At 45.8% G+C, this 551,062-nt stretch overlaps 1 protein-coding gene and 2 pseudogenes across 3 annotated transcripts; all 3 read left to right on the plus strand.

Annotated features, from left to right (window-relative positions):
• The first annotated feature begins 156,114 nt into the window (after positions 1-156,114).
• Positions 156,115-157,758, plus strand: LOC148481790 (uncharacterized; annotated as a pseudogene).
• A 1,850-nt stretch (positions 157,759-159,608) lies between these two features.
• Positions 159,609-161,252, plus strand: LOC148481791 (uncharacterized; annotated as a pseudogene).
• Positions 161,253-166,285: 5,033 nt separating this feature from the next.
• Positions 166,286-487,374, plus strand: RAB27B (RAB27B, member RAS oncogene family). Of its 3 annotated transcripts, none has more exons than XM_088452999.1 (7): positions 166,286-166,372; positions 342,324-342,418; positions 469,808-469,979; positions 475,014-475,099; positions 476,186-476,289; positions 478,910-479,033; positions 483,995-487,374. In XM_088452999.1, the coding sequence occupies exons 3-7, from the start codon at positions 469,827-469,829 to the stop codon at positions 484,182-484,184; spliced, it is 657 nt and encodes a 218-aa protein (XP_088309125.1). In that variant the 5' UTR covers positions 166,286-166,372; positions 342,324-342,418; positions 469,808-469,826; the 3' UTR covers positions 484,185-487,374. The 3 variants fall into 3 exon arrangements, with proteins under 3 accessions (XP_088309125.1, XP_088309123.1, XP_088309124.1); XM_088452997.1 differs by lacking the exon at positions 166,286-166,372 and adding an exon at positions 167,406-167,758; XM_088452998.1 differs by lacking the exons at positions 166,286-166,372; positions 342,324-342,418 and adding an exon at positions 374,656-374,807.
• The last annotated feature ends 63,688 nt before the right edge of the window (positions 487,375-551,062 follow it).

Consider the following 551,062-nt stretch of genomic DNA (forward strand, 5'->3'; position numbering starts at 1 on the left):
AACTTGTAATATTTTGGCTAATTTGCTTTGTATATTGTCATGGTTATTGAATATTATGGCATGATATTGTGCTTATATATTTGTATTTCCAAATCTTCAATAAAATTTACTTGCAAAAAAATTAAACATTCTGCAGCAATTAAAAGTCTACTGAATCCTACATTACTATTAACAGGACAGTTATTTATAGAACAGAATTTATTCTGCACATTGAATTAATGAATAAGCATTGCAAAGAGTATAGGAGTATTATTAGTTTATCTACCTGTCCTTACTATAACTAACACATCATTTCAGTTTTAATTTCATTGAATTAAAGTGACATTAATGCAGCAATACACTTCACTCTAGTCCATCCTTTCTGCATTCATGCATACAGATAAAACTACATTCCACAATCAACAAACCTTACACTCCCTGCTTCATCTTATGTGGAGAATGAGAAAATGTCACAGAGCAAGTTATTCTGCCAACGACATAAACCCATTGAGCTGAGGCAACACGAGTGACAGATTCTATTGTACAATAAGTATCACCAACGGCCAATCAGAAAACTTAAACAAGTGACCGATGAACAGACAGGACTGCAAATAAAATGAAACATTGGCCCTCATTCAGAGCCACTCGCTAGCGGCAGTACGCTCGTTCCGAGCGATGTTCGCACATCTGCGCATGCGTACGGATCGTTATACGCATGCGCGAACCAGTCAGTGCGGCCGAAATTCATGTGCTCGCAATATAGCGAATGCCTGCTATTTTGAGTGACAGAATGAGGCGTATGTGGGTGGTAACAGGGGAAGGTGCTTGAAAATGGGGAGTGGAGATCCGAACGCAGGCGTGCTTAAAGGTCAAAACGGGCGTTTTATGGGTGTGCATAATTAATACAGCAGCGTCAATTGTTGCACTGTCAGAGCGCGATAGGCATTTCTGCACGTACTCAGGAGGGTACGAGCAGAAATGTGTGAAAAAACCCCTGGTTAGGGCGCGCTAACCGCAGTTAGCGCGACCTAACCAGAATTTTAGACGGGTTTAGCCGTTTTACACGGCTAAACCTGGTCTCATAGGGGGCGAAGAGGGCGATAATTAATGAGCGCCCAGAACAATTGAATAGCGAAACCGGGCGCTCATTAATTATCACGGCTTAAAAAACAATTGAATCGCCCTCTAAGTTAGAGTTACTTATGTGACACATTATAATTGCAATTGAATACGATATATGTGGGTATATTTGACATATAAGTACCAACAATTTTTATTAGACTACAGTACAGAGATAGAAATTAGGACTGTCAGAGATCTTTGATACATTTATTTACATGATTACCTAGAAATGATGCATCAGCAATTATTGAATACCTTGAGAAACAAGCAAATATCATTGTTTACCATCATGTGATCTGTATGTCGGAGATCTGCTAAGATAAAGAGCACAACTTTATAGTACATGTGTTTGGTATAGATTACCTTAATTATAATGCATTAGCATGATATTTCTGGAAGCTAATTACAAATGTTTTGTTCATTCTGCTCTAATTATATTGCAATAGCACTTTATTTGGAATGCAATAACTGCACACACTGCATAAAAATTGTGCTTATGATTAGTAATAAAGGATAATCGGAAATATATGTATACTAGTATACTATCAATATTAAATATTCTCCATAGACAATCAAAGCAATCACTTCTCAGGCACAGACTATTACCCCTTTTCCACCAAATTTCCGGGTCTGACCCGGAGTTGGAACAGGGTTCCTATCCGGATCAGACCCGGAATTTAGCCAGCGCAGACTCGGGATATTCCCGAGTCACACCGCAGTCGGGTCTGCATAGACCCAGCTTTTCCGGCGTGAAAGTGGACGCTTGGAGATGACGTCATCTCCAAGCGCCACTGAAGCCGGACCAATCGGCTGGCTTGCGGCGCACTGCAGGTCATCAAGACCCTGGATTGCGCCGTACACACACCAGGGTTTCAGGGCTTACTCCCGTGTTAAACCCTGCTATTTACCTGGGTAGGATTACCGGGTCACTCGACCCGGCGATCCAACCCTCACCCCTTTTACACCAAGGAGCTGCCTGGGTTAACCCTGCAATTACCCGGGTTTTAGCTCCGGTGTGAAAGGGGTATTACTGATTGATGTGCATAAAGCACACTTGTAACTTTACTGTATTTTCCCCAGTCAGTAAAATATCAGTAGAGTAATATTCTCTGGGTTCAATGCTAGGGTATAACACACGACAGTGGGAATGAAAACTGATTTTTTTGCTGATACTCTGTGGTTTCCAGGAGCAATCTGTTTCTAGGTAATCTCTCACTCCTCATTCAATGTTTATGTGGGCTCTATTTACTACAATCCGCATTTTGAATGCAGATTGTAGTGTGATATTACTGACTCATTGCGAATTCAGGCAATATCACAGGGATTTACCACAAATCCCTTACAGGGACAGAGCTTGCGAGAAAGCTAAGTCCCTGCGAATCCCCTCCGCACACTTATCATGGTATTTTCGGAAAAAATACCATGACAAGTGTCCGGGCATGCGCTGACCGGCCGTAGCTAAGCCCCACCCCCCACCGCTAAGCCCTGCACCCCACGATCGCAACCGCCCCTCCCTTAATTACACTTACCTCCGGTGATCGGTGATGACCGGGCCCCAGTGCAGGATGGGAGACCAGCTGACCGGAGGGAGGACATCACCGGAGCACCGATCTCCGGTCCCTGGACTGAGGTAAGTTTTTTTTTTTTACAATTTTTTGTTTTTGTTTTTTTTGGCAGTGAACAGCGTGCGGTCTGTTTAGACCACACAGCTGATCACTGTGGCTGGCTCCGGGCTCTGCTCTCCCCATTAGAACAGAGCAGGAGTCCGGTAACCAGGGGAGACCCTGGATAACGCCACCTCCAGGTGGCGTTATTATCACAGGGCTTCCCCCGGTATGTTTTCACAATTTATTTTTAGTTTCTTTGGCCAGATAACATTTCCAATTACAATCATGGGAAATGCGATCTGCTTACTAAAAATAAGTGATAATTAGAGCTTGGAGTAGAATTTTACGAATTCTACTCCAATTGCCCTGTAATAACTACAGGTGATACTAAAATAATGTGAAAAGGGTGTGAAAAATCCCTTTTTCACTTTATTTTAGTAAAAATAATGTTAATAAATAGAGCCCACTATGAGAAGCAGCAGAATTCAGGGGATACAGGTTTGTTTGCTCTGTCTACTTCTTCCTTCTGTCACATTGAGATGTGACAATAGAGAAAGAGACTTAAGCTTGCCACACATCTAAAGATTATCTGTCCAACCATCCCACTAGTTGATTGGTTGGAATGAAAATCTGGTAAGGTATGAAAGCAAATGACAATCAGCAATTTGCTCCCAAATGCCGGAAAATGGCCAAAAACTGTTGTTTGAACAAATTATTTAGATCAAACATTTAACAAACTTGTCTGACGACCATTAATATCTGTTTTCTGGCATTTAGGAGCAAATTGCTGATCATCAGTTACTCCCATACGTTACCAGATTTTCATTCCAACCAATCAACTAGTTGGCTGGTTGGACAGTTAATCTTTAGATGTGTGTCCAGCTTTAGGTCCACGCGATGTATATTACTTTGTGGAGATAGCGAGTAACAAATGCACAAACAACTGTATGATAATCATGCTGACAAAAGTGAGAGGTACAGTTATATGGTACATATGTTTGATAACTGCCTGAAATTCACTGCATTAGCACGTTGCCTAGTAGGTACTCCATGGTGTACATAGTACATAGATATTTCATATGTGATTTATTACTTTATGGAATAAATACAGGGTAAACACATGTACAAATGTAAAGATATTTTAGATCTTCACTATACTTTCCACAGTCAGTCAAAGATCAGCAGAGTAACCCTCTCATCGTGTGTTCAATACACAGGAACAACACACGAAAGTAGAAGTGAAAACTGATCATTGTACTGATACTCTGTTGTTTCCAGGAGTATCTGTTTCTAAGTAATCTCTCACTCGTCATTCAATGTCCATTGATATAATGAGGGGCAGCAGAATTCAGGAGATACAGATCTGATTACTTTGACTGTTAGTTTTTTCCATTACTAAAATATAACTTGGTGTTTTTATTTATTTATATTTGTTATTTTTCACTATTGTATTTAAGTATGAATTACTAATATTTCGCCTTCTACAGCAAGAAGAATATGTTTAAGGATATCTCCTTTCTGCACTAAATTGCACTAGCACTTTATGTCTTATTAATGTACATTGTTTAACTTTCACTCACCTGTATATTCTTTATGTAATGTGAGTTGATTTTAGATATTATTACTTTAATAAAGGTTATGTTTTAAGTACAATTAACAGGATGCGACAAGAGTGCTCCATAATAGAGTTTCTTTCCTCTTCTCTTTTTGCCATTCAGACTAGATTAGTTGTTTCAAATTAATTGGTATAAAGTCGCAGATTAAGCATAATGATACATAGCGCAGGTCACTCTGGGGACCATTCAGACCCGGACGCTAAGCTGTGCTCTCTCGCTGCCAAAAAGGGGCCGGGTATGCAAATTCTGAGATCTCACTGTCTAGTGAAAGGATGTCCTCTATGTCACGCCGGTGCACGCCGGTATAAAGATGCCCACTTTTCTTTCTTAACACACATCATCTCCAGGAAGTGTGTGATTAATCGGTAACATCGAGAGCCATCGTAGCTGCCTGCAGCTCTTGAGGTAGACCCTACTCCACCGCAAGCACTGCGATCACTGCAGGCTGAAATACAACAAAGTGACGTGTACAATGATGCCTCCATGCTAATTATAATTTTTATAAAACCTAAGGGGGCGTGGCCACCCCTCCCTGATTAGGCCACGCCCCTTTTTACAGGGGTGCGGCTCTTGGCGGGCCTGATGACAGAAGGGAGACACTCAGAACACCAGCAATCTGAATTGTGGCTATCCTTTTCCCCTCTCAACACCAGCTCTCCGCTTTCCAGTGCAGCTGCCATCATCAGTATTTGCACCATTCTCATCCTTGGCATAGGAGATTGGACGGATCTCAGAATAGGAAGTGACTATACCCATGACACACCCACAAAAATGTATTCTACATGCGAACGCCCTGTTACCACCTCCATTGGTAGACAGTAACGCCCATCGAGCTGCAAGTGAGAAGCAACCGAGAAGCGCATAACTCAAACTCTCACAAGCTATTGCCAAGTGGAACATGAACATTTCACCTGGAAGCCCCTTTAGAATTTATGTTAAAAAATTTTTTTTAAAAAGTACATTTGCGGCGAATGGGCCCATATATAAGGTGGCTGCTTCCCTGATTCCCCAACCGACCAGAGCCGCCGATCGAAAATGCCGTTCGGCGGTCACCAATGACCACCAATCTGTTGGGGACTTGGTGAAATTCTTCATGTTAAAAATTCCAGATTTATGGATTACGAACATATTTTGATCGTGATTGGCAAATCAGGGAAACCCAACATGTTGGATTTCACTGATGCCCTGAACCCGGCATCTGTAGATCGGGAAATTGGCCCAATTAATCGCTGATGTATGTGGACCTTATAGCAGAGGAGGCCAGCCGGCGGTACAAATAATACGCAGTAGATAGCTTCACCTGGGATGTTATGGCAGGAAATGGAAAACTGCCTTTTTTGCAAGGATTTAGGAATCCTCTCCTTTTAATAAATAGTCTTCAATATTTAAACTCCCTATACAACCATACAGTGTCTGTAAATTCAATGCTAGCAGCAAATATTATTTTGTTAAAGAGAAATGATGGCAGAACAGTAATGCTTGGCTTTGGTGGTATCAGATGTATCAAATCTTTTAAAGAGGAGAAGTAGAAAGGTTGCAACCAATCAGCTTCTAGCTGTCATTTATCAAGTACATTCTATAAAATCATAGCCAGACGTTGACTGGTTGCTATGAGTAACTTCTCCACTTGCCCTCTTCAGAAAGTTTGATACATCTCCCCTATGGCTCTGAAATTGTATATAGCTGTCTCTCTCTTTTACTTTTTCTTTGCTTCTTTATGGGCAGTTTTATTATTAATATTTTTACTAAAATATAGTGAATACAGGTGTTTTCACACCCTTTTCACATTAGTTTCACCTAAATGTACTAAAAGGCTATTATAGGAGAATTTCGAAAATTCTCCTCCAAGACCTAATTATCTTTCTTTTAGTATTCAGATCACATTTCCCATCACTGTATTGGGAAACACGATCTGCTCAGATCTACTAAATTTGAATTGTAAAAACATAACGGGGGAAGCCTTGTGGTAAATATGCCACCCGGAGATGACGATATTAGGGCTTTCCCTGCTCTGGGCTGCGGGCCAATCAGAGATGGCGGTGGGGCTTCGTGGTTGACAATGGTTGTCAAAACCATCAATGGTTTCCCCGTCAATGGTTTCATACCATAGAGGTTAACAGCCAATTGTACCATCATTGGTGAACATCGATGGATAACCCACGGGTATAGAAGTCACTAGCCGCTGCACTGCAAAAGCTGTGCAAGGTGAACATCGGGCAAGTGTTCACTGAATCTCCGCCTACCTCCTGTCCATCATTCTGTGGATCAATCCAGATTGGCTCCGGCATCTATATCCTGCTGACGCTGCTCTGATGCCGGTGATAGAATTCCCGTGTTTCCAGTTCTGGCTTTGTCTCCTGTCTCCAGTTCAGCTCCAGTTTTCCTGCCTTCTATATTGTTGTTCTGCCGTTTGTGTCATCCAGGCGGCATGGATAGTATCCTCTGTACAGCGTTAGCTGCTTGTGTCAACCCGGCGGCACAGGCCGCACTACTGCGTCAGCTGCTTGTGTCAACCCGACGGCACAGGCCGCACTACAGCGTCAGCTGCTTGTGTCTACTCGGCGGCATAGGTCACACTCCAGTGACTTTTCTGCACAGTCCTGCGCATTTAACACCAGTGACTTTGTTACAGCTATACCCGGCTACTGCCACATGTTGCCAAGTTATTCCAGCCCTCAAGGATGCCACACAGCCCAAAGGCCGCTTCATGCTCTACGCGGCCTTCCGGCCCACCTAGCCAAGTGTCTACCAGCTGACAAAGCTGTTGCACGGCCGCATCCAGCCAAGAGTTCCAGCCCTCAAGGCTGTTGCAGGAATTTACTCAAAAGAGTCATACGCATCCTAACAATAGGAAATGGACAGTTTCTATCCTTGCCACAGCAGAGAACTAAAACTTCCGCCAATGCCTACAGCTTTATCTACAGGGGAAAAAATAATATTACAGTAAAAACAGCAGGGATCATAAACTTGCACCATTATATCAAACAAAATGAGCAATTGTTATGAACTACATTATTTACAGTACGTCTTGTAAATTATTTTTGTTTTTATTTTCTTCTACTGTAGGTCGAAAGGCATCATGAACCGCGCAACGAAGAGACCCCTCGCCACGTAATGTTACCCCTATGTTCTGCCGCGTACTTAATGCTGTATAATTATGCAATTTATTCATCAGATATGCTGTTCCATAAAATAATATTTGTGTTGCGGGATTTTATGTGGCTTCTATGAATTGTTAATGAAATTGATTGCAGAGCTAAACTCAGCAGAGTTCCGTAGTCTAATGCGAGATAGTCCTCTCAGACCTAGGGGTAAATTTGCTGAGCATCAGTTTTGCCTTCACTTCAAAACCGACGGGCATCAACGGTGGTTTAGTGTCAAAAGTATCAGTATTTACTAAGCATCTGTTTTGACTGTCAATTAAAATCCGATTGTGATGCCCATCAATTTTGAATCCCCTATATTGCCACAAACCCGCTGTAAATCTGCTGAGAATCCAACGCCAATTAGTGGTGGAGTTCGAACACTGCACAGATCTAAAAGATCTATGCAAGCTTTGATATATAAAAAATAGAATAACTGGATAGTTGAAAAAAATACTTGAGTCTTCCCCCTAATAATGTTAAATTGCATAATTTTGTGACTAAATGAGAAATACATTTTTAATACTTAAGATGATGGGCCTATTTTTATGTGAGGCCTGTAGCTGTAGCTACATCTGACCCATTGTTAATCTCGCCCTGGCCAGTAAGAGGAGACTGCTGCAGAAGTAGTCTCTGCTCTCTCACTGCCCAATGTGCTGCTATACAGACACGGCTACAATTAGTGAGCAGAGCAAGGGGGGCAAGCGCTGACCCAGGCTCCCGCCGGGCTCCTCCAACCGGTCCAGGCCCAAGTAAGTAGAACCTGCCCCTCCTTTCCGGCCCTACCTCTCCTTCCCAAAGTCACACTCTCCTTTTGTGTGAAAGCTGAATTACCCAACCTATTCTGCAAACTGGGCGTTCATGTGCCCTCGGGCCACTAGAGCCCTCAGTTATCTTTTTATAAAAAGTTAGGACTAGGTAATAGTAATTTATCAGAGCAATACAACAATAAGCAAATCCATTAGTAAAGCCTAAAGTACTGGGATGTGGGTGTGTGTTAATCTTAAAATACAGCATGTTTTTGTCTTCGTCTCTTCGTGTTGTTGGTGGTGTGTTGAGCTGTTTGTGTGTGAGAACTTATGACAGTATTTAGCAGGTAGAGATGTTTTGTTAGTCAGCTGAATAAATCCGTGTGTCATCGTTGCAGAGGGATGACCACTGGAGGAGATGGAAGATCTTCCTGATTGGTGTCACAGCCTCTACCATCGCCACCGCTGCTGGAGTCCTGGTCATAGCTTTTGTTTTTATTGCACGATACCCATCGAGCAGCAATGGTGGAAATAATGGAAACCCAACCAGCCAGCCCACCACCATGAAATCAACCACACCAGGAACTGCTGTAAATAACGATGATGTTTTTATGTATTATCTTCACCTTTCCAATATTAAGGTGGGTGTATTAGTGTTACTAAATTACTTTCGATTATTTACTTTAAGGGCTTTATCATTGAGTTGAGAAAATCACATTATCCTGTGTTTTCATCGCTGAAAGGGGATGCAGTTGAAATACCAGCGTGTGGGATGCCCGCGCTCAAAATGCCGAGGCCGGAATACCGACACCAGTCAGAATCCCGGCGCCAGCATCCCGATGGCAAATTGTGGGGTTGGGGAGAGGGTTAGGGGTTAGGGTTAGGCACTAAGGGGAGGGTTAGGGTTAGACACTATGGGAGGTTAGGTTTAGGGTGTTGGAATTATTGAGGGGAGGGTTAGGATACTTAACTGCAGGTGTCAGTATCCTAACCCTGTCGGGATGCTGGCGTTGGGATTCTGACCGCCAGGATCCCGAGAATTGGCATCCCATACCCAGCCCGCTGAAAGGGCTTTTCTCAACTTATACAAATTTATTTATAGGTTAACACTGGAGAAATCAGATGTTTCACCAGTGCTCACATATAGGAAGAGAGGCTTAGTGCCATTTACTAAGTGATGGCGCAAGATGCTCCTCCACAGCGCCCCCACACACACACCGCCCCCCCCCACGCACACACTTAAATGTAAATGTATGGCAAAAATAGGTGTGGCCACATACCGGAAGGGGTGTGGCCACTCAAAATAGCTGTGCCAAGATTACATGACACCCATTTCTCGTCACTCTGGGAACATTCCTTTCCATATGCACCTTACCTATATGGTGGTTTCTTACACTGTGGAACCTATGGAGAATGTATCCTCCTTGGAAAGACGGCATCTTCAGTAGGCCTACACCACCATCAAGGATCCCTCTGTCTGTCACACCTGACTTCCACACTTCCGGGTACAGCAGACGTCGTTACCATGGTGCCTAACAACGTGCGCTCCACGGACATCACAGCCTGCATTCCACAGAGGCGGTTAGGCAGTGCTTCGGCACAGATAAACCTATAGGTGGGAGGAGAGAGGCAACATCAAGAAAGAACAACTACATATTGCCCAATAAATACAGATAACAATAATATGCAACATTCAAGATACAGCTGTATAAAGGAATTATTTTAAACGGAGCCAGAGTAAAAGTACACTAAACGGTACTACAGATAAGTTAATAAACACATAATTAAAAGAGGCTATTCCATATAAGCTTTTCATTCAGCCCACTGGGTGAGATGGTACCTAACCTCATAATTCATCTGGATTCTTTTATAAGAAGCATGTTCGCCCTATCCCCACGTCTCATGGAAATCGGCACATGATCGATGATAAAGTAGCATAATGACACCAAACTATGGCCAAAATCCTTAAAGTGGTTGCCCACTGGTTGGTCCACTTGTCTCCCAGCTAATGCTAATCTAATAGCTGATCTATGTGCGCCCATCCTTTCATTAATTTACGGGTAGTTTGGCCTACGTAATGTAGACTGCAGGGGTACACGATCACATACATGATTTAATCGGTAGAACAAGTCAATACAAATCTAATGTCAAAAACTTTTTCCCTATGCAGGTGTTTAAATGATTTGCAGACTGTCAAGTATGAACATATAGTACAGTTGCTATATTTGTAGCATCCTGGAGGTCTTTTATAGACATTAGCAATAGGTGGAATGGCTCTACCTGTGATATCAGCTCGTGCCAATCAATCTCATAAATTTCTACCTCTCTTGAAAGCTGCTATGGGCCTGATATTACTGAAGGGGAGGTGTTTATCAGTGGACACAATTGGCCAAAGGGCCTGTGTGGCTCGCATAATAAGGACTAGCAGTGGTGAAGTCACTGGTCCACGGGATTAAGTTTTTAGAGTCCCTCTTGGAAGGGCTTAATAACTCCACTCTAGTACTTTAAATTTCTGCTCCTCTGATAATTGAGGGTCATAACCTCTAATAATAAATTTCACAATTAAAATATCAAATTCAGCTGAAATCTTACTTGGATCACTTGTGATCCTTGCTATTCACAGAATTTGCGATAATGGTAGACCCTTTATGAGGGGATCTGGATGGTGGCTAGATGCCACTAAAATTGTTTCTATCCGTGTTTTTTTAAAAACCTCGGTCGTAAACGACTGACCCATAATTTTCACTTTAACATCCAGAAAGTGGACTTCCGAAAAATTATAAACCAAGGTAAATTTAATGGGTGACTCCAATTTGTTCACACCCTCAATGATTTCACACAGAAGAAAAATATCATCTATGTACCAGGTATACAACAGAATGTGTTATCTCATATCAACATTCTGAAAAAACATTTTGTGCTCCTGTTCAAACATGAATACATTAGCATACGAGGGTGCCATGGATGAACCCATTGCGCATCCTTGTAGCTGTAAATAAAACTCCCCATCTTAAAGAAAATAATTTCTATAAAAGGTATTGTGACGATTAATCGCAAGAATAATAACCAGAAATTATATTTTGTGAACTATGCATATGTATATCCCTCACAGTGTGAGGTCATGTATGAACAACTAGCCCTCTCCCTTTTTTTGACCCCTGAAGTCAGTGTCCTGGATCGAAAGTCCTAAAAACCAGACCTATTTTACTTTAGTGTTACTTTTAAAGATTCATGTTATGCTATAGAGGCTGAGATAAGGATCCTGGTATTTACTAGGTCTGGAAGGGGGAAGTTGAAGAGTGAGTTATATCATCACTTATCTTTAAAGCAGGGACCCTGTTAGTTTGGCAAGGTAACCCTGTATTGGAAATCTATTAATCTCAAACCCTGCTGACCTGATTGGGAGACCCTATTAAGTTTGAACAAAGAATTAGGGATGTATAAAAAAGCAATACCATCCAGCATTCAATGTTCACTCATTGGGGAACAGATGAACATTCTGGGAGTGCACCAGGATTCTTGTGGGTGAAATCCCCCATCCCATCAGCAGTGCTAAGAACTTTATTGTGAGTTGTCTTAGGGACTCTGAATTATTTCTCTCTTTTATTTTTTAAGAAAATATTTGCATTATAATCTGTTTGTCATTTTATTAATATTTTTGTAACTAAACCTTGAAAATATTTTTTGGATTAAACACATTTAATCTAGCATATTCTCCGTGATTCTTGTTGAACTTGTGTGCCTGGATGGGCCCATGCAACATATTTGTGTGTAATTTGAATGTGATTTATTATTAATCTTTTGGGAGATCGCAGACCTCCGGAGAACAGTCTGCGTGGTGGCAGAAGAACTGTGTATTTTGGTAAGTGACCACGGTGCGCCGGCGTCACAACCAACTGAACCAGATTGTTGTATCTGCGAGTCAGCCCAGGTTCGTGACAGGTATGTTCAAGGAGCCTAAGGAACAGATCATGGTCAAAAACAGCATTAATCAAGAGGGGGAGGGGGACCTGCGCTCAATTAATATGGGCTAGAGTATGTGGTGGGTGCCTGCTGCTGACCTTTATGGGATTACCCAACCCATATAATGGATATAACAACAAATAGTGGAGGTCAGCGCTACACCTGATGAATAATGAACTAGAAGGAATCAATTGATTTATAACTCTATTTATTAGAATATACATATAAAGGGTCACATTGCCCCTGTAAACCAATAAGAGGAAATGGGGTGAATGGGTGAAAATGGGGATGCCTATTAAAGTATAAATGTCAATACTGGTTGCAAATAGGTGCTGGCAGGGTAAAAAATAAGGAATGATTTAAAAATGGGAGTGAACAAAGTAGCCAGCACTGTAGTGCTATTAGGTCTCTTGATGTGTTATGTCAATGGTACACAGTGGTGTGGTGATGGCAAGTTAGATTACGTGGGGTGTATAAGTTGTGCCTGTCTTAGCTGTAAGCCATTTTAAATCCACTGAGCCCAGTGGTTCAAATGACGGCCCTTGGAGAGCCATAAGGACCACAGTCAAGTCCCAAGGAGCCACAGTTGGAACAAAGGGAGGCTGTATGCGAAGTACACCTTGCATAAAAGTGCGGACATCAGGAAGTGTAGCAATCCTATGATGAAACCACACTGACAGGGCAGAAACCTGCACCTGCCCGTATAAGGCCTGGTATATATATTTTAGACTTAGACTCCGCCTCCTTAGTACGGGGGGCTTCTGGTCTGAAAAGTAAAAAATCTCCCCGTCATCAGACATCATGTCATCCTCATCATACTGAGCCGTCTGAGACACTAAATGCCGCTTAGCAGGCCGCAATGATGACTCCCCCTGCAAAATGTTCGTTAGGTGCTGTACCATATTGGACAGTGAATTCACCCACGCAGGCTCTTAGAGTTCCTATCCGGATCAGACCTGGAATTTAGCCAGCGCCGACTCGGGATATTCCCGAGTTAGCGCCGCTCACACCATAGACCCAGCTTTTCCGGTGTGAAAGTGGACGCTTGGAGATGACGTCATCTCCAAGCACCACTGAAGCCGGACCAATCGGCCAGCTTGCAGTGCACTCCAGGTCATCGTGACCCGGAGTGCGCTGTTCTCACAGCAGGGTTTCACGGGCTACGCCCATTTTAAACCCTGCTAGTTACCTCGGTTGGATTGCCGGGTCACTCGACCCGGCGATCCAACCCTCTACCCTTTTACATCAGGGAGCTGCCCGGGTTAACCCTGCAATAACCCGGGTTTTAGCTCCGTTGTAAAAGGGGTATAACAGAGCTGTATGTGACTCCCCTCACAGACAAATATTTTTACTGTGAGGCAATGAACACCCTGCAAGACCGCACCACAAGGGCTTTAGCAGAAAAAGAACAAGGATAGTAAAATGGCTGACAGAAGTGAAAACACAGGCAGACAGTGCTAGAATTAAGTCACATACAATGAAGAAACAAGCCCTGCACTATTAGCACTGTGATCAACTACTCAGACACAGAGCCTGTTAGGAAACAGTGCTGCATACTCTGACCTTATAGGAGGAGAGGTATGTGGGGGGGACCCGGACCACTAAGCCACCTGTATCCAGCATCCAGCAGCGTTTGTCACTTCCTATGAAGAAAATGGCCGCCGAGGAGCAGAGAGGAGGCGGGCCCAGGGAGGAGCACTGACACAGCCCGTCAAACCACTGTGGAGAGGCACTGTGCAGCGCGGGAGGTGCCAGCTGTGAACAGGGAAGGCGCGCTCCCCTGGCATGCAGTTAACCCCAGGGACGCTGGAGCCTGTCCCCTCTGCTGCAGCCCGCTGTCCCTGTGGCCTGTGGAAGTGCAGGTTAGTACCTGGCTCCACGCACAGCCAGTTCCCAGGGAGCCCCCTGCCTGGGGACTTAGAACTGTGAATTCCGGCAGGCACCTCAGCGGTACCCGCCGCTTACCTGTCCCCTTGGATCCGGCCACAGTCCGGGTGGTCTGGGGTCACCGCTAGCCAGACCATTACCAGCATCCGCGGATCAGTACCGGCGTTCTGGTCCGGCGGGGTGAAAGAGCAACAGCATGGATATCTGTACAGACTGTCCATGCTGTACTGCTCTAGCGTGCAGCTACAGCTGCCTTTAAAATCTTCAGGGGCTGTTAACAGCCCCACTCTGTAGAAGGTGAACTGACTCCTGACCGGGCACCGACGAAACTAATTGCCTTGGCTAGGGGGCGGGGTATAGGAGAGGGACCCCAGTGCATCCTGGGAGGCTGAAAATTAACTCTGTGGTCATCACCAATACCCCAAGGTATCCTGTGGATACCCTATGGACCCTGAAGTAGAAAGACATCAACTGCCGTAAGTTCAGTGGGTGAAGCTTCAGTTTGGAAGCGTTCTTTGACCCTAAGCTTCCTTGCAAATTTGTGTGCATCATACCTCCAATTGAACTATTATATCTGTTCGTACTGTAGGTACGAAGCTAAGCCCTTTATTCAAGATCCTGATCTCCAATGCACTTAGGGTGCTTCTTGACACATTGAGGATTAGATTTTCTTATTCATGGTGGGTCTGCCTCTTCCTCTTGTTCTGCCCACCCCTGCGGGTGTCAGATTCGAGATGGATTCCACTGGTCCAATAGGGACCTGTCCTAAAGGGACATCTTGTGATCTGCTCAAATCATCAAGTTCTGACACTCGAAAGTCACTATTGCTGTTAATTGGTGGTGTGATTCACACAAATTTGCAAGGAAGCTTAGGCTCAAAGAACGCTTCCAAACTGAAGCTTTGCCCACTGAACTTACGGCAGTTGATGTCTGAGAAAAAGCTCATGGTCAAATTATGATCCTGTATCAACCAATCCATCATTGCGGACCTTTGGTAGATTGCTCAATGAAGGTGTTACTAAGTTTGTTTCTGCGCCGGGCAAGATACATTTTAATTTATCTAAGGCTGAGACCAAAGCGTTACAAAATCTGGAAACTTATGAGGACATTGTGATCAAGCCTGCCGACAAAGACGGTGCCATTGTGATTCAAAATATTGAGGACTATAGGGCTGAAATTGAATCGCAACTTGCAGATGTTGCGGTATATAAGAAACTACAATGTGATCCCACCATTGAATACCAACGGGAATTGGAGAATATATTGGTGGAGGTAAAAGATCAATTAAAGATTAACCAGCACACTTTTAAAGCTTTTTGTGTAAAATTTCCTAGGGTCCCAGTATTATACACACTGCCAAAACTACATAAAAACAGCAGTAAGCCACAGGGACGTCCAATAATCTCGGCCAGGGATTCTCTCCTACAGCCAGTGTCATTAATTAGTAGACAAGAAACCTTCCTTAAGGACACTACTACCTTTTAGCAAAAATTATCAGATTTTCAAGACCTTCCATCTAATACTCTGATGGTTTGTCTTGGCATTTGTATCTTATATACAGTACATCTATCCCTCATCATGAGGGGATGTTAGCTATGAGGAAGTTCTTGGAAGTAAACTTGTCTACTGTTTTTGACCACGATTTGTTCCTTAGGCTCCTTGAACTTACCTTATATAGAAATTATTTTCTTTATGATGGGGAGTTTTATTTACAGCTCCATGGGTCCATACGTGGCACCCTCATATGCTAATGTATTCATGTTTGAACAGGAGTATGAAATGTTTTTTCAGAATGTTGATGTGAGACAACACATTCTGTGGTATACCCGGTACATAGACGATATTTTTCTGCTGTGGACCGGGGGTACAGACAGGTTATGTGAAATCACTGAGGGTGTGAACAAATTGGTGTCACCCATTAAATGTACCTTGGTTTATAGTTTTTCGAAAGTCCACTATCTGGGTGTTAAGGATTGAAACACTTTTTTGGTGGTTATGACCCTCATTTATTAGAGGAGCAGAAACTTAAAGTACTGAGTATCCCTAGAGTGGAGTTATTAAGCCCTTCCAAGAGGGACTCTAAAAACTTAATCCCGTGGACCAGTGACTTCACCACTGCTAGTCCTTATTATGCGAGCCATACATGCCCTTTGGCCAATTGTGTCCACTGATAAAGACCTCCCCCTCAGTAATATCAGGCCCATAGCAGCTTTCAAGAGAGGTAGAAATTTATGAGATTGATTGGCACGAGCTGATATCACAGGTAGAGCCATTCCACCTATTGCTAATGTCTATAAAAAACCTCCAGGATGCTACAAATATAGCAACTGTACTATATGTTCATACTTGACAGTCTGCAAATCATTTAAACACCTGCATAGGGAAAAAGATTTTGACATTAGATTTGTATTGACTTGTTCTACCGATTAAATCATGTATGTGATCGTGTACCCCTGCAGTCTACATTACGTAGGCCAAACTACCCGTAAAGTTTATGAAAGGATGGGCGCACATAGATCAGCTATTAGATTAGCATTAGCTGGGAGACAAGTGGACCAACCAGTGGCCAAACACTTTAAGGATTTTGGCCATAGTTTGGCATCATTACGCTACTTTATCATCGATCATGTGCCGATTTCCATGAGACGTGGGGATAGGGCGAAAATGCTTCTTATAAAAGAATCCAGATGAATTATGAGGTTAGGTACCATCTCACCCAATAGGCTGAATGAAAAGCTTATATGGAATAGCCTCATTTAATTATGTGTTTATTAACTTATCTGTAGTACCGTTTAGTGTACTTTTACTCTGGCTCCGTTTAAAATAATTCCTTTATACAGCTGTATCTTGTATGTTGCATATTATTGTTATCTGTATTATTGGGCAATATGTTGCCTCTCTCCTCTCACCTATAGGTTTATCTGTGCCGAATCACTGCCTAACCACCTCTGTGGAATGCAGGCTTTACTTTTTGGATATGCTATGTATAAAAATATATATATATTTGCTTCTTATTTATAATATCAATAGATTGATACGTTTGAAGGAGGAGGGATCCGCTGCGCCCGATACCGAAGGAATGATGCGGATTATACAAGTACAGAAGACAGAATGTTTGGCACAACTATTAACAGACACAAATCCAAAATATCCATCTGCATTCTATATATTCTGCCTGGCGGCTTACGTCTCCCTCACTGGAACTTACAGGCGAACGTTCACGGCTTTGTGGCTCAGGTATGATTTACATCAAATCTAAATATGGCTGCAGAAGATGTAACATTTGGCCTATAGTCACCATTTCCTTTCATAAAGCCATTAACCCCCTTCCCCCATATCTGTGGATCCTCGTCTAGATGTAACATCAGACAATGTTAGCACAGTGCACAAGTGGCACAGTAATCTACTTTTTATAGTGGATATATAATAACCTTTGTATTAGCGTTTAACGAAATGGGGAAAGTAAAAGCAGTGAACGGGTGATGCGATGTCTAGGTTTTGCCCAATAGCAGCACAGTGCCAGCACGCAGGAAATCATTTCTTGTTCAGTTTATTAGCAAAAACACACACAGCACCAGTGGCATTGTGAAGCAGCAATGCAAATGGTGGTCGCAGGGTGGGGACTGCAGTGCTGTCCAAAACTGCCAGAGAGGGTCCCATTCCACCCGGCTCCAAACACCGCTGCCGGGGATTGTTAAACACACCAGGGATCCGCTGAGTCTCTGTGTGTATGACAGGCGCACCGGATTAGCCCGCCCTTATAATCCTGTGTCACCTACGGTAGCTCCCATTGGCTAGTTTAAAGATCCCCGGCAGCAGCATTTTGAAGTCAGGTAGACCCTCTGGCTGTGCTGCAACCGCCACTGGTTACAGCATTAGAAAAATTTAGGGCAGCAATGATAAGATTGCTGCCTCGCAGCACTGAGGTGTTGGGTTCCCACCGAGGCCCTATTTGTATGGAGTTTGTATATCCTGCCCATATTTGTGTGCTCCAGTTTCTTCCCACATTACTAAAACATGCTGGTAGGTTAATTTGATTCTGACAATAAATGAACCCTAGTGTATATGTTTGTCCATGTGGTAGGGAATATAGACAGTAAGCTCCATTGGGGCAGGAACTGATGTGAATAACTGAAATATACTCTGTAAGATACTCTGTAAGACACTGCAGAATATGTGTGCACTCTATAAATAACTTGGAATAAATAGATAGACTTTAGCCTCAGTACTGTATATCAGTGTCATACGGTGAGGTCAATGGCTGGGGAGGCACACATGGAGATTGGTCTGAGTGCTGGGAGCCTGTCTTTCCCCTACTCACTGTAACTCTTCCCTCACTACACTAAGCTTCAGTGTCCTTTAATTCTCCTACCTGCATCACTGTGTCTTCTCTTGCTGCTGTTGACTGAGATTCGATCTCTAAACACTGCAGTGCACTTCCTGGTCACATGACACATCCAAGGTGTCCATAAGTGCTCAAGGCACACCCCCCATACTCAGAGGCATGCCTCTATTAGTGCTCTTTCTGTGCAGCTTACTGCCCATGGGGTGGCCCCGCTCACAGCTCTGCAAGCAGTGTCTGACTGTACAGAAACGAGGCTGAGCTGTTGCTGCCTCATCTCTCATCTTCCAGCAGTCCCAGGGAGCTCCACAAAGCTGGTGAGTGTTAACTATAGAAATGATTACAATAAACAAAGAAGCTGTAAATAAACAAAGAAGATGTTTATAAGTTCTAAATATCTTCTTTGTATTATTCTAAGCATTTTTATATTAAATCTCTGCAGTATGAAAGTGGAGGCTCCACCTTCCCTGCCTACCCTGACTGCACGTCCCTGCTGTATATATGTAAAATTGCTTAAGTGAACGTATACATATGAAAACTCTAGCATTTTTTTCCTTCTTATCTCAGGGCACAGTTTTGGTTGGTATAATAGGTGAAGTCGGCAGGACGCCCGTCACATATACGGTGACCTGTGGTGAAATTTTCTTTATACCCAGGAACAATATTCAATGGATGAAGAACATTGGGGACATCAACTCGACGCTGGTTCTCTTTATATCAACACACGAGGAATTTGTCACATCGGAGGTTGATATGACATTCTCAGCCACAGATGAAAATATACTGACAAGAACTCTACGAGTAAGTTAGCAAATCTACTGTACACACACAAATGTATTTTTATAGCTTTGGATCCAGGCCTTACCTAGAGGGCAGTGCAGGATAGACACCAGCAGGTTCACTAACGAATACTCACAACAGTCACCCCAAGGCCACCTCTTTGAGGCAAAATATAGTGCATCAAAAATAAAAAGAACATATTATACAATATAAAAATGTATTTAATTGTTTATTGTCCTCTACTGAAAAAAAAGCCAATATGAACTAACACAGGGGTAGGCAACCGGTGGCAGCTGTTGTGGAACTACACATCCCAGCATGCCCTGCCACCGATTTACAATGCCTTAACAGCTGTGGCAGGGCATGTTGGGATATGTAGTTCCACAGCAGCTGGAGTGGACTATAGGTGCCAGCAAGCCTTCCCATGGCATACCAGCACTTGTGGAACATAAGCGCCAGCGTGCCCGGACATTAAAGGCTTGCTGCTCCTTGTAGTCCACCTGTAAACTAAATATTAAAATAAACACAGTACACACAAACCGAATGTGGTAGTATTTTAATAAAAAAATAAAAAAACCTGCACATCCCAAATACATTAATAAAATGCTTACCAAATCCATGGATGGCCTCCTTTTCTTTCCATGTAGGCATGCAATCATCTTCTGAAAATAACAAACCGAAAACACGAACCTACAAGACACGCGCTGTTGCCATTACTATGATCTATTCTGAATACATAAACCCTACACCCATCACCACCAGGCTTGCGGGAAATAGCCCCGGCCTTTCAGCTCAGGGCTGGTTGATCCTCAGGAGGGAGGACCCCATTTTTGGGGGGTCCCAACTTTATGAGGAAATCAATCCCTGGGTTGACCAGTTTGAGGGTGGTTTATGTTATGGCAGGTGGACTGAAAGCTGTGTGTCTCCCTGCTATGGCATTAGCCCCCATCTGGTTCAGCCCGGTACTGGCTATAGGAAATTAGGGGAAACCCCACAGTATTTTTCTCCCTTATGTTACATACCAACCAACGCTGAGAAATTCAGGGGCTGGTTTGGGATTTTTTTTGGGGGGGCGTCTACTGTTTGGGCGGGTTTCCAGTCATTTTGCGGTCGGCTTTTGCCCATTTTTAAAACCGACCATTAGTAAATCTGCGAATCCAATTCTTGTCTATGTAAAAAGATTGATTACTGGTCCAAAGTTCTAAAGTGTTCAAAAAGTCAGCTTTTTGGTCAGTTTTTCTACATTTTTGCCTTTAGTAAATGGTCAGTTTGGAAAATCGCTCAAAAAGCCAAAACCAACCTTTAGTAAATTTGCCCCTAAATCTCTTCAGGAGCTGCAAGTAGACAGGCATAAAGATCCTTTACCATGTGCATAAGGACTTCAAGTTGAACATGTATGCAGGATTTGTTTCCATGGAAAAGGTCTGAGACAATTTGATGCCAGATACAGAATTCCCAGAATAAACTTCTAGAATCAGACTACCTGTGTTCTTCGCTTTTATGGAGCCCATTTTCCCTCAGAGTTGGGTTTGCTTTATGGTACTCGGAGGAAGGGAGTCATCTATTTAGTGGAACGTGTATGCACTCTTTATTTTTTTGCATACTTACCAACATGTACAGTAATATTATATAATATAGAATCATATTTTTTATGTTTTTTTTTTTATTTAGCCCTTAGGTGGAATTGATTTTATCCAAAGTTTCAGACATCATAATAAAGGACAAGTAATAAATCTGTCTCCGAACATTGTGCGCATCAGAAGCACAGAATATTATCCGTCTGAAGTCAGAGAGGTCTGGAAGTATTTTTATGACCTTGAAGGTACAATACACATAATACTTTTGGGAAGAGACATGCTTTCCAATTCCATAACTGACATACTAATATGTTTTATGATACCCAGAATATACCCAGTGAACTTTAATACACCAACTACGTGGTCTTAAATGTTCTGTGCTAAATCCTCCTACCCCACCTCAAAGCACCTCTACTTATAATATCTGCAAAATGTACAAATATAACGCAGGTTGGATAATGGGTCCATGAAGATTGCATTGGCGAGGTGGCCTGTACCTCTGCAAAATACAATTTGTATTTTTTAAAGTGTGTTCTTTTTTCCATAATTATCCTTTAGTAGCTCAATGTTATTGGTTTAATTTTTTTTACTGTTTATGTACTTTGGGATTAGGTTTTGACTCTTTAGCAACCTTTTCTTAAGCTTCAATCTTTAGTGATCTGATTTATTTTTTTACATATTATCCTTCATTCTTTATATTTCCATGTTGGATTTTTCTTTTATGCTTTTTCACTCCCAATACTGTCTTCTGTCTACAATGGTTATTTTTTAATCCTAGAAATGTGTTGCCATGAAGTAACATACTATATTTATTTTAAATACATTTTGAAAATTTTCCATTGTTGTAATTTATTTAAGAGTGTATTTTCCAAGATTCATCGCTTCTATGAGCTGAATAATATTGGTCCTCTAAAATGTATAGTTTTTATAGGTCTCTTTTTTAATGAAACTCAAGTTAAATGTTACCATTTTGTGATAACTATCGCCTAAATATCCCCTCAGTTGTACATCAGATATTATTATAAAATTATAATTATTAGGTACCAGCAGATAACCCCTTCTAGTCAGGGGCAGAACTATGGGAGACAATGGAGGCGCCTGCCGCCGGGCTCCAGCTCTGAAGGGGCACCTCCTCCATTGTCCACAAAATATTCACCCCACTTAGGGCTGTAACTATGGGCCTGATTCAGACCCGGACGCTATTTGCGGCCGCTCGCTGGCTAAAAGGGGCCGGCTATTTAAATCATGTGCTCGCACTGCGTCGCGTAAAGCTGCCCACTAAGTAATAGCGAGCGGCCGCACTATGTGCTCGCACCTGTATAAAGATGCCCCTTTGCCACTCGCAACACACGTCATCTCCGGCAGTTGTAGGATTAATCGGGAACATCGAGAGCCATCGGAGCTGCTCGCAGCGCTTGTGGTAGCCTTTTCCCACCACAACATTGCGAGCAGTTCAGGCTAAAATACAACCCAGTCACGTGTGTAATACCGTTCTGACGGTTGGGCACGCCTGCGTTCGCACATCCACACCCCCGTTTACAAGCACCTTTCCCTGTTACCACCCACAAACGGCACTATCTGTCACTCAAAATAGCGGCCCGACTGCGGGCTACGGGCGAGCACTTTCCCATCGCAATGACTGGTTCGCACACGGCATTGCGACTGATACGCATGCGCAGATTGCGTAAAATCGCTTAATGCGAGCGAGCGCAGCATAGCGTCCGGGTCTGAATCAGGCCCTATGTACCCGGAGTGTACCGTCACAGCCGCCCAATACATGCCACCTCTTCCCGGCACCTGAGGAGCCACCTTACACTAGCGGAGAGCTCCATGTCAGACCATCAGCTGGTGCCTTCATCTATCTATAGCTTGTCTGCATGCAAATTGCTACATTACAGTGTCAGTGGCTGTGACAGGGGGGAGGCACCAAATTATAACTTGCCTCCGGGCGTCTGGGATGAACTTACGCCACTGCTTCTAGTTTGTGCTACACAGGGACATGCTCAAATAAATCTGTTTAAAATTTGATTGAATTTGTCCAGTTGAAATTTGAATTTGGTATCAGCTGATTTGATATGGTTTGAAAGCTCTCGAATGGCAAAATTTTACATCCGTTTATGGTAGGTAGTTCACATTTGTAGCTTAAATACTAAAATAGGCTATATAATGTTGGATTTTCAAGATGGAATGGCTACATTTCATAATCTCTATTAAAATTTTTGTTTTTAATTTTGAAAGTGAACATTTCTAGTTTGAGTCGAAAGTTTGCATGGAAAACTGTATAAATTACTGTAAAATTAAGCCATTAGGCTTTAACATGCTGCAAATCTTTGGATATGGTTCCCCTTAATTTGGAAGTCCCAAGGATTCCATATCACAGGTCCCATGTTTGTGGTACTTTGGGCCTGATTCAGCATGGATCGCACACCTGCGTTCCACCGTCCACCCCCCTCTCCACCCCTAAACGGTCACTTCATGTCAATCACTATGCTATTGGACTGCGTGCTCACTGCGATCGCTTCCCGATAGCATCGACCGGTTTGCGCATGCGCAGAGCACAAACATCCGACCGGCTGCGTGTGAACGCAGCCGCGCAATATAACCTGAATAAGGCCCTTTATGTTTATATGAACAACTGTAATAATTAATGTTACTTTATTGATTTTTAGATGCAACAAAATTGGTTTATAATGGAATAGAGGCAACGTGGGCTCGTTTCTATAACGATACTACAGGACTCACTGAAAAGGATATCCTTTACGGCAATTCAATATTCTCGGTAATGCAGAGAATTTTAAATATATAAGGAAAAAGTCGTTTATTTTAGGAAATCTAAATTGTTTCTCTTTACACAATTCACATTTAGAGACATTTATGAAAATTGGTGAGGAAGTAACCAGGTAGCATTTTCCAAAGTGACCAATCAAATGTTTTCTTTTAGCACGTGGAGTGATTGTAAATAATCTAATTTACGGCGTTGGGGAAGACCAGCTTTTATCTTTGCATTAATGTTTATAAATGTTCCCATTTTGTGTAAACAAGTTGAAATAGAAAGGCAGCCATAGCTAATAACTATGAGACTACTATAAATTCCTAAGAATACAGCAGACTGAAATTTTTGTTTGCTGTGTATCTTTTTCTTTTTTTTTTTAATATGAGGCTCAATGTAAATACCTGACTTAATAGCTTTTACATTTGATTTTACTGTGGAATGTGTCTGAAAGTTCATTATTATGTTTCATTTATTCTAAATATATTAGGCCAAATGTAATTGGGTGAGATATTAGAAAATGTGAGATTTTAGCAGCAAACTCTCACACTTTTTAAACTCGGCCAATGTAATAAAGTCCGAGAACATAAGAAATGTTTTTAGACTCAAAAAACTCTCACGATTTAAACTCTCATTCAGATGTTTTCCCATTTTGGAGATAAAACTCGACCAATGTTACAGTTTACTGCTAAACTCTCAACATTTACTAAACTCTCACCCTATTACATTTAGCCCATGAACTTTAATGAACATAAATGAAATAAAATATAATGGCAATAAGGAGAATTTTGAGATTAACATAAATCTATATAATAAAATTGACTGCCAATAAAAAATTATGTCATCACGTTATCATGTGATGAAAATTGTTTTGAATACTGACTCCTCCCTCTAGTGTGAGAGAAGCACAAGAGAGAGTGAAGGGCCGGTGATACAGAGAGACCCGGTATGGGGGAGCAATAAGGAGAGGTTGGAAAAAAGTGTTGGGGCGAGAAAGAGAGAGAAAAGAGGCAAAGAAGTGCGGAGAAAGTGTAGATGGAGATAAAAAAAGGGGGGGGATCTAGAGAAAGTGGACGAAGTGGTAAAGACAGAAAAAATAATCAGGCAACTCTGGGCATTTGTGCAGTTTGATTCAAAATGAAAAGAAAATTGTTTCTCCTTTAAATATTTGTCAATAAAAATGAAATCAAACCATGATTATGTATCTGAATGAATAAGAGTATGTTACTCTATGACATTTGAAGTCATTAAAGCAATAATAGCATGATACGTTGCGCTTTTTACAGAACATAAGTTTAGTGTTTGGAAACCTATATAAATCCATTATTACATTCCACGATTTCAGCATCCAGATACTCTGAGCCTAGGAGTGCTGACGTTAAAACCATACGCTCTTTTGGATCCACATTTTCATTTAAATGCACATGAGATGGCTTATGTACTCCGAGGCTGTGCCAAGGTAAGCACATTTTATATCAGCATTCTGACTCAAATATGAGTAACATTCCAGCTGCCGGTTATTTTTGCATGTAACAAACAAGTTTACTATAGTATTAAATTGCACCAATATATTATTTTTTATTGGCTATTTTGTTATAATAACTGACTCATGCATATGCCGTGATTATTGCTTTCCTCAACCGGGAAAATCATATACAATCCATCTGTATGTGAAGCAAATACATTGTTGGTTAATATATTTCTTTATTATGTCCAGGTTGGAATCACTGGTGCACAAGCCATTGAATTTGACATTGGCGCTGGAGATGTGGTCTATTTTCCAATTGGGGTCCAGCATTACTTAAAAAATACATGTGAAGATGATTTTATTATGATCCGAGCTTTCAGCACGCCTGACCAGGTAAGATCTGAGAAGTACGTCTATTTGTGGACTTTGTATTGGAACCATAGACACTGTAATACTGCCCGTTACTGTCAGAAGCCATGCAAATAAATGAATGACCACCAAAAATAGGTCTGATATACATATATATACATACATACATTATATCGATGTTAGAGTAGCACTCACTTAGTGAAACATGCAACAGCTGGGGTGCCAATTACTTCAGGCCTAGTCCAAAGGACCCAGTCCATAATATCCAAATAAGAAGAAGTGCACTCACTAGACTTGATTCAAAAAAGCGAACAAATACTTAGCACTTTATTCTTTCATAAATATAACCGGAGGTTGTCTCTGGTCGACGTTTCAGTCCAAACAAGCATCTTTCTCAAGATCAACAATCTGCCACAAGCTCAGCCATAATGTAGACAAAACCCACACCAGGCACCTGTGCACTCTTATATAGCAAACACGTGTGACGCGACCGGAAGTCACGTCATCAACCAAAACTAATTTATGAAATGCCTTTCCATTATCATACATAAACATATTACTTCCACTGTAGATATACCACAATCAGTGGGTCACCCTAGATAATCGTCTGCAGACCGCGTCATTCTTTGCGGTCTCCGCCGTTAGAAACCAGAAATGCCGCACCACGAGCAACATCCGGTGGTCTGGACAGTGTTGGAATGCAAATTCAAGCAACCCAGTGCAGGTTTGCGTTCCACACCACCTGGAAACACATAAGTCCAAATGTAAATACAGCACATTTGAGGCGGAAATACCGTGTGTTACACATATATTGAGTGAGCAGATGCCTGATGATACACACAACCACAGTGTTACTTAAAATAGACACAAAGTAGCGCTTATCATGCGCTAACATTGTGCATACATAAAACATACATATCAATACAAAAAACAACATACATGTTGTTATTATTACAACAAATGAAAACATCAAAAAATCAAAAAGACAAAAAATCAATACATCAAGTAAGCCCGATTGCCATCACACCCAGATCCAGTAATACCAAAAAATATGAAAACAACAAAATATTAGTTTCAGAGTGCCGAACACATAATACTATGGGCACGATTCTATTCTATGCGATGTGAATAGCGCCCGGGAGTGAGCTCCCGAAGCTATTCAATACACTGCGCTGCCAAGTCCGACTAGGACTTCTTCACGCATCCCCCCGGGGATGAGAGCAGAAATCCGACAAAAGTACCGGCGCGAGGCTGTTTTCTGCCCTTAGCGCCGGGAAAACAGCATCGCGCCGGGAAGTTAGGTCGGGGAATGCCCGTTATCACGCCTTAAACAGGGTGTTTAGTCGCGAGAACGGGCATTCTCCGACTAAACACCACGCACAATTGAATAGCTCCGGGAGCTATCTCCCGGCGCTATTCACATCGCATAGAATAGAATCATGCCCAATGAGTCCAAACTGAGTAGCCCGATATTATAGAAAAATCGAAAGTGGGCTCATCTCGTTCAGCCCTTTAGGGGCCACAGTATCCACCATGCCTCTTTTTTCAACAATTTTAAGCCACGATCACCTCCCCTTGATAATGGAGGTGTTCTATCAATAATCATACACCGTAATGTTGATATCTGATGTCTCATTATATATATATATATATATATATAGCAGACAAAAAGGTGAGGCACTCGTGGCTTTACAAATGACAAACAGCGGTGTTCGTATATCAACGTTTCAGTTTCATTCAGGAAACTTTTTTCAAGACAATACAAAATACAAAAGAGCATACCTTTTATACACCACGAGTGAAGCCATTCCCCCGGAGCTGGGACTGCACACCTGCCCGGCGGCGCTGAAGGATGACGTCATCCCGCTACCCACGTAGACAAGGACGTTCAATCCAGGGAAAACCATCACCATAGCAACTAACAACAACTCCTAAAATTAAAACAATAATGCTGTAACAAATGCATACTAAAGTATTGAGCTGTATATAAGAGTGTAGGCAGAAATTTTACTGCCTGCATTAATACAACATAATCGATTTCTTTACAGATATATTTTTTTGTATATACACCCAAAGCTTAGAACCATATATCCGAATATTAATGAATCCGGGAAAAGAACCCCCTATAGATCTTATTTAAATTGTTTAAATGAAACTACTATATGAAATGCTCTCATTAAGGCCTTTTGGATCAATCACATTTAATCTAGAAATCCAGCGAGCCTCACATTGTAACAGTTTTAATCCCCTGTTACCTCCTCGCAAAGAGAGTGGGATATGATCAATCATGCGGTAGCGTATGCTGGCTAGTGGATGTTTAAACAAAGCAAAGTGGCGTGCTACTGGTTGTTCACTAGTCCCTGATTCTATAGCCTGGCGGATAGAAGAGCGATGTGCCGCTTGCGGACTTGCCTATATAGGCAAGACCGAAAGAAAATTTAAAGAACGCATGGCATCAACATACGTAATATTCAATTGAGATTCCAAGTATAAATTTCGAATGAACAATCCAAAGACATCAAGGAACATCACCATCAAAATTTTAAATTTTGCACAATTTTAAGTCATATGCTTCTTTTTTTGGGGGGGGGGGGAGAAATTGCCTTTGAAAAGCTTCAGTCTGTGACACTGAAAGGTAAACTTTTTGTTCTAAACTAAATGTTTTTGTTTGTTTATTTATTTTATTTTTAAATATCACAATTCTAACTTGAGAAAATTCATTTTTTGTATGCTCACGAATGCCGGAATTTGTGGATTTCTGACATTTTCAAACCCTTTTAATCAAAAGCTGAATGAGCTAAAAATGTAGAATTCAACATTTGCAGTCAACTTTGATGGTCCCCATGAAATTGGGAATGTAAGATAAAAAAAAAGCCATGAAAAATTGAATCAGTTGATGTGAAATTGCCCTATTGCTTTTAATGTACCATTAATGTAGTTGTGCAGTTCTCTATGCCGAAAACTGAATGTAACAATTTCTCTTTCAGGTCTACACTTTGTTTCAGGGTTACTATTTTCTTGCCATACCAGTAAATATATTGTCCCAACTTTTCCAGAAAAAGGAGAGTGATTTTAGACAAGTTATTGGCAAAAATTATAACTTCACCTTTGTGTCAACTTATGGAAACATATGTAGAACACCACAGGATGATCCAAGGACAACATCAGCAAGTACAACATCAATGACTCCGACAACTTTAGTAACAACAATACCTCTCTCAACAACGGGAAAAATGACAACTCCAACAACTACCACATTAGTAACTACAACAACACCCACTACCTCCATAATATCTCCCTCAACATTAGAAAGTACAACAGCACGTTTTGCTACTACAACAGCACCTACAACAATTTTATCAACTGCAGCAACACCCCCTGCCTCCACAACAGTCCCCTCCACTACTCTATCAACTACAGAATCAATAAATACTACAGAAACATCTGCCTTAACCACATCAGCAACTACAAAACCCATTATATCCACAATAACTCCCTCTACAACTTTAGAAATTACAACACCACAATCTACTACAACAGCGCCTTTAACAACTTTATCAACTACAACACCCACTACCCCCACAACACTCCCCTCCACAACTCTGGCAACTACAGGATCATTAACTACTACAGCAACATCTCCATTAACCACATTAGCAACTAAATCACACATTATCTCCACAAAAAATCTATCTACAACTTTAGAAATTACAAAACCAAAATCACATTTAACAACTTTATCATCTACAGCAACACATACTACCCCCAAGACACTCCCCTCCACTACTCTAACAACTATAGAATCATTAAATACTACAGCAACATCTCCCTTAACCACATTAGCAACTACAACACCCATTATCTCCACAGCAACTCCCTCTACAACTTTAGAAATTACAAAACCACAATCTACTACTACAACAGCACCTTCAACAACTTTATCAAATACAGCAACACCCACTACCCTCACAACACTCCACTCCCCTACTCTATCAACTACAGAATTATTGACTAGTAAAGCAAAACTAACTACCCCCACAACACTCCCCTCCCCTACTCTATCATCTACAGAATCATTGACTACTACAGCAACATCTACCTTAACAACATTAGCAACTACAACATCCATTATCTCCACAATAACTCCATCTACAACTTTAGAAATTACAATACCACAATCTACTACTACAACATCACCTTCAACAACTTTATCAACTACAGCAACACCCACTACCCCCACAACACTCCCCTCCACAACTCTATCAACTACAGAATCATTGACTACTACAGCAACAACTCCATTAACCACATTAGCAACTACAACACCCACTGTCTCCACAACAACTCCCTCTACAACTTTAGAAATTAAAAAAACACAATCTACAACTAGAACAGTGCCTTCAACAACTTTATCAACTACAGCAACACCCACTGCCCCTGCAACAATCCCCTCCACAACTCTAGCAACTACAGAATCAATGACTACAAAAGCAACTCCTCCCTTAACCACATTAGCAACTACAACACCCATTGTCTCCACAATAACTCCATCTACAACTTTAGAATTTACAACACCACAATCCACTACTACAACACTACCTTCAACAACTCTATCATCTACAGCAACACCCACTACCCTCACAACACTCCCCTCCACAACTCCAGAATCATTGACTACAACAGCAACATCTCCCTTAACAACATTAGCAACTACAACACCAAGTTTCTCCACAATAACTCCCTCTACAACTTTAGAAATTACAACACCACAATCCACTACTACAACAGCACCTTCAACAACTTTATCATCTACAGCAACACCCACTACCACCACAATACTACCATCCACAACTCTATTAACTACAGAATCATTAACTTCTACAGCTCTCTTAACAACATTAGCAACAAAAACACCCAATATCCCCACAACACTCCCCTCCACAACTCTGTCAACTACAGAATCATTAACTACTACAGCAACATCTCCTTTAACAACATTAGCAACTACAACACCAAGTATCTCCACAACAATTCCCTCTACAACTTTAGAAACTACAACACCACAATCTACTACTACACCAGCACCTTCAACAACTTTATCAACTACAACACCCACTATCCCCACAGCACTCCCCTCCACAACTCTGTCAATTAAAGAATCATTAAATACTACAGCAACATCTCCCTTAACAACATTAGCAACTACAACATCCATTATCTCCACAGCAACTCCCTCTACAACTTTAGAAATTACAATACCACAATCTACTACTACAACATCACCTTCAACAACTTTATCAACTACAGCAACACCCACTACCCCCACAACACTCCCCTCCACAACTCTGTCAACTACAGAATCATTAACTACTACAGCAACATCTCCTTTAACAACATTAGCAACTACAACACCAAGTATCTCCACAACAATTCCCTCTACAACTTTAGAAACTACAACACCACAATCTACTACTACACCAGCACCTTCAACAACTTTATCAACTACAACACCCACTATCCCCACAGCACTCCCCTCCACAACTCTGTCAATTAAAGAATCATTAAATACTACAGCAACATCTCCCTTAACAACATTAGCAACTACAACATCCATTATCTCCACAGCAACTCCCTCTACAACTTTAGAAATTACAATACCACAATCTACTACTACAACATCACCTTCAACAACTTTATCAACTACAGCAACACCCACTCCCCTGACAACACTCCCCTCCACAACTCTATCAACTACAGAATCATTGACTACTACAGCAACAACTCCATTAACCGCATTAGCAACTACAACACCCACTGTCTCCACAACAACTCCCTCTACAACTTTAGAAATTAAAAAAACACAATCTACTACTAGAACAGTGCCTTCAACAACTTTATCAACTACAGCAACAACCACTACCCTCACAACACTCCCCTCCACAACTCCAGCAACTACAGAATCATTGACTACAACAGCAACATCTCCCTTAACAACATTAGCAACTACAACACCAAGTTTCTCCACAATAACTCCCTCTACAACTTCAGAAATTAAAATACCACAAACTACTACTACAACAGTGCCTTCAACAACTTTATCATCTACAGCAACACCCACTACCATCACAACACTCCCCTCCACTACTCTATCAACTACAGAATCATTGACTACAACAGCAACATCTTCCTTAACCACATTAACAGATACAACACCTATTATCTCCACAATAACTCCACCTACAACTTTAGACATTACAACACCGCAATCTACTACTACAACAGCACGTTCAACAACTTTATCAACTACAGCACCCACTACCCTCACAATACTCCCTTCCACTACTCTGTCAACTACAGAATCATTAACTACTACAGAAACATCTCCCTTTACCACATTATCAACTACAATACCCATTATCTCCACAACTCCCTCTACAACTTTAGAAATTACAACAATACAACAATCTACTACTATAACAGAACCTTCAACAATTTTATCTTCTACAACACTCACTGCCCCCACAATTCTCCCCTCCACAGCTCTATCAACTACAGAATCATTTACTACTATAGCAACATCTCCCTTAACAACACTAGCAACTACAACACCCATTCTCTCTACAACAACATCCTCTGCAACTTTAGAAATTACAACACCACAATCTACTACTACAACAGGACCTTCAACAACTATATCTTCTAGAACACTCACTACCCCCACAACTCTCCCCTCCACTACTCTGTCAACTACAGAATCATTAACTACTACAGCAACATCTACCTTAACAACAATAGCAACTACAACACCCATTATCTCCACAATAACTCCTTCTATAACTTTAGAAATTACAACACCACAATCTACTACTACAACAGCTTCTTCCACAAGTTCAACATCTACAACACTCACTACCCCCACAACTCTTCCCTCCACAACTATATCAACTACAGAATCATTAACTACTACAGCGACATCTCCCTTAACAACATTAGCAATTACAACACCCATTATCTCCACAACAAATCCCTCTACAACTTTAGAAATTACAACTCCACCATTTATTACTACGACAGCACCTTCAAAAATTTTATCAACTACAGCAACAACTACTATCCCCACAACACTCCGCTCCACAACTCTGTCAACTAAAGAATCATTAACTACTACAGCAACATCTCCCTTATCAACATTGGCAACTACAACACCCATTATCTCCACAACAACTCCATCTACAACTTTAGAAATTACAATATCACAATCTACTACTACAAAAGTGCCTTCAACAACTTTATCAACTACAGCAACACCCACTAACATCACAAAACTCCTCTCCACTACTCTATCAACTACAGAATCATTAACAACTAAAGCGACTTCTCCCTTAACCACATTAGAAACTACAACACCCATTATCGCCACAACAACTCCCTCTACAACTTTAGAAATTACAACACCACAATCTACTACTACAATAGCACCTTCAACAACTTTATCAACTACAACAACCAATATCCCCACAACACTCCACTCCACATCTCTATCAACTACAGAATCATTAACTACTACAGCAACATCTCCCTTATCAACATTAGCAACTACAAAACCCATTATCTCCACAACAACTCCGTATACAACTTTAGAAATTACAACACCACAATCTACTACTACAAAAGCACCTTCAACAACTTTATCAACTACATCAACACCCACTACCCTCACAACACTCCCCTCCACAACTCTGTCAACTACACAATCACTAACGATAACAGCAACATCTCCCTTAACAAAATTAGCAACTACAACACCCAGTATCTCCACAACAACTTCCTTTACAACTTTAGAAATTATAACACCACAATCTACTACTACAACAGCACCTTCAACAACTTCAACATCTGCAACACACACTACCCCAACAATACTCCCCTCCACAACTATATCAACTACTACAGCGAAATCTCCCTTAACCACATTAGCAACTACAACACTCATTATCTCCACAACAAATCCCTCTACAACTTTAGAAATTACAACTCCGCCATTTATTACTACAATAGCACCTTCAACAAATTTATCAACTACAGCAACACCTACTATCCCCACAACACTCCCCTCCACAACTCCGTCAACTACAGAACCATTAACTATTACAGCAACATCTCCCTTATCAACATTAGCAACTACAACACCCATTATCTCCACAATAACTCCCTCTACAACTTTAGAAATTAAAACACCGCAGTCTATTACTACAACAGCACCTTCAACAACTTTATCAACTACAGCACCCACTACCCTCACAACACTTCCCTCCACTATTCTATCAACTAAAGAATCATTAACTACTACAGAAATATCTCCCTTAACCACATTAGCAACTACAATACCCATTATCTCCACAACTCCCTCTACAACTTTAGAAATTACAACACTACATTCTACTACTACAACAGCACCTTCAACAATTTTATCTTCTACAACACTTACTACCCCCAGAACTCTCCCCTCCACAGCCCTATCAACTACTGAATCATTAACTAATATAGCAACATCTCCCTTAACAACACTAGCAACTACAACACCCATTCTCTCCACAACAACTTCCTCTGCAACTTTAGAAATTACAATACCACAAGCTACTACTACAACAGGACATTCAACAACTATATCTACTAGAACACTCACTACCCCCACAACTCTCCCCTCCAGTACTCTGTCAACTACAGAATCATTAACTACTACAGCAACATCTACCTTAACAACAATAGCAACTACAACACCGATTATCTCCACAACTCCCTCTACAACTTTAGAAATTACAACACCACAATTTACTACTACAACAGGACCTTCAAAAACTATATCTTCTAGAACAAACACTACCCGCACAACTCTCCCCACCACTACTCTGTCAACTACAGAATCATTAACTACTACAGCAACATCTCCCTTAACCACATTAGCAACTACAATACCCATTATCTCCACAACTCCCTCTACAACTTTAGAAATTACAACACCACAATCTACTAGTACAACAGCACCTTCAACAATTTTATCTTCTACAACACTCACTACCCCCACAACTCTCCCCTCCACAGCTCTATCAACTACAGAATCATTAACTACTATAGCAACATCTCCCTTAACAACACTAGCAACTACAACACCCATTACCTCCACAACAACTCCCTCTACAACTTTAGAAATTACAACACCACAATCTACTACTACAATAGCACCTTCAACAACTTTATCAACTACAACACCCAATATCCCCACAACACTCCCCCCCAAAACTCTGTCAACTACAGAATCATTAACTACTACAGCAACATCTCCCTTAACAACATTAGCAACTACAACACCCAGTATCTCCACAACAACTTCCTCTACAACTTTAGAAATTACAACACCACAATCTTCTACTACAACAGCACCTTCAACAACTTCAACATCTGCAACACGCACTACCCCCACAACACTCCCCTCCACAACTATATCAACTACAGAATCATTAACTACCACAGCAAAATCTCCCTTAACCACATTAGCAACTACAACACCCATTATCTCCACAACAAATCCCTCTACAACTTTAGAAATTACAACTCCACCATTTATTACTACAATAGCACCTTCAACAAATTTATCAACTACAGCAACACCTACTATCCCCACAACACTCCCCTCCACAACTCTGTCAACGACAGAACCATTAACTATTACAGCAACATCTCCCTTATCAACATTAGCAACTACAACACCCATTATCTCCACAACAACTCCCTCTACAACCTTAGAAATTACAACAACAGAATCTACTACAACAGTGCCTTCAACAACTTTTTCATCTGTAGCAACACCCACTACCCCCATAACAATTCTCTCCACAACTCTATCAACTACAAAGTCAATGACTACTATAGCAACATCTCCCTTAACCAAATTAGCAACTACAGCACCAATTATCTCCACAATAACTCCCTCTACAACTTTAGAAATTACAACATCACAATCTACTACTACAACAGCACTTTTAACAACTTTATCAACTACAGCAACACCCACTACCATCACAACACTCCCCTTCACAACTCTATCAACTACAGAATCATTGACTACAACAGCATCTCCCTTAACCACATTAGCAACTACAACACCCATTATCTCCACAATAACTCCCTCTACAACTTTAGAAATCACAACACCACAATCTACTACTACAACAGCACCTTCAACAACTTTATCAACTACATTAACACCCACTACCCTCACAACACTCCCCTCCACAACTCTATCAACTACAGAATCATTGACTACAACAGCATCTCCCTTAACCACATTAGCAACTACAACACCCATTATCTCCACAATAACTCCCTCTACAACTTTAGAAATTACAACATCACAATCTACTACTACAAAAGTGCCTTCAACAACTTTATCAACTACAGCACACAGTACCCTCACAACACTCCCCTCCACTACTCTATCAATTACAGAATCATTAACTACTACAGGGACATCTCCCTTAACCACATTAGAAACTACAACACCCATTATCTCCACAACTCCCTCTACAACTGTAGAAATTACAACACCACAATCTACTACTACAACAGCACCTTCAACAACTTTATCAACTACAACACCGAATATCCCCACAACACTCCCCTCCACAACTCTGTCGACTACAGAATCATTAACTACTACAGAAACATCTCCCTTAACCACATTAGCAACTACAACACCTATTATCTCCACAATAATTCCCTCTACAACTTCAGAAATCACAACACCACAATCTACTACAACAGCACCTTCAACAACTTTATCAACTACATTAACACCCACTACCCTCACAACACTCCCCTCCACAACTCTATCAACTACAGAATCATTGACTACAACAGCATCTCCCTTAACCACATTAGCAACTACAACACCCATTATCTCCACAATAACTCCCTCTACAACTTTAGAAATGACAACATCACAATCTACTGCCATAAAAGTGCCTTCAACAACTTTATCAACTACAGCACACACTACCCTCACAACACTCCCCTCTACTACTCTATCAACTACAGAATCATTAACTACTACAGCGACATCTCCCTTAACCACATTAGAAACTACAACACCCATTATCTCCACAACTCCCTCTACAACTGTAGAAATTACAACACCACAATCTACTACTACAACAGCACCTTCAACAACTTTATCAACTGCAACATTGAATATCCCCACAACACTCCCCTCCACAACTCTGTCAACTACAGAATCATTAACTACTATAACAACATCTCCCTTAACCACATTATCAACTACAACACCCATTATCTCCACAAAAGCTCCCTCTACAACTTTAGAAATTACAATACCACAATCTACTACTACAACAGCACCTTCAACAACTTCAACATCTACAACACGCACTACCCCCACAACACTCCCCTCCACTACTCTGTCAACTACAGAATCATTATCTACTACATCAACATCTCCCTTAACCACATTAGCAATTACAACACCCACTATCTCCACAACAACTTCTTCTACAACTTTAGAAATTACAACACAATCTACTACTACAACAGTGCCTTCAACAACTTTATCAACTACAACACAGAATATCCCCACAACACTCCCCTCCACAACTCTGTCAACTACAGAATCATTAACTACTACAGAGACATCTCCCTTAACCATATTAGCAACTACAACACCTATTATCTCCACAATCACTCCCTCTACAACTTTAGAAATTACAACACCACTATCAACTACTGCAACAGCACCTTCAACAACTTTATCAACTACAGCAACACTCACTACCCTCACAACACTCCCCTCCACTACTCTATCAACTACAGAATCATTATCTACTACAACAACATCTCCCTTAACAAAATTAGCAACAACACCCACTATCTCCACAACAACTCCATCTACAACTTTAGAAATTACAACACCACAATCTACTACTACAACAGCATTTTTAACAACTTTATCAACTACAGCACCCACTACCCTCACAACACTACCCTCCACTACTCTATCAACTACAGAATCCTTAACTACTACAGAAACATCTCCCTTAACTACATTAGCAACAACAATAACGGTTATCTCCACAACTCCCTCTACAACTTTAGAAATTACAACACCACAATCTACTACTACAACAGTACCTTCAACAACTTTATCAACTACATTAACACCCACTACCCTCACAACACTCCCCTCCACAACTCTATCAACTACAGAATCATTGACTACAACAGCATCTCCCTTAAGCACATTAGCAACTACAACACCCATTATCTCCACAATGACTCCCTCTACAACTTTAGAAATTACAACATCACAATCTACTACTACAAAAGTGCCTTCAACAACTTTATCAACTACAGCACACACAACCCTCATAACACTCCCCTCCACTACTCTATCAACTACAGAATCAATGACTACTACAGCGACATCTCCCTTAACCACATTAGAAACTACAACACCCATTATCTCCGCAACTCCCTCTACAACTGTAGAAATTACAACACCACAATCTACTACTACAACAGCACCTTCAACAACTTTATCAACTACATCAACACCAACTACCCTCACAACACTACCCTCCACAACTCTGTCAACTACAGAATCATTGACTACAACAGCATCTCCCTTAACCACATTAGCAACTACAACACCCATTATCTCCACAATAACTCCATCTACAACTTTAGAAATCACAACACCACAATCTACTACTACAACAGAACCTTCAACAACTTTATCAACTACATTAACACCCACTACCCTCACAACACTCCCCTCCACAACTCTATCAACTACAGAATCACTGACTACAACAGCATCTCCCTTAACCACATTAGCAACTACAACACCCATTATCTCCACAATAATTACCTCTACAACTTTAGAAATTACAACATCACAATCTACTACTACAAAAGTGCCTTCAACAACTTTATCAACTACAGCACATACTACCCTCACAACACTCCCCTCCACTACTCTATCAACTACAGAATCATTAACTACTACAGCGACACCTCCCTTAACCACATTAGAAACTACAACACCCATTATCTCCACAACTCCCTCTACAACTGTAGAAATTACAACACCACAATCTACTACTACAACAGCACCTTCAACAACTTTATCAACTGCAACATTGAATATCCCCACAACACTCCCCTCCACAACTCTGTCAACTACAGAATCATTAACTACTATAACAACATCTCCCTTAACCACATTATCGACTACAACACCCATTATCTCCATAAAAGCTCCCTCTACAACTTTAGAAATTACACCACAATCTACTACTACAACAGCACCTTCAACAACTTCAACATCTACAACACGCACTACCCCCACAACACTCCCCTCCACTACTCTGTCAACTACAGAATCATTATCTACTACAGCAACATCTCCCTTAACAACATTAGCAACTACAACACCCACTATCTCCACAACAACTCCTTCTACAACTTTAGAAATTACAACACAATCTACTACTACAACAGTGCCTTCAACAACTTTATCAACTACTTCACAGAATATCCCCACAACACTCCCCTCCACAACTCTGTCAACTACAGAATCATTAACTACTACAGAAACATCTCCCTTAACCATATTAGCAACTACAACACCTATTATCTCCACAACAACTCCCTCTACAACTTTAGAAATTACAACACCACAATCTACTACTACAACAGCACTTTTAACAACTTTATCAACTACAGCACCCACTACCCTCACAACACTACCCTCCACTACTCTATCAACTACAGAATCCTTAACTACTACAGAAACATCTCCCTTAACTACATTAGCAACAACAATACCGGTTATCTCCACAACTCCCTCTACAACTTTAGAAATTACAACACCACAATCTACTACTACAATAGTACCTTCAACAACTTTATCAACTACATTAACACCCACTACCCTCACAACACTCCCCTCCACAACTCTATCAACTACAGAATCATTGACTACAACTGCATCTCCCTTAACCACATTAGCAACTACAACACCCATTATCTCCACAATAACTCCCTCTACAACTTTAGAAATTACAACATCACAATCTACTACTACAAAAGTGCCTTCAACAACTTTATCAACTACAGCACACACAACCCTCACAACACTCCCCTCCACTACTCTATCAACTACAGAATCATTAACTACTACAGCGACATCTCCCTTAACCACATTAGAAACTACAACACCCATTATCTCCACAACTCCCTCTACAACTGTAGAAATTACAACACCACAATCTACTACTTCAACAGCACCTTCAACAACTGTATCAACTACAACACAGAATATCCCCACAACACTCCCCTCCACAACTCTGTCAACTACGGAATCATTAACTACTACAGAAACATCTACCTTAACCATATTAGCAACTACAACACCTATTATCTCCACAATAATTCCCTCTACAACTTCAGAAATCACAACACCACAATCTACTACTACAACAGCACCTTCAACAACTTCAACATCTACAACACGCACTACCCCCACAACACTCCCCTCCACTACTCTGTCAACTACAGAATCATTATCTACAACAGCAACATCTCCCTTAACAACATTAGCAACTACAACACCCACTATCTCCACAACAACTCCTTCTACAACTTTAGAAATTACAACACAATTTACAACTACAACAGTGCCTTCAACAACTTTATCAACTACAACACAGAATATCCCCACAACACTCCCCTCCACAACTCTGTCAACTACAGAATCATTAACTACTACAGAAACATCTCCCTTAACCACATTAGCAACTACAACACCCATTATCTCCACAACAACTCCCTCTACAACTTTAGAAATTACGACACCACAATCAACTACTGCAACAGCACCTTTAACAACTTTATCAACTACAGCAACACTCACTACTCTCACAACACTCCCATCCACAACTCTATCAACTACAGAATCATTAACTACTACAGCAACACTCACTACCCTCACAACACTCCCCTCCACTACTCTATCAACTACAGAATTATTAACTACTATAACAACATCTCCCTTAACCACATTATCAACTACAACACCCATTATCTCCACAACAGCTCCCTCTACAACTTTAGAAATTACAACACCACAATCTACTACTACAACAGCACCTTCAACAACTTCAACATCTACAACACGCACTACCCCCAGAACACTCCCCTCCACTACTCTGTCAACTACAGAATCATTATCTACTATAACAACATCTCCCTTAACAACATTTGCAACAACAACACCCACTATCTCCACAACAACTCCCTCTACAACTTTAGAAATTACAACACCACAATCTACTACTGCAATAGTGCCATCAACAACTTTATCAACTACAGCAACACCCACTATCCCCACAACAATTCCCTCCACAACTCTATCAACTACAGAATCAATGACTACTACAGCAACAACTCCCTTAACCAGATTAGCAACTACAACACCCATTATCTCCACAACAACTCCCTCTACAACTTTAAAAATTACAACACCACAATCTTCTACTACAACATCGCCATCAACAACTGTTTCATCTACAACACTCACTACCCCCACAACAGTCCCCTCTACAACTCTATCAACTACAGAATCATTAACTACTACAGCAACATCTCCCTTAACAACATTAGCAACTACAACACCCATTATCTCCACAATAACTCCTTCTACAACTTTAGAAATTACAACACCACAATCTACTACAACAGCGCCTTCAACAACTTTGTCAACTACAACACTCACTACCCCCACAACACTCCCCTCCACAACATTGGCAACTACAGGATCATTGACTACTACAGTAACATCTCCTTTAACAAGTAGAGCAACTACTACAACTGCCACTACTACATTAACAACTTTAGCAACTACAAGACCCACTACATCTGCATCATCAACAACTCTGACAACTGTAGCAGCTACAACACCCACTACTACAGTAGATTTACTTCTAACACAAATAGAGATAGAGGTTAGTATCCTGGATAATGAAGACTAGTATGTATTCCATAATAATAAATCTGTCCATGTGCTGTATGCGTCATATAAATAATATCTGCAGACCATAATAACAATGTAGAGTAGAGCATCAAAAACATGATGTATAATAACCGGAATATTAACAACAGTTACATCAACCTGTGTCACCATTCTCATCAGCTACATATATTACAGAATCACTGCAGTGTACAGCAGCTTGTGTCACCATTCTCATCAGACTCATATATTACAGAATCACTGCAGTGTACAGCAGCTTGTGTCACCATTCTCATACGCTACACATATTACAGAATCACTGCAATGTACAGCAGCTTGTGTAACCATTCTCATCAGCCTTATATATTACAGAATCACTGCAGTGTACAGCAGCTTGTGTCACCATTCTCATCAGCCCCATATATTACAGAATCACTGCAGTGTACAGCAGCTTGTGTCACCATTCTCATCAGCTACATATATTACAGAATCACTGCAGTATAAAGCAGCTTGTGTCACCATTCTCATCAGCCTCATATATTACAGAATCACTGCAGTGTACAGCAGCTTGTGTCACCATTCTCATCAGCTACATATATTACAGAATCACTGCAGTGTACAGCAGCTTGTGTCACTATTCTCATCAGCTACATATATTACAGAATTACTGCAGTGTACAGCAGCTTGTGTCACCATTCTCATCAGCTACATATATTACAGAATCACTGCAGTGTACAGCAGCTTCTGTCACCATTCTCATACGCTACACATATTACAGAATCACTGCAGTGTACAGCAGCTTGTGTCACCATAATCATCAGCTACATATATTATAGAATCACTGCAGTGTACTACAGCTTGTGTCACCATTCTCATCAGCTACATATATTACAGAATTACTGCAGTGTACAGCAGCTTGTGTCACCATTCTCATCAGCTACATATATTACAGAATCACTGCAGTGTACAGCAGCTTGTGTCACCATTCTCATCAGGTATACATATTACAGAATCACTGCAGTGTGCAGCAGCTTGTGTCACCATTCTCATTAGCTACATAAATTACAGAATCACTGCAGTAAACAGCAGCTTGTGTCACCATTCTCATCAGGTATACATATTACAGAATCACTGCAGTGTGCAGCAGCTTGTGTCACCATTCTCATCAGCTACACTTATTACAGAATCACTGCAATGTACAGCAGCTTGTGTCACTATTCTCATCAGTTTCATATATTACAGAATTACTGCAGTGTACAGCAGCTTGTGTCACCATTCTCATCAGCTACATATATTACAGAATCGCTGCAGTAAACAGCAGCTTGTGTCACCATTCTCATCAGGTATACATATTACAGAATCACTGCAGTGTGCAGCAGCTTGTGTCACCATTCTCATCAGCTACACTTATTACAGAATCACTGCAATGTACAGCAGCTTGTGTCACTATTCTCATCAGTTTCATATATTACAGAATCACTGCAGTGTACAGCAGCTTGTGTCTCCATTCTCATCAGCTACACATATTACAGAATCACTGCACTAAGTGTACAGCAGCTTGTGTCACCATTCTCATCAGCTACATATACTACAGAATCACTGTAGTGTACAGCAGCTTGGGTCACCATTCTCATCAGCTACATATATTACAGAATCACTGCAGTGTACAGCAGCTTGTGTCACCATTCTCATCAGCTACATATATTACAGAATCACTGCAGTGTACAGCAGCTTGTGTCACCATTCTCATCAGCTACATATACTACAGAATCACTGCAGTGTACAGCAGTTTGTGTCACCATTCTCATACGCTACACATATTACAGAATCACTGCAGTGTACAGCAGCTTGAGTCACCATTCTCATCAGCTACATATATTACAGAATCACTGCAGTGTACAGCAGCTTGTGTCACCAATCTCATCAGCTACATATATTACAGAATCACTGCAGTGTACAGCAGCTTGTGTCACCATTCTCATTAGCTATATAAATTACAGAATCACTGCAGTGTACAGCAGCTTGTGTCACCATTCTCATCAGCTACACATATTACAGAATCAATGCAGTGTACAGCAGCTTGTGTCAACATTCTCATCAGCTACATATATTACAGAATCACTGCAGTGTGCAGCAGCTTGTGTCACCATTCTCATCAGGTACACATATTACAGAATCACTGCAGTGTGCAGCACCTTGTGTCACCATTCTCATCAGCTACACATATAACAGAATCACTACAGTGTACAGCAGCTTGTGTCACCATTCTCATAAGCCTCATATATTACAGAATCACTGCAGTGTACAGCAGCTTGTGTCACCATTCTCATCAGCTACATATATTACAGAATCACTGCAGTGTACAGCAGCTTGTGTCACCATTCTCATCAGCTACATATGTTACAGAATCACTGCAGTGTACAGCAGCTTGTGTAACCATTCTCATCAGCCTTATATATTACAGAATCACTGCAGTGTACAGCAGCTTGTGTAACCATTCTCATCAGCCTTATATATTACAGAATCACTGCAGTGTACAGCAGCTTGTGTCACCATTCTCATCAGCTACACTTATTACAAAATCACTGCAGTGTACAGCAGCTTGTGTCACCATTCTCATACGCTACACATATTACAGAATCACTGCAATGTACAGCAGCTTGTGTCACCATTCTCATCAGCTACACATATTACAGAATCACTGCAGTCTATAGCAGCTTGTGTCACCATTCTCATCAGCTACATATATTACAGAAACACTGCAGTGTACAGCAGCTTGTGTCACTATTCTCATCAGCTACATATATTACAGAATTACTGCAGTGTACAGCAGCTTGTGTCACCATTCTCATCATCTACATATATTACAGAATCACTGCAGTGTACAGCAGCTTGTGTCACCATTCTCATTAGCTACATAAATTACAGAATCACTGCAGTGTACAGCAGCTTGTGTCACCATTCTCATCAGCTACACATATTACAGAATCACTGCAGTGTACAGCAGCTTGTGTCACCATTCTCATCAGGTATACATATTACAGAATCACTGCAGTGTGCAGCAGCTTGTGTCACCATTCTCATCAGCTACACTTATTACAGAATCACTGCAATGTACAGCAGCTTGTGTCACTATTCTCATCAGTTTCATATATTACAGAATCACTGCAGTGTACAGCAGCTTGTGTCACCATTCTCATCATCTACATATATTACAGAATCACTGCAGTGTACAGCAGCTTGTGTCACCATTCTCATTAGCTACATAAATTACAGAATCACTGCAGTGTACAGCAGCTTGTGTCACCATTCTCATCAGCTACACATATTACAGAATCACTGCAGTGTACAGCAGCTTGTGTCTCCATTCTCATCAGCTACATATATTACAGAATTACTGCAGTGTACAGCAGCTTGTGTCACCATTCTCATCAGCTACATATATTACAAAATCACTGCAGTGTACAGCAGCTTGTGTCACCATTCTCATACGCTACATATATTACAGAATTACTGCAGTCTATAGCAGCTTGTATCACCATTCTCATCAGCTACATATATTACAGAATCACTGCAGTATAAAGCAGCTTGTGTCACCATTCTCATCAGCTACATATATTATAGAATCACTGCAGTGTACAGCAGCTTGTGTCACTATTCTCATCAGCTACATATATTACACAATTACTGCAGTGTACAGCAGCTTGTGTCAACATTCTCATTAGCTACATAAATTACAGAATCACTGCAGTGTACAGCAGCTTGTGTCACCATTCTCTTCAGCTACACATATAACAGAATCACTGCAGTGTACAGCAGCTTGTGTCACCATTCTCATCAGCTACATATATTACAGAATCACTGCAGTGTACAGCAGCTTGTGTCACCATTCTCATCAGGTATACATATTACAGAATCACTGCAGTGTGCAGCAGCTTGTGTCACCATTCTCATCAGCTACACTTATTACAGAATCACTGCAATGTTCAGCAGCTTGTGTCACTATTCTCATCAGTTTCATATATTACAGAATCACTGCAGTGTACAGCAGCTTGTGTCTCCATTCTCATCAGCTACACATATTCCAGAATCACTGCACTAAGTGTACAGCAGCTTGTGTCACCATTCTCATCAGCTACATATACTACAGAATCACTGCAGTGTACAGCAGCTTGTGTCACCGTTCTCATCAGCTAGACATATTACAGAATCACTGCAGTGTACAGCAGCTTGTGTCACCATTCTCATCAGCTACATATATTACAGAATCACTGCAGTGTACAGCAGCTTGTGTCACCATTCTCATCAGCTACATATACTATAGAATCACTGCAGTGTACAGCAGCCTGTGTCACCATTCTCATCAGCTACGCATATTACAGAATCACTGTAGTGTACAGCAGCTTGTGTCACCATTCTCATCAGCTACATATATTACAGAATCACTGCAGTGTACAGCAGTTTGAGTCACCATTCTCATACGCTACACATATTACAGAATCACTGCAGTGTACAGCAGCTTGAGTCACCATTCTCATCAGCTACATATATTACAGAATCACTGCAGTGTACAGCAGTTTGTGTCACCATTCTCATCAGCCTCATATATTACAGAATCACTGCAGTGTACAGCAGCTTGTGTCACCCTTCTCATCAGCTACATATATTACAGAATCACTGCAATGTACAGCAGCTTGTGTCACCATTCTCATCAGCCTCATATATTACAGAATCACTACAGTGTACAGCAGCTTGTGTCACCATTCTCATCAGCTACATATATTACAGAATCACTGCAGTGTACAGCAGCTTGTGTCACCATTCTCATCAGCTACGCATATTACATAATCACTGCAGTGTACAGCAGCTTGTGTCACCATTCTCATCAGCTACACATATTACAGAATCACTGCAGTGTACAGCAGCCTGTGTCTCCATTCTCATCAGCTACACATATTACAGAATCACTGCATTGTACAGCAGCTTGTGTCACCATTCTCATCATCTACATATATTACAGAATCACTGCAGTGTGCAGCAGCTTGTATCACCATTCTCATCATCTACACATATTACAGAATCACTGCAATGTACAGCAGCTTGTGTCACCATTCTCATCATCTACATATATTACAGAATCACTGCAGTGTACTACAGCTTGTGTCACCATTCTCATTAGCTACATAAATTACAGAATCACTGCAGTGTACAGCAGCTTGTGTCACCATTCTCATCAGCTACACATATTACAGAATCAATGCAGTTTACAGCAGCTTGTGTTACTATTCTCATCAGCTACATATACTACAGAATCACTGCAGTGTACAGCAGCTTGTGTCACCATTCTCATCAGTTACATATACTACAGAATCACTGCAGTGTACAGCAGCTTGTGTCACCATTCTCATCAGCTACATATATTACAGAATCACTGCAGTGTACAGCAGCTTGTGTCACCATTCTCATCAGACTCATATATTACAGAATCACTGCAGTGTTCAGCAGCTTGTGTCACCATTCTCATCAGCTACATATACTACAGAATCACTATATTGTACAGCAGCTTGTGTCACCATTCTCATCAGCTACATATATTACAGAATCACTGCAGTGTACAGCAGCTTGTGTCACCATTCTCATCAGGTACACATATTACAGAATCACTGCAGTGTACAGCAGCTTGTGTCACCAGCTACACATATTACAGAATCACTGCAGTGTACAGCAGCTTGTGTCACCATTCTCATCAGCTACATATATTACAGAATCACTGCAGTGTACAGCAGCTTGTGTCACCATTCTCATCAGCTACATATATTACAGAATCACTGCAGTGTACAGCAGCTTGTGTCACCATTCTCATCAGCTACATATATTACAGAATCACTGCAGTGTACAGCAGCTTGTGTCACCATTCTCATCAGCTACATATATTACAGAATCACTGCAGTGTACAGCAGCGTGTGTCACCATTCTCATCAGCTACACATATTACAGAATCACTGCAGTGTACAGCAGCTTGTGTCACCATTCTCATCAGCTACATATATTACAGAATCACTGCAGTGTACAGCAGCTTGTGTCACCATTCTCATCAGCTACATATATTACAAAATCACTGCAATGTACAGCAGCTTGTGTCACCATTCTCATCAGCTACATATGTTACAGATTCACTGCAGTGTACAGCAGCTTGTGTAACCATTCTCATCAGCCTTATATATTACAGAATCACTGCAGTGTACAGCAGCTTGTGTAACCATTCTCATCAGCCTTATATATTACAGAATCACTGCAGTGTACAGCAGCTTGTGTCACCATTCTCATCAGCTACACTTATTACAAAATCACTGCAGTGTACAGCAGATTGTGTCACCATTCTCATACGCTACACATATTACAGAATCACTGCAATGTACAGCAGCTTGTGTCACCATTCTCATCAGCTACACATATTACAGAATCACTGCAGTCTATAGCAGCTTGTGTCACCATTCTCATCAGCTACATATATTACAGAAACACTGCAGTGTACAGCAGCTTGTGTCACTATTCTCATCAGCTACATATATTACAGAATTACTGCAGTGTACAGCAGCTTGTGTCACCATTCTCATCATCTACATATATTACAGAATCACTGCAGTGTACAGCAGCTTGTGTCACCATTCTCATTAGCTACATAAATTACAGAATCACTGCAGTGTACAGCAGCTTGTGTCACCATTCTCATCAGCTACACATATTACAGAATCACTGCAGTGTACAGCAGCTTGTGTCACCATTCTCATCAGGTATACATATTACAGAATCACTGCAGTGTGCAGCAGCTTGTGTCACCATTCTCATCAGCTACACTTATTACAGAATCACTGCAATGTACAGCAGCTTGTGTCACTATTCTCATCAGTTTCATATATTACAGAATCACTGCAGTGTAAAGCAGCTTGTGTCACCATTCTCATCATCTACATATATTACAGAATCACTGCAGTGTACAGCAGCTTGTGTCACCATTCTCATTAGCTACATAAATTACAGAATCACTGCAGTGTACAGCAGCTTGTGTCACCATTCTCATCAGCTACACATATTACAGAATCACTGCAGTGTACAGCAGCTTGTGTCTCCATTCTCATCAGCTACATATATTACAGAATTACTGCAGTGTACAGCAGCTTGTGTCACCATTCTCATCAGCTACATATATTACAAAATCACTGCAGTGTACAGCAGCTTGTGTCACCATTCTCATACGCTACATATATTACAGAATTACTGCAGTCTATAGCAGCTTGTATCACCATTCTCATCAGCTACATATATTACAGAATCACTGCAGTATAAAGCAGCTTGTGTCACCATTCTCATCAGCTACATATATTATAGAATCACTGCAGTGTACAGCAGCTTGTGTCACTATTCTCATCAGCTACATATATTACACAATTACTGCAGTGTACAGCAGCTTGTGTCAACATTCTCATTAGCTACATAAATTACAGAATCACTGCAGTGTACAGCAGCTTGTGTCACCATTCTCTTCAGCTACACATATAACAGAATCACTGCAGTGTACAGCAGCTTGTGTCACCATTCTCATCAGCTACATATATTACAGAATCACTGCAGTGTACAGCAGCTTGTGTCACCATTCTCATCAGGTATACATATTACAGAATCACTGCAGTGTGCAGCAGCTTGTGTCACCATTCTCATCAGCTACACTTATTACAGAATCACTGCAATGTTCAGCAGCTTGTGTCACTATTCTCATCAGTTTCATATATTACAGAATCACTGCAGTGTACAGCAGCTTGTGTCTCCATTCTCATCAGCTACACATATTCCAGAATCACTGCACTAAGTGTACAGCAGCTTGTGTCACCATTCTCATCAGCTACATATACTACAGAATCACTGCAGTGTACAGCAGCTTGTGTCACCATTCTCATCAGCTAGACATATTACAGAATCACTGCAGTGTACAGCAGCTTGTGTCACCATTCTCATCAGCTACATATATTACAGAATCACTGCAGTGTACAGCAGCTTGTGTCAACATTCTCATCAGCTACATATACTATAGAATCACTGCAGTGTACAGCAGCCTGTGTCACCATTCTCATCAGCTACGCATATTACAGAATCACTGTAGTGTACAGCAGCTTGTGTCACCATTCTCATCAGCTACATATATTACAGAATCACTGCAGTGTACAGCAGTTTGAGTCACCATTCTCATACGCTACACATATTACAGAATCACTGCAGTGTACAGCAGCTTGAGTCACCATTCTCATCAGCTACATATATTACAGAATCACTGCAGTGTACAGCAGTTTGTGTCACCATTCTCATCAGCCTCATATATTACAGAATCACTGCAGTGTACAGCAGCTTGTGTCACCCTTCTCATCAGCTACATATATTACAGAATCACTGCAATGTACAGCAGCTTGTGTCACCATTCTCATCAGCCTCATATATTACAGAATCACTGCAGTGTACAGCAGCTTGTGTCACCATTCTCATCAGCTACATATATTACAGAATCACTGCAGTGTACAGCAGCTTGTGTCACCATTCTCATCAGCTACGCATATTACATAATCACTGCAGTGTACAGCAGCTTGTGTCACCATTCTCATCAGCTACACATATTACAGAATCACTGCAGTGTACAGCAGCCTGTGTCTCCATTGTCATCAGCTACACATATTACAGAATCACTGCATTGTACAGCAGCTTGTGTCACCATTCTCATCATCTACATATATTACAGAATCACTGCAGTGTGCAGCAGCTTGTGTCACCATTCTCATCATCTACACATATTACAGAATCACTGCAATGTACAGCAGCTTGTGTCACCATTCTCATCATCTACATATATTACAGAATCACTGCAGTGTACTACAGCTTGTGTCACCATTCTCATTAGCTACATAAATTACAGAATCACTGCAGTGTACAGCAGCTTGTGTCACCATTCTCATCAGCTACACATATTACAGAATCAATGCAGTTTACAGCAGCTTGTGTTACTATTCTCATCAGCTACATATACTACAGAATCACTGCAGTGTACAGCAGCTTGTGTCACCATTCTCATCAGTTACATATACTACAGAATCACTGCAGTGTACAGCAGCTTGTGTCACCATTCTCATCAGCTACATATATTACAGAATCACTGCAGTGTACAGCAGCTTGTGTCACCATTCTCATCAGACTCATATATTACAGAATCACTGCAATGTTCAGCAGCTTGTGTCACCATTCTCATCAGCTACATATACTACAGAATCACTATATTGTACAGCAGCTTGTGTCACCATTCTCATCAGCTACATATATTACAGAATCACTGCAGTGTACAGCAGCTTGTGTCACCATTCTCATCAGGTACACATATTACAGAATCACTGCAGTGTACAGCAGCTTGTGTCACCAGCTACACATATTACAGAATCACTGCAGTGTACAGCAGCTTGTGTCACCATTCTCATCAGCTACATATATTACAGAATCACTGCAGTGTACAGCAGCTTGTGTCACCATTCTCATCAGCTACATATATTACAGAATCACTGCAGTGTACAGCAGCTTGTGTCACCATTCTCATCAGCTACATATATTACAGAATCACTGCAGTGTACAGCAGCTTGTGTCACCATTCTCATCAGCTACATATATTACAGAATCACTGCAGTGTACAGCAGCGTGTGTCACCATTCTCATCAGCTACACATATTACAGAATCACTGCAGTGTACAGCAGCTTGTGTCACCATTCTCATCAGCTACATATATTACAGAATCACTGCAGTGTACAGCAGCTTGTGTCACCATTCTCATCAGCTACATATATTACAAAATCACTGCAGTGTACAGCAGCTTGTGTCACCATTCCCATTAGCTACAAATATTACAGAATCACTGCAGTGTACAGCAGCTTGTGTCACCATTCTCATCATCTACATATATTACAGAATCACTGCAGTGTACAGCAGCTTGTGTCACCATTCTCATCAGCTACATATATTACAGAATCACTGCAGTGTACAGCAGCTTGTGTCACCATTCTCATAAGCCTCATATATTACAGAATCACTGCAGTGTACAGCAGCTTGTGTCACCATTCTCATCAGCTACATATATTACAGAATCACTGCAGTGTATAGCAGCTTGTGTCACCATTCTCATCAGCTACATATATTACAGAATCACTGCAGTGTACAGCAGCTTGTGTCACCATTCTCATCAGCTTCGCATATACTACAGAATAACTGCAGTGTACAGCAGCTTGTGTCACCATTCTCATCAGCTTCGCATATATTACATAATCACTGCAGTGTACAGCAGCCTATGGCCCTCATTCAGAGCCGTACGCTCTGAGCAGAGCGTACGCTCTGAATGAGGGCCGGCCTCCATGAAAATGGAGCGTCCTTCTGGACGCTCGTATAGCTGTGGGTCACCACCCACAGGCTATACGAGCGTGCATTTTGATGGCCGCGATGGTCGAGACCATCGCGACCAACAAAATTGCGAGCCGGAGCCTGCGGTTGAGGTTTTCAATCGCAAACTCCGGAGTGATTTTGGCTCTATCAGAGCCAAAATCACTCCCACTGACATCACTAGTGATGTCAGTGGGCCGGCTTCTGACGGGAGGCGTTCCCGTGGGAACGCCCCCATCAGGGAGGCACGCCACCGGCACGCCTACCAAAGGGGGCGTGCTGTCAATCAACTTCGACAGCACACCCCCTTTGATCAGACACAACGAGCGAAGGACTTTCCTTCGCTCGTCGCGTCTGGCGCATGCGCACGACGGAGCTCCCTCCGTCGTGCGCATGCTCAGTCCATAACATCGACCCACTTGCGAGCGGACAGCCACTCGCGAGTGGGTCTGAATCAGGCCCAATGTCACCATTCTCATCAGCTACATATATTACAGAATCACTGCAGTGTACAGCAGCTTGTGTCACCATTCTCATATGCTACATATATTACATAATCACTGAAGTGTACAGCAGCTTGTGTCACCATTCTCATCAGCTACATATATTACAGAATCACTGCAGTGTACAGGAGCTTGTGTCACCATTCTCATCAGCCTCATATATTACAGAATCACTGCAGTGTACAGCAGCTTGTGTCACCATTCTCATCAGCTACATATATTACAGAATCACTGCAGAGTACAGCAGCTTGTGTCACCAATCTCATTAGCTACACATATTACAGAATCACTGCAGTGTACAGCAGCTTGTGTCACCATTCTCATCAGCCTCATATATTTCAGAATCACTGCAGTGTACAGCAGCTTGTGTCACCATTCTCATCAGCTACATATATTACAGAATCACTGCAGTGTACAGCAGCCTGTGTCACCATTCTCATCAGCCTCATATATTACAGAATCACTGCAGTGTACAGCAGCTTGTGTCACCATTCTCATCAGCTACACTTATTACAGAATCACTGCAATGTACAGCAGCTTGTGTCACTATTCTCATCAGTTTCATATATTACAGAATCACTGCAGTGTACAGCAGCTTGTGTCACCATTCTCTTCAGCTACATATACTACAGAATCACTCCAGTGTACATCAGCTTGTGTCACCATTCTCATCAGCTACAAATATTACAGACTCACTGTAGTCTACAGCAGCTTGTGTCACCATTCTCATCAGCTACATATATTACAGAATCACTGTAGTGTACAGCAGCTTGTGTCACCATTCTCATCAGCCTCATATATTACAGAATCACTGCAGTGTGCAGCAGCTTGTGTCACCATTCTCATCAGCTACATATATTACAGAATCACTGCAGTGTGCAGCAGCTTGTGTCACCATTCTCAACAGCTACAAATATTACAGAATCACTGCAAAGTACAGCAGCTTGTGTCACCATTCTAATCAGCTACACATATTACAGAATCACTGCAGTGTACAGCAGCTTGTGTCACCATTCCCATCAGCTACATATATTACAGAATCACTGCAGTGTACAGCAGCTTGTGTCACCTTTCTCATCAGCCTCATATATTACAGAATCATTGCAGTGTGCAGCAGCTTGTGTCACCATTCTCATCATCTACACATATTACAGAATCACTGCAGTGTACAGCAGCTTGTGTCACCATTCTCATCATCTACACATATTACAGAATCACTGCGGTGTACAGCAGCTTGTGTCACCATTCTCATCAACTAGACATATTACAGAATCACTGTAGGGAACAGCAGCCTGTGTCACCATTCTCATCAGCCTCATATATTACAGAATCACTGCAGTGTGCAGCAGCTTGTGTCACCATTCTCATCAGGTACACATATTACAGAATCACTGCACTAAGTGTACAGCAGCTTGTGTCATCATTCTCATCAGCTACATATATTACAGAATCACTGCAGTGTACAGCAGCTTGTGTCACCATTCTCATCAGCTAGATATATTACAGAATCACTGCAGTGTACAGCAGCTTGTGTCACCATTCTCATTAGCTACATATATTACAGAATGACTGCAGTGTACAGCAGCTTGTGTCACCATTCTCATCAGCTACATATATTACAGAATCACTGTAGGGAACAGCAGCCTGTGTCACCATTCTCATCAGCCTCATGTATTACAGAATCACTGCAGTGTGCAGCAGCTTGTGTCACCATTCTCATCAGGTACACATATTACAGAATCACTGCAGTGTACAGCAGCTTGTGTCACCATTCTCATCAGCTAGATATACTACAGAATCACTGCATTGTACAGCAGCCTGTGTCACCATTCTCATCAGCTACACATATTACAGAATCACTGCAGTGTACAGCAGCTTGTGTCACCTTTCTCATCAGCCCCATATATTACAGAATCACTGCAGTGTACAGCAGCTTGTGTCATCATTCTCATCAGCTACATATACTATAGAATCACTGCAGTGTACAGCAGCTTGTGTCACCATTCTCATCAGCCTCATGTACTACAGAATCACTGCAGTATACAGCAGCTTGTGTCACCATTCTCATCAGCCTCATGTACTACAGAATCACTGCAGTATACAGCAGCTTGTGTCACCATTCTCATCAGCTACACATATTACAGAATCACTGCAGTGTACAGCAGCTTGTGTCACCATTCTCATCAGCTACATATATTACAGAATCACTGCAGAGTACAGCAGCTTGTGTCACCAATCTCATTAGCTACACATATTACAGAATCACTGCAGTGTACAGCAGCTTGTGTCACCATTCTCATCAGCCTCATATATTTCAGAATCACTGCAGTGTACAGCAGCTTGTGTCACCATTCTCATCAGCTACATATATTACAGAATCACTGCAGTGTACAGCAGCCTGTGTCACCATTCTCATCAGCCTCATATATTACAGAATCACTGCAGTGTACAGCAGCTTGTGTCACCATTCTCATCAGCTACACTTATTACAGAATCACTGCAATGTACAGCAGCTTGTGTCACTATTCTCATCAGTTTCATATATTACAGAATCACTGCAGTGTACAGCAGCTTGTGTCACCATTCTCTTCAGCTACATATACTACAGAATCACTCCAGTGTACATCAGCTTGTGTCACCATTCTCATCAGCTACAAATATTACAGAATCACTGTAGTCTACAGCAGCTTGTGTCACCATTCTCATCAGCTACATATATTACAAAATCACTGTAGTGTACAGCAGCTTGTGTCACCATTCTCATCAGCCTCATATATTACAGAATCACTGCAGTGTGCAGCAGCTTGTGTCACCATTCTCATCAGCTACATATATTACAGAATCACTGCAGTGTGCAGCAGCTTGTGTCACCATTCTCAACAGCTACAAATATTACAGAATCACTGCAAAGTACAGCAGCTTGTGTCACCATTCTAATCAGCTACACATATTACAGAATCACTGCAGTGTACAGCAGCTTGTGTCACCATTCCCATCAGCTACATATATTACAGAATCACTGCAGTGTACAGCAGCTTGTGTCACCTTTCTCATCAGCCTCATATATTACAGAATCATTGCAGTGTGCAGCAGCTTGTGTCACCATTCTCATCATCTACACATATTACAGAATCACTGCAGTGTACAGCAGCTTGTGTCACCATTCTCATCATCTACACATATTACAGAATCACTGCGGTGTACAGCAGCTTGTGTCACCATTCTCATCAACTAGACATATTACAGAATCACTGTAGGGAACAGCAGCCTGTGTCACCATTCTCATCAGCCTCATATATTACAGAATCACTGCAGTGTGCAGAAGCTTGTGTCACCATTCTCATCAGGTACACATATTACAGAATCACTGCACTAAGTGTACAGCAGCTTGTGTCATCATTCTCATCAGCTACATATATTACAGAATCACTGCAGTGTACAGCAGCTTGTGTCACCATTCTCATCAGCTAGATATATTACAGAATCACTGCAGTGTACAGCAGCTTGTGTCACCATTCTCATTAGCTACATATATTACAGAATGACTGCAGTGTACAGCAGCTTGTGTCACTATTCTCATCAGCTACATATATTACAGAATCACTGTAGGGAACAGCAGCCTGTGTCACCATTCTCATCGGCCTCATGTATTACAGAATCACTGCAGTGTGCAGCAGCTTGTGTCACCATTCTCATCAGGTACACATATTACAGAATCACTGCAGTGTACAGCAGCTTGTGTCACCATTCTCATCAGCTACATATACTACAGAATCACTGCATTGTACAGCAGCCTGTGTCACCATTCTCATCAGCTACACATATTACAGAATCACTGCAGTGTACAGCAGCTTGTGTCACCTTTCTCATCAGCCCCATATATTACAGAATCACTGCAGTGTACAGCAGCTTGTGTCATCATTCTCATCAGCTACATATACTATAGAATCACTGCAGTGTACAGCAGCTTGTGTCACCATTCTCATCAGCCTCATGTACTACAGAATCACTGCAGTATACAGCAGCTTGTGTCACCATTCTCATCAGCCTCATGTACTACAGAATCACTGCAGTATACAGCAGCTTGTGTCACCATTCTCATCAGCTACACATATTACAGAATCACTGCAGTGTACAGCAGCTTGTGTCACCATTCTCATCAGCCCCATATATTACAGAATCACTACAGTGTACATCAGCTTGTGTCATCATTCTCATCAGCTACATATATTACATAATCACTGCAGTGTACATCAGCTTGTGTCATCATTCTCATCAGCTACATATATTACATAATCACTGCAGAGTGCAGCAGCCTGTGTCACCATTCTCATCAGCTACATATATTACATAATCACTGCAGTGTACAGCAGCTTGTGTCACCATTCTCATCAGCTACATATATTACAGAATCACTGCAGTGTGCAGCAGCTTGTGTCAACATTCTCATCAGCTACACTTATTACAGAATCACTGCAATGTACAGCAGCTTGTGTCACTATTCTCATCAGTTTCATATATTACAGAATCACTGCAGTGTACAGCAGCTTGTGTCTCCATTCTCATCAGCTACACATATTACAGAATCACTGCACTAAGTGTACAGCAGCTTGTGTCACCTTTCTCATCAGCTACATATACTACAGAATCACTGCAGTGTACAGCAGCTTGTGTCACCATTCTCATCAGCTAGACATATTACAGAATCACTGCAGTGTACAGCAGCTTGTGTCACCATTCTCATCAGCTACATATATTACAGAATCACTGCAGTGTACAGCAGCTTGTGTCACCATTCTCATCAGCTACATATACTACAGAATCACTGCAGTGTACAGCAGCTTGTGTCACCATTCTCATCAGCTACATATACTACAGAATCACTGCAGTGTACAGCAGCTTGTGTCACCATTATCATCAGCTACATATATTACAGAATCACTGCAGTGTATAGCAGCTTGTGTCACCATTCTCATCAGCTACATATATTACAGAATCACTGCAGTGTACAGCAGCTTGTGTCACCATTCTCATCAGCCTCATATATTACAGAATCACTGCAGTGTACAGCAGCTTGTGTCACCATTCTCATCAGCTACATATATTACAGAATCACTGCAGTGTACAGCAGCTTGTGTCACCATTCTCATCAGCCTCATATATTACAGAATCACTGCAGTGTACAGCAGCTTGTGTCACCATTCTCATCAGCTACATATATTACAGAATCACTGCAGTGTACAGCAGCTTGTGTCACCATTCTCATCAGCCTCATATATTACAGAATCACTGCAGTGTACAGCAGCTTGTGTCACCAATCTCATCATCTACATATACTACAGAATCACAGCAATGTACAGCAGCTTGTGTCACCATTCTCATCAGCTACATATATTACAGAATCACTGCAGTGTACAGCAGCTTGTGTCACCATTCTCATCAGCTACATATATTACAAAATCACTGCAGTGTACAGCAGCTTGTGTCACCATTCTCATTAGCTACACATATTACAGAATCACTGCAGTGTACAGCAGCTTGTGTCACTATTCTCATCAGCCTCATATGTTTCAGAATCACTGCAGTGTACAGCAGCTTGTGTCACCATTCTCATCAGCTACATATATTACAGAATCACTGCAGTGTACAGCAGCTTGTGTCACCATTCTCATCAGCTACATATATTACAGAATCACCGCAGTGTACAGAAGCTTGTGTCACCATTCTCATCAGCTACATATATTACAGAATCACTGCAGTGTACAGCAGCTTGTGTTATCATTCTCATCAGCTACATATACGACACAATCACTGCAGTGTACAGCAGCCTGTGTCACCATTCTCATCAGCCTCATATATTACAGAATCATTGCAGTGTACAGCAGCTTGTGTCACCATTCTCATCAGCTACACTTATTACAGAATCACTGCAATGTACAGCAGCTTGTGTCACTATTCTCATCAGTTTCATATATTAGAGAATCACTGCAGTGTACAGCAGCTTGTGTCTCCATTCTCATCAGCTACACATATTACAGAATCACTGCACTAAGTGTACAGCAGCTTGTGTCACCATTCTCATCAGCTACATATATTACAGAATCACTGCACTAAGTGTACAGCAGCTTGTGTCACCATTCTCATCATCTACATATACTCCAGAATAACAGCAATGTACAGCAGTTTGTGTCACTATTCTCATCAGTTTCATATATTACAGAATCACTGCAGTGTACAGCAGCTTGTGTCTCCATTCTCATCAGCTACATATACTACAGAATCACTGCAGTGTACAGCAGCTTGTGTCACCATTCTCATCAGCTACATATATTACAGAATCACTGCAGTGTACAGCAGCTTGTGTCAAAATTCTCATCAGCCTCTTATATTACACAATCACTGCAGTGTACAGCAGCATGTGTCACCATTATCATCAGCTACGCATATTACAGAATCACTGCAGTGTACAGCAACTTGTGTCACCATTCTCATCAGGTACACATATTACAGAATCACTGCAGTGCACAGCAGCTTGTGTCACCATTCTCATCAGGTACACATATTACAGAATCACTGCAGTGTACAGCAGCTTGTGTCACCATTCTCATCATCTACACATATTACAGAATCACTGCGGTGTACAGCAGCTTGTGTCACCATTCTCATCAACTAGACATATTACAGAATCACTGTAGGGAACAGCAGCCTGTGTCACCATTCTCATCAGCCTCATATATTACAGAATCACTGCAGTGTGCAGCAGCTTGTGTCACCATTCTCATCAGGTACACATATTACAGAATCACTGCACTAAGTGTACAGCAGCTTGTGTCATCATTCTCATCAGCTACATATACTACAGAATCACTGCAGTGTACAGCAGCTTGTGTCACCATTCTCATCAGCTAGATATATTACAGAATCACTGCAGTGTACAGCAGCTTGTGTCACCATTCTCATTAGCTACATATATTACAGAATGACTGCAGTGTACAGCAGCTTGTGTCACCATTCTCATCAGCTACATATATTACAGAATCACTGTAGGGAACAGCAGCCTGTGTCACCATTCTCATCAGCCTCATGTATTACAGAATCACTGCAGTGTGCAGCAGCTTGTGTCACCATTCTCATCAGGTACACATATTACAGAATCACTGCAGTGTACAGCAGCTTGTGTCACCATTCTCATCAGCTACACATATTACAGAATCACGGCAGTGTACAGCAGCTTGTGTCACCATTCTCATCAGCCCCATATATTACAGAATCACGGCAGTGTACAGCAGCTTGTGTCACCATTCTCATCATCTACATAAACTACAGAATCACTGCAGTGTACAGCAGCTTGTGTCACCATTCTCATCAGCTACATATACTACAGAATCACTGCAGTGTACAGCAGCTTGTGTCACCATTCTCATCAGCTACACATATTACAGAATCACTGCAGAGTACAGCAGCTTGTGTCACCATTCTCATCATCTACATATACTACAGAATCACTGCAGTGTACAGCAGCTTGTGTCACCATTCTCATCATCTACATATACTACAGAATCACTGCATTGTACAGCAGCCTGTGTCACCATTCTCATCAGCTACACATATTACAGAATCACTGCAGTGTACAGCAGCTTGTGTCACCATTCTCATCAGCTACATATACTACAGAATCACTGCATTGTACAGCAGCCTGTGTCACCATTCTCATCAGCTACACATATTACAGAATCACTGCAGTGTACAGCAGCTTGTGTCACCTTTCTCATCAGCCCCATATATTACAGAATCACTGCAGTGTACAGCAGCTTGTGTCATCATTCTCATCAGCTACATATACTATAGAATCACTGCAGTGTACAGCAGCTTGTGTCACCATTCTCATCAGCCTCATGTACTACAGAATCACTGCAGTATACAGCAGCTTGTGTCACCATTCTCATCAGCCTCATGTACTACAGAATCACTGCAGTATACAGCAGCTTGTGTCACCATTCTCATCAGCTACACATATTACAGAATCACTGCAGTGTACAGCAGCTTGTGTCACCATTCTCATCAGCCCCATATATTACAGAATCACTACAGTGTACATCAGCTTGTGTCATCATTCTCATCAGCTACATATATTACATAATCACTGCAGTGTACATCAGCTTGTGTCATCATTCTCATCAGCTACATATATTACATAATCACTGCAGAGTGCAGCAGCCTGTGTCACCATTCTCATCAGCTACATATATTACATAATCACTGCAGTGTACAGCAGCTTGTGTCACCATTCTCATCAGCTACATATATTACAGAATCACTGCAGTGTGCAGCAGCTTGTGTCAACATTCTCATCAGCTACACTTATTACAGAATCACTGCAATGTACAGCAGCTTGTGTCACTATTCTCATCAGTTTCATATATTACAGAATCACTGCAGTGTACAGCAGCTTGTGTCTCCATTCTCATCAGCTACACATATTACAGAATCACTGCACTAAGTGTACAGCAGCTTGTGTCACCTTTCTCATCAGCTACATATACTACAGAATCACTGCAGTGTACAGCAGCTTGTGTCACCATTCTCATCAGCTAGACATATTACAGAATCACTGCAGTGTACAGCAGCTTGTGTCACCATTCTCATCAGCTACATATATTACAGAATCACTGCAGTGTACAGCAGCTTGTGTCACCATTCTCATCAGCTACATATACTACTGAATCACTGCAGTGTACAGCAGCTTGTGTCACCATTCTCATCAGCTACATATACTACAGAATCACTGCAGTGTACAGCAGCTTGTGTCACCATTATCATCAGCTACATATATTACAGAATCACTGCAGTGTATAGCAGCTTGTGTCACCATTCTCATCAGCTACATATATTACAGAATCACTGCAGTGTACAGCAGCTTGTGTCACCATTCTCATCAGCCTCATATATTACAGAATCACTGCAGTGTACAGCAGCTTGTGTCACCATTCTCATCAGCCTCATATATTACAGAATCACTGCAGTGTACAGCAGCTTGTGTCACCATTCTCATCAGCTACATATATTACAGAATCACTGCAGTGTACAGCAGCTTGTGTCACCATTCTCATCAGCCTCATATATTACAGAATCACTGCAGTGTACAGCAGCTTGTGTCACCAATCTCATCATCTACATATACTACAGAATCACAGCAATGTACAGCAGCTTGTGTCACCATTCTCATCAGCTACATATATTACAGAATCACTGCAGTGTACAGCAGCTTGTGTCACCATTCTCATCAGCTACATATATTACAAAATCACTGCAGTGTACAGCAGCTTGTGTCACCATTCTCATTAGCTACACATATTACAGAATCACTGCAGTGTACAGCAGCTTGTGTCACCATTCTCATCAGCCTCATATGTTTCAGAATCACTGCAGTGTACAGCAGCTTGTGTCACCATTCTCATCAGCTACATATATTACAGAATCACTGCAGTGTACAGCAGCTTGTGTCACCATTCTCATCAGCTACATATATTACAGAATCACCGCAGTGTACAGAAGCTTGTGTCACCATTCTCATCAGCTACATATATTACAGAATCACTGCAGTGTACAGCAGCTTGTGTTATCATTCTCATCAGCTACATATACGACACAATCACTGCAGTGTACAGCAGCCTGTGTCACCATTCTCATCAGCCTCATATATTACAGAATCACTGCAGTGTACAGCAGCTTGTGTCACCATTCTCATCAGCTACACTTATTACAGAATCACTGCAATGTACAGCAGCTTGTGTCACTATTCTCATCAGTTTCATATATTAGAGAATCACTGCAGTGTACAGCAGCTTGTGTCTCCATTCTCATCAGCTACACATATTACAGAATCACTGCACTAAGTGTACAGCAGCTTGTGTCACCATTCTCATCAGCTACATATATTACAGAATCACTGCACTAAGTGTACAGCAGCTTGTGTCACCATTCTCATCATCTACATATACTCCAGAATAACAGCAATGTACAGCAGTTTGTGTCACTATTCTCATCAGTTTCATATATTACAGAATCACTGCAGTGTACAGCAGCTTGTGTCTCCATTCTCATCAGCTACATATACTACAGAATCACTGCAGTGTACAGCAGCTTGTGTCACCATTCTCATCAGCTACATATATTACAGAATCACTGCAGTGTACAGCAGCTTGTGTCACCATTCTCATCAGCCTCTTATATTACACAATCACTGCAGTGTACAGCAGCATGTGTCACCATTATCATCAGCTACGCATATTACAGAATCACTGCAGTGTACAGCGACTTGTGTCACCATTCTCATCAGGTACACATATTACAGAATCACTGCAGTGCACAGCAGCTTGTGTCACCATTCTCATCAGGTACACATATTACAGAATCACTGCAGTGTACAGCAGCTTGTGTCACCATTCTCATCAGGTACACATATTACAGAATCACTACAGTGTACAGCAGCTTGTGTCACCATTCTCATCAGCTACATATATTACAGAATCACTGCAGTGTACAGCAGCTTGTGTCACCATTCTCATCAGCTACATATATTACAGAATCACTGTAGTGTACAGCAGCTTGTGTCACCATTCTCATCAGCCTCATATATTACAGAATCACTGCAGTGTGCAGCAGCTTGTGTCACCATTCTCATCAGCTACATATATTACAGAATCACTGCAGTGTGCAGCAGCTTGTGTCACCATTCTCATCAGCTACAAATATTACAGAATCACTGCAGTGTACAGCAGCTTGTGTCCCCATTCTAATCAGCTACACATATTACAGAATCACTGCAGTGTACAGCAGCTTGTGTCACCTTTCTCATCAGCCTCATATATTACAGAATCATTGCAGTGTGCAGCAGCTTGTGTCACCATTCTCATCATCTACACATATTACAGAATCACTGCAGTGTACAGCAGCTTGTGTCACCATTCTCATCAGCTACATATATTACAGAATCACTGCAGTGTACAGCAGCTTGTGTCACCATTCTCATCAGCCTCATATATTACAGAATCACTGCAGTGTACAGCAGCTTGTGTCACCATTCTCATCAGCTACATATATTACAGAATCACTGCAGTGTACAGCAGCTTGTGTCACCATTCTCATCAGCCTCATATATTACAGAATCACTGCAGTGTACAGCAGCTTGTGTCACCAATCTCATCATCTACATATACTACAGAAACACAGCAATGTACAGCAGCTTGTGTCACCATTCTCATCAGCTACATATATTACAGAATCACTGCAGTGTACAGCAGCTTGTGTCACCATTCTCATCAGCTACATATATTACAAAATCACTGCAGTGTACAGCAGCTTGTGTCACCATTCTCATTAGCTACACATATTACAGAATCACTGCAGTGTACAGCAGCTTGTGTCACCATTCTCATCAGCCTCATATGTTTCAGAATCACTGCAGTGTACAGCAGCTTGTGTCACCATTCTCATCAGCTACATATATTACAGAATCACTGCAGTGTACAGCAGCTTGTGTCACCATTCTCATCAGCTACATATATTACAGAATCACCGCAGTGTACAGAAGCTTGTGTCACCATTCTCATCAGCTACATATATTACAGAATCACTGCAGTGTACAGCAGCTTGTGTTATCATTCTCATCAGCTACATATACGACACAATCACTGCAGTGTACAGCAGCCTGTGTCACCATTCTCATCAGCCTCATATATTACAGAATCATTGCAGTGTACAGCAGCTTGTGTCACCATTCTCATCAGCTACACTTATTACAGAATCACTGCAATGTACAGCAGCTTGTGTCACTATTCTCATCAGTTTCATATATTAGAGAATCACTGCAGTGTACAGCAGCTTGTGTCTCCATTCTCATCAGCTACACATATTACAGAATCACTGCACTAAGTGTACAGCAGCTTGTGTCACCATTCTCATCAGCTACATATATTACAGAATCACTGCACTAAGTGTACAGCAGCTTGTGTCACCATTCTCATCATCTACATATACTCCAGAATAACAGCAATGTACAGCAGTTTGTGTCACTATTCTCATCAGTTTCATATATTACAGAATCACTGCAGTGTACAGCAGCTTGTGTCTCCATTCTCATCAGCTACATATACTACAGAATCACTGCAGTGTACAGCAGCTTGTGTCACCATTCTCATCAGCTACATATATTACAGAATCACTGCAGTGTACAGCAGCTTGTGTCACCATTCTCATCAGCCTCTTATATTACACAATCACTGCAGTGTACAGCAGCATGTGTCACCATTATCATCAGCTACGCATATTACAGAATCACTGCAGTGTACAGCAACTTGTGTCACCATTCTCATCAGGTACACATATTACAGAATCACTGCAGTGCACAGCAGCTTGTGTCACCATTCTCATCAGGTACACATATTACAGAATCACTGCAGTGTACAGCAGCTTGTGTCACCATTCTCATCATCTACACATATTACAGAATCACTGCGGTGTACAGCAGCTTGTGTCACCATTCTCATCAACTAGACATATTACAGAATCACTGTAGGGAACAGCAGCCTGTGTCACCATTCTCATCAGCCTCATATATTACAGAATCACTGCAGTGTGCAGCAGCTTGTGTCACCATTCTCATCAGGTACACATATTACAGAATCACTGCACTAAGTGTACAGCAGCTTGTGTCATCATTCTCATCAGCTACATATACTACAGAATCACTGCAGTGTACAGCAGCTTGTGTCACCATTCTCATCAGCTAGATATATTACAGAATCACTGCAGTGTACAGCAGCTTGTGTCACCATTCTCATTAGCTACATATATTACAGAATGACTGCAGTGTACAGCAGCTTGTGTCACCATTCTCATCAGCCTCATGTATTACAGAATCACTGCAGTGTGCAGCAGCTTGTGTCACCATTCTCATCAGGTACACATATTAAAGAATCACTGCAGTGTACAGCAGCTTGTGTCACCATTCTCATCAGCTACACATATTACAGAATCACGGCAGTGTACAGCAGCTTGTGTCACCATTCTCATCAGCCCCATATATTACAGAATCACGGCAGTGTACAGCAGCTTGTGTCACCATTCTCATCATCTACATAAACTACAGAATCACTGCAGTGTACAGCAGCTTGTGTCACCATTCTCATCAGCTACATATACTACAGAATCACTGCAGTGTACAGCAGCTTGTGTCACCATTCTCATCAGCTACACATATTACAGAATCACTGCAGAGTACAGCAGCTTGTGTCACCATTCTCATCATCTACATATACTACAGAATCACTGCAGTGTACAGCAGCTTGTGTCACCATTCTCATCATCTACATATACTACAGAATCACTGCATTGTACAGCAGCCTGTGTCACCATTCTCATCAGCTACACATATTACAGAATCACTGCAGTGTACAGCAGCTTGTGTCACCATTCTCATCAGCTACATATACTACAGAATCACTGCATTGTACAGCAGCCTGTGTCACCATTCTCATCAGCTACACATATTACAGAATCACTGCAGTGTACAGCAGCTTGTGTCACCTTTCTCATCAGCCCCATATATTACAGAATCACTGCAGTGTACAGCAGCTTGTGTCATCATTCTCATCAGCTACATATACTATAGAATCACTGCAGTGTACAGCAGCTTGTGTCACCATTCTCATCAGCCTCATGTACTACAGAATCACTGCAGTATACAGCAGCTTGTGTCACCATTCTCATCAGCCTCATGTACTACAGAATCACTGCAGTATACAGCAGCTTGTGTCACCATTCTCATCAGCTACACATATTACAGAATCACTGCAGTGTACAGCAGCTTGTGTCACCATTCTCATCAGCCCCATATATTACAGAATCACTACAGTGTACATCAGCTTGTGTCATCATTCTCATCAGCTACATATATTACATAATCACTGCAGTGTACATCAGCTTGTGTCATCATTCTCATCAGCTACATATATTACATAATCACTGCAGAGTGCAGCAGCCTGTGTCACCATTCTCATCAGCTACATATATTACATAATCACTGCAGTGTACAGCAGCTTGTGTCACCATTCTCATCAGCTACATATATTACAGAATCACTGCAGTGTGCAGCAGCTTGTGTCAACATTCTCATCAGCTACACTTATTACAGAATCACTGCAATGTACAGCAGCTTGTGTCACTATTCTCATCAGTTTCATATATTACAGAATCACTGCAGTGTACAGCAGCTTGTGTCTCCATTCTCATCAGCTACACATATTACAGAATCACTGCACTAAGTGTACAGCAGCTTGTGTCACCTTTCTCATCAGCTACATATACTACAGAATCACTGCAGTGTACAGCAGCTTGTGTCACCATTCTCATCAGCTAGACATATTACAGAATCACTGCAGTGTACAGCAGCTTGTGTCACCATTCTCATCAGCTACATATATTACAGAATCACTGCAGTGTACAGCAGCTTGTGTCACCATTCTCATCAGCTACATATACTACTGAATCACTGCAGTGTACAGCAGCTTGTGTCACCATTCTCATCAGCTACATATACTACAGAATCACTGCAGTGTACAGCAGCTTGTGTCACCATTATCATCAGCTACATATATTACAGAATCACTGCAGTGTATAGCAGCTTGTGTCACCATTCTCATCAGCTACATATATTACAGAATCACTGCAGTGTACAGCAGCTTGTGTCACCATTCTCATCAGCCTCATATATTACAGAATCACTGCAGTGTACAGCAGCTTGTGTCACCATTCTCATCAGCCTCATATATTACAGAATCACTGCAGTGTACAGCAGCTTGTGTCACCATTCTCATCAGCTACATATATTACAGAATCACTGCAGTGTACAGCAGCTTGTGTCACCATTCTCATCAGCCTCATATATTACAGAATCACTGCAGTGTACAGCAGCTTGTGTCACCAATCTCATCATCTACATATACTACAGAATCACAGCAATGTACAGCAGCTTGTGTCACCATTCTCATCAGCTACATATATTACAGAATCACTGCAGTGTACAGCAGCTTGTGTCACCATTCTCATCAGCTACATATATTACAAAATCACTGCAGTGTACAGCAGCTTGTGTCACCATTCTCATTAGCTACACATATTACAGAATCACTGCAGTGTACAGCAGCTTGTGTCACCATTCTCATCAGCCTCATATGTTTCAGAATCACTGCAGTGTACAGCAGCTTGTGTCACCATTCTCATCAGCTACATATATTACAGAATCACTGCAGTGTACAGCAGCTTGTGTCACCATTCTCATCAGCTACATATATTACAGAATCACCGCAGTGTACAGAAGCTTGTGTCACCATTCTCATCAGCTACATATATTACAGAATCACTGCAGTGTACAGCAGCTTGTGTTATCATTCTCATCAGCTACATATACGACACAATCACTGCAGTGTACAGCAGCCTGTGTCACCATTCTCATCAGCCTCATATATTACAGAATCACTGCAGTGTACAGCAGCTTGTGTCACCATTCTCATCAGCTACACTTATTACAGAATCACTGCAATGTACAGCAGCTTGTGTCACTATTCTCATCAGTTTCATATATTAGAGAATCACTGCAGTGTACAGCAGCTTGTGTCTCCATTCTCATCAGCTACACATATTACAGAATCACTGCACTAAGTGTACAGCAGCTTGTGTCACCATTCTCATCAGCTACATATATTACAGAATCACTGCACTAAGTGTACAGCAGCTTGTGTCACCATTCTCATCATCTACATATACTCCAGAATAACAGCAATGTACAGCAGTTTGTGTCACTATTCTCATCAGTTTCATATATTACAGAATCACTGCAGTGTACAGCAGCTTGTGTCTCCATTCTCATCAGCTACATATACTACAGAATCACTGCAGTGTACAGCAGCTTGTGTCACCATTCTCATCAGCTACATATATTACAGAATCACTGCAGTGTACAGCAGCTTGTGTCACCATTCTCATCAGCCTCTTATATTACACAATCACTGCAGTGTACAGCAGCATGTGTCACCATTATCATCAGCTACGCATATTACAGAATCACTGCAGTGTACAGCGACTTGTGTCACCATTCTCATCAGGTACACATATTACAGAATCACTGCAGTGCACAGCAGCTTGTGTCACCATTCTCATCAGGTACACATATTACAGAATCACTGCAGTGTACAGCAGCTTGTGTCACCATTCTCATCAGGTACACATATTACAGAATCACTACAGTGTACAGCAGCTTGTGTCACCATTCTCATCAGCTACATATATTACAGAATCACTGCAGTGTACAGCAGCTTGTGTCACCATTCTCATCAGCTACATATATTACAGAATCACTGTAGTGTACAGCAGCTTGTGTCACCATTCTCATCAGCCTCATATATTACAGAATCACTGCAGTGTGCAGCAGCTTGTGTCACCATTCTCATCAGCTACATATATTACAGAATCACTGCAGTGTGCAGCAGCTTGTGTCACCATTCTCATCAGCTACAAATATTACAGAATCACTGCAGTGTACAGCAGCTTGTGTCCCCATTCTAATCAGCTACAAATATTACAGAATCACTGCAGTGTACAGCAGCTTGTGTCACCTTTCTCATCAGCCTCATATATTACAGAATCATTGCAGTGTGCAGCAGCTTGTGTCACCATTCTCATCATCTACACATATTACAGAATCACTGCAGTGTACAGCAGCTTGTGTCACCATTCTCATCAGCTACATATATTACAGAATCACTGCAGTGTACAGCAGCTTGTGTCACCATTCTCATCAGCCTCATATATTACAGAATCACTGCAGTGTACAGCAGCTTGTGTCACCATTCTCATCAGCTACATATATTACAGAATCACTGCAGTGTACAGCAGCTTGTGTCACCATTCTCATCAGCCTCATATATTACAGAATCACTGCAGTGTACAGCAGCTTGTGTCACCAATCTCATCATCTACATATACTACAGAATCACAGCAATGTACAGCAGCTTGTGTCACCATTCTCATCAGCTACATATATTACAGAATCACTGCAGTGTACAGCAGCTTGTGTCACCATTCTCATCAGCTACATATATTACAAAATCACTGCAGTGTACAGCAGCTTGTGTCACCATTCTCATTAGCTACACATATTACAGAATCACTGCAGTGTACAGCAGCTTGTGTCACCATTCTCATCAGCCTCATATGTTTCAGAATCACTGCAGTGTACAGCAGCTTGTGTCACCATTCTCATCAGCTACATATATTACAGAATCACTGCAGTGTACAGCAGCTTGTGTCACCATTCTCATCAGCTACATATATTACAGAATCACCGCAGTGTACAGAAGCTTGTGTCACCATTCTCATCAGCTACATATATTACAGAATCACTGCAGTGTACAGCAGCTTGTGTTATCATTCTCATCAGCTACATATACGACACAATCACTGCAGTGTACAGCAGCCTGTGTCACCATTCTCATCAGCCTCATATATTACAGAATCATTGCAGTGTACAGCAGCTTGTGTCACCATTCTCATCAGCTACACTTATTACAGAATCACTGCAATGTACAGCAGCTTGTGTCACTATTCTCATCAGTTTCATATATTAGAGAATCACTGCAGTGTACAGCAGCTTGTGTCTCCATTCTCATCAGCTACACATATTACAGAATCACTGCACTAAGTGTACAGCAGCTTGTGTCACCATTCTCATCAGCTACATATATTACAGAATCACTGCACTAAGTGTACAGCAGCTTGTGTCACCATTCTCATCATCTACATATACTCCAGAATAACAGCAATGTACAGCAGTTTGTGTCACTATTCTCATCAGTTTCATATATTACAGAATCACTGCAGTGTACAGCAGCTTGTGTCTCCATTCTCATCAGCTACATATACTACAGAATCACTGCAGTGTACAGCAGCTTGTGTCACCATTCTCATCAGCTACATATATTACAGAATCACTGCAGTGTACAGCAGCTTGTGTCACCATTCTCATCAGCCTCTTATATTACACAATCACTGCAGTGTACAGCAGCATGTGTCACCATTATCATCAGCTACGCATATTACAGAATCACTGCAGTGTACAGCAACTTGTGTCACCATTCTCATCAGGTACACATATTACAGAATCACTGCAGTGCACAGCAGCTTGTGTCACCATTCTCATCAGGTACACATATTACAGAATCACTGCAGTGTACAGCAGCTTGTGTCACCATTCTCATCATCTACACATATTACAGAATCACTGCGGTGTACAGCAGCTTGTGTCACCATTCTCATCAACTAGACATATTACAGAATCACTGTAGGGAACAGCAGCCTGTGTCACCATTCTCATCAGCCTCATATATTACAGAATCACTGCAGTGTGCAGCAGCTTGTGTCACCATTCTCATCAGGTACACATATTACAGAATCACTGCACTAAGTGTACAGCAGCTTGTGTCATCATTCTCATCAGCTACATATACTACAGAATCACTGCAGTGTACAGCAGCTTGTGTCACCATTCTCATCAGCTAGATATATTACAGAATCACTGCAGTGTACAGCAGCTTGTGTCACCATTCTCATTAGCTACATATATTACAGAATGACTGCAGTGTACAGCAGCTTGTGTCACCATTCTCATCAGCTACATATATTACAGAATCACTGTAGGGAACAGCAGCCTGTGTCACCATTCTCATCAGCCTCATGTATTACAGAATCACTGCAGTGTGCAGCAGCTTGTGTCACCATTCTCATCAGGTACACATATTACAGAATCACTGCAGTGTACAGCAGCTTGTGTCACCATTCTCATCAGCTACACATATTACAGAATCACGGCAGTGTACAGCAGCTTGTGTCACCATTCTCATCAGCCCCATATATTACAGAATCACGGCAGTGTACAGCAGCTTGTGTCACCATTCTCATCATCTACATAAACTACAGAATCACTGCAGTGTACAGCAGCTTGTGTCACCATTCTCATCAGCTACATATACTACAGAATCACTGCAGTGTACAGCAGCTTGTGTCACCATTCTCATCAGCTACACATATTACAGAATCACTGCAGAGTACAGCAGCTTGTGTCACCATTCTCATCATCTACATATACTACAGAATCACTGCAGTGTACAGCAGCTTGTGTCACCATTCTCATCATCTACATATACTACAGAATCACTGCATTGTACAGCAGCCTGTGTCACCATTCTCATCAGCTACACATATTACAGAATCACTGCAGTGTACAGCAGCTTGTGTCACCATTCTCATCAGCTACATATACTACAGAATCACTGCATTGTACAGCAGCCTGTGTCACCATTCTCATCAGCTACACATATTACAGAATCACTGCAGTGTACAGCAGCTTGTGTCACCTTTCTCATCAGCCCCATATATTACAGAATCACTGCAGTGTACAGCAGCTTGTGTCATCATTCTCATCAGCTACATATACTATAGAATCACTGCAGTGTACAGCAGCTTGTGTCACCATTCTCATCAGCCTCATGTACTACAGAATCACTGCAGTATACAGCAGCTTGTGTCACCATTCTCATCAGCCTCATGTACTACAGAATCACTGCAGTATACAGCAGCTTGTGTCACCATTCTCATCAGCTACACATATTACAGAATCACTGCAGTGTACAGCAGCTTGTGTCACCATTCTCATCAGCCCCATATATTACAGAATCACTACAGTGTACATCAGCTTGTGTCATCATTCTCATCAGCTACATATATTACATAATCACTGCAGTGTACAGCAGCTTGTGTTATCATTCTCATCAGCTACATATACGACACAATCACTGCAGTGTACAGCAGCCTGTGTCACCATTCTCATCAGCCTCATATATTACAGAATCACTGCAGTGTACAGCAGCTTGTGTCACCATTCTCATCAGCTACACTTATTACAGAATCACTGCAATGTACAGCAGCTTGTGTCACTATTCTCATCAGTTTCATATATTAGAGAATCACTGCAGTGTACAGCAGCTTGTGTCTCCATTCTCATCAGCTACACATATTACAGAATCACTGCACTAAGTGTACAGCAGCTTGTGTCACCATTCTCATCAGCTACATATATTACAGAATCACTGCACTAAGTGTACAGCAGCTTGTGTCACCATTCTCATCATCTACATATACTCCAGAATAACAGCAATGTACAGCAGTTTGTGTCACTATTCTCATCAGTTTCATATATTACAGAATCACTGCAGTGTACAGCAGCTTGTGTCTCCATTCTCATCAGCTACATATACTACAGAATCACTGCAGTGTACAGCAGCTTGTGTCACCATTCTCATCAGCTACATATATTACAGAATCACTGCAGTGTACAGCAGCTTGTGTCACCATTCTCATCAGCCTCTTATATTACACAATCACTGCAGTGTACAGCAGCATGTGTCACCATTATCATCAGCTACGCATATTACAGAATCACTGCAGTGTACAGCGACTTGTGTCACCATTCTCATCAGGTACACATATTACAGAATCACTGCAGTGCACAGCAGCTTGTGTCACCATTCTCATCAGGTACACATATTACAGAATCACTGCAGTGTACAGCAGCTTGTGTCACCATTCTCATCAGGTACACATATTACAGAATCACTACAGTGTACAGCAGCTTGTGTCACCATTCTCATCAGCCTCATATATTACAGAATCACTGCAGTGTGCAGCAGCTTGTGTCACCATTCTCATCAGCTACATATATTACAGAATCACTGCAGTGTGCAGCAGCTTGTGTCACCATTCTCATCAGCTACAAATATTACAGAATCACTGCAGTGTACAGCAGCTTGTGTCCCCATTCTAATCAGCTACACATATTACAGAATCACTGCAGTGTACAGCAGCTTGTGTCACCTTTCTCATCAGCCTCATATATTACAGAATCATTGCAGTGTGCAGCAGCTTGTGTCACCATTCTCATCATCTACACATATTACAGAATCACTGCAGTGTACAGCAGCTTGTGTCACCATTCTCATCATCTACACATATTACAAAATCACTGCGGTGTACAGCAGCTTGTGTCACCATTCTCATCAGCTAGACATATTACAGAATCACCGTAGGGAACAGCAGCCTGTGTCACCATTCACATCAGCCTCATATATTACAGAATCACTGCAGTGTGCAGCAGCTTGTGTCACCATTCTCATCAGGTACACATATTACAGAATCACTGCACTAAGTGTACAGCAGCTTGTGTCATCATTCTCATCAGCTACATATACTACAGAATCACTGCAGTGTACAGCAGCTTGTGTCACCATTCTCATCAGCTAGATATATTACAGAATCACTGCAGTGTACAGCAGCTTGTGTCACCATTCTCATTAGCTACATATATTACAGAATGACTGCAGTGTACAGCAGCTTGTGTCACCATTCTCATCATCTACTTATATTACAGAATCACTGTAGGGAACAGCAGCCTGTGTTACCATTCTCATCAGCCTCATGTATTACAGAATCACTGCAGTGTGCAGCAGCTTGTGTCACCATTCTCATCAGGTACACATATTACAGAATCACTGCACTAAGTGTACAGCAGCTTGTGTCACCTTTCTCATCAGCTACATATACTACAGAATCACTGCAGTGTACAGCAGCTTGTGTCACCATTCTCATCAGCTAGACATATTACAGAATCACTGCAGTGTACAGCAGCTTGTGTCACCATTCTCATCAGCTACATATATTACAGAATCACTGCAGTGTACAACTGCTTGTGTCACCATTCTCATCAGCCTCATATATTACAGAATCACTGCAGTGTACAGCAGCATGTGTCACCATTATCATCAGCTACGCATATTTCAGAATCACTGCAGTGTACAGCAGCTTGTGTCACCATTCTCATCAGGTACACATATTACAGAATCACTGCAGTGTACAGCACCTTGTGTCACCATTCTCATCAGCTACACATATTACAGAATCACTGCAGTGTACAGCAGCTTGTGTCACCATTCTCATCAGCTACATATATTACAGAATCACTGCAGTGTACAGCAAATTGTGTCACCATTCTCATCAGCTACACATATTACAGAATCACTGCAGTGTACAGCAGCTTGTGTCACCATTCTCATCAGCTACATATATTACAGAATCACTGCAGTGTACAGCAGCTTGTGTCACCTTTCTCATCAGCCTCATATATTACAGAATCACTGCAGTGTGCAGCAGCTTGTGTCACCATTCTCATCAGCTACTTATATTACAGAATCACTACAGTGTACAGCAGCTTGTGTCACCATTCTCATCATCTACACATATTACAGAATCACTGCAGTGTACAGCAGCTTGTGTTACCATTCTCATCATCTACACATATTACAGAATTACTGCAGTGTACAGCAGCTTGTGTCACCATTCTCATCAGCTACACATATTACAGAATCACAGCACTAAGTGTACAGCAGCTTGTGTCACCATTCTCATCAGCTACATATACTACAGAATCACTGCAGTGTACAGCAGCTTGTGTCACCCTTCTCATCAGCTACATATATTACAGAATCACTGTAGGGAACAGCAGCCTGTGTCACCATTCTCATCAGCCTCATATATTATAGAATCACTGCAGTGTGCTGCAGCTTGTGTCACCATTCTCATCAGGTACACATATTACAGAATCACTGCAGTGTACAGCAGCTTGTGTCACCATTCTCATCAGCTACACATATTATAGAATCACTGCAGTGTACAGCAGCTTGTGTCACCATTCTCATCAGCCCCATATATTACAGAATCACTGTAGTGTACAGCAGCTTGTGTCACCATTCTCATCAGCGACACATATTACAGAATCACTGCAGTGTACAGCAGCTTGTGTCACCATTCTCATCAGCTACACATATTACAGAATCACTGCAGTGTACAGCAGCTTGTGTCAGCATTCTCATCAGCCTCATATATTACAGAATCACTGCAGTGTACAGCAGCTTGTGTCACCATTCTCATCAGCTACATATACTACAGAATCACTGCAGTGTACAGCAGCTTGTGTCACCATTCTCATCAGCTACAAATATTACAGAATCACTGCAGTGTACAGCAGCTTGTGTCACCATTCTCATCAGTCTCATATATTACAGAATCACTGCAGTGTTCAGCAGCTTGTGTCACCATTCTCATCAGCTACACATATTACAGAATCACTGCAGTGTACAGCAGCTTGTGTCACCATTCTCATCAGTCTCATATATTAGAGAATCACTGCAGTGTTCAGCAGCTTGTGTCACCATTCTCATCAGCTACACATATTACAGAATCACTGCAGAGTACAGCAGCTTGTGTCACCATTCTCATCATCTACAAATACTACAGAATCACTGTATTGTACAGCAGCTTGTGTCACCATTCCCATCAGTCTCATATACTATAGAATCACTACAGTGTACAGCAGCTTGTGTCACCATTCTCATCAGCTTCATATACTACAGAATCACTGCAGTGTACAGCAGCTTGTGTCACCATTCTCATCAGCCTCATATATTACAGAATCACTGCAGTGTACAGCAGCTTGTGTCACCAGTCTCATCAGCTAGACATATTACAGAATCACTGCAGTGTACAGCAGCTTGTGTCACCATTCTCATCAGCTACATATATTACAGAATCACTGCAGTGTACTGCAGCTTGTGTCACCATTCTCATCAGCCTCATATATTACAGAATCACTGCAGTGTACAGCAGCTTGTGTCACCATTATCATCAGCTACGCATATTACAGAATCACTGCAGTGTGCAGCAGCTTGTGTCACCATTCTCATCAGCCTCATATATTACAGAATCACTGCAGTGTGCAGCAGCTTGTGTCACCATTCTCATCAGCTACATATATTACAGAATCACTGCAGTGTACAGCAGCTTGTGTCACCATTCTCATCAGCAACATATATTACAGAATCACTGCAGTGTACAGCAGCTTGTGTCACCATTCTCATCATCTACACATATTACAGAATCACTGCAGTGTACAGCAGCTTGTGTCACCATTCTCATCAGCTACACATATTACAGAATCACTGCAGTGTACAGCATCTTGTGTCACCATTCTCATCATCTACACATATTACAGAATCACTGCAGTGTATAGCAGCTTGTGTCACCATTATCATCAGCTACACATATTACAGAATCACTGCAGTGTACAGCAGCTTGTGTCACCATTCTCATCAGCTACACATATTACAGAATCACTGCAGTGTACAGCAGCTTGTATCACCATTCTCATCAGCTACATATTTTACAGAATCACTGCAGTGTGCAGCAGCTTGTGTCACCATTCTCATCAGCTACATATATTACAGAATCACTGCAGTGTGCAGCAGCTTGTGTCACCGTTCTCATCAGCCTCATATATTACAGAATCACTGCAGTGTGCAGCAGCTTGTGTCACCATTCTCATCAGCTACATATATTACAGAATCACTGCAGTGTGCAGCAGCTTGTGTCACCATTCTCATCAGCTACATATATTACAGAATCACTGCAGTGTACAGCAGCTTGTGTCACCATTCTCATCAGCTACACATATTACAGAATCACTGCAGTGTACAGCAGCTTGTGTCACCATTCTCATCATCTACACATATTACAGAATCTCTGCAGTGTACAGCAGCTTGTGTCACCATTCTCATCATCTACACATATTACAGAATCACTGCGGTGTACAGCAGCTTGTGTCACCATTCTCATCAGCTAGACATATTACAGAATCACTGTAGGGAACAGCAGCCTGTGTCACCATTCTCATCAGCCTCATATATTACAGAATCACTGCAGTGTGCAGCAGCTTGTGTCACCATTATCATCAGCTACGCATATTACAGAATCACTGCAGTGTGCAGCAGCTTGTGTCACCATTCTCATCAGCCTCATATATTACAGAATCACTGCAGTGTGCAGCAGCTTGTGTCACCATTCTCATCAGCCCCATATATTACAGAATCACTGTAGTGTACAGCAGCTTGTGTCACCATTCTCATCAGCTACACATATTACAAAATCACTGCAGTGTACAGCAGCTTGTGTCACCATTCTCATCAGCTACACATATTACAGAATCACTGCAGTGTACAGCAGCTTGTGTCACCATTCTCATCAGCCTCATATATTACAGAATCACTGCAGTGTACAGCAGCTTGTGTCAGCATTCTCATCAGCCTCATATATTACAGAATCACTGCAGTGTACAGCAGCTTGTGTCACCATTCTCATCAGCTACATATACTACAGAATCACTGCAGTGTACAGCAGCTTGTGTCACCATTCTCATCAGCTACAAATATTACAGAATCACTGCAGTGTACAGCAGCTTGTGTCACCATTCTCATCAGCTACATATATTACAGAATCACTGTAGTGTACAGCAGCTTGTGTCACCATTCTCATCAGCCTCATATATTACAGAATCACTGCAGTGTGCAGCAGCTTGTGTCACCATTCTCATCAGCTACATATATTACAGAATCACTGCAGTGTGCAGCAGCTTGTGTCACCATTCTCATCAGCTACAAATATTACAGAATCACTGCAAAGTACAGCAGCTTGTGTCACCATTCTAATCAGCTACACATATTACAGATTCACTGCAGTGTACAGCAGCTTGTGTCACCATTCCCATCAGCTACATATATTACAGAATCACTGCAGTGTACAGCAGCTTGTGTCACCTTTCTCATCAGCCTCATATATTACAGAATCATTGCAGTGTGCAGCAGCTTGTGTCACCATTCTCATCATCTACACATATTACAGAATCACTGCAGTGTACAGCAGCTTGTGTCACCATTCTCATCATCTACACATATTACAGAATCACTGCGGTGTACAGCAGCTTGTGTCACCATTCTCATCAGCTAGACATATTACAGAATCACTGTAAGGAACAGCAGCCTGTGTCACCATTCTCATCAGCCTCATATATTACAGAATCACTGCATTGTGCAGCAGCTTGTGTCACCATTCTCATCAGGTACACATATTACAGAATCACTGCACTAAGTGTACAGCAGCTTGTGTCATCATTCTCATCAGCTACACATACTACAGAATCACTGCAGTGTACAGCAGCTTGTGTCACCATTCTCATCAGCTAGATATATTACAGAATCACTGCAGTGTACAGCAGCTTGTGTCACCATTCTCATCAGCTACACATATTACAGAATCACTGCAGAGTACAGCAGCTTGTGTCACCATTCTCATCATCTACAAATACTACAGAATCACTGTATTGTACAGCAGCTTGTGTCACCATTCCCATCAGTCTCATATACTATAGAATCACTACAGTGTACAGCAGCTTGTGTCACCATTCTCATCAGCTTCATATACTACAGAATCACTGCAGTGTACAGCAGCTTGTGTCACCATTCTCATCAGCCTCATATATTACAGAATCACTGCAGTGTACAGCAGCTTGTGTCACCATTCTCATCAGCCTCATATATTACAGAATCACTGCAGTGTACAGCAGCTTGTGTCACCATTCTCATCAGCTAGACATATTACAGAATCACTGCAGTGTACAGCAGCTTGTGTCACCATTCTCATCAGCTACATATATTACAGAATCACTGCAGTGTACAGCAGCTTGTGTCACCATTCTCATCAGCCTCATATATTACAGAATCACTGCAGTGTACAGCAGCTTGTGTCACCATTATCATCAGCTACGCATATTACAGAATCACTGCAGTGTGCAGCAGCTTGTGTCACCATTCTCATCAGCCTCATATATTACAGAATCACTGCAGTGTGCAGCAGCTTGTGTCACCATTCTCATCAGCTACATATATTACAGAATCACTGCAGTGTACAGCAGCTTGTGTCACCATTCTCATCAGCTACATATATTACAGAATCACTGCAGTGTACAGCAGCTTGTGTCACCATTCTCATCATCTACACATATTACAGAATCACTGCAGTGTACAGCAGCTTGTGTCACCATTCTCATCAGCTACACATATTACAGAATCACTGCAGTGTACAGCAGCTTGTGTCACCATTCTCATCATCTACACATATTACAGAATCACTGCAGTGTATAGCAGCTTGTGTCACCATTATCATCAGCTACACATATTACAGAATCACTGCAGTGTACAGCAGCTTGTGTCACCATTCTCATCAGCTACACATATTACAGAATCACTGCAGTGTACAGCAGCTTGTGTCACCATTCTCATCAGCTACACATTTTACAGAATCACTGCAGTGTACAGCAGCTTGTGTCACCATTCTCATCAGCTACATATATTACAGAATCACTGCAGTGTGCAGCAGCTTGTGTCACCATTCTCATCAGCTACATATATTACAGAATCACGGCAGTGTGCAGCAGCTTGTGTCACCATTCTCATCAGCTACATATATTACAGAATCACTGCAGTGTACAGCAGCTTGTGTCACCATTCTCATCAGCTACACATATTACAGAATCACTGCAGTGTACAGCAGCTTGTGTCACCATTCTCATCATCTACACATATTACAGAATCTCTGCGGTGTACAGCAGCTTGTGTCACCATTCTCATCATCTACACATATTACAGAATCACTGCGGTGTACAGCAGCTTGTGTCACCATTCTCATCAGCTAGACATATTACAGAATCACTGTAGGGAACAGCAGCCTGTGTCACCATTCTCATCAGCCTCATATATTACAGAATCACTGCAGTGTGCAGCAGCTTGTGTCACCATTATCATCAGCTACGCATATTACAGAATCACTGCAGTGTGCAGCAGCTTGTGTCACCATTCTCATCAGCCTCATATATTACAGAATCACTGCAGTGTGCAGCAGCTTGTGTCACCATTCTCATCAGCCCCATATATTACAGAATCACTGTAGTGTACAGCAGCTTGTGTCACCATTCTCATCAGCTACACATATTACAGAATCACTGCAGTGTACAGCAGCTTGTGTCACCATTCTCATCAGCTACACATTTTACAGAATCACTGCAGTGTACAGCAGCTTGTGTCACCATTCTCTTCAGCCTCATATATTACAGAATCACTGCAGTGTACAGCAGCTTGTGTCAGCATTCTCATCAGCCTCATATATTACAGAATCACTGCAGTGTACAGCAGCTTGAGTCACCATTCTCATCAGCTACATATACTACAGAATCACTGCAGTGTACAGCAGCTTGTGTCACCATTCTCATCAGCTACAAATATTACAGAATCACTGCAGTGTACAGCAGCTTGTGTCACCATTCTCATCAGTCTCATATATTACAGAATCACTGTAGTGTTCAGCAGCTTGTGTCACCATTCTCATCAGCTACACATATTACAGAATCACTGCAGTGTACAGCAGCTTGTGTCACCATTCTCATAAGTCTCATATATTACAGAATCACTGCAGTGTTCAGCAGCTTGTGTCACCATTCTCATCAGCTACACATATTACAGAATCACTGCAGAGTACAGCAGCTTGTGTCACCATTCTCATCATCTACAAATACTACAGAATCACTGTATTGTACAGCAGCTTGTGTCACCATTCCCATCAGTCTCATATACTATAGAATCACTACAGTGTACAGCTGCTTGTGTCACCATTCTCATCAGCTTCATATACTACAGAATCACTGCAGTGTACAGCAGCTTGTGTCACCATTCTCATCAGCCTCATATATTACAGAATCACTGCAGTGTACAGCAGCTTGTGTCACCATTCTCATCAGCTAGACATATTACAGAATCACTGCAGTGTACAGCAGCTTGTGTCACCATTATCATCAGCTACGCATATTACAGAATCACTGCAGTGTGCAGCAGCTTGTGTCACCATTCTCATCAGCCTCATATATTACAGAATCACTGCAGTGTGCAGCAGCTTGTGTCACCATTCTCATCAGCTACATATATTACAGAATCACTGCAGTGTACAGCAGCTTGTGTCACCATTCTCATCAGCTACATATATTACAGAATCACTGCAGTGTACAGCAGCTTGTGTCACCATTCTCATCATCTACACATATTACAGAATCACTGCAGTGTACAGCAGCTTGTGTCACCATTCTCATCAGCTACACATATTACAGAATCACTGCAGTGTACAGCAGCTTGTGTCACCATTCTCATCATCTACACATATTACAGAATCACTGCAGTGTATAGCAGCTTGTGTCACCATTCTCATCAGCTACACATATTACAGAATCACTGCAGTGTACAGCAGCTTGTGTCACCATTCTCATCAGCTACACATATTACAGAATCACTGCAGTGTACAGCAGCTTGTATCACCATTCTCATCAGCTACATATTTTACAGAATCACTGCAGTGTACAGCAGCTTGTGTCACCATTCTCATCAGCTACATATATTACAGAATCACTGCAGTGTGCAGCAGCTTGTGTCACCATTCTCATCAGCCTCATATATTACAGAATCACTGCAGTGTGCAGCAGCTTGTGTCACCATTCTCATCAGCTACATATATTACAGAATCACTGCAGTGTACAGCAGCTTGTGTCACCATTCTCATCAGCTACACATATTACAGAATCACTGCAGTGTACAGCAGCTTGTGTCACCATTCTCATCATCTACACATATTACAGAATCACTGCAGTGTACAGCAGCTTGTGTCACCATTCTCATCAGCTTCACATATTACAGAATCACTGCACTAAGTGTACAGCAGCTTGTGTCACCATTCTCATCAGCTAGACATATTACAGAATCACTGCAGTGTACAGCAGCTTGTGTCACCATTCTCATCAGCCTCATATATTACAGAATCACTGCAGTGTACAGCAGCTTGTGTCACCATTCTCATCAGCTACATATATTACACAATCACTGCAGTGTACAGCAGCTTGTGTCACCATTCTCATCAGCTACATATATTACAGAATCACTGCAGTGTACAGCAGCTTGTGTCACCATTCTCATCAGCTACATATACTACAGAATCACTGCAGTGTACAGCAGCTTGTGTCACCATTCTCATCAGCTACATATATTACAGCATCACTGCAGTGTACAGCAGCTTGTGTCACCATTCTCATCAGCTACATATATTACAGAATCACTGCAGTGTACAGCAGCTTGTGTCACCATTCTCATCAGCTACATATATTACAGAATCACTGCAGTGTACAGCAGCTTGTGTCACCATTCTCATCAGCTACATATATTATAGAATCACTGCAGTGTACAGCAGCTTGTGTCACCATTCTCATCAGCTACACATATTACAGAATCACTGCAGTGTACAGCAGCTTGTGTCACCATTCTCATCAGCTACACATATTACAGAATCACTGCAGTGTACAGCAGCTTGTGTCACCATTCTCATCAGCTACATATACTACAGAATCACTGCAGTGTACAGCAGCTTGTGTCACCATTCTCATCAGCTACATATATTACAGAATCACTGCAGTGTACAGCAGCTTGTGTCACCATTCTCATCAGCTTCGCATATACTACAGAACCACTTCAGTGTACAGCAGCTTGTGTCACCATTCTCATCATCTACATATACTACAGAATCACTGCAGTGTACAGCAGCTTGTGTCACCATTCTCATCAGCCTCATATATTACAGAATCACTGCAGTGTACAGCAGCTTGTGTCACCATTCTCATCAGCCTCATATATTACAGAATCACTGCAGTGTACAGCAGCTTGTGTCACCATTCTCATCAGCCTCATATATTACAGAATCACTGCAGTGTACAGCAGCTTGTGTCACCATTCTCATCAGCTACATATATTACAGAATCACTGCAGTGTACAGCAGCCTGTGTGACCATTCTCATCAGCTACATATACTACAGAATCACTGCAGTGTACAGCAGCTTGTGTCACCATTCTCATCAGCTACATATATTACAGAATCACTGCAGTATACAGCAGCTTGTGTCACCATTCTCATCAGCTACACAGATTATAGAATCACTGCAGTGTACAGCAGCTTGTGTCACCATTCTCATCAGCCTCATATATTACAGAATCACTGCAGTATACAGCTGCTTGTGTCACCATTCTCATCAGCTACACAGATTATAGAATCACTGCAGTGTACAGCAGCTTGTGTCACCATTCTCATCAGCTACATATATTACAGAGTCACTGCAGTGTACAGCAGCTTGTGTCACCATTCTCATCAGCTACATATATTGCAGAGTCACTGTAGTGTACAGCAGCTTGTGTCACCATTCTCATCAGCTACATATATTACAGAATCACTGCAGTGTACAGCAGCTTGTGTCACCATTCTCATCAGCTACATATATTACAGAATCACTGCAGTGTACAGAAGCTTGTATCACCATTCTCATCAGCAACATATATTACAGAGTCACTGCAGTGTACAGCAGCTTGTGTCACCATTCTCATCAGCCTCATATATTACAGAATCACTGCAGTGTACAGCAGCTTGTGTCACCATTCTCATCAGCTACATATATTACAGAATCACTGCAGTGTACAACAGCTTGTGTCACCATTCTCATCAGCTACACATATTGCAGAATCACTGCAGTGTACAGCAGCTTGTGTCACCATTATCTTCAGCTACACATATTACAGAATCACTGCAGTGTACAGCAGCTTGTGTCACCATTCTCATCAGCCTCATATATTACAGAATCACTGCAGTGTACAGCAGCTTGTGTCACCATTCTCATCAGCTACATATATTACAGAATCACTGCAGTGTACAGCAGCTTGTGTCACCATTCTCATCAGCTACATATACTACAGAATCACTGCAGTGTACAGCAGCTTGTGTCACCATTCTCATCAGCTACATATATTATAGAATCACTGCAGTGTACAGCAGCTTGTGTCACCATTCTCATCAGCTACATATACTACAGTATCACTGCAGTGTACAGCAGCTTGTGTCACCATTCTCACCAGGTACACATATTACAGAATCACTGCAGTGTACAGCAGCTTGTGTCACCATTCTCATCAGCTACACATATTACAGAATCACTGCAGTGTACAGCAGCTTGTGTCACCATTCTCATCAGCTACATATATTACAGAATCACTGCAGTGTACAGCAGCTTGTGTCACCATTCTCTTCCGCCTCATATTCTACAGAATCACTGCAGTGTACAGCAGCTTGTGTCACCAGCTACACATATTACAGAATCACTGCAGTGTACAGCAGCCTGTGTCACCATTCTCATCAGCTACACATATTACAGAATCACTGCAGTGTACAGCAGCTTGTGTCACCATTCTCATCAGCCCCATATATTACAGAATCACTGCAGTGTACAGCAGCTTGTGTCACCATTCTCATCAGCCTCATATATTACAGAATCACTGCAGTGTACAGCAGCTTGTGTCACCATTCTCATCAGCTACATATACTACAGAATCACTGCAGTGTACAGCAGCTTGTGTCACCATTCTCATCAGCTACATATATTACAGAATCACTGCAGTGTACAGCAGCTTGTGTCACCATTCTCATCAGCTACATATATTACAGAATCACTGCAGTGTACAGCAGCTTGTGTCACCATTCTCATCAGCTACACATATTACAGAATCACTGCAGTGTACAGCAGCTTGTGTCACCATTCTCATCAGCTTCACATATTACAGAATCACTGCACTAAGTGTACAGCAGCTTGTGTCACCATTCTCATCAGCTAGACATATTACAGAATCACTGCAGTGTACAGCAGCTTGTGTCACCATTCTCATCAGCCTCATATATTACAGAATCACTGCAGTGTACAGCAGCTTGTATCACCATTCTCATCAGCCTCATATATTACAGAATCACTGCAGTGTATAGCAGCTTGTGTCACCATTCTCATCAGCTACATATATTACACAATCACTGCAGTGTACAGCAGCTTGTGTCACCATTCTCATCAGCTACATATATTACAGAATCACTGCAGTGTACAGCAGCTTGTGTCACCATTCTCATCAGCTACATATACTACAGAATCACTGCAGTGTACAGCAGCTTGTGTCACCATTCTCATCAGCTACATATATTACAGCATGACTGCAGTGTACAGCAGCTTGTGTCACCATTCTCATCAGCTACATATATTACAGAATCACTGCAGTGTACAGCAGCTTGTGTCACCATTCTCATCAGCTACATATATTATAGAATCACTGCAGTGTACAGCAGCTTGTGTCACCATTCTCATCAGCTACACATATTACAGAATCACTGCAGTGTACAGCAGCTTGTGTCACCATTCTCATCAGCTACACATATTACAGAATCACTGCAGTGTACAGCAGCTTGTGTCACCATTCTCATCAGCTACATATACTACAGAATCACTGCAGTGTACAGCAGCTTGTGTCACCATTCTCATCAGCTACATATATTACAGAATCACTGCAGTGTACAGCAGCTTGTGTCACCATTCTCATCAGCTACATATACTACAGAATCACTGCAGTGTACAGCAGCTTGTGTCACCATTCTCATCAGCTACATATATTACAGCATCACTGCAGTGAACAGCAGCTTGTGTCACCATTCTCATCAGCTACATATATTACAGAATCACTGCAGTGTACAGCAGCTTGTGTCACCATTCTCATCAGCCCCATATATTACAGAATCACTGCAGTGTACAGCAGCTTATGTCACCATTCTCATTAGCCTCATATATTACAGAATCACTGCAGTGTACAGCAGCTTGTGTCACCATTCTCATCAGCTACATATATTACAGAATCACTGCAGTGTACAGCAGCTTGTGTCACCATTCTCATCAGCTTCGCATATACTACAGAACCACTTCAGTGTACAGCAGCTTGTGTCACCATTCTCATCATCTACATATACTACAGAATCACTGCAGTGTACAGCAGCTTGTGTCACCATTCTCATCAGCCTCATATATTACAGAATCACTGCAGTGTACAGCAGCTTGTGTCACCATTCTCATCAGCCTCATATATTACAGAATCACTGCAGTGTACAGCAGCTTGTGTCACCATTCTCATCAGCCTCATATATTACAGAATCACTGCAGTGTACAGCAGCTTGTGTCACCATTCTCATCAGCTACATATATTACAGAATCACTGCAGTGTACAGCAGCCTGTGTGACCATTCTCATCAGCTACATATACTACAGAATCACTGCAGTGTACAGCAGCTTGTGTCAGCATTCTCATCAGCTACATATATTACAGAATCACTGCAGTATACAGCAGCTTGTGTCACCATTCTCATCAGCCCCATATATTACAGAATCACTGCAGTGTACAGCAGCCTGTGTGACCATTCTCATCAGCTACATATACAACAGAATCACTGCAGTGTACAGCAGCTTGTGTCACCATTCTCATCAGCTACATATATTACAGAATCACTGCAGTATACAGCAGCTTGTGTCACCATTCTCATCAGCTACACAGATTATAGAATCACTGCAGTGTACAGCAGCTTGTGTCCCCATTCTCATCAGCCTCATATATTACAGAATCACTGCAGTATACAGCTGCTTGTGTCACCATTCTCATCAGCTACACAGATTATAGAATCACTGCAGTGTACAGCAGCTTGTGTCACCATTCTCATCAGCTACATATATTGCAGAGTCACTGCAGTGTACAGCAGCTTGTGTCACCATTCTCATCAGCTACATATATTACAGAATCACTGCAGTGTACAGCAGCTTGTGTCACCATTCTCATCAGCTACATATATTACAGAATCACTGCAGTGTACAGCAGCTTGTATCACCATTCTCATCAGCAACATATATTACAGAGTCACTGCAGTGTACAGCAGCTTGTGTCACCATTCTCATCAGCCTCATATATTACAGAATCACTGCAGTGTACAGCAGCTTGTGTCACCATTCTCATCAGCTACATATACTACAGAATCACTGCAGTGTACAGCAGCTTGTGTCACCATTCTCATCAGCTACAAATAATACAGAATCACTGCAGTGTACAGCAGCTTGTGTCACCATTCTCATCAGTCTCATATATTACAGAATCACTGCAGTGTTCAGCAGCTTGTGTCACCATTCTCATCAGCTACACATATTACAGAATCACTGCAGTGTACAGCAGCTTGTGTCACCATTCTCATCAGTCTCATATATTACAGAATCACTGCAGTGTTCAGCAGCTTGTGTCACCATTCTCATCAGCTACACATATTACAGAATCACTGCAGAGTACAGCAGCTTGTGTCACCATTCTCATCATCTACAAATACTACAGAATCACTGTATTGTACAGCAGCTTGTGTCACCATTCCCATCAGTCTCATATACTATAGAATCACTACAGTGTACAGCAGCTTGTGTCACCATTCTCATCAGCTTCATATACTACAGATTCACTGCAGTGTACAGCAGCTTGTGTCACCATTCTCATCAGCCTCATATATTACAGAATCACTGCAGTGTACAGCAGCTTGTGTCACCATTCTCATCAGCTAGACATATTACAGAGTCACTGCAGTGTACAGCAGCTTGTGTCACCATTATCATCAGCTACGCATATTACAGAATCACTGCAGTGTGCAGCAGCTTGTGTCACCATTCTCATCAGCCTCATATATTACAGAATCACTGCAGTGTGCAGCAGCTTGTGTCACCATTCTCATCAGCTACATATATTACAGAATCACTGCAGTGTACAGCAGCTTGTGTCACCATTCTCATCAGCTACATATATTACAGAATCACTGCAGTGTACAGCAGCTTGTGTCACCATTCTCATCATCTACACATATTACAGAATCACTGCAGTGTACAGCAGCTTGTGTCACCATTCTCATCAGCTACACATATTACAGAATCACTGCAGTGTACAGCAGCTTGTGTCACCATTCTCATCATCTACACATATTACAGAATCACTGCAGTGTATAGCAGCTTGTGTCACCATTCTCATCAGCTACACATATTACAGAATCACTGCAGTGTACAGCAGCTTGTGTCACCATTCTCATCAGCTACACATATTACAGAATCACTGCAGTGTACAGCAGCTTGTATCACCATTCTCATCAGCTACATATTTTACAGAATCACTGCAGTGTACAGCAGCTTGTGTCACCATTCTCATCAGCTACATATATTACAGAATCACTGCAGTGTGCAGCAGCTTTTGTCACCATTCTCATCAGCCTCATATATTACAGAATCACTGCAGTGTGCAGCAGCTTGTGTCACCATTCTCATCAGCTACATATATTACAGAATCACTGCAGTGTACAGCAGCTTGTGTCAACATTCTCATCAGCTACACATATTACAGAATCACTGCAGTGTACAGCAGCTTGTGTCACCATTCTCATCATCTACACATATTACAGAATCACTGCAGTGTACAGCAGCTTGTGTCACCATTCTCATCAGCTTCACATATTACAGAATCACTGCACTAAGTGTACAGCAGCTTGTGTCACCATTCTCATCAGCTAGACATATTACAGAATCACTGCAGTGTACAGCAGCTTGTGTCACCATTCTCATCAGCCTCATATATTACAGAATCACTGCAGTGTACAGCAGCTTGTGTCACCATTCTCATCAGTCTCATATATTACAGAATCACTGCAGTGTACAGCAGCTTGTATCACCATTCTCATCAGCCTCATATATTACAGAATCACTGCAGTGTACAGCAGCTTGTGTCACCATTCTCATCAGCTACATATATTACACAACACTGCAGTGTACAGCAGCTTGTGTCACCATTCTCATCAGCTACATATATTACAGAATCACTGCAGTGTACAGCAGCTTGTGTCACCATTCTCATCAGCTACATATACTACAGAATCACTGCAGTGTACAGCAGCTTGTGTCACCATTCTCATCAGCTACATATATTACAGCATCACTGCAGTGTACAGCAGCTTGTGTCACCATTCTCATCAGCTACATATATTACAGAATCACTGCAGTGTACAGCAGCTTGTGTCACCATTCTCATCAGCTACATATATTATAGAATCACTGCAGTGTACAGCAGCTTGTGTCACCATTCTCATCAGCTACACATATTACAGAATCACTGCAGTGTACAGCAGCTTGTGTCACCATTCTCATCAGCTACACATATTACAGAATCACTGCAGTGTACAGCAGCTTGTGTCACCATTGTCATCAGCTACATATACTATAGAATCACTGCAGTGTACAGCAGCTTGTGTCACCATTCTCATCAGCTACATATATTACAGAATCACTGCAGTGTACAGCAGATGTGTCACCATTCTCATCAGCTACATATACTACAGAATCACTGCAGTGTACAGCAGCTTGTGTCACCATTCTCATCAGCTACATATATTACAGCATCACTGCAGTGAACAGCAGCTTGTGTCACCATTCTCATCAGCTACATATATTACAGAATCACTGCAGTGTACAGCAGCTTGTGTCACCATTCTCATCAGCCCCATATATTACAGAATCACTGCAGTGTACAGCAGCTTATGTCACCATTCTCATCAGCCTCATATATTACAGAATCACTGCAGTGTACAGCAGCTTGTGTCACCATTCTCATCAGCTACATATATTACAGAATCACTGCAGTGTACAGCAGCTTGTGTCACCATTCTCATCAGCTGCGCATATACTACAGAACCACTTCAGTGTACAGCAGCTTGTGTCACCATTCTCATCATCTACATATACTACAGAATCACTGCAGTGTACAGCAGCTTGTGTCACCATTCTCATCAGCCTCATATATTACAGAATCACTGCAGTGTACAGCAGCTTGTGTCACCATTCTCATCAGCCTCATATATTACAGAATCACTGCAGTGTACAGCAGCTTGTGTCACCATTCTCATCAGCCTCATATATTACAGAATCACTGCAGTGTACAGCAGCTTGTGTCACCATTCTCATCAGCTACATATATTACAGAATCACTGCAGTGTACAGCAGCCTGTGTGACCATTCTCATCAGCTACATATACTACAGAATCACTGCAGTGTACAGCAGCTTGTGTCACCATTCTCATCAGCTACATATATTACAGAATCACTGCAGTATACAGCAGCTTGTGTCACCATTCTCATCAGCCCCATATATTACAGAATCACTGCAGTGTACAGCAGCCTGTGTGACCATTCTCATCAGCTACATATACTACAGAATCACTGCAGTGTACAGCAGCTTGTGTCACCATTCTCATCAGCTACATATATTACAGAATCACTGCAGTATACAGCAGCTTGTGTCACCATTCTCATCAGCCACACAGATTATAGAATCACTGCAGTGTACAGCAGCTTGTGTCACCATTCTCATCAGCCTCATATATTACAGAATCACTGCAGTATACAGCTGCTTGTGTCACCATTCTCATCAGCTACACAGATTATAGAATCACTGCAGTGTACAGCAGCTTGTGTCACCATTCTCATCAGCTACATATATTACAGAGTCACTGCAGTGTACAGCAGCTTGTGTCACCATTCTCATCAGCTACATATATTACAGAATCACTGCAGTGTACAGCAGCTTGTATCACCATTCTCATCAGCAACATATATTACAGAGTCACTGCAGTGTACAGCAGCTTGTGTCACCATTCTCATCAGCCTCATATATTACAGAATCACTGCAGTGTACAGCAGCTTGTGTCACCATTCTCATCAGCTACATATATTACAGAATCACTGCAGTGTACAGCAGCTTGTGTCACCATTCTCATCAGCTACACATATTGCAGAATCACTGCAGTGTACAGCAGCTTGTGTCACCATTATCTTCAGCTACACATATTACAGAATCACTGCAGTGTACAGCAGCTTGTGTCACCATTCTCATCAGCCTCATATATTACAGAATCACTGCAGTGTACAGCAGCTTGTGTCACCATTCTAATCAGCTACATATATTACACAATCACTGCAGTGTACAGCAGCTTGTGTCACCATTCTCATCAGCTACATATACTACAGAATCACTGCTGTGTACAGCAGCTTGTGTCACCATTCTCATCAGCTACATATATTATAGAATCACTGCAGTGTACAGCAGCTTGTGTCACCATTCTCATCAGCTACATATACTACAGAATCACTGCAGTGTACAGCAGCTTGTGTCACCATTCTCACCAGGTACACATATTACAGAATCACTGCAGTGTACAGCAGCTTGTGTCACCATTCTCATCAGCTACACATATTACAGAATCACTGCAGTGTACAGCAGCTTGTGTCACCATTCTCATCAGCTACATATATTACAGAATCACTGCAGTGTACAGCAGCTTGTGTCACCAGCTACACATATTACAGAATCACTGCAGTGTACAGCAGCCTGTGTCACCATTCTCATCAGCTACACATATTACAGAATCACTGCAGTGTACAGGAGCTTGTGTCACCATTCTCATCAGCCCCATATATTACAGAATCACTGCAGTGTACAGCAGCTTGTTTCACCATTCTCATCAGCCTCATATATTACAGAATCACTGCAGTGTACAGCAGCTTGTGTCACCATTCTCATCAGCTACATATACTACAGAATCACTGCAGTGTACAGCAGCTTGTGTCACCATTCTCATCAGCTACATATATTACAGAATCACTGCAGTGTACAGCAGCTTGTGTCACCATTCTCATCAGCTACATATATTACAGAATCACTGCAGTGTACAGCAGCTTGTGTCACCATTCTCATCAGCTACACATATTACAGAATCACTGCAGTGTACAGCAGCTTGTGTCACCATTCTCATCAGCTTCACATATTACAGAATCACTGCACTAAGTGTACAGCAGCTTGTGTCACCATTCTCATCAGCTAGACATATTACAGAATCACTGCAGTGTACAGCAGCTTGTGTCACCATTCTCATCAGCCTCATATATTACAGAATCACTGCAGTGTACAGCAGCTTGTGTCACCATTCTCATCAGTCTCATATATTACAGAATCACTGCAGTGTACAGCAGCTTGTATCACCATTCTCATCAGCCTCATATATTACAGAATCACTGCAGTGTACAGCAGCTTGTGTCACCATTCTCATCAGCTACATATATTACACAATCACTGCAGTGTACAGCAGCTTGTGTCACCATTCTCATCAGCTACATATACTACAGAATCACTGCAGTGTACAGCAGCTTGTGTCACCATTCTCATCAGCTACATATATTACAGCATCACTGCAGTGTACAGCAGCTTGTGTCACCATTCTCATCAGCTACATATATTACAGAATCACTGCAGTGTACAGCAGCTTGTGTCACCATTCTCATCAGCTACATATATTATAGAATCACTGCAGTGTACAGCAGCTTGTGTCACCATTCTCATCAGCTACACATATTACAGAATCACTGCAGTGTACAGCAGCTTGTGTCACCATTCTCATCAGCTACACATATTACAGAATCACTGCAGTGTACAGCAGCTTGTGTCACCATTCTCATCAGCTACATATACTACAGAATCACTGCAGTGTACAGCAGCTTGTGTCACCATTCTCATCAGCTACATATATTACAGAATCACTGCAGTGTACAGCAGCTTGTGTCACCATTCTCATCAGCTACATATACTACAGAATCACTGCAGTGTACAGCAGCTTGTGTCACCATTCTCATCAGCTACATATATTACAGCATCACTGCAGTGAACAGCAGCTTGTGTCACCATTCTCATCAGCTACATATGTTACAGAATCACTGCAGTGTACAGCAGCTTGTGTCACCATTCTCATCAGCCCCATATATTACAGAATCACTGCCGTGTACAGCAGCTTATGTCACCATTCTCATCAGCCTCATATATTACAGAATCACTGCAGTGTACAGCAGCTTGTGTCACCATTCTCATCAGCCTCATATATTACAGAATCACTGCAGTGTACAGCAGCTTGTGTCACCATTCTCATCAGCCTCATATATTACAGAATCACTGCAGTGTACAGCAGCTTGTGTCACCATTCTCATCAGCTACATATATTACAGAATCACTGCAGTATACAGCAGCTTGTGTCACCATTCTCATCAGCCCCATATATTACAGAATCACTGCAGTGTACAGCAGCCTGTGTGACCATTCTCATCAGCTACATATACTACAGAATCACTGCAGTGTACAGCAGCTTGTGTCACCATTCTCATCAGCTACATATATTACAGAATCACTGCAGTATACAGCAGCTTGTGTCACCATTCTCATCAGCTACACAGATTATAGAATCACTGCAGTGTACAGCAGCTTGTGTCACCATTCTCATCAGCTACATATATTACAGAATCACTGCAGTGTACAGCAGCTTGTGTCACCATTCTCATCAGCTACATATATTGCAGAGTCACTGCAGTGTACAGCAGCTTGTGTCACCATTCTCATCAGCTACATATATTACAGAATCACTGCAGTGTACAGCAGCTTGTGTCACCATTCTCATCAGCTACATATATTACAGAATCACTGCAGTGTACAGCAGCTTGTATCACCATTCTCATCAGCAACATATATTACAGAGTCACTGCAGTGTACAGCAGCTTGTGTCACCATTCTCATCAGCCTCATATATTACAGAATCACTGCAGTGTACAGCAGCTTGTGTCACCATTCTCATCAGCTACATATATTACAGAATCACTGCAGTGTACAACAGCTTGTGTCACCATTCTCATCAGCTACACATATTGCAGAATCACTGCAGTGTACAGCAGCTTGTGTCACCATTATCTTCAGCTACACATATTACAGAATCACTGCAGTGTACAGCAGCTTGTGTCACCATTCTCATCAGCCTCATATATTACAGAATCACTGCAGTGTACAGCAGCTTGTGTCACCATTCTCATCAGCTACATATATTACAGAATCACTGCAGTGTACAGCAGCTTGTGTCACCATTCTCATCAGCTACATATACTACAGAATCACTGCAGTGTACAGCAGCTTGTGTCACCATTCTCATCAGCTACATATATTATAGAATCACTGCAGTGTACAGCAGCTTGTGTCACCATTCTCATCAGCTACATATACTACAGAATCACTGCAGTGTACAGCAGCTTGTGTCACCATTCTCACCAGGTACACATATTACAGAATCACTGCAGTGTACAGCAGCTTGTGTCACCATTCTCATCAGCTACACATATTACAGAATCACTGCAGTGTACAGCAGCTTGTGTCACCATTCTCATCAGCTACATATATTACAGAATCACTGCAGTGTACAGCAGCTTGTGTCACCATTCTCTTCCGCCTCATATTCTACAGAATCACTGCAGTGTACAGCAGCTTGTGTCACCAGCTACACATATTACAGAATCACTGCAGTGTACAGCAGCCTGTGTCACCATTCTCATCAGCTACACATATTACAGAATCACTGCAGTGTACAGCAACTTGTGTCACCATTCTCATCAGCCCCATATATTACAGAATCACTGCAGTGTACAGCAGCTTGTGTCACCATTCTCATCAGCCTCATATATTACAGAATCACTGCAGTGTACAGCAGCTTGTGTCACCATTCTCATCAGCTACATATACTACAGAATCACTGCAGTGTACAGCAGCTTGTGTCACCATTCTCATCAGCTACATATATTACAGAATCACTGCAGTGTACAGCAGCTTGTGTCACCATTCTCATCAGCTACATATATTACAGAATCACTGCAGTGTACAGCAGCTTGTGTCACCATTCTCATCAGCTACACATATTACAGAATCACTGCAGTGTACAGCAGCTTGTGTCATCATTCTCACCAGCTACACATATTACAGAATCACTGCAGTGTACAGCAGCCTGTGTCACCATTCTCATCAGCTACACATATTACAGAATCACTGCAGTGTACAGCAGCTTGTGTCACCATTCTCATCAGACTCATATATTACAGAATCACTGCAGTGTACAGCAGCTTGAGTCACCATTCTCATCAGCTACATATATTACAGAATCACTGCAGTGTACAGCAGCTTGTGTCATCATTCTCACCAGCTACACATATTACAGAATCACTGCAGTGTACAGCAGCCTGTGTCACCATTCTCATCAGCTACACATATTACAGAATCACTGCAGTGTACAGCAGCTTGTGTCACCATTCTCATCAGACTCATATATTACAGAATCACTGCAGTGTACAGCAGCTTGAGTCACCATTCTCATCAGCTACATATATTACAGAATCACTGCAGTGTACAGCAGCTTGAGTCACCATTCTCATCAGCTACATATATTACAGAATCACTGCAGTGTACAGCAGCTTGTATCACCATTCTCATCAGCTACATATATTACAGAGTCACTGCAGTGTACAGCAGCTTGTGTCACCATTCTCATCATCTACATATATTACAGAATCACTGCAGTGTACAGCAGCTTGTGTCACCATTCTCATCAGCTTAATATATTACAGAATCACTGCAGTGTACAGCAGCTTGTGTCACCATTCTCATCAGCTACATATATTACAGAGTCACTGCAGTGTACAACAACAAGCTAATAAAGTGTCACAATTATTTAAACACTAGAATCTAAAGGCACTGGGCACTAGTATGGACACTTCAGATTTAAAATAACATCTCTATCATTATTATCATTTGAATCGCCAACAGTATCGCTGTCATACTGTATAACAGACCTTTCCTCATGATTCCTTCCATGGGGTACAAATTGCTGTTTTGAAAACTTCCAACTCATCTGCCCATTATAGTACACTACAAATATTCTCAGTAAACAATAATGAATTAGGACTTCCTAGCCATATCTAGTCTCCCCCTTAATGCACCAAGCGATCCCATAATTGGTGCAGCCATGCATTAACCAATAAAATGTACCTAACCTGTAGACTCCGCTTCCTCTCCAGCATGCTGGCATTCCGATAGGGTTAAGATACTGACACTTGTCTGTCGATATCCTAATCCTCCCCCTCTCACTACGCCTAACTGTCCCTTCCCAGTACCTAAACCTACTCTCCCCCCTAGTGTCTACACCTAACCTCCCTCTCCCCGCACCCTAAACCTAACCCCCCACCTAGTGCCTAACCCTAACCCACCGCTTATGGCCTAACCCAAACCCCTAAACCTAACCCTAAATCCGCTACTTACCTTTGGGATTCTGGAAGTCAAGATGCTGGTGCCAAGATTCTAATAGGTGTTGGGATTCTGGCACCAGCATTCTGACCGCAGGAATCTCATGTACCCCACCTCCTAAGCTACTTCAATTCTAGAAACATATACTAGTACAGTCTCTCCTTCAGCAACTCTAGCAACAACACCAACCTCTATATCTGCAACATATCTCTCAGTAACTCTACCAACTGCCCCACCCTCTACATTTGTAACATCTCCCTCAGCAACTCTAGCAACTGCACCACCCTCTACATCTGCATCATCTCCCCCAGCAATGCTAGCAACTGCACCACCCTCTACATCTGCAAAATATCCCTCAGCAACTGTAGCAACTGCACCACCCTCTACATCTGCATCATATCCCTCAGCAACTCTAGCAACTGCACCACCCTCTACATCTGCATCATATCCCTCAGCAACTCTAGCAACTGCACCACCCTCTATACCTGCAAAATCTCCCTCAGAAGCTCTAGCAACTGCACCACCCTCTACATCTGCAACATCTCCCTAAGCAATGCTAGCAACTGCACCACCCTCTACATCTGCATCATATCCCTCAGCAACTCTAGAAACTGCACCACCCTCTACATCTGCAAAATCTCCCTCAGCAGCTCTAGCAACTGCACCACCCTCTACACCTGCAACATCTCCCTCAGCAGCTCTAGCAACTGCACCACCCTCTACATCTGCAACATCTCCCTCAGCAGCTCTAGCAACTACCCCACCCTCTACATCTGCAAGATCTCCCTCAGCAGCTCTACCAACTGCACCACCCTCTACACCTGCAACATCTCCCTCATCAACTCTAGCAACTGCACCACCCTCAATACCTGCAACATCTCCCTCAGAAACTCTAGCAACTGCACCATCCTCTACATCTGCATCATCTCCCCCAACAATGCTAACAACTGCACCACCATCTACACCTGCAACATATCCCTCAGAAACTATATCAACTACACCACCCTCTTCATCTGCAACATCTCCCTCAGCATCTCTAGCAACTGCACTGCCCTCTACATCTGCAACATCTCCCTCAGCAACTCTAGCAACTGCACCACCCTCAATACCTGCAACATCTCCCTCAGAAACTCTAGCAACTGCACCATCCTCTACATCTGCATCATCTCCCCCAACAATGCTAACAACTGCACCACCATCTACACCTGCAACATATCCCTCAGCAACTATAGCAACTACACATACCCTCTACATCTGCATCATCTCCCTCAGCAACTCTAGCAGCTACACCACCCTCTACATCTGCAACATCTCCCTCAGCAACTCTAGCAACTGCCACACCCTCTACATCTGCAACATCTCCCTCAGAAAATCTAGCAACTACCCCACCCTCTACATCTGCAACATCTCCCTCAGAAACTCTAGCAACTATACCACCCTCTACATCTGCAACATATCCCTCAGCAGCTATAGCAACTGCACCACCCTCTACACATGCAACATCTCCCTCAGCAACTCTAGCAACTGCACCATCCTCTACACATGCAACATCTTCCTCAGCAACTCTAGCAACTGCACCACCCTCTACACATGCAACATCTCCCCCAACAATGCTAGCAACTGCACCACCCTCTACACCTGCAACATCTCCCTCAGCAACTCTAGAAACTGCACCACCCTCTACATCTGCAACATCTCCCTCAGCAACTCTAGCAACTACACCACCCTCTACATCTGCAACATCTCCCTCAGCAGCTCTAGCAACTACACCACACTCTACATCTGCAACATCTCCCTCAGCGACTCTAGCAACTACACCTCCCTCTACATCTGCAAAATATCCCTCAGCAACTATAGCAACTGCCCCACCCGCTACATCTGCAACATCTCCCTCAACAACTTTAGCAACTACCCCACCCTCTACATCTGCAACATCTCCCTCAGAAACTCTAGCAACTGCACCACCCTCTACATCTCCAACATCTCCCTTAGCAACTCTAGCAACTACACCTCCCTCTACATCTGCAACATCTCCCTCAGAAACTCTAGCAACTACACCACCCTCTACATCTGCAACATCTCCCTCAGCAACTCTAGCAACTGCACCACCCACTACACAGGCAACATCTCTCTCAGCAACTCTAGCAACTGCACCACCCTCTACATCTGCATCATCTCCCTCAGCAACTCTAGCAACTACACCACCCTCTACATCTGCAACATCTCCCTCAGTAACTCTAGCAACTACACCTCCCTCTGCATCTGCAACATCTCCCTCAGCAACTCTAGCAACTACCCCACCCTCTACATCTGCAACATCTCCTTCGGCAACTCTAACAACTATACCACCCTCTACATCTGCAACATCTCCCTCAGTAACTCTAGCAACTACACCACCCTCTACATCTGCAACATCTCCCTCAGTAACTCTAGCAACTACACCTCCCTCTACATTGGCGACATCTCCCTCAGCAACTCTAGCAACTACCCCACCCTCTACATCTGCAACATCTCCCTCGGCAACTCTAGCAACTTTACCACCCTCTACATCTGCAACATCTCCCTCAGCAACTCTAGCAACTACCCCACCCTCTACATCTGCAACATCTCCCTCGGCAACTCTAGTAACTATACCACCGTCTACATCTGCAACATATCCCTCAGCAACTCTAGCAACTGCACCACCCCCATTACTCCACAGCGTGGGGCCAGGTCCCAGGCGACTCGGCCATGTCAAACATCTCTCTTACTCCAACTGGGCATCTTATTCATATAAACAAAACAACTAATAGCGACAAAACTACTTTGCTAGATTGCACTGATCAATTTGGCATGCAACTTTTTTGTATTGTTGTGAGACTGAGGATCTGATTCGGAGGTGGATGCAGGTAAGAATTGATGCCTCCTCAACAGCGATTTCCAGCAGAAGTAAAGAAGTAAGCTTATCATTCTACTGATCTGTGAAAGCACTTACGATCATGCTCAGCCATGTCCAGTCCCCCAACCTTAAGTGCATGTGTGCGTATTTAAGCACAACTCCAAAAACATTTGCACATGCAATCATTTGCACTCTCAAAATGCATCCCAATGATTCTGATTGTTTGCTATCTAGAGTAATGTACGCAATGGCTATTTTTGCTATTGTGCATTTGTCAAAGTCACACTGCACACGCGCAGCGATTGTTTTCCGATTGCGCACACAGAGGGCCTGATTCAGACCCGCTCGCGAGCGCACAGTGCTAACAAGCGGATCGATGGTCCCCCACTGCGCAACCATCACCTGGCAACATCGCGACCATCACCTGGCCGCTCGTAAAAGCTGTGGGTGGTCACCCACAGCTTAGCGAGCGGCCAGGAGGCTGGCTCCAATTTACAAAAAAAACACACCCTGATTCAGAGCGAGTGCTCTGTAAGAGCATCCGCTCTGAATCAGGGCCAGAGAACCCAATTGCAAATTGGGTGACAGCTAGTCAGCGTTTTAGGGGAGGTAACGGGGTGGTTAGAGAAACGCAGGTGTGTCTTACCGTTTAAACACCGTTACATGGGCGTGCATAAATTAGCCATTTGATATCATAACCAGCATAAGAGTTCTCTGTGTGTCAGGAGAGCCGCTGTATTAGAGACAGGTCAGACCTGTCGCAAGGTCTGCATGGCCGGTCCCTGTGTGTCAAGGTTACCAATATTTACGCTGGTGCGCAACATCGGATGCAGATGAGAAGACAGCAGTGGTCATCCCTATGATCTGGTAAACTTTGGAGCTATTAGCATATGTCCGCAGCGGCAGTGTGTGCGAAATCGCAGCTGCGATCGCATTACCGTCCATCTCTGAATTAGACCCTATATTGGTAGGTCCTGTGTTTAGCAAAGTTTGCTTTGTTGTATTTAATATTAGATTTAACCAATTAAGCTACGTAATATATCAAGCACAGCAATCAGTGCACAGACAATAATGGTTTCCACCATAACTGTGACTGAAATAATGAGATTCCATAATAAACAGCTGTCACTACATATTATTTAGTACAACAAAACTATGTCTGTATACTTAATATTTCTAAATTGAACAAATATAATTTACGTTATTTTTTAAGTGTTATTGTTTGCTTAGTAAAAGTTTATTATTTTGGGGGGTATTTTGGCCCTCATTCAGAGCCGTTCGCTATTTGTGGTCGCTCGTTTAAAAACAAGGGGTGGCTATTCAAATGATCCGTACGCACATTGCAGTCTGTTCACACCTCTAAGTCTGAACGAGCGAGCAAAACATACGCTCGTTTATTTGTTAAAAACGCCCCCTGGCCGCTCGCATCCTACGTCATGTCCGCTATTTATTAGATTAATCGAGTACATCGACCAGCGTATGAACTGCTCGCTATTCTTGTGGTTGGTGTTTGCTACCACAAATTTGCGAGCAGTTCTGGCTATAAAATAACCCAGTGACGTGGTCACTGACGCTGCTGTTTTAAATATGCACACCCATAAAACGCCCGTTTTGACCTTTAAGCACGCCTGCGTTCGGATCTCCACTCCCCATTTTCAAGCACCTTCCCCTGTTACCACCCACATACGCCTCATTCTGTCAATCAAAATAGCAGGCACTCGCTATATTGCGTACCAACGATTTTCGGCCGCACTGACTGGTTCGCGCATGCGTACTAAAAACCGTACGCATGCGCAGATGTGCAAACATCGCTCGGAACGAGCGTACTGCCGCTAACGAGCGGCTCTGAATGAGGGCCTTTGTTCTCATCTAAGTTAACACATTTTTAATGCTTATGATAGCTAAGCAGATGTAACTTTTTGAATTCATGTTTTGTTTTTGTGTTGTGTATAATAGAGATTCTTTACAAGCACTTTATATTGACATATACTGTACATGTTATATTCACAAACACGGGTGTGGATTAAAAGATCTGCAGTAAAAGGACGACAGTGTCTAGGTAGACACCAACTGGTAGACAAGTAATAGGTCGACAGGTACAAAAGGTCGACATGGGTGAAGATTGACAGGTATAAAGGGTCAACAGGGTCAGAAGAACAACTTTGGAATGGTCGACACTAGGGGTGAGCGGGTTCGGATTTCTGAAATCCGAACCCCCCCGAGCCCCCCCGATCCGAGTCCGATCCGAGTCAGGCTCGACTTTTCCCGCCTGACTCGGATCTGAAATCGAGGCAAAACGTCATCTTCCCGCCTTCCGAGTCTCGCGGGTTTTGGATCCTATATAAGGTACACACGTCGGCGCCATTTTCTCACTCGGCTGTGGACAGTGAAGAGGGAGGGTGGGAGTTAGGGCTGTGTAGTGTAGTGTAGTGTAGTGCTGCTGTTGTCCACTACTTCAAAGTCCATAGGGGCTGGCTGTGTTGTGCTGTGCTGCTGTTGTTAATAGGGGCTGTGTCCACTACTTCAAAGTCCATAGGGGCTGGCTGGACTGTGTTGTGCAGTCAGTTCTCCATAGGGGCTGTGTCCACTCCAAAGTCCTGTGCAGTGTCCCAGTCCTAAAGGAGTGCTGTAGTGTTGTCCAGGGGGTGCTCTGTCCATCAGGGGTGCTCCCCCCAAGTGCTAAAAAAATAATATATTTTCTGTGTTTGTGAATTGTGTGCGCAGTAGCCGCACGTGCATCAACAAAGTAGTGCCAAGCGTGCGCCTGTGTCATAAGTAAAGGGCCGGCTGGCTTGACCGTTAAGGGTGCTGTAACCCCCGAAAGTACACTCCAGTCCAAACCAAAAAAAAAATTATTTTCTGTGTTTGTGAATTGTGTGCGCAGTAGCCGCACGTGCATCAACAAAGTAGTGCCAAGCGTGCGCCTGTGTCATAAGTAAAGGGCCGGCTGGCTTGACCGTTAAGGGTGCTGTAACCCCCGAAAGTACACTCCAGTCCAAACCAAAAAAAAAATTATTTTCTGTATTTGTGAATTGTGTGCGCAGTAGCCGCACGTGCATCAACAAAGTAGTGCCAAGCGTGCGCCTGTGTCATAAGTAAAGGGCCGGCTGGCTTGACCGTTAAAGGGTGCTGTAACCCCCAAAGTACACTCCAGTCCAAACCAAAAAAAAAATTATTTTCTGTGTTTGTGAATTGTGTGCGCAGTAGCCGCATGTGCATCAACAAAGTAGTGCCAAGCGTGCGCCTGTGTCATAAGTAAAGGGCCGGCTGGCTTGACCGTTAATGGGTGCTGTAACCCCCAAAGTACACTCCAGTCCAAACCAAAAAAAAAAATATTTTCTGTGTTTGTGAATTGTGTGCGTAGTAGCCGCACGTGCATCAACAAAGTAGTGCCAAGTGTGCGCCTGTGTCATAAGTAAAGGGCCGGCTGTCTTGACCGTTAAAGGGTGCTGTAACCCCCAAAGTACACTCCAGTCCAAACCAAAAAAAAAATTATTTTCTGTGTTTGTGAATTGTGTGCGCAGTAGCCGCATGTGCATCAACAAAGTAGTGCCAAGCGTGCGCCTGTGTCATAAGTAAAGGGCCGGCTGGCTTGACCGTTAATGGGTGCTGTAACCCCCAAAGTACACTCCAGTCCAAACCAAAAAAAAAAATATTTTCTGTGTTTGTGAATTGTGTGCGCAGTAGCCGCACGTGCATCAACAAAGTAGTGCCAAGTGTGCGCCTGTGTCATAAGTAAAGGGCCGGCTGGCTTGACCGTTAAAGGGTGCTGTAACCCCCGAAAGTACAGTCCAGTCCAAACCAAAAAAAAAATTATTTTCTGTGTTTGTGAATTGTGTGCGCAGTAGCCGCACGTGCATCAACAAAGTAGTGCCAAGCGTGCGCCTGTGTCATAAGTAAAGGGCTGGCTGGCTTGACCGTTAAAGGGTGCTGTAACCCCCAAAGTACACTCCAGTCCAAACCAAAAAAAAAATTATTTTCTGTGTTTGTGAATTGTGTGCGCAGTAGCCGCATGTGCATCAACAAAGTAGTGCCAAGCGTGCGCCTGTGTCATAAGTAAAGGGCCGGCTGGCTTGACCGTTAATGGGTGCTGTAACCCCCAAAGTACACTCCAGTCCAAACCAAAAAAAAAAATATTTTCTGTGTTTGTGAATTGTGTGCGCAGTAGCCGCAAGTGCATCAACAAAGTAGTGCCAAGTGTGCGCCTGTGTCATAAGTAAAGGGCCGGCTGGCTTGACCGTTAAAGGGTGCTGTAACCCCCGAAAGTACAGTCCAGTCCAAACCAAAAAAAAAATTATTTTCTGTGTTTGTGAATTGTGTGCGCAGTAGCCGCACGTGCATCAACAAAGAAGTGCAAGCGTGCGCCTGTGTCATAAGTAAAGGGCTGGCTGGCTTGACCGTTAAAGGGTGCTGTAACCCCCAAAGTACACTCCAGTCCAAACCAAAAAAAAAATTATTTTCTGTGTTTGTGAATTGTGTGCGCAGTAGCCGCACGTGCATCAACAAAGTAGTGCCAAGCGTGCGCCTGTGTCATAAGTAAAGGGCCGGCTGGCTTGACCATTAAAGGGTGCTGTAACCCCCAAAGTACACTCCAGTCCAAACCAAAAAAAAAATTATTTTCTGTGTTTGTGAATTGTGTGCGCAGTAGCCGCACGTGCATCAACAAAGTAGTGCCAAGCGTGCGCCTGTGTCATAAGTAAAGGGCCGGCTGGCTTGACCGTTAATGGGTGCTGTAACCCCCAAAGTACACTCCAGTCCAAACCAAAAAAAAAAATATTTTCTGTGTTTGTGAATTGTGTGCGTAGTAGCCGCACGTGCATCAACAAAGTAGTGCCAAGTGTGCGCCTGTGTCATAAGTAAAGGGCCGGCTGTCTTGACCGTTAAAGGGTGCTGTAACCCCCAAAGTACACTCCAGTCCAAACCAAAAAAAAAATTATTTTCTGTGTTTGTGAATTGTGTGCGCAGTAGCCGCACGTGCATCAACAAAGTAGTGCCAAGTGTGCGCCTGTGTCATAAGTAAAGGGCCGGCTGGCTTGACCGTTAAAGGGTGCTGTAACCCTCAAAGTACACTCCAGTCCAAACCAAAAAAAAAATTATTTTCTGTGTTTGTGAATTGTGTGCGCAGTAGCCGCATGTGCATCAACAAAGTAGTGCCAAGCGTGCGCCTGTGTCATAAGTAAAGGGCCGGCTGGCTTGACCGTTAATGGGTGCTGTAACCCCCAAAGTACACTCCAGTCCAAACCAAAAAAAAAAATATTTTCTGTGTTTGTGAATTGTGTGCGCAGTAGCCGCACGTGCATCAACAAAGTAGTGCCAAGTGTGCGCCTGTGTCATAAGTAAAGGGCCGGCTGGCTTGACCGTTAAAGGGTGCTGTAACCCCCAAAGTACAGTCCAGTCCAAACCAAAAAAAAAATTATTTTCTGTGTTTGTGAATTGTGTGCGCAGTAGCCGCACGTGCATCAACAAAGTAGTGCCAAGCGTGCGCCTGTGTCATAAGTAAAGGGCTGGCTGGCTTGACCGTTAAAGGGTGCTGTAACCCCCAAAGTACACTCCAGTCCAAACCAAAAAAAAAATTATTTTCTGTGTTTGTGAATTGTGTGCGCAGTAGCCGCATGTGCATCAACAAAGTAGTGCCAAGCGTGCGCCTGTGTCATAAGTAAAGGGCCGGCTGGCTTGACCGTTAATGGGTGCTGTAACCCCCAAAGTACACTCCAGTCCAAACCAAAAAAAAAAATATTTTCTGTGTTTGTGAATTGTGTGCGCAGTAGCCGCAAGTGCATCAACAAAGTAGTGCCAAGTGTGCGCCTGTGTCATAAGTAAAGGGCCGGCTGGCTTGACCGTTAAAGGGTGCTGTAACCCCCGAAAGTACAGTCCAGTCCAAACCAAAAAAAAAATTATTTTCTGTGTTTGTGAATTGTGTGCGCAGTAGCCGCACGTGCATCAACAAAGAAGTGCAAGCGTGCGCCTGTGTCATAAGTAAAGGGCTGGCTGGCTTGACCGTTAAAGGGTGCTGTAACCCCCAAAGTACACTCCAGTCCAAACCAAAAAAAAAATTATTTTCTGTGTTTGTGAATTGTGTGCGCAGTAGCCGCACGTGCATCAACAAAGTAGTGCCAAGCGTGCGCCTGTGTCATAAGTAAAGGGCCGGCTGGCTTGACCATTAAAGGGTGCTGTAACCCCCAAAGTACACTCCAGTCCAAACCAAAAAAAAAATTATTTTCTGTGTTTGTGAATTGTGTGCGCAGTAGCCGCACGTGCATCAACAAAGTAGTGCCAAGCGTGCGCCTGTGTCATAAGTAAAGGGCCGGCTGGCTAGACCATTAAAGGGTGCTGTAACCCCCGAAAGTACACTCCAGTCCAAACCAAAAAAAAAATTATTTTCTGTGTTTGTGAATTGTGTGCGCAGCAGCTGCACGTGCATCAACAAAGTAGTGCCAAGCGTGCGCCTGTGTCTTAAGTAAAGGGCCGGCTGGCTTGACCGTTAAAGGGTTCTGTAACCCCCAAAGTACACTCCAAACCATTAAAATATATATTTTCTGTGTTTGTGACTTGTGTGCACTGTGGCTGCACGTGCATCAACAAAGGAGCAGCGCCAAGCGTGCGCCTGTGTCCCATAAGTAAAGAGCCGGCTAGCTCATTTCTTAAAGGGTGGTGTAACCCACAAAGTGCACTACTCTCCAGCAAAAATAAAAAAATATTTTCTGTGTTTGTGTGCGCTTTAGCCGCACGTATATATATCAATATAACATAAATGGAGGACCAAACTTTCTCCGATAAAAATAAAATAGGGAAAGATCAAGAACCACTTCCTCCTAGTGCTGTTGCTGCTGCTGGGAGTTGTTCATCATCCCAGAGAGGAAGTAGGAACATCACTACTTTTACTAAACAATTGACCCTCCAACAGTCCCTAGCGATGAGGATGAAGTACGACAGCAGTCATCCTGAAGCAAAACGTATAACTGAGGCCTTGACTGCTATGTTGGTGTTAGACGTGCGTCCGGTATCCGACATTAGTGCAGTGGGATTTAGACAATTGATGGAGGTAGTGTGTCCTCGGTTCCAAATCCCGTCTAGATTCCACCTGCATCCTCAAAGCAGCAGCGACAAGCGTGCGTCTGTCTGTTAAAGGGTGGTGACACCCTCAAAGTGTGCTACACAAACAATTAAAATATTGCTCTTTTTTTTTCTGTCTTTGTGAAATGTGTGGGCTGTAGCCGCACCTGCATCCTTAAAGCAGCAGCGACAAGCGTGCGTCTGTCTGTTAAAGGGTGGTGACACCCTCAAAGTGTGCTACACAAACAATTAAAATATTGTTCTTTTTTTTTCTGTCTTTGTGAATTGTGTGGGCTGTAGCCGCACTTGCATCCTCAAAGCAGCAGCGACAAGCGTGCGTCTGTCTGTTAAAGGGTGTTGTAACTCTCAAAGTGCTCCAAAAAAATCAAAATTTTTTTTTTAATGTGTTTGTGACTTGTGTGCGATGTAGCCACACTTGCATCCTCAAAGCAGCAGCGACAAGCGTGCGTCTGTCTGTTAAAGGGTGGTGACACCCTCAAAGTGTGCTACACAAACAATTAAAATATTGTTCTTTTTTTTTCTGTCTTTGTGAAATGTGTGGGCTGTAGCCGCACCTGCATCCTTAAAGCAGCAGCGACAAGCGTGCGTCTGTCTGTTAAAGGGTGGTGACACCCTCAAAGTGTGCTACACAAACAATAAAAATATTCTTCTTTTTTCTGTCTTTGTGAATTGTGTGGGCTGTAGCCGCACTTGCATCCTCAAAGCAGCAGCGACAAGCGTGCGTCTGTCTGTTAAAAGGTGTTGTAACTCTCAAAGTGCTCCAAAAAATCAAAATTTTTTTTTTAATGTGTTTGTGACTTGTGTGCGATGTAGCCACACTTGCATCCTCAAAGCAGCAGCGACAAGCGTGCGTCTGTCTGTTAAAGGGTGGTGACACCCTCAAAGTGTGCTACACAAACAATAAAAATATTCTTCTTCTTTTTTCTGTCTTTGTGAATTGTGTGGGCTGTAGCCGCACCTGCATCCTTAAAGCAGCAGCGACAAGCGTGCGTCTGTCTGTTAAAGGGTGGTGACACCCTCACAGTGTGCTACACAAACAATTAAAATATTGTTCTTTTTTTTTCGGTCTTTGTGAAATGTGTGGGCTGTAGCCGCACCTGCATCCTTAAAGCAGCAGCGACAAGCGTGCGTCTGTCTGTTAAAGGGTGATGTAACTCTCAAAGTGCTCCAAAAAATAAAAAACTATTTTTGTAATGTGTTTGTGACTTGTGTGTGATGTAGCCGCACTTGCATCCTCAAAGCAGCAGCGACAAGCGTGCGTCTGTCTGTTAAAGGGTGGTGACACCCTCAAAGTGTGCTACACAAACAATAAAAATATTCTTCTTCTTTTTTCTGTCTTTGTGAATTGTGTGGGCTGTAGCCGCACCTGCATCCTTAAAGCAGCAGCGACAAGCGTGCGTCTGTCTGTTAAAGGGTGGTGACACCCTCAAAGTGTGCTACACAAACAATTAAAATATTGTTCTTTTGTTTTCGGTCTTTGTGAAATGTGTGGGCTGTAGCCGCACCTGCATCCTTAAAGCAGCAGCGACAAGCGTGCGTCTGTCTGTTAAAGGGTGGTGACACCCTCAAAGTGTGCTACACAAACAATAAAAATATTCTTCTTTTTTCTGTCTTTGTGAATTGTGTGGGCTGTAGCCGCACTTGCATCCTCAAAGCAGCAGCGACAAGCGTGCGTCTGTCTGTTAAAGGGTGGTGACACCCTCAAAGTGTGCTACACAAACAATAAAAATATTCTTCTTCTTTTTTCTGTCTTTGTGAATTGTGTGGGCTGTAGCCGCACCTGCATCCTTAAAGCAGCAGCGACAAGCGTGCGTCTGTCTGTTAAAGGGTGGTGACACCCTCAAAGTGTGCTACACAAACAATAAAAATATTCTTCTTTTTTTTCTGTCTTTGTGAAATGTGTGGGCTGTAGCCGCACTTGAATCCTCAAAGCAGCAGCGACAAGCGTGCGTCTGTCTGTTAAAGGATTACATCGGTGACAGCATCCAAGTAGGCATGTCAGACAGTCCGTACCTGTACTGGCAGGAAAAAGAAGCAATTTGGAGGTCCCTGTACAAACTGGCTCTATTTTACCTGAGTTGCCCCCCCTCCAGTGTGTACTCCGAAAGAGTGTTTAGTGCAGCCGGGAACCTTGTCAGCGAAAGGCGTAGGAGGTTGCTTCCACAAAATGTGGAGAAGATGATGTTCATAAAATGAATTATCAACTCTTCCAGGGAGACCAGCCTCCAGAACGTACAGAGGGACCTGTGGTTCCAGCAGGGACAAATTAATACTCTGTGAGGATGAGGATGTACACACTGAAGAGGGTGAGGAATCGGTGGATGAGGAGGATGAGGATGACATCTTTCCTCCGTAGAGCCAGTTTGTGCAGGGACAGATTAATTGCCAGCTTGTTTTGTGGGGGCCCAAACGAACCAATCATTTCAGCCACAGTTGTGTGGCAGACCCTGGCGCTGAAATGATTGGTTTGTTAAAGTGTGCATGTCCTGTTTATACAACACAAGGGTGGGTGGGAGGGCCCAAGGACAATTCCATCTTGCACCTCTTTTTTTTCTTTGCATTATGTACAGTTTGGGGCCTAGTTTTTCAATGCCATCCTGTCTGCCACTGCAGTTTCACGCCTAGATGGGTCACGTGGTTGTGCCGCCCACTCGTGTCGCTTAGCATAGTCATCCAGCTACCTCGGTGCAACCTTTTGGACATAAAAACACTATTGTGAGGTGTGAGGTATTCAGAATAGACTGGAAATGAGTGGAAATTAAGGTTATTGAGGTTAATAATAGCATAGGAGCAGAAAAAGCTACAAATTCTGTGATTTTAGCTGTTTTTATGCTTTTTTTCAAAAAAATACAGATCCAAAACACAAAACCCAGAACCCAAAACACGGAAGGGTGGTTTTGGCAAAACCAATCCAGATCCAAAACACGAAGAAAGATCCAGATCCAAAACCAAAACACAAAACACGAAAAGTGGCCGGTGCACACCCCTAGTCGACACATGATTTTTTCTTCTAACCCTAATCTTCACCCTAACCCTAATTCTCCCCTTGGTACCTAACCCTAACCCTCCCTCCTGGTGCCTAACCTTAAAAGTCGAGGTAAGTGCCTAAACCTAACTGTCCCTCCTAGTGCCTAACCCTCTGTTAAGTGCCTAACCCTAACCATCCCTCCTAGTGCCTAACCCTAATGGTGCATACACACGGTCAGATCTGTCAGATGAACGATTTGAACAATTTTAATAACGATTTGAACAATTGAATGATTTCAGACTATTAAAATGAATGAAATCGTCCAAATCTGACTGCAAACACAGACGGGGTCAGATAACGTTATCTGTCATGCGGGAACGCGCATTGTTCATCGTTGCAGGCCCACATGTCAGATTTTCTTTTAGATATGAACGATTGAACGATTGTTTAAATCATTATCGTTCTTATCTGACAACAAATCTGACCGTGAGTATGCACCATTACTGTAGGCGTAAGTGCCTAACCCTAACCATCTCTTCTGGAGCCTAACCCTAAAAAAAAATAGTGATGACCAATTTTGTGTCGACCATTCCAGTGCCAACCTATTGACCACGTTGACCTTTTGTACCAGTTGATCTTCATCCATTTCGAACCTGTGTGTCAACCTTTTGTAGCTGTCGACCTATTGAGGAGACAAAGTAATGGGCAGGGAATAGTCAGAGGACGGTGCTGGGGACTGGGATAATGGGGGAGGGCAGGGGATGTGGATAAGGACAGTGGAAGAAGTGGGCACAACATGAGGTTTGGGTAGTGTCTGGGGAGAGAGCATGGAATGAGGTGGGAGCACTGGTTTGGGAGTTGGAACAGGATGAGGTGGAGAGTGGGCATGGCATGAGGTGGGGCACTGGGTGGGAGATGAGATGGGTGCACTGGGAAGGAGTGGGCAGGGGATGGGGCTTAGGAATCAGTCGAGGATTTGCCAGGAATGTCTCCACCTCGCCTTCCTGGGAACTTGTCTGTACCTAAGCACATCTGTTAACTGTGAGGTCTTTAGCCATCAGCTAATCCCTAAGTGGAGCACACTTTTGCATGCACACAAGCTTACACACACAGAAGCTGATGTAAATCCCAGAGAACCCACATTCCAACATCCACTGCACAATGAATTCTTTGGAAGAATTTATTAACTCATTCAATGAAGAGCTCATGGCTGATGAGGATCCTGAAGGACCTTCTAATGCCCCTCAAGCACCCACTCCAAATGAGGGCACCAGCACCTATCAGCCAGGAACCAGCACTATGGTTGCTTATGATTAAGAGATTCCAGGGCCAAGCTATCAAGACACTCCTGCACCACGTAAGAGTCAGAGCAAACACCACAGGCCATATTTCAGCCACAAGGAGCTTGTGATCCTTGTGAAAGAAAGAAGCAACAGAAAAAGTCCTTAATGGCCCAAAGGATTTGGGGCCTACAGCTAAGGATAAGATCTGGAAAGGGATTGCTGATGCAGTCAACCTGCAAACACCCATTGTCAGCACACTTGGTGCAGTACGTAAACGGTAAGTTATAATTTCTCAAAATAAAGTTCACATCCATGGCAACTGTACTTAAGAAAAAAATGGTCTCAAATTAAAGGGGCCACAATGGCGTGAGCTACCATAAACTTAGTGTCCAACTACATGCAGATCTCAGGATAAGGTAGTTCCCTATATTTGTGTATTCATTTTGGCCGGTGCCCTAAATTGATACTCACATGTCACACAAAAAGGCAGCCGTAATGGCTCAGCTTAAGTGTAGGCTTTTGATAAGAATGTGCACTCACTGGCGTTGCGTTACATAATTTGAAAGTAAACCAAAATGGGAGTGGAAATGCACGAATGACACAAACTCATTTCACAAGCATTGGTTTCAGGCGGCTTTGCTAACGTTCGGAACTACTGTAGGCTTTAGCTACAACACGGTACGGTTTATACAGTCCTAACCCGATTTAAATGTGCTGCACTCAGGTTAAAAACAAGAGTAAAAAACTTGTAATTAGAGCAAATGCACTAAGATCTCAGATTCATGATCACACTTGCATATATCATACATACAAGGGTGGCAAATGTTATAGGCACAATGACACAATATTTTCCAAAGATAACATCTAAGTTGTTGCTGAAGGGCACACAAAAAATACAGAATATACAACTATCAACATTACTGATGGCAGAAACTGATATAAACCAAGAACAATACTGGATTACATCTACTTTCTTTTTAACATTTCTTATTAACGTTTTAATAACAGCATGAAATTGGTTACTTCTGTAATCTTTTTCCTAATATACTGTATGAGCAATTTAGGAATGCAGCCAAACATGAGAGTGTGTAATATTGGGAGCGCCCGGGGCCTGGGCATGACACATTTTATTTAATTAATTATGATAAATGATCGTAGACAATGATTATTTAATAACATCTATCTTGGTGTGTAGTCCTAATCCACAGCAACTGCACACAAACAATCTCCTGCCTTGGGAACCTACATCAGTGGCAGATCATATATTATAGTACTAGAGTATATAGGATGCTCCTTCTGAAGGTCCTGTAGGGGGAACATTGGGGGTGTGGCACCAATAATTGCTTCATCACTGCCCCGCACACTCCACTGCAGAAGTAGACGGGATACGGGAGGTTTGTCTGCTCTGGCAGAGAGAGAAGGCAAGTATGTCATATATTACTGCTCAGAGGAGTAGGCGGTACTGCTCTGCATAGTAAGAAATAATCCTCTACTAATGTGGTACCCCAAGCCAGACCCAGTGTCGGACTGGAGCATGAAGCGCTCACCAGGGGACTGCAGTGGTAGGGGCCCATGCTTAAGAGGTGTGGCCAGCCACCACAGATGCTTGGCTGACCAATAGGCAAATCTTGTTGTAGTTTCTATAGAAAAGAACCAAGCACCCATGTTGATCAGTGTTACTACTCCACCAGGTAACTGACCATCTAATACAGTAACAATGCATGATTTGAGGACTGGAACCTACAGTAACACCTAGAGGAGAGGGTGGGCACTTAGGCAGTGGGGCCCACCGGGGATTTCTCCTGTACCCCTGTGGGCCAGTCCAACCCTGGCCAGACCTGAGCCTCTCTCTCTGAGCACCTGGTGAATATTCTTACACTGAAAGCTGGCGGTTTAATTTTTATTATCCTTTCTTTATACACAAGGTGTTCACGGCGCCTTGCAAAGTACATAAGCAGCATTACTCACTATCGCCAGCATTGACTATTGCAATAGCCTACTGTACTTACTGGTCTTCCCCGAAAACAGATTTTCACCCCTACAATCTATTTTGAATGCAGGTGCTAGATGTATTTTTCTTGCAAAATAATCTTCTATTGCTGCTACGCTCTGTCAGTCCTTACATTGGTTGCCTATATCTTATTGAATACAATATAAAATACTTTTGCTAACAGACAAGGCCATAAACAACACTGCACCAACATACATCTCTTCGCTTATCTCAAAATATCTCCCAGCATGCCCACTGATTTTGCCCTCCTATTGCTTATAACCTTGGGGCTCTGATTGGCACATCCCCGGATTGAATTGAGGCTTTTTCCACTTCCAGCAGTCGCGGCCTGGAGTTGGGTACTGTCATCACTGCAGCTCCAAACGTGCATGGTTACGGCGAGAGCTCAACCACAGCACTGCCTCTCCTCCCTCCAGCTACCTGGGCGGTGAACCTTATGGGCTCCCCTCCGCCACCAAAGTGCCTCCCCTTACAAAAGTGGTCTGGGATGCGGAATTGTGGGGCGCCGCCATCTTAGCCACTACGTCTGCAAGCACTGGCAGGGACTCTACAGTAAAGGGTCTGTGTTCACCTCCAGGGCTCTGCAGACTCCCCAGTTGCCCTTTGTTTTTGGGTAATCCCCCTACAAGTCACCTTAATGGAATTGGTCCTCTGCACCCTATAGAACTGCTATAGTCCCATTCAGTAAACATTCTGCTCACAGGACCTGGGGCTCCATAGAGGGGGGATATTGTTTTGGATCAGTTGTGCCCCAGTCAGTGGCATCACTATGGGGGTGCGAGGGGTGTGGCCCGCACCAGGTGTCACCCTTCAAGGGGGTGACACCAAGAAGAGCAGCACATCACACCCGCGGGCCGCACACCCATGGAACCACCGCCGGCACCAACCATGAGCTGCTGGAGCCAGAGACTGTCTGTTTGGTTCTGGACGCCGGCCGCGATGACGTCATCGCGCACGCGTTGCAATCATCATGACCATCGGGCTTGCGACGAGACCCTTGTGGTAGGGTCTAGTCTGCCGCAAGCCCCAGTGAGCTTCCGGCTGTAATAGAGCCGGAAGCTCACTACTGACATCACTCGCGATGTCAGTAGGGCCGCCCTCAAACGGCAGGGGTTCCTTCGGTAACGCCTCCGTTTGGCCAGCCACTTACCCCCCCCGACTCGCCTACCAAATGGGGCGAGCTGTCGATCAGCATCGACAGCTGCCCCTTTTGGATGCGAGCGCTGGAGCAAGTGATTTCTCACTCACTCCGGGGCTCAAGCACTGCCCGGCCATCGACCCGCTTGACTGGTAAGGCACCCTATGTATCACACCACACTCAGGGCCAGTATAAAAGGGGGTTAGCACAATAAGTCGCTTTATTTGTTATTTTCTCTTCTCTTGGTCACCCTAATATCAAAAGATGCAGCATCAGGTCACCATCGCAGCCATGGGCCATCTGAGTAAGGCTGAGCTTACTGAGAATTACCGTCGGATCTCCTACTGTCAGTAGACGCAGACCCTGGCCGTGCTTACAAAATGGGGTGACACGTCCCCATTTTGTAAAATGGTCCCTGTTACCGCCACGCCCCCCAAATGGCGGCAGCATGTCAATCATGTAGCTGCATGCGAAACGCTACCGTAGAGTGTCAGCGACTGTAACATTGTAACGGAACGTTTCACATGCTGATGCACAGAGAACATAGGCATGCTATGTACCCCTTTTTTCCTAACCTGTAAAAATTTGATTGTTGATGATAAAAAAAAGATCTCCCAGCATGACCCCTCCATGCAAGATCTGCACCTCTCATGCACGTGCATTACCTACTCCCGTTCACAGTTATGGGATTGTTTGTGAGCTGCCTCTACTCTGTGGAATGCCCTCCCTGCCACAACATGACTTCTATCTAGTCTCCAAACCTTCAAGCGTTCCCTGAAAACTCACCTTTTCAGACAGCTTATTAATCTGCCATATTCAGCAAATGTTACTAATATTTACATGTATGTATCCAATTCCTATTTCACTATTTATCTTTTACTGTATATCTGCCTGTTTTACTACTGTTTTGTTCCCAATTATAATGCACTACATAATAGGCTGGTTCTACATGAATAACTGTTAATAAAGAAACTCGAAAATAAGCAAAAGCAGAGCAAACATGTCAAGAAAAAAGTGTACTATTGCAGACCACGGATAAACTGGTATTTTGGTTCTAAATCATCGTAATGTTTTGGTTTTGGTTTCGGCCAAACCACCCTCAAGTGTTTTTGTTTCGATTTTGCTTTTGGATCTGGATTTCTTTACAAAATTGATGAAAACGGCTAAAATCATGTAACTAGGACCTGTTTTGTTTCCATAGAAAACAATAATTTCCAGTCAATTTTGACCACCTCACAGCTCACAATATTGTTTTCTCCAACATTAAACAAAGGCTGCGGCGAGCTGGCTGGCTAAACTAAGTGACAGAGCAGTGGTACAAAGACATGGCAGTATAAAAGAATATAGAACATCTATGAAAAACAATTTTAAGTAAGTACAGCTCAATTGAAGTTCACTTCTAACAAACATATGCAGGAGCCTATTTGTACTGGATTGCAGGTGCTAGCTAGTGTCTAACATCAAACATACACAGTGACAAAGATGCCTCCAGTCTTTTACAAACTTCTCACACATTCCATCTGCCTACAACTCTCTAATGACGATTACAACCCATACCCTCTCCATACACTCTCCAGTGTGAGATGGCTCCTGAAATCAACAGGTGGGGACATACAATATAAAATACGCAATTTTGAAATCCAAGCACCGAACTCAGAGAGAAGACCCGAGTCAGGACTTTGGCCCTGATTCAGAGCCGGACGCTATTTGCGGTTGTTCGTTCACAAAAAAGGGGTGGCTATTCAAATGAACCGTTCGCTCTATGCGGTCTGTCCACACCTCTATGTCTGAACGAGCGAACAAAACTTACGGTCGTAATTTAGAAAAAGACGCCCCCTGGCTGCTCGCACCAAACGTCATGTCTGCTATTTAATAGATTAATCGAGTACATCGAACAGCGTATGAAATGCTCGCTATTCTTGTGGTTGGTTTTTCCTACCGCTATCTTGCGAGCAGTTCTGACTTTAAAACAACCAAGTGACGTGGTCAATGACGCTGCTGTATTAATTATGCACACCCTTAAAACGCCCGTTTTGACCTTTAAGCACGCCTGCGTTCTGATCTCCACTCCCCGTTTTCAGGCACCTTCCCCTGTTACCACCCACATACGCCTCCTCCTGTCACTCAAAATAGCAGGCATTCACTATTTAGCGAACAAACGATTTTTGGCCACACTGACTGGTTCGCGCATGCGTATTACAATCCGTACGCATGCGCAGATGTGCGAACATCGCTCATAACGAACGAGCGGCCGCTTACGAGCGGCTCTGAATGAGGGCCTTTGTTTTAATCAGAACCCCAAAGTGATCCGAGTCGGGGCTCAATTTGACTCGGAACCTCAAAATATGGGTGTGTTCAGTTTTCAAAACCGCTCATCTTGCTGTGTATGCATTGATAACACCCACAGAATCAGCTTGGCTAAACCTAAAGGACCTTGTTGGCAATGGGGAGGAGAAGATTGATAAGTGAGGGAGGGGCAGCCAGACAGGTGAAACAGTGGGGAGAGATGGTGAGCAATGAGCATACAGCGATGGGTTTGGATGAGAGCTGAAAGGCTTTTATAACTAACTGGGTTTTGAGAGCCTGTTTGAAGCTTTGGAGAAAGGTAAAGAGTCTAATAGGTAGAGGGAGAGAGTTCCAGAGGTGGGGAACAGCACAGGCAAAGTCTTGGAGGTGGGAGTGGGAGGAGGTAAGTGGTTGAGAGGAGAGGTGGTAATCATTGACAGAATGAAGTGGATGTGTAGACGTGTGGTGGAGGGAGATGAGGTGAGAGATGTAGTGGGGATAGTATTGGGCAAGGGTTTTCTGAAGAGGAATGGGAGCTAGGTATATCCTGGTGGAGAGAAGAGGCAGAAGGAGTTCATTTGGAGAGGAAGATAAGATGAGCAGTAGCACTGAGGACAGATTGGTTTGGACAGAGGCAGATGTCAGGGAGGCCAGATAGGAGGAGGTTATAGTAGTGTGGTCTAGAGATTACCAGTGAGTGGATGAGGGTCTTAGTTGCCTCCAGGGTGAAAAAGGGTCTGATCCTGGAGATATACCTAAGCTCCTATGCCTGCAGCTGTACGTCTGCGTATGCAGCCTCTTTTATTGAAACGCTTGCCACACTCCCATAACATGTCCATTAGATTGACCATTTTTACACGCATTTCTACTCAGTTTAGTGAGGGCAGGTTCTGAAGAGTGGTGAGGACTGAAGTGGGTTATGCAGGGAGTGGGAGGAAATAAATGGTGGTTGTGGACAATCCGTTTGAGTAGCTTGGAGGTAAAGGGGAGGAGAGATAAGGAGGCAGTAAGTAGCAAGATCGTCAGGTTTAAGGGTAGTTTTTTTTTAAAGTGGGAGTTACAAGGTAATCCTAGAATGTAAGGAGAATGTCCTTGATGAGAAAGAAAGGCTGAAGAGATGGGCAAGATGGGAACAGACAATGCGTGAGATGGAGCAGGGCAACAACTTTTAGAAGAAAAACAGCAACATTTAATTTAATGAAGGGGTGGTCCTAAAATAGAAGTATATTGACATTCTCTTTAGTATCCACAAACCCTAAAATTATAGTGGCGAAGCGGGTGGTTCTATGGCAAAACATTAAACTTTGTGGCTTTGAAGATTTTAAAATACTTATTCAGGTCTTTTTTTTGGGGGGGGGGCTTTTTGGCAGCTCTGATACAACTAAATACAGCACTTACAATATGTAACAATAACTAAGGGCCTAAATCCAAAGGAGCCGCAATGCCGACGTTTGCAGGGGTGAGTGATTTTTTTTATATGTACGAATCAAAATAGATTACCGACGGCCGTCACAGTGAGAATCCATGCGCAGAGTGAGTGACGGTCAGTGAGCATTTGGGTAGGGGGGTTTATGGGGGGGGGGTAGGCAAATGCAGGTGTGCTTGGAGTATTTTGTGGGCATCCCTTGGCCAGTAACTGCGCCTTTGTACACAGTTGTAGAGGCTCTATCGGCTTACTTCCGACAGGCATCTTAGCGTTCCTCAGAGGATCGGTGGTGCGACCAATAGTGCGTCTTTGTACGAAAGCTGCGGATCAGAGTTGCCACAGATGGGCATCTCTGGACAATTCCTTGCAGCTCCATATTTTTGCAGAACCATTGCGTACGGAATTACCGTCACGACGGGATTGAAGTCCACCTCTGAATCAAGCTTTTAGGCACGCAATGCCGGTGTTCACGGAGTAAACAGTGGCCCCAATCAGGCCAAAATGTAGCTTACCGCACAGCCCAAATGCACAACCAACTGGGTCTCATCTATGTATGGTCAGTTGGACTCCGAATCTATCCCTCGGTGCCTAAACTGGGTGGTGGGATCAGCTCATATGTTGCCAGCTTAATACATATGTATCCAGATTTACATGGCTGCTTAGACAATAATAGTTATTTTGTCAGACTTTAAAAATAATAAAACTTTTGGGGGGCTGCATCACTGTATATCTGTATATCTATAGGTGGACAGTAATATTTTGCATATATCTAGGAAGGTCAGTATAATAATTAACTGCAGATTATTTATTGTCATTAATGAAATAGCTTTATAGTGATTTTGCTCATAGGGAGCATCAGTAAAAATGTACAGATGGTTGTGTAAAACACTGATTGTATAATGCAATGTAACATGTAACCGTCGCATCAAAGTCCAACCTCACTGAAACAAACTCGCCTGATTCAGAGATGGACGTAAATGCGATTGCAGCTGCGACTGCAACTGCGAAAATATGGTTCAAAAGATCACACAAACATAGGGACGCCCAGCACTGCCTTCTCATATAGGTACGACGTCACTTGCCTGCATAAATATCGGTAACATCGATGCACATCGAGCGGCCATATTGCTCCTGCGGCAGGTCTGACCAGCCGAAGACTCGGCAGCTCTCCTGACATGCAGAGGGCTCTCATGTTGCATAGGAGATGGCAAGGGCCAATTTATGCAACCGCCCATGTAACGGCATTTAATCAATCAGACACGCCTGCGTGTTTCCACCCCCCGTTACCCAAATGCTGACATCATATCAGTCACTTTGCTATGGGATCCTCTGTGCGTCCATAATTGCAATGCGTACGCTGTTCACACTCAGTGTGGCTTATATCTATGTATGCGCAATGGCAAACAATCACTCGATCTGCGTGAAAATCCATCCACCTCTGAATCCATCCACCTCTGAATCCATCCATCTCTGAATCCATCCATCTCTGAATCCATCCATTTCTGAATCCATCCATCTCTGAATCCATCCATCTCTGAATCCATCCACCTCTGAATCCATCCATCTCTGAATCCATCCACCTCTGAATTCATCCATCTCTGAATCCATCCACCTTTGAATCCATCCACCTCTGAATCCATCCATCTCTGAATCCATCCATCTCTGAATCCATCCTCCATCCACTTCTGAATCCATCCATCTCTGAATCCATCCATCTCTGAATCCATCCATCTCTGAATCCATCCACCTCTGAATCCATCCATCTCTGAATCCATCCATCTCTGAATCCATCCACCTCTGAATCCACCCATTTCTGAATCCATCCATCTCTGAATCCATCCATCTCTGAATCCATCCACCTCTGAATCCATCCATTTCTGAATCCATCCACCTCTGAATCCATCCATCTCTGAATCCATCCACCTCTGAATCCATCCATCTCTGAATCCATCCATCTCTGAATCCATCCATCTCTGAATCCATCCATCTCTGAATCCATCCACCTCTGAATCCATCCATCTCTGAATACGTTGTTTAAAAAATAAAATGTGCTTGAATGTTGCATTTGCAGGTACAATGTGTGTTTTCATATATTCTGCAGCACTTTTCTTTCTTGCTTAAATCTGTGCGTTTTCAGCCATTTAATTATATATACAGGCACAATGGCCGCCCACTGGTCTTCTATGAAGTGGGTGGTGCTTGAAGATGTGGAATTTCCCTGCCCACTCACTACTTTTTTGGAGAGAATCGCACAGGAGGTGTGTAACAGGCATTCCAGGAGAGCAAGGAGCCATGACCAATACCTGGCCACGGTATGAAGTTATGAGACCCAATACCGACATCCATATCCCGACAAGGGACTTAAGATAGGTGTTGAAATACCGACGCCTATCTTAATCCCGACGCCGGAACGCCGAAGGATGCCATCAGGGGCGTTTTAAGAGAGGAGGGGTCCCGTGTGCAGCCACCATTTGGGCCCCCTCCTCTGTGACGGCGGCTCAGCGGCACTGAGCGCTGTAGATTCTGGCTTTGTGTCAGAATCTACAGCGCATGCGCGGGTCTCTGGGAAAATGGCGCCCGCGCCTACTTTCCCGGGGGACATCTTTCTGCACATGCGCAGATCATTGGGAAAATGGCAGCCGCCATTTTCCAGTGAGTGTTCGCTGCTCTACAGCGCCGGTTCGGCGCTGCAGAGCAGCACTTCGGGAATCTGCGGAGAGGTAAGTATAATTGACTATGGGTGCAGGGTGTGCGGTGTGGGCCCCCCTGGACCCAGGGGCCCATGTGCCCCGTACACCATGCACCCATTATAGATACGCCCCTGGATGTCAGCCCAAACGAGGTATGTCCGGGGCGCCATTAGCGTTAGCCGCGTGGGGGGGGGAAGGGGGAGGTTAGGTTTAGGCATGGGGAATGGTTAGGGTGCGGGGTGGGGAGGGTTAGGGTTAGGCTTCATGGAGGTAGGGTTAGGGGGGGGAGGGTAAGTATATGGTCTGGATACCAACCATCGGGATGCCGCTGTCGGTATAGTGACGGGAGGGATCTCGACAGCCGGCAATACATACCAATTCCCCTGGCCACTTATTCCTGACTTAGCATTCACTAGACATGTTTCTCATACAGGGAATACTGGGGATGACTGCTTAACATTTCATGGAACAGTTTATTGCTGGCATATTAATTTTAGACACACACATATAAGAACATAATTGCATTGCATCATCTAGAAAATTAAGTGTAAATCAAACCCGTATAATGAACCTTACAGCCATTTCAGAATTATTTTCATTAAACAGAAACCTATTTATACATGCAGCACTGGATTGTATTCACATTAGTCATATACTATGCACTAAGATGATTAAAAGTAATTATTTAGAAAGTGAGTTCCAAAAATAAATAAAGGTAATCAAGGCAAATGGTCATTAGCTAGCGTTATGGTGAATGGAACTGAGTTCCAGTGTGATGTTGTTTTATTTCTCTGAGCCGTAACTAGGGATGTGCGAGATGAGGCACTGCACAGAGCGCAAGGACCTGTGGGCGGCACCGCCGCTCTCCCACGGTCCCTGCATCTGACAAGCAGCGTCACCCTGCAGTCAGAATCGCTGCTGCACTGTCACCCAGAGTGTCCTTTGGCGCAGAAAAGCCCTGCTACAGTGCTACTATTTATCTCAACTCAACCAACTTAAAGTGGCGTCCCTACCTGTGTTGACACCTGCTGTTGGAAGGCTTGTTGTAAGCATCTCAGCAAAAGTAGAGGGTGTGGCCTCATGGGTAGGGGCGGGGCCTTGCTGGCCAAACACCTGTTTTGTTACTCCAGGCGTCCCAGAGGTGCGGACTGCCCCCGGGGACCAGTCTGTGTGCAGTACCGGCTCACTCACTGTGTCAGGTGCCGGGTGCTGCATAGGGCGGGATTCTGATTGTCGGGATGCCGCTGACAGTATTCTGACCGCCAGCATCCCGACCACCGGCATCCTGTACGCAACCCCTAATATGTTAGATAATTATAACAATGGTCTGCGAATGTGTCCCGATTGTGTCTGTACAGGGCTGCAGTTGCAATTTAAGGCCCAAGCAGGGAGAAGTTTATTACAAATGTAGCGGACGTTCCTGGGCGTTGACAGGGTGTTGTCTTGTCTTGGTGCGATTGATGGTGGCACCTAAGGACGCACCAATCAGTATTACTGCGTACATGGATGCTGACAGTGGGCTATTTCATTCCTGGCACATTTGGATACATGAAAACAAATATGGTGCGCTTTCTGCTTGATTAATGTCTGATACCGACACCTGCAGTTGACAACCAAAGGGATTCCTGCAGAATACCCTCACATGGAAAAACAAAGAACAAAATGAGGTGTCTGCGCTGATGTCAGTATATAAACACAATATTAATTAATAATAAAATTTATTGCACATATAGAATGAACTGCAGTTCAACAAGTTACAAATAAAGCCTAATCACATAATGATGTAAGCCTAGGTTGGATAGCTCAATACTTAGAAAAAATAAAAAATAAAAAAATATATAAATAAAACCACAAGTGAGGACACAAGATGTTGATCACCAAAAATATCCGTATGCGACCAAATGGATGATGTTCCAGTATGACAAAGTCTATAAATGTCCACCAATGCAGTCATATATGAAGTAATTATAAAGGATGACTCCTGTAGTAGATAATCTCGCAGCAGATATAAACTGTATGGAAATGCGATGTGTAAGCCAGCTGCTCCTATAAATGTCACAATAGAATCCCAAATCGTGATGCTCACATGGGTAATATAGCTATACCAAGCTTACCACACTGTGAGTGGTCCGGTGCAAGCTGGAAGCTGAAGTAAAGGTGGTCACACCGCTCTAGCGGCTCCCGACTGATGACTAGAATATCAATTAGAAATCACAATGCCGGTGGCTCAGCGCTGCGTGTGAGCTCCAGGAAACGGCTGATAGCAATAGTGCACCTCCATACATGAGACACATGGTAAGTGTGTGACCTGCAATCACATACACTGGTGGAGAAAGGCCATGTAATCCCGCTGGTAACTTCTGTTTTAATGAAAACCGCAATGGATAAGTGACTGCAGTTCACAGAATCTGATTCCTTATTCCTTCTTCCTTGACGCGTTTCTCCCCTATTGCAGGTTTTTTTTCAAAAGGCAAGTAAAAAGACCGCCCTCATGGAGAGGTCTTTTAAACATGTATCTAATTAATCTCAATTCAATCCATCAGTGTGGTTCTAAAACAAAACACCTGAAATTGATACAATCAAAACTTTACGTACAGATACAAAAGGAGATAAATGTCTTATTCACCGGATAAATTCCATAAATAGATAGATAGTTATTCTATTCATTACATTATATACATTGTATAAATTATATCACCATATATTATGGAAAAATGCAAATGTGTGGGTATGATAACCTGCACATACAAATATGTAGGTATGAATACCTGCACATGCAAAAAAAGGAGACTTACATATAAACCCAAATATCCCCGCCTAATATAACCTATAAAACCTATAAATGATGAATATTCATCCAATAGTACCTAGTCCAATTGCTAATGACAATAGCCCGGTATAAATATAAAACTAGTAAGCGAAAAATAATGATAATCTGGACCCTCTTATCCACACTAAATTGTTTACGATCATATTATTGGGGATCCATACAAACAAAATAATTATAGCATAATATCCCTATAATACTTGCACAAAGATTAAAAAAAAAAATCGCACTGAATCTAATCAGAATCAGTATAACAAGAAAAGCACTAATTCAAAAATCCATATCTATAGTCTCATTGAGACCTTCTGGTGACACAGTACGCAGTGTATGTATCCAGAAGGCCCCCCGCATACAAAGTCTTCGATATCTGTCACCCCCTCTTGGTGTAGGCCCGATATGTTCAATACCCAAAACGGTTAATGATCCCGGATCTTTCCCATGAACTTTGCTAAAATGTCTAGGAACGCTATGATGCTCAAAACCATTAATAATATTTCTCCTGTGTTCACAAAATCTGGTCTTGAGTGATCTTGTAGTGCGGCCTATATACTGTAATTTACATGAACATTCTAGAAGATAAATAATATAAATACTATTGCAGTTTATAAAGGACTTAATTGGAAAGCTCCTGTCAGAGTCTGTGTCCTATGTCTAATAGAATTACAAGTAATGCAACGAGTATGTCCACACTTATAGCACCCCAAAATTCTTGTCAATTTATCAAGTGCATTATCCTCATCAGATTGTACAACAATCAAAGATTTCTTCTTGTCTTTATCTTGTGTTCTGTTCTTAAAAAAACTAGGCGCCAATATATCTTTTAAATTATTGGCTTTTTTGAAAATCACCATCGGTCCTAGACCTACTTCTGATTTAAGAAGAGGATCGACTTGTAAAATCTTTTAATTCTTTTTAACAACGTTTTTAATCTTATGTGCACAACAATTATATTTGGAAATAAATATATTTGATTTATCCAAACTTTTTCTAGTTTTTTGGGGGCCTTTTACTAATGGATCTAATAAATCAGTTCTATTTAATTTTGACACTGAAAGAATAGCATTTTGCTAAATTTGTTCTGGATAATTTTTATCTCTAAAGGCTTCAACCAAAACAGCAGCCTGTTCCTCATAGGATTTATTATTAGAACAATTACGACGAATACGTCGCAATTGTCCCAAAGGAATATTCCCCAACCATTTCTTATGATGATTACTATGGTAATCTATATAATTGAAAGAATCAACTTCCTTCCGATATGTACACGTGTGTTTAACACTATCTACCACATCCAACTTAATATCAAGAAAGGTAATGGATTTATCATGACAAGTGCTCGTGAAAGTGAGATTAAAATCATTGTGATTCAAATAACTAATAAACTCAAATGCAGAATCCTCGTCCCCATCCCAAATGAAAAATAAATCGTCTATAAAACGTCGATAGAGGACCAGGTTTGCACCGAATCTACCACCCCATATCATGGACTCTTCAAAAAGACCCATGTAGAGGTTCGCGAAACTCGGTGCGAACCGGGTCCCCATCGCAGTGCCGGTGCGCTGTAAAGAAATTTGTGATTAAACAAAAAATAATTGTGTTTAAGAATAAATGAAATGGAAGTCAAAATAAACTCCCGATGTCTCTCCGAAATAGCCTCATCTCCCATAAGATAAAAACCTATGGCCTCTATACCACCCTCGTGAGGGATATTGGTATAAAGTGAACTAACATCGCATGTCAAAAATAAATAACTTGACTTCCACTCAATGTCAACCAAACAATTCAAAAATTCTGTGGTGTCCTTCAAATGTCATTTTAAAAAAGCAACATGCGGTTGTAAATAGTGATCAACATAAAATTATAAATTAGCTGTGAGTGACCCTACACCAGAAATAATCGGACAACCCGGGGGACAAAACAAATCTTTGTGCACTTTAGGAAGGTGATAATAAGTAGAAATAATAGGGTGAAGAGGAAACAAAAAATCCAATTCCTTTCTAGAAATTATACCATCATTCATTGCCTCATCAAGCAAGGTTTTTAGTTGGCTCTGAAAGCGGATAGTAGGATCAGAGGGGAGTGTGTGATAATGGGTTTCATCTGAAAGGAGCCGTACAGCCTCCTTTTGATAATCACCCACATCTTGTATCACTACAGCTCCCCCCTTATCCGCTGACTTGATAACTATAGTGGAATCTGAGGAAAGTGTTTTCATCGCTATTAATTCCTTCTGAGAAAGATTTTGTTTATATTTAAAGATGTCTTGTTCCCTTTCACACATCGACCTAAAGTCATCTAAAGTCTTCTTATAAAATGAATCTATACATGAGTTCTTATATTGTAATGGGAAAAATTTGGATTTGTTATTAAATTTAGATGTTTCCTGGGGACAATTAACATTATAAATCGGTATTTCTCTAGTTAAAGAGTCCTGTTCCCTCAATAACTCTTCTAGGATTGAAATAGCCTCATCATCTTCTTTATCTAAAAAAACTGGAATCCCCTCAGGGTCCTTAGTTTTTAATTTTTAGTAGCAAAGTACCTTTTGCGGCACAGGCTACGTACATATCTATTGAGTTCTACAAATAATTCAAAAAAATTAGGTTTTGATGATGGAGCAAATTTCAATCCCTTTGTTAATAAATTAATTTGTGCCTCAGATAGTACTTTGGATGATAAGTTAATTACAGCCCTTGAGGTGCTCCCGTTCTTGGACCCCTGGGATTTGTTCTTTCTTTTGAGAACCATTCGTCCTCCTCTGACCCTGAATTTCTCCTTCTTTTTGGAGTCCCTGTTTGTAGCGGTCAATATTTGTTCCGCATCAATAGATTCTGATTTGGATGGTTCAAATCCCGCTCTTGGTGTGAATGAAAATCCGAAGCCCTATTCCTCAAATGAAAACTAGTTTTGGGTCTTACTACTCTCCTTTCTCCCCATGCAGGTGCATTAAATTTAGTACTATTCCAATCAGACTTGAGTTTGGTGCTATTACTATTGAACTTGACCGGTGTTGTGCTTTTGCCTACAGATCTTTTCACAGACTCTAGTCTGTCCCTGGATTGATAACTATTGACCCGTCTACATCCTGGGTATATGCGTTTATTATATGTTCTCACCATATCATTTTGATAGTCTCTACTATCCCGAATGTATTTAGCGTTTTTTGTGTCAATAATCTCCTTTTCAAATTTTTCCACCCTCTGATTAATTAAACAATCTCGTTCTTGAAAAAGGGGGTGATCTTTCTGTAATTCTAAGTGAGTTCTTATTTCCTCTATTTGACTAGCTGTATCTTTAATCTTGATATCCCTATATTCTATTAAAAGCTTCATCAGGGAAAATTAACAAAAATCCAAAATATCATCCCATTTACCACTAAATTCAGGATCATCCTGAAAAGAAGACCTTTTGAAAACTCTCAGACCCCTAGGGATAATTTTGTTCTTAATGTATTTTTGTAACATACACATATCAAGCCAGTGACGGGTCTCAGTCTTCAAAAGATCCTCTAATTTAAAAAAAGATTTAAACAGAGTCTCATTAAAATAATCCTGTCTCCTTTTGTATCTGTCACTACAACAATTTAGTGCCATATTATACAATTAAAATAAATTACTATATGTCAAGATGTTCTCTTATTCAAATTCAGACAATATCTCAAACAGAATATGCTGCACCAATGCAGAATGGAATATAGAACTAGAAAACAAATATGGTGCGCTTTCTGCTTGATTAATGTCTGATACCGACACCTGCAGCTGACAACCAAAGGGATTCCTGCAGAATACCCTCACATGGAAAAACAAAGAACAAAATGAGGTGTCTGCGCTGATGTCAGTATATAAACACAATATTAATTAATAATAAAATTTATTGCAGATATAGAATGAACTGCAGTTCAACAAGTAACAAATAAAGCCTAATCACATAATGATGTAAGCCTAGGTTGGATAGCTCAATACTTAGAAAAAATAAAAAATAAAAAAATATATAAATAAAACCACAAGTGAGGATACAAGACTATAACAATGGTCTGCGAATGTGTCTGTACAGGGCTGCAGTTGCAATTTAAGGCCCAAGCAGGGAGAAGTTTATTACAAATGTAGCGGACGTTCCTGGGCGTTGAGAGGGTGTTGTCTTGTCTTGGTGCGATTGATGGTGGCACCTAAGGACGCACCAATCAGTATTACTGCGTACATGGATGCTGACAGTGGGCATTTCATTCCTGGCACATTTGGATACATGGATGTACACCAAGTAAGGACTTTATATCTGTATTTGTACGAAGCCGCAGATGGGCAAACGCCAATAGATGCAACTGCAGGCGCTTCTGCATTCACCTCTGAATCAGGCCCATTATTGCGCGATCTATATGAGTGTACTGTACATGTGCAACTTCAGATATCACCATGCATAATTTTGTCCACAAGAAGCACAGAATCATTTCTCTATGTGAAAATATTCAACCTAGGTGGTGCATTTGCTCCCAAGGCTAAATCCCCCATACTGGTTCACTGATCCTCTCCCAAGGCTAAATCCCCCATACTGGTTCACTGTTCAACTCCTAAGGCTAAATCCCCCAAACTAGTTCACTGATCCTCTCCCAAGGCTAAATCCCCCATACTGGTTCACTGATCCTCTCCCAAGGCTAAATCCCCCATACTGGTTAACTGATCCACTCCCAAGGCTAAATCCCCCATACTGGTTCACTGATCTGCTCCCAAAGATAAATCCCCCATACTAGTTCACTGATCCACACCCAAGGCTAAATCCCCCAAACTAGTTCACTGATCCGCTCCCAAGGCTAAATCCCCCATACTGGTTCACTGATCCGCTCCCAAAGCTAAATCCCCCATACTGGTTCACTGATCCGCTCCCAAGGCTAAATCCCCCATACTGGTTCACTGATCCGCTCCCAAGGCTAAATCCCCCATACTGGTTCACTGATCTGCTCCCAAAGATAAATCCCCCATACTAGTTCACTGATCCACACCCAAGGCTAAATCCCCCAAACTAGTTCACTGATCCGCTCCCAAGGCTAAATCCCCCATACTGGTTCACTGATCCACTCCCAAAGCTAAATCCCCCATACTGGTTCACTGATCTGCTCCCAAGGCTAAATCCCCCATACTGGTTCACTGCTCCGCTCCCAAGGCTAAATCCCCCATACTAGTGCACTGATCCTCTCCCAAAGCTAAATAATCCCCAATACTGACTCACTGATCCACTTCCACAAATGGACCATATTGCAAGATACATGCTTATTACAAATAAGCTTCACAAGAATAATCAGGGCACATGCTCAGAAACAGTGATATCCTTAGGTCCATAAGTGCTATAGGGCCCTCGGGACAGGCTTATTGAGTTTTGCAATAGAACATGTTAAATTTGTTACTTTATAAATAAGCATATGTATTAATTAGCTATGTGGAAAGACAGAACATAAATTCATATGATGCAAAGAACGAACCCATATTGTCAGAATTACAAATGATATATTCTAATACGCAGAGACTTTTGAAACAGGTTTGGAAGAACTCCGGATTTATAACCTGTTACATTAATAAAACATAATTATTACATCAGATATGATCTTATGTTGGATACATTTCTCACTCGCATCGGCTGAAGACAGCGTAGCCAGAGCGAGAATACAACCTGGGAGAAAAAAAGAAAAAGGCTGTATACTGTAGTTCTGCTGGAGGCAGATTTATTCTATCAGATACATTGTAAAAAAGACTGAGGATGCAGGCTCCCAGCAGCACAGAGTATATCAGGAGATGATTGATGTGGGGAAACCTGCAAAATTTGAGCATCCCCTAGCAGGGGCTCATCCAGGGGAAGGGGGGAGGAGGGCAATCAGTCTCTGCTCTCCTTGGATGATGTTCTGCAGCATGAGCAAGAGAGAAGTGTTATCAGAAGGGGAACGGGCGATCGCCTTGATCCCCGCTCCCTGGATCCAACACTGTCCCCTGGATGTATTACAGGGGTTCCGCAGAAGATATCGGATATATACCTAGTTACTGTTGGGGCTGATGTATTGTAAAATTGACCTATACCCAGGATGGCCCGGTAGCTAACACCAGCTTTAGATGGTATTAGCCACTTATGCTATAGGATAGAGATTGCAGAATTTACAGCTGCTGTTCTGGACACAGGATTTAAAAGTGCAAGAATATTAAATGCAGAACATTCCTGCGCAATATAGTGATGTGTGACTGGAAAGCACATGTACTGTATATGAAACCAAGTTTATACATCCAACTTGTTGTTTATAACTAAAAAAATGTATGGTATGTTCAATCACTTAAGTTGATTTTGCCACATAATATAGAGTGTGTATTACAGAGTACATTCTGCTGTTTATTTTGTGACATAGAATAATAATTGGAAAAACAAAATACTTTTGATATATGCATCTGACCCCTGGCCTCCCGTCTCTCTGGCTCTTTGACCCTTGGCCTCCCGTCTCTCTGGCTCTTTGACCCCTGGCCTCCCGTCTCTCTGGCTCTTTGACCCCTGGCCTCCCGTCTCTCTGGCTCTTTGACCCCTGGCCTCCCGTCTCTCTCTGACTCTTTGACTCCTGGCCTCCCATCTCTCTGGCTCTTTGACCCCTGGCCTCCCATCTCTCTGGCTCTTTGACCCCTGGCCTACCATCTCTCTGGCTCTTTGACCCCTGGCCTCTCGTCTCTCTGGTTCTTTGACCCCTGGCCTCTCTTGGGCCTTTTTGACCCCTGGCCTTCCGTCTCTCTGGCTCCTTGACCCCTGGCTTTAAGTCAACAGAGATAAGGTACCAGCCAATCAGCTCCTAACTGTCATGTCACAGGCTGTGTTGGAAAAATGACAGTTAGGAGCTGGTTGGCTGGTACTTTATCTCCGTCGACTTTCTCTCCATCTAAGACTTAGTAAATAGACCCCTAGATCTTGCTCATCCTTGGTACTATATTATTGTTTAGAGTTCCACATTCAGGCCTGATTCAGCACAGAACGCAAGTCTGCATACGCACGCACCCGGCCGCTGCAAAAATATGCTAATGAATGCAATCGCAATGCCGCCGCAGCACAAAATGCAGACGCCCAGCACTATGTAATGCCGCCCCTTTAACATTGCTCACACCCGCAATACCTCGCAAGACAGCGTAAACATAGGTAACATCAAGAACCATCAAACCCATCAGCATAATAGCGACTGACCTGATCTCACTCAGGATTTAGGCCGCTTCCTGTGTGCATCTAGAGCTCTGGCTGCGTCTTCCATCGCAGGGGCTTAATTATGCATGCCCCTGTAGTAGCGTTCAAATGCACTGGCACGCCTGCGTTCGGCCGACCACCCCACGTCACCACTCACAAACGGCACTTCCTGCCAATCAATGCTGGATGGGTCTGCGTATAGACTGCGATCGCTTCCCCGATCGCAGTGGCTAGTTCGCGCACTGCATGGGCAGAACGCAAACATTGTCCGGGTGTGTGCGAATTTGCGGCTGCGTTCCTTGCTGAATCAGGCTCTCAATCCTATACCCCAATGGTACTCATTGTATCAGATGTATTTGTCCTTCTTCCGCAGATGGAGTCCATCAGGTTAATATTTGCTATAGCAAATATTCAACACCTGACAGGTTGACAGTGGTAGTCGCAAGTGCTAAAGTTGCATTACCCTATTTGTACACAATATAATATTTGCTCTAATACACACTTCAGAGTATGAGAGTATGATGACTTCAGTTAATAATAATGAAAAAGTTGCATTTTCAATATGACATGTTATGAAGTACACAAATACAAGATACATACAGTACAAATGCATTTTACTAAAGTGCGGGTTTTAGAAGTTTCTACTTATCATTTTTCTAGCATCCAGTGGCGTCACAAGGGGGGTGTAGGGGGTGCGGGCCACACCCGGGTGTCACCCACTGAGGGGTGACACCAAGGTGCAGATTCCCCCTCAGTGACAGGAGCCGGGTGCTGCACTGTAGTATTAAGTGCAGCACTCGGCTCCTGACATTGTGAGGGAGCCAGCACTGCACACAGGGCAGTCCGCACCGCCTGTACCGCCGAGGGCCCCCCCCCCCAGTAAAAACCACGGGAGTCGGGACATAGCAACCAATCAGATTCTACTTAACATTTATCTAGCCCCTTCTAGAAGATAATAGCTAGAATCTGACTGGTTGCTATGGGCAACATTTCCACTTCTAAAAACCCGCACTTTAGTATATATACCCCTATGTCTTAAAATTTGGTAAGGGTTAAAGTTTGGTCTCTGGTGAATTAGGCTGCTAGTCCTCTCTCAGGAACCACATCACAATAAATTACTATAAATTAGGGGTGAGCGGGTTCGGATTTCTGAAATCCGAACCCCCCCGAGCCCCCCGATCCGAGGCCGATCCGAGTCAGGCTCGACTTTTCCCGCCTGACTCGGATCTGAAATCGAGGCAAAACGTCGTCATCCCCGCCTTCCGAGTCTAGCGGGTTTTGGATCCTATATAAGGTACCTGCGTCGGCGCCATTTTCTCACTCGGCTGTGGACAGTGAAGAGGGAGGGTGGGAGTTAGGGCTGACTGGGCTGTGTAGTGTAGTGTAGTGTAGTGCAGAGTAGTGTTGTGCTGTGCTGTGCTGCGCTGTGCTGCTGTTGTCCACTACTTCAAAGTCCATAGGGGCTGGCTGTGTTGTGCTGTGCTGTGCTGCTGTTGTTAATAGGGGCTGTGTCCACTACTTCAAAGTCCATAGGGGCTGGCTGGACTGTGTTGTGCAGTCAGTTCTCCATAGGGGCTGTGTCCACTCCAAAGTCCTGTGCAGTGTCCCAGTCCTAAAGGGGTGCTGTAGTGTTGTCCAGGGGGTGCTCTGTCCATCAGGGGTGCTCCCCCCAAGTGCTAAAAAAATAATATTTTTTGTGTGTTTGTGAATTGTGTGCGCAGTAGCCGCACGTGCATCAACCAAGTAGTGCCAAGCGTGCGCCTGTGTCATAAGTAAAGGGCCGGCTGGCTTGACCGTTAAAGGGTGCTGTAACCCCCAAAGTACACTCCAGTCCAAACCAAAAAAATATATATTTTCTGTGTTTGTGAATTGTGTGCGCAGTAGCCGCACGTGCATCAACAAAGTAGTGCCAAGCGTGCGCCTGTGTCATAAGTAAAGGGCCGGCTGGCTTGACCGTTAAAGGGTGCTGTAACCCCCAAAGTACACTCCAGTCCAAACCAAAAAAATATATATTTTCTGTGTTTGTGAATTGTGTGCACTGTGGCTGCACGTGCATCAACAAAGGAGCAGCGCCAAGCGTGCGCCTGTGTCCCATAAGTAAAGAGCCGGCTGGCTCATTTCTTAAAGGGTGGTGTAACCCACAAAGTGCACTACTCTCCAGCAAAAATAAAAAAATATTTTCTGTGTTTGTGTGCGCTTTAGCCGCACGTATATATCAATATAACATAAATGGAGGACCAAACTTTCTCCGATAAAAATAAAATAGGGAAAGATCAAGAACCACTTCCTCCTAGTGCTGTTGCTGCTGCAGGGAGTTGTTCATCATCCCAGAGAGGAAGTAGGAACATCACTACTTTTACTAAACAATTGACCCTCCAACAGTCCCTAGCGATGAGGATGAAGTACGACAGCAGTCATCCTGAAGCAAAACGTATAACTGAGGCCTTGACTGCTATGTTGGTGTTAGACGTGCGTCCGGTATCCGCCATTAGTGCAGTGGGATTTAGACAATTGATGGAGGTAGTGTGTCCCCGGTTCCAAATCCCGTCTAGATTCCACCTGCATCCTCAAAGCAGCAGCGACAAGCATGCGTCTGTCTGTTAAAGGGTGGTGACACCCTCAAAGTGTGCTACACAAACAATAAAAATATTGTTCTTTTTTTTTCTGTCTTTGTGAATTGTGTGGGCTGTAGCCGCACTTGCATCCTCAAAGCAGCAGCGACAAGCGTGCGTCTGTCTGTTAAAGGGTGGTGACACCCTCAAAGTGCTCCAAAAAATAAAAACTATTTTTTTAATGTTTGTGACTTGTGTGCGATGTAGCCGCACTTGCATCCTCAAAGCAGCAGCGACAAGCGTGCGTCTGTCTGTTAAAGGGTGGTGACACCCTCAAAGTGTGCTACACAAACAATAAAAATATTGTTCTTTTTTTTTCTGTCTTTGTGAATTGTGTGGGCTGTAGCTGCACTTGCATCCTCAAAGCAGCAGCGACAAGCGTGCGTCTGTCTGTTAAAGGGTGATGACACCCTCAAAGTGTGTTACACAAACAATAAAAATATTCTTCTTCTTTTTTCTGTCTTTGTGAATTGTGTGGGCTATAGCCGCACTTGCATCCTCAAAGCAGCAGCGACAAGCGTGCGTCTGTCTGTTAAAGGATTACATCGGTGACAGCATCCAAGTAGGCATGTCAGACAGTCCGTACCTGTACTGGCAGGAAAAAGAAGCAATTTGGAGGTCCCTGTACAAACTGGCTCTATTTTACCTGAGTTGCCCCCCCTCCAGTGTGTACTCCGAAAGAGTGTTTAGTGCAGCCGGGAACCTTGTCAGCGAAAGGCGTAGGAGGTTGCTTCCACAAAATGTGGAGAAGATGATGTTCATAAAATGAATTATCAACTCTTCCAGGGAGACCAGCCTCCAGAACGTACAGAGGGACCTGTGGTTGTGGATTCCAGCGGGGACGAATTAATACTCTGTGAGGATGAGGATATACACAACACTGAAGAGGGTGAGGAATCGGTGGATGAGGACGACATCTTGCCTTCGTAGAGCCAGTTTGTGCAGTGACAGATTAATTGCCAGCTTGTTTTGTGGGGGCCCAAACGAACCAATCATTTCAGCCACAGTCGTGTGGCAGACCCTGGCTCTGAAATGTTTGGTTTGTTAAAGTGTGCATGTCCTGTTTATACAACATAAGGGTTTGCATTATGTATAGTTTGGGGCCTAGTTTTTCAAACTGCCATCCTGTCTGCCACTGCAGTGCCACTCCTAGATGGACCACGTGTTTGTGCCGCCCACTCGTATCTCTTAGCATAGTCATCCAGCTACCTCGATGCAACCTTTTGGACATAAAAACACTATTGTGAGGTGTGAGGTGTTCAGAATAGACTGGAAATGAGTGGAAATTAAGGTTATTGAGGTTAATAATAGCATAGGAGCAGAAAAACACACAAATTCTGTGATTTTAGCTGTTTTTATGCTTTTTTTCAAAAAAATACAGATCCAAAACACAAAACCCAGAACCCAAAACACGGAAGGGTGGTTTTGGCAAAACCAATCCAGATCCAAAACACGAAGAAAGATCCAGATCCAAAACCAAAACACAAAACACGAAAAGTGGCCGGTGCACACCCCTACTATAAATTATAAAGTTCTTATAAAAAAAAAATATATATATTATCCCAGGCTGCCTCCAGGTTTTCACATCCTTGCTCTGTAATACAGTGCACCCGACAGTTGGATGCAGCATCAGTTTGTGGTACAATGAATGTAAACTCTGCAGGAGGTATAGTAATGCACTACTGCTCGGGCACATTACCCAGGGCAGCTGTGCCAACATGTAAAGTCCTAACGCAGACAGTATAAAGAAGAGGAGGAAGGGTCACCCTTTCGTAGTTGCCGTTCTCAAGAATAATTAGAGATTACTAAATAGCATAGTATATTTGCGGCTGTTCCTCTTTCTGTCAGCGTGCATCATATTGAAATCTGCGCTTATGTTAAAGAAATACAAGTTTAATTACATATAAGCAATGAGCAGAGTTTTCTCTCGTTTTTGAGCTGCACAGTTGTAATTGCAGAATAAGTTATAATAAAATGACAGGTGGTAACTTTCGTTCCTCGACTTCAAATCTAGAAAGAGGCAGAATTTCATTGTAATCGTAGAATGTTACATAGAAAATAAAAACATCCATAAATGTAAATATCATATACAGCTATTTCAGTTTGCAGTGAATATTAGATTGTTTATTTATTTATTTTACAGAGCTGTTTACACAATCAAAACTTTTACATATAAAATAATAAATGTTAGCTGGAGTATATTTGGGGTGTATTTAATACAGGTTGATTTTGGGTTTTTGTTCTAGTTTTAGCCGATTTTCATTTGCCTTTTTGCAAATCAGAGATTTATTAAAGGCAAAAACTACTGATTCAGACACGGTCGCTATGACCGCACGCTCGCATGATGCGTATGCAAATATTTGAAAGTGACGCGAAGGCATATGCACGCACAACGTACCTGTACGAGGGTTCATTTTGTGTATTCAGAACCCCCTTAGTGAATGCAGAGATGCCCACTGCCCCACGTCATCTCCTGGAAGTTTATGAAAACATTGGTACATCAACCACTATCGGATGTGAACGCAGTGCTTGTGGTAGCTTTTTTCTACCGCAAGCATTGCGAGGAAAACAGAGGAAAAAAATGGCTGGTGACGTGTACTATGACACTGCCTGTTAATTATGCACGCCTCTAAAACGGCGTTGAAACACTCGGGCACGCCTGCGTTCGCATCTCCAACCCCCCATTTTTACTGGACTGCCCCTGTTACCACCCACAAACGGCCTCTCCTGTCACTCACTCTACTGGGCTGGCTTTGCTGTGCGAGTGAGGGATCCTTGATCGCACAGTGTAGTTTGCGCATGCGCAGATTAGCAACCATTGGCAATTGCAAGCGCACTGTGGATAGCGTCCGGGTCTGAATCAGGCCCCAAATCCCAACCAAAACTGAATGTTGACCAAACATCAATATTTTTATATAGATGACTAAAGTATCCTACTAAAATTTGACTAATAAATCACCCACACAATAAACTTGCCTGAGGAAGTCATGTTTGGGAGAAGCACTGCACAGATCTTTACGATCTGTGCAGGTCTCTTATGACAGCAGCCACTGATTGGCTAAGAGTGGTCAGACTCTTAACCAATCATGGCTAGAATGCAGAAACCCTTGTGGGTCCTGCCATTCTCCTGGGAAGCACTGTAAGTACAGTATGTACTCACAGCGCGTCTGTGTCTATGGGATTGCGTTTACTTTTTTTTGGGGGGGGGGGTTATTTTCAGTAGACCTTGGACTTCTAACTGGAGAAGAGGACCGACCTCCTCGTGGGTGAATGTGTAATTAAGGATTAAATCATATGGTGTGTGTCTCGTCTTTCTTTAATATTTTCTTTACAGTGGGGGTACAGGTGTCAGCAGCATGCTGGCAGTTGTGGTTCTATAATTGCCACAAGGCAGGCTTGCTGAGACCTGTATTCCCACTGTAAAGGAAAATATTATTTCTATCTTTAACCAATTACCCCCGCATCCACCACCACCAGGGTTGCAGGGAAGAACTTTCAAGTAGGCTGACCAGTATGGGGCTGGTGAATGCTATGGCAGGGGGACCCCATGCTGTGTGTCCTCCAGCTTTGGCCTTACCACCCCAGCTGGTTCAGCCCACTCCTGGTTACAGGAAAATAGGGGGAACCCCACGCCGGTCTTCCCCTTATCTTCCTGTACCAGAATGAGCTCAAAGGTTCAGGGCTGGTTATGGATTTAGAGGAAGGGGGGGTATGCCATTTTTTTTATTTTTAACTATTAAATTGCTTTTAGCCAGTAGTGATTTGTGCAGTGTTTTATTTTTTTTATTATTATTATTATTATTATTAGTGTTTTAGGTTCTAGTTGCATTTGGTTTGAACTAAAAGTTTGAAACCAAATCCATTTACACCTGCCCAGGGGCCTGGTCTCAAAAAATGGGCATCATCACACAATCCTCAATTCAAATTACACCACACTGTAGCACAATCTTATTCACATTACACCGCACATAGGAGCTCATTCAAACCCATTCGCTAATTGCGGCCGCTCGCTCCCAGCGTATTTAAATTTTGCAAAGTGACGTCAAGGCAGCCGCTCGCTCGGCAAGGCATAAGCATGCCCACTATGTCTTGGCGAGGACTCACTTTGAAAATGTAGACACCTATTAGTGTGTATTTAGACGCCCACTAGTGCACGTTATCTCCAGGAAGTGTCATAAAACATTGGTACATCGTGGACCATCGGAAGCGTTTGCAGCGCTTGTGGTTGACTCTACCCTCCCGCAAGCACTGCGAGCAGTTCAGGCTAAAAAACAACCAAGTGACGTGTTCAATGACGCTACTTTGCTAATTATGCACACCCATTAAACTCCGTTCTGATGGCCAGACACGCCTGCGTTCAAACATCCACTCCCCCGTTCACAAGCACCTTCCCGTTACCACCCACAAACGGCACATTCTGTCACTCAAAGTAGCGGGCAGTCTGTATATTACAATTACACGATTCCCCATTGCTAAGACTGACTTGCGCACGCGCATTCAGAATTATACGCATGCGCAGAAGGGCGACTATCAGTCAGTGCGAGCGGCTGCAGCTTAGCGAGCAGGTCTGAATCAGGTCCATAGATTCACATTACACCACATAGTAGTGTCGCTTATTCCTGTTATGACACACAGTAGCACCCTATTTACACAATGCCCACATTAGTGCCCCTTATACACTATGCCCACAGTAGTAATGTCCCTAATACACATAATGCCCACAGTAGTAGTGCCCCTTATACAATTCCCACAGCAGTAGTACCCCTTACACATAATGCCCATAGCAGAAGTGCCCTTTATGCAATGCCCACTGTAGTGGTGCCCCTTATGCAATGCCCATAATAGTAGTGCCCCTTATGCAGATCCCATAGTAGTGGTGCCCCTTATGCAGTATGCCCAGTAGTGGTGCCCCTTATGCAGTGCCCCCAGGAGTGGTGCCCCTTAGGAAGTGCCCCCTATGCAATGCCCCCATTAGTAGTGCTTCCATTAGTAATGATCCCATTAGTAGTGCCCCCAGTAGTAATGCCTCCAGTGGTAATGCCCCATTATTAGTGCCCTCAGTGGTTATGCCTTCATTAGTAGTGTCCCCAGTAGTAATGCCCCCAGTGGTAATGCCCCCATTATTAGTGCCCCCAGTGGTTATGCGTTCATTAGTAGTGCCCCCAATGGTAATGTCCCCATTAGTAGTGCCCCTTACACAAAAAAACCCCACACAATACTTACCTTAAGTCCCGTTCCTGCGTCCACTGCAATCCGACAACTGCTTCTCGTAACTATGGGAGAGATGTCATGACATCTCTCCCTTCAACCACTGAGGGAGCCAGAAGGTGGAGCTCAGGAGTGAGCTCCAGCCTCTGGCTGCTGCTGTAGGAAAGTAGCCGGGCGCCTGCTGGTAACAAAATCTCAGCAGGCACCCGGCACCTCTCCAGCCCGGGGCCTCGACTGGCCGGGGTAAAGTGGGCTGGAAGAGGTGGATCTCGTTCCTTATAGAACTGACGGAACGCAGTTCCGTGCCATTCCGGACCACTTTAACCTCTCCATATGCCAAATCCGACTAACATTGAAGTCGATTTTGAAATCGACTTCCGAATCAAATGTTAGAAAATTAGCGATTTGGACATTGAAATAATTAGTCAATTTGAATTGACTTTGAAATCAACCTTTAGTACATATGACCCTTTATATCCACTTTTCTGCTTTGCTTCCAGAAAATAAGATTCATTTTTTGGGTAGGGATATAGGGTCTCATTCAGACCCGTTCGCAAGCGCCGAATCGCTCGCAACCGGGTCGATGGTCCCCACGGAGCCGGCTATATCGTGCACATGCGCGAGACCCGGCTAGCGACGGGCGCTCCGTCGCTAGGGGTCTCCTAGCAGACGGGGTGAGCTGTCGATGTTGAGTGACAGCTCGCCCCATTTGCGGGGCGGACCGGGGGCGTGCCCGGCCAAACGGAGGCGTTCCAGACGGAACGCTTGCCGTTTGGGGGCAGCCCCACTGACATCATTGATGATGTCAGTGGGGAACTTCCTGCTCAAACAGAGCAGGAAGTTCCATGGGGCTTACGAGTGCCCAGACCCAACCTTAGGGTCTGGTCGTAAGCCCCTTTGGTCGCGATGGTGATGACCATCGCGACCATCACCCTGATCGCAAGCTAAGCTGTGGGCGGTAACCCACAGCTTAGCTTGCGACCTGGAGGCAGCACTTCAAAACAAGAAGTGCCCGCTCTCATTCAGAGTGAGCGATCGCTTCTTGCGATCGACTCTGAATGAGGGCCAAAGCCCCATTCAGTTCAAAAGCTCATAGATTGAACTCCTGTAATTTATTGCAACAATAAATTATATTTATCAGCTTTTCTTTCTGTTCTGAGATGTTTTTAGCAGAACAGATACAAGTACTGCCACAATACCTAATAAACAAGCTTCCCTACTGCAGTAAAGTAGCAAAGTTCCCTGATGCCCAGAGCCATCCCTTGTCAGGGAGTATTGGTACGACCTATAGAGGTAAGGCTAGCAGTGCCAGATTTTACAACCAGGCGGCCAGGGCACTGAGAGGCAGCCAAACACAGTTACGTCACCAGCACAGGATTGACTTGTTGGGACAGTGCACAGGATGGACTCAGAGCATTGTGGCATTATGAGAACTGGAAGCACTGTGGCATAATGTAAACTGGAGGCACTATGTAGCAAAATGTTGATCTGGGGGCATTACAGTGTGTTCAACACATTTCTGGTGCTGGGAGAATATAATTATGGGAAAAAGTCCTAGACTGCACACCCTGAATATAGATCACAGTTGCACAATTCCAAATTACTAATTATATATAAATACATTTTGCAATTAAATTTAGCAATAAATAGAGGTTTTTAGCATAATCATGGCCAAGATTATGGGCCTACCCACCATATCCAGGTAACCTCTGTAGGGTAGGTCCCTAACATACTGGGGTTCAAATCCAGGGTGCAAGACACCCCCAAACCAGCCCAGCCGAGCCACCCCAGGGCATCGCTGAGTGTTACTTCATTGCCTTTTGAAAAAAAACCCTGTAAGAGAGGAGAAACGCGTCAAGTATTACAGTGGACTGCTTTCAACTTTATTATTTGCTTCCGATCATTGGTTTACCATTTGTGTGACTGTCAGCGGCCTCCCCAGTTTATCACCACCAGTGCATCAGCCTGTGTCAGTCGGAGGTGTTTTCGGCAGAGCATACGGAGCCTTATTCCACAGGCATTCATCTCTCCCACCCGCAGTCACCTTTTGCTGCGGATGGTCCTAACGGTAGCTGGACTTTACCCTAATCATTCCTGTGCCCTGGTCGGGAGCCGCTGGAGCGGCGCGAACCTAGGAAGATGCTAGAGTGTTCATTCCACCGGGGCAAAGGGAGACGCAGGAGTGCGAATTTGGTCAGGAGACCCTCCATCTTTCTACACATCGTACCAGCTCTGTGAACACACACAGCTTTCATATAGGGGGACTATGGTGACTATGGGGTCTATTTACTAAGCAGTGTTAGGAGACAGAGTGAAAAGTGATAAGGTACCAGCCAATCAGCTCACACAATGTATCTGAGCCTTAATGATTGAATAAGATTTTAGTTACATTATGTTTATAATCTAGAGATAGGTTTCAGCGCTATCAAATGTGCAATGAATGTATATGTTTTTAAAGTTGAACTGGAGTTCATTCATTTATATGTTTAATAAATTCATATGTTACAATATTCACAGCCTTGGGATTTGTGTATAGGCACTAGCGCAGACACCTTTTTTGTATTTAATAAATAAATAATAATGTATTTAAGGGTGGTTAAATAGTAAAATATGGCCAATAAAAGCAATTCCTTTTTTTCTGTCATTTCCTCTGAAAAGCAGAGATGGGTGTAGTAATGTGGGACATGGGGGTTTATGTGTTGCATTGATGGAAAAGGGGATTATTTTTGTTTAACTTGCAGATGGGGATACAATTATTTTTTCCCAGATTTTTTGTTACTTATATATACGCTTACAAAGCACAACAGAGGCATTTATATGTGCCCCAAATTACTCTAAACAATTGTGTTTTCTCAAAGACATTTTATTGAAGGCATCAAACATTACGATGTTTACGCAGATCAAAGCTGAGTAACAAACAATACTCATACAGAGGAGATAGGAAGCAAAGTAAAAGTCAAAGTCTTGCTTGATTTATTTATTTATTAACAGTTTCTTATATAGCGCAGCATATTCCGTTGCACTTTACAATTGGAAACATTTATAGAACAAAACAGGTTAATAACAGACAGACATAGAGGTCAGAGGGCCTTGCTTGCAAGCTTACAATATAAAGAACAAATAGGCCTCAACTCCCAATATTAAAAAAGGAAAAGCATTGTCTTTAAGACTGTTCGGAACCAATCAGATTCCAGCTATTATCTTCTAGAAGGTGCTTGATAAATGTTAGGTACAGTCTGATTGGTTGCTATGGGAATATCTCCACTTCTAATGAAGATGGACCACCACAAAGGGTTGAAAAGCCTTCAAAGGGAGAGAGAGAGAGCAAGTACCAAGAGCAGCGGGGAAGGGACACTATGGCACATAGTTGGGGGGCCCCATGTTTTGTGGAATGAAAGTAACTTGCCACCAAGTACCATTTCATACATAAACCAGATTTATCACATAGATTGCACACTGCAGAGTTAACGAATGAATGATAACCGCTGGCTGGCCATGCAAAATTGTACCGCAGGGTTTTGCCGCGAGCAGACTGCAGCTAATTAATTCAGCCCCCTAGTGATTATTGCTGATGTGCATTATTTATAATTGCAAAGAAAAGATTAGACATTTTTTTCCTTTTATTGTTCTAATTTACTAATAGTGATAGTGATAATTATACAAATGTACAGTAATTGGTCTATACTATACAAAATATTTTATACAAATGGTTGAACAGTTACAGGAAATTTCCGTTTTCACCGAATGCCCACACTGTTTTGTTTTCAATATGAATATTTGTTACATGGTATAATCTGCCATCTAGTGGTTACCTGGCATTATGCCATTTGTTTTACTAAATGTATCAGTAACATACAGCATGCATATACAAGTAAACAAATAAAATCAGTTTCTTGACACATTTTATTAATAGAGTAACCCACTAGAATAGCACCGTAACTTCCTAGACACACAGATGGTTGATTTCTTCTTGCCATATTGCTAAACGGTGCTTACTAGTAACAGACAGGATCTACCTGTACATTGTCACTTTACAGTACCACCAAAGTTGTGACACACCTAACAATCCTTTGGTGCCATCAAAGCTCATTCCTAGGGCTTTAGTGATGGTATTCGTATAATCCCCAGTATTACAATCACATTGCATTGGGTCAATTTTAAAACTAAACTTTGCTCCTTATTCTGTTATACTGATTTATAGCAATTCCAGTATTGCTGGGGTGCGGTATAAAAGGTCGACAGTGTAAGAGTCGACATTCAGAAGGTTGAATGGTTCAGAATGTCAACAGCAAAATGGTCAACATGGACACTGGGTTGACTTTCATTCTTATGTATTAAGGGCCTGATTCAGAGCCGGACGCAATTTGCGGATGGTCGTTCAGGAAAAGGGGGTGGCTATTCAAATGAACCATTCGCTCTTTGCGATCTGTTCACGCCTCTATGTCTGAACGAGCGAACAAAACTTGCGGTCGTTTTGTGGATAACTACGCCCCTGGCCGCTCGCATCCTACGTCATATCCGCTATTTATTAGATTAATCGAGTACATCAACCAGGGTATGAACTGCTCGCTATTCTTGGGGTTGGTTTTTCCTACCGCAATCTTGCGAGCAGTTCTGACTATAAAACAACCTAGTGACGTTGTCAATGACGCTGCTGTATTAATTATGCACACCCATAAAACGCCCGTTTTGACCTTTAAGCACGCCTGCGTTCGGATCTCCACTCCCCGTTTTCAAGCACCTTCCCCTGTTACCACCCACAAACGCCTCATTCTGTCACTCAAAATAGCAGGCATTCGCAATTTAGCGAACAAACAATTTTCGGCCGCAATGACTGGTTCGCGCATGCGTATTATGATCCGTATGCCTGCGCAGTTGGGCAAACATTGCTCGGAGCGAACGAGCAGCCACTTGCGTCCGGCTCTGAATCAGGCCCTAAGGTCGACAGAATTAAATGGCTGACACAGTCAAAATGTCGACATTTAACATGTCAACACTTAAATGTCAACACATAGTTTGTTTGTTATTTTAGCCTAAACCTACACCTATCCCTAATACCTAACCCTGAAACAAAACCTAACCCTCGCCCTACCCTGAACCTCACCCTAACCCTAACAATTACGAAAAAAACATGTGTTGACATGTTAGTGTTGACATGTTAAATGTCAACCTTTTGACTTTGTCAACCCATCGACCTAAATGCATGTCTACAGAATGATGGTCGACCTAATGACCATGAGGACCTTTTTTCTGGTCGATATTCAGAATGTGTTGATTTTCTGAATGATTACATTTTTATTGTCAACCAATCGACTGGTATCTGTAATGCTGTTGTTAGCTGAAACTTCTTTGACAGCAGAATATACGTGACTGCAACTCTTTTGGCTACCAGTGTACAATCCTCATTTACCATGACTCTTTGATACCAATGTGCAGTCCTCAGATTCTAGCTGTCATTTATCTAGTAAAATTATAACTGCAATCTGATTGATTGCTATGGGTAACACCTACACTTGTCTTCTTTAGATATGATATATTTCCCTCCAACTGTCCCTAACTAATCTTATGATGTAACCATGGCAACACATACACGGTCAATGATTCAAAGTACCCAAACTTTATCAAAACAATACAGAATCATAATATCTTATCATTTTACATATTTAAATCCTCAGGGGGAGATTGATTAGACCTTCTAAAGTGGACAAATAGAGGTGCTGTCCATTACAAAATAATCATATTCTAGGTATCTTTTATCTAGTACATTCTAGAAAATAATAGCAACACTACAAACTAGGACTGGATAGAACTTACATGGTATATTGCATTTATAGGCCATTACACACCATACCTGATAGCGATAGATATAGAGAAAATGGATTTCCTGATAAAGGGGAAGATGTATCAAACATTCCAGAGAAATAAAGTGGAGAAGTTGCCCATAGCAACCAGTCAGCTTCTAACTGTCATTTTATAGAGTGTGCTAGATAAATGACAGCAATATTGGCTCTATCTCACAGGTGGATGCAAATCGGATCAGCGCTGTGTCTTTGGTCACAGCGGATCTGAGAAGATATGCAAATACTGCAGGGGCCGTCTATTGTAATACCCACCTCAGGCTTTCTTAGATCCGATGTATGCGTCCAAAGACGCAGCATCAGGAACATCGGACCGGCCATCGGACACTATAATTGCACAATATATCCAACGCACTAACCTGCCGGTGCCAGTGACACTGCACCTGAAGACGAAGTTGCTGGCTAGGTCCCCAAAATGGCCTTGGCACATCTGCGTTTTAAATACCACTCACCATCACTTCCCCCCAAATGTTTGCAGTCTGTCAATCAAACTGTGTCGAAAGCCACATTGTTACCGATGTTGCCAGACCATAGCGGTACATGCAAACGAATGAAAACAACGTACACCTCTGAAGCAGGCCCATTGATTCTGAGGACTGTGGTGACTCTGAATATTGAACATTTTGTTGAGTGGGTGGAGTTGGTGCCAACTAAAATATGTCTAATATTTTAGTTGGCACCAACTCCACCCACTCATTGATTTAGCAAGATACAAGCTAATCGTCAATACGTATTTTTACACCAGAGCTTTAGAAGTAAATAGACCTACTGGAAGGTGTATGTGGAGACTCAGTCTCCGCTCTCCGGTGTCTTCCCCACTGCACTGCGCATGTGCAAACCACAAATGCCCTTCTTTTTTGCCAGCTGGTCCTTTTCTGGTGCTCTACATTGTAGTGTCTATTGGCTCTTATTACAGTCAGGGGTACCACACAAGCACGGAGCACTTTCAGAAACAATGGACTGGCCCAGGGCCCATGGAAGCTCTTAGCCTCGTACAAGCGACTTCCTAATATCCTCCTTTGTAACCAGGCCTGCCTCCACCCAAGCCTGCTTACCTTTAACAGACCACCAGAGGTTGGCTTGGGGAACCCTCTTAACCCACTTAAAATACAATTATTATCTTTATATAAGTGATACGGAACAAAAGGTTTAGGATCAGCACAACCTTTAATAAAGCTTTAATTATAACAACACTTAACACACATAGTTCTGCATACAGTAAATTTATTAAATCCTAAGAATGTTCCTTTTAATATTATATTTGTCTCAATACACTAATCATTTCAGTATTTACTAGTCAAAAACAGTATGCCAGCATATATTCCTTTGATACACAGTGGTGTAATTCACGCATTATTGCACTAGAAGGCGCCATTATTCTTTTACTTTATTTCAGATTTCTTGGGAGTTTACCTGGCTGAGGAGCTTAGCCGTCCAATACGAGTGGATTTTCCAATGCACCACAACTTGCACTTTATGAACTTTGGGGGAGATTCAATTCAGTGCGATGCTGAATAACCCCGGAGGGAGCACCCGGAGCCATTCAATTCAGCATGGTGTTTACTTTGTCGGGAAGCCGTTAAGTCGGAGAATGCCGACTTAACCTGGGTGTTTAGTCGCGAGAACCAGCATTCTCTGACTAAAGTGCCGGCCACGAGGCTGTTAGCGCCGTGCTAAGGTGGGAAACAGCCTCGCGGCCGGCACCTTAGTTGGATTTCTCCTCGCATCTCTCAGGAGGCAGCTTGACAAAAGGTCGGTAATTATGATGTTACTCGATGTTCCCGATGTATACACAGGACTTGAAGGTATTATAGATGTGAGATAGCGGTAGTGGGCGGCTCTATGCTGGCTGTGCGTCGGTATTGTGATTGCAGACATTAGCATGTTTTCACAGCAGACCCGTGTGCGTAATCGTAGCTGCAATCGCAATAGAGATCCGTAGAGAATCAGGGTCTTAATTTTTGCTTTCAAAACAGTGTGGACTGGTACCAATACCTGTACACTGTATATAAAATAAATTACATGGATTAAACTTGCAAGTTTACAGAGATAAATAGTACAGACCCGGTGGCACATATGATGAAGGATGTACTGTATGTAAACCGGGTTTGTTATAAGTCCTGGTTGTGAGATTAACATATCTTTACAGATGTAGAGTATTCCACTCCTAGGCTTTGAAACATAGAAACATACAGTAGAATTTGACGGCAGATAAGAACTACTTGGCCCATCTAGTCTGCCCCATTTTTAAACATATTATTACCTCAACCCTTATTGATCCTTACTTCTTCTGAAGGATATCCTTATGTCTATCCCATGCATGTTTAAATTGCTCTACTGTCTTAGCCTCTACCACCTCTGATGGGAAGCTATTCCACTTGTCCACTACCCTTTCTGTGAAGTCATTTTTCCTCACATTTCCCCTGAACCTACCTCCCTCCAGTGTCAGAACATGTCCTCTTGTTCTAATACTTCTCTTTCTTTGAAGAATGTCTCCTTCCTTTACCTTGTTAAAACCCTTTATATATTTGAACGTTTCTATCATGTCCCCACTATCCCTTCTCTGCTCCAAACTATACATATTAAGGTCTTTTAGTCTTTCCTGGTATGTTTTGTGGTGTAGACTTTGCACCATTTTAGTTGCCCTTCTTTGTACAGTCTCTAATGTATTAATATCCTTCTGGAGATATGGCCTCCAGAACTGAACACAGTATTTGAGATGAGGACGTACCAATGACCTATACAGTGGTATTATCACTTCTTTCTTTCTGCTACTGATTCCTCTCCCTATGCAACCAAGCATCTGACTTGCCTTCCTCATTGCTTTGCAGAGAATATAGATATGTATGCAGCTATTCTTTAATTATAGTAATTAAGGAACAGAAAACAATCTCTTTTATTTAGCCCAAGAGCTGCACTATGTCAGTCCCAGGTATCAGTTATTGGTAAGCAGTGTCCTAATAACCTTGCAGTTATATTACAGTAAATGTTCAGTAGGGCCCTTATATACTGTATATTTCTAGTTCAAGGGCCTTAAGCAGGTGAATGCAAAGAAAAGATATAATAAATTTCACATGTAAAATGGCATATATGAATCGGACTGTGGAACAATAACATATATCATGATAAATATAGTATAATACAGAGTTTCCCAAACTCTGTCCTCAAGGCACCCTAGCAGTCCAGGTTTTAAGGATATCCATGGTTTAGTACAGATGGTTAACTCAAAAGACTGAGGGACTAATTATGTCACCTGTGCCTAAACATGGTTATGCTTAAAACCTCGCAGCCGTGGCACTGGAAGCTGTGCCATAAACAATAGTTCACTGAGAGGATACAGCGGTCCAATATTCTGTTGTATGACGCAGGACTATTACTCTGTTACCTTAACGTGTATCACCGCACTCAGCGGCTTTCTCAAAAGGCGGAAAATCATTTTCCACATTTTGAGAAAGCCGCCAAGTGCGGCAAAATGCATTAAGCTAACGGGGGAGCCACATAAGGGAAATCCATTTCTGTGACCCAGAAACCAGTGGGATCCAGGTACACCCCTCAACTGTTCGGAGAAGATCGGCCATCAATGGTCTTCATGGAAAAATTGCGGCCAAAAAGCCATACCTTTGATGTGGAAACAAGGCCAAGCGACTCAACTATGCAGGAAAACATAGGAACTTGGGTGCATCACTGCCGAGGAACGCCCGGGAATCATTGTGCAACTCAAAAGCACCAGCGCCTTTGTGCACGCACACAGTGTAATGCATGTGCCGTAGGAGTTTTTAGGGATTTTTGTGTGACTCTGAATCAGGTCTATGGTGGTCAAGACTACTATGTCTTACTTATATATTATACTGAGGGCCATCTGAGATTCTGGGATTTTCCAAAATGGCAGGAGGCACAGAAAGGGTTGTCTTTTCCCAGGAGACTCCTGTGTAATGGCATCAGTGAGTAGACAGGAGACAAGAAGCTAGACCCTGATAGGTACATTGGAAGGTCTACCACCTGACAGTACCTCCCCCTCTTAAGAGTTGGCTCCACAAACCCTGAAAAGTATTTCCTTTGAAAACTTAGATTACATATATTCAAGAGGCCAGGGTCGTCAACATTTGCTGTATCAACCCCGGTACATTCTTCCAGCCCGTCACCTTTCCAGAAGGCTAAAGTCCAGAATCTGGCAGACATCATACTCACTGCTGTGTTGGGTCTTGATTACTGTCTGTGTACTGGATAAGTTGGTGAAATGATTAATGACTATCATTTATACCCCTTTCAGACACCCACATGATGCACATGAACAAGTATGAACCTGGGTCTGGCATATGTCTGAAAGTTTCGACCCAAGTTGACAGTCCCGGCTCCGCGACCCTGGTCGCTATCAGGGTTTTTTCTGGGACGACTTGCAACCCAGGTCTATGACATGGCTCAAATCTGAAAGGTGCTACCCGGGTCTTGATGACCCGGGTCATGCCTAAAATAAATCAACAGGCTGGGGACAGTAGCACTTTTGAGATGTCATCATCTCCAAGCTCCAACTCAATGCTGGAAGACCCGAATCACTGGAAGACCTGAGGCCGGTGTGAAGGGGGATGACCTAGGATTATCCCGAGTCGTCTCCCATGTGTGAAAGGGGTAATCTTGGCATTTAACCGTGCTCAGTGTCCTTGGTCCGAGCTGGGATGAAGTTGGGATTATGGGCCTGATTCAGAGATGAACGCAACTACAATTGCACGCAGATAGAGCATGCATATGCATCGCAGTGCGTGTGCGCGAAGGCAGCAGTGCGATCGCCGTGCATTCACGCAGACCACGGAGGCCCATTGCAGATTGATTGACAGGGACTGACCATTTGGGGGTGTTGACAGGGGGTGTTTAGCGAAACGCAGCTGACCTTTTGAGCGCCGTTATGTGGGCGTGCATAAATTAGCCACTACAATTTCATACGCAGCTCTGCATTTGCTGAAGAGCTCCCTGGCCCATTGCAGATTGATTGACAGGGACTGACCATTTGGGGGTGTTGACAGGGGGTGTTTAGCGAAACGCAGCTGACCTTTTGAACGCCGTTATGTGGGCGTGCATAAATTAGCCACTACAATTTCATACGCAGCTCTGCATTTGCTGAAGAGCTCCCTGGCCTGCGGCAGGTCAGACCTGCCGCAAAGATAAGATGGCCGCCGATGAATTTCGATGGTCCCCATGTTTAAGTAGGTATGCGTAGTCACACACAGGTGAGAAGGCAGTAGCAGGCGTCTTTATGCTCGGGTGGTCTTTGCTAACATTAGCATATCTTTGCAACTGCGTTGCTTACGGAAACGCAGCTGCGATCGCATTTGCGCCCATCTCTGAATCAGGCCCTATGATTTAGTTTTAAGGCCTCTAGGTTGACTCAATACAAGGGAAGATGTACTAAGCCTTGGAGAGAGATAAAGTGGATGGAGTTAAAGTACCAACCAATCAGCTGCTGTCACTTTACAGGCTGTGTTTTTATAAAATGACAGTTAGGAGCTGATTGGTTGGTACTTTATCTCTCTCCACTTTATCTCTCTCCAAAGATTAGTTCATCTCCCCCAGAATCTCTAATGACCCCACTTATCTAGGACCAAATTTTACTCTGGATTAGGGAGGCCGATCCCGGACCATTTTTTCAATCCTGGGATTCCGGGATTGAATTGCACTTACAATGTGCATAATATGATAGTATTTTTGGGGGGGGAGGGGGGGGGGGCGGGCAGCGCTGCTGAGCACTAGCGCTCGGCTCAGCCTCAGATGCTGCCGACCCCGACTGCCCGGCTGTGCGCAGCAAGACCTCGCTGACATTACGCCGCACACAACCGGGCAGCCGGGGCTGGGCAGCATCTGAGGTTGAGCCGAGTGAAAGTGCTCAGCAGTGCTGTCCGGCCCAAAAGAATACAATCATACTATGCCCACCTTAATCCCGCGAATCCCGGGATCGGAGGCTCCAATCCCGGGTTCAAATCCCAGCATTTTTGGCCTGGAATCCCGGGATCCCGCCGATCCTGATCCTGGAATTGGCCAGTCAATCGATGTTGATTGACAGCACGCCACCTTTGGTTCCCATAGTGATGTCAGTGGGGCCGGCTTCAGACGGTAGGTGTTCCCATGGGTTTGAATTACCCCCAAAGTGTCCTCTTAATAGAGAAATGGTTATTTAAGTTGCAACAGTAGCAGCAATGGTGGGAAAGCTACTACAGGTAGCCGCTAGATGTTAATGGAAACAAGGTCTATCCAGTACACGCTGACCCCCAACAGTAGCTGGGAAATGAAAACCTCTACCGCTTATTAACGGGAGTGTGAGACCTAGCTCCCTTTACCCTATACGCAATATGGAAAACACAACACTTTTAGGGGTAAATTGACTAAAGTGCAGGTTTTTAGAAGTAGAGATGTTGCCCATAGCAACCAGATTCTAGCTAAATATACGTGCCTTAGCATCCGCCATTGATAGTGTGCATATGTATGGGCATCAGAAGCCGTTTTGTGGCTAGGATAAGATAAGGTATAGTATAGCTTCCATGCTGACATTACTAACATCCTGCCTATACATTTATTACTATTAATGTGGCATCGTTGATTATTTTTTTTTATTATTATTATTTTTTCTTTTTCTCTTGGTCAGTGTTTTCCTTAAGGCCCCCATACATCAGCAATTGATTGCAGCAATTGTGCAATTTGCAATCGATTGTGTATAAAAAAATTTCCTTTTTTTAATCGATTGTGGCAATTCTGCAATTTGCAATCGATTGAAAAAGGGAAAGATTTTTATACACAATCGATTGCAAATTGCACAATTGCTGCAATCAATTGCTGATGTATGGGGGCCTTATTATATAGGGCTCCATTTAATAACGAGTGATAGGGCTATTATCACTCGTTAGTAATCTTAAAAAGTGCTGCTGCTATCAACCCTGATAGCGCTGTTTACTAATTAGAGGCAGCTGCGCTGGTCAGTTTACTTCTGGCAGGGCAGTCTCTTCCATTGGGCTTTTTGGGCAGCTGCCCAAGGGCCCGAAGCTTCAAGGGGCCCGCCAGCCCCTATGCAGCCGCGGCCAATTGTTAAATGTTTTTTTTTTTTTAATCATTGTGGTTCGATCCGCCAGACCTACAAAGCTCCCTCCCCCCCGACCTTCCGGGAGCACTAACTTGACTGTGACAGCTGCACCCTCCCAACCTGCGCTCCACCTCCCCTGCCCGCTTCCTCAAATCAAATGGCTATCTGCAGATGACGCGCAGCCTGCGCTGTGTATGACTGAGTGCCCAAGAAGAAGAGTGGAGGAGCCGGAGCTGCGCGCAATCAACAGGACGCCGAATCTCCTCAGTAAGAGAATTATGCAGAAGGAAGAACTTTGTCATGCGGGGAAATTATTTAGTTTGATCGACTGACTTGTTCCGGGGGTCGGGGGGGGGGTGTTATGTGTATACTGTGTGTGTATAAGTTATGTGTATACTGTGTGTATGTTATGTGTATACTGTGTGTGTATGTTATGTATATACTGTGTGTGTATAAGTTATGTGTATACTGTGTGTATGTTATGTGTATACTGTGTGTGTATAAGTTATGTGTATACTGTGTGTATGTTATGTGTATACAGTGTGTGTATGTTATGTGTATACTGTGTGTGTATGTTATGTGTGTATGTTATGTGTATAATGTGTGTGTATGTTATATGTATACTGTGTGTATGTTATGTGTATGTTATGTGTGTATGTTATGTGTATACTGTGTGTGTATGTTATGTGTGTATGTTATGTGTATAATGTGTGTATATGTTATGTATATACTGCTTGTATGTTAAGTGTATACTGCGTGTATGTTATGTATATACTGCGTGTATGTTATGTGTATACTGTGTGTGTATGTTATGTGTATACTGTGTGTGTGTATGTTATGTGTATACTGCGTGTATGTTATGTGTATAAAGCGTGTATATGTTATGTGTATACTGCGTGTATGTTATGTGTATACTGCGTGTGTGTATGTTATGTGTATACTGTGTGTGTGTGTTATGTGTATACTGTGTGTGTGTATGTTATGTGTATAATGCGTGTATATGTTATGTGTATACTGTGTGTGTGTGTTATGTGTATACTGTGTGTGTGTATGTTATGTGTATAATGCGTGTATATGTTATGTGTATACTGCGTGTATGTTATGTGTATACTGCGTGTGTGTATGTTATGTGTATACTGTGTGTGTGTGTTATGTGTATACTGTGTGTGTGTATGTTATGTGTATACTGCGTGTATGTTATGTGTATAATGCGTGTATATGTTATGTGTATACTGCGTGTATGTTATGTGTATACTGCGTGTGTGTGTGTTATGTGTATACTGTGTGTGTGTGTGTTATGTGTATACTGTGTGTGTGTGTGTGTTTTCAGCCTGTCCCTGAAGGAGAGCAGAGGGGGCACTGCTCAAAACTAATATCAGTAAACGGACAGTCAAGATTTAAAAAAGAGATGGGGTTGGGGGGTATGGTACTGCATAGCATATGGGGGATGATTCAGAGATGGACGCAGTTACAGTAGCGTCTGCGACTTTTGTCTCAGCTGCTACTGCGTCTTTATTTTAATGCCGTGGCCATTGGGCAATCTATTGAGACACCCACCAGCAGCTACGTGAATCCGCCGATATGCGAACAATAATGCACTATCAGCGGACCAACGGCATCACCAACAGATATTGCAGCTGCCTATGACAGGTGCAGAATATCCGAGGGGATGGCAGGGACTGGCGGTCACTTCCCAGGATACTGCAGTGAGTGAGAGAGGGTACTCATCACAGCGCACCTATTACACCTGTCAGGGAGAATTTTGCAGTATGCAGCAGCAGTCCTTGCCCAATCTCCAGCCAGCCCACACCGCTCCCCAGCACCCACGGTTCCACCAGCCTTCCCCCCTGAGGGGGGCCCTGTCTATTTTGTCAGTGCCGGGCCCCACAATTTCTGATGGCAGCCCTGCTGAGAAGTCAGGAGACTCCTCTGCTAGGCGAGCCACTGCCTCCCGACCCGGCAGGTAAGAGCCTGTTTTCCACGACAGGGTCTGACTGGGCATTTGTTATACTTTGCGTCCTTCAATACGGCTTGGGAATGGATGTTACATGATCTCCTACAAGAAGCTCTCTTCTGTACTATATGGTGGCTGTGTCATAATATTGTTCTGGGCAGCATATACACAGTACTGTAGGTAGTAGTACTGCGCATAATTATTGTGTCATACTGAATATTATATATCTCCTATTACTATATACTGAGTGTATGAGAGCTGCTCTTGAGGAGAGACCCTCACACATTACTGTGCATTATTTTGACTGCAACTCCACTCCTCTGGTTATTTCATACTGTACGGTTTGCCAATTATTTAAATTTTTGTTATATATATATATATTTAAACTGATTTTGTTGAAAGTACTTCTAACTCTAAAGGTGTAATTTTGTTGACCATTTACATTTTGTTCCCGTGAACGGCTGGGTAGGGGCCCCAGAGCATTGCTTTGCCCAGGGCCCTCATTGCTGTTAAGACAGCCCTGACTTCTGGCCATGTAATATGCATTGGCTTGGTATTTAACGAGTGTTTTGTTTTTTTTCATATTACCGTTCGCTGTGCTTATAAAAATTCTCCAGGTCTTTGCTGCTGCAATTTAGCGCTGACAAGCGTTAAGGACCCGACAGGGAGGCTGCAGCATGCGGCAATGCACTTACCCACTACGCACTGCTGCATCTCTTCTCCACCGCTTTCCCTCCCGCTCTCAGCCCCTTTCCTCTGATTCCCCGCCTCCTACTCTCTGCTCCCTCCCTCCAACTCTCCACCCACTCCCTCCAGCTCTCCGGAGTCTGCCCTGTCCTATTCATTTGGCAGAAAAACATCGCTGTCTGCTTCACTAAGACCGCCGCTCGCCAGCGAGCATGTTAGTGACAAATACAAGATTAAAAAAATCCAGGGGGGACTTGGGGTTAGGCACCCCCTCCCGGGGAAGGTTAGGGTTAGGCTAGGGGAAGGGGGGTTAGAGTTAGGCACACCGGGGGGGAGGTTAGGGTTAGGCACCCCACCCCCTGGAGTTAGGTTTAGGGAGCTGGGAGGAGGAGTTATCTTTAGGCACCCCTGTGGGGAGGTTAGGGTTAGGCACTAGGTGGGGAGGTTAGGGTTAGGCACTAGGTAGGGAGGTTAGGGTTAGGCACCCCTAAGGGAGGGTTAGGGTTAGGAGTGGGAAAGGGGAGGGTTAGCTGTACTTTCCCCCACTTCGGCATTTCATCCTTTCGGGCTAAACGGCCAGCGGCATTACAATCCCATTCCAATGGAAACATGTGAGTGTGCACTCAGTGCTGTACCAGGCCTCTATGTGATACCCTGAAGGTACGTGGTATCACTTAAAGACCTGTCCCAGCCACAGATAATACCCAGCCATTGTAGACTATTATTTTACAAGTGTTTCTGACAACGGCCATCTCATAAGAGATGATATTTAATTGGCCATTTTGGAAAAGGGAGTGAAAGTCAGTGACATTTTTAATAAAGTTGATTTAAAAAGAAAAACAACAGTTGGAGAGAGCAGAGTGATGGGCAGCAGGCTGAAATGGCAGTTGGAGGAGGAGCTGGGAGAGGGCGTGGCCGTTACACATGAAGGGGCGTGTGCTGGGAGAGGTGGCCGTTACACATGAGGGGGCGTGTGCTGGGAGAGGGCGTGGCCATTACACATGAGGGGGCGTGTGCTGAGATGGTGGCTCCTGCACAGAAGCAGAGGAAACAAGCTACAGCAAAAGAGTGGCTGGGACTTGTAGTGCCACAGTCTATTTCCATGTTATTAACACAAAGTTCCAGTAAGCTGTGTCTACCTTCCGGAGGGGAAGCTGCATCCTAAGATCCTGCCTCAGATTTTGTGACAGACATTTATTGCACACACAAGCAGTCGCTCTGTGGCATGAATATAACAGCTATTATCTCACCAACAGCGCTGCAACAATACTGTTTAAGTAAAAACTAATTTTGTGCATGCATGCGATTATGGGCCCCAACGTGTACACACAGGAACTCAAATGTGACCTAGAACTGCAGGTATTATAGTCAGTGGCCCTCATTCAGAGCCGTACGCTCTGAGCAGAGCGCACGCTCTGAATGAGGGCCGGGCTCCATTTTCATGGAGCGTCCTCCTGGACGCTCGTATAGCTGTGGGTCACCACCCACAGGCTATACGAGCGTGCATTGTGATGGTCGCGATGGTCGAGACCATCGTGACCATCGAATTTGTGAGCCGGAGACTGCGGTTGAGGTTTTCAACCGCAAGCTCCGGAGTGATTTTGGCTCTATCAGAGCCAAAATCACTCCCACTGACATCACTAGTGATGTCAGTGGGCCGGCTTTTGACGGGAGGCGTTCCCGTGGGAACGCCCCCGTCAGGGAGGCACGCCCCTGGCACGCCCACCAAAGGGGGCGTGCTGTCAATCAACATTGACAGCACGCCCCCTTTGATCGGACACAACGAGCGAAGGACTTTCCTTCGCTCGTCGCGCGTGCGCATGCTCAGTCCATAACATCGACCCACTTGCGAGCGGACAGCCACTCGCGAGTGGGTCTGAATCAGGCCCAGTGTTAGCTAAGTCTGTAGTAATATTGTTATTTTAGACTCATTGTGCAGAACCAGATAATTCATTATCAAAGTTGAGGTTGTGCATATTTATACTTGTATTGAACGTTATGTGTGAACTACTTCAATGATTAATTTAAGTCAAACTGACTCATTCCAGTCACCGTTTGGTGTCATTATTAATAAATGCAAGAATTATTAGAATACATTTTTGCTGCAATTCTGTTTGTGTCTGAGATACAGTATGAGTTGAGAGTTGCACCAAAGGAATAACTAAGAAGACTGATCCACCACTGAGGTAACTCCAGCATTCTCAAAACATTTTTATTCTCTCATTTTCGGGGTATTACATTTGGCGTCCACGAACAGGATCAACCACAGAGTCAAAAGTAGGTGGCTTCTCTCTACGCAACAAGAAAAAGCAAGTTGTCACAATCAAAACAACAAACCTTTACCATGTCAGATGGACAAGAAGATGAACCCAGGCAAGGAACTTCTTCCATGGCTAGCGTTTCACCAATAACTATGCCGTATTACTTTGGGGCTCCATGGCTGCCGACTTATTCTGGGGAGCAACATACTCCCGGTACCAGTGTATTCAAAGAATTCAAGGCAAAGCTCCAATCTATGTTCCGCTTATGCCCGCTGAGTGATTCACAGAAAGTGGAGATCCTGATAGGGCAGCTGAAACGCACAGCCATGAGAGAAGTGACTTCATGGCCGGTGGAAGAAAGAAAAACCGTAGGCCTTATCCTGAAACGACTAGCTGCCACATTTAACACAAGAACGTTGTCTGAGCTTAAGATGGACTTTTACACAAGAAAACAGCAGCCTGGGGAGACTCTGCGTGACTTTGTACTCAGTCTACAGGAGGCACTTCGAGCCCTACAGAAATTTGATCCAACAGAAGTCAGGCCAACAGATGAGATATTGATTCATCAGTTTCTAGAGGGATCCCACATTGAGATTGTGAAGGCGCAGTTACGCCTACTTCAGCTACAGTTTAAAATAGCTCATTCTTAAGCTTTAAAGAAGCTGCCATTAAAGTGGTAGGGAGATTGCAGGACCAGGAATTATTTTTTCCTGAGATGCCAGGGTACCTAAAAAATAAATACCCTCCCAAGACCATGCAGCAGGGAACCATGGCACCGCACACACTAAAAGAAGTTGTCGTACTAGGTGCACAGGCCCCTAGGACTGATCCACTCAGTGCTATAAAAGAGAAAATCGCTGTAGTGACCCATGGAATAACTGAAATGTGCAGTGAGTTGCAGAATTGCATGAAGCAACTAGCCAAGTTCCGAGAAGAGACAGACTGGCACTTCAAGAGATGGCAGCAAGATGATTCTAGGTGGAACTACCCACAGAGCACCAGAAGAAGCCTCTCAGAACATGGCCGGTCTATATGTAGGCATTGCAATAGAAGTGGCCATATGGAAAATACTTGCAATCAGTTGGAGTCTTTAAATGCAGAGATCATTAGAAGAAGGACAGCCCAAAGATGTGGACCCTCATCCTGTAGTCCAGAATCAAATTAAAGCAGTTATCACACTAGCAACAGACCAAGTGCCTGAAGTCAGCACAAGAAAAGTTTTGGGGAAAGTCATTTGGTTTCATGTGCAACACGGCTATGGCTTCATAAATCGGGATGACACCAAGAAAGATGTGTTTGTACATTATACTGCCATTAAAAAGAACAATCCCAGAAAGTATCTCCGTAGCTTGGGATATGGAGAGATTGTTGAGTTCAATGTGGTGAAGGGGGAAAAAGGTATGGAAGCTGCCAATGTGACTGGTCCTGGTGGTGTTCCGGTCCAGGGTAGCAAATCTTCAGCTGACCGAGTTCAACCTAGATGCCATATAAGCTACCATTCTCAGTGGTTCTGCAAGACATGTTGCTATACCTCATGCCACAGGAGGAAACTGTACAGACACAGGCTGCAGTGCCCCAGTGTTCCAAAGCAAATGAAAGCAATGGAAGAGGTGGTTAGCCAAGAGGTAGAGCAGCCAGGCAAATCTGTGCACCTAAATCTGCAAAGTATGCTTAAACCACCATCTTCTCCAGAGTCATACTCACAGAGGCCAACCAGAGTTAGATAAAGGAAGTAGAACAAAGCAAATGTTCATATATTTGTTCTGTTATACTTGTTTAAAGTTTCATGTTTAGTTTAAGTCAATGGCAGTTGGACTAGAGACTTTGTGGAAAATGTAGTGCGTGAGGACACGCATTTTTTGGAGGGGAAGCATGTGATACCCTGCAGGTACAGTATGTGGTATCACTTAAAGACCTGTCCCAGCCACAGATAATACCCAGCCATTGTAGACTATTATTTTACAAGTGTTTCTGACAACGGCCATCTCATAAGAGATGATATTTAATTGGCCATTTTGGAAAAGGGAGTGAAAGTCAGTGACATTTTTAATAAAGTTGATTTAAAAAGAAAAACAACAGTTGGAGAGAGCAGAGTGATGGGCAGCAGGCTGAAATGGCAGTTGGAGGAGGAGCTGGGAGAGGGCGTGGCCGTTACACATGAAGGGGCGTGTGCTGGGAGAGGTGGCCGTTACACATGAGGGGGCGTGTGCTGGGAGAGGGCGTGGCCATTACACATGAGGGGGCGTGTGCTGAGATGGTGGCTCCTGCACAGAAGCAGAGGAAACAAGCTACAGCAAAAGAGTGGCTGGGACTTGTAGTGCCACAGTCTATTTCCATGTTATTAACACAAAGTTCCAGTAAGCTGTGTCTACCTTCCGGAGGGGAAGCTGCATCCTAAGATCCTGCCTCAGATTTTGTGACAGACATTTATTGCACACACAAGCAGTCGCTCTGTGGCATGGATATAACAGCTATTATCTCACCAACAGCGCTGCAACAATACTGTTTAAGTAAAAACTAATTTTGTGCATGCATGCGATTATGGGCCCCAACGTGTACACACAGGAACTCAAATGTGACCTAGAACTGCAGGTATTATAGTCAGTGGCCCTCATTCAGAGCCGTACGCTCTGAGCAGAGCGCACGCTCTGAATGAGGGCCGGGCTCCATTTTCATGGAGCGTCCTCCTGGACGCTCGTATAGCTGTGGGTCACCACCCACAGGCTATACGAGCGTGCATTGTGATGGTCGCGATGGTCGAGACCATCGTGACCATCGAATTTGCGAGCCGGAGACTGCGGTTGAGGTTTTCAACCGCAAGCTCCGGAGTGATTTTGGCTCTATCAGAGCCAAAATCACTCCCACTGACATCACTAGTGATGTCAGTGGGCCGGCTTTTGACGGGAGGCGTTCCCGTGGGAACGCCCCCGTCAGGGAGGCACGCCCCTGGCACGCCCACCAAAGGGGGCGTGCTGTCAATCAACATTGACAGCACGCCCCCTTTGATCGGACACAACGAGCGAAGGACTTTCCTTCGCTCGTCGCGCGTGCGCATGCTCAGTCCATAACATCGACCCACTTGCGAGCGGACAGCCACTCGCGAGTGGGTCTGAATCAGGCCCAGTGTTAGCTAAGTCTGTAGTAATATTGTTATTTTAGACTCATTGTGCAGAACCAGATAATTCATTATCAAAGTTGAGGTTGTGCATATTTATACTTGTATTGAACGTTATGTGTGAACTACTTCAATGATTAATTTAAGTCAAACTGACTCATTCCAGTCACCGTTTGGTGTCATTATTAATAAATGCAAGAATTATTAGAATACATTTTTGCTGCAATTCTGTTTGTGTCTGAGATACAGTATGAGTTGAGAGTTGCACCAAAGGAATAACTAAGAAGACTGATCCACCACTGAGGTAACTCCAGCATTCTCAAAACATTTTTATTCTCTCATTTTCGGGGTATTACATTTGGCGTCCACGAACAGGATCAACCACAGAGTCAAAAGTAGGTGGCTTCTCTCTACGCAACAAGAAAAAGCAAGTTGTCACAATCAAAACAACAAACCTTTACCATGTCAGATGGACAAGAAGATGAACCCAGGCAAGGAACTTCTTCCATGGCTAGCGTTTCACCAATAACTATGCCGTATTACTTTGGGGCTCCATGGCTGCCGACTTATTCTGGGGAGCAACATACTCCCGGTACCAGTGTATTCAAAGAATTCAAGGCAAAGCTCCAATCTATGTTCCGCTTATGCCCGCTGAGTGATTCACAGAAAGTGGAGATCCTGATAGGGCAGCTGAAACGCACAGCCATGAGAGAAGTGACTTCATGGCCGGTGGAAGAAAGAAAAACCGTAGGCCTTATCCTGAAAAGACTAGCTGCCACATTTAACACAAGAACGTTGTCTGAGCTTAAGATGGACTTTTACACAAGAAAACAGCAGCCTGGGGAGACTCTGCGTGACTTTGTACTCAGTCTACAGGAGGCACTTCGAGCCCTACAGAAATTTGATCCAACAGAAGTCAGGCCAACAGATGAGATATTGATTCATCAGTTTCTAGAGGGATCCCACATTGAGATTGTGAAGGCGCAGTTACGCCTACTTCAGCTACAGTTTAAAATAGCTCATTCTTAAGCTTTAAAGAAGCTGCCATTAAAGTGGTAGGGAGATTGCAGGACCAGGAATTATTTTTTCCTGAGATGCCAGGGTACCTAAAAAATAAATACCCTCCCAAGACCATGCAGCAGGGAACCATGGCACCGCACACACTAAAAGAAGTTGTCGTACTAGGTGCACAGGCCCCTAGGACTGATCCACTCAGTGCTATAAAAGAGAAAATCGCTGTAGTGACCCATGGAATAACTGAAATGTGCAGTGAGTTGCAGAATTGCATGAAGCAACTAGCCAAGTTCCGAGAAGAGACAGACTGGCACTTCAAGAGATGGCAGCAAGATGATTCTAGGTGGAACTACCCACAGAGCACCAGAAGAAGCCTCTCAGAACATGGCCGGTCTATATGTAGGCATTGCAATAGAAGTGGCCATATGGAAAATACTTGCGATCAGTTGGAGTCTTTAAATGCAGAGATCATTAGAAGAAGGACAGCCCAAAGATGTGGACCCTCATCCTGTAGTCCAGAATCAAATTAAAGCAGTTATCACACTAGCAACAGACCAAGTGCCTGAAGTCAGCACAAGAAAAGTTTTGGGGAAAGTCATTTGGTTTCATGTGCAACACGGCTATGGCTTCATAAATCGGGATGACACCAAGAAAGATGTGTTTGTACATTATACTGCCATTAAAAAGAACAATCCCAGAAAGTATCTCCGTAGCTTGGGATATGGAGAGATTGTTGAGTTCAATGTGGTGAAGGGGGAAAAAGGTATGGAAGCTGCCAATGTGACTGGTCCTGGTGGTGTTCCGGTCCAGGGTAGCAAATCTTCAGCTGACCGAGTTCAACCTAGATGCCATATAAGCTACCATTCTCAGTGGTTCTGCAAGACATGTTGCTATACCTCATGCCACAGGAGGAAACTGTACAGACACAGGCTGCAGTGCCCCAGTGTTCCAAAGCAAATGAAAGCAATGGAAGAGGTGGTTAGCCAAGAGGTAGAGCAGCCAGGCAAATCTGTGCACCTAAATCTGCAAAGTATGCTTAAACCACCATCTTCTCCAGAGTCATACTCACAGAGGCCAACCAGAGTTAGATAAAGGAAGTAGAACAAAGCAAATGTTCATATATTTGTTCTGTTATACTTGTTTAAAGTTTCATGTTTAGTTTAAGTCAATGGCAGTTGGACTAGAGACTTTGTGGAAAATGTAGTGCGTGAGGACACGCATTTTTTGGAGGGGAAGCATGTGATACCCTGCAGGTACAGTATGTGGTATCACTTAAAGACCTGTCCCAGCCACAGATAATACCCAGCCATTGTAGACTATTATTTTACAAGTGTTTCTGACAACGGCCATCTCATAAGAGATGATATTTAATTGGCCATTTTGGAAAAGGGAGTGAAAGTCAGTGACATTTTTAATAAAGTTGATTTAAAAAGAAAAACAACAGTTGGAGAGAGCAGAGTGATGGGCAGCAGGCTGAAATGGCAGTTGGAGGAGGAGCTGGGAGAGGGCGTGGCCGTTACACATGAAGGGGCGTGTGCTGGGAGAGGTGGCCGTTACACATGAGGGGGCGTGTGCTGGGAGAGGGCGTGGCCATTACACATGAGGGGGCGTGTGCTGGGAGAGGGCGTGGCCATTACACATGAGGGGGCGTGTGCTGAGATGGTGGCTCCTGCACAGAAGCAGAGGAAACAAGCTACAGCAAAAGAGTGGCTGGGACTTGTAGTGCCACAGTCTATTTCCATGTTATTAACACAAAGTTCCAGTAAGCTGTGTCTACCTTCCGGAGGGTAAGCTGCATCCTAAGATCCTGCCTCAGATTTTGTGACAGACATTTATTGCACACACAAGCAGTCGCTCTGTGGCATGGATATAACAGCTATTATCTCACCAACAGCGCTGCAACAATACTGTTTAAGTAAAAACTAATTTTGTGCATGCATGCGATTATGGGCCCCAACGTGTACACACAGGAACTCAAATGCGACCTAGAACTGCAGGTATTATAGTCAGTGTTAGCTAAGTCTGTAGTAATATTGTTATTTTAGACTCATTGGCCCTCATTCAGAGCCGTTCGCTATTTGCGGTCGTTCGTTTAAAAACAAGGGGTGTCTATTCAAATGATCCGTACGCACATTGCAGTCTGTTCACACCTCTAAGTCTGAACGAACGAGCAAAACATACGCTCGTTTATTTGTTAAAAACGCCCCCTGGCCGCTCGCATCCTACGTCATGTCCGCTATTTATTAGATTAATCGAGTACATCGACCAGCGTATGAACTGCTCGCTATTCTTGTGGTTGGTGTTTGCTACCACAAATTTGCGAGCAGTTCTGGCTGTAAAATAACCCAGTGACGTGGTCATTGACGCTGCTGTTTTAAATATACACACCCATAAAACGCCCGTTTTGACCTTTAAGCACGCCTGCGTTCGGATCTCCACTCCCCATTTTCAAGCACCTTCCCCTGTTACCACCCACATACGCCTCATTCTGTCACTCAGAATAGCAGGCACTCGCTATATAGCGTACAAACGATTTTCGGCCGCACTGACTGGTTCGCGCATGCGTACTAAAAAGCGTACGCATGCGCAGATGTGCAAACATCGCTCGGAACGAGCGTACTGCCGCTAACGAGCGGCTCTGAATGAGGGCCATTGTGCAGAACCAGATAATTCATTATTAAAGTTGAGGTTGTGCATATTTATACTTGTATTGAACGTTATGTGTGAATTACTTCAATGATTCATTTAAGTCAAACTGACTCATTCCAGTCACCGTTTGGTGTTATTATTAATAAATGCAAGAATTATTAGAATACATTTTTGCTGCAATTCTGTTTGTGTCTGACATATGAGTTGAGAGTTGCACCAAAAGATTAACTAATGGGGCACATCCACTAGATGATCTACTCCCTGTCCAACCTCTTAATGATTTTCCCTTGAAGTTTCCCTTGAAATTTGATCTTCCACTTTGAACTATTTGCAAACGATTTGCAAAAGATCTAACGATAAACTATGTTGTTTCAATCTGTGATTGAGAGCTTTCAGCTATAGTGGTTCATCGTTTGATCGTTCAGTGTGAACGATGTGTAAACGATTTGTAAGCAATCAAGTGAAATTGACCTGCATGTTCAGTCGATGGAGGAGATGATCAAACGACCAGCGGGAGCGCGCATCGTACATCGTTAGAAACAATTACTGCACGATTTGCAAACAATTTTAAACGATTTTTAAATGATTGAACGATAACGATATCGTTATCGTTCAATCTCCTGCTAAAATCGTCTAGTGGATGCCGCCCTTTAGAAGACTGATCCATCACTGAGGTAACTCCAGCATTCTCCCGTACCTTAACATTTTTATTCTCTCATTTTCGGGGTATTACATCTATGCCACCCTGTGACGGTCCCACCCCCTAAACCTGTGATGTCATCATTAAACTTGTGGGATCAAAGTTGTATTTTGGGTGGAATTACCCTCCAAAATGGGCCTGCCACAATTAGGCTGATTCTGATCAGACAGATCTTTCTGCACGGACGCAAATCGCGTTTAGCATACAGCAGATGAGAACTGACACATTTTCCCTATCTACGTCTGATTCTTTGCAGGATCTGTCTTTCTGTGAAGTGGACCTTTTGATTCGGGACCTTGGCGGTGACAGTGCAATCGCTCGGAAGCTGTTCGGTATTGTGGGAGGGTCATGGGGGTACTGTGGGTGTGTAGATTTAGTTCTGAGCTATTCTGGTACGGGCGTACGGATAAGTGTAGCCTGTTTCAGACGGATCTCTCACACCCAGCATGGGGCTGGTGGGGACATAGTCAGCATGCCGGCGGGCAGAATGCCGGCGGTTAGTATCCCAGCTCCAGAATCCCGACCGCTGATATCCCAACAGTATTAGGGTTAAGTTTAGGGTTAGGCTGTGGTGGGGGGATTATGATTAGGCTGCAGGGAGGGGGGAGGGTTAGGCTGTGGGAAAGATGGGTTAGAGGGGTTGGGATACTTATGAAATTCTGTCATCTCGACCTCCGGGATCCCGTACCCAATACGGCTATTGCACGTGCCCATACTAATGGTGACAGTCGCAGCTGTGGATGGAAAAATAGTGGGCTTCCATCCCCATCCCGCTTGAAGTTACACGGACCCCCACAGTAGCCCTATGGAAACTGGCAGTAGCGTAAGTTAGTAACGCAAACACAGTCACTTCGTGCCTAGCTCAGCATCAGCCTTTATGTAGTCCTTTCAGTTTTAACTCCCAAATTTGGAGCATTTGATATTAGGGCATCCTGTGAAAGGATGTGGATTGAAAGATCTACAGTAAAAAGCTAGATAGACGCCAGGGGGTAAATTTACTAAAGTGAGAGTTTTTTGAAGTGCGTTTTAAAAGAGATGTTGCCCATAGCAACCAATCAGATTCTAGCTATTATCTTCTAGAAGGTGCTAGTTAAATGTTAAGTAGAATCTGATTGGTTGCTATGGGCAACATCACTTTAAAGATCACTTCTAAAAACTCTCACTTTAGTAAATTTACCCCCAGATGTTAGACAGTCAATAGGTCGACAGGGACAAAAGGTCGACAAACTAAAGGTCAACATGTCAGAACGTCGACAGGTACAAAATGTCGACATAAAAATGGTCGACGCATAAAAATGGTCGACACACGTGTTTTTTGGGTTGTCTTAACAGCACTGTGGGCCCTGGGCAAAGCAATGCACTGGGGCCCCAACAGGAAAAATATCACAAATTTACCAACTGGTCACTGCTGCAGGGGGCGTTTCGGGCCCTTGGGCCCACACCTCATCCATCACGCACCTCATCCATCTTTATGTTCCAAACTTCTGTGTCACATAAGCAGCTAATTATCGGAATACTTCTCCTTTTTGTCAAGTGGATTGGACATTGCAGATCTTGTTCAACTTGGATGAGATCCTTATCCATTTTCATTTATTGTTCCAATTATCTGACACGTGTCAGGGAAATCACATTGAAGGAACATTTACTTGCATAATCATATAAGATACTCATCAGGTTCATCAATTTCTATGTTATATGTTTATGTGCATGTATGTATAATTGTGTTTTATTAAATTTTATTATTGTTGTCTACCAGTGCTACACTTTTTATTTTTCCTTTACATAAGATAGTGCACCTGAAAAAGGGCCATGGCCTCATGGGGAAGGTCCAGGGAAGAGCTAGGAGAGGCCAGGAGATGCTGGGGATAAAAGAAGAGGAAGCTACAAGTAAGAATGATAATAAACAGAAAAATTGACATGCCCAAACAGTGCCCCCTGCCCTGCGGTGCCCTGTGCCATGGCACTGGTCACACTACCCTAGTTACAGCCCTGCCTAACCCTCCCTCCTGGTGCCTAACTCTAACCATCGGGGTAGGTCCCTGACCCTAACCGTCCCTTCTAGTGTTTGACCCTAACCCTCTGATAAGTGCCTAACCCTAACCCTTCCTCCTGGTGCCTAACCTTAACCGACAGGGTAAGTGCCTAACCCTAACCGTCGGGTTAAGTGCCTATATCTAACCCTCCGGTAAGTGCCTAACCCAAAACCTAACCCTGACCCTAAAATAAAAGAAACCAGGTTTGTGTCGACATTTGACCATGTCGACCACTTGTACCCGTCGACCGTCTTACATGTCGACCTTTAGTGTGTCGACCTCTTGTCCCTTGTCATCTGGTGTCTATCTAGAGATTGTCTACCTTTTTACTTTAGATATTTAGACCGGATCCCCTGTGAAAGGGGGTGTCACACAGGGAATGTGGCATTGCCATGATGGGCAGGGTGGGTGGTCCCAGACAATGGAGGGGGCACGGCTACACCATCTCATTATATACAATACTTTGGTCAGTGCATCGGGAACCATGGCCACAGCATCGCTGGGGGGGGGAAGGGGACGCTACAGTGGCCTGGGCCTCTATAATTCCCCTCCTCTTGGTGCGATGATGTAAGCATGGCCATATCTCTGTTGCTTCTGAAGGGCCAGGCCACCCCTTTCCCTCCTCCTTCCCCTGAAATAAACAAATGTATTGCCCCATGAACCAGTGTAGGTGCCTGAGGCACTTCTTCACAGCTTTGCAGAGCTGCAGTCAACGGATCGTACTGCCAGGTTTTCCGATCCACTGGACTAAGGTGTCCACTGGTGGGACAGGAGGACCTTTCTTATCAGGACTGTTCCACGACCCCAACCTAAATCTGGACAGTGACAAGGTATGCTTCATGTTTAAAACAGATTATAAAATAATATATATCAAATGTTTGTTTGTTTTTTAAGAAGAAAATGCTTTGCATCATTTTTTGCCTTTTAATAATGGTACTGAAAGCCAAATATTTGCTAATAATGATGGAAACAGGCCTGGGGATGTGGTAGAGGGTAATTTTTTAAAATTGTTATTTGTTTTTTTAATAAATATCACAAAAACTATTACTTTTTCTTGTCCTTGGTGAGGTGTATAATGGTACAGTAGTTAGGCTCTTATTCATTTAAATTTATTTACTGTAGCACTACTGTAAAGTATATTAGTCATTTTGGATATTATTTTACTATAAATTATAATGAATTGGGAATCTGGTTATTATATTTATATTTGTACAAAGGTCCCAAAAAATATTCCTACAAATCTTGTCACCTTGATATACAATCATGTGCACCTCATAGACCAGAGGTTCTCAAACTCGGTCCTTAAGGCACCTTAACAGCTCAGGTTTGAAGGCTATCCATGGTTGAGCACAGATGGTTAAATTGGTTAAATCAATTTGACTAAGGTACTAATTAAGTCACCTGTGCCTAAGCATGGTTATCCTGAAAACCTGGACCGTTAGGATGCCTTGAGGACCGAGTTTGGGGACCTCTGTGTAGAGTAGACCAGTGTTTCCCAACCTCGGTCCTCAAGGCACTCCAACAGTTCAGGTTTTAAGGATATCCATGCTTGAGCATAGATGGTAAAAATTAAAATAACTGAGCTACTAATTAAGACACCTGTGCTCAAGTTTGACTATCCTTAAAACCTGGACTGTTTGTGTGCCTTGAGTACCGTGGTTGGAAACCCCTGGTGTAGACACTGCCTGTATATATCATTGTACTGATCAGTATAAGCAGAGTGCATGTCTCATCTAGCTTACTTACTCAGCTATGAATATATGGAAGAGAGTGAGTGCAGGTATGTTTAGAGCACATAGACTACTAAGAGCAGCAGACATTGGTTATAAGCACTTGTCCCCTCAGTGAGGATATGAGGGAGGGTACCACTGTACATACTGCAGGAGGCTGTCACCAGCCATGCAGATGCTCAGGGCGTCCATGTATGTAAGAGGTGGAGTGTAGGACCCAGCGGAGAGCTGTGCAGCCTGTCACCGGGGCCGGGCTGGGAGCAGGAGAGAGCTGTGTCTGTGTCTGGGTGGGAGAGTGGATCCCGGGGATCTGCTGCCAGTGCACTGCCTGATCCCTCCATCCTCCACAGCCAGCCTTCCCCTTACCGACTGCAGAGGAGGAGATGGAAGCAACAGTGTAACAGGGCTGTGAGCCGGGAAATGGGCTGACACATCCATCCATCAGACAGCCAGCCAGCATCTCAGCCCTGCACATCCAAGGAGCAGGTATGTGTGTATATCTGTATTGTATTGCCTCTATATCTCCCTCCATGCTGCGTGCCACCTATGATCTGTGCAAAACCCATGTGCATAATATACATTGGGGAGGGGGATGTTAATATCAGGCCTGAAACTTACAGCACTTCAAAACTTGAGCTATTTTTTTTTCTATATATATATATATATATATATATATATATATATAATCAGGTAAGATGTGGTGTTGACACAGCATGGCTACGTTGTGTATGTCAGCCCCTGCCATCTCCCACTGCATAGAGAGGAATTGCTAAGTTTCTGAATGAGCCCAGTTTGTAGGCTGTGATTGATGGATTTGGCAGTATTTGTATGTGTGGACATTTTGAATTAATTCTAATGCCCATGTATCTCCATAGAGTGATTTGGAAAGCAGGCGGCGATGCTGTGCGATGTTATAAGGCGGATTTAAATGTATATGGAAGAAAAACAGATGACATTTCTGCAGCCCATAGACAGTGAAATCTGCAATCCCCAAAGTCCCTTAGTATGCTCTATCCCCCTATTCTAGCCTTGGTGCGTCTGATGCTGCCTTCTCTCATACAGACACCTTTGCGGATTCACCTGTTCAAACAAGTTTTTTTTTCTCTCTCTCTACTTCACAACAAAAATGGGATTTCGCTGACAGTATATTCAGAATTGCAGACATCTGATTCTTCCTGACAGCCAGTGGCGTGTCTGCGATCCTGTGTTATTAACTTTCACCCACTATAGTTATAATAATAACTATAAGCCACTTGGCATTCTGATTCGAATTGATTTATTGTGATGGAAAAATGTATTATTATTATGTATATGGAGACATATCTATGCCGTATCTGCCATTATCTCATCATTTATTATCAACTGCTATGTCTGAGTGTTGCCAAGTGATAAATATCTGAGTTGTCACTGGTTTCCTGCATCAGCGAATCAGGGGACTCCTTGAAATTGCTTTGCCTTTTTTTTTTTTTTTTGTCTAATAATCCAAATTTCTGATTTGCCTTGTGATTAGAACGAGTGAGAATATAACTACGTGTTACTGTGTTTGGCCCTGAACCCAGACTGGCTTTAATAGATGGGTCTAATGAAATGTATAAGGGGGAGTTCAATTAGCCTCAGTTATTTACCACAGGCTAATTGATCCCCTAAAGCCACCCACAGCGCTTATTGGGGATTTTTTTCACCATTTCACTGTAAGTGAAAAAATAAATCCCCGATAACTCATTGGTTAATGGGTGCCACGACCCTGTTAACCCACGAATCTGTAAACTTTTCACGGATTCTGTGTATTAATGCCCGTTAACATGTCAATTTAATAGGAGTTGACAAAGTATCGGGTGAAAAAGGGAGTCTAATTGAATAGCTATTGTCCAGGGCTACCTTTCTTTTTCACCCCCGTTAACTTATCGGAGCTAATTGAATTCCCCCCTTAGACTATAATCCAGACAGAGGTCTTCAACCATAATGTACTTATGTATTGGTTACCATGTGTTGCTTACATGTCTCAACTTTACAACAGTTAAAATCTAAACTGCAGCTAGGACATCTGTGGCTTTCAAGTTGCTGAGGGACTACAAGTACCAGCTTGCACTAACAACCAAAAGCTGGGACATGCATTTATACAACAGCTTAAGAGCCCTGGGTTGCATAAGACTGTCCTATATGCACATATACATTTATGGGAATATAAGATCTATATGGATATCCGATGTTCACGTACACCTCTGACGGTTTGAGATAAGCGCAAAAGCCACACTTGCCCATGTGCAGATCTCGTCCTGCGACATTGCTCGCAGTGCCCTGGACTCCGCATCCTGATTGACAAGCTGCAGGCGTTCCTGGGTGGAGCTGGGGTCCATTTCCCAAAATAGAGGTGTTTTGTGAGAGTGCCGAGGACAGTGACTGTGTCTTCCGTCACAGATTGACTGCCCTCCGCTGCGGAGACCATGAGTGTTTATTGTTTTATTGTCATGCAGGGAAGCTGAAAATGCTGTGTCTTGTGTTTTTCTTGCCATTTAATATAGACATTGACCTCTTATTACTTCATCAGTCAACAGGTGGCCTTGTCTCTGGACAATGCAGATAATTATTACATCTGGTTTCCAAGGTTTTATAATCAGTTTACTTGTAAATGGGTTTCTCCTGTGGATTATGCCAGGATGGTGGTGAATCGGAGGGCAGAATTCTGTCTCCAGGTGCATTACATAAAGTGCATGCAAATCCCAGAAATCCCAGTGTTAAAATACACTTTAGCCTATGTTGTACAAATTGAAATGTGTAAACACTATAATGCATTAGAAAAACTGAAGCGCTCTAGGGCACTTGATTAAGCCAACAGAATTTGTGGCCCTCCTTTAGTCAGTCATAAGGTCCGCAGGTCTCGATTTATGGAATGAGGGCCTGATTCAGACCCGCTCGCAAGCGAGCCGATGGCCGGGCAGCCTGAGCTAGAAATCACTCGCTCCGGGGCCGGCAACAAAATGGGGTGGCTGTCGATGTTGATCGACAGCTCGCCCCGTTTTGTAGGCGGGGAGGGGGGGTGGCTGGCCAAACGGAGTCGTTCCCGAATTAACGCCTGCCGTTTGAGGGCGGCCCTACTGACATCACGAGTGATGTCAGTAGTGAGCTTCCAGCTCTATTAGAGCAAGAAGCTCACTGGGGCTTGCGGGAACGAGACCCTACCTCAAGGGTCTCGTCGCAAGCCCGATAGTCGCAACCATCACTTGCCCGCTCGCAAAAGCTGTGGGTGGACACCCACAGCTTAGCGAGCGGCCAGGTGGCCGGCTCCACAAAAAAGAAAAAACTGCCCTGATTCAGAGCGAGCGCTCTGAGTCAGGGCCTGAGTACATAACTTGTGTATGAGATCACAAGGGTTAAATGGGCACAGTCTGTTGATTTTAAAATCGGTCGGGGGGGTGTTCTTAATATGTTGGTAGAGATGATCTAATGAATCTTTAGGGAGGGTGTTCACAGGAAATCTGGTGTATTGTCATAATGATCTGATAATAGGGTAAATTCAGAGTTCTGACCAGCTGATCTCTTTAACATTTTCATCTCACTGTCTCTCCACCTCACATTTACATCAGCATCAGGGGCTACCAGACACGATAAAGCAAACTTGTACAGTAGGTAAGATAAATGTTATTTACCCAGATGTTCTCTGTGGTGTTTGCTGGGCCTGATTGGTCCCGTGTTGTGCAATACCCTCTTCTCTTGGGCCTTTCCCAGTGGACTGACTCTTCTACTCAATATGCATGTATGTGGTCCAGCTACAGTCAGAATGGGTATGAAGTCCCGGTAGCTGAATAGCTGCTGGTTCACATCCCGACGCCAGCAGCCCGAAGGGAGCAGATCCCGACAGGGCAGGTAAGTACCCCACCCCTAACCCTCCCTATCCCTCTCCTGCCTATCCCTAACCTCCAACCCTAGTGCCTAACCCTAACCTCCCCCCCCCCCCCCCCCGGGGGTGCCTAACCCTAACCCCCTTACCGCACCCTAAACTAACCCTCCCGTGGGGGGTGCCTAACCCTAACCTCTCCCTGGGGGTGCCTAACCCTTCCCCCTAGGGGTGCCTAACCTCCTTCCCCCAAACCTAAACCTAACCCCGCTACGCTCCACCAAAGCTACACCCCCTCCTGCGGCTAACGCTAAGGGCGTCCCGGACTTACCTCGTTCGGCTTGGCGTCCTTCGGCATTCCGGCATCGGGATTAAGATAGGCGTTGGTATTTCAGCGCCTATTTTAAGTCCCTTCTCGGGATTCGGATGTCAGTATTGAGAGGTCTCATAACTACATCCCCTACAGCAGGGGTCTTCAACCTTGGCCCTCCAGCTGCTGTGGAACTATACATCCCAGCATGCACTGCCACCTTTTTTATATAACAGCATGCTAAAACTATGGCAGTGCATGCTGGGATGTGTAGTTTCACAGCAGCTGGAGGGACAAGGTTGAAGACCCCTGCCCTACAGTCTCCTGTACATAACTTCCAATTGCCTGTGAGCAACCTGCATTACATCTATTCTCTGAGCATGTCCAGCTGTGAATATTGCACACAAATTGGACACTTTTCCACCAATTTAACAATTTCCACAGAAGAAAGTGGACACTAGGGCCTGATTCAGAGCTGAACGCAATGACCATGTTTATGCAGTTGGATTACCGGGAATCTGCACATGCGTCTGAGTCTCACAGCACATGTGCCAAGTTTAATTTTCGATCGTAGTGTTGATTTATTTGCAATTTAGCGATCAACCATGATATTAAAACCACCTGCCTAGTATTGTGTAGGCCACCGTTGTGCCACCAAAACAGATCTAACCTGTCGAGGCGTGGACTCCACAAGATCTCTCCTGGTGTCCCGTGGTATCTGGCACCAAGACATTAGCAGCAGATCCTTTAAGTCCTGTAAGGTGTGAGTTGGTGCCTCCATGGCTCGGACTTGTTTTGCCAGCACATCCCACACATGCTCGATCGTATTGAGATCTGGGGATTTTGGAGACCAAGTCAGCACTTTGAACTCTGTCATGTTCCTCAAACCATTCCTGAGCAATGTTTGCAGTGTGGCAGGGTGCATTTCCTTACTGAAAGAGGTCACCGCCATCAGGGAATACCGTTGCCATGAGGGGGTGTACTTGGTCTGCAAAAATGTTTAGGTAGGTGGTACGTGTCACAGTAACATCCACATGAATGCCAGGACCCAAGGTTTCCCAGCAGAACAGTGTCCAGAGCATCACAAGCTGCCTCTGCCGGCTTGCCTTCTTTCCTTAGTGCATCCTGGTGCCATCTCTTCCCCAGGTAAATAAAGTACAAACACTCTGCCGCTGGCAGGCTTTTATGACATAATCGCATCAGATGCGACCGTGTCAGGGAAAGCCCCGCCTGGCGTGGTTGCATCACTGAATCCTGTTTCTAGCTCTAATCTTCCGAGCCAGAATAGAGTCAGTCATCCTCCATCTGATAATACCGATTTGGTTTCACTGAGAAGTCTTGCACCTTTTAGAAGTGAGGGGCTGGGTCAAGTTGGCCCCTATGTGCCAGGGATCAATATAATAAAATCGACTGCTGATAAAAATGTCACCACGTTATAATGTAATGACAGTTGCTCTGAACTCTGCACCCTCCCACCAGTGTCAGGTCTACACGGGTGATAGAGAGAGAGAGAGAGAGAGAGAGACATTGAGGGAAGGGAGAAGGAGAGGTGTGTAGAATATGTTGTGATGGATAAGAAAGAGAAAAGGGGGAAGGGAGGGAGAGCGAATGGGGAGGGAGAAGAGAGCTTGAGAGAAAGAGGGAGGTGGAGAAAGATAAATAAAATCCAGGTAACACTGGGCATCACAGCTAGCTTCATATATGGTCTGTGCTTGGAGTATTTTTGGTGTTTGATTGTTAAGTCTGAGATTTGGGGGGAGATGTATCAAACAGTGTAAAGGTTGCAGAAGTTGCCAGTAACAACCAATCAGCTTCAACCTATCATTTTATAGAATGTACTTGATAGATTATACTTCAAAGTTGATTGGTTGATATGGGCAACTTGTCCAGTGTTTACACTATTTGCTACATCTCCCCCTTGGTGTTCTAAGTCCATTCTGTATTCTCAGTTGTACATTTCAGTAGCTGGAATCACAGGTGGTTGGTTGCTGGGTCTCGCATTACAGCTAACATCGACTGGGCCTCACCTGCTATACAGGCTGATAATCAATCTTCTTATGCAGCCATTATCAAATTGGGGGTTACGACCATCTTCAGATGGGGTCGCACAGTCTGGCTCCCGGATGGCAGAGACACGCTGCACGTTGGGAAAGAGGAAGTAGTCAGACGGCCCTGCGCACCGTGACTTCCTCCTCAGCACAGCGTGGGGAGGTCACAGGGAAGGCACATCCAGAAGGGCTGCAGGTGGATTAAAGTTATGCTCCGCTACCTCAATACGGGGGCTCCAGCAGTGGACTCCTGACGCATCTATGTCCAGCTCCAGCGTCCAAGGCCGGAGGAGGAAATTGTGCCTTCCCACCTCTGTGTAGACTTCAGTAGCAGATGTCCAAGTCCAGCCAAAACAGTAACGGGTATATTTACTAAAGTGTGGGTTTTTAAAAGTGGTTGCTATGAGCAACATCTCCAATCAGATTCTATTTATAATTTTTCTAGCACCTTCTAGTGGATAATAGCTAGAATCTGATTGGTTGCTATGGGCAACATCTCCACTTCTAAAAACCTGCACTTTAGTAAATATACTCCTAAGTGTTATGGAGTATAACCAGGTTTATATATTGTTCTATAAATAAATTTTTTTTTAATAACAAGGAGTGCACATGAATCCTTTCATCAATTTAATAAGAATGTGTATTAATACATCAACATTTAAAAATACTTTGCAATGTAAATTAGCACAAACATACAGTCTGCTGCAATCGGTTATCACTTTTCTGTCGCTCCTATATAGGATGCTGTAGTGAAAAAAGAAGAAAAAGTCTTCCTTATAAAAGCCCAATTCAGGGCAGCTATTCAGTATCCTTGTTTAATTCTAGTTCAACAGCTGATCGTCTGTAACCCTTGTCTCCAAGCAAATGCCAAATAAAGCACCTGACTCAACCTCCTTTTGGGGAGATGTAATATCAGACTCAAATGCCCATAACGTTTCGCAGTGTGTAAGAAGTGTGGGCCTGATTCAGACCCAGACGCTAAGCTGCGCTCGCTCGCTCTGTGCGATGGGCGCACAACTGCGTATAATATGCAGTGCACATGCGCTAACAAGCTCTGCGATGTGAAATCGTCCGCTCGTAGTACACAGCCTGGCCGCTACTTTGAGTGACAGTGCCGTTTGTGGGTGGTAACAGCAGAAGGTGCTTATGCATGGTGGAGTGGGTGTGCGAATGCAGCCGTGCCCGTCCGTCAGAACGGAGTTTAATGGGTGTGCATAATTAGCAAAGTAGCGTCATTGAACATGTGACTTGGATGAATTTTCCATGAACTGCTCGCACTGCTTGCGGGATCCTAGGTCTACCTTAAGTGCTGCGAGCAGCTCCGATGGCTCCCGATGTCCTGATTAATCCTACATTTCCCTGAGATGACGTTTGTTGCGAGTGGCAAGGGGGTGTCTTTAAACATTTACGAGCGCAATAAGCCCTCGCCCGCTAAAACATAGAGGCGTCTTTACACCGCAAAGAGCGAGCGCATGTTTTGTATAGACGGACCCTTTTTGAGAGCGAGTGGCCACAAATAGCGGGCCCTAAGTTTTAGTGAGGAGAACTTTCAGCTCTCTCATTCCAATCTTCCCTTTTCTTAGTACATAGTAGTCAGTGTGGGTTAATTTCTCCCCATTGGTTTGATAGTGTGAGGCAGACTGACTATGTCCGGCAGATGCAGTCTCTAGGAGGGAGTATACAGGTGGTCATGCTTCTCCGGCTGGTAGCACAAAGGGTATAGTAGACGACTGTAAAAGTTCCTGTAGGTAATAACAAATAGGCAGAGTTTCCTTTAATCCTTGACTAGTTTCTCCACTGTTAAAAAGCGGTTTCTTCAGAAGGCAAAAAGGTTAATATATATAATTAGGGGAGGGGTAAGTGGGGATGTCTGATGCCATGTCAGGGGTACGTGGGGATGTCTGATGCCATGTCAGGGGTGCGTGGGGATGTCTGATGCCATGTCAGGGGTGCGTGGGGATGTCTGATGCCATGTCAGGGGTGCGTGGGGATGTCTGATGCCATGTCAGGGGTGCGTGGGGATGTCTGATGCCATGTCAGGGGTGCGTGGGGATGTCTGATGCCATGTCAGGGGTGCGTGGGGATGTTTGATGCCATGTCAGGGGTGCGTGGGGATGTCTGATGCCATGTCAGGGGTGCGTGGGGATGTCTGATGCCATGTCAGGGGTGCGTGGGGATGTCTGATGCCATGTCAGGGGTGCGTGGGGATGTTTGATGCCATGTCAGGGGTGCGTGGGGATGTCTGATGCCATGTCAGGGTATGTCAGAAGGATTTCTCTAGCAGCACTGTTCTGCAGTAACTCAGTGGAGTCCTGTTAAAAAAACAACAACAAAAAAACACATTTTGTCAGAGTGGGTCCCAGAGCAAAGTAATTTGAGAACGGCTGCTGTAATAGTTACTCTATGAGCTTCCTCTGTGATTTTGGAAGAAGTGTCTTCTGGTGTATTTTAACGTGCTTGGAATCCTTGGATAACACGGGATAATTTGTCTCTGTTCTCTCATTTTAAGATACAGATGATCGTGTAAACGCAAACTACTGCGGATCCTGTGTGAGGGTAAGAGGCGTCAGAGTTAGAGAAAGCTGCGTGGCCTGGTCAGGGCACAGGGGAGCCCGCTTTAAGTGACTTTGCCATGCATGGAACTATTAACAGCAAATCTACTCGGGTCAAACTGATATGTCTGATAATGCAGCCTATAAATGTAACCGATGTTGGTGACATCCCTAATTCACTAACTCCTGGTAAATAGAATATTGTTTCAATGGCCTTTAGTGCACGTCAGCAACAGATCCACTATAAAATATGAATTCCTATTAATCTTTATACCCTAAAGTCGCTATTTAGCGTTGCAAGCCACACAAGCAATAATTGCTTTCCAGACTTTGAATGTGGTTCCAAAGCACAAAAACTTATTATATAAAAAGAATTCAGTTACACGCCTTGATCTGAACACAATTTAGCGCAAAAAGATTATACATATACATGGTACAGTCGATACATACGCGTCGCTCTGGATCCAGATTTCCCAGCATCAAATGTGAAACCTCCGCCAACAGAAAGAAAAAGATGACTAACTACCAGATCTAGAGTGCTTGCATATATACCCTTACAGAGATAGGCAATACAATAGAACTAGTTGACATAATCCCATTGGTTCTTCCTCCTGGTTTATCTGTTACGATACAGTTCATAGGTCAGTGTGTATTGTAATAGTTCATCCTCCAACGGCTCTTTGTGTCCGTTTTCCCACCGAAGAACAAGTCTAAACTGGCTAATAAACATGACATTACAGAGTACATTTCAATGCCTATCTCTCTATGATCCATAACTTGCAAACGCACGTTGCGATTTGCTTGCCGATGGAACCGGAAATCTGCAAATAGTGGTTTAGAATAGCACCAAACACGGTCTGCTTATGTATTAAAAACCTTAAATACCAAATATATATATATTTCACAATAGAGTTGATAACAAATAAAACCTTTAATATTAACCTTAATGCTAGGGAACCTTTCTGTGTAAGTATGTAATGTGTCGGTGTGGGGACATTAAGAAAAGATGCTACAGGTTGAGTCTCCCATATCCAAATATTCCGAAATACGGAATAATTTTGGCATGACTGAGATAATAAAACCTTTGATTTTTGATGGTTCAATGTACACAAACTTTGTCTAAGGCACAAATTATTAAAAATATGGTATAAAATTACCTTCAGGCTGTGTGTATAGGGTGTAAATGAAATATAAAATTATTTCATGTATGTACACAAACTTTGCTTGAGCCACAAAATTATTGAAAATATTGTGAGCTGCAGGCTATGTGTATAAGGTGCATATAACACATATATGCATTCTGTGTGTATATTGGGTCCCATTCCCAAGATATTTCATTATGATATGCAATTATTCCAAAATACGGAATATTCCGTTATCCAAAATACCCCTGGTCCCAAGCATTTGGATATGGGAGACTCAACCTGTAGTATGCGTTGTGCGTCTTATGAATTCCTATCTATACACACTAAATGTCGCTATTTACCGTTATAAGTCGCACAATAAATAATAGCTTTCCAGCTTTGATTGTGGTTCCAAAGCACAAAAAGATAGTTACACGCTGTGATCTAAATACAATTAGCGCAAACAGATTATACAATCACTAGGTACAGTCGAATACATACACATGCTCTCTGAATCCAGATTCCCGCATCAACTATGAAACCTCCGTCAACAGCAAAGAAAAGATGACTGACTAGCAGATTCAGGGTGCTTGCATATAAACCCTTGCAGAGATAGGCAATGCAATAGAACAAGTTGGCATAATCCCATTGGTTCTTCTTCCTGGTTCTCCTGTTACGATGCAGTTCATAGGTCAGTTTGTATTGTAATAGTTCATCCTCCAACAGCTTCTTTGTGTCCGTTTTCCCGCCGAAGAATAAGTCTAAACTGGCTAATTACATTACATGAACATTTCAATGCCTATCTCTCTATGCTCCATAATCCCAGACGCGTGTTGCGATTTCCTTGCCGATGGAACCGGAAATCTGCAAATAAACAGTGGTTCAGAATGGCACCAAACACAGTCTGCTTATCATGTACTAAACCTGAGATCATAAATACAGTCCCTGTATTACATAATTAATAATGAATATAACCTTGGATATTAACCTTAATGCTAGGGAACCTTCCTATGTAAGTGTGCAATGTGTAAGTATAAGGATATTAAGAAAAGACGCTAGTTAGCGTTGTGCGACTATGTATTTGTGGAGTACACCGTGGTACGTGTTTTGCAGGGTTGTTCATATTATATGTTTTAGTAAATGTATGTATTTATATAATGAGGACTTTTAACATTGTTCGTGGGAATTGCACGACGCTAAATAATAGCATCTCCGTATGTACTGATATTGTGGGATTCCATAAAATGGTGTTGTGCGGCCATTCGCAAAATGGCGTCTTGTTGCCATTCGCAAAATGGCGTCGTGCAGATTTTAATATTAGCAGATTCTGTCTCAGCCAATTATCCGGCTTCGACTGTCTACGTGTTTGTGAACACCATGGTACTTGCTTTGCTGGGTTGTTCATATTATATGTAGTAATAAATGTACGTATTGTTTTTGTCAGGACTTTTAACAGTGTTCTATTGTGTGGGAAACGCACTACCCTAAATAACAACATAGCGCCGTATATTTCTGATACTGTGTGGGGAACACAAAATAGCGCTGTGTAGCCATACGCAAAATGGTGTCGTGTAGCCATTCGCAAAATGGCGTCTTGCAGACTTTGACTTTACAATTTAGATCTCAGCCAACCATCCGGCTTCGACAAAAAATAAAAAGGATATAATCATGAAAAAAACATTCTTTGCTTGTACTGTGTAACGTGCAGTAATTGGAGAGGGAAAAAATAAATGAAATATTGGGATATTACAGTGAAGGTAGAAGTGTAAATGTTGCACTTAGCAGGGAACTTGCACTTCTGCCATAGAAGATGGAGAGATCTGTGACACAGACCCTCCCTCGTGTCCCTTATAAGAGCTTTCATGTGTTAACCAGCTTCCTGTGAATAAAAAGTGCAGCTTTTAATATTCATAGACCTATTAATGCATTGCACAGCTAATCACGGTAAGGAAATGCCAGCATCAAAGGCTCCGTGCTATTAAAAGACAAAATGCTTGAAAATTGAAGATGAAATGCTGATTTGTGGTGGTGAGATAGAGGGAACAGCGCTGTGTTCTTAATACAGAGTTGTGTCCCAAGTTCAGCTCCTTCCGTCATGTCGGTGGGATTTATCGGCTTGACAGCGTTCAGATGTTGGTGCCGTAGGACACAGTGGCTGGGGTTTCCCTGTATCACAGTGTACAGGGTTCCGGAGAAGCGATGTCTTGGCCACTGTTCAAAAATGTTTAACTTGTTTGGTCCCTGCAGATTTCCGAATTATAGCCAAGCACGAGTTCCTCTTGGTGACTGGCAGAAGAAGTGTACTTCTCACTGGCAGTGTAACGCTTGTAGGCTATCTAATAAAATGTATATATCCGAAGGGCCTGATGTAGGGATTTAAGGAGCATACACACTAGACGATATGTTCCCTGAGCGATATTGTCTAGTGTGTCCCTGGCAGGGTGTTCATGACATTGAGCACACCCGCTGAACGATATCATTAACGATATTGTTCAGCGCAGTGCTCTCTCCCCCATTCCCCAACATGCAGCAACCTGACAACATCGTCAGGTTGGCCTGCGTGTTTGCCCGATGAACGATAAAGACGGACGACCTGCGGGAACGCGTATCGTGATTGTTCATCATTTAGGTAAAAATATGGACGATAAAGTGAACGATATCGTTATCGTTCAGTCATCCACTTTAATCGTCCAGTGTGTACGCACCATTACACAGTTTGGCCGCAGATGGTACTTTGCGTGCGTGGAATAATGTGCGTATATTCACCTGTATTCAGACTTGTGCGCATCCTTGTACTCGGACCCTTCCCCCCCCCCCCCATCTGTCGCCGAGTTTGATCGCCAGGGTACACTTGCATAAGCTCTATCCATGTTGAAAAATTGCAGAAGAAAGGGGTATTTATTTATTACCAGTTATTGCCGAAACATTTCATGAGTTTCATTTCCGCCTTTTCCAAGTTTAACACAAAATTCAATCACACATCTCTGGCGTACTCTCACAGACACGTCTTCCTAATCCGCCATGACGAAACGTACGAAGATCTTCCACTCACTGTGACCAAACAAAGAAGACTACGGCAGTCCAACCGCAGGTTCAGACACATCGATGCCCTCTTCCCTCCTACTATGGCGGGTTTGAACAATGGATCCCAGATATGTACCACTACAGATGTGTCCTCATGCACTATGGCTACAGCAGTGCCAAACAGCCCCTCGATGCGCACCTTATACCGTGTGACTCTGCTAGCACAGAGTGTCTTTCTACTTCAGGGTCCATAGGGTATCCACAGGATACCTTGGGGTATAGGTGTGACGTCAGTCGCAGGGCACCAAAGAGTTAAGCTTTCAGCCTCCCAGGATGCACTAGGTCCCCCTCCTATACCCCGCCCCCGGGCCAAGGCACCTCAGTTTAGTTTGGTGCCCGGCCGGAGTCGGGTGCACCTGTTGGAGTGGGGGCTAGAAGAGCCCCTGAAGCTTATTCTTCATGCAGCTGTGGCTGCACATCTGGATGAACAGCATGGACAGTCAGTCCTGACGTCCATGCTGTCTTCCCTACACCCCGCCGGTACCAGAACGCCGGTACTGATCCGGGGATGCTGGTGGGCGTCTGGGGTCACAGCTAGCGGTGACCCCAGATGCTCCGGACCATGGCCGGATTCAAGGGGGACAGAGGTAAGCAGCGGGGTCCCGCGGTGGGTCCCCGCTGATCACATGGTCCTAAGTCCCCAGGCAGGGGGCTCCCTGGGGACTGGCTGCAGCGTGGAGCCAGGCGACCAACCTGCGCTTCCACTACCCCCTGGGACAGCGGACCGCAGCAGAGCGGTAGCGCTGCGGCGTCCCAGGGGTTAAATGCATGCCAGGGGAGCGCGCCTTCCCTGTCTCACAGCCGGCGCCTCCCCCGCTGCACACAGCCCTCTCTGCATGCTGCCGACTGGTCCTGTGGCAGCGCTCCTCCCCCCAGGCCAGCCTCCTCTCTGCTCCTCGGCGGCCATCTTCTCCAGAACGCATGGTGAACGCTGCTGGAAGCGCTGGACGGAAGCATCGTGGTCTGGGTCCCCCCGCATACCTCTCCTCCGCTGTGGTCAGGTCTGTGTATGCAGCGCTGTGTCCTACCAGGCCCTGTGTCTGTGTAGTTGAGTGATCAGCGCTGTTAGTGCAGGAATTGTTATTTTTCTGCATTGTATGTGACTGTGCTAGCGCTGCTGCCTGTAATCTTTTCTTCTCTAAACTGTCAGCTTTATTACTGTCCCTGTTCTTTCTGCTAAAGCCCTTGCGGTGCGGTGCTGCAGGGTGGTCTCTCGCCTATTTAATACTTAATTGGTGAGAGAGGTCACATACGTGGTGCCATCATGTCTGAAAGTGATTTTCCCCTCCGGCTACAGTGTACCACGTGCAAAGTACCGTTAGCGGAGGGGGAGGGTAGCGCGGAGGGCCTTTGCCGGCAGTGTTTGTCCATGGCGCGGCCTATTACGGTTACAGCACCGGTACAGGAGCCGCCCTGGGCTTGTTTCGCTCAGGCGTTAACAGCTTTAGTGGGCCAGTTAGCTCCGCAGCCCGCATTTACTCCGATGGGTTTGTCCCAGCAGTCTGTGGTGTCGTCACCCATGCAGGGGTTCCCACGACAATTGGTGGTACCCCACAGTCTCCCTATTTCCCCGCTCCCGGGTTCTCAGGAGCCAGCGTGGGTTAACTCCCTGACGAGTTCTGTACAGCACTTGTCGGATGTGTTGCAAGGGGAGTCTGTGATGCGGTCTCATAAAAGGCCGGTGGCGTCTCTGTCCGCTCCTTATGAGGATGACGAAGGGACGTCTGATGATGGGGAGATTCTAGATCCTTACGATCAGGAACCTCTCCATACTAAGGACGCTGATGCTAAGTCCAAAGTATATATTCCTGGACTTATTCGGGCGGTCCGCACAGCCTTGGTGATTGAGGACGAAGTTCCCCCAGCGGCTAAATCTAAGTATGCCTTTTTCAAAGATGTGAAGGGCGATGCCACAGTCTTTCCTCTTTCGGGTCAGTTGGTGGACCATTTAGAGGAGGCGTGGAAACAACCTGGCAAAAGATACCAGCCGCAGAGATGCCTGGCGGTGGCTTATCCGTTCGCGGATAATTATTTTGCGAAGTGGGAATCCCCTCCACAGGTGGATTCTCACGTGACCCGTCTTGTCCGTAGTGCCACATTGCCGATGCCATCCATGTCCTCCCTTAAGGATGCTACGGACCGCAAGGTAGAAATCTGCCTGAAGTCCGCTTATTCCCTTGCAGGGGGGGCAGCACGGCCGGCTATGGCCATTTGCTGGGTTGCCAGAGCGATGGAGCGCTGGGCGGATTCATTAGAGGCTTCTTTTGAATCCGACTGTCCGGCCGATCAGGCGGAGTTGATTGGCAATCTCCGTGATTCGGCCACCTACATCAACGAGGCGGCTCTAGACATTAGTACTCTGGTGTCTAGAATTTCTTCAGCAGCGGTAGATGCTCGTCGCACCTTGTGGCTGCGATCCTGGAAGGCGGACGCAGATTCCAAGAAAGGTCTGGAAGCGTTGCCGTTTACCGGAGAAGTTCTCTTCGGTCCGGATCTGGATAAGATTGTGGCCACGCTGGCGGCAGCCAAATCTGCCTGTCTCCCGTCGGCCGCTGCTCCTTCTGGTTCGGGACCATCGTCCTTTCGGTCATCTAGGGCCCAGGGCAGGCCCAAACCACAGTCGTTTCCTCGACAGGCTGGCCCTAAGAAATCGGTCAAGCCCCGGAAGCAGGCATGGAGTACCAGACGTCCGGCCCCCAAGCCAGATGACAAGCCTGCGGCCTGACGGTCCGGGCCTCCCTTTGGGGGATCCCAGGGTGGGAGGCCGCCTGCTACAGTTCGCCCAGTGTTGGTCGACCACTACGACAGACACTTGGGTTCTGGAGGTGGTTTCCCACGGATACGCCCTCTCCTTCCGGCACAGACCCCCGGCTCGCTTCTTCACCACGGGTCTCCCATCAGACCGGAACAAGGCTACGGAGCTGCGGAAGGTATTGCACACTATGCTCCAGGCTGGAGTTATAGTGGCGGTTCCATTCTCCCAGAGGGGCCAGGGTTTCTATTCAAATCTATTTTTGGTACAGAAACCCAATGGGTCATATCGTCCGATTCTCAACCTCAAAGCACTCAACAAGTCTTTGCGGGTCCCGAAGTTTCGGATGGAGACCCTACGGTCCATCATTCTGGCGCTGGAACCTGGGGACTACTTGGTGTCATTGGACATACAGGACGCTTACCTGCATGTCCCTATTCTTTGGCGCCATCAACAGTTCCTCAGGTTTGCAATCAGCAGCGACCACTTCCAGTTTCGGGCGTTACCTTTTGGCCTGGCAACAGCACCACGTGTTTTCACCAAGGTGATGGCGGTCATGGCGGCTTCTCTGCGGCTGCAGGGAGTCCGCATGTTGCCGTATTTGGACGACCTGTTATTGGTGGCAGGATCTCCAGAGCTCCTGTTACGCCACTTGGACCTGACCATTGCACTGCTGCAACGGCACGGCTGGCTAATCAACTGGCAGAAGTCCACTCTAATCCCGTCTCGGAGGATTCTGCATCTTGGAGCCTTATTGGACTCGGGACAGCAAAGGATCTTTGTGACGGAGGACAAGATCTCTGCTTTACAGTCAAGGGTGCGCAGTTGTCTGCACAGCCGCCGGGTGTCCTTACACTCGGCGATGAGGTTACTGGGCTCCATGGTGTCGGTGTTCGACATGGTGGAATACGCCCAGTTTCACTCCAGACCTCTGCAGCACCTGATCCTGTCCAAGTGGATCGGGCTGACTCAGTCTCTGAAGTCCCAGACGATTGTGCTCACCCAGGAGGTTCGCCTGTCCCTTACGTGGTGGTTACAGACGACCCACCTCAACAAGGGACGTCCGTTCTGGGTTCCAAATTGGGTCCTGTTGACAACGGACGCCAGTCTTCGGGGCTGGGGAGCAGTTTCGGGTCCACACTTGTTCCAGGGCAGGTGGACGCCGACAGAAGCGGAGCTTCCAATAAATATCTTGGAACTCCGTGCGGTCTTCAATGCTCTCCAGCAGGCACAGCGGTTTCTCCAGGGTCGCCCGGTGCAGGTCCAGTCGGACAATGCTACCACCGTGGCCTACATAAACAGGCAAGGAGGAACTCGCAGTCGGGCGGCTCTCGTAGAGGTCTCTCGGATCCTGGTTTGGGCGGAGCGCAATCTTCCGGCCATATCAGCGGTCTTCATCCCGGGAGTGCTCAATTGGGAGGCGGACTTTCTAAGTCGCCAGGACGTTCATCCGATGGAATGGTCCCTGCACCCGGACGTTTTTCAACTACTGGTGGACAGGTGGGGTCTTCCAGAAATCGACCTCATGGCGTCCCGACACAACAACAAGTTGCCGGTGTACGGGTCTCGCACAAGAGACGAAGGGGCGTCTCTGGTGGATGCTCTGTCCGTCCGGTGGACGTTCCGGTTCGCATACCTGTTCCCTCCGGTCTCCCTTCTTCCACGGGTAATCCGGAAATTCAAACAGGAAGGAGGGACGCTCCTGTTGATAGCTCCCGCGTGGCCCAGACGGCACTGGTTCTCAGACCTTCAGGGTCTGTCCGTGGACATTCCTCTGCGGTTGCCGCTACGACCGGACCTTCTGTCTCAGGGTCCTTGCCTTCACCCGGACCTGACTCAGCTGTCTTTGACGGCGTGGCTGTTGAGACGGCCATGCTGAGGTCCCGGGGGTTTTCCAGCTCTGTGGTGCGGTACGAGTTACGAGCTCGGAAACCGTCTTCCGCGAGGATATACCATCGCGTGTGGCATACGTTCTTCCAGTGGTGTCGACCGAGAGGTTATGCACCGCGGGAGTTTCGTCTGTCTCGGATTCTCGCCTTCCTGCAAGCGGGACTAGATCATGGGCTTCGCCTTGCTTCTTTGAAGGTACAGGTTTCGGCCCTATCTGTCTGGTTTCACCGTAGGATTGCTACAATCCCGGATGTGCGCACCTTTATGCAGGGTGTTCTCCGCATTCAGCCGCCCTTTGTTCCACCTGTGGCGCCTTGGGATTTGGCTGTGGTCCTGAGGGCTCTCCAAGGACCGCCGTTTGAACCACTGGGCTCAGTGGATCTTAAATGGCTAACAGCTAAGACTGTTTTCCTTCTGGCCATTGCTTCGGCCAGACGTGTTTCTGAGTTAGGGGCTCTTTCTTGTAGACCCCCTTTCTTGGTTTTTTATGGGAACAGGGCAGTGCTCCGCACTCGGCCCGAGTTTCTTCCCAAAGTTGTTTCCCAGTTTCATATTAACGAGGAAATAGTTGTTCCGGCCTTTAACTCACCGGGTCTTTCCGTGGGTGAGGCCTCTTTGGATGTTGTGCGGGCCTTAAGGACTTATGTTGACCGCACTTCTTCGTTTAGGAAGTCGGACGCTTTGTTTGTCCTCTTTGGCTTCCGTAAAAAGGGTTGGCCTGCTTCAAAGCAAACTTTGGCAGCCTGGATCCGTATGGCTATTTCTGAAGCTTATCTTCATGAAGGCCTACCGGTCCCTCCTTCTCTGAAGGCTCATTCCACTAGGTCTGTGGGTCCTTCGTGGGCAGCTCGACGTGGTGCCTCGGCAGTTCAGATCTGCAAGGCTGCTACGTGGTCTTCTGTCCATACCTTCGTGAGGTATTACAGGTTTGACACCTTCGCCTCTCAGGATGCTTCCTTCGGGCGGCGGATTCTCCTTTCTGCACAGGAGCGTCCCCACCCTTAAAGGATACTGCTTTGGGACATCCCCAAGGTATCCTGTGGATACCCTATGGACCCTGAAGTAGAAAATATGAGATATGGTAAGAACTTACCCTTGTTATCTCTATTTCTACGAAGTCCATAGGGTTCCACAGGACTCCCGCCCTGTCGCACCTGTGCTGCAGATGGGCTTTGCTCTGGTCACCGGTTTTCCGTCTCCCTCTGGTGAGAATGTGATTCTTGTATGTGTCCAGATCTTTGTTCTCTCTTCCTTCTCCTCCTCCGGCCTATGGCTTGGTAACTAACTGAGGTGCCTTGGCCCGGGGGCGGGGTATAGGAGGGGGACCTAGTGCATCCTGGGAGGCTGAAAGCTTAACTCTTTGGTGCCCTGCGACTGACGTCACACCTATACCCCAAGGTATCCTGTGGAACCCTATGGACTTCGTAGAAATAGAGATAACAAGGGTAAGTTCTTACCATATCTCATATTTTTTCGCCCACAAATTGCGTATTAGTCACGATGAGGGGCGACTAAGACGCACCACAAGACTGCACTGATTGATTTGATATGTAACACTTGTATATCTGTGTACAATTGAGTCTGAATCTGTATACGAAGTGCCACATTGAAAGGCCACAGCTTTTTCTACTTTAGGGTCCATAGGGTATCCACAGGATACCTTGGGGTATAGGTGTGACGTCAGTCATCGGGCACCATAGAGTTAAGCTTTCAGCCTCCCAGGATGCACTAGGGTCCCCCTTCTATACCCCGCCCCCGAGCCAAGGCACCTCAGTTTCGTTTGGTGCCCGGCCGGAGTTGGTTGCACCTGTTGGAGTGGGGGCTAAAAGAGCCCCTGAAGCTTTTCTTCATGCAGCTGTGGCTGCACATCTGGATGTACAGCATGGACAGTCAGTCCTGACGTCCATGCTGTCTTCCCTACGCCCCCGCCAGTACCAGAACGCCGGTACCGATCCGGGGATGCTGGTGAGCATCTGGGGTCACAGCTAGCGGTGACCCCAGATGTTCCGGACCATGGCCGGATTCAAGGGGGACAGCAAGGTAAGCAGCGGGGTCCCGCGGTGGGTCCCCGCTGTTACATGGTCCAGAGTCCCCAGGCAGGGGGCTCCCTGGGGACTGGCTGCAGCGTGGAGCCAGGTATGTAACCTGCGCTTCCACTACCCCCCTGGGACAGCGGACCACAGCAGAGCGGTAGCGCTGCGGCGTCCCGGGGGTTAAATGCATGCCAGGGGAGCGCGCCTTCCCTGTCTCTCAGCCGGCGCCTCCCCCGCTGCACACAGCCCTCTCTGCACACTGCCGACTGGTCCTGTAGCAGCGCTCCTCCCCCAGGCCAGCCTCCTCTCTGCTCCTCGGCGGCCATCTTCCTGAACGCATGGTGAACGCTGCTGGAAGCACTGGACGGAAGCATCGTGGTCTGGGTCCCCCCGCATACCTCTCCTCCGCTGTGGCAGGTCTGTGTATGCAGCGCTGTGTCCTACCAGACCCTGTGTCTGCGTAGTTGAGTGATCAGCGCTGGTTAGTGCAGGAATTGATTTTTCTTTGCATTGTATGTGACTGTGCTAGCGCTGCTGCCTGTAACTTTTCTTCTGACTGTCAGCTTTATTACTGTCCCTGTCCTTTCTGCTAAGACCTTGCGGTGCGGTGCTGCAGGGTGGTCTCTCGCCTATTTAATATATAATTGGTGAGAGGGGTCACATACTTGGTGCCATCATGTCTGAAAGTGATTTTCCTCTCCGGCTACAGTGTACTACGTGTAAAGTACCGTTAGCGGAGGGGGAGGGTAGCGCGGAGGGCCTCTGCCGGCAGTGTTTGTCAATGACGCGGCCTATTACGGTTACAGCACCGGTAAAGGAGCTGCCCTGGGCTTGTTTCGCTCAGGCGCTTACGACCTTAGTGGGCCAGTTAGCTCCGCAGCCCGCGTTTACACAGATGGGTTTGTCCCAGCAGTCAGTGGTGTCATCACCCATGCAGGGTTTCCCACGACAATTGGTGGTACCCCACAGTCTCCCTATTTCCCCGCTCCCGGTTTCTCAGGAGCCGGCGTGGGTTAACTCCCTGACGAGTTCTGTACAGCACTTGTCGGATGTGTTGCAAGGGGAGCCTGTGATGCGGCCACATAAACGGCCGGTGGCGTCTCTGTCGGCTCCTTATGAGGATGACGAAGGGACGTCTGATGATGGGGAGATTCTGGATCCTTACGATCAGGAACCTCTCCATACTAAGGACGCTGACGCTAAGTCCAAGGTATATATTCCTGGACTTATTCGGGCAGTCCGCACAGCCTTGGTGATTGAGGACGAAGTTCTCCCAGCGGCTAAACAAGTATGCCTTTTTTAAAGATGTGAAGGCCGATGCCAGTCTTTCCTCTTTCGGGTCAGTTAGTGGACCATTTAGAGGAGGCGTGGAAACAGCCTGGCAAACGTTACCAGCCGCAGAGGCGCCTGGCGGTGGCTTATCCGTTAGCGGATAATTATTTTGCAAAGTGGGAATCCCCTCCACAGGTGGATTCTCACGTGACCCGTCTTGTCCGTAGTGCCACATTGCCGATGCCATCCATGTCCTCCCTTAAGGATGCTACGGACCGCAAGGTGGAGATCTGCCTGAAGTCCGCTTATTCCCTTGCGGGGGGGGGGCAGCACGGCCGGCTATGGCCATTTGCTGGGTTGCCATAGCGATGGAGCGCTGGGCGGATTCATTAGAGGCGTCTTTTGATTCCGACTGTCCGGCCGATCAGGCGGAGTTGATTGGTAATCTCCGTGATTCGGCCACTTATATCAACGAGGCGGCCTTAGACATTAGTACCCTGGTGTCGCGAATTTCTTCAGCAGCGGTGGCTGCTCGTCGCACCTTGTGGTTGCGATCCTGGAAGGCGGACGCTGATTCCAAAAAGGGTTTAAAGGCGTTGCCATTTACCGGAGAAGTTCTCTTCGGTCCGGATCTGGACAAGATTGTGGCCACGCTGGCGGCAGCCAAATCGGCATGTCTCCCGTCAGCCGCTGCTCCTTCTGGTTCTGGACCATCGTTTTTTCGGTCTTATAGGGCCCAGGGCAGGCCCATACCACAGTCTTTTCCTCGACAGGCTGGTCCTAAGAAATCAGCCAAGCCCCGGAAGCAGGCATGGAGTACCAGACGTCCGGCCCCTAAGCCAGATGACAAGCCTGCGGCCTGACGGTCCGGGCCTCCCTTTGGGGGATCCCAAAGTGGGAGGCCGCCTGCTGCAGTTCGCCCGGTGTTGGTTGGTTACCACGACAGACACTTGGGTTCTCGAGGTGGTCTCCCAAGGGTACGCCCTCTCTTTCCGGCACAGACCCCCGGCTCGATTCTTCACCACGTGTCTACCATCAGACCGGAACAAGGCCACAGAGCTGCGGAAGGTCTTGCACACTATGCTCCAGGGTGGAGTTATAGTGCCTGTTCCATTCTCCCAGAGGGGCCAGGGTTTCTATTCAAATCTTTTTTTGGTGCAGAAACCCAATGGGTCATATCGTCCGATTCTAAACCTCAAAGCTCTCAACAAGTCTTTGCGGGTGCCGAAGTTTCGGATGGAGACCCTACGGTCTATCATTCTGGCACTGGAACCTGGGGAGTACATGGTGTCATTGGACATACAGGACGCTTACCTGCATGTCCCTATTCTTTCGCGCCATCAACAGTTCCTCAGGTTTGCAATCCGCAGCGACCACTTCCAGTTTCGGGCGTTACCTTTTGGCCTGGCGACAGCACCACGTGTGTTCACCGAGGTGATGGCGGTCATGGCGGCTTCTCTGCGGCTGCAGGGAGTCCGTATGTTGCCGTACTTGGAGGAACTTCTATTAGTGGCAGGATCTCCCGAGCTCCTTCTACGCCACTTGGACCTGACCATTGCACTACTGCAACGGCACGGCTGGTTAATCAACTGGCAGAAGTCCACTCTAATCCCATCTCGGCGGATTCTGCACCTCGGAGCCTTATTGGACTCAGGACAGCAAAGGATCTTCGTGACTGGGGAAAAGATCTCTGCTTTACAGTCGAGGGTGCGCAGTTGTCTGCACAGCCGCCGGGTGTCTCTACACTCGGCGATGAGGTTACTGGGCTCCATGGTGTCGGTGTTCGACATGGTGGAATATGCCCAGTTTCACTCCAGACCTCTGCAGCACCTGATCCTGTCCAAGTGGAATGGGCTGCCTCAGTCTCTAAAGTCCCAGACGATTGTGCTCACCCCGGAGGTTCGCCTGTCCCTTGCCTGGTGGTTACAGATGACCCATCTCAGCAAGGGGCGTCCGTTCTGGGTTCCAACTTGGGTCCTGTTGACAACGGACGCCAGTCTTCGGGGATGGGGAGCAGTTTCGGGTCCACACTTGTTCCAGGGCAGGTGGACGCCGACAGAAGCGGAGCTTCCAATCAATATCTTGGAACTCCGTGCGGTCTTCAATGCTCTCCGGCAGGCACATCTGGTTCTCCAGGGTCGTCCGGTACAGGTCCAGTCGGACAATGCTACCACCATGGCCTACATAAACAGGCAAGGCGGAACCCGAAGTCGGGCGGCTCTCGTGGAGGTCTCTCGGATCCTGGTATGGGCGGGACGCAATCTTCCGGCCATATCAGCGGTCTTCATCCCGGGAGTGCTAAATTGGGAGGCGGACTTTCTAAGTCGCCAGGACGTTCATCCGGGGGAATGGTCCCTGCACCCGGACGTTTTTCAACTGCTGGTGGACAGATGGGGTCTTCCAGAGATCGACCTCATGGCGTCCCGGCACATCAACAAGTTGCCGGTGTACGTGTCTCGCACAAGAGACAAAGGGGCGTCTCTGGTGGATGCTCTGTCCGTCCGGTGGACGTTCCGGTTCGCATACCTGCTTCCTCTGATTTCCCTTCTTCCACGGGTAATCCGGAAATTCAAACAGGAAGGAGGGACGCTCCTGTTGATAGCTCCCGCGTGGCCCAGACGGCACTGGTTCTCAGACCTTCAAGGTCTGTCCGTGGACAGTCCTCTGCGGTTGCCGCTACGACCGGACCTTCTGTCTCAGGGTCCTTGCCTTCACCCGGACCTGACTCAGCTGTCTTTGACGGCGTGGCTGTTGAGACAGCCATGCTGAGGTCCAGGGGGTTTTCCAGCTCTGTGGTGCGTACCATGTTACGAGCTCAGAAGCCGTTTTCCGCGAGGATATACCATCGCGTGTGGCATACGTTCTTCCAGTGGTGTCGACCGAGAGGTTATGCACCGCGGGAATTTCGTCTGTCTCGGATACTCTCCTTCCTACAAGTTGGACTAGATCATGGGCCTCGCCTTGCTTCTTTGAAGGTACAGGTTTCGTCCCTGTCTGTCTGGTTTCACCGTAGGATTGCTACAATCCCGGATGTGCGCACCTTTATGCAAGGTGTTCTTCGCATTCAGCCGCCCTTTGTTCCACCTGTGGCGCCTTGGGATTGGGCTGTGGTCCTGAGGGCTCTCCAGGGACCACCGTTTGAACCACTGGGCTCAGTGGATCTTAAATGGCTAACAGCCAAGACTGTTTTTCCTTCTGGCCATAGCTTCGGCCAGACGTGTTTCTGATTTAGGGGCTCTCTCTTGTAGACCCCGTTTCTTGATTTTTCATGGGAACAGGGCAGTGCTCCGCACTCGACCTGAATTTCTTCCCAAAGTTGTTTCCCAGTTTCATGTTAACGAGGAAATAGTTGTTCCGGCCTTTAACTCACCTGGTCTTTCAGTGGGTGAGGCCACTTTGGATGTTGTGCGGGCCTTAAGGACTTATGTTGACCGCACTTCTTCCTTTAGGAAGTCGGACGCCTTGTTTGTCCTCTATAGCTTCCGTAAAAAGGGTTGGCCTGCTTCAAAGCAAACTTTGGCAGCCTGGATCCGTATGGCTATTTCTGAAGCTTATCTTCATGAAGGCCTGCCGGTTCCTCCTTCTGTGAAGGCTCATTCCACTAGGTCTGTGGGTCCTTCGTGGGCAGCTCGACGTGGTGCCTCTGCAGTCCAGATCTGCAAGGCTGCTACGTAGTCTTCTGTCCATACCTTCGTGAGGTATTACAGGTTTGACAGCTTCGCCTCTCAGGATGCTTCCTTCGGGCGGCGGATTCTCCTTTCAGCACAGGAGCGTCCCCACCCTTAAAGGATACTGCTTTGGGACATCCCTAAGGTATCCTGTGGATACCCTATGGACCCTGAAGTAGAAAATATGAGATATGGTAAGAACTTACCCTTGTTATCTCTATTTCTACGAAGTCCATAGGGTTCCACAGGACTCCCGCCCTGTCGCACCTGTGCTGCAGATGGGCTTTGCTCTGGTCACCGGTTTTTCCGTCTCCCTCTGGTGAGAATGTGATTCTTGTGTGTGTCCAGATCTTTTTTCTCTCTCTTCCTTCTCCTCCTCCGGCCTATGGCTTGGTAACTAACTGAGGTGCCTTGGCTCGGGGGCGGGGTATAGGAGGGGGACCCTAGTGCATCCTGGGAGGCTGAAAGCTTAACTCTATGGTGCCCGATGACTGACGTCACACCTATACCCCAAGGTATCCTGTGGAACCCTATGGACTTCGTAGAAATAGAGATAACAAAGGTAAGTTCTTACCATATCTCATATTTTTTCCACGCCAAGTTTTTTGTGCACTGGAAGTAGCAAAAAAAAAACGGTCAACTCGATGAACATAGTCACTGTGTGAAACTCCGAATTAGGGGCCTGATTCAGACCCGGTCGCAAGCGCTGAGCGCTTGCAACAGGGTCGATGGTGGCCCAGAGCTCATGCACACGACGGAGCCGTGCATGCGTGAGACCCGGATAGCGACGGGCAATCCGTCGCTCCGGGTCTCGCACCAAAGGGGGCGTGCTGTCGATGTTGAGTGACAGCACGCCGCCTTTGGTGGGCGGGCCGGGGGGATGGCTGCCCAAACCGAGGCGTTCCCATAAGAACGCCTACCACTTGGGGCCGGCCCCACTGTCATCACAAGTGATGTCAGTGGACAGATTCCGGCTCTGTTAGAGCCGAAATCTCTCTGGGGCTTGCGTCAACAAGACCCAACCACAAGGGTCTCGTCGCAAGCCCGATGGTCGCAATGGTCTTGACCATCACGGCCATCATCATGGCCGCTCGCTATAGCTGTCGGTGGTCACCCACGGCTATGCGAGCAGCCAGGAGGCCGTTCTAAAAAAAAAAAAAAAGACCAGCCCTGATTCAGAGCGAGCGCTCTGTCAGAGTGACCGGCTCTGAATCAGGGCCTAGACTCCTTATGTCTGGAATCGATCTCACCCTAAATCTCACTGCAGGTGCTGCAACAAACTTTGGTCAAGTCATAACTAACTGCTTGTAGTGTATGAGAGAGAGCGAATTCTCCCCAAGGTCATTTCTTCTCAGGCCATAATTGGGACCAGTGAAGTCCTTATTTGCCGGTACTAAAAATCATAGATCATTTCAGTCTAACCCCACTCTGTGTAATATGCCTTTTGGTTTTCTGTGCTGCCGCTAAAAAACAAACAAACCAGGAGTAGTCGGGAATGGAAAGGGCATACACTGTAAAGGGCATTTATGGTCATATGACTTGCATTTGGGTAGAGGGTCACCTCCCCAGGCCCTTAGACACACGTTTAGTGAATAACCATCCTTGCTGCCACATGTTGGCCAAACCTTCCACAGTGAACTATGGCGAATCGCTGACACATGGCAACGGGGCAAACTATCAGCTGGTAAAAGATGAAGGGAAAAAATAAGAGAACAACAAAACCTCAGTCAAATGCTCCTACTGTACTTACTGTGCTCCCTCAAATTTATATCAACACACGTTATAATTACTACACCACGATGGCAGAGAGACAAAGGGGCTGATTCTCAGTTGTGAAAAGACACAAGCAACCTTGCACCCGAAGGCAAACCGTGTAGCAATGAAAGGGGGGTGCGCATACATATTTTATTTTTGCATGTAGGGTACATACCGGCTGGTGTTGCACGTAGGTTAGATACCGGCTGCTGTTGCACGTAGGGTACATACCGGCTGCTGTTTCATGTAGGTTAGATACCGGCTGCTGTTTCATGTAGGTTAGATACCGGCTGCTGTTGCATGTAGGTTAGATACCGGCTGCTGTTGCATGTAGGGTAGATACCGGCTGCTGTTGCATGTAGGGTAGATACCGGCTGCTGTTTCATGTAGGGTAGATACCGGCTGCTGTTTCATGTAGGTTAGATACCGGCTGCTGTTTCATGTAGGTTAGATACCGGCTGCTGTTTCATGTAGGTTAGATACCGGCTGCTGTTGCATGTAGGGTAGATACCGGCTGCTGTTGCATGTAGGGTAGATACCGGCTTCTTAGAATGTCCAGAAGAAGTAAGCCACCGGGGCAAGTGAAATTGTATACAATGGCGCAGTCTCTGGCTAAACGCACACAAAACACTTGTGACACATCCGTGTTTGACTAGCCACCTTCTGTTACTTTCCTTAATCATAGCCATCGAAGGCTTAACAATTGCTGGCATCTATGGGACCATCGTGCCTAGCACCAATGGCATGAAACCGTCAATGGGAAACTGCGACAAGCCAGACAGCAAGCCAATCACAGGGGCGTGGAAATTAACGGGACGTTCAGGGTTGAGGTTAGACTCCGTCCGTCCCCCCCCCCCCCCTGCGCTGGGGCAAAAAAAAACAATCTCTGCCTCTTTATCATCAGAACTCCACTAATGATGGCAAAGCTATCGATCTTGGTAGCACACCATCGATGGTTTCACACCATCAATGGTTGATGACCATCAGTACCCCTAACTCAGGGCCTAATTCAGAGAAGGGCAATGTTGATGCTTATGCAGTCGTGCAATTATCTGTAACCTGCGCATGCCCCTGAGTCGCGCACTGCGGCGTCAACTTAAATTTTTGTTAACGCTCGCTGTGTGGATTTATTTACAAAGTGATTGACCGACAAGGACTGTTTACGGGTGGCAACGGGGGGTGGGGGATGGGTAGGGGAATGGCGACACAAATGCAGGCGCGTCGCAACTGTTTTCAGGGCGTGTCTCAGACTGCGATTCTCGTACACCATAGAAATGGCTCTGGCGTTTCAGGTTCCGCTGCCCTCCTGTGCGACACTATATTTACTCAGAAGTCCAATAGATGCTACGTTTTTCTACGCAGTCGCTTTAATCTGCAAAGAAGCCGATGGGCGTCTGAATACAAATACAAGCGTCTGCAAGATTTGCATATGTTCAGTCAGCTGCTGCGTACAAATTAGCAGCTGGCGTTGGCATTAGCGTACGTCTCTGAGTCAGGCCCTCAAACCATCTGTGTACTGTGTGAAGTAGAGGCATTGCCCATAGCAACCAATCATTCTACTTGTCATTTATCTAGCACCTTCTAGAAGATAACAGCTTGAGGGGTCTATTTACTAAGCAGTGTTAGGAGACAGTGAAAAGTGATAAGGTGCCAGCCAATCAGCTCCCAACTGTCATCTCACTGGCTGTGTTTGAAAATGACAGTTAGAAGCTGATTGGCTGGCACCTTATCACTTTTCACTCTGTCTCCTAACACTGCTTAGTAAATAGACCCCTGAATCTGGTGGTTGCTATGGGCAACACCTCCACTCTTATAAACCCTGCGCTTTAGTAAATATACCTCTAGAGGTCTGGCAATACCAGCTGGCCCCCCTTAACTTCTGCTTCGCAATCCCCAAACTTACTCCAGCGAAGGTCTTGTGGAACAGCCATTATAGGTTATGTATTTATGTGATTATAGGTTATGTATTTACCTAATTGAAGGCTCAGCATTCGTTACAAGTAAATAAAAGCTTTTCTTATAATTACCAGCAATTAAATAACATTACAGAGTACATTCCCTACTTTATGATTTGTCAGATACACACGGATGAGACTCTGCAATTAAGTGTACTCCGAGGCATAACTTGGCAAATAAGAGTCAGATCAATGTTTGACATGTCCTGGAATTAAGCAAATATCCTAATGCAAAACCTGTGGAATGACGATCCTTTCTGCAAATGTTACGCTGTAATATTTATCATGGTTAGTGTTTGCAGATGAGTTCTATGCACCCAGGGTATTACGGTTACTCATGCAAGAAAATCATTTAGTGTATTGGTGAGATTTACTCTTCAGTTACCAGCGTGTTTTTTTTTCTCTGCGTTAATTGTGCAATAACTGAGTTGCTATGAAAAAGTCCCAGTAACGGGGTAACTCCACTGACTACGTAATTCCACTGATGGGGTCATTCCTTTGAGAAGGGGGGCAGCTTCTCATGGTCAGCAGTGAAAAAGTTTCAATAGACAGCGATAGCAACATTTAGAAACCACTGAGGGCCTGATTCTGAATGGCAGGCCATGCCAATATTTGCGTTAACTGAGCATGCGTCTAAAGGTGCGTATCCACTACGCAATATTAATGGATGACTGAACGATAATGTTATCGTTCAGTCGTCCATTAATCGTGCACTGATCTTGTACTAAAATGTCGGCGATGACCAGCGATGCGTGTTCCCGCTGGATGTTGCTGGCATCGCTCATCGTCCGAACATGCTGGTCAACCTGACGATTCGTTAGGTTGACCATGTTCGGGGATGAGGGAGGGTGTCTGTACTGAACGATATATCGTTCACTGTGGTCACTGGCCCTGATTCAGAGCCGGACGTTCTGACAGAGCGCTCGCTCTGAATCAGGGCCGTCCCTCTGAACTTCAGAGCGGCCTCCTGGCCACTCGCATAGCTGTGGGTGACCACCCACAGCTATAGCGAGCTGCCAAAAAGATGGCCGCGATGGCCAAGACCATCGCGACCATCGGGCTTGCGACAAGACCCTTGCGGTAGGGTCTCGTCTGCCGCAAGCCCAGGAGTGCTTTTGGCTCTACCAGAGCCAAAAGCACTCCCACTGACATCACTAGTGATGTCAGTGGGGCCGGCCCCAGATGGAAGGCGTTCCCATGAGAACGCCTCCGTCTGGGCAGCAACGCCCCCGGTACGCCCACCAAAGGGGGCGTGCTGTCACTCACCATCGAACGCACGCCCCCTTTGTAGCGAGACCCATTGCGACTGAGTTCCGTCGCTATCCGGGTCTAGCGCATGCGCACGACGGAGCCGGGTCCGTCGTGCGCATGCGCACTGGGCCAACATCGACCCGCTTGCAAGCGCTCAGCGCTTGCGAGCGGGTCTGAATCAGGCCCACTGTGCAGTTTAACAATATCGTTATCATTTAGTCTTACACAGTCAGGTAGTGGATACCCGCTTATAACACAGTGTTAATGCGGTGGGCATTCCTACACAGAGAAGCACCATCTTTGTGCTTTATGGGAGTGTTGCTGAACTGGTTGCGAACTCAGGGCCTGATTCAGAGGCGCTGGCAAAAAGCGAGCGTTCACTCTGAATCAGGGCGGCCGCTTTTTTTTCTTACCTGGCCTCCTTGGCAGCTCGCTAAACTGTGGGTGACCACCCACAGCTTTTGCGAGCGGCCAGGTGATGGTCGCGACTATCGCGACCATCAGGCTTGCGACTAGACCCTTGTGGTAGGGTCTCGTTCCCGCAAGCCCCAGTGATCTAATAGAGCAAGAAGCTCACTACTGACTTCACTGGTGATGTCAGTAGGGCCGCCCACAAACGGCAGGCATTCCTTCAGGAAGTGAAGTGATGGTGATGGTAGTGGGATTGTTGTGTAATACCCCGCAACAGTGCCCCTGTACTTGTGCAGGCTAACTCTCTCTTTATAATGCATTGGTGACAGTGGAGAGAAACAGGACTGGTAGGAGCGAGCGTGCGGGTAAGTGTGCATCACTGCACGCCTGCAGTAATAACTGACACAACCGCCCGTTGAGTGTCGGTTTGGAGAGCCTGGAGAAGACCAGGGCTGCGTGGTATTGCTGCCTGTGAAAAGAAGCTGCGACTGCTGTGTGACCGGGACCAAACCGAGAGCAGGGGGAGGCACCTAGAGAGAGCCGCGGACCAATTGTGCAGCTTCATTCAGGAGCCCCGGCTCAGGAAGCGGAGAGAGGCGTGGTCAGACGTCCCTTAAGCCAGCCCATCACCTCGTGTCTAAAAGAGGGAGGCGGACTGGGAGTCGCTGCTACCCAAAAGAGGGTGGGGCCAGAGTTGTACCTCTCTGGCTATAAAGATAGAGCCCTGGACGGTGACTGACAGGACTATGCCCTGTCCAGAATAGATACTGGCAGTATTTACCGAGCAGGAGCGAAGCAGTCCTGCATCCTAACAGATATCAGTCATCAGAGAGGTTGGTAATTCCTACACGTAGCCCTCACACACTGTTTAACTGCCCCAGGACCAGCTTACTTAAGCAGAGCAGCTTTAATATAATTCAGCAGCTTAGGAAGCATTTTATAGCAGCGTCGCTTCAGGGACGATAGGAATAGCTTGTTTCAACAGATTTCACTTAAATTGCAGCATGCCGGTGCTTCGTCCCTGTGGGTAACGCCATCTTCAGGTGGCGTTACCCAATAGAAGCCTATGGGCTTCTTTCCGGGATGCTCCCACTGAGAGGGATTCAATCTGATCATTCCCATCATCCACTGCAGCAGGCATCCTTCTGCGTGTGCGCAAAAGGACGCCAGAGAGACTTCTGGGTGTTAAACCCGAAAATCCCGCTGTGCGGGGGCATGGCAAATACACCACATTTCTAGGTACATACCACCGTGATCAACCGCCGTATGTCCCCGATGAGAGACGGGATGTACATCTCGGCCTCCAAGCATTGATAAATCCACTTCAGGTCTAGATCAATACTCCAGCATAGCAAAATTCATCACGTTTGTAGAGTATATGGAATTTATCCACAAAGGTACCATAACCATGTTTAAATAATTTTCTTGTAATCTGTTTCCCATCTCTTATCCTCTAATTATTAAGAAGTATTTTAGTTCTTTAACACACTTTTCTTCCCTTCTCCTCTATATCACTCTATCTTGTACATACAGTATTTATAGATCGTAATTAAATACATTTCTTAGGTGCCGCATAAATATCCCTAATTTGGACAGCCTGTCCTCATAGCTTATAGATTCCAAAGAAATAATGTAATAATGTCTCTGCATTTTCATGTTAGCGTGCAGAAAACCTCACTGAGACTGTATTTTAATTGGTTTTATTTTAGGATTATTTGTGTTTTTAACTCTACGTCTTTCAATAAAATGGATTTACCATCAAAACTATTTAGCCACATTGCCCATTATAATATTTAATTGCAGTGCAGCCCCACGTACTGTATGCACCAAGGGCTAGATGTTTCAAGCCTTCTAAAGAGTGGAGATTGGGGACCAGCAGAGAATTTACCCTTAGCAACCAATCAACTTCTAGCTATTTATTTTATATAATGTACTTGATAAATGCTAGCTAGAAGCTGATTGGTTGTTTATGGGCAATTTCTCCACTTGTCCACGTCTCCACCCTTTAGAAGGCCTGATAAAGTACATCTCCCCCAATTCTAAGCAAGAACGAGGGATTTGGAGTCTAAAGTATTTTAATCGCATTTCCTCTTGCGACTAAAGAGGCGTAACTGGGCAGCAATGGGGCGATCTCACTTAGGCAAAGCTCAGAGACGGCGCGTCAGCCAACCACGGTCTACTGCACAGTTGGTAGCTAAAATACACGTGTTTTCAGCATGATCTTTTTACAGGCTGAATATACACTTCCGTACAGGCAATGCTGGAGCATCTGTGGCTGATTGGTGCTTTCGCCAGCCCACTGCGTAGAAGCACAGGATTTTCCTCCTTGTTTGAGGGTCTGATTCAGCGATGGACGCTATTCTGATGTTCCCGCAGCTGAGCGATGTTTTGCTGCTGCAAGTCCAGGAGTCCCTTATTCTACCCGCGCGGACCCAAGTGTCCTATGCTGTTCACAATTGCGTATGAAATCACTAACACTTGAGAAGGGGTCTGCGATCCCAGGGCGTGTTAGGGTGGAGACTGGGAGGAGACCTAAAGTGAAAGGGGCCATTTCATGCCACATTCCTAATCGCAAATACAATGCTTCAGAGGCCATGCTTAGTCGGGACGAGAGTAGACCATAGGCAACCGCAAATTTAGATGGTGCAACCGATGTTGCGTTGATGTTGGCGTGTTTACAGTCTCCATCGCAAACGCACAGACCACACGGCCTGAAAGTGGGCGTCTCCCCGCTCGTTCACTCCAACGCTCCGTGGAGCACACAGGGAAGGCGGAGACTAGCATTTGCATATTCCCGCAACTGCTCTTGCAAGCGCGGCTGCAATACCAACCGTCTCTGAATCGTGCCCTGATTTGGAAAGTCGCAGAGGATGTCACCATATTATTAGATCAACAAAGCCTTTTGATAGAACAAAAAGAAAAAAAACAAACTATGGGCCTGGCTCAGAGTTGCACGCTACTCTGAGGTTCACGTGGTTGAGCCGCAATGCGCACGTGTGGTGATTGAATTGCGATTACGGTTGCAGTGAGTATTCAATCGCAAGTGATTGACAGGAAGCAAACGTTTTGTAGGCGGTAACGAGGAGTGACCGCTATAACGGAGGCGTGTTCTGGATGTTTTCGGGGTGTGTTTCTGGCAGCGTCTGCAATCCAGTAGGCAGACAACATGGCTGCCTGGTCTGCGTCCGACGCAGTTGCGGACACCTATGAAGTCTCCAGTGGGCGTCTCAATACAAGTTTGTTTCTGTGGCTGCTGCATATTTTCGCAAATACACAGCCGTGAGAATCGCAGCTGCCGCTACCTCAGCGGTCATCTCTGCGGGGTTTATGTATTCAGCAGTGAAAAGCGTGGAGAAGTGGACCGATGGAGATGTTGGTTGCTCCTACCTATTATCTTATAGGATGTACTTGATAAATGATACTTCAAAGCTGATTTGGTTGCTATGGACAACTTCTCCACGCTTTTCACTGCTTGATACATAAACCCCAGAATGTACTGGTGTTGAGACCTTTCTTCTGCGTCCATGTCTATGTGCGTCTATCCATGTTGGTGCCCCCCCCCCCCCCCCCAGCTATTGCCCTCTTGCGATGTGTTTTCACAAAATGTCAGCAAGTATGGCTTAAGGTCTTTCCAGCCTGTTGCAAAGGGTCAGAAAAGTTCATATGTTTCCTTTATACACTGTTGCTCTAGTTGCAACAAATAGCTCCTCTTGGCGCACATGGTCGGTCAAGTCGGCTGCGCAGAGCGTCTTTCTCTTTCAAAATGTACATCTTGTTCACATAAATAAAACAACTGGGGGAGACAAAACTGCATGTCTGCAGTTTCTGAGTCTGAATCTGTATAGGAAGCGCTACGATGCGGCGATGTTGTGCTTCATCTGCAACTTAGTACGTGTTTATACCTCCGGAGGGACTTGGGATTAGCCGGAGGGTTGGGGGGAGTGGAAGGGTAGGGTTACATACTTAGGTGCCCCTGTCGGGATTTCTAACGATCGTGCTTTTGGCGTCGGTATTTCACCCGTTGGCTGAATTCATACCCATTCCGTTTATAACAATACCTGTTGCAGCCCCGCCTCTGTAGTGCACTTTGAGTGGTGTTTGGTTGCATCTGCGATGCGACTAAGATTCAAAATGTAAAGAAAAATAGGGTACGCTGCACCTCTCGGAGCGGCTCTGTAGCACTAGGTGTCTAGCGATGTATGACATAGATGCTAGGTGTATGAGGGCATATCTGTAGGTTAGGGTTCTCTGCTCTACTGTACTGGATTTTGCTTTGAACACTTTTGTCGTTGGGGTGACTAAACCCTAATTTTAAAGCTCCCTCTGTTGGACGCACTGTGGATGCCTTACCAGTGCATTATAGGTCCAGTACTTGCTGTGTATTATAAGCACCTTTTGTGCATGAGGCCTGAACTAACTTTCCCTCCTGGCAATAATGTGATAGATCAGCCTCCTGTTTACTTTACATCTAGAGCTTTATTGTGTTTCTTCTCTGCTTTTGTTGCTTATTGTTCTAGCAAGCTATTTATACTGTGTGGCAGCTTTTATCCTTGTGTTTCTCCTCACACTACTTGTTCCTATACACCTACTGTATAAAAGAGCCACGGACGGCCCTGCTGGGTTTTCTACCTCAGGTTTTTCCCGCTTACAGTATGTTGCTTTCATACTTCAAACAAAATCTGGAAACTGCTCCTCTGGGTTTAACTAGATCGGATGACAAAGGAAATCCTGATTTTCTTGTGAAAATGTTTCATGCTTGGCTCTACATAAGTTGCATTCCCTTCTAGGTTTTATATAACATGCAAGTTATGTTTAATAGATGGAAACCATTATTATTATAGATTGGAGTGTGGTGATGGTGATAAAATTGTGGGAGTGTCTTGATTCTGAGTGCAGAGTTGCAGTTTGATTGAGACGCATGAGGCTGGTGCAAATTATGGGGCGACCGATGGTTGCGTCTAAATATGCTCAAAGTGGGTGTCTCAGTCCCTGCACCTTCAGCCGCTGGGAGAAAATCAGGCCCATAACCTTGATATTGTCTTAAGAGAATCTAATGGCCGGTGTCTAGTGCGTACCGATCTCATTAGCGGCAGGACCCGACGGCGGGGGCCATATTTCATTCCCCAGTATGGCCCTCGCTGATGTTGTCGTACCTGCATGTCGCGTCATAGGGGGCACACACTGGCCGATGTTCCAGATATGTTGCTCCTATCGCTAAGTGTGTACCCGGCTTAAGGGATACATTTACTAAGCGCCAGCAACTGACACTGCTTCACGGCGTGTTTAAGAAGGAAATTTAAACCAGCAAAACTATTCAAAGCAGAACACAGCATGTAGCACTATAAATAGTATCGCTGTTTTACATTTTCTGATTAAGCATGTCTCAAATCGGCTTAGTAAATTTACTCCCAATAGTTCTAGAAATATGGTAAAAGCCTAATTGCAATGTACATGTATCAAAATACATGCCACTTCTGGGAACAATTGCCTTGAAAAATGAGGCCTGCGATATCTACAGGTGTGTCCACATACATCTATCTTCCAGGTGCTACAAGTCGCGTTACACATACGTGTGAGCACTGGATCTGATTCAGACCCGCTCGCGAGCGCTGAGCGGCTCCGTCGTGCACATGCGCGAGACCCGAATAACGACGGCCAAGCCGTCGTTATGGGTCTCGCACCAAAGGGGGCGTGCTGTCGATGGTGATTGAAAGCACGCCCCCTTTGGTGGGCGTATCGGGGGCGTGGCTGCCCAGACGGAGGCGTTCCCATGGGAACGCCTACCGTCTGGGGCCGGACCCACTGACATCACTAGTGATGTCAGTGGGAGTGCTTTTAGCTCTGATAGAGCCAAAAGCACTCCAGGGCTTGCGACAGCGAGACCCTACCGCAAGGGTCTCGTCGCAAGCCCGATGGTCGCGATGGTGACCACCCACAGCTATGCGAGCAGCCAGGAGGCTGCTCCAAAAAGTAGGAGGGACGGCCCTGATTCAGAGCGAGCGCTCTGTCAGGGCGTCCGGCTCTGAAACGGGGCTACTGTGCAACTCTGTAGCGCCGAACATCTTTTTGGGCAACTTTTTTTTCCCTTACAGTGCATCTTATACGCAAGGCGATGCGAATAGGACGCACAAGCAGCTTATGCTAATTAAAACGATACGCAGCATGCCTACATCACTACATGCTTCTCAGGAAGACCAACTGCACATGCTCCACCAGTACAGGGGCTGATGGCTCTTCTATTAATACTCAGATTGTTTTTAGATGCCTTATGCTGCTGTTTTATTTGTTAGGCACTATGTAGCAAGAGGCATCTTTTGTAAAAAAAAAAAAAAAAACGCCGGCTTCTCAGATCCGTTTCAGTGGATCCGCTCATATCCGTTTTAGGGGTCGAGTCCGAAGGCGCAGTCGCTGACTTGGACATGCCCCTAAATTGCTGGGGTCACGTCTGTGTTTTAGACTCTCCACTTCTCCCACACTGCGACCAGAGCCGCAGCAGTATCATGGTACATGCACACTGCGGCTCTGGTGCACGCGCAGTCCCTAAATCCTCAGGCAATAGTGACCCAATTAGGGCTGAAAATCAGCCCCATAGTCCACAATTCCCTTGCACGCATTCTTTCAACATTGCTTATGTGATAGCGCCACTTTACAGCCCAGTTACCTCCCTTTAGTCACAAGTATAAATGTGACCGAAATGCATACAAAAAAGCGTTTTCTGCTGAGCTCTGGATCATGGGCCTGAATCACAGTTGTACGCTATGCACAAAGCAAAGCCGTGCGCATATGTGCTAATGCTGCAGCAGGTTTGTGAGGGAAAGAGACGCCTCCAGCCAGCACCTCGAATCCGCTGCCTGCGTCCGAAGAAACGGGATCGGATCAGCATCACGACCATTGGCCACAATGGGTACGGTTCAATTCAGCGCGATGTTGAGTAGCCCCTGGAAGGAGTTCCCGGAGCTATTCAATTGACCGTGCTGTTGAGTCCGACTAGAATCGCTTAAGTCGGTGGTTACCGTACCTTAAGATTGGTGCTTAGTCGCGCTAACTGGCATTCTCTGATTATAGTGCCGGCCGCGATACTGTTAAGCACCACGCTAGACCGGATAACAGCATAGCTGCTGACGCTTAAGTCGTATTTATGCTCGCACCTCAGGAGGGAGAAGAAAGCCTGTAGTCGAACTTGACAGTGCAGTCACCTGAATAGCTCTGGGAACTCCTTCCTGGGGCTTTTCAACATCAGCAGGGACCATGAAGCCTATGTCAGAAGATGCAGACTCTGGCCCAGGCACTCCCACAAAACGGGGGCGACATGTCTTCGTTTTGTGGAACGGTCCTCATCTCCGCCCATTCTCTGCCCACTAATGGTTGCTGCCTCTCAAACAGGCTGAGTCACTTAGGGCATTGCGACCGGGGTCGCAGTGGCATCGCAGCACATGCGCCGGGGGGCCGCAATACGCAAGTGCTGTGATGCCACTCACCATTGGACTCGTACACAAACAATCAGGTTTGCATACAATTCTGAATGAGGCCCTGAGAAAACGCAGATACGTCCCACAAACATGCTTATTACACTCTATTCTACATCCGTTCCAGTAAAGGTAGCACACCGAGATTTACAGTACAAGTCACATTAATCAGCACAGTCTCCTGGTGCATCCTAGTTGCATCGCATTGCGACTGAGATGCGTTTTCGACAAAAATAAGACGCTAGCGTAGATGCACGGGACATGGAGGCTCGCTCACGCCAGGCATATAGCTCTTCGTGGCGTATTGAGGCTTGGGGGTCTATTTACTAAGCAGTGTTAGGAGACAGAGTGAAAAGTGATAAGGTGCCAGCCAATCAGCTCCTAAATGTCATTTTTCAAACACAGCCTGTGAGATGACAGTTGGGAGCTGATTGGCTGGCACCTTATCACTTTCTTATCACTTTTCACTCTGTCTCCTAACACTGCTTAGTAAATAGATCCCTGTATGAGCAAGGACACATCTGTACGTCATTTAACTGCTCATTGAGAAGTAGAGGGATACAGTAAATGAAATGTCGCTTTCAGCTACATATGGCTTAGTGCAACCATAGTCGTGTGTTTTTTACTTTGCATATTTGCAAGTAATTAAATGAGACATTCTAAATTGCGAAGAAGACTTTATTAGCCACAAATTAGTGTGATTTGTTATCTCGCCTTTTCTGTTATCATGAATTTCTGTAGCTATAACATTCTGGGGTTTGAGATAAAATACCAGTCAACAGACAAGTGAAGGTGTTTCCCATAGCAACCAACCGAATTCTGTCTATCATTTTCTAGAATGCAATAGCGAAATGATAGCTGAAATCTAATTGGTTGCTATGAACAACAGCTCCACTTCTCACTTTTAGGGGTAAATTTACTAAAGTGAGAGTGTTTAGAAGTGGAGATGTTGCCCATAGCAACCTATCAGATTCAAGCTATTGTCTTCTAGAAGGTGATAGTTAAATGTTAAGTAGAGTCTGACTGGTTGCTATGGGCAACATCGCCACTTCTAAAAACTCTCACTTTAGTAAATTTACCCCTTGGACCCTATAAAAAATCTACCCCATAGACTTTGATAGAGCAGCGCCCCTTGTGGTCAGATTATTATAATTTAAAAGTAAAAAAAGCCATTGCAAAGGGTTGTAAGAGACTGGGGGCCTGATTCAGCAAGGAACGCAAGTGTGCGCACGCACCCGCCTGCTGCGAGAATATGCTAATGATTGCAAACGCACGGCAATCGCAGTAGAAAAAACAGACGCCCAGCACTACATAATACCACCCACGTCCCTTAACGTGCGTCCTCTATACCTGGCGAGGACAGCGGTAACATCGGAACCATACGCACAATTAGTGGTTGACCTGACCCTCCCGCAGTCTTTGCTACATCTCCTGCACGCAGTGAGAGCTTGGGCTGCGTAGGGTCTCGCAATGCCTAATTTATGCAACGGCGTTGAAACGCACTGACATGCCTGCGTTTACACGACCACACCCCGCCACCACACACGAAGGGTCCATGATGTCAATCAATGACTGGTAGGTCTGCGTGCTGTCTGCGATCGCATTTCCCTTTGCATCGCCTAGTTCGCACACGCGCACTGCGTCTTATTCGCAGATTCCAAAAATGGGACGGCTGCGTGCGAAGAATCGGGCCCTGGATACAGCTATGCCATTTGCATGCCCCCCACCTAGTGGGTTCTTAGAGTATTGCACAGCTTATGCAGGCAGAACATCCAGCTACAGCTAGCTTGTTGTACTGTAGCCTTGTTGGAGCTCTTCAGTGCAGGATTGGGCATTCTGGCCAGCAAAAGCTGCAGAGGCCTCCTCAGTAAAACATAGACGGCCTGTTCACCCAATTGTGTAACAGATGTTGTTTTTTTTATTGATATAACGCCACCATATTACGCAGCTTTTTTGAAGAATATTTAATAATTCCCGACTCCCTGCCACAGTGAGGTTTGCGATCTAAGGGCCTGATTCAGAGATGTAGGCGAATGCCGTCGCTTCTGCGTCTTTGTACGTAGCTGCTGTGCGAGTATATGCAAATGTCGCACCCTCCTGGATAGGTATTGAGACGCCCACCTGCGACTTCGCGAATCCAGGCAATCGCCTACAAAGATGCAGTCACAAATCCTTTGATAATCAGACTTCCGAGTAGCCCTAAGGTGGTGCAGAATGGGCGTGTGTACTGAGATACCGGAGCTATGTTATCTGCGTACTGGATCAACCCGCCCCAAAAACTGTTGCGACAGGATGCGTTTTTGCCGGCTCTCCCCCGTTACCTCCCCAAATGGTGCCCGTCTGTCAATCACCCTAGTCGCTGTGAGTGACTACAACAATAGACTTTGACGCACGTGCTGTGTGGCTCAGATGCATGCGCACCGTCAATAAACTAACGCGATACCGGAGCTTGGACCCGGTGGGCAGCGCCATCTGCCCGATAGGAGTCTAGGTGCTTCTGAGAGAGATTCAATCTGATCCCTCCCAATGTCCCTTGCGGCACGTGCATCATTCTGAAGTCCCTTTCTCGCAGAAGACCACTCTCTTATTGCTGTCCTTTGCGATTTTAAGCGCATTTCTAGGTACATAAAGCGCTATTAACTCCGGTATGTACCCAATAAGTGGCGGCATGTACCCCATCCACGATGTGGTGCTTAGTACATCCCGTCTTTAATGTTTTATGCATAATAATGTTTATTACACCCATGACAGTAGAAAACCTAGTACACTTCAATAGCCGTTTATCATACCACCCGGATCATTAGTACACCACAGAACATCTTAGGGGTACATTTACTAAGATGGGAGTTCTATTTAAGAAGTGATGTTGCCAATAGCAACCATTCAGATTCTACTTCTCATTTATCTAGAGCCTTCTAGAAGTTAATACCTGGAATCTGATTGGTTGCTATGGGCAACATCACTTTTTAAATAGAACTCCCATCTTCGTAAATTTATCTCTTAATGTAGGCTCGACAAAACCCGGGGGCCAGGTCGCCATGGCGACCAGATTTGGCTGCCTGGCGTCCAGGATTTTAGCAACCCCCGGGCCCTGTAGTGCAGACTGCGAGCGCGGTCCACAATAGAGAGTAACAAACAAACAGACAGACTCTCATTGGCTGCTGCGTCGTTCACGGAGTGAGCCGGCTGGAGCTCACTCATGAGCTCCACCTTCCGGCTCACCCCGCAGCAGGTTGGGAGAGACGTCACGTCATGACGTCTCTCCCATAGTGCAGAGCGGCCAGGAGGAGCAGACAGCGGCGGTCGTCGGTAGGAGCAGGGATCAGGTAAGTTGCGGTTTTTTTTTTTTAAAGGGCACTGTATAGGTGGGGATGACCGCTACTGTGGGGGCACTGTATAGGTGGGGATGGCCGCTACTGTAGGGACACTGCATAGGTGGGGATGGCCGCTACTGTAGGGACACTGCATAGGGGGGATGGCCACTACTGTAGGGACACTGCATAGGGGGGATGGCCGCTACTGTAGGGACACTGTATAGGATGGGTGGCCGCTACTGTGGGGACACTGCATAGGGGGGATGGCCGCTACTGTAGGGACACTGCATAGGGGGGATGGCCGCTACTGTAGGGACACTGTATAGGAGGGGTGGCCGCTACTGTGGGGACACTGCATAGGGGGGATGGCCGCTACTGTAGGGACACTGCATAGGTGGGGGTGGCCGCTACTGTAGGGACACTGCATGGGGGGGATGGCCGCTACTGTAGGGACACTGCATAGGTGGGGGTGGCCGCTACTGTAGGGACACTGCATGGGGGGGTGGCCGCTACTGTAGGGACACTGCATGGGGGGGATGGCCGCTACTGTAGGGACACTGCATAGGTGGGTGTGGCTGCTACTGTAGGGACACTGCATAGGTGGGGGTGGCCGCTACTGTAGGGACACTGCATAGGTGGGGGTGGCCGCTACTGTAGGGACACTGCATAGGTGGGGGTGGCCGCTCTGTAGGGACACTGCATAGGTGGGGGTGGCCGCTCTGTAGGGACACTGCATAGGTGGGGGTGGCCGCTACTGTAGGGACACTGCATAGGTGGGGGTGGCCGCTACTGTAGGGACACTGCATAGGTGGGGGTGGCCGTTACTGTGTGGGCACTGCATAGGTGGGGGTGGCCGCTACTGGGGACACCATGAGGGGGCTACTACTAGTGGAAATGCATAGGGGGGGGCTACTACTGGGGGCAATGCATGGGGGGCACTGATTAAAGAGGCACTACATAAAGAAACCACTACTGGGGCACTGCAGAGGGGGGGATTACTACTGGGGGCACTGCAGAGGGGGGGATTACCACTGGGGGCACTGCAGAGGGGGGGATTACCACTGGGGGCACTGCAGAGCTGGGGATTACCACTGGGGGCACTGCAGAGGGGGGATTACCACTGGGGGCACTGCAGAGGGGGGATTACTACAAGCACTGCAGAGGGAGGATTATTGCTGGGGGCACTGCAGAGGGGGGATTACTACTGGGGGCACTGCAGAGGGAGGATTACTACTGGGGGCACTGCAGAGGGGGGATTATTACTGGGGGCACTGCAGAGGGGGGATTATTACTGGGGGCACTGCAGAGGGGGGATTATTACTGGGGGTACTGCAGAGGGGGGATTATTACTGGGGGCACTGCAGAGGGGGGATTATTACTGGGGGCACTGCAGAGGGGGGATTATTACTGGGGGTACTGCAGAGGGGGGATTATTACTGGGGGTACTGCAGAGGGGGGATTACTATGGGGCACCCCGTTAGTGGTGTGGCCATGGGAGTTGGTTGTCAGGGGCGTAGGTGCTCAGTAATGCTTCCCGGGGGGAAGGGGGGGTCTGGCTCCTACACTTTCATCCTGGCTCCTAAGTTTTAGAAAAATTTGTCTTAATGTCTGTAAATGAATGACAGCAATGGACATTCTCTTGCACAGAGAAACAGCGTTGCACCTCTCCCCCCACACAGCAGTGAACGCCAATGTAAAGACCCCTTTCTCATTTAAATAATATACCTCCACCTGTGGGGTAGATGTAAAAGTAGCTTTACTTAGCAAAAAGAACCCCCAATCCGAGTAACTCCTGTACTCTGCTGGTGATACCCTCCCCTCACCTCTCCCTATAGGTGACACCCCCCCTCACCTCTCCCTATAAAATGCCAAGTTCCCTGTTGTACGAAAGTAGGCTTGTGACATCACAGAAAGCGATTTTCCTTGTATTTAATTAATTATTGATAGACTATATATGTTGTTTCCATACATTGATAGAACTTGAAACATCTAAGGAAGTATTCCTTTTTGTCTTCTAAAAGAACGCCCTCTGTTATGTGTTCATAGTATTTCAGGAAGGCTGTCTGCCCTGTCATTTATAACATCTAAAGACCGTACCTCCTAGTTCTACTCAAGGAAAGAAATATCTTTACCCACTGACCAAAATGTTATCTTGAATGTCATCAGTTCTGATAAGCTCCTAAATCTTCTGCTTCTGTATTGGTGAATGTCATTTTTGCTTCTATTAGCAGCAAAGTTTTTTTTTTTTTTTAGCACTAGCCTTTCCTGATAGAATTTATGATCTATTAATGAAAAATAAATAAATGCATTCGGAATAGCGCGAGTGCTAATCATCCCACGTGCTGGACAGGAATGACAGAGCGGTGAGAGGAAAGGCGATCCCTCAGCAAATGCTGATCGCCTGTCAGTGGGAATGATAAATGCCCAGTCTAGGCCGGCCAGGCCAGCATGTGTGTGTGTGTGTCTTTGTAAGCACCGCAATCCAATTACTGCGCCCGGCTCGAGCCCTTTAATTTCCCATTGCTTGCAATACGCAAACGATTCAAATTCTTCTACATGTGAAAGGAAATCAATAGAGTAATACTGGCGGGATTCATTGCACGATTGCTACATTTAGTGCAGAAAGCTCAATGCTTTCATCTACATTTTTTTATTATTATTATTATCAATTAATGTCGCCAGTAGTGCAGCATGATGCTGTGTTTATAACGTTAAAATTGGATGACATCTGATTGACACATAACATAAGTGAATGTCTTTGCCCTGTGTATTGCCGTCTAATGCTGAGTGCACTTTGGTGGGGCCGGGTGCATACTTGCTGGCTTTTAAAAAATAATTTTCAAAAGACCAGTGTCTGCGGATAGGAGGGTGCCCGCATGGAGTCTGCACATGGTCCTCTCTTAAAAACCGTTGCCAGGAAGCGTTTGAGTCCCTTGTTGAGTTCTATGATAGATTTGCTCAGAACACTGTGGATATCTGCAAGTGAATTAGGCAGAGCAGTGCAGGCTAGTATATCCCACAATAGTTCTATAGATATTCCACCGTGTGAAGAGAATTTTCTTATTATTAATCTTCAGTTTTTCCACTGCGTACCAGAGCAAAATAGTATTCTTTTATTGAAGGTGTTTCTGACGGTATGCAGTCGGGAAGCCGGTGGACCTAATCCCGACATCCGGCTTCCCGACTGTCATAACCCGGCAAGGGTCTAAAGACAGGCGTCTATATGGCGTCGCCTGTAATTAGACATACGGCGGGAGACCGACGCCCGGCATCTCAATCGAAGGGACGCCGGGGGCGCGGATAGCCGCGGGAGGGGGGGAGGGTTTAGGTTTAGGGTTCACGGGGGTGACTTAGGGTTAGGCACCCCCCCGGGAGGTCAGGTTTAGGCTAGGGGAAGGGGGGGTTAGGTTTAGGCACCCCCGGGGGGAGGTTAGGGTTAGGCACCCCCCCTCCCCCGAGGGACTTAGGTTTAGGCAGCGTGGAAGGGGGGGTTAGGTTTAGGCACTTAGAGGGGGACTTAAGGTTAGGTACTGGGGGGGAGGTTAGAGTTAGGCACCCCTAAGGGAGGGTTAGGGGATAGAATTAGGTTAACTAATACTTATCTGAGGACAATCGGGATTTCCACTGCTGCCGGGATGCTGGTGTCGGGGTTCCAACCGCCGGACATGCGTCCAGCGGTAAATCATACCGATTCCTTTTCTAACATATCTGCTTCTGAGCTAGAGATTTCCACAGACCATACTTGCCTACTCTCCCTCATTGTCAGGGAGACTCCCTGAAATAGCCGTAATCTCCCTGTCTTCCTGAAGAATCTAGCAATCTCCCTGATTGCACCTTACCCCTATTATGTAGCTGTTATATAAAAAATAAAACAGAGATATATACATTCAAATGGGATCATTAGTATCATTTCCCTGTATTGGTTATAGTGCACAATGGGCCTGATTCAGAGCTGAACGCTCTGACCAGAGCGCTCGCTCTGAATCAGGGCCCTCCTACCTGTTTTTGGAGCGTCCTCATGGACGCTCGCATAGCTGTGGGTTACCACCCACAGCTTATGCGAGCGTCCATGATGATGGTCGCGATGGTCAAAAGACCATCGGGCTTGCGACGAGACCCTGCGGTAGGGTCTCGCTGCCGCAAGCCCAGGAGTGATTTTGCCTCTATCAGAGCCAAAGTCACTCCCACTGACATCATTAGTGATGTCAGTGGGGCCGGACTCAGACGGTAGGCGTTCCCATGGGAACGCCTCCGTCTGGCCACCACGCCCCCGGCACGCCCACCAAAGGGGGCGTGCTGTCAGTCACCATTGACTGCACGCCCCCTTTGGTGCGAAACCCCGAGCGACGTATTTCTCGTCGCTCGCCGGGTCTCGCGCATGTGCACGACGGAGCTCCCTCCGTCGTGCACATGCGCATTCTCATAACATCGACCCGCTAGCGAGCGAGTGGGTCTGAATGACCCCCAATGATCCTAGTGTTCCCGCTAGGCTGTTCCAGCGGGGCGCCGTGCCCGCCCTATTTCTGAAGGGGCGCCGTGCCCTGCCCTATTTCCTCCAGCGCAGCGTCCCACTGAAACAGCCTGCGGGTTCTGTCCTCCACCCGCGGGCCGCAGTGTCCCACGGGTGGGGAAATTGGCAGAGCAGCGGTCACCACTGGTGAATGGTTACCAAGCGCTTGGGGACTGCCGGGCACGCCCCCAAGAATCACTAAAAGGGGACGCATCATAAAGATACGCCCCCTTTTCATTGGTCATGCCCCCTTTTCGGACATGCGCGCGCCTTCAGCGTGCTCAGAAGTGATGATCCCTATGGCTACAGGCATAGTGTGTTTTCATCAACAAATAGATCTTACTAACTGCTTTGTGGCTCATTTACATTTGGATGTAAGTCAGGTTTATGACACGCCCCTCAGATGTAGTAGTACACGCCCATCACATGTGACACGCCCCTCAGATGTAGTAGTACACGCCCATCACATGTATGACACGCCTCTCTGATGTAGCAGTACACGCCCATCACATGTATGACACGCCTCTCAGATGTAGCAGTACACGCCCACTTTACCGCCGCGCTCATAGGTGCTGATTTCACAATCTCCCTGAAATGCTCTTTCAAAAGAAGGTAAGTATGTCACAAACAGGTCAAGAGAGTTTGACTGATACCCCCCCCATCCCTTCCCAATATCCAAAACAGGGGTTCAGGGTACTCCCTGACAACCCGTCTGTGTTATTTGTATTCGTAACATTTGCAGAGCAATTAGTAATGAATATATTGCTATTAAAAATGTGCAATAAACAAGATTTAAAAAATAAAATGACAACACAGAATGAATTTTCCATATGTATTTCTCATAATGTACATTACAAAAAGTAGACAATAAAATGAGAGTGAGCATACGCCTCATTTTACATGGATATACTGTTTAATTTTGTGATCCGGGTCCTAACTGTGACACATGTGGCTAGGTACCCATAGGACATTGCTTTCCCTATGTGGCTAATTGTCACCTGGAAGCCCCTTCCCACCATTACAGAATCCTTTCTCAGTCTCCTGATATCCCTGCTGAGAACCACAGCACTGACCATATACTTACACTCCCGGATGCACTGACCATATACTTACACTCCCGGATGCACTGACCATATACTTACACTCCCGGATGCACTGACCATATACTTACACTCCCGGATGCACTGACCATATACTTATACTCCCGGAATGTGCCAGGTGACTCAGGAAGATCGCCCAGGGGAGCAGAACCGTCTCCCACAGTCTGTTTGTTCTCAGAAGCGGACATTAGGGAGTCGGAAGCGGCGGATCAGATTTAAAACAAAAATGTATTGTTGTTTCTGGGCGATGACAGGGAGGTGGCTTAGCGGATAGTGGTTGCGTACAGAGATGCAGAAGAGATGTAGCCAGGTAGCCGACGGTCTAAATACCGACTGCCGGCTTCCCGACTGTCTAATCCCGGCAAAGTACTAATGACAGGCGTCGAAAACCCAACGCCTGTCATTAGATCTGCGCCGGGAGACCGATGCCCGGCATGCCATACGAAGGTGTAGGTTAGGGGAAGGACCCCCCCCCCCCACGGGAGACTTAGGTTTTGGTTGCGAGGAAGGGCGTTAGGATTAGGCACTTAGAGGGAGGTTAGGGTTAGGCACCCCTAAGGGAGGGTTATGGTTAGGGGGGGTAGGGTTAGTAAATACCTTATTAGCGATCAGGGTCTTCACCTCTGCCGGGCTTCCGCTGTCGGGATTTGAACTGCCAGCCAGCGGTATTACCTTCTACACTCACACAGAAGCGTTCACATAGGAGTCCATGTACAGACAGAATTTTGATACATGACTCGGTATTTCAGCGTATACGGACACAGAAAGAGGGCGTCTCAGACCCTGCACATACGATATCACGTCTTGACCCCAGGGAAGAGCTTTGCAGTGGTATTTGTATACATTCAGGAAACATGCGTCCAGCGTCCTACTCAGAATTAGGCCTTATTTGTGAATCCTGGTCCCGCCGCCAGGGCCGGATTAAGGCTTACGGGGGCCTCTACCAATACAATTGTTAATATGAGAGTCTGGCAATGTCATTAAAAGTATAACCCTCCCTGTGCCACAAATGTGTTAAACACACTCTAAGCCCACCCCCCAGTTCACATTATGGGCGGGATGTACTAAGCATCGCATTTGCCATGCGGTACATCCCGCCTCTCATCAGGTACATACTGCGGTTGATTGCCGCGGTATGTACTTAGAAAATCGCAAAGGACAGCTCTCCCAATCCGTCCTATGCGATGCTCCCAGAGAGAGGGACTTCCGGATTTAACACCCAGAAGTTCCGCTAGCGTCCGGACCACGGGGGTTGATGGGTGGGATCCGATTGGATCCCTCTCAGTGGGAGCGTCCTGAAAAGAAGCCCACAGGCTTCTTTTGAGTAACGTAACCTGAAGATGGCGCTACCCACCAGGACGAAGCACCCCGAATGCATCGCATTCCAGTGCTTAGTAGATATGGGGTATGCGGTAAAACCGCATTTTCCCCTTTAGTACATCCCCGCCCTATACCAGAAACCTCAGACCACCTATGTCACATTGCCCCCCACGCTGGGGATGTAATTATGTGTGGGGGCTCCCTGTCTGTGGGGGACCCAGTAGCCCTTTTGCTAATCTGGCACTGCTGCTGCACAAATCACATCCTCTTGCAGCAGGGGTGGGGCTGTGCATTAATGGTTCATAGTGCCAGTCTCCCTGGGGTCTACACCCTCCAGAATCCCCCAGAGGGGAGTACCATAAAGTTGGCAGCTGCTTGATAGCTTTTTATTTTGTGGTAACAATGTTTCCATTCTCTGCAAAACCTGAAATGTTTTTTTGCTCAATGTTGCATCAGAAAGGTCTGTGTCACTGCCAGATATTCCTAATGAAATACAGCGCACCTGATCTTTGGTATTAATAGAGTAAAAGGAAATCAAATGTTACAGAACAAGATAACATCTGCTGGGAAGTCTTGTCGCGCTCATATTACCAGCTGCGATCACCTAGCAACGACGGCTATACAGTGTGCTAAATTATTGGGAAATGATTGAACAAGGCAGATGAATGTTGTAGTATTGATGTTTTAGGGCAGGCTCGCTGGGCCTTCTACCAGTAACAGGTCTGCACTGCACCTTCCAAACACTTCTGCTGCTAAATATGTTCCAAAGTAAGTCAGGAGCTGATTGGATATGTGAAATATTAGTCAGTGCTATGTAATAAATAAGCAGACGTGCCTTTTAGTTAATACGATTATATTCACTGTGGAACACATGCTAAGAGGTTAACATAGTACCGAATACAGGCTCAGGCTCAAAAAGTGAAATTCAATGCAGCACCATCGTCTCCTGCAGCTCGTATCATCCTGGCGGCACATGCCATGATTCAGCGTCCAGCCGCTTGTGTCATCTTGGCGGCACAAGTCGCACTCCTGCGTCTTTTGCCGACGCAATTCTGCGTCCTTCTACACGAATCAGTGGTTGCTCCTTCTACCAGCTCTCTAGGCTGCTACATGGCTCAGTGGCTGCATCTTCTGCCAGCCCTCTAGGCTGCTACACGGCTCAGTGGCTGCAACATCTGCCAGCCCTATAGGCTGCTACACGGCTCAGTGGCTGCAACATCTGCCAGCCCTCTAGGCTGCTACACAGCCCAACGGTTGCATCTAGTCAAGGTTCACCAGCCCTCAACGCTGCTACACAGCCCAGTGGCTGCATCATCTGCCAGCCCTCAAGGCTGCTACACTGCTCAATGGCTGCATCTTCTACCAGCTTCTAGGCTGCTACATGGCCCAGTGGCCGCATCTCCTACCAGCCCCAAAGGCTGCTACTCGTCCCAACGTCCGCATCAAGCCAAGCACCACCAGTCCTCAAGGCTGCTGCTTGGTCTAGACTGACTCTAGCCTTTCTTACCAGCCTCTAGGCTGTGGTTGGACTACATCTTTTAAGGGGTACCCCCGCCATCATCCCTTGCACAATCCTCAGCTCTATTGCAACACAGTGGTGATTCCACCAAGACTCTTAACACCTGGCTTCCGCCTCCTGTTACCGGTGGAATTACCCACGCGTCTTATTCTGAGCCTGCGCACGCTTACAGTATATCTACGAGGGTCCCAAAACCATCTGTTGACCCCTGTGGACCAGCATTGTCTCAATAATAAGCAGAGCGTTACACTAGACACAGACATAAAGGAGGAGGTGAAAGTCCCTCTTAAGCTGTCTACACACTGTGATATGTCGGTCAATCAGCTGCCGAACAACATATTGCATAATGTATCGGCGATTGTGTACCAATGATATGTCTGTGAATGACGTCGTTCACAAACATATCACATAGGCCCTGCACCTCGGCCGATGTCAATATATTTTGGATATGCAGATGTGGCCTCATACATCTAGCCTCAATACGCCACGCAGCGTAACCTGCCTGGGGTGAGTGAGCCGCCAGGTCCCGTGCTGCTCTGCAAGCGTGGGCATCTTTTTATCTGTGTTTTTCTGCCGAAAATGTCTTACGCCGGGTACACACTAGACGATATGTCCACATCGGCCAGTGTGTACTTGCTATGTCGCTGACTATGCACGCTCCCGCACTTCGTCAGTGACATTGCCCGTCGGACCTTAATGCAGGTCTGACGGGCAATATAGTTACCGGGGGTCATGCTGTCGAAAGCAGCATGACCCCCCCCGCTGTTGCTCCCGGCATCAGCAAGGGCGTATGCATTTGTTGATGCCGGCACCCCGCCGGGTCCCGCTGCTAACGAGGTCGTCTAGTGTGTATATCTGTGTGCACCCGAGTCTGTATATGAACCACAACAGAACTTGGAATGAAAAAAGCTGCGGCCGCTACATTCTAGCACTTCATACTTCACATACAGATCAGGGACTCTGTTGCATATCAAATTAATCGGCACAGTCTGCTGGTGCATCCTAATCGCATCGCATTTTGACCTATGTAGATGCATTTTTCGAAATAAAAAGACGCCCGTCGCTAGCAGTGTCTTACGGGACTGGTTGAGGCTTTTTAACGTGACTGCTGCAAAGTTGTATAAGAACACATCTGTATATCAGCCGACCACCCTTAAACTTGCTGCCGACCACCCTTAAACTTGCTGCAGGGACCCGCCGACACTAACATCTCAACTGGATGGGCAAATTTATATGCCCACCAGGTTGTGATGTCAGCAGCAGATACATCGAGCGGCAGATTGGTAAGCCAATACACACCTACCAATCGGCAGCTCGGCCTGCGGATCCCTGGGTTGGTGGACAAGTCGCCCAGGTGTGTACCCAGCCTTAGTACTTATACACAAACGGGTGGTGGTGGGGGGGACATAGAGTATATGTATGTCATTCTACCAGTGGAAACTTAGTGCTTCTGAGATGAATAACAACATAATCTGCTCCCCAGGACTGTGAATAATAATTTTTTTGTGCTGTATGGTATTAAATTATATACCAATCAAAGCGCTATTGTACTGGAACTGGCAATCCCCAGACAGATGAAATGCAAGTTGTGTTAATATGAAGATGTAAACTGGGTGAGTTACATTTCCACACAGAACATCACAAAATGGTACTCATATCTTCGCTATGGCTAGCAGGCCGTACCTGACTCATGTACAGTAGCCTTCATTGTTTCTGTGTTCATATAGCATAGCGAGATGCTGGTAGTGTGGCGCATTGAATGGCGTTTTCATGGCCCCTCCTCTTGCTGTAGGGTAGTGGCTGAATTCAGGAGGCTGGTCTATGCTCTCGGGAGTCAGTGAGAGCTTCTGGACCTTCCAGGAGAGTAGACAGGTATGCCATAGAGATGTACAGTATAATAGCATACATCATATTGGGGGAGACATCAAATCTTGGAGAGAGATACAGTAAATTGATGAAGCTGCTCATATCGTAACAACCAATCAGCTTCTAACCTTCATTTTTCTAACACCACCTGTAAATGACAACGAAGAGCTGATTGGTTAGTACGTTATCTCCAAGATTTGATAAATCTCCCCCATTTGCCTTTTGATCCTAGGTGATTCTGTGACTGTTATGTAGCAATTACAGTATGACATTTTTCATGCATCGTCTCCAACATTAAACAAAAATGATTACTTGCAGTATCGTAGATGACCGTACGATGGCTATTGAACTATTGTCTGGAATGGCGCCCTGCTCCAGGCATGCACCCTGCCATTCTGTGCAGCCACTCGGAGCTTCCTCAGGACACACTGGGCAGTTCTACACTTTCTGAAGCGGTCAGCCCCGCCCTCTCTGGGTGATGTCATAATGTCATGTGCTCACAGGGGTGGGGCCCTGTTACGCCGTTGGCCCAGTGCAATTTTGGTGGAGAGCTGACAGGACTGGCATGAGCAGCAGCCCATCTGTATTTCACTGTTCAACAATATTATCCTCATTTCCTTAACAAATCATGTAGAAATGGCGCGTAGCACCGATGGATTTTTGAGCTTGGTGAACAGGACCCGTGAAGTATGAAGAGGTTTCCTATTCAATTACTCGCCATAGATGAATACAATGAGAAGATCGTGTTTACCTGACATTCCTGGGCTCCTTTATATGGTATGGGACACTGTTGTATCGCCATTGGCTCTTCTCAGGGCCGTAGCTAGGGTAGTGCGGCCGGTGCCAACGCACAGGGCACCACAGGTCAGGGGGCGCTGTTTGGGCCTGTCAAATTTCTGTTTATTATCATTCTCACTTGTAGCTTCCTGTTATTTCATCCCCAGCATCTCCTGGCCTCCCCTATCTCTTCCATGACCCTTCCCCATGAGGCCAATCCCCTTTTTTGGGTGTATTATGTCCCTTTGAAAAATGAGGGGGGTGCCAATGCTCTTTCTGGCACAGGGCACCAAAAAGTCTAGTTACGGTTCTGGCTCTTCTTATAGGCAGCCTACAGGACCACAATGTAAACTTCAGCAGAAGAGGAGATGACATCCTGCTTTTCATAGCTCTGAAGTTTATGTAAGGTGCCATCTGGTGGCAGATAAATATATTGTAGGACTATGGGAAACAAATAGGACACAGTACAATGTTGTTCCTGAAGGCAGAAGCACGCAAACATAATATATGCCTATGGTGCGTTTCATCTGTGTTCATTGTTTTGTGAATGCAGCTTAAACTGCATGGGAAATATATGAACGTCAAACAGTGGTATTACTTGTTTAAGCTCTAGACCTGGGGTAATCCCCTCCCCTTATTATTATCCTCCATTGCACTGATGGGCAACCTGGCATACTAGATGGACGCCTGTGCAGCCCTCCAAATTATGAGGCGGCTTGCTGGACCGCCTATTGCCCACCACCACTCCTCCAGAGCGGAACACTTGAGTCGAGGGTCACAGGAGATGGCTTGCTGGGACACCTATTGCCCGTACCCGCTCCTACAGAGAGGGACACTGACCTGAGGGCCACAGGGTATGGCTTGCTGGGACACTTGTTTCCCACCCCCGTTCCTTCAGAGCGGGACACTGAGCTATGGGTCACAGGAGATGACTTGCTGGGCCGGCTTTTACCCCCACCTCTCCTTTAAAGTGGGACACTGAGCCTGGGGCCACAGGAGATGGCTTTCTTGGCCTCCTAACGCCCTCCAACGCTCCCAATGTTTTCTATGTTTGTGTTGTCAGATCAAAAGAACAGTTAGTTATGTGGAAAAATTTGACCTTTTTTTTCCCCCTAACCTTAAGACACGGATTGACAACTTTTTGTAAAATCTAGGATCCAGGATGAAAGTGTAGGAGCCAGACCACCGTCCTCCCCAAAAAATTACAGGAGTGAGTGAGGAGCACAGCTCTGTGTGTTTTGCAACTGTTTTACGCACTATACTAGTCCACAAAATGGTCACAGTTGAATGGATACAGTAAAATGGAGGCCCCCTCACTGCTCTGCACAGCTCCTCTGCTCCACCCACTGCTCACCTAAAATAATGGTGCCAGGATGTACAACAAAACCCCCCTCCCCTCGTGGTCACACCACTATCCCTCTGAAGCCGCTCCGCAATCCCTGACCACGTATAGACCCTACTACCGGAGAGCTCTATGCAGAAGGAGATAGGAGACAGTAGACAGCCGGGACGCACAGGAGGATCAGCGTAGACTGGGACAGACAGCAGGGATCAGAGCAGGCCAGGATGGACAGAGGCACAGCAGTCACTCCTGTGCATGATATGAACACCGCAATACTATAGGCACGAATCTCCGCCAGAGCTGATGAGGATCTGCTTTCTCCCTCACTGCAAAATCTAGTAGCCAGGCAGCAAAATCTGGTAGCCATGGCGACCTGGCCCCCGGGATTTGTCGAGCCCTGCCTTAAGATCTATGTAATGATTTTTTCTCCTGAAATATTAAATGTGATTATAATACCCTAAGGGTAAATCTATGTTCCTGCTCCTCCCTGAGTATCCCTGCTGAAGGCCCGGTACTGGCTCCTCTAAGATTGTTTAGGATGAAATGTAATAAACAGCAGCACATGCAGGATTTTCTAAAGATTCAACCCTGACAACTATATATTGAGTAAATGTAATTACACAAGCGGAGCGTTCAGACAATGCTGGTTTTCTTCCTTACAAAGTGCAGGATTTGTCTGTAATAATGTTGACATCTCTCTTGTCATATTTTATTGTGTTCTCTACAGCTCATTGACTGGGCACAGGAGCCATCTGTTGTTGTTTGAATTTAGGTTCTAGTGATTCTGTTTTATATATTTTGTAATACATCTATTATTTACCGATTCTTCTTAAAAAAATAGATATTATTGAGTGGTGGCTATGTACGTTGCACATTTAACACTGGCATTTGGAATCAATAGAATATGATATTCACCTCCCTGGACGTAATTTTATTATAAGATTTAGGTAATTGTTTCGGGGTTCTTATGGTATGTTCAATCTAAGCCATTAGTAATGGAATATAATGACATCTGCCTTACATGATAAGGTAGAGTAGACCTATAAACCTGTCTAATACGGGCACTCATAAAGACCTTTGAAAAAGCTGTTATTCCTGTACAGCGAAACGCGTCAGTTTATTTGCATCCGCCCTTTAAGTGACCCTGCAGCTCGCCATCTGTTTGAAAAAGCCTGGACCAGCTTGCTGGCCCGTGCTGTGCTGATAGAAACATTTTCTCACTTGGAAATCCTATGTTAGCAATAAATATAATAGTAAGCCATAAACTTAAGAAAATCATAATGGGGCTAACGGACGCAAATGGCGAGTTCTTGCATACGGCGCATGCGCAGATGAAAATGTATGCACCGTGGTATAGGCCCGTTCTATTCTGAGTTGGACGCTACTTGGCTGGATCTGTCTCTGTAAAATACTGTGGGGCGTCTCTGGATGTGAACTGGGCGGTGACAATGTCATCGCATGTGACCACACTGACTTGTAGGAGTGGCATGGGCGTGTATCTAAAGCTCCGTGTGTGCGTACGGGAAAGGGACGCCTGTGTCTGATGGATTGCTTACCCCTAGCATGGGGCTGGTGCACCTGCCGATACTAATGAGGGCGGGTTGAGGCAGCTGACATAAAATCAACAGGTGTCTGCCTGTAGAAGCACGAAACCCCCGCATTAATTTAATGGATACTGGCGCGGCATGGGGGGGAGTGGCCGGGGACATGACGCGGAGTTGGGGGCGCAATGAACTGAACTCTGGCAGGTTTCCCATGCCTTTTGCGTTGGCCTTGTACCCTTCCCCTGAAGGTGTAAGCACTCGTTTGGGCCTAGGTCTACAGTGCATCCGGGAAAGTATTCACAACTCTTCACTTTTTCCACATTTTGTTATGTTACAGCCTTATTCCAAAATGGATAAATTTATTTTTGTCCTCAAAATTCTACACACAAAACCCCGTAATGACAACATGTAAAAAGGTTTTTTTACGATTTTTGCAAATTTAATAAACAAAAAACAAAACTAAGAAATCACATGTACATAAGTATTCACGGCCTTTGCCATGAAGCTCAAAATTGAGCTCAGGTGCATCCTGTTTCCACTGATCATCCTTGAGATGTTCCTACAGCTCTTTTAGAGTTTGGCTGCTGCATATTTGCAGTAGTTTTTGTCAGCAGTTATTTTTGTTTTTTGTTCAGAGCCATAAGGCTTGTTTTATTGTTATTTTTTTGTTTTAAGAGATTAAATTATTGTCCAAATTTTGCCCATCTAAGTTATATTGTTAGTTATTCGTGTTCTTGATGGTTCACTTTAAGAATCATTACTATAGATCTCTGATTAATAACTAATAACTTCTTAACCAACACCTCATGACTCTTTCAATCCAACCTTTGAGTGTCGGCATACACTGTAAAATTCCTTAGCTATTATATTTCACTAGTCACCGTAGTGGTTCCCATCTCGATTAACCTTGCCTTCAATGTGTCCGGAATATTTTTACGGTGCCCCTAGGCCAAAGGTTTCTTATTTTAAAATTTTACTAAAATCTGAAAATTGTGCTTACACTCCCATCTTTGGGTTCATTTTAAGAGGTGTGGTATGACCTTCAACATTCAGACCTGGTCACTAGGGTGACAATCAATATATAGACATGGTTAAAATGTTGACACTTTCATAATGTTGACATATAACATGTCGACACAAAAATTACTTTTTAAAATTATTTTAGCCCAACCCTAAAAATCAACCAAAAAAAACACATATATGTTAAATATTGACATTCGGACTGTATGCAGCTCAGTGCCATATGCCGGAGGATAGACCCATTACAGTGTACGGCACAATGGCCTCATCATGCCCCTTACCACTTGGTTCTTGTTGTGGTGGTCGCAGCTTGAATTGTGTAATGTCCAATTCGGGGCAGGTAAGCACTCCTCGGGAGGGCTGCCCGTTCTCTTGTGAGTCTCAGAAGCCTGGTCCTAATTTAGGAGTCTCCTGTACACTTAGGGAGTGTAGAGCCAGATTAAGACCCCATGGGACCATAGTCAATACACTGGTATGAGCCCCATTCCGTCCTCCGTTTGTCAGTTAAACCAAAAGCATAAAAAAATGGTTTAGGGTAATCCGGACTCATTTGGAGCCCAGAGTTCCTCAGGTCGTCTAATGAATGATCCTGCTATGGGGGGAATAGGCAACTCTGCATTACAGGTAATGGCAATTATCAATTGCCCAATGCCTGCCGTTCCCCTATAACCTAGTTACCCTATACCTTTAGGCCCCCATACATCAGAGATTGATTGCAGCAATCATGCAATTTGCAATTGATTGTGTATAAAAATCTTTCCTTTTTTCAATCGATTGTGGCAATTCTGCAATCGATTGAAAAAGGGAAAGATTTTTATACACAATCGATTGCAAATTGCATGATTGCTGCAATCAATCTCTGATGTATGGGGGGCCTATACCTCCCAATGTATTGGACAATGAATGCTGGAGTCCCTGCTTGGAAAAAGGGCATGACCTCGCCACAAGGGGGCGCAACCATGCGTCACACTCTGAGGGTGTTCCCAGCGTTCCCCGAGCTATGGGCTGCCCCAAGGCTCACTCCCCACACGGCTTTAGATTCAGTGGGCTTAATATCTATTCACCCTTTGCTCTGCAGCAGCAAGAAAGTGCTCCCCTCACCCCACCCGCAGGACACTAGTACGGCGGGACAGTGCCTGCAAAGCCTGACTATCTCACAACAAGTGGGACATTTGGGGGGTATGCCTATACATGTACCTTGTTGACCAAGATGGTAACTGCAACACGCCCCCTCAGGTCTGTCTAAAATCCCCCTCCTTGGTTTTCTCTACGTGTATGTTTGTTTGCTACAGACTAACTACTGCAGCCAACCGCCACGTGCTTCGCAAAAGCTCATTTCCCCTTGTGTCTGTTATTTACACATTACTAATGTTCAATCCCTTTAAAAACTGATAACATATTAAATGTACATGTTGAATATTTTATAAGAAGCTAGCAGAAGTGCTCATTTATAATGCCCAAATGCAAATATAAATTATGCAGGTGCTACTAGCGAATTCCGAGACTCGTGGCACTGTTTGAAAAAAATAAATGATGTTGAATGGAGAACAAACACTAATAAGGCCAGGAGGAGGGTAATCAAACAATAGCCTGCGATCAGGCGACGAGACCCGCGAAAGGAAGGTGATAATGTGGAAAAACGCAAAGGATAAAATCGGGTTTTTTGTTTTACTTTGGCACAAAATGAAGGTATTGCCTTCCGCAATAAGAAGAAGCCAGACCTCGGAGGCATTTTATTTGTCACCGGTTCTTTGAACATGTAATTAGTGCTGTGGAAATAACCTGGAGCAAATCACTGAAAACTTGTTATCAGAGAGTGGTGGGATGTAAATAAGCCCAAAGATGTTTTTAAATCATAAAGTATATAAATTATTTTCATTTATTCTTCTGCCATAAGGGATCACTGTGCTTTAAATAAGCATTGATCTTGTATGAAAAGGCATCTTCTTACATTCTCACTCCCACTCCCCACAAATATTTCCATTGAGGGGCTTTGTGCAGACCTTGGTTGTGACTTGTGAGTCAAACTGCTGCCTTCTGTAACCCTTCACATACAGTATGAGCCCAAATAGCTGTCACCACTAAGGGGGCCCTTAAGCATTTTAGGGGTCTATTTACTAAGCAGTGTTAGGAGACAGAGTGATAAGGTGCCAGCCAATCAGCTCCCAACTGTCATTTTTCAAACACAGCCTGTGAGATGACAGTTGGGAGCTGATTGGCTGGCACCTTATCAGTTTCTTATCACTTTTCACTCTGTCTCCTAACACTGCTTAGTAAATAGATCCCTCAATTCGGTAGAGGAAGTTTAAACTTTCTTTACATTGTAGAAAATTTGCCCACTGTAACAATGTGCTGGGGCAGACGTAGGTTATTTAGATTAGGGGTTTCCAAAAGCTTGATTCTAAAGTGAGTGTGACCAGTCCATGAAAGCAGAATAATTATCACATAACCAGCTATAGGGGGGAATTCAATCACCCGCTGTATCTTACCGCGGGTAATAACGGGAGGTAGCCTCCGGCTTTAACTTCTGTGGCTATTTGGTTAGCCTCCACATTTCGAACCAATAGCCTTGTTAACGCCCATTAAAATATCGCGTTAGCAGGTGTTAACACGGGTTAATGCACAAAATCCGTGAAAAGTTCACGGACTTGTGCGTTAACAGCGTGTCTGCACCCGTTAACCCCCAGGTCATTCAGGATTTTATTCTGACCCACTGAGGCAGGTGAAAAAAAAATCCCCAATGACTCCGGCTTTGGAGGTAATTTGATAGCCTTTGGAGATCATTAGTCCGCAGTAATTTACCACGTCTAATTGAATTCCTACCCCTCTCAGTCTGCTTCATACAAAATGCAGTGTATGTAACACAGTAGAATGCAGCTAGTTGTATGGAGAGATTGTGACCAGGTGCATTGTGCTAATATGATGTAAGACCTTCATTGTGTTGTGTGCGAGATCTGTCTGCAGAAATTAAAGGTTAAATCGTATTTGCCTACCCATAGTGGTGAATGTCCTATTCACGAATATCAGGGACTCCCTTCACTTGAATTGTGTAATTGTGACCCTGTCCACTCAGCATGTCATTGGGCAATATGCCCCCCTGCACGTCGCCTACCTCTCCCACCCCATAAGTCCCCGAACGGAGATGAAGTCTACAGTTGTGGTACAAATATAAATTTCCACTCCATTGCTTGTGTGTATTGTAAAGTATTGGTTGCATGGTAATGAAGTTGAAAACTGGGTCAAACACTAAATACTGTACAATTATTACCAGGTAGAACAAAACACAAAATACCTTATGTCTAATTCCAGCTTTTTATTTTAAAACCATTATCACACACTTGTCTCCTTCAGTACTTTGTACATAATTTGTCATATTGGAGATCTCTGCATGCCTGCTAATAGTACTGCTGTGTAAAGGTCGACAGTCAATGGGTCGACACCAAATGGTTGACATGAAATAGGTAGACAGGTACAAAAGGTCTACAGTACAGAAGGTCAACAGGGTTAAAAGGTTGACACGTTTTTTTTTTTTAAATTTGTTTACACCTAATCCTAACCTTCCTACAAGTGCCTAATCCTCACCCTAACCTTAAAAATTAAAAATTTTTTTTTTTTTTAAAGTGTCGACCATTTTTGTATCTGCCATTTGAACCTGTTGACTTTTTGCACTGACTACCTTTTGACTGTCGACCGTTTGTGTCTGTCGACCTATTGTATGTTGACCTTTTACATTGTCTGTCTTCTGTCTGGATATCCATACGACATGGGATGTAGTCATTAGGTTGACATTTACAAAATCCACCGTTATGATGTTGACATTGTTAAAATGTTGACAGGCAAAGTGTCGACATTCTCAGAATGTCGACATTGGGGTTAGGCTGCTGAGATGAGGGTTATGGTTAGGCTGCGGGGAGGAGGGTTATGGTTAAGCTCTCAGCATATTCTTGCTGCATTGTATTTTTATGTTCCAGCCTCAGCTGTATTAGGTAAATGACTAAAGCTCTGAACAATAAACTTAGAAGTAATGTTAAGTAGTTTATCACTGCATACTATCTCTAGCTGATGGTTTTGAATTTATTTTTTTGTGTTTTTGTTTTCTTTGTTAGCATATAGATATATAGACCTCCTATAGATATATCTCCTCTCCTCAGTTTACCTTCCTCCCCATCTTCTCCCATTACTCCTTCTTTCTTTCTCATATACTCCACCGGGGTCCTAGTACCTCACTGCTAATCCCTCCTCCCACCCCCCTCTCCCTATAACTTCACCCCAACTCCATCTACATATTATTAATCTCCCTCCCTGCCCACCTTCTACTGGTTCCCCTTCTAGCACTGGAGTCCGCACCATCGCTACACTCTATTCATCTCGGTCCCCCAAATTAATCTCACCTCCACGCTACAGCAACCCTGATAATCTCATTCAAATATCTCCAACAAACTTTGTCCCTCTATCCTGTGCCCTCTGGAATGCCAGATCAGTCTGTAATAAATTGGTCCCAACCCATGACCTTTTCATCTCCAACTCCATGAATCTCCTAGCCTATTACTGAAACCTGGATTTTACCCTCTGACACCACTTCTCCTGCAGCTCTCTCCTCTGGGGGCCTCACCTTTTCCCACACCCCATGACCTGGGGGTCGCCATGGTGGTGGTGTTGGGGTCTTTCTATCCCCCGGTTACTCATACCAACCCATACCCTCTGAACCATCCCTTATATTCTCTACATTTGAAGTCCATGCTATACGCCTCTTCCACCCAGTACACCTCCGAGTAGCTGTCATTTACCGTCCCCCTGGCCCTCCCTCCAAGTTCCTTGACAACTTTGCTTCCTGGCTCCCTCACTTTCTCTCCTCAAACCTTCCTTCCATTATCCAAGGTGACTTCAATATTCCAGTTGATATCCCCACAGAATCCTCTGCCTCCAAACTCCTCACTCTCACATCTTCATATGGTCTCTCCCAATGGACCTCCTCGCCCTCCCATGTGAGTGGCCATGTACTTGATCTGGTCTTCACTCACCGTTATGATATCTCTGATTACTCCAATTCCCCATTCCCCCTTTCTGACCATCACCTTCTCTCTTTTAACCTGTCCCTCTCCTTCCCCCTCCTCTACCTCCAAACGCCACCATCACAAAGCGTAACATTGAGGCTATCAACACCGTTTCCTTTTCTTCCTTGCTTGACTCTCTTCTCTCCCCTATTGTCTCTCTCTCCTGTCCTGAACAAGCCACTTAACTATAAAACGCCTCCCTTACTTCTGCTCTAGACTCTGTTGCTCCGGCGATCACTACTCACACTCGCAGATCTACTCCTCAACCCTGGCATTCCAAATGCACCAGATACCTGCAAAAGTGTTCTCGAACTGCCGAGCGACAGTGGAGAATATCACGGTCTAAGGCAGATTTTCTCCATTTCAAAATTATGCTCTCATCCTATAGTGCTGCTCTTTCCCTCTCTAAACAGTCATATTTCAAAATCCTCATCTCTCAGTCCACTAATCCCCAGCGTCTCTTCACCACTTTCAACTCCCTCCTTCGTCCACCTCCTCCTCGTCTCCCCTCCTTACTCTCTGCCCTTGACTTTGCTACCTACTTTACATCCAAAATTGATTCCATACGTCAGGTCATCTTATCCAACCAGTCCCCCAGCTCTCCACCTCCTCCTTTCCCAGATCAACCCTCCCCATCACCTTTACCAACTCTGACATCCTTCTCCCCTGTATCTGGAGAGGAAGTCATGGCCCTCATCCGGTCCCCCCCCCTTCCACCTCCCCCTTTGATCCTATCCCATCCCACCTCCTCCGCTACCTCTCTCCTTCTGCCTGCTCCCATCTTGCCCACCTCATTAACCTCTCCCTCTTATCAGGCACTGTTCCTTCTGATTCAAGCATGCCCTTGTCTCCCCCATTCTTAGAAAATCTACCCTTGATCCTAGCCTTCTCTCTAACTACCGACCCATCTCTCTCCTCCCTTTTGCCTCCAAACTCCTTGAGTGGATTGTCTACAACCGCATTACCGCTTTTCTTTCTTCCCACTGCCTCCTTGACCCTTTTCAGTCCTACTTCCCTTCTCTCCACTCCACTGAAACTGCCCGCACAAAATCCAGCAACGACCTCCTTGCTGCCAAATCCAAAGACTACTACTCTTCTCATTCTCGTTGATCTCTCTGCTGCTTTTGACACACTGGACCACCCTCTCCTGCTGCATATTATTATTATTATTATTATTATTAATAATATCCTTTATTTATATGGCGCCACAAGTGTTCTGCAGCGCCTTACACAGTACATAAACAAACAAATAATTTGGCAACTGACTTACAGTACAAAATAGGACAAGGACATGGATAATATACATTGATTCATTAGTGACCATAACACCTAGATATGCAACAGAGCGTAAGCAACCAAGTGTTAGGTGCCCTGGTGGGGGGTAAGAAGTAGGTGAAAGTAAAGTAAGGAGAAGCACAAGCGGGTAGAGGCCCTGCTCATAAGAGCTTACATATCCTTCACTCCCTTGGTCTACGTGTCACTGCCCTCTCCTACCTCTCTGACCGATCTATCTTGGTTTCCTCTCATGACTCCTCTTCCCCTCCACAGCCTCTTACAGTAGGTGTTCCCCAAGGTTCTGTTCTTGGACCTCTCCTATTCTCCTTGTATACTTCCTCTAGGTGAACTCATCAGCTCTTTTGACCTCCATTATCATCTCTATGATGATGATACTTTCCTCCCCTGATTTCTCCTCCTCTCTTCTGACTCGTATCTCCAACTGTCTCTCTGCTATCTCTTCCTGGATGTCCCAGCGATTTCTTAAACTTAATATGTCTAAGACAGAGCTGATCGTCTTCCCACCCTATTACATTTCATAACCTCACTTCCCGCTATTTTTTAATTGATGGCATAACTATCTCATCTAGTCCCAAGGTGTGCTGTCTTGGAGTTATCCTGGACTCCTCCCTCTCCTTCAAACCACATATCAGAACCTTTCACAGTCCTGTCATTTCCATCTCAAAAATATTTCCAAGATCAGACTTTCTCACCCAGGATGCTACTAAAACCCTCATACACTCACTGGTCATCTCCAGATTGGACTACTGTAACCTTCTCCTATCTGGCCTCCCCAAATCCCATCTCTCTCCTGTCCTTAATGCTGCTGCATGGCTTATCTTCCTCTCCAAATGCTCTACATCTGCCTCCCCTCTGCTACAAGCCCTCCACTGGCTCCCCTTTCCTTTTAGAACCCAATTTAAGGTTCTCACGCTCGCTTACAAAGCCCTCACCCAATCTTCTCCCATATACATCTCTGATCTCATCTCCTTTCACTCTCCTCTCCGCTCTCTTAGTTCAACTAATGCACGCCGCCTTTCATGCCAACTGATTACTTCCTCCCACTCCCGCCTCCAAGATTTTGCCTGCACTGCTCCACACTCCCCATCAGACTCTCCACCTCTCTGCAATCCTTCAAATGGGCTCTCAAGATCCACTACGAAGCCTTCCAGCTATCATCCTAACTCCCTGCCACATGCTCCTTCCTCCCCATCTACCCTATCTGTGTCAAACCTGTTTGTCTTCCCCTCCCTTTTAGAATGTAAGTTCTTACGTGCAGGGCCCTCTACCCTCTTGTGCTTCTCCCTACTTTAGTTTCATCTACTTCTTACTCACCACTAGGGAACCTAACACTTGGTTGCTTATGCTCTGTTGCTTATCTGGGTGTTATGGTCGCTAATGTACCAATATATATTATCCATGTCCTGGTCCTGTATTGTATTCTGTAAGTCGCTTGTCAACAATTTGTTTATGTACTTTCAAGGCGCTGCGGAACACTTGTGGCGCCATACAAATAAATGATAATAATAATAAGCTGCGTGGGAAGGACAGGATTAGGCTGCTTGATAGGGGGGCTAGGGTTTGGTACTAGAGGGAGGGTTAGGAATAGCAGAAAAATACTTACTGGATGATCACAGGCCCGACCCAGAAGTGATGGTCATATGACTACTGGGACCCTGAAGCCGCTGCAACCGCCTGGAGCAGGTAATTAACCGCTCGGCCACCAGGGACAATATGTTGACATTCTAACATGTCAACATTTTACAAATGTCTACATGAAGAATTCGACATGGTCAAATGCGACATTATGACCATATCGACATTCTCATGTTGACATATCATACCACACCCATGCGAAATCCACAAGCTGTTTGGACCAAAAAAAACCCACAACATTTTAGCTGTTTACCAGACCGCACTAAATCACTAAACATCGCCAGCGAATACGAATACATCCTCTGGAGCGCAGTATAATAAATCCAGCGCTATTGGCGTGAAACTTGCACTCTCCGTACTATGACTGCAGCTGCCCGCGTGATGTCCAGACCAGTAAGAATGGTGGACAGCTGATATAGAGCAGGGGGGGGGGGAGTGTGGTGGGAAAATACCACAACCCTGTCCAGCTAACATCTCCTGGATGGTAAATATGCTTCATGGAAAGTCTGTATCAGCCTCTCTAAGTAGTGTATCCTTTATCCTAATTGGCTTTAGAAATATTATGTTACTGCTACTAAAACCTCTTTCGTAGCGGGAAAGTTCCCCATTGCAGCCAATCAGCTTGTAGCTAGCATTTATCAAGTATTTTCTATAAAATGATAGGCAGAAGCTGATTGGTTGCTATAGACAACAACTCCATCTGTCCACCTTTAGAAGGTTTGACGCATTTCTCCCCCTAACAACCTGTAGTAAGCATAGGGATCATTGATTGTTCTTGGATGCTTAGGGTCCAGGTACTTATGCAGATACGACGGTTACACATTTCCACTCTTTCCTCCATATTTGTGTGATCTAAGCCACTTTGTGTGCCCATACCTCTCAACATCTGAGAGGTAGAAGACAGGACACTGGTACATGCGTCAAGGGCACCCGCCCAAATAGTGGCCGTGACCTCCTGGTAGAACCACATCTTCATCACTCTGGAGGCATGCCCAGTACTTCCAGAGATGCTGGGCTGCCCCTCTCCCCCTTACTGTATAGATCTGACATCTATTCACCCGCGTGAGAGTGGGCCCCACCCAAATTTCCCACCTGCCCGGGGATGTGCCCTAATCTCATCATTGACCTGTCATCCGTCTATTTCACAGTAAATGACGTATTATCCTGTCTATTACTTACATAGAGCAGATGTAATAACATGGAGGTACATCGTCTTTCTCTGTGTTAGCTGCACCGAGATTGGTGAGGTGATTGTGATTCTCAGAACATTATCTCATCCTGAGCGGTGTCTGTTCTTACAGGGTGTGCAGTACAGACTCGAGGTCAGGAAATAACACTGAGCACGACTGATAATACCATAGCACGCGTTTTATAATAACTGTCTGTGGTAAAATTAGTCACATGCATTTATCGGCGTTACTGTAGCTGATAAGGCAGCAAAGGAGTGAGACCCGGACGGGTTCATGTGATCTGCAGTCTGTGTGACTGCAAAGTACTCCTAAAACTTGGATAAAAGCACACATGGTACAAGTCACAGGTATGGTCACTGCTGTCATTTCACATATAAGTGCCTGTAACTGGAGTGAATGCATTATCTCTCTACAGCAGTGATTGGACCTCTAGCCTTCAATAAGGTTGTACTACAAACATTTAATCAAAAAGAAAAAAAAACTTTTTTTTTTTTTTTATATGACTCACACATACACACACTATAGTTACTTTCTTGTTCGAAAAATAATGAACCTACCTCTGTTTCTGGATTGTACGAGTGAACTGGTGCACCTGGAGAAAACCCACAGAAAGAACATACAAACTCCATACAAGGCAGCAGGCATCCACAGACTGAGGGCCAAATGTAATAGGGTGAGAGTTTAGAAAAAGTGAGAGTTTAGCAGTAAACTCTCACATTGGTTGAGTTTTATTTTCAAAATGGGAAAACATCTGAATGAGATTTTAAATCATGAGCGTTCTGTAAAAAGTCTGAAAAACATGCAGGTCCGCTCTGTTACTTTGTTTTCAGACTCTATTACATTGGCTGAGTTTAAAAAGTGTCAGAAACTCTAACATTTTCTAAAATCTCACCCTATTACATTTGGCCCTGAGATTTATATAGTGGAAGGAGCAGGGTCTCCAGCAGCACAGAGTATATCAGGAGATGTGATGTGTCATTGAGGGTGGGGCTGCATTTGAAAGGGCAGTGACATGATGTGAGGAGGGGAATGGAGGCAGCAGGCATCCACAGACTGATACCGCTTTTATACCTAAACTCCGGGTCTGACCTGGAGGTTGGAACAGGGGGCCTGATTCAGAGCCGCTCGCTAGATGCGATCGCTTGCATGATGTATATGCAAATTGCGTAGGCAGAGCAAAAGCACAGCAATGCATTAGCACGTCCAGTATTTCTTAGAGAGCGATCACATAGTGAATGCAGACACTCACCAGCCTGTTTTAAGACGCACACTTGTGCACGTCATGTCCAGGAAGTGTATGCAACCATCGGGTAACATCGGATGCAATCGCAGCGCTTGAGGTTGACCATACCCTGCCGCAAGCACTGCGAGCACTTCAGTGTAAAAACAAGCCAGGTGACGTGTACTATGATGCTGTCTTATAATTATGCACACCTCTAAAACGCCGCTGAGATGCTTAGGCATGCCTGCGTTTGCACCTCCACGCCCCCGATTTTAATGGCCAGCCCCTGTTACCACCTACAAACAGTTTCCCCTGTCACTCACTCTGCTGGGCTGTCTATGCGCAGTAAGCGAATGCATTGCAAACTTTCACTAAGGTATGCGCATGCACACACTGCATTCACACTGCATACCATCGGCAGCAGCGAGAGTATGCGTCTTAGCGAGCGGGTCTGAATCAGGCCCAGGGTTCCAAACCGGATCAGACCCGAAATTTAACCTGCATGACCCAGGATATTCTCATGCCGGCGCCGTTCACACCGGAGCTGGATCTGCTGTGACTCGGCTCTTACGGCGTGGAAGTGGACGCTTGGAGATGACAATGTGTTAGTGAGGGTGGGGGCTGCATGTGACAGGGCATAACTAATACTTAAGCTATAGTCTGCCTCTTACAAAGTATATCTTGCATATAGTACACAGGATGAGCAATCACCATAAGCCGTTAGATGCGGCAGTAGGGCCAGCCCGTCTAAGCTGCAAAGGTTAAACACCCCTTAGTAAATATACATACATAAAACAACCAGTAGAAAACAGAATTGAGTTCTCTAAGCACACATTCTCTCATGGTAAGACGCCTGTCTCTACTTGCTGACAGCTGCTCTCTGGTCTCTATGGTCAGATTCACACACAACAGACTTGGTAGCAGATTCTGGGCCTGATTCAGACCCGCTCGTGAGCGCTCGCAAGTGGGTCGATGGTGGCCCAGTGTGCATGTGCACGACAGAGCCAGCTCCGTCGTGCGCATGCGCGAGACCCGGATAGTGACGGGCAAACTGTCGCTCCGGGTCTCGCACCAAAGGGGGCGTGCTGTCGATGTTGAGTGACAGCACGTCCCCTTTGGTGGGCGGGCCGGGGGCGTGGCTGCCCAAACGGAGGCGTTCCCATGTGAACGCCTACCGTCTGGGGCTGGCCCCACTGACATCACAAGTGATGTCAGTGGGAGTGCTTTCGGCTCTGTTAGAGCCGAAAGCTCTCTAGGGCTTGCGGTAACGAGACCCTACCACAAGGGACTCGTCGCAAGCCCGATGGTCGCTATGGTCTTGACCATCGTGACCATCTTCCTGGCCGCTCGCTATAGCTGTGGGTGGTAACCCACAGCTATGTGAGCGGCCAGGAGGCCACTCTAAAAAAACAGAAGGCCGGCCCTGATTCAGAGCGAGCGCTCTGTCAGATCGAGCGGCTCTGAATCAGGCCCTCTGTACGTTACATGCAGGCCACAGCTCTAGTACAATGATATTCTATACCACTACTATTGTGGTCATGATTTTAGACTGGAAAACCCATTTGCTTGTGGAGTTACATGGTGGAAGGAGCAGTGTGCCCCGGCAGCAAAGTAATAATGTGACTCTCAAACTGATGCAAAAGAATGTGATGTTGCTACACGTATCATTCTGTATCAGATGAAGTCGTACATCCAACATGTTTCAAAAGTAATACTACAGTAATAATTTGTAATATTGATGGAAATACCTTGACTGATTCTACCCTTACAATTATTGATAACTCATGTTAAACCACTATAATTCAGTGTACTTATTTATTATTTTTCGTTATTTTGTATTCATTGACATTTTACTTGCTTTGAGTTGTTTATTTTAAAAAAAATTCTTTTACACCAGCTTTTCATACTGGTCAGACTCACGTGGCCTTTCTAGAATCTGCAGTTCTATTTATCAAGACGTTGCTGCATAATTGAATCACAGGACGAAGGAGATCATCTAAACAGCAGGCCCTAAATAATTAAATCATTACTAATCCGCAAGAAATGTCAGCGAGTCCCCAAGATATATCACAAGACATCCTGCTTATTATAATAACAAAAGTAATTGAAGCAACGTAGCATGATATAAAATTGTTACACAGGAAAGCCTATTGCATTTGGATTTTGGTGATATTTTGTATAACAGATATTTACGGGTCTCACAAATACAGTAAAGGACCACTCCACCTTTAGTGAAAGCGCCATGATGAAATATGCCGCCCACATACCGTAAATAGGAGGTTCCACTAACGTTAATCCCACCCCTTACATATAGGCCAAAGACATACGACTTTAAATGACAAATGTGTCCACTGTTGCTGCAGTTACGCCAAACAACCCATCCGGCGCGCCAAGTCCTGTATGATTTGGCTTCTTTTTCACCTGATTATGTCTTAGGCTCAATGTGATATGACAAAACCGCCTCACGAGACTGCACTAATTAATTTGATATGCAACACTTGTATGTCTGTGTGCGACTGAGGGCCTGATTCAGACCCACTCGCAAGCGCTATGCGCTCGCAAGTGGGTCGATGGCCGGGCAGTGCGCACGCACAAGCCCCGGAGCGAGAGAGAAATTCTCACACTATGGGGCTCGCTACAAACGGGGCGGCTGTTGATAGGGGGTGACTGGCCAAACGGAAGCGTTCCCGAAGGAACGCCTGCCGTTTGGGGGCGGCCCTACTGACATCACGAGTGATGTCAGTAGTGAGCTTCCGGCTCTATTAGAGCCGGAAGCTCACTGGGGCTTGCGGAAGACCAGACCCTACCACAAGGGTCTCGTCGCAAGCCCGATGGTCGCGACCATCACCAGGCCGCTCGCAATAGCTGTGGGTGGTCACCCACAGCTTAGCGAGCGGCCAGGAGGCCGGGATTATTTAAACAAAGCGGCCGCCCTGATTCAGAGCGAGCGCTCGCTTTTTGCGAGCGGCTCTGAATCAGGTCCTGAGTCTGATGTACGAAGTGCTATGATGCAGCTGTCATGGCTTTTATTCCACACCACCTTTGTTGTGCTTCGTATACAAATTCAGACTGCTGCACACAGATGTACACAGGGCACCGCAGGGCAGGGGGTGTTGTTTGGGCCTGTCAATTTTCCTGTCTATTATCATTCTCACTTGTAGCTTCCTCTTCTTTTATATCCAGCATCTCCTGGCCTCTACTATCTCTTCCCTGGCCCTTCCCCATGAGGCCATGGCCCTTTTTCAGGTGCACTGTCCCTTTTTGAAAAATGGAAGGGGGGGCGCCAATGCTCTCTCTGGCACAGGGCACCAAAAAGTCTAGTTACGGCTCTGGATGTACAAGTGTCTCATATCAAATTAATCAGTGCAGTCTTGAGAAGTGGTTTGTTGTACCCGTTTGCGACTAAAGCTGGGTACACACTAGATGAGTTTTTAAACGATCGTTAAAATCGTCCAGTGTGTACGCTCTTTGCGCGCTCCTGCGGGGTCGTCTGTCGCATTTTCAGATCTTCCGTACATGCTGCTCAATCTCAAGATGTGACTGAAGATCTCATGCATTTGGTTGCGATGGATGCGGCAGGGGAACGACACACGAATGTAGGGTCTGTAGGAATGGTGTTCCGTCGGCTCGTCTAGTGTGTACCCAGCTTTAGATTAACTTTTCAAGCTAAAAATACATCAAAGAGAAGGTACACCGCTCGGCACATCTCGCGCTCCTGGTGTCTCGCACCGTATGGCGTACTGAGGCTAGGTGTATGAGGGCACGTCTGTATGGTAGTTTTACCTGTGAAATTAGTTTCCACGGAGCACAACTATAGAGGTCTGATAGACTTCAGTCCTCCAGCACCGAGTGCGGCCATATTTCATTTACACAAGCTCCACTAGAGGTGAGTTAACTAATGTTGATGAGGATGCGGCCTACCCATTCACTACGTTAGGTAAAATAGGCTTAATATAATTATTATTGTATAGGTGATGTGCATAGTGTAAATAAGTAGACATTTCTAAAGCTGTGCAGAGGTACTGACAGTGAAAATTGGGCATTGATATTTGGTGGAGGTGTAAAATGGTAATTGGTGAGGCACTGCTCCTATAGCTTAGCAGCAGGGGCGTACCTATAATGGGTGCAGGCCCGCCGGTCCAGTGGGGCCTATACCGCACGCCTTACAGCCATATTTTTAATACTTACCTCTCTGGAGTCCCACGACGGGGTGGTATCAGTGCTGTACAAATCACCTGGAAAATGGCCGCCGCAGTAGGGAAATCTCCAGGAAAATGGCTGCCGCACCATTGCCCCGGTGACCAGCGCATGCGCAGTAGACTCTAGGCACAGACTAGTGCCCAGAGTCTACTGCTGCGCTCAGTGCGCTGCCGGACCGCCGGAGAGAGAGGATGGGGGCCCCGGACGGAGCCTGTACAGGGGCCCCCTCCTATCTTAATACGCCCCTGCTTAGCAGCATTTTACAATATAAAAATGTGTATGTCTGTTTAGATCAGGGATGGGGAACCTGAGGCCCAGGGGCCATATAATTCCAGCGGAATCATTTGGTCTGGCCCTCAGAGCTTTTTTCTGCTAGCCTCATCTGGATAGCAGGGGGCCTAGAATGGCACCCCGCAGCCGGAATCTATGCAGCGGTGCTGCCTGGAGCGTTCTTGGGATGCTTCAGACAGTCACGCCGCTACCCTTACAGCTCCCCGGAGCATCCTCAGGATGCTCCGGGCATTGCTGTAATCACTGGCGATCGTGGCCCCACCCCATGTGACGTCACATGGAGGAAACGTAGCCTGCAGTGGGCCCGCGAATAATGTTACAGTATATATCAAAATGGCCCTCTGCAGAAAAAAGGTTCCCCACCCCTGGTTTAGATGATTGTGAATTACAGACATAAATAGGAATCAAACGTTTCAATTACATTTTGTATTTTGCCCCAAATACTATGGGGCGGAGTCAGAACTGTAACCATCACAAAAGGACCATTCTTTTATTTCGATGCATGTTTTATACTTTTAGATTGTGTTGCTGGTTTTAATGGAGTTTAGTCATTGAGCATATGAATGTTTTATAGGGCTACAGGTGGTCTAGCGATGGAGACATTGTATTCTTCTATTTAGCTACAGGTGGTTTAGCCATGGATATGTTTCAATGTTCTGCTGCACGCTGGCAGACTTATGCAAACCACCTATTCTCTGAATTGATTACAGACTATTATTATTATGTATATACACTTTACAACTTTAGAAATTACAGTAGCTCTCAATGGGAAAAAAAAATATTTTTGTCTAGTTTTCGCAATAAAAAAGTATCGTGGGATTGTAAGAGTCTATTGCTATAAATTTTCAATTTTTTATTAAACTTTGATTTTTGCTTTTTTAAAATTTCTATTGAAAATGAATGAGACCCCTATGCATCACTGTTTTATAGTGAATTTGTTACAAAACATATCATTAATTTTTTTCGACAGCTTTTTCTGGCTTTAATTGTTTTAGAGCATCATAGATCTTGCTGTAAACATTTTTTCTTGCTTTTTTTTGAGCAATAAAGTACTTATTTACAATCAAAATGACCATTGGCTATTAATCATTTTCAATGAAAAATCTTAATTATAACTGATATTATCTTTAAAATGACCATTTGCTATTATTGCCAGATACAGTAAATGGGTGCACAAATAAGGTTCAAACAATTAAAAAAGTACTGCACATACCTGTCCTATAGAAGAATGGAGTTATCTTCATTATGGTGAGTGGTGAACTGTGTATATGTGTGTGTGTGTGTGTGTGTATGTATATATGTATATGTATATATATATATATATATATATATGTGTGTATATATATATATATATATATATATATATATATATATATATATATAATAATTTTTTTTTTTTTTTGAGAAACACTAAATTTCCACTCACGCACAATGCCAACTACCATTCACTTCCCTTGTCCAAAACTGAAGCAGCATGTTATTTATTGGAATATGAAACAAAAAACTATGCTGCTGTTTTCCCATTATCTAAATCGAAATATAAAATGTAAAAATTTTTAGCAATTTAGGGTGTTTATCACATTCACATTTTTCACGAAAATACATGATAGATAAGATGAGAAAAAATCGAAAAGATAGGGATAAATACACGATGTCTGACAGAAAGAAAAGGGATCTTTTCGCATTTTTTGATAAATCAGCCCGGTGTAACTTAAAAAAAATTATGGCACAACATTTGTGTTTTCAAAAGAAAGTTTTATTTAATAAAGGCCTTTATTGACACTCCTCTCCTGTCCCCTCTCCTCACCAATTCCAGATCGCGGTTCTGTTGCAATATGTGCAATATGTCCGGTGTCTCTCCGGCGTCTGCTACTGATGTCATCACCATGCAGCAGGCAGCCGTGGCCGGCCAATCAGGAGCTGTTTGGTGAAGCCCGGGAGTAAATTCCCGGGTAGCACCATTCAAGCATGAGCAAGGTAATTTCCCGGGAATTAAGTCCTGGGAAAATCCCTGGTCGATTGGAGGGTGGGCTACCTACCCAGGAACATGTTCCCGGGTAGGTACCTTTCAGACATACGCGACATCCTGGGAAGTTGGCCGAGGCAGGCCAAATTCCCGGTGTTGAATAGTGCAATGAACCTTTAGTACATTCCTGCCTATAAACCTCTAAGATTCACCTGCCTAGAACCTCTAAGACAAAACCTGCCTATACCTCTTAAAACCATACGGTGTCGCTAATTAGCGCTGTGTTTAATTATACCATTAATAAAACTCTAAGACAGTGGAATAGCGGTCCAACGCGCTAAAGATTATTATTCAGGTAAAAGTACAGACGTTACCACGCTATGATCTAACAATGAGCGCAAACTAAATTGTACAAACATTAGGTCATAAGGTACAGTCAATACATACGCGTGCGCTCTGGGACCAGATACCGGCATCAATAATGAGACCTTCGTCGGAACAGCATAACAGGAACACCGCAGACTGGCATCTCGTTTCAGAGCACTCACATATATACCCGTACTGGGATAAGCAATACAATAGAATACGTTGGCAGGTTCTCATTGGTTCCTCTTCTTGCTTCTTCCGTTACGGTACAATTCATAGGTCAGTGCAAAGACTCAACCCAGCCTCTAACAGCCTGATTGTGTTCACCTTCCCGCTGCATAATAAATCTAATCTAACTATGGCATACAAAATTTCAAGAAGTTATTCTTTCTAACATTCATATTTCATAGCCCGCATGTTCTGATCTCCTCACCGAAGCCACCGGAACGCTGTGGGAACAGAGGAGATCAGTACGGCACCAATCACGGTCCAATTGCCATTTACTAAACCATAGTTACAGAAAACATTCATTTCTTTATATGCTGACATTGCGATTAAACCAAATAATAATCATTCCTTTCGTGCTGCGGGACCATTGCTTTTAAATGTGTATGCGGGGAGAAATGACATTAAATTGTGTTGTGCGTTTGAGGGTCTGTGGGGCACTTAGCGACCAGCACTAAGTTGGAAAGGCTTCTGTGTATGTGTGTGAGCATGCCAGTATGGGTTTGGGAAAGATCACTAAAAAGCTGGCTGTGCGTCTAAATAGCTATTTTGCGTTGTCCTATGTTTAACATGAAGTGCAGGGAAAACACCACTAATTTGCTACTTTTTGCTACATCGCGTATGTGTTAATGTGAATGCAGGGGGAAAACACCACTACTTTGCTACTGCTCAAATATGTTTGTGGTGATTTTAATGTGTTGCAAAGTTATTTTATATCTGCTAAACACCGTCGGTAGGTGTTTGGGGAAGATTGTGAAAAAGCTGTTCGTGCTACTTTTTAGCAACTTTGCTACTTTGGATTGTGTACTATGTATTTTTGACAAAATGGCGCTTGTGTAAGCTTTCTTTTCTGAAATGGAGTCTTGCTGCCATTCACAAGATGGTGTCCTGCGGCCAGTCGCAAAATGGCATCGTCGTGATTAAATTTTAAACTGAACTTGTCTCAGCCAATTATTCAGCTTCGACAGTCCACCCTTTGATAGCAAACAACATGCTATCACAATCCGCTATTAGGATTTAATTTAGGCTTACATTTATATATTATTTACTGTTATTATGGGATGGCACAAGGTGGTTCTTAATCCATCAATAATGTGTCTGTGGGTGGGGACGTAAAACTACTATTATACGCACACCGTGGATCTTGGGAGATCATGTGACAGGTGTGGGAATGCACCAGTCTTATAACAGCAGTCTTGAAGGGGAATTTGAGACTTTGCATTGTCTGGGTGTTCTATAAATAACATTTCAATAATATCTTCTATGCATGTCTAAATATTATACATTTAAATGATGGTACTTCCTAGCTCAGGGTTGTAATGCAGTTCTGTATCTACCTCGGTATACATATTATCATTTCTGACCACCATCATAGTTTCATTCCTTCGTTTCACTCTGTTTTTACATTTTCCACACTTCAAGACAATAGGAACACACCGGACGCATATGCCAATTACTATGATGACAATCAGTATAAGGATCAAGAATTTGCCTATGCTGGCGATCACTTCCTGGACACATTCCCCTAGACCCGAGAACCACTTCACTGGGTTCAGCCATGACACCCATCCTTCTATCTTTTCTCCTACTTCAGCCACTGAAGTGTTATGGTTCTTGCAAAATTCCCACTTTAGCTGCAGAATTTCATCCATCTTCCGGTCTATCACCTCCTTAGGGTCGCTGGTATCATTGGTGACATAGGTGCAACATTTTACTCCAAATTGAGTGGCCAATGTTATGCAATACCCTCCAGTAACAGCTGTTAAATAATTCAACACTAGCCTGTGTTGCACCAGTTCTTTCTTGTACGCTTGCAATTCTCTCCCTGTGTACCTGAATGTGTCATCGTACATCTCTGTGATATTATCTATTAATTTAGCAAGTTCCTGGATGTATCTAAAATTTTATGTACCACTAGCAATTCTGGAGGGATCCAGGGCGACTAAAACTTGGAAGCCAGTTAACTGAGCGGCTTTATGCATATCACCAGGTATCATTTCTCTTGCATCTGTGTTCATATTGAGTGTGAAGATATGGTGACGGTGTGTTTTTATGTATACCCAGCATTTCAACATGTGTGAGGGTCATAACTTCTGGAACTACTCTTCCCAGGTAACACAAACCATCGGAACTCGGGGAGAGCCATTTATACGCTTTTCTTCCACATATAAAATATACATTATCAGGGAGAACATAAGGAATGGTATGCATCATTATCATTAAACACATTTCTCTTGCAAACAATCCTATCTCAGGCTCTTCCATTTGGTATATGCAAGTTTTGGGTTGTATTATTTTAGCACAATAACCATCTGGTACTTTACCAATCATTTCTTTGGTGGAACTCAATGTATACCGGTACCTAAAATGTTTCCCACTGGATTTAATTGAGCGTAGCAGATCATAGTTTATGGACTCATTATCAACTCTTTGTGAGAAGGTCATCGTCTGATTATTCCCCATCACTTCCCAACTCCCGGGTTTATTGGGGTTGGTTATGTTCAAACACAAAAGTGATCTATCTACTTGGAATTGATAGAGTTTGAAATGAGGTGGTTTGGTTGAGAGGAATTTTCCATCCAAAGTTTTCCCTTTTTGCAATTCTAAAATTTCCGTGGTATTCAGCGGAAATGGCACCAACCCTACGTTATGCTGTCCCTGGGGCACATGTGAACACACCCAGCAATCAGTTTGATTTAACACTTTGCCTACCATGCTATGATAATCCTCTAAAGGATACCCTCCCCAGTACGGATTATATTTTGGTTGGCACCGTTGGATACAGTTCTCATCAACTAGGGACCCACAAAGCTCACAAATACAGGAATCCTCAGACGATAACCATCCACACCTTCCCCGAGTATCCGGAATGATAGCTCTTTTAACAATGACAGTACTAAGATTGGAAAGACACTCCCCTGATTGGCATTGCACTCCTCCTGTCTCCACTCCATCGGCACTGCCATCAGCTCCTGTTTCCTCAATCGGTCCCCCATCACAGACATTGGATATCCCTGGACTGACCAGGATGGTGAACACTCTAAAAGAGAATATGAAAATGAACACAGCAGGCCTGTCCATTTTAACAACAAGTCCTGCAAAATTTCTCTCTGTTCAGGTATCTCACTACGACCTTTTCAATCCTCCCGGAACAAGCTCGCGAGTGACAGGTCCACACTATCAGCCTTGTCTCCACCTTGTTTCTCCACCGGTTGATTGACCTTTTTGCAGTGAGTGGAATGGACCCAGGTATCTCTCTCGGCCACCTTCAAAGATGTAGTGCTCGTCAGCAGCACCTGGTATGGACCTTCCCACCGATCAGTCAAACAACCTGAACGCAAGAAATTTCTGATCATTACATATTCTCCTGGTTCAACATCATGACAGTTAGTTTCAGGATATCATTAGACAACAATTTCAGTTTCTGCTGTTGTTGCTTTAACTGCCTACTCATTGATATAAGATACTTTACAGTTACCTCGTTGTTACTCTTTAGATCTTCCTGTCGACTTATAATCAAATGAGGTTGTCTACCGAACAATGGGCCTGATTCAGACCCACTCGCGAGCGGCTGTCCGCTCGCAAGTGGGTCGATGGTGTGCACTGCGCATGCGCACGACGGAGGGAGCTCCGTCATGCGCATGCGCGAGACGCGACGAGTGAAGGACTTTCCTTCGCTCGTTGTGTCTGATCAAAGGGGTCGTGCTGTCGATGTTGATTGACAGCACGCCCCCTTTGGTGGGCGTGCCGGGGGCGTGCCTCCCAGATGGGGCGTTCCCAAGGGAACGCCTACCGTCAGAAGCTGGCCCACTGACATCACTAGTGATGTCAGTGGGAGTGATTTTGGCTCTGATAGAGCCAAAATCACTCCGGGCCTTGCGGTTGAGAAACTCAACCGCAGGCTCCGGCTCGCAGTGGCGATGGTCGCGATGGTCAAGACCATCGCGGCCATCAACCTGCACGCTCGTATAGGCTGTGGGTGGTGACCCACAGCTATACGAGCGTCCAGGAGGATGCTCCATAATTATGGAGGTGGGCCCTGATTCAGAGCGAGCGCTCTGGTCAGAGCATCCGGCTCTGAATCAGGGCCAATATTTCAAATGGGGACAGATTCAGAGTAGGTCTAGGAGTGGTCCTTATGCTATGTAGGACCAAGGGTAATGCTTCTGGCCATCCTAGTCCAGTCTCTGCCATGATTTTACTTAGCTTATTTTTAATAGTCCCGTTCATCCTCTTTACCTTGGCACTGGCTTGCGGTCGGTAGGGGGTGTGAAGTCAGCTATTAATACCCATCAGCTTACACATATTTTAAAAAAAATCACCTGTGAAATGGGTACCCCTATCACTCTCGATGATTCTAGGGATACCGTACCTGCATACAAATTCCTGAACTATTTTCTTGGCAGTAAACGCAGCAGTATTAGTGGCCGCTGGGTAGGCCTCAACCCAGTTAGAAAATACGTCTGTGCACACTAGTACATACTTAAGGTTCCTGCAGGGTGGTAATTGGATGAAATCAATTTGTATCACCTGGAAAGGTCCATCAGTCGGTGGAATGTGGGACGGTTCGGTAGCGATCGCTTTCCCTATGTTCTTTCTCAAGCAGGTCAGACAGGACTTTGCTATCTTCTCTGCTTGTGAAGAAAAAGCTGGTGCGCACCAGTATGCCCTCACCAACTTGCACATGCCCTGTTTGCCCAGGTGAGTCAGACCGTGTGCTGCCTCAGCCAGGCTGGGGTAATATGCCTTGGGGGCTACTGGCTTACCATGTCCGTCCCTCCAGAGCCCAGACGACTCTTGCCCACACCCCTTGGACTTCCAAATGGATTTTTCCTGAATTGAACACAAATTTTGCATCTCAATTAATTTTAGCATGTCAACGGTTTGGAATGACATAATTGTTTCAGTTGGAGAAAACCTTTTTAACCCTGCTGCCCATTTTGCAGCTTCATCAGCTCTGTTGCTGCCCAGTGACACCGGGTCATCCTCACATGTGTGGGCTTTACATTTAATTACTGCCACTGCTTTGGGCAGTTGGATTACTTCTAAGAGATGTTTTATGTGTCGGGAGTGTGCAACTGGTGTGCCTGCTGCTGTCATAAAATTTCTCAGACGCCATAGAGCCCCAATATCGTGCACCACCCCGAACGCGTACCTCGAATCAGTGTAAATGTTAGCAGATTTGCCTGCTGCCAGTTAACATGCTCTAGTCAGTGCTACTAACTCTGCCACCTGGGCCGAGTGAGGAGGACCGAGAGGTTTAGCTTCCATGATGTCTGTCTCATTTACAACAGCATAACCTGTACATAACTCACCTGTGTCTGTTTGTCTATGACAACTCCCATCCGTATAAAAAGTTACATCCACATTCTCTAAAGGTGTGTCATGTATGTCAGGTCTAGCAGTAAAGGTTCTGATTCAGATATGTCATACAATCGTGCGTATCATTATGTCTGCTGATCTCACCTCCCGCCAGCAACTCTTCTCCTTCCACCCTTTGTACATCATGTTGTACATATGGTAGGTATGTTGCTGGATTCAGCGTACTGCAACGTTTAACAGTAATATTTGCAGGAGCGATTAGGGCTAGTTCCCATTTGGTGAACCTAGCCGAGGAGACGTGTCTGGTTTGAGCTGAGTTTAACAGAGCAGATACAGCATGGGGAGTGTAGACAATCATATCATGGCCCAATACTACGTCCTCACTTTTACTCACCAATAGAGCGGTAGCTGCTACACTTCTCAAACAGGTGGGGAGTGATCTTGCTACCGTGTCTAATTGGGCACTGTAGTATGCTACAGGCCTACTGGCATCACCATGTTTTTGTGTAAGGACACCTGCAGCACAACCATCGGCTTCCGTACAATACAAATCAAAAGGTTTTTCATAATCAGGTATTCCCAATGCAGGAGCTCTTGTCAGACTATCCTTAAGATTAAGGAAAGCCTGTTCTGATTCCTCTGTGTGTATGACACGATCGGGCTTTGAGGAAGAGACTAATTCCTGTAAAGGTAAGGCCAAAATAGAAAAACCTGGGATCCTTATTTGGCAATATCCACACATTCCTAAGAAGGTATGAATTTGCTGTTGATTCTGCGGCAGTGTCGTTTTGTATGGCTTGGATTCTATCTGTTGTAAGGTGTCGTAACCCCTGGGTTAGGCAGTGTCCCAAATATTTTACTCTGGATTGGCACGGCCATAGTTTGTCCTTAGCCACCTTGTGTCCTGTTTGTGAGAGATGAAGTAACAAAAGTTTAGTATCATTCAAACATGACATAAACGAGTCAGAACATAGCAATAAATCGTCCACATATTGAATTAGAACAGATCCATTGGCAGGTTGAAAAGATTGTAAACAGTCGTGCAATGCCTGGGAGAAGATACTGGGGCTGTCTATGAAACCTTGGGGTAATCGTGTCCATGTGTATTGTAAACCTCTGTATGTAAATGCGAATAGATACTGACAGTCAGGATGGAGAGGCACAGAGAAGAAAGCAAAACAGAGGTCAATGACAGTGAAATGGGTTGCATTTGGTGGGATCTGCATCAAAATGACAGCTGGATTTACTACGGGGAATTGGCTCTCTACTACCTTATTAACACCTCTAAGGTCTTGTACCAGCCTATTGCCCCTCCCACCACTCTTCTTCACTGGAAAGATGGGACTGTTGGCTACACTAGCTGTACGGACTAAAATTCCTTGTTGTAACAATCGCTCAATTATTGGAAAAACTCCTAATTCTACCTCCTGTTTTAGTGGGTACTGGGGAATCTTTGGAGCTTGCCTACCGTTTTTTAAGTTTACCATTACAGGGCTTACATTTGCCATTAATCCAGTGTCCTGTCCATCCTTAGTCCAAAGGGAATCTGGAATTAGGGACAACATTTCGTCTACTTGTGATGGAGTTTCATTTAAAACTGTAGAGTGATACATTATCCTTTGAGGAGTGTCTAACATATCCCGCACCTCGTATACCATTCTCTCTGGGATATCTAAATATACACCATCAGGGGTGCAATATATAACACATCCCATCTTACATAACAAGTCTCTGCCCAGTAGGTTAGTAGGAGCCGCAGCAGCCAGAAGGAAAGAATGTCTGGTATGCAACGGCCCAATAGTAACCTCTGTGGACTTTGTTAAAGGATAACGTTCCACTTTACCTGTTACACCCATTGTTGGTACTGTCTCGTTGGTCACCTGTAAATTAACGGGAGATTTCATCACTGACCTGGTCGCCCCTGTGTCTACAAGAAAAGGATATTCAGTACCAGCTACATCAACCATCATCACCGATTCTTCCCTAGTACTTCCCGTTAACCTATCTGTAGACTACAGGTATGACCTGACCCCTAGCGTTGGCAACCATTCTCCAATAAAGCATTTACGGCTACAATTGGAGCTGGTGCCTGTTGAACATTTGCTGGCCTTTGTGCATATCCTTTATGGGGATATCTAGGTTTTCCCTGATGTGGGATCCCTACTCCTTTTACTGTGCAGTTTCTACTTAAGTGTCCTGTTTGTTTACAGTTAAAGCATGTTCGTGTTTCGGGTGAAGACATGTGGTGTTGTGAGGTTTGCGCAGAGGGTAAAGGTGGTGGATATGGGTAAGGATATGGAGGGTAAGGGTAGTGTGGGGGATAAGAAGTTGGTGGATAGCGTGGGACCTGTGGTTGCATTGGGTTAGTGGGATAGAGTTGCGTTTGTTGTTGTTTGGGGTTAGTGAGAGTGGGTGGGTGTGTGTGCAAGTGCAAGCGTTTCTGTTTTGGCTGTGATGTTACCGTCCTTCCCTCCAGAGCTTGTATACTGACAGCCATTAGTTTCTCGCTCTGGGCTTCTCTCTTTTTGGAGATGTTCTTATCATGTTCAATGGCGGTTTCTATGAGAGTATCTATTGTAAGTCCCCGCCAGCCAGGCTGTGAGGTCTGTACCCGAGTTTTTAAACTCTCAGGCCGTCCACAAGTACCGTAACTATAATCCCCCTGTGGTGAGTGCTATCTTTAATATCCTCTATTCCAGTGTACTGGGTGATAGCCTGCTGAGCCCGATCGCAGTAATCTTCTGCAGTCTCACTCTCTTTCTGTTTAATGGTGAAAATTTTGTTCGTTAACTACTACTGGAAAATATATACCCAATTGAGTTACTATGCGGGAAATGTTACCTTGGTTTACTTGATCTGTTAAGGGGACGTCACCATCCAATACACAATCCGTGATAAATTTTGTCACGTCGGTATTGCGTGGCAGACAGGCCCTTAACACCACACGCCAATCTTTATTAGTGGGTTCATGTGAACTACCCAAATTTCTCAAAAATCTTTGACATTTGGCTAATTCCTTTTTGGGATCGGGGAAATCATTTATGATGGAATTTAGTTCTGCTCTTGTCAATGCAATGCATTACTACTTCCCTCGTGGGCACTATACCATTTGCGTCTGCATTTCCATTTGGAACAGTTATTGTCTGAATGGGATGCAGACCGGTAGCGCTGCTACCTTTGACCTGGTTACCTGGCTGGGGGTTTAATCTGCTGCTGCTACGTATTGTATTAACAACCTCCTCTACGGGTGCAGAGTGTGTTAACACTTCCCTTGCCGTTACCGATGGAGATGGCGGCACGACCGTGATTGTGGTGATGCAGCATCTATCATTTGCACAGCATGGGAAATGGCAGACATTACAATAGGCTGATCATCCACATCATGAACATTTTCTTTAAGGTTGCTTTAAGAGAGGGTACAAATTGCTTGTTACATTTTTATGGGTATTTTTTTCATTAACTGCACCTACACCCCCATCCGCATAGGGTGGTGGTGGTGCGCGTGAACCATCTGTACTGCCTTCTGCGACGCTACCTTGCAGTGCGTGCGCGCTATCAAGCGATGCGTCAGCGGCGCTATTTAGCGTCACCGGCGCTTTGCCCAAGACTGTGCCCGCGACGCCTGCTTGCGTCGCGGGTACCTCCTTCAGCCACATTTCCCCCTCATGCTGCCACAGTTTTAAACATTCAAAATATTTAACCTTTTTCTCTCGGGAGCGCATCAAACTGATGTGATCCCGGACATTGTCTAACACATTTTTATCAAAACTACCAATTCTGGGAAACGGTCTAGCACTCTTCCTCGTCATATTAAACCATAAATCACAGTACCTTAATGCATAAGTACCGTACTTGGTATGCATGATACGACGGGCCGATCCGATCGGCACCTCCATTAGCAGCACATCATTGCCTAACATTTCTACTGTTTGCATGGCTCCCATTCTGAGACCACTCCTAAGCTTTCCAATAAAAATTTAATCCGGTGAAAGACAATCAAGATACTTTCACTTACCTGCATACGATTTAAGTCGGCGGCGCCCACACACCTGGATAAGATTTAGTAAGGCAACTTCCAAGCCTATGAGAGTTTATATGTCGGCTACTCTCACGCACCTCTATACAACAAAGACAACATGTACACCTGCTACTGTGTATAGAACGTAAAGCTGCTTACCGAGCGACTAGGCTAACCCTTGCACCTAGCCCTTAATGATCATACGATACCCTTAACTTTGTTCAACAAATATTCACTGTTACACACTTTTTTCCTGCGCAGAAAAATACACGTCATCCCAGATATTGGTAATAGAGAAAAAAAAAAAATTAAACCTCAATGGCTTTGTTCAAACACGTGGCAGCACAACCTGAAGTACGTGTAAGCAATTGTGCGACTAGTCGCATACACAGTGATGCGACTAGGCCCACGTGGTATTGCCTTAACGCTATTATGCGACTCGCTCTAAACTTTTATCAACGAGAGAAAACAACTTTTCTCCCCTTGTCCCTGGATTCTGATCAGCGCTTCCTCTACACAATAACCGGCAGTACGCTCTCAGCAACACTGTGGTAATGAAAGACTAATGCGTCTCTCAAAAGGCGCCTCCACCCTTTTGCTGAGAGAGAACTGACCGAGTGTTACCGTGTATCAGATAACGTGATAAACCTACGAGCCCCCAACTGTTGAATCGTGCAATGAACCTTTAGTACATTCCTGCCTATAAACCTCTAAGATTCACCTGCCTAGAACCTCTAAGACAAAACCTGCCTATACCTCCTAAAACCATACGGTGTCGCTAATTAGCGCTGTGTTTAATTATACCATTAATAAAACTCTAAGACAGTGGAATAGCGGTCCAACGCGCTAAAGATTATTATTCAGGTAAAAGTACAGATGTTACCACGCTATGATCTAACAATGAGCGCTAACTAAATTGTACAAACATTAGGTCATAAGGTACAGTCAATACATACGCGTGCGCTCTGGGACCAGATACCGGCATCAATAATGAGACCTTCATCGGAAAGCATAACAGGAACACCGCAGACTGGCATCTCGTTTCAGAGCACTCACATATATACCCGTACTGGGATAAGCAATACAATAGAATACGTTGGCAGGTTCTCATTGGTTCCTCTTCATGCTTCTTCCGTTACGGTACAATTCATAGGTCAGTGCAAAGACTCAACCCAGCCTCTAACAGCCTGATTGTGTTCACCTTCCAGCTGCATAATAAATCTAATCTAACTATGGCATACAACATTTCAAGAAGTTATTCTTTCTAACATTCATATTTCATAGCCGCATGTTCTGATCTCCTCACCGATACCACCGGAACGCTGTGGGAACAGAGTAGATCAGTACGGCACCAATCACGGTCCAATTGCCATTTACTAAACCATAGTTACAGAAAACATTCATTTCTTTATATGCTGACATTGCGATTAAACCAAATAATAATCATTCCTTTCGTGCTGCGGGACCATTGCTTTTAAATGTGTATGCGGGGAGAAATGACACTAAATTGCATTGTGCGTTTGAGGGTCTGTGGGGCACTTAGCGACCAGCACTAAGTTGGAAAGGTTTCTGTGTATGTGTGTGAGCATGCCAGTATGGGTTTGGGAAAGATCACTAAAAAGCTGGCTGTGCGTCTAAATAGCTATTTTGCGTTGTCCTATGTTTAACATGAAGTGCAGGGAAAATACCACTAATTTGCTACTTTTTGCTACATCGCGTATGTGTTGATGTGAATGCAGGGGAAAACACCACTACTTTGCTACTGCTCAAATATGTTTGTGGTGATTTTAATGTGTTGCAAAGTTATTTTATATCTGCTAAACACCGTCGGTAGGTGTTTGGGGAAGATTGTGAAAAAGCTGTTTGTGCTACTTTTTAGCAACTTTGCTACTTTGGATTGTGTACTATGTATTTTTGACAAAATGGCGCTTGTGTAAGCTTTCTTTTCTAAAATGGAATGCTGCCATTCACAAGATGGTGTCTTGCGGCCAGTTGCAAAATGGCGTCGTCGCGATTAAATTTTAAACTGAACTTGTCTCAGCCAATTATTCAGCTTCGACACCAGGAATCTTGGTATGTCTGGAAGGGGAATAAGTTGCAATGCGATGTGCTAGGATGCCCCAGCAGTCTGTGCTGATTAATTTTGTATGTGATTTGATATGTGACACTTGTATATCTGTGTGCGACTAAAACTGTAAACAGAACTTGGCCGTGGAAAAAAGCTGCGACCGCTGCATTGTAGCACTTCGCATGCTGATTGAGAAACTTAGTCGCACACAGATATACAAGGGTTTGAATGATAACGATAGGATAGTTATCGTTGAAATCGGCCCCTTTATCTGAAACTCTCTCGCTCCGGAGCTCTCTACAAAAGGGGCGGCTGTCGATGTTGATCGACAGTTAGCCCCGTTTTGTAGGCGGACCGGGGGGGGGGGGGGGGTTTCCAAAATGGAGGCGTTCCTTAACGAACGCCTACCGTTTTGTGGGCGGCCGCACTGACATCATCAGCAGGAAGCTCCCTGGGGCTTGCGGCTGCCGAGACCAAGCCTTGGGGTTGGTGTTCACCATCGCGACCATCAACCTGGTCAGTCATTAAGCTGTGGGTGGTAACCCACAGCTTACCTAACGACCAGGAGGCCGCACTTCAAAAATGAAGCGGCCATAGACTTAACATCATTTGTCAACCAACGACCTACAGTAGGTAAAGCCATCTTGTGATGGTGTTACCTACACCCAGGAATGGAAGACCTGCAAAACCGGAATGACTAAACTTGATTCCCGCCGGGCCAAACTACTGTGACCTTTCAAAGGTGTTGGGTTTTCACCATGGCTCCAAAAGGAGCCACGGATTCATAAATTGTGGTGCCACTAATATCTGTATCGCTGTGATAAGCGGCGTCACTGGCGCAGATTTTTTTCTGTCATCTGTGATGCTGCCCAATATGTTGCTTCATCTCCATATGAAACAAACCTGTAGTGCCAGTCTGCCTGCTCTCTGTATGTGTGTGCGTGTAATAGTGTTCTGCTAGGCTGTTTTAGGAGGGCGCCGTGCCCTGCCTGATTTGAAAGCCCTAAAATGCGCCCTGCCCTTATGGCGGCACCCGCTGAAACAGCTTTTCCCACCCACTGGCCGCAGTATCCGGCAGAGTAAAAAGTTCAGGTGAACCAATCACAGGCGAGCGAATGGATGCCGTGCGCGTTGTCTATTCGCGCTGCGGAGAGAGCCTGGGAGCAGCCCAGCATCTCCCTGAGTGCTGGGCACGCCCCCTACAGTGATGAAAAAGGGGTGCATCTCAAGACCACACCCCCTTTTCTGAGTGACCACACCCCTTTGACAGGCCCCCTGCCTGCCCTAGAGTGAACACTAGTGTAATATATGCACACACAGAACGCCTTGCTTGTGGTTTTGTGCCCAATCACCTTATTTATTGTCTTAGTGGTTGTTCATTGTTGTTTTTCACTTGGTGTGTAGACTGCTTAAAATATTAGTAACATTGTCGTCCTGAGAATTGTTGCTAGGCAGGACGCCACCTTCTATGTGGAGTGTAATAAAAACCTAAAATTATTTTAATATGCTGTTGATAAAAGTGGAGATTATATTAATCTCTTGGTAAATAAACCTCTTTAACTTCGTAATTAACAAAGCAGGAAAAAAATAAATAAACAAACAGGTTAATATAACAAGGTAGATGGGGATTAAAGCACTGTGAACATATTACTTTTATGTTAGCTTTGCTCTTTACATGTACAGCCACAGAGTTAGCCTTACAGAAGGTTACTGCAATTATGTTTAAAAGATACAATGCACCAACCCACTTCTCCCATAGAATACTATATGTCAGGCGCTCAGTGACATTATATAGATATTTAGTGGTCTGGTCCCTTAACGGTTGCTTTAGACTTACAATCAGTTATGAATCTGGTAAGATATGAGTTTATCTTATCAGCTCATTACATACAGCAGTACTTATCATTGCAGAAGGGAAGGTTCATTCTCACAGGCGGCGGACACTTGTGAAGCCTGCAGAGAGCATACGTACTGTACTTGTCATAGAGCTTAATAGACTTGTGTTTTGACAGGTTCACCTTCCTATGAATGTAAAGCAGGGATATGCCCGATGGGCGTACGTAACCTGGGTAGGGTACTGGTTGTCTGCTCTTGGGATCTTGGCAGTCAAAATCCTGACGCCGGCATCCCGACTGAGTTAGTATACCGCACACAGGGGCTGCAGCGATCGAGCATGTCGACATTCATCATGTGGACACTAATGAAATGTCGACATAATCAGGATGAAAACAAAATTGGGGGACCAGTGGTGACTTTCTGAGTTTAGCGGGTCCGGCGATATCCAAAGTGTCTTCTGGCTCCAGTGGTCTGCTAGTGAGGTGTTCTGGCTCATCCGGTATCAAGCAGTGAGTACCCCTCACCATCCCCCTAGTGTCTAACCCTGACCCTCAGCTGCCGCAGCATAACCGTAACCTCCCCCTAGTGCCAAACCCCTCCCTCCCACTGCCTAACACTGACTCTCAGCTGCCGCAGCCTAACCCTAACTCTGGATCTAGTGCCTAACCTCCCCTTCCACAGCCTAACCCTCCCCCTCAGCTGCCGCAGACTAACCCTCCTCTCCCACAGCTTAACCCTCCCCTCCCACAGCCTAACCTTAACCGTTCCCCTAGTGCCTAACCTCCCCTTCCACAGCCCAACCCTGACCCCCAGCTGCCGCAGCCTAACCCTTCCCCTAGTGCCTAACCCTCCCCTTCCACAGCCTAACCCTGTCCCTCAGCTGCTGCAGCCTAACCCTTAACCTAGAGCCTAACCCTCCCCTAGTGCCTAACCTCCCCTTCCACAGTCTAACCCTGACCCTCAGCTGCTGCAGCCTAATCCTAACCCTCAACCTAGTGCCTAACCTCCCCTCCCACAGATTAACCCTCCCCCTCAGCTGCCGCAGCCTAGTCCTAGCCCTTCCCTCCAACAGCTTAACCCTGGCCCTCAGCTGCCACAGGCTAGCCCTAGTAACCCTCCCCCTATTGCCTAACCTCCCCTTCCACAGCCTAACTCTGACCCTCAACTGCCACAGACAATTCCTAACCCTTCCCCTAGTGCCTAACCCTACCCTCCTATAACCTAACCCTGACCGCAGTAACAATATTAGAAATGAACCTCTATATACCCCTGCCTGTACCTTCTAAAATCCTTCCTATAAACCTCTAAGGATGACGCTAATTTGCGTACGCAGTCACACCATAAATAAAGACTTAGACATAGAACCTGTGGTTCCAAAGCACAAGTGATATTCAGATAAAAATTCAGACAGTTACACGCAATTGATCAAGACACAATTTAGGCGCAAAAGTAAATCATACAGACCACAAGTACAGTATACGTACGCAGGCGCTTCTGGACCCAGAGATAGGCTTCAGCAAGAGACCCCTCATCATTCAGCACAAAGACTCCCAAATAGTGTCCGTGCACCCATACTTATACCTTTTGTCTTGTTTATACTGGGGGGTATGTCTGTTGCTGATGTCATTGGTTCTCAGAGGTGAAGCATCTGTTATAGTGCATCTAACAGACTGGTTTAAACAGACTTTCCCTGCCTCTAACAGCTAAGGGTCTTCCTCCTCACGCCTTCTTCAGCATCCTAACAGTTGAATCTAAAATATACATTTTGGTTGCTTGTAGGTTCTGCGGTCCATAACTCGAGAATGCATGATGCGATCTCCTCACCGATAGCACCGGGAAACTGTGGAAAGAGTATGCATCAGAACAACTCCAAGAATTACGTGTTTATCTTGTATAATTCCTTAGTTAACAAATATCTTTATTTCTTAGCATTTAAACTAACTGAACCTTCTTGAATCATACACTTTAAAGCTTATTGAACCTTATGTATGAATATGAAATGTGTGGGTATTCAGGGTTTGGTATAAAGACATATTTAATTTGTGTATGAAAATGCATTTGTCTCTAACTGAGTGAACATTTTAGCAGTGTGGCATGCTGGGTTAGATAGTTCTACATGTCCTGTCAGCAGGCCCTCCCACCTTTCCTGTGTCATTGCAGGAAGCTTGCTTATTTATTCTAGCCAGACCACCCGTAGTGAACAAACACTATGCAGGAAACTTATCTACCCAAGCCAGTTGTCACCTGGCCACTTGCTTCATATGATAATGGTCACAGATGCCTTCGCATGATGCTAATGGTATTATCGCCACATGTACTAAAATGTGAGTTTATCTAAAATGGCGCTTAGGCGGCCATTCGCAAAATGGCGTCTTGCGATCGCATTTCAGAAATGGAATCTTGCGGCCAGTCGCAAGATGGCGTCGCTGTGATTGAATTTTAAACTTAACTTGTCTTACTCAATTATTCATCTTCGACAGTCCACACTTTGATAGCAAACAACATGCTATCACAATCTGTTATATAAATTTATTTTAGGCTTACATTTACATATTATTTAGTGTTATTCTGGGATGGCACAAGGTGTTCCTTAATCCATCAATAATGTGTCTCTGGTTAGGGACATAAAACTACTATTATACGCACACCGCGGATCTTGGGAGATCATGTGACAGGTGTGGGAATGCACCAGTCTTATAACAGCAGTCTTGAAGGGGAATTTGAGACTTTACATTATCTGAGGTGTTCTATAAATAACATTTCAATAATATCTTCTATGCATGTGTAAATATTATACATTTAAATGATGGTACTTCCTAGCTCAGGGTTGTAATGCAGTTCTGTATCTACCTTTGTATACATATTATCATTTCTGACCACCATCATAATTTCATTCTTTCGTTTTACTCTATTTTTACATTTTCCACACTTCAACACAATAGGAACACACCGGACGCATATGCCAATTATTATGATGACAATCAGTAAAAGGATCAAGAATTTGCCTATGCTGGCGATCACTTCCTGGACCCATTCCCCTAGACCCGAGAACCATTTAACTCGGTTCAGCCATGACACCCATCCTTCTATCTTTTCCCCTGCTTCAGCCACTGATGCGTTATGGTTCTTACGAAATTCCCGCTTTAGCTGCAGAATCTCATCTATCTTCTGGTCTATCACCTCCTTAGGGTCGCTGGTATCATTGGTAACATAAGTGCAACATTTTACTCCAAATTGGGTGGCTAATGTTACGCAATACCCTCCTGTAACAGCGGTTAAATAATTCAACACTAGCCTGTGTTGCACTAGTTCTTTCTTGTACGCTTGCAATTCTCTCCCCGTGTACCTGAATGTGTCATCGTACATCTCGGTGATATCATCTATTAATTTAGCAAGTTCCTGGATATATCTAAAATTTAATGTACCCTTAGCAATTCTGGTGGGATCCAGGGCGACTAAAACTTGGAAGCCAGTTGTCTCACTGATTAACTGAGCGGCTTTATGCATATCACCAGGTATAATATTTCTCTTGCCTCTGTGTTCATATTGCGTGTGAAGATATGGTGACGGTGTGTTTTTATGTATTCCCAACATTTCAACATGTGTGAGGGTCATAACTTCTGGGACTACTCTTCCCAGATAACACAAACCTTCGGAACTCTGGGAGAGCCATTTATACGCTTTTCTTCCACATATAAAATATACATTATCAGGGAGAACATATGGAATGGTATGCATCATTATCATTAAACACATTTCTCTTGCAAACAATCCTATCTCAGGCTCTTCCATTTGGTATATGCAAGTTTTGGGTTGTATTATTTTAGCACAATAACCATCTGGTACTTTACCAATCATTTCTTTGGTGGAACTCAATGTATACCGGTACCTAAAATGTTTCCCACTTGATTTAATTGAGCATAACAGATCATAGTTTATGGACTCATTATCAGCTCTTTGTGAGAAGGTCATCGTCTGATTATTCCCCGTCACTTCCCAACCTCCGGGTTTATTGGGGTTGGTTATGTTCAAACATAAAAGTGATCTATCTACTTGGAATTGATAGAGTTTGAAATGAGGTGGTTTGGATGAGAGGAATTTTCCATCCAAAGTTTTCCCTTTTTGAAAATCTAAAATTTCCGTGATATTCAGCGGAAATGGCACCAACCCTACATTATGCTGTCCCTGTGGCACATGTGAACACACCCAGCAATCAGTTTGATTTAACACTTTGCCTACCATGCTGTGATAATCCTCTAAAGGATACCCTCCCCAGTACGGGTTATTTTTAGGTTGGCACGGTTGGATACAGTTCTCATCAACTAGGGACCCACAAAACTCACAAATACAGGAATCTTCAGACGATAAACCTCCACACCTTCCCCGAGTATCCGGAATGACAGCTCTCTTAACAATAACAGTACTTAGATTGGTCAGACACTCCCCTGATTGGCATTGCACTCCTCCTTTCTCCACTCCATCAGCACTGCCATCAGCTCCTGTTTCCTCACTCGGTCCCCCATCACAGACACTGGATATTCCCGAACTGACCAGGATGGTGAACACTCTAAAAAAGAATATGAGAATGAACACAGCAGGCCTGTCCATTTTAACAACAAGTCCTGCAAAATTTCTCTCTGTTCAGGTATCTCACTACAACCTTTTCAATCCTCCCGGAACAAGTTCGCGAGCGACAGGTCCACACTATCAGCCTTGTCTCCGCCTTGTTTCTCCACCGGTTGATTGACCTTTTTGCAGTGAGTGGAATGGACCCAGGTATCTCTCTCGGCCACCTTCAAAGATGTAGTACTCGTCAGCAGCACCTGGTAGGGACCTTCCCACCGATCAGTCAAACAACCTGAACGCAAGAAATTTCTGATCATTACATATTCTCCTGGTTCAAAATCATGACAGTTAGTTTCAGGCATATCATTAGACAACAATTTCAATTTCTGCTGCTGTTGCTTTAACTGCCTACTCATTGATATAAGATACTTTACAGTTACCTCGTTGTTACCCTTCAAGTCTTCCTGGGGACTTATAATCAAATGAGGTTGTCTGCCAAATAGTATTTCAAATGGGGACAGATTCAGAGGAAACCTAGGAGTGGTCCTTATGCTTTGTAGGACCAAAGGTAACACTTCTGGCCATCCTAGTCCAGTCTCTGCCATGATTTTACTTAGCTTATTTTTAATAGTTCCGTTCATCCTCTCTACCTTGGCTCTGGCCTGCGGTCGGTAGGGGGTGTGAAGTCAGCTATTAATACCCATCAGCTTACACATATTTTGAAAAACATCACCTGTGAAATGGGTACCCCTATCACTCTCAATGATTCTAGGGATACCGTACCTGCATACAAATTCCTGAACTATTTTCTTGGCAGTAAACGCAGCAGTATTAGTGGCCGCTGGGTAGGCCTCAACCCAGTTAGAAAATACGTCTGTGCACACTAGTACATACTTAAGGTTGCTGCAGGGTGGTAATTGGATGAAATCAATTTGTATCACCTGGAAAGGTCCATCAGTCGGAGGAATGTGGGACGGTTCAGTAGCGATCGCTTTCCCTATGTTCTTTCTCAAGCAGGTCAGACAGGACTTTGCTATCTTCTCTGCTTGTGAAGAAAAAGCTGGTGCGCACCAGTATGCCCTCACCAACTTGCACATGCCCTGTTTGCCCAGGTGAGTCAGACCATGTGCTGCCTCAGCCAGGCTGGGGTAATATGCCTTGGGGGCTACTGGCTTACCATGTCCGTCCCTGCAGAGCCCAGAGGACTCTTGCCCACCCCCCTTGGACTTCCATATGGATTTTTCCTGAATTGAACACAAATTTTGCATCTCAATTAATTTCAGCATATCAATGGTTTGGAATGACATAATTGTTTCAATCGGGGAAGACATTTTTAACCCTGCTGCCCATTTTGCAGCTTCATCAGCTCTGTTGTTGCCCAGTGACACCGGGTCATCCTCACATGTGTGGGCTTTGCATTTAATTACTGCCACTGCCTTGGGCAGTTGGATTGCTTCTAAGAGATGTTTTATGTGTCGGGAGTGTGCAACTGGTGTGCCTGCTGCTGTCATAAAATTTCTCAGACGCCATAGAGCCCCAAAATCGTGCACCACCCCGAACGCGTACCTCGAGTCAGTGTAAATGTTAGCAGATTTGCCTGCTGCCAGTTAACATGCTCTAGTCAGTGCTACTAACTCTGCCACCTGGTCTGAGTGAGGAGGACCGAGAGGTTTAGCTTCCATGATGTCTGTGTCATTTACAACAGCATAACCTGTACATAATTCACCTGTGTCTGTTTTTCTATGACAACTCCCATCCGTATAGAAAGTCACATCCACATTCTCTAAAGGTGTGTCATGTATGTCAGGTCTAGCAGTAAAGGTCTGATTCAGATATGTCATACAAACGTGAGTTTCATCATGTCTGCTGAACTCCCCTCCTGCCAGCAACTCCTCTCCTTCCACCCTTTGTACATCATGTTGTACATATGGTAGGTATGTTGCTGGATTCAGCGTACTGCAACGTTTAACAGTAATATTTGCAGGAGCGATTAGGGCTAGTTCCCATTTGGTGAACCTAGCCGAGGAGACGTGTCTGGTTTGAGCTGAGTTCAACAGAGCAGATACAGCATGGGGAGTGTAGACAATCATATCATGGCCCAATACTACGTCCTCACTTTTACTCACCAATAAAGCGGTAGCTGCTACACTTCTCAAACAGGTGGGGAGTGATCTTGCTACTGTGTCCAATTGGGCACAGTAGTATGCTACGGGCCTACTGGCATCACCATGTTTTTGTGTAAGGACACCTGCAGCACAACCATCGGCTTCCGTACAATATAAATCAAAAGGTTTTTCATAATCGGGTATTCCCAATGCAGGAGCTTTTGTCAGACTATCCTTAAGATTAAGAAAAGCCTGTTCTGATTCCTCAGTGTGTGTGACGCGATTGGGCTTTGAGGAAGAGACTAGTTCCTGTAAAGGCAAGGCCAAAATAGAAAAACCTGGGATCCACATTAGGCAATATCCACACATTCTTAAGAAGGTACGAATTTGCTGTTGATTCTGCGGCAGTGTCATGTTTTGTATGGCCTGGATTCTATCATTTGTGAGATGTCGTAACCCCTGGGTTAGGCAGTGTCCCAAATATTTTACTCTGGGCTGGCATGGCTGTAACTTGTCCTTAGCCACTTTGTGTCCTGTATGCGAGAGATGAAGTAACAAAAGTTTAGTATCATTCACACATGACATAAAAGAGTCAGAACATAGCAATAAATCGAATTAGAACTGATCCATTGGCAGGTTGAAAAGCTTGTAAACAGTCATGCAATGCCTGGGAGAAAATACTGGGGCTGTCTATGAAACCTTGGGGCAATCGTGTCCATGTATATTGCACACTTCTGTATGTCAATGCGAATAGGTACTGACAGTCAGGGTGGAGAGGCACAGAGAAGAAAGCAGAACAGAGGTCAATGACAGTGAAATGGTTTGCATTTGGTGGGATCTGCATCAGGATGACAGCTGGATTCGGCACTACAGGGAATTGGCTCTCTACTACCTTATTAACACCTCTAAGGTCTTGCACCAGCCTATAACCCCTCCAACCACTCTTCTTTACTGGAAAGATGGGACTGTTGGCTACACTAGCTGTACGAACTAAACTTCCCTGTTGCAATAATCGCTCGATTATTGTAAACGCCCCTAGTTCTACTTCCTGTTTTAGTGGGTACTGGGGAATTTTTGGAGCTTGCCTACCGCTTTTTAAGTTTACCATTACCGGGCTTACGTTTGCCATTAATCCAGTGTCCTGTCCATCTTTTGTCCAAAGGGAATCTGGAATTTGGGACAACATTTCATCTACTTGTGATGGATTTTCTTTTAAAACGGTAGAGTGATACATTATCCTTTGAGGAGTGTCTAACATATCCCTCACCTCATATACCATTCTCTCTGGGATATCTAAATATACACCATCAGGGGTGCAATATATGACACATCCCATTTTACATAACAAGTCTCTGCCCAGCAGGTTAGTAGGAGCCGCGGCAGCCAGGAGAAAAGAATGTCTGGTATGCAACGGCCCAATACTAACCTCTGCGGACTTTGTTAAAGGATAACGTTCCACTCTACCTGTCACACCCATTGTTTGTATTGTCTTGTTGGTCACCTGTAAATTAACGAGAGATTTCATCACTGACTTGGTCGCCCCTGTGTCTACAAGAAAAGGATATTCAGTACCAGCTACATCAACCATCAAGACCGGGTCTTCCCTAGTACTTCCCGTTAACCTGACTATCTGTAGACTACAGGTATGACCTGATCCCTATCGTTGGCTACCATTCTCCAATAAAGCATTTACGGCTACAATTGGAGCTGGTGCTTGCTGAATATTTGCTGATCTCTGTGCATATCCCTTATGGGGATATCCAGGTTTCCCTTGGTGTGGGGTCCATACTCTTTTTACTGTGCAGTTTCTACTTAAGTGTCCTGTTTGTTTGCGATTAAAACATGTCTGTGATTCAGGTGAAAGCATGTGTTGTTGTGGAGTTTGAGCAGAGGGTAAAGGTGGTGGATATGGGTAAGGATAGGGAGGGTAAGGGTATTGTGGGGGATAAGAAGTAGGTGGATATCCTGGGACCTGTGGTTGCATTGGGTTAGTAGGATAGAGTTGTGTTTGTTGTTGAGTGGGGTTAGTGAGAGCAACTTGTTCTGACATGAGTGTGTGTGCAAGTGCAAGCGTGTCTGTTGGCTGTGGTGTTACCGTCATTCTCTCCAGAGCTTGTATACTGACAGCCATTAATTTTTCGCTCTGGGTCTCCCTCTTTTTTGAGATGTTTTTGTCATGTTCTATGGCAGACTCTATGAGGTTATCTATTGTAAGTCCCCTCCAGCCAGGCTGTGAGGTCTGAACCCGAGTTTTTAAATTCTCTTTTAAACCGTCCATTAATATTGTGACTATCATTCCCCTGTGGTGAATGCTATCTTTAATATCTTCTATCCCAGTGTACTGGGTGATAGCCTGCAGAGCCCGATCGCAATAGTCTTCTGCAGTTTCACTCTCCTTTTGTTTGATTGTGAAGATTTTGTTCCAGTTAACTACTACCGGAAAATATATACCCAATTGAGTCACAATGCGGGAAATGTTACCTTGGTTTACTTGGTCTGTTAAGGGAACGTCGCCATCCAATACACAATCCGTGATAAATTTTGTCACGTCGGTATTGCGTGGTAGACAGGCCCTTAACACTACACGCCAATCTTTATTAGTGGGCTCATGAGAACTACCCAAATTTCTCAAAAATCTTTGAGATTTGGCTGATTCCTTTTTTGGATCAGGGAAATCATTTATGATGGAATTTAGTTCTGCCCTTGTCCATGGACAATGCATTACCACTTCCTTAGTGGGCACTACACCGTTTTCATCTGCATTTCCATTCGGAACAGTTCTTGTCCGAATGGGATGCAGACCGGCAGCGTTGCTACCTCTGACCTGATTACCTGGCTGGGGGTTTAATCTGCTGCTGCTACGTATGGTATTAACAACTTCCTCAATGGGTGCAGAGTGTATTAACACTTCCCTTGCTGTTACCGATGGAGATGGCGGCACCACCCGTGATTGTGGTGATGCAGCATCTATCATTTGCACAGCATGGGAAATGGCAGACATTACAATAGGCTCATCATCTACGTCATAAACATTTTCTTTATGGTTACTTAAGAGAGGGTACAAATTACTTGTTACATTTTTGTTGGTATTTTTGGTAACTGTACTTGCACCTCCGTCCACATAAGGTGGGGGAGGTGAGCGTGAACTGGCAATACTCCCCACAACGCTACCTTGCCGCACGTGCGCGCCAATTTGCGGCTCGCCCGTATTGCAATTCAGCGTTGTGGATGTATTTTCTGGCAATGCGTTCGCAACGCTAGTTTGCGTCGTTTGCACATTTTTAAGCCAAGTATCCCCTTCATGCTGCCATAGTTTTAAACATTCAAAATACTTAATCTTTTTCTCTCGGGATCGCACAATACTGATGTGATCCTGGACATTATCTAACACATTTTTGTCAAAACTACCAATTCTGGGAAACGGTCTAACACTCTTCCTCGTCATATTAAACCATTTATCACAATACCTTATTGCATAAGTACCGTACTTGGTATGCATGATACAACTGGCCGATCCGATCGGCGCCTCCATTAGCAGCACATCATTGCTTAACATCTCTACTGTTTGCGTGGCTCCCATTCTGAGACAACTCCTACGCTTTTCAATAAAAATTTAAACCGGTGAAAGACAATCAAGACACTTTCACTTACCTGTGGACGATTTAAGTCGGCGGCGCTCACACACCTGGATAAGATTTAGTAAGGCAACTTCCACACCTGGATAAGATTTGAAGCAGGCCACTTCCACACCCGGATAAGCTTTAGTAAGGTAACTTCCAGACCTATGAGAGTTTATATGTCGGCCACTCTCACGCACCTCTATACAACAAAGACAACATGTACACCTGCTACTGTGTTTAGAACGGTAAGCTGCTTACCGGGCGAGTAGGCTAACCCTTGCACCTAGCCCTTAAGGATCATATGATACCCTTAACTTTAGGGAATAAATTACCCCTACCAACAATACACTCACTGTTACACACTTTTTCCTGCGCAGAAAAATACACGTTTAACCCAGATATTGGTAATAGAAAAAAAAAATGTAAACCTCAATGGCTTTGTTCAAACACGTGGCAGCAGAACCGGAAGTGCGTATACGCTATTGTGCGAACGGCCGCATACACAATTATGCGACTACCACACAAGCGTATAATGACTTTTTAACTGCGTATGCAAAAATGCGTTTTAGCCGCGTACGCAATACTGCTGCACCCCTCTAAACACAAGGTTCTATCAACAGAGGAAAACAAACTTTTTCCTCTCTTGTCCCTGGATTCTAGTCAGCTTCCTTAATTCACACGGAGACTGATAGCGATCTTTCAGCACAAAGCGGTTGCAGGCAAATCCTCCTCCACTCCACCCTTTGCTGAAATATCGATGACCGTATGTACCGTGTGAGCAGGTAAGTGACTTCTTCACGAGCCCCCAACTAACAATATTAGAAATGAACCTCTATGTACCCCTGCTTGTACCTTCTAAAATCCTTCCTATAAACCTCTAAGGATGACTCTAATTTGCGTACGCAGTCACACCATAAATAAAGACTTAGACATAGAACCTGTGGTTCCAAAGCACAAGTGATATTCAGGTAAAAGTTCAAACAGTTACACGTAATTGATCAAGACACAATTTAGGCGCAAAAGTAAATCATACAGACCACAAGTACAGTATACGTACGCAGGCGCTTCTGGACCCAGAGATAGGCTTCAGCAAGAGACCCCTCGTCATTCAGCATTCAGCACAAAGACTCCCAAATAGTGTCCGTGCACCCATACTTATACCCCCCAGTATAAACAAGACAAAAGGTATGTCTGTTGCTGATGTCATTGGTTCTCAGAGGTGAAGCATCTGTTACAGTGCATCTAACAGGCTGGTTTAAACAGACTTTCCCTGCCTCTAACAGCTAGGGGTCTTCCTCCTCACAAAACAAAATAAGATTGTGAACACTCTACGATGCGCACGTGTAGCAGCCTAAATCACACTCTCTAAATAAGCACCATCTAAAAGCTTAAAAAGAATCAGAATATAACACAAGAAGACAGTGGATTCTGGCGCTACACAATAAAGATACTTAGATGTCCTTATATCTCTGTATTCAGGAGTTGTCTTTTCCTTTTGTTTCTTCTTTCAATAATCCTCCGTGCATATAAAAAATAAACATAAAAAAATACTCATAGTGTAGTATGTTTAGATATTTGATATACACTTTTCAAAGTGTGAATGTCAAAAATGTGGATAAGGCTCTCCACCCTTTACATGCAGGAGGACATACTTCATACAGTAGTAGGTGGTTGCTCATCCATATAGTGAATTACCACCAACATATAGGCATGCACTATAAGAAAGTATCGTACCCAACTCACACTATAGGTATAGAATATCCACATATAAAGGTATCTTTTAGATATAGGCAAGCATACATGCAATCATCATCAGGTGAAGCGTACCCTTACTCACAAGGGACGAAGTGTGGATAATCACATAAAGGTTTCTTGGTAGGACGGCTTATCACTAATCCCTCAGGATACTCCCATAGCAGGTGGGTATAAACACGGAGAATATCCAGTAAAAGTAAATTTATTCAAACACAACAAAAAAATCAATAAAAAATCCAGGAAGCGTCTATGAAAAAGACAATCACAGCCTAAGTGCCAGAATAGAAAGTCCGGACAATGGCACTTACAGGTGAGTGAGTCTGTTCAAAGTCCAAATGGCATTCCTGTATCAACGACCGGCGTCCACTCCACCAACGCGTTTCAATCCCGGCCCGGGATCTTTTTCAAGGTGTACTGTGGTAATGCCGGTATGGTGTATCAATACTACCCTGAACCAATCAACATCCGGGGGTGTCCACGAGCGTCCTCCTGTACATCACTTCCTGTTTACTCCGATCGTCATGGAAATTCAAGCTAGGTGTCACTCTAACTCTTCCTGTTTAGTAACATAACAGGAAGTTGATACCATATCCATGGTATTTGCCATAGTGATGCGAAACATAAAGTCCCCAACCGGAAAATCTATATAAAAAGCAATAAACTATAACAAGAAATAAAAATGGTTTAAGAAAAGAGCATATTAAAAACCATATAAATGCAAAAAATACAGGAAATGGGTAAAGCAGTTACATAAACCACTTCAATTCAAAATCGCTATTTAATCCCTTTGGTAATAGCGTTTGACATGAATGTATCAGTTTCATCTCCATCTTGGCTAATTGTCGTGCCATATCCCTTGATCTTATGCTATTTTTAACTTGCTTAAGGCCAAAAAATTTTACTATATGATCAGTAGAACAATGATGTATTTTTTTGAAATGTGAGGAGAGCGCATGCGTCTCCAAACCATTTCTTATGTTCCGTAAATGTTCTGTAATACGGACTTTTAGCATCCTAGAAGTGCGGCCAATATAGTATTTATTACATGAACATTGTATCGCATACACTACGTTTTTAGATCCACATGTAATAAAATCTTTGATCCTATGTTTATAATCATTAATTGACACTTCTTCAATTTTACCATTTTTGAAATCCAAACTAGGGACCACTTTACAACCAGAACACATCCCACACCGATAAAAACCCACTGAAGTAATATTAGAAATCTTTTTAGGGGGTTCAATATATGCACTTCTAACCAGATGGTTCCTTAGATTTTGTGCCTTCCTATATATACTCACTGGTTTCGCAGGTAACAAGTGGCCTATAATCGGATCTTTCTGAAGAATAGACCAGTGTTTACGGAAAATACATTCAATTTGTTTGTGTTCCTGATTAAAATCTGTGACAAATGCCCACTGAAACTTTTCATTCTCATTATCCTCTTTCTTTTTAACTTCTAAAAAGTTCAATTTGTTCATTCTTTAGGGCTTCTTGGTACCCTTTCTCCACGTATCTGTCACTATAAGCACATCCCTTAAATCTTTCTTTCATCTCCAAGGCCTGTGTTTTGTACACTTCTATGTCTGTGCAATTTCTACGGAGCCTCTTAAATTGACCACGTGGAATACTATTTAGCCAGTTAACGTGGTGACAGCTGGTGGCATTAATATATGAAAAGGAATCTGTGGGTTTCGTAAAATTTTTTGTTAAAAGTTTCTCATCCTCCACATAAATAGATACGTCTAAAAAATTGATCTGCTGCTCTTCAATATTAAAAGTCAGGCATAAATTTTTATCATTATTATTTAAGAACTGACAAAAATCATCTAGAATGGCACGGCTCCCTCTCCAGATAAAAAAAATATCGTCTATGTATCTGGTCCAGGACACCAGGTTCGCCCCAAATGGATTGTTTTTCCATATTGTCTCATCTTCCCAGTCACCCAAAAAAATATTGGCATAACTAGGGGCGAACCTGGTGCCCATTGCCGTGCCAATTTTCTGTAGATAAAATCCATCTTTAAAAATAAAATAATTATTCATCAAAATAAAAGAGATCCCCTCAATAATGAATTCTTGAAGTAGTAAATTCAAGTCGGATTGGCAGAGTCTCTTTTTAACTGCATTGATACCATGGTCATGTTCGATAACAGTATATAATGAACTGACATCTGCACTTACTAACAAAAAATCTGTCTCCCATCTGATGTCCTTAACATGCCTAATAAAATCTCCTGTATCCTTTAAATGTGACCGATTTTTGATGACAATAGGTTGAAGAAAATAATCTATAAAAGCAGATAAGTTAGCAGTGACCGAATCCACCCCGGAGACAATCGGCCTCCCTGGTGGGTTAGAGACATCTTTGTGTACTTTCGGGAGAATATATAGCACTGGAACTACAGGATCTTCATTTATGATAAATTTCGACTCTGGAGTTTCCAAAGTACCATTTTTGACTTATATATCCACTAGCGATTTAAGCTCTAATAAAATTTTGGTAGTGGGGTCATTACGTAGTTTTCTATAAGTAAGTTTATCATCGAGTTGCCTAAACACCTCTGTTTCGTACATAGTTGTGTCCATTAAAACAATCCCCCCGCCTTTATCGGCGGGTTTAATAATGAGGTCTTCATTGGACTTTAGGTCCTTTAGTGCTAGTCTTTCTTTATGCGTTAAGTTGTTAGGCCTTTTAATTGCTGATAGTTTCTTAAGGTCTCCAAGGACCTGCACATTAAATGCCTCCAAATAATTTCCCTTCATATGTGCAGGAAAAAATAATGATTTAGGTTTAAATGGAGTGGCAGACACCTCTTCCATATTATCCCCCAAATCTTCTTTAGTGAGGAAAAATTTCTTGATAGATATGTGGAGGATGAGAAACTTTTAACAAAAAATTTTACGAAACCCACAGATTCCTTTTCATATATTAATGCCACCAGCTGTCACCACGTCAACTGGCTAAATAGTATTCCACGTGGTCAATTTAAGAGGCTCCGTAGAAATTGCACAGACATAGAAGTGTACAAAACACAGGCCTTGGAGATGAAAGAAAGATTTAAGGGATGTGCTTATAGTGACAGATACGTGGAGAAAGGGTACCAAGAAGCCCTAAAGAATGAACAAATTGAACTTTTAGAAGTTAAAAAGAAAGAGGATAATGAGAATGAAAAGTTTCAGTGGGCATTTGTCACAGATTTTAATCAGGAACACAAACAAATTGAACGTATTTTCCGTAAACACTGGTCTATTCTTCAGAAAGATCCGATTATAGGCCACTTGTTACCTGCGAAACCAGTGAGTATATATAGGAAGGCACAAAATCTAAGGAACCATCTGGTTAGAAGTGCATATATTGAACCCCCTAAAAAGATTTCTAATATTACTTCAGTGGGTTTTTATCGGTGTGGGATGTGTTCTGGTTGTAAAGTGGTCCCTAGTTTGGATTTCAAAAATGGTAAAATTGAAGAAGTGTCAATTAATGATTATAAACATAAGATCAAAGATTTTATTACATCTGGATCTAAAAACGTAGTGTATGCGATACAATGTTCATGTAATAAATACTATATTGGCCGCACTTCTAGGATGCTAAAAGTCCGTATTACAGAACATTTACGGAACATAAGAAATGGTTTGGAGACGCATGCGCTCTCCTCACATTTCAAAAAAATACATCATTGTTCTACTGATCATATAGTAAAATTTTTTGGCCTTAAGCAAGTTAAAAATAGCATAAGATCAAGGGATATGGCACGACAATTAGCCAAGATGGAGATGAAACTGATACATTCATGTCAAACGCTATTACCAAAGGGATTAAATAGCGATTTTGAATTGAAGTGGTTTATGTAACTGCTTTACCCATTTCCTGTATTTTTTGCATTTATATGGTTTTAAATATGCTCTTTTCTTAAACCATTTTTATTTCTTGTTATAGTTTATTGCTTTTTATATAGATTTTCCGGTTGGGGACTTTATGTTTCGCATCACTATGGCAAATACCATGGATATGGTATCAACTTCCTGTTATGTTACTAAACAGGAAGAGTTAGAGTGACACCTAGCTTGAATTTCCATGCCGATCGGAGTAAACAGGAAGTGATGTACACGAGGACGCTCGTGGACACCCCCGGATGTTGATTGGTTCAGTGTAGTATTTATACACCATACCGGCATTACCACAGTACACCTTGAAAAAGATCCTGGGCCGGGATTGAAACGCGTTGGTGGAGTGGACGCCGGTCGTTGATACAGGAATGCCATTTGGACTTTGAACAGACTCACTCACCTGTAAGTGCCATTGTCCGGACTTTCTATTCTGGCACTTAGGCTGTGATTGTCTTTTTCATAGACGCTTCCTGGATTTTTTATTGATTTTTTTGTTGTGTTTGAATAAATTTACTTTTTACTGGATATTCTCCGTGTTTATACCCACCTGCTATGGGAGTATCCTGAGGGATTAGTGATAAGCCGTCCTACCAAGAAACCTTTATGTGATTATCCACACTTCGTCCCTTGTGAGTAAGGGTACGCTTCACCTGATGATGATTGCATGTATGCTTGCCTATATCTAAAAGATACCTTTATATGTGGATATTCTATACCTATAGTGTGAGTTGGGTACGATACTTTCTTATAGTGCATGCCTATATGTTGGTGGTAATACACTATATGGATGAGCAACCACCTACTACTGTATGAAGTATGTCCTCCTGCATGTAAAGGGTGGAGAGCCTTATCCACATTTTTGACATTCACACTTTGAAAAGTGTATATCAAATATCTAAACATACTACACTATGAGTATTTTTTTATGTTTATTTTTTATATGCACGGAGGATTATTGAAAGAAGAAACAAAAGGAAAAGACAACTCCTGAATACAGAGATATAAGGACATCTAAGTATCTTTATTGTGTAGCGCCAGAATCCACTGTCTTCTTGTGTTATAGTCTTCCTCCTCACGCCTTCTTCAGCATCCTAACAGTTGAATCTAAAATATACATTTTGGTTGCTTGTAGGTTCTGCGGTCCATAACTCGAGAATGCATGATGCGATCTCCTTACCGATAGCACCGGGAAACTATGGAAAGAGTATGCATCAGAACAACTCCAAGAATTACGTGTTTATCTTGTATAATTCCTTAGTTAACAAATATCTTTATTTCTTAGCATTTAAACTAACTGAACCTTCTTGAATCATACACTTTAAAGCTTATTGAACCTTATGTATGAATATGAAATGTGTGTGTATTCAGGGTTTGGTATAAAGACCTATTTAATTTGTGTATGAAAATGCATTTGTCTCTAACTGAGTGAACATTTTAGCAGTGTGGCATGCTGGGTTAGATAGTTCTACATGTCCTGTCAGCAGGCCCTCCCACCTTTCCTGTGTCATTGCAGGAAGCTTGCTTATTTATTCTAGCCAGACCACCCGTAGTGAACAAACACTATGCAGGAAACTTATCTACCCAAGCCAGTTGTCACCTGGCCACTTGCTTAATATGATAATGGTCACAGATGCCTTCGCATGATGCTAATGGTATTATCGCCACATGTACTAAAATGTGAGTTTATCTAAAATGGCGCTTAGGCGGCCATTCGCAAAATGGCGTCTTGCGATCGCATTTCAAAAATGGAATCTCGCCGCCAGTCGCAAGATGGCGTCGCTGTGATTGAATTTTAAACTGAACTTGTCTTACTCAATTATTCAGCTTCGACAGCAGCCTCACCCTACCCCTCCGGTCCTTGTAGAATGTTAACATCAGTGCAAAATGCACGTAGTGTATGTGACAAATAATGTGTTTGACCTGTGTAGCATGTGTCTGTGGTATCTGTGCCAGAACTGTGAGGGTGTGGGGGGGGCTGGATGAGGTCTCAGTCGGCGTCCTCAATGCGGCCGACGCGAGTGTAGAAGGCGAAGAGCCGGGGCCCCTCCTAACTTGTCACACCCGAGAGGAGGGAAGAACAGAGGTGTCAGGTGGCGATTGGGTGAGGAGTTGCTGCCGCCGGGGTGATTGGTTAGGGAGATGCTGACAGCGCGTCCTGCAGGACCCGGATACTTTTAAAATCTGAGGCCTGAAAGGTGCAACCCGTCCCGCCTACCGGGTGTCCATCTGCAGACGCAAACCACCATCATCAGTATCTAGACTTGCACCAGTCCCATCCTAGATGCAAAAGTTCTGTCTGAAACAGATGTCCTAATTCTGGGAGAACGCCACGATCACGTATGGGAGTTAGATTACTCGCCCTTGATGCTCGCATGAAAAGGGGCTGTCCCTTGCGATCGCATGGTCACCACCCAGAAACGTCCATTTTATGGGAAACGTGGTCCGTCAATTAGTCCTGTTTCCAATGTATTTCTTTTGCACATATGCAGGGGGAATTCAATTAACCTTGATAATTTTTCGGGCGCATAAAACGGGACTTACTGCATTTTTTTTTGCCTTTGGGCAATTCAATTAGATCCGGTCTTATGTTGCCTGAAAATTACGGACCTGTGTGTTTTCGCGGCTACAGTCTCGAAAACGGGGCTGCTTATCTGGGATTTTTTTTTCACCTGCTTCAATCCCCGCTGACTGCCAGCTTTGGGGCTAATTGAATAGCCCTTGGGGCATCCATTAGCCACAGTAAATTACTGCGGCCAATTGAATTCCCACCTAAATATTTCCGCAATACATTCTGCCTTTTAATAGGTTTCACAATTGTGGACGTGCAGCCAGAATGCTATATTTAGGGTGCATTTTGATAGGCTCTGATCACATTTTTGTGTTCAATCTATGTCCATCCTGTATGTCTTATAGCCAATTAGCTAATAATCGTAGAAGTAGGAGATGGGTGCTTTGACAGTGAGCTGTAATTCTGTGCCCAACCAAATCAAGCCCCTCACTCCCCTACCCTCAGTTCACTTTTTTACTGAAGATGACAACTCTCAACACTTGTCCTATAGCAAGCTCTTTATTATTCCTAGAATCCATATCAAGCTGCTCACCTTCAAAGCATTTACCAAACCTTCCCCTTTATGCTGTGTCACCAGATTCTGTACTTCATGCCCTCTTATATCGGCCTCTGACATATTTCCCCTCAGTTATCCACTTCCTCTATCCATCAAGACTTCTCCTGTGGTGCTCCTCTCTTACACAGTTCCTACCCCAGGTGACCAGACTCTCGCCAACCTTCAGTATTTCTCACGCTCTCTCAAAAACCCACTATTTCATGCAGCCTATCCTCCCCCTACTGACACTACTTTCTCTGGGTGTTTTACCAGCTACAGTCCCATCTTCATTCCTATTCCGCACGAGATCTATTATCTCCGCACTGCCCTTTCCCTGTTGACCAGTGACTGGTCACATGTGGCCCTCAGAGTCTTCACTTGCAGAGACACCGCTCCCATCAGCTTTGCTGTCCTATGTGTTTAGCATGGGATGTAGTTACTGACCTCGGAATCCCAACAGCCGGTATCCCTAACAAAAATATAAAGAGCCGGGTTAGGTGTTAGCCGCGTTTGGGTGGGGGGTTAGGCTCCGGGTGGGGAGGTTAGGGTGTAGGCTACGGATAGGGGGGGTTAGATTTAGGCACTGCTGGGGGGTGTTGGAGTTAGGTACTAAAGGGGAGGGTTAGATTTAGGCACCAAGGGAGGAGGGTTAGGTTTAGGCACTAACTCGGAGGGTTAGGGTGCGAGGAGGGGAGGTTTAGGGTACAAAAATCGAAGGTTACGGTTGGAGGCAGAAGGAGGGAGGGTTAGCATACTGTAGTTATGTACCCCTAACTGTATACTGAGCATCGGGATGCCACTATCTGTATTTTGACAGCTGGCATCCCGATTGCCGGTATTTCATACCCCAACCCGTTTGCCGTAGCTTCTAAGGCTTATTTAAAATGTCTGATGACATGTTATTACAGATCCTCTGATTAAATGTATTGATTTAGCTTATTACTGAGATTAAGAATAACTTGCACCCTTATTGAGGGGGTGCCGACCCACAAAGCGCTTCAAGCTGCCTATCACTGCCCTAGAGTGTAAGCTCTTTGCACCCTGCCTTGCATATCAGCCTCATATACAGTGCCGGACTGGGGCACAAGGGGCCCACCGGGAGAATGCGTTGATAGGGGCCCATGCTGTGGTCATCCACCAGAGGAGGTGTGGCCAGACACCACAGTTGCTTGGCTAACCATTAAGTAAATATTGGTGTAGTTTCTATAGAAGCAAACAAAGAACCGATGTTTAGCAGTGGTCCTGCTCCACAAGGTAACTGACCCTCTAATAACAGTAACAATGTACAAGTTAGTGCACAGTCTGGAAAATGACCTCTAGAGGAGGGAGTAGGGACCTCAGGCAGTGAGGCCCACCGTAAATTTCCCCTGTTCCCCTGTGGGCCAGTCTGACCTGGCAAGAAAAGACCATTGAATTGACCCCCTAGTGTAACTTAAGTCTTTTACGGAGTATGAACTATCGGGGGAAGTACAATAATTGATTAATTGTTATAATCAGTTTCCAGAATTACAGGAATTGCATTTACTTAGTAACACAAGGAGGAAATTGGTGTAAAGAATCCGACTGTCAATGTTAATTGCTATACAGCTATACTATTGAGAAACTCATTATTATTTAGTAGATATGATTGCCAGGAAATGCAACGAACTGTATTTTATCATTATGCAATGTAGGAAACGTGCTGCGCTGAATACCCTGACTTGTTTTTTTTTTTTTTAATCATACTGGACATGGTGAAGTCCGCCATTTTGTAGACTGAGCCAATATTCATGACAATGTAGCCGAACAATTCTCTAAGAAGTAGTTCCATCGCTAAATGGCATAAGGCACTTGTGTTGTCATTAGTTCCCTGTGAATTTATCTGCCGAATATTGGGCCTGATTCAGACCCGGACGCTATGCTGCGCTCGCTCGCATTAAGCGATTTTTCTCAATCTGCGCAAGCGTATGAGTCGCAGTGCGCTTGTGCGAAAAAGCCGGTGCGATGGGATAGTGCTCGCTCTTAGCTCGCAGTCGGGCCGCTATTTTGAGTGACAGTGCCGTTTGTGGGTGGTAACAGGGGAAGGTGTTTGCAAACGGGTGTGTATGTGCGAACGCAGGCGGGCCTGGCCGTCAGGACGGCGTTTAATGGTTATGCATAATTAGCAAAGTAGCGTCATTACACATGTGACTAGGTTGTATTTTAGCCTGAACTGCTCGCAATGTTGTGGTGGGAAAAGGCTACCACAAGCGCTGCGAGCAGCTCCGATGGCTCTCGATGTTCCCGATTAATCCTACAACTGCCGGAGATGACGTGTGTTGCGAGTGGCAAAGGGGCATCTTTATACAGGTGGGAGCGCATAGTGCGGCCTCTCGCTATTACTTAGTGGGCGGCTTTACGCGACGCAGTGCGAGCACTTCATTTAAATAACCGGCCCCTTTTAGCCAGCGAGCGGCCGCAAATAGCGTCCGGGTCTGAATCAGGCCCATTGTTCTAGCAAACAAAATGGCTGCTTCCATCCTCTGTAGACAACAGGTGTACTTGACCATCATTGTGCTTTTGCGAAACGTAGTAATTGAAAACTGAAGCAATAACAGTGCCTGTATCTCAGGTAGAAGTATCAGAGGTACAGTATGTATTAAATTACATTTGTGACTCTACGATGTCATTGCTTTCTAATGAAGTAACCGTATCCAATGCCAAGACTATTGGCTCAGCCATGGAATGACAGATGAACATAACTCACACGGTTGAGATGAGGTGAGGTCACAGCGCCAAACACTGACTGATCGACAGACATCTAACTTTACATTAATCCTTCATTTCTGGATACCCATATTGCAATAAATTTAATCTAGGTTCTCCAGTGAACAGGCAGGCAGCTGACACCATTTACCAGGATATTTCAGCCGTATCCTATATAAATCTCAAAAAATGAACAGCTGTGAATTACAGATTAATTAGACCAGCTGTTGGATTGACGTTGTTGTGACACTTTCTATGTTTACATAAGAAAATACAGCGGTGGCAGATAAATGTCTTGCAAAAAAACATGTATTATGGAGGCTTAGTGCATTCAGCAGGGTAGACTTTTACAGGCAGTGACATTAGCATGGAATCACATACCCATCACCTGTCACTGCGAACGCCACAAAATATCCTGTCACAGGCCTGCAGGAAATGAGGGGATCGGCCTTTTTCTCACACAAGCACAATAAATCCAATATATCATATATCTTTTATTGGATCTTTTCTCCAACATCCTGTGATCCATAATAATCCGATTACCGAAAAGAAAACAAGTGAATAATAGCTAATGTTCAATAGTAATAATGTGCAGTAGTACACGGCAGGCAAGGTCACTGCAGTGTGATCGACCGTAAAATGGTCGGCAATGAATAGGCTTACATGCAATAGGTCAACAGGGACAAAAGGTCGACATGGTTAATAGGTTGACAGGCTCAAATGGTCGACAGACTTATTGTCGACACAGAATGGTCAACACAACTTTTTTATTTTGTATTTTTACCCTAACCCTCCCCCTGGTACCTAATACTAACTTTACCCCAAGTGCCTAAACCTAACTGTAGCCTAACCGTCCTCTCCGGCACCCTAACCTTAAAAATGTTGTAAATAAAATTAACATGTGTCGACCATTGCTGTGTTGACGATTGGTGTGTCAGCCGATTGAATCTGTCGACCTTTTGCACTGTCGACTTTTTGTCCCTCTCAACCTATTTCATGTCAACCATTTTGGTGTCGACTTTGTTAAGCTTGTTTTGTACTTTGTGCTGTAAAGGAAAATGTAAAACACTTTGAGTCCTATTAGGAGAAAAGTGCTATACTGTATAAATAACATTATTATTATTATTCATTATCGACCTTTTTACTGTCGACCTGTCATTCGGATACTAGTCACTGAGTAGAACTACAGCCACTGGGCCTGATGTGGGATAGGGTGTAAATCCATTTATGTAGCGAAAAATCCACCTAACTTGCCCACAAAAAAGCTGCACTTATGCATATGGCGCCCCATTTACAAATGAAGGGAAATACCAGCGGGAATTTTCGTTTAGTATCACTGTGATACAAACGAAAATTCCACTGGTATTTAGTAATACTTACCCCTCCGGCGAGGTCCCGTGAAGTCCAGCGGAATAATCGTCCTCGACGAAGTCCTCCGCTGGGCTGCTGGCAGCCTATCGCTGCCAGCGACGGGGCTCCAGGGTCATGTGCAAGCGCGGCGGTCCGTCTGCGCATGTGCATGACAGGGAGAACCGGCAGTGCCTGGAAGGCTTCGTTGAAGCCGGAAAGGCACCGCCAGGTCTCCATTGCCGACAATGGGGCCCGCATTGCTCTCGCCATCTGTTTACTAAATACAGCAAGATGGTATAAGCCCATTAGCGAGCGCTAAAGGGGTTATATTTCGTTTGTAAATGGGGCCCATAGTATGCAAATTGGTTTCAATATGGCTCTTGCACCCGTTGTCGTCTGGAGGAACGGGAATAGAAGATGAAAGGGGTGTATGTGTAATTCTGGACAAATGGAGACCTGCACCGAGACGCAGATAGGCCTGTTAGTAGCCATACCCATTTCAGTCATATTCAGTATGATTGATCGCTGGCCGCAAAGTGCGGGTTTTTAGAAGTGGAGATGTTGCCCATAACAAACAATCAGAATCTAGCTATTATCTTCTAGAAGGTGCTAGATAAATGTTAAGTAGAAGCTGATTGGTTGCTATGGATGATATCTCCACTTCTAAAAAAAACACACTTTAGTAAGTATACCCCTTGGAGAGAGATAAAGTACCAACTAATTAGTCCTGTCACTTCTCAAACACAGCCTGTAAAGTGAAAGGAGTTGATTGGTTGGTTGGTACTTTATCTTGAGACGTCTGTTTCTTGAGTAGCTGTATGTACTTTAGAAGACTGAATAAGAAGCAAGTGGCAGATTCTCTTCTCAGCATACTGCATGAAGGCAAGGACCTATAATGTCCCTGAAGATGTTCTGTATTCTGCCACATTAATCCTAAGTGTGTTTCTCTGTAACAAATCCAAATACAGTAACAATATTATTCAGTCAGGATACCGGCGATCGCTATCCCGTCCGCCGATATCCCAACATGGTACTAAAGATAGGCGTCGAATTCCCGACGCCTATCATTAGCTCCACTACGGAATCCCAACACCCGGTATACCGAACAAAGGTATGCCGGGTGTCTTAGCGGCTAGCCGCGGGGGGGGTTTAGGTTTAGGGACCCCCGGGGGGACTTAGGGTTATGTACCCCCCAGGAGGGTTAGGGTAGGTGAAGGGGGGGTTTAGGCTTAGGCACCACTAGGGGAGGGTAAAGGTTAGGCACCTCCCTGGGAGGGTTAGGTTTAGGTTGTGGGGAGGGGGGGGGTTAGGTTTAGGCACTAACAGGGGGGAGGTTTGATGTTAGGCACTAGGGGGGAGGTTAGGGTTAGGCACCTCTAAGGGAGGGTTAGGGTACTTACCAACAGCTGTCGGGATTTCGACCTGCCGGGCTGCCACTGTTGGTATGTGATCCGGCGGCATTACATATCGATTCCATCATTAACATTCCTTCCGTTGAATCTTGGATGCAGGAGATTTGCAGCAGCTTACATTCATTGTCAGTACAATGCTTACAGTCTTATATCGCATATAACTTCTTTAACTATTCCTCTTCTTTATTTGTGGACACTTGGGGGTAAATTTACTAAGCAGCACTTTTCAAATCTGCCGCAGTTTCGGCCCATCAAATTATAAGGAGCAATAATACTAAATGGAAAACACGCCCCATTTTATATTTAATATTATTGCCCCTTTGAATCCATTGGATTAGCTTTGAGAAGTGCACTCGCACTAAAAAAAAAACTAGCAAGTTGCTATACGAAGAACCCCGAAACTTGTGTTTACGTCCAACTGAGAATGAGGCCCGCTACCTTTTAAAAATACTATTTATCCTTCAGAAGAAAATATTTTTTAATAAGTTTTTTATTTTATTTTTTTTCAGCAAATTCTTTATATTTTTGTGATCTGCAAGACGGTGTCGCTGTCAGCCGATCGCACTGTTTAAGCCACATCACTAGTGCACATACTGTAAGCCACATTACTAGTGCACATACAGTAAGCCACATCACTAGTGTACATACAGTAAGCCACATCACTAGTGTACATACAGTAAGCCACATCACTAGTGCACATACAGTAAGTCACATCACTAGTGCACATACAGTAAGTCACATCACTAGTGCACATACAGTAAGCCACATCACTAGTGCACATACAGTAAGCCACATCACTAGTGCACATACTGTAAGCCACATTACTAGTGCACATACAGTAAGCCACATCACTAGTGTACATACAGTAAGCCACATCACTAGTGTACATACAGTAAGCCACATCACTAGTGCACATACAGTAAGCCACATCACTAGTGCACATACAGTAAGTCACATCACTAGTGCACATACAGTAAGCCACATCACTAGTGCACATACAGTAAGTCACATTACTAGTGCACATACAGTAAGTCACATCACTAGTGCACATACAGTAAGCAACATCACTAGCGCACATGTACACAGAAAAGCAATGTATTTAAAGGGCTACATTTTAAATGCCTGATAAATTATTCAGCAAGAATCTCTTTCATTCAAAGTTTTGTGGGCAACAGAAAGTGTGCGCACGACCGTCCTGAATTGTGGGCGTGTATCAAAAAGCTCTGCGCGTTTGAGTTATGGGTACGCAGAAGGGAAGCCTGTTACTGACGGACATCTAGCACCCAGCATGGGGCTGGTGCACTTGCAGATACTATTGATGACGGTTTCAGCAGGTGGCATAAAATCATTGGACGGCGCAGGGTTTCCGCCTGCGAACGCACGAACCCCGCATTAGCCCTAGGGATTCTGCCATTAGCATTAGGTAGTAGATCTGGTGTCACCGGTAGCCGTCAGCTGCAGACACTTTGCTTGTGACTGAAAATCAGGCCTGGGAATTATGTACTCACAGAAAGGACTATTGTAGCAGCAGGCTTTGGGCCCGATTCAGAGCCGCTCGTAAGCGGCCGCTCGTTCGCTCCGAGCGATGTTTGCCCAACTGCGCATGCGTACAGATCATTATACGCATGCGCGAACCAGTCAGTGCGGTCGAAATTCATGTGCTCGCAAATTAGCGAATGCCTGATAATTTGAGTGACAGAATGAGGCGTATGTGGGTGGTAACAGGGGAAGGTGCTTGAAAACGGGGAGTGGAGATCCGAACGCAGGCGTGCTTAAAGGTCAACACGGGCGTTTTATGGGTGTGCATAATTAAAGCAGCAGCGTCATTGACCACGTCACTGGGTTATTTTATAGCCAGAACTGCTCGCAAAATTGTGGTAGCAAAAACCAACCACAAGAATAGCGAGCAGTTCATACGCTGGTCGATTAATCTAATAAATAACGGACATGACGTAGGATGCGAGCGGCCAGGGGGCGTAGTTTCCCAAAAAACGACTGCAAGTTTTGTTCGCTCGTTCAAACCTAGAGGCGTGAACAGACCGCAAAGAGCGAACGGTTCATTTGAATAGCCACCCCTATTTTCTGGACGAGCGAGCGCTAATTGCGTCCGGCTCTGAATCAGGCCCTTTGTACGCTAAGTGATATCACAAAACAGCATTTGCAAGATGGGCCGCTCTTGTTCGAAAGTGTTCTCCACTAAAATGAGTTTCTATTTTTTTTAATACTTTGTATCATTTTACTCTTCATGGCGTGTTTAAAAATATGGAACTAAAAATGTGCGCAAGTTTTCTTTTCTTTCTGATTATAAGTGCTGCTAAATATTAATGGGTGTTAATCACAAGTCTACATATTTCATTTAATAAAAAACAAACTGCATTTTTATCTTGTAAGTTGCTGTTTTGCACCTGTTTATTAATAATTACCATGTAATTATAAAAATACATCAACATTTCATCAGAAAGTGCGGTTAATCCCCAGCTAAGTCACCGTTGTCACAGCACCATCTGCTCTCCAAAATTAATTTCCAATACATTTACTAAATATTTTTCGTATTTGTACTGTATGTACAGTATGTATCATCATCTTCACTAAAGTGCGGGTTTTTAGAAGTGGAGGTGTCGACAATAGTAACCTATCAGATTGTAGCTTTTATCTTATATAAGGTGTTAGATAACTGTTAAGTAGAATCTGAGTGGTTGCTATGGGCAACACCTCCACTTCTGAAAAACCCGCACTTTAGTATATATAATATGCATATCACTGTAGCTCACACTTGCTCTGATGCTTATTCAGCTTGAACCATTGTTTCCAAATATTTTCCAAATAAAAACAGTCCTTATGTCCTCTCAGTTTTTCAATTGATTTAATCCATAAATGAGGATAAGCCAGGCACTATTCTATCAGGAAAACGAACAAAGTGTATAAATAATGATGGACATAATCCTAAAGTGCTACTAGGTTGTGATGTATTTGCTGGACATCTTACATTTCACTGCATTTAGCCGGCTACCCGCAAACGTGTAATTTGTCATCTGTATGTGTGACTAGGATACTGTACAATAACATCTTCTGCCTGATACTTTTGCATTGTGTACTGTGTTAAAATAGCTGTCAGCTCGTATTGTCACATTGTTTCAGCTGCATTATTTTGATGACTATCCTGCAGACGGGATGCAATCGGGAAGCCGGCTGACATTATACCGACAGCCGGCTTCCCGACTGTCATATCCTGGCGAGGGTGAAATGCCCGGCGTCTAGATGTAGACGCCGCTCATTTCACAGACGCCGGCGCCCGGCATCCCGATTGAAGGGATGTCGGGTGCCGTGAGCGGACAGGCGCGGGGGGAGGGTTAGGTTTAGCACACCCTGGGGGGACTTAGGGTTAGGCACCCCCGGGGGGGACTTAGGGTTTAGGCAGCGGGAAGGGGGGGTTAGGGTTAGGCACTTGGGGGGAGGTTAGGGTTAGGCACCCCTAAGGAGGGTTAGGGTTAGGGGGGTTAGGTTACTCATTACTTACCTTACAACGATCGGGATTTCCAGCGCTGTCTGGCTCACGCTGCCATGAGGCCGGCGGTATTTCATACCGATTCCCCTGCAGACACCACCTCCGGGGCTTCTGCCGACTGTATTCCCCTGAAATGAAATTGTTTCATTCTAGGAAATTAATTTTTTTAATTGCTTGTGAGAGACTATTTCTATATTACTACTTAGTTCATTGAAAGTCCCAATGAGCCTCGTCGGTCACTTGTTTATGCATCTCTCACTTGTAAACGCTGGGAAAACCGGAACTGCGTAGTTAAATCGCCACTTGTCCCATAGCTTAAACTGTGAATTAGACTATTAGACACCCCTGACCCTTTATCTATTGTAGCACAAGTCACTTAAATCAACAATAACCCTACAACAGGTTCAAATCACAAATCCGTGCTATTCCCAAAAATTGACCTTCTCTTTATTCCCGAGAGAATGCTGAGGGTGACCTTATATGTGAAGAAAAAGATCCAACTCCACCACACAATGCAAGTCATTTATCGGTCAAGAGGCGAGCTTGCAGTTAGCTCCTAATTGACGGGGTCAGATGTTTTATAATGCTGCATTACTAGTGTTCATTCTAGCACCCTGCACCTGTCAAAAACCGTGCAGTTCCTCTTTCCTGCCTGGGGTGTCGCTCTCTGCTCTGGTGCTTCTAGCACATTCGGCTAATGCAACAAACTGCTGAGATACAGACCAGAGTGTGCTAAAAGCACCAAAGCAGAGAGCGACACCTCAGGCATGAAGGGGGAACTGCACGGGTTGTGACAGGTCTAGGGTGCTAGAATGAACACTACAGTACTACAGTATCTTACAAAGCTAAATGGACACCTATTCTGTGCAGTGTCCTTGGAATGCAGAGCTCATCAGAGCTGAGTCTGGGTCAGGACAGCGTGCTTAGAATTTTCAGAGAATTACTAATATTGTACGGAGGAGGCCATTCCGGGACAGGTACAGATAACGAATGTGGGTGCGGTGTGGCACGTAGGGAGGATGATTGGATGAGGCCATACCATGTTCCGTATTCAATTAGGCTGCAAAAACCCAATGACATAATTTTCGCCTGCTTCAGTTATCACCATATTCAATTTCAAAGACTTTTCGCAGGTGCGAAAAGTCTTTGTTAAAAATCGGGGATAAGTTTTCTCCATGTAATACATGGCAAAAAAGTGCAGAATTGGGGTTTTGGGGTGCAGGCTTATAAAAAAAATAGCCTGCACCCCTGGGAGTGTCCCTTAAAAGTTTTCTCTGTCAAAAATGTTTTAAAAAAGTCCTCAGGACACCCCAAAAAATGTACTTGAATTTTGGAGGCGATTAAAAAAAACAAAAGGGGGACAAGTAGTGAAATTGATTCCAGAGGGGTTCCCATATATGCGGCAGGTGTTTTCGTCTTTGCGGGTGGCAGTGGCAGGTGCATTTTTTGAAGAATTTTGAAAAATAATTTTTAAGTACTTACAAATATGCTTGCACCCATTTTCATGTGCCCCAAATTTGATGGGCTTTAAAAAAAAAAAAAAAAAAAAAAATCTTAATGTTATTCTTCATCTGTTCTTCAAAGCCGCATTTATGCACCTGCCGAAGCTATTTAAAAACCTGACTTCCCTTCAGCAGGCCATATCGGTGGTACCCATAGTGATCCCCCATGTCAGGACATCTTTAGGGGGGTGCCAGGATGATTTCCCGAAAATTGACAGGACTTTTCGCCTGTTCCAGTTTCGCCGGGTGCCGTTTTTCCGTCCTTACAAATTGAATACGGGGATAAGTGGGGACGCGCGCGATACATTTTTCCGCCTGCAAAACAGGCGAAGTAGGCGAAAAGCTTTGTGAATAACAATCAGAATTCTAGTGGAAGTTTTAGAAATGCTTTTTTTTTTTTTTTTGTTCTGTCAAATTATACAATTCCTGAAATTGTTGCTGTTACCGGTTTACCGTCTTTCCCATCGCGGTTTTCTCCACCATACGATTTTCCTGTCCATGAGCACTATTCTAGCTAACTGTCATCTCTTTGACATATTTATCATCAAAAGACTTGGTAATGAGGGCTTAGAAAAGACGCATCATGAATAATGCACAGTGAATCTTGCACATATTTTGATTGAATTAATTTGAATATCACAACTTTTCTTGATGATTCGGACTTTCTGCTGACTCCTTACAAATACAGTAGCTATGGAAGAATTCTAAATGAATCCACAGTAGACAGGTCGGCCCACATGGTGTTTAAACTTTCAGTGCTTTCAAATCAATCCCTCTTTTCCTGAAGATTGGGATACATCGGTATTTTAATATACCGTATACTTAATGCTTTAAGATACTACATTTTTCTGAGCAGGTGAATTAAGTTGGCCTTACTATTAGAAATACACACAGAGAAAGTATAAAGCGTCAGTAAAACTAACAAAACATGAGTCAGACCTTAAAATACTATGGGGGAGATGTATCAAGAGTGAAGTGGGTGAGTGGCAACGTTGCCATAGCAACCAGTTTCTACCTATCATTTTCTAGCATGTACTTGATAAATGCTAGCTAGAAGCTGATTGGTTGCTATGGCAACTACTCCGTTGGAAGGCTTTGATACATCTCCCCCCTATATTACACATCCTACATGTTCTTCTTTCAAAGGATTCAAACCCAACCTGAAAGACAGCATGACGTACAGTATATAATAATAAGGTGGGCGTATTGTTGGATGCATCGAATGCATACTAATGCCTTGCACTCTGTCATTAATATTTAATAGATGATCACATTTTTGTTGGGATTTGGCCGATTCGATGGTCTCGAATTGTGTTCTCTTTGTGATTTTGAGCTGGTTCCATGTTGCATATGACGTTCTCACTTCACGGGTCTTGAAAACACTAGAACATTGGTGGCACAGTTTAAGCACGCTCTGATTGCAGAACTGAGGCAGGGCCTGCTGGGATGTGTAGTCCCCAAAGCGCCTGGAGAGCCACTTGTTGCCCATCCCCGCACTAGGACAAATGAAATGACTGGAATGAAAGAGAAAAACCACCTATGGTCATACTGTACTTGCTGACTTTCTGGCTCCCCCCTCAGCCAGGTCGGTGCAGCAGGGGGCGTGGCCAGCGGCATAGGGGGGGGCGGAACGGGGGCGCGGCGGAGCGAGATTACCGACATTGTAAAGCAGGAGGCGGGGCTGTTATAACTCGAATCACAAATCGCGTCATTGGCACCCACTGAACCTCTCGCTTTCTCCAGGTAAGTGGTGGAAATGGGAGGGGTAGCAGCCAGTCCCGGAGACTTGCCTTCTCTTGGGGGGTTGCTGGGAGCGCCACTCGATTTTCGGGAGCCTCTGAAATATAACACAGCCTATAGCAATGGGGGACCTGATGTCTGACCCAGTGGGAGACACTTTCTTTCTCTCTGTGCATGCATTTAAGTCGCCCTGCGCAGGCATCCAGATTCCGTGCGCACAGAAGTCGCAGTCGCGATTGGTGCATTCCTGGGCGGTGACAGGGAGGTGGATTAGCGGTTCTTATGCGCATATTATGGGAGTGTTGCTGGCGTGTGACTGAGAGCGGCGGTTACATACAGAGGAATCGGTATGAAATACCGCCGGCTCGATTCCCGGCAGCGGCAGCCCGACATCAGCAGAGATCCCGGCAGCGGAAGCCCGACAGCGCTGGAAATCCCGATCGTGGATAGGTAAGTATTGTCTAACCTAACCTAACCCCCCTAACCCTTCTTAGGGGTGCCTAACCCTAACCTCCCCCCCAAGTGCCTAACCCTAACCACCCCCTTCCCCGCTGCCTAAACCCCGGGGCGGTGCCTAACCCTAAGTCCCCCCCCGGGGTGCCTAACCCTAACCCTCCCTCCCCCTAGCCTAACCCTCCCGGGGGGGGTGCCTAACCCTAAGTCCCCCCCGGGAGCCCTAAACCTAACCCTCCCTCCCCCCCGCAGCTGTCTGCTCGCGGCTCCCTGCATCACTACGATCGGGATGCCGGGCACTGATCTCCCGGCGTCAGGGAAATGCCGGGCGTCTACATCTAGACACCCGGCATTTCACCCTTGCCGGGATATGACAGTCGGGAAGCCGGCTGCCGGTATTTAGGCAGTTGGCTTCCCGATTGCATACCCATACAGAGATGCCCAATCTCTCACATAAGAGGCCATACTCAGACAGGCGAGCCGCACCTGCCATAGGACTGGCGCATGTTTTGATGGTGTAACCAATGCTGCGTCTAAAGCACCAATCAGTATTTCGGCGCCTACGGATGCTGGCACTTTGCATGTGAGTCATTGCGCATTCGGACACACGGATGTGCACCAGGGAAGGGCATTGTAGCAGCTTTTGCATAAAGTCACAGACGGTGCGAGCGCCAAAGTAGGAAGACTCGGGAGCGTCCTGCGTGTGCAGAGTTATTCCGCTGATGAAGAATGTAATTTTGTCATATATCATGTGCAGCAATGGCATGTTCTGGGTTTAAAATTTTACTATGCATCTGAAACCTGTAATTGTCACGTCCTGCTGGGCTGCGCCAAGTGCGAACACACAATTATAAGTGACATTCCATTAGGAAATCTCACACGGAACGCTCAGATGTAATGCAGGTGCCTTTCAGACGTTCTCCGTTTCTTACAGACACATTTGCCCACCAGCATTTTATTTTCACCCCATAATTTACAACTCATTTGTGCCGTCTAGCGAGTACATACTTAGTGATCATGACTCGGTCTGGGTTAAGTATTCATAGGAAATTGAGTTCTCTCGTTTGGAGCAAAAAAACGTACAGTAGGTTGGTGCCGGGGGCGTATTAAGAACTGGGGGGGAGGACTATGTGCAGCCACCATGAAGTAAGGCCACGCTCCCTTGCTCCCCGCACCTAAAACCTAACCTTCCTCCCTTAGTGCCTAAACCTAACTTTACTCCCTTAGTGACTAAACCTAACCCTCCCCCCTTAGTGCCTAACCCTAACTCTCCCCCCTTAGTGCCTAACCCTAACTCTCCCCCCTTAGTGCATGACCCTAACTCTCCCCCCTTAGTGTCTGACCCTAACTCTCCCCCCTTAGTGCTTAACCCTAACTCTCCCCCCTTAGTGCCTAACCCTAACTCTACCCCCTTAGTGCCTAGACGTAACTCTCCCCCCTTAGTGCCTAACTCAACCCTCCCCAGGTGGTTCCCGAAACCTAACCCCACCTGTCCGCAGCCTGACCCTAACCTCCCACACCCCGCAGCCTAACTGAATCCCCCCCCCCCCCCCGTGGTGCCCAAACCTAACCCTCCCATACTCGCGGCTAACAGCTAACCCAGCCCTCTATACTTGTTTGGGATGCCGGCAGTCGGGATTCTGGGCACCAGGTTCCGACTGCGGGTCGGGATTCCGGTGCCGGAATTTCGACCGCTGGCATCCTGTGCGACCATAAGCTGACTACATCCCGCGAGGAGCATAGGGAGGCACAGCGGTCGGTTCTGGGTGTCCTGGACCCGTGATAGATACGCCACTGGTGCATGTTGCATGAATGTACGCCATGGGCCTGATGTAGAGGTGAATGCACAGCCGGTGGCAACCATACAGAGCCGCAGTTGGAATTGCAGACGCCTGCACAGAGAAGTGTATTGAAATTGTAGTGTGTATTCCTGGGCGGTGACAGGCAGATGGCTTAGCGCACGCACAGAGATTGGGCGTGTTATGGGAGTGTCGGCACACACAGGCTCACATAGAAGGGCATACTCTGATGGATAAATGCCGCCTGCTATAGTACTGGTGCAGGTGTTGATGGTGTGAGCCATTTGGCATCTTCTACAGACGCACCAGGTTTTTTTACAGCTTCTATGGACCCTGTAAGTGGGCATCTCGCGTTCTTTGGCACGGATGTACACATTTTAGCTTTATACGTATGTCAAGAGATTGGGACCTCTGTGATTTTGGGAGAGGTTTGGTTTTTGGGGACATTTGGTACAAACTACAAAAACTTGGTAATATTTAATGAAGAACATGAAGATGGTGGTGAATCTGGGAAAGAATCCATAAAACTAGGGGGGGTCTATGTACTAACCCGTGGATGGAGATAAAGTACCAACCTATCAGCTCCTACGGTAACTGTCACTTTACAGGCTGTGTTTGAAAAATGACAGGAGCTGATTGGTTGGTCCACTTTATTTCTCTCCAAGGCTCAGTACAGATGTGTCCTTACACATCTTTGCCGCAGTCGCACTAAAAAGCCCCTTCGGCGTGCCAGAGCCTGTCAGAATCGGCTAGCGCCGGGCGTCTTTTTTTTTTTTTGCTGATAATACATCGAAGATGCAATGTGACTAGGACGCACCAGCAGACTGTTGATTAATGTGATATGTGACACCTGTATATCTGTGTGCGACTGAGTCTCTGAACCTGTATACAAAGTGCTACATTGTAGCGGCCGCAGCTTCTTTTTATTCCAAGTTTGGTTGTATATCTGTGTGCACCTGAGTCTGTATATGAAGCACAAGTGTCATATCACATTAATCAGCACAGTCTGCTGATGCATCCTAGTCTCATCACATTGCGACTTAGATGCATTATCAGCAAAATAAAATGCCTGATGCCAGAAGAGCAGCCCGGGACCTGACTGCTCACTCACACCAGGCAAGTAGCGAGCGATGTGTGGCTTATTAAGGCTAGATGTATGAGGACACATCTGTGCGGGTTGTGTATGGGCATCCCGACAGGGCTAACCTAACCTCCCCCTCCCCGCACCCTAAACCTAACCCTCCCCCCACATTGCCTAACCCCTAAACCTGCCCCCCCACCCTATTACTTACCTTTGGTATCCCATCGGTCAGGATGCCAGCGTCTGTATTGTAAGAGGAGTTGGTATTCCGGTGCTGGTAATATCAGCGCCGGCATCGTGGCCGCCGGGATACTGATCCCCATCTGTACATGGGCGTCTCTTCTCTGCCTTGGAGAGACAGTGGAGAGACAGCCAGGCCACTCCCCTTTTTGCACGATCGCATGCTATCGGCTCTTTAAGTTTCTGCAGATATTTTTTGGCTCTTTGCCTCTGACTGGTCGGCCCCCACCCCCACCCCCCCTGCTGTATATGAGATTAACCGACCAAAGGGAACGTTTTTAGATCTGACACAATCTGGCACACATGGGCACAAGACACGTCTTTGCTTTGCCGAGTCACAGGTGATTCTAGGAGCAGAAAACTCTCTTCACATGATCAGGGCTTTCCAGAGTCATTCAGATTAAATATGTTCACATGAAATTCCCTGTCCACCTTAATTTTACTCTGCCGGGAATCATTATGAAGCCATGCACAGTTTTAACTGGATTTTTTGTTGTGGTTTATTAAAGGATAACTCCTGCTAAAAACAAAATGTCATTGTGTTATATACTGGAATCATTTCTAGCACTTGAAATATGACTTCTGTCTGAAATCGTGAGTTGAAAACTGAGAAACACACTATTACTGTCATTGGACAAATAAAATTGGTAAATTAAAAAAAAAATCTGTGGTGTCAAGTTGATAATATCAAGGCCAGCCATAATAACAGATAAATAGTTTACTGATGGTAGCATAGGTATGCAGTAAGGGCCTGATACAGCAGCAATCGCAGCTACGTTTTTGCAAGGAACGCAGCTGCGAAAATGTGCTAATGCTTGCCAAAGCACAGCCGGTCTAAAGACGCCCCCTGCTGCCTTCTCATATCTGTCCAAAATCGCTCTTCTGTGTAAACATCGGGACCATCGATGCACAACGACCACTCACACCGGATTTACACCAGGTCTGACCATCCGCAGACACTGCAAGTCTCGTCACACGCAGTGAGTACTCAAGCTGCAAATGCAATCGCAGTGGCTAATTTATGCACACCCATGAAACGGCATTCAAACGGACAGGCACGCCTACGTTTATCCAACCTCTCCCCCGCCACCACCCCCAAACGCTCACAGCCTGTCACTCACTCTGTGATGGATTCCTCTGTGTTAATAATTGCAAGGCGATCGCAGCACACACAGCGCATATGCACGCGCAGTGGCTAACAATCGCTCTATCTGCGTATGTAATCGCAATTGTGTACGCTGCTGAATCAGGCTATAAGTAAATTTTTGGTGCTACATACCCAATACACCTCTTTGACGCAAAGAAAATTTTGGGGCTCCGAAAAAGGGGAAGTGGAGGTAAAAACTTGTGGAGGGCGACCTGCATATGGTATTACATCTCCGGAGGGCTGTCAGAAATCTGATAATGTAATTTGCTCCCAACTCCAGCAAGATAAGTGTGGCGGAGTGGGAGCTATGACGCTGTAGTTTTTAGCTAGTAGAGATTATTTAATAAAAACAAGAGATTTCTGAAAAATCTGCAAGAGCCTTTGCTTCACTCCACACATCCTGTTCCTAATGCTGGGTACACACTGACAGATATGTACATTGGCCGATCAATTGATTGGCCAATATATCTGCTGCCCGTCGGCCAGTGTGTACCCGCAATATGTTGGTGTTCGTCAACATTCGTCAATCTCGCATTGGCTGTGCTGCCCGTACACACACAGAGGCAGCCGCGGGGATGGGGGCGGAAAACGCCGCCCCACCGTCCACCGGGACCCGAGGGCTCAAGCAGATGATGGCCGTTCAGTGTTTATGAACGACCATCGTCTGCAGATATGTCTGTCAGGTGTGTGCCCACCTTTAGAAGTCTTGTCCTCTTCTGCTTTATCAAAACACACCTCTTTACTTTCACCTGGTGGTACTGCCTCTGCTGCACTACAGTCCCAAGTCCACCTGGAGTCTCACTAGCTTTTGTAACCTCAGCCTGACCATCATCCTCTAGACCTTAAGCTCTCGTGAGCTGGCCCTGTCTATTGTTGGAGGTCGATCCAACTACCTTGCCCCCGCAAGTCCGTTTCTGTAAGTGCAACTATATGAGGCACTTCCGGTAGCTCCAAGCTCACTGATTTTTGTTTGCAGTCCCATAGGGCTGTGTACAAAAATCTGGGAGTGTGGGGCATAATCGGGCATGCGAGTGGGGTGAGAGGAGGTGCCATTGCTGGCGTTTCCACGCCATTTCCAGGACAATTTGCCCCAACCCCTTGCTGCTAATTGAATTGGCCATCCTTTCTATGAAAAGTTGCCAGTTTTCCTTTTAACCTTTGCCACAACTTGTGGAGTCTTTCACAGACCATGAAATTACTAGTAAATCAGATATATTGTGTCACAGAATTATATTCTCCCCTTCCACAACACAATAACTCTCCGTGTTGGGTATGTGTAATAATGTGACTGGGTAGAACATCTTTCCTGCACACTATAATTCATCACCTTTTGGCAAAGTGATTGTTTTTATCTGGCAGATGGGAGAATTCGATCTCTCGGGCAGGAAGAAGTAAAACCCTTCAAAGGTTCTTTTATTTATTTATTTTCCTGCGTTGTGCAGCGGAGTCGGGAATAATTTAATTGGGAAACTGGCAGCTTAATCTGAATAATTGTGTCCTTGTGTATAAAGACAACATGGGCAGAATTCATTACATCTTCATTTCCAGGAAAATGTATTCTGTAATAGGAGACTAACAGGTGTGCTTCAAGATAAACAATTTAGGCCATATAGGAAGGAGAAACTTGCTAGTATCAGTTCTAGGGTTACCGGCCGCCATGTAATTTTCAGATCTCCGGACAGGGGGCGTGGCGACCAATACTAACCAGAGACGGGTAATGTGCAGTACCAGAGCAGAGTTTCCCAGCATTCAACACTAATGTTTACTAGCTAATATAACATTTGACCTGAAGAAAATAATAATAAAAACAAATATCGTCCCCCTCCCCAAAAAATTCAACTGCACCACTGGTATATCTTGGTATGGTTGCCACTAAAGCGTGAGGAGAATAAGCATGGGGTCACACTGCAAGCAGCTTAGGTTATAACAAACTTTGGCTGGGCTAAACAGACAGCATAGTATCTGTCTAATGCAGGGGTCTTCAACCTTGGCCCTCCAGCAGCTGGGGAACTACACATCCCAGCATGCACTGCCATAGTTTTAGCATGCTGTTATATCAAAAAGGTGTCAGTGCATGCTGGGATGTGTAGTTCCACAGCAGCTGGAGGGCCAAGGTTGAAGAACGCTGCTCTAATGTGATGGCGGCCTGGATATCACAGGGTGGAATTCCTATGGCGAATCGGGCCTGCAAACAGCATGACACCCCTCAGCAAACCTGCCCCATGGTGAATACCAGGAGCTCATCTTGACATCCGTTGGTCTGTAAGTTCCATAGTAATAGTTTAATGTCACATGGTCTATAATTATTATTATTATTATTTATTTATATGGCGCCACAAGTGTTCTGCAGCGACTTACCGTACTATACAAAGCAGGACACGGGCATGTATAATAAACATTGCTATATTAGCGACCTATACACCAACATAAGCAGCCAAGTGTTAGTTGCCCTAGTGGAGAGTAAGAGATAAATTAAATTACAGTAGGGAGAAGCACAAGAGAGTCTATAAGTATGTGTGTGGGCCTAGAAGCCCCAGCATGCTATTGCCGTCATTGACTGCTTGGACTCGCTGTACTTGTGGAACTACAAGTACCAGCAAATGCCCTGGCAGTCAGGAATGTACCTACTTTTATTTTTGAAAAAAAAGGCCACATAAACGCTTGTACGACGAGTGTACAATACTTTTCAATTGAAAGATCTACCCAAATCCCTTGTGTAACATTTTTATTATTGAGAGTAATTTGCAGGCAATCTTCTTCTTTCTTGAAGTACTTAAATCGGGAAAGAGAATTCAAACAAAAGAAAAAAAATCCTGATGAACTGATGAAGATTTTACTTTTCGCAGATCCGCAAAGCGACTGAATGAACAGCCAGTGTAAACGGCGTCTGATTGGCTAAAGAGTGGGCAATCTGCTCTGATTGGCTGTTTGCATATTAACCCATTGGAGACCAGTAAGTAGCTCATACTTTCGTACTCTCCGGGAAAGACCGGCACCACGTCCGGCCGGTACTGCTCGCTTTACTCGGACGCCTATGACTCGATTCGCTCTGGAAAGTGTCACTCACTTTACAGTGCCGTAATCTTGGCATTGCATAGGGTGGCCATGACGCGATTGGGCAGCCAACCCCCGTGCACCACTCACCTATGCTGAGCCACGCCTCCCCTAGGTGCCAACCTGGCAGCCTTTTCCAGGAGGGGACAGCCAGAAAGTCGACGAGTATGAATTAACTTCATTGATTTGCGTCACTGCTCAGCTGGTTATTGCTGATCGCTGGTCAGTCGCTGGAGCAAGGTTCCGTTTCTGATTATAGTAAAAAATTGCTGTGGCAGGCCTACCGTGTGATGTCATTGTAACCCTTTAAGCTCATTGCCACTGATTTTCCGCAGTGACGTTATTCATGTCTATTGTGCGTCTGCACCTAGAACATCGCCCTGTGTGTATTTCTGATGCATGTGCTTAATTTTCAAACTTGCTCAGCAAAATGTCATGTGGAATGCAAGGTATACAAATCTATATCCATTTATCTTGTTGAGTACCTTAAGTAAGTGTTTATCGACGCCGTATCTGGCATGGGGTCTGTAATCTGTTAATCAGGGAATAGATATACGTGGAACGGCGTTAGTCTCAGATATGGCTGGCCCTTCATTCAGCTCCTAAGCATAAGAAATGTATTCTCTCTTATCTGGTGTGTCGGAGAAGGCGCTGTGATTGAATTTATCATTTGGACCTTGATATACTGTATTACGACTTACAGATGTGTCCATATACATCTATCCTCCGTGCGCTACACATTACGCGGGAGCTCCGTTCTGTGTGTGACTGCGGTTGTATCTGCATACGGAGCGCTACGTTACAGTGTTACAGCCGCTGACACTGTAACGTAGCTTTTCGCATGCAGATAAACCTGCAGTCGCTCACTTCTCACTATCATTTTAATCAGCAGAAGCTGCTCGTGCTAACTATTCGCGTCATTGTGCCGAATAAGACGCATTTGAAGGTAAAAAGACGTAAGAAAAGAAGCTCGGCGCTACTGAGCCACGGCATGGCACGACTAGAAGGGCTGTTTAGCGCACAAGGAGACTAGATGTATGAGGACACATCTGTATTTCAGCTTCTGAATATAAAATTAGTTTAAATACATGTATGAGATAAAACGAAACACTTGAATCACCATTAAGGGGCCTACGTATTAATAATTACGGCACTGCCGCAATTATTATCAGTCTGTACTTTTTAATTTTTACCAAAACTATACCCTCGCAGGGACAGAAGATGCAAGAACTTGTTACGTGTAGTCGTTATGTGACAGTCCTTACATACGTGTTGATATTTCAACAAATGGAACCAATTTCAATTGGAAGAAGGAAAAGCTGGTTGATGTCACTAGTAATGGGCAGGACTTTCAGATGCGTCCTTTCTCATCTAGCATCAATACGCCATACAGCGCGATATGCCTGGCGTGAGTGAGCCGACAGGTCCCGGGAAACTCTGCTAGCATCTGGTGTCTTTGGGCCTGATTCAGACCCACTCGCGAGCGGCTGTCCGCTCACAAGTGGGTCGATGGTCTGCACTGAGCATGCGCACGACGGCGGGAGCTCCGTCGTGCGCATGCGCCAGACGCGACGAGCGAAGGACTTTCCTTCGCTCGTTGTGTCTGATCAAAGGGGGCGTGCTGTCGATGTTGATTGACAGCACACCCCCTTTGGTGGGCGTGCCTCCCTGACGGGGGCGTTCCCAAGGGAACGCCTACCGTCAGAAGCCGGCCCACTGACATCACTAGTGATGTCAGTGGGAGTGATTTTGGCTCTGATAGAGCCAAAATCACTCCGGGCCTTGCGGTTGAAAACCTCAACCGCAGGCTCCGGCTCGCAGTGGCGATGGTCACGACCATCGCGGCCATCAAACTGCACGCTCGTATAGGCTGTGGGTGGTGACCCACAGCTATACGAGCGTCCAGGAGGACGCTCCATAATTATGGAGGGCGGCCCTCATTCAGAGCGTGCGCTCTGCTCAGAGCGTACGGCTCTGAATGAGGGCCTTTGTTTGCCAAAAATGCGTCTTATACCTCTTTTCCACCAAAAACCCGGGTCCGACCTGGGTTTTCAGACATGGTTCCAACCCAGGTCAGACCCCATTTACACAGCACCATCGATCTGGGTCATTCTCAGGCCAGCCCCGTTCACACTGAACCCGGGTCTGCCCTGCTAAACTTGTGAGGTCATAAAAAGTGGGAGGTGACTGCTCCACAACCACCAATCAGCGCATTTTAGGCATGACCCAGGTCGGATAACCTGGGTTGCACCGTTTACACTGCACCAGTATCCAGGTCCATATTGGGTCAGACCCTGGTAGCTATCTGGATTGGATTGTAGGGTCACTTGACCCGGGTTATTTTTCAGGGACCTTTTACACTGAGCTGCGACCCGGGTAGACCCAGCAATAACCCAGGATTTTGCTCTGGTGTAAAAGGGGTATAAGTCACAATCCGATGTGACTAGGAAGCACCAGGAGACTGTGTCACATATCAAATTAATCAGCACAGTCTCCTGGTGCGTCCTAGTCGCATCACATTGCGACTTATATGCATTTTCAGCCAAAAAAATGCCCAGCGCTAGAAGAGTCTCGCGGGTCTAGTCGCGCCAAGTGTTTGGTGCGACTGCAGCAAAGATGAATGAGGACACATCTGTAAATAGTAATATTTAAACAAACTAACGAAGGGCTCCTTTGTATGAGGATAAAAACAAACAAAGAAACTGTCCTTGGCTGAATTATGTCATTTAGAGTTCCATCTTAAACATTTCATAACACAATGAAATAAAAAATAATAATAATTTTACAGTATAAGCTGTATGCTGGAATGTGCAATTAGGATATAAATGTGTTACAGGGTCCTGTAACTTTATCTATTGCCGACATGCAGCAAACTTTTCAAAACAATAACAACACGACTTGCTTGTCAGTCTCCCAAGGACTCGTCACATTGTGTATAATACAGTAACAGAACGGGGTGAAGTGCTTATACCTTGATGGGAATAGTCACATTATGGGGTCTATTTACTAAGCAGTTTTAGGAGACAGAGTGAAAAGTGATAAGAAAGCGATAAGGTGCCAGCCAATCAGCTCCCAACTGTCATCTCACAGGCTGTGTTTGAAAAATGACAGTTGGGAGCTGATTGGCTGGCACCTTATCGCTTTTCACTCTGTCTCCTAACACTGCTTAGTAAATAGACCCCTATGTTTGTTATATGCCGGCTTAGTCACTGAAAACCCTGCACTTCTGTGTATAGTCATTTTGCATGCATTGCACATAGGAGTGTGAGGAGATGGAAAAGACCACAGGACAAATTGCCAGTTTGTACGGAGTGTAGATAGATACTGTATAGCTGAGGTTCCCAAACTTCGCCATCACAATCCAGGTTTTAAGGATAACCATGCTTGAGCACAGATGACTTAATTAGAACCTCAGTCGAATTGATTTACCTGAAACTGCATCATAGTGTCCGTAGCACCCTGATACTGCGTTCCTTATTCCCGAGGTGGTACCTACAGCATCTTTCGGATAAGGTCTACACTTCATCTACACAAACTCTGCCTAAAGTTTTTGCCTACCTGATAAAGATATCTATGCATATTTTTCACTGACTAATCTATACGAGACTGACTTCACCCATTGTGGTCAACCCAATTCGGACTGGTGTGTTTTTTCATGCCTGTTTGAACAGTGAAGACTATTTTAGACATTAACCTCCACTTCCCAGCCTCAAGTTATTGCCTACCTGAGTTTGTCCCTGTTATCCACACATGAGGGGACGTAATGGACTAATTGGAGATTTCAACACGACTGAGCCACTACATCATTAGAGGATGTAATTTCACCCAACCATATATACATATTAGTCATATCTACGTATCCAATTACCACAGAGCGCTTTCCTCCTCTCTATTTGTATCTATTTATGTTAGGGAAGTAGGGACACTTCCCGAGGGAGCAGCTAGTGGCAATTTATTATCCCTTTAGCTGCGATCGCTGACTGTCTATTCCTGTTACAAGTTTACTATAGGGATCGCGGGTTGTTTGGGGGTTGGTGCAGTTCACCCTACTAGCGGCTAATTGAATTGATCCCTTTTAATGGACTCCTTGAGGACCTGTAAAATTTACTGTTGTTATTGTACTTGTTGTTGTTCATAAAGGGCTCATTGTTTGGGCTCCCATGTGTCCCGATTTTTTTTTTCCATTACAGTCCCCCTTTTTTCCCAAAGCAAATGGCAATACTTATTGATTTAAACTGGTAAACACAAGCTAACAAGATTGTACGTGTTACATGGCAATTCCGGTAAAACTTATTGTCAGGTGCATAAATATTGGGACATTGGCAGAATATTCATATTTTGGCCTCTATTCACCACCACAATGGCTTTGAAATGAAACAAACAAGATTTGCTTTACCTGCAGACTTTCAGATTTAATTTGAGGGTAATTATTTCCAAATCAGGTGAACGGTGTACAACGGTTTCTATATGTGCCTCCCACTTTTTAAGGGGCCAAAAGTAATGGGACTATCAACTCAAAAGCTATTTCATGGACAGGTGTGGGCTATTCCCTCGTTATTTCATTATCAATTAAGCAGGTAAAAGGTCTGGAGTTGATTGTAGGTGTGACATTTGCATTTGGAATCAGTTGCTGTCGACTCTCAATATGAGATCCAAAGAGCTGTCACTATCAATGTCCCAATATTTATGCACCTGACTGTATGTATTTCGTAGACTTTAAACTTCAAGTCACATTTGTAGCCTATTTTTTTTTTTTTTTTTGCATTATGAAAATGATGAAAGCAATCCCAGGCCTATGAGGCAGCCATTTTGAGAGCAGGACATTGAGCCTATTAGGAACCAATGACATTGCTGAGATGAAATTTAGGAGCATTGTCACAGGCCCACAACCCCTGTAGTGTAATTGGTTAATAATTTGATCAGCTGAGTAGTGTAGGTGACCGATGCACGTTAGGCTTTCACTGCAGAATATATAAATACTAAATAACAGCAGAACTGTACAAAATAACCAAAATGTTCTACTGTGTGTACAGAGGGCCTGATTCAGAGCCGCTCGTAAGCGGCCGCTCGTTCGTTCCGAGCGATGTTTGCACAACTGCGCATGCCTACAGATCGTAATACGCATGCGCGAACCAGTCAGTGCGGCCGAAAATCCTTTGTTCGCTAAATACCGAATGCCTGCTATTTTGAGTGACAGGAGGAGGCGTTTGTGGGTGGTAACAGGGGAAGGTGCTTGAAAACGGGGAGTGGAGGTCCAAACGCAGGCGTGCTTAAAGGTCAAAACAGCCGTTTTATGGGTGTGCATAATTAATACAGCAGCATCATTGACCACGTCACTGGGATATTTTATAGTCAGAACTGCTCGCAAGATTGTGGTAGGAAAAACCAACCACAAGAATAGCGAGCAGTTCATACGCTGGTCGATGTACTCGATTAATCTAATAAATAGCGGACATGACGTAGGATGCGAGCGGCCAGGGGGCGTAGTTTTCCAAAAAACGACCGCATGTTTGGTTCGCTCGTTCAGACCTAGAGGCGTGAACAGACCGCAAAGAGCGAACAGTTCATTTGAATAACCACCCCTTTTTTCTGAACGAGCGAGCGCAAATGGCGTCCGGCTCTGAATGAGGTCCAGAGTCGGTTTAACATTTTAGTTTGCCTAAGTCACAGGTCACATTAAGTGGACGCCCCCAATCCACTTTACTAAAAGAGGAAATTTGTGACTAGACCCAGACAGTCTACTAACCACTTAATTGATATTTGTTTTACAAAAACTACGTTTTAAAAAAAAAACTTTAGAACATTTATTTTAACATTTTAGTGGCAAAATAATGCCATGGGGGTGTCTTGCACCTGCAGTGTCCACATGTCGCCATTGTAAATATTACCCCCAACCCTATATTTCCAGAGGTATTACTCTCCTCAATCCATCTGCTTTGCCCTCCACTTAGATGCCGCCTGGCACCGTGGCACTGCTAAAAAGTCAGTGCAGTGCGTATTTCAGCTGCTTTACCATGCCAGGTGGAACACCCGAAAAATATAAAGCGATGGTAAGGACACTGCGGAAAATGGAGTTCGGCGTGTAACTCTTACAGCCATCCGTGACCCTGGCAGAACCACATAGGCCCTAGATCAGGGATGGGGAACCTCAGGCCCGGGGGCCGTATAAGGCCCCCAGAAGCATCTCTTCTGGCCCTCTCCGCTTTTTTCTGCTAGCCTCATCTGGATAGCAGGGTGCCTAGAATGGCACCCTGCAGCCCAAATCTAGGCAGCAGTGCCACCTGGAGCATCCTTAGGATGCTTTAGACAGTCACACCGCTGCCCTTACAGCTCCCCGGAGCATCCTCTGGATGCTCCAGGCATTGTGGCCCCGCCCCCGAGTGACATCAAACTGAGAGGCGTGGTCTGCATCGGGCCTGCGAATAATGTTATATATATCAAAATGGCCCTTGGCAAAAACAAGGTTCCCCACCCCTGTCCTAGATGTTCATTATTTGTTTACAGGAACTAACTGAACCTCAATAAAAGCAACTTTTTCAATGGGGTTGTTAAGTTATTAGCCATATAACCACTGTGAGGAAATTCAGTTAATATTACAAAATAAAAAAAACGCAAAGCAAAATTGATTCTCAGTTCCTTCTGGTTTGTAACTATCCAGAAGATATAAAATGGGTCAATGAAACTAGGGAAAGGAAGACGATTTTTTTAAATCTATTTTAAAAGGCAACTACTTTTCACTATCGTTAGCAGAATCAGCCAGAGGGGGAGCACGGGCGGAGGTTATAATCTAATAGAGCAGATACTACTGTGGGGAATGGTTTCATAAAACATTTGTCAAGGGAGCTCTTTAAACTGCATTTAAGAAAGGGCAAGGCTTGATCAGCTGAAAGGAACATGGAAGCTTGTGGACTAAGGGCCTAATTCAGACCCGCTCGAGAGCGCTGAGCGCTCGCAAGCAGGTCGATGTTGCCCAAGTGCGCATGTGCACGACGGAGGCGGCTCCGTCGTGCGCTTGCGCGAGACCCGAAAACGACGTTATGGATCTCGCACCAAAGGGGGCGTGTTGTCGATGGCTCTGATAGATCCAAAAGCACTCCTGGGCTTGCGGCAGCGAGACCCTACCGCAAGGGTCTCGTCGCAAGCCCGATGGTCGTGATGGTCTTGACCACCGCGACCATAATTTTGGCCGCTCGCTATAGCTGTGGAGGAGGCCGCTCCAAAAAGGAGCAGGGACGGCCCTGATTCAGAGCGAGCGTTCTGTCAGAGCGTCCGGCTCTGAATCAGGGCCTAAGACTGAGTGGAAAATTGTTACAAATATTACATTCTGTTGCAATGCACACCATATGGCAGCACAATTACTAAAAACAGATAACGTGTTAAGGTGCCCACACACATACCGACTTGCTCCCAATCAGCCAATGTACACGATTTCCCCTGAACTCTCCCCAGGCAGTCGTGGTCACGATTTGGAGTTAAAAATGTCCAATCTGACTTAAGATCTATCTTGCAGCCAGTGTATTGTATCCCAGATTGGCTAATCTGCCCTACAGCACGTCAGATCTGAAGATGCGATGTACGACGAGCGGGGACGCGCATCGGCATCGTGATCAAGTGTAGAAACTCACGATTTGGCCATTTTTTACATGATCTGTCGTCACGATTCGTCGAAATCGGCCAAATTGGATGAAAAGTCGGTATGTGTGTGGGCACTAGAACTGTAGCGGGTTGAAAATACATTAAACACAGCAAATCAGGTTAGCATAGAATAAGCTGACAAAAGATGGCAGTTGTAATACAAAAAAGAAAAGCAAATACCTAAACAGCAAGAAAAAAACCCCTAAAAATAAACAGAGAAAGAACTTTGCCCAAATGGCTTCCACCCATGTGTGCTAAGGGAACTAAGGACCTGATTCAGATTTGGGAATAGAGTAAAGGCTCATACACCAGTGGTTCCCAAACTTTTTTGAATCATGGCGCCCTAAAGTATCAGCATTGTTTTCACGGCACCCCTAAGCCAAAGTTTTGTTATTGAGAAAGTCAGAAAATTTTTTAGTAAATGTGAAGGAACTTGTGCTGACCAGTCATTCTTAGGCTCTGTTATGTGGTGGTGGACAGGTTTGTGCTTCTGTTTGTCCACATATTTACATTACATTGACCATAAAGAGTTTGATTTAGTGCTGGACCACCAACCTGAGGCACCCCAGGGTGCAGCAGCGCACAGTTTGGGAACCACTGTCATACACACTGGACGATGTGCTGTATGAACGATATTGGTGAAAAATTTCCCTTGAACTTTCTGTAGTGCAGGACAAACAATATTGGGTGTACACACTGAGAGATATATCATTAATGATATCTTTCAGTGAAGTCATCCTGCCGCGTCTCTGAACAGGCAATTGTTGACGTTATCGTCAGATTGGCCTGCATGTACGGTCGACAAAAGACATCGTTAACGACCCATGGGAGCACACATCGTTGGTCATTCCTACCGCAATCATGCGATCAGTTCAGGCTAAGAAACAACCAAGTGATGTGGTCGATGACGCTGCTTTGTTAATTATGCACACCCTTAAAACGCCCGTTTTTACCTTTTGGCACGCCTGCGTTCAGATCACCCCTCCCCGTTTTCAAGCACCTTCCCCTGTTACCACCCACAAATGCCTCATCCTGTCACTCAAATTAGCAGGCACTCGCTATTTTGCGAGCGCTCGATTTCCGACCGCAATGACTGGTTGGCGCATGCGCATTACGACCCATACGCATGCGCAGATGTGCGAACATCGCTTGGAGCGAACGAGCGGCCGCTTACGAGCGGCTCTGAATCAGGCCCACAGTTACTTGCTCTATCTTACTCTATTCCCAAATCTAAATCATGCCCTAAGTTCAGTACTAATGATTTTTATAGAATCCTTTCTAACTCTGGGCCTAATTCAGACCCGCTCGTGAGTGCTGAGCGCTCGCAAGCGGGTCGATGGTGCCCTAGTGCACATGCGCACGACGGAGGGAGCTCCGTCGTGCGCATGCGTGAGACCCGCATAGCGGCAGCCAAGCTGTCGCTATGGGTCTCGCACCAAAGGGGGCGTGCTGTCGATGGTGAGGACAGCACTCCCCCTTTGGTGGGCGTGCCGGGGGCGTTGCTGCCCAGACGGAGGCGTTCCCATGGGAACGCCTACCGTCTGGGGCCGGCCCCACTGACATCACTAGTGATGTCAGTGGGAGTGCTTTTGGCTCTGATAGAGCTAAAAGCACTCCTGGGCTTGCGGCAGCGAGACCCTACCGCAGGGTCTCGTCGCAAGCCCGATGGTCGCGATGGTCTTGACCATCGCGACCATCTTTTTGGCCGCTCGCATTAGCTGTGGGTGGTCACCCACAGCTATGCGAGCGGCCAAGAGGCCGCTCCAATTTTAGGTAGGAGGACCCTGATTCAGAGCGAGCGCTCTGGTCAGAGCGTCCGGCTCTGCATTAGGCCCTCTGTCAGTTCCACAAAATTGACTGTAGACATGTATGGTACCAATCACGGCCTGAAAATGAATAGATCCGTGACCTTGCCTACAGTGATGGATACATTATTTGAAGAATAAAAGATGGGGGGATGTATCAATCCGTCTAAAGAGGGCTGGTAGAGGAGAGCCCATGGTAACCTATAAAACGATAGCTAGAAATTGATTGATTGTACTAGATAAATGATAGGATCTTTTTGGTTGCTATGAATAACATTTTCACTTGTCCTCTTTGGAAATTTGGATACATCTCCCCACACCGCACACCCTGCACCCATCTATAGTTATCCTTACCTCTCCGCAGTCTCCGGAGTTCTGCTTTGCCGGCGGCAAAAATCACAGGGAAAATAGACTGGTGACCATTCTCCCAGTGACCTCAACATGTACAGTAGAGATGTCCCCGAGAATAGGACTCAGGTGCCATTTTCCCGGAGACCTGCGCATGCGCAGTAAATTCTGGTACCAAGCCAGTGTCTACTGCGCTGTCAGAGGATGGAGCCCACACAGAGTCTGCACACGGACAATCTTCTCTCTTAAATCGCCCCCAAGATTCTGAAGCACATTACAGATGCTCCTCATTTAACAACATACCTGTTTAACAACCGTTCTGACTTCCGACTAGCTCTCCGACCAGCTGGAACTTTCGGCTTCACTTGGTATCTCATTTGAACGGATTCAGCATATTATGACATAGGAACTGAAAATGCATTGCCTGTGTGCCAGGTGGGTACCCAGAAATCTCACAGAAGAGCAGATGCGATGACGAGTTGACTCGTGCAAGAACACCGTTCGAATGTCGGAGTGGATTCTCTATTTCGTGACATCGATTGTGACGTGTGACGAAAGTTTGCGTAAAGTTACCTTCTGTCATTTTGCCACATCTCCGCAGCTTTGGCAATGTTGATCTGTAACCGCGGTGGATAGATTCCCAGAACGCTCTTCGTCAGTCACTCGCGTATTACCCTCTTTGAAGTGCTTCCACCACCGAAATACCACAGCACGGCTAATTGTTTCTCCCCCGTACGCTTGCCGTAACATTTCATGAGTTTCATTTTCGCTTATTCCAAGTTTAACACAAAATTCAATCACACATCTCTGGTGTAATCTCACAGACACGTCTTCCTCATCCGCCATGACGAAACGTACGAAAATCTTCCACTCGCTGTGACCAAACAAAGAAGACTACGGCAATCCAACCGCATGTTCAGATGCATCGATAATGAGCTTCACAATAACCAGCATAGCGTTGCCACATCTACCTATGGGACAGAAAAACAGGCAGTCTCATGACTTTTCAATCAGCCCTCTTACAATGACCCGCGGCTGTCTGCGCCCGGCGCCCGGCATCACTTCGACCGGGATACCGGGCGCCGGTCTCCCGGCGTCTGTAAAATGACAGGTGTCATAGGAAAACGCAAGGGGGGTTCCTGTTGCCTGGAAACCCACCTCCCCGGCCCACAATAGAAATAGTAATGTAATAGAATATTACTAATGCTGAATGTTCTTTTAGGTATCTCAAATGAAATTAGCACCACCTGTGGATCTTTTAACATGAGTCAGCCAGTAAAAAATACACCTGTGCATCAACTAGGAGATCTAGTAAACATGCACTGTTATGGGAGCACTGCTATAGAACATCAATATGGTTAATTATTAATACCAAATAATAATACACTATGCAGTGCATAACAATATGCAATATGTACATATATGTCCAGGGCAGTGGTCCAGGGCAGTGCTAGGTTCTTCTGCTGCTCCCCCAGACTCCAGGACTTGCTCCAATGCTCTGGAATGGAGCCCACATCTGAAATAAAAACATCCAGCTCAGGCAGGATGTCCCTACTGTTGCATTTATAAGTGTGATCACTGATCCTGTATATGCTGGAATTATGACACTAAAAAGTTCAAAACACTTTGTATGATGCATATTAAAGCTGGATAAGTGCTAATTATGCCCTCTTCATGGACTGGCCACACTCTAAAATCAAGCATTTGGAAACCCCCCTCTAAAAATCCTGCGTTTGCCACTGGGTATCTAGATTTAGATGCCTGTCATGTAACCCTCGCCGGGATAAAGCAGTCAGGAAGCCGGCTGTCGGGATTAGGTCCGATGGCTTCCTGGCTGCATACCTATTTGGATGTTACTAAAGCTTTTACAGTAAGTATGATGTTGAAGGAACATCTTCAGACTGGGCCGTAGGCGTTATTACAATAGGCACAGGGTGTTTGGTGCACACAGGCACCTGGGTCCATGGAGACCCCACACCGTACACCCTGCATTCAGAGTATACCAAAAATGGGCGTGGTCACTTAAAAATGGGGCGTGTCAACATGACACACATCTTTATCGTCACATTACTTTCCATATGCACTTTAACCCCAGTAGTGCCCCTTATACAGTACCCCCAGTATGAAATGGCCCCAGTTGTGGTCCCTCTTATGCAGGCCCATAGTAGTGCCCCTTATACAGTACCCCCAGTAGTGGTCCCCCTTAAGCAGCCCCCAAATAGTTCCCCTTATACAGTACCCCCAGTATGCAATGCCCCCAGTAGTGGTCCTCCTTATGCAGCCCCTCATTAGTTCCCCTTATTTAGTGCCTCCAGTAGTGGTCCCCCTTATGCAGGCCCCCAGCAGTGAACTCCCCCCCCCCCCCCCCCTTCATCCAGTGCCCCCTGTAGTGGTCCTCCATATTTAGTGCCCCCAGTAGTGGTCCCCCCAGTGCAGTGCCCCAAGTAGTAAGCCCCTTATATATTGCCAACAGCATTAGTCGTCCCCCCATGCAGTGCCCCCAGTAGTGGTCCCCCTTATGCAGACCCCCAGCAGTGATCCTCCTATCCAATGCCCCCTATACAGGGCCCCCTGTAGTGGTCCTCCCTATTTAGTGCCCCCAGTAGTGGTCCCCTAGTAGTAAGCATCTTAAATAGTGCCACCAGTAGTAGTCCCCCCCCCAGTAGACGTTCCCCCTCCTGATGCAGTGCCCCCAGTAGTAGCTCCACCCCCCCAGTAATAGTGTCCCCAATAGTAGCAGCCCCCCCAGTAATAGTGTCCCCAGTAGTAGCAGCCCCCCCCCCAGTAATAGTGTCCCCAGTAGTAGCAGCCCCCCCAGTAATAGTGTCCCCAGTAGTAGCTGCCCCCCCAAGTGATAGTGTCCCCCCCCCCCCCGTAGTTACAAAAACAAAATAAAAAAAATACACTTACCTGAATCCACGCTCCTGCTCCAGACACCGCTCCCGCCGCCGCACGTCAGTCCTCCCGGGCTGGCGCGATCTGCATTATGGGAGAGACGTCATCACGGCATGATGTCTCTCCCATTACACACTGCAGGAGCCGGAAGGGAGCCGGCTCTTGCAGTAGGTGCGCAGCAGTCAATGAGAGTCTGCCTGACTGTCATTGGCTGCTGATTCACACACATCCTCCGCCAGCGCTGGCGGAGGATGTGTGTGCAGCAGCAGCCAATGAGAGTCTGTCTGACTGTCATTGGCTGCTGAATAACACACACATCGCTGCCGTGCTGGCGGCGATGTGTGTGTTAGCACAGTCTGAGCCCGCCTGCCACCCTCTTCCTGGCGCTATTGGGCAAGCGCTCAGGGGAAGGGAAAGGGCTCAGCTGTGCAGCAAGGACCGGCGCAGGGAAGCTTAGCTGCGGTGCTGTGTAAATGTGTAGCGCTGACCGCACTCACTGCGGTCGGCGCTACACTGGCTAACTAGGGCGGGCTGGTACTGTGGCCAGTGGCGCCCCCCCGCGGCGCCCAGGGCACGTACCCCGCTCACCCTGCCCTAGTTATGCCGCTGCTGGTAGCAACCCATAGTTGCCGTCATTTCATAATTGCGCACTGGGATAGATCAGAGGGTAGAATGGGGGGGTTGACACATGTTGAATCCACTGCTTAATGTCGTGATTTCTGCAGACATACCATGGTGACGCAATTTACCATGTATCACATCATCCAGATTCTGGACTGCCCGTTTCACCAGGGAAGTGAGCGAATCCAGGATGATAGCATTCTCTCTCTGGAGCCTTGGAGGGCTCCTCAAACCTTTTGTGAGTCTTGCTGTACATTCCGGGAGAGCGGACAAGTTCAGAGTAACTTGCAACATTTGGGGGAAAGGAAGCCTCAGACCTAAAAAGTATGCACAGTTATATTCAACGTCCATACGAAGATTTGTCTAATGAACATTTTATACCAAGAAAAAGAAAAGTTTAGAAGAACATGTCATCTATTGCGATGAAAAAAAAAAGAGGTTGTGCCTCCACCAGTACAGTAAGGGGTTAATTTATTATTGGAGGGAGGGCTATATGATTTGTTATAACATGAGGTGATAATGGTAAAGTCACAAATAAGTTAAATATATGTTACGCTGCTGTTACTAGTGTAAATTCTTGCACCCTGCACCTGTCACAACCCGTGCAGTTCCTCTTTCCTGCCTGGGGTGTCGCTCTTTGCTTTGGTGCTTCTAGCACACTCAACTGATGCAACAAACTTCTGATATATAGAAGCACCAGAGCAGAGAGCGACACCTCAGGCAGGGTGCTAAAATTAAGACTATTAACCAAACATGATATGTGTAGCTATAATTAGGGGAGGATGGTACTTGGGCGACTGATGTAGTTTATCCTGTCGGCATTTCGGGTCTGAAGAGGAATCCCTTTCCTCCCCCTCCCTAAATTGGCAATTGTCGCACCGCCATTTTTTATTTGATTTCCTCTAGATCACCTCCATTAGAATTAATCAAAGGTGGAACTTGGACCTCTCTTTCTCCAACCTTTCTCGCTATGCTACTGTTTTTTTTTTGTTATTTTTTTTACAAATCTTTTTATTATAGAACTGCATATAATACATTGGCAATTACCAAAAAACACAAAACAATGGCCCTCATTCAGAGCCGCTCGTTAGCGGCAGTACGCTCGTTCCGAGCGATGTTTGCACATCTGCGCATGCGTACGCTTTTTAGTACGCATGCGCGAACCAGTCAGTGCGGCCGAAAATCGTTTGTACGCTATATAGCGAGTGCCTGCTATTTTGAGTGACAGAATGAGGCGTATGTGGGTGGTAACAGGGGAAGGTGCTTGAAAATGGGGAGTGGAGATCCGAACGCAGGCGTGCTTAAAGGTCAAAACGGGCGTTTTATGGGTGTGTATATTTAAAACAGCAGCGTCATTGATCACGTCACTGGGTTATTTTAGAGCCAGAACTGCTCGCAAATTTGTGGTAGCAAACACCAACCACAAGAATAGCGAGCAGTTCATACCCTTGTCGATGTACTCGATTAATCTAATAAATAGCGGACATGACGTATGATGCGAGCGGCCAGGGGGCGTTTTTAACAAATAAACGAGCGTATGTTTTGCTCGTTCGTTCAGACTTAGAGGTGTGAACAGACTGCAATGTGCGTACGGATCATTTGAATAGCCACCCCTTGTTTTTAAACGAACGACCGCAAATAGCGAACGGCTCTGAATGAGGGCCATTGTACAGAAGCATACATGAACAAGACAATCTCCATAATGCAAAGATATCCGGAAATGAAAGGCCCTCATCTAAATCTACAGGAATAGGGAAAGAATATTTGGGGGTATCGAAATACAATAATTTTGATATATTTTTTTAAACTTTAGGTTTTCCCAGTTTTAAGGACTGTAAATTGTACCACTTACAGAAGAGCCTTTTACAGAAGAACCAAGGGTATGTATATAGGGGATCCAGATGTTAGAAAGTTTTCCTACTCTATTGTATTTATCAATGGACATCTCTAACCAGTCCATATGGAACAGGTGTTTTATTCTAGGTAATAAAAGTGCTAAAGAGAGAGTGTCAGAGGATGTCCACTGAGATTTTGTACCCGCTGCTGCAATTTTGGCTAGCAATAGTTTTTCTCCTTTAGGGATATTTCACACACGCTGGCCGGCAAAAAAAACCTGCCGGTTTTCAGCCATGTAGTAAATTTAATTGAGATTGTAAACATATGGGTACTTTCAGACGGCACGGACACGGCACAGTTGCCGTGTTACAGCCGGGAATATCCACTGACAAGGATGCCTGCCGTGCCGTGTCCGTGCCATCACGGCAAGTCAGTGAAGCACAATTTACAATGTTTCCTTTCATACACACCGGCTTATCAGAGCTTGTACCCACCCAGAAATCCATCTGCTGCTGCAGATGCCTACTACAATAAGGTAACTAACCACAACATTAAAAACATCTTAAAGCAGTTGCATGTGAAAGGAACTGATTGACGGCAAAAAACGGCCAGCTTTGGACAGTTTTTTTACCGGCCGGCGTGTGTGATATAGCCCTTAGGCAGATTGGACCTTAGTGATGTGGAATATATATCACACAGTGCCCACTCAGGGGTGAGACTAAATGCAATTCTAAGGGTATTGTTAATTTAGGACCGTAGTAACAGCTAGAATTTTTGAACTTCTGCACAGGTCCACATATGGGTTAGGTATGAAAATCCGGGTTCTCAACAGGGTTAACATACCGTCACCTGTTGGCCGGTATGCTAACCCTCCCCCTCTCCCTACCCTAAACCTAACCCTCCCCCCGTAGTGCCTAACCCCCCCTCTAGTGCCTAACCCTCCCCCCAACCCCACTACTTACCTTCGACATTTCTGACCGGCGTCTGTATGCTGGCACCGGTAATGTAAGCAGCACCATCCCCCACATACAGTGCATCAGGTCTGCTCCCGATTGTGTACATTTAAAACAATTGAAGTCCGAAGAGGCACCTATCAAGAAAGGCAATTTAGGTGCTATGTATGAGCAATGTAGTAACTGATCATGCATTTCTGCATACGTTGTTGATACAAGCTGTTTATTTAATCTCACAAATGAGTCAAGGATGTCTTCTAACGATATATCAGGGAACTCCTCTTTCCCCTAAGCAATCAGTGTTATAGAAACATGCGGGTGTATCTGTTGTAATGGTTCATATGGTAATATTTTTAAAGTTTATTGAGCTAGGAATTGATGAAGCAACCGGAGACACTTATGGTACCAAGAGGTAAAATCAATAGATGCAAAACCCCTGTTGAATCCTACATTGTGATTTAAGGGGAGAAAAAGAGGATAATGAGTGGAGACACCTATCCTGGAACGCGTCAGCCTCCAGGCAGTACAGGTGGTAGTTCATAGTAAATTCTGAGCTATTTGTTAACAATATTAGAAATGAACCTCTATATACCCCTGCCTATACCTTCTGAAAACCTTCCTATAAACCTCTAAACACAACGCTAATTGTGTACGCAGTATGACCGCAAATAAAGACAGGAGTGGAATCTGTGGTTCCAACGCACAAGTATTATTCAGGTAAAAGTACAGTCAGTTACATTCAATCTATACATACATAATTTAGGCGTAAAAAGGAAATAATACAGACCCAAGTACAGTATACATACGCTTGCGCCTCCGGACCCAGAGATAGACCTCAGACTAGAGACCCCTAGTACATACAACCTTCAGCATGGACTGGCAAACCAGTATTTGGACACATGTATTTATTCCCACCCAGACTGAAACAGGACAAAGGGAAAACTTCCTGCTGATCTCATTGGTTCCCAGAGGAGAAGCATATGTTACGGCACATTTAACAGGTTGTTTCAAATAGACTTTCCCTGCCTCTGACAACAGAGGTCTTTCTGGTAACGCCTCCTGTAACATTCCATCAGCTAAACATTTTGTTGCTTGTAAGTTCTGCGATCCGTAACTTGAGTTTGCATGATGCGATCTCTCCACCGATAACATCGTGATGCTGTAAAAAGCGTAAGCATCAGAACGAAACCAAACACACCTTTCTTATCATGTATAATACCTTAGTTATCAAAAACCTCTATTTCTTAGCATTTAAACTAACTTAACCAACTTGAATCATACAATTTGATGCTAATGGAACCTTGTGTGCGAATATGTAGTGTGTGGGTATTCGGGGTTTGGTATAAGGACGCTAGTTATTAATGGGTGAGATTTAAGTGCATAATCTCTCATACACGAAGTGAACATCCAGCAGTGTGGATGGCTGAGGGTTGTAGTTCTACATGCCCTCTGTCAGCAGGCCCCCACCTGTTGTGTGTTCAAAGGAAAATAAAACCTCTTTTGTTCTCACAGACTCTTGTGTGAAATGCAAATGTATTACCACCTCAAGCTGTGGAGTTTGGGGCCATCCTGTCTAGGATTCAGACGAATCCAATTGTGTAGATCAATGCCTGGATTATATTACAATTGCCACAACTATACTTTATCTGCATCCAGGGATTCCCAATTTGTATGTAAAAATACCCATTGTCTATTCTTATTTACTTTTACTCAGCTTGTTTTTCCAGTTGCCCTTGGTAGGTTAACAAAAACATTGCCATCTGTTCTTAGCTCCTGAGTTATAACTTGAATTGACGCTGACCACAAAATGGTGTCTTGCGATCTCATTTCCAAAATGGAGTCTTGCGGCCATTCGCAAGATGGCGTCGCCGTGATTAAATTTTAAACTGAACTTGTCTCAGCCAATTATTCAGCTTCGACATTGTGCAGGAAACGTTGATGATTGCATGTGCAAAAAGGCTTGGAAGCGGTATATCATGACTCGGAGCTTGTTCTAATGCCGTATTGGAAAATTTGTCTGTATCCCTTAACCAATCTACCGCATAATGTACCTATAATTTGCCTCTAAAGCATATTTATTTATTAACAGTTTCTTATATAGCGCAGCATATTCCATTGCACTTTACAATTGTAACCATGAATAGAACAAAACTCTGTAATAACAGACAGATATATAGGTAGGAAGACCCTGCTCGCAAGCTTACAATCTATAGGGAAATAGGCATTGATACACAAGGATAGGTGCTATCCAGCCAGAATGCACAGTTTCTTGGTGGGCTGCATGATCCAGTCACACCGGAATGTCGGCCAAATGTCATGAGGATGTGAGAGAAAGACAATGCGTGAGTTTGTGTGTGGACTGTGAAAGGGGATGTAATTAGATATGGAAGCTATGAAGGTTATGTGGGCAGTTCTGGAATCTGATAAGCTTGCCTGAAGAGGTGAGTTTTCAGGGAACGCTTGAAGGATTGGAGACTAGAGGAAAGTCTTATTGTGCATGGTAAGGCATTCCATAAAGTGGGTGCAGCCCGAAGAAAGTCCTGTAATGTGTGGAGATGAGAGACACAGATCTTGTACTGAGCGGAGAGGTCGGGTAGGGAGATATATTGAGATGAGTGAAGAGATGTATGTTTGTGTGGTTTGGTTAATAGCCTTATGTGTAAGCAAAAGTATTTTGTATTGAATACTGTAGAAAACCGGCAACCAATGGAGGGACTGACAGAGCGGGGCAGCAGACGATGAATGTTTGGCAAGGAAGATGAGCCTTGCAGCTGCATTCATAATTGATTGTAATGGTGATAGCCTGTTTTTGGGAAGACCAGTAAGGAGGCTATTGCAATAGTCAATGCGGGAAATAATAAGTGCATGGATTACAGTTTTTGCAGTATCTTGTGTGAGATATGGTCAAATTTTGGATATTTTTTTAGATGTATGTAACATGATTTTGAGACAGATTGAATGTGGGGAACAAAGGACAGTTCAGAGTCAAGGATGACACCAAGGCAGTGAGCTTGTGGGGCAGGGTGGATTGTTGAGTTATCAACACCGATCGAGAGATCAGGTTGGTAACTGTTATTGGCCGGTGGAAATATAATTAATTCTGTTTTAGAAATATTAAGTTTCAGGTGGCGAGATGACATCCAAGATGAAATTGCAGAAAGACATTCAGTGACACGGACCAGTACAGATGGTGGTAAATCTGGGGAAGATAGGTAGATTTGAGTATCATCTGCATACAGATGGTACTGAAATCCATAAGAGCGGATTAGTTTGCCAAGAGAGGAGGTATAGATTGAGAATAACAGAGGACCTAAGACAGAGCCTTGTGGTACTCCAACTGATAGAGGTAGCAAAGAGGAGGCAGAATCAGAAAAACGAACAGTAAAGAGCGATCAGATAGGTAGGAAAAGAACCAAGAAAGAGCTGTGTCCTTAAGACCTAGGGATTGTAGTGTTTGTATGAGAAGAGAGTGGTCAACAGTGTCAAAAGCAGCAGAGAGATCTAGAATAATTAGGAGTGAGTAATGGTCTTTAGCCTTGGCAGTGACCAGATCATTTACTACCTTAGTCAGTGCTGTCTCTGTGGAGTGTTGGGAATGAAAGCCGGACTGAAGTGGGTCCAATAAATTGTGTGAGTTAAGAAAGTGTGTGAGGCGGGTGTAGACAAGCCTCTCAAGTAGCTTGGAGGGGCATGGTAGCTGGGAGATAGGACGGTAATTTGAGAGAGTGTTGGGGTCAGAATTTTTTTTTTTTTTCAGAATTGGAGTAATCACTGCATGCTTGAACAGTGATGGAAAGTTGCCAGTAGAGAGAGAGATTACAGATTTTAGATAAGGTTGGGATAAGCACAGGAGACAGAGCATTACTGATTTGTGAGGGTATAGGATCTAGAGGAGAGGTAATAGAGTAGGAGGATGAGAAGAGTGTAGATACTTCATCTTTGTTTGTGAGATCAAATGAAGAGAAAGTGCCAGAGGATTCAGGTAGGGAATTGAGCAGGTCACTAGCTGAGGAAGAGCATACCATTTCATTTTGGATCTAATCAATCTTGTCCCTAAAATAGGAAGCAAGATCTTGCGCACAGATAGTAGCAGGTGGTTTGGGTGAGGGAGGGGTAAGAAGCAGTTTAAATGTATTAAAAGTCGCTTGGGTTAGAGGCTTGAGCAGAGATAAGAGATTGAAATATGTTTGTTTGGCAGTGTCCAGAGCAGTACGGTAAGAGTTGTAGATAGTCTTATATGTGAGGAAGTCACTTGGAGTATGAGACTTTCGCCACTTACGTTCAAGTTTACGTGAGAGTTTTTGTAGATGCCTTGTTAAGTTGGAATGCCACGGTTGATGTCTAACTCTACGTGGTGTGTGATGGGTAGCTGGAGCTACTTCATCTAGGGCTTTTTCTAGAATCTGGTTTAGGTGTGATACAGCAGTCTCAGGATAAGTGAATGTAGAAATTGTTGAGAGTTGTTGTTGTAGAGATGTAGATAGTTGTTGAAAGTTAAATAGCATTAATATTTCTGCGGGTTTTAGGTATAGGTTTGGTTAATTTCAATGACTTTGATGTAATGGAGGAGAGTGTGCAGGTGATAAGGTTGTGATCTGAGAGAGGGAAAGGAGCATTAGTGAAATCAGAAACTGAGCCTAGTCTGGTTAATACAAGATTAAGGCAGTGGCCCTCCTCATGAGTAGAGGAGTCAGTCCATTGGGTGAGGCCAAGAGAGGAGGTTAGAGAGAGTAGTTTGGAGGAATGAGGAATTGTGGGCTGTCAATGGGGATATTGAAATCACCCATAATGATGGTGGAGATGTCTGAGGATATGAAGTGAGGGAGCCAGGGAGAAAGGGGTGAAAGTCCTGGTACAATTTACTTCAAATGATGTAAATGTGAGTGAAGGTACCTGTGGGAGAACTGTGTATGTTACAGCTTGGGATAGTAATAATCCTACCTCACCTCCTTTACAATTACCAGGCCTGGAGGTGTTTGAGAAGTGTAGGTTACCATATGAAAGTGCAGCAGGAGATACAGTGGGTCTCATTCGCATGCGCATGCGCTCGCAACCCGGTCGATGGTCCCCACAGAGCATGCGCACGATGGAGCCGGCTCCGTCGTGCGCATGCGCGAGACCCGGCTAGCGACGGGCACTCCGTCGCTAGGGGTCTCGTAGCAGACGGGGTGAGCTGTCAATGCTGAGTGACAGCTCGCCCCGTTTGCAGGGTGGGCCGGGGGCGTACCCGGCCAAACGGAGGCATTCCAGGCGGAACGCTTTCCATTTGTGGGTGGCCTCACTGACATCATTGATGATGTCAGTGGGGAACTTCCTACTCAAACAGAGCAGGAAGTTCCCTGGGGCTTACGAGAGCCCAGACCCAACTTTAGGGTCTGGTCGTAAGCCCCGATGGTCGCGATGGTGATGACCATCGCGACCATCACCCTGGTCGGTCGCTAGAGCTGTGGGTGGTAACCCACAGCCTAGCTATCGACCAGATGGCGGCACTTAAAAAAGTAAATGGCCACCCTCATTCAGAGCGATCGCTTGCAGCAAGTGATCGACTCTGAATGAGGTCCAGTGTCTGATTGTGTGAGCCATGTTGCTGTCATCTCCAGAAGGTTGAGGTTAGTTGAAATAAAGAGGTCATGGATGGATGTTAGTTTATTGCAGACAGAGCGTGCATTCCATAAGGCACATGTTAGTGACTTGGAGGGTGAAGGGAGGCATGCAATGTTTGAGGTTAGCTGGATTTATAGTTTGCTGTGGGTGTGGCATGTGTGTTGGGCCTGGATTTGGTGATATGTCACCAGCTAATAGAAGCAGTAGGAGAGAGATATAAATATATTTGTGGGATTTGTATGATATTTTTATGGCGACAGGTTGTGGATGCTATAGATATGTTAAAAGCTCATGTGTTAAAGCATATGTACACATGCATGGCAAATTGATAACTCCCATAGTGAGGGATTGACTCAATTTGAATAGGGATATCCTAGGCTTTCTATCTGCCCAACTGAATTTACTAATCGCTTTATTTAATGCTTTTAAATCTATATCAGAGATTAACAGAGGGAGCATTTGTAATGGATACAGCAGCCATGGGAAAGATATCTTATGATGCCACCTGATTAAGATGATATCGCCAAGTGTTTCCATGCCCTGAGATCTGTCAGCGTCTTTTGAATTAGATCAGGGAGGTTTACTCTATATAGATTAAATGGATTAACCGGAATATTTATTCCTAAATATTTCGAGGTAGAAGTAGCCCATTTAAAGGGGAGTGAATCCCTTCAATTACTTCTTGCTGCCTTGTGCAACGCAAGAGCCTCAGTTTTCGTCCTATTAATCAAAAATCCTGACATTTAATGAAACTCCTGCAATATTTTATGAAGGCCAGAGAAAGTGGCCTGGGGATTTGTGAAGTATAACAAAAGATCATCCGTATATGCTGATACCTTTAGTTCATGTGAACCGATTTTTACGCCTTGCCAATCTGTACACTTATAAAAATGCCTAATAAGTAGGGATGTGCGCCGACTCCCGTGTTCTGGTTTTGAATCTGTATCTCCTTGTATTTTGGATCTGGATTTGGTTTTGCCAAAACCACCTCTTGTGTGTTTTGGATCTATTTTTTTTTTTAAATTGATAAAAACCACTAAAATCACATTATTATTTTTATATTTTTTGTTCCTACAGTATTAACCTCAATAACATTAATTTCCACTCGCTTCCAGTCAATTCTGACCACCTCACAGCTCACAATATTGTTTTCATCTGGTTTAGGCTGAAAATTTGCACCAAGCTAGCTGGCTGACTAAGGTAAGTGGCAGCAGTGGATGGCACAAACACGAGGCAGTAAAACTTCCAACATGGCACATAAGGAAACATACGTTTTCATTACTCAAGAGGCCTGAGGGAGTTGGAGTATGTATGTCGTTGAAGGCAGGGACAGGAAATGCTGATTGGTAGTAAATTTAATTTAATTTTTTCATTCCAAAGCAAATTAATGAGGGAGGAGGGGAGAGCATGGGTGAACAATATGTCCCACGTTTTGCCCACAAAATCAACTTTGTGGTTCAGAATATTTTTTTTAAATTAACGGGGCATGCAGGAGATGCTTTTTGTGTCCATAAACATTTCTGGACATTTTTGGCATTCAGCAACCGCATGTCAAAGATTGCAACAGCAGCGGCAGTTTAACTTCCAACATGGCACATCAGGAAACAAATGTTTTTATTATTTAAGAGGCCTGAAGGAGTTGGAGTATGTATGTTGCCGAAGGCAGGGAAAGGAAGATTTGATTAATAGTAAATTTAATTAAATTTTTTGATTACAAAGCAAATTTATGAGGGAGGATGGGAGGCATTTACATTAGTCCTTGCCCCAGAGGAATCCTTGAGCGCTATGCCTGCTGCTGGGAGTGGATTTTCATCCCAGAAGGGGAACAGGAAGACTACTAGTAGTACTTTAAAAAATAATTGACTGTTAAACAAACCTTTGAAAGGGGGGAGCAAGTATGACAGCAGTCACCCAGTTGCATACTGACACCATAACATCTATGACAGCAAGTATGACAGCAGTCACTCACTGACACCATAACATCTATGCTGGTATTAGATGTGCATCCAATATCCGCCAATAATTCAGTGGGTTTTAGACAGTTAATTGAGCTCCTGTGTGCCTGCTACCAAATCCCATCAAGATTCCACTTCAATAGAAAAGCAATTCCCAACCTGTACAAGGACATTAAAAAAACCTAATTAGTGGCCTACTAAATGCCGTTGCACCCACTGTCCACTTAACCACAGATATGTGGACAAGCTGAACAGAGCAAACACAAGATTTAAGGTGTCACGACCAGGGTTTTGCGGCGTGGAGGTTTGTGGTCCTTACCGGTGAGGGCGCTGCGGCGCGGTCCTTCTGTTGAGGGAGCTGGCATGTGGAGACTGGCATTGGCTGTACGCAGAGGTCCTGGCAAGGGTAAGTCTAGCGGCATCTCTGTGTCACAGGTGTCTGGGCGCCACCATGTTGTCTTTGGCCATGTGACATAGCAGGCTAATTGTCTGTAGGTCACCTGTTCTCTCTGGCCTATCATGTTCTGCTACTGGATACTTAAGGGTGTTTGGAGCTCCCTGTAGTTGTCAGTGCAACGTGTTCACAGCGTAGCTGTGAGAGAGACTTCTCTACGCTCCTGAGACCTAGACTTGTGTTCCGGTGCTAGCTCCAGCTCCTTGTCGGCCTCTGGCTCCCTGCATTGCCTGCACCACTCTGCCTTGCTTCCTGCTGAGATCCGCTCTGCACCTTCCACCAGACCCTCTCCTGCCTGAACCTGTCTCCACAGTTAACCCATCAGAGCATTTCCGGATTTCCATTTCAGCCTGCATCACCTCAGTACTGGATATCCCCTTCAGCCACTATTCAGCAAACCAGGAATCCCACTTCACTCTCACAGTTTATCTGGATTCATCTCTGTCACTGATCTGGACATTCGTTACTCCCATTTACTACAGCTCCCTTCAGCCACATATATCAATTTGCTTATTACTGGACTTTAGTTAATCATTATTCATGTCTTCTAACAGTCACATTAAACAATCCATCTTTCAGTTTAAACCTGTATCTGCTCCTGCTTCCACCCCGGGTCCACAACAAATACAGACTCTGACATAAGGTTTAAGTCATACGTTGTGTTCTTCCCAATGGACACAGATCTGAAGAGATGCAAAGAGCTGTTGGTAAGCAAATTGTCAGCTCAAGTGGCACGTGATGCAGCGATGGCTTCTCCTTTAGTTTTTCCAACAAGTACATCTGGCGAGAAAAAAATGTACTTTCCCAAAAGACCCACTGGTGATGCAAATGAGTCAACACAAAAACTTTTTGGATGGATGCACTGCAGATGACGTAACAGGGAGGAGATTCCTAGATGGTTAAGTTTCCTAGCTCTACTTACTCTGGCTTTACAAAGGGCAAATGTTGTCTGGACTTGGGTAGAAATAATTCCACACATAAGAAGTGGATTTTTTTGCCTTGTGCCCAGGCATGACAATGGGCTTTTCCTTATCATGGGCAATTACTGTTTCTTCCACTGGTGCCTGATTTACACAAACAACATCCTCATCAACAACATCTTTATTAGTGTCAGCTACACAAATATCCTGCTCATTCTGGTGCACTTCCACAGAAGCATCCTCGATTTCTATGTCAGCATGTTCACTCGTGCTTACATCATCATAAGAGGCAGAACCACCAGTCATAAATAAAGGCCTTAGCCTTTCCTTGCCTCTTCATGTGGTGAAAGGCATATTGACAATTGTATGTCTTTCTGCAGCTAATTTTCCCTTTTGATGTTTTTTTCTTTACCACTGTAAAAAATTGGTTCTTGATTTTAGATGCCCTGATTTAAGCCCTGTATCCTTTTGGCATCGGCTTTAGTAGATGGATTAGTATCGTCATGACATCGGTGGCACTGGCAGCAGCTCCAGCACTAGTATGTACTTCCTGTTCTCCTCTCAACTGATCGTTCTCCATATTAACAAACACAAATGAAGTGGTGTACAGCACAAACGTCAATTTGTAACAATTTTAAATATTAAACTGCGGTATCAATGACCTACAGTGTCAGAAGATTTTTTATGAATAAGAAAAGAATAACACTCTGTGCTACCACTTACAGTGTCACAAGATTATTTATTAATAAGAATAACACACTGCGCTACCACTTCTCACAAGATTATGAATAAGAATAACACTGCGATACCACTTATTGTCACAAGATTATGAATAAGAATAACACACTGCGATACCACTTATTGTCACAAGGTTATTTAGGAATAAGAAAAAAATAACACACTGCGCTGCCACTTACAGCGATGTCATTATGTTTAATATATAACACTTTGCTGTGGTCTTGTAGTTGGCATGTAGACAAATAATTTATTCACGATTGATGAAAGAAGTGAAAAGTTGAATATTAGACTGCGCTACCACTTAGAGTCACAAGATTTTTTATGAGTAAAACACTGCGCTACCACTTACAGTGCCACAATATTTTTTATGAATAAGAATAACACACTGCACTATGACTGCACTATGACTTATTGTGTAACAATATGTGGACAATAAACTGCGGTCTGGTCGGCAGTGTCACCAAACAACAATAGCGCAGCTAAGTTGCTAACGCACACACACAAATAAAAGTACTTTTATTTTTTTGGACCCTGGGGAAAGCACCCCTGAATGAGGCAGCAGCCCCTTGATGAACAACACAGACAGCGCCCCTTTTTTATGGACAACAAAGCAAAGCTAAGTGCGGACAGACCACCTGCAGAGTCACAAATACGTGAACGATAAATTACGGCCGTGTCACCGAACAATAATAGCGCAGCTAAGTTGCTAACGCACACACACAAAAAAAGGAAAAGCACCCCTAATTGACAGAGCACCGCCCCCCCCCCCCCCCCCGGGCAACACAGTACCCCTTTATGGACTGCAGCCCTAGCCTGATGGACAGGACAACAACACAGCAGCAGCCACAGTTAATTGACAGGACAAGTGACACAGCAGCTGCAGCACCCACTGAAGGAAGCCCCCCTTTATATACTGCAGGCTAAGCCCCTTTATGGACAACACAGCAGCAGCCTTCAGGCCAAGTCCCCGACTGGACACACACACTGAGTGACTGACTACGTCTGCTAGCTTCTCTCTCCACAGCTGGAGTGAAAATGCCGCCGATCGCGGGGACCTTTTATATAATCCAAAAACCACGAGAATCCGACAGCGGGAGAATGGCACGTTTTGCCTCGTTTTCGGATCCGAGTCAGGTGGGAAAACTCGAGCCGGACTATGATATCGCCTCGGAACACAAAGTTCAGGTGGGTCCGGTTCTCGGAGAACTGGACCAGCTCATCTCTACATATAAGCGGGTCCAGCGCTAAATTAAAGGGTAGGGGTTTTTATACAATTTGCTAGAAAGAGTGACGTAATTGACGCCAAAGTTCCTGAGATAAAATACCCTTAACAAATGCGTCCAGGATACCCTGTCATATGCCTTGTCTGCATCGCAGCTTACAAGGAGCGTTTGACCTTTTTCCGAGGAAAGCGATATTGTCAGAACCGCGATTAATTGCCGCATATTATGCACCAATGATCCCCCTTTAACAAAGCCTGTTTGTGAGGGCTGTAATAATTTAGGCAGTAAGACCTGCAGTGTCTGTGCTACAATCTTAAAGCCCCAACACACTAGACGATATCTTGAGTGATTTGGCTGTTTCCGTCACATCGGAATGTCAAATCGTTCATATCGTCCAGTGTGTACGCACAATGCCGATGTGGGTCGTCCGTCGCATCCTCAGATCTTTTGTACATGCAGAAAGATCTGAGGATGTAGCTAGCGTTACCATGCTGCTGCCAAATGCTACCCCCCGCCGCTGCTCCGTCGTTGCTGGCATCGGCAAGTGTGTATGCACTAGGGGTGAGCGGGTTCGGATTTCTGAAATCCGAACCCCCCCGAGCCCCCCCGATCCGAGTCCGATCCGAGTCAGGCTCGACTTTTCCCGCCTGACTCGGATCTGAAATCGAGGCAAAACGTCATCATCCCGCCTTCCGAGTCTCGCGGGTTTTGGATCCTATATAAGGTACCCGCGTCGGCGCCATTTTCTCACTCGGCAATGGACAGTGAAGAGGGAGGGTGGGAGTTAGGGCTGTGTAGTGTAGTGTAGTGTAGTGTAGTGTAGTGCTGCTGTTGTCCACTACTTCAAAGTCCATAGGGGCTGGCTGTGTTGTGCTGTGCTGCTGTTGTTAATAGGGGCTGTGTCCACTACTTCAAAGTCCATAGGGGCTGGCTGGACTGTGTTGTGCAGTCAGTTCTCCATAGGGGCTGTGTCCACTCCAAAGTCCTGTGCAGTGTCCCAGTCCTAAAGGAGTGCTGTAGTGTTGTCCAGGGGGTGCTCTGTCCATCAGGGGTGCTCCCCCCAAGTGCTAAAAAAATAATATATTTTCTGTGTTTGTGAATTGTGTGCGCAGTAGCCGCACGTGCATCAACAAAGTAGTGCCAAGCGTGCGCCTGTGTCATAAGTAAAGGGCCGGCTGGCTTGACCGTTAAAGGGTGCTGTAACCCCCGAAAGTACACTCCAGTCCAAACCAAAAAAAAATTATTTTCTGTGTTTGTGAATTGTGTGCGCAGTAGCCGCACGTGCATCAACAAAGTAGTGCCAAGCGTGCGCCTGTGTCATAAGTAAAGGGCCGGCTGGCTTGACCGTTAAGGGTGCTGTAACCCCCGAAAGTACACTCCAGTCCAAACCAAAAAAAAAATTATTTTCTGTGTTTGTGAATTGTGTGCGCAGTAGCCGCACGTGCATCAACAAAGTAGTGCCAAGCGTGCGCCTGTGTCATAAGTAAAGGGCCGACTGGCTTGACCGTTAAGGGTGCTGTAACCCCCGAAAGTACACTCCAGTCCAAACCAAAAAAAAAATTATTTTCTGTGTTTGTGAATTGTGTGCGCAGTAGCCGCACGTTCATCAACAAAGTAGTGCCAAGCGTGCACCTGTGTCATAAGTAAAGGGCCGGCTGGCTTGACCGTTAAGGGTGCTGTAACCCCCGAAAGTACACTCCAGTCCAAACCAAAAAAAAAATTATTTTCTGTGTTTGTGAATTGTGTGCGCAGTAGCCGCACGTGCATCAACAAAGTAGTGCCAAGCGTGCGCCTGTGTCATAAGTAAAGGGCCGGCTGGCTTGACCGTTAAGGGTGCTGTAACCCCCGAAAGTACACTCCAGTCCAAACCAAAAAAAAATAATTTTCTGTGTTTGTGAATTGTGTGCGCAGTAGCCGCACGTGCATCAACAAAGTAGTGCCAAGCGTGCGCCTGTGTCATAAGTAAAGGGCCGGCTGGCTTGACCGTTAAAAAGTGCTGTAACCCCCGAAAGTACACTCCAGTCCAAACCAAAAAAAAATTATTTTCTGTGTTTGTGAATTGTGTGCGCAGTAGCCGCACGTGCATCAACAAAGTAGTGCCAAGCGTGCGCCTGTGTCATAAGTAAAGGGCCGGCTGGCTTGACCGTTAAGGGTGCTGTAACCCCCGAAAGTACACTCCAGTCCAAACCAAAAAAAAAATTATTTTCTGTGTTTGTGAATTGTGTGCGCAGTAGCCGCACGTGCATCAACAAAGTAGTGCCAAGCGTGTGCCTGTGTCATAAGTAAAGGGCCGGCTGGCTTGACCGTTAAAGGGTGCTGTAACCCCCAAAGTACACTCCAGTCCAAACCAAAAAAAAAATTATTTTCTGTGTTTGTGAATTGTGTGCGCAGTAGCCGCACGTGCATCAACAAAGTAGTGCCAAGCGTGCGCCTGTGTCATAAGTAAAGGGCCGGCTGGCTTGACCGTTAAGGGTGCTGTAACCCCCGAAAGTACACTCCAGTCCAAACCAAAAAAAAAATTATTTTCTGTGTTTGTGAATTGTGTGCGCAGTAGCCGCACGTGCATCAACAAAGTAGTGCCAAGCGTGCGCCTGTGTCATAAGTAAAGGGCCGGCTGGCTTGACCGTTAAAGGGTGCTGTAACCCCCGAAAGTACACTCCAGTCCAAACCAAAAAAAAATTATTTTCTGTGTTTGTGAATTGTGTGCGCAGTAGCCGCACGTGCATCAACAAAGTAGTGCCAAGCGTGCGCCTGTGTCATAAGTAAAGGGCCGGCTGGCTTGACCGTTAAAGGGTGCTGTAACCCACAAAGTACACTCTAGTCCAAACCCAAAAAAAAATTATTTTCTGTGTTTAGCCGCACGTATATATCAAATCGATATAACATAAAATAGAGAAAGATCAAGAACCACTTCCTCCTAGTGCTGAAGCTGCTGCCACTAGTCATGACATAGACGATAACATGCCATCAACGTCGTCTGCCAAGGCCGATGCCCAATGTCATAGTAGAGGGCACATACAATCCCAAATGGCAAAGTTCAGGAAAATGACCTTGAAAAAGACATTTAAATCAGCTGAAGAGAAACGTAAACTTGCCAATATGCCATTTACGACACGGAGTGGCAAGGAACGGCTAAGGTCGATCCCTAGTATGTTCATGACTAGTGGTTCAGCTTCACATGACGATGGAAGCCCTCCTCCCACTAAAAAAATCAAAAGAGTTAAGCTGGCAAAAGCACAGCGAAGAACTGTGCTTTCTAAGAAGATATCACAAATCCCCAAGGAGAGTCCAAGTGTGGTGGTGGTTGCGATGCCTGACCTTCCCAGCACTGGACGGGAAGAGGTGGCTCTTTCCACCATTTGCACGCCCCCTGCAAGTGCTGAAAGGAGCACCCACAGTCCACTTGCTGATATGCAAATTGAAGATGTCACTGTTGAAGTACAACAGGATGAGGATACTGGTGTAGCTGGCGCTGAGGAGGAAGTTGGCGAGGAGGATTCTGATGGTGATGTGGTTTGTTTAAATCAGGCTCCGGGGGAGACAGTTGTTGTCCGTGGGATGAAAAAGCCCATCACGGTCATGCCTGGGCAGAAGACCAAACATTCCACCTCTTTGGTCTGGCAATATTTCTATCCAAATCCGGACAACAACTGTCTTGCCATATGTACCATATGTAAAGGTGAAATAAGTAGGGGTAGGGACGTCAACCACCTAGGAACATCCTCCCTTATACGGCACCTGCAGCGCGTTCATAAAAAGTTACTGTCAAGTTCAGAAACTTTGGCTAAGACCGTAAGCAGTCCAGGGACACCTAAATCCCGTTGTCCTGTTGTATCCAAGCGCCTGCAAACCACACCGTCAACTCCCTCCTCGTCAATTTCCTCCTTAGTTAGGATCGGAAGTAGTCCTGCAGGCCATGTCACTGGCATGACTGACTCTCCTATCCGGGATTCCTCCGGAGGATCCTGCATTGCTACGCCTACTGCTGCCGCTGCTGCTGTTGCTGCTGCTGGGAGTCGTTCATCATCCCAGAGAGGAAGTAGGAACACCACTACTTTTACTAAACAATTGACCCTCCAACAGTCCTTAGCGAGGAGGATGAAGTACGACAGCAGTCATCCTGAAGCAAAACGTATAACTGAGGCCTTGACTGCTATGTTGGTGTTAGACGTGCGTCCGGTATCCGCCATTAGTGCAGTGGGATTTAGACAATTGATGGAGGTAGTGTGTCCCCGGTTCCAAATCCCGTCTAGATTCCACTTCACTAGGCAGGCGATACCGAGACTGTACAGAAACGTCAGAAAAAGTGTCCTCAGTGTCCTGAAAAATGCCGTTGTACACAATGTCCACTTAACCACGGACATGTGGACAAGTGGAACAGGGCAGACTAAGGACTATATGACTGTGACAGCCCACTGGGTAGATGTATCACCTTACGCAGCAACAGCAGCAGCGTCACCAGTAGCAGCATCTCAGAAATGCCAGCTCGTTACAAGGCAGGCTACGCTGTGTATCACCGGTTTCAGTAAGAGGCACACCGCCGACAACCTCTTAGAGAAACTGAGGGAAATCATCGCCCAGTGGCTTACCCCACTTAGACTCTCCTGGGGATTTGTGATATCTGACAACGCCACCAATGTTGTGCGGGCATTACATCTGGGCAAATTCCAGCACGTCCCATGTTTTGCTCACACAATAAACTTGGTGGTGCAGAATTTTCTGAAAAGCGACAGGGGCGTGCAGGAGACGCTTTGGGTGGCCCGAAAAATTTCTGGCCACTTTCGCCATTCAGCGACTGCGTGCCGAAGACTGGAGCGCCAGCAAACACTCTTGAACCTGCCCCGCCATCACCTGAAGCAAGAGGTTGTGACGCGGTGGAACTCAACCCTCTATATGCTTCAGAGGATGGAGGAGCAGCAAAAGGCCATACAAGCCTATACATCCACCTATGACATAGGCAAAGGAGGGGGTATGCACCTGACTCAAGCGCAGTGGAGAATGATTTCCGTGTTGTGCAAGGTTCTCCAGCCCTTCGAACTTGCCACACGTGAAGTCAGTTCAGACACTGCCAGCTTGAGTCAGGTCATTCCCCTCATCAGGCTTTTGCAGAAGCAGCTGGAGAAAGTGAAGGAGGAGCTAAGACGGAGCGATTCCGCTCGGCATGTGGGACTTGTGGATGAAGCCCTTCATTCGCTTTGCCAGGATTCCAGGGTGGTCAATCTGTTGAAATCAGACCACTACGTTTTGGCCACCGTGCTCGATCCTAGGTTTAAAGCCTATGTGGTGTCTCTCTTTCCGGCCGACACAAGCCTGCAGAGGTGCAAAGACCTGCTGGTGAACACACTGTCAGCTGAAGCGGAACGTGACACGTCAACGGCTCCTTCTTCATTTTCTCCTGCAACTGGGGCTGCCAGGAAAAAACTTAGGTATCCTAAGCAACCCGCTGGCGGTGATGCAGGGCAGGCAGGACCAAGTTTGGACATCTGGTCCGGACTGAAGGACCTGGCAACAATTTCTGACATGTCTACTGTCACTGCATATGATACTGTCACCATTGACAGAATGGTGGAGGATTACATCGGTGACAGCATCCAAGTAGGCATGGCAGACAGTCCATACCTGTACTGGCAGGAAAAAGAGGCAATTTGGAGGCCCCTGTACAAACTGGCTCTATTTTACCTGAGTTGCCCCCCCTCCAGTGTGTACTCCGAAAGAGTGTTTAGTGCAGCCGGGAACCTTGTCAGCGAAAGGCGTAGGAGGTTGCTTCCACAGAATGTGGAGAAGATGATGTTCATCAAAATGAATTATCAGCTCTTCCAGGGAGACCAGCCTCCAGAAGGTACAGAGGGACCTGTGGTGGTGGATTCAAGTGGGGACGAGTTAATACTTTGTGAGGATGAGGATGTACACACTGAAGAGGGTGAGGAATCGGTGGATGAGGAGGATGAGGATGACATCTTGCCTCCATAGAGCCAGTTTGTGCAGGGACACATTAATTGCCAGCTTGTTTTGTGGGGGCCCAAACGAACCAATCATTTCAGCCACAGTTGTGTGGCAGACCCTGGCGCTGAAATGATTGGTTTGTTAAAGTGTGCATGTCCTGTTTATACAACATAAGGGTGGGTGGGAGGGCCCAAGGACAATTCCATCTTGCACCTCTTTTTTTTCTTTGCATTATGTACAGTTTGGGGCCTAGTTTTTCAAACTGCCATCCTGTCTGCCACTGCAGTTTCACGCCTAGATGGGTCACGTGTTTGTGCCGCCCACTCGTGTCGCTTAGCATAGTCATCCAGCTACCTCGGTGCAACGTTTTGGACATAAAAACACTATTGTGAGGTGTTCAGAATAGACTGGAAATGAGTGGAAATTAAGGTTATTGAGGTTAATAATAGCATAGGAGCAGAAAAACCTACAAATTCTGTGATTTTAGCTGTTTTTATGCTTTTTTAAAAAAAAATACAGATCCAAAACACAAAACCCAGAACCCAAAACACGGAAGGGTGGTTTTGGCAAAACCAATCCAGATCCAAAACACGAAGAAAGATCCAGATCCAAAACCAAAACACAAAACACGAAAAGTGGCCGGTGCACACCCCTAGTATGCACTTGCCGATGCCCGAAACCCCCCGCCAGCAAGCCAACAAGAGTTATGCTGGGTACACATTGTCTAATGTGTACCCAGCTATAGACAAAATCTTAAGATCTTGATTCAGTAGAGAGATTGGGCGATATGATTGCACTAATTGAGGATCCTTCCCTGGTTTGTGTAATACTACAATACGGGCTTGGTTAAATCCCGCAGGGGCTTCCTTTCCTTCTAGAATTGATTTATACAATGACACTAAAGGTGCCCATCCACTAGACAATTAAGTTGAACGATAATCAATCGTTTGCAAATCGTTTGCAGAAATGTCTAAAACGACCAGCGATGCGCGTGCCCGCTGGTCGTTTAGACATCTTTCATCGTGCAAGCATGCTGGCCAACCTGACGATAACGTCAGGTTGAGCATGTTTGCAGATGAATGTACGGAGATAGTAATTTGTAATACTCCATGTACAGTCCATCTGGACCCGGAATAGAGTTTGGATTGTTGTTAAAACCTCTTGTCCGGTAACCGGTGCTGTATGGGAATCATGTTCAGCGTCAGTTAAGGTTGGGGCTCCTGAGAAACCGCGTGCCAAGGGCCGTATCATCCGTGGATGCCAAATATAAATCGCTATAATGTTCTAGAAAAGCAGCAGCTATCGGTCATGTGCTATGTATGTCGCCAGTTGGTGATGCAAGTGAGAATATGTTAGTGGTGTTCTTATAACGTTTTACTACATTAGCCTGCCTTATTACCCCATCTGAAATATAGATTCATTATTTCTTTTTTTTAATCTAGGTAACATTGAGCCCTCTCTGTGCACAAAGTATCATAAAGATTTTTAGTGTCCTTGTAGATTTTTCTCGTGTTTGGATCATTTTCCTCAACATAAAAAATGAGCACGTATAATTGTTTTTTGTTTCATTTGTTTGATTTTGTTCTCGTTATCTACTTTTAGATAAATCTGAGGTATTTTTAGGCTACATACCTGCAGATATATATAGAAAATTCTGAAGGGTTCACAAACTTTCAACCGCAACTGTAGATATCTGCAAAAAAAGCGTTGTTGGGTCCTGTGGGAGCATAGATGGTGGCAATGGTTAACATTTCATCATCTAGTTCTAATTTGATAAACCAATACCGTCCACCACCATCAATCTTTGAATCTAGGCCCTGATTCAGAGCCGGACGCTCTGACCAGAGCGCTCGCTCTGAATCAGGGCCCACCTCCATTAATATGGAGCGTCCTCCTGGACGCTCGTATAGCTGTGGGTCATCACCCACAGCATATACGAGCGTGCAGGATGATGGTCGCGATGGTCTTGACCATCGCGACCATCGAAACTGCGAGCAAAAGCCTGCGGTTGAGTTTCTCTATGAGAGCCAAAATCACTCCCACTGACATCACTAGTGATTTCAGTGGGGCCGGCTTCAGACGGTAGGCGTTCCCTTGGGAACGCCTCCGTCTGGCAGGGACGCCCCCCGAATGGGGCGTGCTGTCAGTCAACATCAACAGCACGCCTCCTTTGATGAGACACTCCGAGCGAAGGAAAGTCCTTCGCTCGTCGAGTCTCGCACATGCGCACGACGGAGCTCCCTCCGTCGTGCGCATGCGCAGTGCGGACCATCGACCCACTTGCAAGCGGACAGCCGCTCGCGAGTGGGTCTGAATGGGGGCCCTAGTACTTTGTAACAGAGTGATTTATGAAAAACAATTACAACGCCCCTTTTTTTTCGACGAGGCCACTTTATAGTGACCTATCCAGGTGTCCCGTAATACATTGGCATCACCCAATTTCCAATGTGACTCCTGAAGCACAGCTACAGTATATCAGGCGTCATCCTTTTTAAATGCTGCAACACCTTTCTACGTTTGAGTGGTGTATTTAACCCCTCCACGTTTTACACGCCAGTAACTTTATGCTCCGCTGGATTCTATTAGAGTCCTGAGGCTTAATCACAGAATCCGCCAATACCTCGTTTGCAAAATAGCATAAAAACAATTATCTGATTTACCACAATCCCCCATGTCCCAGCGAGCACAGGGAATTTCTGGAGACAGAAGTGTAGTAAAACATATGTGTTGAACCACATTTCCCGGAACAATAGAGTAAATACGTAAAAAACACTATTCTAAAATACGCAGTCCTATAAATTTTAAATATTTTGTGAACCGAAATGTAAGGGCCTACCACAATCTAAATATGTAACCACGATAACATAAAGGAGGGGGGGAGGGAAGGAGAGGAAAGGAGGCGGAAAATACAATAGAAACTTCTCTCTAATATCTCCATCTCCTATTTAGGCTGGGATGTACTTAAGGAAAAATGCCGTAAAACCCCCGTTTTCAGGGGTTTTACCACATTTTCATATGTACGAATCTCTGGCCGTCCGATATTCGATGAGGAGGGTAATGCCCTATAGAAGCCTATAGACTTCTTTTCGCATCCCGCTCCCCGACGCTTTGCCGCTGCCCCGCAGTCGGCCAGCACCTCTCCCTGCCGGCCCCTCCTTACCTCAGCCTCCTGCGGTCTCCTCCTGGGTCCCTCGCCTCCTTTTCCTAATCTTCTACCGGGTGCAGGGAGGAGGAGCCCGGGACTTCCTGTACAGGTCACCAGCAGGAAGTTCCCGGGGCTAGGAGGGGGAGTAGACCCGCGGAGACCCCCTCACCTGGTGGCGGCAGCTTTGAAAAGGGCAGCTCTTACCGCAAGAGCTGTTCTTTACTATACTAATCGCATATGTTAGTACATATGCGATTAGTATTTTTATGGTGACTGGCGGGATGTACACCGCACGGTTAGTACATCCCGCATTTAGTGAGTAAAGCCAGCATGATAGAAAAACATGGAAGTATGACCACAGCAGCAGTAATATATGTGGAACATTAGATACATATCAAAACTGGGTAAAGGGAATTCAAGCGTCAGTCAGTCCACGAATCTGTAGGAGACATGGAGGCTCCAGGGAGAGAATCCACGAACGTTTTCGCAGAGTGCGGGGAGTCGGAGAAGTGCTGTTTCCCTGCGTAGTGCACTCTCAGTTTAACCGGATAGAGCAAGACAAAGCGCAGTCCAACATTGTATAGAAGCTTACAGACTGGGGCGTATTTCCTTCTTTTCAACTGTAATAATCTCTGAGAATTCCATGGTACTAGATGAGCAGAGAAGTTAATGCTATAACTATTGTGGGCTTTTGAACAAGGACCCCACAGTTATTTAGGAACTAATCAAAGTGATTGCATACAGCTCCTTGGGAACCACTTGCAAAGATTGTTTCCTGGAAAGTGCAGTCACCCTCTTACTACGCGATTGCCTTGTGTGAGATCTCGGCTTATCCTGCAGAGACGTGGAATTGCTCGGCAATAAAGGATGCAGAGAAATGCATTATGTTCTGAGCAGCTGATTGGGGATCAATAAAACACCATTAACTTTCAGTCTTCATAATCACTCTGTCAGCCTACATCCTAAAATTTACACATGAAATATATCCCTTTTATTGCTGGAAGTGGGATTGTATTTCAATGTGAGGCACCTGAATACGTTATTACCTATATTGATATAAATAGGGCTGTTTACAATCTCTTGCAGGATCCATCTTTTAGCCCCTGTATCTGGAATATATAACAGTGTTTAGCATATAAGTGCTACCGTGTCTTCATTCCAAATTAGTTTTAAATGAACAATACCATTCTAGCTCTCATGTAAAAATGGGGTTAAAAGTAATTTCCTTCTTTCATCTCATTTTATTTATTTATTTATTTATTACCAGTTATTTATATAGCGCACACATATTCCGCAGCGCTATACATAGAATATTCGGCCATTCACATCAGTCCCTGCCCCAGTGGAGCTTACAATCTATATTCCCTATCACATGCTCACACACATACACACTAGGGGTAATTTTTGTTAGGAGCCAATTAACCTACCAGTATATTTTTGGAGTGTGGGAGGAAACCGGAGCACCCAGAGGAAACCCACGAAAGCACAGGGAGAATATACAAACTCCACACAGTTAGGACATTAGTGGGTATGGAAACAACAACCTCAGTGCTGTGAGGCAGTAATGCTACCATTACATTGTCTGTGCTGCCCATGCTGGCATTTTCTTAAAGGGCCTTTCCGTCTTCCTCTCCCCTCCCCCAGTGGCAGACACATGGGAAGTCACACTTTGGCAAACCCCATATTTCTCAAAAATGTTAAATGAAGTCTCCAGGTATTTCAGACAGCATCCACCTCAGCTGTCAGTGACCCATAATATTGTGGAGGGAATGGAATTGAAATACCAGCGGCGTTTATACCGACCGCGGAAGCCCAACAGGAGGAGATCCCGACGATAGAAGGTAAGTATCCCAGGGTGGCGCCTAACCCTATGTCTCCCGGGGATTGCCTAAACCTAACCCCCCTTCCCGCACCCTAAACCTAACTCTACCAGGGGGGGTGCCTAACCCTAACCTCCCCCCGGTGGTACCTAACGCTACCCGCCCCACCACCTAACCCTAACCGTCCCTGGGGGGTGCCAAACCCTAACCCCCCTTCCCGCACCCTAAACCTAACTCTACCAGGGGGGCTGCCTAACCCTAACCTCCCCCCGGTGATGCCTAACGCTAACCCCCTCCCCCCCAACCCTCCCTGGGGGGTGCCTAACCCTAACAACCACTCCCCCCACAGCTCATATTTATCCTTATTCGTACAGAGATAGCGGCATCTGCATTTTGTTCGGCGCCAGGATAACTGCGTCGGTATATCGACAGACGGCATCTCGTCCGCAGGGTTATTAACTACATCCCATTGTGGAACTATTTCACATTTTTGGTGAATATGTTATTGGGATAAACTATAATCGCTGAATGGTCCTTCTGCTGACACCTGAATACTATTCCTACTTAGAGCCAGATCAAGGCACGCACTAAGGTACATCTCAGTCTGTATGCTTCTGGAGTGAGGAAGGAAACCGGGGCACACGTAACAAACCCACATAAACACAATGAGAACATAAATACTCCACACAGATCGATGTCTGGTCAGGAATTGAACTCTTGACTTCAATGGAGCAGCAATGATGACCACTGTGCCACCGCTCTACCCTAATTATCAAGGATTTTTTTTCCTATTCCATATTTTACTGGGTCTAATTCTGAGCTAGAAGCAAAGCAGAAAACAGCAAGTAACTGGGCACCTGGGTAAAACCATGCTGCGCTGCAGGTGGGGCTAATGTAATATGTGCAGAGAGATTCACATATGGGGGAATTGGTATGAAATACCGTCGGCCGCATGGCCCGTCAGCGGCAGCCCGACAGAAGCAAAGTGCGACGCAGCTGAAGCCCGACAGCGCTGGAAATCCCGATCGTGGATAGGTAAGTATCCACTAACCTAACCTAACCCTCCTTAGGGGTGCCTAACCCTAACTTCCCCCCCAAGTGCTTAACCCTAATCCCCCCTCTAAGTGCCTAACCCTAACCACCCCCTTCCCCGCTGCCTAAACCTAAGTCCCCCGGGGGGGTGCCTAACCCTAAGTCCCCCCCGGGGGTGCCTAACCCTAACCCTCCCTCCCCCTAGCCTAACCCTCCCGGGGGGGGTGCCTAACCCTAAGTCCCCCCCAGGAGCCCTAAACCTAACCCTCCCCCCCCCGCGCGGCTGTCCGCTCACGGCCTCCCGGCGTCGGGGAAATGCGGGCATCTACATCTAGACGCCCGGCATTTCACCCTTGCCAGGATAAGACAGTCGGAAAGCCGGCTGCCGGTATTTAGGCAGTCGGCTTCCCGATTGCCTCCCCATATGGGAGGGGCGTGTCCTAGCTGAAATCTAGATTGCAGTGTAAAAATAAAGCTGCCCAGCAGTTGTGGGCTACATGCAACAGCAGCCAGTATTTACCCTGCATTCAAAGTAACACATATATTTACCCCCCTTGCAGTGCAACATGGTTTGTTCCAGATACAAAGTTACTTACCATTTTTTTCATTGCTCACAACTTGGAATCAGCCTCCTGATGTGCTACCTCCTAGAAGCAGCAGCACGTATACAAAGGATTTCACATAACATTAATATTTTACATTTAAGTGAATGGTAACTCAATAAAAACCATCTTAGCATTGATTTTTAGTTGGTAAATAATGTTAAATAAATAATGTGTATTATACATGCAAGTTGTATAGGCCGAGGGTGAGAAAACAGAATTACTGTACATTTTAAAACATAGGCCCTCATTCAGAGCCGGACGCTCTGAGCAGAGCGCACGCTCTGAATGAGGGCCGGCCTCCATAATTATGGAGCGTCCTCCTGGACGCTCGTATAGCTGTGGGTCACCACCCACAGCCTATACGAGCGTGCAGTTTGATGGCCGCGATGGTCTTGACCATCGCGACCATCACCACTGCGAGCCTGAGCCTGCGGTTGAGTTTTTCAACCGCAAGGCCCGGAGTGATTTTGGCTTTATCAGAGCCAAAATCACTCCCACTGACATCACTAGTGATGTCAGTGGGCCGGCTTCAGACGGTAGGCGATCCCTTGGGAACTCCCCCGTCAGGGAGGCACGCCCCCGGCACGCCCACCAACATCGACAGCACGCCCCCTTTGATCAGACACAACGAGCGAAGGAAAGTCCTTCGCTCGTCGTGTCTGGCGCATTCGCACGACAGAGCTCCCGCCGTCGTGCGCATGCGCAGTGCACTACATCGACCCACTTGCGAGCGGACAGCCGCTTGCGAGTGGGTCTGAATCAGGCCCATAGTTTCATGTTTATCTTACCCATGATCATTGGGTTTAAGAAAGAACTCCGCCAAAACTAAAATATGAATATTGAGTGGAGTTTATGGGGTAAATTTACTAAGAATCGTGTTTGACTTCTAAACAAATGCTGGGTTTCGCATGAGATTTTTTACATTCAAACTCCTGGATTTGCTATTAAACATGTTTGTTTGAGTTTTGAAGGCTTTACCCATCGTGTTGTGTAGTGCCGCGCTGCAAACTCTGTTGAACAATGCGTTTACACTAGACTCTGCAGACAACGTATGCGCCATCCCAATGAAACACGACAAAACACGAAAACCACTTCCTCTCATTCAATGGCGTCACCCATCGCGTGGTGTCTTGCAGCAAACTCTATTGGACAGTGCGTTTACGCTAGACTCCACTGACGAACGTATGTGCCAACCCAGTGTTAAGGACTGAGGGTTAGTCTTGGTTAGACCTGGTGAAAACAGCCTAGAGGGCTGATTTGCATGAGTTGGTAGCCGAAAGGCTAGAGGTGAGAGCCAACCTTTGGGGTGTTGGAGCAGCCTTGAGGGCCGATTTAGATGTAGGAAGTGGCGGCCAATTGACTGAAGGTGTGATGCAGTCAATGGGCTGTTGAAGCAGCCATGAGAGCTGGTAGTGGCCTGAGGGCCGAGAGCAAGACGCAGCCTTTGGGCTGGTGGAGCAGCCTTGAGGGCTGGTTTGTCTTGACTGGCAGTGGCCTGAGGGCCTGGAGGAGGATGCAGCCTTTGGGCTGGTGGAGCAGCCTTGAGGGCTGGTTTGCCATGGCAAGTTTTGACCTGGGGCCCCAGGGTTAGATGCAGCCTTTGGGCTGATGAGTCTTAGATGAAAGACTTAGTGCTGCTACCAATATCGCCGGGCTTACACTGGCGACGGTGTGCGGGATTGCGCACATAGAAAGTTGAGTAGCTACCAGTGCCGCCGGGATGACACTGGCGACGGTGCGCTGGTTGCACACTGTGAATACAAAGTTGCTACCAATGCCGCCAGGATGACACTGATGACGATGCACAGGATAGCGCACCTTGGACGCTGAATTGCAGCCTATGTCGCCGGGTTGCCACAAGCCGAAGGGCTAGACTGGCACTTCAGGAGGAGGAAGAGCACCGTGCCGCCTAGATGACACAAATGACATGAGCAGGTGGTATGCAGACTGTGCCGCCTGGATGGTACAACTGGCAGCAAACAAACACAGCCAAACTGGCACAGGAACTCGACTGAGAATCAGGAGACTGGAACAACTGGAAGTACGAGCAACTCTATCACCGGCATGGAATGCAGGGCTGGCTGTACATTTAACAGATACAAAGTCCAATCAGCGGAAGCCTAGCAAGCCTCCTTAATGACAGATCAATGTGCAGCTGGCTTTTGCACACTGACAAATAAATTAGTGAGCAGCTGATACTGCACACAGGCAGACAGCAAATTACTGAACACCTGTGATCAGCACACAGGATAAAATGCAGTGTCAAAAATTATCTGCTAACCGCAGATCCTAACACCCAGTGAAACACAGAACAAGAAAACCACTTCCTCTCATCGTGTGGTGTCGTGCCGCGAACTCTATTGGACAGTGCATTTACGCAGACGAACGTATGTGCCAGCCCGACACCACACGAAATCCACTTCCTCTTGTTTTTCAAATGGTAGAAGTCATCACATGCAACTGTGCCATCACCAAACCCATCTATACTGCAGTGGGTTCATGTGGAAAGAGTTTGCACTTCTGGCGAAAGGAGAGTTTTTTTGTTTTTTTTTTACAATTTTGGAGTAGTCTGGGGTGTCTTTCAGAGCTGGCTGTGGTTGTAAGTAACCTCTGCGGTACCTCAATAAGTTGCTCAGCCTGCTCTGTTTCTTGCTCCTGGGTCCTTTCAGTCAGGTGGTTGAGTCCAAGGTATCTCAGGTAATTAGTGAACACAGCCACACAGCTTGCTTCAGCCATATTTTTTATCATAGCTGCAGGTGATTTGAGCCCCTTTTATTTGCATCATCATTAAGCATACTTGCCTACAATACCTTATAAATTTCCTCTCCGGGAGAAGCCCGGACAAGAGACGCAACTGGGCGTTCATGGGGGTGGGGCCGGACTATTCACTGTATTAGCCCCAGCCCCTTCACTGCAAAAAGCCACAAATTGAGCACATTTAAATAATGGGTGGGGCAATTAGGCCCCGCCCTCCTCGTAGATCCCCAGGATTGCTGGTAGTATTCTCCCCATTCTGCTCACTTCACTAGGAAGTGGACGGGATGTGGGAGCAGTGACTATTCTTCCAGGGGTGCAGGAGGCTACCTGAAAATGCAACAGAGAAATTATAGATCTGATGGGTTGCTATGGGCAACCCCACCACTTTCAATTTTTTTTAAATGCTTTATTAAATCTACCCCAAAGTGTCTTGATACAGTAGATGGGAACGCAGAATAATTACTACTGATTGGTCCACTCACCTGGAAATATGACTTTGTTACTAACGTCATGCATGCTATATAACTTACTAACTTTGGGCCTGATTCAGGGACATACGCTAATCCCGACGCGTCTGTGACTTTTTACGCAGCTGCTATGCGGAAATATGCAAATGTCGGAGCCGAATGGGAGATGTATTTAGACATCCCCCTGCGCCTTTGCAAAGCCAAGGCCCTGTGTCAAAAGTCGCAGCAGCTGCGTAAATTATTGCAGCATCAGCCGCAGATCAGTCGATCACCGTCCTGAGTAACCCCATGCTAACTCTGAATGGACTACAGAACGAAGACGCCAGCACCAGTGAAACTGCATACAGAGGCACAGTCGCTGGACACACCCATGAAACGGTTGTGACACGCCCACATTTTTCTAGTAAATCCTCTCTATAAGCGACATCACCGAGTCACCGAGGGCCAGATGTACTAAGCTCTGAAAAGTGATAAACTGGAGAGTGATAAACCACCAGCCAATCAGCTCCCAACTGTCATTTTTCAAACACAGCCTGTGACATGACAGTTGGGAGCTGAGTGGCTGGTCGTTTATCACTCTCCAGTTTATCACTTATATGAGCTTAGTACTCCCCTCCCCCCTCGGACACATGCGCCGTGCGATTTAGACACATATGCTGTAATAAAACCATCGGCCAGCTGTGTAAATATCGCCATAGCGTACATCACTGAATTAGGCCCTTTGTTTGTGGCCTAATTCAGTGTACACCTACTGTAGGTGAGTACCAGACTTCTTATTGTGGTTTTATTGTGATCTTTTATTTGATGTTATTTTGTCAGTATATTTCTCAATTGATGATGTCACAAGTCATTAATTCATTTAATTCCGTTTATTTTGTCACTGATTTTTCAGTAAGTTGAATATACTCTAGACATCGCCGTCTATTTTATTATTTTCTTAGCTATTCGAATGACCCATTCCAAAATAGTAGGAGATACGTTATGTACTGTGCACAGGATTTTGCAGGTCGTGTCCCACTCAACCTTTGCAATGAATCGGTTAAACCAAATATAATGAATAGAGGTACAGTATTTCCTCATTACTGCAGCACACCATTGAAGCGCCTGATTGTAGACTGGACTAAGCCACGAGGAAGCCGGGCCGGAAGAATCCAGGGCTCAGCTGGGGGGGGGGTTCTCATCTATGAATATAGTGATAAATATAGATGGACTATTTCTGAGACCTTATTGTACTCATATTTCTATAGTAGTCACCGACTGCTGTTCTCATTGTTCTTGTGTGTTCATTAAAACCACATCGCAATCTGCATCCTGAGCACTGTATGGAGACGCATATATATTAGAAGTCTATCTAAAAACCCTTTATTCATGGATTTGTAATACTATACCATAGAATATCATTCATTGCCGGCCTGGAGCTTTTTTTATTGATCTCTGTCAGAGTTGGCCATATAATGAGAGCAAAGAAGATGTAATGCCAATTATATTACTTTACACCTGTTGCCAATTTTTGAATTTACCATTCCGGCTTTATAATACATCATAGGGGGTCCTGATTCAATGGTTGGCGCTATGACGATGTTTGCGCAGCTGAGCAATGTTTTTTTATACTGCGCATGCATTGCGATGGGTTACCCACGGCGGTCGCAGTGAGAATTTGGACGCAGAGTTGATTGACAGTCGTTGTGCGTTTATGGGAAGTAATGGGAGTGGCTTATCAAATGTGGGTGTGTCTCTGCCAGGGACCTCGCCTATGTACGCAGCTTCACTGGCCCTGACGACGTGGGGCCCGATTCATTACGGATCCCAATTGAAACAGCCTACGCAGATCGGCCGATGGTGTGTACCGCGCATGCGTATGCACTACAGTCAGCATTGCGATCGCCTGTGCAAATACAAAGCTATTGCAGAATGAGTGACGGGAGGTCAGCGTTTGGGGGGTGGTGACGTGGGAATGGTCGGAGAAACGCAGGCACCCTAGTCCGTTTGAACGCTGTTACTTGAGTACTCACTGCGTGAGACGAGGTTAGCGATTTCTGAGTAAGGTCAGACCTGCTGTAAATCTACGCGAGGGGCCGATGTAACTCGATGTTCCCGATGTATATGCAGGACTGTAAGGTATTACGGATGTGAGATAGCGGTAGTGGGCGCGTCTATGCTGGCTGTGCGACGGCTTTGTAATTCATTAGCATATTTTTGCAGCAGACCTCTGTGTGTGTTCACAGCTGTGATCGCAATAGCGATTCATAGTGAATCAGGCCCTTAGTTCCAACAGACATTCTGAGCGAAGGTTGCTGAGAAGATCTATGGTGCGTCTTGTACGCAAGCGGCGGATTAGAGACGCAGCCGGTGGACATCTCTGTACAAAAACACAGCTGCAGATTAAATAGCTCCCACTTCTGAATCAGGACCACAGTACTTTATGGAATCATTGAGTTGGGCCGTATTGACCCACTACATTAGTCACTGGACCTTTTGTATTCATATTTATTAAAGTTATTATACACTACAGTATCCATGTCATCATGTAGTAGAGCAGACCCCAAACTTATTCCTCAGGCAGCACTAACAGTGCACAGTTTCCATGTTTCCTAGTTGGTGCACAGGTGCATTCATTACTGGCTCTTTCAGTGTTTTAGAGAATCCTCTAACCATTCGTGCCCTAGGAAACTGCCTTGGTTAGGCTTATGGTTACCCCAGTGCTGCCTAGATGTCACCCAGAATCAAGTTCAGCAACCATCACAGCCAAGTCAGTGCTTCTAGATTGGCAGAAAGCAGATGTGGTACCAGGAAATTACTGCCCTAAGTCTTTATTTGATGGTATTCTAAGGACGGTGATTCTGAGATGTTAGACAGTAGTGCACGGTAATATCTGTAGTGCTCACACAATTAATGGAATACAATTGGGAAAATCTGGGACTGAAATTGACATCAGAATACTAGTTTAGAGAAACCTAGGTAGCAGCACGGGATCCGGTCTAAAGATCTACTTTAAAAAGGTCGACAATGTCTACTTAGACACTAGATGTTAGTCAATAAGTCGACATGGACAAAAAGGTTGACAGGGACACTAAAGGTCAACCTGTAAGAAGGTCGATGGTTACAAAAGGTTGACACAAAAAATGGTCAACACGTTTTTTTTTTTTTTGTTTTTTTTTAGGGTTAGGCTCTTACAGGAGGGTTAGGCACTTACCCTGACGGTTAGGGTTAGGCACCAAGGGGAGGGCTAGGGTTAGGGTGAAGTTTAGGGTTAGAAAAAAAAAAGCGTCAACCACTTTCGTGTTGACCTTTTGACTGTGTTGACCATTTGTACATGTTGACCTTATATGCCGACCATTAGTGTGTCAACCTGACCTATTGACCGTCTAACATCTTTCAATCCACACCAAGCAGCCCAGTGCCAGACAGCTGCTGCAAAGGCAAATTAAATTCTAGTAACCATTGTGTAATTGACTAGTTCTTTGAACACCTCTTGAATATGGAAAGGCACAAATCTGAGCATTAAGCTGTTAAAAAGAAAAATTGGAAAACAACCTATTTATTTTGCTCTAATACAGTGTACTGCTTCTGCAGAGAGCATGGAGTCATCAGCTGAGAATGGAAAGATTATTTCACCATGAACACAGGAAAGGTTTATTTACTACTAGCTGGAGTACCCGGCGTTGCTCGGGATTTTAAGAATGTTTGTTTACACATATCCTCCAACCAACCTCTCCTTAGGCAGGCCTCACGAAAATGTGACAAACTTCCCCATCAACAGTCCTAAGGTCTTCGATGGAAGCAGGACCTGTAACGGTGTAGAGCAAACTTCGGAGATAGAAGCATTCAAAATTTGACGTATGTACAGTGTAAACACGGCCAAGAGCTTCTGTTGCTCTGATACCAGGATGACCATCTACAGCGACTCCCTGTTTTCTGCGCTGAAAAACTTTGGGAGAAGCATTCAATGTGTAATATTTTGGCAGCTCACAGTACAGCAGGGTCTTTGCAAAGTCATCATTTTGACACAGTTGGAAGAAAGAAGTAAATGTTGTTGCGTAATTTGGTGTAGTCAGAGAGCTGAGAATGCTGGCAAAGCCTGCTAAAGCTCTCTTCGATAATAAACATTAAGATCATGACAAAACATGACAACACAAAACACTTGCTCCGAGGCCCTACCCATATGCCGTGAGGCCCCACAATGAGCGTCCAGCAAAAATTGTGGTTTTAAATTAATTAAAAATTAACAGTGATTAATTTAAATTTTAAGATTTTTTTAGTTGCCTTCGCCGTGTTTTAATACACTCATATGTATAATGTCACGATCTTTGCTTCTAAACTGTGGATTTGTATAGAAAGACAGAAGTACAGAAGGACAAATTTTCGCTTTGATATAGTAGAGAAGATAGAAAAGAAAAAATAGTAGATAAGCTAAATCCTTTTGTAATTCCATACCTGACCTGTAGAGGGCGAATGCTATGCAAAAATTGTGGTTTTACATTAATTAAAAATTAACAGTAATTTTGATTTCAAATTTTTTTCGTTGCCACTGCTGTGTTTTAATACACTCGTATGTAAAATTTCATGATCGTTGCTTGTAAACTGTGGATTTATATAGAAAGACAGAAGGACAAATTTTCGCTTTTATATAGTAGATAATGTTGGTTAGGCTATGAAATTCCTTACCACATTAGAGGCGGGGTGCATCCCGCTTCTCTTCGCATGCATGCCGGCATTGGTAACACCGGTATGCATTAAGGAATTCGCAAAGGACCGCTCTCTCGGTAAGAGTCCCTATGCGAATGAGGGATTCCAGGTCTATGACCCAGAAGTCCCTCTGCCGTCCTTCTGAGCATGCTGCGGGGGCTTGCTGGCAGGAATCTGATTGGATTACTGCATCCCGCCCATGGTGATGGCAAATTCACTTACAGAGATTAAAAATTGTTTGGATACCTCTCTTAGGGCCTGCTCGCTCCCAGCGTATGGAAATTCAGCTAAGTGATGTCAAGGTAGCGGCTCGCACGGCAAGGCATAAGCACGCCCACTATGTCTTGGCGAGCGATTACTTTGTGCTTACAGATGCCCAACAGCCTGTCTTTAGCCACCCACTAGCGTACGTCATCTCCAGGAAGTATATTCAACCATCAGTACATCGGATCTGACTGCAGCGCTAGCGGTTGACTGTACCCTAATGCAAGCACTGCGATCATTTCAGTGTATTATTCAACCAGGTGACGTGTACTATGACGCTGCCTGTTAATTTATGCATGCCCCAGAAATGGCATGAAAACACTCTGGCATGCCTGCGTCCGCAACTCCACTCCCCCGTTTCTAGTGGCCTGCCCCTGTTACCACCCACAAACGGCCTCTTCTGTCACTCGCTCTACTGGGCTGTCTTGGCAGGACGAGCGAGCACATTCCGATTGCTCGTACTAATTTGCGCACACGCACTGAGAACTACACGCATGTGCACATTAGCGAACATCGTCTGCAACGAGCGGCCACTTGCTAGCGAGCGGGTCTGAATCAGGTCCTTAGTTACAACAAGCATTGGCAGCGCACCCTCTTACTGCTCTGCCTGTCATTACTCGGTCTCTGTTTTTTTCTTGCTGTGTTTTATCCCTAATTGTAAAGCATTGCTCAGTATGCTGGCTCCATGTAAATGCTGTAGACGTTAGTAATAATGTTAATCGTAATAATGACATCAATTGCTGTAATTGGTAGAGGGGAGTGATTGCTCCAGGTAATTTTTTTCAATCTCCGTTTTTGGGGAGAAAAATGTATTTTCCTGCTATGAGGTTAAATCAGTGACAGTCGCACTGGGGATTTTGTGCCACCAGTATAAGGTAAAACTTAAAGCACCTGTGACTTTTTTCATACAATCTTCCTATCTTAAGTAGCAGTCTATTGCTCCTAGGGAGTACTCTAAAAATGTCCCCCAAACTTTTCATTGTATCAGTTAGATATTGCCAGGGTATCTAAACAATTTTATGTTGGGGGGGCAACATAAAATCGTACTGGCACCCGCCCCCCTCTCCCCTCCCAGCCCCCCCTCCCTCCCTCTTATCTGCGCGCACGACATGTAACCAGCCCAAGGACTCACTGTAGCAACGGCAGTGGGCGGTCAGGGGCTGTGCTTTACAATAGGCTGTACAGCCTCTGCCCCACACGGAGAAAGAGGAGGGGTTAGGTGCGGTGTTTTAAATGAAAGACATTACACCTCCTCCTCCGTGCAATACAGGAGCTGTGCAGCCCCCTTACCCACCCCCCCCCCCATTACGACGCCCATGGAAATTGTAACTAAGTAAGACTGATATGATTCATACTTACCTACTTTCTGTTTTTCCTCTCCTGGTGAAGTGTAGATGCAGGTGAGCAGCTATGTGGGGCGGGGTATCATTAAGCCCCACCCCTTGTGGTAAAATGCCGCATATACCCTATATTTAAATAGGGGCTGTGCAAAATGACGCCATTATCATAGAATTGCATCATTAGGCTCCGCCCCTTACTCACGAACCACCGATGCCTGGGAATGTTCTCCCCATTTTGCCCAATTCACTTGGAAGTGGGCGGGATGCGGGATAAGTGCCTACTCTTCCAGGGGGCGCGAAGGGTTACCTGAAAAATCGTGAGCCTCACGCAGGTTCCGGGAGAGGAGGTAAGTATGATGCGATTCTGTCTGTAGGGTACGTGTCAATGTATAATGGAAATAATAGTGACAAATATCTAGTTGTTTCTGTCATTGGCAGAGCGCCGGTCACCAGCCAGGCTGCAGCAATACTGACCATGTACTGTAGCTATTAGCACTGAAACATAATTTGCACAGTGAATAATTTGTTATATGTTTAACTGCAGGTTCCAACAACCAGACAGCAAAGAGGAGGCAACAGACAGCCGGTTGTCCGAGGGATGAGGAGCTGACGATAGACACATACTGAAAAATTACAGAGGTAGGATGGTCATTATCAAGGAGATCTATTATAAACTAGATGTTGTCTCAGTTGCTGCTTGTGGGAAGGGGAGGGGGGGGTCTCTGGGGGATATTTATCAAGAGGACTAGTGGAATAGTTGCCCATAGCAACCAATCAGATTATAGAACTCATTTATAGTGTCTACTAGGTAGATGATAGCTAGGAACTAGTGTTTGCCATCGATGACTTCTCCTTTTGTTCTCTTTTTGATACATCTCCCCCTGTATATTTCCTCCTCTCCTCTCCCTACATCTATAGGAGACTGTAAGATGTGTGTTGTGGCAAAACTCTGTGGAAGTGACATCACTGGTAGGAGGGGTCAGAGTTCATACCAATTATTATTGACTACCAACGTGATGACGTCGTTTTTATCAGCACTTGATTTATTATGTAGGGCGGGATGCATGACACGTCGCACTCGCGTTGGTAACGATTTGACGATCCCCACAAAGGAACGCTCTGTCGGTAAGAGCGGCTCTTTGCGGTGGAGGGGCTTCCGGGTCTATGACCCAGAAGCCCCTCCTGCGCATGCACAGAAGGACGCGCATGCCACAGGTGGTGCTGGGAGGGAACCGATTGGATCCCTCTATCAGCACTCTGCGGAGATAAGCCCATAGACTTCTATGGGTAGCGCCATCAGGAAGATGGCGTTACCCACCGCATCCAAGTCCCAGAGTGCGTCGCACTCCGGTGCTTGGTGCATATGAGAAATGCGGTCAAACCTGCATTTTCGGGGTTTTACCATATTTCTCGGCTTGCTGCATCTCGCCCGTAGTTTGAAAGAAATAAGATTCTAAGATTCAAACATCTTGGATAATGTGAAATGTATGTGAGGAATCATTGGGGTCAACCGAATTAGCCACGAGTTTCCTTGCAGTGTGAGAAAAGTGCGGCTGTGTGCACCCCCCCCGCTTTCCCCATAGGGCTGCAAACAAAAATCTGTGAATCCGGGGTGATATCTGACTGTGAGGGGGGCAAGTTGCGTTGCCGTTTGTAAGAACTACAGATGTGTCCACATACATCTATCCTCTAAGCAGATACAAACTGCGGGCGTATCTCCATGCGAATCGCTACATTATAGTGTCAGCGGCTGTGACACTGTAACGTAGCGTTTCGCATGCAGATACGCCCACAGTAGCGCACAGAATACAGACATGCCGCATATAATTTTCATTAGCAGAGGCTGGTTGTGCGTCCTATTCATATCACTGTGCGAATAAGACGCATTTGAAGGGAAAAAGTCACATGAAAATACGCTTGTCGCTACCAAGTCACGCCACGGCATGGCGCGACTAGAAGGGCCGTTTAGCGTACAAGCAGGCTAGATGTATGAGGACACATCTGTGGCTCATTGTTGTCTCACACGTAGATCTGGGTTTCTTAGTAATTTATGCCATCAGATTGTTATGTGCTATGTTTTTATAGATTGTCCTAACTGTGTATTTTGGGTAACGTATTTGTGTCTTTAATAAGAGTATTTTTTGAGAGATTGTTCCATTCAGTGGTTCCTGCTCTTCGGTTAGAGGGCCTGATTCAGAGCCGCTCGCAAATTGTGGCTGCTCGCTGGCAAATAGGGTCCGGATATTTAAATTAAGCGCTCGCACTGCGTCTCATAAGGACGCCCTCAATTTCTTAATGAGCCCCGGCAATAAGCGCTCGCTAGTGTATAAAGACGCCCCATTGCCACTCGCAACACACGTCATCTCCGGTATTTGAAGGATTAATCGGTAACATCGAGAGCCATCGGAGCTGCTCGCAGCGCTTGATGTAGACCATACCCTCCCGCAAGCACTGCGAGCAGTTCAGGGTAAAAAAACAACCAAGTGATGTGTTCAACGATGCTACTTTGCTAATTATGCACACCCATTAAACTCCGTTCTGACGGTCAGACACGCCTGCGTTCACAGCGCCACTCCCCCGTTCACAAGCACCTTCCCCTGTTACCACCCACAAACGGCGCTGCCACTCATTCCACTGGGCAGTCATTTCAGGTGAGCGAGCAAAATCCGATCGCTCGAACTAGTTTGTGCACGCGCACTGCGACTGCACAGACGAGCGACCATCGCTCAGAGCGAGCGCAACTTAGCGTCCGGGTCTGAATCAGGCCCAGAGTTCGGCCAATGCTCGCAAAGTGTGTGTTTGTATATGTACTGTATATGACCGATCAGCTGCCCTTCATGTGTAATCTGCCAGACAAATGGAATAGAATATTTTTATCAGATATTATTTAAATTTATTATTTTTAATTCTCAAAAGCACTTTAATAATTGAAGGCTAGTGCTGTATTTCTGGACATTTTGAAGTAATAACTGCGATCTCCAAAGTCCCCAAAAATTCTATATGGATTTATAGAACTACTAAACTGTTGGCTTAGAAACCTTTTTAAATATACTGTATGTTTAGTTTTTAAAACACAATATAACTATTCAGCCTGGATCAAACTTGACCACTTATTTGGGGTACAATCAACATTTTTAGGCTGGTAACATTTTGGTTTGCAGTTACAAGTTTAAATGGCTCCAATGTGTTTTATATACTGAAGCCATTCAAGCTTGAGCACATAGAGGACCTCATTCAGAGTCGGTTGTAAGCGGCCGCTCGGTCGTACCCAGTGATGTTCGCAAAACAGCGCGAATGCGTAAGTTTCGCAATGCGCGTGCGCAAACTAGCTGTTGTGATCGGAATTTTTTCTCTCCTTCAACTTGGCCAGGTCGTTAGTTTGAGTGACAGGATGAGGCGTTTGTGGGTGGTAACAGGGGAAGGTGCTTGAGAACGGGGGAGTGGAGATCCGAACGCAGGCGTGCCTGACTATGCAAACGGCGTTTTATGGGAGTGCATAAGTAACTAAGTAGCGTCATGGCACATGTGACATGGGAGGTTTTTGCACTGACTTGATCGTAGTGCTTAAGAGAGGGTATGGTCAGCCTTAAGCTCTACGACCAGTTCCGATGGTTCCCGATAGTCTCGATTAATCCTTATAGGCCCGGAGATGACGTGTATTGCGAACGAGAAGGGGCGTGTTTTTAGTCTTACGGCCGCATCCTCCCCTCGCTCGTCCAGCTAACGATCCCATCTTAACGACACAACTTGCGAGCGCTTCAATTGCATATCCGGCCCCTTTTCCCTTACGACCGAGCGGCCGCAACGACCGACTCTGAATGAGGTCCATACTGCTATAAACATGGTTGAACCTATTCAGTTTGGTCGAGTCGCTAATTCTATCTTTAACGTTTCACATCATTTAGTTTGCATCTCTTGTCTGGGATGTCTGTACTCTGTAGTTTTCATTGTTTTAATAAATCACAGATTGTATTACTTTACTTTTGGTCTCCCTTCCCCCCCCCCCCCCCTTTATCAGTCTTACAGAGTAGGGGTTTTTTATATATATTTATAGCTTTTGGTGCTGCTCCACTCCACCTGTGACCGGTTTTCTGTGGCTGATACACAATATCGGAATCCGTGCAGCTGAAATGTAATTAATTGCTGTCATGTAGCCAAACGCTTCTCATTGTCTTTGACCTATGGCGTGTGCACACGCTGTGGTGCTACGGCGCTTTCATGTGTCCCGCCAGAGTAGAACAATGAACTCTGTAACTTGTTGTCATATGGGACCTCTTGTTCTGCGTTGTGAACTCTGTCCAACCTCGCAGCACAATCTGATTCCTGAGCCGTAGAACTAATGTGTCGGCTGAATCTGTATCCTTGAACTCCTCGTCCTGTACTGTACGTCTACGTTAGTCTTAGCAGCAGAGCTCCAGGGAAATGCCGCAGACAAAGCAGTCACTAGATTATGCAGATATGAGAAATACTCTTATATCCATTTTACACAGTTCCAATTAAAAATATGAAAATATTTTATGCCCACTAGATTTTAATAAGCGCAATACACTTTGGCGGTATTACATCTACTGTTTCGCTAGGTGCTCAATGTACAGTATTATTTATGCTACTAATATTTAATCAGGAAGCTGTGCTTAGGGCCTGATTCAGAGATGGACGGAATAGCAGAGCCACAGACAAGCTGCTGAGCAATTCCGTCCATCTCAAATGCAAAGCAGCAGGATGTGTCTGTAGGGAACAGACACCTACTTGCTGCATCTGCGTGATCCCAGCTCTGCGACCGAGGACGCAGCCTAAATCGCCATCGCAACCTGGTTGCTCCTTTTGGTCAGGCTGCGGTAGCTGAAGCAGCTGCGAGGCCAGGAAATTTGTGTACAAAGACCCTGGCCCAGTCCCTCCCAGAAAACGGGGACGACGCATCCCAGTTTCTGGGAATGGTGGCCAGCCACGACCCTGCGCATGCTGCAACTTGGGGGAGGTCTGCGAGGCCCATTCTGCACATGCGCAGTCCACTTGCCATCGGAGATATGCCCTAACCATGGGGTTAGTGTACATCTCTAAATCAGGCCCATAGTTCTCTTTATGTAACTGCGATCAACCATATTTGTGCTTTATATATGGATAACTAGCCAGTACTACTACTTTTATTCTGCATACACGGTGCAATTCTCAGTGCAGGGCTGTTCTGCGTTTCTGTCGGTACGACTTCTCTTGTCCTGGGGGTAAATTTACTAAAGTTCGATTTGTGAATCATTTTTATGAATCGCTGAAATCTCCTGAGATTGAATTGAACTCGAACAGCAAAATCCCTTAACAAATCTCAAATTTACGAAGAATGGATTTTGTTTCGATTTTCAACTCGAATTCGATCTTGTTTCAGTTTAAGAAGGGATTTGCTGTTCGATTTTGCATATTCATGTCCAAATCGAACAGCAAATCCCCAAATGAATAGAACTGCTTCATGCTTTCGTTTTCACACAGATACATGCATACATCAGTGAGATGCCTGCATGTATGTTATTGTAACAAGCTTGGAAAGAGTTACTGTTTAAAAAAAAAAATGACACAGGATCCCCCCTAAATACACAACTAGCCCTTGACTTTTTATAGCCAGTCGTGTAAGTACAGGGAAAACATTGCGTAGGGTTACACTGTACTAATCACAAACAGCACTGGGCTCAGATCCTGTCCTAGTTCTGGAATTACAGGGGGGGAAAAGCCTCCTATCACTGGGCTGGGGGGCCTGGTGATAGGGCTTCCCTGGCTGTGGCATCAGCCCCCCGCTAGAAAGGATCCGGTGCTGGTTCTGGAGGTTACAGGGGGACCCTACGCATTTTTTCCCCCTGTAATTCCAGAACCAGGACAGGATCTGAGCCCAGTGCTGGTTGTCATTAGTACAATGGAACTCTATGCAATTTTTTCCCTGTACTTACACAACCAGGACTGGCTATGAAAATGGTTGTGTATTTAGGGGGGGGGGCCCACATAATTTTTTTTTAACATTAACTCTTTACAAGCTTGTTACACTAAGATACATGCATGCATCTCACTGATGTATGCATGTATCTGTGTCAGATCGAACTGCTCATGCTGAAAACGAATTCATGAAGTTCTTCAATTCATTAGGGGATTTCGAGTTTCAGTTAGTTTTTCATTCGATTTACAAATCGAATGTTAGTAAATGAAGGGATCCTATTTTCCGCTATGTGAAAACATCGATGTTTTTCAGAAATTTGATTTCATTTGAAATTCATATTTCTGTTCAATTTGACATTCGATTTGGGCTTTAGTAAATCCTTTCATAAAAAATCTAACCTAAATCGAACAATGATCCATTGAAGTTGACTCCTGCTTTCTTATGGATGTCCTAGTGATCAGGTCCTACTACTGCTATTTGTGGTGACCTCTGTGTAAAAGAAGCCTGATTTATACTAAAGTACAGTACTTGGGTGTGTTATAATAGATTGACAATGTTTAGATAGACAGTCAATAGGTCGACATGTAATAGGTCAACATGGACAAAAGGTCAACTGACAAATGCTCACCGTGTAGAAGGCGAACAGGGTTAAAAGATCGAATTTCAAATGGTCGACGCATGTGGTCAATGCGCTTTTTTATTTTGTCATTTATACCTATACCTAAACCTCCCCCTAGTGCTCATCCCTATCCCTCACCCCTAACCTTAAAAATGTTGAGATAACACGTCACCCATTTTTGAACCTGTGGATTTTTTTAACCCTGTCAACCTTCTGCACTGTCCACCTTTAGTCAGTCGACCTTTTGTCAATGTTGACCCTTTGACAGGTTGACCTATTGCCTGTCGACCATCTGGTGTCGACCTGACATATTGACATTGTCGATCTTCCCTCCGTATACCAAAGTACTTATATGCAGTATACTGAATGATAGATTACTAGTAGTAAAAACTGGAATTAGTCCTAAGAATGTTAGGTGCTCTGTCATTCTCATTCTCTTCTTAATTATGCTTTGCCTATGCCTCCCTCATTGGAAAATCTTAAATATAGACACAACCAAATGGGGATATAGCCGTATCCCATTAGGGGTGCTTCCTAGCCCCATAAGCGCGCCTTGTGCTGCCAGAGTAGTACCAGGCCGCCCTCATTCCCCATTCCCATCCCTAAAATAAAAATGTAATTCTTCATTGCTGTACTGTATGCATACCTGCAAAATGTAACGGAATCAGAATAACGTCATGATAATCGGGTCTGTAGGACAGCCCCCTGAAATCGGTACTGACCCGCCTAGACTAGGACACTTGGGAGGTTTGTTATACTGTACTTCTCCACTTTAATCAGCTGAAAATCCAATCTCCAATCATTGCTCCCAGTGCCCGTCGCCCAGTACAGGGCTGAGTTTGAACTTGCAACTGATCTCTCAATGCTGTAAATGTGAAATTAAAGTTTAATATTAGATTGCATTAATCTTTACTTTATAACTTACCTTTTAAAACTTGTTCTGAGCACAGTGACCTTAAACTGGGATTAAGAAACACTTGTAATGACTCTTGATAATTACGAACGGCGTAAAGTCACTGCGCCCTGTGTGCAAAAAAGTTAAACTTGAAGTGTAAACATTTGTGTCCTTGTCAGTAGGTGGCGCTGTTGTGACGAGTGACTTGGATGAAGTATAGTAGCAGCAGTGTATTGCACCTGGGTTCTCCTGTATAATTTGCTGTGTGTGAACACAAGATTGTGAATAACTGTCAGGAGTTGGCCTATTGGCAGTATGAATGGGAGCTGTGAAATATTTTGCAAAGCTTCACGGTAAGGGCGGTGGGGTTGCCTTTATTGCAGCACTCTTATGTAACAAATACCTTCCTGTATTATTCGGCATGAATTTTCAGCCAGTGGAAGGCCCCGATACCTGCGTACACACTATACAATTTAAATTAAAAAGCTGCCGATATTCTGCCTCATGGATATAAGTCTTGCCCACAAGGAAGATGAGGTAATCGGGAAAATTTATAGGATAAATGCTCTGAATGACGGTGATGCCCACACACTACCTGATATCGGGACCTTTTTGCTAATATCCTGTGGCAAGTCTGACCGAATCGATAATTGAAGGAAAGTGTTGTGGTCGTTTCCCCTACCCCCCGTTTTATTGCTGAAACGCTCATACCTACACACTACACAATAAAACACGCCGATCACTCGATTATTGGCAAATCTGACCAATAATTGCATATTGAGTGCCTAGGTGTAGGGGCTGATGTGTAGTTGGTCATAAGCACCCTTTTGTGTGTGTGTGTGGAGGGGATCGGTTCCAATCCCGACGCTGGAAGACCGGCGGTTCTAATCCCGACCGATAAGTATTTTCCTATTCACTAACCTAACCCCCCCGCCTCCAACCCTTCCTTAGGGGTGCCTAACCCTAACCTCCCCCCCAAGTGCCTAACCCTACCCCCCCTGTAAGTGCCTAAACCTAACCCCCCCTCCCCTGCAGCCTCCCGGGGGGGTGCCTGGTCCTAACTTCCCCACGGGGGTGCCTAACCCTAACCCCCCTTCCCCTAGCCTAACCCTCCCTGGGGGGGTGCCTAACCCTAAGTCCCCCCGGGAGCCCCTAACCTAACCCCCCCCCCCTGCGGCTGTCCGCGCCCGGCTTACCTTCGATCGGGATGCTGGGTGTCGGGCTCCCGGCGTAGGTAAAATGATAGGCGTCGGGATTTCGACGCCTGTCATTAGACCCTTGCCGGGATTAGACAGTCAGGATGCCGACGGTCGGCATTTAGACCGTCGGCATCCCGACTGAATACTGTGTGGGGGGAGGTAAAATAGACTCCTATCGACTGCTCCTTTCCGCTCAAAGGGCCTGATTCAGCAAGGATCGCAAGTAAGAGATTGCACGTACCTGGCCGCTGCGAGAATATGCTAATGAATGCATGCGCACGGCAATCACAACACAAGATGGAGACGCCCAGCACTATATAAAGCCAGCTCATCTTCCTTTACTCTATGCTTGATCAGTACGCAGGCTAGCGAAAACATCGGTAACATCGAGAACCATCAAACCCATACGCACAACTGTGGTAGCTCTGACCTGCCGCAGGATTGTGGCAGCTTCCTGTTTACATCGAGACGTACAGCTAAGTATGCCGCCGCACAAGCTTAATTATGCACGCCCCCCGTAATGCCGTTCAGACGCACCCCCGTCACCACCCACAAACGGCACATCCTGTCAATCAACATCGGAGGTCTCTCCGTGCTAACTGCGTATGTCGGGCAATACCTTACTTGATCGCAATGATTGGTTTGCGCACGCGCATTGAGACGCACACGCATGCACAGAGATGCAACATCGGCCAACTGCGAGTGAATTCTTACTAGCGATCTTTGCTGAATCAGGCCCAAAGGGCGCTCGCTCGGAAAGGCATAAGCACACCCACTTTGTTTTGGCGAGCGATCACTTTGTCTCTATAGACGCCCTTTAGCTTATGTAGAGACGCCCACTAGCGTACGTCATCTCCAGGAAGTGTATTAAAACATTGGTACATCGAGGACAAATGGAGGCGATCGCAGCGCTTGAGGTTGCCTTACCCTACCGCAAGCACTGCGAGGACTTCAGTGTAAATAACAGGCATGTGACGTGTACTATGACGCTGGCTGTTAAATACGCACGCCTCTGAAACGGTGTTGAAACACTCTGGCACGCCTACGTTCACACCTCCACTCCCCCGTTATTAGTGTCCTGCCCCTGTTACTACCCACAAACGGCCTCTCCTTTCACTCATTACACTGGGCTGTCTTTGCTGGGGAGCGAGCGGATTCTGATCGTTCCGAGTAGTTTGCGCACGCGCAGAACGAAGCGTACACATGCGCGGTCGCTTACCATCGGCTGCGAACGAACGAGTGGCTCTGAATGAGCTCCTAAGTCACAGCATCAGTGCAATAGCGTCCATCTCTGAATCACGGCCTACATAAGTGCTATTGTAAGCAGCCAGACATTGCACCAGCACACCGCGCTAAAATGAAGCCCCCACTATATGTTCTCAATCTGTAATATCACCAATTGCCATAGAAGCATCATATTCTGAAACAGGAGAACACTATAGAGCTGCTCGGTCCCTATGCGCAGATAAAGCACAGGGTCTAACACCTTGTATTCTGTATAACACTCGCCACCCACATTACTGGCCCACATTTCCAGCCCCACAGTCACCTGACAGATATAAAATGACAAAGTTATGGTGATATCTTTTTCTGTATCACATTATACACCTGAGATATTCAAAGGAAAGTATCCATTGGGCCTGTTTGATAGGGCTAACATCAGTGCGGGGAGTGAAGTCTGGTGTCCTATTAATAAGGTGACATTTAATCGTTGCTCATACCTGTGTTTTACACAGTACTGCAGCATGTATACCAAGGGAGGGATTATTAAATAAGGGCATGGCACAAAATATACACCTTATTCAGATATACAGGGCAGGGACCATACGGTTAAGGTTATTTAGGACGAAGGTGAGAAAATAGCTAATGTCTTGTGTCATGTGGCAAAATATGGATCAGACAGATATCCAGTGTGATTTACTGCAGGACAATGCTTGGGTCAGGAAAGATACATTGGTGATATAATATTGTGTGTCAATGAGGTCTATGTCTACTAATGCTGGGCATACACTACACAATTATTGGGGCGATCCGTCCGATATTCATGGATCGCCCCATTACTTGTAGTGTGTGCGGGCGAGGGCGAGCGAGGGTTAAATATCGATCGGTTGGGTATGCCAGATTGTCCAGCATGCCCGTCCCATGCGATATTTAGTAAATGAAATGTCAGCGGCATCAGGCAGTGTATGCCCAGCCGCGGCCGACAGATAGACATTTCTCCTGTTCCTTCCCAGGGAAGGAACGGGGAAATGTCTCCTCCCCGGGGGGCGGAGCGCAGATATTGGGGCCTATACACTGTGAGATATATCGCAGTATATGCCTCAGATATCTGCAGGCTGCCAGATAAAATGTCTGTCGGTCTGACAGGCATTTTTTCTCGCAGTGTATGTCCAGCATAAGTGTTGGAGGGAGATAAAAGCCCTCATTCAGAGGCGGTCGGAGGATGCAAGCGGTCTTTCAGAAACTGGGCGGCCGCTTGCATCCTGACCGCCCGCCTCTGTTTCGGTCATTAGGCTGTGGGTTTATATATACCCACAGCTCTAACGACCACTCGGGTGATGGTCGCGATGGTCAGAGACCATCGCGACCATCGGGGCTTACGACGAGACCCTAGGGTAGGGTCTCACTTGTCGTAAGCCCCGGAGAGCTGCTGGCTCTGTCAGAGCCGGAAGCTCTCCACTGACATCACTAGTGATGTCAGTGGGGCCTCCCCCAAACGGCAGGCATTCCCATGGGAACGCCTCTGTTTGGGCTGCCACCCCCCCGGCCCGCCTTCTAAACAGGGCGAGCTGTCAAGCAACATCGACAGCTCGCCCCCTTTGGAAAGAGACCCGCTACGACCGGCGCTGTCGGTCATAGCGGGTCTCACGCATGCGCACGAGGGAGCCGGCTCCCTCGTGCGCATGCGCACTGGCCAAACACCGAGGCGGCCGTGCGGTCGTAGACCGTACGGCCGCCTCTGAATAAGGTCCAAAGTACCAACCAATCAGCTCCTAACTCATTTTTCAAACATAGCCTGTAAACTGACAGGAGCCGAGTGGTTGGTAATTTGGGCCTGATTCAGAGGTGGATGCAAAAACGAATGCGCACGCAGTGGCCGATAATCGCTAAAGTACGCATGCGCAGAACACTCAAAATACACACTGCGTATGCTCCAAATTTAACATAATCCTCAGCACTGAAATGTGTGCGACCACACAACAGTACGCACGATTTCACGCACACACGCAGACAAGGGGAGGTTCATGGGTGTGCCTATGCATAGGCCACGTACTGCTTGCGAGAAAAAGGAGTGAAGGGGAGTGTCCGGGGCATTTACCCACATGACAATTTAAAGTTACAATGCAAACTCTCACCCACAAGATTACGTTCCAGACTACTTTCAAGAGTAGGGATAAACTCACGCAACACAACACATCAAAATGAAAAAGTATCCATGGGCAAACCATCGATGTTTCACATCTAAAGGCCCCCATACATCAGAGATTGATTGCAGCAATCGTGCAATTGCTAACAATCTAAAACACTAGGAATAACCGTGCACATACAAAATTGCAACAATATGTCAAAATCATGCACTTGGAAACATATATTTAGAGGAAACAACAGTTGTTCAGGGAAAAAAAAAATTTTTACTCATAGGGGTAAATTTACTAAGAATCGAGATTGGTTGAGTTTAGTTTTTTTTTAATCTCGATTTGCATCGCCGAATCTCGGGTGATTTTCCCTTCTTTCATCTCTCAAATTTACTAAGAAGTGAGTTTAGCTGAAAGTGAGCTTGCCGATGGTGATGCAGATCGAGATATCTCCCCCGAGTTGCAAGTGAAGATGAGATTACTCAACCGAGATTGCAGTGTTTTCTCTCTGCAAATCTCTCCCGAGCTACAGTAGCAGCCTGCACATATCAGTGAGATATGTGCAGGCTGCTTGTGTCTATAACCTGTAAAAGAAGGGTTATACACACCCCCTTGGGTTCCCCCCCCCCCAAAAAAAAAAAGCATAACCAGCCCCGGACTTGTCAGCCAATCCTGGTTCCTAAAATTACGGGGAACAAAACGAGTAGGATTCCACCGTAATTTAGGAACCGTCACCAGGCTGCAGTGCCAGTGCTGGGGTCCCCCCTATATTTAAAACCAGCACCAGACCAAAACTGACCGTCAGACTCGTTCGCACGCTGGCTGCCAATCTTTGCATTCTACGCATGCGTATGCATCGCAGTGCGCGAACCAGTCTGCGCGATCGGGAAGCGTACGGTCGCTGCGCATAGACTGCTCAGTAGAGTGAGTAACAGGCGAAGCTGTTTGTCAGTGGTGACAGGGGTTGGTCTTTGAAAATTAGGGAGTGGAGGTGCAAACGCAGGTGTGCCTGAGCGTCTCAACGCCATTTCAGAGGCGTGCATAATTAAGACGCAGCGTCATAGTACACGTCACCTGGTTGGATAGTACACTGAAGAGCTCGCAGTGCTTGTGGTAGGATATGGTCAACCACAAGCTCTGCGTTCTCTTACGATGGTACCCGATGGTTGCATACACTTCCTGGAGATGACGTGCGCAAGTGGGCATCTGCATACACAGAGCGATCGCACGCCAAGACATAGTGGGAGTGCTTATGCCTTGCTGTGCAATCGCCTGCCTTGCTGTCACTTTTCCGAATTTGCATACGCATCCAGCGAGCAGGTCTGAATCTAAGCCTTTAGATCAAGAGCTGACAATCTTAAATCACAACCTAATATTAGGGCCTGATTCTGAGACTGACTCAATGGCGATATTTACACCGGTGGAGTGATTGTTTGCTATTGTGCAATTACGTTCACACAGAGAATTCACTGCAAAGTAAGTGACAGGTAGTCAGCATTTTGGGGGTGGTAATGGGGGGGCGGCTAGGCAAATGCAGGAGTATCTGGCTGTTTAAAAGCCGTTACATGGGCGGGCATAGATTTGCCAGTGTGACCGCTTTCACAGCATGAGACCTCTCTACGTGCGAGGAGAGCAGCAGTATTTGTGGCTGAGCAGACTTGCCGTACAGACGTGCATGACTGCGTGTTGTGCTTTGATGGTACTGATGTTTACGCAGGAGTGCGACATTGGACGGATATGAGAAGGCAGCAGTGGGCATCTCTAGGCGCGGGTACGCTTTAGATGCTTTAATGCATTTTCCCAGCTGCGTTCCATGCGGAATCGTAGCTATGATTGCATTTCCATCCGTCTCTAAATCGGGCGCTTAGTCAGATTATGTATCCATTATGAAACCCAAGCCTGCCAAACATATGACATTTGTTAGGAATACAAAGACAGAACATTATTAAATATATGACAGAAAGTCACAATGGTTATGGCTGCGGTAAGGGTTAAGCTGCAGATAGGGTTAGTTAACACGTCTATGTAAAACCACATGGCCAACATTTTGGTATTCTGACAATGTCGACATTTGACCTGTTCACCTCATGTCCACGTCGACATTCAGAACATCCTGACATGCTGTACCATACCCTCGCTGTATAGAGGTGACAGAAAGCACGTCGTCTTTACTTTACACACAGGGATTTGCTAGAATTATTTAATCTAAACAACTCAACACATTTATATATTATTTTCTTAACTATCCTTATTAGGCCATAATCATGATACATTTGTTTCCCTCTGGCAGACCCTGCGCCAAGCGATTTCTGTTACCAATGTGAAGCGCAGAGCGCTTCATTTCTTATCTACTGCATGCTGTCAGTAAGGAGCAGTATTTCCCTGGTATGCAGTCAGGAAGCCGGCGGGCCTAATCCCGACAGCCGGCTTCCCGACTGCTTTATCCCGGCTAGGGTTAAATGACAGGCGTCTAAATGTAGACATCTGTCATATTACCGACGCCGGGAGACCAGCGCCCGGCATCCCGATCGAAGGGATGCCGGGTGCGGACAGCCAAGGGGGGGGTAGGTTTAGGGCTCCCTGGGGGGACTTAGGGTTAGGCACCCCCAGGGAGGTTAGGGTTAGGCTAGGGGGAGGGAGCGTTAGGGTTAGGCACCCCCGGGGGGGACTTAGGGTTAGGCAACCCCCCGGGGGACTTAGGTTGAGGCAGCGGGGAAGGGGGGGGTTAGGTTTAGGCACTGGGGGGGAAGATTAGGGTTAGGCACCCCTAAGGAAGGGTTAAGGGAGGGAATTAGGATAGTCTCTCCTTACCTTAGGGACGATCGAGATTTTTACCCATTTTGGGCAGCCGCTGTCGAATTCCTACCGCCGGACTTGCGTTCTGTGTGGACAGCCCCAGAGTACATCTCCCCTTGCTATGTACGTGTACTCACCGAGTGTAACTATAATGCAGCATGTTGCTATGAGATGGCAGCGGGTCAGCGTGCGGAGCCTGGAGATGGTCAGTGGTCTGGCAGGTCAGTCTAATTAATAAAATAGTAATTATGGAGGTGTATAAGAGACGTATTCCTGGGCTTAGGGAGAAGCCCTTTAAATATTTTCAATTGCTAAATCCTCACCAGTCCTCGAAAACAAGAACATACGGATCCCTAGCCATAGTGCAGTACTGTGAACCATAAAACAGGATAAATTATGGCTCTTCTCCAAAATGTGTGAGATACGTGGGAGCAATGTAGCCTACGGTAAACTGATTCACAGCCGCTGCAAACCTCAGGACAAGCACAGCGTGCATTCGTTACGGCTCAGTGATATTTACATGACAGTGGTAAGTAGTGTTATGTGGTCAGGGCACACTGTATCTATCGGTGCAGGTTTGTTATTGTGTAGCAAAGATCCATACTGTACCCTGAGCCCTCTAGGAGCCTCGCTAATGAATGTGCTGAATTTAATTGGACATTCTGTAGCATGTGCAAATATATAGCACAACGCATTGGCTTTTAGGCTGCTCTCTGTCTGTATACATACAGTAGGTAAAGGAATCATTACCAAACCCCAATTATGTACTGATTGTCACGGGATACAGTCACGATGCCGGCGGGCGGGATGATGAACATCGATATACCGGCGCAGGAATCCCAAAGAGGATGAAGATGCCGATTCCGCTATCCTGGACAGCATGTAGATACCGACGTCGGCATCCCGATGGTGAGTATCTGGCTCAGGCATAGCATTAGCCCAGTGATGTGGGGGGGTTAGGATTAAGGACCTCCCATGGTGGGTTAGGGTTAGGCACGAACCATAGAGTGTTAGTGTTATGGTCTACGGGGAGGGGGGGTTTGGGCTAGGCACCACCAGGGGGAGGTTAGGGTTAAGCACCACCCCAGGAGGGTTAGGTTTACGCTCCGGGAATGGGGGGTTAAGATTAGGCACCCCTGGGAGGAGATTAGGGTTAGGCACCACCGGGAGGAGATCAGGGTTAGGCTGTCACAGCGCGCCGGACACTGGCACGCACTTACCGCTTCTGGCAGCGGGTGAGGAGTCCCCGGCTCCTTCCCCCCAGTGGCATGGTACAGGTGGCCGCTGCTCCCTGCTGGAGCGCCCGCTTGCCTGAAAGTATTTAAAGAGATATACACTCTTATTGGTGACGTCACAGGAGGCGTCCTGATTCAAGCCCTGTCTATATAAGGAAGTCCCTGGGAGCACGTCTGTGACAGAGTATAAGCTCCATTACCTTACTCCTGTGTAAATCCTGTTACCTGATCCTGGCTTTGTTTGTGACTCTGATTTCGTCTGATCCCTGGTACCGTGTTTGATATTTGGTTCAGATCTCGGCTGTCCTGTGTGACCCGCATACGTCTGATACCATCTTGTCCGTATTGTTTCTGACGTGGGCCTGTCGACTGCTCCATCCAGAGTTTGCCAACACCTGTATAGGGGAACCTATCCTGAGGGCCGCGACCTGTGTGTTGGACGCAGCCAAGTCTATACCCTCTTGCGAGGGTCCCCGGTGAAAACCGCCAGCACATTAGACTCCGCGCCTCAGAAATAGGTCACGCCAATCCCCAAATATGGGTTGCATCCACTATCCACCCGCGAGTTGTGAATAAGACGCATTTTAAGGGAAAAAGTTGCAGGAAAACACACTCGGCGGTAGCGAGCTGCTCCATGGCACGGTGCGACTAGAAGGGCTGTTTAACATGCAAAGAGGCTACATGTACTGTATGTGCACACACCTGTATGGGGACAAGCAGAAGTGCAACCCTATCCACCACCACTTACAGTAACTGAAACTAAGGATGGTATATACTCTAAGCTAAATTTACTTACTTTCATGTTTTTTTCCGACTTTCTCTATAAGAACTCTTTGGCCTAGGGGTGCCGTGAAAAAAAATCTGATACTCTAGTTTGGGTTTGGGAATCACTGATATACTTCAACATGTAACTATTGTAAGCAGTGTCCAATCAACCGCTGCGGCCTAGGGCGCCAGGATTTTTGGTAGGAGAGCCACTGAGGTGGTGGCCTGGAAAAAAAATTAAGACCTTATTCATGTTAACCGTGGTCACGGAGCTTCATTAAAGTAACTTTCCCACATCATTTACACCTCCACATACCTGTCCCCTATCATTTACACCTCCACATACCTGTCCCCTATCATTTACACCTCCACCTACCTGTCCCACATCATTTACACCTCCACATACCTGTCCCCAAATCATTTACACTTGAGCAACAGTATATGAGGACATATCTGTATAAATACTAACAAACACTACATACTGCAACTGTACAACAGGGTTTAGTACACGATCCTTGCGCACACAATGCTGGTGGTTGCAATAACGATGCTGGAATACCGACGGTTGAAATGCCAACGCCTGCAGGTAAGTAAGGTAACCCTTCTCCTAACCCTCCTTTCCCGCAGCCTAAACCTAACCCTCCAGTCCTGCAGTTCAACCCTAAACAGCCCAACCTGCCCCCACCTCCCATAGAATAACCTAACTCTCTCCCTAGTACCTAACCCCTAAACCTAGCCCTCCCCTTAACCTCTAATTCTTACCTTCGGTATCGCAGCCGCCGGGAAGGAGCCTGGCTTGTGAGCACCGGCTTTGTGCGTGCTGAGATGTCAAGGATTTGGGGTAGAATATAAGTGTGTTGTAACACGGATAGAACATAACTACAATTATTATGATTGCACAGAATTCCCCCACAGCTCCCTGGCACATCTTTATCGTGTGAATTGTAAGATGATTTTCGTTATATCCCATTTATTATGCCATGTTCCCAGTTGTGATGGTGGGAGGTAATTTCCACTTTCAGAATTTCAATAAACAAAAAGTGTGAAATATTAGTATTACTATCTTTCTATGCATATCATACATTCTGGATAACTTGGCACTTTTGCTGACAAATTTGAGGTTACTCGCCCCCCTTGCCGGCCACATTCCTAGCATTTTAGTCCGTGTCAGTCCAGATTATGCTCAAACTTTTTTTTTCAACCACCAAGTTCAAGTTTGAATTTATTTTTATATTATATATTATTATATTTATTTATTACTGTATGTGATGTGGCTTTCTCTGCCTATTTCAGAATAAGCAAATTTTGATTCTTTTAGCATTTTTAACTTTTTGAGTTCGAACAGTAAAAATGAGTGTGTTTGAGATTGAATTCGCCGTTCACATGAAAAATACCATTCAGCCCTTTCAGCTCCAACCTGCTCATCTTGCTCACATTTTTTTCCTCTATGTACAGTATGAGAAGCCATTGGGATGGTTTGAACTGCTGAAACCGGTTTCGTAAAGTACTTTGAAACAATTGTGAATTTTTCTGTGGGTCACTTTCACCTGAAATAGCTTCTTGGGGCCAGTGCAGAATTGAGCACGTTTGTTTGCGGAGCATATTGTGTATTATATGCTACAGAACTGTGGGTGATTGCTGAGTCCTACACAAACCAAAAGCGTGTCTCTGCTTACAACTGAAGGGGTGCATGTTTTTTGATTTGTTTTTGGACAGATTGTTTATTGACTATTGTGCAAAAAAAGGTCAAACATCTTCTTATGACCATTATGTGGATATTTCGTTTAGTATTGCGGTGATACTAACACATATGCTGTTGGTATTCAACATTACTTACCTCTCCGGCGAGGTCCAGCGACGTCTTCCTCCCCGGCGGCATTCTCCACATTGATACTGGCAGCCTATGCGAATGTGCATCACCCTTTAATCCGGCAGGGACCCTGCAATGCCTTGAAGGCTGTTGCTGGGTTTCTGGGGACTGTATTGCTATAAGCGGTAAGCTAAGCTAAGTTTTTTAAAATACTGAAGGTCATAACCCCTTTAGCGAGTGCTTCTACTTTTCAATTTTTAAAAGTTTTAGTAAATCTGCCCCTTGCTCTTTATATAATATCAGCCTCTATAAAACTGTCTAAGGGCGTGCACACTTTTTCTTTTTGTCTTTTCACCATTTTTTGTTTTTATGTAATCATTGGCTGGTAGTGAGTGTTTATTTGCTGCCCAGCGCTGCCAGATTTGTATGTGAGCGCCATGACCTGTACTTAGAGATTACTGGCATTGATCTCTCCATCTAGGTCTGCAATCGTCCTTCCATGATACATAACTGGATCAATTCTACGATTACACCGAAAAAAGGAATCCAAGGTGACGACCCGGGTCTGCCTCTTGCTTTTTTTTTTTTTTCTTCCAGTGAGATAAATGAAATCATTTCCCTGCGAGCTTGTTGCTTTAGCTCCGTGCTCGTCTGCAGAGCTAAACATAGGGCGAGGAGCACAAGTCACACAGCGCAGGTTGAACTGATGGATTTGTCATTTTTCATCCTTGTCGTGTCCTGAATGCGAATGTGATTTCTCCTGTCAATTTCAAGGCAGTGTTTCCTCTCACTCCCTTATTATCCCGAGAGACACAATCTCGCACTGTGCCGTGAATAGGACTTAAAAGGAAAAGTATCTGTAGAAATTGAACTGGAAAAAAAAAAACCTAAAAAAATAAGATTGCTGAGAATTCTCTGAATGACTATTGAAAGAAGATAAAAGAGCCAGGAAAAATAATGAAAGCAAAGATGTAATCACAGCAAGAGAAAAGCGCAGGGCGCGGGGAATATAGAACAATGGGTGACGGGGAATGAAAACGGAACCGAGAGAGGTAAAAAGTGATATTTGAAGGTGGAAAATTAAAGGGAAGGGAAGATGGTCTGAGATGGCTTTGTATAGTGGTTCTAAGAGCATTCACTCACAAGCTACAGAACAAAACCCATTCTCTATTGGAGAAGCACACAGAGGACATTAACCCGCTTAGGCTAGAACCAATGTCCCTTGTGCTTTTGAAGTTCTTCTAAAAGTATTTCAAAGTTCATTTTTTTTAGGCTTAAAAAGGGATTATTACATCTTTGAAAAATAAAAATGATAGAGTTCCATGTTGAGCAACATTCTTTTATTATTACTGCTTTGCATTAATTCAGTGTTTATATAATAGGCGACATGGTAACATACATTATGGCATTGTACAAACTGGTTCTGACTGGACACTTTGTTTTACTACAGTATATAGAAAGGAAGTATTAGGGTTCATTCTGCTAATAATACCACCTTACACCACTTTCTATTATCATTATTATTTATTCTTATTTATATAGCATCACCAGTTTATGCAGCGCTGTACAAATAATATATGTAATTCATATCAGATCCTGCCCCATTGAGCTTACGGTCTAAACTTCCTAATATACCGTACACGTGTTACTATAGTTTTGTCAGCAACCGGAAGAACATACAGACTACACATAGATAGGCCATAACACCGAAATGAACCTATGACCTTAGTGCTGGGAGGCAGTATTGCTAACCACAACGCCAACGTGTTGCCCACCGTGCTATCTGACTTCTACCACAATATTCTGTCCCTAACCCATCTGTTTCTTTTGATTGACAGGGGGAATGGTCAGGTCACACAGCAGTTAGATATAGAAGGAGCTTACTGATCATCATTTCTGAGTCAAAACATCAAGGTCACTGTAACTGACCATCCTAGCATTGATAGCGTGACCCTAACCTCCCCCCTTAGTGCCTAAACCTAACCTCCCTCTTCCCGCACCCTAAACATAACCCTCCCCCCCTTATTGCTTAACCCTTCCCCTAGTGCCTAATCCTAATGCTTACCCTCCCCCCAACCCTGCTACTACGGGATTTCGGTAGTTGTGATGCTGGCACTGTGATTCTGACAAGTGTCGCGATTCCGGCACCATCCTTCTGAGCGTCGAAATCCCCATGGTCAGGATATTGACTGCATTCCGTCTGTAGTGCTGTACAAGGTAAATAACAATGCTATAAACAGTACAAGTTGAAAAGGATCAAATAGACATGACAGGAGACAAATATCGAATGGGGAGATAATTATGCAAGTAAGGGGGAAGGGTATCGAGCTATGTAACTATGATGACCATCTTTTACTCTTTTGTCTTGTGGTGTAGACCGTGATCAATTTCTGAATGCACAAAGTCCATCTCTAATAGTACAGCATCTAGCTTAATGTACCAACAACGACCAATCTGTTTTAGATTATACAATGCTTTTTTTAACACACACATTTTTCCTTCTTGGAACATGTCCTCATTGTAATACTCATATACATTTGCTCAACCAGTTCTCCATTTAGGAAAGCTTAGTCTAAGTCTAATTGGTACAGCAGTAACTCATGCATGGCAGATATGGCAATGACTATACGTAATATACATTGCAGAAGATTTCCTCATAGTCACTACCAGATTTTTGTGTATCGGGTAAGTTGAAATGATGTTCCCAATTCCAATGATTTTTTTTTTACTCAAGTTTATTGTAACTCAGGTAAACAACACAAGTACTGATGAAAAGGAATACTCCTCATGTTTCTTTTAGTCAAATTACAAATGTTGAATGTGCGCTCCATGCTATGGGCTCCTTGCTAAACTTGCTCCGACAGACTCCACTGCTTGTTCCCCTATTGACTGACGTCCAGTCGATTTCTGCTCGCAAATGCAGCCCGTGTCTTGAAATTGTAAATACCACTTCCGAATTGACCTACTGCTGGGTAGATCTATCCCAAATTTTGTCCGAAAATGCCGTTCAACGCCCACAACAGCCCTGTTTGTATGAAAATCAAGAAAACAGAATGTCTTATGCTCTCCGTTAGTCGCCATTTTCCTTAGCTGGCTACTGACAGACGCTAGTGGAATCAACACTGGACTGGCAGCGGGTATTTTGAGAGATTGCCTTTCAAAGCACACATGTAGCAACAAAAAACATCACATTTCACATATCAAATCATAGAAATGGGGAACCTCATTTTGACTTACCCTTTATATAATTTAGCAACAAGACTGCCTTTGTAACATGCAATAGTTCCGTCTATTTTTGGATTTTTACAAAAGACCCATTTGTTCTTGACTATCGTGCAGTGACTCTGGGCCTGATTCAGACCCGCTTGCGAGCGCTGAGCGCTCTGTCAGAGCGTCCAGCTCTGAATCAAGGCCTCAGTGTGCCCTGATGTTCAGTCCATACATGTAGCTGCTGGGCCCTATAACTATGAAGGCATTGGCAACCTGTTCAAGCTGCATCACTATTGTCATGTTTGTATTTGTCTTTGGAACCGAACTGGAGTCTTTGGCTGGAGTGGGATATGGGATGAGCGGCTGAAATTGGGTGGCCTAATATAATTCCTGCTCATGGACCAGAACAGGGATGTAGGAGTGTATAGGAGTGGACTGCATGTTTAACTGGTAGGCAAGATATGGCTGCTGGTGACTGGAGACACTGGTGGAACAGTCACCAGTCTTGATAGGAACCAGAGGATAGGTGCTTGAGGCACACAGGTGCAGGAAGCTGGAAATAGGAAGAGCTTTGGACGTCAACCATATTATACTCAGTAGGTTACTGGATTATGTGGAACCCGGAGTATCTCTAGACCGGAATGCTGAATAACCAGGGCCTCTGTCTGTTACCAACTGGCCATGTATCGTTGTCATCCAATGATGCCATTTCTTAATCTATTACTGTCTTCCACTCCCAGTAATTGCTTGACTTTGCTTCTTGGATTTTTTGCGGTTCACAAAAAGTGATATTTGCAAATGCCTCATAATATTTCCTAGGGGTTTTTCCTCTATTGCTTCTCACAGAACTCCTGATCTGTGATTGGATATTCACATTGGCAGTCTCTAACTCTGACACGCCTTCAGCTGTCGGCATGTCCAGCATAACAAACTTGTGTTGCAGTTCTTGTTCCATCTTCACACGAGTTGACACTGTTTCATGGAACATTAAGTCCCAGGATTTTATAAGCTATTGGTCTATAATGTCCTATAGTCTGTATCCTTTACTTTCCTGGCAATATCCAAGCATGATACACTCGACTTACTACGTCTCTTCTTCTTAGGAATGTGTGCATATGCTGTGCACCTAAAGACTCTGAGATGATTGACAGTTTCATCCAGACCACTCCTCTAGCTATGTTTTGACATTCACATTCAAATTGTGGGTGCACAATTTTTCATATATACTGCGGTAGACACTGCTTCTGCCCAAAAAACATAGGGCCTGATTCAGAGCCACTCGTAAGTGGCAGCTCGTTCGCTCCGAGCGATGTTTGCCCAACTGTGCATGCGTACGGATCGTTATACGCATGCGCGAACCAGTCAGTGCGGCCGAAAATAGCGAATGCCTGATAATTTGAGTGACAGGATGAGGCGTATGTGGGTGGTAACAGGGGAAGGTGCTTGAAAACGGGGAGTGGAGATCCGATCGCAGGCGTGCTTAAAGGTCAAAACGGGCGTTTTATGGGTGTGCATATTTAAAACAGCAGCGTCATTGACCACGTCACTGGGTTATTTTATAGTCAGAACTGCTCGCAAAATTGTGGTAGCAAAAACCAACCACAAGAATAGCGAGCAGCTCATACCCTGTTCGATGTACTCGATTAATCTAATAAATAGCGGACATGATGTAGGATGCGAGCGGCCAGGGGGCGTAGTTTCCCAAAAAACGACCGCAAGTTTTGTTCGCTCGTTCAGACCTAGAGGCGTGAACAGACCGCAAACAGCGAACGGTTCATTTGAATAGCCACCCCTATTTTCTGGACGAGCGAGCGCAAATAGCGACCGGCTCTGAATCAGGCCCATAGTCCATGCTGTCTCCACAATTGTGCGGTTGGCCCGCTTACTATCATAATTCTTTTCTGGTGTGTATGCAATGGTTAGCTCGTACTCTGTGCCATATTTCTTTAAGAAGACGGATACACTTTTATTCTCATATACCCCGCTATTGTCAGATCTAAAGATCTTCAGTTTCTGACCCGTTTGAGTTTCCGACAAACTCTTGTAATCTGCAATCTGTAATTTTGCTGTCTGCTTAATTCAGTGATATCCAACTTAGGCCCATATTCAATTAGTTTCGCGTACGCGATAAAGTTTCACCTGCTGGACTTCTCGACTACATTGTGTATTGTAGCTGCGGAAACTTATCGTGCGCGTACCCGCGATTCGCCCTATTCCATTCCAAAAGCCGCGAACACGGCGACACGGGATATCAGAACAGGCAGAAAGTGGTGTCAGAATCGGGGAAATCGGCCTGAATCCCCAAAAATCTGCAGAAACATTGGGGATCAATGTAGTAGCGCCCGATTAGCTATTACACTACTGTTTGGGGTACTTAAGTTCGCACAATTGTCACTAATTCGCGTCTTTGCACAAATGGTGAAGAATGGCATAAAACAGTATTTTTTTGTAAATAAGTAGTCCTGGCAAATTTGGGGTACCTGAAAATGGGTGCAAGCATATTTTAATATATATAAAGTGCAGTTTTAACAATTGCGGAATTTCCACCCGCTTAAAAGCACCTGTACTTCCAAAAACACTTGATCCCTTCTTAGTGCACCCCCAGAACATTATTTCGCTAGTTGTAGCCCCACTTTGCACTTTTTTGACGCAGTTGTCCATTGGGGGGCTGTCCCAAGGGTTATGAGTGGTTTCCTCACCTTTGCACCCCAAAACAAAAAATGTGCACTCCTTTTCTACTGCTATTCAGAGGTAAATCTTTGTTGCCTATTACATTGCATTGACTTTCCACGTACGCGGATGGAATTGAATACGGAGATAAGTTTTCGCCAGGCGAAAAGTCGCTATCGGCGATACTTTTTCGCGGATCTCTGCTATTCGCTTCTAATTGAATATGGCCCTTAACCTCATAGTCTCTAATATTCTTATTTCTAGTGAAACTAGGTAGTAATTTAGAATTTTGTAGTGCAGGTAATTCACTATCAGTATTGACAATGGGCCACCATTGTTTGGCCTGTTTCACAATTTGTGAACTACTTGTAGTGAACTGATTCACCCAAAGGATATGATCTTTATCAAGCTTATTTTTTTGTCTACCTTTTGGGGGCCAATAATTCATCACGTGGTATCCGCAACACCTTATCCTAAATCTTAACCAATTCCTGGCACTTATAACCTCGATTAACGAATTGTGTGGTCATATCATCTAATGCTTGTGCTAATTGGCTGTCATCTGATGTAATGCGTCTAGCTCTCAATAAATGGTAATATGGCAATTCCTTTCTCAAGGGATAAGGATGAAAACTATCATTCCTCAGTACAGTATTACGATCCGTACTCTTCATAAACAGGAATGTGTTATGGTGCCTACACACTTGGCGATGTGCTCACGATCTGATATCGTGTCCGATTTCCTCTTGAACTCCCCGGCAGTCGTGGGCACGATTTGGTGTTACAAACTGACCAATGTAACAAACGATCTATCGTGCCTCCTAACTATTCCAGTGCATTGTGACTGAGATTGTCAGATCTGCCCTACAGCACGGCAGACCTGAAGATGCGATGTACGACCTGCGGGCATCGCATCGGCACCGTGAGTGGGCACTCACGATTTGGGCATATTTTACACGATTAGTAGTCATTATGTGTCTGAATTGGGCAAACCGTGTAAAATATCGGTAAGTGTGTAGGCACCTTTAAAGTGATGACCATATATATATATATATATATATATATATATATATGTATATATTTATACATATACACAGAGCTGTAACTATACATTTTGGTGCCCTGTGCCAGAAAGAGCATCTGGTGTCCCCCTATTTTTCAAATAGGGACATAATGCACCCAAAAAAAGGGCCATGGCTTCATGGGGAAGGGCCAGGGAAGAGATAGGGGAGACCAGGAGATGCTGGGGATGAAATAAGAGGAAGCTACAAGTGAGAATGATTATAAACAGAAAAGTGACAGGACCAAACAGCGCCCCCTGCCCTAGAGTGCACAGGTCGCACCACCCTAGTTACGGCCCTGTGTGTGCATGTGTGTGTGTGTGTGTGTGTGTGTGTGTGTATATATATATATATATATATATATATATATATATTCATACATTTTACCAGTCTTGCTCATTATGAATAGTGTTTCTGTACAGCTCACAAGGTCAATTCTTGCAGCCTTCATTTAAATCATTGAACTATGTATTTAATAAATGCTCTCTGCTCCAGAATTAGCAATGTTGTACATTAGCACTTCTATGGGCCTCAGGTACATCAAGGTCATATTTATTTTCTTAATAATCACAAAACATGTTTTAAATCTACAGTTTCAAAAGAACGTACTGTAGCCACTTTAAAATGTAAGTAAGTGTAGGATGTTACAGCAGGTGTAATAACAGTGGCAGAAATATTTAGCAATTGATTTGTGAGCTGTCACATGTAACTTGGAATTAAGCTTTGTTATCTTGGAGGACATGGTGAGTGTTTAAAGTATTTACTACAGTCTGCATTTCAAATGCAGTTGTAATGTGCCATTTTCACCTAAATTCTCATTGCAAATTTAGGAAATATCACAAGAATGTATTAAGATTCTCAAGCAGGGACAGAGGGTAGTCTCCTGGTCTGTGACCCCGGTCAGCTGATGTGTGCTGTACATTGAGCTGCCAGTTTACGGCGCAGCTGACTGAGAGCAGGAGCCTGACAACCGGCTGACCAGAGGAGAGAGCTCACCGATCCGCGGACCCCTGGCTGCAGGTAGGTGTTTTATTTTTGTTTTTTACAGTGGTCTTTTTAGACCACAAAGCTGATCACAGAGGGCCAGCTCCTGGCTCTGCTCTGCCTGTGAGAGCGGAGAAGGACTTCGGGGGAACCCTGCTTAACGCCATCTCCATATGGAATTATCGCAGGGCTCCCACCTGGTATTGTTTCACAATTCCCCTTAGTACACTTCAAGCAGATCGCATTTCCCATCCAAATATCTGCTTACTAAATAAATGCGAAATAAAGGGCTTGGAGTAGTTTTTCACAAATACTGCTCCAAAAAGTCCTTTAATACATTTCAGTGAAACTAAAGTAACGTGAAAAGGCTGTGACAACACCAGTTTTCACCTTATATTAATAAAAAAAAATAGATTGATAAATAGAGCCCTTAAGGTTTGCACCTTTGACCGATTTTAATAAGTAATCCTTACAAACCGGGATGCTGAGAAGGGGGAAGAGATGGCCATCGGAAAGCGATAGTCGGCAACCATGAACGTTGGCCGATCCAACGGAAATGCTTTTTCCAGTCGATGCCGGAATTAAGTGCGTCAGCAGCAGAAATCTTTTGTACAAGCACCACTATAACGTCAATGGTAAAACGCCACCAGTATTCAACGGTGATCTGTAAATGGGAGTGGTTGGGTACAGATTACCTGTGCCTCGGTAAGCAGTCCTCCCATGATGCCATGACCACGCCCCCCCCCCCACTGCACGTGACAGCACACACCAATGCATCTTAGCCACACCTCCTTCAGTGGCCACATCCCAGGTACGCTGATGCCTTTGGTGGTCCTGCTCATGGATTATGAACATGCTCTTTTTTTTTTTCTACTTAGAAATATGTGAAATATATTACTTAATAATAAACAGAGGAGGAATAGAATAGGAAATCAGAGATGACCGGTTTGGTTTTGCCTCAGATCTTCCCGTCAAGTTCTTCAGAACAAGGCAAAACATCATAGGACATTTGTGCCGAGATATCCGTAAAAGATGCCGAAACCAAACCGCTCATCTATGAAAAATAGAAGGTAAAAAAAAAAAAACCTTAGGACCAATAAATGGCAGAGTCCATGCATTCCATATATTATTAAATTAGGTTTTAGGACTATAGTATACTAGAAGAGGATTCTTATGTGTGTATAATATATATGGGATGTAGTCTGCATCCCGGCACCAGTATCCCGACCACCGACATCCCGAAGGTAAGTATCGGGGTGTTAGGGTTAGGTAGCGGGGTTAGGGTTAGGCATTAGGGGGAGGGTTAGGCACCGGGTAGGGAGTGTTAGGATTAGGGTGTGGGGAGGGGGTGGATCAGCTTAGGCACTCGGGGAGGGGGGGGGGTTAGGTTTAGGGTACGGGGAGGGGGAGGATAGGCTTTGGCACAGAGGGGGGGGTTAGGGTTAGGCACCGAAGAGGGAGGGTTAGGAAATTACACACCGTGCATTCCTATGGGTGTCGGGATTCTGGCTGTTAGGATGCCGCTGTCTGTATTCTGACTAGCGGTATCTCGACAGCCGGGATTTCACACCCAACATTATATATATATATATATATATATATGTGTGCTTATTTCCACTAATAACAATATTAACGTATACTATTTATATTTGGAATCCCCCTTCCAAAATCCTCCTTTTGCTCCAGCAGGAGGTAGGGATGGGAAATACTGTAAATGGGTATTCTAGTAATACTGTGGAAATTAAAAACACCATTAAGACATTATAGCAATTTTTTTATTTTCCGCAATCTTATTGGACGGCATAACTTTTTTCCTTTTCTCTTCACTGGTCCCATTATGAAATCTTGCTGTGACACTACTTTAGAGAGTCGGTCAGCCCCCATATGAGACTAGTACTGTAGGAAGATATAGTACGTATTAAATTGTCTAACGCCAGGTGACCGTATGATTTCTCCCCACGTATTATTATGGCTTGCTATCAGTACATGAGGATCCCATGAGAATAGCAGTTTACAGTCAATGATTGCAAATGTGGATAATTAAAATTGTATTTAATTTTAAATCCATGAATTGGCAGCATCTCTTTTATGAACAGAGGTGACTGTCCGTCATTTGCAGGGTAACAGCAGGTGATTGACAGTTACCTCCTTTGAGACCACAGATGCTAAACAGTGTAGTTTTTTTTAAAGGGGCAATGTAGTCATCCCCTCCAACCAGGGCTATGCATTATTGAGACCAGCACTGGGCTGCTGCCACACGCTCCCCCCACCCAGATGCCACTGACCCTTTGCTCATGATCACTTGGATATGACACAGTTTAACTTTCCCATGCACATTAAGGGCCTGATTCTGCACGCAAGGTCTAATGGGATTGGGTATGGTGCTCAATATTAACCATGCCGATATTCAACATGTTTACATGGATGATATGTCGACATGATGAACTGTCGACAAACCATCCATGGTGGTCTAGCGGTGTCTTCCCTTCTCCCGGCAGCTGCTGCAGCTTCAGCGTCGTCTTCCGGGTCTCGCCGGTCACGTGAGGATGAGTTGCTTCAGCGGTGTCTCTGCAGCAGAATTTCAGTGAGTATTGAACCCATTAGTTGAGGTGTCGACATTGTGAGCATGGCGACATTCTGAGGATGTCAGCATGGTGACCGTCAACGGTTTGAACCATGTCTACATTCAGATGTCGACAATGTGATGTAAAAATTATGATTGGCACTGCCGACCTTTTGACCGGATACCAGTCTAATGCAGCCGCATAAAGTGATTTTTCTGCAGACCGTGCATGCGCTGCTGTAAGAATACGCATCATCCTATATCTCTGAGCGATTATGTGTCGGAAGCATCTCAGTCGTTTCTCTTCGCCCATCACATGGGCGTTATCGGGGCATATGCACGTATGAGTACCATCTCCTGGCCGTATAGTGGGCATGTAACCAGAGTTATACCATATTCTGAGTCACGCATAGGCCAAGAAGATGCCTGTTTGAGACGTATGTATTGCACCTACTGTAGCATGGGGTAAGTGTCAGTGCAGATAGTAGTGATTATGGCTGCTCTAGAGGACAGGGGGCTGGGGTGGTGCAGCCACACAGATCAGTGCGACTTGGAATACGGGCTGATACTCGCATTAGACTTAGGTTTGCGGCTGGTGTATGGAATTTCGGGTGGCGTGTGACTCAGAATCAGATTGTAAATTCAATTCTCTCATTAGAGCAATTCTGCGTCATACCATGGTGAGCAGTCGGGAAGCCGACGGACGTGGTCCCGACCACCGGCTTCCCGACTGTCTAACCCTGGCAATTGTCTAATGACAGGCATCAAAATCCCGACGCCTGTCATTAGACCTACGCCGGGACCAATCGAAGGGGGGATGGTTAGGTTAGGGCCTCCCAGGAGGATTTAGGGCTAGCCACCCCCCCTTCCCCTGGGAGGTTAGGGTTAGGCTAGGGAAATGGGGGTTAGGGTTAGGCACCCCCGGAGAAGAGGTTAGGTTAGGGTTAGGCACCCCCCCGGGGGTAGGGGGCACTTAGGGTGGGGGATTAGGGTTAGGCACTTGGGGGGGAGGTTAGGGTTAGGCACCCCTAAGGGAAGGTTAAGGGGTAGAATAGGGTTAGTCAGTACTTACCGTTGGACGATCGGGGTTTTTACCACTGCCGGGCTGATTCCCATACCATAAATGTAAAAAAAAAAATCAAAAATGTGTCTGGACGAAATAAAGACCAACGTGAAAACCATGGAAGAATACCAGAGAGGTATAGGAATGTATTCTGTAAAATCGATGGTCTCGTTGTACATGAACTCTTCCAACTTTTAAAGTTGTCTGAATGTGGAAGGCCCATTTAACATCCATAGTAGTCTTTTTATTCCGGATTTTTTTTTTTGGGGGGGGGGGGGAGGTATTCCTGAAATCTTGGAGAGAGAAAAAAGTACCAACCAATCTGCTCGTCACTGTCACTTTAAAGGCTGTGTTTGAAAAATGACAGTCAGGAGCTGATTGGTCGGTACTTTATCTCTCACAATATTATCTCTCTCCAAGCTTTCATGAATCCCCAAAGTAGTGCTGATTTCTTACATGCTCTGAACAGGTGACCTGTTTAGTTGCCTGACCGTTTACAGTACATAGACGCCAACACCTTTCAGATGGCAGGAATACTGCTACTGGGGATTTTATTATGGACACACGTGTAATTATTTCATAGACTTCTCCTGGCAGGTGAGCTGTCATGGCAGCTGTAATACAGTAACTGAGAAGAATACAGAAGAGGTATACCGTAGCTCCCCACGCCCTTCTGTGCTGCATTTTGAGAATTCCGATCAGACCGGCCTTTCTGCTTTACACCTCGGGCATTTGCCGAAGGCTATAACCTGTAGTATTTCTCTCTTTCAGAACCCGGGTGATAAATGCCGGAGGGGAATAAATACCTGACATTGTTTACTTTGAAGAACAACATTTTTTTGTCTCCTCGGGTCTCCGCCTTGCATGTACCAGCCAATACCACTAACATAATATAATGTTCTAGCGTCTTGCAACAGGTCGAGATTCTACGTGAAACAAATTCTACTTTTACACATTACTCCGTCCCTATAAACTCCATCAATATTTGTCCTCTCTGCCGTCAATATGTTTTGTTTAGTCTTTTAATTATGTTGTTCTATGTAATTACTCCAAAGATAATATTATGAATACTGCATAGGCTCCATGAATAAAATAATAATAGTCAAAGATAGAGAATCAGATAATAGTACTTTGGGGGGAGGGGAGGGGGGTTGTTATCTTTGAAAATGAAGGCATGGGTAGCGATGAGATGCTGTTGCCCTTAGCAACCATTGCAGCAGTTTCTGTCATTTTTCTACTACAGTTTAGAAAATTATTGTAAATGTCTGTGATGTATCGACTTTGGTGTTTTTGTACATTAACCCAGAGGTTCCCAAACTCCGCCACTACAGTTCATGTTTTAAGGATATCCTTGCTTGAGTCTGGTTAAATCAAATTGACTGAGATACTAGTGAATTCACCTGCAGAAATAAAATGTGTCATTATCACCCATGTATCATTTCAACATTTAAAATAATTATACTCTCTACCTCTCTCTGGGGGTCATTCAGACCCGGTCGTTAGCGCCGATGCGCTCGGAACGGGTCGATGGCCCCCCACAGAGCATGCGCACGACGGCGCCATCGTGCGCATGCGTGAGACCCGCTACGACTGACAGCGCCGGTCGTAGCGGGTCTCGATCCAAAGGGGGCGAGCTGTCGATGTTGATTGACAGCTCGCCCCGTTTGGAAGGCGGGCCAGGGGGGTGGCAGCCCAAACGGGGGCGTTCCCATGGGAATGCCTACCGTTTGGGGGCGGCCCCACTGACATCACTAGAGAAGCTCTCCGGGGCTTACGACAAGGGAGACCCTACCCTAGGGTCTCGTCGTAAGCCCCAATGGTCGCGATGGTCTTGACCATCGCGACCATCACCTTAGGCGGTCGTAAGGCTGTGGGTGTTAACCCACAGCCTTACCACCGCAAAGGAGGATGTCTTGAAAATTCAAGAGGTCCTCCCCTCATTCAGACCAACCGCACGCTCTGTGCGACCAGCTCTGAATGAGGTCCTCTGTCTCTCCCTCTCTTTCTCATTATTACTATGCTGTTTATATTAAAGACTTGGGGGTCTATTTATTAAGCAGTGTTAGGAGACAGAGTGAAAAGTGATAAGGTGCCAGCCAATCAGCTCCTGACTGCCATCTCACAGGCTGTGTTTGAAAAATGACAGTTGGGAGCTGATTGGCTGGCACCTTATCACTTTTCACTCTGTCTCCTAACACTGCTTAGTAAATAGACCCCTGAAACCCATCGAGGTACCAAAGTGTAATATACATTTTATAAAATTTTTATTTTTTATCCCTTTTTACAATTAAAAGTATCCAATCATTTTCCTTACAACGACGTATACATTGAACAATCTTGAGTGCATTCACGCCACATTTAATTTATTCGGTATCGTTACAGTTACAGCGCTATACGGTGCATCAGATGGTATTTTTCCTCTTGCTTTTCATGTTGTGGTGTTTGGATATTTTTATACACGTTTGTGTGTGGGCACATTATTACACGCTCCCATATGTCTGTTGGTGGGCCTGTACTGTATGTGATTTAATGCATGAAGATGTGTTGTTGCTTCTTTTTTTTGTTTTTTGTTTTTTATTGCGCAGAATAACCTTTTATGAGATTCCTGAGCAGCACCCTACTTAAAGGACACAAGTTGCTGCGTAGGTTTTTCGAGTCACAGCAGAGTATGTATTTTGTTGCAATGTGGTTGAGTCACAAGAAAGATTTGCCTGAGGTGAGTTCCTCATATCCGTGTGGAGATTACAAGGCACGCCTTCTTCTCTTCATACACTGCTGGGATAGAAGCCTAGTCCACACTGTGTTCTCAGCCACAAGGGTGGTGCTAGGATATACAGGATTTGTAGACGGAGTTCTGCAAGACCAGGATACGGGCACTGAAAACTGTAAGTTTCTTAAACATTTCCCATTCACTCCAGCAGAGATGCAGGGGGAGGGGGGGTGGGGGTATTGTCTGTGTGTCTGCCTCAAGAACTGGGAAACAGCTGGGATCTGCAGACAATGCTTCCTTAATAGGATCCTTCCCCCAGTCAAAGTTTATGCAGTGGATGTGGAATGTCCACTGGTTATTTAACGCATCCATAATGAAACCTGTCAGTCACAGGCCTGTGTGTGTGAGACAGGAGCGTAAGCTTGTTTCTGAATTATGCAAACAGTTTGCGTTACGGTATCTGTCATTGGGTGAAGCATATGACATGTGTCCCCCGGGCACGGTCTGAGCAGCTGTTAGGCTGCTGGCAGTGCCCACGTTGAGGACTATGTGCCCAGTGCACAGGAGAGAGATAGACGCAGATAAGTCGGCGTGGCCAAACACAGGAAAGATTAGCAGACACCTTTTTAATGTTTAATCAATCTCGTCAGGAAGGAGATCTTCAGATACTTGTATTTACAATGGGTATGGTGTAATGCAAGATCTCTAATGTTGTTCTTGTGTGCTATTCTGCTCCTCGTTCAGACATTTTAAGTAACTTGCCATGTCCGTTTTAGCCATGCTTCTGTTATTGCGTTTATACTGCGCTATTGTTGCTCTGTCAGATGTATTTGGGGTGAATTCCCGCAGACTAGGATCTGCGTCACTTTAAAAAAAAAAAATTCGGAGGTGCCTATGTTTTTGTGCGGTATGTTCTACAGCGGTAATGAGTTTGCCACTGTATGTTTGGGTTGTGATGCCCACATCATTTTCTCCCAACCGCATTGTGACATGGTTTTCGATACGCAGGTGATAAGGTCTTTCTGTTGGACCTAAAATAAAAGTGATTCATTGCAAAGTCTTCTACACAGTATATTTCTACATGAATGAACAAATGGTGCCAATCGGGCACATTTGAATAAGGAGCGGGCCAAATGACGCAATGATCATAGAATTGCCGCATTAAGCCACACCCCCTCGCGACATACCTCAGGTTCGAGGGAAGATTCTTCCCGTTCTGCCAACTTCACTCGGAAGTGGGCAGGATGCGGGCGACGTGCCTACTCTTCCGGAAGTTCGGTGGCTTAGGCTGCAAATTGCGAATACGGTTTTGGTTAGAGTAGGGTTAGGCTGAAATTAGGGTTAGGTTTAGAGTATTAGGTTTAGCTTAAAATACCATTATGCTGTTGACATTCGGAATGTTGACATAATGTATCTCATCTGAAAAAATTTTACCTACTTACCTGATGAGACAGATTCAGCGATCCTGCATACAGTGGGGGTCATGTACAAAGCGCAATATGTCCTTCCATAGTGCAAGATGAGCTTTGTACCCATCATGCTTCTCGATTGGAGCAAGTGCGCCTGGAACTTCGCTGAGACATACAGTGTTACGGAGCCAGGTGCAGGGTTTGAGGATCAGCAGGAGTCTCCGTAGGCTGATGGGAAGTGGTTGGGAGGAGGTGTGGCATTCTATGCGCAGTGTCGCATTGGTGCTCCTAGTTTTGCTGAGCAGCACAGAAATAATATATATTCTCTTGCAGTGATTATTGAATCGGAGTAAAGTGGTAGGACGGGCGATTTTTAGGGTCACTGCTTGCTGCATGGAGGGGTGCACAGTCATTTCTGCTTTGCAAAATGGAGTTGAATTTTGCACAAGCTTATAGCTGACAGTCTTTTGGTCACCTTTTATCATTTTAATGGCCCACGTCTTCTGCCTCCATATTGGCACATTTCCAGCGCACTCCAAGCGAGGTAATGAAAAGCTTTATACGCGCAAACAATCCACATGTAGCTTAGACAGTCCATATATCCTCTCACACGCATGATTAGGTTTAAGCCATAAGTGTCTAAGAAAGTCATTATTTTAGGAGAAGAAGAACGGAATCGCTTAGATCACTGAGAGTGCACAGTGCACTTTTGGGATCTCTTCACCCCTCTGCACATTTATAGGCATTTCTGATTTGCTGAGGCATCTCACTAGAGCCAATGCCATACCAGGGCGGTGCCAGAGGACAAGGCTGAGAGGCCGACATGGTTGCAACCTGGAGAGGCGCCAGGCTTCCTGCTTCGTACACCAGCAAAGATGGTGTGGTGCTTCGCATTACTACCCCACAGCATTGAGATAATTAGTTCAATACCCAGCCATGGCTCAAGTGTGTGGCGTTTGTATGTTCTCAGGTTTGCCTGGGTTTCCTCCCACACTCCAAAAACATACTGGTAGGTAAATTTGCTTTTGGTTAGTAAATTACCCTTAGTCCATGAGTATGTGTGGACATGTGATAGGAAACACAGATTTTAAGCTCCATTAGGGAAGGGGTTGAAGTGAATGTTATCGAAGAAAAGTGCGGTGCCTCACCGAAAATGCTGCTATCCTAACTAGGCTTTGCCAGTAAGGGAGGCCTGCCAGGACCTATAGTCTACCGGTAAAAAAAAAAAAATAATCACAGACCGCATAAAAAATACTTAATTGAAATAAACACTCATCCACACCTATTTGCAAGGGGTTCCCTGTTCGCTGCATGTATTCATTCATGATTCTGGCTTGGCAAAGTCAAAACTTCAGTACTTAGAACGCCCTGTGATTGGTCAGAGCATGAGAAAATCCCCTTTGGTTTGAACATAGCAAACTGCCAACATGAGTATCTAACCAATCAAAGTGGCTTTTCTCACTCACTGACCAATCAGAGCAAAGCCATTCTGCTGGATAGAAATGACAGGCACTAAGGGGCCACCTCAAGTCCAGCGTTGTTATAAATGTGATGCTTCTCTTTCTTTGCCAAGGTCAGTCTATAGTTACCTGTTGTCCCTTATGTTGTGCACCACCAATCTGGCTGCCGCATTTATACGGTACTCTAGAACTGCAGAGCGAAATCACCCGGACCAGAAAGCCCCTTCTGCTCAATCATACTGACGATGATGTGTTCATTTTGTAAAATGTTTCCTAATTTTGTAGGCTGCCCTAGAATGTCTTATTTGTTACATCATTAAAATGATGGAGCAGTGTCCATTGGTGCAGACGTCACTTTGCTGAATCCTTCAGAAAGAAATAGTTCAGCCATGTTTTGTAAAATCCCCTGTTGTGAATGGGGGTTATCAGGTCAGCCCTTTAATCCTGACATACATAAAATATACATGCTGCCTGGCTGCTTTGTAATTAGTAATGATAACTGACGGCCTGCTGCATGAAGCTGCACTAATTGCTGTGTGGTGTAATACATTTCACGTGTCTCTTTTAAATGACTGACTTGGCCGCCCTAATTGCGAACACGATTCTTTGCTTTGAGGAGTTTTCCACTTTTAATGACTCACCTCCCAGCGCAATAATAGCCATTTGTTGAGGGCCCATAGGAAAGCCACCATTTGATGGTCTGTATTTTGCAGAGATACGGCACACACCGTGACTTCTGTGCCACCGTGCCATCACCACTTTTCGCCTATCTCCATAGCGGGGCTGGTGCGACACCGCTGCTCCAAGGCTTTCAGCCAGAGATGTAGCGGCTCTATTGCTGTTGCTGTAACGGTGCACCGCAGTGATGTCACTGAATACTGGTGAATTGATTAATGGAATTTTTGTGGACATTGGTTCAAATTCAATTCAGAGCAAAACTTACAGTAGGTAGGGGCTGGGTGATGCCACTCTAGCCTTCCTCTTCGTGCGTATCCAACGCGAGCTCCACTTGGAAGAAGTCTCTGCTGGAATTGGTGGCATCAGGGAGAGCTTGGGGAGGTACAGAGGCCTTGGTGCCATAAAACCTCCTCACCTCCAATGACCGGTACTGGTACCCCCTGCATCGATGATAATTCCACCATTGGTTCATTCCACATCTGCTGTCTATATGTAGGTGATGCCTGAACTTAAGCTTATTATATATAAACTCTTCCCAGAAGTTTATTAGACAAAAGACCAGAACTACTGTACCAAACAAACAAATACTAGCAGACCTTTAAAGTCTGCGTTCGTTCGTTAGTTCGTTAGTTCGTTCGTTCAGTCAATCATATGCTCAGTGGCTAGAAGGTTCTGTTATCTCACCTCTCTTTATCACCATTCACCTATTTACATTGCAGAGCTTGTTAATATTGTTTTTTAGTGCCTCCTCCCAGATCTGTATCTTGTATATATGGAAATGTCTAATTACTGAAGTGATTTTATTTTTCCATCATGAACTTCTGTTCATTAAATGATTTGGGTTCAGCAAGAACAAATTTGTCCTGTGGCATCTCATAAAGGGGCCTCACTTAATTTTCACAAAAGCAGGTGAAAATGCACATTTTCACCTGTAATTGTAAAAATTAAGTTATCGCACCATTCATCAATACGGTAAAGCAGGAGAGATCACAGATATCTCCTACTTACCTTCCTCTCCCGGAATTGCCGCTGTCCCCATACACTAGTATCACAGATATCACCTGCTTACCTTCCTCTCCTGGAATAGCTCGCTGTCCCCATACACTAGTATCACAGATATCTCCTACTTACCTTCCTCTCCCGGAATGGCCCGCTGTCCCCATACACTAGTATCACAGATATCTCCTGCTTACCTTCCTCTCCCGGAATGGCCCGCTGTCCCCATACCCTAGTATCACAGATATCTCCTACTTACCTTCCTCTTGCGGAATGGCCCCCTGTCCCCATACACTAGTATCACAGATATCTCCTGCTTACCTTCCTCTCCCGGAATGGCCCGCTGTCCCCATACACTAGTATCACAGATATCATCTACTTGCCTTCCTCTTGCGGAATGGCCCGCTGTCCCCATACACTAGTATCACAGATATCATCTACTTGCCTTCCTCTTGCGGAATGGTCCGCTGTTACCATACACTAGTATCACAGATATCTCCTACTTACCTTCCTCTTGCGGAATGGTCCGCTGTCACCATACACTAGTATGGGGACAGAATTAATCGAGCTCCGAAAATATAATATTCAGATGGTGAATGCTCCTGCTCTGGGATCGCAAACCCGTTGACCGGGTTGCGATGAGGGATCCTTTTGGATCCCTCTGCTCTTGTCCGGCTCCTTCTTCCGGACGTTGGGCCTTTTGTGCCCATGCGTGACCTACCCATGCGTGACCTGTAGGTACTGCTTTCGCATCAGCTGTCACCGCACCAAAGCAATGATGAATTGCTCCAGAAGCCGCAGCAAGTTAGAATGTTAATTATCGGGGTCCATTCGGACCAGATAATTAACATCATGAATAGGCCCCAAAATGAGCAGAAGTCTTATCACAGATGCAACAATTCTCACATTTTACAATGACCGATTGGCCTTGTATACGATCAGATATACAGTATTTTTACATGCAGGGGACACATTGCTGTCATGTTAATTTTATATTTTTAAGTTCAAGATTTAAAAAAAAAAATTATTACATATGAACGATCTCTTCATAGATTTTCGCATGACTGCACACTTTAAACAATGTCGATTCAGAAAATTCTGATTAAAACTTACCACCACTACAGATCGCTCATATTATCTATTGATTCAGAAAATGTCATCTATTGTCACTCGCACACTTTTAGTTTTTTTTGTTTTTTCTTTTACAATTCCAAAGGTGAAATAATGAGATTGAATTTTGACAAGTCGGGCTACCCTAACATGCACAGCGCTATTAGGTCTTTGATGTTCTGCGTTACTTAGTACAGAAGATTGTTATTGATCTGCAAGAATGTGGTAAGGCTCATACACCAGTTCATCCCAATTCCAGTCCTCGGGGATTGCCTTGACTCCAGCTAAGCTCCTGATGAGCCACCTGTGCTCAAACAGTTATCTCCTTGACATGTGGAAGATAAGAGTTTCCCAATGGACTCCATTTAAGAAGAGCTTTGCGTGGTATGTCAGATACTTTTCGTGTATATTTGCACAACAAATGGTTTCCTTGGCAACATTTTATTTGTGGACTGCTCTATGTACATTTAGTTAGCAGTTTTTATAAGATGTTTCCTATTTGCTTTACTGCATAGCTTGTGCTTTATTCATTTAGCATAACTCACATAACTCTGCAATATCAACACCTGCACAGACAGCATTTCCAACATTCCAAAAGGGGCATTACAGTGCTTGGCCACACCCCCTAGTCATACGTACGTTTTACTTTTTTCATCTCTCTGGGAGAAGCCGAGAGAGGAGATGCAGCTGACTCTCACTTCATTAGAATCCGCCCCATAGTTGGAAAATGCCGCGGGTCTGTGGAGAGTGGGTGGGGCTAAAAAATGCGTCTTTGCGTAATTTTAGCTCCATCCCCCATACGCACTGCGATTCCCGGTAATAATCTCCCCATCCTGCCCACCTCAGTAGGAAGGAGGCGGAATGCTCAAGTTCCGGCCAGTCTTCCGCAGCTGCTCGGGGCTATCCGAAAATGGCGAGCCTCCCAAAAATTCCAGGAGAGTAAGTAAGTATGCTCCTAGTATATAGTTCTGATAGAGTTCCAGATGGCCCTTGCTGGGTGCAGGCGCGCCGACAGCCGCGCCGGGCCTGGGCAAAGGAGGCGTGGTCTAATCATGGGAGGTGTGGCCACGCACCTTTTAGGAGAAAAGAAATATTTTTGCAGCGCTGGGGAGGGGGCGCTGTAAGCCTTTCAGCCCAGTGCATAGCCAGTGGGGGGGGGGGGCGTGATCAGACGGATCGCTCCCCCCCACTGTCATAGAAAACTGCTATGGCTGCTGCCCCTCCAGCAAGCCCGGGCCAGGGTATTTGGTACCCACTCCCCCCCCCCTCACGGCACCTCTGGTTGGGTGTAATATACTATATACAGTCAGGTGCATAAATATTGGGACATTGACAGAATTTTCATATTTTGGCCTCTATTCACCACCACAATGGCTTTGAAATGAAACAAACAAGATGTCCTTTAACTGCAGACTTTCAGATTTAATTTGAGGGTAATTACATCCAAATCAGGTGAACGGTGTAGGAATTACAACGGTTTCTATATGTGCCTCCCACTTTTTAAGGGGCCAAAAGTAATGGGACAAACTAAGCAATCCTAAATCTAACTTTCACTTTTTAATACTTTGTTGCAAATCCTTTGCAGGCAATTACAGCCTGAAGTCTGGAACGCATAGACATCACCAGACGCTTGGTTTCATCACTGGTGATGCTCTGCCAGGCCTCTACTGCAAATGTCTTCAGTTCCTGCTTGTTCTTGGGGCATTTTCCCTTCAGTTTTGTCTTCATCAAGTGAAATGCATGCTCAATCGGATTCAGGTCAGGGGATTGACTTGGCCATTGCATAACATTCCACTTTTTAGCCTTAAAAAACTCTTTGGTTGCTTTTGCAGTATGCTTCGGGTCATTGTCCATCTGCACTGTGAAGCGCCGTCCAATGAGTTCTGAAGCATTTGACTGAATATGAGCATATAATATTGCCCGAAACACTTCAGAATTCATTCTGCTGCTTTTGTCAGCAGTCACATCATCAATAAATACAAGGGAATCAGTTCCATTGGCAGCCATACATGCCCACGCCATGACACTACCACCACCATGCTTCACTGATGAGGTGGTATGTTTTGGATCATGAACAGTTCCTTTCCTTCTCCATACTCTTCTCTTCCCATCACTCTGGTACAAGTTTATCTTTGTCTCATCTGTCCATAGGATGTTGTTCCAGAACGGTAATGGCTTTTTTCGATATTGTTTGGCAAACTCTAATCTGGTCTTCCTGTTTTTGAGGCTCACCAATGGTTTGCATCTTGTGGTGAACCCTCTATATTCACTCTTGTGAAGTCTTCTCTTGATTGTTGACTTTGACACATATACATCTACCTCCTGGAGAGTGTTCTTGATTTGGCCAATTGTTGTGAAGGGGTTTTTCTTCACCAGGGAAATAATTCTTCTGTCATCCACCACAGTTGTTTTCCGTGGTCTTCCGGGTCTTTTGGTGTTGCTGAGCTCTCCGGTGCGTTCTTTCTTTTTAAGAATGTTCCAAGCAGTTGATTTGGCCACACCTAGGACCTCATTCAGAGCCGCTCGCACAGAGAGTGCGGTCGGTCTGAATGAGGGGAGGACGTCTTGAATTTTCAAGACTTCCTCCTTTGCGGTGGTAAGGCTGTGGGTTAACACCCACAGCCTTACGACCGCCTAAGGTGATGGTCGCGATGGTCAAGACCATCGCGACCTTCGGGGTTTACGACGAGACCCTAGGGTAGGGTCTCCCTTGTCGTAAGCCCCGGAGAGTTTTCGGCTCTGTCTGAGCCGGAAGCTCTCCACTGACATCACTAGTCAGTGGGGCCGCCCCCAAACGGTAGGCGTTCCCATGGGAACGCCCCCGTTTGGGCTGCCACCCCCCCGGCCCGCCTTCCAAACGGGGCGAGCTGTCAATCAACATCGACAGCTCGCCCCCTTTGGATCGACAGTGCCGGTCGTAGCGGGTCTCACACATGCGGCGTGAGTGCCGTCGTGCGCATGCTCTGTGGGGGGCCATCGACCCGGGCAAAGCACATCGACGGCAACGACCGGGTCTGAATGACCTCCCTAATGTTTTTGCTATCTCTCTGATGGGTTTGTTTTGATTTTTCAGCCTAATGATGGCTTGCTTCACTGATAGTGACAGCTCTTTGGATCTCATATTGAGAGTCGACAGAAACTGATTCCAAATGCAAATGTCACACCTAGAATCAACTCCAGACCTTTGACCTGCTTAATTGATAATGAAATAACGAGGGAATAGCCCACACCTGTCCATGAAATAGCTTTTGAGTTGATAGTCCCATTACTTTTGGCCCCTTAAAAAGTGGGAGGCACATATAGAAACCGTTGTAATTCCTACACCGTTCACCTGATTTGGATGTAATTACCCTCAAATTTAATCTGAAAGTCTGCAGTTAAATCACATCTTGTTTGTTTCATTTCAAAGCCATTGTGGTGGTGAATAGAGGCCAAAATATGAAAATTCTGTCAATGTCCCAATATTTATGCACCTGACTGTATATTTTATGTTGCTGTGACGTGCAAGTGAAATATTTAGTACATAATAGTAAATACACCATGCACTGTGCTGAGAGTGACAGTATATTAATGAATATTTTAATCACAGGTTAATAAAACTACTCTTACATTAGTAGAAACCATAAGACACATATACTGCAATGAGATGGATTTCTGCAGTAACCTTTTGGGCTGATGTGATAAAGATATTTTTATACCAAATCATCAATAAATTTTATGCGGTTACTTTGTCAGCAGCAGCTGTGTCATGGATGGATGGATGGATGGATGGATGGATGGATGGATGAACCGGCTGGGGGCGGCAGAACATTTCTGCGTGAAGTGTTAATGCCACAGTTTTTCAATAAATGAACCTGAACAGAGGTTTCAGTCTTGCTTTATAATTTATAGGCTGGTTTTGGCTGCCGGCTTACTGGATCAATGCAGAATATAATGCCTGACAGTTATTCCAACCCTTTAATTGGAAGAATCTGTTTCAGCATGTTTTATATATGAAGCCGGAGGAGCCATTAGGTGACAAGTGGAGCGATGTTCTGCTTGGGCACGGAGATGTGGATCAGTAGAAAGGACCAGGATAAGTAGCATTTCAGGACGCATTAAGACTTGTCACTATATTGCTATTCTGTATCCGGGTAGCTGTGAATATAACAGAAATGTCAACCGAAACTGCCTTTTACTAAAGGCATGGACCCAGGTGCAGAACAGGGGCTAGCCGGTGTTCTAGAGCAAATACCTAGCAAGTGAGGAGTTTATTGCTAGGCATCCTTCACCCCAGGGCCCTGTATTGTTGTAGCTGTCGTCTCTATAGTAACGACGTTGGATGGACCATTATATTCTGCGCCTTGGTATTAATACTACATGTGTCTGGAACTCTATAGGAGGAATCTGATTCTGTTGTTCCATGAGAAATTCTGTACGTTGGTATTTTACTAAAGAGATTATGAATACATTGGTCACTTGGCCATATTTATTGTGGTTAGCCGAGGGATCTGGCACCAGCAGCTGGCAACTGGCCAAAGAGGATGTCTGACAGTGAGGAACTGATTGGTTGGTACTTTATCTCTCCCTGAGGTTTGATACATCTCCCCCTATGTGATACGACCACATGACGCCATATACTGTACACCCCTACTTCTGCTCAGCCCCTTGTGAGTCGGGGTAAATATTGATTTGGGGTTTTCGCGTCTTGTAGTGATAGTGGATACTTACTGCTCCAGAGTCTCTCTCAACCAAAGTTTTCCCTGAACTGATGGTCCGTGGAAGGACGTTTACATGCGATCATTTGATGCAGAGTTGTTAATGGTTCTAACGGCATTAGAAGATTAATGGAAAACTATCTAAAAAGTATATTTATAAAGTGAGCTATATTGAGGGTCATATCCAATTAGCCCCGAACACTGTTCAGGCGCTAATTGATCCCCGCAATCAGCGAAAAACAGGGATTTTTTTCGCCGATAATCCCCGATTTAAAAAAAAAAAATTTCTCCCTATCCTATTAAGTCAGGCGAATTAATAGGATGGTTCGCCCGTTAACACATAGGAGCCACGATAAGCTCGCGGCCCTATGTTGTTCTCACCTTTTTTGGGAAAAAAAACAGCACTTATCGTGGATTATTTTGCGGGACACAGGTCACGAAAAATAACCCCCGATAAGTGCCGTCGTCAGGCTAGTTGGATAGCCCTGAGCGAGCCCCGGGCGAGCTAATTAGCCGTGGTAATTTACCGCGGCTAATTGGATATGACCCTTAATGTTGTAATTTAACACTGGAATGGCTACAATTTTTTATTATTATTCATATAGAAAAGATCTGCAAACATTGTTTTATTTAGTAATTTTCTGTTGCTCGAGTTCTCGTTCAAACACGTGTTAGGAAAATGGGCGACACGCTTCAAAGCAACGCAGGCTTCAAACGCATTCTAGTCACACATTTTAAACGCATTTTCTATGCACTTTTCATATATTGCATTTTTACCAATCTGATTGCGCTGGTAGCGCTTGATAAAATATCACAGATAAGGGTTGTCGCATTCTGAGATTCTAAATGCAGTGTTTTAGGGCTCTGTCCTGCCGTCACGATTGGGACCGAATTTCCCAGATCACCGGCCAGTTTGGGAGGGATGTTGGCTCACACTGCTGGAGGGGTGGCGATGCCCCTCTTCGACGTGGACATGCCCCTTTTCCAATCTGCTTCAATGCTCATGAGCTTTCCAGGCAAAGTCAAAATTGAAGCAAAGCAAACCCTCAGCAGTAAGGGTGTGTGTACAGGGGCTGTTTGCGGTATGTAGTCAGAAAGCTGGCAGTCGAAATGGCAACCGCCGGCTTCCCGACTGTGAAATCCCGGCATGGGACTAATGATAGGCGTCTAAACACCGACAGCTATCATCAGCCCCACAACGAAATCCCAACACCCGGCATACTGAACATAGGTAAGCCAGGCATCGGGACCTGTTAGCCAAGGGGTGGGGGGGTTAGGTTTACGGACTCTGGGGGGACTTAGGGCTAGGCACCCGCCCGGGAGGGTTCAGATTAGGCTAGGGGAAGGGGGGGTTAGGTTTAGGCACCCCTGGGGGAGGTTAGGGTTAGGCAATAGGGGGAGAGGTTAGGATTAGGGGGGGAGTGGGGAGGGTTAGGATACTTACCAGGCACCGTCGGGATCTTCATCTGACGGACTTCCGGCGTAGGTATTTCATCCGCCGTGCTTAGGTCCGGCGGTATGTCATACCGAATCCCCGTTCGCTTGCATTATTTTTGGACGGTCAGCATCAGAGGGTGCTTTGGAGGCTTTAAGTCCTGCACATTGAGGGATAACTGGTGCGTGAAGAGCTACAGTATTTTGCCAGCAAAGTAAAATATTAACTGTAGTAGTTGGTTGCCTGGCAAATTTCTATCATACTGAATGGGGAATGGAAAGAAACTCACTTCATCCATGTCAGCTTAATTCCCGACATGACATTGCTTGTAATAGCTGCACGAGGGGGTTCTCCACCAGAAGAGAGCAGAAAAGTTAGTGCCTCGTGCCTCAGTGACTGCATTAGCGCCTAGTGGATTAGTAGGCTACACCACTGTGTGCTGTATGTGTGTGATATATATATGTATGTGTGTATGTATATATACAGTCAGGTCCATAAATATTGGGACATTGACAGAATTTTCATATTTTGGCCTCTATTCACCACCACAATGGCTTTGAAATGAAACAAACAAGATGTGCTTTAACTGCAGACTTTCAGATTTAATTTGAGGGTAATTACATCCAAATCAGGTGAACAGTGTAGGAATTACAACGGTTTCTATATGTGCCTCCCACTTTTTAAGGGGCCAAAAGTAATGGGACAAACTAAACAATCCTAAATCTAACTTTCACTTTTTAATACTTTGTTGCAAATCCTTTGCAGGCAATTACAGCCTGAAGTCTGGAACACATAGACATCACCAGACGCTGGGTTTCATACCTGGTGATGCTCTGCCAGGCCTCTACTGCAAATGTCTTCAGTTCCTGCTTGTTCTTGGGGCATTTTCCCTTCAGTTTTGTCTTCATCAAGTGAAATGTATGCTCAATCGGATTCAGGTCAGGGGATTGACTTGGCCATTGCATAACATTCCACTTTTTAGCCTTAAAAAACTCCTTGGTTGCTTCTGCAGTATGCTTCGGGTCATTGTCCATCTGCACTGTGAAGCGCCGTCCAATGAGTTCTGAAGTATTTGACTGAATATGAGCATATAATATTGCCCGAAACACTTCAGAATTCATTCTGCTGCTTTTGTCAGCAGTCACATCATCAATAAATACAAGGGAACCAGTTCCATTGGCAGCCATACATGCCCATGCCATGACACTACCACCACCATGCTTCACTGATGAGGTGGTATGTTTTGGATCATGAGCAGTTCCTTTCCTTCTCTTCTCTTCCCATCACTCTGGTACAAGTTGATCTTTGTCTCATCTGTCCATAGGAAGTTGTTCCAGAACTGTAATGGCTTTTTTACATGTTGTTTGGCAAACTCTAATCTGGTTTTCCTGTTTTTGTGGCTCACCAATGGTTTGCATCTTGTGGTGAACCCTCTATATTCACTCTTGTGAAGTCTTCTCTTGATTGTTGACTTTGACACATATACACCTACCTCCTGGAGAGTGTTCTTGATTTGGCCAACTGTTGTGAAGGGGTTTTTCTTCACCAGGGAAATAATTCTTTTGTCATCCACCACAGTTGTTTTCCGTGGTCTTCCGGGTCTTTTGGTGTTGCTGAGCTTTCCAGTGCGTTCTTTCTTTTTAAGAATGTTCCAAACAGTTGATTTGGCCACACCTAATGTTTTTGCTATCTCTCTGATGGGTTTGTTTTGATTTTTCAGCCTAATGATGGCTTGCTTCACTGATAGTGACAGCTCTTTGGATCTCATATTGAGAGTTGATAGCAACTGATTCCAAATGCAAATGTCACACCTAGAATCAACTCCAGACCTTTTACCTGCTTAATTGATAATGAAATAATGAGGGAATAGCTCACACCTGTCCATGAAATAGCTTTTGAGTTAATAGTCCCATTACTTTTGGTCCCTTAAAAAGTTGGAGGCACATATTGAAACTGTTGTAATTCCTACACCGTTCACCCGATTTGGATGTAAGTACCCTCAAATTAAATCTGAAAGTCTGCAGTTAAAGCACATCTTGTTTGTTTCATTTCAAAACCATTGTGGTGGTGAATAGAGGCCAAAATCTGAAAATTCTGTCAATGTCCCAATATTTATGGACCTGACTGTATATGTATATATATATATATATATATATATATATATATATATATGTGTACATATATATATATATATATATATATATATATATACAGTAGAATTTTAGATAGATATATACAGATCTGCCTCATACACCTAGCATCTATATGATTGAGCCACTCCCAGGCTAGCAGTATACTTTTCTTTACATTTTGCATCTTATACGCATTGCAGTATCAATCTGTAGAGCTCATTCTGTCATTTGGGGGGAGATGTATCAAACCTTTGAGAAAGTAAAGCTTGGTACACACCATACGTCGGTGCAACCCTTCGATGTGGCGAGCGATGTAGCGATACATCGCATGTGCCGTACACACTGCACGATCTGGCTTATGGCGGCACAATGTATCATTACACGTTGCTTGTAGTTACACCGCATTGTTCATTGCGTCGTCTCGTCTGTCGTGTCCTACAGCATATGGGACGATGCAATGAACGACGTAACGGGCATACTCACTATTCTCACTTTATCCCCGGCATCTTCTGGCCTCCCCTATTACCCCCCTGGCCAACTCCCACCCGTTGATGTTTGCTGCATATACACTACAAGCAGCATGCTATACCTTACTCAGTGAGCTACATTGCATCGGCTCTAGAGTTGTGCACGGCTGCTCTGATGGATAAATCCTGCTGCAGATGCAGCTTCACCAGCGCTCTCCTACATATATAGGGGTATTCAATATGAAACGTAAACTTCGCCGTCGAAGTTTTCGCCGGACATCAGAGCTTTTTCCAGTGAAAAAGTATCACGCCCGCTCCCGCTTATCCCCGTATTCAATATGAAATCGTCGAAAACAGGACCCGGCGATACTTGGATCGGCGAAAACAAACAGGAATTTTTTGGAAATAATTGTAGGACCCTCCTAAAGATGTCCAGACCTCGGGGATCACTATGGGTACCCCCGTTTTGCCTGCAGAAGAAAGTCGGGGTTTTTAAATAGCCGCGGCAGGTGTTTTTTTCCCGACTTTGAAGAAGTGATGCATAAGAGCATCTAGCTTTTTTTTTTTCATTTTTAAAAGTGGTCCCATCAAATTTGGGGTACATGAAAATGGGTGCTAGCATATTTTTAAGTTCCTAAAGTTATTTTTAAAAAATTCTGCAAAAATGCACCTGCCTCTACTTTGCGCAATGAAAAAAAACACCTTCCACATACTTGGGGACCCCACCAGAACTAATTTTGTTAGTTTGACATTTTTCTTTTCCCTTTTTTTTTTTTTATTTTCACAACAAAATTCTTTTTTTTTTTTTTTTAGGGTGTCCCGATTTTTTTTTTTTTACATTTTTTTTTGAACGTTTCCTTTTAAGGGGACATTCCCAAAAGTACAGGCTATTTTTTATAATCCTGCACCCCCAAACCCCAATTCTGCACTTTTTTTCACTTGCTGTAGTGATTTGAAAAATTATCCCTGTTTTTTTAAAACCAAAACGGGAATTTTTTTTAAGAACAAAAACGGGAATTTTCGGGAATTATGCTTGGGACCCCCCCTAAAGATGTCCAGACATGGGGGATCACTATGGGTACCCCTGCAAAAGAAAGTCTGGTTTTTACATAGCTTTGGCAGGTGTTTTTTTCCTGCCGCGGCTATTAGAAACCCAGACTTCCTTCAGTAGTTAAAAATGGGGATACCCATAGTGATCCCCCATATCTACACATCTTTAGGGGGGTCCCTAGAATATTTCCCGAAAATTCCCATTTTTGTTGAACCTGTAAAAAAAAGTAGCAAAAATTTGCAAAAAAAATGACACAAGGTCTCCCCACCAAAAGCCAAACCAGCCCCAGGCTTGCCAGCCAGTGGTGGTTTCTAAAAATACGGGGAACAAAATGTGTAGGGTTCCACCGTATTTTAGAAACCAACACCAGGCTGCAGGGACTAGTGCTGGTTTTAAATATAGGGGGCAAAAAAGATGTGGGGTACCCCCTATATTTAAGACCAGCACCAGACCCAACCGACCGGGGTGTAATGCCACAGCCCGGACACCCAATCACCGGGGGCTCCAGGTCCGAAGCATTACACCCCAAGTCTGTCAGCGCAAGCCGGTGATCTCAGGGGAGTCGGGGACCCCCCAAAAAAGGATCCCCCCTCTCCTGAGCACCACAGGCTTACGCTGAAGCCTGGGGCTCATCCCCATACCCCTGGAGCGGTGGGTATGGGGGTAATAGGGGGGCCAAATAATGTAACGCTATTGTACTTTACAGTGGAACTACAAGTGCCAGCATGCCTTCCATTTTGCACTTGTGGAACTACAAGAGCCAGCAGACATGCGGCACCTGTAATTTCACTGTAAAATAAATAGTTTAAAAAAGACAAAACACACACACCGTGTCCAGTATAAGTTTATTACACACACCTACCCATTCACACATACTTACCTATACCAGATGTTCTGTCCCCTTCTCCAGTAGAAATCCATGATGAGTGGCCCTGCAAAGAGAGATTTCATACTCACCTACAGTACATCCAGCGTTGGTCTCTGCAGTAATCCATGGCAGTTTAAAAACAAAAAAACGAGTTACCCGATCCACGCAACACAGCTATCTGTGTGTGTGTTGTCACACATACAGATAGCTCCCGAATGGCAGCTATTGGCACTTCACGGGGCATTGCAGTCCCGTGAGCCAATCAGCGGCAGCGCTCACTGTAGAGCGCCCGCTGATTGGCTCCGGCAACTGACAGTTCCCACATGGGCGAGTCAGCCCACGTGGGAACTGTCAGTCGCCGGAGCCAATCAGCGGCTGCACTACAGTCAGCGCGGCCGCTGATTGATTCTCGTGACTGCCAGCTCTGTGGATGTGCCGTCAGCTGGCATTCGGGAGCTATGAGTATGTGTGACAACACACATACAGATAGCTGTGTTGCGTGGATCGGGTATTCAAGTTTTTTTTTTGCCAAGTACATGGATTACTGCGGAGACCAGCGCCAGGATATAGGTGAGTATGATTTTTTATTTGCAGAGCCATATTTTTGGGAAATCCTACTGGAGAAGAGGACAGATTCATCTGGTATAGGTAAGTAGGTGTGTGTAATAAAGTTATACTGTCACGGTGTATGTGTTTTTTGTTTTTTTTAAACCTATTTATTTTACAGTGAAATTACAGGTGCCGCATTTCTGCTGGCTCTTGTAGTTCCACAAGTGCAAAATGGAAGGCATGCTGGCACTTGTAGTTCCACTGTAAAGTACAATAGTGTTACATTATTTGGCCCCCTTATTACCCCCGTACCCACCGCTCCAGGGGTATGGGGATGAGCCCCAGGCTTCAGCGTAAGCCTGTGGTGCTCGGGAGAGGGGGGACCCTTTTTTGGGGGGTCCCCGACTCCCCCGAGATCACCGGCTTGCCCTGACTGACTTGGGGTGTAATGCTTTGGACGTGGTGCCCCGGTGATTGGGTGTCCGGGGCTGTGGCATTACACCCTAGTCGGTTGGATCTGGTGCTAGTCTTAAATATAGGGGGTACCCCACGTCTTTTTTGCCCCCTATATTTAAAACCAGCACTAGTCCCTGCAGCCTGGTGTTGGTTTCTAAAATACACATTTTGTTCCACGTATTTTTAGAAATCACCACTGGCTGGCAAGCCTGAGGCTGGTTTGGCTTTTGGGGCGGGGGCCTTATGTAATTTTTTTTGTAAATTTTTGCTACTTTTTTTTACAGGTTCAACAAAAATGGGAATTTTCGGGAAATATTCTAGGGACCCCCCTAAAGATGTGTAGACATGGGGGATCACTATGGGTACCCCCATTTTTAACTACTGAAGGAAGTCGGGGTTTCTAATAGCCGCGGCTGGTGCATAAATGCGGCTTTGAATAAGGTGATGCAGAAGAGCATTTAGAAGTTTAGAAGTTTTTTTGGGGCAAAACAAGTATGGGCATCAAATTTGGGGTACTTGAAAATGGGGTTCAGCATATTTTAAAGTTGCTAAAGTGACAAAAAAATTGTGAGAAACCCACCTGCCGCAAACGCCTGCAATCAAAAAAACACTTAGGGCATACTTGGGGACCCCCCAGAGTAAAGTTCGCTATTTTTTAAGTTTGTACCCCAACTTTTTTTTTTCGCCCCCTTTTTCAAAGTAAATTTTTGGGGTGCCCTTAATTTTTACTTTTTTTTTTTTAACGCAGATTACCTTTGGGGGACTGTCTGAAGGCTGCATGGGGGTTCCCAAAAATGTTGCACCCCAAAACCCCAATTCTGCACTTTTTTTCGCCACCCATTCCTTGGTGATACTTTTTCGCAGGGTCTAATGCAATATACTTTTCGCACCCGCGAAAAGTTTCCAAATTGAATATGGTGTAAAGGTAAAAACGGCGATAATGACGTCATCCGAGCGAATACATCGCAGAAACTGAGTTGTCGCTCCATATTGAATACCCCTGATAGAGCTGGTTAGATACAGTATACAGCATAATTATTGTATTATCACTGCAGACATTGGATTCACACTGTATTTAGCAGTGACACCTTTATAACAGTGGTACAATGGGATTGGTACCCCTTCGTCATCGTACTGGACAAATCAGATTTGTCATGCCCCTTCCCCATGAGGCCACACTTATTTTTTTGGTGGGCACCAAAAAGTCTAGATACAGATCTGCTATACGATGTGTACCAGGGCCGTAACTAGGGCACCGCAGGGCAGGGGGCGCTGCTTGGGCCTGTCAAAATTTCAATTTATTATCATTCTCACTTGTAGCTTCCTCTTCTTTTATCCCCAGCATCTCCTGGCCTCTCCTATCTCTTCCCTGGTCCTTCCCCACGAGACCATGGCCCTTTTATGGGTGCTTTATGTCCCTATTTGAAAAATGGAGGGGGGGGGGCGCCAATGCTCTTTCTTCCACAGGGCACCAAAAATTCTACTTACGGCTCTGATGTGTACTATATATCATTCCTATCTGCGTCAGGACAATATATATCCTACAGTCTGTACCCAGCTTTGAAGTAGAGAAGTTGCCCATAGCAACCAATCAGCTTATGTCAGGCCTCTTGTGAGGTTTGTTCTCTGCATAACCTGAAATACTGAGGAGTATTTTATAGGTTGCTCACTACACACAGGTTACTTTATCCATGTGACTGTGGCCATTCTATATATATATAAGAATTACCTTATTCCGTACTTGCTGTCTTTAGGTCTGCCCCATCTGGGAGGAGGGACGTTCTCCCACAGGTAGCGATTCCTGGACTTTTATACTTATTTCTCAATTTACTATTTGTGTTGCATTGCAGATACATCCAAAGTCACTTATAGAGTACTGGGTGCTTAGGCTTAGTGTTTTTATCACAGTGGAGTTGGTATGTAGTCGCAGATTGGGCACAACACTGTGCGGCACAATTCATGGCGCGGTGCGGCCCTCCGTCTTTTGCCTTTTTACCCCGGTTAGCGCCCGTGTGCATACAGCAGCTGCGTGCAATGCCAGCACCAGTGTCCAGTGCATTGTACTACTGTCACATTAGTGATGAGAATAAGATGCACGCTCCATCCAAAACTGTACGGCCGGGACGCATGGCGCAGCTTAGTCACAAAATCTGTGGGGCCAAACGGGGCAATTTGGTGCGATTTGAACATAGGTATCCATCTGTATGTTCAAACATTTCTTAGTTGGTCCCTATTGACTATGTCACATAATATGACAAAAAACAGGGATAGCAGAACAGCACGATAACTGAAATACCTCATTATCTGGTTTATTATCAGCGCTTCTATTTACTGCACTAAGTACCTGACGCAGAGTTCTACGCTATTCTGATGTTTTTGCCAATGGAGCGTTTTTTTTGCCACTGCGTGTGTCTGATTTGCACGGCTCATGCGTGAAGGTACATTACCGTAGTCGCAGGCTGCATGTATTTATCCGCAGTGTGATTGACAGGTAAGGAGCATTTGGGGGAGTGTCGGCTAAAACCACAGGCATTTCGCAACCTTTTTCAGGGGCGTCACATCCTGCGTCTGTGGTCCCGTACGCAGGAAACATGGCTTCTAGGTCTCTGTTACGGCGGCCATTCTGAGTGACCATCACTCAGGATGGCGATGCTTGCATGACCTGCGTCCGATGCTGCATATGTGTAAGCAGTTGCGGACAGTTGCGATGGCTCAGGTGGGCGTCTCAGTTCAAGTCCACTTCCACAGCTGCGAAAATCGCAGCTGCGGGAGCATTAGCGTACAACACAGAATCAGGCCCTAAATTATCCATGTGCTACTTTTCTTAAAAAAAAAATATATATATATATATATATATATATACTGTACATACATATATAATTTATATTTTTTCTTAATATTTTTATCACTAGCCTTAATCAGTAATTTCTTGTTTCAATCATATGGTTTTCATGAGCTCCATCAACTATTTTTATTATTATATACCTATCACTATTAGTACATTCCGTTTACTTAACACACCTTAAGATTCACTTGATACAAATTATTCTCCGGTATAATAAGTTTTCTGGTATTTAGAGCTAAAGTACAAGATGAGAAATAGTGCAAATGAGTGTGTGTGGCGGGGGTTAATTATTGGAGACATTATCATTTTGGCTGCGTCCCTCTGAGATTCGTTCCTAGTTATTAATCATCTCACGATTTTGATCTATTTAAAGCACAGGAGCCCACACTCTCAATGATCTCCCACTTATAACAATTAATAGATAAGCCCCAATCTGCCGTGTGAATGCGTCCAGCTGTCGCGCTGATTTCCAAGGAACAGACCCAGTCTTGGGATATAAGTCTCCGTCTCTGATGTCAGGCTCCGGTCAGGTTGTGGGAGAGTTTCATTCATTCATTCACAATTCAGCATTTAAAGTCTAGCAGACTTTGGAACAGATGGCGCAGAGACTGCACCATCTACAGAAACCATCATAAAAGTATTATATTAATAATCAAAGTGAATTTTAACATGAAAATTCCATAGACAACACTACAATATAACCATATTTTATTCTCTTGCATCTGGTGTATTTCCTAATTGATGGAGCTGTTGGTGAAACATAGGACTGTCAGTGACATTCTAATTCTGCCTATTACAGTCAGTGACATTATAATTCTGCCTGTTACAGTCAGTGACATTCTAATTCTGCCTATTACTGTCAGTGACATTCTAATTCTGCCTGTTACAGTCAGTGACATTCTAATTCTGCCTGTTACAGTCAGTGACATTCTAATTCTGCCTGTTACTGTCAGTGACATTCTAATTCTGCCTGTTACAGTCAGTGACATTCTAATTCTGCCTGTTACAGTCAGTGACATTCTAATTCTGCCTGTTACAGTCAGTGACATTCTAATTCTGCCTATTACTGTCAGTGACATTCTAATTCTGCCTGTTAGTCAGTGACATTCTAATTCTGCCTATTACTGTCAGTGACATTCTAATTCTGCCTGTTACAGTCAGTGACATTCTAATTCTGCCTGTTAGTCAGTGACATTCTAATTCTGCCTGTTAGTCAGTGACATTCTAATTCTGCCTATTACTGTCAGTGACATTCTAATTCTGCCTATTACTGTCAGTGACATTCTAATTCTGCCTGTTACAGTCAGTGACATTCTTATTCTGCCTATTACTGTCAGTGACATTCTAATTCTGCCTATTACTGTCAGTGACATTCTAATTCTGCCTGTTGATTGCAAAATAGCGACATCCATTCATTCTGTTCTATATGTGTGACAGTCCGAGGTTTGAGAATCCTTGAGGTTCCTCATTTCCAACACACAGGGGCAGGGGAATGAGGGCCTGATTCAGCAAGGAACGCAAGTGAGAGAACGCACGCACTCAGACAATGTTTTCGCACTATGCATGTGTATGCATTGCACTGTGTTTGCACCAACCAGCCAGTGCGATCGGGTAAGGGTACGCAAACTACACGCCGTGTGTACGCAGACCCTTCCGATATTGATTTGGCGTTGGTGGGTGGTGACGGGGGGTGGTCGGGCGAATGCAGGCGTGCCTGTGCGTTGGGACGCCGTTACAGGGGCGTGCATAATTAAGGCAGTGCGGCCGCATACGCAGCCAGACCACTCGATGCACGCAGGAAGTGGCCAAAATCCTGCACGAGATCACGTCAACCTCTATTGTGCGTATGGTTTCTGATGGTTCTCGATGTTACCGATGTTTCCGCTGTCTTGCGGACTACTCAGGTTTTGAGTAAAGGGAAGTGGGCGGCATTGTGTAGTGCTGGGCGTCTGCATCTTATACTGCGGTTGTCGTGCGTATGCATGGATTAGCATATATTCGCAGCGGCCGAGTGCGTGTGTGCGTTTCTTGCTGAATCGGGCCCTGAGTCATTAAGAGGTGCAGGGGGCGGGGGAATTAATTTTAGCCTGTTTGGGAACCTTTGTAAAATGTAGAAAGGGAACACTCCTTATCCCCTAGCCAAACGTGTGAATGTGTTCCTGCATGGCCAGCCTCCGCAGTTTTCTTGTGACACCTTTGTGGTTTTCTAAGAGATGGGTGGAACACTACCTAAACGAACGACATCCTTGTGGATCTAGTCCAAATTTACAAATGAATGTAGTCCTTTATTGGCTTCTCAATGTAACTTTCTTTCTTCCATTCACATCAGATTTACCTATAATAGGGCTGATCTTACAGATATGTCCTCGTATGTCTCTCATTTTTGCCCCACATGGCACTAGTTAGGTGCTCCGTCCCTGGAGAGATCTCAGACTTTGTCCTGAATTTGGCATTACACGTGCACGCAAATCACTGTACAGAGGCCCTGATTCAGAGCCGCTCGTAAGCGGCCGCTCGTTCGTTCTGACCGATGTTCACACATATGCGCATGCGTACGGGTTTTAATACGCATGCGCGAACCAGTCAGTGCGGCCAAAAATCGTTTGTTCGCTATATAGCGAATGCCTGCTATTTTGAGTGACAGAAAGAGGCGTATGTGGGTGGTAACAGGGGAAGGTGCTTGAAAATGGGGGGGTGGAATTCGAACGCAGGCGTGCTTAAAGGTCAAAACTGGCGTTTTAAGGGAGTGCATAATTAATACAGCAGCGTCATTGACCACGTCACTTGTTTGTTTTTTCCCAGAACTGCTCGCAAAATAGCGGTTGAAAAAACCAGCCACAAGAATAGCGAGCAGTTCATACGCTGTTCGATGTACTCGATTAATCTAATAAATAGCAGACATGACGTATGGTGCGAGCGGCAAGGGGGCGTATTTTTCAAAATTACAACCGCAAGTTTTGCTCGCTCGTTCAGACTTAGAGGCGTGAACAGACCGCAATTAGCGAACGGTTCATTTGAATAGCCACCCCTTGTTTTAGAACGAACGACCGCAAATAGCGAGCGGCTCTGAATGAGGGCCAGAGCCCTCTGCAGATAGGATTAGTATTATTGTCGCAAAGGAATTGACATTAAGTCGCGTCTCTCTCGTATCTGTCCTCGGCCTTTTGCCTGATTACCCTGGTTGGCATCTGTGTGGCACACTGCGGCTGCATGCAGTGCCAGCGCCAGTATCCAGGGTACTCGGGCAATGTGCTATTATCACACGTGTATGAGCACTGCGCATACTGCAGAACCGAGCGTATACGAGAACAGAATATGCGGAGCCATACACATTTCAGTCACATCTCCACTTGCGAGGGGTATAACTGGGCTGTAACGGGGCGTTCTTACACAATCACTGTTAAGCAAAGGCGTGTCCATGGAATTAGGGTCTATGCAGAGTCTGGCAGAGCTGTCATTTAGCCGGTTGTCAGACATCTATGTTTTGCAGCAAGTATAGGGCTGGTGTAATTGCTCACTGATGATGCAAATTGCGGAGGAATGCTTGTTCATTTGCATACTACTATACCTATAGGCGATTAGGCGCAGTTATTTCTGCGCAGGTTCAATTACCTCCGACTTTGCTATCAGCTCTGCTTCAGCCTTTATGTATCAAGCAGTGAAAAGCATGGAGAAGTAGACCAGTGGAGAAGTTGCCCATAGCAACTAATAAGGTTTGAAGTAGCATTTATCAAGTACAGTCTATAAAATAATAGGAGGGAGCTGATTAGTTGCTATGGGCAACATCTCTACTGGTCCACTGCACCACGCTTTTCACTGCTTGATACATAAACCTGTGTAGTAAATTGTGCTGAAGGGCTAGTACAAAATGGTGCTGTAGAACAATGGTAGTTACAGCTTATTATAATCTAGACAAAACATACGTACTAATGACTGGATGTATCACCCCTAAAAATGCGGTTAAACAACTAACTGCCGTTTTCGGAGGTTTGCTGCTAACCCCATATGCATAAGTGTTCATATCCGTTGAAGCCCGCCAGCACTGCACTTCCCATGGTATGCTACAGGGCGGCGATGTGTTGGTATGCATCAAAATAGCACTAGTGTATATGTTACAGGTAAATTATCAGGGTAGTATGTAGACAAAATGTCAGAAATAGCACTAGTATATATGTTACAGGTAAATTAGGAATCATTTTATTCAGCACACTTCCTCACTGACTTTTTGATCAGTGGTGTATGTTATAGCAGCAGACCTATATTGGGATACATTGTTTCATATTCCATGTGTACACTTTGAAACAATTGTATCTTTCTCTGCAAGTAATGTACAATGGTGGCTTATTTCCACACTTACAGCAGCGAAGGCATTATGATCTCAGTTTTCCATGTAATTTGATTTTAGCTGGAATGATCAAACAGATATATATTCTCCTTAATTTACAACATATATATGTAATTATTTATTCAGGGAATCAGGCCATTCCTCTTGTATTTATAGACATTTTTTGCAAGTCTCAATTATTAATAGGAACGAATGGGGATGCCGTTAAATACGAATGGAATAGTGCTATTTATCCTGATCATTAGCTCTGTACTCAAGTGACTCCGGGGCCCATTTATCAATGATTGCATTTTGCAATGCGATCAGGGCATGCATTACCGCCCCTGATCGCATAGCAAAATGCGATCCTATCTGCCGGATGTATTATCCGGGACATGCATGGAGACGGGCTCCGAAAAGAGCCCGTCCCTGCGATGTCTCCGGAGGGCAGTCGGGGCTTCTGCGCATGCGCAGTCCCGCGGACTGCACATGAGCGGCGCCCATTGCCGGTGGAGGGATCTGGCAGATCCCTCCGCCGGCTGATATGCGGTAAGTCCCCATAGGCTACAGCGGCTAACGCTATCTTTATCTTTAGATAGCGTTAGCTGCTGGGGCCGATACATTTTGCAGCATCGCATCCCCCATAGAAATCTATGGGGGAGGCGGCTGCGGGCGACAATGGAGGGATCGCAGCAAGTATCGGAGATACCTGCTGCAGTCCCTCCTTCATACATCTGGGGGATACTTAGTATTTGAGGTAAACCCCCGAAAACGTCTTATAACATTTATGAGCCACTGTTGTAATTTTATGCCGGTCAGGATATGTATGTAGCATTCAGTGGTACATTGGTTAGCACAATGCCGCCACAGCCGTGAACCTTTGCGCACTCCCACAAATTGTATTGTTATGCCGGTCAGGGCGGCAAATTCATGTGTATAGCAAACTCGTGTACCTAGCATTCAGTGGCCTCGTCTCATGGTACATTAGTTAGCACAATGCCGCCACAACCGTGAACTTATGCACACTCTCACGTACACTGATATTATCCTGCTAACAGCATATTATTATTACAGCATATATTGGAGGAGATGTATGAAGCTCTGGAAAGTGATAGTGATAAGCAACCAACCACTCAGCTCCCAACTGTCATGTTACAGGCTGTGTTTGAAAAATGACAGTTGGGAGCTGAGTGGCTGGTCATTTATCACTCTGCACTTTATCACTTTCCAGAGCTTCAAACATCTGCCCCATTATCTTGTATTAGTGCACTCTATTTAGACCATTACAGCATAAATCCGAAAGTCCAGACACTGCAAATGACAGCTCTTATCGGAAGAGCTGTCCTTCGCCTTAAATGATCATGTATATGGCGCTGCTAAACACCGGTATGTGTGCAATGATTGGCGGGATGCATCACATCCATAAATGCGATGCTTGTTGCACCCCGCCCCTGGTTACATTTCTCCCCCGAGGTGATGTACAGCTGCCGAAGTTTCAGAACTCCATTCCCCTTTCTCTACCTCATACAATGTAGAATGAAGGGTATTGGGAAAGGGGGGGGGGCGTGGCTCTGGGGGAGGGGGGAGCCGTCTGCAGCTGCAGCATCCGCAGTATGGAGCAGAAGTGATGGAGCGGAGAGCAGGCTTATGGGGGTCAGATTCCTACACTGAGCACAGCATGGACCAGAGGTGATGGAGCTGAGATCAGGTTTATGGGGGTCAGATTCCTGCACTGAGCGCAGTATGGACCAGAGGTGATGGAGCTGAGATCAGGCTTATGGGGGTCAAATTCCTGCACTGAGCGCAGTATGGACCAGAGGTGATGGAGCTGAGATCAGGCTTATGGGGGTCAGATTCCTGCACTGAGCATAGTGTGGACCAGAGGTGATGGAGCGGAGATCAGGCTTATGGGGGTCAGATTCCTGCACTGAGCGCAGTATGGACCAGAGGTGATGGAGCTGAGATCAGGCTTATGGGGGTCAGATTCCTGCACTGAGCGCAGTTGGACCAGAGGTGATGGAGCTGAGATCAGGCTTATGGGTCAGATTCCTGCACTGAGCACAGTATGGACCAGAGGTGATGGAGCTGAGATCAGGCTTATGGGGGTCAGATTCCTGCACTCAGCACAGTATGGACCAGAGGTGATGGAGCGGAGAGCAGACTTATGGGGGTCAGATTCCTGCAGTGAGCGCAGTATGGACCAGAGGTGATGGAGCTGAGATCAGGCTTATGAGGGTCAGATTCCTGCACTGAGCGCAGAATGGACCAGAGGTGATGGAGCGGAGAGCAGGCTTATGGGGGTCAGATTCCTACACTGAGCACAGCATGGACCAGAGGTGATGGAGCTGAGATCAGGTTTATGGGGGTCAGATTCCTGCACTGAGCACAGTATGGACCAGAGGTGATGGAGCTGAGATCAGGCTTATGGGAGTCAAATTCCTGCACTGAGCGCAGTATGGACCAGAGGTGATGGAGCTGAGATCAGGCTTATGGGGGTCAGATTCCTGCACTGAGCGCAGTATGGGCCAGAGGTGATGGAGCTGAGATCAGGCTTATGGGGGTCAGATTCCTGCACTGAGCATAGTGTGGACCAGAGGTGATGGAGCGGAGATCAGGCTTATGGGGGTCAGATTCCTGCACTGAGCGCAGTATGGACCAGAGGTGATGGAGCTGAGATCAGGCTTATGGGGGTCAGATTCCTGCACTGAGCGCAGTTGGACCAGAGGTGATGGAGCTGAGATCAGGCTTATGGGTCAGATTCCTGCACTGAGCACAGTATGGACCAGAGGTGATGGAGCTGAGATCAGGCTTATGGGGGTCAGATTCCTGCACTCAGTGCAGTATGGACCAGAGGTGATGGAGCTGAGATCAAGCTTAAGGGGGTCAGATTCCTGCACTGAGCACAGTATGGACCAGAGGTGATGGAGCTGAGAGCAGACTTATGGGGGTCAGATTCCTGCACTGAGCGCAGTATGGACCAGAGCTGATGGAGCTGAGATCAGGCTTATGGGGGTCAGACTCCTGCACTCAGCGCAGTTTGGACCAGAGATTATGGAGCGGGCAGTGTGGAGGGGGTGAGGTTGGCAGAGGATGTGTGTAGAAGGTGGGATATTGTGGAGAAGTAACAGTCCCGGGCCCTATAGACATGGAGCAGCACTGTGACCTGAGCCACTGGGGAGAAGATACCAGTAGGGAGAAACGAGACACAGATCACCCCATGGAGCTCCGGACAAGCAGGGGAAGTATATCACACTTCTGATATGCTTTCTCCACAGAGATAGCAGCTCTTCGGAAGTGATACCTTAGTAAGAAGATAATGATGAATGGCCCTTTCTTTTTAACTAAAAACTTGAGGCGACCTTAAAAATATAAAATATAATTTCTGATAATTATATCATAATGAATAGACCCCTCAAAGTGAGCTTTATCAAACCTTCTAAAGAGGACCAGTGGAGCTGTTGACCATAGCGACCAATCAGATCCTCGTTATCAGTTTTCTAGTACATTCTATAAAATTATATCTACAACCTGATTGGTTGCTATGGCACTGGGCCTCTCTAGATGGATTGATAAATCAGGAAGCAGCATTAAGGTCACAATGTTGATTGTTATAATGTTGAAATGTTGACATCCTTAGAATGTCAACAGCTGAAATGTCGACATGTGAAACTCTGGCATTCTCAGAATGTCTACATTATGGTTAGGTTGTAGGGGGGGAGGGTTAGGGTAAGTCTATGGGAGGGGAGGTTAGGGTTAGTCTATGGGAGGGGAGGTTAAGGGTAGACTACAGGAGGGGAGATTAGGGTTAGTCTGGGAGTGGAGATTAGGGTTAGTCTGGGAGGGGAGATTTGGGTTAGTCTATGAGAGGGGAGGTTAGGGTTAGTCTATGTGAGGATAGGTTAGGGTTAGGCTACAGGATGGGAGGTTACGGTAAGTCTATGGGAGTGGAGGTTAGGTTTGGCTACAGGAGAGGAGGTTAGGGTTAGGCTAAGGAGAGGAGGTTAGGGTTAGTCTATGGGAGGGGAGGTTAGGGTTAGGCTACAGGAGGGGAGGTTAGGGTAAGTCTATGGGAGGGTAGGTTAGGGTTAGGCTACAGGAGGGGAGGGTTAAGGTAAGTGTATGGGAGGGGATGTTAGGGTTAGACTATGGGGGGACAGAAGGTTAGGGTTAGGCACTAGGAGTTAGGGATAGGGGGAGAATTTTCACTGGAACCGCTGCTGTGTCAGCTGTCTGCGTCGAAGCTGCTGCATATGTGACCAGCCACATTCAGCAGCCGGTAAGTCACAGCTAGACCCCCTAGGTTTGTTTGTCGACATTCTATCATGTCAACATTTCAACAGTACCCACATGATGAATATCTGCCTTATATACCACACCCGATAAATCTCCCTCTAAGTACTGTACTTAATGAGCCTTAGAACTGCATTGCGTGTTACTATGTGTTAATGCCTCTGAGACCACAAAGCTATCACAGCAAACACTTGTCGGGAAATGAGCGAGTGCAGATCCATTCGCTTATACCAGGTTTCAGGCTATTAGCATCAAAGTGCACTTGATGGGCTTTAAGAACACACGATAACAGCTCACAATTAACGCAGAGCCTAAGGGAGCCAGCGCATGTAGGAAAATGTGTATACAGTCATACGTGTTTATAGGTCAACTAAAATCTAAAGTGCTAATGGCTCATTAATTGCACAGTAAAGTACTCTGACACGTTGGAATGTACAGTATGCTATTTACATGCCGGGCATTGCTTTACTTCCCTCACATGCAAAATATATTTATATTAACTCTTGTGCATTTCACATCTTGTTGTTTTAATTCCTAGGGGTAAATTTACTAAAGGTCGTTTTTAATCGATGAAAAATCGATATAAATTGACCAACATCGATGTTGTGATTCAGGGGCTAAATCACACATTTACTAGCATTTTTTTTATTTTGATTTTTATGTGTTCTTAAATGTGTGATTTAGTGCTCTATTCAAGATGTTAATTATCGGGGTATATTAAACATTTGAACTTGCCGCAATCACCGGAGCAATTCATCATTGCTTCGGCGCGGAGTCCGCTGATCCGAAAATCGTCTCTCTCCCCGAATCTTTTCACTACTCCTTTCAAAGTTCGCGCAGGTGCACAAAACCCTCGACGCCCGGCGGAAGAAGCCAGACAGGAGGATCCCTCTTCGCAACCCGGGACTCTTTCCCATAGGTAAGGAGCAGGAGCACTCCCCATCTAAGGATGGCAAATGTTCCTGCAGTCAAGTTCTGAAATTATTGTATTTTTGGAGCTTTATGAATTCTATCTCCTCTACTAGTGTATGGGGACAGCGGGCCATTCCGGGAGAGGAAGGTATGCAGGAGATATCTGTGATACTAGTGTATGGGGACAGCGGGCCATTCCAGGAGAGGAATGTATGCAGGAGATATCTGTGATACTAGTGTATGGGGACAGCGGGCCATTCCGGGAGAGGAAGGTATGCAGGAGATATCTGTGATACTAGTGTACGGGGACAGCGGGCCATTCCGGGAGAGGAAGGTATGCAGGAGATATCTGTGATACTAGTGTATGGGGACAGCGGGCCATTCCAGGAGAGGAATGTATGCAGGAGATATCTGTGATACTAGTGTATGGGGACAGCGGGCCATTCCGGGAGAGGAAGGTTAGCAGGAGATATCTGTGATACTAGTGTATGGGGACAGCGGGCCATTCCGGGAGAGAAAGGTAATCAGGAGATATCTGTGATACTAGTGTATGGGTACAGCGGGCCATTCCGGGAGAGGAAGGTAAGCAGGAGATATCTGTGATACTAGTGTATGGGGACAGCGGGCCATTCCGGGAGAGGAAGGTAATCAGGAGATATCTGTGATACTAGTGTATGGGGACAGCGGGCCATTCCAGAAGAGGTAGGTAAGCAGGAGATATCTGTGATACTAGTGTATGGGGACAGCGGGCCATTCCGGGAGAAGAAGGTAAGCAGGAGATATCTGTGATACTAGTGTATGGGGACAGCGGACAATTCCGGGAGAGGAAGGTAAGCAGGAGATATCTGTGATACTAGTGTATGGAGACAGCAGGCTATTCCGGGAGAGGAAGGTAAGCAGGAGATATCTGTGATACTAGTCTATGGGGACAGTGGGCCATTCCGGGAGCGGAATGTAAGTAGGAGATATATGTGATACTAGTGTATGGGGACAGCGGGCCATTCCGGGAGAGGAAGGTAAATAGGAGATATCTGTGATACTAGTGTATGGGGACAGTGGGCCATTCCGGGAGCGGAATGTAAGCAGGAGATATCTGTGATACAAGTGTATGGTGGACAGCAGGCCATTCCAGGAGAGAAAGGTAAGCAGGAGATATCTGTAATATCTCCTGCTTTCTCCTTTTTGATGAATGGCCTGAAAACTTAATTTCTAAAAATTTAAATTAAGTGATAATGAATAGAGCCCTTAGCCCCTGAAACACAACCCCTTTAGTAAATTGACCCCCTAATGTCCTGCTGATGTGTCGGCTATAGAGGTTCCACGTTGCTGTAGTCAGACTTTTCTAGGGTCCTTCTCGCATACACATTGGTTACTTTGTAGTAATTCTGAAAAAGGCAACATTTCCATCAAATTCAACATTTAATACATGAATTAATTTCTAATGGTGATGGCCCAGAGGAAGGGTAACAAGGACCCAAGGACGAGTCACCAATTCAACCTTGCAGTGGAAAAAATTGATCTGATAAATTTGATTGCCCGATCACTTCTATTTATTTCATTCGTGAACCGTTATTTATATATATCGCCAGCATATTCAGCTGCCCTTTACAATTATAATGTCCACCACAAATTATCCACATTTTAATTACATTCATGAATTTGTCATCAGCACTGTGGAATTCCACAACATAACCACCCTGACGGTCAATAATCCACCTTTTGTTGTTTGGTCATTCACCTATAATATCACTAAAACCTGGATTGTTAGGGTGCCTTGGGGACCGAGGTTGGGAAACGTTGCTCTACACCAACTATGAGATTGACCTCAAATGTTCTTAGCCAGAATGTGTGCCCGCAATTATTGTATACTGACCAGTGGCTCCTACAATGATATCGGGGGGGTGGGGGGGGTGACTGGACGAGTCAATGTGCGCATGTGCGGCATTCTTAACCCACGCATGCACACAAATTCACCCAGGCTTCCAGAGACTTCATCGGCTGCGGCCCCTATTAGTCAGATTGGGCTGACGCTCTGTCTGATAGTTGTAGTTCGGACTGGCAGTCCCATTGGGAGGGGAAGCAATCGGGAAGCCGACTGCCTATATACCGGCAGCCGGCTTCCCGACTGTCTTATCCCGGCATGGGTGAAATGCCGGGCGTCTAGATGTAGACGCCCGCATTTCGCCGACGCCGGGAGACCGGCTCCCGGCATCACGATCGTAGTGATGCCCGGCGCCGCGAGCGGACAGCCGCGGGGGGGAAGGGTTAGGTTTAGGGCTCCCGGGGGGGACTTAGGGTTAGGCACCCCCCCGGGAGGGTTAGGCTAGGGGGAGGGAGGGTTAGGGTTAGGCACCACCGGGGGGGACTTAGGGTTAGGCACCCCCCCGGGGGACTTAGGTTTAGGTAGCGGGGATGGGGGTGGTTAGGCTTAGGCACTTAGAGGGGGGATTAGAGTTAGGCACTTGGGGGGAAGTTAGGGTTAGGCACCCCTAAGGAGGGTTAGGGGGGTTAGGTTAGTGGATACTTACCTATCCACGATAGGGATTTCCAGCGCTGTCGGGGTTCCGCTGCGTCGCACTCTGCACCTGTCGGGCTGCCGCTGACGGGAATCTGGTATTTCATACCCATTCCCATTGGGAGAGTATACCTCCCCCTGTCCGGCTGTGATTAGCAGGTAGAACTTCCAATGGGAAGTCACTGCCACTGACTGCTAGGCAATCCCTGCAGGTGGCGAATTTTTCTAAGGGGAGCTGCAGCCACTGATATTCACGGAACAAGATTGCTGCAATAGCTGTCAACTAACGATATATTTAAAGATCTCCTAAATTAAAGGCAAAGTATTTTGGCATCCACTTCTAAAAGTGTGTTATGAAGAACCCAGGTCTTGGGAGATGACCAATCTTATAGAATCGTATAGTAATTAATATTCTGGCAAGTTGAGGTTTGACTTTTGGTTTATTGAAAACCTTTCAGCCCCATTTTAAAATCGCAAGCAAAATTTTGAACAAAATTGAACCACATCTCCGTTTTATGTAGAGCAGGGATGGGGAACCTCAGGCCCGGGGGCCATATAAGGCCCCCGGAATCATTTTGGTCCGGCCCTCTGAGCTTTTTTCTGCTAGCCTCATCTGGCTACCAGGGTGCCTAGAATGGCATCCTGCAGATAGAATCTATGCAGCAGTGCCGCCTGCCCTTACAGCTCCCCGGAGCATCCTCAGGATGCTCCGGGCTTTGCTATAATCACTGCAATTGTGGCCCCGCCCCCGTGTGACATCACACATAGCCTGCAGTGTGCCCGCGAATAATGTTATATATATATCAAAATGGCTCTCGGCAGAGAAAAGTTTCCCCGCCCCTTATGTAGTGCATTGGCATGAAGTCTCAGTATCACTGTGTACAAGTTTAGTGTCCAAATCTAAATCAGGCCCTTGGTGAGTATGGTCCAAGATGGGGGTAGATCTGGCACTTATTGTGCCCATTGCCATCCCTTACCTTTTTATATATTTTTTGTAGTCCACACCTCAGTGATGCCATTACGCATCGCCGTGATGTCATCTTGACTGCCGCGCCTCTACACCCCGCCTCCACCTGCATTGAGTTCTGCTGGGGGACTTGTAAGTGTATTTTTAATTAGACCCACCAAATGAGTCAGAGGGTGTGAGCGCGGCTATATGCCACACGATCAGTAGCTCCGGACTCGCTGATTTGTGTTGGGTCCCGAAGGGCTACGTCCTAAAAGCTGCGAGTCTGGGGCGAGTTGAGGTGCCCTTACAACAGTAACTCTCCCCCTCGCTCCGAATTGGGTTGACCCCAATTGCTTTGAACTCTTTCAGTAGTGAGGACAAGATTTTTTCTTTAGCACTTTTCAGATATATCCTTAGGATGAGACCCACCTAAGCTTTGCACTGAAACAAAGGCATGTCACTTTGAAAAATAAGCAGCAGATGCACTTTTAGCCTAACAAGCGTGTAAAAACTGTTAAGATTGAATTTTACATTAGCGGTATAATTATTGTAGTTTAGCGGAAATGAACTGTGATTTCAGTTTCTCTGTCTTGTTATTGTGAATCTTAACCCATTTAGGTTAATTACGATGTGACTGTGCACTGACCTCACATGCCATAAATACTAATTACAGTATTCAGGTTTTAAATGGGTCTGTATTCACTGCACAGGCTCTCAGGAAAGTGATACTCAACCAAGGTTCCACAATGTTGTATAATATAGTCAATTATTTATAATGTGCTAATTTCTCAGTGTTTAGCAATCATGTTTCAGCCACGTAAAGTGCATCACTGTATATACTTCAAGCAGTGCAGGATAGAGCACTGTAATACACGTCAATTACACTCTGTTCATCCTGTCTTGAGGGGATGTAGTCGGCATCCCGACAGCAGCCAGAATCCCGAATGCCGCAATCCAGACGGTGAGTATTAGGGATAGGCACCAGGGGGTGGGCTAGGGTTAGAATACTTACCTGCATCAGGATTTCCACCGTCGGGATTCGGATGCCAAGATTCTGACCGCCGGCATTATCAGCGTCGGGAACATGTACCCAACCCGTCTTGAGTTCTGCTTTTGCATATTGGCGTTAACAGTCCACTAATTGTGTTTCTTTCCAGGCCTGTTCAGGTCGCAGAGGTAAAGGTGGCAGTGTAAAGGTAAAGGTGGCAGTGTACCGCCAACTTCTGGGTCAGCTGATGGCCGCTCATGTGTCTTGATGAGGGCAATTGTGCAATCTGATTTGCCATATAGCCCAGTTGATGGAATTTTGATTGCTGAAGATGATCGTTTGTGGCACATAATACTGGGATGTCAGGTGGGTTATATAGATATAATAGGCTTGTTCAGAGGTGGATACAGACACGGCTTTATCTGCATCTTTAGTCTAGGACCGCGGCTAATCGACCACTTCCAGGTAGCAGAGGTTTTACCCCCAATAGGGATTAGATTCTCACTAGCAGAGGATGGGTTAAATATGTTTGTGCAATAGCAGAGCAACAAACAGACAAGAACAGAACAGGGCTGCCTAGGAATAAACACATATAGAACAAAGGAGTCTTATTCCCTGGAAAGGCTCTTTCATGTAAATAGCATAATCATTTATTAACCAAAACAATGTGCATACGAGGGTGAGCGACAGAGATCCCTTTGTGTTATAATAAAGAGCGCGGTGGACAGAACACATCTTAAAGGCGCAGTATAGACCTTTATATGAACCTTGCATGCAGCAGCTTATAAGATGCAATATTTTTACTAATGTAACACTTTTTAGCACCTAAGCTGCTACTTATTACTAATGATACACTTTTAACATTTAGGGCTAGATGTGCTAAGGTAGGGATGGGGAACCTCAGGCCCGGGGGCCGTATAAGGCCCACGGAATGATTTGGTCTGGCCCACGGAGGTTTTTTCTGCTAGCCTCATCTGGATAGCAGGGTGCCTAGAATGGCACCCTGCAGCCAGAATCTATGCAGCTGTACCGCCTGGAGTTTCCTTAGGACACTTCAGATGGTCACACCGCTGCCCTTACAGCTCCCAGGAGCATCCTCAGGATGCTTCGGGCACTGTTGTTCTCACCAGCGATTGTGGCCTCTCCCTGCCTTACATGGAAGGGGCGTGGTCTGCACCGGGTCCACGAATAATGTTCTATATATTAAAATGGCCCTCGGCAGAAAAAAGGTTCCCTGCCCCCGTGCTAAGACTTGGAGAGAGCTAAAGTACCAACCAATCAGCTCCTGTCATTTTACAGGCTGCGTTTGAAAAATGACAGGAGCTGATTGGTTGGTATTTTATTTCTCTCCCTTTATTTCTCTCCAAGCCTTAGTACATCTCCCCTTTAAACTGCTATGTGTGACTCACTGGTGGTGTTCTGGGGCGGTTTGGTTGTATTGGTCGGGGGGGGATTCCAAGTTGTAGACTTGAACCTTGGGTATGTTAGGGACCCACCTGATGAGGTCACTGTGATGTGGTAGGTGGGCTTGCTTTTTTGGCCAAATATGTGCTAAGAACCTCATTTGTACTCCATTTTAAATTGAAGAGTTTACTATAATTATTCTGATTATCAGTATTATTCGTGCTTAGAGTGTGCACATGAATTTTCTTTTTTTTCTGTGTGGTACTACAAGTCTCAGCATGGTAGCACCTCATATTATGTTTAGAATTAGGGCGTGCAATCCAAAGCCTCCCCTCCCCAAAGATGCAATATGCAAAATAGGGTTAGACCAAGGACAGCTAAGGGGGGAATCTGCGATACTGCATTAAGGGGTCTATTCACTAAGCCTTGGAGAGAGATAAAATTAAGAAAGATCAGTCCCAGCCAATCAGCTCCTGTCATTTTACAGGCTGTGTTTGAAAAAATTACAGTTAGGAGCTGATTGGCTGGTACTTATCTTTCTCCAATTTTAACTCTCTCCAAAGCTTAGTGAATAAACCCCATAATAATGTGAATTATTACATTTTCCCTGTATCACAATGCATAATATATTTTTGGATGGTCCATCTTGTGCCATCTTGAATGATTCCCCTGTAAAAACCAGCCATATTGTGACACCTTGGGAAAATTCCTGCAGGTAAGAGATCAAACAGCAAGTCATGCAAAATAGTAACCAAGGGCAGAGCTGACCCGTCTTCAGAGAAGTCCGTGATTTTGACCATTTCTGTCGTGGGCACTGCAGCTTTGGGCCTGTTATACCGAAACTTAGGTTTGTAGCATAAGATGGACGTTTGTGAGGAGCAGATATTTGAACATCTTGGGGGTGATATTTGAGCTGATGTGGTGTGTTCGGAGTTGATGTACCTTGTTTTGGGGAACAGTACAGAATGAGATTTGCTGTTATGGATAGAGATTGCTGTAGTGAGGTAAAGGATTGGAGCGGACCCATTTTTATAGGAGCATTTCTTGCTCATACAAAGACATTTCCACTCTTCAAAAGGATTTTCATGTTGTACCAATGCGTTTTGCATCTCCTCTCTGAGCTTTGGCAGACAAGCTAATTCCTAGGTGCGTTCCAAGCTGTGTAATGAGCATCTTCACTCTCATTGTATTTATGTGGTCAGAATGTCAGGGCTATGGTTAGGGTTGCCATTAGTGTTACAGTTAGTGTTACGGTTAGGGTTATGGTTAGGGTTGCAATTAGTGTTACAGTGAGGGTTACAGTGAGGGTTATGGTTAGGGTTACCATTAGTGTTACAGTTAGGGTTGCCATTAGTGTTACAGTTAGGGTTATGGTTAGGGTTACCATTAGTGTTACAGTTAGGGTTATGGTGGGGGTTATGGTTAGGGTTGCCATTAGTGTTACAGTTAGGGTTATGGTGAGGGTTATATTTAGGGTTGCCATTAGTGTTACAGTTAGGGTTAGGGTTGCCATTAGTGTTACAGTTAGGGTTATGGTGAGGGTTGCCATTAGTGTTACAGTTAGGGTTGCCGTTACGGTAAGGGTTACAGTTAGGGTTAGGTTTGCCATTAGTGTTACAGTTAGGGTTAGGGTTGCCATTAGTGTTACGGTTAGGGTTGCCATTAGTGGTACAGTTAGGGTTATGGTGAGGGTTATGGTTAGGGTTGCCATAAGTGTTACAGTTAAGGTTAGGGTTGCCATTAGTGTTACAGTTAGTGTTACGGTTAGGGTTATGGTGAGGGTTATGATTAGGGTTGCCATTAGTGTTACAGTTAGGGTTGCCATTAGTGGTACAGTTAGGGTTATGATGAGGGTTATGGTTAGGGTTGCCATAAGTGTTACAGTTAGGGTTAGGGTTGCCATTAGTGTTACAGTTAGGGTTACGGTTAGGGTTGCCATTAGTGTTACAGTTAGGGTTGCCGTTTCGGTAAGGGTTACAGTTAGGGTTAGGGTTATGGTTAGGGTTGCCGTTACGGTAAGGGTTACAGTTAGGGTTATGGTTAGGGTTGCCGTTACGGTAAGGGTTAGGGTTAGGTTTGCCATTAGTGTTACAGTTAAGGCGCATATCCACTACACGATAAATTGGACGATATGAATGATATAGTTATAGTTAATCGTACGCAATATCGTGCAGTGTGTATACCGTCATCAACCAGCGATGCGCGCTCCCGCTGGTTGCACTTAAATTATCTCTACAGAACTGCATTTTAGAACATTACACAGCTACTTCTAGAGAGATCTGAGACAGACAAGATGATAATAAATAAAGGTGTAATCCAGATTATCTTTGTGAATTTTGTGGGAGTTTTGTGACATTTTTATGACATAAAACACCCACATGATCTACGTCAGGCATTATCTCAGGTGGTTATTAATGTCTTTATTATCTAATTGAGACTTATTAAGTTTTACTTTCTCTCACAAGTGTGGGGAGAACTCTCCACACAATTTATACAGTACTTAGGTATTGGAGATTCAGATGATTAATAATCACATTTTATCTGCTGGACCGAAGCATCTGCTACAAGTTGCATAGTAGCACTATTACAGTATGTCGTTCTATGTTATAGGCATGCTGATATTTGTGGTTCAACAGCAGCTAAAGAGCAACTGCTTGTCTAGCTGTGCCCAAAAGACATGAAAACAGGTGCGCACATTCCACTGAACCATTGAGGACAGCAATCTCCCATCTTGTATTGTGTCAGTCGCCAGAGTGTCTGTAGCTGGGATAGTTACCGATGTGCCCTCATTCACCGAGCACTTTGTCTGCCTTATGTCTTTATCGCATCATAGCCGCATACAAACTCACTCACAGTGCACCAGGGTCACTAGATTAGTATTTTTGACGCAAATGAATTAACATAAAGCCGCAGATTAAGCATAACAGTACCTCTGCCTTTTTTACCCAGATTTGCGATTTACAGTGGTCTCCCACAATAGTACATGCCAGCCCCAGTAGTCAGTGTACCCGTTTATTGTACTTTTGTCACATTAGTGACTAAGACGCATATTTAAAGAAAAAGTCGCAAGGTCCATGGCTGTGCCAAATGGCACTATTTGTTTTGCAATTTGAGCGAAAGGTGTATGTAGACACATGATGTAGCACTATTTACAGCCAATCCTGACTGTACCATGTTTTGGTATGTTCCTATGTACTATAAAATAACTTTAAAAAAATTGGGAGCAGTTTTATTAAAATCAGTTTAGAATGTTGCATCCGATCTACGCTGCAGAGGAGGAGGGAAAACTAAAGCTAGGTACACATTGGCGATATGCGTGCCCGGACGATATGGTGGACGACGGGCTGACATATTGTATCCACGGTACACATCAGAACGATGTAATGAAGGACGGAACGATCCTTCGTTACTGTGCACGGCACTGCATGCGTTATCATCCGGTTGGCCGTGCAGCACGGGCGACCTGTAGATATCGCTAACGACCGCAGTAGCGCAGCAGATTGGCCATACACACTGAATGATCTGGACGATATGTCACTCCAGTTGGGCCGGGAACAGCATCGGGCCGATATCACTCCAGTGTGTACCCAGCTTCTCTGAGGAATACTGTAGGTGCAACTAACATTGACAGTGATATCACTAGTTCACAGAAAAGCGCTGCATTCTCACCAATACTGGTTTAATAAATGTGGCTTCATCTAGGTAGGAGATGGCAACACTTTAGGGGGTCTACTTTTTAAACCATAAATCCTGTGAAATTTGCTTTTTATTTGCAGGATAAGTTACACCTGCTGTTTTTTTTATGTTGGTATTTACTTCTTTCCGCCCCAATCACTAAAGAATGACCAATTGGGCAATGTGCGGCTATTTATTAAGCTCCGAATAGATTTGCTATTCTGGACGTCTATCTTTCAGCTAACACCATCTGCAGATGGCGTTAGCAAGTTTTACCAATAGGAAATTCCCAACCGGAGAGAGACCCTCTGATCCCGCCCCTGAGGTCTTTAAGCTCCTCCTCTCCCTTCTTTATGTGCATGTGCGGGCTGATGGCTGCGCATGCACTATAGGTGATCGTTATCGCTATACTGAACCTCCTCACCAGGAAAGCACCTTATCAGAATTGCAGTCCAGGCAAGACATCCTTAACACATTGCTCAGCAGTAGCCTCCCCTTATCACTGTGAATAGCGGCAATAAGACATTTTATTTCATGTACCCGTAAATATGCACAATATATTGAGCTTGGAAGGAGGTGTATCAGTTAGCATTACAGCAGTGAGGTCATGAGTTCAGGCCCTATCGGTGTTTTGTATATTTTCCAGGGCTGTTGAGAGCCAAAAAGTGCTCAGGTACTGGGGGGAGCTGCCAAGTATGCGAGGCATGACCATGACCCCTCTCCAAACAACTGTGAAAAAAATACTATTCCCCCCCCCCCGTCTTCTAGGCACCCCTGATCTTATCCCCTCGTTTGCGTGGATTTGCACCCAAACTCCAAAAGCTTTGACAAAACAATGAATCTTTGTGTGGTGGGCATGGCACAGGGACGGATGTGAATGATGCAATTTCTCTGTACAGTGCTGTGTAAAATGACAGTGCTCTCTTATCTCTCCCTCGATCTGGGTGGGACGGACTAAGCATCGCATCTGCAATGCGGTAGGATACGTCCTACCTCTCATCGGGTACATACTGATTACATTGAATAACGCAAAGGAAAGCTCTCCCGATGAGATCTGTCCTGTGCAATACCCCCGGAGAGAGGGACTAATGGGTTTAACACGCAGAAGTCCCTCTGGGTATTAAATAGTTAAATAGTACTATATAGTACTAGTACACTTTGTTTATAAATGGTTGTCTAAAAGTAGCCAACTCCTTTAATTTAGTTATCTGTGGCAACATTTTAGGCTTTGCCCACTTGTGTTCATTTCAATGATCACAAATAGATGGTACATACAGCGTTTCCTATTATTAGCTTCCTAGCATCGTAAAGCCACAAAGTTCCCCCATTCATTTAAAGGTTAAATTCAACTTTATTTGCATGAATTTTGATAATAAACTCCCCAATGTTTAAAAAGCATTTTGGAAACGTTGCCTGTTTATTCACCTGACGTTACCGATAGGTCTCCCTGCTGGGTCTACTAGTTTTGAGGCATATTTATCAAAGCTTGATGTGAGATAAAATTGTGAGAGATACAGTATATCACCAACCAATCAGCTTCTACCTTACATTTTGCAGGCTGTGTTTAAGAAATGATAGTTTGGAGCCGATTGGTTGGTGATATATATTTCACAATTTTATCTCACATCAAGCTTTGATACATATGACCGTGAATACAGTGAATATAATGCGGGAGGCACTGGCTGGACCTTTTAAGGTATCAGCGGCTTCCTGAGGACTCCTGAGGAATCCGCTGATACCTTAAAGGTGGAGAAATGCGTAGAGAAGTGCCTGACTGCTTGCTGAATGAGCGGACCACTGGCTGCATAAACTGGGGACTAGTATAACTATATACCGAGGCATACGATCGCCGACGGGCAACTGCATCAGACTTATTATTCTCACACCGGTGTGTGAGTATCGTGGCAACAGAAACCCTAAAGAAAAGTCCCCACAGGAAGAGTGGATCCAGGCAGGGCCCTGAGTTATGTCCAGAAAGCATAAATTGCTGTATACTCTTCCTGCCTCTGGCATATTAACTACATAAAAACAACGGCTTTGCAGTCTGTATTAAATAGGAGGGGTCTGCAGAAAGGAGCAGCCACCCTATTCGGAATAACTAAAGAACTTTACCCTGATATAGGGAGAAATATACAGATTTCTTTTGTGAACAGAATCAGATATAATAGAGGTCCCAATACCTTTATAATAGGAACTATGCTGTATCAGGTATCTGGATAGGGAAATACCATCTGTTGTTTAAGTAACACTGTTTCCTTGGAACTTACGTAATTGAAACAAATTGCCACAGTAGATACGAATCATTTGAATATACTGTGGCATACAAAATATGAGAAACAGCTACAATACTGATTGCTGCTAAATGCTGATGAATTTTGTGCTCATATTAATCTGTATTAATATGTTTTTATGAAAAGGGAAAATTTGTACATATTAATTGCTAAACTGTCTTAAGCTGTTTTACTCTTAAAAGGTGCATTTTTTATGCTTTGTGTGTTTATTTTTATCTATTTTTATTAAGTTTTATGTGTACTTTTTCATTTATTTATCTATATATTCTCCCTGTGCTTGCGTGGGTTTCCTCCGGGTACTCTGGTTTCCTCCCACACTCCAAAAATGTACTGGTAGGTTAATTGGCTCCCAACACAAATTAACCCTAGTGTGTGTGTGCATGTGATAGGGAATATAGAGTGTATATGTGTGTGCATGTGATAGGGAATATAGAGTGTAAGCTCCACTGAGGCAGGGACTGATGTGAATGGCCAAATATTCTCTGTAAAGCGCTGCGGAATATGTGTGCGCTATATAAATAACTGGTAATAAATAAATATATAATTGTTATAAATAGCCATTTGCATAATTAAACTAATTAACTGTCTCAGCGCCTGATATTGTGTGTTTTTGGTAAGATAATTATCGGAGGGTCTAGTTTCCTCCTTATTGAGGGCTATTGTCAGTTATTAGGACAATAATATACCCTATAGAATTGTTGTGTATATATATTGAGTTTTTGGTTACCGCTAGCAAGCTTAAAGAAGTCCAGCGCCTATTTTTTGGGGGGTTTGATCTATGTTACAGCACCACCATACGGTTGTGTAAATAACAGTCATCACTATCAGGACGCATTGCTCAAGCCCTATACCTAGCGCAAGTCATCCGTCTGCATACGTACAATTACACAGAGCCCACAATTCCGCTTACACGCACAGGACACGCCCTCACTCAACTCGGCCTCAGAACGAACATCCCATTGCCAGCCAGCTACACCCCGTCAGCTGTAAGTGGAGATGCGACTGAATTGCATAACCGCGGGCGCACAACATGAGCAATGCTAAAAATCACAAGATCCGTGAGCTTGCGTACAACTCAGCATCAGCACCGTGAGTGAGTGGCTGGTAGACTTGTAACCCTCAGTTCCTTATTCAGCTCCTATCTTTCAGTGCATACACCCATTTCTGTCTGATACTTGCAGCTTTAGGTGTGTTCTGGTCTATCCCTCATATCAAACAGAGGAAAACTCCAAGAATAGTTTAGTATTTGCAGACAGGTTTAAGCTATGACCAGTATTATATATGCTCAGTTATTTATTTCTTTTTTTCTCCAGAATATTATATTAATTGCTTGGAAAATGTACATTTTGGTGAATGTACAATAAGAACCTAGACCTCTGGTGGATCACAATTTAGACCACCAAATCCCTAGCGGAGTTCCTAAATCTAGTGTTTACACAAAAATAACAAGTCACGGTAGCTTAGAAAATGATGGTCTTGCAGCATACTGGCCTACACTCCTGGAGGTCGCAGGTGGCTCCCGCACTCTCAAAAGTGTAGGCAGATCTCTCGCATCCTGCCCTCTTCCTAGTGAAGTGGGCAGGATGAGGAGATTTTACCAGGAATGCACGGGTCCGTCGGCAAAGAGCAGGGCTAAAATGACGCAAATCGCATATTTAAACCGTGCCCCCTGCTTGAGGAATTTCAAATCGCCGTCTTTTCCTGGGGCGGGGCGGGGCCTAATGACATATACAGTCCAGCCTCGCCTCCCAAAGATGTTTGCCGAATCTTCTCCCTGGGCTCGACTCGGGGAGGAGTTCTGTAAAGTTGCCAAATATGTCTTGCAGCCTTATGGGTAACATAAATGATCTTTATGGACACATACAGATGTGTCCGCATACATCTATCCTCCGTGCGCTACACATAATGCAGGAGCTCCGTGTGACTCTGTAATGCCGAGTGTCTTTTCATGCGACTTTTTACCTTCAAATGCCTCTTATTCGCACAGCATACAGGTGGCATCGACAGCTTCTGCTGATTAAAATGATATGCGGCATGCCTATATTCTGTGTGCGACGGCGGGTGTATCTGCATGTGAAACACTACGTTACAATGTCACAGCCACTCGCAATGTAATGTAGCATTTCACATGCAGATACACACACACAACATAGGCATGCTGCATATAATTTTAATCAGCAGAAGCTGCTTGTGCTAAATTATATCACTATGCAAATAAAACGCATTTGAATGTAAAAAGACCAGAACATACCTATGGAGGCTAGCTGTATGAGGACACATCTGTATAGCAAATTTCTGTCCCATTTGGTAATAGACCCTATGGGGGCAATTCAGTTGTTTTGGGCACCATCCCCACTGGGCGTCTAAACGATTGGGTGCCTGATGGAGCAATTCAATTGTTGCTCCATTCAGACGCCTAAAGCCGCGCGGTGGGCACATTTCTTCTGGCAGCCTCCTGAGGTGCGAGAACAAATGTGTGCAAAGTCCACGGTTTTGGCGTTTGAGCGCCATAACCACTTCTTTAGACAGGTTTAGCCGCTTTAAATGGGCGCCCAAACGGAGAAACCATTGAATTGCTCCATCGGGTGCCTATTCGTATAGATGCCCAGCAGTGGGCATGTAAAACAATTTATATGTCCACCATGCTCTATTTCACTCTATAAAGCGGGTTGGGAAGGAGTAGCTTCTGCAACACCGCGAACGCAGAGTGACTGATAACTTTTTCAAAATACATAACTGCACTGAAGATTGTGAGATTCATAGATGGAGCCAGTGATGTTACAGCAACTGAAATCCCTGCAGACCTGCACCAGATCGCACAAAGAAAGAGCGGGAAGTCGGGTTCATTTTTTTTTTCTAGTTTCATAATCCTTTAAAGCAGGTGTTTTCAACATGCGACCCTCCAGCTGCTGTGGAACTACACTCCCAGCATGCCCTGCCACAGTTTTGTTATTAGGGCATGCTAATACTATAGCAGGGCATGTTGGGATGTGTAGTTCCACAGCAGCTGGAGGGCCACATGTCGAATACCCCTGCTTAAAGATTCTCTGAACATTCCATTCAAGCATTGGGGAAGTACTTTTCTACTTCAGGGTCCATAGGGTATCCACAGGATACCTTGGGGTATAGGTGTGACGTCAGTCGCTGGGCACCATAGAGTTAAGCTTTTCAGCCTCCCAGGATGCACTAGGGTCCCCCTCCTATACCCCGCCCCCGAGCCAAGGCACCTCAGTTTAGTTTGGTGCCCGTCCGGCGTCGGGTGCACCTATCGGAGTGGGGGCTAGAAGAGCCCCTGAAGCTTTCTTCAGTGCAGCTGTGGCTGCACATCTGGATGTACAGCATGGACAGTCAGTCCTGACGTCCATGCTGTCTTCCCTACACCCCCGCCGGTACCAGAACGCCGGTACCGATCCGGGGATGCTGGTGAGCATCTGGGGTCACAGCTAGCGGTGACCCCAGATGTTCCGGACCATGGCCAGATCCAAGGGGGACAAAGGTAAGCAGCGGAGTCCCGCGGCGGGTCCCCGCTGGTCACATGGTCCTAAGTCCCCAGGCAGGGGGCTCCCTGGGGACTGGCTGCAGCGTGGAGCCAGGCGACCAACCTGCGCTTTCCACTACCCCCTGGGACAGCGGACAGCAGCAGAGCGGTAGCGCTGCGGCGTCCCAGGGGTTAAATGCATGCCAGGGGAGCGCGCCTTCCCTGTCTCACAGCCGGCGCCTCCCCCGCTGCACACAGCCCTCTCTGCATTCTGCCGACTGGTCCTGTGGCAGCGCTCCTCCCCCAGGCCAGCCTCCTCTCTGCTCCTCGGCGGCCATCTTCTCCAGAACGCATGGTGAACGCTGCTGGAAGCGCTGGACGGAAGCATCATGGTCTGGGTCCCCCCGCATACCTCTCCTCCGCTGTGGCTCAGGTCTGTGTATGCAGCGCTGTGTCCTACCAGGCCCTGTGTCTGTGTAGTTGAGTGATCAGCGCTGTTAGTGCAGGAATGGTTATTTCTCTGCATTGTATGTGACTGTGCTAGTGCTGCCTGTAACTTTTCTTCTCTAAACTGTCAGCTTTATTACTGTCCCTGTTTTTTCTGCTAAAGCCCTTGCGGTGCGGTGCTGCAGGGTGGTCTCTCGCCTATTTAATACTTAATTGGTGAGAGAGGTCACATACGTGGTGCCATCATGTCTGAAAGTGATTTTCCCCTCCGGCTACAGTGTACCACGTGCAAAGTACCGTTAGCGGAGGGGGAGGGTAGCGCGGAGGGCCTTTGCCGGCAGTGTTTGTCCATGGCGCGGCCTATTACGGTTACAGCACCGGTACAGGAGCCGCCCTGGGCTTGTTTCGCTCAGGCGTTAACAGCTTTAGTGGGCCAGTTAGCTCCGCAGCCCGCGTTTACTCCGATGGGTTTGTCCCAGCAGTCTGTGGTGTCATCACCCATGCAGGGGTTCCCACGACAATTGGTGGTACCCCACAGTCTCCCTATTTCCCCGCTCCCGGGTTCTCAGGAGCCAGCGTGGGTTAACTCCCTGACGAGTTCTGTACAGCACCTGTCGGATGTGTTGCAAGGGGAGTCTGTGATGCGGCCTCATAAAAGGCCGGTGGCGTCTCTGTCCGCTCCTTATGAGGATGACGAAGGGACGTCTGATGATGGGGAGATTCTGGATCCTTACGATCAGGAACCTCTCCATACTAAGGATGCTGATGCTAAGTCCAAAGTATATATTCCTGGACTTATTCGGGCGGTCCGCACAGCCTTGGTGATTGAGGACGAAGTTCCCCCAGCGGCTAAATCTAAGTATGCCTTTTTCAAAGATGTGAAGGGCGATGCCACAGTCTTTCCTCTTTCGGGTCAGTTGGTGGACCATTTAGAGGAGGCGTGGAAACAACCTGGCAAAAGATACCAGCCGCAGAGACGCCTGGCGGTGGCTTATCCGTTCGCGGATAATTATTTTGCTAAGTGGGAATCCCCTCCACAGGTGGATTCTCACGTGACCCGTCTTGTCCGTAGTGCCACATTGCCGATGCCATCCATGTCCTCCCTTAAGGATGCTACGGACCGCAAGGTAGAAATCTGCCTGAAGTCCGCTTATTCCCTTGCAGGGGGGGCAGCACGGCCGGCTATGGCCATTTGCTGGGTTGCCAGAGCGATGGAGCGCTGGGCGGATTCATTAGAGGCTTCTTTTGAATCCGACTGTCCGGCCGAACAGGCGGAGTTGATTGGCAATCTCCGTGATTCGGCCACCTACATCAACGAGGCGGCTCTAGACATTAGTACTCTGGTGTCTAGAATTTCTTCAGCAGCGGTAGCTGCTCGTCGCACCTTGTGGCTGCGATCCTGGAAGGCGGACGCAGATTCCAAGAAAGGTCTGGAAGCGTTGCCGTTTACCGGAGAAGTTCTCTTCGGTCCGGATCTGGATAAGATTGTGGCCACGCTGGCGGCAGCCAAATCTGCTTGTCTCCCGTCGGCCGCTGCTCCTTCTGGTTCTGGACCATCGTCCTTTCGGTCATCTAGGGCCCAGGGCAGGCCCAAACCACAGTCGTTTCCTCGACAGGCTGGCCCTAAGAAATCGGTCAAGCCCCGGAAGCAGGCATGGAGTACCAGACGTCCGGCCCCCAAGCCAGATGACAAGCCTGCGGCCTGACGGTCCGGGCCTCCCTTTGGGGGATCCCAGGGTGGGAGGCCACCTGCTACAGTTCGCCCAGTGTTGGTCGACCACTACGACAGACACTTGGGTTCTGGAGGTGGTTTCCCACGGATACGCCCTCTCCTTCCGGCACAGACCCCCGGCTCGATTCTTCACCACGGGTCTACCATCAGACCGGAACAAGGCTACGGAGCTGCGGAAGGTATTGCACACTATGCTCCAGGCTGGAGATATAGTGCCTGTTCCATTCTCCCAGAGGGGCCAGGGTTTCTATTCAAATCTATTTTTGGTACAGAAACCCAATGGGTCATATCGTCCGATTCTCAACCTCAAAGCACTCAACAAGTCTTTGCGGGTCCCGAAGTTTCGGATGGAGACCCTACGGTCCATCATTCTGGCGCTGGAACCTGGGGACTACATGGTGTCATTGGACATACAGGACGCTTACCTGCATGTCCCTATTCTTTTGCGCCATCAACAGTTCCTCAGGTTTGCAATCCGCAGCGACCACTTCCAGTTTCGGGCGTTACCTTTTGGCCTGGCAACAGCACCACGTGTTTTCACCAAGGTGATGGCGGTCATGGCGGCTTCTCTGCGGCTGCAGGGAGTCCGCATGTTGCCGTATTTGGACGACCTGTTATTGGTGGCAGGATCTCCAGAGCTCCTGTTACGCCACTTGGACCTGACCATTGCACTGCTGCAACGGCACGGCTGGCTAATCAACTGGCAGAAGTCCACTCTAATCCCGTCTCGGAGGATTCTGCATCTTGGAGCCTTATTGGACTCGGGACAGCAAAGGATCTTAGTGACGGAGGACAAGATCTCTGCTTTACAGTCAAGGGTGCGCAGTTGTCTGCACAGCCGCCGGGTGTCCTTACACTCGACGATGAGGTTACTGGGCTCCATGGTGTCGGTGTTCGACATGGTGGAATACGCCCAGTTTCACTCCAGACCTCTGCAGCACCTGATCCTGTCCAAGTGGAACGGGCTGCCTCAGTCTCTGAAGTCCCAGACGATTGTGCTCACCCCGGAGGTTCGCCTGTCCCTTGCGTGGTGGTTACAGACGACCCACCTCAACAAGGGACGTCCGTTCTGGGTTCCAAATTGGGTCCTGTTGACAACGGACACCAGTCTTCGGGGCTGGGGAGCAGTTTCGGGTCCACACTTGTTCCAGGGCAGGTGAACGCCGACAGAAGCGGAGCTTCCAATAAATATCTTGGAACTCCGTGCGGTCTTCAATGCTCTCCAGCAGGCACAGCGGTTTCTCCAGGGTCGCCCGGTGCAGGTCCAGTCGGACAACGCTACCACCGTGGCCTACATAAACAGGCAAGGAGGAACTCGCAGTCGGGCGGCTCTCGTAGAGGTCTCTCGGATCCTGGTTTGGGCGGAGCGCAATCTTCCGGCCATATCAGCGGTCTTCATCCCGGGAGTGCTAAATTGGGAGGCGGACTTTCTAAGTCGCCAGGACGTTCATCCGGGGGAATGGTCCCTGCACCCGGACGTTTTTCAACTACTGGTGGACAGGTGGAGTCTTCCAGAAATCAACCTCATGGCGTCCCGGCACAACAACAAGTTGCCGGTGTACGGGTCTCGCACAAGAGACGAAGGGGCGTCTCTGGTGGATGCTCTGTCCGTCCGGTGGACGTTCCGGTTCGCATACCTGTTCCCTCCGGTCTCCCTTCTTCCACGGGTAATCCGGAAATTCAAACAGGAAGGAGGGACGCTCCTGTTGATAGCTCCCGCATGGCCCAGACGGCACTGGTTCTCAGACCTTCAGGGTCTGTCCGTGGACAGTCCTCTGCGGTTGCCGCTACGACCGGACCTTCTGTCTCAGGGTCCTTGCCTTCACCCGGACCTGACTCGGCTGTCTTTGACGGCGTGGCTGTTGAGACGGCCATGCTGAGGTCCCGGGGGTTTTCCAGCTCTGTGGTGCGTACCATGTTACGAGCTCGGAAACCGTCTTCCGCGAGGATATACCATCGCGTGTGGCATACGTTCTTCCAGTGGTGTCGACCGAGAGGTTACGCACCGCGGGAGTTTCGTCTGTCTCGGATTCTCGCCTTCCTGCAAGCGGGACTAGATCATGGGCTTCGCCTTGCTTCTTTGAAGGTACAGGTTTCGGCCCTATCTGTCTGGTTTCACCGTAGGATTGCTACAATCCCGGATGTGCGCACCTTTATGCAGGGTGTTCTCCGCATTCAGCCGCCCTTTGTTCACCTGTGGCGCCTTGGGATTTGGCTGTGGTCCTGAGGGCTCTCCAAGGACCGCCGTTTGAACCACTGGGCTCAGTGGATCTTAAAAGGCTAACAGCTAAGACTGTTTTCCTTTTGGCCATTGCTTCGGCCAGACGTGTTTCTGAGTTAGGGGCTCTTTCTTGTAGACCCCCTTTCTTGGTTTTTCATGGGAACAGGGCAGTGCTCCGCACTCGGCCCGAGTTTCTTCCCAAAGTTGTTTCCCAGTTTCATGTTAACGAGGAAATAGTTGTTCCGGCCTTTAACTCACCGGGTCTTTCCGTGGGTGAGGCCTCTTTGGATGTTGTGCGGGCCTTAAGGACTTATGTTGACCGCACTTCTTCGTTTAGGAAGTCGGACGCTTTGTTTGTCCTCTATGGCTTCCGTAAAAAGGGTTGGCCTGCTTCAAAGCAAACTTTGGCAGCCTGGATCCATATGGCTATTTCTGAAGCTTATCTTCATGAAGGCCTACCGGTCCCCCCTTCTCTGAAGGCTCATTTCACTAGGTCTGTGGGTCCTTCGTGGGCAGCTCGACGTGGTGCCTCGGCAGTTCAGATCTGCAAGGCTGCTACGTGGTCCTCTGTCCATACCTTCGTGAGGTATTACAGGTTTGACACCTTCGCCTCTCAGGATGCTTCCTTCGGGCGGCGGATTCTCCTTTCTGCACAGGAGCGTCCCCACCCTTAAAGGATACTGCTTTGGGACATCCCCAAGGTATCCTGTGGATACCCTATGGACCCTGAAGTAGAAAATATGAGATATGGTAAGAACTTACCCTTGTTATCTCTATTTCTACGAAGTCCATAGGGTTCCACAGGACTCCCACCCTGTCGCACCTGTGCTGCAGATGGGCTTTGCTCTGGTCACCGGTTTTCCGTCTCCCTCTGGTGAGAATGTGATTCTTGTATGTGTCCAGATCTTTTTTCTCTCTCTTCCTTCTCCTCCTCCGGCCTATGGCTTGATAACTAACTGAGGTGCCTTGGCTCGGGGGCGGGGTATAGGAGGGGGACCCTAGTGCATCCTGGGAGGCTGAAAAGCTTAACTCTATGGTGCCCAGCGACTGACGTCACACCTATACCCCAAGGTATCCTGTGGAACCCTATGGACTTCGTAGAAATAGAGATAACAAGGGTAAGTTCTTACCATATCTCATATTTTCAAGTTTTTGAAGTCATTTAATGGCTGGATAATAAAATCTGCTGCAAGGTATTCAGGGCCTGATTCAGACCCGGTCGCAAGCGCTGAGCGCTCACAACCGGGTCGATGTTTGCCCACTGGGCATGCGCACGACGGAGCCGGCTCCGTTATGCTCATGCGCGAGACCCGGCTAGCGACAGGTGCTCCGTCGCCCCAGGTCTCGCACCAAAGGGGGCGAGCTGTCGATGGTGATTGACAGCTCGCCCCATTTGGTAGTCGTGGCCGGGGGTGGCTTCACAAACGGAGGCGTTCCCAAGCGAACGCCTGCCGTTTGTGGGTGGTCTATTAGAGCCAGAAGCTCTCTGTGGCTTGCGGCCACGAGACCCTACCACAAGGACCATCAACCTGGCCGCTCGCTACAGCTGTGGGTGGTCACCCACAGCTATGCACTCAAAAAAAAAAAAACGCCCTGATTCAGAGCGAGCGCGCTCTCAGAACGTCCGTCTCTGAATCAGGCCCCCAGTGTGCCACCCTCGTATATAAGTCTGCAGGAGTCATTGCTAGCAGTGGCAGAACTACTTCTGTTGAAGCCCAGAGGTGATGGGCCGAATTCAATTATGCGCTGGATGCGAGTGTTCCAACGGTTTTTCCTGTATCTTGCAAGCACCAACATTGCAGATTTTTCCTTGTACCCCGTAGAGGTACGCATGAAAACCTGCTGTGTTGGGCTAGCGTAATTCTGAGCGACATGCGATGTGCACAGATCGCATGTGCACTTTTGGCCTGATTCAGTAAGGATCGCTATTGCAATTGTGAAAGTATGCTGATAACTGCAATCGCAAAGCACTCTTACTGACATCATGCAGGCGCCCACTTCCCCTCTCGCACATCCGTAATACCTTGCAAACCAGCACATCGGTCACATCGAAGTACTTTGGAGCCACTCGCACATTTAAGGCAGGTCTGACCCTACAACTAAATTGCTATCTTTCCTGCACGCAGTGAGAGCTCAAGTTGTGTATGCCATCGCATGGCTAATTTCTGCACGTCCCTCCAACGGTGTGCAAACACATTGGCACACCTGCGTTCCTCCCCCCGTCACCACCCACAAACTAAGCTTCCTGTCAATCACTCTGCGATGGGTCTGCGTAGTGACTGCGATCGCAGTCCCCATCACAGTGGCGCCTTCACGAACGAACACTGAGATGCATGCGCAGTGCGCAACAATCGGCCATCTGCGTACGCTTTCGCAGTTGCGATCCTTGCTGAATCAGGCCCTTTTGAATGGAATTGAATCACCAAATAAACTTCTATAAAATATTTGCATTCTTTAGGAACCTTCTGCCAAATCATTTCCTTGTGGCAGCTTTGTTTATTTTAGGTGTAGACATGTGACCGACTTTACTCTCATGTTGTAATCGTCGCATTGTCTTATTACGTCCCATTGAGCCATCTCCATATATTAAGCTCTTAGGGTCCCATTTATTAATGATCCCATTTAGCAATGCGAACAGGGCATCCAGTACCGCCCCTGATCGCATTGCAAAATGCGATCATAGCAGCTGAATGTATGTACCGGCACATGCAGGGAGACTGGCTCCGATAGGAGCCCGTCCCTGCGATGTGGCCGGAGTGCATGCAGGGCTGCTGCACATGCGCAGTCCCGCGGACTGCACATGAGTGGCGCCCATTGCCGGTGGAGGGATCTTCCAGATCCCTCCACCGGCTGACTTGCGGTAAGTCCCCATAGACTACAGCGGCTAACACTATCTTCGCATCTTCGCATTCCCGATATTGATACATTTGGCAGCATCACATCCCCCATAGAAACCTATGGGGGAGGCGGCTGCCAGGGGCAATGGAGGGATCGCAGCAGGTATCGGAGATAGCCGCTGCGGTCCCTACTTCATACATCCAGGGGATACTAAGTATTTGAGGTAAACCCCCGAAAACAGGTGATTTCGGGGAATTTACCTCAAATTAACTTTGATAAATAGACTTCTTAGTTTTAAAACAAGCTTAGTTTTAAAACATTGGCAACCAATTAAAAAACAACCTTGTGTGTTTGTTCTGTGAATTACAGCAAATGGGTGCATTATATAGCTGTGAACGAAGACTTTTGTTGGTTTCGTTATGCTTTGGATGCCCATAGAATTCTATTCATAAAGGCTTTCACAAGGACAGTAGCTTATTACAGGAGGGTGGCTCAATAGGACATAAAGCCGGGACAATATAGCATTGCACGTGATTGATACAGTACTTTTGTGCTGTGATACTGAGAGGGGTATTCAATATGAAAGGTTAACTTCCCTGGCGAAGTTAACGTTTCATATCGGAGTTTTTTTCTGCGTAAAGGTATGGTGCGCGCTTATCCCAGTATTCAATATCAAATTAACGAAAACAGGAAACTCCGAAGTTGGATTTGCGTAAAGTTACAAATTTTTCCTTAAAATAATTGTAAGACCCCCCTAAAGTTGTAAAAACATGGGGGAACACTATGGATACCCCCGTTTTAGCCTTTAATTGAAAGTCGGGGATTTAAATAGCCGCAGCAGGTGTTTTTTTTCCCGACATTGTAGAAGTGATGCAGAAGAGCACTTAGGTTATTTTTTTCGTTTTTTAAAGTGGTCCCATCAAATTTGGGGTACATGAAAATGGGTACTAGCATATTTTGATGTCCCTAAAGTAAGTTTTTAAAAATTCTGCATTTGTGCACCTGCCGCTATAATTCTATTCTAGAAAACACCTGCCGCATACATGCAGAATAGCCCTGAACCTATTTCCCTATTGTTAAACAATTTTTTCCCATTTTTTTTTTTTTGCACCCCAATTTTTAAATTAATTTTTTGGGGTGTCCCTATTTTTTTTTTTTACTTTTTTTTACACCGTTCTTTTTTAAATGTCAATCTCAGGGGTGCAGGCTATTTTTTTTAAGCCTGCACCCCTAAACCCCAATTCTGCACTTTTTTCGACACCTATTCAATGGTGAAAAGTTATCCCCGTTTTTTATCAAAGACTTTTCAAAACTGCGATAAGTCTTTGAAATTGAATACGGTGTAAAGCTAAAACAAGTGATATTAACGCAAAAACGTTAAAAAGTGCGATATTAACGCAAAAAACTATGTTATCGCACCCATATTGAATACCCCTATTTGTCTTAGTACTAAAAGTACCATTTGGTAGATGACTCTGAGAACTGCAAGGAACTCCTCCCCCTCCGTCTAAGCTGTGCCCTCCCCCAGTCCATTAAACCACTCCTACTTTAGAGACAGAGCACCATCCACCGCTTGACAATTAAGCTACACAAGTTGGAGCTAGGAATGGACTTTGAATGGCTAACCATTGATGGTCTAAAATGATGGATTAAACCATTAACAGAAACCAATGATGGTTCAAACCATCAATGGGCTTCATTAGCAGTGACACGTGATGACGGGGAGCCAATGAGAGAATGAAAGATGGGCTTTGGGACATGTGACGGGAGGACGATGCTAAAGGCAGTGTGGCTCCAAAAAATAAAAACATTTCCATGTCACCTCCAGATCTCTGCCATTAATGGCAGAACCAACGACCATTGGTAGCAAACGATTAATGTTTGCTAACCATCGATGGTCCATGGCCTTCACTAATCAGGACAGTTTGGAGGTGCGAGTCCTTACATTATGGAATTCAAATCTCTGGATCCAGAACAGTGAATTGCTCCAGATATTTTATCCTGGATATGGTACCAGCTACATTATAAATTGAAAATGATAAAAATACATAAATGAATGAATTGCTTTAAATCACTGTTTCATACAAAGAACTTTATGATTATGTTCGAAATTCGACTCAAAAGCAATACAATCACAAAATGGCAATGATTTAAAAGAAAAGAAAAAACACTTTATGACTTCTGTATGAGTAACAAGTTTTTGCTTATGACTGAAAAGTTGCAGAGTAGTACATAGATAGGCCTGCAGGTGGCACTACTTGTATTGTTGCCCACAGAGATCTTTTAACCAGCGATTAACCCTGTTTGTAATATGCACCATCTGCAGTATACACAATCATAAGAAGGCTCCCCAGTATGTACTGAAGAATTGTCCATTGTAAGCACTGCAGGTGTTAAACACCCTGCTATATCTGCATATTTCCTGCCCTGTACATTAATATTCATTCAGCTGTACTTTTCTGCATCAGAGTAAATGACTTACAGCTCTGCCCCAGGCTGTTTGGCATTGACGACGCCTCCTCTGTGCCTGCTGCCTAAAGGATCATATGTGTGGCATATGACTCACGTGTACATGCAGACAATTCAACACAGTCCTTAGGTCAGTAAGGAATTTAAAATAACAACAAATGTACAGATATAAGGTCTCAAACAGTGTATGTGAATTTACTTCCTGTTTTATTTCTGTGGAACATGTAAAATTTACCTAGGGGGTAAACTACATGATAGTACCTTTCTTTGGAGTCAGAGACATTCCATTTACCCAGAAAACCATTCCAAGTCACTGACTTGGATCAATAAATGAACAACCTGGTCAGCTAAAGCATTGCTTTTTATAACCACCTTGCATATCACCTCCTAAAAATATTGTTTGTTATTGAATGTATGATCTCGATCAGAGCCGTAACTAGACTTTTTGGTGCCCTGTGCCAGAGAGAGCATTGGCGCCCCCCCCCATTTTTTAAATAGGTACATAAGATAGTGCACCTGAAAAAGGGCCATGGCCTCATGGGGAAGGGCCAGGGAAGAGATAGGGGAGGCCAGGCCCTTTTTCAGGTCGCACTACCCTAGTTACGGCTCTGTTCTCAATATACAGAAATACAGATAACTTGGATCTCCAACTCTTGAACTACAAGTCCCAGCATCATAGGCAGAACAGGCCCTGGCTCCATGGCAAACAATTTGAGGGAGGGGTCAGTGTTGGTGTACCAGCTGTGCTCTCAGAAGTGAGTGTCTGCTCAGAACTATTCCCTACCTTGCAACATGCAGGCCAGTGAGTAGCCCTACCAGCCCACACATTGCCTCTGCCGCCATGTTGAGAGCCAGCAGGACTCCTGGAAAAATGGCTGCATGTATGAGAGGCAGAGCTCCGGCTAGGTGCCCTGCTCTACAACCTTTTACTAGGTGGTGCTATACCCTATGTATTCTGTACACAATTAGGACACATTACTAGTGTTGTTATTTTATAAATACGAGGAAAGAAGTACAGACGTGTCCTCATAACCAAGTCTCAACACGCCATGCGGAGCAAGACGTCCAGTGCAAGTGAGCTGCGCCGAGCGTTGTACCGTACCAACGCAGACGCAGCAAAATACTACTCAATCAGTACCAGGGACGCCAGGCTGAGACTTTAACCGCACAGTAATTAATGTTCAAAGTCACAGATGAAGCAGAATGTATCTTGGCGTGAAAAAAAAAAGCAGCGGGGACTGCATGGTAGCACTTCCTATTCAGATTTAGGGGTCTAGTTACTAAGCAGTGTTAGGAGACAGAGTGAAAAGTGATAAGGTGCCAGCCAATCAGCTCCCAACTGTCATTTTTCAAACACAGCCTGTGAGATGACAGTTAGGAGCTGATTGGCTGGCACCTTATCACTTTTCACTCTGTCTCCTAACATTGCTTAGTAACTAGACCCCTCAGACTCATTCACACACAGATATACAAGTGTCGCATATCACATTTATCAGCGCAGTCTCTTTGAGCGGTTTTGTTGCATCCAATTGTTTAATTTGTGTGTCAAAGACGCACATTCGAGCGGAAAAGATGCTCGGCACAAGCCTAGTCATGAGGGACCTGGCGCGTTGAGAAGGGATTTTGGACGCGACTGCGGCATTAGTGTATGAGGACAAATCTGTACTTATATATTCACTGATTAAAGGAACGTTATAGTAATATTTGAATTTTGGTATAAACAGGTGAAGACCCCAGAAAATCCTTACTTTCCACATCTAATCCGCCGCTATGCTCGCAGATTAGGCGCATTTCTGTCTTTCTTGTACAGTACATAGTTACATTTATTTAAAAAGTAGCGTAAATCAATAATTATGCAGCAAGGAGAACTATGCAACTGGAAAAAACATGTGCAATGTTTTAAATGTAATCAGTACAAATAAAAAAAAAAAAGGCTTAAGCTGGGTACACACGTAGAGCTTTTCTGTCCAAACATCCAACTAGTTGATTGGTTGGAATGAAAATCTGGTAAGGTATGAAAGCAAATGACAATCAGCAATTTGTTCAAACAACAGTTTTTGTCCATTTTCCTGCATTTGGGAGCAAATTGTTTAGATCACAGGTTCTCAAACTCGGTCCTCAGGACCCCACACAGTGCATGTTTTCCAGGTCTCCTCACAATCACAAGTGAAATAATTAGCTTCACCTGTGGATCTTTCAAAATGTGTCAGTGAGTAATGAGTACACCTGTGCACCTGCTGTGTGACCTGGAACATGTGAACTGTGTGGGGTCCTGAGGACCGAGTTTGAGAACCACTGGTTTAGATCAAACATTTAACAAACTTGTCTGACGACCATTTTCATCTGTTACCTGGCATTTAGAAGCAAATTGCTGATCATCATTTACTCCCATACGTTACCAGATTTTCATTCCAACCAATCAACTACCGTAGTTGGATGGTTGGACAGAAAATCTTTACATATGTATGCAGCTTTAAATATTACAGCCTGGTGATGTAATCCATGCAATGATTAGCATTGAATATATACCGTATATACTCGAGTATAAGCCGAGTTTTTCAGCACATTTTTGTGCTGAAAAAGCACCCCCTCGGCTTATACTCGAGTGATGCCGGTTCTCCCGCATGGTACGCAGCTGAGTAGCGTACCATGCGAGCCGCGGTGCAGACTGTGGGCCTGATTCAGAGCCGGATGCTATTTGCGAACGGTTGTTCCAAAAAAGGGGCTGGCTATTTAAATTGACCGCTCACTCATTGCGGTTTGTTGACGCCTCTATGTCTGAGCGAGCGAACGAAAAATGTGCTCGCTATTTTGTAAAGACTCCCCTTTGTCGTTCGCATCACACGTCATCTCCGGTATTTATTTGATTAATCGGGTACATCGAAAGGCATCTGAACTGCTCGCAGTGCTTGTGGTAGGTTTTTCCTACCGCTATCACTGCGAGCAGTTCAGGCTAAAAGACAACCAAGTGACGTGGTCGATTACGCTCCTTTACTAATTATGCACTCCCATTAAACGCCCTTTTGACCGTTAGGCACGCCTGCGTTCGGATCTCCACTCCCCCCATTTTCAATCACCTTCCCCTGTTACCACCCACAAACGGTACATTCTGTCAATCAAATTAGCAGCCCCTCGCACGATTTCCGACCGCAATGACTGGTTTGCGCATGCGCATTGCGACCCATATCCATGCGCAGTTGTGTGAACATCGCTCATAGCGAACGAGCGGCCGCTTACGAGCGGCTCTGAATCAGGCCCAGTGTGTCTGTGACACAGCTGCACCGCGTGACGGAGTTCGGTCAGCACTAAACAGTACCAAACACACAGCCGCCGGAGCCGGCAGCTGTGTGTTTGTTGTAATCAGCAGCCGATGAGAGTCTGTCAGACTCTCATCGGCTGCTGCTGCTCCCACTGCGGGAGCCATCTTCCAGCTCCCACAGTGGGTAATGGGAGAGACGTCATGACGACGTCTCTCCCATAATGCAAAGCGGCCGGAGTAGCTGATAACAGCGGCGGGACCAGTAGCGGGGTTTCAGGTAAGTGTTTTATTTTATTTTCATTAGGACTACCAGGGGGGGATTACTTCTGGGGCCACTACCAGGGGGGGGTTACTACTGGGGGCACTACCAGCTGCTGCATTTCCCACCCTAGGCTTATACTCAAGTCAATACGTTTTTCCAGTTTTTTGTGATAAAATTAGGTACCTCGACTTATACTCGAGTGTATACGATATATAGATTTACATTTTTTTTTAATATTACATTTGTTAATGTACTGTAAGTACCGCAGCCAGGCTTTGCCCTGTCTATCATCAGACTCCTGGTTCAGTGCCTATCGATTTCTCCGCGTTTATAAGTAAATAACTAATCAATTAATGTAATAGCAATCTGCACGACTTTACTATTAATGACAAGCTCACGGGAATAATTAATGAGCAGGCCTGCTGCAATAGGGCGTACGCCACCAACATGCAGCATTGTAATCAATGCGTGACGCCATCTGATCCGTTATAATACAGCTCTCCTGTGTATGATTATTGCTAGAAGTAACTCGCAGACCAAACATGAACTCTCGGTGCCGTGAGTGATGCTAGTCCCCCGGGATGGATCGGAGTATTATTATTTAGCCTGACTGAGTGAATGACTGAGATGCTTATGTATGGACTGATGCTCAGTTGAACGCATGTCGGCAGTAATTGCTCCTACACTGCACACACAGAACTGCAGAAATTACAGTACACGGGTTTAGTATGTTTTGTCGGCGGTTAGAATGTCGACATGGTTATAATGTTGACATGTAACATGTCGACGAGATCGGCACTGTTGACGTGTGGAAATGCTAACAATGTCGACAACCGTCGGCGTGTAGATGTGACTGTTTTGGCAGTTGAGTTGGTAAATACCGTAAGCCTAACCTTAAACAAGCTGCTGCGGCTAATTTTCCGGCGGACGTAGCTAATGTCGCAAAACTGCGGTTGCGGTAGGTGAGTTTGTCTCTATCCTGAACCTAATGTCACCATATCACAAAATGTCATCACTTCACTTGTCGACATTTACGATGTTGACATGTTAGCTGTCGACATTTTAACAATGGCGAAATTTTAACTGTTGAAATTGTGAATGTCTACATGCTGACCGCATCCTCAGTTGGCAATTAGTTCCATGTCTGCAATACAGGAGCAATTACTGCCGACTTGCGTTCAACTGTGCATCACATCCTAGGGGGTATGGTATACAATCGGGAAGCCGGCGGCCGGAGTCCCTACAGCCGGCTTCCCGACTGCTTTATCCCGGCGTGGGATAAATGACCGGCGTCTGTATCTAGACGCCTGTCATTTCCTCGACGGCGGGAGACCGGCGCCCGGCATCCCGATCGAAGGGATGCCAGGTGCCGTGAGCGGACAGCCGGGGGGGTGGGGGGGAGGGTTAGGTTTAGGACACCCAGGGGGGACTTAGGGTTAGGCACCCCCCGGGAGGGTTAGGGTTAGGCTAGCGGTAGGGAGGTAGGGATAGGCACCACCTGAGGGGGACTTAGGGTTAGGCACCCCACGGGGGACTTAAGTTTAGGCAGCGGGGAAGGGGGGGTTAGGGTTAGGCACTCCTAAGAAGGGTTAGGGGTTAGGTTAGATTATACTTACCTTAGCGACGATCGGGATTTCCAGCGCTGTCGGGTTTCCGCTGCCGGGAACTCTGCTTTTGTCAGCCAGGCACTGCCGGGAATCAAACCGCCATGCGGCCGGCGGTATTTCATACCGATTCCGGGGGTATACTTACTAAAGTGCAGGATTGGAGGTGTTGCCCATAGCAACCAATCAGATTCTACTTATCATATAACTAGCACCGTCTAGAAGATAGCTAGAATCTGATTGGTTGCTATGGGCAACATCTCCATTTCTAAAAACCAGCACTTTCGTAAGTATACCCTCCTAGGTATCTCAGAGGTCTATTTACTAAGCAGTGTTAGGAGACCGAGTGAAAAGTGATAAGGTGCCAGCCAATCAGCTCCCAACTGAAAAATTACAGACCCCTCAGAGTCTCTGCGGCTGGACTTTCCCTATGCTGATGCTTGGTTTGATGCCCATCATCATCATCAATATCCGTGCGCATTTTCACCAGACAAATCCTTTGATGCAAAATATACTTCTGAAAACAGGCGTAGTTACGATTCTGCCCATCCCTGCATAGCCCGCTGTCCCGTTGACACGTCCTCACGTCCTCTATGAATACTGCCTACCTGAGATATGACTGAAATGCGTATGACTCTGTATCGTCCTGTTGCAAACGCTCAGTCCCAGGTCATGCGCAGTGCGGATACTCTTCTGTGTTAGCCCCATAGCATGTTGAATGAATGATATGAAGTTTGGCTCACACACACCTATAAGGTGACTCTTTTCTGTATGTATGCATGGTGGTTCTCTGTGTGCTGCCAGGCTAGGACAGTCCAAGAATAGATCCAGAAATAGGACTGTGAATTCAGCACAGCACAGTGATCGCCCAAATCCACAGGTCCAGTCCAGCATGTGTAAAGGCCCCCATACATCAGCAATTAATTGCAGCAATTGTGCAATTTGCAATCGATTGTGTATAAAAATCTTTCCCTTTTTCAATCGATTCTGGCATCTCTGCAATCAATTGAAAAAGGGAAAGATTTTTATACACAATTGATTGCAAATTGCACGATTGCTGCAATCAATTTCTGATGTATGGGGGCCTTAATATGAGATGGAATAAGCTAAGTAGACATCTACCAATAGTTAATTCACAACAACCATAGGTCACTTTGGAGTCATTACCACCATTTGTGGAAGATCTGTAATCCGAGCTACTACCCGACGCATTTTCCCACCAGGTATTCGTGTATGTGCCCCTTGTAGTCACTTCATTACTTTAACTCCCTGATAATTGCCCTTAAGCTACTGCCCCAATTTTAGTGAATTACAAACGCCATTGCCGCCAGCCCCTCGCCAATCGCACAGCCTCAGCAGCCCCTCACCAACAATGCATGTATACGTCTTACCAACTTTACGTAACATGTTGCCACTTTATAAATACTGGATGATGATCATAATTAGATTTGATCTGAGGGCAAATGTGGCAACATCTCACTGACATTCAGTACAGTACATGCACATAGTACATGGGTACACACGGTATAATTGGTAGGTAACATTTTTCTGTGGCGGCCTGTATATACTGTGGCCTATAAATGTTCACAGACTGGATTCTATTAAAAAAAAAAATAATGCTTGTGTCAGGTGATCTTCATAGAGGTTTTGCTTAGAAGTCAAAATAAAAACACCGTTAAGACATGTATTCAACTTAATGATGTCATAAAAGTGAGTGTGGCTTATTTCTGACAGGCAGTGACATCAAATGTGATTATTGCCTCTGGCAAAACATACCTCAAAATGAAGTTATGCAACACATTCCAGGGAGGTCTATGGTGCCGATTCAGAGATTTATGTTGAATCGGTATTCACGCAAATTTCCTAAATTTTTTTTTTTAGATCGGCTCATGCACAAGAGCAGCGCCGTTGTCAGTGTCTTTATGGTGCAAGTCGACATGATGAACAAGTCGAGCGTGTCGTCAAAATATACCGAACACGTAATCATCCACTTTGTTTCCCCATACTGAGCATTTGCATATTGACCTAAGACACCCACACACCTGACCCCATCCCTGCTGCTAGTGTAGTACATGATGTCCACGACGCTGCCGGCAGTGATCTCCCGCCCACACACCCCTACCGCTACATATTAGACAGCCTCATTTGGATATGAACTACAATCGACGTAGTAATTACATTAAAACTTTTTTAAAGTGAAAGTAATACTTAAACAGTGGGTGCGGGATGCAGCAACCTGAGAAATGCGGTCAAACCCCCAAGTTGCAATTTTGACTGCATTTCTCTTATGCACCAAGCACCGGAATCCATTGTGGTGGGTAACACCATCTTCCCGAAGGACGCCAGAGGGGCTTCTGGGTCATAGACCCAGAAGTCCCTCCATCACAAGAGAGCGGTCCTTTGCGGTGCTCATCATGCATACCAGCGTTACCAACGCCGGCATGCGTGTGAAGGGCGGCGGGATGCGTCATGCAAACCGCTAAAATCATGTAGCTTGCGCATGTATTTGTTCTTGTAATATTATTAACATCGATAACATTCATTTTCAGTCAATTTTGACCACCTCACAGCACATGAAATCACGAGGGAGGGACTTACATACAATCCAAAACAGATGAGATCCGAATTCCGAAATAGTCATGAAGACCTGAGTCTGGACTCTGGGCCTGATTCAATCCCGGTCGCAAGCGGGTCTCGCAACAAAGGGGGCGAGCTGTTGATGTTGAGTGACAGCTCGCCCCCTTTGGTGGGCGGGCCGGGGGGGTGGCTGCCCAAACGGAGGCGTTCCCATGAGAATGCCTGCCGTTTGGGGGCGGCCCCACTGAGATCACAAGTGATGTCAGTGGAGAGATTCCAACTCTGTTAGAGCCGAAATCTCTCTGGGGCTTGTGGCCACGAAACCCTATCACAAGGGTCTCGTCTCAAGCCCGATGGTCGCGATGGTCTTGACCATCACGACCATCATCATGGCCGCTCGCTATAGCTCTGGGTGGTCACCCACAGCTATGCGAGCAGCCAGGAGGCCGTTCTAAAAGAAAAAAGACCCGGCCCTGATTCAGAGCGAGCGGGTCTGAATCAGGCCCACTGTTGTACTCAGACCCCCAAGGTGATCCGAGCAGGGATACTGGGCCTGATTCAGACCCGCTCGTTAGGAGGGGTTCGCACACAGACAGCCGATGTTTGCATTCTGCACATATGTAAGCATCGCAGTGCGTGTGCGCGGACCAATGCAAGCGAGCGTTTGCCGCGCATAGACTGCCCGGCAGAATGAGTGACAGGAGAAGCCGTTTGTGGGTGGTGACAGGGGCTGGCCACTAGATACGGGGGAGTGGAGGTGCAGACGCAGGCGTGCCCGAGCGTCTTAACGCTGTTTCAGAGGTGTGCATAATTAAGACGCAGCGTCATAGTACACGTCACTTGGCTGGTATGATCAACCACAAGTGCTGCGTTTGCATCCGATGGTCCTCGATGGTACTGATGGTTGCATACACTTCCTGGACATGACGTGTGCAAGTGGGCGTCTTAAGGACAGGCTGGTAGGCATCTGCATACACAAAGCGATCGTACGCCAAGACATAGTGGGCGTGCTAATGCCTTGTCGTGCGATCGCCTGCCTTGCAGAATTTGCATACGCATCTAGCGAGCGGGTCTGAATCAGGTCCTCTGCTCAACTCTGAGCCCCAAACTTCAGGTGTGTTCGGTTTTCAGCAAAACCCGAACCGCTCATCTCTAGGTCTCTAAAATGATAAGTTTGTGGTTATAGCTGATGATGATCCGGGGGCACAGGTGCATGCACCGCCTGCCTTATATTTATAGTAGTGTCTTTATGAGCCTCCGGTGATTACGGTGTCAGGGAGCGGATGCCCTGGGTTGTCATGCAGGCGTACCCCACCGGTCTAAGTTGTTAGTTCTGGAGGGGATGGGCTGCTGTTACTATGCACGTCTAGTATTTTGCGTTCTCCTGCAGTCCACCACCGGCAGAGCTATTGCCACAAGACGGACTGCGTGTGTCCCTTTGCAGTCTGAGGGATCTGCTGATGCCGGGTGTGGTGGGGAGGAGCGGGGGGAGGGGGGGGCGTGTCCAGCACATTTTGTTCGACCAATCAGGTTAGACTTCATCGTAGACAATGGGCTGGTTATTGCCTGGTGGAAACGGGCAGGGGGCAATGTTTGGGGCAGTGTGGAGACTCCAAATGTGTCGAAGCCCTGAGATGACCACCCTGTCCGCCCCCCCAGTATAGTCCGGATGTGTTTTAGTGTATGTGTACACTGCCCCCTACAGCAGTGCCTGGTACACTAAGGTGCACTTTAGCAGTTAATGGCAAGTAAGATGGGTAGTGGCCAAAAGTGATGTCACTCAGTCGCTCCCGGTCAGCTGTCAGTGTTGTGACGGCTGAAGAGCATTTGTGTGAATGGGAAATAAAACGCTCTTTTTCCAACATGAAAAATACATGGTTAGCGTTGTGAATCACTGATACCATGATTGCAGAAGTTTAAACATATAAGTATAATTTATGTTGCACTATATGCAAATTGGCTAAGTATACATCCGGGAAAGGAAAGGGAATAATAAATGGATAAAATCTAGCACTATTAGGTGTGGGACTCATTAAATGTGCATCGTATACATTTGCATTAATACTGTACGTGCTGGGGGATATGTACTAAACCTTGGAGTACTAACTAATTTACAGACTGTGGCCCTGATTCAGAGCCGGACGCTCTGACAGAGTGCTCGCTCTGAATCAGGGCCGTCCTTATCTTTTTTAAGAGCGGCCTCCTGGCCGCTCGCATAGCTGTGGGTGACCACCCACAGCTATAGCGAGCGGCCAAAAAGATGGTCGCGATGGTCTTGACCATCGCAACCATCGGGCTTGTGACGAGACCCTTGTGGTAGGGTCTCATTGCCGCAAGCCCTGGAGTGCTTTTCGGCTCTATCAGTGTCTATCAGTCACAAGTGATGTCAGTGGGGCCGGCTCCAGACGGTAGGCGTTCCCATGGGAACGCCTCCGTCTGGGCAGCCACGCCCCCAGCATGCCCTCCAAAGGGGGCGTGCTGTCACTCACCATCGACAGCACGCCCCCTTTGTAGCGAGACCCAGAGCGACGGCTTGGCCGTCGCTATCCGGGTCTCGCGCATGCGCACGACGGAGCCGGCTCTGTCGTGCGCATGCGCACTGGGCTAACATCGACCCGATTGCGAGCGCTCAGCGCTCGCGAGCGGGTCTGAATCAGGCCCTGTGTTTGAAAAATAACAGGAGCTGATTGGTTGGTACTTTACGTCTCTCCACTTTATCCCTGTCCAATGCTTAGTGCACTGTATGAGACTGATATGTGATTTGTGTGAGCCTCCTAAATACCTTGTTGTCCAGGTTATTAAAAATTAATTCTAAAAACAAACAGAAGAACTGACTTCAGAGAAACGCCACATAAACTAAGAAGAACACAATGTTGACGTTGAAAGCAGTGAAGTGTTTTTTTATTGTACTGCGCAGTGATTGGTTTGCGTCGACGGTTGCAGAGAAGATTTATTTATCCTGTTGAGCCTCTGCAGATTGGTACACAGCTGGAGAGCCCCCGGCATCTTAGGTGAGACACTTATTCTGAGGTGGCATCGGCTTACTCAGAGGTTCAATGTGCGACCGATATTTCCGCAGTTGTACATAAGCGGCGGCTGTGAGATGCTGGAGGTGGGCGTCTCTGTGCACAACACGGTGAATGAGTCCTCAGTATATCTTCACAAGTCACCGCAGCAGCGAGGGGCATTAGTGCATCTCTAAATCAGGCCCAATGACTTGTGTGATGGTTCTGACTGACTCATAGCGGACGCACCCCATATCTATTGGTATTAAATGCACATGGTATAAATGCACATGGTATAAATGCACATGTCCGGTGCTCTTCCAGAGCAAGATATAGTGGGTCTGATTCACTACGGATCGCAATTCTGCTTATACTCACGCACCGCAGTTGCTAATATCAGCGGTGATATGTAAATGTTTGCATTCACATTGTGTTCGCATCCTGACATAAGGACGCCCACTTCCCCTTACTAACATCCGTATACTAGGGGAACATAGCAAAACCATCGGTAACATTGAGTAACATCGGACCCATATGCACACTTGCACAAGCCCTGACCTTACTCAGGAATTGCTACCAGCCCCACACACTATCAGTGCTTTGGCTGCTTATAGCCACACAGTGGATAATATATGCATGCCCCTGCAACGGCGTTGAAACACACTGGCACGCCTGCGTTCGCCCGCCCACCCCCCCCCATCACCACCTACAAATGGCATTTCCTGTCAATCACTCTGCTCTGGGTCTGCGTAGCCTCTGCAATCGCAGTTCCGATTGCTATTGCTAGTTTGCGCACTGCGATGCATGCGCAGAGCACAACATCCGATTGCGTGCATATAAGCAACTGCGTTCCTTGCTGAATCAGACCCTGTGTCGGCAGAGAGCGCAGAAAAAATATAGTTTGGCACAAATATTACCTCTGGTGCGGGATAACCCATATACTGTATGTTTTGTGAGAGATGCTATCAACACACTATAGCGCTTTACGGACCAAGCAGAAAAGCATGTCCTGCAATAATGAGCCACAATAAGACAGAAACAGTGTGGGCCTGATTTTGGGTCGTGCGCAAGCCCAAAATGTAAACCCATGCAAAAGATCCATTCAGCGGGAGTGCGTGGGCCCGTTGGCAGATTTCCGGGATTCGCGTGCTGTCGGGACGCCTGTTTCTGGCGGATCTTTTGCACCCAGCTTTGGGTTGGTATACAGTATGTGCCATTATTGATGACTGTTGCTGCCGCTGATGGAAAAACGTCAGGCAGTGCGGCTATATACATGGAACCGTATAAATACCTGCATTAGCATAAGGTACTAAGTCTGGCTGCTCTGGTTACTGAGTGATTAAAGTATTAAAGAGCTGCCATATAAATTTGATTTCCTGGTCCTTTCGTATAACTGTAGGCAAATGAAGGGAGGAGGTAAAGACCAGCTCAGGGATTACGGAACAGGTAGAGAATATGTCCAGGTAACGTTGCAGGTACCACAAGTTGGTCTGTGCAGGAGACAGGTTTCCAAAGTCAGAAGTTGGTAAGTAAGTAAAGATTTCAGTGCACTTGGGGAACAATTAATGATTCCTATTTTGGGTAAGGACTGGCGCAATGAGTCCCTATAACACAGACATGGAGCAGCAAGAACTCATGTGACCACAGCTAGTTCAAAGTATCTGCCCAGCCGATCATGCCAGGGGTGTATTAATGCTAAGGGGCATGGGTGCAGCAGGCCCCCCTGCTCTGAACAGCGGCCAATTCCCTCCTGCTCAGCCGCACATCTTACATTGGGCGACAGGGCGGCAAGCGGGTCCCTCCTTCTCCCTGGCGCCATCTTCCCAGTGATAATCATGAAGATGGCGCATGTACACAAGAGACCAAAGGATTTTTACACAGTGCCAGAGTCTTTGCTTTCACTGCGTGGCGCCATCTTGAAGATTTCACTGGGAAGATGACATCGTGGAGGAGAGGGACCCACTTGCTGGTACAAGGTAAGTATAATCTGGGTGCAGGGTGTTTGAGGGCCCCTGTTTGCACTGCACACCCATTGGCTAATGCGCAACCCTAGAGTCTGTGCACAGTCAGGTGGATGTGCATACGTTATATTGCTGTCCAAGAGCAGTAGTGGTACAGTTCATGTTTTCAGACCACCACAGGATATATATCAAAATGTATCCGTTAGTAATGAGTAAATCACCTGTGCGGCAGCTAGGAGATCTGGAAAACATGAACTGTGAGGACTGAGTTTGATTGTTGACAATTGGACAAAAAACTATTACAGTACTGATGGCATATAAATGGGGGCAGCGATTGACTTATCTTATTTTAATTTAAACAAAAAATACAGTAGGTGTAACATACTGCAGATCAGAGCTGGCCCAACGTGGCCTGCACCCTGCTGAGATCTGGTCACCCACCCGGGAGCCCTCTGTTCTGCTCTGTCTGGTGGTGGTATATGCTTGGCGCAACATGGCCATGTCACTTTCATGAGGGTTTCTCTGGGCTGGCATGTAAGCACATAAGTGGGGATCTGGGCTGGCATATAAGGACACGAGGGTCTCTGGGCTGGCATATATTCTCATGACTGACATGTAAATGTGATAGCAGGGTCCCTGGGATGGCATAGAGGGGCATGAGTGGAGTCTCTGGACTGGCATATCATGCAGTTAAAGCCACAACTCCATTGTCCGCAGTAATACATCATATCACCACAGTGAGTTAAATCATTAGAATACGTTTATTTCCAAATATTTTAATTATTGTAATTCTCTTAAGATGGAACTCCAAGAAAAAAAGTTTGGGCACCCCCGCTGTATAAACACTGACTTAGTTGGCAGCTGAATCTACCAGGGAGATGTATCCAGCCTAGGAGAAAAATAAATAAAAAGTGTAGTAATTGCCCAAAGCAACCAATCAGCTTCTGGCGTTTCAAACACTGTGCTAGATAAATGTTGCTTTGGACAACTTACAAAATCCACTTTATCTCTCTCCAACGCTTGTTACATCTCCCCCTAAATTTATAGGATTATCACAGTCTTTGGAGACTTGTTACTCAAAGTTTTTGTCTTGGACAATGGGCCTGATTCAGACCAGCTGGCTAGGATGCATTCGCTCATAGCTGGTCGATTTTTGCATTCTGCTCAAACCAGTGCGCGAGATCGGGAAGCGTTCGCTCGCTGCACATAGACAGCCCAGCAGTGAGTGACAGGAGAAGCCATTTGTGGGTGGTGACAGGGGCTGGCCATTATAAACAGGGGAGTGGAGATACGAACGCAGACCTCCCTGAGCGTCTCAACGCCGTTTCAGAGGCGTGCATAATTAAGAGACCGCATCATAGTAGACGTCATCTGGCTGGATTTTACACTGAAGTGCTCGCAGTGCTTGCGGTAGGGTATGGTCTGCCTCAAGCGCTGCGATCGCATCCAATTGTACCTGATGTACCAATGGTTGCATACACATCCTGGATATGACGTGCGCAAGTGGATGTCTTAAGACAGGCTGGTGGGCATCTGCATACATAAAGCAATTGCACGACAAGACATAGTGGGCGTGCTAATGCCTTGCCGTGCGACCGCCTGCCATGTTGTGGGTTGGCCGGCTTTGCATACGCTGGGTGCGAGCGTACGCATGTAGCGAGCGGGTCTAAATCAAGCCCAATGTTCCTGTAACCTGTGTAGTAGTATTTTTCTGTATGATGAACATTCAGGTATCCTTTTCTGTGTGCTGACTATAGACAATTGCACAGTACTAGTCACGTTACATGCAGTTCTCAGTATACGTTTTGAATATATGTCAGTGACTGCACAGTACCACTTCCTTTGTTGTCTCGGATGCAGCTCTCAGTATCTAGGGCCCTATTTATCAATATTATTTTTTCACACCCATTTCACATTATTTTAGTATTACATAAATGTATTAAAGGGCTCTTGGAGCAGTTTTCGGGAGAAACTACTCCAATCCCTTCAATTCACATATTTTTAGTAAGCCGATCGCATTTCCCGTACTTGTAATGGGAAATGTGATCTGCTCAGATTTACTAAATATAAATTGTAAGAAAAATACCGGGAAAAGCCCTGTGATAATAGCGCCACCTTCAGATGGTGGCACATGTGCACCACTCAGCGCATGTGCACGACGAAGTCGGCTCCGTCGTGCACATGCTCCGTCGTGCACAGGTCTCGCACCAAAGGGGGCGTGCTGTCCATGTTGAGTGACAGCACGCCCCCTTTGGTGGGCGGGCCGGGGGGGGTGGCTGCCCAGACGGAGGTGTTCCCATGAACGCCTCAGTCTGTGGGAGAGCTTTCGGCTCTGTTAGAGCCGAAAGCTCTCTGGGGCTTGCGGCCACGAGACCCTACCACAAGGGTCTCGTCGCAAGCCCGATGGTCGCGAAGGTCTTGACCATCGCGACCATCATCCTGGCCGCTCGCATTAGCTGTGGAGGAGGCAGCTCCATAAAAAAAAAAAAAGACGCCCTGATTCAGAGCGAGCGTCTGGCTCTGAATCAGGGCATCTGTCCCTGCAAATCCACTTCACACACTACTCACTGTTTTTGTTTTGTATTTTTGGAAAAAATACAGTGAGAAGGAGTCAGCACATGCAACCGGGTCTGAATCCGGCCCAGAGCTTTATCGCAAGCTCTGTCCCTGCATGTGATATTTCATACATCCTGCGAGTGTATCACAGCCAGTCCCCATCTGAGATACGGATTGTGACAATTATGCCCCTTAGTGTAGGAATACTGGAACCATAAGCTCTCGGTTATACTAGGTGGCATTTGGTATCCAGACTTCTCCGGTAAGATCTGTGGACTGAAGGGGACTATAATACAACAGAACCGTGCCATCATTGCTCTATGACACGACTTCTGCAGCAGGAATGCTAATTTACTATCGTGTTTAACCATAATTCGCTGATCAGGTTATACCGGCCTCCAGCCTAGGAGATCTTGCTCTGTCAGCCTTCTCTCATACTTGTCAATATACATTCCACACTTTATGTACACTCGTATTTCTGTGCTTCTTACACACCCATGTAACTAACCACCGCAGGCGTTACACACGAGCGACATGTGCACACCTTCCAGAATGTCTCACAAATACCGGACTTTAGTCTTCATTCAATATTGATTGTCAAGAGTGGGAAAAAAAATCAAGTATTGACCATATGTCAACTCTATTACATTATGTGCCTTGTTAGCACTTTTCCTAGTAATGATAATCCCAGGTTGTCGCACATCTTGTTTTTTTTTTTTTTTACCGTGAATTTGTGAAAGTTTGTAGAGGTCTCAAGCATTTTTCCAACATGGGCAGCGTGGTGAGACAGTGGTTAGCATTGCTGCCTCACAGCACTGGGGTAATGTGTTTGATTCACAACCAAGGCTCTATATGTGTGGAGCTTGTAAGGGTATGTAGTCAGGAAGCCGACTGTGAAATCCCGGCATGAGACTAATGATAGGCGTCTAAATACCGTCGCCTATTATCAGCCCCACGCCGCAATCCCAATCCGTAGGTAAGCCAGGCGTCGGGACCTGTTAGCCGCGGTGGAAGGGGGTTATGTTTAGGGACTCCTGGGGGGACTCAGGGCTAGGCACTACCCCCCCGGGAGGGTAAGATTAGGCTAAGGGAAGGGGGTATTATGGTCAGGCACCCCCGGGGGGAGGGTGGGGTTAGGTTTAGGGTGCGTAGAGGGGGTATTAGGTTGAGGCATCCCTGAGGGGAGCTTAGGGTTAGGCACTAGGAGGGGGAGCTTAGGGTTAGGCACCCCTAAGGGAGGGCTAGGGGGGGGAGAGGGGAGGGTTAGGATACTTACCAGGCGCCGTAGGGATCTTCATTTGACGGACTTCTGGCATCGGTATTTCATCTGCTGGGCTTAGGTCCGGCGGTATGTCATACCGATTGCTTTGTAAGTCTTTCCCGTGTTGCATGGGATTCGCACAGGTGTTACGGTTTCCTCCCACTAATCAAAAACATACTGGTAGGTTAATTGGCTGCTGACTAAATTGTACCCTAGGGTGTAAATGGTAGGGAATTCAGACTTTAAGCTCAAATGGTGCAGGCACTGATGTTACTGATGATGTTCTCTCTGTACGTCTGTACAGGACTGTGCAATTGGTGCAGGGACTGATGTTACTGATGATGTTCTCTCTGTACGTCTGTACAGGACTGTGCAATTGGTGCAGGGACTGATGTTACTGATGATGTTCTCTCTGTACAGGACTGTGCAATTGGTGCAGGGACTGATGTTACTGATGATGTTCTCTCTGTACGTCTGTACAGGACTGTGCAATTGGTGCAGGGATTGATGTTACTGATGATGTTCTCTCTGTACATCTGTACAGGACTGTGCAATTGGTGCAGGGACTGATGTTACTGATGATGTTCTCTCTGTACGTCTGTACAGGACTGTGCAATTGGTGCAGGGACTGATGTTACTGATGATGTTCTCTCTGTACGTCTGTACAGGACTGTGCAATTGGTGCAGGGACTGATGTTACTGATGATGTTCTCTCTGTACGTCTGTACAGGACTGTGCAATTGGTGCAGGGACTGATGTTACTGATGATGTTCTCTCTGTACGTCTGTACAGGACTGTGCAATTGGTGGCGCTGTATAAATAAATGACAATAATAAAGTGGATCATTTATGAACTGGAGTACGGTAAATTACTCTTGCAAGGGTTATAATGTCAGCTTCTCAACATTCAGAAGGTCGACAGGTTCTGAATGTCGACAGTCAAAATGTCAACAGGGTCAAAAGGTGGACAACCTATATGTTGTTATAAAACAGCTAAAATCATGTAACTTGGACCTGTTTTTGTTCCTATACTATTATTAACACCCATAACTTTAATTATCAGTCAATTATGACCACCTAACGGCACCTGAAATCACGATGGAGGGACTTAAATGCAATCAGAAACATGCAAGATCCGGTTTTTAAATCGGAGTTTCAAATTGCGAGAAGACCCCAGTAAGAACTCTGGGCCTGATTCAGACCCGGACGCTATGCTGCGCTCGCTCACATTGAGTGACTTTTCGCATCTGCGTATGAGTCGCAATGCACGTGCGCGAACCAGTCATTGCGATGGGAAAGTGCTCGCCCGTAGCCCGCAGTCTAGCCACTATTTTGAGTGACAGTGCCGTTTGTGGGTGGTAACAGGGGAAGGTGCTTGAAAATGAGGGTGTGGATGTGCAAATGCAAGCGTGCCCGACCATCAGAACGGCGTTTGGCGTCATTACACACGTGACTAGGTTGTATCTTAGCCAGAACTGCTCGCAATGTTGTGGTGGGAAATGGCTACCACAAGCTTTGCGAGCAGCTCCGATGACTCTCGATGTTCCCGATTAATCCTACAACTGCCGGAGATGACGTGTGTTGCAAGTGTCAAAGGGGCGTCTTTATACAGGTGCAAGCGCATAGTGCGGCCGCTCGCTATTACTTAGTGGGCGGCTTTACGCGATGCAGTGCGAGCACATGATTTAAATAGCCGGCCCCTTTTAGCCAGCGAGCGGCCGCAAATAGTGTCCTGGTCTGAATCAGGCACTCTGTTCTGCTCGGAACACCAAAGTGATTCCAAACTGGGACTCTGTTCAACTCGGAACCCCTAAATTGAGGTGTGTTTGGTCTTCTCAAAAACCGAACGTCCTTTAGATATATTTATTTGCCGTGTCAGGAGGTATAAATGAATGGCCTTATCTGAAAATGTAGTTATTTGAAGAAATTTTTTTATTTTTTTTTGCGAGGGTAAAACTTAAACAAATGACTGATATTGATGTTGGAATGTGACCAGTCCAAAGACACAGAGCCATAACTAGACATTGTAGCACCCTAGCCAAGAGAGAGCACTAAACCCCCTCCCCGCTGCCCCACACCCAATAGTGATTTTGTGTGATTTCTCTCTCCATACATAGATATATAGGTATATATTCTCTCCACCCCACCCTTTATTATATATTTATTGCATTCCTGTTGTGACTTATTATAATGTATGATTTGTTATAATAAGTTACAGAAGAGCTGAAGGTGAAACAGGGACACATGTATTGGGTGGAGAGCTTCCCATGGAGGCTATGAAAAGATGTGCAGCACTGCTGACACCTCCTCCACCCGCATCGGTGTTGCCCCTCGTCCTCTTGACAGTGTATGCTATGAGGATCACTGTACTCACCAGGGGCGGTTTAAGAGAGGAGGGGGCTCATGTGCATACAGGCTTGTCCCCTCAGTGGCTGCTCTGTGTCTTGGGGTGGGGGAGGGGATTGTTCCCGGAGACATCTCTACTGCACATGGGAAAATGGCCGCCGCTCCATTTTACCGGCAGTTTCTGTCTGCAGCGCCAGGGCTCCAGAGAAGCAAGTATAATTATATGGGTGCAGGGTGTAGGCCCCCTGGGGGCCGTATGTACCACACACTGCAGCCGTTATAGATACACCAATGGTACTCGCCAAAAGTTTAAAGTTGGCAAAGGATTCATAGTTGCCTGCTCTCTTCCACTGTGCCGCCCAGCGACTCAAACATAGGCCCTCATTCAGAGGCGGTCGGAGGATGCAAGCGGTCGCTCAGAAACTGGGCGCCGCTTGCAACCTGACCGGCCGCCTCTGTTTCGGTCGTTAGGCTGTGGGTCTCACTTGTCGTAAGCCCCGGAGAGCTTCTGTCTCTGTCAGAGCCGGAAGCTCTCCACTGACATCACTAGTGATGGGAACGCCTCCGTTTGGGCTGCCAACCCCCCCGGCCCGCCTTCCAAACGGGGCGAGCTGTCAATCAACATCGACAACTCGCCCCCTTTGGAAAGAGACCCGCTACGACCGGCGCTGTCAGTTGTAGCGGGTCTCACGCATGCGCACGAAGGAGCCGGCTCCCTCGTGCGCATGCGCACTGGACAAACATTGAGGCGGCCGTGCAGTCGTAGACCGTACGGCCGCCTCTGAATGAAGCCCATACAGCTTATTACCTAAAGGACACCATGTGTAGTGTGATTATTATGCATATATGCCTGTCCACTCAGTGGCTGTTCTGTGTCTTGGGGTGGGGGGTTGTGTCAAGGCAAACCAAAAGTTTTTTTTTTTTATGAGAGATTTTATCATATCCCCCCACCGTCACATCATGCCACACTGTGGTGACCCCCGGTCACATCATGCCACATTGTAGTATCCCTTGGCACATCATGCCACACTATGGCAGGTCACATTATGCCACACTGTGGTGCCCCCCAGGTCATGTCATATGTCATAATGTAGTGACCCCGATGTCACATCATGCCACACTGGTGCCCCCCAGGTCACATCATGCCACACTGTAGTGTCACTTGGCACATCATGCCACACTATGGCAGGTCACATCATGCCACACTGTAGTGTCCACCAGGTCATATCATGTCACACTGGTGCCTCCCATGTCACATCATGCCATATTGTGATTTTCTCAGGTCACATCATGCCTCCCTGGTGCCCCCCATGTCACATCATGCCATATTGTGCTGTCCCCAGGTCACATCATGCCACACTGTAGTGATACCATGGTCTCATCATGCCACTGTAGTGTCCCTTGTCAAATCATGCAACCCTGTGGTGCCCCCCAGGTCATATCATGCCACACAGTGGAGCCCCCCAGGTCATATCATGCCACACTGTTGTGACACCTGGGTCATATCATGCCACACTGTAGTGCCCCGAGGTCACATCATGCCACACTGTAGTGATACCATGGTCTCATCATGCCACTGTAGTGTCCCTTGTCAAATCATGCAACCCTGTGGTGCCCCCCAGGTCGTATCATGCCACACAGTGGAGCCCCCCAGGTCATATCATGCCACACTGTAGTGCTGCGTCCCCGTCATATCATGCCATGCTGTAGTGCCCCCTGGGTAACACAATGCCTTGCTGTAGTGCCCCCTAGGTCATATTATGCTGTGCTGTAGTGCCCCCTGGGTCACATCATGCCACGCTGTAGTGCCCCCTGGGTCACATCATGCCAAGCTGCAGTGCCCTCTGGGTCACATTATGTCACACTGCAGTGGCCCCCACGTCGCATACCACACTGTAGTGCCCCCAGGTCACAGCATGTCACACTGTAGTGCCGTTTGTAACATTGCCACAAAGTTCTGCCACTCTGTGTCTCCTCCCCCCCCCCCCCCCATTATGTAGACAACCAAAAGGTCGACATGAACTATGGTCCTGATTCAGAGACACTCGCTACTGGTGGGAGCTCGCTCTGAATCTGGGCTATTTGGTTTTTTTTTACTCCGGACGCTCGCAAAGCTGAGCAGGAAGTCCACTACTGACATCACTAGTGATGGCAGTAACCCCTCCCAACAAACACCAGGCGTTCCTAAGGGAAAGCCTGCGTTTGTTTGGCCGCCCACAAAACGGGGCGAGCTGTCAATCAACATCGACAGCCACCCCGTCTTGTTGCGTGCCCCGCAGCGACTGAATGTGTCGCTCAGCGGGGCTCACGCATGTCCACGCCAGACGCAGCGCATGCGGAGAGCATTACCATCGAGCTGCTTGCGAGCGGCTCTGAATTGGGCCCTATATGTCAACAGTCAATATATAGACAGTCAAACTGAAGACATGGACATAATGTAGGCAATTAATATATAGACAGGTTGAAATGTCGATAGGATCAAAATGTTGACAGCTAAAATGTAGAGAAAGTAAGAATGTTGACATTTAAAATATAGACAAAACATGTCAACAGTCATGATATAGACATTTCAGGGCTGTATGAAAAAGTCTGTTGTTTTTTTTAAATAAAGGTATAGAGATATTTCCTGATACATCTGGCCTCAATACCCCACATAGCGTGACTTGCCTGGCCTGAGTAAGCCGCCAGGTCCGGTGTTACTCGGCTAGCGCAGGGTGTCTTCTTTTTTGGCAATAATGCGTCTACATCACAATGTGATATGACTAGGACGCACCAACAGACTGTGCTGATTAATTTGATATGTGGGCACCCGAGTCTGTATATGAAGTACAACGGAACTTGGAATGGAAAAAGCTGCGGCTGCTACATTGTGGCCCTTTGTATACAGATTCAGAGACTCAGCCGCACACAGATATACAGGTGTCACATATCACATTACTCAGCACAGTCTGCTGGTGCGTCTTAGTCACATCGCATTGTGACTTTTAGATGCAAGAGAAGATGCAAAAAAGACGCCCAGCACTTGCAGTGTCTCACGGCACCTGGCACGCTGAGGGCGGCTTTTTAGCGTGACTGCAGCAAAGATGTAAAAGGACACATCTGTACAATATTCTGCGTGTGTGTTTATTTTAATATACACACAATATTTTACAGGCAGATTACAAGTGCCAGCAGGACCTTATAGTCCAAGCGTGTGGTTCTACAAGTACCACCATGCCGGGACAGGCTTGCTGGGACTTGCAGACCGCCTGTATAAAGCAATATTACTTAACTGTTTATTACCACCGTACCCAAAGTCCAGGGCTGTTTGTGTCCCCGGGAAAGGGGGGGACCCATATTTTAGTTGGCATCCCGACTGTGAGAGGAATTCCAGCCCTGGGCTGACCAGTTTGTGGCTGCTTAATGATATAGAGGGACCCCACGTTGTATGTCTGTCTGCTATAGCGTTATCCCCGACTGGTTCAGCCTGGCGCTGCTTATTGGAGAATAGGGGGAACCCCACACAGTTTTTTCCCCTGATTTTCCAATACCAGCCCAGGCTGAGAAGTCCAGGGCTGGTTATGGATTTGGGAAGGCGGGGGCATGCATTTTTTTTTTCTTAAATGTATCTATTTATATATAGTCATATAAACATTCATAATATAAGAATGTTGATATTTTGACTGTCAAAATTTTTTTTCAATGTTGACATTTTGAGTGTCTGCATTTTAAATGTCGACCTTTCGGTTGTTCACCTTTGGACAGTCAACATTTTGACAGTCTATGTTTTTACTACTGTACATCCCGTTTGCAGCTACTTAACAGCTAATGTCTCCAAGAAAGGACGGTTATGGCTGAAAGATACTGTAATCTGTTACTGTTTAGATCTATCGCATGTTACATAGAGCTGTTTGCAAGTATGTTTAAGAGCATGTTAAAAATCCACAGAATGGCTCGTGCTCCTCCGACAAAAAGGGAAAGTACAGGAAAACAATGCGCATTACACTGTATGCCAGTGCCCTGGCTGTGGTTTGGAGATGGACGACACTCTCCCAGGGTGCTTCCATCCTACGTCACAGCTCTACTAAATTTGCTGTTATCCATCTACATCCAGTCCCTTGCGCTGTCTAGTCACCTATTCCTTTGAAGTATTTCCAGAATATGCCTTTTTTTTTTACCAAAACTCATTCTCTCATCTCCAACCTTGAATGCCACAACCTTCTGTTATCAGGTATTTCCCTCACCCATCTTATCCCTCTCCAATTTGTCCTAAATTCCGCTGCAAGACTGGCCTTCATCTCTTACCATTCCACAGGCTCTGCTTCACTCTAAGAATCCCTACAATTGCTCCCTATAAGCTCTAGAATCCAATTAAAGCCCTCACCAACACCTCCTTCTTATACATCTCTGACCTTATCTTGAGACATTCTCTCTCATGTCCTCTTAGATCTGTGTGACCTGCACCTCTCCTCCTCTGTAGTCTAAACTAGCCCCACCTGATTATACTCCCTCCATGCTCAACCAGCTGCCATCTTGACCCTCTGATGCCTCAGAATTGTCTCATAATTACCTTCTCCTCACGACAATGCTCTTTATACTCTTTGTAGGCTTCTGTCTGCACATTGCCTGTTAACCTTTTATGTTGTATGTCCTTGTTCTGCTTCTCTGAATGATTTGTTATACCGGCTGTCCAGCACTGAGACATTCTGTGCCACCTTACAATTAAGCAGTGAAGAAGAACTATGGATCCAGGGGAAAGCAAACGAAGTTTAGCCAACTGAAGGTTTGATTTAAACACTGAAAATAATTAAACCCCATTGTCTCATTAGGGAATATGGGCAGGTAGTTTTTTTTTGTTTTTTTTGCAGTTGAAGTGGTTAGGGAAGGGTTATTTTTTTTTTTACTCTAGCGTGGTGTGACTGTGTTGTTTTCGTTAGGTTGGTTGTGATCGGTGGTTTTGGTAAGGGGTGTATTATCTTGTTGAGTTATCTGTGAGTTGAGCTTTCTGCGCTGCCTCTTTGTCCTGAGGCTATATAATTTGTTTTAGGTTTTTTTTTCTTTGTCAGGGTCTTCTGGTGTTTTTATTTTGTGTCTTGGTGTGTGGTGGTATGAATTACTGTGTTTGTGTTGATTTTAGTCATGTTAAATGGACGGTGTTTGCCGATACCTCTTACAGGTTCGGCTGCACCACTCGTCAGTGTGGGTCCACCATAAGTTGTATCTAAGGGAGGGTGGTTAGCCAGATAATGTTTTAATAATAATAATATTTTTTTATTTATATAGCGCTTTTCTCCATCAGGACTCAAAGTCATTTTACAACATCAAAAACAATTTCAGGGGTTTAGTATTACAGAAAGAAGAAAACAAACTGAAAACAGTCAACATAATGGGTTTGAGGGACATAATGCCGGGTTGGTGGAGCCATTTTGAGTAATAGCTTCCATGGGTTATATATCCCACTCATGAAGGGTACCAAGCGAGGCAGCCATTTTAGGCGCGCTACATAGGTTACCCTGGGTGGAATAGGTAACACTTAGGAAAGTGTAAGATATCATACAAGAAACAAATACGGGTCACTGAAACATGTGTAGTGTGATATGTACTGCATGAATAGAGCCACAAGTTGCTCATCCTGTCAATGTCAGCACCATTTGAGGCAGCCATCTTGGGTGCACTGCATAGGTTACATCTGGCAGAATGTGCAAGCTGTAGAAGTATAACATCCATAGGAATAAAAAGAAAAGCTGAATACAGAGGCAAAATTGGCAGTATTAATACAAGGGTGAGGAGTAATATAACATCTATGGAAAGATTAATCTAAACTTAAGAGGAAAAGTATGAATAGAGCAAAACTGCACCAAGCCTCATTTGGTGACCCCAACCCAAGGTCCATTTGAGGGGTCACCTTGCTGCATCGTTCGGTATGGCACAGTTGGAGTGGATAAGCAGATTGCACGGGGAGATCAACCAGGAGTGGTTCAGAAGGACTGCGGGCAGCATTGGGGATCCAGGAGCAAGCACAATCCATATGCATGGTGGAAATGTGGTGGTAGATGAAAACAGTCCTTAATAGCAGTACTTGATGTTTGATGATTGTTTCCTTCTGTTATCCTCCTGTTTAACTCCTGAATAACTCCAGCTTCAATTTAAAAATTCTAATTACACTTTAAACTAAGAACTTAAAATCTAAGCACTCTAGCTAGTGCAGCCTCGGCTATAGCAGCCTAATGTTATTTAATAAGTATGGTTTTGGTTGTTTATGGTTCATTAGTTTGTCAGTAGTTCTGTATTTGCCACCATACTGACCTACTCCTGCTCCTTTTTTCTTATATTTTATCAATTTGAATTATTTTTAATGGCAATAAATGTATGTCTCTTTATTTTTTAATTAAAATTTGGTTCTATTAATATGTTTTTATTAGTCTAAGATATTGGTGTCACATGGGCATGTCTAGGAGTGACTCATAGGCCCGTTGGGAGTTTAATGTGCTATGCTCTCTCCTAGGCTTACTGCAAGCCAGGCAGCAAGAGAGCTGTGAGGTAGATGAAGTAGATAGAGCTAGATTATGGCACCATGGGGCCCTAGGCAAGACTCTGGGTCAAGGCTTCCCTTCCTATTCCTGCCAAAATCCCTATTGTAAACAAACTCCCCTTCTACACATGAAAACCGTGTATAGGCAGCCATACATTCAGAGGGGATGGGTGGAGACAAAAGGAAGTAGGAGAGGAGAGTGGAGAAGACTTTAGAGACAGAGGGGATGGGTGGAGAAGACTGAAGGAATGGGTGGAGACGACAGGAGAGACGGAGGGGTTGGGTTGAGAAGACTGAGGGAATGGGTTGAGAGGACAGGCGAGACCGAGGGAATGGGTGGAGAAGACTGGAGAGACTGAGGGAATGAGTGGAGATGACAGGAGAGACAGAGGGGACGGGTGAAGCATACAGGTGAGAGGGAGGGAATAGGTGGAGACGACAGGAGAGACACAGGAGACGGGTGAAGAAGACTGGAGAGACCGAGGGAATGGGTGGAGACGACAGGAGAGACAGAGGGGACGGGTGAAGAAGACTGGAGAGACTGAGGGAATGGGTGGAGACGACAGGAGAGACAGAGGGGACGGGTGAAGCCGACTGGAGAGACAGAGGGAATGGGTGGAGATGACAGGAGAGACAGAGGGGACGGGTGAAGCAGACTGGAGAGACTGAGGGAATATGTGGAGACAACAGGAGAGACAGAGGGGATGGGTGAAGCAGACTGGAGAGACTGAGGGAATGGGTGGAGACGACAGGAGAGACAGAGGGGACAGGTTAAGAAGACTGGAGAGGAGAGACTGAGGGAATGAGTGGAGACGATAGGAAAGACAGAGGGGACAGGTGAAGAAGACTGGAGAGACTGAGGGAATGAGTGGAGACAGGAGAGATAGAGGGGACGGGTGAAGCCGACTGGAGAGACAGAGGGAATGGGTGGAGATGACAGGAGAGACAGAGGGGACGGGTGAAGCAGACTGGAGAGACTGAGGGAATATGTGGAGACAACAGGAGAGACAGAGGGGATGGGTGAAGCAGACTGGAGAGACTGAGGGAATGGGTGGAGACGACAGGAGAGACAGAGGGGACGGGTGAAGCAGACTGGAGAGAGGGAGGGGAAGCAAGATTGAAGAGGAGCAGGTTGGGTTACATGAGGGAAGGGTCTGCATTGAACATGTCACTTATGGGGCCCATACATCCGCAATAAGAAAAAAAATATTTAATATTTTCCAATCTGCGCCCACCACACATTACAGATAGTTTTCAGTTATTTGCAGATCGCTTTCAGCAAATAACAGATCTGCCAATAGTGAAAGGCTTCATCATTTTACTAGTAGCGGTCGGCAAATCGGCTGATCTTTACCATACACTGGCAATCTAAATTTGGTTGGTGAAATCCAACATGTTAGACAACCTGATTCACCGATTCCAATCACTTTTTGGTCGGAATCGGCAATCGGTGAACCCCATACATTGCAGATTTTTAACGCAATCCTCTGCAAAACTGGCAATTGCCAGAATTGATTGCTGATTTATGGGCCCCATCAGATGTAGTGAATCAATATTCTCAAGTCAGGTGATAAATTTTTCTGATATATTAAAGACCCCTGACGTCTATCATTGAAGATCTGTTGTGCTGTTGACAATGCCAGTCCTGGGATCCTGGCACATGTCTGAAGCCAGAGCCGTAACTAGACTTTTTGGTGCCCTGCGCCAGAGAGAGCATTGGTGCCACACACCCCTATTTTTTTTAAATAGGGACATAAGATAGTGCACCTAAAAAAGAGCCATGGCCTCATGTGGAAAGGCCAGGGAAGAGATAGGGGAGGCCAGGAGAAGCTGTGGATAAAAGAAGAGGAAGCTACAAGTGGGAATGATAATAAATAGGAAAATTGACAGGCCCAAACAGCGCCCCCTGCCCTGCGGTGCCCTGTGCCATGGCACCAGCCGCACTACCCTAGCTACGGCCCTGACTGAAGCTACTTACAGCATTTGCACTGTCTGTGTAATAACTTTAAACATGCCACTTGCCAACATGTTTATAATTATAAGACCCGCACAATTAACCTGCTGCAAGTAGATTCTGGCGCCGGCATTGCCATGCTCTCAAAGTGACTGACGAAAACAGTGTACACGGCCCTTTAAAAGTGTTGCACTTCTTAGCGATCTAACAAAAGCGCTGTAAAATTGGGCATGAGCCCGTGTGATACCAACCATACAGGGAAGAGGACGAACACTGCAACTGTTATAGGACTATAGCTTAGTTAGGCATTTTAGTGGGGTACATTTCTTTTACTACTAGGTAACGTATTTATTGTTCAGTATGTAATAAGTTGTTAGCCATTTAATAAGTTGAGTTACTGTAGCCAGTTAATAAGTCGACTGTGTGCCCTAACCTAATGGTAGCTTTGTACACAATAAAACTCTACCCAAACCATCAGTAATATATATATATAATGTATTGCCTCAAATTGAAATGGTTATTTATCTGCTTTGCCAGAACAGTGTCCACCAAGGTTTTTAGCCCTGTAGCTATTTGCCTGTGCGGTGTGCGCCTGTCTCATGTAAGATTTGCAGTGTATTGATTTACTAAGTGCACGTTGTTAGCCTGTGGTTACATAGAATTGTGTGGATTAATCATTTTGTTACCCTGTTAGTGAAAGAAACCAAACCACAATCTTGTATACACCTCATTTAACACAGAAAACAAACATCTAATAAAATAGGTGCTCATTGTATCTGTCTTCAGGGGACATGGTCATTAGACTACTAACCCATGGCACGCCACCTTCTAATTGTGAAGACCTGAAGAATACTTTTATCTGGTTTCCCTGTCACAGGTGCATAAATTCTGGTAGTATACACTGGACCAGATCTAGTTGCTCATATGCCAGAGTGTATATATACATAGTTGGCAAAATGATCACACACAAAAGTGCATTATCAATTTCATGTACAGGTTCTTGGTGAAACCCTCTGCATACAATCCTGCTTTTTCAAGGAAAAGTATTTACTCTTCTGTATCTAAATGTATGCATGTGTGTGTGTGTGTATATATATATATATATATATATATATATATATATATATACACACACACACACACAGTCCGGTGCATAAATATTGGGACATTGACAGAAATGTCATATTTTGGCCTCTATTCACCACCACAATGGCTTTGAAATGAAACAAACAAGATTTGCTTTAACTGTAGACTTTCAGATTTAATTTGAGGGTAATTACATCCAAATCAGGTGAATCAGTTGCTGTCGACTCTCAATATGAGATCCAAAGAGCTGTCACTATCAGTGAAGCAAGCCATCATTAGGCTGAAAAATCAAAACAAACCCATCAGAGAGATAGCAAAAACATTAGGTGTGGCCAAATCAACTGTTTGGAACATTCTTAAAAAGAAAAAATGCATCGGAGAGCTCAGCAACACCAAAAGACCCAGAAGACCACGGAAAACAACTGTGGTGGATGACAGAAGAATTATTTCCCTGGTGAAGAAAAGCCCCTTCACAACAGTTGGCCAAATCAAGAACACTCTCCAGGAGGTAGGTGTATATGTGTCAAAGTCAACAATCAAGAGAAGACTTCACAAGAGTGAATATAGAGGGTTCACCACAAGATATAAACCATTGGTGAGCCACAAAAACAGGAAGACCAGATTAGAGTTTGCCAAACAACATCTAAAAAAGCCATTACGGTTCTGGAACAACATCCTATGGACAGATGAGACAAAGATCAACTTGTACCAGAGTGATTGGAAGAGAAGAGTATGGAGAAGGAAAGGAACTGCTCATGATCCAAAACATACCACCTCATCAGTGAAGCATGGTGGTGGTAGTATCATGGCGTGGGCATGTATGGCTGCCAATGGAACTGGTTCCCTTGTATTTATTGATGATGTGACTGCTGACAAAAGCAGCAGAATGAATTCTGAAGTGTTTCGGGCAATATTATATGCTCATATTCAGTCAAATGCTTCAGAACTCATTGGACGGCGCTTCACAGTGCAGATGGACAATGACCCGAAGCATACTGCAAAAGCAACCAAAGAGTTTTTTAAGGCTAAAAAGTGGAATGTTATGCAATGGCCAAGTCAATCCCCTGACCTGAATCTGATTGAGCATGCATTTCACTTGATGAAGACAAAACTGTAGGGAAAATGCCCCAAGAACAAGCAGGAACTGAAGACATTTGCAGTAGAGGCCTGGCAGAGCATCACCAGGGATGAAACCCAACGTCTGGTGATGTCTATACGTTCCAGACTTCAGGCTGTAATTCCCTGCAAAGGATTTGCAACAAAGTATTAAAAAGTGAAAGTTAGCTTCCGGATTGTTTAGTTTGTCCCATTACTTTTGGCCCCTTAAAAAGTGGGAGGCACATATAGAAACCGTTCACTTAATTTGGATGTAATTACCCTCAAATTAAATGTGAAAGTCTGCAGTTAAAGCACATCTTGTTTGTTTAATTTCAAAGCCATTGTGGTGGTGAATAGAGGCCAAAATATGAAAATTCTGTCAATGTCCCAATATTTATGCACCTGACTGTATGTATATGTATGTATATATATATTTATATATATATAGTTTCCTTATGTGTGTTTGTATACTATATGGATAATATATATATAAATATATATATATTCTATATCCTGTGTGTGTGTATATATTTATATATACATACATTATGTATTACTTTCTTGATATTTCAGATTTGAAGAAAAAACAATTTAGTCCCTTGTGGTTGCATTTAAGTGTTTAGTGTTGTAAACCACAAAAAGAGGATATTTTCTGGAAAAAAATTATTTGTATTGCTGTGGATAAAAAAACTACTGATACACAGTAACACAAGGCCTGTAGATAGCCGTCCCAGGCCCTAATACTATCTGGGGTGGGGGGGGGGGGTAGCCTAATTGCGGGAGGCGTGACCACACCCCCTTAGAAAAACAAAAAAAATACTATTTTCATTAGCAGTGGGGAGTGGGGCGCTGTGAGCCCCTCAGCCCAGCATGTGCTGGGCTGCTGTCAGGTAAGAGAAAGGGGGAGTAGCATCAGACCGGTGCCCCTCCAACAAGCCCGGGCCCGTGTAATTAGTATCCACCCCCCCGCCCATTTTCGTCTTCTTGGGGCACCTGCTCATAATGCTGTATTACTGATACTGATGTAGGAATGTGACAGCTGCAAAAATGGGCTCAGCACAGGTCAGAGGAGTGAGAAGACCCTCCAAATCTTATTATTTGTGATGCTAGATTCATTTTCATACCTATGTGGGCTTGTACCACATTGGGGTAAATTTACTACAGGTTGTTTTAATCAAATAAAAATCAATATAAAACGATCAACATAGATGGTGTGTTTCACAGGCTAAATCACATATTTACTAACACAATTTTTTTTTATATTGATTTTTAAGTGTTAGTAAATGTCCGATTTAGCCCCTGAAACACAACATCGATTTAAATTGATTTTTAATCGATTAAAATCGACCTATGATAAATTTACTCCATTGTGTCTGTTATTTCATACATCTTTAAATAACTCTCTGTATATTTCAAATAAATGGATGATTACAAGAACTGTATGTATGACAAGTCAGGAGTGAAAACTATTATTAAGAGGAAGACTTATTTTGATCAATTAGTCTGATTGTTAGTGTATGGAATGTGCTTATTAGTGTGAATATTAAGTTGTCTGTTTCTTGGCATACATGATGCATAGTGTGGCTCCTTGCTGTCACAAATGACTGCATTCTATCTCTGAGATTAATAGAATTGCCTTGTAATGAAAATACAATGGAGACTCCCATACCGATAGCGTTAGACCCGAATGGAGTGACTCATCAATATACCTCACCCTTGTTCCTGCAGCTGTTCTGCAGCTTTGACCGTTCCTATTCCTGCTGAAAGCATCACCGGGGAGTAACAGACCTGCGTGTGCTTGTCGGAGCAACATAAATCTTCATCACGGTTCTGCAGTAATCATATCTCATTCAGAATCCAATAAATCATGGCCAACAAGTAATGGGTGAGGCGGAATGCTGGATGCGTTTAATTTGATCATAGGAAGCAGGTCTATCTTTAAGTCCTAACGTTTCTGCAAATTAGTAAAGTGGACATTTCAGAGTATTGATGGGGAAAAAAAAAGATCTATTTTAATCCTATTTCAACCAATGTTTCATTCTGCATTCCTAGAAATGTATGTACAAATCTTATTTTTATTGTTGAAATGTAATCTACATAGAGATACTTATTAGCCCTCTTAAACGTCATGTATAAACCAGAACGGATGGCATTCGGTTGATATGCAGTCGCCTGTGTGCCATGGGGACCTGGCTGAGGATGACCCTGGTGAAAGATCACATGTCCGTGAAATATTATAGCAGCTTTGGTCATTTAACAAAGTTTTAATGTATTTCTGTTTATTTCTTTGCACAATAAAATAGTAAAGAGAATATTTTAAACGTGAATATAAAATGCATGGCCTGAGGATTTCAGCAACTCTCACTGACGGCAGACTGGGCTGTGAGCCTTAACAGTGGCAGTTCTAGAGACGATCACAGGTGCCTATTCCCTAGCACTAAGTCCAGACTCCGTAGGGAGGATTCTGAGTCGCTGGCTGCTGCAACCGCTCTTTATCATCTTTTGTCGAAGTCGCATCTACGACATTGTACTATTGCTAGTATCGGCCCTTCCCCTGGTGTACAAGCGTGCGTCTGACTCTGCAAGGACTGAGATACCCACATCGTGCGCCTTTAGTTTCTGAAATACCGCTTGGTGCATCGTTAGACACTGACATCGATCTTTCCATGGAAACTGCCACCTGCTTCGTGCTAGGTGTAGATCAATGTGTTCTATTAAGTGTCTTGAGTTCGCAACCAGTTCAGCAAAACACCCGGAATACTCCCGTTACTCGCCCATAAGACAGCGAATCTCCGTGCGTCTGATAGTCACCTCCCAATTACCGCCCAGGAACACTCAATACATTTCGGAGACCCGTGTCTCAGTCACTACTGTGAATCCGTGTATACAGACCGTGGGACGCATGCGCTGTGTGAATTTTTAATGACTTATGCGCAGTTGGAAAACATTGACCCTTTTATGTGAATATCAGCATTATGTCTCACACAGAATCAGGCCCAGAATGTTATCCAAGCAATGCTAACAGGAAAATACAAATAAAAAGCATTACTACATATGGCCACTAGATGGCAGTGATTCCTTCTATATAATAATTTGCTGATGTCTGTCCCATCTTCAACATGCAGGCACCCCAAAGGCTCCCACTCTAGGGACAGACCTTAGCCTAGCAGGAGAGGAGGAAAGCACTGCCGGGAATACAGTTAGTATGGAGGGGGGGCGGTTGGTGGAATAGCGGGAACAGAGTAGCAGGCAGACAGCAAGGAGACCTGGTATATGCCAGGTCCCTTTACTAGTATATTATAATGAGCTACAGTAGATTACACTGGGGCAGAATTCTAATATACCCTATTGGGCTTCTATTAGACAATGCCATCTATATTTGGCGTTGCCTATCGGCAACAAGCTACGGAAAGTTGATTCCTATGGGGAATGATGTCACACCATCAAAAACTGCATTTTCAAAAGTTTGACTGCATTTTTGAAGAGAGTGCATCCCGCCATATACCACCAATTGTATCATATTTGTTATAGAGATGTGTCCTCATACAGCTAGCGTCATTTTGCCGTATGGCAGTGTACTTTTCCCTAAAACTGTTTCATCTTGGTCGCATCGTAGCTACATACAAAGCCGCTCACAGGGTACCAGATAAACTGGGTTCATACTGTTGTTGCAAAGGAATTGGTATAACGTGTACAGAGTCGCAGATTTAGTATAACATAAACTGGGGGGAGGAATGGCCACAGCCGCTCGTATCAGAAACTTATTTACACAGGTTTGTGGCTTAGTTGCACACAGATGTACAAGTACTGCAAGTCCCAGTAGTCAGTGCACTCTAGCAAGTCCCAGTAGTCAGTGCACTCTAGCAAGTCCCAGTAGTCAGTGCACTCTAGCAATGTAGTTTTGTCGCTTCATTGTTTAGCGGTGCAAGTAAGACGCACGTTTTGAGAGAGAAGAAAAACTTATGTTATTTCATTCGTCTAACAAATAATCAACAAATACTGTAAATGTAGAAGCTTAGTTCTGTTTCTAACAAGTTGTTTTTGTGAATTGTTAAACTGAATCTACCAAAAAACTGGAGGCAGCCATTGTACGAGTATGAGCTGAGACAGATTTTAGGAGAACTAGTGCTCTCGAGAGGGGCGAGGCACAGTAAGTTGTTAACCGGTACCCTATGGCCTGTATTCAAAGAGTTTTGCAACCACGATACTTTTTCGCCTGCTGGACTTTTCGCCTGCGTCACGTGTTTTGCATACGGAAAAGTATTGGGCGCGCTCCCGCTATTCGCCGTATTTAATTAGATAGGATGCGGAAACTGAAACAGGTGAAAAGTCCTGTCAAAAATGGAGAACTCAGCCTGACACCCCCTAAAAGAAGCACTAACATTGGGGATCACTATAGATGCCCCCGATTAGCCCTAATGAAGGTATTTGGGGCACTTAAGTAGTGTCAATTGGTGCCAATTAGCGCATTAACACAAGTGGTGAAGAATAGCATTAAGCAGTATTTTTTGGTGATAATAACTACTCCCAGCAAATTTGGGGTACTTGAAAATGGGTGATAGCATATTTTTATATTGCTAAAGTGAAGTTTTAAATCACATAAAAAATCCACCTGACGCAAGCACCTGCAATCAATAAAACACCTGCCCCATACTTGGGGACCCCCCAGAAGTCTATTTCGCTAGTTTTTAAGTTTGTCCCCCAACTTTGCACTTTTTTGCCCCCAAAACAAAAGTACTTTTTTGGGGTGTTCAAAAGTTTTTTTTTTAAAGTTTTTTGACACAGTATATCTTTGGGGGACTGTCCCAAGGGTGCAGGGGGGTTTCCCGAAGTTTGCACCCCAAAACCGCAATTCTGCACTTTTTTCCGCCTGCTATTCATAGGCGAAACTTTTTCACCTATTACATTGCATTGACTTTCCGCGTACGCGAAAAGTCTTTGCAATTGAATATGGCGATACTTTTCCGCCTGGCGAAATGACGTCATCCGCGTTATTTTTTCGCAGATTCGGACTTTTCGCCTCTAATTGAACACGGGCCTATAAAGGATAAGTTGTGGACTATTTGTACACTTTTTTTTACATAAAGTTGGAGAGTCTATTTTGTAAATATAACACTGATCCTACATCTAATTGTTGGGTAATGTTTGCACTTATATAATTAGACCTGAAGTTTTTTTATACACATTTATTTATTTTGTGGAAAAAAAATATCAGTCATTCTGCAGAAAGGGTTGTGATAATGCCTCCTTGGTGAGCTTACCCCGGTAGGAGGAGGGAACATTTTCGGGAGCTCTCCTGAACATCGAGAAGAGTAAGCAAGCCTCCAGGAGGCCATCCACTTCCCCAGTTCGGGGGCTTGATGAGGCAATTTGTAGTGATTTATTTCATCATGGCCCTGACGCCACAAATCGCAGCTGGGTTAAAATGCCAACATCTGTAACGTCGACACCTGCAATTTGTTAACATTTGAAATGTCAACTGTTGATTTTAAAAAGAACCTCTATATACCCCTGCCTGTACCTTCTAATATCCTTCCTATAAACCTCTAAGGATGACGCTAATTTGCGTACGCAGTCAAATAATACATAGAGACTCCAGACTCAGAACGTGTGGTTCCAAAGCACAAAGTATTATTCAAGTAAAAGTACAGTCAGTTACACACTATGATCTGTGTATAATAAGCGCAAATAAATACAATGAGAGAGACAGAGGGAGACACCCAGAGAGAGAGAGACACACACACACACACACAGAGAGAGAGAGGCACACACACAGAGAGAGAGACACACACACAGAGAGAGAGACACACACACAGAGAGAGAGACACACACACAGAGAGAGAGACACACACACAGAGAGAGAGAGGCACACACACAGAGAGAGAGAGGCACACACACAGAGAGAGAGACACACACACACAGAGAGAGGCACACGCAGAGAGAGAGGCACACACGCAGAGAGAGAGGCACACACGCAGAGAGAGAGGCACACACGCAGAGAGAGAGGCACACACGCAGAGAGAGAGGCACACACGCAGAGAGAGAGGCACACACGCAGAGAGAGAGGCACACACACAGAGAGAGAGACACACACACAGAGAGAGGCACACGCAGAGAGAGAGGCACACGCAGAGAGAGAGGCACACACGCAGAGAGAGAGGCACACACGCAGAGAGAGAGGCACACACGCAGAGAGAGAGGCACACACGCAGAGAGAGAGGCACACACGCAGAGAGAGAGGCACACACGCAGAGAGAGAGGCACACGCAGAGAGAGAGAGGCACAACCGCAGAGAGAGAGAGAGAGGCACACACACAGCACACACACAGAGAGAGAGAGAGGCACACATGCAGAGAGAGAGGCACACACAGAGAGAGAGAGGCACACGCAGAGAGAGAGGCACACACACAGAGAGAGAGAGAGAGAGAGAGAGAGAGGCACACTTTAGGCACAAAAGGAAATTATACAGACCCCAAGTACAGTATACATACGCTGCGCCTCCGGACACGGAGATAGGCATCAGTAAGAGACCTTCAGTTCATACATCATTCAGCATGGACTAAAAAAAACAGTTCCGGGCACACATATTTATCTCCCACAGACTAAAACAGGACAATGGGGAAGTTTCTCGCTGATGTCATTGGTTCCCAGAGGAGAAGCATATGTTACAGCACATTTAACAGGCTGGTTCAAATAGACTCTCCCTGCCTCTAACAGCAGGGGAATCTTTCTAGTAACGCCCTCTGTAACATTCTAACATTTAAACATTTTTGTTGCTTGTAAGTTCTGCGATCCATAACTTGAGTTTGCATGATGCTACCTCTCCACCGATAACACCAGAATGCTGTAAAAAGCGTACGCATCAGAACAAAACCAAACACAACTTGCTTATCATGTATAATACCTTAATTATCAAATACCTTTATTTCTCAGCATTTAAACTACCTAAACCAACTTAAATCATACATTTTGATGCTTATTGAACCTTATGTGTGAATATGAAATGTGTGGGTATTCAGGGTTTGATATAAAGACATATTTAATGTGTGTATGAAGGTGAGTGCATTTGTCTCTAACATTTTCTAGATAGTTCTACATGTCCTGTCAACAGGCCCTCCCACCTTCCCTGTGTTCAAAGGAAAGATACCTCTGTCGGTCTCTTGTGTGAAAATGCAAAATATCCCAACTACAAGAGACAGACCTAAGGTGACACTCCAGCCCCCGAAATCATGTCATTGCAGGAAGCCTACTTATTTATTCTAGCCAGACCACCCATTGTGGGCAAACACTATGCAGGAAGCTTATCTACACAATGCCAGTTGTCACCTGGCCACTTGCTTAATGCAATACTGTAAAGCCATTTCTGGAATATATCCCTTATAATACGTAAAGTAATGAAATAGGCTTTTAGTGAATCGCCGCAACCTATGATGATGGTCAGATGCATTCGCATGATGCTAATGGTATTATCGCCACATGTACTAAAATGTGAGTTTATCTAAAATGGCGCTTAGCCGGCCATTTCGCAAAATGGCGTCTTGCGGCCAGTCGCAAGATGGTGTCGCTGCGATTCAATTTTAAACTGATCTTGTCTCAGCCAATAATCCAGCTTCGACACAACGTTGTCATGATATCGACATTTCCATGAAGATTAGGGTTACTGTTAGGAATAGAGTTGCCATTAGGGCTTGGGTTAGTGCTAGAGTTACTGTTGGGTCAGCATTGTGGTTAGGGACGGAATGACAATAAAAACAGTATGTAGTATGTCGACATTCTAACAATATCAACATAACATCAATGTCGAAAGGATTACTGTTGACATTGTGATTTTCTAACATAGATTTTACTGCCCTGTAATTCTGTATTAGTAATTACAGGACATATGAAATGTTTTATATAACACCTCTGTATCTACATTAGTTTTGTTATAGACAATCTCTTTCCTGTGATAAAATAAAGCATGTGCTGTGAGCCATGATGACCAGTTATATATTCGCTTACGGTAACTTTGGTTACTGCGCATAACTGTCCTTTGCCCCGTCGATAAATCAGCCATGTTATTACAGTACTAGTGCAGACTTATGCCTTGTAGCCTAGGATTATACTCCGGGAACTTCCTCGTTGCCTGTCCCAGCTCGCTAACCTTGTCCCTACTTCTGACTTGGGGGGACCTGTCTGGGCAGCACCCTAGACAACATCTGGATCTGCTGAGTCATTTGCCTGCGAGCAATTGCATAATTTACCACAAAAACATGATTGATTCTATTTATTTTTTTTACTATTGTGTAAAGTCTGCAGTATATAAATATACAGGTTCTGGTATAAAGCAGACACCGTAGTTTGTACAAGGTATTGTCATTTATGTTCCTGCTCTCATTGTTTTTTACAATCTATATTTGCAATTTCTATAATGCTTACTAATATAGTGATGATGAGAACATCGAGTGCAGCCCCCTATATGCTTTATACTGCCCCGAAATAGGGACCCAGATCTATGGATAGTTTATGGATAGCAGAAGGAATTCCTCTAATAGGGCCCGATTCAGATGTGGACGCTAATCCCGTCGCGGCTGCATCTTTACACGCAGAGATACTGAGAATTTATGCTAATGCCGCTGTGATGTGTGCAGAGACGCCCGCTGACTGCGCCTCTAATCCGCCGCTTGCGTAGTCACAGCAACCCTTTCTGATGGTGTGACTGACTGCACGCAAGCGACGGATTAGAGCCACCCCCGTTACCTGCCATAAAAGCACACTGTCAATTTCTCTGCTGCAAAATACTCAGTACGGCTGCCGTCTGTCAGCCATCGCCACGCACGCGCAGTGCCACTCAGAGACATGAGCAATGCAATAAACATTGACTAACTGCGCAGAATGGACAGAGTGTCCTCTTCTGAGGCAGAGACGCACACAGACACGGTTGCATCTTGCGCCGGGCCTGCATTCTATGCTTATGCCACTGTCGATTTCGTAAATACCGAGACGCCCACTTGAGGCATTATGCTACTGTGCATTTGCAACTCTTGCACCATCCGTCCGCCATTGGACGCACCCTCTGAACTTGCATTCGCCCTATTGCTGGTGCAGTCTCTCTGTTTGAGTACGGCCTCCTGCGACACACCTGCAACAAGTTCGCGCCTGCTTAGGCACCCCCTGTTACCTTTCAGGAACCCCCACTGAATTCCGCAGACTCTGCGTCCAAATCTGTTCCTCGTCTCTCTGCGTGGCAATAATACTGACGCATGCGCTCTGTAACTCCGATGAATGCGCAGAAGAAATAACATCGGCAGTTTGTGTGAATATCGGCATAGCGTGCGGCTCTCAATAGTGTTAAGTGCTGGGGGGGTTTATGTTCATTTTTATATGTCATATGACGCACTCATTGTTCACCACGACGAGCTTCATGGCCAAATAACCGCAGATTTCTCTTCTCCTGTCCACAGATGTGGTGTTTTTCCACATACGTGTATGTATCTGCTACATGCTGTTATTATTACTATTATTATGTTCCGAATTGTTTAACAAATGCTTTATTGACCCCCGAACACTCTTTCTGTTTGCGATGGTCTTCAATATGGGCGGGAGGATTAAATCTGGTACCGATGGGCAGCTGCAGGACGGGGAGATCGGGGCGGATTCTGAGTTAGGAGCAAAGCAAAAAAACAGCAAATAACTTTGTACCTGGGACAGACGATGCTGCAATACAAGGGTGCAAATACATTCATTTATCTTCCATACAGGGTGAAGCCCAGGGTCGTAACTAAAGGTGGGCGACCGATGCCACCACACAGAGTGCCACCACGGCCCTTGCTTCTGGCAAGCAGGGTGCCTGGAACGCTACCCTGCAGCTAGGACATACCTGCCGACTTTTTGCATCCCCTCTGTGAGGGGCCGGGCTCTGATGTCATTAGGCCCTACCCCCGATGTGGCAAAATGCCGCAATCAAGGGTTCGTAGTGATGGGGCGGGGATATATGGTGCAGTTTTGCATTATTTTGCCCCCCTCTCCCTTCTTACGGACTCGCGTTTCACCTTTTTATCTCCCCTACTCTGCCCACTCCACTAGTAGCCGGCCGCAACTTCTGGGAGAGTAGGTAAGTGTGAGGTAGGATTGCCGGAGCGTCCTTTAGACATTGCAGACGGGCACCCTGCGGTCTGCGCAGCTAATCAGAACGTGACGTTGGCTGCTCAGTGGGCAGGCCGGCACCGGGCGAATCTTAGCCCTATTATGGCGCTGGTAAATACTGTCTGCTTGTAGCCCACAAATGCTGGACAGCTTTATTCTTACACTGCGATTTAGATTTGGGTTTGGGCGCTTCCCTCTCAGATCTAAGGCCCTCATTCAGAGCCGTACGCTCTGAATGAGGGCCGGCCTCCATAACTATGGAGCGTCCTCCTGGACGCTCGTATAGCTGTGGGTCACCACCCACAGCCTATACGAGCGTGCAGTTTGATGGCCGCGATGGTCTTGCCCATCGCGACCATCGAAACTGTGAGCCGGAGCCTGCGGTTGAGGTTTTCAACCGCAAGGCCCGGAGTGATTTTGGCTCTATCAGAGCCAAAATCACTCCCACTGACATCACTAGTGATGTCAGTGGGCCGGCTTCTGACGGGAGGCGTGCCCTTAGGAACGCCCCCGTCAGGGAGGCACGCCCCCAGCACGCCCACCAAAGGGGGCGTGCTGTCAATCAACATCGACAGCATGCCCCCTTTGATCAGACACAACGAGCGAAGGAAAGTCCTTCGCTCGTCACGTCTGGCGCATGCGCACGACGGAGCTCCCTCCGTCATGCGCATGCTCAGTGCAGAACATCGACCCACTTGCGAGCGGACAGCCGCTCGCGAGTGGGTCTGAATCAGGGCCTAAGTTTCCCCCACCTGCAGTACAAGGTGCAGATTTATTCTCTTTTTCTGCTCCCAGCTCAGAATCAGGCACATAGAGGAGGAGTAGGAAATGTTGTTGCACAGATCAGCGATGTAATAAGTAATTCCCCCTTTGTTGTCTTGCAAGGTTCACGGCAGTATCCACTATGACGGATGGGGACTATGATTATCTGATTAAGCTCCTGGCCCTCGGAGACTCCGGTGTTGGAAAGACCACATTCCTGTACAGATACACAGACAACAAGTTCAACCCTAAGTTTATCACAACAGTTGGAATAGACTTTCGGGAAAAGCGAGTGGTGAGTCGCCCCGATTATTGTGTCACTTGGGGACAGTTCTGCTATGATGGCAAATTGTGCTTATTTATTGTGAGATTGTTTTCTTGTAAATTAATGACTCTGTGTTTGCTGATATTGTGTTACAACATTCTGAATCTACCCAAGCCATGCTTAGATACACCCGTGCCGTCCCTTGTCCTCATGTCTTTAGGAAACACCCCCTTAGGCATGTGAAAGTCAATGCAATATGCAATAGTCGGACAGTCGGTCGTATGATTATAACCACACTTGCCAACTCTCCCTCATTGTCAGGGAGACTCCCTGAAATAGCAGCAATCTCCCTGTCTCCCTGAAGAGTCTACCAATCTCCCTCATTTCACCTTACCCCCATTATGACACTGTTATATAAAAGAAAAAACAGAGATATATACATTCAAATGGGATCATTAGTATCATTTCCCTGCATTGGGTATAAGGTATAATGATCCCTATGGCTACATGTATATTCTGAGAAGTATCAGTGTGTTTTCATCAACAAATAGATCTTACTAACTGCTTTGGGGCTCATTTACATGTGGATGTAAGTAAATTTTAGGACACGCCTCTCAGATTTATCAGTACACGCCCACTTTACCGCCGCGCTCATAGGTGGTGCTTTCAAAATCTCCCTGAAATGCTTTTTCAAAAGTAGGCAAGTATGATTATAACAACAGTTATTCTTGCGACTTTATGTGTTCCTAATGTCAAAATTACCAATTACTTCCCATCTTGAGCTTCCAATTCATTAGCTGCATACACACACAATGATTTTTTGAACGATTATCGTTCAACGATATCGTTCAACGATAATCGTTTCAAAAAATCATTCACTTTCTGAGTCAAATGATGAACGATTATCGTTCATGCGCGTTCACGTTTGTAGTTCAGTCAGACTTGTCAACTGAACGATTTTCATTAAGGGAATATGCAAAAATCGTTTGTAGTTCATAAAAATCGTTCATTACACTTTAAAAAATCTGACAGAAAATCGTTCATAAAAATCGTTCATAAAATCGTTGGTAACAAAATCGTTGTGTGTGTATGCAGCTATTGTCTTCAGCTTCTTAACACTTTTTAATGTTAACAGTCACAATACATATCGGACTCTATAGCATTACTCCATATACTTTTCTGTTTAGGAAACCTGTAAAATAACAATATAATATCATTTGCATATCCAAAATACAGAGAAATACAGTACGATTTCCATAGTTGAGACTGTTTGGCTGGTGCTGTTGAGTAAGTACAGAAGGCCTTTTAATTGATTGCCCCTTTAAAATATCGGACCAGTCTCGCTGGGAGCGCACTGATGCCTGCACCGCGCAGGCTATTACTGTATATTTACTTCACAAAGGCTGACGCACGCTAATTTTATTATCATTATCATCATTTATGTATATGGCGCCGCCACAAGTGTTCCGCAGCGCCTCACACATAAACAAATAATTGAACAAGTACCAGTGACTTACAGTACAATACAGTGCAGGGCAATGACATGGTGTATATACATAGCTGCATTAGCCATCATAACACTCACAATAAGCAGCAGGGAGTCAGCAGTCACGTGTTTGGTGCCGTTATGGGGAGAAAGGAGTAGAAGAAATTATAAGGAGAAGCACATGAGGGAAGAGGGCCCTGCTCGTGAGAGCTTACATTCTAAAGGGGAGGGGCAGATAAACAGGCGTGACACAGATGGGGTTAGACAGGGTGGAAAGAGCATGAGGTGTTTCTGTGCTTGCTCTAGAACTGAGAATACACAAGTACGGAAATTGAGGAGATGTACACATTTCAGTCAGATCTACACTTGTCACTGAAGTGGCGCCAATGGAATGTGAAGGAGCGTCCTTGTGTTGGCAGTGGTTAGTGAGGGCGTGCCGTAGCATTTGCAGGCAACGCAGAGTTGGTCGAAAGCATAAATACTCCTATGTTTTAGGTGTATCTTGTGCGCCAAGGATAGGGCGGGGGAAAGTGTGCACCGATAATGCTAGCATACCTATAGGCGTGTTCCGCTCGCAAAAACGTGTACAACTCTGCATACTGGCAAATATACGCAAGCAGGTAATGCGGGAGCGATTGTGGCGACTTGCTTTAAACTCTGCCATAGTCCCTTTATTGGGTTTCCCTGCACACATTGGATCTACGTAGCTTGGATTTACTTCAGCTAATGGGGCCCATACGTCAGAAACCAGTTAGCGCAATTCTGCGTTTTGCAGACTATTGTGTAAAAATATCTGCAATGTACGGGGTTTATTATTTGCCGAAAAGGCTGAATCGGTGAATCTGGTTGTCCAACATGTTTGATTTCACCGACCTATCGGGGCTGTAGATTGCCAGTGTATGTTAGCGATCAGCCGATTCGCAGACCGTTACTAGTATTTTACTGGTGAATTGGGCACTTTTATGATTCACAGGTCAGATCTTTGGGTGACAATGGTCTGCATATCACTGTAAAATATCAGCAATGTATGTTCTGCAAATCACTGTAAAATATCAGCAATGTATGGGCGCAGATTGATGGATAGGAGAACTGTTAAATTGGGGAAAAAACTCAGAATCTGTAAATCTTGTGTTTGTGATGGCTGATATATGGGCACCATAAACCACTGCCTACTAATGTGCCATATGTCTCCCCTCTCGTTACCTTAGTATGGACACCTCACTGTGTGTTACACCTGTAAATGTAATATTAAACAACCAGGTAAAATGGGGGCACATAGGTGTCTTGCTAAATTCCAATGACCGCTTTTAGTGTAAAGTTGTTACAACATATTATATAGGCTCTTCTGCGTGATACATGCAATGTAGGCACATGCCAGGGACAGCGCCCTTCTTACTAACCCACAAGTTGCCAGTTACTGATAGACCATCCAGAATAAATGCTTTAGCAGTAGTGTCTGCATCACAGGATTATTATATACAAGTGTACCTATTGTTATATGTTATCTGCACAGAGAATAACACACAGACACATACACACTAGGAGGAACTGTCAGAATCTACCAGTATGGTTTCGGGAGGACACCGGAGCACCCAGGGGAATCCCATGAAAACACAGGGAAAATATACTAACTCCACACAGGTTGGATTGAATTGAACTAGGGATGTGCGCCGGACCATTTTTGCCGGATTTGGATTTGGTTCTAATTCGTCGTCCGGCTTTGGATTTGGATTTGGATTTGCCAAACTGCGGTGACCGGTTTTGGATTTGGATTTGGATTTGGATTTTTTTTACAAAAATTTACAAAAAAAGCTAAAATCACATAAATTGGTCTTTTTTTTCTTCCTAGAGTATTATTAACCTCAATAACATTAATTTCCAGTCAATTTAGACCATATCACAGCTTATAATATTGTTTTCAACATTATTGGCCAAAGGTTGCAGTGACCTTACTGGTTACTAAGCGACAAAGCAGCGGCACAACGACACAGACACCACAGTATAAAGCACATCTATGACACATTGCCACACAGCAGTGGCAGAAATGAAAAGTAGTGCACCCACCCAGTGGGTACGGCCAGCAGAGTCATAGTACTTGTTTACATAGTGGGCTACGGCCCAAAGAGTCACAGTGCACAATCTTATTAGCATTACACCGCACATAGGGCCTGATTCACATTACACCATAAAGTAGTGTCTCTTATTTATGTTACGACACACAGTAGTGCCCCTTTTACACAATGCCCACAGTAGCGGTGTCCCTTACACAATGCCTCCAGCAGTGGTGCCCCCTATGCAGTCCCCTTAGTAGTAGGGTTCCCTATACAGTGCCCCCAGTAGTATGCCCCCCAGTAGTATGCCCCCCATTAGCATGCCACCCAGTAGTATGCCCCCCATTAGCAGGCCCCCCCAGTAGTATGCCCCCCATTAGCAGGCCCCCCCAGTAGTATGGCCCCCCAGTAGTATGGCCGCCCCAGTAGCAGGCCCCCCTCAGTAGTAGGCTGCCCCAGTAGTAGCCCCCCTGTAGTATGGCCCCCCCTGTTGTATGGCCCCCCCAGTAGTAGTAAGCCCCCCCAGTAGTATGCCCCCACAGTAGTATGGCCCCCCCAGTAGCAGGCCCCTCAGTAGTATGGCCCCCCAGTAGCGGGGCCCCCCCAGTAGTATAGCCTCCCCCCAGTAGCAGGCCCCTCAGTAGTATGGACGCCCAGTAGCAGACCCCCCCAGTAGCAGACCCCTCCCAGTAGCGCCCCCGGCCCTTGCACAACTTTCACAAGTTAAAAAAAAACAAAACTTACCTGATTCCCCGCTCCCGCGCCGTCCGCTCTGCTGAGCCTGTCACACACTGCGGAGGGAGTCGGAAGACGGAGCTCATGTGTGAGCTCCAGCCGGCTCCCTCCGTGCAGCAGCCAATGAGAGTCTGTGTGACTCTCATTGGCTGCTGTAACAAACACACAGCTGCCGCTGGCGGCTGTGTGTTTGTATCTGTGTAGGGCAGTGCGCTATCACAGCGCTCTGCCCTACACAATAGGAGACCTGATGTCGGATTCTCTAGTGAGAATCCGACATCAGGCCCCGAACGGGCATCCGAGTCAGGTGGTGGACACCCGAACAGGGTTCGGGTGGACTCGGATCCCCAATGTTCGGAGCGGTTCGGATTCCACAGAATCCGAACCGCTCATCTCTAAATTGAACTCCTAATCCCTACACTAACAGACAACATTACCCCCCACTGTGCCACCATGCCGTCCATTCATTCCACTTTTAGTTTGTTAAATATCATACATGTACATCTGCCATCTGAGTTTTGCTAATGTACAGAGGGGACAAACAAACATTGGTCACTGAGGTATACCCAGTGGAGCACTAACATCGTGTGTGTGTGTGTGTGTGTGTGTGTGTGTGTGTGTGTGTGTGTGTGTGTGTGTGTGTGTGTGTGTGTGTGTGTGTGTGTGTGTGTGTGTGTGTGTGTGTGTGTGTGTGTGTGTGTGTGTGTGTGTTGTTAAATGACCCCAAGCATATTTGTCTTCATGCTGCTGTGTCTTTGATGCGCAGAAGTAACGTGTGATGTTATTGGTCAGATTTACAGTAATGCAGCTCCCGGGAGCACACAGGGGAAGTCCTTCAAGGTCCATTTACAGCTCTGGGACACAGCTGGACAAGAAAGGTAACGTATTATTATTTTATTATTGTTATTCTATTTCTATTATTGTTATTCTATTATTATTTTATCATTATTATTGTTATTCTATTTCTATTATTGTTATTCTATTATTTTTATTGTTGTATTCTATTATTTTTATTATTGTTATTCTATTTTTATTATTATGTCAAATTGATTTCCACTGAAAGGATAACAGTGCCTAAAATGCCCTTTTTTTCCCCCAACATCCCCTCTCCAATCAACTAGAGCAGCCTGGGACCCGCTAAACTTAAAATAAGGCTCCGCCGTTACCACTGCGCCAGCGTTGACCCCGGTTTGACAACTGGGAGAAGTAGAACTGTGAGCGTTGCAAACATTAAATTTCAGTTCTGATTGTATCACGACAAATCTCTGCCCAATCCGAACCTGGATTAGAACTATAGAACTGCGCTGCTTGAATACTCCCTACAACTGATCGCAAACCGTTACAGAACCGGCAACTGCGAGTTCTCCGGAATCTCTGGTATGGGTCCTCCTGGTACTGCTACACACGAGTGAGGAGGATGATGGACTAAAACGGCATTTTAGGTGCAGTTACACTTGAAATGGAAAGTAGACACAACAGACCACGGACATGCTATATAATTATACATTATATGAATATATTTGACGATGCTCTAATAAGAAAGAAGATGACTCCGTTACATATATTCCGCCATGCAGTGCTTTTTCAAATAAACTGCAAAAAAGATTTTTATTGACCATGTATAGAATAATAGCCTGGACGAAAACATAACTACCTACAGTCCTATGAGACACCTTTCAGTAATGAAAGTGCCATAGATTTGATCTTCATTACATAACACATAAAACTTGTTTGCGTTTGTATAGTTCTAATATATTTTCCAATACAACGGTCAACTAACCTTTGTGTTCATTATTAATGAGGTCCCCTCAGACGTCAATGTTTCCTCTTCACGCTAAATCAGTTTGTGCAGATTATACCCCCGGAATATATTCAATTATTTTTGCGTTTTTGGAGCTATTGTGTTACTGGTGGTTTATACTAATGTTGGTTGATTGGTACTGATGTTCATTGTGTGCCCCCAGGTTCCGGAGCCTCACCACGGCATTTTTCAGAGATGCGATGGGTTTCCTGTTAATGTTCGACCTCACCAGTCAACAGAGTTTTCTCAATGTCCGGAACTGGATGAGTAAGTGTCATGTACCTGCCTCCATTGAGGATAAGCCTCAGTGCTGGTCCTTGATATGTAATTCTTGAGGTAAATAACTGGGTAATGAGCGATCTTACTCGTCCAATGTAGGTAAGGGGCTTGGCTGGTCATGGGCATGATACAGCAGTCAGTGAGGCTGACCGGCTACTGTATGCAGGACGTAAGCATGTGTCGGTAGCTATGGCAATTTGTATGGCATTTTGAGTTTTGCCATGAAATCTATACTAAAGGACATTTCTAAATTACCGCTGGCTTTCCGCAGACACGCTGATTGTGATTCCCTGTGAATTGAGGCAAATGGCGAGTTTTAGCATTATAGCGCATGCAGAGATGTGAATTTCGGATTTTTCTCCATCTCTGTCCTGTTCTGAGTCAGGCGGAACTCGGCCATATTTCTATCTCCGCGAAATTGGCTGTTTTGGAGCATGAACCGTGCGGTGACAATGCAATCGCACCGTACTGCCCTGACCCTTAGAAGTGTCATGGCAGCGTTGTGGGTGTGTATGACGTGTGGGGAATGGTAGCCAGTTGTTTCAGATGTACCTCATGCACCCAGCATGGGGCTGGTGTAAGCGTTGATACTAATGATAGCGATTGGCGCCGGCTTGCCATTTTGCAGACGCACAGCTCATCGCATTAGCTGAATGGAAACCCACGTCTCAACTGGCTTCCATGGCTGCCCTGAAATACACCCGCTATGTGACGCAGAATAAGCCCCACAGCCTGCCTTTGCAGTCACCTCATTATTTAAGTGCAGCAACCTCCCAGGGACTGAGGGAAGAGGCACTAAGGGGTCTAGTTACTAAGCAGTGTTAGGAGACAGAGTGAAAAGTGAAAAGGAAGTGATAAGGTGCCAGCCAATCAGCTCCCAACTGTCATCTCACAGGCTGTGTTTGAAAAATGACAGTTGGGAGCTGATTGGCTGGCACTTTATCACTTTCCACTCTATTTCCTAACACTGCTTAGTAACTAGACCTCTAAGTGATAGCGGACCCGATTCAGAGGCGGACGCAGGTGCAGCCGATGGTGCGCGAGCTTGCGGAGCCGTGGGCGGCTATAATATGCAAATGCCAGTTTCAGCCCTCCCCTTGTGTACTAGCGTGCGCCAGAATGTGCAAGCCCTGAGGTGTAGTTACTCTGTCTGACTATGGCCTCTGTGCTCGCGGCTCGACGTCTGAGAACGCAGCCGCTATCCCTGGCACTCCTATAACACGCCCGCGAGACGATCTTTTTATTGCGTTGACCTCAGGTCACCACATGAAACTGTGATAAAGAGAACAAAAACCACAGATAAACATCCTCCAAACAGCACAATATAGGATTTGGTGGAGTCTATTAGGTTAACATTAAGGGGCATATTCATCATGTTGATTATCGGGGCCGGGGCGGTCCCCAATAAGTAACATTCTTGCTCGCAGCGAGAGCCAGAGCAATTCACCATTTCTCTGACGCAGAGACAGCTGATCCAAAAATCTTCAGTCTCCCCCGAATGTTTTCTCTGCGACTTTCGTAGCAGTGAGAATTAGCACGACGGAGTCAGGCTCGGCAGTGCTAGGAAGGTGCAGGGGAGCGGGAGCAAACGCAGTCTGAGGATGGCGAATGCTCCCGTAGTCACGTTCCGTAAATATAGTATTTTCAGAGTTTGATGAATTTAGGGGTTTGGGAACGGGATACCGGCACTCGGGGTCTCGGCGGCCAGAATCCCAATGTCAGCATCCTGACAGGGTCACAATCCCAACAGAAGGATGTAAGTCTCCTAACCCTCCCTCCCCGCAGGCTAAACCCCCCCCTTAGTGCCTAAACCTAACCTCCCTCCCCCGCAGTCTACACCTAACCCTCTGCCCCTAGTGCCTAACCCTCCCCCTAACCCTAATACTTACTGTCAGGATGCCGGCATCTCCTTACACTGGGGATAATAATTAATTCCCGAATTTAGGTCCCCATAGGACAGATCGGGGTTGAAAGGTAAGCAGCAGTTATCAGTGATCTATCCTGCGTTACCTTGATGATGAATAGCTCCAGTGCTTAACTTCTACAAAAGTAAGTGAAACTTTTCATTTACACCTACTTTTGTAGAAATTAGGGGCCCCATTTCACAACGAACATAAACATCAGCGGCATATTTAGTTTAGTATCACTGTGATACCAATGAAGATGCCACTGGTATTCATCATTACTTACCTAGCCGGCAAGGTCCAGTGAATCGTCTGCGTCCCCCGCTCAGCTGACAGCCTATTGCTGGCATCGATGAGCTTCTATGTCATGCGTATGCGCGACGGTTAGTCTGTGCAGGACTGTTTCACCTGGCAGGGACTCGGCAGTGCCTGGAAGGCTTTGCCCGAAGCTGGAGTGGCTGCTGCTATGGATGAAGATAAAGTGGACGGAGAATAAAGTACCAGCCAACCACCACCTAACTGACTGACATGCAGTTAGGAGCTGATTGGCTGGTACTTTATCTCCACCAAGGCTTAGTAAATAGACCTCCTTAATGTTAACACACTGTAGGAACTCCACCTAAATTCTGAGAGAAATTATTCTCTTCTGTCATTTATGGTCTGCCGCAAAAACAATTATTTATTTTATTTTTCTTAAATTTCAGGTCAGCTGCAAGCGAATGCTTACTGTGAGAATCCAGATATCGTATTAATTGGCAACAAGGCTGACTTGTCAGATCAGCGAGAGGTCAACGAGAGGCAAGCAAAAGAGCTTGCCGATAAATACGGGTAAGTCATTTGGTGCCACCTAACATAACGCTCTTTGCTTTGCTAGTAGCCAACAATTCCTAGGTAATGACTAGCCTGCCATCTTTTGGTTCAGTGGGTACGGAGCCCTGTGTGTGGCATACTACCCGCATCTCGGCTTACACCGCACCTGATTCACTTCATTTTGAATGGAACAGCAGAACTCCATTAAAAAGAAACTTTATGAGGATCACAAGGACCAGTTGAGGCAGCATAGGGCAGTGCCAGTATATAGGTGGGTACACAATAGACGATTTATCTGACAATATAGCGAATTGGACCGACATAACGTCCGGATCGTCTAGTGTGCGTGCACTATGCGCGCGCCTGTGTAGGGACACCGGGGTAGTTCCATCGGCTGCATGTACAGCAGATGGAGTGATCCAGCTGCCGATGCTAGGAAGGTGAATGGTGCAGGCAAACTGTGTATCGGGTGGTCGGACACCGGATCGTGCGGTGTGTAAGGACCACCCGATATATCCCGCTGTCGCATCTGCTATCACTGGGTAGACAAATCGTCTAGTGTGTACCCAGCTTAAGACCCCATGGGAACCCAGGCCCAAACATACTGGTTTGGGCCTCTTCAGTTACAACAGTGGTTTTCAAACTCTGTCCTCAGGACCCCCCACACGGTTCATGTTTTGCAGGTCACCCAGCAGGTGCACAGGTGTAATCATTACTCAATGACACATTTTAAAAGGTCCACAGGTGGAGCTAATTATTTCACTTGATTCAGTGTGGAGACATGGAAAACATGCACTGTTTGGGGTCCTGAGGACCGAGTTTGAGAACCTGTGAGTTACAAGAATGAAAACATTAAAAAATATATATATTTGCTTGTCTTTTATCTCTCTTTTGTAATAAATGCTTGACTGCTGAATATTGACTGGCCTTTGTGGTGTTTGTATTGACTGGCCTTTGTGTTGTTTGTATTGACTGGCCTTTGTGTTGTTTGTATTGACTGGCCTTTGTGATCCTCAAAATGTTTTGTTTATCTGAATTCCACTGTTTCATTCAAGAATAATAGAATGGGATGGGCTCAAGCAGAGAGGCGATGCAGTGTAGTATACACACTGATGGGACATTTGATAGGGCCATGCGGCTGGCGGTTCAAATCCTGACAGCGGAAGCCCGGCAGTGAAGATCCCGATAGGTAAGTATATTTTCTATTTACTAACCTAACCCCCCCAACCCTAACCCTCCCTTAGGGGTGCTAACCCTAACCTCCTCCCCAAGTGCCTAACCCTAACCCCCCCTTCCCAGCAGCCTAACCCCAAGTCTCCCGGGGGAGGGGGTGCCTAACCTCCCCAGGGGGTGCCTAATCCTAACTCCCCCCCGGGAGCCCCTAACCTAACCATCCCCATCCCCCCCCCACGCCAGGCTTACCTTCGATTGGTAAACAGGGTGGCAGGCTCCCGGCGTAGGTCTAATGACAGGCGTCGGGATTTCGACACCTGTCATTAGACAGTCGGGATGCCGACAGTCGGCATTTAGAACGTCGGCATCCCGACTACATACCATCTGAAATATTGGTGATCAAGCTGCCTGTTTCCTGAAATCTTCTTGCCAAAGGAAGTACCTTTCAGTTGCATAAAATATAAACGAAAAACCCACATGACTGTAGTATATGTAAATAATATAGCCGATATTTAATTCAAAATTATGCATTTGTTCATCATTTAATGTTAAAAAGATGACCACGCGTTTTACATCCTCTATCCAAAACTTCATCAGGGAGTAGATTACAGCAGGTACTTCCTTTGGCAAGAGGATTTCTCGACCCAGGCAACTTGCTCAGATATACACTATGTAGACAAAGTGATTGGACACTGACAGCAAATAGATCAACAAGATGTTATTGACGTCTGTACTTTGTAGTTCCACCACGTGCAGTGATTACAGCAGACATCCTTCTTAGCAGACTGTCCACAAGTTCCTGGACAGCAGCAGGCGGTATGTTTTGCCATTCCGCCTTAAGTACAGTGACCAACTGTGACACTGAAGAAGGTCGAGTCGGTATAGAACACACCCGTCGCTCCAGTTCATCCCAGAGGTTCTCATTGGGGTTACGATCTGGACTCCGAGTTGGCCAGTCCATCCGGGAAACCAAATTTTCTGTATACCAGTCCAGCGCCACCCTGGAAACATGACAGGTGGCATTGTCGTCCTGATAAAAACATTTGTTTCCATAAGACAGCAAGTTCATGGGCCTCCCTACCAAATGTTCTTGTCGAAACCGCAACACTTGGAACTCGTGAACAATGGTTTGCATTTCACTTGCACGGGGGTGTCTAATCACTTTTGTCTACATAGTTAAAATCGATAGGCTTATCTGATTTACACTATTTGGCATGCACAGTTAAGTCTTAATTGTTCAATCTACTAGAACTGAAACCACTACTTTCTACATTTAAGCAAGTCTATTACTTATTATTTTATTTTGTTATTTAAGATGCAATCATGCCTATTTAATAATTTTCAAAAAACTATATACAAACAAAATAAAAAACAGATTACATAACACACTGTAAAATTAGTATAGAAGTCACAAAAAATACTAAAGTATAATCCCAGAGATTACTGGAGAGACTGTGAAATTAAATGATTAGACCCTGCAGCGTTACATAGAGGCAGTACCAATCAGAGGTCACATATATTTCTAGACCTACAGCCATGGCCAATAGTTTTGAGAATGACACAAGTATTGGTTTTCACAAAGTTTGCTGCTTCAGTGTTTTTAGACCTTTTTGTCAGATGTTACTATGGTATACTGAAGTAAAATTACAAGAATTTCATAAGTGTCAAAGGCTTTTATTGACAATTACATTAAGTTTATGCAAAGAGTCAATATTTACAGTGTTGATCCTTCTTTTTCAAGACCTCTGCATTTCGCCCTGGCATGCTATCAATCATGTTCTGGGCCACATACTGACTGATGGCCGCCCATTCTTGCCTAATCAATGCTTGGAGTTTGTCAGAATTTGTGGGTTTTTGTTAGTCCACCCGCCTCTTGAGGATTGACCACAACATCTCAATGGGATTAAGGTCTGGGGAGTTTCCTGGCCATGGACCCCAAATTTCGATGTTTTGTTCCCCAAACCACTTAGTTATCACTTTTGCCTTATGGCTAGGTGCTCCATCATGCTGGAAAGTCATTGTTTGTCACCAAATACTTGTGTCATTCGCAAAACTTTTGGCCATGGCTGTTGTCTGAACAGTCCTGACACTAGAAACGGCCTGGGATTTCGTGGCTGATAAAATGTGTCTTAAGAACGATGTTTCAGCATCTAATGTATACCAGATAATGTGATTATTATCAACAATGATCAGTCCAGTAATATTGCTGCTAAAGAGTTGGTATCTGCCTACATATCAGTTCTGTTATAATTGATACGTGGTTAATACCGATTACATTTTTTTTTCTTGATCTCTTATTATAAAAGTCACAAGTAAGGTGATTATTGAAGTGACTGCGCGCACATTTTGGGAATAAATTTCCATTGGCAGATTAAGATACTCCACTTCACTCAGCTTTATTATTAGGCAGCCTGATACAGGACCTCTAACCTTCGGAAGGGCTGCACATGACCCTTAACCTCAGTAGTAAGTTTAAATGATATATTTAATCAAACAAGAGACACCTGGCCATGATTCTGAGTCGGACGCTATGTTGAAGTCGGACGAAGTTGAGCAATTTTTTTCCCTACCGCGCATGCATCCACAGTCCACGCGCAGAGTCGCAGTTGCAATTCAGATGTATGGTCTCAAAAATGTCTTAAAAATGAATTCTTGGGAGGCTACTGAGAGATGGCTGTGCGGATGCACATAGATGGCCCGTTTTATGGGCCTGTTATAGGAGTGTCGCAGGCGTGTCACTGTAGTGGTTGCGAACTCAGAAACATAATCTGACGGGGAATCTGCACCTAGCAAGGGCCTAGTGCAGGCTACGATGGTGCCAACGATGGTTGTGTCTAAAGAGACAGGAACAAATAGGAACTGTGGCTGCAGATAGAGGCATTCTACCAGGCCATAAATGCATTTTTTTTTAGTTAGCTGTAACAAAGCCCTAAAAGAATAATACAGAAGACTCTTATAAATAAGATTATATTAAAGAGATAAAGATTTATTATAATACACTTATTTTCCATGCATACTCAGTTATCAGTCTTTTTATTTGTTTATTTGAACATTATGGTTGCAGTAATAAGTATTATTAAAAAAAAAAAATAAAGTTAGGTTTTACAGTGCACCAGTGAGCAAACTACTTTATTTTTAGTTTTTTAATTTCCTATAAACTAGTTTTGGTCAGCTCTTTATATATTGGGAAGCGTTATATAGATGTGTCCACATACATCTATCCTTCGTGCGCTATAACTCGTGCCACACATAACGTGGAGCTCCATGTGACTCTGTAGCACAGAGCGTCTTTTCTTGCAACTTTTTACCTTCAAATGCATCTTATTTACATAGTGATGCAAATATTTAGCACAAGCAGCTTCTGCTGATTAAAATGATATGCAGCATACCTATATTCTGTGTTCAACTGCGGGTGTATCTGTATGCGAAATGCTACGTTAGTGTTACAGCCACAGACACTGTAACGTAGCGTTTCGCATACAGTTACTCTCGCAGCTGCACACAGAACATAGGCATGCTGCATATCATTTTAATCAGCAGAAACTGCTTGTGCTAACTCTTCGCATCATTATGTGAATAAGACACATTTGAAGGTAAAAAGTAGCACAAAAGGATGCTCGGCGCTACCAAGTCACACCACAGCATGGCGCGACTGGAAGGGCTGTTTAGCGCGCAATGAGGCTAGATGTATTTATACACATCTGTAGCTACATATTTCCGTGAGTAAAATTGCACAGTGTTACCTTGTTCAAGTACCGTCTTTAGTTTAAGGTGGCTTAACCGAATAATATTTCTTGTTTTGCCAGCATCCCGTACTTTGAAACCAGTGCGGCAGTCGGGCAGAATGTGGAAAAATCAGTTGACACCCTTCTAGACCTGATAATGAAACGCATGGAACAATGCGTCGACAAGACCCAAGTACCGGAAGCAGTTAATGGCGGAAACTCTGGAAAATTAGATGAATCAAAACCAGGAGGAAGAAAGTGTGCCTGTTAAATAGAAACAGCAGAAACACGAAGCAAATAAAAGAAACACACGCAGACTGTGAGAACCTGGTACGGCTCATGTGCAGCGGCTGATAAAACCACCACAATGCCCCCTGGTGGCCAGTGTCTACTCTGCAGCCGTTCACAGCTTCATACCATTAACAATGTTGATACACCTCCCCCCTCACATTGTTATGGTATATGCCAACATCTCTTGTGAAGAAAGTGTTAATCTTATATATTTATACGCAGCATAAATGATAGAAAAAAAAATATGTTTCTTACGGAAAAAAAAATGGTGACTGTGGTTTAAAAAAAAAAAAAAAGGGTGTATTTTGTTTTGAATCATGCGATGTACATTTTTAGGTTGGATTAGGTATGCAAGTCGCTAAAGTGTAATTGCAAGCACGTCACTGAATTACGCAAAAACGGGCTTTCGACCTTGTGCTGTTTACATTTCAGGAGTTCCCCATTCTCTTTATGCGGACGATGAGACGTTTAGCTGTCTACCAAACATTTGTGGATTATTCTGAAGTATCTTTGTCTTATATTATTGCTTGGCGTTTATGTACCACTGCTGATAAAACCAACTAGTGTTCAAATCAGGGAGTCGTTTAGTCCATCTGTCATTGTCAGGATTGGGCAGTTTTGCGATCCGGCCTTCGATGTATCACGAGACTCGATGTGTATGGGTCTTTGTAAATATCAGTTCTTGGTTTCTGTAAACGGACTCTTTGCTCTGGCGATGTGGTCACTTTGGGGTGATCCTGTAGAATGGAGTCATCTGAAGCTGCTCTGAAAAAAATGTCTTTGAAGGAACGACTATACAATTTCACACCGTATTCTAATAAACAGAGAGCTCTTTCTAGACCGGGAAACATTTTCAGGGCTATCAAATGAAAGTAGATGTTTTTGAAGCTCATTGAGGGGGAGATGTATCAAGCCGTGGAGAGAGATTAAGTACCAGCCAATCAGCTCCTGTCATCTTTCAAACACTGCCTGTAAAGTGGTAGTTAGGAGCTGATTGGTTGGTACTTTATCTCTCTCCACTTTATCCCTTTCCCTAGTTTAATACATCTCCCCTTGACTGAGACCCGAGTATTTCCTCATTATTTTTTATGTGAAGTTCCACTTATGTCGGAACAACACATGTAAAGCAAATCACTGCATAAGGTTAATAACAACTGCTTATTGTAGCCGTAGTAACTTCACAACCATGTGTACTTGTTACCATAAGAATGGAGGAAGAAAACACAAGAAACATTGCTATAACATTATAGAATATGGAGTACAAAAGAGGGGTTGGGTATGAAATACCGACGTGTAGAATGCCGGCTGTCAGGACTCTGACACCGGCATCCCGATGGCTACAATCCTGACAGGGAAACGGTTTTGTAGTCCCATTTACCCCCTAACCCTCCTTTCCTGCACCGTAACACTAGCCCTCAGTACCCCGCACCTAACCCTCCCAGTAAGTGCCTAAACCCAACCCTCCCCCCCTAGTGCCTAACCCTAACCCCCCCCCCCTGGTGGTGCCTAACCCCCCCCTGTCTGGAGCCTAACCCTAATCTCCCGCAGTCTAAGTCCCCCCGGGACGCCTGAACCTAACCCCCTCCCGCGGCTACAGCTACCTGGCCTCGCTGTACTTACGATCGGGACGCCGGCTGTCGGGATCTCCAGCCATGTCGGGATTCCGTTGCCGGTCTTCTCACGCTGATCGGGAATCCAGCGGTCGGCATCTTGTCCGGCGGTCAATTGACCCTATCTCCAAAGGAGAACATTCCCAAAGACAAAGATACGATTCCTGTTCCTCCTCTTTTATAGGATATGCCCCTATCCCTTCCTTTTTGAGAGCATATAATATTCTGTGTTTAATGTTCGTTCACTAGTGCAATCCTAACGAAGTGCCAGGGTTATGCCAGTCATGAAAGAAGTGAGTAAACCAAGTACTCGGGAGCAGTGCCAGCGCCTATGCATGTTAGTGGGTGTGGTTATGCTGAATCGTACTTTTCCAGAATGTTTCATAAAGTTGTAAAGAAAACATAAAAAGGAATGGCCGCTTTGTAATAATGAAGTAATACACACAGGCATCATCACTGAGTTCCCCTGTATTGCCACTGTGAGGAGCACTGCCAAGCAGCTCAATGAAGAAGAGAAAGCCAGGGCAGTGTGGGGACGTCCATGGGTCGTTTTAAATGTCATTTTGTAGATTTTAGCCATGGTAACTAAAAATAAATATATATATATATCTGGGAAATACAAAATTTCACACATTTTGGATTACAGAGTCTTTTTCTTTATTACACATTTGGAGGATATAGGGAAAATCTTATTATTTTATTATTATTTTTTATTTTATTTATTTTTTTAAGAGCTCAAAAACGCCTGAATACAGTAAAGAGGGATCTATTTTCTGGGCTAAACCAATGTTCACTGCCTCATCATAAATATTAGTCTTGAAGTGCCTCAACTGGTTCCTAGTAAATCGATAGGTTGCATTCTCATTAATGTGGGTCCCTCTTACAAAATGGCTGCCTGCATTGTGAGAGGGCGATATGCTGTGAGCCCGTGTCTGTGTAGCAGACAGACTGTGTCTGGCGGCCATACTTGTTTTCCCCTCCATTGACCTTTTGAAAATGAGATAATGATTGGTAGTTGAACAGTCGAAAAAAAATGATTATCAGATGTATGATTAAAAGGTGCTTAACTTTTTTTTTTAAGTATATGGTATTACTATGTTTAATATATTGATCTGTAAATAACACTTCAATATGACCTGTTTGCATTTACCAAGAACTACAGGTGAGATGCTGGGTTTTAGAGGTAATGGTTTTTAGTAAGCAAATATATCTGCCTTTGAATATAGCCTAAACAAATGTATTACTCTGGCGAGAGGATATTGCTTTCCTTCCCGCAGTCTGTTACCAGTTGGTTTTTTAGAAGAACTTTGTTGAGATTTAATTTCCAAACTTTTCCTGCTTGGTCAATAGCTTTAATAACAAACTGGTGGTGATCGATATTTCTTCCTTCAGTGATTACAATTCACCCACAAAATGCTGATCATGAAAAAAAAAGTGCCCCCCTCCTCCACAAAAAAAAAATTTAAAATCTAGTGGGCTAATGATATTGTGAAAATGTAAAGTTCTTATTTTTGTGCCAATATATAGTATGAATGTCATAAAAAAAAATCTATGAAGTAACGTAACGTTTTGTTTTGTTTTTATTCGCTGACATTTCGCTTTCATCGGAAGTTGTACTGTGCAACTATTACACGGAGTCGGCGCCAATTGCCGTTTCTATTTAAAATTTGTCATTGCAAAACGTCGGAGACTCCTGTGGCAGCAACGACATTTACAGGCGGACGCGGCGCTGAGGTTTGCGCAGTTGAGCGATTAGTTGCTACTGCCCATCCCCGGAAAGTTGTGGAAACTCCTACTCTGCGGGTGTTCTCCTGAGTGGACGCGGAGTGCTGGCATTAGAGCTGGTGAGGGAAAAACCATGGGCAATCCTGGCTGGTGACTAAGGCCGTCTCATGGGTATAAAAAAGGGTGTGTTATGGGAGTGCTGCCGGCGTTTAAGTGATCACAGCCGCATTCCCAAACGCAGAGCCGTAGCCACAGAGGCCATGTTTAGCCGCAGTTAAAAAGGAGACGCTGTGCCAGCCGTAGCCTGTGGTAGTGATGACGGTGAATGCATTACTGCGCAGATGATGGAGTGTTTGGAACCATTGGCGGAGTTGCAGCACCCAGGAGCATTGAACGTGGGCGTCCCAGGGCTTGCACAGTCCTGCGTATGCGAGTGCAAAAGGGGAGGTTCAAACTAGCATTTGCATATTAACGCCACTGCTGCTCTGCACAAGCCATAGTCACGGCTGCGTTAGTGTCCACCTCTGTGTCAGGCCCTCTGTGTTATATGATGCTGCCGCTGAGTGTCTGTGTAATGTATCTGGGTGTCTGACGTGTGTGGCTGTGTCACATATGTATGCATGTTTCACAGGAGCGCAGGTAACCAGCGGCTGCCCACCTTTGTATATAAACAGATCCCAGTGTGCTCTACTAGACAGAGGCTTGGAAGCATCACAGCGCATGAATAATTATTATTAGTATCAATTATTATAGGTGCATAGATGATAGCAACAATAATACTATAACACAACTAAACATTCAAAATGCAGAATACCCAGTAGTGGCAGGACAGCCCTGCTCCATGCCAGCCACATGTGGGCTCTTCTACCCAGTGCAGGGGTATACACCGGAATTCTAGATGGAGGTTGGGAGGGGGGGTTGTTCTTTCAGAGTCCAGAAAATAGATCGGCTCCGTCCTTCAAGCGTCCTGTCAGAAACAGATAGGATGCTCTTTCAACCTGTTTTTATCCCAATGGTCAATGCTTGGACAAGGACCTTCTCAGCGCTGCTATGCGTGTAGGATGGGAAAAGTTGAGTACAATAGATTTTGGAGGCCACCACATTATACTCTGGGCCGGGGATAAGATTTCTTGCTGAGCCCTATGTACCTGCATAACTGGTGTACTGTAAGTTGCAGCCATAATTTACAGCTCTGATCTGATACCTTTCCAAATTCGTAGTGTGCGCTCAGACCTCACAGATGTACCCCCTAGTGGACAAGGAAGGGAGGAGCCGCCCGGCAGAAAAGAAATGCCACTCACCGCGGAATCCCCCCTCAGTGGTTTCTGGCTGCCCTAAGTGCACCCCTGAAGTGTCACAAAAATTCAGCGCGAGGAGGTAGCAGTGACAGCCGCCATTGGACCCAGTAAGCAAGAGCCGGGTGCTGTAAGTTGTGACTCCAAGGTGCTAAATAAATGGACAGTCTGCACTTGTGGTTTCCTGTCATTTTTCAAACACAGCCTGTAAACTGACAGGGGCAGATTGTTCGGTACTTTATCTCTCTCCAAGCTTTGATAATCTAGGTCACAGGTTCTCAAACTCGGTCCTCAGGACCCCAAACAGTGCATGTTTTCCAGGTCTCCTCACAGAATCACAAGTGAAATAATTAGCTCCACTTGTGGATCTTTTAAAATGTGTCAGTGAGTAATTAATGCACCTGTGCACCTGCTGGGTGACCTGGAAAAAGTGACCTTGTGGGGTCCTGAGGACCGAGTTTGAGAACCACTGATCTAGGTTTTTGTGTCTTGGTCACATCTGTTTCTATTCTTCTAAGATCATGCGGTACACATAGTTTATAAGCTACGAGTGCTCTGACCTTTAAAGGTAGTTAAGTTAATTGTATCTGCATTAACTGCTATAAATATTACCTTTATAACGGTGAGATCAGATGTCATTGCTTATAATTGGTGAGTTCTGGGCAAAGAACTAAGACTTCTAATACCTATATAATTTACAGAACTAAAGGTGCATACACACGTAAAGATTTTCTGTCCAACCTTCCAACTAGTTGATTGGTTGGAATGAAAATCTGGTCACGTATGAAAGTAAATGACAATCAGCAATTTGCTCCCAAACGCCAAAAAATGGACAAAAACTGTTGTTTGAACAAATTGTTTAAATCAAACATTTAACAAACTTGTCTGAACGACCATTTTCATCTGTTTTCTGGCATTTAGGAGCAAATTGCTGATCATCAGTTACTCCCATACGTTACCAGATTTTCATTCCAACCAATCAACTAGTTGGATGTTTGGACAGAAAATCTTTACGCATGTACCCAGCTTAAAGCTGGCCGTCCACTATACAATTATCTGTCAGATATTTGTCCAATCTGGCTGGTTGGAATGAAAACCTGGTAATGTATGGGAGCAAATGACAGTCGATCATATGGTTTTAAACACTGCAAAAAGGACAAAAAAAATTGTTCAACTTGGTTACATTTGTGTTTTAACCAATTTGTCTGAACGACCATTTTTGGCTATTTTCCAGTGTTTGCGAATGGACGATTGTCATTGGCTCTCATACATTACCAGGTTTTCATTCCAACCAGCCAGATTGGACAGATATCTGACAGAAAATTGTATAGTGGATCCCCAGCATTAGGCAACTGAATTGTTCATTATCTTGCACTTGCAAAGGCACTCTCTCTCAGCTGAACTGCACCATGTATAGGGTGAGACCAGAAGCCATGAGCCAATTATCTCACTTTAATAATGTGGTTCAACAAAAGGAAATAGAAATTTTGCATTGTTAGACAAAATTAAGCAAACAGGCGCCCGTACTCCGATGGCCAACGCCTGTTGTCTACCTGAGCAAACGTGCACAACACATGCCACCATCTGTACAGTGGAAGGGGGGGTTTCTAAATACTTGATTTTAGAGTGAGTGTGGCCAGTCCATGAAGAGAGTATAATTAGCACTGAACCAGCTTTAATATGCGTCATACATAGTGTATTGTGTGTCATAATTACAGCATATACAGGACCAGTGATCACAGTAAGCCATTATATGTAGCAGTAGGGCCATCCTGTCTGAGCTGAATGTTTCCATGTCACATGTGGGCACCATTCCAGAGCATGGGAGCAAGTCCACGAGTCAGAAGAACCTAGCACTGCCCTGGACATACAGTCAGGTGCATAAATATTGGGACATTGACATAATTTTCATATTTTGACCTCTATTCACCACCACAATGGTTTTGAAATGAAACAAACAAGATGTGCTTTAACTGCAAACTTTCAGATTTTATTTGAGGGTAATTACATCCAAATCAGGTGAACGGTGTAGGAATTACAGCGGTTTCTATATGTGCCTCCCACTTTTTAAGGGGCCAAAAGTAATGGGACAAACTAAACAATCCTAAATCTAACTTTCACCTTTTAATACTTTGTTGCAAATCTTGGAAACTCCATAAACTGTAGTTTACACCATCTGAAGATGGTGTAACTACCGGTGCTAAAATCTTTGCTTTTTGGAGTTTAGTACATAGGGGTCAGATCGTAGTCCGCATTGATAATAATGGGGACTGTGATCTGTAGTGCTAATTAGCACTTTGCCCGAGATTTATGTGAAAGCTCCTGCATTGTGCTATTAGTACATAGGATCGATACATAAAATGATGCAGAAACTGCAGTTTCTACATCATTTTATGTAAAAATCAGCTTGATACATAGGCCCCTATATCCATTGTGGTCATGGTGTGGGTTGGGGCAGGGGGTTTCTAGGCAACCGGAAACCCTCCTGCGTTTGCCTATGCTGTGTAAACCATGCACTTTGATGGAAATGTAGATGCCCATGCATAAATTGAGGTGAACGGGTGTCCAAAGTTGCTGTTTTGCGACGCTGTTGGCGTTCTGCACTTTGTAAATGGCCTCTACAGTATTTGACCAATACCTACATCATCTCTGCCTAATTTTTCCCTTCTGCTACCAACTATGTCAGCTGTGTCTTGTGTTGGGTAAATGGATCGCGCCGTGTGTATGCCCCGATTGTGCGTGCATGACTGTCCTACATCGCAACGTCCCCTCTGCTGTGCTGCACGTCAGATAGGAAGATGTGGGGAACGACCAGGTGCTGTTACATGCAGCATGTAAGGACACATTGCACCATCGTACACCAGATCGTGCAGTGTGTACAATGTATCATTACATCGCACCGTCTTCTGGGAACCCATCATATAGTGTGTAACCAGCTTTACCGTTTTTGCAATACACTATGCAACATCCTTGTTCATGGGTCATTACAGTCCTCACTCCAGGATAGAGATTGTTCTTGGAAAACAAAACTAGGAAAAGCAGAACATCTAGATATCTCCCTAGAAAGGAGTCAAGGACGAGTTTTACAATACTTGGCTTTTCGAAGGTTTCATAATTCTGGAATCCAATATTGCTGAAATCAAGCTGCATTGTATCATTTACCTGAGAGACTATTATGTACTTCCAGGGTTGTCATCTGTTCAATACACATTCCCTTACGCTGGCCAAACACAATGATAAGACAGGTAATGGAATTGCTTCTGCAGCAACAAGGAATGGATGACCTCTCAGTGCCCCAGTCATACACTCATTCCTGTTGTCCTGTACCGAGATTATGTTCTGATTTACCAATCTGTGACATAATGGCAGGATCAGGACACAGCAAAACAAACATAAGGATGGAGAATAGGTCAAAAGATTTCATAATGATTAACCCTTTAATTTTGTAATTGAAACGTGCATATATATTATGCACACAGTTCACAACAAGCTATTACAGTATATATATATATATATATATTTCCTGTTAAGAAATCTGCTTCCAAAGAACGACTTCATACTGTTCTGTTATGTCAGATGACTTTTTACTTCTTCACAAATGTTGTAACATCACATTTGTACATCTGCAGTCACTCCCTAACACTATGTCACATCAGCCCGCTCTACCAGCTGGTAGTCAGCGTCAGAATCCCAGAATCCTTTATACCTTCACACACACCAATTAATCACACCCAGCTAGTGCAGCTGTGTGTGAAACCTTTTCCTGTAGTAAAATATATATATATATTAGTTTGCAAAGTGTCTTATTTTATTGATCTGACCCTACTTTGTAGTTGTCATCCTAGACTATGGGGGAAGTGTACCAGAAAAAGATAAACACCTGACCTTAGGTCTATAATATAACTCCATAAACAATAAGAAATAAACACAATGTTCTTAAAACTATACCAGAATGAAATGAAATGGCGTGGATCATATGATAAATAACAATCTAATATTACACAGAAATACAACATTAAAAACATAATATTGGCCAATGTGACATAAAGAAATATAAATGCACCTTTCATCAGATAATTCATGAAAAATAATTCATGAAAAAAATGGCCAATGTGACCCTGTAGAATAAATCATTTGTCAGATCACCAAATATTTATAACAGCTGGGAAAAATAAGAGGATATGGATGTCTGTGATTCCATATAATAAACCCTTTTCTTTCTTTTTTTTTTATACACGCATGGAGCCTGCAATATATAATATCCAAAGGATGAGAATGTGACTGTTTGTTCGTTTTAAGAGCAAAGAAAACAGTGTGTCAGTTTATGGATTTCAAATACACAAATGTTGCAGCTTTTGAATTAATATGTCCAGATAATAATCCCATTCACCGATCCTCAGATCAATTCAAAATAAGCCGGGCTAGATAGCCGTAATAAATGTTAAAGTAGTAGAAACAATATTCCACTGGCAAGTTTGTACACATATTGTGAATAATGATGACCTCCAAAACGTGCGGTCTGTATTCACTCACCGGTGAGTCTGTTGTTTCACAGGACTCCCGGGAAAGGGCTCCACTCTCTCACACTCTGTGTTCCTGGTTTGTGGCTCAAGCCTTGTATGAAGTGAGGCACCAGGACGGTTGCCTGCAGGCTCCGTCTTGTCCTGGTTAACACCACCTCCTGATACAATGTTACGGCTGTAAATCAGCTGGTGGGTCACTCTTGCTACGCTGCCGTCTGTAGCGTCATGCTGGCAAATTAGGATAGTTCTGTGCCAGAGGCACCACTTGTCTTTGTAGTAAACCACTTGTGCAATTAGAATAAGTGTCCATTTTTAAGGCAATTATAGCATAACCTGGGCTTGCAGCGGTGATTAAAAAAAATAGACAATGTCTAGAGAACCTGACGCGTTTCTTCCCAACAGGGATTTCCTCAGAGGGGAAGTGCAACTAGCCTTGAAGAGAGAGACAGTTAAGAAGTGGCCCATAGCAACCAATCAGCTTCTGTCCTTTATCTGGCATCCTCTATGAAATTACAGAGAAGCTGATTGGTTGCTTTTGGGCAAATACTCCACTTTAGCTCTCTCCAAGGCTTGACACATCTCCCCTTGGGGGAGATGTACTAAGCCTTGGAAGGAGAATAATAAAGTGGAGAGAGATACAGTACTAGGCAATCCGCTCCTAACATCCACAATATAGGCTGTGTTTGAAAAATGACAGAAGCTGAATGGTTGGTTTTTCATCTCACTCCACTTTAGCTCTCTCCAAGGCTTAGTACATAGACACCTTATGAGAGATGTTTATAAAAATAAACGATAGTAGTGAAAACAGCCAACAAACAACGTGCTGGAGTGATATATTTATTTAACTGAAAAATTTGGTTGTACAGTACTTAGATATTAGAGATATTAGATTATTATGTCGAAAACTCAGCATTTATTTTTAACGCACCAACCTGTATGTACAGTGCACTATACAACTGTATTGTCCCTTAAAGATTCAAAAGAATAAGTTTGTTATCACAATGGCTGACTCAACACTGAGTAAATGTCAACACAGATTAGAGATCGGTATTGGATACATTTGATAAAGTATTTGTTTTCTCGAGTGACGTAGCTAAAGGCCCCTTTGCCCCAGTATATTAATGAACCATTAATAACTATTACTGCACACACAGAGCCTCATTCAGTATTGCACACAGGTCCGCTCTGCCGATGGATCTCTCGCTCTTTAGTGGCTGTGTATATATATCGGAGCCTGCACACGCAACTGTCAGCAATTACCAGAGGATTCAGGATTGTACACATCTCAGCCACAGGTCCACTGGTGACCGAGTGGGTAAACGGTTGGCCATGGCTACACGCAGGTGAGCGTAGGCTCGTCTCCCACACTCGTCACACTGTGCCCACTCCACACAGGTCTCTTATTAATAAGTAAGGGCAAAGTTGGATACTTGTGCTACTGTACGTCCTTAATATGTAGGTGGCGGTAATATATGGGGTAAAATCCCAAACCTCTGAGATGACATGAAATTATACCTCAAGCACTAATGTGATAGTCTATTCAATATTGAACAAATAACATACTTAAGTATAGAATAATAATGGATACTGTAATTACAGATATACAACATAGTTGAATGCTCGATACTATGTACTCTATATAAGAGGCCTATGTATCAATCTGCTTGATACATACAATTATACAAAAACTGCAGTTTCTGCATAACTTTGTGTATTGTTCCTATGTACTAATAGCACAATGCAGGAGGTTTCACAGAAATCTCTTGCAGAGTGCTAATTTGCAGTTTAGATCGCAGCCTCCATTATTATCAATAGGGACTAAGATCTGATCCCTAACGATACTGGATCAGAACCTCTATGCACTCCTTCCTATACCTTCTAATATCCTGCCTATACCTTCTAAGGAACGCTAATTTGCGTACGCAGTCATACAGTAAATAAAGATTTAAGACCTGGAATCTGTGGTTCCAAAGCACAAGTATTATTCAAGCAAAAGTACAGTCAGTTACACGCTATTGATCCAGACATAATTCGGCGCAAAGGAATTATACAGACCCAAGTACAGTATACATACGCAGCGCTTCCGGACCAGATGTTAGGCATCAGCAAGAAACCCCTCGTCTACCAGTATTCAGCACGAAGACTAAAGACCCAGTGTTGGAGCACACATATTTATACCCCCAGGAATAGACAACACAATAGGGACATTTGTTGCTGATGCTATTGGTTCCCAAGGGGGATACATCTGTTACAGAGCATTTAACAGGCTGATTCAAATAGACACAACCCAGCCTCCAACAACTGAGGGTCCCTAGATTCCCGCCACATGCAACATCCTAACAGTTATTCATATCATATACATTTTGTTGCTTGAAGTCTCTGCGGTCCATAAGTCGAGAATGCATGATGCGATCTCCCCACCTTTAACACCGGAATACTGTGGAAAGAGTACGCATCAGTACAAAACCAAACATGGCTTACTTATCATGTATAAAACCTTAGTTACCAAACAATCTTTATTTCATAGCATTTATACTAAATGAACTAACTTAAATCTTATACCTTAAAGCTTATGAAACCTTGTATGTGAATATGTAATGTGTGAGTATGCGGTTTTGATATAAAGACACTAGTTAACTTGGTGCGGATGCGTGCGCATTTAGCTACTAAACGGTGTTTTCATATAGGATCTTATGCATTCGCTAATATGCGACTATTTAACAGCGCAATTGTGTGTATTACCGTGTATATGAGAAATGATGAAAGATGCAATCGCATGGTACTAATAGTAATCTCGCCATATGTACTTAATTGTGAGTTTATCTAAAATGGCGCTTGGGCGGCCATTCGCAAAATGGCGTCTTGCGATTACATTTCCAAGATGGCATCTTGCAGCCAGTTGCAAGATGGCGTCGCAGCGATTCAATTTTAAACTGATATGGTCTCAGCCAATTTCCCAGCTTTGACAGTCCACCCTTTGATAGCAAACAACATGCTATCACAATCTACTCTTTGAGTTTAATTTAGGCTTACATTTACATATTATTTAGTGTTATTGTGGGATGGCACAAGGTGGTTCTTAATCCATCAATAATGTGTCTCTGGGTGGGGACATAAAACTACTATTATACACACACCGCGGATCTTGGAAGATCATGTGAAAGGTGTGGGAATGCACCAGTCTTATAAAGGCAGTCTAGGAGGGGAATTGAGACTTTACATTATCTGAGGTGTTCTAAGAATAACATTTCAATAATACATCCTATGCATGTCTAAATATAATACATTAAATGATGGTATTTCCTAGTTCAGGGTTGTAATGCAGTTCTATATTTACCTCAGTATTCATTTTGTCATTACTGACCACCATCATAGTTTCGTTCTTGTGTTTTACTCTATTTTTAAATTTTCCACACTTCAACACAATAGGAACACACCGGACGCATATGCCAATTATTATGATGACAATTAGTATAAGGATCAAGAATTTGTCTATGCTGGCGATCACTTCCTGGACCCATTCCCCTAGACCTGAGAACCATTTTACTGGGTTCAGCCATGAAACCCATCCTTCTATCTTTTCCCCTACTTCAGCCACTGAAGCATTATGGTTCTTACGAAACTCCCGCAGAATTTCATCCATCTTTTGGACCATCACCTCCTTGGGGTCGCTAGTATCATTGGTGACGTAGGTGCAACATTTTACTCCAAACTGGGTGGCTAACGTTACGCAATACCCTCCAGTAACAGCGGTTAAATAATTCAACACCAGTCTGTGTTGCACCAGTTCTTTCTTGTACACTTGCAATTCTCTCCCTGTATACCTGCATGTGTCATCTCGGTGATATTATCTATCAATTTAGCAAGTTCCTGAATATACCTAAAATTTAATGTACCCCGAGCAATCCTGGTGGGATCCAGTGCAACTAAAACTTGAAAGCCAGTTGTCTCACTGATTAACTGAGTGGCTTTATGCATGTCACCAGGTATCATATTTCTTTTGCCTCTGTGTTCATATTGTGTGTGAAGATATGGTGACAGTGTGTTTTTCTGTATACCAAGCATTTCAACATGTGTGAGGGTCATAACTTCTGGGACTACTCTTCCCAGGTAACACAAACCTTCGGAACTCGGGGAGAGCCACTTATATGCTTTTCTTCCATTAAGCACATTTCTCTTGCAAACAATCCTATTTCTGGGTGTTCCATCTGGTTCATGCAAGTCTCTGGCTGTATTATTTTAGCACAATAACTGTCTGGCACCTTACCAATAATTTCTTTGGTGGAACTCAATGTATACCGGTACCTAAAATGTTTCCCACCAGACTTAATGAATCATGGTTTATGGACTCATTATCAGCTCTTTGTGAGAAGGTCATCGTCTGATTATTCCCCGTCACCTCCCAACTCCCGGATTTATTGGGGTTGGTTATGTTTAAACACAAAAGTGATCTATCTACTTGGAATTGATAGAGTTTGAAATGAGGTGGTTTGGATGAGAGGAATTTTCCATCCAATGTTTTCCCTTTCTGTAATTCTAAAATTTCCGTGATATTCAGTGGAAATGGCACCAACCCTACGTTATGCTGTCCCTGTGGCACATGTGAACACACCCAGCAATCAGTTTGATTTAATACTTTGCCTACCATACTATGATAATCCTCTAAAGGATACCCACCCTAGTACGGGCTATATTTAGGTTGGCACCGTTGGATACAGTTCTCATCAACTAGGGACCCACGAAGCTCACAAATACAAAAATCTTCAGACGATAAACCTCCACACTTTCCCCGAGTATCCGGAATGATAGCTCTCTTAACAATAACAGTACTAAGATTGGTCAGACACTCCCCTGATTGGCATTACACTCCTCCTGACTCCACTCCATCAGCACTGCCATCAGCTCCCATTTCCTCGATCGGTCTCCCATCACAGAAACTGGATATTCCCAAACCGACCAAGATGGTGAACACTCTAAAAGAGAATATGAAAATGAACACAGCAGGCCCGTCCATTGTCACAACAAAACCTGCAAGTTTCTTTTAGTTCAGGTATCTCACTACGACCTTTTCAATCCTGCCGGAACAAGCTCGCGAGCGACAGGTCCACACTATCAGCCTTGTCTCCGACTTGTTTTTCCACCGGTTGATTGACCTTTTTGCAGTGAGTGGAATGGACCCAGGTATCTCTCTCGGCCACCTTCAAAGATGTAGTACTTGTCAGCAGCACCTGGTACGGACCTTCCCACCGATCAGTCAAACAACCTGAACGTAAGAAATTTCTGATCATTACATATTCTGCTGGTTCAACATCATGACAGTTAGTTTCAGGCATATCATTAGACAACAATTTCAGTTTCTGCTGCTGTTGCTTTAACTGCTTACTCATTGATATAAGATACTTTACAGCTACCTCGTTGTTACTCTTCAGGTCTTCCTGTGGACTTATAATCAAATGAGGTTGTCTACCGAACAGTATTTCAAATGGGGACAGATTTAGAGGGGGTCTAGGAGTGGTCCTTATGCTATGTAGGACCAAAGGTAACGCTTCTGGCCATCCTAGTCCAGTCTCTGCCATGATTTTACTTAACTTATTTTTAATAGTCCTGTTCATCCTCTCTACCTTGGCACTGGCTTGCGGTCAGTAGGGGGTGTGAAGTCAGCTATTAATACCCATCAGCTTACACATATTTGAAAAACATCACCTGTGAAATGAGTACCCCTGTCACTCTCGATGATCTTAGGGATACCGTACCTGCATACAAATTCCTGAACTATTTTCTTAGCAGTAAACGCAGCAGTATTAGTGGCCGCTGGGTAGGCCTCAACCCAATTAGAAAATACATCCGTGCACACTAATACATACTTAAGGTTCCTGCAGGGTGGTATTTGGATGAAATCAATTTGTATCACCTGGAAAGGTCCATCAGTTGGTGGAATGTGGGACGTTTCGGTAGGGATCGCTTTCCCTATGTTCTTCCTCAAGCAGGTCAGACAGGACATTGCTATCTTTTCTGCTTGTGAAGAAAAATCTGGTTCACACCAGTATGCTCTCACCAACTTGCACATACCTTGTTTTCCCAGATGAGTCAGACCGTGTGCTGCCTCAGCCAGGCTGGGGTAATATGCCTTGGGGGCTACTGGCTTACCTTGTCCGTCCCTCCAGAGCCCGGAGGACTCTTGCCCACATCCCTTGGACTTCCAAATGGATTTTTCCTGAATTGAACACAAATTTTGCATCTCGATTAATTTCAGCATATCAATTGTTTGGAAAGACATAATTTTTTCAGTTGGAGAAAACATTTTTAACCCTGCTGCCCATTTTGCAGCTTCATCGGCTCTGTTGTTGCCCAATGACACCGGATCATCCTCACATGTATGGGCTTTACATTTAATTACTGCCACCGCTTTGGGCAATTGGATTGCTTCTAAAAGATGTTTTATGTGTCAGGAATGTGCAACTGGTGTGCCTGCTGCTGTCATAAAATTTCTCAGATGCCATAGAGCCCCAAAATCATGCACCACCCCGAACGCGTACCTCTAGTCAGTGTAAATGTTAGCAGATTTGCCTGCTGCCAGTTCACACGCTCTAGTTAGTGCTACTAACTCTGCCACCTGGGCTGAGTGAGGAGGACCAAGAGGTTTAGCTTCTATGATGTCTGTGTCATTTACAACAGCATAACCTGTACATAATTCACCTGTGTCTTTGTCTATGACAACTCCCATCCGTATAAAAAGTCACATCCACGTTCTCTAAAGGTATGTCATGTATGTCAGGTCTAGCAGTAAAGGTCTGATTCAGATATGTCATACAATCGTGCATATCATTATGTCTGCTGAACTCACCTCCCGCCAGCAACTCCTCTCCTTCCACCCTTTGTACATCGTGTTGTACATATGGTAAATACGCTGCTGGATTCAGCATGCTGCAATGTTTAACAGTAATGTTTGCGGGTGCGATTAGAGCTAGTTCCCATTTGGTAAACCTAGCTGAAGAGACATGTTTGGTTTGAGCTGAGTTCAACAGAGCAGATACAGCATGGGGAGTGTAGACAATCATATCATGACCCAATACTACGTCCTCACTTTTACTCACCAATAGAGCGGTAGCTGCTACACTTCTCAAACAGGTGGGGAGTGATCTTGCCACAGTGTCCAATTGGGCACTGTAGTATGCTACGGGCCTACTGGCATCACCATGTTTTTGTGTAAGGATACCTGCAGCACAACCATCGGCTTCCGTACAATACAAATCAAAAGGTTTTTCATAATCAGGTATTCCTAATGCAGGAGCTTTTGTCAGACTATCCTTAAGATTAAGGAAAGCCTGCTCTGATTCCTCTGTGTGTATGACACGATCGGGCTTTGAGGAAGAGACTAATTCCTGTAAAGGTAAGGCCAAAATAGAAAAACCTGGGATCCACATTCTACAATATCCACACATTCCCAAGAAGGTACGAATTTGCTGTTGATTCTGAGGCAGTGTCATGTTTTGTATGGCCTGAATTCTATCATTTGTTAGATGTCGTAACCCTTGGGTTAGGCAGTGTCCCAAATATTTTACTCTGGATTGGCACGGCTGTAGTTTGTCCTTAGCCACCTTGTGTCCTGTATGCGAGAGATTAAGTAACAAAAGTTTAGTATCATTCAAACATGACATAAACGAGTCAGAACATAGCAATAAATCATCCACATATTGAATCAGAACAGATCCATTTGCAGGTTGAAAGGATTGTAAACAGTCGTGTAATGCCTGGGAAAAGATACTGGGGCTGTCTATGAAACCTTGGGGTAACCGTGTATATTGTACACCCCTGTATGTGAATGCGAATAGATACTGACAGTCAGGGTGGAGAGGCACAGAGAAGAAAGCAGAACATAAGTCAATGACAGTGAAATGGGTTGCATTTGGTGGAATCTGCATCAGAATGACAGCTGGATTTGGCACTACAGGGAATTGGCTCTCTACCACCTTATTAACACCTCTAAGGTCTTGTACCAGCCTATAACCCCTCCCACCACTCTTCTTCACTGGAAAGATGGGACTATTGTCTACACTAGCTGTACGAACTAAAATTCCCTGTTGCAATAATCACTCAATTATTGGAAAAACCCCTAATTCTACCTCCTGTTTTAGTGGGTACTGGGGAATTTTTGGAGCTTGGCTACCGCTTTTTAAATTTACCATTACAGGGCTTACGTTTGCCATTAATCCAGTGTCCTGTCCATCCTTAGTCCAAAGGGAATCTGGAATTTGGGACAACATTTCATCTACCTGAGATGGATTTTCATTTAAACTTGTAGAGCCAAAATCACTCCAGGGCTTGCGGCCACGAGACCCTACCCCAGGGTCTCATCGCAAGCCCGATGGTCTTGACCATCGCGACCATCATCATGGACGCTCGCATAAGCTGTGGGTGGTAACCCACAGCTATGCGAGCGTCCAAGAGGCCGCTCCAAGTTGAGGTAGGCGGGCCCTGATTCAGAGCGAGCGCTCTGGTCAGAGCGTCCGGCTCTGAATCAGGCCCTCTGTGCATATCCCTTATGGGGATATCCAGGTCTTCCCTGATTTGGGGTTCCTACTCTTTTACTGTACAGTGTCTACTTAAGTGTCCTGTTTGTTTACAATTATAACATGTCTGTGGATCGGGTAATATGTGTTGTTGTGAGGTTTGAGCAGGGGGTAAAGGTGGTGGATATGGGTAAGGATAGGGAGGGTAAGGGTATTGTGGGGAATATGAGCATGGGACCTGTGGTTGTATTGGGTTAGTGGAATAGAGCTGTGTTTGTCGTTGCGTAGGGTTAGTGAGGACATATAATTGTTCAGGTGTAAGTGTGTGTGCAGGTGCGAGTGTGTCTGTTGGCTGTGATGTTACCGTCATTCCCTCCAGAGCTTGGATACTGACAGCCATTAGTTTTTCGCTCTGGGTCTTTCTCTTTTTTGAGATGTTTTTATCATGTTCGATGGCGGATTCTATGAGGGTATCTATTGTGAGTCCCCGCCAGCCAGGTTGTGAGGTCTGAACCCGGGTCTTTAAATTCTCTTTCAGACCATCCACGAGTACCATGACTATCATTCCCCTGTGGTGAGTGCTATCTTTAATATCTTCTATCCCAGTGTACTGGGTGATAGCCTGCAGAGCCCGGTCGCAATAATCTTCTGCAGATTCACTCTCCTTTTGCTTAATGGTGAAAATTTTGTTCCAGTTAACTACTACCGGAAAATATATACCCAATTGAGTTACAATGCGGGAAATGTTGCCTTGGTTTACTTGGTCTGTTAAGGGAACATCACCATCCAGAATACAATCCGTGATAAATTTTGTCACGTCGGTATTGCGTGGTAGACAGGCCCTTAACACCACACGCCAATCTTTATTAGTTGGCTCATGTGAACTACCCAAATTTCTCCAAAATCTTTGACATTTGGCTAGTTCCTTTTTGGGATCGGGGAAATCATTTATGATGGAATTTAGTTCTGCTCTTGTCCAAGGACAATGCATTACTACTTCCCTCGTGGGCACTACACCGTTTGCACCTGCATTTCCATTCGGAACAGTTATCGTCCGAATGGGATGCAGACCAGTAGCGCTGCTACCTTTGACCTTGTTACCTGGCTGGGGGTTTAATCTGTTGCTGCTACGTATGGTATTAACAACTTCCTCTACAGATGCAGAGGGTGTTAACACTTCCCTTGCTGTTACCGATGGAGATGGTGGCACCACTCATGATTGTGGGGATGCAGCATCTATCATTTGCACACCATGGGAAATGGCAGATATTACAATAGGCTCATCATCCACATCGTAAACATTTTCTTTATGGTTGCTTAAGAGAGGGTACAAGTTGCTTGTTACATTTTTATGGGTATTTTTGGTAACTGTACTTGCACCTCCATCCACATAAGATGGGGGAGGTGAGCGTGAACTGCTGACAATACTCTCCACAACGCTACATTGCCGCACGTGCGCCATTTTGCGGCTCGCCCATATTGCAATTTAGCATCGCGGATGTATTCTCTGGCAATGTGCTCGCGACGCTAGTTTGCGTCGTTTGCACATTTTTAAGCCACGCATCCCCTTCATGCTGCCACAGTTTTAAACATTCATAATATTTAACCTTTTTCTCTCGGGAGCGCACCATACTGATGTGATCCCGGACATTATCTAATACATTTTTATCAAAACTACCAATTCTGGGAAACGGTCTAACACTCTTCATCGTCATTTTAAACCATACATCACAATACCTTTTCGCATAAGTACTGTACTTAGTATGCATAATACGATGAGCCGATCCAATCGGCGCCTCCATCAGCAGCACATCATTGTCTAACATCTCCACTGTTTGCGCGGCTCCCATTCTGAGACAAAATCCTACGCTTTTCAATAAAGATTTAAACTGGTGAAAGACAATCAAGATACTTTCACTTACCTGTGGACGATTTAAGTCGGCGGCGCCCTCACACCTGGATAAGATTTGAAAAAGGCAACTTCCACACCCGGATAAGATTTAGTAAGGCAACTTTCACACCTATGGAAGTTTGTATGTCGGCTACTTCCACGCACCTCTCTACAACAAAGACAACATGTACACCTGCTGCTGTGTATAGAACGGTAAAGCTGCTTGCCAAGCGACTAGCACTTAGCCCTTAAAGGTCATACGGTACCTCTAACTGTAGGGAACAAGTTACCCCTACCAACAAACACTCACTGTTACACACTTTGTCCTGCGCAGAAAAATACACATTAATCCAGATATTGATAATAATTGAAAAATGTAAACCTCAATGGCTTTATTTAAACATGTGGCTGCACAGCCGGAAATACGTATACGCTATTGTGCGACCAGTCGCATACACAATAATGCGACTAACAACCGTATGACAACTTTTAGCTGCGTACACAAAAGTGCATCTTTACTGTGCGCAAAACTGCGACTTAGCCACGTACTCACTACTGCGGCACCCCTCTAAACGTTAGGTTCTATCAACAAAGGAAAACAAACTTTTTCCTCTCTTGTCCCTGGATTCTAGTCAGCTTCCTTGATTCACACGGAGACGGATAGCGATCTTTCAGCACAAAGCGGTTGCAGGTAAACCCTGCATGTGGCCACTCAACCCTTTGCTGAAATATCGATAGCCGTATGTACCGTGTGAGCAGGTAAGTGACTTCACTACGAGCCCCCAACTAACGATACTGGATCAGAACCTCTATGCACTCCTTCCTATACCTTCTAATATCCTGCCTATACCTTCTAAGGATGACGCTAATTTGCGTACGCAGTCATACAGTAAATAAAGACTTAAGACCTTGAATCTATGGTTCCAAAGCACAAGTATTAATCAAGCAAAAGTAGAGTCAGTTACACGCTATTGATCCAGACACAATTAGGCGCAAAGGAATTATACAGACCCAAGTACAGTGTAAATACGCAGCGCTTCCGGACCAGATGTTAGGCATCAGCAAGAAACCCCTCGTCTACCAGCATTCAGCACGAAGACTAAAGACCCAGTGTTGGAGCACAAATATTTATACCCCCCCAGGAATAGACAACACAATAGGGATGTTTGTTGCTGATGCTATTTGTTCCCAAGGGGGATACATCTGTTACAGAGCATTTAACAGGCTGATTCAAATAGACACAACCCAGCCTCCAACAACTGGGGGTCCCTAGATTCCCGCCACATGCGGGGTCTGATATAAAGATGCTAGTTAACTTGGTGCGGATGCGTGCGCATTTAGCTACTAAATGGTGTTTTCATATAGGATCTTGTGCATTCGCTAATATGCGACTAGTTAACAGCGCAATTGTGCGTATTACTGTGTATATGAGAAATGATGAAAGATGCAATCGCATGGTGCTAATAGTAATCTCGCCATATGTACTTAATTGTGAGTTTATCTAAAATGGCGCTTGGGCGGCCATTCGCAAAATGGCGTCTTGCGATTTCATTTCCAAGATGGCGTCTTGCGGCCAGTCGCAAGATGACGTCACCGCGATTCAATTTTAAACTGATATTGTCTCAGCCAATTTCCCAGCTTCGACACCCCTATGTACTAAACTCCAAACAGACAAAACTTTTCGGAGTTTAACCATCTTCAGATAGTATAAACTGCTTTAAGCCTATGGGGGCTCCAAGTGCAGGAGAGAGATCTTTCAATCTCTCTCTCGCACCACCAGCCGGCTCTGGAAGCTGACAGAGTCGCTGTGTATGCATTGTCAGCTTCCCCCAGGGAGTGTTTCACTTTTGTGAATGACTTCTCTAATTTGCCGGGGATATAACTCGCAGGGACAGTTCCCCCTTGTACATAGCGGATATATTTTCATTAATGATGAAAATATCCCTTACGAGTTGGATACATAATAATTGCGGCAGAACCGCGAGTATTAGTACATAGACCCCTAAGCATAAGAAAATCATTTAAATAATAAAAAAAATTAAGCAGAACAACTTCAGACAAGTCATTCAGAACAGGCTGCTGGTAAGTCCTACTTGTACCAACTCAAATACCATAAATAAGCCTCTACTGTATTTCCTTAATAATAGACTAGTGTCTGGAAGTTATAGTTACCAGAGAGGGACTTGGCCAACATCGTCTGCCTGCAAAGAACAGGGCCACTTTATAAAGGACAGGGGTGTGTCAGGGAAAAAAAAAAATCTAGCACCCAAGTTCATCCACGATCTTGCTCCAATAAGTTACTGACCTTCTAGTAGAGTAACAATATATAATTTCAGTGCACAGTCTGGAACCTGGGCCCTTAGACAGTGGGGCCCACCGGGGATTACCCTTGTTCACTTGTGCGCCACTTGTGGGCCAGTCCATATTCGCACACTACAGAAGTTGGCTTATATGTGCATGGCACTCCCATGAGACTTCCACTAGATGGAGCACAGTCACTGCCTAGTTACCGTCCAGAAATGCCCGTTTCACAGAAAGATGGCCCACGCAATATATCGATCCTTGCAATCTCCAGCCGAGATCCCGACAGCATTTGCCCGAGAGGATGAAATCCCGACAGCGTCAGGTAAGTTACCTGACCCTCTCCTCCCCCCGTAACCCTAACTCTGCCTAGCTCTAACCTCCCCCCGGGGGTGTCTAACCACCCCCTAGGGGTGCCTAACCCTAATCCCTCCCCCCCATGACTAATTCTAAGGGTGCCCCGGATTTACCTTTGTTCGGGCTTGCGTCCTCAGGCGTTCCGGCGTCGGGATTAACATAGGTATCAGTATTTCGACGCCTCTGTTAAATCCCTTGCCGGGATTCCACTGTCGGGATTGAGACCGGTGGTCATGCAACTACGAGAATTCAGAGTTGAACACACCCTGATCACATCTACAATTACTCCATAGAGGCGGATAGGGGTGTAAAGGGGCTTTCTTGCATAAGAATAGTTCATTGTGGGTGTGTTTATACAAATGTGGTCCATGCAGATATGCCCCTGGGTAGGGCATGTGTCAGCACACACTGATGATAATGGTGTGCAGTAAACCAAGCACCTATGCTGCCAGTATAGAGGTGCATGTAGCTGAAGATGTGTTCAGCTCTGCATATGAGAGAAAATAAGCTCTATTATTGTACACGTTTCTTTCAAGTAATGTTGTACGCCCATCTTACTTGCAATACTGTATCACCATCCCTGTGTTGTTGCAATACTCTACGTAAGCTGAGCCGACTATTCCAAACAAGCTTTTTTTTTTTTGCAGATAAATTGTCTAAATAAAGAAAGACAGATGGAAGTGCATCATGCAAGCTGTTGGAATAATTGAATCCTAATAACCAGCTTGTGTAACACATAAGCAATTTAGGACAATTGTGAACTGACAATGACAGCCACGGCATTACGTGCCATGTCCCAGACTCCAGTCTCCTTACATGAAGCTAATTATTTGCTTTGGAAAGATTAAACTGGCAATGGCTTGTAAAACAAAAACCCAGCCATGTAAATACACGCTGCAGGGCAACACACAGACCACATGTGGGGTCACTCACCAAGAAAGGCGCCATGTGAGTATACAGCATGCATTTGCCATTGATGGAGAACTGGCAGGGCGTAAACACCTATATATGTCTCATGTGCACATCACCATCATTAAAATGACCCATCACCTACATATAGTCTATGGCAGAGGTTCGTAAACTCCGCCATTACCCTACCCTCCAACATGACCCATTCCATTAGGTACAAAACACTCTGCTTCTGGACTTTCCACCTAATGTATGATTGCAATCACCTGTGTTGAACTAGTTAATTGATGGGACAGGTGTCTCACCACAGGTGTCTGCAATCATACATTAAGAAGGAAGTCCAGGAGCAGAGTATTTTGTACCTAATGGAACGGGTCATGTTGGAGGATCTGCATTACCTTCCTCGTTTTAAGCATATCCCTGTTTGAGCACAGGTGACTTAATTAGTACCTCAGTCAATTTGATTTAACCATCTGAATTCAAGCATGGATATCCTCAAAATCTGGACTGTAATGGTGGAGTTTGGGAACCTCTGGCCTATGGGCTGTCTAGGAACCAGTGACATCACCAAAGCACTTCCAGATTAATATTCATGAGGCATTCTCATACATTACTGATTGCTTTATGAGCTGGTAGAATACATTTTCATAAATTCTAATATTTGTCCACTAAATAGCCTCCTCTGCTATGTCTGGGGTCACTATTAGCACAATTGTTATGTTGTGTATAGGTATACAATCGGGAAGCCGGCTGCCTTAATACTGGCAGCCGGCTTCCCGACTGTCATATCTCAGCGAGGGTGAAATGTCGTTAGGGTTAGGCACCCCCCCGGGGGACTTAGGTGTAGGCAGCGGGGAAGGAGGCGGTTAGGGTTAGGCACTTAGAGGGGGGATTAGGGTCAGGCACCCCCCCGGGAGGGTTAGGCTAGGGGGAGGAAGGGTTAGGGTTAGGCACCCCCGGGGGAAACTTAGGTTTAGGCAGCGGGGAAGGGGGGGTTAGGGTTAGGCACTTGGTGGGGAGGTTAGGGTTAGGCACCCCTAAGAAGGGTTAGGGTTAGGGGTTAGGTTAGGTTAGTCAATACTTACCTATCGACGATCGGGATTTCCAGTGCTGTTGGGCTTCCACTGCCGGGAACTCTGCTTTGGTTTGCCAGGCGCTGCCGGGAATCGAACCGCCGGCCATGCGGCTGACGGTATTTCATACAGATTCCTGTGTATACTGTACATATCTTCCAACTGTATCAATTTTGGTTGACCTGTCCTGGCGTCCTGTGATCAGAAGATTTTATTAGTAGAGTAAGCGGTGATAGCGTACTGGGTGACACAACCTGTTATTGTTAGTGCAAGTGGACAGTGCTGGGAGCAGTTGTCCTCCAAACAGAACATAAAACCACTCTGGCCAAGGTACATGTCATGTATGTAACTCAGTTGTTGGCGCTGGTGGCAGTCAGTCCACACATGTCACAGCTAAACCAGGTCTTAGATTTATTGAATCAGGTAGAACAACAAGTAGCATATGACACAGGGATATAACAGGAGTAACACCGGTATGCAGAATATATAAATAACGGCAGCATGGCGCTAAGGGCCTGACTCCGAGCCGAACGCTCTGACCAGAGCGCTCGATCTGAATCAGGACCCTCCTCCATGAAAATGGAGCGTCCTGCTGGATGCTCGCATAGCTGTGGGTGACTACCCACAGCATATGCGAGCATCCATGATGATGGTCGCGTTGGTCTTGACCATCGCGACCATCGGGCTTGCGACGGAGACCCTGCGGTAGGGTCTCGCTGCCGCAAGCTCTGGAGTGATTTTGGCTCTATCAGAGCCAAAATCACTCCCACTGACATCACTAGTGATGTCAGTGGGGCCGGCTTCAGACGGTAGGCGTTCCCATGGGAACGCCTCCGTCTGGCAGGCACGCCCACCAAAGGGGGCGTGCTGTCAATCAACATCGACAGCACGCCCTCTTTGGTGCGAGACCCCGAGCGACTTATTCCTCGTCGCTCGCCGGGTCTCGCGCATGCGCACAACGGAGCTCCCTCCGTCGTGTGCATGCGCGGTGGGGGAACATCGACCCGCTGGCGAGCGTCCTGCGCTCGCGAGCGGGTCTGAATGACCCCCTAATGGTGTTGCTGGGCGTAGTAGTGCACCGGGCGTGTTATCTGTAAATATACCGGCAGATGGTCCTATACACTAGCGGTGGGGTGATACACTGTACTTGCTGTTTGGTATTGCGGCTCTGTATGCTGCGAGTATCCTGGGTCCGACCATCCCCATGGAACGCCAGAGAGTAAAGACGCGCAGAGACACCTGGCATGCGCTGCAGCTAATGTCAGAGGTCAAGTCTGACTGACTCTGGCAGGTCCTAATGACCGCCATGTCAGCCTACTTTGTCAGGGTACTGGGAGGAGGCAGCACAGGTACGCACTCCTTCCAACAGCTTTGTCCTGATTTGCGAGGGGTTGGGAACGTCGGTATACAATCAGGAAGCCGGCTGCCTTAATACCGGCAGCCGGCTTCCCGACTGTCATATCCCGGCGAGGGATAAAATGCCGGGCGTCTAGATGTAGACGCCTGACATTTCCCCGATGCCGGGAGACCGGTGCCCGGCCTCCCGATCGAAGAGATGCCGGGCACCGCGAGCAGACAGCCGCGGGGGGGAGAGTTAGGTTTAGGGCACACGGGGAGGAACTTAGGGTTAGGCACCCCCCCGGGAGGGTTAGGGTTAGGCTAGGGGGAGGGAGGGTTAGGCACCCCCGGGGGGGACAGGGTTAGGCATCCCCCCGGGGGTCTTAGGTTTAGGCAACGCGGAAGGGGGGGTTAGGGTTAGGTACTTGGGGGGGAGGTTAGGGTTAGGCATCCCTAAGGAGGGTTAGGGTTAGGGGGTTAGGTTAGGTTAGTTAGTACTTACCTATCCACAATCGGGATTTCCAGCGCTGTCGGGCTTCCGCTGCCGGGAACTCTGCTGTTGTCGGCCAGGCGCTGCCGGCGGTATTTCATACCGATTCCGGAACATCTGCTGCACATTATGGCGTCAGGTATCCCTAAGGATTGGGGGAGGGGGGGCGTAGGAAGGGTTGTCATGGTCAGGCCTTCTCTAGGTGTAGCCATGCCCTCAGATCCCAGTGTTCATGCCACCATCCCGATTTTGCTACCTCCCATTACTGTTGCACATGTGGGAAAGTGAAACTCATAATTTTTCTTACATGGGTGAGATAGTGTGGAGTATTAGTCTGCACACTTGTAGCTCTGTAAGTGCCAGGACATGGTGAGGGAGGGCATGGAAGCAGGTATGGGAGTAAAGTTGAGGCAGCAGCTGGAGAAGCGGAGAGGGCATGGAAGCGGGTATGGGAGTAGAGGTGAGGTGGCAGCTGGAAGAGCAGTGGGGAGGGCATGGGAGTAGAGTTGAGGCGGCAGCTGGAGAAGCGGAGAGGACATGGAAGCGGGTATGGGAGTAAAGATGAGGCAGCAGCTGGAGAAGCGGAGAGGGCATGGAAGGGGGTATGGGAGTAGAGGTGAGGCAGCAGCTGGAGGAGAAGCGGAGAGGGCATGGAAGCGGGTATGGGAGTAGAGATGAGGCGGCAGCAGCTGGAGAAGCGGAGAGGGAACTGAAGCAGGTATGGGAGTAGAGAGGAGGCGGCAGCTGGAGGAGAAGTGGAGAGGGCATGGAAGCGGGTATGGGAGTAGAGATGAGGCAGCAGCTGGAGGAGAAGCGGAGAGGGCATGGAAGCGGGTATGGGAGTAGAGATGAGGCAGCAGCTGGAGGAGAAGCGGAGAGGGCACGGAAGCAGGTATGGGAGTAGTGAGGCAGCAGCTGGAGGAGAAGTGGAGAGGGCATGGAAGCAGGTATGGGAGTAGAGGTGAGGCAGCAGCTGGAGGAGAAGTGGAGAGGGCATGGAAGCGGGTATGGGAGTAGAGATGAGGCGGCAGCAGCTGGAGAAGCGGAGAGGGAACTGAAGCAGGTATGGGAGTAGAGAGGAGGCGGCAGCTGGAGGAGAAGTGGAGAGGGCATGGAAGCGGGTATGGGAGTAGAGATGAGGCAGCAGCTGAAGGAGAAGCGGATAGAGCATGGTTGCGGGTATGGGAGTAGAGGTGAGGCAGCAGCTGGAGGAGAAGTGGAGAGGGCATGGAAGGGGGTATGGGAGTAGAGACGAGGCAGCAGCTGGAGGAGAATCGGAGAGGGGGCGGGAGGAAGTGTTGGCAGAGATTAGGTTGGAGATAGAGGGCGGGAGGAGTGATTAAGGGCTTTATAAATAAGGGTGAGTAATTGAACTGGATTCTGAGTGTAATAGAAGCCAGTGAGGGAGGTTGCAGAGATGGAGACATATGTGATACCACTAGAGAGGAAGATGAGACAAACAGCAGCGTTAAGGATAGATTGGGGAGGCGACATAGAGGGAGGCCAGAAAGGAGAAGGTTTCATTAATGATAATGGGGGTGATTCAGGAAGGATTGCAATTGCAAAGCTGCACGCAGGCTATAGATATATGATGTATGCATGCAGGCAGTTTTGCAATGTGATCCTTGCGAGCCTTGCAACAATGCAAACGCAGCAGGAGGTGTATGACACCGCCTGTATGACACCCACTGCTGCATTTGCGATCCCAGCACTGCAACGGAAGCCGCAGGCTGGGATCACCATCGTGACCATCGGTGGTTAATGGACGCGATGCTGGACGGCACCAAGTGGCCGGACAACTGAGTAAGCCTCAGCTTACTCAGGCTGGCTGGCTTGCGAGCCCAACGACTGTGTACATCCAAGTAGTTTATTGGCTAGCCACTCCTGGAAAACAGGGGTGGACATACCCTCATTTCCGGGAACTCTGGCCCCTTAAATGCCTCGGCCTGTCAATCGGGCAGAAGCATTCAAGGGCTTGCGTGCGACCATTCTGCACACTTGCAGATTGCACACTCGCAGAATGGGGTGAGGAAAGGCCAAACCCTAAGAGGTGGTGGCAGCAGCACTGCGAGATGTGTGCAGGGTGGAATTGAGGAGGAGAAACAGGAGAGAACAGATGCATAGGCCAATGGCATGGAGAGTGTGAAGGAAGAAGGGTGGTCGACGGGTACAGACAGATCACTGCGACCAATACACCTGTACCATTCTGAAAATAAGAGTTATGGTATAACATACCTTTGTTAACTTTTTCTTTGAGGTCCATAGGGTCCACAGAAAATACCTTGGGGTATGTGGTTGGAGTGATCCAGGCACCAAACAGTTAACAAGCTTTAGCTCCCAGGATGCACTGGGTCCTCCTAAATATATACCCTGCCCCAGGCAGTTAGTTTGTTATCAAGCCCAAGCAGGAGAAGGAAAAAAAGATGAGACGGAAGGACCCTTGTACTCCAGAAGAGGGAATCATAGAAAATACAAAAGAAAAGATTACACAATAACACCAGGTGCGTTAGGGTGGGTGGATGCTCTGTGGGCCCTATGGACCTCGAAGAAAAAGAGTTAACAAAGGTATGTTATACCATAACTCTTATTTTCTTCTTCGGAGTCCATAGGGTCCACAGAAAATACCTTGGGGATGTCCCAAAGCAGTTTCCTTTAAGGGTGGGGATGCTCCTGTGCTTCAGTTGAAAGGAGAATCCTCCTGCCAAAGGAAGCATCCTGAGAGGCAAATGTGTCAAATGTGTAAATTTGACAAAGGTGTGGTCGGAGGACCAAGTGGCTGCCTTGCATATTTGTTCAGCAGAGGCACCTCGATGACCGCCCACGATGGTCCCGCAGATCTCATAGAATGTGCTGTTACCGTGTTTGGAACAACAAGATCAGCTTGTGCCTACGCTTGAGAAATTGTCATATGCAACCATCTGGCCAAACTCTGTTTGTTAGCTGGCCAGCCTCGCACTTAAATAAAGACGCCCATGTGACGTTGAAACGCGTAGGTGATTCACCACACTCCTATGATCCCGTGGATACGGCTCACCTCAGCTTCCACCTAAATTTGGGAAATCCGATGGTTGCTCGCTGACAGCGTTCAGCTACACGAACCCCTAAGCGCCCAACGATACAGCACCCCCTCACACTAAGGAGCCCGGCTATAAGTGAATCGGGAGAACGGACTTGTCCTACCGCTGGTATACACGGCAACACTCCAGGTGAGAGACAGGACTGTCGGACATGGCCCAGGGTTATCCCCTAAACCTTTGACCTACCACACCAGCAGCTGGAGCTGCAAACAGTATGAAGTGGGATTCAACATAACGCTGACTACGCGGCTCCAAGACTCCCCATAAACAACATCTAGTGGCACCAGTCGCTCCCGGCAGGCCGGGTCCAGCGCAGTACCATTCAGATACTAGGGCCACTTAAACCCTCGACATACAACCCTGCAATACAGCTTGAAGGTAAAAACTTCTCTTAAAAGGATACATTTAATGGCACAGGCAATCAGCCACATTAATACCATTGCATAACATTCCACTTTTTAGCCTTAGAAAACTCTTTGGTTGCTTTTGCAGTATGCTTCGGGTCATTGTCCATCTGCACTGTGAAGCGCTGTCCAATGAGTTCTGAAGCATTTGACTGAGTATGAGCATATAATATTGCCCGAGACACTTCAGAATTCATTCTGCTGCTTTTGTCAGCAGTCACATCATCAATAAATACAAGGGAACCAGTTCCATTGACAGCCCTACATGCCCATGCCATGACACTACCACCACCATGCTTCACTGATGAGGTGGTATGTTTTGGATCATGAGCAGTTCCTTTCCTTCTCCATACTCTTCTCTTCCCATCACTCTGGTACAAGTTGATCTTTGTCTCATCTGTCCATAGGATGTTGTTCCAGGACTGTAATGGCTTTTTTAGATGTTGATTGGCAAACTCTAATCTGGTCTTCCTGTTTTTGTGGCTCATCAATGGTTTACATCTTGTGGTGAACCCTCTATATTCACTCTTGTGAAGTCTTCTCTTGATTGTTGACTTTGACACATATACACCTACCTCCTGGAGAGTGTTCTTGATTTGGCCAACTGTTGTGAAGGGGTTTTTCTTCACCAGGGAAATAATTCTTCTGTCATCCACCACAGTTGTTTTCCGTGGTCTTCCGGGTCTTTTGGTGTTGCTGAGCTCTCCGATGCGTTATTTCTTTTTAAGAAAGTTCCAAACAGTTGATTTGGCCACACTTAATGTTTTTGCTATCTCTCTGATGGGTTTGATTTGATTTTTTAGCCTAATGATGGCTTACTTCACTGATAGTGACAGCTCTTTGGATCTCATATTGAGAGTCGACAACAACTGATTCCAAATGCGAATGTCACACCTAGAATCAACTCCAGACCTTTTACCTGCTTAATTGATAATGAAATAATGAGGGAATAGCCCACACCTGTCCATCAAATAGCTTTTGAGTTGATAGTCCCATTACTTTTGGTCCCTTAAAAAGTGGGAGGCACATATAGAAACCGTTGTAATTCCTACACCGTTCACCTGATTTGGATGTAATCACCCTCAAATAAAATCTGAAAGTCTGCAGTTAAAGCACATCTTGTTTGTTTCATTTCAAAGCCATTGTGGTGGTGAATAGAGGCCAAAATATGCAAATTCTGTCAATGTCCCAATATTTATGCACCTGACTGTATATATATATATATATATATATGCACTTAGCTCTTAATCGACTACCAATAGATCAGGTAGGATATGGAGCACTGTAGGACCTGATCACCACAGGAGAGGCATACAGGGAGACTGATCCAACCTCCCGAGCACACACCACCGAGAGCACCAGGTCGCGGAAGACTCGTATCTGAACCAGCGTCTGGGTCGGGAGAGGGGCCGCCAGGGGAAAGCATACCTCCCCTTTGCTGTATGGATCCACCTGACACACTGACATGGATGCCTTCATCAAGCCCCTGGCTGTTAGGATCCCTCATGTCCCGGTGGTCTAGTGTTGGAGACCGTTTGCACATGGTTCCTCACAACAGCGTCCTCCAGCAAGTCTCCACCGCTGGAGACACGGACTGCCACATGGTTCTCCGCGGCCGCCGGGAACCCTTACCTGCCATCCCAGATGTTTCCGGTTGCAGTCCTAAGCCTGCCGAAATCACCAATCATGTCACTGGTGTTGCGGCCCTGGCCGGGGAAGATGGAGCAGCAACACGGGCGTCTATCCAGACGCTTAGCTGCTTCGGGTTCTCCCCTCACTCAGCACGCGCCGCTGCTCAGGCAAAAAAAAAAACCTTGTTTACGACTGCTGCCGCAGTCCCACTGTCAGTTTTCTGTTTTCCTTACTAACTGCCAGGGGCGGGGTATATATGGAGGAGGACCCAGTGGGAGCTAAAGCTTGTTAACTGTTTGGTGCCTGGATCAGTCCAACCACATACCCCATTTTCTGTGGACCCTATGGACCCCGAAGAAGAAAAATCAAATTTTGGCTACATTAGATACTAAATATCTGTACACTGACATCAGGGCCGCAATCGGAAATCCCGGGACCCAGGACAGACAGTAAGGCCAGGGACCACCACCCACCTCTCACTGAATGGACACTAACTCACCAACACCACCGCCAACCAACCTGACCTCACTTCAGTCTTCAACCCCACCCCATCTTCAGCAAAAATCCAGACACATTTTAGTGCATCTAAAAATGTGATTTGTTCTACGAGCCACGGCATTCAATCAAAAGTTTAGCATGAAATGTTTATTATAAGATATTGGATATGATTATGTAAATAGTGGTCATTTAGGTTTTAAATTTGCCACTTTATTTTACATAAAAAAAAAGTAATTCATCAAGAGCCTCTACTAAAATTATCACTACCGAAAAGCTGCTCCTTTTTCGTAAGTGAGCGGCTTTTCTCCTGCTGCTCCGGTCTTCATAGACTCTACACAGCCTCCAAACTGTGCATTCGCAGCATGATAGATCTTCAGAAGGACAGAGCAGCAGGAGAAAAGTGTTGGGCCGTCCGGAGCGCGAACACCCACCGCCGGCTTAAAGACTCCTTTAATACAGTGGTGGGTGCAGTGGAGCCTGGAGGAAGGCCGGGGGTGGAGCTGGCAGCCGCAGGTAGCCAGAGCACTGCAGGGAGGGGTCTGAAAAGATCCCTCTGCTGCACAAGCTGCTGTGCAAACTTATCACAGGCTGTACGCCATCTCAGAATGGCATACAGTAAAACCACCAAGTTCTGAAAAACAGCATTTTCGGAACTTGATGAATAACATAATTTCTAGATACGGCCCGGGGTTACCCCCTAAACCTTTGACCTACCATACCAGCAGCTGGAGCTGCAACAGTATGAAGTATGGCGAATGTGGAAATTATTGTGGGACAATTATAACCAGGGGATATCTGTGAGATCTCCTGTATTACAAGAATGATGAATGGGGCTAACACTTAATTACTACAAAAGTAGAAACTAAGTGATGATGAATTTGGCCCATTGACATTTTAAATAAAACTGTGCAAATATAGTCAAATATTAATAAAGAAGACTTTGCAAACAAGAAAAATGCAAATTACTGTAACTTCCGTTCCTCTGGAACGGACTCACCTGGCCGATTTAGTATATCTTCCAGCCCGCAGAGCTTCAAACATGTCCTGAAAACATGTCTGTCCCTTCAAGACTACCAGCCCCACTCTTACTGTAACTCACATCCTCTCTATATGCTCCATCTTTTTCCTATCGCAATTTTATGCCCAACTCTTTAGACTGTATACGCTCAGAAGCAGGGCCCTTCACCCTTTTGTCCTTACCCTGCACTATCCCTGCATCTAGTGCGCTCCCACTCACCGTCAGTGACTCAAATCATACTTGCCGACAATCAGTTCCCTCCTTCCGGGAGGGAGCTGATTGTCGGCTAACAGCGGGGGGCGTGCCCGGCCATGACATTACATTTGTGGGCGGAGCCTTGTGATTGCATCACTGTGGCCCCGCCCACTCTTCACAATGCCGTTATTTTCGGCATTGTGAAGCAGGGGGTGGGGCCACGATGGCGCGAATCGCATCGCCGGGCATCCCCGCTGCGGGGGTTTTGATATTAACTCTGCGGGGGGTAGGGAGGGATGCCGGCTTCCGGGAGGCTTGCCTGCCTTTCCAGGGGGCCGGGAGCGGCACCCGAAAATCTGGAGGCTCCCAGCCAAATCGGGAGGGTAGGCAAGCCTGACTCAAATCCCTCCTGCCCATCCTGGTATGAATTACTTAATTTTGTTTTGTATACAGTAATTATTTTACGGTTTGCTTTTTGACCCAGTACTGTCTGTTATACTGTATTGTCTGTTTACTGTATCGTAACTCTCCATATGTGGTGTTACCGACACTTGGTGGTGCCATATAAATAAGAAAAATATAATAACTTGAATGAATTATACACAATTGGAATTGGGGGCTAGCATTTTGGTGATGGGGCATTGAAGACAGACCAGCTCTTTGTAGTATTGGAAAGTCTTAAGGGGGAAAGGGGCTTTTGGTTTTGGCAGAGGGACTTGGGGTGGTGGTCCTTTGGTCCTTTGCCTGGATAAAGCTTGGTCCTTTGCCTGGATAAAGAGCAGCTGTAAGCTGAAGGCCACATACAAGGCACGGCAATCCGTCCAGCAGAGATTCCTACAAGCTTGGGGTTAGGCTCCTGAAAAGACCAAAGGTAGAGGCCGGTGGCACAGTCTAATGCAGCTAAGGCAGGGGCCAGGACTGATGATGTCTGTCCATGCAAGATGACGTTTTACCTCTTTTTGAGTCCCGTTTTTTGGAGGGAAAAATACGAACTCGGCATGCAAACTCGAACCTATCCGAGCCTGCACATCCCTACTACATACAAAGGTATACATTCTAACCACTAATTCCCTTCCCTATAATTCATAACTTGCGGATGCATGATGCGGTCTCCTTGCCGATAGAATCGGATATCTGCAAATAAACAGTGATTTAGAATGGTACCAAACATGACATGTCTACTAGTTTCTGTACCTTAAATCATATACATTACATTTCACAACATAAGCATTTGCTAATAAAAACCTCTAATATTAAGCTTAAAGTTAAGGAACCTTTAGTTTTTATAAGTGCATGCATGTGTGTGTGTGAGAATATTGTGTACTTTCGCTAGTTTGCGTTGTGCGTCTTGTGTTTTATCTATATGCTTTGATGTACAGCGCAACTGTGCGTTGTGCGTCTTGTATATTTTATATGTATTATCTAATGTGCGTATAGGTTTTGATTGGACTTTCAACAATATGCGGTAGTTAAGCAGACTCACGACACTAATAACCAAGTATAGTGTCGTACCCAATGGTATTGTGCTGACGACGCAAAATGGCGTCACCAGATATTAATTTAAAAGACTTGGTCTCAGCCAATCATGCGACTCACACTACCTACCAGACCTCCCACCTGCTACACTGTCCCTGCCTACCAGACATCCCACCTGCCACACTCTCTCTATCTACCAGACACCCCAAATGCTACACACTCTATTCCTACCAGACACCCCACATGCTACACACTCTCTTTACCTACCAGACATCCCACCTGCCACACTTTCCCTACCTACCAGACACCCCACAACACACACCCCACCTGACACACTCTCCATACCTACCAGACACCCCACCTGCCACACTCTCCCTACCTACCAGACACCCCACCTGCCAAACTCAACCTACCGGAACACCCCACCTGCCACACATTTTCTACCTACCAGAGCACCCCACCTGCCACACTCACACAACCTACCAGACACCCCACCTGCCACACTCTCCCTACCTACCAAACACCCCACCTGCCACACTCTCTCTACCTACCAGACACCCCACCTGTCACACTCTATACATACCAGACACCCCACCTGCCATGCTCCCTCCACCTACCAGACATCCCACCTGCCACACTCACTCTACCTACCAAACATCCCACCTTCAACACTACCTACCAGACACCTCACCTGCCACACTCTCCCTACCTACCAGACACCACACCTGCCACACTACCTACCAGACATCCCACCTGCCACACTCTCCCTACCTACCAGACACCCCACCTGCCACACTCTCTACCTACCAGACACCCCACCTGTCACACTCTCCCTACCTACAGACACCCCACCTGTCACACACTCTACCTACCAGACACCCCACCTGCCACACACTCTCTACCTACCGGAGCACCCCACCTGCCACACTCTCGACCTACCAGACACCCCACTTGCCAAACTCTCCCTACCTACCAGACCCCCCACCTACCACACTACCTACCAGACACCCCACCTGCCACACTCTCCCTACCTACCAGACACCCCACCTGTCACACTCTCTACATACCAGACACCCCACCTGCCATGCTCACTCTACCTACCAGACGTCCCACCTGCCACACTCACTCTACCTACCAGACACCCCACCTGTCACACTCTCCCTACCTACAGACACGCCACCTGTCACACTCTCTACCTTCCAGACACCCCACCTGCCACAATCTCCCTACCTACCAGACACCCCACCTGCCACACACCCCACCTGCCACACTCTCTACCTACCAGACACCCCACCTGCCACACTCTCCCTACCTACTAGATACCCCACCTGCCACACTCTCTACCTACCAGACACCCCACCTGCCACACTCTCTACCTTCCAGACACCCCACCTGCCACACTCTCCCTACCTACCAGACACCCCACCTGCCACACACCCCACCTGCCACACTCTCTACCTACCAGACACCCCACCTGCCACACTCTCCCTACCTACCAGATACCCCACCTGCCACACTCATTCTACCTACCGGAACACCCCACCTGCCACACACTCTCTACCTACCGGAGCACCCCACCTGCCACACTCACTCTACCTACCAGACATCCCATCTGCCACACTCTCTCTACCTACCAGACTCCCCACCGGTCACACTCTCTACATACCAGACACCCCACCTTCCATCCTCTCTCTACATACCAGACATCCCGCCTGCCAGACTCACTCTACCTACCAAACATCCCACCTTCCACACTACCTACCAGACACCTCACCTGCCACACTCTCCCTACCTACCTACCAGATACCCCACCTGCCACTCTCCCTACCTACCAGACAGCACACCTGCCACACTCGCCCTACCTACCAGACACGCCACCTGCCACACTACCTACCAGACATCCCACCTGCCACACTCTCCCTACCTACCAGACACCCCACTTGCCAAACTCTCCCTACCTACCAGACCCCCCACCTACCACACTACCTACCAGACACCCCACCTGCCACACTCTCCCTACCTACCAGACATCCCACCTGCCACACTCTCTACCTTCCAGACACCCCACCTGCCACACTCTCTCTACCTACCAGACACCCCACCTGCCATACACCCCACCTGCCACACTACCTACCAGACATCCCACCAGCCACACTCTCCCTACCTACCAGACACCCCTCTTGCCAAACTCTCCCTACCTACCAGACGCCCCACCTACCACACTCTCCCTACCTACCAGACATCCCACCTGCCACACTCTCCCTACCTACCAGACACCCCACCTGCCGCACTGTTCTTACCTACCAGACACCCCACCTGTCACACTCTCTACCTACCAGACACCCCACCTGCCACACTCTCCCTACCTACCAGACACCTACCTCCCACACTCTCTCTACCTACCAGACACCCCACCTGTCACACTCTCTACATACCAGACACCCCACCTGCCTTGTACTCTCTACCTACCAGACATCCCACCTGCCACACTCACTCTACCTACCGGAACACCCCACCTGCCACACTACCTACCAGACACCCCACCTGCCACACTCTCTCCCTACCAGACACCCCACCTGCCACACTCTCCCTACCTACCAGACACCCCACCTGCCACACTCTCCCTACCTACCAGACACCCCACCTTCCACACTCTCCCTACCTACCAGACACCCCACCTGCCACACTCTCCCTACCTACCAGACACCCCACCTGCCACACACCCCACCTGCCACACTCTCTACCTACCAGACACCCCACCTGCCACACTCTCCCTACCTACTAGATACCCCACCTGCCACACACACCCTACCTACCAAACACTTCACCTGCCACACTCTCCCTACCTACCAGACACCCACCTGCCACACTATCTCTACCTACCAGACACCACACCTGTCACACTCACTCTACCTACCAGACACCCCATCTGCCACACTCTCTACCTACCAGACACCCCACCTGCCACACTCTCCCTACCTACCAGACACCCCACCTGCCACACTCTCCCTACCTACCAAACACTTCACCTGCCACACTCTCCCTACCTACCAGACACCCACCTGCCACACTATCTCTACCTACCAGACACCCCACCTGTCACACTACCTACCAGACACCTCACCTGCCACACTCCCTACCTACCAGACACCCCACCAGCCACAGTCGCCCTACCTACCAGACACCCCAACTGCCACACTCTCTTCCTACCAAACATCCCACCTTCCACACTACCTGCCAGACACCTCACCTGCCACACTCCCTACCTACCAGACACCACACCTGCCACACTCGCCCTACCTACCAGACACCCCACCTGCCACACTCTCCCTACCTACCAGACACCCCACCTGCCACACTCTCTACCTACCAAACATCCCACCTTCCACACTACCTACCAGACACCTCACCTGCCACACTCTCCCTACCTACCTACCAGATACCCCACCTGCCACTCTCCCTACCTACCAGACAGCACACCTGCCACACTCGCCCTACCTACCAGACACGCCATCTGCCACACTACCTACCAGACATCCCACCTGCCACAGTCTCCCTACCTACCAGACACCCCACTTGCCAAACTCTCCCTACCTACCAGACCCCCCACCTACCACACTACCTACCAGACACCCCACCTGCCACACTCTCTATATACCAGACACCCCACCTATCACACTCTCTATAAACCAGACACCCCACCTGCCACACTCTCCCTACCTACCAGACACCCACCTGCCAAACTCTCTGTACCTACCAGACACCCCACCTGTCACACTCTCTACATACCAGAAACCTCACCTGCCATGCTCTCTCTTCCTACCAGACATCCCACCTGCCACACTCACTCTACCTACCAGACAACCCACCTGTCACACTCTCCCTACCTACAGACACCCCACCTGTCACACTCCCTACCTTCCAGACACCCCACTTGCCACACTCTCCCTACCTAACTAACACCCCACCTGCCACACTCTCTCTACCTACCAGACACCCCACTTGTCACACTCTATACATACCAAACACCCCACCTGCCACACTCTCCCTACCTTCCAGACATCCCACCTGCCACACTCTCTACCTTCCAGACACCCCACCTGCCACACTCTCTCTACCTACCAGACACCCCACCTGCCATACACCCCACCTGCCACACTACCTACCAGACATCCCATCTGCCACACTCTCCCTACCTACGAGACACCCCACTTGCCAAACTCTCCCTACCTACCAGAACCCCCACCTACCACACTCTCCCTACCTACCAGACATCCCACCTGCCACACTCTCCCTACCTACCAGATACCCCAACTGCCGCACTCTCCTTACCTACCAGACACCCCACCTGCCACACTCTCCCTACCTACCAGACACCTACCTCCCACACTCTCTCTACCTACCAGACACCCCACCTGTCACACTCTCTACATACCAGACACCCCACCTGTCACACTCTCTACATACCAGACACCCCAACTGCCTTGCTCTCTCTACCTACCAGACATCCCACCTGCCACACTCACTCTACCTAGCAGACACCCCATCTGCCACACTCTACCTACCGGAACACCCCACCTGCCACACTACCTCCCAGACACCCCACCTGCCACACTCTCCCTACCTACCAGACACCCCACCTGCCACACTCTCCCTACCTACCAGACACCCCACCTTCCACACTCTCCCTACCTACCAGACACCCCACCAGCCACAGTCTCCCTACCTACCAGACACCCACCTGCCACACTCCCTACCTACCAGACACCACACCTGCCACACGCTCCCTACCTACCAGAGACTCCGCCTGCCACACTCTCCCTACCTACCAGACACCCCACCTGCCACACTCTCTACCTACCAAACATCCCACCTTACACACTACCTACCAGACACCCCACCTGCCAAACTCGCTACCTACCAGACACCACACCTGCCACACTACCTACCAGACACCCCACCTGTCACACTCTCCCTACCTACCAGACACCCCACCTGCCACACTCTCTACCTACCAAACATCCCACTTTCCACACTACCTGCCAGACACCTAACCTGCCACACTCTCTCTTCCTACCAGACACCCCACCTATCACACTCTCTACATACCAGACACCCCACCTGCCACACTCTCCCCACCTACCAGACACCCACCTGCCACACTCTCTTTACCTACCAGACACCCCACCTGTCACACTCTCTACATACCAGACACCTCACCTGCCATGCTCTCTCTACCTACCAGACATCCCACCTGCCACACTCACTCTACTTACCAGACACCCCACCTGTCACACTCTCCCTACCTACAGACACCCCTCCTGTCACACTCTCCCTACCTTCCAGACACCCCACCTGCCACACTCTCCCTACCTACCAAACACCCCACCTGCCACACTCTCTCTACCTACCAGACACCCCACTTGTGACACTCTATACATACCAGACACCCCACCTGCCACACTCTCCCTACCTACCTGATACACCACCTGCCACACACCCCACCTGCCACATTCTCTACCTACGAGACACCCCACCTGCCACACTCTCCCTACCTACCAGATACCCCACCTGCCACACTCACTCTACCTACCAGACATACCATCTGCCACACTCTCCCTACCTACTAGTCAGACCACCTGCCACACTCTCTCTACCTACCAGACACCTTACCGGTCACACTCTCTACCTACCAGACACCCTACCGGTCACACTCTCTACCTACCAGACACCCCACCTGCCACACTCTCCCTACCTACCAGACACCACACCTGCCAAACTCCATACCTACCAGACACCACACCTGCCACACTTGCCCTACCTACCAGACACCCCACCAGCCACACTCTCTACCTTCCAGACACCCCACCTGCCACACTCTCTCTACCTACCAGACACCCCACCTGCCATACACCCCACCTGCCACACTACCTACCAGACATCCCACCTGCCACACTCTCCCTACCTACCAGACACCCCACTTGCCAAACTCTCCCTACCTACCAGACCCCCCACCTACCACACTCTCCCTACCTACCAGACATCCCACCTGCCACACTCTCCCTACCTACCAGACACCCCAACTGCCGCACTCTCCTTACCTACCAGACACCCCACCTGTCACACTCTCTACCTACCAGACACCCCACCTGCCACACTCTCCCTACCTACCAGACACCTACCTCCCACACTCTCTCTACCTACCAGACACCCCACCTGTCACACGCTCTACATACTAGACACCCCACCTGTCTTGCTCTCTCTACCTACCAGACATCCCACCTGCCACACTCACTCTACCTACCAGACACCCCATCTGCACACTCTACCTACCGGAACACCTCACCTGCCACACTACCTACCAGACACCCCACCTGCCACACTCTCTACCTACCAGATACCCCACCTGCCACACTCTCCCTACCTACCAGACACCCCACCTGCCACACTCTTCCTACCTACCAGACACCCCACCTTCCACACTCTCCCTACCTACCAGACACCCCACCTGCCACACTCTCCCTACCTACCAGACACCCACCTGCCACACTCCCTACCTACCAGACACCACACCTGCCACACATGCCCTACCTACCAGACACTCCACCTGCCACACTCAACCTACCGGAATACCCCACCTGCCACACACTCTCTACCTACTGGAGCACCCCACCTGCCACACTCACTCTACCTACCAGAAACCCCATCTGCCACACTCTCTACCTACCAGACACCCCACCTGCCACACTCTCCCTACCTACCAAACACCCCACCTGCCACACTCTCCCTACCTACCAAACACATCACCTGCCACACTCTCCCTACCTACCAGACACCCACCTGCCACACTATCTCTACCTACCAGACACCCCACCTGTCACACTCTCTACCTACCAGACACCCCACCTGCCACACTCTCCCTACCTACTAGATACCCCACCTGCCACTCTCTCTACCTACCAGACACCCCACCTGCCACACTCTCTACCTTCCAGACACCCCACCTGCCACACTCTCCCTACCTACCAGACACCCCACCTGCCACACACCCCACCTGCCACACTCTCTACCTACCAGACACCCCACCTGCCACACTCTCCCTACCTACCAGATACCCCACCTGCCACACTCATTCTACCTACCGGAACACCCCACCTGCCACACACTCTCTACCTACCGGAGCACCCCACCTGCCACACTCACTCTACCTACCAGACATCCCATCTGCCACACTCTCTCTACCTACCAGACTCCCCACCGGTCACACTCTCTACATACCAGACACCCCACCTTCCATCCTCTCTCTACCTACCAGACATCCCGCCTGCCAGACTCACTCTACCTACCAAACATCCCACCTTCCACACTACCTACCAGACACCTCACCTGCCACACTCTCCCTACCTACCTACCAGATACCCCACCTGCCACTCTCCCTACCTACCAGACAGCACACCTGCCACACTCGCCCTACCTACCAGACACGCCAACTGCAACACTACCTACCAGACATCCCACCTGCCACACTCTCCCTACCTACCAGACACCCCACTTGCCAAACTCTCCCTACCTACCAGACCCCCCACCTACCACACTACCTACCAGACACCCCACCTGCCACACTCTCCCTACCTACCAGACATCCCACCTGCCACACTCTCCCTACCTATCAGACACCCCACCTGTCACACGCTCTACATACTAGACACCCCACCTGTCTTGCTCTCTCTACCTACCAGACATCCCACCTGCCACACTCACTCTACCTACCAGACACCCCATCTGCACACTCTACCTACCGGAACACCTCACCTGCCACACTACCTACCAGACACCCCACCTGCCACACTCTCTACCTACCAGATACCCCACCTGCCACACTCTCCCTACCTACCAGACACCCCACCTGCCACACTCTTCCTACCTACCAGACACCCCACCTTCCACACTCTCCCTACCTACCAGACACCCCACCTGCCACACTCTCCCTACCTACCAGACACCCACCTGCCACACTCCCTACCTACCAGACACCACACCTGCCACACATGCCCTACCTACCAGACACTCCACCTGCCACACTCAACCTACCGGAATACCCCACCTGCCACACACTCTCTACCTACCGGAGCACCCCACCTGCCACACTCACTCTACCTACCAGAAACCCCATCTGCCACACTCTCTACCTACCAGACACCCCACCTGCCACACTCTCCCTACCTACCAAACACCCCACCTGCCACACTCTCCCTACCTACCAAACACATCACCTGCCACACTCTCCCTACCTACCAGACACCCACCTGCCACACTATCTCTACCTACCAGACACCCCACCTGTCACACTCTCTACCTACCAGACACCCCACCTGCCACACTCTCCCTACCTACTAGATACCCCACCTGCCACTCTCTCTACCTACCAGACACCCCACCTGCCACACTCTCTACCTTCCAGACACCCCACCTGCCACACTCTCCCTACCTACCAGACACCCCACCTGCCACACACCCCACCTGCCACACTCTCTACCTACCAGACACCCCACCTGCCACACTCTCCCTACCTACCAGATACCCCACCTGCCACACTCATTCTACCTACCGGAACACCCCACCTGCCACACACTCTCTACCTACCGGAGCACCCCACCTGCCACACTCACTCTACCTACCAGACATCCCATCTGCCACACTCTCTCTACCTACCAGACTCCCCACCGGTCACACTCTCTACATACCAGACACCCCACCTTCCATCCTCTCTCTACCTACCAGACATCCCGCCTGCCAGACTCACTCTACCTACCAAACATCCCACCTTCCACACTACCTACCAGACACCTCACCTGCCACACTCTCCCTACCTACCTACCAGATACCCCACCTGCCACTCTCCCTACCTACCAGACAGCACACCTGCCACACTCGCCCTACCTACCAGACACGCCACCTGCCACACTACCTACCAGACATCCCACCTGCCACACTCTCCCTACCTACCAGACACCCCACTTGCCAAACTCTCCCTACCTACCAGACCCCCCACCTACCACACTACCTACCAGACACCCCACCTGCCACACTCTCCCTACCTACCAGACATCCCACCTGCCACACTCTCTACCTTCCAGACACCCCACCTGCCACACTCTCTCTACCTACCAGACACCCCACCTGCCATACACCCCACCTGCCACACTACCTACCAGACATCCCACCAGCCACACTCTCCCTACCTACCAGACACCCCTCTTGCCAAACTCTCCCTACCTACCAGACGCCCCACCTACCACACTCTCCCTACCTACCAGACATCCCACCTGCCACACTCTCCCTACCTACCAGACACCCCACCTGCCGCACTGTTCTTACCTACCAGACACCCCACCTGTCACACTCTCTACCTACCAGACACCCCACCTGCCACACTCTCCCTACCTACCAGACACCTACCTCCCACACTCTCTCTACCTACCAGACACCCCACCTGTCACACTCTCTACATACCAGACACCGCACCTGCCTTGCACTCTCTACCTACCAGACATCCCACCTGCCACACTCACTCTACCTACCGGAACACCCCACCTGCCACACTACCTACCAGACACCCCACCTGCCACACTCTCTACCTACCAGACACCCCACCTGCCACACTCTCCCTACCTACCAGACACCCCACCTGCCACACTCTCCCTACCTACCAGACACCCCACCTTCCACACTCTCCCTACCTACCAGACACCCCACCTGCCACACTCTCCCTACCTACCAGACACCCCACCTGCCACACACCCCACCTGCCACACTCTCTACCTACCAGACACCCCACCTGCCACACTCTCCCTACCTACTAGATACCCCACCTGCCACACACGCCCTACCTACCAAACACTTCACCTGCCACACTCTCCCTACCTATCAGACACCCACCTGCCACACTATCTCTACCTACCAGACACCCCACCTGTCACACTCACTCTACCTACCAGACACCCCATCTGCCACACTCTCTACCTACCAGACACCCCACCTGCCACACTCTCCCTACCTACCAGACACCCCACCTGCCACACTCTCCCTACCTACCAAACACTTCACCTGTCACACTCTCCCTACCTACCAGACACCCACCTGTCACACTCTCCCTACCTACCAGACACCCACCTGCCACACTATCTCTACCTACCAGACACCCCACCTGTCACACTACCTACCAGACACCTCACCTGCCACACTCCCTACCTACCAGACACCACACCTGCCACTCTCCCTACCTACCAGACAGCACACCTGCCACACTCGCCCTACCTACCAGACACGCCATCTGCCACACTACCTACCAGACATCCCACCTGCCACAGTCTCCCTACCTACCAGACACCCCACTTGCCAAACTCTCTATATACCAGACACCCCACATATCACACTCTCTATATACCAGACACCCCACCTGCCACTCTCCCTACCTACCAGACACCCACCTGCCACACTCTCTGTACCTACCAGACACCCCACCTGTCACACTCTCTACATACCAGAAACCTCACCTGCCATGCTCTCTCTTCCTACCAGACATCCCACCTGCCACACTCACTCTACCTACCAGACAACCCACCTGTCACACTCTCCCTACCTACAGACACCCCAACTGTCACACTCTCCCTACCTTCCAGACACCCCACCTGCCACACTCTCCCTACCTAACTAACACCCCACCTGCCACACTCTCTCTACCTACCAGACACCCCACTTGTCACACTCTATACATACCAGACACCCCACCTGCCACTCTCCCCCCAGCTTCCAGACATCCCACCTGCCACACTCTCTACCTTCCAGACACCCCACCTGCCACACTCTCTCTACCTACCAGACACCCCACCTGCCATACACCCCACCTGCCACACTACCTACCAGACATCCCATCTGCCACACTCTCCCTACCTACCAGACACCCCACTTGCCAAACTCTCCCTACCTACCAGAACCCCCACCTACCACACTCTCCCTACCTACCAGACATCCCACCTGCCACACTCTCCCTACCTACCAGATACCCCAACTGCCGCACTCTCCTTACCTACCAGACACCCCACCTGCCACACTCTCCCTACCTACCAGACACCTACCTCCCACACTCTCTCTACCTACCAGACACCCCACCTGTCACACTCTCTACATACCAGACACCCCACCTGTCACACTCTCTACATACCAGACATCCCACCTGCCTTGCTCTCTCTACCTACCAGACATCCCACCTGCCACACTCACTCTACCTAGCAGACACCCCATCTGCCACACTCTACCTACCGGAACACCCCACCTGCCACACTACCTACCAGACACCCCACCTGCCACACTCTCCCTACCTACCAGACACCCCACCTGCCACACTCTCCCTACCTACCAGACACCCCACCTGCCACACTCACTCTACCTACCAGACACCCCATCTGCACACTCTACCTACCGGAACACCCCACCTGCCACACTACCTACCAGACACCCCACCTGCCACACTCTCTACCTACCAGATACCCCACCTGCCACACTCTCCCTACCTACCAGACACCCCACCTGCCACACTCTTCCTACCTACCAGACACCCCACCTTCCACACTCTCCCTACCTACCAGACACCCCACCTGCCACACTCTCCCTACCTACCAGACACCCACCTGCCACACTCCCTACCTACCAGACACCACACCTGCCACACACGCCCTACCTACCAGACACTCCACCTGCCACACTCAACCTACCGGAATACCCCACCTGCCACACACTCTCTACCTACCGGAGCACCCCACCTGCCACACTCACTCTACCTACCAGAAACCCTATCTGCCACACTCTCTACCTACCAGACACCCCACCTGCCACACTCTCCCTACCTACCAAACACCCCACCTGCCACACTCTCCCTACCTACCAAACACATCACCTGCCACACTCTCCCTACCTACCAGACACCCACCTGCCACACTATCTCTACCTACCAGACACCCCACCTGTCACACTCTCTACCTACCAGACACCCCACCTGCCACACTCTCCCTACCTACTAGATACCCCACCTGCCACACTCTCTACCTACCAGACACCCCACCTGCCACACTCTCTACCTTCCAGACACCCCACCTGCCACACTCTCCCTACCTACCAGATACCCCACCTGCCACACTCATTCTACCTACCGGAACACCCCACCTGCCACACACTCTCTACCTACCGGAGCAACCCACCTGCCACACTCACTCTACCTACCAGACATCCCATCTGCCACACTCTCTCTACCTACCAGACTCCCCACCGGTCACACTCTCTACATACCAGACACCCCACCTTCCATCCTCTCTCTACCTACCAGACATCCCGCCTGCCAGACTCACTCTACCTACCAAACATCCCACCTTCCACACTACCTACCAGATACCCCACCTGCCACACTCTCCCTACCTACCTACCAGATACCCCACCTGCCACTCTCCCTACCTACCAGACAGCACACCTGCCACACTCGCCCTACCTACCAGACACGCCACCTGCCACACTACCTACCAGACATCCCACCTGCCACACTCTCCCTACCTACCAGACACCCCACTTGCCAAACTCTCCCTACCTACCAGACCCCCCACCTACCACACTACCTACCAGACACCCCACCTGCCACACTCTCCCTACCTACCAGACATCCCACCTGACACACTCTCTACCTTCCAGACACCCCACCTGCCACACTCTCTCTACCTACCAGACACCCCACCTGCCATACACCCCACCTGCCACACTACCTACCAGACATCCCACCAGCCACACTCTCCCTACCTACCAGACACCCCTCTTGCCAAACTCTCCCTACCTACCAGACGCCCCACCTACCACACTCTCCCTACCAGCAGACATCCCACCAGCCACACTCTCCCTACCTACCAGACACCCCACCTGCCGCACTGTTCTTACCTACCAGACACCCCACCTGTCACACTCTCTACCTACCAGACACCCCACCTGCCACACTCTCCCTAACTACCAGACACCTACCTCCCACACTCTCTCTACCTACCAGACACCCCACCTGTCACACTCTCTACATACCAGACACCCCACCTGCCTTGCACTCTCTACCTACCAGACATCCCACCTGCCACACTCACTCTACCTACCAGACACCCCACCTGCCACACTCTCCCTACCTACCAGACACCCCACCTTCCACACTCTCCCTACCTACCAGACACCCCACCTGCCACACTCTCCCTACCTACCAGACACCCCACCTGCCACACACCCCACCTGCCACACTCTCTACCTACCAGACACCCCACCTGCCACACTTTCCCTACCTACTAGATACCCCACCTGCCACACACGCCCTACCTACGAAACACTTCACCTGCCACACTCTCCCTACCTACCAGACACCCACCTGCCACACTATCTCTACCTACCAGACACCCCACCTGTCACACTCACTCTACCTACCAGACACCCCATCTGCCACACTCTCTACCTACCAGACACCCCACCTGCCACACTCTCACTACCTACCAGACACCCCACCTGCCACACTCTCCCTACCTACCAAACACTTCACCTGCCACACTCTCCCTACCTACCAGACACCCACCTGCCACACTATCTCTACCTACCAGACACCCCACCTGTCACACTACCTACCAGACACCTCACCTGCCACACTCCCTACCTACCAGACACCACACCAGCCACAGTCGCCCTACCTACCAGACACCCCAACTGCCACACTCTCTTCCTACCAAACATCCCACCTTCCACACTACCTGACAGACACCTCACCTGCCACACTCCCTACCTACCAGACACCACACCTGCCACTCTCCCTACCTACCAGACAGCACACCTGCCACACTCGCCCTACCTACCAGACACGCCATCTGCCACACTACCTACCAGACATCCCACCTGCCACAGTCTCCCTACCTACCAGACACCCCACTTGCCAAACTCTCTATATACCAGACACCCCACATATCACACTCTCTATATACCAGACACCCCACCTGCCACACTCTCCCTACCTACCAGACACCCACCTGCCACACTCTCTGTACCTACCAGACACCCCACCTGTCACACTCTCTACATACCAGAAACCTCACCTGCCATGCTCTCTCTTCCTACCAGACATCCCACCTGCCACACTCACTCTACCTACCAGACAACCCACCTGTCACACTCTCCCTACCTACAGACACCCCAACTGTCACACTCTCCCTACCTTCCAGACACCCCACCTGCCACACTCTCCCTACCTAACTAACACCCCACCTGCCACACTCTCTCTACCTACCAGACACCCCACTTGTCACACTCTATACATACCAGACACCCCACCTGCCACACTCTCCCTACCTTCCAGACATCCCACCTGCCACACTCTCTACCTTCCAGACATCCCATCTGCCACACTCTCCCTACCTACCAGACACCCCACTTGCCAAACTCTCCCTACCTACCAGAACCCCCACCTACCACACTCTCCCTACCTACCAGACATCCCACCTGTCACACTCTCCCTACCTACCAGATACCCCAACTGCCGCACTCTCCTTACCTACCAGACACCCCACCTGCCACACTCTCCCTACCTACCAGACACCTACCTCCCACACTCTCTCTACCTACCAGACACCCCACCTGTCACACTCTCTACATACCAGACACCCCACCTGTCACACTCTCTACATACCAGACACCCCACCTGCCTTGCTCTCTCTACCTACCAGACATCCCACCTGCCACACTCACTCTACCTAGCAGACACCCCATCTGCCACACTCTACCTACCGGAACACCCCACCTGCCACACTACCTACCAGACACCCCACCTGCCACACTCTCCCTACCTACCAGACACCCCACCTGCCACACTCTCCCTACCTACCAGACACCCCACCTGCCACACTCTCCCTACCTACCAGACACCCACCTGCCACACTCCCTACCTACCACACACCACACCTGCCACACGCGCCCTACCTACCAGACACTCCACCTGCCAAACTCTCCCTACCTACCAGACACCCCACCTGCCACACTCTGTCTACCTACCAGACACCCCACCTGCCATACACCCCACCTGCCACACTACCTACCAGACATCCCATCTGCCACACTCTCCCTACCTACCAGACACCCCACTTGCCAAACTCTCCCTACCTACCAGAACCCCCACCTACCACACTCTCCCTACCTACCAGACATCCCACCTGCAACACTATCCCTACCTACCAGATACCCCAACTGCCGCACTCTCCTTACCTACCAGACACCCCACCTGCCACACTCTCCCTACCTACCAGACACCTACCTCCCACACTCTCTCTACCTACCAGACACCCCACCTGTCACACTCTCTACATACAAGACACCCCACCTGTCACACTCTCTACATACCAGACACCCCACCTGCCTTGCTCTCTCTACCTACCAGACATCCCACCTGCCACACTCACTCTACCTAGCAGACACCCCATCTGCCACACTCTACCTACCGGAACACCCCACCTGCCACACTACCTACCAGACACCCCACCTGCCACACTCTCCCTACCTACCAGACACCCCACCTGCCACACTCTCCCTACCTACCAGACACCCCACCTGCCTCACTCTCCCTACCTACCAGACACCCACCTGCCACACTCCCTACCTACCAGACACCACACCTGCCACACGCGCCCTACCTACCAGACACTCCACCTGCCACACTCTCTACCTACCAAACATCCCACCTTCCACACTACCTACCAGACACCCCACCTGCCACACTCGCTACCTACCAGACACCACACCTGCCACATTACCTACCAGACACCCCACCTGTCACACTCTCCCTACCTACCAGACACCCCACCTGCCACACTCTCTACCTACCAAACATCCCACTTTCCACACTACCTGCCAGACACCTAACCTGCCACACTCTCTCTTCCTACCAGACACCCCACCTATCACACTCTCTACATACCAGACACCCCACCTGCCACACTCTCCCCACCTACCAGACACCCACCTGCCACACTCTCTTTACCTACCAGACACCCCACCTGTCACACTCTCTACATACCAGACACCTCACCTGCCATGCTCTCTCTACCTACCAGACATCCCACCTGCCACACTCACTCTACCTACCAGACACCCCACCTGTCACACTCTCCCTACCTACAGACACCCCTCCTGTCACACTCTCCCTACCTTCCAGACACCCCACCTGCCACACTCTCCCTACCTACCAAACACCCCACCAGCCACACTCTCTCTACCTACCAGACACCCCACTTGTCACACTCTATACATACCAGACACCCCACCTGCCACACTCTCCCTACCTACCTGATACACCACCTGCCACACACCCCACCTGCCACACTCTCTACCTACGAGACACCCCACCTGCCACACTCTCCCTACCTACCAGATACCCCACCTGCCACACTCACTCTACCTACCGGACATACCATCTGCCACACTCTCCCTACCTACTAGTCAGACCACCTGCCACACTCTCTCTACCTACCAGACACCTTACCGGTCACACTCTCTACCTACCAGACACCCTACCGGTCACACTCTCTACCTACCAGACACCCCACCTGCCACACTTTCCCTACCTACCAGACACCACACCTGCCAAACTCCATACCTACCAGACACCACACCTGCCACACTTGCCCTACCTACCAGACACCCCACCTGCCACACTACCTACCAGACACCCCACCTGCCACACTCTCCCTACCTACCAGACATCCCACCAGCCACACTCTCTACCTTCCAGACACCCCACCTGCCACACTCTATCTACCTACCAGACACCCCACCTGCCATACACCCCACCTGCCACACTACCTACCAGACATCCCACCTGCCACACTCTCCCTACCTACCAGACACCCCACTTGCCAAACTCTCCCTACCTACCAGACCCCCCACCTACCACACTCTCCCTACCTACCAGACATCCCACCTGCCACACTCTCCCTAGCTACCAGACACCCCACCTGTCACACTCTCTACATACCAGACAACCCACCTGCCATGCTCTCTCTACCTACCAGACATCCCACCTGCCACACTCACTCTACCTACCAGACACCCCATCTGCCACACTCTACCTACCGGAACACCCCACCTGCCACACTACCTACCAGACACCCCACCTGCCACACTATCTACCTACCAGACACCCCACCTGCCACACTCTCCCTACCTACCAGACACCCCACCTGCCACACTCTCCCTACCTACCAGACACCCCACCTGCCACACTCTCCCTACCTACCAGACACCCACCAGCCACACTCTCCCTACCTACCAGACACCGCACCTGTCACACTCTCTACATACCAGACACCCCACCTGCCATGCTCTCTATACCTACCAGACATCCCACCTGCTACACTCACTCTACCTACCAAACATCCCACCTTCCACACTACCTTCCAGACACCTCACCTGCCACACTATCCACACCTACCAGACACCCCACCTGCCACTCTCCCTAACAACCAGACACCACACCTGCCGCACTTGCCCTACCTACCAGACACCCCTCCTGCCACAACACCTACCAGACATCCCACCTGCCACACTCTCCCTACCTACCCGACACCCCAACTGCCACACTCTCCCTGCCTACCAGACATCCCACCTGCCACACTCTCCCTACCTACCAGACACCCCACCTGCCACACTCTCCTTACCTACCAGACATCCCACCAGCCACACTCTCCCTACCTACTAGACACCCCACCTGTCACACTCTCTACCTACCAGACACCCCACCTGCCACACTCTCCCTACCTACCAGACACCTACCTGCCACACTCTCTCTACCAACCAGACACCCCACCTGTCACACTCTCTACATACCAGACACCCCACCTGCCATGCTCTCTCTACCTACCAAACATCCCACCTTCCACACTTCCTACCAGACACCTCACCTGCCACACTCTCCCTACCTACCAGACACTCCACCTGCCACTCTCCCTGCCTACCAGACACCACACCTGCCGCACATGCCCTACCTACCAGACACCCCACCTGCCACAACACCTACCAGACATCCCACCTGCCACACTCTCCCTACCTACCAGACACCCCAACTGCCACACTCTCCCTACCTACCAGACATCCCACCTGCCACACTCTCCCTACCTACCAGACACCCCACCTGCCACACCCTACCTACCAGACATCCCACCTGCCACACTCTCCCTACCTACTAGACACAACACCTGCCACAATCTCTCTATCTACCAGACACCCCACCTGTCACACTCTCTACATACCAGACACACCACATGCCATGCTCTCTCTACCTACCAGACATCCCACCTGCCACACTCACTCTACCTTCCAGACACCCCATCTGCCACACTCTACCTACCGGAACACCCCACCTGCCACACTACCTACCAGACACCCCACCTGCCACACTCTCTACCTACCAGACACCCCACCTGCCACACTCTCCCTACCTACCAGACACCCCACCTGCGACACTCTCCCTACCTACCAGACACCCCACCTGCCACACTCCCTACCTACCAGACACCACACCTGCCACACTTGCCCTACCATCCAGACACCCCACCTGCCACAACACCTACCAGACATCCCACCTGCCACACTCTCCCTACATACCAGAGACCCCACCTGCCACACTCTCCCTACCAGACACCTACATGCCACACTCTCTCTACCTACCAGACACCATACCTGTCACACTCTACATACCAGACACCCCACGTGCCATGCTCTCTCTACCTACCAGACATCCCACCTGCCACACTCACTCTACCTACCAGACACCCCATCTGCCACACTCTACCTACCGGAACACCCCACCTGCCACACTACCTACCAGACACCTACATGCCACACTCTCTCTACCTACCAGACACCATACCTGTCACACTCTCTACATACCAGACACCCCACCTGCCATGCTCTCTCTACCTACCAAACATCCCACCTTCCACACTACCTACCAGATACCTCACCTGCCACACTCCCCCTACCTACCAGACACAACACCTGCCACTCTCCCTACCTACCAGACACCACACCTGCCACACTCTCCCTACCTATCAGACACCCCACCTGTCACAACACCTACCAGACATCCCACCTGCCACACTCTCCCTACCTACCAGACACCCCACCTGCCACACTCTCCCTACCTACCAGACATCCCACCTGCCACACTCTCCCTACCTACCAGACACCCCACCTGCCACACTCTCCCTACCTACCAGACACCCCACCTGCCACACTCTCCATACCTACCAGACATCCCACCTGCCACACTCTTCCTACCTACCAGACACCCCACCTGCCACACTCTCCCTACCTACCAGACACCCACCTTCCACACTCTCCCTACTAACCAGACACCCCACCTGTCACACTCTCTACATACCAGACACCCCACCTGCCATGCTCTCTCTACCTACCAGACACCCCACCTGTCACACACTCTACATACCAGACACCCCACCTGCCATGCTCTCTCTACCTACCAGACATCCCACCTGCCACACTCTCCCTACCAACCAGACACCCAACCTGTCACAGTCTCTACATACCAGACACCCCACCTGCCATGCTCTCTCTACCTACCAGACACCCCACCTGTCACACTCTCTACATACCAGACACCCCACCTGCCATGCTCTCTCTACCTACCAGACATCCCACCTGCCACACTCACTCTACCTACCAGACACCCCATCTGCCACACTCTACCTACCGGAACACCCCACCTGCCACACTACCTACCAGACACCCCACCTGCCACACTACCTACCAGACACCCCACCTGCCACACTCTCTACATACCAGACACCTCACCTGCCATGCTCTCTCTACCTACCAGACATCCCACCTGCCACACTCACTCTACCTACCAGACACCCCACCTGTCACACTCTCCCTACCTACAGACACCCCTCCTGTCACACTCTCCCTACCTTCCAGACACCCCACCTGCCACACTCTCCCTACCTAACTAACACCCCACCTGCCACACTCTCTCTACCTACCAGACACCCCACTTGTCACACTCTATACATACCAGACACCCCACCTGCCACACTCTCCCTACCTTCCAGACATCCCACCTGCCACACTCTCTACCTTCCAGACACCCCACCTGCCACACTCTCTCTACCTACCAGACACCCCACCTGCCATACACCCCACCTGCCACACTACCTACCAGACATCCCATCTGCCACACTCTCCCTACCTACCAGACACCCCACTTGCCAAACTCTCCCTACCTACCAGAACCCCCACCTACCACACTCTCCCTACCTACCAGACATCCCACCTGCAACACTATCCCTACCTACCAGATACCCCAACTGCCGCACTCTCCTTACCTACCAGACACCCCACCTGCCACACTCTCCCTACCTACCAGACACCTACCTCCCACACTCTCTCTACCTACCAGACACCCCACCTGTCACACTCTCTACATACAAGACACCCCACCTGTCACACTCTCTACATACCAGACACCCCACCTGCCTTGCTCTCTCTACCTACCAGACATCCCACCTGCCACACTCACTCTACCTAGCAGACACCCCATCTGCCACACTCTACCTACCGGAACACCCCACCTGCCACACTACCTACCAGACACCCCACCTGCCACACTCTCCCTACCTACCAGACACCCCACCTGCCACACTCTCCCTACCTACCAGACACCCCACCTGCCACACTCTCCCTACCTACCAGACACCCACCTGCCACACTCCCTACCTACCAGACACCACACCTGCCACACGCGCCCTACCTACCAGACACTCCACCTGCCACACTCTCTACCTACCAAACATCCCACCTTCCACACTACCTACCAGACACCCCACCTGCCACACTCGCTACCTACCAGACACCACACCTGCCACACTACCTACCAGACACCCCACCTGTCACACTCTCCCTACCTACCAGACACCCCACCTGCCACACTCTCTACCTACCAAACATCCCACTTTCCACACTACCTGCCAGACACCTAACCTGCCACACTCTCTCTTCCTACCAGACACCCCACCTATCACACTCTCTACATACCAGACACCCCACCTGCCACACTCTCCCCACCTACCAGACACCCACCTGCCACACTCTCTTTACCTACCAGACACCCCACCTGTCACACTCTCTACATACCAGACACCTCACCTGCCATGCTCTCTCTACCTACCAGACATCCCACCTGCCACACTCACTCTACCTACCAGACACCCCACCTGTCACACTCTCCCTACCTACAGACACCCCTCCTGTCACACTCTCCCTACCTACCAGATACCCCACCTGCCACACTCACTCTACCTACCAGACATACCATCTGCCACACTCTCCCAACCTACTAGTCAGACCACCTGCCACACTCTCTCTACCTACCAGACACCTTACCGGTCACACTCTCTACCTACCAGACACCCTACCGGTCACACTCTCTACCTACCAGACACCCCACCTGCCACACTTTCCCTACCTACCAGACACCACACCTGCCAAACTCCATACCTACCAGACACCACACCTGCCACACTTGCCCTACCTACCAGACACCCCACCTGCCACACTACCTACCAGACACCCCACCTGCCACACTCTCCCTACCTACCAGACATCCCACCAGCCACACTCTCTACCTTCCAGACACCCCACCTGCCACACTCTCTCTACCTACCAGACACCCCACCTGCCATACACCCCACCTGCCACACTACCTACCAGACACCTCACCTGCCACACTCTCCCTACCTACCAGACACTCCACCTGCCACTCTCCCTGCCTACCAGACACCACACCTGCCGCACATGCCCTACCTACCAGACACCCCACCTGCCACAACACCTACCAGACATCCCACCTACCACACTCTCCCTACCTACCAGACACCCCAACTGCCACACTCTCCCTACCTACCAGACATCCCACCTGCCACACTCTCCCTACCTACCAGACACCCCACCTGCCACACCCTACCTACCAGACATCCCACCTGCCACACTCTCCCTACCTACTAGACACAACACCTGCCACAATCTCTCTATCTACCAGACACCCCACCTGTCACACTCTCTACATACCAGACACACCACATGCCATGCTCTCTCTACCTACCAGACATCCCACCTGCCACACTCACTCTACCTTCCAGACACCCCATCTGCCACACTCTACCTACCGGAACACCCCACCTGCCACACTACCTACCAGACACCCCACCTGCCACACTCTCTACCTACCAGACACCCCACCTGCCACACTCTCCCTACCTACCAGACACCCCACCTGCGACACTCTCCCTACCTACCAGACACTCCACCTGCCACACTCCCTACCTACCAGACACCACACCTGCCACACTTGCCCTACCATCCAGACACCCCACCTGCCACAACACCTACCAGACATCCCACCTGCCACACTCTCCCTACATACCAGAGACCCCACCTGCCACACTCTCCCTCCCAGACACCTACATGCCACACTCTCTCTACCTACCAGACACCACACCTGTCACACTCTACATACCAGACACCCCACGTGCCATGCTCTCTCTACCTACCAGACATCCCACCTGCCACACTCACTCTACCTACCAGACACCCCATCTGCCACACTCTACCTACCGGAACACCCCACCTGCCACACTACCTACCAGACACCCCACCTGTCACACTCTCTACATACCAGACACCCCACCTGCCATGCTCTCTCTACCTACCAAACATCCCACCTTCCACACTACCTACCAGATACCTCACCTGCCACACTCCCCCTACCTACCAGACACAACACCTGCCACTCTCCCTACCTACCAGACACCACACCTGCCACACTCTCCCTACCTATCAGACACCCCACCTGTCACAACACCTACCAGACATCCCACCTGCCACACTCTCCCTACCTACCAGACACCCCACCTGCCACACTCTCCCTACCTACCAGACATCCCACCTGCCACACTCTCCCTACCTACCAGACACCCCACCTGCCACACTCTCCCTACCTACCAGACACCCCACCTGCCACACTCTCCATACCTACCAGACATCCCACCTGCCACACTCTTCCTACCTACCAGACACCCCACCTGCCACACTCTCCCTACCTACCAGACACCCACCTTCCACACTCTCCCTACCAACCAGACACCCCACCTGTCACACTCTCTACATACCAGACACCCCACCTGCCATGCTCTCTCTACCTACCAGACACCCCACCTGTCACACACTCTACATACCAGACACCCCACCTGCCATGCTCTCTCTACCTACCAGACATCCCACCTGCCACACTCTCCCTACCTACCAGACACCCCACCTGTCACAGTCTCTACATACCAGACACCCCACCTGCCATGCTCTCTCTACCTACCAGACAATCCACCTGTCACACTCTCTACATACCAGACACCCCACCTGCCATGCTCTCTCTACCTACCAGACATTCCACCTGCCACACTCACTCTACCTACCAGACACCCCATCTGCCACACTCTACCTACCGGAACACCCCACCTGCCACACTACCTACCAGACACCCCACCTGCCACACTACCTACCAGACACCCCACCTGCCACACTCTCTACATACCAGACACCTCACCTGCCATGCTCACTCTACCTACCAGACACCCCACCTGTCATACTCTCCCTACCTACAGACACCCCTCCTGTCACACTCTCCCTACCTTCCAGACACCCCACCTGCCACACTCTCCCTACCTACCAAACACCCCACCAGCCACACTCTCTCTACCTACCAGACACCCCACTTGTCACACTCTATACATACCAGACACCCCACCTGCCACACTCTCCCTACCTACCTGATACACCACCTGCCACACACCCCACCTGCCACACTCTCTACCTACGAGACACCCCACCTGCCACACTCTCCCTACCTACCAGATACCCCACCTGCCACACTCACTCTACCTACCAGACATACCATCTGCCACACTCTCCCTACCTACTAGTCAGACCACCTGCCACACTCTCTCTACCTACCAGACACCTTACCGGTCACACTCTCTACCTACCAGACACCCTACCGGTCACACTCTCTACCTACCAGACACCCCACCTGCCACACTTTCCCTACCTACCAGACACCACACCTGCCAAACTCCATACCTACCAGACCACACCTGCCACACTTGCCCTACCTACCAGACACCCCACCTGCCACACTACCTACCAGACACCCCACCTGCCACACTCTTCCTACCTACCAGACACCCCACCTGCCACACTCTCCCTACCTACCAGACACCCCACCTGCCACACTCTCCCTACCTACTAGACACCCACCAGCCACACTCTCCCTACCTACCAGACACCGCACCTGTCACACTCTCTACATACCAGACACCCCACCTGCCATGCTCTCTATACCTACCAGACATCCCACCTGCTACACTCACTCTACCTACCAAACATCCCACCTTCCACACTACCTTCCAGACACCTCACCTGCCACACTATCCACACCTACCAGACACCCCACCTGCCACTCTCCCTAACTACCAGACACCACACCTGCCGCACTTGCCCTACCTATCAGACACCCCACCTGTCACAACACCTACCAGACATCCCACCTGCCACACTCTCCCTACATACCAGAGACCCCACCTGCCACACTACCTACCAGACACCCCACCTGTCACACTCTCTACCTACCAGACACCCCTCCTGCCACAACACCTACCAGACATCCCACCTGCCACACTCTCCCTACCTACCCGACACCCCAACAGCCACACTCTCCCTGCCTACCAGATATCCCACCTGCCACACTCTCCCTACCTACCAGACACCCCACCTGCCACACTCTCCTTACCTACCAGACATCCCACCTGCCACACTCTCCCTACCTACTAGACACCCCACCTGTCACACTCTCTACCTACCAGACACCCCACCTGCCACACTCTCCCTACCTACCAAACACCTACCTGCCACACTCTCTCTACCAACCAGACACCCCACCTGTCACACTCTCTACATACCAGACACCCCACCTGCCATGCTCTCTCAACCTACCAAACATCCCACCTTCCACACTTCCTACCAGACACCTCACCTGCCACACTCTCCCTACCTACCAGACACTCCACCTGCCACTCTCCCTACCTACCAGACACCACACCTGCCACACTCTCCCTACCAACCAGACACCCCACCTGTCACAGTCTCTACATACCAGACACCCCACCTGCCATGCTCTCTCTACCTACCAGACACCCCACCTTTCACACTCTCTACATACCAGACACCCCACCTGCCATGCTCTCTCTACCTACCAGACATCCCACCTGCCACACTCACTCTACCTACCAGACACCCCATCTGCCACACTCTACCTACTGGAACACCCCACCTGCCACACTACCTACCAGACACCCCACCTGCCACACTCTCTACATACCAGACACCTCACCTGCCATGCTCTCTCTACCTACCAGACATCCCACCTGCCACACTCACTCTACCTACCAGACACCCCACCTGTCACACTCTCCCTACCTAGACACCCCTCCTGTCACACTCTCCCTACCTTCCAGACACCCCACCTGCCACACTCTCCCTACCTACCAAACACCCCACCAGCCACACTCTCTCTACCTACCAGACACCCCCACTTGTCACACTCTATACATACCAGACACCCCACCTGCCACACTCTCCCTACCTACCTGATACACCACCTGCCACACACCCCACCTGCCACACTCTCTACCTACGAGACACCCCACCTGCCACACTCTCCCTACCTACCAGATACCCCACCTGCCACACTCACTCTACCTACCAGACATACCATCTGCCACACTCTCCCTACCTACTAGTCAGACCACCTGCCACACTCTCTCTACCTACCAGACACCTTACCGGTCACACTCTCTACCTACCAGACACCCTACCGGTCACACTCTCTACCTACCAGACACCCCACCTGCCACACTTTCCCTACCTACCAGACACCACACCTGCCAAACTCCATACCTACCAGACACCACACCTGCCACACTTGCCCTACCTACCAGACACCCCACCTGCCACACTACCTACCAGACACCCCACCTGCCACACTCTCCCTACCTACCAGACATCCCACCAGCCACACTCTCTACCTTCCAGACACCCCACCTGCCACACTCTCTCTACCTACCAGACACCCCACCTGCCATACACCCCACCTGCCACACTACCTACCAGACATCCCACCTGCCACACTCTCCCTACCTACCAGACACCCCACTTGCCAAACTCTCCCTACCTACCAGACCCCCCACCTACCACACTCTCCCTACCTACCAGACATCCCACCTGCCACACTCTCCCTACCTACCAGACACCCCACCTGTCACACTCTCTACATACCAGACACCCCACCTGCCATGCTCTCTCTACCTACCAGACATCCCACCTGCCACACTCACTCTACCTACCAGACACCCCATCTGCCACACTCTACCTACCGGAACACCCCACCTGCCACACTACCTACCAGACACCCCACCTGCCACACTATCTACCTACCAGACACCCCACCTGCCACACTCTCCCTACCTACCAGACACCCCACCTGCCACACTCTCCCTACCTACCAGACACCCCACCTGCCACACTCTCCCTACCTACCAGACACCCCACCTGCCACACTCTCCCTACCTACCAGACACCCACCAGCCACACTCTCCCTACCTACCAGACACCGCACCTGTCACACTCTCTACATACCAGACACCCCACCTGCCATGCTCTCTATACCTACCAGACATCCCACCTGCTACACTCACTCTACCTACCAAACATCCCACCTTCCACACTACCTTCCAGACACCTCACCTGCCACACTATCCACACCTACCAGACACCCCACCCTGCCACTCTCCCTAACTACCAGACACCACACCTGCCGCACTTGCCCTACCTACCAGACACCCCTCCTGCCACAACACCTACCAGACATCCCACCTGCCACACTCTCCCTACCTACCCGACACCCCAACTGCCACACTCTCCCTGCCTACCAGACACCCCACCTGCCACACTCTCCTTACCTACCAGACATCCACCTGCCACACTCTCCCTAGCTACTAGACACCCCACCTGTCACACTCTCTACCTACCAGACACCCCACCTGCCACACTCACTCTACCTACCGGACATACCATCTGCCACACTCTCCCTACCTACTAGTCAGACCACCTGCCACACTCTCTCTACCTACCAGACACCTTACCGGTCACACTCTCTACCTACCAGACACCCTACCGGTCACACTCTCTACCTACCAGACACCCCACCTGCCACACTTTCCCTACCTACCAGACACCACACCTGCCAAACTCCATACCTACCAGACACCACACCTGCCACACTTGCCCTACCTACCAGACACCCCCACCTGCCACACTACCTACCAGACACCCCACCTGCCACACTCTCCCTACCTACCAGACATCCCACCAGCCACACTCTCTACCTTCCAGACACCCCACCTGCCACACTCTATCTACCTACCAGACACCCCACCTGCCATACACCCCACCTGCCACACTACCTACCAGACATCCCACCTGCCACACTCTCCCTACCTACCAGACACCCCACTTGCCAAACTCTCCCTACCTACCAGACCCCCCACCTACCACACTCTCCCTACCTACCAGACATCCCACCTGCCACACTCTCCCTACCTACCAGACACCCCACCTGTCACACTCTCTACATACCAGACAACCCACCTGCCATGCTCTCTCTACCTACCAGACATCCCACCTGCCACACTCACTCTACCTACCAGACACCCCATCTGCCACACTCTACCTACCGGAACACCCCACCTGCCACACTACCTACCAGACACCCCACCTGCCACACTATCTACCTACCAGACACCCCACCTGCCACACTCTCCCTACCTACCAGACACCCCACCTGCCACACTCTCCCTACCTACCAGACACCCCACCTGCCACACTCTCCCTACCTACCAGACACCCACCAGCCACACTCTCCCTACCTACCAGACACCGCACCTGTCACACTCTCTACATACCAGACACCCCACCTGCCATGCTCTCTATACCTACCAGACATCCCACCTGCTACACTCACTCTACCTACCAAACATCCCACCTTCCACACTACCTTCCAGACACCTCACCTGCCACACTATCCACACCTACCAGACACCCCACCTGCCACTCTCCCTAACAACCAGACACCACACCTGCCGCACTTGCCCTACCTACCAGACACCCCTCCTGCCACAACACCTACCAGACATCCCACCTGCCACACTCTCCCTACCTACCCGACACCCCAACTGCCACACTCTCCCTGCCTACCAGACATCCCACCTGCCACACTCTCCCTACCTACCAGACACCCCACCTGCCACACTCTCCTTACCTACCAGACATCCCACCAGCCACACTCTCCCCTACCTACTAGACACCCCCACCTGTCACACTCTCTACCTACCAGACACCCCCACCTGCCACACTCTCCCTACCTACCAGACACCTACCTGCCACACTCTCTCTACCAACCAGACACCCCCACCTGTCACACTCTCTACATACCAGACACCCCACCTGCCATGCTCTCTCTACCTACCAAACATCCCACCTTCCACACTTCCTACCAGACACCTCACCTGCCACACACTCCCTACCTACCAGACACTCCACCTGCCACTCTCCCTGCCTACCAGACACCACACCTGCCGCACATGCCCTACCTACCAGACACCCCACCTGCCACAACACCTACCAGACATCCCACCTGCCACACTCTCCCTACCTACCAGACACCCCAACTGCCACACTCTCCCTACCTACCAGACATCCCACCTGCCACACTCTCCCTACCTACCAGACACCCCACCTGCCACACCCTACCTACCAGACATCCCACCTGCCACACTCTCCCTACCTACTAGACACAACACCTGCCACAATCTCTCTATCTACCAGACACCCCCACCTGTCACACTCTCTACATTACCAGACACACCACATGCCATGCTCTCTCTACCTACCAGACATCCCACCTGCCACACTCACTCTACCTTCCAGACACCCCATCTGCCCACACTCTACCTACCGGAACACCCCACCTGCCACACTACCTACCAGACACCCCACCTGCCACACTCTCTACCTACCAGACACCCCACCTGCCACACTCTCCCTACCTACCAGACACCCCCACCTGCGACACTCTCCCTACCTACCAGACACCCCACCTGCCACACTCCCTACCTACCAGACACCACACCTGCCACACTTGCCCTACCATCCAGACACCCCACCTGCCACAACACCTACCAGACATCCCACCTGCCACACTCTCCCTACATACCAGAGACCCCACCTGCCACACTCTCCCTACCAGACACCTACATGCCACACTCTCTCTACCTACCAGACACCATACCTGTCACACTCTACATACCAGACACCCCACGTGCCATGCTCTCTCTACCTACCAGACATCCCACCTGCCACACTCACTCTACCTACCAGACACCCCATCTGCCACACTCTACCTACCGGAACACCCCACCTGCCACACTACCTACCAGACACCTACATGCCACACTCTCTCTACCTACCAGACACCATACCTGTCACACTCTCTACATACCAGACACCCCACCTGCCATGCTCTCTCTACCTACCAAACATCCCACCTTCCACACTACCTACCAGATACCTCACCTGCCACACTCCCCCTACCTACAGACACAACACCTGCCACTCTCCCTACCTACCAGACACCACACCTGCCACACTCTCCCTACCTATCAGACACCCCACCTGTCACAACACCTACCAGACATCCCACCTGCCACACTCTCCCTACCTACCAGACACCCCACCTGCCACACTCTCCCTACCTACCAGACATCCCACTGCCACACTCTCCCTACCTACCAGACACCCCACCTGCCACACTCTCCCTACCTACCAGACACCCCCACCTGCCACACTCTCCATACCTACCAGACATCCCACCTGCCACACTCTTCCTACCTACCAGACACCCCACCTGCCACACTCTCCCTACCTACCAGACACCCACCTTCCACACTCTCCCTACTAACCAGACACCCCACCTGTCACACTCTCTACATACCAGACACCCCACCTGCCATGCTCTCTCTACCTACCAGACACCCCACCTGTCACACACTCTACATACCAGACACCCCACCTGCCATGCTCTCTCTACCTACCAGACATCCCACCTGCCACACTCTCCCTACCAACCAGACACCCAACCTGTCACAGTCTCTACATACCAGACACCCCACCTGCCATGCTCTCTCTACCTACCAGACACCCCACCTGTCACACTCTCTACATACCACAGACACCCCACCTGCCATGCTCTCGTCTACCTACCAGACATCCCACCTGCCACACTCACTCTACCTACCAGACACCCCATCTGCCACACTCTACCTACCGGAACACCCCACCTGCCACACTACCTACCAGACACCCCACCTGCCACACTACCTACCAGACACCCCACCTGCCACACTCTCTACATACCAGACACCTCACCTGCCATGCTCTCTCTACCTACCAGACATCCCACCTGCCACACTCCACTCTACCTACCAGACACCCCACCTGTCACACTCTCCCTACCTACAGACACCCCTCCTGTCACACTCTCCCTACCTTCCAGACACCCCACCTGCCACACTCTCCCTACCTAACTAACACCCCACCTGCCACACTCTCTCTACCTACCAGACACCCCACTTGTCACACTCTATACATACCAGACACCCCACCTGCCACACTCTCCCTACCTTCCAGACATCCCACCTGCCACACTCTCTACCTTCCAGACACCCCACCTGCCACACTCTCTCTACCTACCAGACACCCCACCTGCCATACACCCCACCTGCCACACTACCTACCAGACATCCCATCTGCCACACTCTCCCTACCTACCAGACACCCCACTTGCCAAACTCTCCCTACCTACCAGAACCCCCACCTACCACACTCTCCCTACCTACCAGACATCCCACCTGCAACACTATCCCTACCTACCAGATACCCCAACTGCCGCACTCTCCTTACCTACCAGACACCCCACCTGCCACACTCTCCCTACCTACCAGACACCTACCTCCCACACTCTCTCTACCTACCAGACACCCCACCTGTCACACTCTCTACATACAAGACACCCCACCTGTCACACTCTCTACATACCAGACACCCCACCTGCCTTGCTCTCTCTACCTACCAGACATCCCACCTGCCACACTCACTCTACCTAGCAGACACCCCATCTGCCACACTCTACCTACCGGAACACCCCACCTGCCACACTACCTACCAGACACCCCACCTGCCACACTCTCCCTACCTACCAGACACCCCACCTGCCACACTCTCCCTACCTACCAGACACCCCACCTGCCACACTCTCCCTACCTACCAGGACACCCACCTGCCACACTCCCTACCTACCAGACACCACACCTGCCACACGCGCCCTACCTACCAGACACTCCACCTGCCACACTCTCTACCTACCAAACATCCCACCTTCCACACTACCTACCAGACACCCCACCTGCCACACTCGCTACCTACCAGACACCACACCTGCCACACTACCTACCAGACACCCCACCTGTCACACTCTCCCTACCTACCAGACACCCCACCTGCCACACTCTCTACCTACCAAACATCCCACTTTCCACACTACCTGCCAGACACCTAACCTGCCACACTCTCTCTTCCTACCAGACACCCCACCTATCACACTCTCTACATACCAGACACCCCACCTGCCACACTCTCCCCACCTACCAGACACCCACCTGCCACACTCTCTTTACCTACCAGACACCCCACCTGTCACACTCTCTACATACCAGACACCTCACCTGCCATGCTCTCTCTACCTACCAGACATCCCACCTGCCACACTCACTCTACCTACCAGACACCCCACCTGTCACACTCTCCCTACCTACAGACACCCCTCCTGTCACACTCTCCCTACCTACCAGATACCCCACCTGCCACACTCACTCTACCTACCAGACATACCATCTGCCACACTCTCCCAACCTACTAGTCAGACCACCTGCCACACTCTCTCTACCTACCAGACACCTTACCGGTCACACTCTCTACCTACCAGACACCCTACCGGTCACACTCTCTACCTACCAGACACCCCACCTGCCACACTTTCCCTACCTACCAGACACCACACCTGCCAAACTCCATACCTACCAGACACCACACCTGCCACACTTGCCCTACCTACCAGACACCCCACCTGCCACACTACCTACCAGACACCCCACCTGCCACACTCTCCCTACCTACCAGACATCCCACC

This window comes from Taudactylus pleione, unplaced genomic scaffold (assembly GCF_031769625.1).
Source record: "Taudactylus pleione unplaced genomic scaffold, aTauple2 ptg000562l, whole genome shotgun sequence".
In the NCBI taxonomy this organism is placed as follows: domain Eukaryota; kingdom Metazoa; phylum Chordata; class Amphibia; order Anura; family Myobatrachidae; genus Taudactylus; species Taudactylus pleione.

What these genes read in the sequence shown, in the direction of transcription:
- RAB27B (XM_088452999.1), top strand. Translation starts at nt 469,827, where the DNA reads ATGACGGATGGGGACTATGATTATCTGATTAAGCTCCTGGCCCTCGGA. An exon ending in ACTTTCGGGAAAAGCGAGTG is followed by an intron (nt 469,980 to 475,013) that starts GTGAGTCGCCCC and finishes GTTATTGGTCAG; the next exon opens with ATTTACAGTAATGCAGCTCC. An exon ending in CAATGTCCGGAACTGGATGA is followed by an intron (nt 476,290 to 478,909) that starts GTAAGTGTCATG and finishes CTTAAATTTCAG; the next exon opens with GTCAGCTGCAAGCGAATGCT.